The sequence below is a fragment of the Drosophila miranda genome, chromosome XL (genome assembly GCF_003369915.1).
Source record: "Drosophila miranda strain MSH22 chromosome XL, D.miranda_PacBio2.1, whole genome shotgun sequence".
Lineage (NCBI taxonomy): Eukaryota > Metazoa > Arthropoda > Insecta > Diptera > Drosophilidae > Drosophila > Drosophila miranda.
The window spans coordinates 18,500,171-19,062,115 of NC_046673.1; the positions used below are offsets into that span (position 1 = coordinate 18,500,171).

The following is a 561,945-nucleotide window of genomic DNA, read 5'->3' on the forward strand; positions in this document are numbered from 1 at the left end:
CGAGTGGGCGGGGTTAGACGATTGTTGCTTCGGTCTGCTTTCGGCTGCGGTCGCTGCTGACCTTCAAATTGAGAGTCGTGACTGCGCTGCTCTGTGTTGTGTCTCTGCGCTGCGCTGCGCTCTCTGCTCTGCTCAGCTTTGGCTATGAGCTTTTGCGCTGCGGTGTGTTGAGCTTTTGTCGATATCGAAAGCGTGATAACGTTGAAGCGTGAAAGTGCCTGTGCCAGTGCTAGTGCCTGCCGAAAAAGCTCAGGCTGAAAGCATCGCAGCCGCAGCCGCAGCTGCTGCCTTTTCTGCTGCTGCTGTGTCGCGAACAGCGAACAGCGACTGCGGCTGCATTCGTTCCGATTCGGAATCCGTTTCGGGCTCTCTGCCGATTGTCGCCTGCAGAGACGCGGGCATCGTCTGCGTCTGGGTCTCGCACAGACGGTCTCCAGCGCGTCCGCTGCGTCAGTGGGGCCAATAGTCGTTGCGTATACGCCGCGATGTACAGAGCCGCGACACGCGACACGCAAGGCATCGCAGCAGCAGCAGCAGCAGCAGCAGCAGCAGTTAGAGCAGCAGCAGCAGCAGCAGCAGTAGTAGTAGTAGGAGCAGTAGATTCAACCACTGGACCGAACAACCGTTGAGCCGCTCATTGAGCCGCAGTGCCTACTTAGCCGTGCCGTCGTACCCGTCTACGTCTCCGTATTCGCATTCACACCCGTAATTCGCATCTGCATCCGCAGCAGCCTCCGTCGCGCTTATCCGCAGCAACAGACGCGAAACTCCGACTCCGCGGGGCAGGAAGAGAAAGCTTACTTTCTATATCATTCATTGTTTTATTTTTTTATTTTTTTTTCTCCATTTTTTTCTGGTGTTTCTTCTTCGCGTCCCACTCCCCGGAAGAATGAAAGAATGAAGGGGGAAACATCAAAGTTGTTCCTGATTTTATTTTAGAGTTTTTCCGCACAAACCCAAAACTCAATCGTTCCGCTGTGTGTGTCGCGCTCCCGTAACCGATCCATGAGGTAGGTCTCCAAAAGATTCTATAGAATTTTCGCCCTCTGCTTTTTGGCGGCTACTTTTCCGAGTCGATCCATACACATATAGACTGTATATCGGTCTGATTATTATTAATTTTTTGTTGATGTGCGTTTTTATTAATATTTAAAGAGTCATAAAACTGTTGTGACGTAAATACGTAGCCAAAAACAAAACCAAAGAAAATGAAAAAAACAACTCAAAATCTTTTTTTTTTTTTTAGACTTAGATATATTTGTATCTGGCGTATATTTTGCGCGTCGCGTCGCATCGTTAAAACGATTTTCATATTCATAACATTGCAGGTCTCCCCATGCCTCATGCCCCATGCCCCTGCCTTCTGGCCCCTGGCCTTTTCCATATTCCGCTCCCTATAGCCACCATATACCATACCATCATTCTCCATATGATCATCCATTTTTTTTGTAACACTCGTTCGCTCAGACATTTTTCTTCTTTCATTTTTTTTTTTCTGATTTCTCATTTGTGAATATTTCTATTAATTTTTGTTGCTGGTTGAGTTTTGATTCGATTTGAGTTTTTAATGGCTTTCACATGGAACAAGTTCTGCCAGTGGGGGGTATTTTGTTGTCCCCCAAAATTTGTTAGCTCTTTAAAAACCAAAGGAATTTGGCTTCGTTTGATAATTAAGCTATAGCCCTACCCATACCCATACCCGTACCCGTGTACCCGCACTTGTGTATCCGTATATATTGTACAGTGAATATTCTTTCGAGCGGAAAAGATCTGCCGGTCAGATCCAGAAAGTATATGGTAGCCTTTCCCTCAAGGATCCCTCCAGATTTCACTGCTTGTGTAAATCCTCAGTAAATGAGGCCGCCCGTATACATAGGCAGATGGACGATCCGTTTTTGGTCACTTAATGCTGAGGATTTACTCTGGTTTTTGCGCAGTGTCCTTGAGAGCATATCCACCGCCCCCCCCACCTATATATGTGTGTGCATTGGGAGGGATTTGGGGATGGGGTTGACATCCATTGAGTGGAGGGGAGAGGCGATGGTTTCCTTAATAGCGCCGCCAAAGAAATGCTTAATGAAACACACACAGGAGGGCCCAAAGACAAAGGCCAACTCAAGCAAATTCAAACACGACGATGGAAGCCAAAGGCAAAGCTCAAACTTTGGTCCAACCCCCCTCGGCCCCCTGTCGTCGTCTCACTGCAGTTGCAGATGCAGTTGCGGAGGAAGCTGCATTTTCCATTTCCATTTCCATATCGCAGGCTTCCCAACTTTCTGCCATTATCGAAGCGAAACGAAACGAAATGAAATGAAATGAAACTACAAAAGACAAAGTTAAGTGGAGGAGCATTTGGCCCACGGGCCGAGCACGGGAATTCACTTAAATTGCGAAGAATGCGAATTTGGTTAAAGACCAGCCAGGGGCAGACAGGGGCAACCAGGGGCAGCCAGGGAGAGACAGGGGCTCTTGCCTCCTTTTGGGGTATTGGGCACCAGGGAAAGCGAAAAAAACTCATTGAATGGGGAACATTTTGCACGCCCCAGCAGCAAAGCCGAAGGGCGGTGCAAACAGTGTTTGGGAATGGGGATGGGGATGGGGATGGGGATGGCAATGGGGATGGGGCTGCGGGAAAACAGCAGGTGAGAGAAAAAGAATAAGTAGGGGCAAAAAAGGATGTAAGGCATCCTCCTGCGAGTGTCGAGAGGCAATGTATTTGTGGGATACCCTTCCAGATCAGCTTGCTCTAGACGATATGATTTTTCTGTACAAATTCCCCATAGGTGAACGGACACAGTATTGCGTTTGCAAGTGCCGCGTGAAATGTAAATGTAATTCTAATGAAATTCCCTGGCCTTATTTCATAAAGGAGTCTCTCTGTTCACAATCATAGTAGCCTCTGCAAAAGGATGTACAAAGGGGCTGTGGAGGGGTGGAGGGCAGGTGAGAGGAGGCAAGAAGATGTCGGAGATGGTGGCACTGCTCTTGGGGAGGCCGTGCTGACAGCGTCTGAGGCCCTCAAGGGAACATGGCGAATTCTTTATCAAAATGTATGACAAGTTTAAAAAGTCTTGCGGAGAATATCAACAAAATGAAGGCAATGTGGGATGTGGCAGTGGCAGCAGCAGCAGCAGCGCTTCGGGGGCATGAAAGGAATGAGGTGGAATGGAATGGAATGGAAGGGGAGAGCCAATATAGTAAAGGATAAAGCCAGCAAGTAAGTAAGTAATGTGGCTCAAATAGGAGGCCAGAGCGGGGGCAAAGGTGAGCCGAGAGAATATATCCGGATGAGAAACGAGCCCTGAAATGGGGTTAGAAGTCAGTCAGGGGGCCAAAAAAAAAAAACGAAATGATTTTGAATTCGCAGCCAGAAAAAATCCATTGGGGGAGTAATGTAAAGGAACACGGTCTTTAAGCGGAAGGAAGGTGAAAGGACACGTAGTCAAAGAGGGATGGAGATTGTAATCCATGTGGACTTTTACAAGAGATACCACGAAAGAACTACTCATTCTGGCTCATTGCTCTCGAATGTATGAACTAATTTGACTTATCGAAAGCAATCGATAGTTATCGATAAGCAATTATAATTGCCAATACTATTTACTAGATATTCATTCCATTCATCGATGACTTTTGCCACTTCGATAACTAAAATACACCTAATCGATAGCTTATCCTTCCTCTATAACTGCCGCCTTTAACGAGTTCGTTCTGACACCATTCGATGGCTGGCCGTGTTCCCATTCCCATGCCGATTGATGTCTGCAGAGTCTAGCTACAGCCCTGAAGCGGACTGTATGCAGAGGAGCAGAGAGCCAGTGGCAGTGCCGCATCAGAGGCCCATGGCTAAAACGGATGTGGCAGGCAAACTAGGTTTATTTTGACAACCTCAATCCCATCAACAGTCTCAACAAACACTTCATCCATCACCTCCACCCGCACTAGTACACACACACACCCATACACAGATGGATACAGATTCACATATACATACACTCGTACTCATGGATAGTAGCATCAGAAGCAGCGACCATAATTTGTTGCAAATTTATTGAAAAGCCATAAAAAATGTTCCGTTTTCTTTTGCTCTCCGCTTTTCCCATTGCAGCCAGAGGACAAGAAAAGATAAGAGCAGAGGAGAGGAGAGGAGAGGAGCATAGGAGAGGAGACAAAAGCGTTGGAAGAAGAGCGCTCCATAGAAGCCCATCTCTTCGTATTTCCACTCGCCAGCCGCCGTTCCACAGGCCGGCCCTGAGGCAGAGACAGAGGCGCGCGCTAAATGAGCTGGAAATGTCCAAGTGGCCGTCGCGGCAACAGCAACGGCGGTGGTGGTGCTGTTGCTGCTGCTGGTGGTGGTGGTGGAGCTCAAGGGAACAACATCGTCCATCCAGCAAATAAGCCAAATTAACGAGACAGAGAGGCACAGGGAGGGAGGAGTAAGCAAGAGCCAGGACTGGGAGGAACAATGCCAAAAAGAGAACTATTCAAAGCGAAAGTAATCGGCACATAAACGAATAATCACAGCTAGTCGTGCGTCTCCGTATCCGTATCGTCATCGTCGTCGTCGTGTGTGTGTCGTGTGCGTGCGCACTCGTGTGTGTGCGTGAGTGAGCAGATACATATATGGATATATACGTGTATGCATATCGGGGTTGCATTCACAATATACGCGTATATCCTACAACTATGTTTTGTTGTTGTTGTTTTTTTTAAGATCTTCCCCCACGCTCGAAAGTTCTGATCGAAACAAACTGAAGAATACAGAATACAGTGAGTGAATGAATGAATGAATGAATGCAATGAATGAAGCCAACAATCGGATAAATGAGTGCAAAGAATCGAATTATCGATTCATATATCGAGAGAGCAGTGGCAGCTCAAGAACCATTACGAGTATGTCTGGTCTACTACACTGTGCATCATCGTCGTCTGTGCATCACCTGTGCTACTATCCGTTCGGTCTTCTGTTCGTTCGCTATGCTAATTCAGCGCCTATCAGCGCCAACTATGGACATTGATAGTTCTTACTAGTTTATCAATCTACCAATCTATGGTTCAACTAATGAAATACAAATACAATACATAATCAAGTACGAAAACTCAGCTCACAGTCAGGGTCCGAGTCAGAGTCACACGGAATGCAATAAGGTGAGTGGAGTGCTCAAAATATTCTCTTTAAAACCATTATCCTTAAGTTAAGTTAAGAAATAGCTATTCTTCGAAAGAAATGAATGTGTCCGTTTGCTTATGGGAAAATTGTGCAGTGAATTATTCTTCATTACGAAAGAATGTTGGAAAATAGATTTCCAATAGGACTATTATTCAAATAAGGAAACTCGAATGAAGGTTGGAGCGCCGGCCACTGTCTATATGTTGTAACCAAACTTAAAACCCAAGCCCCATACCCGTGAATACCCACTTTATTTGGATCTGCCGACAGGACACATAATTGCACGAAAAATAATTCAATTTTCGTGAATTCTATGAGCCCAAAAGCAAATCATTGACCATAATCAACGGTATGGTGTGGTGTGGCTTGGGGCTGGGGGTTTGTTGGCCAAAACCCGCCTTTGCTGCCTGGCGTTGCCACCCCTATAACGGTGGTCTGCCTGGCCTGTGCACACACGCGTCAGAGTCTGAAAGCAACAGCCGCACCGCGCCGTCGGCTCTCGTAAATGTGAATGATGTTGCTGATGGCCGGACGGGGACTGGACTGCCACGGACCATGGACACGATACGGTGGATATATGGGGCTGGGGCCACGGTTGTGGATCCCCGGTCCGGTCCTCCCGTGGCCGAAAGAGCCAAAGTGCTCATAAACATTTTGTGTCCAGTGTTGGCTTTGGTCTCCCCTTCCCTATCTCTCCTTTTTCCGCCACACTCTTTCTGGCTGTGTTTTACGGCCTTCCTCTATCTCTCTCTCTCTCTCTCTGCAAATATGTTGCAGCTTCTGCCCCTGTTTCTTCTTGTGCTCCTTCCATCGCTAATCAAAAACTGCAGCAGTTTTGAAACAGTTTCCAAAAAAAAAAAACACACAAAAAAGACTACCACAAAAAAATGTGCATATACGCACATGGCCCAAGGTCGACCCATTTCTTGTTCCACCTCTCTCTCTCTCTCTCTCTCTCTCTATCTCCTTCTCTGTGTCTCTTTCTCTGCCATTTGGTTCTTTCGCCATCTGCTGGGCGTCTTTTGCTCACTTCCGTTTTATTATTATTATTCTCTGTTGCTTTTCCGCCTTTCATTCGTTTTGTTGCAAAAAATTTCTGTATTTAATTTGCTCCTTGCCCCTGTTTCTGTTTCTGTTTCTGTCTTTGTCTTTCGCTCGCTCGTTGGCCTCCAAGCACAAGCACAAAAACACACAGAAGCCCAAAAGAAGAGTCCCGTTTTACGACTCACCAAACCATCTCCGTTCCGTTCTGCTCCTCCTTCAACTGTGCTCATTCTGTGTCTGTGTGTGTGCCTGGAATTTTCGTTGGTTTTTGCACACTCTCCAGTCCAGTCCCCACACTCACATAATTTGGGCCGCTGTTCCCTTGGCTTTTTATTTTCACTCTGGGCTTTCCTTTTCTCGTCCCTTCCTTCTTTTCTTCCTTTTGTTCTAATAGAATTTTGTCGCAGCTGCCGCAGAGTTTGCTAAGGGAAAATGGAGCACCAACCAGCACTGCGCTGCATAATGCTAACCAGTTAACCAGCACTGGCACGTGATCTATCGATTATCAGCTTTAATTCGAATTTGAATTCAAAAACTGCAAATTTTCTCTGCTTTCGGCTGCAGGTCTTTGTAGTTTTTTGTTTTTGTTGTTCTTTGTTGCTGTTTTTGGTTTTCCAAAAATAAAGTGCGTTTTGGGAGCAGTGCGACAAAATGAAAAATCCACGACGCACGACGTCGTTGCTTCTAAATCTAAATTTATGTAAGTTTTATTTTTATTTAATGGTCGTGTCTGGTGGCTGTGGCTGTTGTTGTTGTTGCATTTTGCATGTGTTTCTTGGTTGCGTTTTTATCTATTTTTAACCCTACTCTCTATTTTTTTTGTTTTTTGTTAACGCTCTCACGTGTTGTTGCTATCACTTGTATTTTGCATTAGTTTTTTTCTTCGATGGAAAATGGCTCAAAGCGAAACGAGAGTAGGATCCAAATCTGTATCTGTTTCTGTATCGATATCCCATTTCCCATAATCCCAACATTAAATGCTGCTGCACTTCGAATCTGCATTTATCTGTGGGGCACACACAGATAGAGACAAACAGAGAGAGAGAGAGAGAGAGAGAGAGAGAGAGAGGAAATTGCTTCATTATAATTGTTTGTTCTCCGTTTTATTTTGGCCAAAAAAACTTTGCATCGAAATATGTTTTATGGGCCACCAGCTGTGTGTGCCACTGCCACCGCCACCGCCACCTCCTCGTGGTGGCAAGGACTTTGGGATGGGGTCGATTTATTTGGTGGCTTTTAAACTGTGGCAACGTTGCATATTTAACGGTCCAGCTGCGGCTCTTTTGCGTGGCAAGTGTGTTTGTGCAGCATATGAAAACGCAATGAATAAAATGCCATGCCACAGAGAGCGGTGCAGCTCGATTGGGTTTTTGGGGTCCAAATCAAATTAAAACTAACAAGCAATGCTATTGACTACAGAGAGAAAGATAAAGAGAGATACTACAGAGAGAGAAAGAGATCATGTTTACCTTTGCGATTCTCCCCCGACTTAAGCACTGCCCTAAACGTTAAAAGACCTGTTTCTCCCTCTTTGTTTCATATGGAATTATCTCTGAATAATCACCGTTTCAGGTGATCCAAGGCTAGGCTATGTAATGAGGAGATATTCAATAGAATACCTCTTTTGGACCACAGACACATATGGACACCCAAAGAAAAAAAGCGCTGATTCACCGAGTATGCAAATTAATTTATATGAAAATAGTAGCCATTTTTCTCTGAGTGTATGTTTCTGTAAGGCCGTTTTATATAGATCGAGAAGAATATCACATGAATTTTCTTGATGATCTTGTGATCATTACAGAATATACATTGATGTTCCTCTACAAAAAAACAATCCCTGATTGTTTATGTGGCAGTCCTCCGATTTGAATCAATCATTTCTGTTTTTTGGTGGGAAAACCCATAGCCCATCGAAAAGTTTTTACTGAAAAATCTTAAAAGAAGAGATTCACGGATTGTTGAAACTTAATACGGGCAGTCGTGGCTTGTGCCTCGTTTGGAAGTGATTCCATCTGTGAGTGTTGCAAGCATCTGGCCAAAACCATTATACTCTGACAGGCCAGAGAGCAGAGACATCTCTCTATCTTTCTCTGTCTCTGTCTCTGTCTTTCTCGCAGTGGCAGAAACAACACACAAATTGGCAAAAACGAAATTAAACAAATTGAAAATGGGCCGACAAGCGATCAAGAAGTGGACGACGGACGGCGCTGCTTTCTTTTCTTTTTATTTTATTTTTTGATGTGTTTTATAGGCCCACGCGAACACTCACACACGGACAGACGGACACACGGACATTGTAGATACGGATATAGTACTAGTGGATATAGAGGGCTATATAGTGGATAGACAGTGGGACAGACATGCGATAAATCGTCGCTGATATTTATAGAGGAGTTTAGTTTTCGGCGACGCACCCAAAAAAAAGCAAAGCAAAGAGCAGCAAGCACGAAAACCAGGCTAAGCTGCATATGACCTTGCGATACCCTTCCCTAAGCGAGTGAGAGAGAGGGAGAGCACTTGGTTTTTCCGATGCCGCATGTCACTTTCCCATATTGGTCCACATTTTGGGGGCAGAGTAGACGATGACAGGCTGCTGTTTGGAACGAATGTACCCCGCGACATTTCGGCAGGACACTACACGACACAGAAATTTTATAGTACGCGCGTGTCGATTGATAAGCAGCAGTCCAGTCAGTCCAGTCAGAGTCAATGTCCATCCACTATTCTTTCGTCTTGGGAATGTCGTTAAACGAAGGAGAGACCACCGAACCAAAAGAGACGAAAAAGTCCCCATCAACATCGTAAATCGTTAACAAACTGAAAACCAACAAAAAATAATCGACAATCAGCCCGGGGGTTTGGCCATGAAGAATGTTAAATGTAAAATGAAGTCAGAATGTTGCATGTTGCAGTCAAAGATGTTGCATGAAAGTGCAAGGCAAAAAGGAACTGGGAGAGAGAAAGATTTAACATATTTAACATGAAATATTATTGAGGGAAATAGCCGCAAGAATTCACCAGCATCCCATGAATCGTATATGATATCTTAAATGTTCAGTGACTGGAATTGATTCTGGAATGAAGTGAAGATTTGCTGAGAATCAGGGAGCTACCAGATTCTTGGCTGACAATTTGCTGGCACCACATAGATCGATGGAAGATCCTTTCCTGGGATGAATAGAGCTACAACAGCGTCTCGTGGCCGGTAGGCATCGATTGCCCTATCGATATTTATCAGCAGGCAGCCTCGTGGCCACGTATGCACTCAACGTTTATCGATTTGCTTCGCTTCTAAAAAATTCAGGAGTCTAAAGCTCATTAATTATTTGTAGCGCGTCAGGCGACAAAGCGACAGATGGTGCCAATAATTTTGCAGTCAAATTATTAGCAGATTTAATTGCTTTTTCAGTTTGTTTGATTAAAAAAAAAGACACGAGAACAATCGATAAATCAATCGAGGCGGAAAGCAAACAGGTGGCGTAATAGGGAAAGCGTTTTGGGGGGGAAGAATATAACTACGGGTAAAAAAAAAAAAACAAAAAAGAAACTAATAAAATTGCTGCTAATCAAACGTTGCACGAACGATGTGTGGTGCTGATGCCAGGTCGGTTTTTGCGGGGGAGTCAAGTGGAGTTGGGCGAGGAGGAGTGTGAGCAGGAGGGGAGCTCTATGCCAACAACAATAACTAATCAAAAGTGAGTGTCGATGGCCCGCGGGGGTAAACAGTAAAGGGGTGCCAAATGGTTTAGGGATTGTAAACTTGGTCCTGCTCCACACACACACACACACACACACGAACACAAACGTACACACACATACATACGCATAACATGCCGCAAAGCGGCAGCAGCTGCAAACATTTAGCAACTTGTTCGGGGTATTCCCGTTAGTGCATGACAGCCGCTGTTCACACAAATTAATTTTCACTGAAAATTGCTGTATTTCGGGCAGGCAATTCTGCACATAAGCTGTATATATCTCTACCTATCCACCTCTAATGCTCGATGTAAACGATTTAGGTTATTTCGACTTCAGACATACGATATTTAAACAATTAAGCTGTTGAACACATACGGAAATACCCCCAGCGATGGTCGTTGCTGCTGCTGTCGCTGTCGCTGTCGCCGTCGCTGTTGCTGTTGCTGCTGGAATTCATTTTAAATTGAGAAAAATCGCAGCTACACTGGCACGAAATCACGAAAAGTTTTAATTATTTTCTAACAGGCGAACACACACGCAGCAAACGGCAGGCAGCAGACGGTGGACATGGAGGAAGTCAGTGCGGGTGGAAAAGCGTGCGAGTGGCAGTGGGAGGCAGAGGGAAAGCTGGGCATTGTTTTTCCATCGAATCGACGGTGTATGACACCAATTTGATGCTCTCTTTGTAGTCCCCTTCGATTTATAGAAAGATTAACCAAAGGTAATGGAAGACACAGGATATTTCATGGGAATCTGCCCAATGAAATGGTCAAAGAAGATGTTCCTCTAGTTGGGCACACTCTCCCAGTGATGCTGTAAAAAGTACCCACAAGCGAACGGCTCATTCGTTTCGATTGGAATCGAAAACATGGGCTGCTTTCTCCCTGGCTTATAGACCCCAATGCACGAATTAAGTGTTTATGTCACGTATTGAGAGAGAAGCGAGGCACATCCTGTGTTGTGTGCGGGGTAGCAGCAGCATTTTGGACGCCATGGCCGCCAGCAGATCCATGGAATCCATGGCAAAATGTGGGCCTGTCAAATGGTATCCTGTATCACTCCTTCTCCTTCTCTCTCTTTCTATGTGGGAAAAAAGGGGAAATTAAATACGTTAAATAACGTACAATATACTTGCATGTACCACACACACACACACACACACACACACACACAAACACACATACACTCCCACGGCAATTTGTGGTCATTTCCTTTTTCATCAGCTTGGGTAATAATTTCTATGTCCCCGTTCTCGTTCTCGTCCTCGTGGCTCTTCTCTCTTCTATCTCTTCCACTACCTTCGGTACTTCTCTGCTTCTCTACTTTCCCATTGCTGTTTGCGTTTCCTTTGCTCGTTTTGTTTACCGTTAGGTTGCGCTGGCAGGACTCTCCTCTCCACCCAACAGGACGTGCCACTGGATGCCACAGCTTAAGAGTTTGAGGCTGAGACCAGGAGCAAGTGGCGAGGGCGTGAGTGGGATTTCAAAAATGGGGAATGGGCAAAGGGAAGCCGAATGGGGGCCGAATCGCCCAAGAAGAGGAGCAGGCGAGGGCGTGGCAGAAGGAAGAGAGTGAGCACCAGTCCTGCATAAATATTTTGTGGCTCTCTTTTTAGGAAAATATTTTTGCCGCACAAAAAAACAAAAAACCCAAAGCGAAAGAAGAGTCGAGTGCCTCGAAAATTAGATACCCTGGCACTGGCACAGCGGCATTTCCAGGCATGAGACCGAAGCCGAGCGCTTGATCAATGATCGGATCCATCCGCCATTAAGAATATACTCGCACTTTATGGGCTGGCACATAAATTCGGCTGATTACAATATACCCGATGAACAGAGGACACACCAGGAGGACTACATACCAAAGTAGCAGAGAGGGTGAACAGCCTACACACAAATTCCTCGCTATTGCAATTTAATCTCTTGGTTTGAGCTCCTAAGGCACTGTCCGCAATAAAATGTTAATGTTGCAGCACATTCCTCTAACGACTGGCTTGCCACTGATTAAAGCGAGCAACCGAAAGCCAGAGACGGATTGGGAGAATCCAGAGATGAAATGCATAAATTTTGGAATGCAATTTGGTAGCTCATGTGGAATAATGCTCTTAGGACACCACATACTATAGTAGAACCAGAGCATATGCATGTGCACATGACTGCCTCTCACTCACCCACTATCCATCCATCCATCTATCTATCTATCTGTCTATCTCTATCTATCTCTCGTTGTGGTTGAATTTGTGTCGCAAAGACCAGCACGAATGAGTGAACGAGAGAAGGTGAGACTCTGGCGGTGGTCTCTGGGCCATTTGCATAAATATTGCCTGCCATGGAATGTCATCCATCCAAAATCCTGCCTCCCCTCCTCATCCATCTCCAACCGCAGACACCTACACGCACACTCTATCCCTGTCTCTGTCTCACGCTCTGTTTTCTTGCTATCTCTATCTCTGTCACTCGCTGTTGAGCGGTCGGAATCGGTCGCTAGGTGGCGCTGTAATCAACTGTGTCAAAATGCCAGCAGAGAGAAAGTCAAAAAGTCTTCGTCAGGAGAATGAGAATGGAAGCCAAGTAAAAACATACACACACACACACAAATGGACACACATGGACCCACAAGGAGACCAACAGACAGACACACACTCTAGGGACATAGAAATTTCAAGGCAGGTGAAGCATCACCACAGCCACTGCCACAGCCACAGCATCAGCATCAGCTCAGACTTTCTAAATTGAGGTTAAAAAAAGAAACGAAACCAAAAGAAAAACAAAAACAAAAAAACAACAAATATGCACGGTACAAGGCAGAAGCAGAGAGGGAGAAGAAAGGGACGACGACGACGAAGGAGGCAAGTGGTAAATAAAACAAGAAAGAAATAAAGTAGGGGGGCCGGCCCTCCATCGGAGAGGATACCAAAGCATTTTATACACTGACGCTGGCACTGATCCATTTCCGTTCTGTGATGGCAGATCCAGCCGATATTTGTATCTAATCTTCCATACTACTCCCCACCCCCCAAGCGAAGGGAGCAGGGGCAGTAGCGAAAAGAAGAATCAATTTCTTGGGATTGGTATCTTTCTGGTCAGAAATCATTATACCCGATTTGCAAGGGCATCAGAAGCAAGGGCTGCTGTCAGCCTGACGAGCACGTAGGTAGGACACGGCAAGACAGGACTCTGCCTCGCTCTCGCTCTCTCTCTCTCTCTCTGCGACGACAGGTAGACAGACAACAAGATGTGCAAAGCCCCCATCTCTTTTCTGCCATTTGCAACGTCACGCTGCGTTTCTTTTTCTTTTCTGGGGCTGCTGTTGCTGTTGTAATTGACACTTAAGCTGGAAATTAGAGGCAAATCGAGGCGTAGAGAGCAAAGAGATCGCGACTGGTGTGACATCCATCATTCCGTCATTCATTCAGAGCGAAAATAAAGTGCTTCTGGAGGGAGAGAATGATGTTACTCGTTTATGCCAGACGAGGGGCTTTCATTCATTTCACAGGCATGACGAGGATGCCAGCTACCGCCCGTTGCTGTTGTTGTTGTTGGTCCAAGCCTCTCCAGTCAAAGATGCAAAGGTGAACGAGAGCAGGGCCGCCGCCTTTTGAAACTGTAATGAGAGCAGCAGGAGCATTAAGGAGCGAGGAGCAAGGAGCAGCAGCGTCATTTCAAGTGCCCGCATGCGGAAGTAGCTGCTGCTGCCGGCGATGGGTGCTCCGCTTTAAGCCTTGCTTGCGTCACAGCGAGCGCCAGCGGGCGGACAGATCTGCCACAGCGCCAGTCTCCTGCCACACTCGTGGCACTCGTCCTGCCGTTTGCCTACAGGAATGCCTATTCTGCCTCTCTCTCTCTCTCTCTCTCTCTCTCTCGCCACCTGTATATAATGAATTGTAATTTGAACAGACGCGTAGGATGACAGCGAACATGTGTGTATGAGTGCATGCTGTGTGTGTGTGGGTGTGCGTGTGTGTGTGTGGCGGCTATTAACTTAAATTACGTAGCATACTTTTATGCGCAGCATGCGGATTTAACGGCTTCTTCTCTTCCTTCCTGCTGCTACTGCTGCTGCTACCACCAAGTGTGTGTTAAAGTCGCACAATCACACACACACACACACATGAGAAACGAGTGAAATAACACAGAACCAAAAATCAGAGAGAATTTAGTGCCTCGACGATCAGATACCCCAGGATAAAGCAGATATCTACATAAGTATATTGTACATCCCTTAATGAAAGTCTATAAAATATCAAAACAGTAGATACTCGCATCACTAACAACGAGCCATGAGCTACAGATATTATAGAGTAAGATATCCATCCCATTATAAGATTTATACTCCTAAATATAGTACAGTCGAACTTCCATATAGGGGAGTTCATTATACGAAAAACTCGTAGTACAGAGCATTGGGAAATCGATCCGTTATATAGAAAACTTCGTTGTACGGAAGTTCGTAATAGAGAAATTCGGCTGTATATTATACATAAATCAGCGAACACGTTGTGATACATGTGTGAGCTTTTACTTTAACATCTGTTTCTGCCCCTTCCACTCCCCTCCGCCAGAGCGCGCACACTGCACGAAGAAGAGTGTGTCAGAGAGAGAGAGAGAGAGAGAGAGAGAACGAGAGTAAGCTCGTGTAAGGCGAAGCGTAGCCCCTGCAATTTGATTTGTGGTTTTTGGCTACGATAATGGTTCGATAATGATCGGCATTCTCTATGATTTTGCGTATCCGCTTTATTTGTATCTTTTTGGGGGCGTAAACAAACCTTATTCAGTATGATATTACAGAAGTCTTTTAGTTTCTGAGAACTAGGTGTCAAACAAGACGTAGGGACAGACGGACAGTCAGACATGTCTATATCGACTCTGCCATTGTTGCTGATGCAGAATATATATACTTACTTTATGTGGTCGGAAATGCCTTCTTCTGGGTGTTACACACATCCACTTCCACCACAAATCTAATATGTGTATTCCTATGCTCTTTGAGCATCGGGTATAAATATTCTTGTCCAAAAATTTGAGGGCTTATTCTTCAAGAAATGGGATTTCTTTATAAACAGTTTTTAGTTTTTTTGTAGCCGAAAAACTGAATTTTTTATTAAGTATAGGTCCCCAATATAAATTTGGAGAAGAGCCTTCTCGAAAATAAAAACACAATATACCCTCGTGATTTCAACGAGCAATGGGCTTGGGGAACAGAACAAGAATCGTAAAGAAACACACACACAGATTTATTGTTTACTGCTGACGGCGGCAGGTAGCACGCAATTTGAGTGCTGAATGGATGCCTTGATTAAAGTAAAAATCCCACACGGATTCTCATTCCCACCTGCACTCTGCTGTGCGGATGTGTGGGGTTTTTTGGACGGAACGGACATTTGCATACGAGTTAGTTATGATTGTCAGCTAACACATGTAATACCTGCACTCATATGCCATGGCAATGGCATGCATTCACTTGGAAAATGGGAAAAGCACAAAACACAGAGCACAGAGCACAGAAAAAAGAAAAACAAAGACCGAAAAAGGTGTAAAGAAACACTGGCAAAGCAGGGGATTTTACAAATTGTTGAAAATGTTCAATTTATGGAAATACTCGCATTTTGCATACACAATCTATCTGGGAGTCCATGTGTGGGATGTGTGCAGGCACACTGCCTGATGTGGATGTCTAATCCATCCATGTGGATGGGATGCCAGGGGATGGGGATGGGGATGGGGGATGTCCTGCAATTGTATATCCTTTCGCTCACTAATTAGAGCTTGCTTATGCGGAAGCTGTATCGAGTTGCAGTTGCATGCATTGTTCGCACTCGTAGTTCGTAGTTTTGCATAGAAACACCACAGAAACGGGTGGGCGGGATGCGACGGTACGGCACGGTACGGCAAATCTTGAATTGAATTTTGTTGAATTTTGTATTGAAACTGCTGTGCAAAGGTCCAATTAGAGAAAATCGACAGAGAGAGAGCACCTATTGCGATATTGTTGCTCTTCAGAAAAACATCTGCACAACAGCACAACATCATCATTAGAGAAGCCACAGCCAGCCCCTTGAATGGGGGATATTAAATCAGGGAAAAATAAGGAATAACAAGGAATGGACGACACATCGTTCCGGATGCTGTGTGGCAATGTCTTTTGAAGTTCTTCCAAAGCGGATTTAACTGTTAAGACCCCCCCAGAAGTTTAACTGAAGCCCAATAAAATGAGGCAAATTGTAGTTTTGAAAAATGGAAAAAAGCCGAAGGAAGGAAGAAAGTAAAAAGTCGATGGCGGAAGAACAGAATGGTTCTCGATGTCCATCTCTGTGTATGAATGAATGAACGAATGAATGGAGCGGCAAATTGAAAATAATTTCGAATATGGCCAAATATGCAACAAAAAACAGGAAAGGAAACAGGAGGGAAAACTAATTGTGCAACAAAACAAATACAGAGTACTATTTGCATCGAATGATCGACAAGTGGATCCCCTTGGGGCACCTTGTCGCTTTTGGTTATGGGAGTTGCGGTCACCGGTAACTGCTAGCCGGGTAACCGGTTAAAGCATTGCGGCAGGTGTGAATAACGGAAACGGAAGCGGAAACAAAGCGTTGCACTTGTCATCCGGCCACCCGAAAAACAACGAAAGCAACGGCAAAGGCAGAGACAGAGAGAGAGGATGATGGGAAATGGGTGGAAGAGGTGGAGGGGAAACCGCAAAGAGGGGAGCATATTCCAACGTCCGATGCGAGTGTTTTTCTATCCACAGGAACAACAAATTCTTCACATACCCTGCCAAAAGGAATGACTGGGAATGGGTATATAGGGCAGGCGCAGATAACAAGCGCAACAGATTTGCCGATGTTATAGGTTTAAATACTTATTTAATAGAAAATGAACCATATATTCTATTAAGCATATATTATATTTGTATAATTTTATGTATTTAAATAAATAAAATGGCAATAGTCAATGGATGTCCAAATTAAATGTTCGAAAAAGAGCATAGGGTATGCTCGGTGTCTACTCCGGTCTCCCCTTCTCCGAGGAGAGGTCGGGGGAGGCACATTTGCATGTGCTCTCTCGTATTGAATTCAATTTTGGGTCTGTTCAGCGAAGGAAAGACAAATACTTTTTAATTATTTATTTATGCATATGCCTGAGGAGAGAGAGAGGGACCCAGGAGAGAGCAGTGGGGAGGGTGGACGGCGCTGAGGAGATGGGTGCCGACTCTGCTCATTAACAAAGCAAATGACAGCTGTGGCAGGGGGGCAGGAGGGCAGGGGCAGACGCTTGTGTGGCAGACAGCTTGGCGCCCAATTGTTGCCACACTCGCCTGCTGGGGCTGCTGGGTCTGCTAGGCGGCGACCTTCGCTTGACAAGCGAACAATGAACGTCGACACCCTTGTGCTACCACCCATCCACCCGCACATCCAGCCATCGCACGTCTCGAGCTCCTTCCTCAGCCCCTGGGCACGCACTCAAGTTGCGTATACGCAGCGTTGTGCGTTGTGGGCTGTGGGCTGTATCCTATTTCCTATTTCCTCTTTCTTCCTGTTCCGCTTTTGGCCCGAAAGTGGAATGACAGGCATAGTGAAAAAATGGCTAAAAGTAACCCTGGCGCACGCATTAAAGGATAAAGCCACGCCGTGAATATGTTAACTGTGCTGCGTGCTGGAGGATTGTGCTTCGGATTCTGTACGGTTGTGGAATGCTGGGGGGGCGTCATGGTGGATGGGGTTCTCGATGAGGTTAAACTGCTGACAATGAATGATAATTCACTTATAGATTGATGATGCTGAACGGCGGCATGGGGCCAGAATCAAAATTGATAATAAGCATATACGGAAGAGCAAAGGAAAGGGAAGGGATGAGAAGAAGTGGGCAGGCTCTTTAGATTGGTTTTAATCTCTCACATGTTTTCACGTGTATAAAATGAAATTTATACTCAACAGAGACTCAAAGGCCGGATGGCCATCAGAATCCTAGCGACGCTGTCCCTGAGCACAGGACTCATCGTGCGCTGCTTCTCGAGACTCACCGGCTGGGCATGGGCCTGGGAGAGCTGATAGAGATCGGCATAGTACTCCATGCCGGCAATGCCCACCGCATTGAAGCTGGCCGATACCTCGGTGCAGTCGATGATCGAGGTCTTGAGCGGTGTGACCAGTAGCGTGGAATAGTACGGCACCTTCTTGCCCTCGATCAGCTCGCGGACGAGGAGGACGGCCGTCCGGGAGCCGGCCAGGAGGTTCCAGCGCGACCAGCTGAAGTTGTGCGACTGGGCGAGGGTCGAGAGGCAGGCGTAGCAGTGCATCTCCATCACGTAGTTCTTCTCGCAGGAGCCCTCGGTGTAGCAGAAGGCATCCTCATCGGGGAAAATGTCCACCGCGGAGAGGATCAGTGTGGCCTTCAGCTCCGACAGTGACATCGTTTTGCCGATCATCTCGGTGAGGCCCTGGGTGCTGCCGCCCTGGAAATTGTTCACCGTGTACCCCGCCTCGGTGATGGTCATGTCCAGGCTGATCAGCGATGCCGTGAAGCTAAAGAGGATGGTGCCAGGACTGCAAAAAGTACTGTCAACGATTAGGCCTCTCTTACTGGGCATTGGGCAGTCGCTGGACTTGCTTTTTCATGTCCGGTCGCAGGTCCCAGGTCTGGTAGGGCATGTTGCTGTACTTGTTCAAGGCGAACCCAAAGATCCCTGTGAACGGATATGAGAGAAGGGACAAGGGTACTCCTGGACTGTGATCCCACCCTACTCACCCAATCGTCCTGTGCGAAACTGAATCGAGAGCTTGTCTTCATTGAACTTTGTGTCGTGGACATCGCGAGTGCTCCACTTGCCCTGAGTAATGGCCGCTGTGCAGCTGAGCTTCTGCTTGCGCCTGAGCAATGGGAAGAACAAATGAAGGAGGATTGAAGGATGTCAAGCAAGCCTGCTTCTATGCTTACATCTCGCTATTGCTGTTCTCGCTCTGAGTCTGACTCTGCCCGGCGCCAGAGGCCAGTAGCTCGTGGAGAGTGTTGGCCGCGGTGGAAGCACCTTCGAGCAGCTCCAACAGACTGTCGACGTCCTCGTCGTCATCCTCGCTGCTGTCCAGGCCATCTGATGGCTGCTTGCGAGCCTCCTCCTCCGCCTCGTTCGGCAGCTGGGAGTCGCGCACAAAGGAGATGCCCGTGTAGTAGGCAAAGGCGGCGGCCGCTGCTGCTGGCTGCAGGACATCCACCAGCTCCTGGCTGAGTGGCTGTATGGGATCGTCCTCCAGGTCATGCTGCTGCTGCTCGCCCGCCTCGCTGCCCGCAGAGCTTGTGGGCGAGAGCTGCTCGGAGATCTGCTGGATGAGCTCCTCCTGCTGCTCGCGCGGCAGCTGGAGGCGCCACAGCCGGTCCATGTCCTCGATGAGCTGCGAGAAGAGGTAGCCCTGCGGCAGCACAGGGGTCGGGGCTGTCTGCCGGAACTTTAGCAGCTTGTCGAAGCACAGCGGCGGAAACATCTCCGCCGGCTCCTCAGTGTCCAGGAAATCTGCTCCGACTCCCAGTCCCAGTCCCATCTGCAGTTGATCCGTCGATGGATCTTCCATGTTCTTTGGGACTTCACCCGCTGCCCCTTGGCCCTGACCCAGCCGCACGTGAGTCTGGCGGGCGAGAAACATCACCCTGCGGCGCCGCAGCCCCGAGCCGGACTCCGCCGGGGTGGTTGCCTCAAGGCGCACGCAGAAGCCCTGGGGCAGGCGTGGCACCACAAAGTCCTTGACCAGCCCGTACAGGTCCACGTCGCTGGGTATGGCCCTCAGGTCAAAGTCCGTGATCTCGCGCAGCGTCTGCTGTAGGTCCGACGACGACTTCGGGGGGCGCAGGCGCGACGCCGGACAGCGGGGCGAACTCTTCAGCGGACTCGGTTGAGCGTTGGTCGAGAGGGGTGTCGCTTCTGTGGGTGTGGCTGTGGTGCCAGCGGCCGCCGCAACGGCAGTTCCATTGGCTTCCGCCTCCGCTTCCGTTGGGGCAGGCGGTTGCGGCTTCATGCCATCGGCGAGCTCCATTTCGAGGGTCTCGATGTGCGTCTCCCAGCGGCAGGCGACCGGGGGCTCGAACCAAATCACCGAATCGGGCAGCCTTTTGGGACGGGGAGAGATTTAGCAATACAGAAGATATATGGCATGAGATGGCAACCCACTGCAGAGTGACCAGCGCCAGCTTGTCCAGAGCGGACTCGATCATCCTCATCTCCGCCTCGATTTCCTCGGGCAGACGTCGCACTCCGGGCAGCACAGGCGGCGGCGGCTTATAGGTCTGATAGTATTCCTTGAGCACCAAACTATTGGCGCACGTAACTGTTGAAGGAAGAAGAATGGAATGGAGGGTCAGAGATGGACAGTGAAGTGCTTGAGGTGGAATCTCTACTCTACTAGTTCGTATGAAGGAGTGCGCATTGAGCTGCTTGTCCTGCTGCGGCGTCTCGAGGAAGTCAATGCAGTAGACGCCGCCAATGATGCGGTACTTGCGGAGATTCACGTCCGTCTCGAGCATGCCGTAGGCCTCGGGTCCGATCGCCCTCCGATGGGCACGACTCAGCTCATCCTCGTACTCCGCATAGAGCTTGTCCACGTCGTAGGTGCGCTCCCGCGGCGGCTGCGAGCTGGCCGAGTGCTGCTCCTGCGTGAGTTGCTCCAGCTCCGAGAGCGGAATGTCCCTGCCGCACTCGTCCAGCATCGCCTGGAGTATCTCCTTGCGTTTACGCCACTCGCGTTTCGTTTGCCGCAGAATATCTGTCATGGAATGGAGGTCGATAATCATATCGCACTGGTATTGGTATCATTCCTACTGGCATTCTCGGAGCGTGCGTGCTTCAGTCGATAGCTGCTGCAATAGTCACTGAAGTGGTCGTAGTTGAGCCACAGACCCCGCAGCGCCGAGCTCTGGAGTCGCACTGTCGGCGGCAGGGAGATCTGCATTTCAATGGTGGGAAAATCGATCTCATTGTGAGTCGTCTGCTCTCCAATGCGGGTCTTGGGATTGATGGCACTGTCATGGGGGAAAAGGGAAAGATTTTGGGCTTGGGTTTCGGGCAGACTGGGGCTTCTGGGGCTACCTACATCTGGGCATCCTTGGAGAAGGTCCACACAAAGCTCTGAAAGACGTCCGAGCTGTAGATGTGCTTCGAGACGCCAGGTCTATCGATTCTGTTGGGAACATCGGGGTCACCACATGATTGTATGCACCGAAAAGTTCGTATATACTCACTCCATATCCCGCTCAATATGGGACATAGTCTTGTAGGTAAACTCGTCCAGGTGCTGCCTGAGAAATACACGCATTTCCGTCTTGAGTTTCGCCAGATCCGCCGCAACATGCGGGGAACGCTGCCTGAAGGTCAGCATATCATCCAGTTCGCTGAGAATCTGTGTGTGAACAAATACCTAAAATCAATCCTCAGTGGAGGATACAGTGGGCGGGGACTCACCCCCAGGACCTCCTTGATGCGATGGGCATAGATATCGCCCAGTCGTCCCTGTTGTTGGCGCAGCGAGATGCGCGTCAGATCCGCCACCTGGGCATCCTGTGTGAGCAGCGTTCGTTCGTCTGTCCGCAGCAGCCAGTTGCGTGCCTCCCTGTGCCGCTGGGCGATGTCCGCGTGCCACTGATGGATGTACTTCCGCAGGTCGCTCGGACTGGCGGCATTTGGCAGCCCATTGCAGCGCATAAACTTCTCCCAATCGCGCTCGTGCCGCTCCCCATCTCTGATGGCTTCGATGGCCGTTCGCACCGCCTCGAAGAAGAGCATGCTGTCCTTCAGCTGTGCCCGGCGCTGACGGTTCTCGGCCACCTCTTGCTGCTGGCGGTGCTTTGCCTGCTCCATCTCTAGTTTTTTGCGCTGGCGCGCCTCCTCCAGTTTCTTGAGTCTGGTGGATTATAGCCGGCTTATAAATGATGCAAATGATGTCCTGGAGTTTCCTCCCATTCTTTGGAGCTCACCCACTTTTCCTTTTCCATTTCGATGCGCAGCAGCTCTGCCTGCTCGGCCTCTAGGCGGGCCTTCTCCTTCTTGGAAAGCTTCTTCTTTGGCGGCTGTGTGGGGTGGGGCATCATCATCATCATTATAATCAACATCATTAACTCTTCGAGTGAGGATTGGACCTACCATCTTGACCTGTTCCTATCTACCCCTTAAGTCCTCCCTGGCAAAAGTCGAATGGGAAATGGTGCGCCGCCTGTGGTGTCTCTCCTGCAGGATTGGCGTTCACACTTACTCTTATTGATTTAATGCCACACCATGGTTACCTGTTGTTTCTGCCGTTGCTCGGGCAACACCCCACGACGTGGCAAAAGCTGGGCCACGCAATCCAACTGTGCCGACTGTCGTCTGTCCTCTGCGGCCAGCTGCCATAATATCCTTAATTAAATATTCAACGAGAGCTTATGGCCGGCCAAAAATGTGTGTTGGCCCCCTCGAGCCGGGTCTCCAGGTGGAAGGATTTGCACGTCGCACGGTGATGCTGCAACACCATAGCCACCAGATGATCCCTGCCCCACACCTGGGTGGCAAGTGACGTTATCTGTATCTGTGTCCCACTTAAGCTTGAAAGCGCCTCTAGATGGTTAGTCAATCGATAGTTTTCAACGATTTCCTTCGATAACAGGCATTCCATCGATATCCCATTAGCAGAGACCTATATCATTCATTCACCTCTTGCATTCACCAAACTTTCCCAAAGAAGAAGAGAACAAGCCTCAAAGTAAATCTTACAGAATAATTTATACCATATTTGATTCTTATATCCCCCGGGAGAAGGGAATGGAATGCTCTAGTCCCCAGCAGAAGCGGGCTGAAGGCTGTCCAATTGTGTCCAGTGTTTGAAAAAGTAGATCCTACTTCAAGGACCAAATCGAACGAACTGCTGAAAACAAAATCAAAACCGAATAAGAAGATTTTTGTGGCTTTTCTTTGGCATTCTTTATAATATTCCTCCTGCGGAAGACCCAGCTTCGACCCAACCGTCGCTTTCAGCCCACTTTGAACGTTAATTGGCTGAAGTTTGAACTCTTTTCGGATTGAACTTTCCCAGCATATCCTGTTGCACTTGCTACAGACTCCCTTGGCTTTCACCAGCCTTTACCACTGGCATCACCTTGCTTCATCTCACCTTTCCTCTGTTCTTGTCACCAGCTAAAACTTTACCATTTCGGTGGCACTGCCTCTGGCTCTGCCTTTTCGCAGCGACCCTTTTCTGTCTCGATTCTGGGCCAAAAGTTTTTCCTTGGCCTTTAACGTGCCATATGGGGTACACACTTGAGGTGATTCCAGGGGGTATCCGGCTGTCTGTGCTTCATTAGGTGTCGGGTTGACATCGCCGCTTATTTAATTGCCAGCCCATATTAAATGCTTGGCAAAACGGCACCCGTTCTCCGTCTCGTTTCCATCAAAGGACTTGAGCTTGGCCTGGGAAACTGTGAGAAGGTCCTTTGACTTATCAATTTAATAAGCACACCATTGCCCGTAACCTGTACGATAATTAGGTGTGTGGGAAGGTCAGCAACTGCACATTTTTCCAGACAAAAATAGCGCCATGCAGCGCCCCATTCGTGGGCTGCCGTTTCGCAGAACCCTAGGATATATGTGTGGAGCGTTTAATCCGCCTTGTTGCAAATGTTGGAGGGTGCCACGTGTCATGTAATGCGACGTAATTTGTGTAAATAATACAAATTCCATGGCATTGGTTTTCATGCCAATAAAGCCCCAACCCAAGCAAAATAAGCTGCAATTGGGAGCTCCTGCTCCTGCTGCTTGGGAGAACCATCAGCTGGGCTGGGACTAAGCACTCGAAGGAGTGGGATGGGATGGGGATGGTACAAAATGAGGCACTTGGCAAGTGGTGCTGCACAATAAATATATATCATACGCACCGTTGACGTTGACAGATCACTGTGCTGAAGCGTTGGCAGGGTACAAGCGACAGGCGACAGGCAACAAACTGCGACACAAGTTGCAGCAACAACAGCCACCAGACAATGGTGGGTTGTCGGCGATGGTGATGGTCTTTAGAATCTGCACGAGGCAGCAGTCACCAGGCAATACCCATCCGCATCCGCATCCGCATCCCCCATCCCACCATACCATCTTTGGTATCCATCTCCTGAATGCCTCACGCTCGAGTGAACTTTGCAGTCTGACAGAATTGGTGAATGGAAATCCTCCGAGAACATAGGGAAAGCGAAAGAGAGACCTGCAGCTGAAGCTGTGGCCGAGGCAGAGTCAGAGCCGGAGAAGAGCTTCTCTCGCTTAACCCTTGAGCAGACTTGGGTGGTTTCATGATGTTCCCAATGAAACAAAGGCTCTGGCAGAATATAGGCTGTATGCGAGGGAGAGGCCTGAGACTGTGGATAGGAATAAGTGCAAGAAAAGGAGCAATAACTCGTATATACCTATAGCTATCATAAAATATAGATATCAGCAAGACCAATCATTCCCGAATGAATAGAGATCGTATAAATGAATAGATGATTATTAAAAAGCAGTGATCAAAAGCAATTCAACTCCAATTAAAGCTGGAGATATACTGGAGGTGGAGGAATAAGAGCAAGATATACTCGATGTAATACCCATAACTAGGAGGAAGTCAGTCACAAGGCACTTCACATTTACCCTTATACATACATATGTATATGGTTGCACGGTATCTTTGAAAGAACATGAAATTAGCCAACACATTCGAGGGTTAAGGCCCCCTCTACATGCAATACAATTTATTCGGTGTCCTCAAGCGTGCTCCAATTCATTTTCATTTCCATTTTCCATGTATTTTCTGGTGGTATTTTTGTCCTTCTTTTTATTTTCCTTTATTTATTTATTTTTTTTTGGCTGCTGCCTGACAAATTGCTGCTGCTGTTGGTCTTGGCCAACAGATGCTGTTCTGGCGTATGGCTCTGGCTCGGGCTCTAGGGCTGGTTTTGGTTACCGAGGGCCCTGAGTCCTGGAACGGCCTTCCTGCAATACCATCTAGGCAGCAATCAATGCGGCTCACACACAGAGAATTGAAAGTGTTGCGATTATTAATTACTGTTTCGTGTGTGCCTGTGTGTGTGTGTGTGTGTGTGTGTGTGTGTGTATGTGTGTGGGACCAAGTGTTGACGTTGTCATCGAGCTGCAGCCTGTGTCAGGGCGTCCCCCAATCCCCATTTTTCCCATTACCATTTTCGATTTTATAATTATGTATTCTGGGGGCTATAACTGGTGTCCAACTGGGTGGGAATGACTTTGGGTTACGACAGCCCCGCCCTCCAGTGGGAGGTAGACGATGACGATGGCAGGATGAGTGCCACATTGCCACAGCCAGTGCCAGTGGCAGTGGCAGTGGCAGTGGCAGAGTGAGGCGAGCCGGAATGGTTTCTTAATGTGCTCACAGCGACGTTGATGGCATTGCAAATGTGCACACGCTCCAGTCCCTCATCTTGTCTTCCTCTGAGTACTTAGCAGACGACCGACGACCAACGACCCCACCCGTCCTTTCATGTTTGCTGTCAGATTTGGTAGAGAGAACAACTGCTTAACGCCGATGAGGGAAATGGGGCAGCTCGTATTGTGGGTGGCATAGGTGTCGAGGAATCGTGTCCCTCCCCTTCCCGGCGGGTAGATTGAAAATTGCAAATATATTGGGACATTCCCATAAGCCAAATGATTATTACCCGTTTGTAGGAGATGATCAGAAATCGTCGAGATAATTGAACAGATGAAGAGTCCTTTGTGCTGGTGCTCGGACAGGACATTGCATGTGCCTTATTGTCGGTCCTTAAGCGCTTGTGGGAGCCACTGAATCCACTGATGTACTCGTATCGTAGGTGTCTCAAATTATTGTATTTATATGTGTTTTACGAGTAATAATTGAACGACATTGATCCCTAATATGGGGATTGGATTGGAGGGCCACCAAACGAAATGTGGACACCTTCTGGCAGTGTCGTACCTATGATCCAAGCTCCAAATAAAGACATACCGCCAACCAGTTTTGGCTGAAATAAAATATATATAAATTTCACTCTCTTTCAAAATATTCCAAAATAATTAACGATTCTTCTCACTTTCTTCTCTTGTTTTCCCCAGCTGCCTGTGCACGCAAATTCTCATATCATCGTTTAACCGCCTCTCCTATCCTATGATGTATCAACTACAAGGCTCCAGGGCTACAACTGCAAAACTATAGCCGTCAACCGAAAAGCAATCTTAATAAAACCTATAGCTCGTCAAGGTTGCCGTTCAACAAAAACAAAACATACGTATGACCACGAATAGTAAATAGTAGATCCTGCAAAAATTTTGAATACCCGGTACACGAAAGTGGAGTGGCCATCGTCGTGGACATGTCCTTTCTGTATAAAGATCTAGAAATTGGATGCACCCCCGCCCCCCCACTCAATCGACTCATTGATCTATGCTGTAGAAGTAATCGTAATCTAACGGCAACTGCCAACACTGACCATTAACCAACACTAGTGGGGCAGCAGCACTGCCCAGCACTGCAAAGACCTTCAGAGCGAGATAGAGAGAGTAACGTACCGGGTATGAAATAGTCGATGCACTCGACTATCGGTACAATCCTTTCGACAGAACATTTGGCCAAGGAAAAATGTAGCTAGACGACAAATTATACAAGCAAAGGCGAAAAACGAGAGCCACAGGAGAAGGAGAGGGAGAACTTTTGCATACAAAATCGAAACCAAGACGAAACAATAATTAGATTTAAAATTGACAAAAAAATTAGCTGAAAACAAGCAAACAAAAAACAAAAGAAAAGAAAAACCCCCAGAGGAGAGGATGAAAACGCCCATTGTGATTCTTAATTTTAGACATTAGGCCAAGAGAAGCAAAAACTCAACAAAATACAAAATTTAAAAAGGGAAACTATAGAGAAAGAGAAAGCATAATCCTTCGAATGATATCAAGCAAGGAAAAGGCATGATAGAGCCATATAGCGCAGGAACCGCGCAGGATCAGGCAGTATCAGGCAGTATCAAGGGAGAGAAGCAATAGAGAGGGCTACGACTAATCGCAGCAGCCCAAAAAGAGATAGGAAAACGACCAAAGGCTGCTGCTGCCCAAGGAGCAAGAAGGAGCATGCAATAGCAACGCCAGCCGCCCAAAAGGACAACAACAATTCAAAGTTCAATTCCATCCAAATCGAACGGCAGGATACGGTTGCCAAGGGTTATTCAATGCGGAAAGGCATCCTAGTCGGCCTCTGAATAACATTTCCTCTTCTCAAGCAACAGGAAAAGGAACAGAGACTGGAACTGGAACTGGAGCTGGAAACAGGATATTGGAACTGCCAGGTTTCTTTTTCGTTCGGAAAAGTCCTCGACCCCGATCCCGATCCCGAACCCAACATCGATTCCGACAACAACAGCAGCAACAGACCAATCGCGAGTGATTCCCTTCAAATTTTGGTGGTGTTATTTTATTATTATTTTGTTTTCGCTTCGATCATTTTGATCGGAGGCTAAAGCTGCTGTCAAAGCTGCTACTACTGCCACAGTCAGAGTGCAAAGAGAGCCGCCAAGATGACTATGTGGCAGAGTGGCGGCATGGGAGGCCATGGCTCCCAGAACAATCCCTGGATGAAGCTGATGGGCATCGTGCACAAGGAGCGACGCCACACGGAAAACGTCCAGAGTCAGTCCGGCTCCAACGAGCGCAACCTTAATCAGTAAGTGCAAGAAAATCATATTTACAATTAATATAATGCTCAGAATGTTCTATCAAATATCAGTCAAGGCAGTCTGCAATGGGCTCTTAGAAAATTCCTAGTCGTTCCTCTGCGGTTGAATGTTGCCTTCGAGCGTCTCCTACGTTAACAAACGGCACTTTAGAACTTAAAAAATATTTTAGAACAATATACTAACTAATACTTTAGTAACAATATCAAAAATAGTACCAAAACTTATTATAAAAAATACTTAAAAATTAACCTAAAAAAAACACAGGAAAAGATTAGAATTTGGGAAAAGAAAATATTCGAAAAAATATACTATACCTTTTACATATATTTTTCTAACATAATAATACCAAAAAATACTAAAAAAATACCAGATACAAGACACAAAATATACCAAACAAAATGGGCATTATGGGATTATAAATTCGTTGGCTAGTAGATCGATTGTGGCATGATGCAATTATACAAGGTGGTCTCGTCGGGAGCCGAAGTTCGTTCGTGTTGTCCCTTATCGTCAGTGCATGCTTGCTGTTGATGATGAAGGTTGTTCACGGACGATTTTTTTGATATATTCTTAACCCTTATGTCCCGACAGCAAAAAAATTACATATTGCATATTATATAAATAGCATATAAAAAAAAATATCACAGAATTATAAGTAATATTTATATATTATGCAAAAGAAAATTTTAATATAACTAAAAATGTTGAAGACAAATTTTTAATGGCTGCATAAAAGTAAATATTAATATATCAGTAAAATCATTTTATTTTAAAATTTTAAGCCCCACGGGCCTGTTAAGGGTTAATCAACATCAACATATGCCGTCTCACTCACACTCACTATACTATGTGCCTTTTATTCGCACTTATTGCTAGCATACGTTAAGGGACTGACTTTTGCCGACGAGACCACCTTGTATAATTGCATCATGGATTGTGGTTCTTAAATGCATTCATGCAGATCTCTTATATCATTCCTACTCAAAGTGTGTCCCCAAATGTGGATAAATGGCAATGCTGCCCCGTTTCCATCAATTTCAATGAATTGAATGAACGAAGAATGAGATGACCCTTATAGAGATGGGCCTTGAAGCCTTGAGGCTGCAGTGACCAAAAACAAGTCCAGAGCTAAGTGTGCTGCAACCTGGTTCCACACTGCACTGGCCCAACCGTTGCTGCTTCCACGCCGTGTGACACCCCGCGACACCATTCGGCCATCAATAAGCACAGTTTTGCATAGTTAGGCGCATAGTGGCAATGCTGTGGGGGCCCGCTACGTGCTAGAGCGCAAGGATGTTTGACACTGCTTGCGCACGAAAGTATGCAACGGCCACTGCGGCCACCACCGACACCATCGCACCCTTAACCCGTGGGTGTGTGTGTGTGTCTGCCTCTGAATCGAATGTGGATGTGGATGTGGCTGTGGATGTGGATGTGGATACCATGTTATGCATATTGGTCGTAAAACATGAGCCAACTGCGCAATTAAATGGTCCGCAATGCAAATGGAATGCCCACAGGACATGGACATGGTCCACCCGAAATAAAGTACAAAAAAGTACTATAGAGATTGGCGTTGGGGCGGCGTTGGCGGGGACGGCCCTCCCCGGCCCCGGCCCCGTTCCCTCCATCTGGTTTCCGTTTTTTCTGCCATTTACCACAAATCAACGCTGAGGACTGAGCTTTACTCCGAGTGTCGGGCTGTCCGCTGCCGCTCTGTCCCTGGGGCACCTTGTTTATCCAACTGAAGCGCCCTATAAATGATATATCCAACTGGTCATTGGGGCTGCAGTGCCACCCTTCTCCCTTCTCCCTTCTCCCTTCACCCTTCTCGCCAACAGCGGCTGCTGTTGCTGCTGCTGACGCTGACGCTGCCGCTGCCATCGGAAAGTGCAGCTCTTTGGGCTTTTAAATTGGCTATAAATGCGCTGGAGCATAAATGGATTTACACACATGCAGCTTGTTGCTGCCCCACTTCTCTCTTCCGTTCTTCCATTTCCATGTTGCATGCAAATACATGCCACTGCACACGCCCCCACCACCAACGGAATGGAAGCCAAACTCAAACCGAAGCCCAAACGAAAATCGAATCCATTCCCCATTCTCCACAGGCATATGCTTGCTGCTCAGGCAATTCAATCCCCCTTTTAAAAAAATATTCCCCCATCCCTCTGGATCTCTTTCTCACGTGTGTGTATGTGTGTGTCTGCTCTGTTTCAAGGATTTAAGGAAGCGAAATGGGAAGGCAACTTCCGGCAGCCAGATGAGTCAAGCGGATGCCGTATAGATTGAGAGATGAAGATGCAGACCCAAGGAAGAATCTGGAACCTGATTAATTTTCGCTCTTTTCAGAGAACTATTTTCGAGTAAATACCAAATGCAGATAGATACTATATCAGCTGTGCTCTTTCTATCTTTAGATTGCGATTCAGAGACTAATAAAATGATATTTTTGAACCATATATGTTAAGTAGAGGCCATTTGACTTCCTTTTTCCTGTATGTTTGCACATTTTTGTCAAATCAGAGTTCAGAGCTCAAGCTTTATTGCTACTTTCCCATCTGGAAAGTGCCCTCCCTATTGCCATTTGCATTTCTCACTCCTGCGACTGAGAATTGGCCCTCTCTCGCTCTCTCTCTCTCTCTCTCTCTCTCTCTCTCTGACACTCGAGGGGCATTGAACTTTTCAATTGCTCCCCCATGCACTCTGCCCCCGCTCAAGCGGATTAATTGAACTAGTTCCCCAATTTGCCAACTAATGTGCTCTTAGCATCCAAGCATCCCAGCATCCTGTATCCGCTGCAACCCACCACACACACACACACACACACACACACACACACACACAAGGTATCATAAACTTTCGCACACCCACAGCCATAGCCACACTTACACTCGTTCACAGAGTGGCACACACACACAATGGAAAGCACTTGAAAATGAAAGGATAATAATAATATTTTTATTATATTATATTTTACTCGTAGTTCTTTCTCTGTTGTTTGCTCGCTTGCATCTACAGGAGTGGCACGAGCAGCAGCAGCATCAACATATGAGTGGAGAGGTCAGGTCATGGGGTTGGGTGCCCGGGTGCCCGGGTGCCAGGGTTTGACTTAAGTGCAGCTCTGCGTTGCTGCAACAACACTCGAGTGTTGTCGGGCACTGGGTCGGGCTATGCAGGAGGATGGGGGGGGGGGGGGGGCATTTGTAACTGTAGCTGTAACTTGGGCAACGCTCGCTAGCTGCGCGATGATTTCCAGGATTTCAGACGGATTATTTTTGTGTGTGCCAAGTTTTTTGCAATTTATGGCTGGCTCTTTACATTCCGCATTTCGTGTTTCTCTTCTGTTTTCCTGTTTTCTGCTCTTTGTTCTCTGCTCTCTGTTCTTTGTACGAATTAAACCATGAGTTATTTGATTAAAATTCAAATGAATTTGAAATTGGCCATCTTTGGCCTTTGGGGCTTGTACTTTTCGGTGCCAGAGGGAATAGGAGATGTTTCGGGTACCTGAACAAAGATATATGTATGTAATTGTTTGTGAATTAGTTCTGTTCAGCCGGTTCCCATGGAACTATTTCTCTTGTAATCCTCTATCCCCTGCTTTGGGCTTAGGGTATTCTATTCAATATCTAATCCATTCAATCTATTCTCAGTGATTAGCCATGAAGCGTACCTTGATCCATTTATCCATTTTTCATATTGCCATGAAATGAACTAGTTCCTTGAAGCACCCCAGGCCATCCATTGATTCAGATTATCTGAGCTTTGCCATCCTCCACCCTCCACTCTCCACCAGCTGGTCTCTGGTTTGCCTTTGAAAATATATGAAGCCCCACCCATTGGAAAGTACAGTCTCTCTTCTGAGGAAGGGTGTTGGGTATTTGGGTGTTTCATGCATAAACACGGCGAAGGTCAGATGATGGCTCACATAAAAAGCTTGAGACCTGGCCCCCAGACGTGGCACGGGAATGCGGATCCGTTTGCTGTCAGGAGTATTGCTATTTTACCTTTTCTCCTCTCATCTTCTGGTCCCCGATCCCGTTCCTACTCCTTTTCTGTGCTCCACTTGCTAGCGTTCTTGTTGCTTTTTTTTGTTTTTTTTGTTTTTTTGGGGCAAGCAACAGTTGAACATTTGGAAATTTGCATAAATATTTCCCAGACCCGCAGCCCGTCCCTGATTCCTCTTCCGTGCCACTCGAAATTTATAGAAATGTGCACGAAACAGTTTCCATTTGCAAGGGGCAGGCAGCTCTCTCCCAGTCCCACTCTCCCTCTTGCTTTCTCTTTGTTAAAGGCTTTTGGGTCCGACATGTACGATACATATGAATATTTTATAAGCCCGTGTCTCTCACTCTTGGGCGCGTATGTGGCCTGGGCGTTATTTATGCGAGAAGACTGTTGAAGTTGACGAAACCATCGGGATCGGGCTGGGTCCGGCCGGTTGTGGTCGTAATATTTAACGCCAATGCCACCAAAAGCTGTGACATGGACAGGACGGAAAAGGACATGCACGACAGACAGACAGACAGACAGGACAGCGCAGGACAGGACAGGACAGAACAAGTCCCTATATCTTTCGTCCTGCAGCAACGGATCTATTTTGCATTGAAATTGAAATTGAAATGTCAGCTGAGCGTCCGCCTCTCGACACCACAACTGGGATTGGGACTGGAACTGGAACTGGGATTACATGATGGCTCTATCGTTCCACTCACAGAGAGATGTCCGCTAATCAGAATTATTGAATTATATCATAAATTGCACTTCCAGAGAAGGGCACTGCACTACTCTGAAAGTCTGCTGGTCGGGCCTGCACACTGCACTCAACACCTGCTTGGATTTCAGGCAAATGGAAGTGCAATTTTCAAAGAATAGTGTTCCCAATTTGAAGGGAAAATCAGGACTCAAGCTGCAGCCATTTTTTTAAGGAGAGTCCCCGTCCATTACGCGCACTGTAATCCTGGGCGTTCGTGCATCCTTATCGTCTTGTCAGGCGCACGGGTCGCACCAGGCGCAGCAAAATTAATTGATTATCTTTTGGAATAAGCAAAAAAGAAAACACCAACACATACAAAGCGACATAAATATATGTATGTGTGTAGAAAAGAGGGCAGGTCCTGTCCGGAAGTGGATTACTACCAAAGTTAGTTCAGATTTGTCAAAGCCAGTGGAAGAATCTGCCATACAGGGTGCTCCAAACAAAACATAGATCCAGAGGGAGGAGCAGGGGAGCCCTTTCCATTCAAATATCGATTAAGGATTGCTATTCCAGGGCCACATACAATCGTTATCAATTCGATAGATGTTCGATTGCCGTTCAATTTCCAAAGACCAACGGTTGCTCTATCGAAATTTGTTGTGTGTTGTGTGTTGTGGCACCCTGTTATCGTCTCTGTCATCGATTGCGGATTGCATGAGACACGTTCGTTACTTAGCTCCATTCTTCGTCTGCGTCTTGTCTTGGGCCTCTGTCTAATTGCTGGCCATTCGTTTCGGGCCAAACTGCTGGCCGACTTTGCTTATCAGCGCGCTTTTCGCCACTCCGCCACGGCCCACAGCCACAGCCACAGCCACACCCAGACCTGGCCCGGCCTGTGCAGCCAACGAAAATTGCGACCCATTTGTTAGACAGGCTGGCAAATCATTTTTCATTTGCCTGTTGAAATTTTGGACTTTGTCTGCCACCTGCCCGAAGGGACGAATGGACGAACGGACGGGCTGTTTCGGGGCCGGAAGAGGTCAGGGTGTCTGCGGGGTGGGGTGGAGTGGGTGCTGCGTGGTGTTTTTTTGGGGCTCTTCTATTGAACTTTACTCAAGCGAAATTAATGAGCGGCCATGGCCATAACACGCGCCGGGAGCCAGTTCATTACCGGTTCGGATCTTAGTCCTGCTCCTGGACCCACTCCTGGTCCACTCCTGGACCCACTCCTGGTCCACTCCTGGTCCACTCCTTCCACTGCGTCCACTGAAGTGCAGCAAAGCGCGAAAAGCATTAGAGAACGTTGGCGGGGGGGGGGGGGGGGGGGGGGGGGGGGGGGGGGGGGGGGGGGGGGGGGGGGGGGGTTGGAGGCCCAGAGGGGCCCAGAGAGTGGACAGGCATTTTATTGGCGGCCATAAAACGCAAAGTGTCAAAGCGAAACGATTCAGATGGTCGCAGCCAAACGAGGTTGGGCAACATTTTGGCTAACATTTCAATTGGCACGGCCATAAAAAATACGGCTGCAAATAGCCGCCATCCACCGATGGACGTTCGAGTGCTCGACGAGGCCCATACCCAGCACTCGCACTGGCCGAATCATTCTTCGGTGCCTTCGATTTATAAAACTATATTAAATTTCATACGAATTCTCTCAGTCCCCCAATCCACCAATCCACCCTTCTCGTATCATTATTAAAGTGCTTCAATATTTATGCAATTAAAATGCCAGTCGATTATGCTAATTAATTGCTGGATATTAATTGTAATGTATTGTATTACCTCATCAATTGCCCCGTTCCACTGGAGGCACGTATAGATGGATGGATGGATTCATCTGTGTGGGTGGTTGTGTGGCTCTGAGGCAATCAACTTTCATAGAGTGCTACCCTGTAGGAGACAGACAGAGATCTCGTTGACCATTTGACTTTGATTTGTTGTTTGGACTACCAAAGAACAAGTGGAATGCCCCTTGCTTCTTCCTCTCCCTGTGCCTGTGCCATTAGGCACTTTCCTCTGGCTTTGGGAGGCGGCGCTCCGAGACCCGAGACCCGAGACCCGAGACGACAACAAAAGGAAGCCAGAAAAAGCTGAAAGACCATTCGTAGCACTCAATTAACGCATTTAAAACTACAGAGGACCCGCCCCCTCTCAGAGGGAGGGAGATCTGAAGAGGAGAGGCTGCCACTTGTGTTGGGTTTATTTCGAGAAATGCTGTTGCCTGGCATTGTGCATCTGCTGCCTTTGTCTGTGGCACGCGGCAGGCAGTCGAAGCGAGGCACATCCACATCCACATCCACATCCAAAGGCATTGTCTATCCGTCTGTCCCTTCCCCAAACGCATCCAAATCCGAATCTGAGTCCCAGCCACCCCAATCCCCCCAAAGCCATGGAAAAGCTGTGCATCCCACAATACATCAACAGCCATGGCTGGAGCCCTCTTTTTGGCTTGACGATCGGAATCCTTTGCCCTACAGAGCCAATCCAATGATAAAAGGGAAAATACCATTGGCTTAAGAGGTCCTGGGTTTTGGAATTTCATCGCTTTTGGGTTTGATGCTGATTTTGGTAATATTTTGCAATTTGGTAATCGGAAATCACTTATCGAATGGATGGGTTTCATTCCCTACTTGTTGGGGGGCTCACAACTATAGTTTTTTCCCTACAAAATACGAGTATCTGTGTTGATTAGTGGACTCCCTCCTTCATATAAATATGTGTCTTGTCCTGTAAGCCCTCCCTGTCTGTTTGGTTCCAGCTTTCACCCAAATATCTGCCTCCAGTTGGCCCTGATTTGGCTCCCACAAAGGACTTTCCATTCAGTAAACTTAAGCTACGGAAATTGTTATTAGAAATTCTTGGTACGGCTCTTGGGCCCCCCATTCGAATTTGGTTCCTGGCCCTCAATTTATTAGCATTTAAGGAAAGTTATTAGCTTCTGAGGCAACTTCTGATCCTTGACATTTGGGGGTTGGGTTCATTAAAGTTTTAGTGGCTCTGCCATCCCTCCTCTCCCTCTATGGTCCGCCCGCATCTCGTTTTATTACGAGAAATAATTTAACGCATCAACGATTGCCATTTCTGGCCATGATTATTGGACAGTGGCCGTTGTGTCTGCCTGCTTAGTCCTGGCTCCTGGCTCTTGGCTCATGGTAATTGCTCTGTCTCTCTCTCTCTCTCTCTCTCTGTCTCTCTGTCTCTGCCTGGATGGTAGCCTTAGCCATGAAATTGTATGGGTCTTTATGGCTCAGTGACCTGCACACGTTCATGTTCATGTTAAAAGACCAAATTACATTTTGCATTTTGATTAAAAAGTGAGCATCCAACCCTCTCTCACTCCCTTGTTCCCCCTCTTTCCCTCTCCCTTTCTCTGTCTCTGTCTCTGTCTTTCGAGCCTTCTTGGGCCCCCTTTTACTTGTCCATTTCCTGCGCTTCCCAGGAGACACTCGAAGCGTGTAGCTCGTTTGCAATTTAATGAAGCAAACTGTTGCTAAACACACGACTAAAGTCAGTTCCTGACGGTGAGCGAGGGTGGAGGGGGGGGGGAGGGGGAACAACCACCAGAGAGTGGGCTGGCAGCGCGGGGGGGGGGGTGACTGGAGGAAGCGGTCCTGGCACCGCTGAAGCATGAAAATCATTTGATGTTTTTGCGCGATGGACGCTATGGACTCCCGGATCCAACAGATTCTCAAAAGAGAGGGAGAGAGAGAGAGAGAGAAAGCGAAAGCAGCTGCCAAATGCGCTTAGCGTCAAACATCTGCTCCAGTGTTCGGCTGCTTCCTCCATCTCCATCTCCGCATCAGCCTCTATCAAAGTTCTCTGCTGGCAATTTGACAAGAGCGCATTATCCTTACAAACCGGCAGCCGCAGCTGGGCCTCAGCCGGAAAGACCTGCGGACTATGGGATACCCTTTAACACACTATATTCCATCTGATTGTCACATACAGCCTGGCCAATACGATACACCCCATCCTTACGCGACCAGTTTTGGGTTTTTGAAAATGAAAAATGATACAGAGAAAGTGAAAGCGAAAGAGAAAGAGAAGGACGGGGAGGAAGCTTAGCCAAGTCAAACGCTTCCGCTGGCATTTGGCCAACGAAGAAAAACGAAAGCCAATTCAACAGAGCAAGATAAAAGTATGAAATATATATATTTAAAATTGCATAAATCAAAACACTTGTGCAGAGAGAGGCCAGAGCCAGAGGCCAACAAGGTTGATGATGCTAATTGATTGATGATCGACTGTCGACAGATGGTGCTTCAATCGAGCCCTCAAGAGCCACTAGATATGTGGGATGTGAGCTTTAATTTGCCACTACTGCTCCAAGGTACTATGCCTTAATTTGCAAGAATCCTTTAGTGCAAAATGGACCCTCTACAGGGGCGAACTTTCGTTAATTGGCTCCCCCATTTGGAGCAAGGCTTTCGCCGTTGCAAAGGTCAAAAAGTGACCACCCATTTCACTGTAATTTACATGATTTTTGGAATTTCCTTTCCATACTTTATTCCTTTGATATTTTTGATTGCATATCTTTGCGTCCGCTTTAAAGGGGCATCGCTGTAGCCCTCTGCAATCGTTTCGCGAATCCCAGCACGTCCATGCGTCCAAACGACTGAAGGACCTCAAACCCAAAACCAATTCGAAAGTCTCAATTAAAGCGCACTCTTTGGCAATTCCAGCAGTGACTTCTCTCTAGCCAGATATCGACAGTTCCATCCTCAATCGCCATCCAGAGTTACAATCAGAATCGCAGTCGTACCCGCCGCATGCCGCATGCCGCATGCCGCATGCCGCCTCCACATCCACAGTCTCTGCCACTGCCACTGCCACAGGCATCGTAAGCCGTGACTCTGCCAGTCTGCCAGCGTGCCAGTGTGGAGGAGCACATTCCGTGGGCGATGACAAAAGGAATCGGAAAATGCAATGGGAAATTGTTCAGACAATGGCCAAAGCGGGTCGCAGGAATGTTGCACAAAGTTGATGTGCGGGAGGTGGGATGGTGGTGGGGCAAGGGGAAATGCTCATACTGCAATGCCAGAGGCAAACGAAAAATGCAAATTGTCAAACATGCAACCGAAATTGACGAGAGACGGAAACTGGTTCCTGCAACTCTCTGTCACGCACATCGCGCTGGGGGAGTGGGGTGTGCGGTGGGAGGCGGGGGGGAGTTGCTTCAGAGGAATACTCGTAGCACCGCGAATATACAAGCCGTCATTCTGTCAGTCTGTCCGTCCATTGGTCTGTCACTCTGCCAGTCTGCCAATATGAGGCTTGTCAAAATGTCTGCAGGCTCCCCTACACGCCCCCTCGTCAGTGAGCCATTCCCGCCATCATCCCCACCGACCCCATCATCGACAGCTGTGGCAAGGATGCCAGAAAATTAACTCAAACCGAACTGGCAAACGCATGGCATGCCCCTGCCCCCTTGCCACATCACACTGTGGCACGTCTCAGAAAATGAGAGGCAGGGAAGGGGCTGGGGTATGGGAACTTGTTGCTGCAATTTGGCAGCCATTCCAGTGCCAGTGCCAGGTCCAGGTTCAGGTCCAGGTCCAGGTCTGGGCCATTTTTAAGCAGGCATAATTAATGGAAAACGGTCCTCGTTTCCTCGGATAATGTCAACATTATCGCTGCTAATTAGCAACGGGGGAAGTGACAGAGAGAGAGAGAGGGAGAGATGGACACGAATGGAGCGGGGCACACGAGGTACGGTGGAGTGGCAGCTAATGGATTTACCTCGTCATTTAGAGGATGATTTACTATGTGATGTGATGGACAGGTGGAAGGCAAAGGGCACGATACGAATAACTGAGTTTAAGGTTTAAGGACAAGAGGAGTAGACAATTAAAGATGATGCATAGGAGGGTGTAGAAGGAATATATATACATTAAAGGCAAAAAGCTTTGCGGTTTATCTAGCTTATAGCCTGCCTTTTCACCTATCGTTCCTCTGGCAGCTAGCACCTCTCTTAGCCGATTTGGACTGCTTGGAAGCAGTGCTTCCACGTCACGCTTCGGGTGGGAATCGGTAGTGCCATCATTCGATTTGAAATGCCATTTAAAGGGGCCTCCCTCCACCCACGATCTGTTATTAGTGATACAATGACAAAGATCCCATGAAAGGCTTTGTTCCTTCCTTCGATTCGGCTCGAAGACTCACCTGCTTTATTCTCAGTGTAGCTTCGTTGGCAAATACTTTGTTGCACCTGCAAGTGCTTTGGTCCGTTCGCAAATTTGCATTTCACACCCGCAGATCTTTTCCACTTTCCCTCGATGGCTTTTGCAATTAGCGAAGCGCCAGACTTGAGAACCAAGCGAACAAACAATCGAATGATCTCAGGCGGAGACACATGGAGAGGGACAGAGTTTGGATTGTGGAAAAAAAACAATTCTCATTTATTTATTGTGTGTGTGTGTGACTTATAATGTACTTTAGATTTGAGCTGTGGATTTATTGTATCTATAGATCTCCTAACTGTTGTCGGAGATGAGGCGCTGCTCATTGTAGCGTATGGGATATGTGAGTGCATTGCCCTTGTCCCACGAGTAGAGTTCCTGCGGAAGTGGAATGTGGATTGTGGGAACCTCCTTCGAAGGCAAATACCAAAGGATCACTTACCACTGTCAAGGGATTGTAGCCCACGGTGGTGGTGTGGCTGAAGGGATTCGAGAACGGCAGATTCGTGTTGAGCAGCTTCCCCTTATAGAGGTCCACCACATATCGGATCTGTGTGTTCTTGTCGGTGGCCGAGTCGATGGCATACAGGTTGCCGCACACAATGAACATCTCCCCGAACTGATGATGGTCCAAGGTTATATTGAAGTTGTACTGCATCTTCAGGGTCTCCGCATCCAGCTGCAAAAAGGGAACCGAAATCATTCCAAAGAACATCTAAGAGAGAATACTCTACGCACCTTGGCCACCAGAGTGTTGTTGGAGTTGTAGGTGCTGTAGATGACCCACAGACCCACCTCGTCCACATTGAAGTCCATGAAGTTGAAGTCCGTGGCGTAGAGTCGGTTTGAGGCCGCCACTCCCGCGTAGGGCAATTGGGTGGCTAGAAGAAAGGACCAGCCGCCATCAAAGGAATGTCTCGGGATGTGCGTGTGTGTGTGGGACTACGTACTTATCTTTTTGAGGCTTATAAGATCCAGCTTAACCACCAGATCGGAGTTCCTCTGGTGGTAGTAGAACGAGCCATTGAACACCACATGAGCGTTGCCCTGAAGGGGAGGAGCAACAGTCTTTGGATCTACCTTCTATATATATGTATATCGATACTCACATGGAAACCCTCGGGTATTTCGTACTTGCGCCTGGGCACACTGTTCATGCGGTACTGTATCCGCGTGGTGAACTCAAACAGATTGTACGGATCGTTCTCGTTCGTCACGAACGTCTTCTCTCGATCGCTGTCCGGCGCTGGGTCTCGCAGCCACGATCCAAACTTCTCGTTAACGACCTTGTGGAACACGGGCTTGCCAACGGCATATAGATAGCATGCTGCAAGTATAGGATACTCGTACGTACAAATGGGGCTTGATGATGGGATCCTGGCTGGGATACTCACTCTTGGGTCGCTTGGGCAGCCCCGGATAGCTGAGGTTTCCTGTCGGCTGGATCTCAAAGTTGTTCAGTATGGAGTCCTTGCACTGGTACAGGCTGAAAGAGCATTGCGGGATGTGTAAATGTGTATCTGTGTTTCTGTGTATCTGGGGGGAAAGCAGGCGGCTGGACATACCTGGGATCCGGACACTGGTCACAGACGGGGCACTCGCTCTCCGGCGGTCGCTGGCCGTACACCTTGATGCTGTTGCCCACATACGGGGTCTCGCTGTTCGGATCTTGTGCTAGTTTCGGAGAGTAAGAGTCGAAGGACTAGTAGAGTCTCTGTCAATTCGCAGGGATCCTGTCTACTCACGTGCTATCTCAAAGTTGACCATGGTGGCATTCAGTTCGTTGCGTGCCACACAATGATAGTAGCCAAAGTCGTCCTTTCGCAGGTTGTTGATGGTCAGCCGCATCGATGTCTTGAAACTGAAACAATCCGCAGATCGCATTTCAGTTCTGGGACAGTGGGAGATCTCTGGGGGGGACACTCACCCATCCGGATACGATTCGATGCTGTACTTCTCGCTGGGGTCCAGAATCTTTCCATCGTAGGCCCGCTCCCAGTAGCGTATGGCCTCGGGGAAGGCCTCCACCAGACACTCCAGCGTGGCACTGCTCTGGTACTCCGCGTAGATCATTTGTCGGTACACCGAGATCATGGGAGCAACTTTTCAGGAAAAATATGAGAAGGTTACAGCTACAGGTACAGGCAGAGGTACAGGTGATCTCGCTTACAGTGAACTTCCACGATGAAGGTCGCATTGGCCACGGGAGCTATGCCATTGTTGGCATAGCATGTGTAGGCTGCCATCTGGTGCCTCGTGATGTTCGTGAACTTCAGGAACTGTCCGCTAATGGAGGCCACTGAGATAGGATCAATGCTTAGAGGGGTCCTTAGGTGGGTGCTCGCTCCATTCCGCAAGGAGTCTACTCACTCTCCATTCCGTTGACGTTGATGGTGCGACCGTCCTCGCGCCGCCACTCCACCTGCGGCTGGGGACTGCCGGTGGCCGTGCAGCTGAGGTTCAGGGATCGCCCCTCCTCCACGATTACCGTGCGATGGAAGTCCGGTGCGTGCAGATCTGTTATCGAGGGCGGTATCAGCAGATCGTTCGAGGAGCTGCCATTGGGGAACTGCATCTTCCAGGCATTGATGCCGGGCACTCCGGGCGTGCCGTTGGTGCCCGGCTTACCAGGACGTCCGCGCGGACCAGCAATGCCTGTGGAAAGTGAAGGATCTCCTGACACTGGAAGCAGAATGAACTGAAAGAGACCAACCCTTGAGTCCTCGTTCGCCGGGTGGTCCCTGGGCGCCTTTCGGCCCCGTTATGGACAGCCCATCCTTGCCGTCCTTGCCATGCAGCCCGTCCTTGCCATCGCGCCCCGGCTGTCCGTTCTTGCCATCGGCACCCGCTCGTCCCGGCACGCCGTCCAGTCCCGGCTCCCCCGGCACGCCGTCCCGTCCATCAAGACCGGACCGCCCGACGCCGCCAGCATCGCCCTTGGGTCCACGCGGACCCGCGGGCCCCAGATGGCCGACGCCATCGACGCCGGGGGCGCCGGGCAGGCCGACATCGCCGCGATTGCCCTTCGGGCCGGGAATGCCGGGCAGGCCGGGATTGCCGGTGGGACCCTTGGGGCCCGACTCACCCGGCGGACCCACCGGTGCCGGCGGACAGTAGTCCTGGGTGCCCTTGCAGAAGCCCGTGATGATCTTCTCGGGCACGCGGCAGTAGGTGTTCAGGTAGATCCACTCGTCGCCGCCGGGGGCCGCACCCTTCTGGCCGGTCCGCTTGCGGATCTCTGTGTCCTGCTCCTCGAGCGCCATGCGGTGGTTCGGATTGAAGAACTCGATCAGTGGGTCCGCTGCAAGTGCCAAAAAGAGATTGGTTAGTGGGATTTCGAGAGGCGAGGCGTCCCCTCTTCTTCATCGAGCCTTGCCGTGCATCGAGGCGGGCGACGAGGCAATGTCCCGCCGGACTCGCATCCGCATCCGCTTCTCCTCTGAGGCGCGCGGGGCGTGACCGATCAGATTGTCCGTGAACTTGCGCTCGTTCTTCACCTCTCCACTGCCGCCGCCGCCTCCGCTGCTGCTGATCTTTCGCGGGGTACTGGCGGTGCTGTCAAGAGAGAACAAAGATTGGGATGATGCCTGCCAATCCCGAACGAGGGAGGACATACCTTGTTTCCCGCTCATGATCCGCTTCGATTATCTGGCTGACCATCGCTCGCAGGGCATCCTGTGATCGCTGCAGCTCCGCCTGGAACTGTGCGCGAAACAGCGAGCTCGAGATCTGCGTCGGTGGGGGATCCTGCTGTGTGTGCGTGTAGAAGACGATGGCGAGGCTGGCCAGGATCAGGGTGAGGGCACCCAAATAGATGTAGACGAGTGTCAGTGAAGTGGCCGCCTTGTTGGCGGTCCCAGCACCAGCAGTCGATTCCGTGTCGCCCACCAGATGGTCACTGGAGGCCGCGGACTCGAGACGCCGCGGCTTCACCGCATTTGTTGCTGTCGCGGCGGACGTGGAGGCGGTCTCCTCCTCATCCTGCTGCATGGAGCGTCGCTTCTTCTTCTTCTTGCTGGCATTGTGGAGACTCTGGTTGACGGCCAGAAACATGTTGTAGCCGCTGTGCTTGCCGCGAGGCTGCTGCCGAAATCGAATGGGAAATTTGTGGTTTGATTGCGGTGGGATTTTGATTTTGATTTATGGAGCGCGAGTGCAGTTCGAAAATAAAATATCCATATTTTTAGATCACAAAAAACAGAAATGATTGAAAGAAGCAAAGGCAGGGAGGAAGAGTGTGTGGCGGTGGGGAAAACTCGGTCTAATTTTAAAACTATCGAAAGCCCCTCTGGAACGGGGACGCACTGTCTGTCTCCTCCTGCGTTCTAATCTCACTTGCAACACTGGAAGAAAACCTCAAGTGCAAATGGAAATGGAAATGAAAATGCAGTTTCGACTCGACTCGATGTGTGTTTTGTGTTTTGTTTGATGGAAATTTTGTTGTACGTACGTGCATACATAAGAGCCGCTCGCTACCAAAACTTTTTCACACTTTTCCGCATAGAGAGCGGAGGGAGGGACGGGACGACCACAGGCAGGCAGGCAGGCGGTCGGGCGGGCGAGAGAAAGAGAGAGAGTGTGAGTGTGAATGAAAGAAAGATAGTGAAAGAAAGAGAGAGCTGGTGACCGAACGCGTTGGCGTCTAATGCTCGACTGAGTGACAGTTTGGATGTGGGCCTCCGTTTTTGCTCCGCTTTTCATAGCCGGCAACTTTCCCACGCACTCTTTCTCTCTCTCCCTCTCTCACAAATGAGAGCGCGACAAAGAGAGAGAGAGAGAGAGAGAGGGCGAGCGGAAGAGCATGAGCGAGGGAGCGATAACAAATCGAGTCTATAACTAGATATAACCCATGGCTATATCTCTTGACAGCTTTACGTACACCATAAATTAATCGAAGACTTTTGGGAAATTTGGAAATTCGTTTGATTTCTGCTAATTTAAGAAAACTAAAGGAAATCTTGTGGAAAATCTCTAGCAAATGGCAAATGATTCTTCCAATATAATCGTATATATCTGAAAATAAGGAAAATACAGAGGAATATAGTTTGAGAGAGAGAGAGAGTGATTGTTGGGGCCTCTCTGCGATTCGACGCCTGCGCCGTGGCCTCTATTTTCCTCTATCTTCCGGTGGCAGCTAACGGTAAATCAACAATGGGATGCACACAGCCCCCCAAAAGAGGCCGCAGAGAGAGAGAGCAAGAGAGAGAGAGAGAGAGAGAGAGAGAGGGAGAAAGAGGAGTTGGCCAAAGTCTGGAGTTTCGTACGATGGATGGCGGGTGGAAAACTTCAGCCATATCCTCAACAAGTAAGAAGTTGAACTTTGGGGAACGGCGAACAAACCCAGGCTTTGGGGACGGACTGCATTGGGAATACCAGTAAAAAGATATAGATGAACAAATATCAGTAGCCACTTGCCACTGAATACCACTGAATGAAGGTTTTGAATCAGAAAGAGCCTCTTTATCGTTTCCATTTATCGTTTAATATATCGCTTGCCTGTCTGATATTCGCCAAAAGATGAATCTTTGCCAGTCCTTCGGTAGCAGTTCTCTTGAAGAGTATTCAGTATGTGGATTATTCAGCAGGGGCTACTAGAGACCTTTAACTTAATTAAAGTGTTAAATAAATGTCAGAGCATAATTGAAGGGGGCTTAAACATCGACCACTGCACGTGCTAGTGGCTCGCTTTGCGCTTCATTTGCATTTCCATTTCGAAGGCGGCAACCGAAACTGAATTCAATTTGCATTGGCCCAATGCCTACACCGGCACGAGCCGATGCGCAATGAGCCGTAACAAGCTCGTTAACAGGATGGCGGTGACGGTGACGGTGGCTCCAGGACCTGCATCAAGGAGCCAAACATTCAACATTGAACATCCACTTTGGCCGGCTGAACTTCTGCATTAGTTGCACAAACATGCCACACGACAAAGGCCAATGCCAGCGCGTAATTTGGCAGCTGACGAGCAGCACCAGTGTGGCCCTGTTCCGGGTACGGGTGGGGATCGGGTGTCGGGGGTCCGACTGGCAAGCGGCTCAGTGCCAAGAACATCAGCAACAAGCCGTCACAGCAACAGCTACGACACTGAGGGAAACTGCCAAAGCCCAGATTCTGAATGAATCACGGTAATGATCCTTGAATTCTTCTGTCTTTTTCTAGCTGAGAATATACCTGTAATAGATATCTTAATAGCTTCGGGCTCCCCAACGCAGAATCTATTTCCGATCATGGGCTTTTGGAAATGTTCTTCCCATCAATTTCCAAAATATGAATGTGTTTTTTTTTTTCTCAGTGAAGCCCTACATCAGCGTATAGTCAATATATCAAAATGTCAAGATGATGGTCTTCGAACTGAATGCCGAAGGTAAAGCAAAGCAACCACAAAGGAAATGGGGGGAAAATCTCCAGACAACAGACAACAGACCACAGGAAAAGAGCCATTAGACATCGCTTAATTTGGCCCCAGTTCTGGCCCCCTGGCAAATGACAAATTAAATGACAAAAAACCGACATTAAGGCCCACCACCATTCATTCATTCACGATGTCCGAGGTGTAGCGGAACATATTGACTGGTAATAATAAGTAGTCCACCCCGCGGCCCCCTCTGTGACCCCACTCGTACATCGTACAATGTTGCGTATGAGGTAATAAATGAATGCAAATTCAAAGCCAAGGAGGGAAGGCAGTTCCGTTTTATATGAGCACCGTCGGAAAGTGCATTCCGAGTCGACAATAAAACTGCAAAAACCAACAGACTAACAAAAAACAATACGACTTTTCCCCGCAGCCATGCCCCCCTCCCCAAGTAGGAGGAAAGTCAGGGGGGGGGGGGTGTTAGGAGTAAAGTTGAAATTTTATTAGCATATTTCCCAGGCGGTAGCTAAGGATTTCAGGCTTTGGATCCCCAATCAGACTGATTGAAGCGGAACAGGGGATATGTATGTGCAGCGCGGAATAGAGCGAAAACTTAATTCAAAGAGAACACGGAATGTTAAATCATTGTATTCGCATTTCAAAGGATTAGGTATATGTATCTCTTGAAACAGGATTAAAGCATGGATTTGGTCGTTGAATTATACTCGTAAGAATGTTGTATGCGAAAATCTTTGCAAAGACACTGAAAACCAACTGAAAGAGTCCGGGAAATTGAAAGAAAATCACTTGCAAATGTAGTATTCTCCAAAGAAGAGGGGAATCGAGAACATTTTCGAGCATGGAATGTGTGAAAATGAAGCCAATTGGAGAGTTTATAGGAGCACATCTGAAAAGCAATAAAGTTTGAGGAATGAAAACCATGAATGTTGCTTCTTTTTATCAAACATTCCACGTAATGAGGCACTCGCATATCTGGGTGTAATTTATACGGCTTCAATCTTGGAGGCTCCCCTTAAAGCACGGCGAAAAAAAACACCAAAAAATGAAAAGCTTTAAGAGACCTGAAACTTTCTAATTGCCGCTTGTCCCGGGACAAGTGGAAGAGGGCGTATCCTCCTTCATTGCTTAAATACACCGCTGGAATTTCTGACAGCCCCTCCACGTCTCGTCTCCCTTTCAGTTTTGAGTTTTCCTCTCGGTTTGCATTTTCCTTTGCATATTTATGAGGGTAGCGACAGACACAGAGGGAGCACGGACAGGCGAAGAAAAACAGGAGCAGGAGAGAGCTCTAAAGAAAGCGGGAAGTAAATGGGGAAATCATTGAACAGCATCGAGTGACAGCGCTTATCTCTCGTCAGCGGGAGTCAACGCCAACGAAACGATGCAAAAGGAATGCGAGGCCTGCTGACAATAGCCCTTTGATTCTCCGATAGTCGAGCCCTTTGATACCCTGTTACCATGGTCCCTGGCAGAAGCTATGGCATTCTGATGTTTTTCATTCTTTTTTCGGTGGTCCTGTCGAGGGCAAAGATGCTTCCAGCATTACACAGATCTACTAGATCGTAGACTATGTATAGCTTGAACGAAATCATTGGCGGATGTAGCAGGGCAGTGGAAACTTCTAACCCTAGGGGCGGTGAAGGCTTTCCTTCTTGTTTTATTTATTTATTTTTTTTTGGTTTTTTTTTGTTATTTTTATTGCTCTAAAATCCAAGCGAAAATTCGCCTCCTCCAGAGTCCTGGTTACAGGAGGTGGGGGGTTGGCAGAGAGGGGGCAGAGTGAGTTAGTGGATGCCGCAGATGCCGAGCGCTGCCTCCGAGCACGTGCTTCTCCAGAGCAACAAATTTCGAAAAGCCGAGCGACGGACGCTGCTGCTGATGCCGCTGCTGGTGCTGCGTCGCTGCCGCTGCTGCAGTCGCTGTCTGCGCTGACGCAGAGGTTGCCTGTTGAAATTTTCGAAATTCAGCAGCGCAGCACATTGGAAGTTCGAAACGAACGAGCAGAGAAACGAAAGCTCTCCACCGTAGCTTTGGCGGCTTTCCTGTGCTTTGGAGCTTTGCGCAAGTTCTTGATCTAGAGGGCGCTTGGCCTTTGCCCGAAGCTCACTGACGTCTGCGAGCAAAAGCTGCGAACGACTCGATCTACAACAACTTTTTTGGGTCGCTTTCTCTGCCGTTCTGGCTCTCTCGCTCTTTAATAAAAAGCTTTCTTCAAGACGTCACAGTTGCCCCCAATGTCAATGTCCTTTGCAACGAAAAGAAAATCTGCGGAAAAAGGGAATAGAAACTTACATAACATAAGCATAACAAACGAGGTCACAAGGTCATTCGACCTCAATTAAACGTAACTAAAAGCCATTAAAAATCCACCCCACTAATCGTTTATTTCGTTCTCAACTTTCTTCTCTTTGCAGGTGAGTTATCAAAAGTTAGAAGCCTACAATAATCCACACATGTATACCCGTTATCTACCAAGCAAAGGCTATCCGCCTCCCTAAGGATAGTATGGTTTGTGTTCTGTCTGAGTGGCTTAGTCCATGTCATATCCAAATTTTTAAACTAACGGCAGCTATGAGCGCTATGACCTTACCCAATCCATCATGATCTTAACCTTACCCCAATACAATGCTGATTTTTTAACAGTAGAGCTCACTCTTTCATTCAATCCAAGGCTGTAATGTTGATATATAATTAATACCCTGAGGAATTTCAAAATTTCAATATCAAGCTACGACTTTAAACACTTAATATTGCACGAAATCTGATAAAAAATATGTCTGTATCAATCGTACCAATCAATCGTCGGGGCATGCTATCCATCAAATTATGTAGAACTCGCCGCCAAGCAAAACAATAATATAAATAATTGAGTGGCAGAATGAAAACAACAAAATGCCAAAATGAAGCCATTTAAGAACGCAAAAACGAGGAAGTATTTTCGAATCCATTCAGAAATCATGACGAGCCCATATATAAAACCTATCTTTGAGCACGATCAATAACCAATAGAAGGAAAACAGAACCAAAGCGTCAGGTTGCTCCTTTGCGAAGGAAAAACTGGACCAAAGCTTCAGGTTTAATTTTCAACTGCTTGCAACGAAAACGGACCAAGCATTCAGGTTTTAGCTGCGCACTGCTTGCCCAGTTGCTTGTATAGCGAAAGTGAACCGAACCTTCAGGTTTAGTCGATGCATTGCTTGCTGGGTAGTTTAAAGTGAAAACTGAACCAAACCTTCAGGTTTCATCGATTCACTGCTTTATCGCATTAATTGTGAATCCCAGTCAAACCTGCAATTTGAAGTTTGGTCAGCAGCTTCTATCGAGCTTTAAGGATCTTTAGCTTCGATTCCTAAGACCCCAATCTTTCTTGTCCCTCTTTGCCCTTTATGATATATTCACGCAGATCAATCAACACAGCCTTCTATGAAATCCCATTCTATCATCCATTCGTAGCTCCCTTCTTTTCCGCAATCTTACATAGTTCATCATGCGAAATGTTTTTCGAGGGAACATCAACAGCAATCAATCGACAAATGGGAAGCAATGCCAAGAATCGGGCATTGCGAAGATGCATTAAAAATGTATTCCACTCCAAGACCCCTCAGCCAAATACTTTGTACATATTTTCTCAGAGTGTGGGAGTATCTGCGGTGGTTTGACCACTCTTTAACGAATGGGATATACCAACTTTAGTCAAAGCTGAGAAGAAGGGACATCGTAGAAACAATTCTTTCGAGACATTCCTCAAAAAAGAGCTTGTTATCCTACATATATGTACATATACTCGTATGTACAAACATTGAATTTATCGTTTAATTTGGTGGATTTCCAGGGTACACGAAACTTCTGGACGCCCTCTAAGAGACCTTTTCTTTTGTGGGATTCACAATCTGTTTTCTTATTCATGTTTCATTGTCAGTCACTTGTTCTTTTTGTGAATTTTCTTTTTAAACAAATAAAGAGGCGCATTAAAAACGATATTGTCGACAATTGACGAAAACAGGGCCAACACACAATCAACGGAATATTATTCTGCGTCGGCTGGTGGTTGTACGGGTGGATGGGATGGGATGGGTGAATGGGTGGATGAGCTTTACGCAATCTTTGGGCGAGTGAGAGGAAAATGAAAATGAAAAACGAGTGAAGGTCGCCTCGCCGAGTATCTGCTTGAGTATCTGCTTGAGTATCTGTGTATCTGTGGGTGTGTGTGCTGTTAATCAAGTGACGCTATAAACGCATCTATAAGTGTCTGGCAATAGACAAAGCAGCGTTTTTCCCACCCATTCATTGGCACTAGGTTCTTCGTGATCATCATCATCATCATCGTCATCGTCATCGTGGGTGCGAGTACTCGTATCTGTTGTTGGCCTGCTTTGTATCTCTTGGCCACAAATACACAATACTCGTATTTATGATCAATTGAAATTGTGCAGAATCCGCAATTTAGAACTGCGTCGATTCCTATTCCATTCGAATCAATTTAAACAGCCCATGGAAATCATATGTCACTGCGGAGGCTCTCTCTGGGTGCTGATATTGCTGGTTTCGATTCTTTGTGTCATGCAATTTGTGTAATCGATACAACACCACGGCCCATTCCTCCCCAAAAAAGCCAGCCATCAATTTACATTATTTATGTGTCGCGTATTGTCAAATGTGCGGCTCGATTTCCATTCACTTGTTGCTGCTGCTGCTGCGATTGTGAATCGTGAATCATACGATGGGGTGGGGTTTGCGAGGAGCCAAGGACGAGGCCAGACATCAATTGCAATTCGAGAATGCTCTACAAGGCTGTTAAATCATTCGCCGGCACTAAGTGGTTGCCCCACGTTTCCGACATAATGAACAGATGAAATAACGAGTATATTTCGAAGAAGGGTCCAGACTTATCCAGGCAGGACAATATCCCTGATATCTCTGCTGTATCTGTATCACCAGTAAAAAGTATAATGTGGGCGGGGAAAGGGCAAAACAGGTGCATTCGGGATTAAACTGCCTAAAATATGTATTTCAATGATCCCGCATAAACGTCGTCGCATGCCGTGCTTTGGGTCGTCGCTGGCCGTTGACGTTGCAAGCAATTTGCGAGAAAAACACTTTGCACAACACTCACCCACAGCCAGCCTCCTCCCCCCACCCCACTCACCCACATGCACGATTTTCGGCACTGTTCTGGTTTTCACTTACGTGTTTTCTTGTTGTTGTTTTCTTTTCATTTCGTTTTTTTAATGGATCCATTTAATTTAAGATGTTCTGACAAATGAGAGAGATAGTTTTTAAGTATTAATCGAAATTTCAAAGAAAAGGAATATAGCAAAGAAATCAGGGAAATATTGGGGTGGGGCTGTTGCCAAAAGCACTTGCAGATCCGCAATGGCTCCGACTCTGTCGAGGCCCGCGCATAACGATCGGTTACCGAATTTTGAGTGAATGTGGAATCCGGAACAGAGTCGATTGGCGCTGCTGCTGGTGGCTGGCCCCTAGCCGCTGGCCTGCGGTGATGTCCATGTGCCCCCCACGTCAGACCTCGCATTCGCAGTCGCAGTCGCCGTCGCCAACGTCGCTGTCGCTGTCGCAGGCCTGCGGCGAGCAGAGAAGCGATCTTCAGTAACGCGCACGCCGGTGAGCGCTTCGCTTCGCACTCGTTTCAATCTCACACAGAAAAGGAGGAACGGAAAGGAACGAATCGTACAGAGTGCATTAGCATAAGGTGAGGCATTGCCAGCGAATGCGCTCGCCTGATAGCCGCCTATTTTGTGTGTGTGCGGGACAAAAACTCTCGCCGAAAGAGAAAGGGCATCTGCAATGTAGGCAATGCGCGGAGCGGGTAGTGCATTTCACCTCAGATTCATGCACCTTGGCAGCAGAGCTCCGTGCATCTTCCTCCCTGCTCCCGAACCACTCATCCCAGTGCGTATTTCGTGTGTTTCTTTTTTGTTGTTGTGGTGACAAAGATGATTATGATTGTGGAAACGATGTGAAAAAAGTGTCGCGTTGATGACGTTCTTCGTTCGTTTGCGCATCGGTTCTTACGTTCGCCCTTCCCCGCACTTAATAGAGCAAGGTACATGGTATATTTATGCAAGGTGGGGCACTTTGTCTTGATCGCCAAGTGCAAGGCATGAATCGTGACGGCACTCTATGGACTCTGTGGTGACCTGCTCTCCCTTCCCCTCGAGTGCTCCTTGGCACTGCCCTCACCTTGCATAAATACACCTTGCACTTGCGTGACCAACTGGTGGACATTTCTCTCTTCCACACCCTTCTCTTGCCCGATCTCTCTCTCCACCCCGCGCTCCCCCGCGATCCACCGCGATCATGCTCTCCCTCTGTCCTGAAGCGTAAGTCTCAATAAATGTTCGGTTTTTGAGTGTTGTTGTTTTTGTTTTTGTTTGTGTTTGTGTTGTTGTTTCGTGTGTGTTTGGTGCCGTTTGGAAAATGTGAAAAATGTGTGCGACAACTGCTCCCCCATACCCCACCAGCCACCCCCCCGCCCCCACCATTCCCGTTGACTCTGTCGCGCTGTCTCGGTCGGCGTCTCGGCTGCTGCTGCTGCTGCCGCTGTCGTGGAAAAAAGCGGCCAGCAGAGTGGCAGCGGGAAAAACAACAAAAAACAAAACTGAAAAATAAATGAAAATTGTCTCGTTTCATTTCTTTTGTCATTTGAATATAAATAAATATATATCTAGATGTCGCTGTCTATGTATATATGTATGCATGTGTGTAGACGTCTGCTGATGTACATATATGCCAATGTGAACCGTTATCTCAGATCTATATAGTGAACCGTTTTATGTCTGTGTCTCGATCTTCGGTGAAAACAGCAAAGGAAAAGAAAAGAGAGTTACAGTTACACCTACAGTGAACACAGGAAACCCCGTTGATTGTTACCCGTACACGGCGCGAAAAAGTGGAGTAAGTTAATGGATTGCCTGCATGGCCCACATCACGACGACGCACGGCAGCTTAAGCCAAGCGCCCAGGTAAGACCGCACTGCCCCAACCACCCACCACCCACCACCCACTGCTGTCCATCGCTATCTCTCACTCGCACTCTTTCACAGTGGCTGCGTCCCACCGCTGCCTCTACGTCTGCCGCCGCCGCTACTGCCACTGCCACAGCTACTGCTACTGCTCTAAGATTTTTCCAATGGAAGGAATGTAGATATTTCAAGTTGGATCTGGTTTTCGGATTTCAAAGAAGGAAGAGTGTTTCGCCTCTTATATTCCAATGAAGATCTGATCATTTATTCTGTTGGACATGCAATCAAATCTAAGATCTGGTCTATAGGATCTATAGAAACTTCATTTCAATTCAAAAAACTCAAAGAAAATCCAACCAAAAACAACACAACTGTACCTACATATATAAATTATCGTTCAAAGGATAGATCATTCCTTATGCCAGGGTATCAAGTGCTTCGGTGTCCAAAAGTTAGCCTTTCTTTCTGGGCCTTTCATTTGTTTGCCACGCGTTTTTGGGTTTATCTGCGCTTCTGCTAAATCATTGCTTTTATTTTTTTTGCACGAAAATTTGGTTTTATTATTTTCTAAATATTTACTTTGGAGCAAGAATTTCGCGTTTACGACTAGACCCCAGAATACACGGCTCCCAGTTGCAGGTGGGGAATGCGGGAACAGGTGCTGGGAGGTGGGTCACAGTTTTGGGGACAGCTCTTTCGGCATTAAATGGTGTCTGGGATGAATGAGTGGTGATTGCCCATTCGATTGATTTGGTAAACAATCGCCATTGATTCGAGGAGCAGTGGCATAATAGTCTGGGTCTGGTTGCATCGCCTCCGGATTGATGACGGCTAAGGGCAGCTGATCATCGATCGCATTGCTTGGATATCGACACCGGAGTGTGTCTTTGGCCCCATTTCCCATACACACAGACACACATTTACGCCCGTTGCCCCTCTCGTTGCCTTGTTGGCCGACCTTGCCCCGAAACGAAACGAAGTGAGACGCCGCTAAAGAAATGCAGAAGAAGAATAAAAACTATTTATGTTTTTCATTTCATTTTTGCGCCGCTTTATGTTTTGTTTGCTCCCATCGATTGACGTTGCAGCTAATTAACGTGCCCCAAAAGCGCATATGCCCCATGTCCGTGGATGGGGGCACGCAAGCGGTGTGCGTCCAGCGGTGCCAGGTGATGATTATTAAGACGGACGGACGACCTTGACAGCGACTTAAAATGCGCTAACAAGCGCGCTCCCGTGTAGCTGGGGTCTTAGCTCTCCCTACGCTCTCGTCTCCTCCTTTCTTCTCTCTCTCTCTCTCATAATTTCTCTCTCGCTGGGCCCGCTCTGCCGCTCTGCCGCTCTCCCTCTCTGACTTGGCTCTTTCTTTCTTGCACTGCTTGCTGAAGAGCGATTCTGTCAGCTGACACTCTCCCGTTTCCGGCTTTGGCCAAAGCCAAGGTGCAGCCCTCTGAAAATTCAATTAGAGCAGGGGGTGGGAATGGCCAGGGCAGTGGATCGAAGCGCATGATACCCTAGAAAAGAGCATACATTCAGAAGCGATCGAAGAGCTAAGAATTGAGTCTACGAAGGACCTGCAGAACCGAGCCGCTTTCTTTCCCAGAGTCCACCCAAAGGGCACTCCTATGCCACACACCTGACAAAAGGGTATAAAGACATTGCCACCATTGATCGAGCAGAATGTGGCTGTGGCGGTGTCCGCCCTCAACGCTGTTGCACTTTTATGTGGCGCGCGCGCCCGTTCACAACGTTAGCAGGCCCTTAGGCCGAGTCGAGTTCGTGGGTCGTCGCGTGGGTGCCGTTCAGCTGCAGCGGGCCGAAAAAAAACCACAAAACTGGTGTCTGGAATTATGCATGCGGCGTCCAATGTACGCTCGCCAGCAGAGATGCGTCACAAGAAGAAGAGGTATCCGTCTGCTGCTGCTCCCCCCTCCCCACACTCGGCTCCCTCTCCCCGCCACCAACGGGGCAAAGGTTGGCCCGGGGGCGTGGCAGTGATCATGGATCCATCCAAAACGAAACGGGACTTGCAGTGATTATGTGATTTGTAATTCAATGGCTAATTCTTTTTCCTTTCCTTTATTTGATGGTTTTTTTATAATTTTTTTGCCTGTGTGTGGATTTGTTTTTGATTCGGGAAATATGGAAATGTGGAAACATGGATCCGGACTCCATAACAGGCAAAAGCAGTTCGTCATGCAGGACAACTATAGGATGATGTAAATATTAAGCGGAATGAATACAACCCGTCTCAAAGTAGAGCTCTATGTAATTGTAGAAATGCTAATTGTATTACATGCCAGCCCCTCGCCTCATTGCAAATATTGGATGCCCTTCCAATCTGTTGCCCAAAAATATGCTTGAAAATCTTATTTAAAACTCGATTCAGCGGCAGTTTATGACAGTCTTTCTTGGACACAAAACAAGGCTCAAGAACGCACTGTCTTGAATATTTTTCCGCAACAAATTTTGTTAAGAGGACGAAACCCATCTGTGGATTAAATCCAAGCAAAGAAAAGCGTTTCACTACTTGCCTCAGTGTGGAAAGGGGACATTCATTAGACTGATGGATTTCTGTGGCAGTTGCAAGCAGGAGTTGCCGCAGTTGAAGTGCCACAACGGATATGTTAGACGGCACGAAACAGTCCCATCAACTTCTTGTCGCCCCTCATTCTCTATGGTTCTCACTCTTTCTAACTCTTTCGCTCTCCTTCGCTCTGTTGGTGTGTGCCGCACTTTGATTGCCACAACCTTGACGGGAAGCGGAAATATTTGCCCAGCACTTTCGTCTTTGGTTTTCCTTTGTTCGGGGCTTCCTTCAAACCAAAAATTGTTTGCCTTTCTTTTTTGCCCTCTCATTTTTTTTCGAGTGAATTTTTTTAATTGATTTGCCTTTGTGTTTGTTGTTTTTGTTTTTGTTTGGCGTTGGTGTTGCTGTTGTTGGCTCTCTCGCCTTCACCGTGGCCATGACCAGTTAGCCGCAAAAGCAAACCCCATCCTTTCTCCACCTTTCTGGCCGCTTTCTTTATGGAGCACACACGCACATGGATTACGTGTGTGTGTGTATGTGGGGCGGAAAACGCCCCATCAATTTTGTTATTTTTAGCATGCAAATCGTTTTGTCAGCCTTCAAGGCGGCAGCGGCGGACCTCCAGCTGGCCGACCATATACGATACTCCATTGATGATGAGCTTCTCCTTCAGCCGCATTGCAATCCCCTGCAGTTTTCACTGAGACAAATGTCGGATGGGTGGCCGTGTGGCTGTGTGGGTGGGACCTCCTCCGCTGGTGGTTTTCGAGTGGTTCCGAATGGCTGCAAAAAAATATTTTATTTGTTTGTTTTCTCGTCCGTCACCATTTGCTGTGGCAACACTGGATGGGAATAAATTTGATCAATATTATTTTTTTCGGTGGGCAACAGCCCCGCTGGCCCTTTCCCTTCCCATTCCCCATCCTACCTTCTTCCCTTCCATTCCCTTCCACCGCCGCTTGTGCCCATTCTCCTCACGTGCCGTGACTGCTTATTAGCCATGAAGGTTACCAACGCTAGCGTCAGCTGAGCTAAGGCCCATGCCACATGGCCGCATGGCATGCAACCCCTGCATCTTCCACCCTCTCAGTCGTCTCAATTTGCATGGGACAGCAGGCAGTGGGCCACTAACAAAGGAACCACTGGCCATGATCCACGATTCGGTCCAACATTGCGTATGCGTCATATGCTCAATATTGCCCGACGCCCGATGGCCCAGTCCCCATGTCATGCCATGCCGCCCCCCACCCCGTAGGACCCCCGCAAGTAACAAATTGCACTCGCGCATGCAATTTCATTCAACCCTGTGTCCCGGGCCCTGCCCCTGACGTCTGCCCCCGTCGAGACCCCCAGAAAAAACAGAATATGGAATATGAATTTGAATTGGATCTGAAATGGCAATCTAGGACTGAATCGGTAAACAAATATCAATGGCTATGGAAGAGGCTATTTATGATAATTTCGAAATCTGAAGCTCAGCCCAAATTAGGGAAGAAATAGAGGCCATCCGAGGATGGAATGGAGAGCATACATCTCCATATGTAAATATATTCACATCTGAAGCTCAATTCAAGGGATACGCGAGAAAAGGATTTAAAAGGACAGTGACAGAGAAGGATACATATTGTGGGGAACTATGATAGAAATAAGAGATTCTATACAGTGTGTTTCAGATCATCATCGGCCTTGGAACCATATATGTGCCATAATTGGGGAATCGAAAGGATACATCTGGGCGTTCTCATTGCAAACAATTATTAATCAATTACTTATGGGTGAATAGATTGAAGAGAGGAATTATCTGGTTGTATCTCCCACCCACCTCCAGCCTCTGTCCCCAGCAGAGAGAGGCCTGAGCTCTGCTAGCAGTGGCGTCGCTTGGCGTCGCGTCGCTACCGATGCATACATTAACATTAATCGCTCCCTCTCTTTCTCTCGGGGAAACTGTTACGAAACCGTGGCTGAGGAGGTGGAGCGGTGGGAGGTCGAACGAGCAAAACAAACTACGAAAATGAGGAACGCCGACCGTTGCCCGACAGCGAGCCGACAGTCCACGAAGCCCGAAAGCCGAAATCGAATTGAAATGTTTCGCTCGGCGGACAGAATTCCACTCACATTTGGACTCACTCACTCGCTCACACACGGCCCCCCGTGCCCCCCTCTCAGTCACCACTCGGTCAGGCTAACCGTCTCATAAAGTTGCACGAAAGCAAAAACCCTGCTGCACACACCATTCGGTGGCTAACAGCTATATATATATCTGTATGCTATAGTGAACCGATCTGACTAGAGGACAAAAGACGATCCATTCTGAGCATTCGTTTAGTTTTTTCTTATATTTCATCATTCTGGGTCTCAGTGAAATGCTTGAAGAAGGAACATATAAAACATCCATCTAAATAATACAAAAAATTCCTTGAGATTTTACCCATCTAATCAATGATTTCAATATCAAGGATCTTGCAATATTTACTCCCTTTTTTCATGTTAAACGTATCGTTTAAGCCGCTCTTTGGCGCTCAATAAATCTGTCCCTCTACCCACTCACGTTGAGTCTCAGTTTTGCCGGCGTAGATTTTAACCGAACTCAGCCACGGCTCTCACTCAACCCCCCTCTCCAGCCCTTTTTCACTCAACCAACCGCTCTCTGGCATCCCAGCGAACTCGCTGACTCTTTCATACACTTACACTTGAAGTTCACGAGCTTTTGGCCTGTGGTTGGGTTCGGCTTTTTGGTTTTTTCACTCGAGTTAAGGATGTGTTTGTGTGCGAGCGTGTGTGTGTGTGTGTGTGTGTGTGCAGTACAACATTTAGTTAAGTTAAGCGCTGAAGTGAACTCAACTGAACCGAAAACTGGCCCGAAATTGAAACGATGAAACGATGAGGAATCGTTGCCCCGTATGCCACGTGTGTGTGTGTGTGTGCTTGTATGTGTGTGTGATTGAGTCCAAGTGTGTGTTGGTATGATTCAAGTGCTGCCTGACTTAGATTTCTGGCCGATTGTTTGGCATTTTTCTTGTTTTCTTTGTTGCTGGCTTTTTTTTGTTGGTGAAGAAGTCGCCATGCCGCTGCTTGCCACTGCCACTGCCACTGCTGCTGCTGCTGCTGCTGCTGCCACTGCCACTGCCGCTGGTACTGCTGCTGGTGCTCCTGCTGGTGCTTCTGGTTCGGCGAATAGTTTGTTCCGGCCAGCCAAGCCAGGAAGCCAGTTAACAGAGCCACTCTCTCCCTCTCTCTGTCTGTATTTCTGACTGTGTCTGTGTGTGTCAGTGTGTTTGTGTGCGTGTGGCAACTTCGTTGTTGGTGCTAGTGATGGTGCTGCCACTGCGGCTCTGTTTGGCTTCGGGCATTGTCAACAACGCGGCACAAAGTTCATACAATTGTGACACGCGGCGCGTTAAGCACGTGGCTCTGACTGATAACAGGAGACCAGACCCGTGTCTTCGAGGCATTGATAGAAAGCACCATTCAAAGGGTGCCCCACTCTGACTTAGACTTGCAGGAAAACTCGTAAATGTGACCGGAAATGGTTGCACATTAGACGTTCCACGGTACTAGAGGGAGAAAGAGAGAGAGAGAGAGAGAGAGAGAGAGGGAGGGAGCAGTGGCAGTGGCAGCAAACGGTGCAACGCCTTGAATAATTATGAATAATCTTCATTTTTGTTTTTGTTGATGTCCAACGCCTCGAAGTAGGCAACAATTTGCAGTGACAAAAGTGCGTGAGTGTTGGTGCGCCCTGCGTCCTGCCCCTCCAATAATCTGTTCAGTTCAAATTTTTTGTTCGAGTGCCCCGCAGAGTGCGAATCGTGTGACACAGACAGTGGCACAGGCCCCGGGCAGTGCAGTGCATTCAACTCGGATTCAAAATTGGAATTAGTCCAGCAAAAATGAATATAAATACGATATGAATACACACATGCTGGCGCAAATGTGAATGTGAATGTGAATACATACAACTTTTGGTGTGGATTGCAAATAATTAAACAGATGAAAAGATTGGATAGCTTCGGAGACCGAAGACCTGAATACCCTTGCCGATTCGTTCGTTGCAGAATCAGAATTAAATAGATTAAATATATTAAACAAGAAAAAGCATAACAATTTGTCTGTTAAACAGTGGCTTTCCAATTTTTAGGAGGTGGGAGAAGTACTTGTTTCAAGGACTCAATAAACACGGGCATGGCTCTATCGACATCAGCCGATAGGAGATGCCCGCTTCTGTGGAGCCCTCTGCAAGGGTCAAATCTTATTAGAAAAGTGTCCAAAAAGTAAAAAAATAAATAAGCAACGTATTAGTAAATGCCACATGCCACAATTTTACACTAATCGCTTGCTAAAAAATACAGGAAAATAGTAAAAAAAAACACAAAAAAAAAAAACAAAACTCGAAATCCGAAAAAGAAAACTCAAGTGAAATGAAGGCGAATCAAAAATTGAAGTAATTTGAAGGTGCAACACTCTCTGTGGCACAACGAACGACAATGAGTAGCAGCAATGGCAATGGCAACAGTGCCCCCAGCACTGAACAGCAGCAGCAGCATCAGGCAGGAGCAGCAGGTCCTGCAGGACCTGAGGGAGTGGCAGGTGGTGGCTTTTCGACGCGACCTGCCACGGCGCCGGCACGCACCACCGATCCGAGCAACAACAACAACAACAACAATAACAACAACAACAACAACAGCACCACCACCAGCAGCAGCAGCACCAGCTATAGGGTGAATCTGAGCAACATTAACAACAACAGCAACAACAGCAGCAACAGCAACAACAATACCAGCAGTCGGCAGGCCAGCAACAACAATCACAATGAGAGCAGCACGGGGCTGGTGGTCAACACTGGTGGCACAACAGCAACAGCAGTGGCACCACCTGCTGCAACGGCAACGGCAACGGCAACTGCAACGGCAACGGCAACGGCAACGGGAAATGCAACTGCCACTGCCACAAGCAGCAGCAACAACAACCACATCTATGTGAATCCCCACAGCTACGACAGCAGCACCACTGGTAGCGCGAGTGGCTCCACGGCGGTGATGCTGCCACTGCCACAGCCACAGCCACAGCCTTTGCCACTGCCCTTGCCACTGAGCAATCCTTTGACCCTGCAACTGCCACTACCGCCAGGAGGAGGAGACAGAGACAACCATCTGCTGCAGCAGCAGCAGCAGCAGCTCAACACGGGAGCCATCAGTCGAACGGGCACTTCCACCTCGACGACGCTGAGCACCCTGAACACATATCTATTCCCCTGCGGCGCCTCGGACTCGGCGGGCACCCTGGGCGGCGGCAGCTGCGATCTGGACAGCAATTTCAGCCAGATGGTCAATGGAGCCGGCAGCAGCGAGGCGGGCAGCAGCTTCAGCCAGAGCACGGCCCCCGCCGGCCTGGGGATGGGACTGGGCGTGCAGCTGGGCCTGGGCTTCATCAGCGGCAGGCGGCGCATCCGGCGTCTGTTCGGTGTGGCAGAGCCCAATCTGGGGACAAACGGCGGGGGAGCGGGAGCCAATCCCTACGCGGCGGCAACGCTGCGGCGCCGCAGCTCACAGCTGGGGCAGTTCGGCAAGCGGCGGGAACGGGAGCGGGAGCGAGAGCTGGAGGAGATCGAGCAGCAGCAGCGCATTGCCACGGTGGCCTCGGCCAATGCGGCGTTCCTCGAGCGACGCGAGATGCAGCTCCAGCAGCAGCAGCAGCAACATTTGCAACATCAGCAGCAGTATCTGCCACAGCAGCAGCCGCAGCAGCAGCAGCAGCAGCAGATTCAGTTCATGTTCAATCCAATGCAGCAGGAGCCGCAAAAGAAGAAAAAGAAAAAACCACCGGGTCCGCCGGCCCAAGCCCGGCAGCAGTCATCGCGCACCATGGACGATCCGATGATGAATCGGCCGCGCAAGGGCACGCCCGCCAAGAAGGACAAGAAGGCCGCCCCGGAGAATCCCTATGAGAAGTACCCCCAAATCACAATCCAAAATCAAATCAAAATCAAAATCAGAGCAAGCCAAAGCACAAGCAAACCGCTCTTTAGCCACTTAAGCCACTTAGCCTCAAAGCCAACAGCAAAAAGAAAATTATGAAAATTATACAAAAAATCAATAGAAGCAGCCGATGAAGGCGATGCTTTTTACCAATTTTAATTTTTAATTTAAGCGCTTTCAACAATTTTTGCTTTGAATATTAATTTCTGTTGTAACGATTTCAATAAAACGTTGATGAATATACATATGAATACGTTTTTGAGTAATGCTTCGCTTTTTCGCTTTTCCAATGCTTCTAGCGGCTTGTTGAATACCCTGCGATTACCATGCCTCACCTCACCACAGCTCAACTCATCTTACTCCATTCTCACCTTCCCTAAAGCACCCATGAATCTATTTATCTATCTATCGACCTTATGACCTTATCTATGCGTATGCGTATGCGTAATGCCCGAAGCAACTTTGCCCTGGGGTCAGGAGCCAAGTCGCCGCCAAGTCAATGCCCCAGCAGGCGGCAGAGAACACAGCCGTAAGCGAATCCCGAATCTATTCTCGAATGGGAATCAACAGACAGCAGACGGCGCCAGGCTCCAGCTTTGCTGAGCTCCAAGCCAAAAAAAACACTGGAAAAACATTCGCTTGGCCGCACCGAAGCTTTGAATACCTTTTCTTTGAATCAGAGTTGTTTCGTCTGGGATAACGATTGCGTTTCAAAGTATCATCTTATAGGGAATTATTTGGGGTAAGAATGGATTCTGGAACGACTGTGAAAGGTCTTCAATCTTCTCTTCCTCCAAGTCGTGTTGCCCTCTGGGGAAAGGGCATCATCGAGGGCCATCGGCGGAGGATGGTTGGAGGAAGTGTAAAAATAAATGTGCGTCTAACTGGAGCCAGCATAAGTCACCGTCCTCCGAATCTGATGCCGTTTGCTACTGTCTCCTGTTTCTGTCGCTAATCCTGCCTCTGGCTCTGGCTCTGTCCCTTTGCCCTTTCTTTCTCCCGCCTCATTACGTATACGCCACCGACTACACAAAGAGACTAAAAAACGAAAGATAAATCAGAACGGGGGCACACCACACCGACCTCCCGAAATCAAAGCTAACTTTCTATTCTTGCAGAGATGTTTATGGGATGTTGCTGCTCTCTGCTTCTTTTTCTCTGACTCTGGTTATGGCATATATTTAACGCTTTTATGTAATGCTCTCTGTGCATAGGGGTAAGGGCCCAGAATGGAGGGCGGTTTGGGGGGGGATCTAAATGTCGCAGGGAAATTGCTTTAATGTGGCTTGCGTGTCCGGGGCTGCGCCCTTTGTTGCTGCTGCTGCTTGTTCTTTTCTGTGCTTTTCCGTGCTTTTCCACGTGTTTCTGTTGTTTTTATTTTTCTGTTTTTTGAGGAATTTATGTCAATGCCACAAACGACAAACAACAAACGGCAAACAAAAGAGAGGGAAAGGAAGAGAAAGAGAGGAAGATACATAGGGGGAGAGCTAGAGGTAGAGGTAGAGGTACAGGCCGTAGTACTCCCTTTTCTTGGGCCCAAAAAGCATTACTCTGCAGTTTTGAGTTAATTGGCAACAGTCATACCCAGTCAGCCAACCAACCACCCACAACCCCCATCCACGGAGTGGCCAACACGTGGGCGACACAGAGAAAGAGAGGGAGAGAAAGAGAGTGGGAGAAAGGGAACACGCGACGCCATGGCTGCGACATGTAGCCGCCATTTAAATTGCCCGGCAGAGTCGACCTCGCCACACAGCACTCACTCCCCCAACCCGCCACCTTCTACACACTTCCCTCCCTCCCCCCCATTCGACGAACACTTACCCCTAAAACATCACCGCCCCATCCCCATGGCAAGAGGCAGACCCGGAATGAGACATGTTGCCCTTGATTTGTGTGCACGGCATGTGGCGGCGTGTTGACTATTTGCATTGCATGCCATGCCATCTCTCTCTCCCTCGCTCTCTCTCTCTCTCTCTCTCTCTCTCTTGTGTTTGTGCGTCCAATAATTTCGTAACATGGCCTTTGTGGCGATCTTTGCACAGCGATAAGCCCCCCGCCGCCAAACAGCGGCAAAAAGGAGCAGAATGGAGCGGCATGGAGCGGCATGGAGCGGCATGGAGGGGGGGGAAAACTCATTGAGTCGGCTACTCGCAACATTTTTTTGCTTTATCCTACCGGGTATTGCCCTTTTTTCGAAGAGCCTTGCCCTGACTGAAGCTACTCCGCAGGTCCATACGGAAATCTGGACATAGATCCTCACGCCACACGAATCACATTTGCAGGTTCTATTAACAAAATTTACTTCGGATTCCGTTGCCCCTCCTGGCTTTGAAGTGTATTCAATGTCTCGTCCAAAGCGAACAGATTTTCCTCTGCGTTTTTTTTGTGTATTTGCCGTCGAGGAAGTGTAAAGGCCTTTGGCGAGGACAAAACAATTCGTAGCTCGAATGCATTTGCCCAACAATACTTATTGGTTTTCCTCTCTCCCTATCTCCCTCTCTTTTGTGTGTGTTTTTGGGCCCAGTGCCAAATGATTTGCTATGGAAATTCTATGGAAATTGTTGCTATTGTCGTGAAATTTTTTGCCTAATGCCCGGCAATTATTAATTATTTAATGTCATCCAGCTCAATGTGCCACCGAAAGCGACACGCCTACGTAGCACTTACGCCCCCTACTTGGCTCTCTTTAACCTCTTCTACCTTTTCTTCCGGACAACTCTCATTCTGGCCATCGAGAAGTATGGAAATACATTTCTTTGCAGTTTCTGCTCAAAACTTTATTTGACTTCCCTTTGGTTGTGATAATTTCATGGAAATAGTACACGCCACAGTGCCCTGCCGACCCTCCCGTTCCCCTCTCCACGTTAATTGTCTGCCGCAGGACCTTTTCCGGCGACCAACTTGCGAGCGCTAAAAAGTATGCTATGGAAACTATAGTTCGCTTAAGTTTGTGTGTGTGTGTGTGTGTGTGTGTGTGTTTGTGGCACAACTTTGGCTCAAGGGCCAGCAATTAGTCGACACCCCGCTCCAGCCGTAGCCACAGCCACAGCCGCAGCCCCTGCCCCATGCCCCATTCCCCCACTCGCCCCCGCTGCAGGCGCTGTGGCAGGTACAACCTTGAACTCGCCGGCAAATCGAAGCACGAAACGAGCACAAAGCGAATGAAAGTAAAAGTTGCACGTGCTGCTGCTGCTACTGCTGATGTTGCCTGCCACTTGCGGCAGCTGCATGAATAATGTGAATGCACCACCAGCTCATCCCCGCCACCCCTCCAAAGTCCCTCTCCCCGTGTGAAGGTCGGAGCGGTGCAGCGCGGAGTCAAAGACGACTGCAGGCCACAGGAATCCATTAGGCCAGGCCGGGACCCAGAGCTCAAATGATGAGCTTGCCGCCGTCTGCCTGCTGACGTCATCGGGCTGCCACCAGCCACCAGGACCTCCTCCGCCCACCCGTCCCCACCTGCCGTCACCTGGAGTCGCGCGTTTGCCCCAATCAAAGTCTTTCGCTTTGGCTTTGTCTTTGTCTTTGGCCTACCGGCATTTATTTATTTATTGAGCGCTGCGACAAAAATGTTCTACGAAAGAACTTGCCCCTTCCCACAGTGCGGGCGTCTGTGTGTGACGACGACGACGTCAGCAGCGATTTATTTAGCGACAGTTTGTCGTTCATCTTTTTTTTATGGCCACTGCCACACACTGCCCCTGCGACTGATGGTTGCTGCTGTCATTTATTTTGCCGTCATAAACTTTCAATGGAATCACGCAAGCCAAGTTTTCATGCCCCACTTGCCTCCCGCTGCATGCCGCCCGCTGATTTCTTATATTATTTCGCATATGACAACAGTCATTGGCTTCTTCCAAAAAATGTGACAACGACAGCAGCACCAGCGGCAGCACCATTGGCAGCGACAGCGACAGCGGCAGCGGCAGCAATTGTTGGAGACTTCCCCAGTGGGGCAGCACGCATTACCGCCTCCACGACTCCCTTACGCCTTCACTCCTCTGCAGCTTTATTCTTCTTTCCTATTTGGCTCCGCTTGGGTTTTTCAGGCAAGCACTTTTCTTATATTGTGAGAAAATGGAGCCAAAAGGCAAACAATAAGCAAATCAACTAAAGGGCAAACAACACCAACAACAACAACAGCGGCAGCAGAAATACTGAAAGAAAATTATTGGTTATAGAACAAGAGAAAAAGCTTCGATCCATGGGGCTCGAAGCACTGGATACCCTTGTCGATTGATGCTTGTGGCAGACAAAGGTCCAATGGATTGGTTCTTGGAAATCGATATTATATATAGATATATATAGATTAAGAGCCAGACTCCATATCCATATTTCCACCTGTGTTTCTGGGTACTATGAACACCTGGATCTGAAAGCCATTAGGAGTGGGAGCATCTATCGTATCGCATGCCAGAAATATGCAATTCTTTAATACTTTCCCTACTTCAAGAGGGCTTAGCTCCGATCGGACCAGATATCCTCAGATACATCTACAAAATTGGTATTTTCTAGTCCAAATATTGCACTATTGCGTTGTTTTTCTCAAGTTTTTCAAGCTTTCTCTCTCTGTGTGTGTTGTGGCCCTTCTCTCCGTATAAATAACATTTTTGTCAAGTGGCTTGTATGACAAAGTGTAAGCCATAAGTGTAGGACTTGCACACACACCCATACTCGAATATATATATATATATAGGACTAGGCCTATTGGGCACTCGAGTGGCTGCAATTGCTGATGTGGCTGCTGCTGCTGCTGTTCAAACGCCAAATGGCAAACAACAAACAGTGGCAACAACACTTGCAACAGCTGCTGCCACTGCTGCAGTCATCGTTGGCGTCGCTGTTTTTGGTGCCGCCTCTGCCTAATTGTTGTTGCTGCGTCGTAGGCCGACGACGCCTTTCGCCAGTTGGATGCCCCATGACACTCGCCCACCCCCCTGCCACCCCCCCCCCCTTCCATGCCCGCATAGCTGGCGTCTGCGTTGCCCTTTTCTTTCACTCTCTCTCTTCATACCCTTGGAGAAAGTACGATCGACTTTCGGTAGACAACAACAGGAGTACACATCACTTCGTCTAAAGATAAACCGGATAGTCTTTGTACTAGTAAATACACATGTACATCTGCCAGGGTATCCAATGCTTCGCTACCTGATGTTGTCCCTTCTTTGTGGCTTGTTTTTGCTGTAATTTTTTGAATTTTTACTGTCACTTCTCTCAGTGTTGTTGCTGCACAACTGCTGCTGCTGCTGCTGCTGCTGCTGCTGCTGTGGCGACAAACATTTTTGTTTGTGTCCTTTATGTGTCGCGTTGCCGATGCCGATGCCGCTGCCGCTGCTATTGCTGTCTGCCTGCCTGCCTGCCTGACATTTTCTTTTTTGTCTGCCATTTGTTTTTCCTTTCCATACATTTTTCGGCAGTCAGGCACAACATTTTCGGCTGTGGGTCTTTCTGGGTTTGTCTGAGTTTTCGGTTTTGTCAGTTTTTCGGTTCTGCGGCCTGATGTTGCTGCCGTCCACGTTGCAGTTGCACTCGGCGCGGAAAGCGGAAGCGTTGCTGGCTCCTCGCTCCATGCGGACCTCAATCAAGTCCTGCGGCATCAAAGTTTCGCCTCATCGTCGTTGTCATCGCCATCGTCCCTGCCGCAGTGGTCCGGTCCATTGTTCCGGTTGCCTCTCCGTGCTATCGTCGGCCTGATCCTCGCCCCCGATCCAGAATTGAATATCCAGGGTTCAGTTCTCCGAATCCCTGGGATCCGTGAGTGCGTGCTCGTGTGTTTGGGGCCATCCGCAGCATGGCCGCCGTCGCCGCCGCCGCAGCTGCAGTGCCGTGCAAAACGCATTCTGGCTGGCCAGTGGATTGCCGAGCTCTTTTTGTTCAAGTTTTCTACATTTTTTTCACGTGAGTTGTGTTCTGTGAAGTGGAGTTGCACCATCAGCATTAGCAGCAGCAGCAGAAGCAGCAGAAGGAGCAGCGGGAGGAGTCCCCACAGCAGGATGTTCATCTATGGGGCTATCGTTGATGAGCTGGATAAAATGTAAATATGCCGGTTCGCTTCGCTTCGGTTCGGTTCGCATTTGCATTGATTTCTGCTTTTGTTTTTTGCTAATTTTGACCCCAAAAAAGAGCATCAGATATAATTGAAATATTAAAAATGCATCCACTGGCAGGCGAAAGCCGAAAGCCGGAAAACGAAAGGAGCGGAAAAACAAACACACATTCAATTATGCAAAATTCTGTCAAAATGTTGCTCTCTCTTTCATTTCTCTTTTGGTTTTTTGGGTTTCTGTGTGTTGGGGGAAAATCAATTGATACGCAAATCACGTCCATAATCCGCTCTCCGCTCTCCACTCTCCACTTCCGCCGTGTGACATCGTTGTGTGCTGACCCCAGCCGAAAATAAACTCCATTGACCGTTTGGCACTCGACTGCGACTTTTGCTTGTCTCCGAGAATGCGGCAACTCCGTCTCCTTGCCCCAGAAGACGTGGGGTCGCCACCTGGACGGGAGTCGTCGTAGTCGTCACATCGAGTGGCATGCACTGAGCGAAACTCGGCGGTCATTGGGACTCATTTATACACCGTAGGGTAGAGAAATGTAGAAAAATACTAGATAATAAATAGTTAAACTAAATAATAGATCATACAGATTATATAGATAGAAAGATCGTGCTTTGTTGATCAATTGTTTAATCTAGACTTCCGTCCGGCAATAGTAATCTAGAATAATTTATAAGAATCTATCTGTCCATGGCATTTATGCTCTCATCTACCCATCCAGAGAGAATATCCCAAATATATCTATTTCTTATATGTACATATGCCTCTCTGCGCTTGCCTATTCGTCCATGTAGCTCTTGATCTAGGGAAATATATATATATTTTAATCTATTGGTACAATATTCTTTTCCATCTACAATCTGTCCTAGCTATCGTCTATAGATTGTTGTTAAATGCTCGTCTATATACACATCAATTTATCGATTAAGCACATTGATCTCCCATATAATACACAGGGTTGTATTTGCGTGTTTCTATAACATAAGTCTTGCCGATCAAACGATAACTGTTTGTTTCGTTGAAGTTTCTCTCTGATTGATGAAAACATTTCAGTTCTTCTTCCACTTTCACTTCTACTTTCATTCCACTTTCTTTTATTCCTCATCTTATTGTTCCGTTGTTCGTTTACTCTACTTTCCTATCGATCTCTTTATTTACTTCCTGATTTTCTGCCATTGGACTTTCTATTCGTCTTCTGCTTGAAGCTTCCCCATCTTTGTCCTTGCTTGAGACGTCGCTTCTTCGAAGTGCTATAACTTACACCCGTGTCGGTGTCCGTGTCCGTGTGATGGGGACTCCCCACTGCGCCTATTCCTCTGTCCGTCGTTCGTCATCCCCTTCCGTTTCGATTCAGCTCGTTCCTCAGTTGATTTGGCCTCTCATTTGTTGTCTGTTTGTTGTCTGGCGCGCTTTGCCACACCACACACCACACCCATACCCACACCCACCAGTCCAAGCTGTCCAGCCACCCATCCGCCCAACTCCTTTTGGATATGGCTTGCACTTTTGCCTAAGCCTCAAGACGGGGTCTAAACGGGCCAGGCCATATCTTTCAGTGGCGGAATGTGGCACAGCAGTTGGCTATAATTATACACACGTCTCTTGCTGTCTCTTTCCTTCTCTCTTCCTAGCTGTCTCCTTCTGTGTCTCTGTAAATTGTGTAACCAACAGACAGACAGACAGACAGAAAGGCAGACAGGCAGACAGACAATAAAAGTAAAAGTAACTGAAATTCGAACCACTTTCTGTGCCCCGATTGTACCGTCTTTTGCCACAAAAAAAAAAAAAACACGTGGCAAGCATAAGTTGTTTGCAAAGGGGGGGTCTGACAGGTGGCAGCAGCCAAACGACGCGGGGTACCAAGGTGGGGGGAGGGAGGGAGGATGGTGTGGCGCCAAAGAAACGTTTAACGTTTTAGTTTCATTCTCATTTTCGCCTTCCCATTTTCTCATTCCCATTCCCATTCTCGATTCTCGTTGCATTCATTTGCATTGCCTGCCACCAGGAGTCCTTCTACCGTTTTAGTAATCAATTTGTTGTTCTTGTTCTTGTTGCACCCAAATGCTGTCGCTATCGATATGTCTCTCTGTCCAACTGTGTCTGGGTGTCTGTGTGTCTGTGTCGGTATGTATATGTGTGTGTGTGTGTCTGTGTGTGTGTGTGTGTGTGTGTGTGTGTGTGCGTGGCAGTCTCTGGGTCTATTCTGACAAAAATGTTCCATCGAGACTGGCAGTTGCATAAACGCCGCACGCGGACGCGGAACGAGCCGGGAAATCGTATTAAAACTTAATTTTCCTCCTCTTCGATTCACAATCCAACAATTACATAAATCCTCTCCAGAGGAAGACTGCCAGAGCACCAGCCACCAGCCACCAGCTAGCAGCTAGCCAGCCAGCCAGCCAGCCAGCCACCCAGCCACCAGCTATCAGCCACAGCAGAAGCAGAATCAGGCAGAGAATGAAATGGAATCCGATTCATGAGTCTGCCAGGCGGCACACACTCTCGTTTACTCGTGTGCTCTGCATCTCGCCTCCCCCTCGAAACCCGCCCTCTCCAGCATCTACAGCGGCACACACACACTCTCTGAAACGCGTAGTCCAAGTACTGGCTAAATGAGGCAGCATCTGAATAGCACTGATGCTGTCCACCACTTTTCTTCCGCTGGAATCAGAAATGTTCCATTCGATCAGTTTTTGCATCGGTGAAATGCGTTGCTGAATTGTTGAAGGTGTTTATGGTTTATAGGATTCCGCCCACAGTTTTGGAAAGCAGAGCTTCGGGCACAAGTACCCAATAAAATTCCTCGATGAAATCGAAAGCAACGACTCGAGTGGGATTTTAAACATTAAAATGAGATTAAAATGTGATTTGTTTTTCTAAGTGCAGACATTTGCCCTTTGCGACACTTCATTCGAATTAGGCCATTCGCTTATGGGAAACTTAATACACCGAACCAATGTCATTTCCGTAATTCGAGATATATAGCGGACTGCCCATAAAACGTTTCGGTAGCGTAAGCACGTTTTACGCACTCATTCACACGCTGTGTTGTGCCTCGCCCTCTCTTTGGCTCATTCTCTTGGACTCTTCGTCTCGCTCTCTGTCTCTCGTTTAGCCAGTACCTAATCCATCCATCAGCCATATCAGCAGTCTGTCTCGCTCTGACTCGTGTGTGCGTGTTCGCTCTCGCTTTGGCGCCTCTCCCGCCCGACCCAGCCACACGCCAGTGCTCCATTAGTGCGAGTGCTCGTGTTTGACGCTGTTCTCACGTGTCTAGAGTGGCGTGCTCTCGCTCTCTTTCAAGCAGTGCCTTTTCAAGCAGTCCCATAGCAGTCCCCGCAGCATCGCAGCAGCATCGCAGCAGCATCGCAGCAGCATCGCAGCAGTACAAAACACAGAGATTCCGAGCTAACGGGAAACGTTTTGGCAAAATGTGAAACACGAAGAAATGTTTGTGATTGCTTCTGCTGTGCTTCTGCTTCTTCTTTGATTTCGGGCGGCTGCTGCTGCTGTTGTTCGTTTCGTTTCGTTGTTCGCATCATCCGCTGCTCGTAGTATTGTTGTCCCGCCGCGTTGCGTTCACTTTCGTTGTTGTTTGCCTCTTGGAGCGTCGCGTCGCGTCGCTTGTCGCCTGTCGCCTGTCACCGTCTCTGTCACTGACTTGTGTCGTATGCCATTACCGTTTACCGTTTACCGCTTGCCGTTAGCCGATTGCCGTTTACCGTTCGCAGAAGTTCGCTGTTCACCGCTATCCGTTAACCTTTATTGTTGTCTCCATCTCTGTCTCTTTGCCCATTGTTTTGGTTGTTGTTTTCTCAATTGAGACATTTTAGAGTTTCCGGCAATTCCGTTACGGCTCTTCCTTCTCCTTCTTCGCCGCCACTTCCTCCTCTTGCCTCACGAACTTCTATGATTGTCTTCCGCTGACCTGCGCGTAACCCAAAAGTCTGTTATCTATATATTGTACGATTGTGTGTGTAACAGCAAGGATTTGATAACAAGTTCATTAGTATAGAGTTCCGGCTTATTCTATTGGGGTTTTTAGCATTCCAATTAAGTTGATGCCAACTGTTTCCAATCTTCCAAAACCTCATCAATAGTAGATCTATCACATATTTCCATGGATATGTATTGCAGTATGTAAATGCAGTGCAATCTCTCCCCCTCTTTATTGGCGGAAGGCCATCAACTGAGCTATTTGTTTTCAATTGTTTTCTCATTGTGTCGAATATTGTATTTGAGGACTGTTTAGGGGACAATAATGAGTGCAGTCCCTTTTGTATTTTTGTGGACTAAATCGTATACAAAAACCATAAAGAGAGCTATTTGCATTTTGTAATTCAATTCGAAACAAAATTTATTACTCTGCCTGAGAGCTCCCCTTTGTGCATCTCTAAATGCTCTTCAGCAATACAATACAGATATGCGTATCTGTCGTCTAATGGTTAACCATTTTCCTAACTTAATCTAACCCACAAAAATGTCAACTCTTTGAAGAGGTCGGAAAACCTATCAACTGCAAACACCCTGCCCCATCTGTGAAGTCCCCCCCCACCCACAACACACACACACACACAGACACAGACACAAACACTCATTGCACACACTGCGATTGACCTACCCTATCGTGTCCTCTATATTCCCTTATTACCCCACCGCCACCCCAGCCGAGTTTCCATGTCGATGTCAGTGTGTCAGTGTTACATTGCCAAAGCCGGGTCCATGTCCGTGTCCGTGCCCAAGTCCATGAGATGCCGACGTCTCCCGAAGCTCTCTCTGTCCATCTAGCTCGTGCTCTTTCTTTTTCCTTCACGCTATCGCTCTCTCTCTCTCTCTCTCTCTCTCTTTCTGTGTAGTACCTTCTCTGTCATGCTGTGTGTGTGTGTTGGGGAAACGTTTTGGCAAATGGAACAACGGGCTGCAATTTACATTTTGGACCGCGCGCGCGGCATTTTCGTTACGTATACGCAATGTGCGAAGCGAGGGAAATTCCTCTTTCAGACCGAAATAAACCGAAAATAAAGCGATAATAAAAGAATTTTAATAAAATATACATGTCCATTCTATGGAAATGAAGAGAGAGAGCGTTTGACACATAACTTGCTCTCTTGCTGTGTGTGCGTGTGTGTGTGTGTGTGTACGGAGTGTGTTAACTGGTTTAGTGGCTTTCCGGTTTTGGCTCTGGTTCTGGCTCAAACGTAAACAAATTTCCTTAATGAAAAAACAGCGGAAGGTTGTGTGTGGGGTGGTCAAGGGGCGCATGTCTGCAGGAGGAAGAAGCGCCAGAAACAGCAGCAGCAGCAGCAGCATTTCCTCACGGAATAAAGCAGCTGTGCGATGTTCTCGTTTTATTTACATTTATTAATATTTCTGTTTTTTTAATATATATTTTTTTTTATTACTTTGTCGCTATTCTCAGACTCTCTCTCTCTCTCTCTCTTGCTTTCTCTCTGTCTCTGTGTGTGTGTGTGAGTGCATTTCTCTAGGGCATTATGGCGTCGACTTGGCGTATGCGTAATATTTTGCTATGTAATTATATGCGATACAAAACAAACGAAAAATTGTTGTTTAATTAATTAATTGAAACGAAGAAGAAGCAGCCACGAAGTGACAGCACTGTCAGTGGCAGTGGCTGTGGCTGTGGCTGTGGCAGTACCACCAACAGAGCGGTGCGTCCAACCAGTTGACCGAGTGGCGCCAACCCGCTCGGTGCTGCCCAGCGTGTGTACATTTTCCTTTCTGCTGCTTCCCAACTTTTCTTCCATTTTGACAACGGGATTACTCGTCACTTTGTGCGACGCGTGCTGTCTCCGAAAACAGCTGCTTGCAACAACAACAACAACAACAACAACAACAACAAGAGATGTACGTCGTGTGTGTGCGTGCGAGAGTATGTTGGGGATGGTATGGGAGCGAGAGTTGAATAGAATATTTGTGCGGCCTGCATCCGCCAAAGCAACGACCTTGGTGACCCAAGTGTTAGAAGGGGATGACGCGGAATGACAGAAAGGGCCAATGGAACGAAACGAAACGAAATGAAACGGAACTGAACGGAACGCAACGGATCGGAATGAAACACAACAACAATAACAAATTACATTCGATATACCGCAAATGTGTTAATCATTTCACAGTGAAATTCAATTCGTTCTTAAAATTTTTTTTTTTCGGTGCCCCAAAAAGTCGGCAGTAAAAAGCTTTCCGCAAATGTGATACACAATACAGAAAAAAAGAAAACGAAGAAAAACGCCAGCAACCAAGTAAATAAGGAAATAAAAAGCATTCGACAGTTGCAACAGCAACTGAAGGTTGCACAGAAGCAACATGTGGCACAACCGCATCAACCGCTGATATGTAATTGCAAATGAGAAAACAAACAAACAACGAAACGAATCAACCGCAAGCCGCAGCCATAAAAAACACAAAAAGAAAAAGTGCAAAGTGCAAAGTGTGGGGGAAATGAAATCGAGTGCTCCACCGAGTGGGGCAGTAGTGCCAAGGTAGAGAGGATCCCCTTCCCCGGGAGCCCTTAAAGGAGCGATAGATCGAGAGGTGTGCCATCGATCATCGACCGATAAAAATCCGCCATGGGCGTCGATATGCGAAGTGGTCCCTGCGAGTGACCGAAAAGCGTGCATTTTAACCCTTCTCGATATTATCGATAATTATCAATTGATCCATGGCTTGGCAAGCTATTCAAAAAATTAAATAACGACCTACCAATTGGATTCAATAGCCCCAGCGAAACGTTTGGCACAATCGAGGCTTGTGCCTTTAAATTATCGATAGATCATCTGGCCGCTTTTCGGGCATACCAAATGTATCGACTAAGCTATCGATGCATATACAATATATCCATTGTGATATCGAGATGGATATGTATCGAATTTCGTTCACCTATAGATATCGGTAGTCTATCGGCCATGTCAAAAACTGCCGCACCTTAGTAAGTGACAACCGAATCGATAACCAAATGCCGCACAGCAAATGGAGCTGCCGGCAAACAAAGACCACAAACGACCACAGACACAAAACGGAGCCGAAGTTCCGCTGCGGCTGCAGCTATCGCTGCCAGTGCCGGTTCGAAATACAGTGAAACAAAGCTAACATCGACGAACGCTTGTGCAGGGGCGTGCGGCCAGCCAGAGAGACGCCCAGGAGACGGTCAGGCGGAGGCGGGTTGAGCTGTGCTCTGGCCCGGGCAGCGGCCGTCATGCAGCTGCGGGCGGCCAGGGCCAAAGCGTCGAAGCCAGGAGGCCAGGAGGCGGCATTGTAGTCAGCCAGTTGCATTTATCCCATCCATAGATACACTCACACCACTTCATATTCACGTACACACACACTCGTACAGATCAATACATTGACGTGGATTCATTCGACCCGCATATAGAACCAGAGCCAACATGCAGATGATACTTGTTGCCGGCGGGTAAGTGAACAGCCGAAGGATCCCTCAATCCCATACCTCCACAATCCACAATCCCCAATCCCCAATCCCCAATCCTCTTCCTACCAACCTACCAGCCTACCAATCCACCCTCTAACTTTCTCGTAATGTGTGTGCTTCCTATCCCCCTGCCCACCCCCCTCTCTGTTTGTGTGCGGAATCCCTGATTCGAATCGTACTAACTGCTGTGTGTGTAACCAGTGTACATCTCAACTGCAACTGAAATTTAAATTGAACTGTGCTAACCTTATTAGTGTGTATCTGACATGATTTAGCTGTAAGTCTTCTCAGCCATTTGGAAGCTATTCAGATCTCCGATCTCCGATCTGCGATCTGCCATCTGGGATATCTCTGCTCTCGTGCTTCTTTGTTTCCCTTATTTGCCACTCGCACTCGACGCTCGTAGCCTTTGCTTGGCACTTGTATCTAGCATTTACTATCTTAACCTTGTATCTCTGTAACTCTTTCTTAATACATTGTATATCCGTATATTAAATATACCATTTGCTAATCTTTATCTGTCTTTTTCCCCTCAACTCTCTTTTGGCAATTATCTCATCGATGACTGATGTCTCTCCTTTTGTGCTACCATCCTCAGGTAAGTGTCTCAAATTGTTTTTAAACCTGTCTAACCATATCTTTCAAAGTTTATAAGTAAGTCTATGCAATATGTTTAAGGGAACTTCAAAATGGGAACACACAGAAGGGATAACAGTGGAGGGTACAGTACAGCATTCAAGTTGGTGCTCTAACTATTTTCATGATTCTCGGTTACACAGCCCCATAACACAATGATGATGTCATGAAGACGTCGCTTATGAGGAAGGAGTCACAATCAATTTAATTTTAAGTGTTGTAGTTAAACGGGCATCTATATATATTGGATATTTATCTTTTATCTTTATCCTACACGCAGTTTATCGTTTTAACCTGATGGTTCTGTTTATTGGGCTCTTGATATAATCCTGCAAGCAGTTCAACGGCTGAGTCTGTAGGCTTGCTGCGTTTTCTTTTCACATGCAACTAATTAAGCAGTGCGCCTCTGAAACCTGAAAGCTTGGTTCGTTTTCGTTGCAAGCAGTTGATTTACAAAACCTGAATCTTTTGTCCAGTTTTTACTTGGCAAAGATGTGATCAAGCAGTGCGTTGTTGAAACCAAGCCCACTGATCAAGCAGTGCGCTGCTGAAACCTGAAGACTTGGTTCTTTCGCCGTCGACGGTTTTCTCTAGTGCTTCTTTCGTCTGTAAAACATGAAATGTTAAGTCCTGTATGAAAAGACAGAAAACCATCATTAACTCTCGGTCTATTGGCTTCTTGTCGCGCACCATGGGAAGGACCATCTTCAGGGCTGAGCCAGTGGTCGCCACGTACTCCTCTACGATGCGTCCTTGACAATTGATGGAGTCCGTGCCACTATATTCACAGCTGTGTGATCTTCAGTATTGGGACGAGAAAATATGGGTTGCATCAACCAGCCGGGCAGGGTCTTGGCCTTCATCTCGAATGCGTCCGGGTAGATACGCCCCGTTATGACCTTCGCATCAACAGTACACTTGAACTTTTGTATGTCGCCAAAGTGGTGACCCCCGCCTATGATAATCTGCTGATCGATACTAAAAACTTTGTCAAAAATTCTGGAGCTGAGGCATCGATCCACAGTGGTGTCAACAGGTGTCGGCTGCAATCAGGAGCCCTTTGTCGTAGCGATATACTGTTCATACTGATCGAGATTTGTATACTCTTTTGGAATGGAAATGCTTTCTTTTTGCATTTAAATAAAGGTTGGGCACCATATTCTATGCTAAAATAAGCATTAGTTCAACTTTAGAAGATAGCAAATACATTTCAACTTAAATCAGAAATGTTAGCGAGTGGGACGTATAATGCGAATTGGTTAATGGTTTCTTCGCAGGACATTGCGAGCAAAAGCGCTTAGGGGCCGCACCAACGAGCGTTAAGTGGTTGTGTCTTAATCAGAGTCTTCCACTTGCATGGACGAGGTGTTGGCCAGCTGGAGTGTTCCTTCGCTGAATGGCTCCGGCTTGCAGCGCCTCCTCGGCACTCTTGAAGAACTATTGCAGAAACTTTACAAATTAAATACAATAGACTAAACTGACGACCGTTACTCGAAGAGTTTAGGAATATATCAGCTCAATGGTGGATGTGGGAAGCATTTCCCAAAGGGAAGCATTTGCCCCATCAAGGCTTGATATTCTTGATCAGCAGCAATAGCTGCGTCGACATAGCTATGTCTGTCCGTCCATCTGGCTCGACGCCCAGTTCTCAGAGACTATCAGTGCTAGGGAACTAAAATTGAAATCGATCGACTCGCAACGTTCCCGCTCGCTTTGAAGAGAAATCGGAAATCCTCGTGCTACCTCGCCAAGCTGGTCACCTCTCCAAGAGCCGCTGCAATCGCAGTCATTGGTATATCCTAAATATATTCCCCTTTTTCACAAGCTACATATTTTCTGTCGATGTTGTTTCGTTTGGTATAGTTCATTGGGTTTATGCTTTATGCGGTATAGTGGCCGAAAAAGATGGAAGAGTACAAGTATGTGTGCATTGAGACGATGGCGATTCGTACTTTAGGCTGCACCACTTCCTATGATTTAGGGATATATTGGAAAATATCAGGCAGTGAAACCCGACAATAGAGGGAGGGATATCATATATGTATTTTGGCTCACTGCATCTGCCAGCAACTCGTCAAGCAGCGAATTCTTCCGCGGGGCAACTGTGGAGTCTGCCCGACTCCAATAACTCAACTAGTCTCCGAGTCTCCTACCCCCCAAGACAATCACTGTCTGCAACGCAGTTACAATGACGCTCGTTCTCTTTCTAACCAACACACACTTTGCCGCAGAGAAACATGCTCAACGCGCGCTCTCCTCTTCTTGTCCCTTTTGATCCGCCATGAGCGAATCGTCTCACTAACACCCACACAGCAATGGGAAAAGCAGTGGACAAGATCAATCATGCACAGCAATGGGAGAGGCAGTGGTCAATAACAAATGGTAAATTGTAAAGAAGGTAGCGAAAGAGGGCACTGCGAACCATTTTGTAGTGTATAGCTTAGAATACACCGAGAATAATATTAGGAACCGACCTATATATCATGCCTTAAACCAAATAGTACGGTAGCTTTATATTTTTGGATAGCTTTCTCTGGAAGAGTTCTCCCACCAGTCCACCTGTAGGTAATTAAAGGTTTTCAAAGACTAGATGTCTTGCAGGATGCAATAAGCTCAACCCTACTTGCAGCTGATACTCTGCCCAAAAGCTGTATCCAAGCCCAAAAGCACCTTCAAGTCCCGCAACTAGTATTAAGTTGAGGTACTAAGAACTACTGAGAAAGCTTTTACGAGCCGCGATTTAAGCTCGCAAGCTCGGTTAAAGCTTTAGCCTGCTTTGCGCGAAGGAACTTTTAGCTGCGACGAAGCTTTCAAAGAGTTCTGTGCCTGCGCTTGCCTGAGAACTTGTTAAAGAATCAGCTTAAAGCTCTGGGCTTAAGCTCTGGTACCTCCTCTTGCGCTCCGCTCCGCTCCTCTCCCTCTCTCAGTCTGTTGCTGCAGCTTTCGCGTGCCTTGGTTGAGTGTGTGTCGTGTTTATTTATTAATAATTGCATTACTCATACGCCGTGTTGGCGCATTCAGCTTCAGCAGCCTCGGCTGCTGCCTGCAATGCATTCAAGTGCACACGTGACACGCATCCCACCTTCCCGCCTTCCCGTGCGTGTGTGTGTGTGTGCCGGGGCATAGATTCGCATTATTATAATCAAGTCCCCGGCCCTCATTCCGTGTGGCAAGAGCAACATCAACAAAAGTCGAACAGAGGAAGCGAGCATAACGAGCCCGGCGGCGTTTTAAAGCACACATTAATAATGGAGGAGGCCAGCCCAGAACAATGCTGCACGGAACACACCTTGCCCCCATATGTGGGGCAAAAGGAGAGATGGAGAACAGGAGTCATAGCTGATGGCTTTGTGGTTTCCCCTTCATTCGGTTCGATTTTCACTCTGTTGTGTTTCGTTTACAGTTTTCACCTAGTTTTCGTTTCCATTCCTTCTGAGGCCGGCCCCAGCGGAATTTCGTGTGTCCCCCCGCCACGCCACATGGGGCACGCTTCAGTGCCCAAGCGGCCAAGCCGGCCTGAGTGTCGCCAGTGTCCCTCCGGCCTCACCGGCCTCTTCGGCCCCTCTGGCTCCCACTCCTGCTTAGCCATGTTCATTCAGCCTGGCTCTAATTTTTTCTCCATTTTTTTCTCTATTTTTTCTGTTGTTTTCCCCTTTTTGGTTTTTTTTTTTGTTTGGGCCCGCTTCAGCCGCTTGTGTTTCGTGCCAAGTGGCACTAAAACTATTTGCCTTTTGCCCAGTTCCTCTCAGTTCCTCATACTGCGTCTCTCTCTTTCTCACTGTCGTGCCTTGGCGTGCTGCAGCGGGAAGCAAGAGGTTTAGGAGTTGTACCTGCCACACAGTACACACAGGACACAGCACGCAACACGCAGAGGCAGCAGGCAGCAGGCAGTAGTCGCCAGTCAGCAGTCAGAGTGCAGCTTGGGGAAATCCATCGCCATCGCCATCGCTGAAGCCATCACCAGCTGAAGCCTAAGCCCGCAGAGCCATCAGGAATGGAGCGACTGCAGCAAATCGCACGTGCTTGCCTCGGCGGCGACTTCGGTTTGTCGGCTCTCGGTTGTCGGTTCACGGTTCTCGTGTCTCGGTTCTCATTTGTTTTGGGGGGTTTTCCTGGTCTCGGCTGGGGCCTCGGGCCTGGCCTCGGCCTCGGTCAAAGTCTCGGCTCTTGCCGTTCACTGCTCGGTACTCGGTGGCCGATGTTCGGCTCTGGTTCTGCTTTCGGGTGCTGGTGCTGGTGCTGTTTCTGGTTCTGGTTCTGTTTCTGGTTGTGGCTCTGGCTCTGGCGCTGGTCTTCCAGCTGCGGCTCCGACACTCTTTCTGGCGTTCTGTTCGGTTCAGTCGTCGCAGTCGCAGTCACGTCGTCACAACGTATTCGTGCACCGCGTTCCGCGCTTGGCGGCGACTGTCGTCTGTCAGTCAGTCAGTCAATCAGTCAATCCGTCAATCCGTCAATCCGTCAATCCGTCAATCCGTCAGTCAGTGAGTCCAACCAACCAACCGTCGTCATTCATTCATTTACTGAATGAAGTCCAACCATCAGTTAGTCAATCTATCCTTCAGTCAGTCAGTCATTGAGTCAATCATCTATCCTTCAGTGAGTCCTTTTATCTGTCAGTCAGTCAATCTATCCGTCAGTCAGTGAGTTAAAGTTTCGTTTTCTGGTGTTTTTTTGTTTGTTTTTTTTTTTTTGGAGAAAGTCCCCCCTCTGTGCCTGCTGCCTGCCACAGTAGGGGTAACTCCACCTGAGCGAAAGAATGGGGTGAAGAGAGTAGGGAGTGTGGATTGGGAGGCTACTGAAGTGGCATGCAGGGGAAGAGTCGTGCTGCAGGTGCGTGCCGCGTTGCCGCGCGTGATTCCCGTTGTTGGTGTTGTTGTTGTTTGTTTGTTGTTTGTTCGAGTGTGTACCAAGTTTCCATTCTCGCCCGCTGGTTCTCTCACATATTTTTTTGTCAATTTTTTTTTTACTGTTCGTTGTACGGTGCGTGCCACATAGCGGAGACTAAACCGCCGTTCGAAAGGTGTTAAAGCCCGCTTAAAAGCCGCTCAAAAACCGCTCAAGCAGGACCAAGGAGCCAGGATCAAAGCGGGCCACAAGGAGCTGAGACCATCAGCCATCAACCAACAACCATCAGCTAGAAGAGCTCAGCTTTCACCTCTGCCTCTGCCTCTCGTTCTCATTCTCATTCTTATTCTCACTGGCAGTCAGCCCGATCCCCGCCCACTGTCCCTGTGGAAAAGTGTGTCTGTGTTTGGTTGTTTACCTTAATTAATGCACTGGCAAACGGTAAACGGACACAGATACAGTCACAGCTGCAGACACAGACACAGACACAGACACAGGCGCAGTTGGAGACACAGACACAGACAACATAATTTGCCTTTGGGGCGCCACTCCAATCCACTCCAAGCTGCAGCCTCGAGCCGAAGAGAAGAGAAGAGGAGAAAGAGCTGCAGAGAGGCCTAAAGAGCTTGCAGCATGAGGAAGCAGTAGGCGGAAGGCGAAAGGCAGAAGGGAGGCCTAAAAGCGTGAAGGTAGAGGAGGAGGAGGAGAAGGAGGAGCGAGCACTGCATCTGGGGGCCCAGTTAATTAATATTTTAGTCAAGAACCAAACAGAACTGAACAACTCCAGTGGTGCTTACATAAGCGTACTCGTTCTTCAAAGCCAAAACTAGAAAATGGGAAATTGCTCACACGACGAGTTGGCGCCGTCAAAAATGAAACAGTCGAAGAAAGACGGAGACGCAGGGGATGGGCAGGATACGATGGTGAAGAAGAGCCCCACGATAAACCACACACAAACGAAACAGAAAAGCAAAAGGAGATAAACCAGAGGAATGTGCAGCTGGCAAGGAAGAATCCCTCAAAACAGAAGTTCCGATTTCGTCAGAAGAAACAGGAAAAGAAAAGCTCAAGCCGAATAAAGACTTACCCGGAGAACAGGTCGTGTCTATCAAGAGTCGAAGGACCAAAGAGAAGCGTAAGCAATAAAGGAAAATGATGGCCGCAGCAGGGGGCACTGTGGCACATTAAGTACGTGTAGAAGTACGGGTAGCAGCTAAAGCAGCAGCTGAAACAAGAAAAAATGTTGACCCAATTTGCAATTCTAAATCGAAACCAAAGTCAAAGCTATACAAAAATAACAAAGAGCGACGATGGAGTGGAAGCGGGAGCGGGTAGTAGAAATAGACACATTCGCACGCACGCACACACACAGACACACACACACACACACACACCGATAGGGAGAATATTGTTTCAAATGCAAATTTTGAATTATTCAATCCGTGCACCACACTGCACCGCCCCATCGATCCCCACCATTCGCCTGCGATTCCGCTGGCAACGAACTCATTAAAAACTTTTTTGTTCGATAGACTCTGGCTGTGGCCGTGGCTTTGGCTGTGGCTGTGGCATCCTCTGCAGTCTGCAATCGACTTGTGCTGCACCTGGCGGTGCCTAATTACGAGTATTTCATCTGAAAATATTATATTGTAGACACACTTCAACTTCAACCAAGACTGTTTCGCATAGAATACTCGGATACAAGGCCATTGCCAAGTGTTTGATTGGGATAGAACTTTTGAACAGTTTAACCGACAGTTAGCCCAAAGGTCAGATCGATAATGTAATACATTTGGCGCCAGAGTTGAGCCCGACAGCAATGATGGAAGTATCCTAATTGAATGATTGAGCCATCGGTTGAGCCATGAAAATGGCAATCCCTTACCCAGAATTGGGCAAAAATTGATGTATGAATATGCCAGATGAATTAGGTGAAAGTGCTTTTCTTTATCCTGTTAATCTGCTCTATATAAGTGCCCTGCATCACACATTCCTATCCTTCTTCATTGGCTTTCGGACTTTCCCTCATCATATCTTTCTACTTCCTTATTCTTTGAGTATTGGAAGCGGCAGTTATGTGTTCTTTGGCTCATCATCATGTCTCCTATGCCCCCTGTCTTCTCTATTCGTTCTCTTGCATCTTCTTTTCCTGCGGTTCCCATTCGTCTTTCTTGCCATTGTGTGTGTTCCGCGATTAGATTCAAGGAGTTTGACTCGCACACGCCAAAATTAATTGGGCACTTGAGGAGTTTGACGAGGATGTCGTGGGGATGCGGCACGTAGGGCGGTAGATGTTCCGTGACGGCTCGACAGCTCAGGCTTCTGTTAACCCGTACCCTAGCCTAACCCTTGGCTAACCCCCCACTACTCGACATCCCCCAACCCTTAACCTCATCCATCCTTCAACAGCCGTACTCCTGCGCCCTCTTTGCCCGCTTTCGCCAGGACTCTGTAATGTTCTAGGCAACTGATTTATTTTGATTGAACTTTGCATGCAACCAGCTGAGGCAGCAACAGAGAGCGAAAGGGTGAGAGGGCGAGAGGGAGAGGGCTCAAGAGGGGAGTAGCGGCGGAAAAGCAACAACTGGCAAGTGAAACATCATAAAACAAAAGCAGTTTGCGGTTGAACGCAAGAAGAAGGGGGAAAAACAGCTCAAAGGGTGAGAAGTGAAGAAAAAGGGAAGGGGCTGGGGGCTGGGGGCAGGGTGCAAAGTGGCAGTATAGATTGTAGGCCATTCGCACGCACATTCGCCGCTTTTTAGGCGCCAAGGCGGCTTAGCCCTGGCTCAATCGTAAATGCGTCGTATGCCTACCGCTCCTCTCGCCCCCCCCTCTCTCTCTCTCTCTCTCTCTCTCGCACACCCTTTGTGAGAGGGGTTAAGTGGTTATGGCAACAGTCTCAACGCCCTCCCGCTCAGCTCTAATAAATCCTCTCGACTCCTATTCAGGAAGCACTCACTAAGCCCCGCCTAATGCCCCCCAAAGCCAGAGTTGCAGGAGAGAATGGGTAGCCCTCGAGCTCGGCTCGTCTTTCGTCCCTGTCTTAGTCTCAGTCGTAGTCATTCTCTTAGTACTTGTCTTTGTTTTAGTCCTAGTCTTTGTCTTCGCAGAGGTCTTTGTCTTTGCCTTAGCAAATGTCTTTGTCTTTGAGTTGGGATTTGGCTTCAATTTGAAAGTTGGAAGCTCAGGCAGAGGCTGAAGCTGCGACTGAAACTAAAGCCCGACTCTGGGCCCAGAATCGAATGTCTGTGAAGGTTTGCTTCTAACTGGGAAATGGGGAAATCTCTGTGTTTCTTTGATTGCGATAGTAAGGGCTTTGGTTAAAGGCAAACCAGAATATTGGATTATTTTACTGCCAGTTAATGTTATGCTTAACATTAACAGCCAGGAGAGGGGGCATCGAACATCGAGCACCGAGCCCTAACCAGAATAAATAATTTCATTTATCGTTTAACCAGAATAAATCAATTGATTGATACTGCGAATGAAAATGAATTATTCAAACAATAAATTGTACGCGTGGCCTTTTATTAACCCTTTAGCACTTCGTTTCACATGTAGTTCGCCTTGCGGGCCGCCTTTCTGGCTGCCTTTTGGGCTGCCTTTTGTTCAAAAGTAGGTCTCTTCTGGTGCAGGATCTAGCATTTCACTTACGAGTCATTCAACATTTGTCAGCCACACAAAGTGGAAAATAAACTCAGGTTTTCACAGATATACATACGAGTAAGCACAAGCCGCAGAGCCTATACCCGTACGAGTATTTATCTGTAGTTTAGCAAAAAGAACTGAGACAATAAATGGTGCTCTACATTTGCTCCACAAATTCCAAATGCCAAATTTTGGCCGGGAGTTTCCCCACTTCATCTCGCTCGCCCTCTCCCTCTCCCTCTCCCTCTCCCTCTCCCTCTCTCTCTCTGTCAGCAGCTCTTCTGCTCATTTAGTTCTTGGCCTAACTGCTGCCGACTTGGCCCATGTACGATATATGTACATAGCTACATATGGATGTATGTACATATACAGATATTTATGGCTATATATCTACTCGCAGCTCTGTGCATAGAAATTGTAAATTATTTGCTTGTCTAGGATCTGTCCCTGCCCCTGCCCCTGCTCCTGCATCTGCTGCCAGTGGATTTGGGGGGCAGGCTCCGGCTTTGGGTATGGCCATGGCCAGAACGTTCCACGTTGTAGGTTGTACGCACTGCGGCGCTGGCTATGGCGATGGCTATGGCGAGTTTTGCTTTTTAATATGCTAAGGTGCTTGTGTATGCGTGTGTCTGTGCATATCTGTGTGTGTGTGCTTCCGCCTATGCGCCTGTGTGTTGTGTGTGTCTGTGTGGAAATTGCACGTGCTCTGCGTGATTTTAATTTGAAACAAACATGGGAAACCCATACACTTACACACACATACCTCGCCTCCTAGACACACACACACACACAAACACGAGGAGAGTAGAAATTTATGTGTGTGTGTGCACCTCCTGAATTTTGTGTGTTTTTTCGCTACTTTTGTTTTTCTTTTAAGGCTTCACTCTTTCTGTTCTGTTCTATTTTATTTTCTGTTTTTTTTTTTTGTTGTTTCCGTTGTGCATTTTGCGGCTCCGGCTTTTCACGTTTTTATTTGGTTTTTCCGTTTTTCTGCGCGGCTCTCACTCTTTTATTTGTTGTTGTTGTTGTTTTTTTATATATATTTTCTTCCTTTTTTTGCGTAATTCTTTTTACGACTCAACAAGCAGCAGAAATATAACAACAAAAAGCCACCAAAAAATAGAAGAGAGGGTAAATTTATTGATCTGTGTGAGGCCGCTTGAAACCAATCCGAAGGTCAAGCATACGCACTGTGGGCCACCGCCAGCCCGCTCTGTGTGCGGCGGTGGAGACAGAGGGTTCCGTGCTGCAAAAGAGTTCTGCAATGTTATGCAAACATACATATGCATGACCCCCCACACCCCCTACACCTCACACACCCCTAGGCCACCCCCTACACCTCGTATGGCCTACGGCTCTCCGGCGCACTCCGGCGGCTGGTGACGTCATTGTGAATTATTTTCAAATTTGTGCCCAAAGGCCAAACCCGAGAGAGCGAGAAGCAGAAGCAGATGCTACTCTGCTGAAAGCAGCTCAAAGCGGAAACGGAAGCAGCGACGGGACAGACCGAAGGACGGACAGACAGGCCACAGCATGGCAAACACAGTTCAAAAACACACACAAACACACACACACACACACACACGCATGCATTTAGAGGACTAGGGCAGGGGGGCAGCACTGCACTTCCTCCTCCTGTTGTTCCGTGTCAAACATTTTCATCCACTTGTTCGCATTATCCTTCCCGACAGCGCTCAGCGGGAGAAAACTTCAAAAGATGCTGCCAGAAGCCACACAGCCAGCGAGGAAAATTGTAACAATTGTGTGAACGATGTAGGGGGGCTGGGGAGGGGATGGATGCAAACGTTGGCAAACGCTGAAGGCAGTGGGGCAGAGGGTTCAAGTGAAAGCCAAATCCGTGCGACCCGAACGAGCGCAAATGCGAGAGGGGGGGCGAAACGCCAACAGATTGAAATGGCAATAAACAGGAAAACGAGATTGCTTTTCGGCGATGCAACCGAATCAACGCATACCCTGTTCTCAGAATAAACTCTCCGATGGTATCCAAAAAACATATGTATATCTGGCAGTGGCTCATGAGGATCCATACGATCGATCAATAGATCTTTTGGGAGGTGGAAACCAGTTTGAGGGGCATCAAGCAGGATTGCTCCTGGCTCCCATTTAATATCGTTGGACCTGCCAGTTCCTGACAGCAATCACTTAGGATCTATCGAATCAAGCCCAGACGAATCTGGAATCGAGTGGAAGCTCCCTAAGAATGGGGAACCTTTCTCAGTCCGCAAAGTGGAAACTTAAGAAAAGAGCATTCTATCCGATTGAAGTGTATCGGGCAAAGGCTTTTCCTTCCGTCCCCAAATACCGAAGAGCCCTGCCGCTCTGTTTCCCCTTCGGCTGCCGCAAAAAGTAAAAATGCTTTTCAAATCATGCAGAAAATCGCAAAAAAAAACACACACAAGCAGCCACAGAGGCATGCCCCGGGTGCCCCAAAGACGGGTGAAAGCACGCACATTTTCCACAATTTTCCCAGTTTTCCCGGTTTTCTTCGTTGCTCTTCTATTGCTTTTCTGGCTGAGCGAAAAATTTCATTAATGCTTAAATAGGAATTCGATTCGAATTTCGCAATCGATTAGCATTTGGCCTTTTTAAGCCCGAGTAACCCGTCTGTCTCTCCCGCAAGTCCTGCGAATGGCAGCAGCTCAGGGAGGAAAGGGGAGGAGAAGAGAGAGGCGGAGGCCTCTGAAGGCAGTGGATGCATTTCAATTATGCACAAGGCACTGCATTAGACCGCCAGTTCCACAACTCACAGCCCCACCTCCATTGCCACCTCCGTTTCACCTCCAATTCCATTTCCATTGCCATTTGCACGCACCCTCGTTTCCAAGTTGAATAAACATCAACACGAAGCCCGGACCTCATTTTCACTCGCATAAAATGAAAAGTTCCCCCCTCCCTGCCGATGGAAGCCTGTGGAAAGTCGTTGCAAAAACAGAAGCTATACAAATCATTCTTTTCACTAATTAAAAAATATTTTTAGACAACGTAGGATAGAACTGAAGAGCGTAGCAGTTCGGCAATCAATCGACAATTGAGAAAAGATTCTCAAAAATATTTCACTTGATCTAGTCCCACAGTAATCTGACGTCTAGCAAAGCGGACCTGAGCACTTTACCGTCTGAAAAAAAAATATTAGGCTTTCAAAGAGATTCTTATGGGCAATGCCTCAAAGGACGCCTGAATAGTGCACCTATACAAATAAAATATGAAAACAAAAGAAATATTTTCCTTTAAGACATTTTCAAAGCCCCAAATCAGAAAAAGTTGCTTTGATTCGTGGGGTAAAGAATGGGGGTTCATAGTGGTAGCTGAAGAGCTTGATAGTTCCCTTCTGTCCGCCTTTCTCTCCTCGGTGGAGTTTGAAAATGCTTGGCCTCACATTACCCATACGCCCCGCCCCATTGGGCGTATCTCTCTGCCCCGCCGAATCGGAGTGGGAAGGGAAAATAATTGATAGTTTCGCATAATTGGAATAATTGTAGGCGTCGTAATCGTTTGGGTCTTCGTGGTTGGTTTCACTTGTATTTTAAAATATGCTAATGGACTCACGAGAAATACAAGAGTGCAAAAGGACCTATATGTGCGTAGGAACATGGTAGTAACGAGCAAATTAAGCGAAATTAAATGAGCAGTCCCCAAAGCAAGAGAAGTAACCAGAAGAAGCTTAGGGTAAAGAAAGAGAAACAGGAGCAAAAGCAAAAGTAGAAGTCAAAGCAGAAGTAGAACAAGACGAAATCACAAATGAAATAAAATTAATTCCAAGTAGCCGTGGAAAGAGCAATGAAAAAAGGGAGCCCAGGCAACAAGAAACAATAAAAATGAGCAATAAAAATTAACATAAAAAACAGAACGGCGAATGTCAAGCCACAGCCAAAGCCAGAGCCAAAGCCGTAGGCCCTGCCGCTGCTGCTGCTGCTGTGCGGGTCTATAAAAACCGTATTGTGCTCTATGGCGTGGCGTCCCGCGCAACAACGATATGACCCATGGCCGGCGCTTTCACACCGCGACAGGTGCAACACACTGCCTGACCATAAGGAAGTTCCAGCAGGGAAATCGGAGGGATACTGGGAGGGAGAGAAAGAGAGCTCTGGTTTCCCTTGGGCCGATCCCCGCTGCTTTTTGGTAGGCAAAATCGATACAGGCAACAACCACATGCAACAGCAGCAGCAACAACCACAGCAACGGCAACATCATCGTTCGCGAAAACAAATGCAAAAAGAATCAGCGAACAGTTGCTGCCGCAGGGGGCAAAGGACTCTTTCGACCGAAGGCTTCTTTTTCTTTTCCGCACTTAATTAAAATACGGGGACGGGGGGCGCTGTTTCGAAAGAAAAAGAAAATGGGGGCCAGGTGGCAGGTGGCAGGTGGCAGGTGGCAGTTGGCAGGTGTTCGCTCATCACCGAGCCCCTGTGCCAGTGCCCCTGTGCCCCACACTTTCTGGTTAGGGCTCATTGATTTCCATTGCACTTAGCCTAATTAAATTTGTGCAGCCTAATTTTCGTCATCGATTCGAAGTCATTTGCATATGTGTGTGCCCTCAGCCCTCAGCCCCCCCCCCTGCACCTCTCTCTCCTACTCTCCTTCTGTTTCCTTGCGTCTCGTTCTCTCTCTCTTTCCGCCTCTCTAAGTGTGTGTGCGGGGAGAGAGAGTTCATTAAATGGAACGCGTTTCCTGGCCACAGCAAAAACTTTCACACGACCAGTCAAAAATTTGAAAGTCACGTGCCGCCGCCAAGCCATAACTTAAGAAAAGAATAAGAAATGAAGGGAGCCGAAGCCAGATATACCCTGGTAATGGTATCTTTTGTGCTTGGCCAACGGCTGGTCCCAATCAATATACTCTCCGTAATGGCACAGAAGTATTTTCAGTCAGTCAGTCCGTCAGTCCGTTTGTTCAGCTTACAAATTTCCACCAGCACCAGCACCAGCACCAGGACCAGGACCAGGACCAGCACCGGACAGCAGGAGGGGCTTAGAGAACGAGCAAGAGAAAGCGCTAGAGATAGGGAGACAGGGAGACAGAGAAGAGGTAGTATGTATGAAACAGATAGGCGTGGCCTTTCGGGCCACGACAGAGAAGGACAGAGAGAGATAGGGAGAGACAGGGAGAAAGATAGACAGGGACTCAACTCGACTCGACACGAAACTATAAATGTTAATAACCAGCAACATTGTTACTAGTTCCTCTTCCTCTGCCGCTTCCTGTGTCGAGGGCGCACACTGGGTATGGCGGGGGGCATGCTGGGCATGGGGGCTCCTGGGGTCAGTCCCTCTTCCGCTCTACCGCTCTCCCACTCTGTCTGAGTGCTGGGCATGGAACTATTCGAGGCAGTTCCAAAACTAAACTCAAACTTAATTGTTCGTCTCTGGCCTGGCCCTGCGCTCTGTGCTCTGTGGCATGCCCCAAAACTGTGACTCGCCCTTGTAGTTCTTGTTGTTCTACATTGCTACATTGTTTTTGCTGCTCTTGTGTCCCTCTCTTTTACATTATTGCTGTCTCCGTCCCCCGTCGGCACGCTCATTGCCGCTGGCTTTGGTCTGTTAGACAAAAAAAGTTTTAATGGTATTAGCAAGCCGAAAATAACACACACAAAATGCTGTCCCATCGACTACAGCGGGGAACGGGCAGCAGGGAAGGCTTTGAGGGGAATTACAAAATCCATTGCCTACTTTTTGGGGCAGTCGAGCTAAAGGCTTGCGTCGGCTGTCTTTAGAGAACCTTTCAATCTACTCACAGCTACACTTGATTTGAAATTGTGGTAAATTAATTGTGAAAGCCCACAACTCTTCACTCCGACCCCTCCCTCCCCCCCCCCCAACCCTTGTTCTGCATTTGAAAAGGTGACGGAAACTCCAAAGTCCTGCCCAGGATCATAAATACGAGTATGTGTATCGTATGTGAGAGCCTCTCTGTGCGTGCGTCAATTATCCCTCTCCGTTCAGCACAAGAGGGGCGGCCGGAAGGGGGAGGCACGTGTGTGTGTGTGTGTGTTGGAAGGCCAGCAAAACTGTGACTTTGTCAAGCAGTTTTACCACTTTAAGCAGTTTTATGAATTCAGAAAGCTTGCCCAGCATGTCAGCACAGGTGGGCAAATTGGCTCCTAATTTCCCCTTTGTCTCGGCTCTCGATTAGAGGTCGAGCTTCGGCTGAAAGCGATACAATAATGGAAGGCTTTCCCTCGATACCATTGCAGATAGGGTATTGGTTCAGTGCAGAGCCTTGCTGCCAATGAATTACCCCATTTCGAATGCAGCTTTCAAATGAAATTGGAATTAAAACCAATTTATGATTCAGCTGGCAGCAAAAAACTGCAAAACAAAACCACCAAAGATATTTAAATTAAGAAGAAAAAGTCTCGTATGCTCGTATTTGCTTAAAATATTATACTCATATGCATATGTATGTGCGTATCTATATATTCACTGTTGACCTAACCAACAATATTCGCATATATAAACAAAACGATGGGGCGTGGGGGCCGGGAGACTGGGACTGGACTGGAAAATAAGTGAAGCAAAAGTGTGTGTGTGTGTGTGTGTGTTTTCGGATCCAAAAATGCAATTTCCCTGCAGACGTTTTGCATGAATTTTTAATTAAAAATGAATTAAAATTAAAGGGCTCCGTGCTACGAGTCCATTGTGAAACTTCGAATCGATGCTTTCACCTGGCCACAGAGGAGGTTATTAATTTCGAATCGGTTTCCAAATGGCAGCTGGAAATTAACGGAGTATATATAATAATTGCCTTATTGCCCATTTGTGATTCATTTCGATAATTGACAATTGCAAAAAATGTTCAATCGAAGTTTTGTTCTGCCATTAGGGCAATTACGAGCAGTGGGAGTGGCAGTCCCCCCAAACAATTGCCCAAATCCTCCACCGAAATGCGTAAACATTCTTCGGGGGGAAAAGGCATCAATTCTTCATTTGCTGGCATGTTTTTGTGCCTAACTTTGATTTGTTTACTCTTCAGATGGGAATCGCGCAATCGTGGGGGGTGAAGTGGGTGGCGTGGGTGGCATGTCGGGGCGTCGGTTGGGGGGGTGGAGTGGTGCAGGTGTTTTTCCAGTCTGCGGTGACTGGTGCATGACCAAGGGGAATGACCAGACACGCACGCAGCGAATCGCGTTTTTCCTTTCCTTTGCTTTCCGTTCTGTTCCATTCTGTTTTTTTTTCTGTTGTTTTGTTCTTTCACCGCACGTCAGGTCTGATATTTTGTTGGGCGCTTGTCTGTCATTTCCAATTTATTGGGCTCCTTCCACCTCCAATCGTACAACTCCACCTACCGATTCTCTCCGCTTGGTGGTTTACCCAACCTTTGGCCACCGCCTAACCCCACATTTATCCGTACGCCCCCACGTCTCGTCATCGCATTGGCATTTCCGCTGTCATTTAGGAATCGATAAATGTAGTATTTGCCTTTGGTAAATGATTTTCGTTTAGTTGGCTTTTGTCGATGCCTTCCTGCCTCTTTATCTCTTTCTCTCTCTCTCTCTTTTTCTCTCTCTCTCGTTCTCTCTGTATCTGTATCTCCTGTTCGATGCATTTGCGCTTTGGATGCATCTCCTGGCGACAAATCAATCAATCGGAATGTTCGGGGGACAACCGCAAGCGCCGCAACCGCAACCACAATCCAAGCAAACCGCACAGCCCCCTCTCTTTGTCCCACAGCCACGCCTCAAAGACCATCCCCATGAAGCGCAGATTAAGCAGCTTCTCCCACATCCATCCATCCATCCATCCATTCCTGTACCCCTTTTGGCTGGTGTCCCCCGTGTCTTGTATGCATAAAACAATAATTTGTGCATAAAACAGGGGAAAGGAAAGCGAAAACGCTTGGAAATGTTTATGGCACCACGGGGATCCCTCAACTATATTCCTCTTATATATATTCGTTTTCGTACAGTGCATAAATATAGCCCCAGCACAGAACACAGAACACAGAGCACATAAAGAGCACGGCCACAGAGAGGCAGAGATGGACAGAGCGATGTGCAGAGACGCCCCTCTGCCCCACCCCTCACAGGGAGAGGCTTGTCATTAGTTTGAATAATTTAGTTTTTTGTGCATTTTAGAATAGATTTTATCTGGCTGTCGACCGACCGACCAACCGACAGGAAGCGAATTTCGTAGCAGGGATCCTAGGAGTCCTGCTGCCTGTCCCAAAAATTTTAACTGCAAAATCTGATTCATTATCAAAACAACTTCTTTAGCCATCTCCACTCTCTGGCGATTACTCTATATCTATGTTTTTGTGGGTTTATTCGATTGCCGGTCGAATGCAAATTTCTGTGGTTTTTCCAAGAAAAATAGATTCTGTTTCATTTTAGTAAAATTCCCACACGAAATTTCTGGGAAATGCAATTTCATATGAAATTTCCTAATTGCATTTTCCCCTGAACAAGCAATGTCTTCCTCTAGCCATAGAGCTTCGAACCGCAGAATTCACTGAACCACTCCCACCTGCCCCGTTTTGTTGCCACAAATTTCATTTACCTGTTGTCCGAACAATGTGCAAAAAAATAGTGGAAAATAGAGTTTTGAAAAAGGATGTCGCTGCTGGAAGAGCGCATTAAATACGCATTATACGGGCTTGGGCAACGACCACAGGGAGTCGCGTCGCCCAATCTCTACCACCAAGCCCACCGTTTAAGCCCCCGCCCCCGCCCCCCGTCACTTCATTCTTCTTGGTCATGGAGCTCGCTTTATTTTATTGCTTTCAAATTAGCACAAAACTCAATTAAAAGCAGTGGGGGAAGGGGATGGAGCGTGGAGAATGGAGAGCGCGCGTGTGTGTGTGTGCGCCTAGATGCGCTTCAACGCGTATTTTGTGCTTCGACACTCACACAAGCACACAGGCACACACACGCATACGCTCGCAAAGCGACTCTCATTTAATTAAGTTGATTCTAATTTAATAACGAGCTGAATGGGTTTTTTGGGCAGAGAGAACCCGGTCCCCCACGACCGCCATGCATGCCTCCGCCACATCCGTGTGGCATGCCGCATCTGATTCAGATTCAGAGTCAGATTAAAGATAATATTGATGAGCAGAGTACTACAGAGAGAGAGAGAGAGACAGAATGCTGGGGGGGAAAAAATCTGAAAAAGCTGCTATCTGAATGGAAATAAATTCAAGAATTTATGTGATTTGCGGGAGGGAGGGAGGTAAATCCTGCCTGGAAATATTTGGCATATCTTTTAGCTGTACTTAAACAGAATATATAGATACCTCTGAATCGGTGTATCCAAGCGAAACCAAGCCAAAGAGTGGGAGATGGAAAGCTGCATGGATGTCTGGAATAACTTTCAGCCAGCGACAGGTGAACGGCAGGAGAGAGGGAGAAAGCACGGTCGGATACTCGTATGAGCATACTTGTAAGCCACTGAACTACGATGCACAGGGGGTCCGATCACCCCAGACACTGTCACTGTCACCCCCCAAACCAGCACAGACAACAGACCCCCATTTATTCCCCTATTTTCCTGTCTGTGCCCGCACACTCCCACACACTCACACACACAAGGCAGTGGGAGTGGGAAAGACAGATATAATTGAATGGCCATTGGACTTGTCCCTCGCTTTGGCCCTGACCTTGCCGCTTGCCGCTTGCCGCTGGCTGGTTGCTGGGTGATGGGTGCTAGAGGCCTATGCCCCGCCATTACCAGCGCCTCGTCTGTGTGTGGCATGGAACCACCTGCCGCTCGCCTTTGCATCCGTTCGCTGTATGAGTTAATGCGCTTACATGAACACCCGACGTCAACGCAAGTGTTTGGCATTGCATTTTAAGCCTCTGTGCAGCCGGCCAACTGTCACTTAATGGCCGCCACCACATGACCACACCAGCACCCATGCACCCATACACCCAACCACCCACCGATGGCACGAGCCAATGGCACACTCACACCCACACCCACAAGACATCATCACCCACTCGAAGCACCCGCCGTACACCCGAACACCCCGAACCCCCGAGCCACCATCTGCCGAGCGAGATTAGTGCAGCAGAGGCAAAGCATTGGTCGGCACGAGGCGTATACGTGATGTGATGTGAGGGGGGTGCCGCGCATAAATCAATAAAGTATCCCCTACCCCACCCACCCCTTCTCACTTGTGTGTGTGTGTGGGGGAGGGCATTGTTAACTCAATTTCAACACGGAAGCAATTTCCGCCACCCTGCAACCCTTTGGCTTATTAAATGCCGCTTGAGTCGTCGCAAAACTGCAATTTGGCATCTTGGGAAAGTGTCAGTCATAATGAGATGAGAGGTGCCTGCTGCTTGGCGCCTGGTGGCCTGGGATAGGGATAGGGTCCCGGGGATTCGATTGGGGAAGGGGTGTCTTGGGCGGTGGATTTCCAAGGCAATTTTGGGCGATGGATTCTGAATACCATTTTGATAATAGATAATGGCCCGTTCAACATGCCACATGCCACGCGTTACGCGCTCACCTCATGCCGCCATTCGGAGCCGCTTTTTGTGTGTGCGTCTGCGTGTGCTTATGTTTCGGTTTCTGTTTGCCTTGGGTTGGGTTGATTGCGATTTCGATTCAATTCAATTCGATTCAATTCAATTCAATTCGACTCTGTTCGATTTGATTTGATGTGATTCGCTTTCATTCGGGCAGGAGGCCAGGAACGAGCTTTTGTTTGGCTGAGAGCCCCTGCTCCCCGCTCTCCACTCCCCACTCCCAGCTCCCCACTCCCCGCCCGACCTTATGCTTCAATCTAAGCGGAAAACAAACAACAAATGCGGGGGCACAACGATGCAATTATGGGCTGGCATTACGCAATGGGCGTACACAGCCCTGCGGGACTGTGCGGCAACATCCAAATCGATACAGTGCCGCCAGCCATCTGTCCCGTTTGGAACACCTGTATTTTAGATAGAATTGGAGCAATAAGCAGCCCCCCACCCGCCCAATAGGCAATGATACCCCCTCCATGGCCCATACAGATCGAGAGAGCAGTGACAATATTCATCTAGCATCCTACGTCCTACATCCTGCATCCCAGATTAAAACCAAATAAAAATGAAAGCAACTAAGAGCAGAGCGGGAAATGTAAGTGCAATCGATCGATGCACCTAGTGACAAAAGAAACAACAATCGGCAGTGAAGCACGGAAGTGATTCGCGGCAGTGTGTGACCCACAGTGATCGAGCAGGTGCCGGCGGTGGCGGTGGTGGTGGTGTCGGTATCCGTGCAGCATCATCATCATCATCGGGCCCAGTGGCGGCGGGGCGCGTCTTTGGCGGCCATCTGGTGAACGGGAGGTGGCATGGCCGCCGTTGCCGGCCTGTATGGCCTCGGCGAGGATCGCCAGCACCGCAAGAAGCAGCAGCAGCAGCAGCAACACCAGAAGGAGCAGCTCGAGCAGAAGGAGGAGCAGAAGAAGATCGCCGAGCGAAAGCTGCAGCTCCGCGAACAGCATCTCCAGCGCAACTCGCTCGATGGTTACGGGTATGCCTTAACCTTAACTCTAGCCTTAACATTTTTTAAATCAACCAAACACAATACTTATTCACATAACCAGGCCTATGGGAGGTCTTCCTCCCATACATCTGAATGCATCTTGGGGCTATGCAGTTTGACAGTAGAACTCTTTTCACAGTGTCCCTGCCATTGGCTGCTCAAGCGGGACATCCCCATAGCACCACCCCATAGGTGCTTGCCACAAAATGGAGTGCCACTTTCCCGCCGACTTTCACACTGAAGTTTGTAGACGTTTTTATACTATATGGAACCAAAACGGAAGCACTGCGTGTGGATCAGTCTCCCTGGTCGCACCAAAAGGAAGAATCCGAATCCGAATAATCGAAAATCGTATTCATTCATAAAACATAAGCTGGGAGAGAGGGTACAGAGGAAGTACAGTGAGAGTTGTTTGTATGACTACTTCCCATCACCCTTTTGAAGTAGAGAAGAGACCCCGGCAGAAGTCTCCATACTTCACCTGAAGGATGCCAGGGCCAGAGCCAAGGCCAATGCCCTCTTTGAGAATGTAGACTATGTTGTAGCAAGTCTCAGCTGGTCAGCTGGTACGTCCAAGGCGCATCCTCACTTGGAACATTTTGCTTATCCTCAAGGGTGGCACGCTTCCTTGGATCTGGAATTGCTCGGTCGTCTAGATCCTCCTCTTGCTGATCAAAGCTACGGGACTTTGATACTCCACGGCTATTGGCAGTTGGCTGTTACCCATCGACTGCACGGGCTGAACAGGAGTGGAAGTAGGAGCACGAGCAGGAGCTACCTTCTTTTTGAGGACTTCACGGGGCATGGACATGGACGACGAACATGGCGTTTGACAACTCAGGAGTGGGGGCGCTATTGAACCTTGTTGCAACAATTGTCACACGTTTTCTGAAGTGTCCAGTCGACACAGCCGGCTCCCATATCTAGCTGGTTTAGCCATCTTCTGGTTTGCCCATCTCCGTTTGGCAGTCCGTGTATCCGGTGCCCATGCTGCCGCACAATCAAATAAAGATGAACAGTCGAAGTTGTTTGCTCGGCTGCAGCATAAAGGATTCGTTTACCGGAACAGATGGCGTTTCTTGCACCTGCCAGGCGGCCGTCAAATGAATAAAACGAGGCCGGCTCCTCAGCTGCCCCTTCAAGTGGCGCCTGCTCTTGGATCTGCAGTGGGAATGCTGAATGTGGCGGGGTGTGTGCGGAGGAACTTGTCCTAAAAGCGCAATAAACGTGACTAAAGTAAACTAAATCAAGAACAAAGAGAAGGAGAAAGCGAAACTTCCATCTAGATACATTTGTATCTACAGCTCGGTCGGGCAAACGGCAACTGGCAACTGGCACGGGGTTGAAAGCTGATCCCGTCTCCGTCTCCGTCTGACTCTGACTCCGTCTTCTCCGCCACCTCCTCCCGTTGTAGTTCCCAGGCAGCCCGGCCAATGTATCTCTGTATCTGTGCATCTGCATTTGTATCTGTAGCTGCTGTTGTGTGTATCTTTCGTTTGCTACAAAATAAAAGAGGGAAAACTGTGAAGAAGCTAAACGTGAGCCAAAAATTGTATTTTGTTCAAGTTGCAAGGGCCCCCGCCCCATCCCTCTACTCTACCACACCCCCACATCCTCTCTGTCTTGTCTCCTTTCGCCCTTATCCCAATCCAAAATCCATGTGGAGTACGCCGCCCATAAATGCATTGGATTCGCTCAAAAGCCTCCTAGAAACTTTTGGCGACCACACGGTTACGGGGGGGGGGAGGGGCACATGTAGGGGTGAATGTAGGGGCGCGGTGCGGAGGGATGATTTTCCAGTGCGCCATTCTTTTTTCTCCAATTTTTTTTTCTGTTGGTTCTTTTTTTTTGCCGTTGGAGAAGTTTCTTATTGGACTTTCGTGTGCTTGTGCTTAAGCTCGTATTTTATAGAATGATATTTTTGGCGGAATGCCAAAGGGGGCGGAGTCGGAGTCCCGTAAGAGGTGTGGCAGGACCGAACGAGCGTGTGTGTGTGTGTGAATGTGCACTGAAAGCCTTTTGGTAATTACATTAAACATGCCCAAAATGCAGCAGCAATTTACACATTTCTCAGGCTTTTCCCAAGCCGCTTTTCCTCTCTCTCTCTCTAGCTCCCTTCAACTCCATTGCTTTTGCTGTATGTGTGTGTGTGTGTGTGTGTGTGTGTGTGTCTCAAGTGACGTCACAGTGCTGCAGCAGTCGCCAAAGAGGAAAACTCTGGCGGCCATAAAAAGGGAGCTTCAGAGTGGGAGAAGAGCAGGAGGAGGGAGAATCGGTTAAGCAGTGGCCCATGTGTGTGTGTGTGTGCCACTGTGTCTGTGCAGCATCCTCAAGGACATTTCCACTTGTCTCTACTTCAATTTTGTTGCATTAGTGTCAGTAGCTCCTCTTTCCGTGGCTCTTGTTTTGGGCGGGCTGGTTTATGTCCCTGAATTTAGCTAGGCTCTGTTACCCAGTGGACCGTGGACCGTGGACCGTGGACCGTATTGGAGCCGTGGACCATTGAAGCAATGAAGCGGTGGAGCGGTGGGCGTGGCAGCTGCTATTGAGACAGAATGTCGCGACAACGAGGCATTCGCCAACGAGCGTTCCATTGGCATTCCCTCATTCTCAGTCTCATTCTCATTGAAATTCATTTAATTGCCAAAGGGGACCGACCCACTCGGCATTCATTGCACGCTCTCGTAGTCTCGTACTTTTGCGACAGATCAGATGCACTCGTAGCTCAAGCGGCAGCTGAAGTCTCGGGTTTTTGGAACACTGTGGCAATGTGGCAATGTGGAAATGTGCAAATGTGGCATTGTTGCGGCAGGAGAGCCATCGATTGGCATTCGGATTGAATCGAATTGAAGCTCCTGCTGTTGCTGGGCCAACATATGAATCTTCACGTCTCTCAGACGAATGTGCGGCTGCCAGCAGCTTAATAAACAAGAACGATTGCAATTAATTAAGTTTGATATATTCGTCGCACACTTTTCGGTGAGCAGATGGTGCGGCAAATACAGCTGTAGCCGGGGTCCTCTGCTCGGCAATCCTTTAGCTTCATTGAGTGATTGGCAGACACACTCTTAAGCCGATTAATGTTGATTATGGGATGGGGGATGCTGCAGCCGCTTTGTGGATCCATTCCCATTTCAAGCACTCAGAGTGCAACTAATGACGTTGACAAATGCTCCGGCTGTGCGGATCTCGTCTGCCTTTTGGCCGCCTCCCGTTCGCCATGGATGCAGTTGCCAACTGCCTGCCAAGAGCATCAAGCTGCTGGGCTGACGGGCTGCCGACGCTGTCAGAGAGTCTCTGAGCCGCAGACAGGCTGACGACGGGCCGCACAACCCAGCCGAGGCGTCGCCGGCGTGTCCCACTCCTCGCACACGTAGTTCTTCCACCTCACACCTCTGTCCCGGGCCAGACAGAGTCAGCTGGTCCTTTGGCTGCCGCCGCTGGCGGTCGTGCTGCAAATTAACAGCATGACACACATTTAAATCGAGCTAAATACGAGAGAGACAGGGGGCAGCGGGAGGGCTACGGGGCATGGGGAATGGCTTTGGAGTACGGCAGCAGTCGGTGCCCCAGGAGGCGAGCAGCAAAGCAGCTGCTGTCAGCCTGCTCCACCTGCGTCCCTGCATATTGAGGTTACGTGCCAGACACTCACGTGCATTCGCACTGCAATCAGCCATGAAGAGAAGAGCAGAGAGGATGGCAGAGACAGAGAGAGAGAGAGGAAGTGGGAGAGAAATGCTTGGGAATCACTGGTTCTATAAAGTATATCGTTACTCCCTCACCCAAATATAGATAAATGTCGATAAATCTATAAGCAATCGACCAATCAAAATACACTTAAGTATCGATAAATTATGGTTGAATTTTATCGCCTAGCTGATCCCCTTACTTGTATTGTTCGCTGAATCTAAAGCTCGCGCTTCTGAACCCATAAATATCCCCAGAAATCTCATTTACATAACCAGTTAGGCAATAAACTAACGCAAGTCGTTATCAAAATTATCGATTGCCCGCTTAAACACCAATAAATTATCGACAAAATACAGTTTGGCGATGGAAATGCAAAAACAACAAGAGAAAACTTTTCATTCTCTATTTTTTGGGAGTTTTCCGCCAGCCCCTTTGGAGTTGTCGGGCGGGGAAATGCCACAAAAGGCAACTTGGCAAAAGAAACTTCCTTGCTTGCATAATCGAGAGAAAGTGGGGAAAGTTGGGGAAAGTGGAGCGACGGGTAGATGCAGAGTGCCAAAGTGGCAGGGTGAAAGAGTGGCGTTCGCTGCCAATATAAATATGCGATTGGTATGAAAAATCGAAGGCCAACTTTGTAGCGCCAGCCATATTTCACACTCTACCGGGCACTAGTACCATCGGGTGAATATGTGAACAAAAAAAAAACACAGAGAAATCGAAAGATAGATGGAAAGAGGGAGGGACAGAGAGACAGAGGGAGAAAGAGTGGCGGCCGGAAGTGACAAGCAATTTGAACGGACGGCAAAACGATGCAGCGACGATGAGCAGACTCCGCCATCCTCGAAAGGCCCTCCAACTCTCATCCACATTCAAATCCTCAACCGCCGCTAGTCCTTCGTTGTGTGGCGCCAATTCTGTTCCTGCCCCTGCCACTGCCCTTGCAGCTCGCTTGCTCGCTCGCGCAAAGAACTTGCCATAAATTTTGCACGTTGTTTTGCTGCGCTGCACAAATGTTCGGCGGTGCCCCATCTCGATGGCTCTGGCGGCTTTGCCTCATTTTTCTTTTCTGCGGCTCTTTGCCCAAAAATATGTATATTTTGTGTCGTCTCTCTCTGTGTGTGTGTGTGTCTCCCCTCTGGTCGCATATTTTATGCAGTTGCTTCGGGCTCCTGAGAGGGTCTCTGTCACATAGCCCCAGTCCTAGGGCCAGGAGCCGGCCCAGAGCCAGCCAGGAAAGTCGGCCAAAGCTTCGGGCAACATTTCTTGTTGAATCGTTGTTGAGTTGCTGCTGTCCGTTGTAATTGCACCAATGGCGGAATATGAGATGCATGTCTCCATCTGGCATCCCTCCCTATGGCAGGGATCACAGCCCCGTCTCAGTCCTCCTTCATTTTAGTTGGCCCTAGCAGCATGTATTTTCGATCAAATAGGGCTTTTGCTCTTTCGCTTGGTATCACAAATCAAAATTGAAACCACATTTCGGCATCCACTATTTGTTTGGCGAGTGCTTCAACTTGAATGCAGCCAACAATTCCGTTCTATGCCTGTATTTGTTGTATATTTAGCCACTCGTAGGCCTTGCCCGTTTTTATAACCAATTAAAATGGTTTTCAAATTCTGCAAAAGGGTTTCTGAGGCCGACATTCATTGAAATATTTTTGTAACATACGAGTATGTACATAAAAAACAACTCAAAATAGTTCTGTTCATGGATTCAATGTTTGAGGAATTCCTAATGAAACGATGCTTTAGATTCCGATTCAGTTTCGGTTTCAGACAGCTGTGATATGAGCTCCTCCTCCTCCCACAGAGAACGTTAATTCGATGCGACAGGGCTTCTTCGCCGAATGCACATAACGAGAGCCCGCCTCCGACCGAGTCCTGGCCGAGTTCTTTATTGTTATCCTCGTTAAGCAGACACAAAATTCTCAGCCTCCGCCCCACCCTCCTGCCTCCGCCACTTTCCATTCTCCGATCTGGGGGGAATGGTTTGCCATAAATTTGGCAGCTTAACAGGCGAGCGAAAGCCCGAAACGAAAGAGGGCAAGAGCAGAAAAAAGAAAAACAGGATGCAGCAACCGAATGCAGGGGAAAGGTGCGGCGAGAGAGGGGGGGCGGTGCCGGAATGGCGATGGGTTACAAATGTAAAACAAGACACTAAAAATTTCATGAGCTCCACACAGTCTTTGACTTTAGTTTGAGTTTCAGTTTCGGTTTGAGTTTCAGATTGGACTGCGGTTAAGTGCATCCCCGACTAAAGCCATTATCCTTGCTATCCACTGCCGTTGCCGTTGCCGTTGCCGTTGCCGTTGTTGGTATTGGTATTGCGGCTATGCGTGTGCGTGTACGTCACTGGGCCTTTTTCATTGTGCTGTTCCTCTTTCGACTATTGCCAAAAATAAATTCCGGCCAGGCCTCGCTGGCCTCCCTGGCCTCCCTGGCCACATTGCCCTCTCTGTGTCCTCTTTGGCTAATTGATGGAATCCGAGTTTGCCGCAACCGCAATTCGAGCTCCCCATTTATTACAAAGCACATATGTATATGCATAAAGCGGGAGAGAGAGAGATATTATATGTCCTTAGGCATACTTTTCAGCGAGGACATAATCGATTAAGCAGCCACGATATGCGGAAGTTCTCTCGGATATGCAATTATTTATACGCGTAAACGAGTGCACGAGTACGAGTAGCTCTCAGCTCTGAGAACCGCCAGGCATCGAGTCCCAGCGAATTGTCATCGGTAAATGTATCAATCCCCATTTCATTCTCATTCTCATTAAAGTTAAATTTCCCTTGGAAACTCATTGGCAGACATCTTTGGGAGAGAAGGTGACTGCTTATCATTTGAATCCAGATTGAATGCAGGCTACATTTTCTTGACTAAGAAACATTGCTTTGGCATAGCTTCTGTTACAAAATGCGGAGGAATTCGTTATAAATTCTGTTCTCTGTTAATTGAAGAAGAATGCAGGAAATTGCTGCTCAAGATTCCTTAGAGCTAAGTGCAAATAGCTGTTAAAATATTTCATTTCAGCCTGCACCTCAACGAACCAGCAGCGACTCAAGAATGTTTGTTGCAAGCTCAACGCTGTCCAACGAAGATTTTCCGCCCTGTCGGATGTCTCCTTGACATCTTTCTCATTCTTTAAATTTAAATTGAGTCCTCTCCTAATTGAATTGTTTTCTGCTTCTCCCACTTTTCCACCTTTCCAACTGCAAGTGGAGGGAGAGTGCAACCCTTCTAAAACTCAATCTGGCTATATGGAGATATATACTTTTCGAGAATGTCCCTAAACCCTGGGTTATTGTCTTCTCTATTTGGGTTGCATTCATGGTGTCAGTCAGTCAATTGAATCCTTAATCAGTATCCTTCACTGCAGTGCAGCTCGCCACGAGCGGGGGCTCGAAAGTGCTCTCTCCTTGGGAAAGTTCAAACTTAATTTGGTTACCATCCAGCATCCCAACATCCCAGCGAGCCTTTCCACGGCTGGCCTTTTACGCTGGCCTGACCTGACTAATTGATTTGGTACGAATGCAGGGGATACGTATACGGGTACGGGTACGGGTACGGGTACGGGTACGGATACGGAACTCAATTTCAGTTGTTTGTCCATACAGCAGCGATGGTTGTTGCAGCAGATTGTAGCATTCGGCATACGGCATGGGCTAGCGGCTATGTGGGTATGTGGGTTTATGGATCTCTGGGCTTTTGGGAATGAGGCATGCGGCATGCGGCATGTGGCATGTGGCATGTGGCATGTGGCGGGTTAATCGCATTAGACGAGCGCGTGTATGGCTGCAGCCTTGATAGTCAGACGGGGACAGTCGGGGCCGGACACCCCCGGAACGATTTCGTACGTCACACGGGGGCGGTGAACTGTGCCGTTGATGGATGGTTCTCAGCTTTCTGTTCACTCAAGTTCCTTTGCTTCCGAAGTGAGTGCGCGCCCAGCATCCGGCCAAAGTCGAAGCTTTCCGGTGCTGCTAGCATGGTCCATGTTGGCGCCCTCTGTGAAACTTTGTTTTCTCTGGAAGCTGCGAAGCTACCAACAGCCTCGCACAGCTTCCGACTTCCATTTAAAGCTCTCAGTGTTGACAGTCGACAGTTGACAGCGTTCTGATTCCATTTTATTCCACAGGCTGCCGTTGCAACGGATTCGGGTTTCATTTTGAATATCATTTATTTCTAAAATAAACATTTCAATGCAAATAAGTGAACAAAAGCGCGTATAATCGAATTAGAGTGGTTGGAATTAGCTTATCCTAATATCGAACGATATTTGATCCATTGACACACGCACACTCTCGCCTTCAGCAGCTTTTGACAGCTGAGCAGAGCTTTATTCATTGACAAAATCTGGACAAAGCCAGAAGCCCGCGAAGCTCTCGCAGTGGCAGCCTGGAATGGCACTACCACTGGCACTGCCACTGGCTTTGGCATTGCCTGGATGCTCCTAAGCGTCTCCTGCTAGCCGCCAGCTGACAGGCGGCCGTGCGACCGTGGAAGCTTCCAGCGCTGCCGCCGTACTCAGCTGTAAGGCGGGTGGCGCGCAGCATCAACAAAAGCGCAGCAGAGAAGAGCAGAAACAGAAGCAGAATCAGAAGTACAAGTACAAGGAAGAGAAGGTGCACACGAAACACGAAATGCGAAACGAACGGAAATGAAACGAACGAAGGCGTCGCTGGTCCGTTGGTCCGTTGGACCGTTGGCGGCTCGCTTCAGTCTCACGCAGCCAGCAGCCGACAGTAGATGCCGACGAGGATGCAGAGCCGAAGAGCTTGCGAGCGAAACCGAAACCGAAACCGAAACGGAGACCGAAGCTCTGATTGAGTGCCGTATACCGTGTACCGTTAGCCGTTCCATTGCCAATTCGTGGTGTGGCGTTCCATATACTGCCGCGGGGCAGCACAGCAGAGCAGAGCAGCAGCAGCGAACAAGAAGCAGCAGCGACAGGCGACAAGCGACAGACGATAAACGAATAACGGGAACGCGAAAGGCGAAAAGCGAGAAAGAATAAAAGTCGAACTGAGTTCTGGCTTACGGTAAAAAAAAAAAAAAAAAACGAAGAAAAAAAGGCACAAGGAGAACGAGAGAATCGAGCAGAATTTTTGCTACAAATTTTTGTTGTTGTGAGTGCAAAAGAAAGTGAGAAGAAAGGCGAAACAAGACGGTGAAGAAAGCGCGCAGAGAGTGTGGAAAGCAGAAGAAAGCGCAAAGAAAGTTTTTAAGAAGAAGAAAGCCCGAAAAAGTTCGAAAAAGTGCGACTAGGCGAAGGAAGAGAGTGGTGTGTGGTGTGTGGAGTACCACGAAAGGCGGTCAAAATAATCGAAACTAAAGGGAAAGTGTGGCTGGAAATCGGAGACACAAAAAAGCAATTTAAATGGAGATAAATCTAATGATAAAGATACATAAAGCCCATGCCCGAGACCCTTCTCCTTTGTGTGTGTGTGTGTGTGTGCGTTCGCTTAACCTTGACACATCAAAGACATCAAAACTCAAAAGAAAAAACTACACACTTAATGCCCACATAGTACATATGTAGTATTTATATATCTGTATCTGTATCTGTATCTGTATCTATGTACGTATGTATATCTACTGCATAAAACGCAGCAAGAATAGATGATATTGGTGGATGGTATTGTGTCGGCAGTGCATGGCCAAGGGGGCTATGAATGCAATGATGAATGCCCCCGATCCGAGCACCGGATTCCTCTGACATGCCACACATTTCAGCAATCGAAATCGAACAGCATACACAACAACAGAATTGTATTTATAACGAAATGACACTAAACAAGTGGCTGCCACGAGAGAGGCAGAGAAGGATAGGCAGGGCAACAGATAGTGGATGTGGCAGTGGCAGAGGCAGTGGCAGTGGCAGTGGCAGAGGCAATAGTATAGTTGCCATCATAACATATTGTCAACTCAGACACATACGCACACGCAAGAGAGAGCCACAGAGGTAACGAGACAGTGGGGTAGAGAGAGAGAGAGAGAGAGAGAGAGAGAGAGCGAGTTGGTGGGAGAAAGTTATTAAGATGCCAAACAGCTGAGTAGGCATCTCCACCCGTTCCAGTGCCTCGGAGTGGCATACCTGAACAGCAAGAGGCAGGGGCTGGGGCTGGAGCAGGGGCAGGGGCAGGGGCAGGCCCAGAGGCATCAGCAGTAACAGTAACAATTCCGCTGTAAGCAATATTTTTGAGGTATATCCTTCTTAAGGACGTTCCAAAGGCAATTTGCTGCTACTGTTGGTTCTCCTGTGTCTGTTTATATATATTTATGTATGTATATATATATGTGTGTGTGTGTGTGTGTGGGCCTGCCCCACTCTCTTTCCCTAGCATTCCTTGCTCTGTGTTTTGTGTTCATCTTCTCACACAGACACAGACACACACAACAAAGAAAAAAACAGCAAAAAAAAAAGAGATACGAATGCAGATAGGAATGGAAATGGGAATGTGGCATGTAGGATGGGGGCAGGACCCTGTGTAAATCTCTTTAAAGGGTAGAAAAAGAACTGCTTAGGAATGTTGTTTAACCTTCAAAGAAATAACCCAGCACACATACATATGTACATAGATATGTATGGGGCCACATACGACACTTGCATCGTGCATGGAGAGATTCCGCGAGTACGCGAAGCTGGGAGTCTTCTGCTCAATTGTAGACCTACAGATACAGCAGACTTCAAACTGAAATCGAGCCTTGTTCTGAGTTTATTCCGCACCACAGTGCGTATGATTGATATTATAAAACTTACAAGTTTACCCACGATGCGTATGGATTTTATTAATTTCAATGTCTGACCCATTCTTGCGCGTTATTCATGGATTTCTTGACAAAAATTTAAGGCATTACCCGCTGTATACGCGGTGTATGCGTTATATTCATGCCACGCCACAATTTCTCTGTAAAATACCCACCAGAAGTAAGATGAATAGGCTCGTATGAAGGAGCTTATTATAGCACCCATGCCTGTGCCCGTGCCCGTGCCTGTGCCACAGTGCGTATACGTGTATGCAATGCATGCACTAATCATACGCCCTGTTGGCCCTGCAATCTGAACTCGATTTGGCTGCAGCAGGCTCCAGTGCCAAGCCAAAATCAATTAGAGGTCAGAGATAGAGCAGAGTAGAGGGCTTTAGGCCGCTTTTCACCTGGCTGCAATTTGGCAGTCGCTCTTGGCAAACGCTCAATTCCGTGTCACCTGCTCCTCCTGGCCCCACACCGCCGGCTGACCTTCGAGGGATGCCAAAAACACACTCGCTCCTGCACTCGATTGATAGATGGCTTCCTTCCGCTGGATATTGCCTCAAGCTGCAGGATGTATGAGCTTCAAACTGTTGCACCAACACAAGTACAAGCACACCGCACACAGCACATAGCCATAGATAGAGCGATGGAGAGAAGCAACGTTAAAAGCTAATCAAAATTGATTAAAAATCGCTCAACGGGAGGGAATCGTGTTAGGGGGGGGCATGGGGTGCATGGGGGGCACGAGGGGGCGCAGAGCATGGGCAGCGCATGGCATAATGCAGTTTTGACCATCAATCAATTAGCATCAGTCAGTGACAAGTCAGGAATACGTGCCAAGCCTTGGATAACTAATCGAGAACCGATCGAATAGCGAAATCTCATTCTCATCCGCCATGGATGCCATGGATGCCATGGAGTTGTATGTATTTTTTTATTTTTATTTTGTTTTTGCTTTAATTTTTGTTTGAGTTGATTTTGATTTATGTTTTTGTATTGATTTGATTTATCTTTATGTTTCTTTTATTGCTTGATTTTGTATTTATTTGTTTTGTAATTTCTCCATCGATCTATCGACGCAGCTATATGTCGGATAATCTTCAAGTCGCCGTTGGCATTGAGTCCTTAAGTCAAGGATACTTATTCTGTCGCTGCAGCTCTTCCTGTACTTTGCTTTAATTTCTAAAGAAATCTAAAGTCTGTACTCCTTCATTGTGACTGCGAATTCCTTTCAGCATTGGCTTTACACTTAGCTTCTGGGGGGGGGGGGGGGGAGGGGAGGAAACAGCTACAGCGGAAACTGTTTTTGGCCTCTGGACCTGTGCCTTTTGTTCTTGCCTCCATCTTCATCTCTGGCAGCCCTGCCTTTTGTTTCTGCTGCTGCATCTTCATCTCGGGCCGCCTTTGGAGCTCCATTCAAAAGCTGTGTCTGTGCAAATATGCAACTTGGGATGAGATTCAGCCTTAGCTTCGGTTCAGCTTTTAGCTTCAGTTTATGGCTTGGATGTATTTATGTTATGATCAGCTTCCTTCGGTTCGGTTCAAGCTCTGTTCATCATCTTGAGTTCCACTGTGGAAGACCTCGGTGTCTGCTCTGCTCTGCTTGCAAGAAAGTTCCGCTTTAGTTCGACGTCTGCCTCTTCTTCAGCTTCATCTTTGGCTTCAGTTCATCTGCATCTTCGTCTCCATCTTCACATGCTCGTATTCCGCCCAGTTCTTAGCCCAGTTCTCAGCCATGTTCTCAGCCAAGTTGCCAGCCCAGTTCTCAGCCCTGTTAGATTCAGTTGAGTTCAGTTGAGCTCGCTTCAGTTCATCTCAGTTCGGTTGAGTTGCCTTCTTAGGGCGGGGGCGGCGGCTGGGGGTTCCATAAAATGCGTGACAAGACAAAAGCGACACAGAGGCGTGAGTGGATGTCTCTTTCTATACATCTCCATCTCTCTCTCTCTCTCTTTCCCTTGGCATGGGATTTTAGGTGTGGGGGGGGGGGGGGGGAGGGTGAAGTATTTACTGCGCACACCGACAAAAAATAGCAGAATCAGACCCCAAGAAGGAAACGAAATTCATGACGCTGACGTTGGATGGTGGGCCGCTGAATGGGGGGCCAGCGGGCGGCGGGCATAGGCAATGAGGAGCCCGGCCCTGCGCGGCCTAGCCAGGACAGGCCCGGCCCGGCCCGGCCGGCCCTCGGGGACCCACACATACAGCTGCAACAACAGCAAACACGCAGACGCAACGAAAAAAACAAAAAAAAAACCAAAAAGCAAAAAAGCAAAAAAACAAAAAACAAAAAAACGAAGAAAATTGAGACAAAATAAAAGCAAACTTGACAGCTGCTTAACACTCCAGACTGCAAAGCGAGTGGAAGAGAGAAAGATAGAGAAAGAGACAGAGAGAAAGAAGAGAAAACAGAGAAGAAAGAGCAGGTTTTTGGGTGATGTATAGGTAAGAGGTGTCTGATAATAACTGCAAAGATAATGGCAGAAGGACACTGACAGAGAGAGTGAGAGAGAGAGAGAGAGAAAGAAGCTTTGACTAGGCGACAGGCCATACGAAGCACCGAACAAAGCAGGAAACGCCAACAAGCGAGTGGGACACAGAGAGAGAGAGAGAAAGAATCACACGGCATAACGGTAAATGAACGCAGGACACGCAGGACACGCACGCACGCACGCACGCAGGACACGCACAAGCGGGCCATGTGCGTTGTTGCCTTTCGTGTTTCGTTTTCGTATTTCTGCTCGTATTCACATTCGTACTCGTCTCGTTTTACTCTCTGCATGTCCTCCGTGTGTGTGTGCGTGTGTGTTGGTGTTGCATAAATCCGCCAACAAGTTTCCCATTGTGCATGGCCGCCCCCAAAAAACAACCTGCTCTCACTACAGACCCATTACATACGTTTCGTTTTCATCGTGTTCCATTCGTGCCTCTTTCTCTGTCGCTCTGTCGCTTGGTCTCTCCTCTCTCTCTCCCTCTCTGTCTCTCTGGCTGCTGCTCGCTCGATTCTAGCCATGACTCACGAGAGCTTTTGCCCTCGTGCTGCTGTGTTTTGTTATACACACACAGATACTACCTGTTTGTGTGAGTGAGTGTACCTTTCGGTGTGTGTGTGGGTGTGTTGGTGCCATTACAGCGCCAGTTAAGCGCTTACACGCTTCAATTTCTCGCTTGCCACTTATGGCCCAGCATTTGTCGCCTTTCGTCCTTTCGTTCTTTCGTTTTTGTTGTAGCTGTTCCATTCCAGTCCACTCTCGTTATCCATTTTCGTCTCGTTTCACTGCGTTCCGTTTCAGTTGCCATCGTTGCGTTTCGTTTCGCTTCGTTTCGCTTGGTTCTCGGGTTTGTCTCCACGTTTTGCGCGCTTATTCCAGGGGGCGAATGTTTTTTCGGGCGCCCCCGCCCCCGCACCCGCACTGGAAGGCCCCTCAAGCAATGCTCCTCGTGCACTCGCACGAAAAATATGAAAATACAAATCAAACAGCCAGAAGAACATCCTCCAGCCAGAGCAGGAGCGACAGCAGCTTCTTCCTCTTCTACTACTACTAACATACTACTACTACCTCCACTGCCACTTATTCTACTCTCATCCTCCATCCTCCATCCTCTTGTGTGTCCATTTGGCTTCCTTTTTAGTGTTGTTTGCGTTCGAATTCAACTCCCAAAAAGTATTGGTCGCCGACACACTTACAGTTTTTTTGTGTCACTTTGTCGCTTTTGTCGTGTGCCGTGAAGTGAAAGTTGAGTGCAGCTGGATGATGTCCTGAACGGCCAGCAAAGTGTGTGCGGGCGCGTGAGGAAACTTCTACAAATTTAGAAATAATGTGCAAAAATAGGTGGAAAAATAAAGGCAGCAGCAGCTAGCAGTTGGCGTGGACCATCATAGGCACTTCCCTTGTATTTATAACCCAGGATAAATCCCTCTCTCTCTCTCTATCTCTCTATCTCTGTGTGTGTGTGCGTGCGTGCGTGTGTGCTTACCTGTGCGGCAGCTCAGCCCACATTCGGTTGCTCCTGGGGCACCATCCATTCGAAAGGTTCAAGGTTGTTCTTCCCAACTAACAACAAAAACAAAAACCAAAGAAAAGTCGCGCCAAAAACAAAAAACAATCTCAATCAGTGCCAATAGTTTTTATTGCGAACAGAGCGAAAGAGTGTCCCCCTTTTGAAAAAAAAAGAGAGCGAGTGAGAGAGAGAAGCGAAGAGTAAAGAGAAAGTGTTGGGAGTGTAGAATGTAGATGAAGACAAAGAGAAATAAACATAAATACAAGTGAAAATCGAGACTGAGGTGTCGGTGCGGGTCTGAAAATCAATAGGTAAAGGACATTCAAGGCACATAGCCACCTCGCCTCCTCTCTCTCTCTCTCTCTTTCTCTGACACACACTTTCTCCGATTTGCCACCTCCCTCCTGTATCTCTCTCTCTCTCTCTGTCTCCACTCTTTACTCCCCACTCTCTACTTTCTCTTGGAAACGCACCCGCATTGCCAGCTTCTGTTTCGGTCTCGGCTTTCTTTTGGCTCTCCCGAAAAAAGACAAATAATCGTTGAGCCTATTTTTACAACACATTGAAAACAGCACATGTACGTCTCTGTGCTGTGCTTGTGTGCGTGTGTGTGTGTACGTGTGAGAACTGCGCCTAAAAGCGGAAATTAACATTTTCACTTGCTGTTTCCGGTTTGCAACACAAAAAGTGAAACTCAAATATGCCGAATGTGTAAGTGTTTTGGCGTCAAAAACTAATCAAAAATCCATCGCGCAGAAATCAAATCATATCAAAAACTAAACCAAAAAACAGAAACCAGAAACAAATTGTAATAGATAAAATATATATGTATATAGATATATGTAGTAGAAACATGTGACAAATGCAAAAATGGAAAAGGAAAACTGATGCTGACCCCGACACCAACGTACAAAAACCGCAAAAGCAATGCCGAGAACAGCCGAGAGGAAAATGCACTGGCCTAGCCGCATTTCCGAAAGAACACTCCCAGTCGGAGAGCGCTGAGAAGTCGACGGGGAAGTCTCCAAGCCCGAAACAAAATGTTAACAAAAATCAGCCAACAGAACGAACTATCAAAATCCAAATCAAGTCTTCGCCGAAACTAAACCAAAACTGAAACTGAAACTCAACGAAATCTTACCAAGAACCACACAAAATAAAAACAAAAATGATCGAAGGGCTTCGCTTTACTTTTGCTTTTTACACAAGAAATCTACAAGAAATGCAACAAACCCAAAAAGTGCCAAATGCCAGTCGAGCCCAAGGCCAAGACTGCGAAAGAGACATCTAGAGCTAGAGGAACAGCAGAGGGATCAATGACCATTGATCCTCCATGAAGAGGGAAGCACAGCAGACCGGCCAGGAGCAGCGGGACAAATCACAGAAGAAAAAGAAGGAGGCAGCCAACAGGATCCAAAGGAAGGAAGGCAGAAGCCAGGTTCAGGTCAGAGAAGAGTCCCGAGCCACACACAAGAAAGTGGAGCTGAACGTGGAAGCCGACGATCGGAGCGAGGCAGCAGGAAGTCCGGGAAGCCGAGGAGTGGAGATCGGAGGCCAACGATTGCCCGAGACCCGAGGAGATCGGGGCCGGGGCTGCGCCTGCGCCTGCGCTGAGCATTGGCGCAGTTAGAAATTCGCACAACTTGCTCGTCTCCAACCATTTCCCGCATCGATTTCATCGAGAGATGGGGCCTCACACCAGTTCTACGACCGCGCCAGGAGCAACCGTTGAGCGGTGAAAACCTATCCACCGCCTCGCCCCCTCTTCTGCGCGATAGGTAATATCCATACACCAAAATTATCTCTATCTATTTATGCACTATCGAATATCGATTATTATACGTATATAAATCAAAGATATCCTGTGGAAACCCCAATGGAAACTCTTTAAAAATCTCTCAAAATATCTGTAGCGCTTAAAGAGCCTCTTACAGCCCTTGTTGAGCATTCTGTAGAGCCTTCTGTTGTGCTGCTTTGTAAATTATTTTAAGCGTTGAACTCTTTTGGGCTGCGGACAGCTGAAGAGAGGGTTCCAAGGGAACCTCCAGGGAACCATGGGCCGTGGGCCTAGGATGCGGCAAGGGAGTGCGGCATGGAGTGACCCAATGCACTCTGCAGATACTCGTACAACGAAACCATTCCGCGCAATTTTCATTTCCTGCCCAGGAGCAGGCGTCCTCATCAGATAATAATGATGGAGATGAAGCTGATGATGATGACACGAATGCTACATTGCTCAATGCAGATGCACACTCAAACACAGGCACACGCATCCAGATACACACACACACACACTCACAACACAGACACACAGAGGGAAAGCCAAAGGAGGGCAATGCGGCGTATGCGCAATGTGACATTGACAGCTTCCCAAAAACAGCAACAGAAACAGAAACAGCAGCGCGTCAGTGGCAGTGGCAGCAAACAGAAGTGCCACCGCATCAATATCATTAACATGCCGCCACATCAGCCCCCCCCCCCCCACAGCACCCACAATCCACAATCGACTCTTCCCCCCGATGGAGACATAACAATATCCTTTGATGATATCCTGTAATCGTCTCAACGAATTGACATGAGTTTGACATTGATAATGATGCTGCCTATCGATGGGGAGACACACAACGAAGTGCGGTAGCTGCTTCAGATTGGCCGGGTAGCATTTTCCCTTTCCCTTTCCTTTGCCTACTTATATTTTTCCTTTCCTTTGCTTTGGGGGACTGGCGGTGGAGTTCCATGAAGCTCCCGCAGCGCAGCATTGATGGGTTTCAATTGATGGCCGAGTTAATCGCTGACGCTGAATCCTTTGCCCTTGTCCTTATCCTTAAACCTGCCCCTGCCCCTGCCCCTGCCCCTGCCCCTAGCCTTACTTGCTACTGCTGTTGCTGATTGACGAGGCTTACACTTTCACTTTGCCATTTTACTCTCGGCCAAACAATTGCAACTTGACTTCTCTGACAGTGTTTGCTGCTTGCCGCTTGCTATTTGCTGTCATTGTTCTTGACTCTTGATCCCCGCTTGCTTGTGCTGCTGGTGCTGCTGTGGGTCCTGCTGCCTGCCAGTGCCAGTGCCAGTGCTAGTGCCACAGCTGGAACTGCTGGCAGCGACAAGGCGACAAGCGACGTCAACGTCAGGCAACAAAGCCATGAACAATGGACAGCGAACAGCAAGCACAATGAGCACACACACACACACACACACACATACACTAACACATACATACATACAAATACACACATACACGCATATGCATTTGGCTTATGGGTCGGCCATTGTGTGTCTCGTTTACTGTCTGCTCTCTGCTCTCTGCACGCTTTTGTGTCGCTTTCGCTCGCTTGACTTTTCCTCCTCCATTTTGTGTTTACATGCTTCATCTGCCCCCCGACTGCCCCGTGCCAGCCCTTACGCGTGCACTGCATTAAAATTAAAACCACACAAAAAATAAGGGATAGAGGGATGGCCATTAAATGGTTTTTGGGGCAACCTAACAAATTGAACGGAGATTACTTTGATTGGGACCGAGCGTAACAATCGATCCGAGCTCCTGTATTCCTAAGGGGGACCTGGGGCCGAAATTTATTCGATTGTTGGAACAAATTTAAGTCTATTTCTGGTGCTGGTCAGTGACAATGGTCGTGACAATGGCCGTGGGGCTCTGTGATGGGATTATAGTGGGCTTCGGTTCGCAATCGATTCGATTGCATTCATCAGAGCCCACACATTGATAATATGTGTAATGCATTCGATGCCGAGCCGAATAGTTTCAGTTCAGGAAGAGCTACGACGATTCGATGGAAGTCAATTGTTGTTACAATTGAATGAAGTGAAGGAATGAAGGACATTGGAAGGTTGATGATGGAGAGCATATTGCTTTTTAGCAACCATTTTAATAGATTCACGTATCGCTAGATGTACAGTAGATCAGTCGATCAGTATCGATAAGTAGTCTTTGATCGTTTCGATAGACACGCTGTTCGTTATCCTTATTCCATGGGTATCGATCAATGAATAGTATTTGAGGTACGCTCTTATTACAGACATTTCCGTGCCCACCACCACATCCCGCACCCCTCGACACATCTACCATCTAGCAGCCACTTCCTTAGCGCACTTGAGACATCCGAGAAAGTTTCACCTTTGGCGAAGTTTTTAAATTGCGCGCTTAACAAGTTTCCCCCATTAGACCATGCCCCCCGTCGTCCCCATCTGCTTACGTGCTGTGTTTGGCTTTATCCTTAGTTTTCTTCCATTTCGGATAATAAACGACTCAAAGTTTCAAATAGCGGAACATGCTTAAAATGCCTGACGTGCACACAATCATTCTCCTCAGCCATTCAGTCATTCAGCCCTTTGGCCCTCAACCTCCACTTCAATGCTCCTTTGCCACCTTTGCCGCCGTTGCCACCTTTTCCCAGTCAGCAGCAACGCCACTGCAAACAGAGCCCCCGAACGGGGCCACAAATGGAACACAACAGCAACAGCAGCAACGTTCTTTATCCATGGGTTGCATGTTGTGCTCTGCACCCGTGAAATGGTTGCCAAAAATAAAAACACCAAAACAGAACGCATCAAACAAGAATGAAAACGAAAAGCAAAAACTGCACAAAAAATAAGGCAGCAGCTGAAACACGGAAAACAACAAAATAAAACAAAGCGAAAACCCACACAAATTGTGCACGCAACTGGCCAAGGTCAGGCGGGGCAGTCCGTCCGTCCGCCCGTCCGTCCGCCCGTCCGTCCGTCAGTCGTGGCCAGGTGCCTGCTGCCTGCTGCCTGGTGTCCCGGCTCTGGGTCCGACTTGGGGCCCCGGCCCAGGCCAACGATTTGCATAACTCGACTCCGCTTCTCTGACCGTGAGGCCCTTCTGCCTTTTGCCTTTCCCGATCTCCGTCTGACGATTGATTGCATCGGATCCGACACCGAATCAGAGCCGTGGAATCCGTTTCAGCTCTGCGGAAAGTGTGAAATGCAAATCCCCAAAGGAGGGCAGAGGCAGCGGCAGGGGCAGGGGCAGGGGCATGCACACCTTTTCGATTCATTCATTCATACTCGTATTCACAACTTTTGCCATTCGAATGCCGTTTGTGACGTCAGCGCGAAATGAGTTTCGCTCTCACCTTGCACTGCTTACATTTCCTGCCATATCCAGGTACGAATATATCCACGTATCCGTTGATGCAATCTTAGAAATGCAACTTTGGAATGGAAGTTACTATCAGAATACCTGCACTTTAAGCATATGTGCATACATTTTTGGAAAGGTAATGGTAAATGTAGTTCCTGTAGGATCTGCGATTAAATTCTACATTAAAAGTACGTCTTTAAATTATCAAGCACTCAATAGTGTGAGCCATTTTTTTGTCCTCCTGCTGCTTGGAATCCTTCGCCAGCTGCTGACTGGGTCTGTTGATTAACTTGAAGATGCCACACAGTTGCAAGCACAAACTCGCACGAGAATGCATCATAGGCATATGCCAGCTTGCATAAGCAGGCAGTCGATGAGGGGCGACTGAGTGACTGAGTGACTGAGCCACTGAGCGACTGAGTGAGTGTTCATCAGTTCAAGGCTCTCTTCGGCTTCCTTTGTGTCCCTCGAGTGTGTGTGTGTGTGAGTGTGCCTTAAATTCCTTTCTCCATTAATTCATAAAATTCAGCAGATGATGACGATGATGCTGCTAAAAATAGTCCGAATGACTGGGTGAGGAGGCATGGGGCATGAGGCATGCTTTCTGTCGTTGCCTTGACCGGCATCCACCATCCGCACAGACAGAGAAGACAGAAAAAGAGCTGCACACACACACACACAGAAACAGACACTCACAGAGCGGTCGAGTATCCTAGGACCCAGATCTCAGGGCAAGGCGATTTACGCTTTGATTTTCGGCTTTGCCATTGCATTGAACTTCAGTCTCTCCAACTTGCACTCCACGTTGCAGTGGCAGGTATCTGCTTTCGGCTTATGCAACATCCACAGCGGCACCTGCCGCACCGCATGCGGAAGTGCACACACAGACGCACACCAGTACATATGTACTGGATGTGTTGTAAATAGGTCGCTGCACCAGCGACTCATCGCAGCGCATCGCATCGACTGGCGGCGGCATGTGGAAAGGAGGCGACAATGACGTCACAGCCGCATCAGGCATCAGCAATTGCCAAAGTGCCGTGCCGCTGACCTATATAAAGAGAGAGAGAAAGAGGATGGAAAAGAGAGATTAAGATAGCGATAGAGGGGGACGGCAAGAGGAATGGGAAGAGGGAAGGGTGGGGTAGGGAGGGGAGGGGAACGGAAGGAGCCAAAGCCAGAGAGTAAAAGTATGAATAAAATCCTGACTGACATTTACACACACACATGGATACACAACATAGTTGTACGTGTGTGCATATGGCATACGGCCCTCCCTCACACAGGTGCATAAAGGGGCCAAAGAGTAAAATAAATATACAAACACACACACACACAAACACACACAAACGCACACAGTAATACAGTAATACACCTTGGCCAAATTGTTTGTTGACATTCGCAAAGAACGAACTCTGACCGACTTTACCCGATGCCGGCCTTTTGAACTCTCTATCTGTGTCCCTCTCTCTCTCTCTCTCTCTCTCTCTCTCTCTCTCTACCGCTTTGAGTGGCTGCCACATGCCACTTCTGACACTAGGCTGAGGCACTTACTGCCCGCAATGCATCGCCATGTTTCGATTGGCCAACTTAAGCATTAACTGGCAATAGCACTAGCATTCCTCGAACATCTCTCTATGCATACTCGTATATCAAATATTCCCTGTGTATCGCGTTGTAATCAAATGGCACTGGATCACGAAAATCATCAAAGCTTTAGCTATACATTTGTATACCGTAGTATAATGGGACTCGGGCATATGATGTTTGTAGATTCATAGGATTATAGCCCACAGATGATATATTTACGAACATCTGATCCCACCGGAAACAGCTACACGATATAATCGTATGTACATTGTAAAGGGAAAGGGCGATTCCGATTCCATGTTTATGTATTCGTTCCCCGTTTGCCTCCTTTAGCCGGACATCTGCCAGAGAGCAGTTTCGACTGTACCGAATACGAGTACATTCCATATCCATGAGAGCAGAAAAGCAGGGAGGCGAATCGAAGGAAGAAGTGGAGGCAGCGGAAGAGGCCTAGGGAGAAAATTGTATTTTGACAAACAATTTGTACGAGAATGCACTTTGCCCATAGCTCCTTCTAGCCATAGCTATCCCCCATCCCCATGCCCATACCCATGCCCATCTCTCCCTCTCTTCCCGTCCATATGTTAACCCCTGAAAGACCAAAGAGTGGGTGTAGCGACTGCCTGTCGTGCACTTACACGCTTAATTAAATGCCACGGCACGGCGCCAAATACTCAGGCATGTAGCACAGGCAACAGCAATCCTTGCCATGCTCGTGCCTGTGCCTGTGCCTGTGCCTGTGCCTCTGCCTGACTAAGGGTCTGGCTGTGGGTCCGCTTCTGGGCCCCGGAAAATTGCCAGCAGCAACCGCAGCAACAATTGCACATTGTCAGCAACATCAGCGATAAAGGACAACCAGAGATGGGGAGTGCAGGGCGCAGGTTGCAGGTTGCAGGTTGCAGGCAGACAGGAGAGGAGGCACGAAGCACGAGGATGGGCACACTGCCAGCTGGGGGGCGGAACTGTTCGTTTTTATATGGGAATGTAATACAATTCCAATTACAAGTGTAAACATAAGTATATTGCCAGCCCATCTCTATGTCGTATCTCTGGGCCGGGACATGGACTTGGACATGGAAATGGATATGGACTTCGTTGGCCAGGTTGGGATCAGGCTGGACTGGTGGTGCTGGCAACGACCACTTTGAGTGCGGAGCGCAGTGAATACAATTTGAGAATTTGAAGCTTAACCACCTCTTGGCCAGGCCGTACGATAGTCCGATACCCCGATACCCCGATATCCCGACACCCCGTGTGGCTGTGCCTGTGGCTGTGCTGTGTCTGGGCTCTTGGCCAAATATCGTTAGTGGGGCATACGGCAATTGCAATTGCAATTGCAATTGAAATCGAGAAGGAGAAAACCAAAACCAAAACGAAAACGGTAACAAAAACGAAAACAAATTCCCCGAACCGCTCGCAAGCCATCCATTATGCAGCGCCATTGAATATTCAATCGGAGGCGAAGGCATCTGGAAATTGATTCGAGTCCGAAAAGTAATTAAAGACCAGGCCACTGGAGTGCTTTAAGATCGAATTGGCTGAATAATGGAGCAGCGATTTTAACTGCATAACATAAATGCGGAACCTCCAATATCTATCGCTATCCTCCCCCAAATCGATCTCTGATTTATCATATACGTACACATATATATATATTTCGTGCCTAATATTGTGCATCCGTTTCTGTTTAAACTCTTTTGCAGGTCTTTGCCCAAATTGAGCAGTCAAGACGAAGAAGGGGGGGCTGGTCATGGCTTTGGTGGCGGACCGCAACACTTTGAACCCATTCCTCACGATCATGATTTCTGCGAGAGAGTCGTTATAAATGTGAGTAGAGTCCCCCTCCCCCCAGATGGGGGGACAAGCCCTAAAGCAGTAACAACCATTCACCATTCATCGCATTCAAATATCGATTAACCTCTTGCGTCTTGCATCTTATGTACATCCTCACATCAAATACTTATAGGTAAGCGGGCTGAGGTTTGAGACACAACTACGTACGCTTAACCAATTCCCGGACACGCTGCTCGGGGATCCGGCTCGGAGATTACGATACTTTGACCCGCTTAGAAATGAATATTTTTTTGACCGTAGTCGACCGAGCTTCGATGCGATTTTATACTATTATCAGAGTGGTAAGCATTCGATCCGTTTTCGTGCCTATCCCGTCTATTTCTTCTATGGAACATTCTGCTAATCTCTCTCTCTCTCTCTCTCTTTCTATCTCTCTATCTCCCTCTTCCTACCTATCTATCCAACTGTTGATCTATCTATCTCTCGGTCTGTCTGTCTCGTTTACCCCACACCGAACCCCGCACCGAACAATCCTTTCACACAATCCCTGCCACATGCACATCCTGTATCCTATATCCTATATACTCGTACTACCATCCACAGGTGGCCGACTACGGAGACCGGTCAATGTCCCTTTAGACGTATTTAGTGAAGAAATAAAATTTTATGAATTAGGTGATCAAGCAATTAATAAATTCAGGTAAGCCAAAGTCCCAAGCCACAAGAATACCCACTCAAACTGCACCCCCAACCCCAAAAATACTAATCCAAAACGAAAATCGAAACCAGCAAGATAGAAATCAGATTGGTGGCACGGCAACTTAATTGAATCAGTGTAATGAGGCATGCAACACGGCAACCAGAACAGAGTGGGGAAACACCAACCACCGCAAAAGGCACGGGGACAAGACAGTCATTTGTCCTACAAAATGTAGATATAGTCATAGATATAAAGACGGAAATCGAATCCCAATCTATTTTTCAAGATTGTGCCAATAGCTATGGAGACAATAGACAAAGTAGCAAAAGAATTATCAAACCCGAACGAAACCAAAGCCAACGGCCAGATGAATATTAATCCCTTGACCACCAGCCTACAATTTTGTGGATACGGCATGCGGGCAATGTGGCCGGGACCGCGGAGGCGAGACCAAAAGGCAACCGAGGACGATTAGCCAGCAAGGAGAGGGCCCATAGACAGCAGGATAAACTTCAATTTAAGCTCTACTTTCAAGCCAATTTTTCTCAATTTAATGCCAATGCCTCAAAGCTTAGCAGAGATATAAAGTTTGTGCCCTTCCGCCAAGCCAGTCGAGAGTTCAGTTCAGTCAGCATCTTTTGCCTTTTAAGCTTGTTTTCTGTTGCGTTTCGATTGGCCTGTTTCCTGCTGAAAAATCCCAAATAATGCCAACAAATTATAAACGATTGCCACACCAAAACCTAAACAAACACACACATACACTTACAGTACAGTAGAACAGAGGGAGAAAGTAACTGAATGCCGACTAATGGGGGGGATGATCACATGTCTTTATCTTTTTTGCAGAGAGGATGAAGGCTTTATTAAAGAGGAAGAAAGACCATTACCGGATAATGAGAAACAAAGAAAAGTCTGGCTGCTCTTCGAGTATCCAGAGAGTTCACAAGCCGCCAGAGTTGTAGCCATAATTAGTGTATTTGTTATATTGCTATCAATTGTTATATTTTGTCTAGAAACATTACCCGAATTTAAGCATTACAAGGTGCGTACTCCGTCTACATATGTACATCTGAGCGATCTACTGATCTCCCGATCCACTATCCCCATGCACACGCCCTTTATATCACTCTCTGTGTCTCTCTCTCCCTCTAGGTGTTCAATACAACAACAAATGGCACAAAAATCGAGGAAGACGAGGTGCCTGACATCACAGATCCTTTCTTCCTTATAGAAACGTTATGTATTATTTGGTTTACATTTGAACTAACTGTCAGGTAGGCGAAAACACTTCCGCAACTCAAATCAACTCCACTCCACTCCATACTCGTACTCGTACTCGTATTCGTACTCGTACTCGTATGCATATGTACTATAGCATAAGCTAAGCGAACGAAAGAGATATAGAAGTACTAGTAGCACTAGAATACCGATATCTCTCTCTCTCTCTCTCTGTCTCTCTATCTATGCCTATCCCTATCTATAAATACATATATTTATCTAGATCTCGGTTATGTATATATACGAATATTGATTGAATTTTGTTTTCTTTCTTCTGTTTTCTTCTCTTATACGTATACGCATTCGTTCATTTATGGTTTCCTCATTTATGATTTTGATGCCCTCAAACTATCCATCTCTCTCTTACGTCTCCTATTCTCTCTCTCTTTCTTTCTCCTCTCTCTCGCTGTCGCTGTCGCTCTCTGTGTGTGAATCTTTAAACCAAACCAATCGCTGGTCGTTGTATCGATTATTGTGTGTGTTCAGGTTCCTCGCATGTCCGAACAAATTAAATTTCTGCAGGGATGTCATGAATGTTATCGACATAATCGCCATCATTCCGTACTTTATAACACTAGCGACTGTCGTTGCCGAAGAGGAGGATACGTTAAATCTTCCAAAAGCGCCAGTCAGTCCACAGGTATGAGATTCTGTTTGCCCAATACTCTCTTCTCTTCACTCAACTACACACACCTACACACTACATACTGCACATACACATACACATACATATGTATCAAGCACACACGCAGACATACAGTATTTTAGTGTTGCCATCATCGTTTATGAGTTGCCTGACATGCTCAAGGGTTGCCTGCCCCCGCCCTTGAGCCATCAACAAAGTCATCCCTTATTTTTCTCTGACATATCGTAACACCGATCGATTACACTGCTTTCACACCACACACTTATCGATAACATTCTGTGAGGTTATGTTCATTGTTGTGTATCCCCCCCCCATCACCGTTTCCCTAATACAATACTAACACAGACGACACCTATACAAAGAACTACGTGCCACACACATCGATCTATGTAAATGATTATCCAACCATCCGTATACACACTCACACACACATCCAACCCACCACACACAAACACACACACACAAACACCAACTATACGTACATATATACTCGTATATGTGTTCATATGAATGTATGCCACCTACTATAAATATATATATATATATATTTCGATAAAATTTTTAGGACAAGTCATCGAATCAGGCTATGTCCTTGGCAATATTACGAGTGATACGATTAGTTCGAGTATTTCGAATATTTAAGTTATCTAGGCATTCGAAGGGTTTACAAATATTAGGACGAACTCTGAAAGCCTCAATGCGGGAATTAGGTTTACTTATATTTTTCTTATTTATAGGTAAGTTCCAAACAGCAAAAACGAAAAAAAACAAAAAGAAAAACCAAAAAAACAAAACAAAAAAAAATCAAAACTTTGTTATCGATTTACAAGAATTATTCAAACTGCAAAAAAAAAAAAAAAAATACTGCAAAACGACTGCGACCATCCAACATAGCACAGACAGACTCCGCCCCCGCGCCCACTTTCTCTTTAAATGTATATTTCCCTACCGCCCCCACCTCTCTCTCTCTTTTTGTCTATCAACCTCACTGTCTCTCTGTCTTATTGTCCCCATACACACATACTCGTACATCTATCCAAAAGTTCTGAGAATCGATAATTAAAACAACCACAAAAGATACATATACATATAGTCTATCTCCACGAGAGATCTATCTGCGACGCGAGCGTAAGCCAGCACATTTATGTTAACTGCTCATCACGATCCCCCAAAACCACAATGCCACAATACCCCCACCAACACTTACCACTAACCCTTACAACACCACATCGGCCAAAGAAATACCTAGGAAAAAACAGCAATAACTCAGACAAACAACAGCAAAAACAAAACACAAAAAAATATATTGAATATAATACTGTGTTGCTTTTTAAGAACTTATCATTTCCGATATTTGATTTGCCACCAACACAAAACTAAACTCTCGATTAGAAAATACGATTAGTAGAACCAGAACGTAAGACTAAGGTATCTTTCTGCCTGTGCAGCAGGCCAAGCAATTAGATAGGCATACTTTCAATCCCATTTCCCCCCCTAGCAACCCCAAGAACCCCTTCGTCCCCAACTCCTACGCTGAACCCACCGAATCACCCCAGACCCCTGACCCAGAACCTTCCCCAACAACGAACACACATAAAAGATTCTCAACGATAGAGATTAGACATAAAACATCAAGCTAAACTAAAGTAATACTAAAGTAAAGTAAACTAGACTTACTATATATAGTCGCACACACTCATACACACACACACACACGCAGATAAAAACACTCACATATACACACATGAATACACAGAGACACGAGCTACAACAAACTAGAGGAAGCGAAGAGCAGCCTAGAGGCCCGTAGAGCCCGTGTATAGCTCACCCATTACGTATCTCTAACTTATTTATTGTCGTCTTAAAACTAGAACTAAGTACATACCTAGGTCAACTACAAGTGATACTTAGCCATCTCTTTTATCCCAGCCAGACCAGCTCAATGCTCCTTCCCTTTGCACACACACGCGCGCTTGAAGATATGCAGACATACATATGTACATGCGAGTATCTCCCCGTATGTCCATGGGTTATGTTCCAAACTCTGAAAACTGCAGATGAAGATCTTAGCGAATGTGTGCGTGTGTGTGCATCGAGTAACTATCGTTCAAGTTGAATATGTTCTTGAGTTGAGTTCCCGATTTTTTAGTTTTCGTTATGTATTTGAATTTTAGTTTTATTTTGTGGCTCTAGCGATAACCAGCAGCAATGTCAATGTACTCGAATTTTAGTCTATTACTCCTGATATACTCTGACAAAGTGCGAAAGGCAAATGTAGTGCGCAATGAAGTCGAAATCGAAATAGATACTGAGCGGAACGTATAGCCGCTCGATCGAATCCTTTCGCTGTGCCCACAATGCCGCGCTCAAGTCGTTGGCAATTTTAAGGACCTCACGTAATTTGCAAGCAGATTGAAGTTGACTGCTTCCCGTCTTCACCTTTCTATGGCTGTGTATAGCTTTATTTCTTCAACCTAAACCTTTCCTCTCCTTTCCTTGAAACATCCCTTTCCCTTTCAACTTCTGCCTGCATCTTCAGCTCTCCTTTACTTCGGTTGCCTGTTAAACTGCGTTAAAAATACCTTAAAATTGGCATACTTCTTGGCGTTCAAGCTGTCCAACCCAACGAAGAGTAGAGTGTTTATCAAGATCATTGATCGTTGACGGATCACTCAAACAAATAGAAACGAAGAGAAGATGATAAGAAAACCATCTCTATCGAATAAATTATATATATTTTGTATTGTTGTTCATGTTCGCTGTCCACCAATAAAAGTTGTTTGTAATTCGTAAATCGTAAACCGTAAACCGTAATCAGTAATCCGTAAACCGTACTCATCATCAACGTTGTCGTTTCGATGTCCATGTCCACAGACTGTGCCGTGGTTGACTTCTTTTGCTTTTAGTTGATAGTCTCTAGCTTCTAGTTGATAGTTCCTAATTTCTATTTGGTAATTTCCATAGTTTATAGTTTGTTGTTGTATCTGTTGAGCGATTAACGTATTAACTAACCATAACTAAGTATCAGACGAGTATGTCTAATCTCTAGTGTACCATATCTAAACCGACATATGCATAAACATATCAATACCAATAAATATATCGTTGTCTATACGAACTATGAACATATACATATGTATGTATATATATATATGTATGTATATACAATATATAATGTATCAACCAATTCAATTGAGTTCTTTGTTTCTGTTTCTGTTTTTCGTTGTCTGTTATTTGTTTTCTGTTCCGTTCCGTTATGTCTCTATGGGCGAAGGTCCATCTCTAATACAGCCACATATACGCTGTAGTTAATCGATAACCGGGCCACAATCTGTGATACATAGGAACTGATTATACATATGTACTATACTCTTAATATCCGCAAATATACAGATTTTTCCTATAGACATTATTGTTCAATGGTTGCTTTCAGATATACAGATATACAGATTTTTCCTATAGACATTATTGTTCAATGGTTGCTTTCAATTATTTATGTACCTTCAGTTCTCGTATCATTTGTCTTGCCGTAGTTTAGTCTAAACATACTTATACTTACATATATATGCATATAATCGTGCATCGATCTATAGATATATATATACACATATATACGTATATGATCAATTACTACCGATATGCCAATAAAAATAATTATGAATATTGTATTGTACAGAGTACTTAGCTAGCTCCATGTATCCATTTAACTCTAATCAAACCAAGCCAACTCTCAAACCTAATATATAAATACTACAAACCTAGATAATCTTCTGTAAAGATAGTTGCCACCGATCAAGTAGCATTACTAACCAAACTCACACACACACACACACACATACACTCTGTATCTCTCTCTCTCTTTATCTCTATCTCAAACACACATACACACACACACAAGATGTTTGTGGCCTAAAAGTAGGCTATAAGCAGTTTTACCCACTGAGACTTTTTCTTTCGATTTTTGTGATATTTTGCAAACATTATATGTTACATTCACACCCACACCCACACCCACAGCCATACAGTTACACAAACATACTAATAATACTTACTAATACAGAAATGCCATGCCAAGAACTATCCTAAATCGTTTATTCTACACAAAAACAGAAATGAAATGAAATAAAATAAAATTCCAGTTGCAGTTATTTCTTCATACCTTTTTGTTCCACCTTATCGAATATATAGTTTTCTTTTAATGCACCAAATTTCAATTCAAAAATAACAACAAAAAATAATCATTTACTAACCTATAGCATAGTCTTATGTATATCTTGTAGTTGTTTTAAAAAGAAAATAAACGAATTCCTTGAAAAAGGAGAAAGCACAGGCCACACACTAAATACAAATAATACAATATCTGTGACGGCAATGGTCAGACCCATCCTCCTGTGAGGCCCTCCCTTTCCCAACAGATTCCCAAGCAGAAACGCACAAACTCTAACGATTGTATACTAACGATTGATTAATGATTGATCTCTATTTGACTCGCCCTGAATGAATTGATTGATCGCAGGCGTGGTCCTGTTTTCGTCGGCGGTCTATTTCGCGGAGGCTGGCAGCGACAATTCGTTTTTCAAGTCCATACCAGACGGCTTCTGGTGGGCTGTGGTGACCATGACAACGGTGGGATATGGTGATATGAGGTACAGCCTATGTTTAAACTCCACACGTTCCAATCCAATCCATAATTGTGCTGCTCTGCCATTGCCATGGGCACGTGGTGTGTGCTCACTCACAAGCTACTCTCGATCTAAACCTGCTCCTAATCTTTCTCTATCTACTATACATATGTACTCTCTCTCTCTCTCTCTCTCTCTCTCTCTCTGTCTATATCTTTAATATGTTTGTCTGAGTGTTTGTAATGCAAGTCTGTCTCTAACCCTGCTATCAATCTTTTTTCTCTCTTTCTGAAGCTGTATATGTCTTAATGTTTTGCTTTTGTCACCAAATGTACATACTATATATTGTATGGAAGGGCGTCTAAGGACCCACAAAATCGAGTACTCAGATTTGAGGGGCTCTATTACCAAGGCGCTCCACTGTTCTCTCACCCAGCGCTGTACAGTTGTTCCTCTGTATATTGAACGATGTGATTAAGCCCTTCTTAGATGTTGTACTGTGTGATCGCTCGCTTTTATCCTATTCCACTCCACATAGCCCTCTACTCTGTACATAAATCTTCAATACATATATGCATATACGTCCTGTCCCTCATTTTCATTTCATTTCACATCTCAGTTCCGTTCATTCCTTTATGTTTTGTTCCAATCCCATCCCTACCAAATGTTTGGCATGGTGTCTGTCAAACTCTTTCATTCAGTTTTTCGTTCTTCACTCGTCTTTAGTCTTTCGTATTTTACCATGTGTGTTTCTTCCCTCACCACCAGCCAACAATGGAAGAGTCTGAATTAATTTGTATGCCAATTTGGTCCACTGTCTGTCCTGTTGGCATTTCTTCTACCACAAATACTCCTGTATATCACCATATTTCGGGGCCCCCATTGCATTCCAGTGAGAACAATGAGAAGCTCACCAGAACACGCTTCGTAGCTTTGAATTTCTGCTTGGGAATTCCGTCGGATTGGGGATTGCAGTAAATCGCAAATCCTCAATGGATTGTTCACTGGTCCCAACTGGAAAACACTCTGCGAAACTGCGAAACAGCGAAACCAAAGCAGAGCCAGGGCTACCCACTTGTCTTGCGGCCGCAGCCGAAGAAGCCCTGGCCGCAGACAACAAGAAACAGAAAGAATGTAACACAAATGAGCCTCACACCAAAAAAGAAAATAAGAAACAGAAAAAACACACCGAACTCGGACGAGCTTCTGACGGAAGAGACCCCTGACTACTACCCACAACGGACACACTCGAAACTCTCTAAAAAAAAAAAAAATCTTTGGTTGTTTATTTTCAAAAAAAATAAAAATAAAATGCAAAAAAATCATAGCAAACAAAAATAAGTATATAATACCAATGCAAAGCAATATTTCTCCCATCAATTTTTTTAGGCGTCGTACTCTTCTCATCGGCGGTTTATTTTGCGGAAGCTGGAAGCGAAAATTCCTTCTTCAAGTCCATACCCGATGCATTTTGGTGGGCGGTCGTCACCATGACCACCGTTGGATATGGTGACATGACGTATGCAAATCTATACAATTCTAACTCTTATGATTACCTTTACGATAACTCCAGTTTTGATTATGATTTTGATATCGCTTTAGTTTTCCGTTTCCGTTTCGTGTTGTTCCCGTTCCCGTTCCAGTTCCAATTCCAGTTCCTATTACCGTTCCTTTCGTTCCTGCCAGGGGCGTGCCGCCGCTCTGGCGGTGTTCCGCCTCCCACTGCCACTTTTTCTGCCTCTGTATTCTGTACTAATTTTCGCCTACCACTGTTTCGTTATTTATGACTAACCCCGATCCCGATCCCTAACCCCCTGAGCCTAAGCCTAAGTCCTCCCCACCACTAACTACTGCCACTTTGATATACGAAAAATACCGAATACGTATTGAGATTAACTGTATATTGCTAACCCCTATATGGTTTTGTAATTCCCGATTATAATACGCAAAAAACCCTAACCTAACTGTTGCTATCTCTTACTTTGACTCGCTGAGCTGTTTGTTTGTATTCTGTATTCTGTATTTGTATTTGTCTATGACAAGTTCTATTTGCCTTTGTATTTGTATTTGTATTTGTCTCTGTATTTGTATTCGTCTTTGTCTTTGTCTAACCAATTGCGTTCCATTCCGATTTGTTTCGTTTCGTTTCATATTTTTCCTTTGGCTCATTTGCGTTCCTGTCTCAATTCCCATTTAGTTTCAATTTTAGTTGAGCATTAGTTTCACTTGCAGGGCTCTTTTTGTCCCTCTCCCTATATCTCTCTCTCTCATATTAATCGATTATATTAAAGCCCTCCATTACGATCATGGTCGAAGCGGTTGCCATTTGGCCGCCGCCGCCTTCCCATGAATCTATTCTGTTCTTAATTTGCCTTTATGTTAATTATTTTATTGTCGCAAATATTAGTGTAACCGTTGTGTCGTTGTTTAGTTTTCACCTAAGAAAAACCAAAAGAAAATATTGATAAATGTATGAAAATACTAAAGAACATACTGAAAAATATCAAAAATATACCAAATTAAATCCCATAAGCTCTAAGCTCTCCTCACTCACTGAGCATTGTACAGTGAAGAGTACAGTGCATTCCCATCCATCCATTCTCATCATCATCATCGAAACTAAACACTGGCGTTCCTCGATTGGGGGCACGCAGACACACACACACAGACAGCCGCCAGATGGCTGTAAGGATAACGGTAACTTCATTTACTGCTGGAAAACAGTTAATCGAGTTTTGTTCACACCAACACCACCGACAAATAAAAAGTTTATACAGAAAAGGAACAGAATAGTAGGAGGGAAAGACGAGCATGCTGCATGGACCCAATATGTGCCACGTACACCAATACACACACATATACACACACCTTCTCACGCCCATTCACACACACACACACACACACACACACACACATACCAACTCAAACACACAGATACAAAAGTTATTTAGCTTTAGCTGCTGACAAAAAAAAAACCCAAAAGCCCAAGCCGCCTGCCAAATCGAATTACTCGAACTGCCAATGATCCCATCTCTCTCTCCATGGCCTCCCGAACCCCTTGGTCCTTAGTCCTTAGTCCTGTCCCCACCTATCCCGCATTCCCATCCCCATCGATTCCTGTGAGTAGTCTGTCAGAAAGGAAAAGTTTCTGTTACACACGCACCAACTTTAGTTCCACCTCTCGGTCGACGGTTTATGTCTGTCTAACTTCCACCGCCACCGCCACCGCCACCTCCACCGCCACCCCCACCCACAGGCACCTGAGTTTCTCGATCGCACTTGTGCAATAATTATATCTATATAAGCACACAAACACACACACCTCTAGCACTAACACTACCAAAGCTACAGCTACAGCAACAACAAGAACAGCTCAGCTGCTGCTTTAACTTCAAACAGCAAAAAAACCAATATCCAATCCAATGCGCTACTCCACTCCACGTTCCACGTTCCAAGTTCTAAGTGTTGTGCCATTTTTCGAGTACTTTTTTGGTTTGATCGTTCTCTAGAATAATGCCTACTTACTCGTATACCCTGTATAAACATACCTACCGTACCGTACTACCCATATATCTATATATTTGCCCAATTTTGAATCTCTCTATATCTCCCCATATACCTACCTCATATACGTATACTATATATTTAAACAAATATCCATATCTATACCTTTACCTATACCTATACCTATATCTATATAATGCGTAATGCTGTATGATTTTGCAATTGCAAATAGTATGACAAAAAAAAAAAGCAAAAAAAAAACCAAAATAATACCAGCGCAAAATGAATATTAAGAACAAACGAGAGTTTTACTTTACATTTCTTATATATTTGTATTTTCATTTTATTTATATCGTTCGTTCGTTAACATCGCTCGCTTCCATCCAAACAAACAAAATACCAAATTCAAAAATAAAAAAATACAACAACCAACTCCACCAAATTCTCAATTCAAATCAAATCAAATATAAATCAAAAACAACAAAAATTAAAAAAAAAAAACAAAAAATTGCCCAATAACGAACCAAAATATTGCACAAAAATCTCACAACAAAATACCAAATATCAACGATAACAATCGATAACAACAACGAAATGCAACCCCAAAACGACCGAAACTAAAATATATTTTGTATATATGCATTCAACTTGTATCGTTTATCGTTTGACATACGATAACTGCAATCGATCGAATTCGAAATTGATATTGATATTGAAACCGAAACTGAAAATTGAAATTGAAACTGAAAATTGATTTTGAAACTGAATTCATGAAATACAGACCCGTCGGCGTTTGGGGCAAGATTGTGGGATCACTGTGTGCCATTGCTGGTGTGCTGACAATCGCACTGCCGGTGCCGGTTATCGTCAGTAATTTCAATTACTTCTATCACCGCGAAACGGACCAGGAGGAGATGCAGAGCCAGAACTTTAATCATGTCACTAGTTGTCCATATTTGCCAGGTACACTAGGTAAGTTCACCCCTCTGTGTGTGCACTCTCTCTGTGTGTGTCTCTCTGTTGTACTCGTAGCCTTGGGCTCGTGCCCATGGCCGTGCTCGTACTCGTTACTCGCTAATCGTTTGCGCATATACCACATGTCCGAAGGGATAACCCACCCCGCCCCCAACCCTCCCCACCAACAACCTACCAACCAACCACAACCCCACATACTACTCAAGTAGAGCAACCAACAAACAACAAAAAGAATGTGTAGAAAGAAACAAGAATTAGAAGCCCCGTGCCGAATAAAAATAGAAACATTTACGAAGAAAGAAACGAATTGTGGGTGGCAGCCCTGCCCTGCCCCTGCCCTGCCGCTTAGGCGCCAGCGATGGCCGGACAGGCTGCCGACTGTCGGCTGCCGGCTGCGTTTGCGACCCAGTGCCCAGTGCCCAGTGCTCAGTGAACGCAGGCGGCAACCCTGTCCATGGCAGAGGCAGCGGCTGAGGCAACCCTACAACCAACGTGTGCACGTACTGTGTGTTTTGTGTGTAAGGCAAGAACTACAACAAAAAACATTATTGTAATTGATGCATTACAACTGTATGTGTGATCTCCTCTTTCTCTCTTCTCTCTCTCTTCTTTTTGTTTCTCTCTTTATTCCGTCCAACAATTGTATGGAAAATTTGAATATCGAAACGTGATCTCCAAACAAATCCAAATCCAAACCAAACCATACCATACCATGCCATACCGATCCGAAACTTCCCGAACTGCTCCGTTCCGCTCCCGAATGCCGTGATCTCTTCTCCCATTATCCCGCCATCCCACCATCCCACCAACCTACTCACCACGCCTGCAAACGAAACCAATCACCACAACTCACGACACCCTCCTTCTCCCACAAACACACAAACACACACACACACACACACCACACACACAACCTTGTATGCCACCGCGTGCCGAAAACTGCGTGACAACACACTAAACAATTGACTACAAACTACCAAGTAGGTCAACACATGAAGAAATCGTCGTTGTCCGAGTCCTCATCGGATATGATGGATTTGGATGATGGTGTCGAGTCGACGCCGGGATTAACTGACACACATCCTGGACGTAGTGCAGCTCAGTTTATGGGTGACCAGCAGCAGCAGCAACAGCAGCAGCCAGCATCATCGACTTCGATGTCGATGTCGCTCGATAAGCAGCTCCAGCATCCCCTGCAGCAGCACCCACTGCAGCACCCACTACAGCAGCAGCCGTACCAGCCGCAGCCGCAGCAGCAGCAGCAGCATCAGCATCAGCAGAACGGCTTCAAGCAGCAGTGCACAATAAGCACGAGCGCGGCGGCAACAACGAGTAGCGCCAGCGCCAGCGGCAGTGGCAGCGGCGCCACCACCCTCACCATGAGGCACAATAATGCCCTGGCCGTTAGTATCGAGACCGATGTTTGACTACTGGGTAAGTGTTGGTTAACTCGCTTTCGCACACTCCTCTCACTCTCTATCTGTCTCCCTCCCTCGCTCGCTCGATCGCTGCCCCTCTCTCTCTCTCACACTCATCCCAGCTCCATTCCCCTGTTCCCGGCCCCATCACTATCTCCCACCTTCCATCTCCCTCACTGCCTCTCTCTCTTACTCTCCAGAGAGAGAGACTAAGAAGAGCCCCCAACTAAATCACTTCCACTTCACCTTCCTTGTGCACCTCTAAACAGTAGAACCTAACTAAGATAAAGTGTTGCAAAACGCCAAAAACAAATTCCAAAAAGGATTGTGCGCACTGCCACAGATGCCAGAGACAAGAGACTAGATACTGGCGATTCCCCACAGTGGCAGTGCGGACAACCAATCAATTGAATTGAACTGAATTGAATTCCGATTTGATTAGAACATAACTTTTTCTCTCTTTTCTCTCCACGTGGCGCGCCCTCCCACCTACGCGATACATACTCGTATGTCTATATTTTTACCTATTTAAATCTATCAATACCTTTGACTATGTATGTATGCCTCGTATGATCTGTGTGTATTTTTTACGTATGGGAACCCAAAATTGTATATTGTATACATATGTACCTATGTCTGATCTGATCTTATCTGATTTGATCTGATCAGTGCGAAAGACGATTAGTGGTATAAAATTGGCCTTGACAAGAGTTACGTTGGATGCCAGAAACGACTACAAAGAAAGCTGTTTGTATTTAATTTAAGTAGAACAAATAACAAAACAAATTTAATCTATGGCTAAATTAATCTAAATCCTAATTTACATTTAAATTACATTTAATTAAATTCTAAACTTAAACTTAAACGTGAACAACACAAAAGCAAGAGCATACCCCAAACCAAACAAACCCAAAAAAAGGAAATCAAGTAAAAATCATCTCGATCAAGGAGAGTGAAACAGTCGAGGGACCCTATATGTACATATTATGGCATACTTACGTACATATAACCCAGGCATTGTCTAACTAAAACTATAAAAACCACAAAGATAAAAGTAAAAGAGAGCATAAACATCGAACGAGCTGGCGGCAGCAGATGAGAAGGCCAACATAAACTAAATCAAAGATTTTTCATCTAATTCATTGAATAACAGAACTAGCCCTGCATAATCCGACCTCAGAACTGTAAATAAGTCAATAAATCATTACAAATATTAACACACAAACTAAAAACTAAAAACCTAAAAGCTGATCAAAGAAGAGCACAGAACAGATCGAAGCGCAGCACGGAAAAAGCAGAACTACTGCTTTTCGGGGAACACTTGAAGACAAGCAGTCCGTATAGTATAGGGGGAAGCAGCTAAAATAGAATGAAAGCAGTACAGTGTACAGCTAGAAGCAACAAATTCAAGCCAACACAGTCTGTCCAAACCGAAAGCAGTTCGCAGTTCCGATAGAAGGAAAGCAGTCCAGCTAGAATGCAAGCAGTCTCTCCAAGCCGGAAGTGACAGGCATACAAATCACACAAACACAGTCCACTTGCATACACGCCCACACACACACCAACACTGAACTAAAAGTATAGAAAAACTGCCGTAATATTTAACAAACCCAATGTGTATAGTGATTAATCAAAACAAAAGGGAGAAGCATACCAAATGCAAACGAGATTCGATGCAATATCTGCTTTTAAATGTGACAGGAAATATATAGCCTACAAATAGATAACTAACCAACTAACTGAAGTAACTAATCGATAAGCCTAACCACAGCATATACGTGCATTTATATATGTGTATGTGTACCACTAAGACAACAAACACTAAAGACCCTCGGTCCTAGTTGGGATCATCAATCCATCGATTTAGTTGCGAGGATTTTGTTTTTTGACTAAAGCTTCAGGGAAATCTCTAGCCCTCCAATGGCCACCCACACCCACCCATTCGCCCACTAACCAAACCAAACCTAAACTAAACTAACCTACTGAACCCATATCAGCTGACGAACAGAACCTGCGATTCTTCTGCTTCGATCCCCCCGAATTAAATCGAAATAAAAAGTACAAATATTCAACTAAACCAAAAACAAATGAAATTATCATAAATAATACAATATGATTGCTGCAGAGCAAGAGCAATTTTTGTTGTTGTTGTTTGGTGGACGGAAAAACGACTGTAATTAAACTACAAAAACAAAACAAAAACAGCATTAATAACTAAGCATTAATCCAAATCCACATCCAACGGATATCCAAGTCACAGATCAGCTCAACCGCAATAACAAACAAAACATAATGAGAGTAATGGAAAACAAAACAGAAAACGCTCTTATGATTTTATAATAAAACCATATTATATATTTAGAGGCCCAAATGACCGACCATGTTCAGATGAAAAGAGATATAAATTTAGAAAACAAAACCAAAAAAAGCCACAAAAAAAACAAAAAAAAAAGGAGAGAAAAATGTTAACTAATTAAAGATGAGCTACTCCCGAGAACCTGCCTGGGACAAGCTCCATCAACTTCTTCAACTGGATTGCATAGGCTGCAAGGACCTCCCACACCTTACACACCAACGTTCCCACAACACACACCTACACCTTACACACACACATACATACACAAACATACACATAGACAGAAAAAACGAGAATAAAAAAATATATAGAGAATTAAAATCGTTGACTGAAACTACGCAAATTCCAATTTTGCATAAAATGTATAAATAATGAAAAAATGAAAAAAAGAAAAAAATTTATATATACATATATATGAGTGTGTGTTAGTAGATACATATACATACATATATAAAAACTGTATATAAAAAGGAACCAGCCGTTGTATATGAAGAAAAAAAAAAAAAAGAAGAAAACCCAAACAAAAAAAAACGAGTAAATTTTAAAAGCTTCGAAAACCGTCCACGCACACATACAACAATTACATTTACATACACACAAAGATCAGAAAGGGGGGAATGGATATTAGCGGGGAGAGGGTTGAGGGAAATGCAACTAAAGGAACACTAGCTCTGTAGCTAATCCCACACCCCCTCCGTCGATCCCACTGCCAGCCACTGCCCTCTCCATCTCCCATCTCCCATCCGATTCCATCCGATCCCATCCCTTCGCCAATCCAACCCTGGATCCCCGATCCCCAGTTAATTGCAATACAGAAGAAGAGGCTAACCGAACAATAACACTTTTCCAAGCGCCGCAGAGGGCCCCGGCCAAGCGAGCAGGGGCGATCGAACTCTGTGTACAAATGAAAGGCCATCACTCGGCTGCAAGCAAAGCTTCAGTCCGAGTCCGAGTCCGAGTCCGTGTTCGAGTTCGAGTTCAAGTCCGTGGTCTACCCTACCCGTGGTTCCCCTTAGTAGTAGGGTCTGCCTATAACTGCTGTAAATACTCTCCAAGCAAAGCGGAAGAAAGGAACATAAATCATCAATGAACGATCCTGCAAATGCTTTTTTGTACAAAACAAAATCTTAACAACTACTCTATAATTATAAACGATAAATAAGTAATAATAAAACAAAGAAAAACAATGAGAAAAAAGCTAAGAAAACGAAACTATGAATCCGAAAGCAACACACATGCAAATGTCATTTAGTTGTTCTGTACTTAGCCATACCAGAGTCCTTGTATCTGTAGGAAATAGGAAGGCATGTTGAGGAATGAGAATAAGAGAAACGCAAACACCAAAAGGAGAATAAGGAGGAGAGTAGAGGGTGAAGGGGAGAAGATGGGAGCAACAGGGGAAATATGGATAAAACGAAACAGATCCGCTTAACTAAGTTTAGACTATGATTTAGGGGGGGCAGAGGAGAGAATTTTAGCGTAATAGATACAAGATACCAGATACAAAATACAAAATACCACATAGCAGATACAAAGGGCCGAATGTAAAGTAAGGTTGTTTTTTTTCCTAGCCTTAATCTAGACAATTGAATAAATTTAGCGAACGTATGATAATTGTAAATGAGCCCAAGGATTTCCAATGTACAGCAGGACATAGAATTCGCGTTTAGTTTTATTCTTATGATTATGATTCTGATTATACGTTCATACTCGTAATGTTCTTTTCCTACATCTTAAGACTTTGATTTAATCACAAAACTGAGCCACTAAAATTACCTTAAACACACACAAAACAAGCAAAAAAGTAAAAAACAAAACAAAACAAAAAAAAAATACATAAATAAAGCAAAGAAAACAGAAAAACAAATTGTGTTAATATTTACCTATGAACGCTTAAAACAAACCCAACAACAAAGCAAAGAAAAAACCAAACAAAAACAAAAACAAAAACAAACAAACAAAATTTTGGAATAAATGTGTTCAACAAAAGAAATGTTATTATATGTTTAAATAAATTACAATTAAAATTAATTCGAGATGGACAAACATTTAATGTAATTAAATTGAGTACACGAGAAAGATTCTAAACAATTTCAAATTGTATATATAGAAGCATACACATAGCACATAGCCTAACACATAGATACATACATACACTCGTGTGCTGCAATCGAGTCACGAGATAGCTTACACCACAAGAACCCTAGAATACACTCGTACCCAAGAAATTCCAGACACGTTTGTATATGATGCAGCATACTCAAGGCGAGGAGCACCCCAAAGAAACCCCAAAAACAGGCAACACAAAAAGCAATCTGATCCGAGCCGATTCCATCCGAGCTGATCTGATCCGAACCCTTCTGATCATCGTCCCTACCAAAGAACTAAAGAAGCGAAACCGATATTAAAGCAAGAGATTCACTAGAGTTCTTGATGTAAATACGTGTAATCCTAGCTATCATGAGTACTGTACAATACATTTCGTTTGCCAGCATTCCGTACCCGTATCCGTACCCATATCCGTACCTGTACCCGTACCCGTACCCGTACCCGTACCCGTACCATATCATTCTATTCATTTTTCAATTATATTTTGGAGTAGTTTTGTAGCTAGCCCAACCAAAGTGGAATCAGAAATCGTAACTGTAACTTTTTCAATCTTGATTAGCTTGAAAGAAATGGCTGTAATGTATTCTTAGTTCTGTAATTCAGTAACTGTATGGCCAGAAGTACTCAACTTTAGTCTCGTCTTTGGCATATCACCCACCACAGCAGGCAGCAGCAGCAGCACCAGCAGTTGAGGTACTCAATCAATCAGTATATCAACAAATAATCGATCAATTCTAATTAGAAACAGTCACAGACACAGGCACACACACACACACACACACACACACACACACACAGACAGACACAGACACGTACTCGTACATTTATTTAGAGCTGAAGGCGCATCTCATTCGTTTTTCGTATTAGTTTCGTATGCTTGAACTATGTTCTACTCTTCACTCAACTGAACTCAACTCAACGCTATCGATCTTTACTGTACTCAACGCAACTCTAACCTTTCCTACGCTAACCTAAACCAAGCAAACAAGCGTAAAGATACCACTAAAGATACTCGAATAAACGAAGAACTCTCCAGGAGAAGAAGCAGACATATCGTTGTAAAGCAAAAACTAAATTATAATCGTAATAAACAAGCTCAGACACATGAGAATAACTCGAAGAATGAATCGAATAATTAACACGCAATTGTTTTCAAGCGAAACAAAAATAAGCAAAAAAGCAACAAAGCAAACAACAAAAACTTCTCCTAAATTTAAACCAGAAACAATCCTTTCAAGTTTTCCATTAAATTTAATTGCTAAAACTAAACGACAAACTCTTAACACGTATACTTAAAACGAAAAAACGAACCTTAAAAGTACGAAAGAAACAAAAACAAAACAAAACAAAGCAAAAAGAAATAAAAAACGAAAGAAAAAACAATACCTATATACCATATGCTATATGCTATACATGTACGAGTAAATCAAAACATAAAACCAAAACAAAATCTATAAACTAATGAAAAACTGAAAAACTATCTGTCAAACTCTTCTCAATGCTTCAAGAACATACAAAAACCAACACAAAATTTCTATTAAGGACAAAGACTGCAAATAGAGATTAAACAAAAATTGAATAAAAAAAAAGAAAAGAAAAAAAATATATACATAATTATATATATATATAAAAAATATATTGAAATATTTGTAACACTTCTTTGTTGATTGATTTCCAATTCTGATTTGGCCTTGATTCAAACAACCAAGAAATATGTTTAAGTTTAGTTAGAAGTTCCCAAACCCAAGCCCACACCCACAGCCGGACCGAACCGTACAGAATTTGGAGATCAGAACCCCAGACCGGACCCAGACATACATACACCCACACATACATGCACACACACGTACATATAAGCCCATAGACCAACCAGGAACCCAACGAACAGAGCATCGGCGATAGCATGAATAACACATGAACGATAACGATAATTGAGAAACAATAACAAACAAACAAGCAGAGAACCAACAGAAAAACCAGAACAATACGAATCAAAGCAAAATAAAAGATACCAGATAACACGAGTAATCCACATATAGCAAAATAACTTAGTATTACGCCCAATGAGATATGACAAAAACCAAAAAATAAAACCCACTCACAAAATAAAACAAAAGCAAAACCAAAGAAAAAAAAACAAAAAAACCACAAAAAAAGGAAATGTTGTTAAGATTAAAATGAAATGTTTTATAATCGTTATTCAATAAAAATAAAAAAAATAATTTACCAAAAAAATCATCCATCAACCGAACAAATACATCCAAAGACGAATGCTAGCCCGAAAATTAACTTGTTCGAGCAGTATGTAGATGTAATTAGTCCTCTCCAGCCCTAAATACGTATATATATAGGGGGGGGCTTCTAGCCACCCCCCTTCCACCCCCGTTCATCCCCTAGCCCAGTTTCCCTTTCCACCCATCCACCAATACCCTCTAGCCTAGCTTGTGTTTTGTATCTAAGTACTCGTATGTTTTGGGTAGATCTTTGCAGAGGGAGTGGCAAGTATCTAGCCATAGAATCATTATCATAACCATAAGTCTAGAATCTAGTTTAATACTCGTAGACCTAAGAGCCCACCAGGTCTTCCCCCCTCTTCCCGAACCCCCTCCCACTTACACAACCACATTCAATATCTATATCTATATATATATCTCGTATAACCATCATATAAAGAGCACATTCTCTTACGGATTCTCTTTCTAAGCGTAGTCTTAGCTCTATTGCCTTACCCCTCTCTCTATCAAACACATACACCCAGACACACACACACACACACACACACACACACACACACACCGACACTATCGCCGTCTTACACATGAGAAGGCGAAAAAAAACGAAACAGAAACTATAAAAAAGATATTGAAATTTTATTGAAAATCTTGGAAAGTTGAAGTCCGAACAGGTCAAGCCCAGGTCCAGGCCCAGGCAAGCCAGGCGGTGCTGAACCCAGCGAACGGTGAGTGTGAATACCCCTCGAGTCCAGCCCCGCCCCGCCCCGAACCGACCCGCCCCACTCCGCCCCGCCTCTCTCCACGGTTACCACCCGATTTTATCTCCTAATTTCTCTGTCTCTCTCTCTAAATCTATATATCTCGTATCTGTCCCTATGTATCTTCTGCCCTCTCTGCATAGAGGGGGGAGTCTCAGTTTTATTTTGAATATATGTATCTCTGTCTGAAACTCTCTTTTGATTTGACTTTGGTACTATTCGTATTCGTTTTTTGTATGCCTCCATTTTGCCTATCCATTTTGGTTTTGCCTATCTATATCTACTATCCCCGGATATACGTATGCTTAGCGCACAACTACTCGTATATCTGTACTGATCTATGACTATATATATATATATGTATATGTACTCGTATATGATATGTGATAATATAATAATTGTTTATGGAATATTTTGTAAACTTTTGCTTACATTCTCCCCCTCTAAATGTAAAAAAACCAAATGTAAGAAACGCTTCAGCGCTCAGTCTGCTCAGCCTGCACCTGCCGACGCTCCTGCGCTCCTGTTCCCGTTACAGCTACCAGCAATCGCTATCGTTATCGTTATCGTTATCGTTACGCTATTGCTATCGCTATCGCCATTAGTGCTATCGCAACCAGCAATGCCCAGCAGCAGCAGAAACAGCAACTGCAACATCAACATCAGCAAGTGCAACTGCAAGTGCAGCTGCAACTGCAACTGCAACGACAGCAGCATCAGCATCAGCAGTATCAGCAACAGCAACAACCAGAACAAGAACAAGAACAAATCAAGAACAAGAAAATATAACATCAAGAAAACAGCAACTATCAAAAGAACAAGAACAACCCGCAGCATTTGGCAGCTCTCGATAGCTCCGGCTCAGGCTGTACGGCTCCTGCTTCTGCTCCTAAGTCCCGTTTCCCTGTGCTTCCCGATTCCGGTGCATGTGCATTCTGTTGCTATATCCAATCGACGTCGATATCCAAACCACGATTGAGATTGAGATTGCGACCGAACCAGAATCAGATCAATATATATATATATATATATCTACACACATATATATAAATTGAAGCGCAATCAACCAGCAAAGCAAAGCAAATTAACGCAAATCAAACGCAAATTAAAGTAAATCAAAGCTAAATCCAGCATAAGAAAAGCAAAGACAAAAACCTAACCTACTCGTAAACCAAAAGCAAAGAAAAACATAAGCAAAAGCAAAAACACAAGGGCGCACGCTTAGCACATTTGCATATATACAACTTACTACTTGCTACTCCTGTATCTCCAATATCACAACCCCTCCACCATCCCCACCCACAAGACCACCCCCACACACCATACACCGCCGCCACCCAGAGAATACACACAAACACCCACACACACACAGAACAGACACAGGAATGCACACACCAAACACCACACTCCACACACCACAAACCACACACCACACACCACACACCAACCAACCAACCAACCAACCAAGCGAAAGTTGAATCGAAACTTTTTTGGCTTTTCTAATCACTTTGAACACGTAACGTTTTTTTCTCTCGCTTTGATTTTGATTTGGTTCCTTAACTCGAACACTCGAATGAGCATAATATCAGCTACCCGTACTCTTTGCCTACTTACGATCGCTTAACTATACCTATATCTCTACCTATATATAACACACATTATTACGCACACGGACACACTCAGATGTATTCCGAAGGGCCTCAGAAAACGTCGCCTCTGTTGTGCAGCCTCTCTATCTGTCATCTCCCATCATTATCTTCGCACCTCACTCACACACAAGACAGTCATGACCCACAGTGTTAAGAAACCAGAAACCAGAAACCAGACAACAGACAACAGATTCATACATCAAGTACAGTCAGTACAAACAGTCAGTCAGTCGTCAGTCAATCAGTCAGTCAGCACACCAACCCAATACAGAGAAGACTTGAACATCATCCAAGAAGCGGAGGAAGAGCAAGCTGAAAAATGCCATGATGAAGCTCTAGAGAAGAATATGAAGGCACAGGCGGCATCTAGGACCAACTTTCTCCCGCTCCAGCTCCAGCTCTAGCTATCTGTCTCTCTGTCTGACCTCTATCGCTCGCTTGCTCCCACTCTCACTGTGTATGTGCGTGCCAAAAGCAGTCAACGGAGCCCGAGCCTGCCACTGCTACTGCCACTGTCACGGCTACCACTACGGTGCACCTGTACGGTGGGTGGTTCCCTGTGGTTCGATTCGACTCTGATTGACTTGCTTTGGTCTTTCCACACATCCCTCTACTATGTATATTCATTTTGTGTCAAGTTTAACAGCGACGACGCCAAACGCCGGCACATTTTGTTTATTCCATTTGGCAATAAGTACGCTTCGGTTTTTTGTTAGCCAAGCCAGCCCAGCTATATCTATATCTAACTATCTCTATTTATATATATTTACTTATTAGTGTGTTTATCCCTGATTTCCTTACTCATACTTTGACATTCTTGTTTTTGTGTGTCTTTGTTTCGAGTAAAGTTTGTTATTTTTTTCCCTATTTGGTTTTTGATTTTGTTTCCGTTTCTCTGTTTGCTCCAGCCATCAGGAGGAGCAAGATCACCGAACGATTTGCTTTCAATGTTTGCATACGAATACTAATACCAAAACCAATGCCAGTACCAATACCAATACCTATACCTATACAAATACCAATACCTATACCTATACAAATATCCATACTAATACGAACTAGCTAACGATACTAATACCACCCGATCCCCGTTGCCTATGTACTCGATGCCCCTGTTGAGCTTTTCGTTTTGATTTTTTGCCTTGAGTTCCATTGAGTTCCATTGTATGTATACCCAAATATGCCTATATCCACGCTCCACTTATCGATCTTATCTCTATTATCTAACCCGCTCCGTTTTTGTAACCCATCTCTCTGTTGTGACATGTTTTTGAGTTGACTTCAGTTGGGTCCGGGCCGGAAAAGGACCCGGACCAAGGCCAAGGCCAACGCCACCACCACTACCACCACCACGGCAGTGGCGGTGGCTATCTAGAATAGTATATCGAATATATCAAAACTTAAAACTTGTTTCTATTTGTTTGTTTTTTTTTTACCACCTGATTTACATACTGCGTTCTTCTTCTACGTTCTTCTTCATACCAAAACCAAAAACCAAACCAAACAAACAAAAATACCAAAAACGAAAAAAAAAATATATAAAAAATAAACTAAAAAATATATATATATCGATATATACCGAAAAAATATATATACACCACAAATTCAACGATTTGAATTTGGATTTTCGAAATGAATTTGCATATTTAAAACCGGATGAAAACGGGTTAAATATACAAACGAACAAAACCCCACCAATTGAAAATTGACAAACATGAATCGAACCCATGAATATTGCCATTGAAAAAATGAAAATCGAATGCAAATCGATAAATGCATTTAGGCCCGTCGGCTTCTGGGGCAAAATTGTCGGCTCTTTGTGCGTGATCGCTGGTGTGCTGACAATCGCACTGCCGGTACCGGTTATCGTCAGTAATTTCAATTACTTCTATCACCGCGAAACGGATCAGGAGGAGATGCAGAGCCAAAATTTCAACCACGTTACAAGTTGTTCATATTTACCTGGTGCACTAGGTACATACTACTTACTACTATAACTGCTATTTACTATATTTACCGCATAAGAATGTTCTTAGTCTAAGCTTCTCCCACACCCGACTACCGTCTACCCCCCGAATCCCGTCCCCAACTGCCTGAGTGTCTCTCTTCTAATCGATTGCTCTTTGTGTATTCCCTTCAACATACACACAATCCCACTGAATGCCCCCACTGAATAGGTCAACATTTGAAGAAATCCTCACTCTCCGAGTCGTCATCGGACATCATGGATTTGGATGATGGCATTGATGCAACCACGCCAGGTCTGACTGATCATACGGGTCGCCACATGGTGCCCTTTCTGAGGACGCAGCAATCCTTCGAGAAGCAGCAGCTCCAGCTGCAGCTCCAGCTCCAGCAGCAGCAAGCGCAGCAGGGACAGCAGCAGATGGGCCAGAATGGCCTGAGGAGCACAAATAGTTTACAGTTAAGGCATAATAACGCGATGGCTGTCAGTATTGAGACCGACGTCTGACTACTAGGTGAGTGCTGGGCGAGCCACAGAGCTGTTGCTGGGATGGGAAATGCATGGGTGCAGAGTTTTACAAACGAGTTACTAATCCAGTCACGTATGTACATACATTTTAAGCAGTTCCACCTTGGTTAAATATACCTACTATTATCTACTATCACCAGTCTACTAATAATCGTTTTGACTGTCCGTAGGGACCTTAAGTAAATTTCATAGGCACAAATACCTAGATACCTACTTCCCCTCACTGGCTGCAAGTACGGGTACTGCAATGGGTCGGTCAAGGTATTTGGGATGACTCTCTATGGAATTACTATCTATATTTCTTCGAGTGTATATGTATTTCCAACGTTCTTATGTTGCAGTCAAACAAATGGAAAATGGACGAAATTTGCGCAGTGAAATGCTACGTTGGATGCCAGAAACGTCATCAAAAGCAGTCTAATTTAGAATTTTATTAATAAATACAATTAAAATAATAATAAATAATAATAATAATACTTAGTAAGCAGCGTAGTTGTAAATTAAACAGCAAATGTAAAACACAGCCACACACAGATACAGACATACACACACACACACACACACACACATACAGACACACTCAGTGCCAGTTCACTCAGCTTGAATTAGAGTATTCGTATTCGTAGACACCAAAGAGCCAAACTTGGACTGGCTTTCAAGAAGGATTTCCTTTTTTTTAATTTATTTCTCTTCTCTTAATCTCACTGACACACCACACACACGACACACACACACACACACAACACAGAAACATACACACTCGAAGAAGATAAAGAAAAACTCTACTTGATACCTATGTTCAAATTTAGCAACTAAAACTAACAATCGTTATAGTAAACAACAAGAACAACAACAAAACAGATACAAACAAAAAAAAACAAAACCAAAAAAAAAAAAACTAAAAAACTAAATCAAATTATCTTAGTAGACTAATCTAATTGGAGTTTCTTCCTTTCTTTAGAAGCTAGCAAAACAAAACAAAACCAAACCAAACGAAAACATCCAGACAAAAACAACAAACAAACAAACAAACAACAAGAAACAAACATACAATATCTGCTAATTTTATTTTCAACTTTAAATTATGCTCTATTAATTAAATATTAGTCAAATATTAGTAAAATGAAACTAAACCAAAAACTAAGGAAAAAAAAAACAAAACCAAATACAACAGAAACCAAAACTAAGGCAAAAAGCGTAGCAAAAACGAGGAGTGATAGCGGATGCGGATGCGGAAATGAACAGCGGCTAGTCGCTGTTAAAGCAGTGCTCCTAACCTGCCCTCCAACCTGCAGTCCCCAAGCAGTTGAGCTAACGCTTGGCAGCAGTTACTGCACTGCTTGGCGGATGCTTAGTGAAGAACATGCATATAAAATAGTTAGAAAAATAGACAATTGCTATCTGATTCAAGCTTGTCCGATTGTTGGGAGAACACAATTGTAGGCTTTCAAACCTTGTCCGATCACTGATCAATCTTATAATAGTCTTATTCTATTCCGAATAACGTTGATTCGCTGTACTAAATCATTCAATTGAATCCAACAACACGAACAAATGGCATTCGCCGCTGAGTACTTAAGAAATCATTAAATCTCACAAAACTGACATCTATGTAACATAGATGTTTCAAAATGTTTAGAGTTACTAAGGGTCTTGGTTGATAGATACATATATACAGATTGAAAGAGATCAAAACCATGGGAAACTATATTTGTACTGCCTTGAGACATCAAATCAGCTGTTGTATTTCCACTGATCGACTAGTTGGCAGTCAGCTGATGCCGCTCGCTAACATCAAATGAAAAATCTTAGTGGAAGAGAAGCATATTCACTCGTGAAGGTCGTGAAGTCTGCTGGTTAAGGTGCTGCTAAAGTCCTGCGTTCACTGGAAAGAGACAAACACACACACACATATAGACGACACAATGAACACAACAAACACACACACACACATGATATTGCTAAAAACATCAAAACTGCCGTTAAGTTTAAATAATGAGTAATACAAAGATCATATATAAATAAATATATATTAAATATATACATACATTTACATATATAATTAAATATACATAAACTAAACTAAACTGCTATTTTGTAAATAAGTAAGTCAGAGCTGAAGCTGAACAAATAGACATAGACATAAAGTATATACATACATATATATATTAATTAATTAAACAACCAAAAAGAGAACCCAAAAACCAAAAAAAACCAACCAAAATCATAGCTAACTAAAACAAGGGGATACAAGACGAACCTAAAACCAAAAAATGGAAAAAAGAAAGCTGCTAACGATACAAAAACAATAATTAAACTTAGCAATTACAGACAACCGACAACAAGAACAGCAAAAACACAGAAAACAGAAAACGCCACAGTACCGAAAAACAATAAGTAACAAACCAAACAAAACAGAGAACCGAGCTGATCTTCCTATTTGGAAAGCAGAACAAAATTACATACACAAATCGAACCCCAAAGCGAAAATTACATTTATATCAGACAGACCGTTAGGAAAGCCCGGGCACAAAAAGCGATGCCAGCCATGATCTCTCATCGGAGGCCTTCTGCTTTCGTCTAGTTTAGTTTAAGTTAGTCTTCCTCCATTACAGCGATGACCTCCAGGCAGAGTGAAGTGTTAGTAGTAGAAGTTTGTACTGTATTTTCAAGGGAACACCGACCCGATACCGATACATAGTACCTGATGGTAACAAACGCTGAAACGGAAATATGGTCATCGCTGATCTACTCGTATTATATGTATTTCATTGGGGAACACTCACCTACCAGTTCCGTCAGAGTTGTCAGCTTGTAGTGCTTAGGTACGTGTCTTTCCTATGTCCCTCACACGCACGCACAACAACGCAAGCCCACACAAACACACTCCACTCTACACCACACCACACTACAACACCAACACCAACACCAGAACACAAGGAAACACATATGCAGAGGCATTATAGGATCTAATAACGAACACACATTCATACTCGTTGGTGTATCAAAGACGATTACACGCTTTGAGTCGAACACTTGATTTTCTGTCTTCCTAATTTTTGTGATTTGATCCAATCAAAATCTTCTCATTTGAAAACGTTCAATCTAGCGACTTCAACTTTTGTCAAGCTTAAAAAACAAAACCAAACAAAACGAAAAGAAAAGAAAGAAATTGCATGCGCAGTCGATAACTACCAGAATATTTGTAGATGAATTATCGAGTATATCGCACTGCTTCCACTGATTAGGAGAGCTTCTGCAGTGCAGTGCGGCGGAGTTTCTGCATGCAAATCGATCAATGCCATATCTAAATTTCTCTATACCTAGAATCCTACCTACAAAGCTTTGCTTCTACTGCTCTTGCTAACCGAAACGAAACGAAACCAAACAAAACAAAATATTACAAAAAAAAGAGAACAATTAAAATAAAAAATTGCACAAGTTCAGGAGCCACGAATGACTTTGGACCACAGAAGAAACATCTCACAAAACAAAACAAAAAAACGAAAAATAATAGAATGAGAAAGATAAGGGGAAGGGGAAAGGGAAATTGAAGGGAAAGGGGAAGGGGAAGGGAGGAGAAGGAATACCAAACAGAGAACTAACCTACAGCATGCATATATACATACATACATATATGATATTTATATATATACAGACATATATATACACATATATATAAATGTGTTTTTGTTAGATATGCGACTGAATAAAAGTTTTTATTGATTTGCTGCTTGATGTAATTAAGAAGAATTTAAACCGAAACCTAAACCTAAACCTAAATTAAACGATAATATTTATACCAAAGAAAATCTGTAAATATGTAAAAATGTAAAACGCAAAAACGGAAACCCCAAAAAAAGAAGCGAAGCGGAGAGAAAATAACGTAAAATAGATCGAATCAATTTACAGCTTTGAAAACCGTCCACACGCACACAGCAAACGAAAGCGGATGTAAAAGAGATAGCGAATAGTGCGAGCATACAAGACAAGGAGAGCAAGAATGAGAGGAGACAGTAAAGGGTAGAGAGAGAGAGAGAGAGAGTGAGAGGAAGGAAGGAGGAGAATCAACTAGAACCGATTGACATTCTAACGTATACTTGATTTGGCCTTAAGCGCAGTCCGACACACACCATACGCCCAAATACACAGGTACTTAGGTGCACAGATCGGAGCCACAGATATATGTACAATGTACATACATACATACATACATATGTATGCCGTTTGTAACAAAAGTTGAAGTATTACAGCCTCACATTTTACCAACATATATGTTCGTGCCTCATTAGCATTGTCATTGTCATAGTCACAGCCAGATGCATGTACGCAGATTCAGTTTGGTTTTAGTTTGTTCGATTCTGCGGTTCGGCCAGTCGATAGAGCCAACAAATGAGCAATAACAAAAGATAGAACACACATAAATACTCTTAACATTAACTATGATAACTACACAGTAATCTCTGCATAGAAATCCAAATGAATAATACTACCAATAAACGTATAAATAATAATGAATTAAACAAAATTAAACGTAATTAAACGTAAAAAAAAAAACATATCGTCTTAAAGTCATGCAAAACAAAAACAAACCAAAACCAAAACCAAATACAAATAAAATATTTTTTTTTTATAAGCGTAATTTACAAGCTAATTTTAAATATAAAAAACCACAAGAAATCGCTAAGGAAATAAAGCTTACTATTAAATCGAACGACGGAGAGAGATAGCCGATAGGCAGATGTTAGTTTTAGAGAAGATCAGATAATCGTACGAGCGAAATGAGTGCGAGAGCGAGAGCGAGAGAGAGGGAGAACCAGGCCAGGCTACAACTAAAAGTGATATAAACCAAAAACAAGTCATAAAACCACAAAAAAACATACAAAAAAATTACAAAAAAAATAACTTGCCAAAATAATTAAGTGTACAAGCAGAAGAAAAGATGAAGAGGCACAAAAGGGAAAGTAAAAGAACGAAAAGGAAAGGAGCAGAAAAGGAAAGACGAGAGGAAACTATGCGCTAATCAGAAACAGAAATAAGATCTTAGATCTTAGCAGGCAGCAGAAAGCAAAAGAAAATGGGATCCAAAACCAACAAGAATTTACTGCAACAGAATCCAGCTACTTTCCAGCCCCCTCCAGCTGGGCCCCGTCCGCTTACCCTTCTTCCATTGGGGCAGGTAGACAGGTAGTTCCCCTTGCCCCCGCTAAAGCCCCTGCCCACTGTCCCTCCCCCCTGCCCAGAGATTATGTTGTTGCTCGTTTCAAGATCTATGTATGTATGAAGAGGAATTGGGAGGAGGCATGAGAAGTGAGATGAAGCGTATAATAGTATGAATAAACACAAAGACTGGATTAAAAACAATATGAAAATAATTAAAATACATTTACACACACACACACACATTCATACATTCATGCATGGGCAGCACACATACACATACGAACACATACATAGATGAGTGTGTGTGTGTGTGTGTGTGTATGAGTGCAGGTCCCCAGGCATCGTGACATCCCATTCCATCCTCAACCTGCTTTGATCGAAGGCCAAGAAGTTCAGTCTCGTCTCCCATTCTCCATTCTCCATTCCCCATCCCCATTCGCGGCTTTGATTTCGATTCCATTTCGATACTACCTTTCCATTCAGTAAAGTGCAACAACTACCAGAAACCAGAGAATATTTAGCTCAAGCATGCGAAATACAACAATAAAAGTAAATGAAAAGTAAAAATAAAAATTATAATAAATATGCCTAGAAAATATAATTAATAAAAGGCACACTCACTCGGACACACACAGACACAGAGCAAAGTATTGGGCCCAGATATCCAGATGAGGTTCAGGCAATAGGCGGGCAATAGAAACGGAACAGAACGGAAAGAGGAAAGAGGAAGAGGGCAGGACTTGGAAGAGAGATGGGGAGGAATAACGTTAGCAGGAAGATAAGAGAGCGGCGCCACTCCATGTAAATTATACGTACAACAATAACGACAACAAAAGATGGGCATATGGAAAAACTACTTATGAATTAATGCTAAACAAATTTACATATATACATATATATATGTATATGTACATATATATGTATGTATATATGAGTAAGTAAATCAAATAATAACAGACAAACGCCGCAGCAATTATAAAATATATATAATATATATACATATATGTATATATATATGAACAAAAAATATATATATGTATATACATATATATGTTGTTAGGATTCTAAAATGAAGTGTTTTATAAATAGTTAAACCGAACACAAAAAGAGATGAAACCAAAATAACAAAAAAAAAACAAAATGATTATTATATATTAAATACGGAGAAGAAAACCAAGAAACAGAGGTAGAAGATGAAAAACACAGCTAAGAAACAAAACGAAACGAAAACAGAACACACACACAGCCACACAAACACACACACCCACACACACACAATAAGAAACCACACAAAAACCACGAGTACTCGTACATTAACCAACAAACAATGAACAAACAAAGCGAGCAAGCACAAAATTTACCGTATGACTTTCGATCAATTTTAGCCAAAAGCAGAAACCACAAAAAACCAAAAGAATCAATTTTTACAATCATTGTAAATTTAGAACAAACCAAATTGGACTTCGAATCAAAGCAGCTTACAAATGAACAAACTAAAATGAATATTAATATTATGTATGAGACGGCAGCCAGCTACAAATTAACACAATTACAGACACACACACACAAACACAAATACAAACACATACATTGACATTCACACAGACAGAGGCAGACACACGTTACTTTATGAACATAAAACAAATTAAATGGAAAAGTATATAAAAATAAATTATGCTAAAAGAAAAATACAAATATCGCAGCCTTTGTTTTCTCATTTCAAATGACCAAGCAGTGTAACGGTAAGTGTTAACCGGAAGCGGTTACTGTTAGCCGATTTTCACTGCTTGCAAGCAGTTTTGCAGAATATTTCCCCATCAGGTGTCGCTTTTGGTTATTACACAAAAATGTAGATAATATGTAGAAAATATGTAGCTCGTTATCGGCATCGATATTGAGAAACTGCCACCACCAGCGATCAGCTGTTATATCGATTTAACGAAGCACTGCCATCCAATAAAATCAATTATTTAAAACCTCTTTTTACGCAAAATGCAATAAAAACAAGTATTAAGAATACACCAGTTAAATAGAAAATTGATTCATCAATCGTATTAAATTATGTGGACATGGCTAAATGTGCTATATAGCTGAGAATATTCAACGGAAGATCAAAAACGAGGAATATGTAAAATAGAACTTGAATTTGTCATTATATATATATATTTATCGATAAATCCGTCAATAGATGTGAACGCGCGGGCAAAAGAAACATGTTAATTTTTGTTTACTTTAAACCTTTTTTGCAAAAACAACCATAAAGCACTGTAAATAAAAATATTTGGCGAAATGGCGAACCATCGCAAGGAAATGTGGAAGCTGCTCTACAGCCTGGTGAACCGAAACGGTGGGAACTTGTCTCAGGCGTACGCAGTTATCGAGGACATACTTTGCCAGGAGCCGAGCCTTATAAGCTGCTCGCTGGTCCGGGAGCTGAACAACAAATTCCAAGACACATTTCTATTGTGGCTGCTAAACAAGCTGGCCAAGTGTTTGGGCGAGAGTGAAGATGGCAGGTGAGAAATAAGGAAGATAATGATATACATTTGATGCTCTATTGCCTTACTATTTCGTCATAGTCAGTGCATCAATCTGCAGAGGAAAATCATCAGTTCCTGCTGCTCGAATCATCCCAAGCTGTATGAGCGGCTAGTGAAGGCCTATGTGGAGGCCCTGCAGGAGATCCATGCACAATTGAGTGTGCTCGACTTCGGAAAGGGGTTTACAAAGGATAATAAGACAATTACCTTGAGGATATTCAAGAGCGACGTCGCTCCTCTTCTGGAGTTCGATCCCCAATGCGCATTCGAAGACATCCACCTCCAGGTGGACAAGGTAGATGCTTATGCCAAGAGTTTGATGATGGTTCTGCAGCATGCCCATCACATTGGAGACGCTACACACGGAGACATTTTCTCAGGGAGCCTGCAGCAGGCGCTGCTCATCCTGAAGGAGTGCGACATGGACACGAAGCTGACTTGCCTGGAGTACTGCCACGGTGTCTTGCTGTCTCAGTCGTCCCAGAACTGGCTCACCAGTCACGATGTGGCACATTACGCGCACTTGACATTGGAGGCCACCACCATGATGTGGTCCATGGCTGCCAAGTGGCTGGAAATGGACTGCATGAGCGGCCAGCAGCTGAAAAGGCTTGATGTGTCCACTCGACAACTGATGCTTGTCCTGCAGCTGCGTGGCCGCGAGGCAATACACCAGAGTTACCTCCTCCTAAATGAGATTCTTGGCTTGCCCAAGAGCCTGGAAATCGATGAGGGATTGCTGCAAAGTCTGAGCGACTACGTGCAAGAGCTGCTGGATGGCTCGGTGACTTCCATGGAGCAACTGATGCTGCTGAAGGAGCTCGTGATGAGCCATTGGCGGTCGCATCCATCGCAGTTACTCCCACTTTTGGCTCTTCTAGCAGTAAAGCTGACGGAAATGCGGTCAGCCATCGTTCAAGCCTTGACCACGGCCCTGGCACAACTCCTCCCCAAGAAGGAAACCACCGCAGGGGAGTGGCGGGAAATGGTTGCCATTATGCGAGCCTTCAAGCAGCTGGAGCAGCTCATCCTGTGGCAGAGCCAACAAAAGATGATGGAATCGGAAAATAAGCTGGATTCCTCGTGCCTGGCCCGGTTGCCCTTACAGTATGAGCTTCCCAAGGAGACGGACACCAACTGGAATCAGCTCTCCATGCACCTGACGGAGCAGGAGTCCAAGTGCCGCGCCAGCTCTCCAGAGCTGCAGATATATTTGGAAATCTGCTCACTGCTGCTACAGGTCTCCTTCATTCGCCACTCACTGAAGCCGCAAACGCAGCAGCAACTGCTGGCCGTCCTCCAGAGGCATCTGTCAGAGCAGCTGTCGCACTTGTGTGCAGTCCGACTGGAGACGCCTTCGAGCGCCCACACCCAGATGCAGTCCTTCTATGCCCAGCACTACATGGGTCTCATTGAGTCCCAGGAGGAGATCTTCGGTGCGTATCTGCCGCAGCTGTATCTGGCGGGTTTCCTCAAAACGGAGCAGCTCCTAAAAGCCCTGCCCTGCATTTCGGATCAGCCGGCACGCAGCCAAGTGATTCGCCTGCTGCTCTGCTCCCATCTGAGTGCCTTTAAGGTGGGAGATCGCGTTGAGTTGCACTGTCCGCAGTGTCGGCCACTGCCGGATGAGCTGCCTGGCCTTTTCCTTGGCAAGGCCAAGCCGAATGCAACGAACCTCGACCTCACCAGGACCACAGTTGAACTGATAGTCAGGGATTTGTTATTCGCATCCGATTCCTCGTACATTGCCCATCATCTAGACTTGCTCAGCGTTAGCCCCGACCTTGTCCTGCGTCTGCTCAAGGAAGGACTCAAGGGAGTGGGCGAAAAGAGCTTCAGTCTCCTAGTCCCTGCAATGAGTTCAAAGTCGCCAGATTTCATGCAGGAACTGGGTCGCTTCATCCTCGACTCTATCAAGCAAATGCTGGCCAAGCCTCTGGCGACGCAGTGCAAAATGGAGCAGCGTGCCGTGCTGCGCATAATCATATCCTGTGCCCACCCTGAGATCGACGAGATCTGGCTCTTCCACTGGTTCAAGATGACCTTCTTTTTCCTGGTGCACACGCACTCCCTGGTTGCCCAGGAGGCCGTGATGACGGCCAGTGAGATGTGTGCCCGCCATGGCCTGCAGACGGTCAATCTGTGGAACTGGTACAAGCGGGATGCCCTCGATCTGGCCGTACGCCTGGCCCTGACTGCATATCTAACGGATGGAGTGCGCTTCACGCGATCACTCCGAGCGGTGAGTGGAAGAGGGCACACCAGTAGACCAAATCCAATCATTGCTTACCCTTGTAGCTCACCAAAATGCTGGGCTTTTCGTGCGTTCAGGAGTTCACCTGCAAGTACCATCGCCTGCTGACTGCCATGGTACTGCCGCACTGCATCGTGGAGCCGCGCTGCAAGGGCGTGCTTGTGCTAATAGCTAAACAGTTGCGGAAACCCATTGCGACGCTGTTCACCATCTCGTTCCTGCGGCTCTACACCCATGTCTACCTCACCGAGGAGCCGGAGCTGGCCAATAGCTGCATTCAGCTGGTGGTCAGCTGCACCCAGTCCAGTCTGCAGCAGCTCATGAATGCGGACGTTAAGGTGGGACCTGCCCCCTGTCCCACTGCCTGCGCTTTTCAATGCTGACCTTTCACTGCTTTGCTTCCTTCCGCAGCAAACGGTGGCTGAGCTGCTGATTTACTTCAACCGCAACCCCACCTTCGTGATGAGGTCGTTCCAGAGCCTGCTGCAGCTGTCCGTGGGCTCCGAAGAGGCGCTGTCCAGCCAGACGGCCAATGCGGAGTTTGCCACCTTCATTGCCGAGCGCTTCCTGGGCGTGATCACCTACTTTGAGAGCTGCCTGAGCGAGCCGTCCTTCGAGAAGCCCCTGAAGGAGGAGACCCTCTACAGTCTGGGCCAGATAATGCGCTTCGTTGGCTCGAAACATGTCACCCAGTTCCGGTTCAAGATCATGGCCATGCTCAGCTTTGTGCACACTCTGCAGGAGCCGCGACTGCAGCGGATCTGCCTGAAGATCTGGCACATCTTCCTGCACGTGGTGAATGTCCAGGAGCTGGGCCCCTCCCTGGGCCGCATTGTGGCCACCCTGCAGCCGCTGCTGATGGACTGCGAGAGCGTGGCGCAGGTGAACGATCTCTACGAGTTCGTGATACTGCGGAATGCCGCGATGCTGGGCAACTTCATAACGGACCTGTATTTCCTCGAGCGCATGGAGAACGTCTCCCCCAAAATCCGGGAATGCATCAAGCGACACCTCTCCCATCTGGACTTGGCCGGGGAGGAGGCGCAATCCCCGCCACAGCTGCTGGAGCAGCTGCGCTTCCTTCACAAGCAGATCATCGATGAGTGCCTCCAGGTGCGCGTCTATGGGCTGCAGCATCTGGGCGAGCTCTTCGGCCGGCGGCGCACCCAGCTCAACCAGATGATCCTCAATGAGCTGCCCCTCGAGCCGCTGCTGGAGCAGATTGTCAATGTCCTGATGGCTGGCTGCCAGCACGACGATCGCCAGCTGCAGATGGCCTCGGCCAAATGCCTGGGCGAGCTGGGGGCCATCGACGCGAGCTACTTGCTCTCCAACTACAATTTCGACAGCCCCCAGCAGCTGCCGCTGACCGTCCTGTCCGATGATTTTGCGGTGCTGGCCTTAACCGCGCTGTGCCGCGGCTACCAGTTCCAGCAGAAGACGAAGCATGTGGACAGCTTCTCGCTGGCCATCCAGGAGACACTGGCCGTGTGCGGCATTTCGCCCAAGGAGCAGAAGAAGGTCCGCCTGTGGGAGTCGCTGCCTCCTCGCATGCGTCAGGTTATGGAGCCGCTGCTGCAGTCCTGCTACACGAGCTGCCAGCGGGCGAGCAACTGCCAGCAGCAGCCGATCTTCGGCAGCCACTACTCGAACAACTCGTACGAGGAGTGGGCCTTCGTGTGGGCCAGTCGCCTGGTCGACTACATCCAGTGCTCGGAGACCCGCCACCTGCTGAGCTCGTATAAGCCGTGCATCAAGCGGGACGGCAACATGCTGAGCACCTTCTATCCCTATATTCTGCTGCACGCGCTCCTGGAGTGCACTGCGGAGCAGGGCCAGCACATGCAGGAGGAGTTCCTGGCGGTGCTGCAGGCCAACGAGGAGAGCTCCAGCTCGGCCAAGGCCCAGCAAGAGCTGGGCGCCATCAAGGAGAACGCCTTCAAGCTGTTCGAGTCGAAGAAATATGCAGCCGGCAACAAGCAGCCAGCGAACAGTGTCCTGGAGCGGAAGGAGGACTCCAGCCATGTGCCGCGACTCGCCGGCAAACTCTGTGCTGAGCTCCTCGACTTCCTGCAGCGCTGGCTAAGGGAATGGCAGCGTATGCACGGCCGCAGCACTGGGGGAAGACCTCCCCAGGAGGTGGACACCAACTACGGTAAGATCCACGAGTTTCTCGGGAGGATACCCAAGCTGTTGGTCGCCCGCGCCAGCTACAATTGCGGGGAGTATGCCCGTGCCCTCAGCTACCTGGAGAGCTATCTGGAGGACGGCGAGGACAAGTCCAAGCGCATCCTCGAACAATTCACCTTTCTCGTCGAGGTCTATGGCAAGCTCCTCGACTCGGACTCCGTGGAGGGGGCCGTTCAGGCACGCAGCTACGACATGAGTGTGACCCAGGACATTCTGGTGAACCGTCTGGTGGAGCGGCAGCAGGACATGATCACGTGCTACGAGCAGCTGCTCTCCAGCACAGACCACCTCCAGCCGGAGCACATCCGGGCCATGATCGACGCCTACCTGATGGACACGCCCAAGACGGCCCAGCTGATTGCCGACGGCCTCTGGCAGCGCCTGGCGGACCAGTACACGGAGCAGTGCTTCAGCGAGTGCAAGGCGGAGCTGCTGTGGCGGCTGGGCAGCTACGACGAGCTGGACGAGTTCCAGGCCAACTGGCCGGCCCAGTGCGCCCAGGGCTGTCTGGCCCTGCGCCAGCCACTGACCACGCCATCGCAGTTCGACTCGCTGCTAGATGGTATGCGTTCCTCTGTGCTGGAGCAGCTGCGCAGCTGCTCCGCCGTCCAGCAGCACTCGTATGCCAATGCCTACGATGCGGTGCTGAAGCTCCATCTGGTGCACGAGCTTCAGTGCAGCCAGCAATTGGTCGAGCAGCTGCAGCAGGAGGCCGCCGAGGATCGGCAGGAGCTGCTGATGCGGGAGTATTTCGAGGACTGGCAGGCGCGTCTCCAGGTGATACAGCCGCAGGTGCGCGTGCAGGAGCCCATCTACAGCTTCCGCCGGAATCTACTGGCCGAGCTGCAGCAACGCCTCGCGGATCGCAGCCACCTGCAGCCCCATCTGCAGATGGAGCTGGCCAGGCTCTGGCTGAACAGTGCGCAGATCAACAGGAATGCTGGCCAGCTGCAGCGGGCACAGCTGTACATCCTCAAGGCGGCCGACTACAAGCCCAGTGGCCTCTTCCTGGAGCGGGCCCGGTTGCTGTGGCAGAAGGGCGACCAGGTCATGGCCATGAACTATCTGGAGGAGCAGCTCTCCTTCATTCGGGTCTCGTGCCAGGGCAACGCCAAGCAGCTGTCAACGGAGCAGCGTCATCTCTACTTCGAGGGCAAGTACCTGCAGGCCGTCTACAATGCCGAGTCCATGCATCTGTGTGCGGATGCTGTTCTACGGTACTTCCAGGAGGCCATTGCCGTGCATCGCCACTCGGAGGGCTGCCACGTGCAGCTGGCCCAGTTCCTGGAGAAGATGCGTGAGGCCACACAGGGGAGCAGCAAGTCGGTCACAACTAATCAGTCAACTAACCACGAGAACGATGATCTGCTGCTCCAAATCATGCTAAACTATGCGAAATCGCTGCGGTACGGCAGCGAGCATGTCTACCAGTCGATGCCCCGCCTCATCAGCCTGTGGCTGGACACGGCTGAATCCTCGACCAATCCAGACCATGTAAAGAAGATGAATGATCTGCTGAGCAACTGCTGCACCGCCCTGCCCACGGCCATGTTCTACACGGTCTACTCACAGATGCTGAGCCGCCTATGCCACCCGTCGCCGGAGGTTTTCGGTGTGCTTCGCAATGTGATCATACGCCTGGTGGAGAACTATCCGCAGCAGTCCCTGTGGATGCTGCTGCCCCACTTCAAGTCGGCCACCGCCAACAGAATCAAGCGCTGCAAGCTGGTGCTCACCGATGGCCGTCTCCAGAACGCCGCCTTCCAGAAGCTCCTCAACGACTTCAACTCCCTGACGGAGCGTCTGATTGAGCTGACCAACAAGGAGGTGTCTCTGGACCGAACATACAAGCTGAGCGACCTCGACAAGCGCCTCACCAAGCTGTGCAGCCATGCGGACTTCTCAAAGATCCTCCTGCCCTTCGAGAAGTACATGCAGCCCACGATGCCCCTCAATTTGGAGTCCAGCCCAGCGGCACTGTCGCCCTTGGCGGCGAGCAGCAGCAAGGCCAACTGGTTTCCCTATCAGCAGATCTACATCAGCGGCTTCCAAGAGCAGGTGCTGGTCCTGCGCTCGGCGGCCAAGCCCAAAAAGCTCACCATTCGCTGCAGCGATGGACAGGACTACGATGTACTGGTGAAGCCCAAGGACGACCTGCGGCGCGATGCCCGTCTGATGGAGTTCAATGGCCTGGTGAAGCGATACCTGCACCAGAATGCGCCGGCCAGGCAGAGGCGCCTCCACATACGCACCTACGCCGTGCTGCCATTCAATGAGGAGTGCGGCCTGGTCGAGTGGCTGCCCAATCTCTCGTCCTACCGCAGCATCTGCATGGGCTTGTACGCGCAAAGGGGTCGGGTTATGTCCAGCCGCCAGCTCCAACAGCTGGCCGTGCCCTTGACTGATCCCATAGAAAAGAAGCGCGAGATCTTCACCAAGCAACTGCTACCCGCCCATCCGCCCGTGTTCCAGGATTGGCTGCGTCAACGGTTCGCCACGCCCCACAGCTGGTACGAGGCCCGACACACGTACATCCGTACCGTGGCCGTGATGTCGATGGTGGGGTACATCCTGGGATTGGGGGATCGTCACGGCGAAAACATACTCTTCGATGAGCGCAATGGGGACGCTGTCCACGTCGATTTCAACTGCCTGTTCAACCAGGGCGAGCTGCTGACGTACCCGGAAATGGTTCCGTTCCGTCTTACCCAGAACATGATCGCAGCCATGGGGCCGCTGGGCGTCGAGGGCAGCTACCGCAAGTGCTGCGAGATCACGCTGCGGCTGCTCAAGCAGGAGACCAAGACTCTGATGTCCATGCTGCGGCCCTTTGTCTACGATGTCGGAGCGCAGATCCGCAATGCCGCCGCCACGGCCAAGATCACCAGCGATGTCCAGCGCATTGCCGATCGTCTGCAGGGTCACGTAAGCACATAAATCCTGTATATTTCAATTGAAGATTCACTCACCGTACTCTTCTGTGTCCAACAGGTTAAGCGGCAGCAGGCCAACAGTATTCCCCTCTCAACCGAAGGACAGGTCAACTTTCTCATCAACGAGGCCACCAAAGTGGACAATCTGGCTGTCATGTACATTGGCTGGGGAGCGTTCCTCTGACAGTGTTTACTATTTATAAGCGTATACTCGTATTCTTTCAACGAAAGCATTCATGTTGAACCAACATTTCAGGGATTTTTTACGAGTTAATAGTTTACAAAATGAAGCCTTGAAAAGTGAATATTTGGGTAATTTGTTCTTGTGGCTCCGAAGCTCTTTCTCCACTGAGTGGTGGTAAAAATAGTCTGTATGGTTAGTAGTTTCTAGAAAATAAATAACTGTTGCATTTTTTGAATCGTCTGTGAATGATAAAACTAAGAATATCGAATGTTCCGAATGCTATTCCTATGCCTATTTGCATACATCTAGCGATCTTATCTCTATTATCTAACCCGCTCCGTTTTTGTAAACCCGTGTCTCTGTTGTGACAACAGACAGCAGGACATGTGGTTCCATTGAATTCCGAATAGTTTCCGCAACAATTTGAAGAAAAGACTGCACAAGTGGGACTCGTATCTTAGAGTCGAGACACTCGACTGTAGTGTTTTAATCTTATTCGTAAATCTCTCACTTTATAAACTTATACACTAAATTCTCCGATTGCATGAATCTGTCGATCTGTTTCCGGCCACGATTAATGTTTCTTTCGGATATTTACAGTGCTAAAAGTTTTGGTGCGCCGTGTACCCCCCCGCCGAGTGTGTGGCTACAATTGGAATGCGTATGGGGCAGGGTGAGAAGGCGGTTGAGGGAGATGGATAGCTTGGCGGGGGGATCTGCCCCAGCCACGATCCGAGGGTACATGGCCTGCATGGCGCTGCCAGATTCTCATATCACAAAGTGTTCTTCCTGGATAACAGACCCCGGAGCCTTAGGGGAGCGCCAATGAGGAGGCTCTGCCTCGACGCCGGGCCACCCTTCCAGCCCTGGACTTTGATGCTGATCCAGACACCGAGGCTGAGGCTGAGGCTGAAGCTGAGCCTGAGTCTGATGCAGATGCTGCTGATGATGATGAGGCCGACAGAAGCGGCCGATAGGTTGGCAGATCAACGAACACAGGCCGATACTCGGGCACCTCTGGGCGCATGGACCGGGACTCCGAAAGGAGCACATTGGTGTAATAGTTGACCTCGTTCTCCTGCACCTTCCGCTGTTCCTCATCTTGCTCTTGCTCCTCGTCGCGCCTCTGGGCGGAGCGGGCGCGCATCAGTCGGAAGAGATTGCGCTGCTGGACCGCTGAGCGGCGCGCCGCCTTCTGGGCGCGGGTCTTGCCACTGCCATTGCGCGGGGGGGAGCTTGTGCCGTTATTTAGAAAGGCGGACTCTTCGTAGCGGGGAATGTAGCGCGGCTTGCGCTGGTCGCTGACCGGACGGGACAGCTCCCGGTCGTGCGGCGTCACGTTGAAGCCGAAGAAGCGCGGCGCCTGCACAGAGATCAAGGGCAGGAGCGTCTCTCGGGCATATCGTTCGGCCCGCTGCAACAGCTCGCCTAGGCGGAAGGGCAATAACTGCACCGTTTGCGGCTCATCCTGCCCCGTGTGGGCAGTCTGGCCGGTGCCTAGCTGTGCCATCATTTTGGGGGGAGCCACAGACGCAGCTGGAGATGGAGATAGAGATGGAGATGGAGGGAGAGGTGAAGGGGTTGTCTGAGACATCTCTGCGGCGACGTCGAGCTGACGCAGGTCGAGTTCCTTGCCCTGCTTGACGCGCGGCGTGGTGGCCTTGAGCACCGGCTCCATGATCTCCTCCGTGGTTGTGCCGTCGTCCTGAAGATTGCGTCCACGGTTGTAGGCCACCAGCCGCCTGTCCTTGAGCACCGGCTCGAAGATCTCACTCGGTTGGCCCCCCTGACCCTCCGGCAGTGCCGCGTCCGAGAGACTGCGACTGGACTCGGCCGTCTCGGCTGTCTCATTGTCCAGCGAGTTGCCCACCAAAATGGGCTGCCAGGGCAGCTCGTCACCTTGGTCGAGTGGATAGGTCTGGTTCTGGGCCAGCTTGAAGCTGGTGCCGAGGTTGAAGATGTCCTTGCGCTGCTTTACACTCTCCACGCCGTCGACGGCAGCGGCGCTCAGGCCCGACTCCTGGACACTGGAGTCCGGCACATCCGTGGAGGCGGGCACGGGCGCTAGAGTGGCCTGTGGCGGGGCCTGCTGCGGTGGCTGAGTGGTGTAGGCGCCATAGTCCTCCTGGTTGTCCAACTCACAGTTGCCGGCCTGCAGGCGCATGCGTACGGGGCTGCCGCTGCTCAGCTTGGTGGACGGACGGCACAGGGAGTGGCTGCGGCCGAAGCTGTCGGTGAGCACCACCTTGTCGATGTCCCAGTGGGGCAGGCCCTTGCTCAGCCAGCCGCTGTACGACTTATAGTGGAGGCTCAGCGTGGTGGGGAAGCCCAGGGCGGGATGGGGCACGATAATCTTGGACACGATGTCGCCGGCAAAGAACTCCGCATCGTCCTTTCTGCAGGACAAGGACGAGAGAGAGAGAGAGTATGATCAATGAAGCTAAAAAAGCGAAGGAAAGGTGTTTTGGTACGGTATGGCATGGACTTACTCGGATATTTCGAAGGTCTCATTGAGGCCACCATCGCCCTCGAGAATGGCCTCAAGGCGACCGATGGTGCGCAGTGGCAGGTCGTTGAAGGAGTTGAAGATCTGCAGCTGGAACTGGTGGGCGCAGAAGGGCTCCTCCTCTCGGGTCAAAAGGTATAGCTGGCCGCGGCCCGTGGACCGGTCGGCATAGTAGCCCATGTTGCCGCACCGGGGCACGCCCTCGGCGAGATCCTCATCGTCCTGGGCGCAGGGAAAGCACTTGCCCTTGAGGAAGTCGTCGTAGTTGGCGCACGGAAAGGCGGGAAACATGCAACGCGGCGCCACCGAGTCGATGAAGAACTTGTAGGCGCGCCGATGGTTGCACAGCGATCGGCCCTCTTCGTCCTCGGCTGCCTGGGCCGCTGTGGGTGGGAACCAAGGATGGAAAAAAAGTCAGTCCTCGAGCTGGGATGAGAAAAAAGATTCCTTACACCATATGAAGTCAGTGACAGCGCCGACAAAGAGATTGGAGCAGCCCGTCTGCACGCGGCCGCCATTGGGGTAATAATCGACGTGGCCCATGGGCTGCCAGGAGCCGAGTCCTCCCAGAATGAGGTTCTCGCCATTCGAGTGAATCACGTCGACGAACTCCGCGTCATTGCTGTCCAGCCGCACCTTCGGGTGCTGGGCCTCGAACAAGGGACCCGCCGGATCCAGGCCCGTGATCCGCGAGAGACCCGGCAGCTCGGCGCCGGCGAAACCAGACACGTGGGCGCCCAGGCTGAAGCCGATGAGGTGGGTGCGCATCAGATTGAGGCCCTTGTGCCGCTGCAGATTCTGGAGCAGCATGGCCAGCTGCTTGCCCACGAGCCGCGTGTTGGCCGCCGCCCGCACGTAGTTCGGGAAGGTGGCCCCGTTTTCCCAGTCCACGCAGATCACGATGCAGTCCTCCTGCAAAATTTTGAATTAGGAAATGGAAAGGGTCGCCCAAATCTGCCCACTTACCACTGCCATGAGCGCCGTCTTCATCTCGTAGATCCAAACGTGGGGACAGGCCGAGCCGAAGCCGTGAACGATGACACGGACAGATAGCTCGTCGAAGCCTTCCAGGTCGTCGATCGAGGGGGCTGGCTTTTTCTGCCCACCACCGCCACCGGGCTTCTCCGTGCTGAAGGTTGCACTTGTATTCGAACCTGAGCTAGAACTGGAGCTGGAGGATCTACCGCTCTCGGGAGCACTCGTACTGGACGGGTCGCTCTGGGCTTCCGACTCCCGCTTGGCCTTGCCGCGGAAAGCGGTGGTCATGTTGAGGAAGGACAGCTCCATCAGCGGCCGGTCCGAGCGCTGGCGCGTTGAGTAGAAGTAGAACTTGGTGTTGATCTCCTCCGGCGGGGACGGCAGCATCTCCAGGTAGGCGAACGGGCCTGAATCCTCGAAGCACCCGAGCTCCCCGTAGCACACTCGCTTAACTCCCCGTTTCGAGCGGTGTCCATGTCGCAGGCTCTCACGTTGGCGTTCCTCGTGCTCCAACAGTGAGTCCTGCACCGCTCGCGACAGCTCCGTAAAGTTTCCATACGATGCATGCGTGGGCGTGCCAACATTGCTCACTTCCTGGGCGATCGCTGCAAGTGGTGAGCGTGGATTGGTGAGTCAGTGGCCGGACAGAAATGGAACTGAGAGGCGTGCCTACATATCAATGGGGTTCTATGCATGAGGATCACGTACAACCCGCGACTCTAGCCAAAGACATTTGATTTAATTCGATTTCGTTTGTCCAAATTGGAGAAGCCATCATCGTATTGAAGGAATTTCAAAATTTCAAACCGGGAACTGCTTTACTTACTGCTTGGCTTTCTGTTCTGTCTACACTGCTTCACCGAACATCTTGCCTCCACTGTTAACTGCTTTAACATGAACCCTGCTTGGATGAACGAACTTCTTGTGCCGCAAACTACACTGCTTGATCAGTGGAAGAAGCGGCAAAGAAAAAAAAGCTACGAATTGTCGTAGAAATTTCTTTAATGACAACGCGTAAGTTATTTTAATTTTCCGCTTTACGTTTTCCTTGTGCACTTCGCCATAATTTGAGACGCACGCCATGCGGATGACATAACACCGCCATGGAACGTGTCCATGTGAACATGAGTGTGTGTGTGCCTCTGTCTATTGTACTATGTATGATAAATCGCCGAAGCGTGATTGCGTTTTTAAAATACCAAACCAAAGGCAAACTACTATACACACTATAGGCAATAACCAAACCCAAAACCTCAACCAAAACTGAGTGCCACACACGTTGTCTGCCCAATTGGGCTTCTAGTTGGGTGGATCGCATAAATAAAAGAATAAGGAAATCATAAAGAACACATTGATTGCGATTAGATCACGCATCACCAGAATGGGGATGCGGCAGTCGGTATTCATATTCATAAATTCTATTCCCTGGTCAGTGCAGCTGTCCTTAAGCCTGAGGGATTCCATGCCTGCCTAGACACCGGCAACCTTTGCCTGAAACTGAGGAAAGCATACTCGTATTCAACCTTTTGGCGGGCCAGTACTCGTGCTCGTAGCTTCTGAAGACACCTCTCCAATAATCCATACTCTTCAATCCATGGCTCAGTCCAAGGGTAAACGTAAACTCTGGTTAAATTGAGGGGTTTATTGGTTTTACCTTCACAACACACAGTCAAGCGCGCTCTTATACGCGCTCGTACATTGTGCAATCCCTGAACTGAAGTTACTGGCTGCCTGACTGTCTGTCTGTCTGTCATTCATTACTCACGGAGCTCATCCCCCGCCCGGCCCCCTTGTAGGCGACACCCACACAAAGCGACAGACAGACAGTTACAGAGTGACAAACCAATTCCAGTTGAAAGCGTATTCGCATCAAGCGCTAAGTAAATTAGTTAATGTGTGCCGCTGTTGCTGGCAATTAGTTAATGGAGCCCACGGGGCGTATACTCACCATTTTCCGCGTGGCACAGCGATGCCGTCAGCACTAGCAGCAACAGATAGCACACATTTAGCATGTTGCCTCTGGTTGTCGCGATAGTTGTCGTTGCAGTTCTTGTTGTTGTAGCTCTTCTACAACGCTCTCATTGATCGAAATTCCAATCGACACGTACACGGTGACACGATCTTGATCTTGTCTTTCAATGGAATTGCTTTGATCTAGTGAGCATTGCTCGGCTTTCTGGTTGAGGATGAGGATAATGTTGTTGTAGTTGCAGTTACCATACACTCGCACAGGTTCCTGTTGCCTGTATTGTGTTGTGCTGTGTTGTCTCAATGGTGTTATGCGTCTCGTCTCGTCTCGTTCGCTTTGGTAATAGCGAAATATACAATAAACAAATTCACTTTCACTTATTTGTGAACCTGCCGGACAACAAACACAGCCACCACGATCGAAGACCCAGTGAAGCTGACTTCAGCTGACGATGTCGCTGGCAATGGCGATAGTGTGTAGTCTTGGAGGTGACGGCGGTGGTGGTGGTGGTGGTGGTGGTGTTGGTGGAGTCGTGACTATAACTATGACTATAGGTTCGAGTGTCTGACTCACTGACTGACTAAGCCAATGCAGACAGTGTCGCCTCCAGCTCCAGCTTCCAAGTCCCAGCTTCCAGCTCCCAGATCCCAGCTCCAGTTGGAGTTTCAATTCCAGTTCGAGTCACCTCTGATCGCTGCTGATCCGCGGCCTGCTCTCTAGCCGTCGCTGGTCAGTGGTTGGTCCGCAATGGTTATTTGCTATTGGGTATTGGTTATTGGTTATTGCTGCTGCTAGTCTGCTGCTCGTGTTGCGCTTGATTGAATTATGTGGCAGACGCAGCGGCGGTGGCTTTCTCCCACAGATGACGGCAATGACAGGGGAGAGCAGCTCCCACTCCAGCCCCAGTTTGCGACAAGCCTCACCGGACTGGTTGATGGCCTGATTGATTGCTGCGTGTTGTTTAGGTCCGTCTGCAATCAGAAGAAGAAGAAGAAGTGGAGTCATATTTCATTCAATTGTTGGTCGGTCGGTGGTGGAGAACTGCCAAATGGCCAAATGGCCAAATGGCGAATTGTATAATAGGCTGCCGGCTCCCCAACTTCCCGGCTGCCCGGCTTTAAACAGGATATTGCGCTTGCATTTCTGTGTGTGGACGAAGCCGCAGACCGGGCCATTGACCTTACACTTGACTGCGAGGCGTTCTCGAAGAGCAAATCCCGCCTAACCACTTTTCGGCTGCCTTGCCTCACATGTGGGTCAAGCAGACAAAGCTGTCTGTTGACTTTTGGCCAATTCAGCCAGCCCCACCGGCCCTCGACTGTCTGCGAATTGCACGCCTCAATCGGGGGTACATAGTCGGAACGGGGTGCCATGGGATGGGACAAAGAAAAGTGAAAACCCGCCCCACAAGCCACAACCACAAGCAAATGAAACCGAAACCGAAACCGAAACCAAAACCCAACCCAAAAGCCGTGGCCGTAAACGCACCCAAGCTGCGCTCCCCCATCGATTAACAAATTTTGTTGTCAATCGGTCTTCATTTCGCTTTCGTTGGGTGCGTCGTGACCCACCAATTAGCACTGTGGCTGAGCCTCGTCAAGAAATACGATTAGGCAAGAGATACGTTTGTAAATTTGCATCTGGGAATTGGACGCCCACGACAGATGTGGTCATCGTTTGCTCAGTTTGTGGTCTATCGAAGCGGAAATGCACCCAAGAATGGTATGGTAAGGGCCAAAATCATATACTTAGAGAAACTAAAGCTGAAACTATGGAAAAATTCTAGAATATCTACAATGTGGAATAGAATGTCGGAATATATGATTCCTCAGCGAATCAGAAGAAGTTTTGCTGTTGCAAATGTTCCAATCAAATTTCCTAAACTTTTTCACAAAACATCCCATAACAAAGCAAACTGAAGCCCATCTTCTCAGCCACATTGGCATCTGCATTATTATGCTTTCTGTTCATGGGAATCTTCAATGCTGATGATGGGACTGATGAAAAGAAAAATTTAAATGACGCTAAAGAAGGAATCGGCCTTTGTCTGCCCTACACTTCAGAGCGTCACAGAGTTGACAGCTGACGGAATGACTGAATGACTGAATGGCTGAAGACTGCTGGGAAAGCAGCAGAGACAAACGTCAAGCTCAACGTCCACATCAAAATGGAAAGTAACGCACAAAGTAATGCTTCTATGACGACTTTCGCAGGGGCTACCTCAGATTCAGACTGAGACTCGATCTGAGTGTTGCTGTGGTGCTCTCTGGTGTTGGTGGTGTCGGCTGGCGACTGCGGCTTCTACTTTCAAATAGATTAACCCAATTTGATGGGTCTGCGGCCCCACTTTCAGTTGCTCATTTTCGCATTTGGCAGCTCATTTTGCTCATTAAAATCGAAGCGAAGAATGCGACTGAGAGGCTACTAGTCGTATGTATGTATCTCTGAGATACCCTGAGATGCAAGTCCCATTTGAATGGTGAAAAGTGAGACGTACCGAGAACTGGCTGGGAAAGTGGCTCTGCAAATCGAATGGGAAAACCGAACCATGCCAAAGAAAAGTGCAGCGCACACGTACAGTGCAGTTTTTCTGTCTATCCCTCTGTCCATCCGACTGTCTGGCAAAACAGCCGTCTGTCTCTCTGTCTTGGAGTGCCTCCAGTCAATCCGAGCTGGGACGTGAACGTGAGCCAACCGAATGGACTGACAATGGTCACTTAACATTGCCAAATGGCAACCACAATGGCAATGCCTGGTCTTCTCCTTCGTCTCTGGGTTTTTCACCTTTGTGCAATCGAAATTGGCGCGAAGCGATTTGATTGATTTGTCAAGCTAAATTTATGTACAAAAATCTCCACATCTAATACAAATAATAGTAAAACTTTACTATTATTACACTATGCTCTCGAAACAACATGAACAACATGGAGAACGCATCGGGAATTGAGCAATTTCATGTTGAAATCTGAACTGGCACGATTGGCACCATTTTTGCTGTTATTTCACAAGGGAAACTCCAAACAGGATTACAATCGGTGGGTAAATCTGACCATGGAGCCACTACTGCCACGAATGACATTTAATAATGGTGTTTTATTTAGTTGAAGAGTTGTGGAGCGAGACACTGAATCAAACATATTCTTAGGTACTTTTAAAACTTGCCCCAAATATGTTCTGTCTATTCTGTTTGCGTTAGATGCACTTTGCTAAGGGTCATCTATTCCTTCCATTAAATCGATTGGGATCATAAGGAACAGCAGACAGATGAATACGTGAATGAGTCATACTATGTTAGAAGATCAAAAGTCCAGAGGGACTTCCCCATGATAACATTCATTAGGGTTAACTTTTGCCTAGATCCCATCCGTAGCAAGTAACCTAAAAACTAAACTGAGACTCCATTGGAGTGTCGCGGCCAGGGTGTATGAGGGTCGTTAGGTGGACTTGGGACTACATCTGGGGCAAAATGCCACCTGCCATACAAAAGACTTAGGCAACGAACTTGCTCCACCACGTGCCCCTTCCCCTGCCCCTGCCCCTGCCCCTCCCCTGCCCCTACTGATGGTTGATTGGTGATCGGTGATCGCTGACTGCTGACTGTTGCTGAATGCTGATTGCTGTCTTGGCCAGCAGTCAGAAGAGGCAAAATAAATCCCAAAAAAAACGAAAAGGAAAACCCCAATAAACGAAAATATAAATTTCCTTTAGCCAATTTTCGTATGGCAGCAGTAACAGCATGGAAAATAGTTGTTTCCTGTTTGTTACGACGCGGACATGGGCCCAATAGCAGCGAAAAATAAGAGTAGCAAAAAGGGAGGAAGCCGACAAAAAACCAAACCAAAAGAGTACCGATTTTAACCGAAAGAAATATCAAATGAGAAATGAAACAAAAACAGAAACAGAAAAAAAGGCATAAAAACCAGCAGCGCATAAAATTTCCGCCCTGGGCTTTGGGGGGATTGGTTTCGTGCTCGTGTGGCTGGTGGCTGGTGGCTGGTGGCTCGTTGGTTGGCTTTGGTGCATGCAATTAGCGGTAGCTATTTTTTTTTTTTGTATGCATACTAGTATTCGATTCCCCAAGAACTTCCCCAGCCCCCAATTGCCAATGCATGGCACGAAAGGAGAACAACGAAATGAGAAATATGCCATAAATCAAATTCGTTGTGGAAATCGTTGCTTGGCGATGCAGTGCAGCAATAGCCACCAGCCCACAGCCAGCTAAAAACAGCCGCAACATAGCCACAGTTACATGTACTGAACACTGAACACTGTACACTGTACACTGTATACATGAGCACATGCAATGGGCCAAGTACCACAAGTGGCCAAGTGTGTGACACAGTTTTCGGGAACACCATTTCCCAGAGAGACAGCATCAAGTTACCAGTTATGGTTCACGGCTCATAGAAAGAGCGGGAACGAAGCCATAGCCATAGCCACAGACACAGACACAGCCACAGGCCGAACCGAACCGAACCGAACAGAGAGCTGACCTAATCAGGCACTACACTATACTATATCATTTGCTGTCTTACGAAACCTTCTGGCCCACTTACCCAATGACAATGAGAAGCTGATTAAATAAACCAGAAGCAGAAGCCAAAGCAGAAGATATAAGATAGAATACACACAATATAAGGCATTGTATGTATATAGAAACAAACCGATTGGATCGAGTCCCATAAACTGCACTTTTGTCAGCATCCCACGATCACCGATTATGCAGATGGTTGCATCTATGTTCCTCTGAATACAATCAAGCTCTTGGATACTCCGGCGCTCGCTCAGGAAAGTATATCTCAACTATGGAGAGATTCTGCATTCTCTTCTGTAACTCTTTCATCTGTATAGAGTACTCAAGGTTCTCATACCACCACCACCATCAGCAGATAATTCCTCGCTTTAATTACAGACACCGTCTCGCTTTGCTGGCCTTTCGGCGCTGAGAATGTCAAGAGCAAAAGAAATTTAATTTGTTTGAACTCATTTTATGGTCGCCTTTCTTCGGAGAGAGAATCTCTCGTTAAACTTTAACAAGCAATTACATCAAATGTTGCTCAAATTAACGTCAACGTCATGTTGTAAGTGAGACAAAATTAATTGGAAGCGCACATTGAACTGTTGTCTACGAAAATTGTGTGTTTGGATATTTAATTGAAGGAAATTTTCCAGTATTTAGCAGACATAATGCCCATTTACATTTGCATTTGATAATGCCAGTGGTAAACGATAAACGACCTTGTTCCGCAGGCCAAATCGATTCGGTGGCCATAATCCACAATCAACAATCAACAGCCAACAATCAACAGAAGCATTCAACAATCAGCGCGCTGACAGCAGTCATTGTTCGCTATGATATCTATGGTTTCATTATGTTTGTTCAACATCAAATGCAATACAAAATTGAAATGAAAAAAAATTGACAATTGCCGCAGGGCAAAATAAACTTTTAGCTTGAATTAAAATATATATTTTATGGTCGTTGGTGTCGTCGTCGCGTCGCGTTCCCTGGCATTGATGGAATTTGTATATGCACTTAAATTGAATGCGCTGGCGCGACCAACAACCACACAATTCAGTCAGAAAATTTGTTTTGTACGTTTAGTAGTTGTGCCTGCTGTTTGTTGGACCTAAACTTTAAACTATGTATAGGATGATGGTATTGTTGTTGTGGCTGTTTGCTGTTGCTGCTGCTGCTGCTGCTGCTGCTGCTGGCGACGACAATTCGTGTCAATGTCAGCGTGATTTTAGTTTTAGTTTTTCTGATAATTTTTTTTTTCTTGGTTTTGTGGCGGCAGCACGGGGCAGGGGCTGTGGGCAGGTGGCAGGCCCACAGGTAGGCGGGCAAACAGGTGTTGATCTCGTCTGCAAACAAGTTTAATCGCATCATGCATAACATATTCCGTCGCGTCGCGCACCAAAAAACGCAAGCAGTCAAAGCAGCACACGCATCAGATGCACTGCCAGCAAGCAGTCAAGCCAACAGATGCGGTGTCTGCAAGCAGTGCAACTGTGAGAACACATGAATCGATATTGAGACTCAAAAGAAACCTTGAGATATCTACTCCTATGGGTTTTGATCAATGTGCAACCTTCAAATCTGCATATTTTTAAACAGGAAGCTTTCTTGTGTTCGGCGTCGGTGTTTTAAAAGTGTGGTTCAAGATATCCAAGATTACTTCGAAAAAGAAAGGCTGACAATGGAATGGAAACATGAAAGTGCATTTCTTTTGCAAAAATGAACGGGAGGAGCAGGCCACAGGCCATTGGACAGACTGAACCGATTCATGGCACATAATCGTACAATCGTTATAGATTCAGAGCTGTTTAATTCTCTGCAGAAGCATGCCTCCACTGGCCTCAAAATTCGAATACCCTCTGCAAGGGTATAGGTATTTAAATGCCTGCAAGCAGCAACACTAAATAATTCACTCGGACAGGCACTCTCATGTTTGAAACGTTTTCAAAACTGACTCTGATTGAAATATGTATGCATTTTTGAAATAGTTTTGCAAAACGACGAGTGACACAGAAACAGAAACCGAAACCGAAACAGAAACAGTGAGAAAAGATACTATGGTATAAACAATGAAACAATGCGAATAGGAGGGAAATGGCGAAAATGAAAAACAGCAACAAAACAGCTGCTTCTTCGCTATCCACCTCAGCCTCATCCCCATCTCTTCTCTTCATCCACCTCTTCTTCAGTTTTTCAGTTTTGTTTTTTTTTTTTGCTTATTTCGGACCCGGCTCACGGTTTCACTTGAAGCGCGTGAAAGTTGCGCTCTTTACCACCGCCGAAACGACAAATGAGCAACATGGAAAAAAATTCAAACAAAAAGCACACCAAAGAGGAGCCATCAGAAGGTGGCCCAAAAGGCCAGGCCCATCCAACGGCTCACGACTAACGGCCCAGGGCTCGGACAAAAACTAACAAATTAACCAAATAATAATAACAACAAACATGCACACAAAATAATATCAAACGAAAATAAAATCCACAGAAAAGCACATCGTATACGCACTTTTTGTTGTAAGTATTTCTTATTTCACGCCTGCCACAAAATGTTGCGCAAAGAGCAAACTGAGAGATTTTGTTGCTGTATTTATGACTTTTTCCTCTCTTTTTTATTTTTATTTATTTATTTTTTTTTTGGCAGCACTGCAGTTAATTTTGGTGCATTCACGTAACGGGACTTTAAATGCGATACCAGAGGAAAGGAAAAGCGCGAACCGAACTTTGAGGCATCGCTGCTGAATATTGACTGAAAAGCTGGGCTCCAAATCCAATCCCCACCAATATACAAGACGCGGTCGAAGCCAGCCGAAGAGCACCGAAGCCGAAGCCGAAGCAGGAGCCGAACGCATGAAAACGATCGCACGTAGAGGCACGACTACAGGGCAAATCGATCTGCTCTGAGCATAATTCAGTTTTATGTTTACAAGGTGAGGCTATCCTAGAGAGCGGCCTCTTTTGGAGTGGAATAATAACCGATTCATCGTGCTCTCCGTGGCTCTCTTTGGTGTTGGTGTTTTTGCGGATCTGCTTTCCAACAGAAGACGCTCCATGGATGGCGCTACCTATTATTTAATATACCTTGACCTTGGAGCCAAGCTGTGTTTCTGTACTCCCTACACTCCGAAGAAGAATGAACTGTCATAAGAGCGTTCTCTGGAAATGCACCAATGAAGTGAGAGTATTTTGTGGTTCGTACAAAAAGCTTACCGTCTTATCGAGCACAAGCTTAAAGCTTATCAGAATATCAGCTAACAGCGGACAACAGTGTGTAGAGTACACTGTTTATGGTTTGATTTAATTACTAATGTTACGTGTCGTAGCGGGGCTCATTAAAACGATTCTGTGATTTCAAAGCATACATGTTTTGGGCTCTATTATACTCGAAGAGCCTTTACTGCTTTACTCTCCTTCACTCTCCTGCTCAACGTCTCTCCAGGCCATTCATACCATTCATTCTCCATACCATTCGGTACTCGAAGTGTATATACGAAGGCACTAGTTTAACAGCAGGATATTCGCCGAATTGCATTCCTAAATCTGTGCCATTGGTACAGTATACAGTTTTAGTTTATTTTTTATACGTTACATTTTGAATTAGGTGTTTGCTTGGTTGCTTGAATTGGTTGGCTGCTGATCCGATCTGGTGCGGCTATACATACATCCGTACACAGCTCTCCATGGATCCTACTAGCATATACGGGCATCATTGCGATAGAACGAACACACACACTGTCTGGTGGCTCAGACACAAGTACTATCTTCGTGTACATGGGGGATCGGATCTCTTCTATTGCTTAACACTACGAGTACAAAAATACATTGACTGTGATTACAACAACATCAGGCTGCTTCTGGTGATAGCCATCTCTTTCTTCTTACTTTTACTCTGCTAGTCTGCGTTTCTTTCTCTTTCTTTCTCTTTCTTTCTCCTTCCTTCTCTTTCTTTCTCTTGCAATCGCATTGAAATTTGAATTTTAGCCTAACCGTACATATATCCTTCGCGTATGGTATATATCGTATATAAATGTATGTAAAAATAAGGTAGGTAATGGAGAGCCAGAAGAAAATGTGTTTGAATTTATGCAATAGGCAACAATTAGAATTAGCTGGTGGTGCTGGAGTGCTGGCGGGGTCTGGGCTGGTGGCCTAGCCCTCCTGGCCAAAGTCCTCTGTGAATTTGCGGAGCTTCTTCAGGTCATCATCGTTGACTGTGGGTTTCGTGCGGGACAACGATTTTAGCATGTCGCGCTGCACACACAAAGTTTTGGGCAAAAAGAACGATGTGAGAAATTGTGGGGAAAGGATATTGATCGGTGCTTACCATGGTCACGGCCGGTTCGAAGAGCTTGTCGCTGGGCACATCCATCCAGTTCATCTCGACGGCACCCGCATCGCCTGGAGAGCATGGGATAAGCAGGTCATCGACAGTCTCGTCCTTATTCGTGGGACTGGGTCCCGTCACCTTTTTGAAGTGCGTGGCCATTTGGACCTTTCGCACAGGCTCCATCAGTGCATCGCGCACAACAATCGATATATCCGCGCCAGAGTATCTGAAATATACGGGAAGGTACAGAGCCTGGTTAGATGATTCTCGGAGTGCCCCAGAAGGGATCCACCCACCCCTCGGTTTTGCCAGCCAGTTCCTTTAGATCCTGCTCAGTGAGGACGTGTGTGGTGTTGCCCAAGTGTATCTTGAACATGACAAGGCGAGCATGCGCCTCCGGCAGCGGAATATAGATGCGCTTCTCGAATCGTCGCCGGATGGCAGAGTCGAGGACCCAGGGTATATTGGTGGCGCCCAGGACCAGGATGCCGTCAGTGTCGTTGCCGACGCCCTGCATCTGCACCAGGAATTCGGTCTTGATGCGACGCACACTGTCGTTCTCGTTGTCGGAACGGGCTGAGCACATGGAATCGATCTCGTCGATGAATATGATCGATGGCTTGTGCTGGCGGGCCAGTTCGAAGAGATTCTTGACCAGCTTCTCGGACTCGCCCAGCCATTTGGACATCAGATCGGAGCTGGACACTGAGAAGAATGTGGACCGGTTGGCCTCGGTGGCGACTGCCTTGGCCAGGTAGGACTTGCCCGTACCGGGTGGGCCGAACAGGAGGATGCCCTTCCAGGGTATGCGCTTGCCGGTGAATAGCTGTGGGAATTTAATGGGCAAGATGACGGCCTCTTTTAGGGCCTCCTTGGCAGCATCCAGGCCGGCCACATCTGACCACTGCACGTGAGGCTTCTCGATGACAATCGCCCCCTCCAGCTTGGCCTGTAGCTTCTTTTTCTCCGGGTCATCCTCCTCGTCATCGCTGTCGCTCTTCTTGTCCTTGTCGTCCTTGGAGCTGGACTCGTCGCCCTCCTTGATCGGCTTCTTCTTGCCCTTCTTCAGGTACTCCTTGAGCTTCTCGGCCCGATCCAAATACTGTAGACACTTGACTCTGATCGAGTCCTTGGCCTTCTCGCCCTGCGCCTCGTCTGGAAGGGGGGAATGTAAGAATGTGAGGATGAGCACCTAGCTGGATCCTAGCGGACTACTCACACTTAATCGTATGTAGAAAGTACTCCACGCCATGCTCATAGAGGCGCAGTGCCTCGGCATAGTTCTTGTTGCGATCCTCCTCGGTGGCCTTGGTCACTAGATCGATGGCCTTCTGTAATGTAGAGCCGGACGCCATGCTGCTGCAATTGTAATATTAACCAATAAATGAGTTATATTTTACTCTTCCGGCAGTGACGTCATAGGGCTGTGATTAATACAAAGGGGGCGGGAGCTGCTTGTCTTATTGATTTTGCTGAAGAAAAGCACCAGCATAACTGGAGAGTAGGTGTCCATACTGCTGTTTCATGGGATTTTCCAGTGCCTGTGGCTGTGTCCCCATTTCTGTCTGATGGTAGCTTGTCCGAGATTTTTTTCACCCATTCAATCCCCTAGCGATGCTCAGGCCGAGGCCGCTGCCAGAGGGCCACAGAGTCAAGGGGTGCTCCTTCTGTGGCGCATCCCCGAATAAAATCGACCTTCTGTGCATGACTAATGCAGCGCTTTGGACAAAAACAAATTGCATGACGAAGGCAGGTAGCCAAGAGCGGCAGAGTGCGGGGAGATATTTGTGTTGTTTCGTTGGTTGCGCATTACTCACATTTACGCTGTCTGTCCGAGCTGTCTGGCTCCGAATCCCGAAATCTAAACTCTTGCTGGGCACAGGATGCAGGGTCGTACGCTGGGTGGCTCTTGGATGTGGCTGGGATTGGAAAAGATGTATAAATTTAGCTAACAATTCCGAAACTCCAACGCGAATGACGACGTCTTCGTCGTCGGTGGACCTATCGATTAATCGGAAAAAATAGCTGTTTTTTTTTTTTGGAAACATGAAAAAATTAGCTTGAAAAATAGCCAACTCTTTTCTTTATTCATAAAACATCTATTGTTTTTGACTATTTCGCCATATACAGGCAGGCCCGGTTTGCACTTACTCTTGCAGATTACGTTTTCAGCCAATAAAGTTACGTATTTTACGTTTTTAGGTGCTGCCGTTTTCACAAATTTTTGTAATCGATAGCTTTCATTTTCCCATGGATTCTAACAAGCAAAATAAAATTGAAAACTAAATTCTTGCACTTACATTTACACACACTTACATGCTTCAAGCACAGTCTGTGCTGTTACGAGCACATTTGTGCTGTTATGCGTAAAAATGTATTTCTTGCCAACGTTCCGATAACACTATCTATGAAACAGCTAAATTGGCAACACAGGTGTTAGTTGAAAGCGTGCAACAGCTGCATATTCTCTCCCTCTCCTCGCACACATGCAATTTTTGTCGAGGCCTAGGTGGTTTTCGTTTTTAAAGAAATTCCAAATCATGACGATTCCAAAGCCGCGACAGAAGCTGGATTACCGCAACAAGCTCATACTGGCACCTATGGTGCGGGTGGGCACCCTGCCCATGCGTCTGCTGGCCCTGGAAATGGGCGCTGACATCGTTTACACCGAGGAGCTGATCGATCTGAAGCTAATCAAAAGCATTAGGCGGCATAACCGTGAGTGGACCACAATTCTACTTTAAAACTTCCAAAAACTTCCTTACCGTTATAGCCGCCCTGGGGACTGTGGACTTTGTGGATCCCTCGGATGGGACGGTGGTGTTTCGCACTTGTGCCTTGGAGACATCGCGTCTGGTCCTGCAAATGGGCACCAGCGATGCGACACGTGCTCTGGCCGTGGGTAAGCTGCTGCAGCAGGACATTTCCGGCCTGGACATCAATATGGGCTGCCCCAAGGAGTTCTCCATCAAGGGTGGCATGGGCGCAGCCCTGCTGGCGGACCCCGACAAGGCTGCTCTCATTCTGCGTACTCTGTGCTCCAATCTGGACATTCCCGTGACCTGCAAAATCCGAATTCTTCCCGATCTGGATGACACCATTAGTCTGGTGCAGAAGCTGGCCGACACAGGAATTGCGGCCATCGGTATCCATGCTAGAACCCGCGATGAGCGTCCACAGCATCCTCCCCATCCTGATGTGCTGCGTGCCGTGGCCAAGGCCGTCTCCATACCCATCATCGCCAACGGAGGCTCCCGAAACGTGCAAAAGTACGAGGATATTCTGAAATTTCAGCTGGAATGTGGCGCCGATAGCGTAATGGTGGCCCGAGCCGCTCAAATCAATGTCAGTATATTTCGGCGCGACGGTCTCCTGCCCATGGACGAGCTGATCGAAAGGTATCTGCGGCTTTGTGTGGACTACGACAATGCCCCGCACAATGCCAAATATTGTGTCCAGAACATGCTCAAGGAGCTGCAGGAGACGCCGCGTGGTAAGCGCTTCCTTCAATGCCAGACGCTGCAGCAAATATGCGAGATCTGGCATCTGGGCGACTACTGTCGCCGCAAGCAAAAAGAGCTGCGCAAACTGGGAAATTCTGGACGGGCAGAGGTTGAGCCACCAGAGGCACAGGCCAAGCGACAGAAACTGGAAGAGGCGGCCACTGCCATCACGGATGAATATGAGGGCGTCATCTGTCGTAGCATGCCATTTTTAAGGTCCACCTATGCCAGTGGTATGCCAGCTTTAAGGCGTCTCTGTATTGGTCTCTGTACTAATTGATGCTCCTTTTCTGTAGACAATCATCTGCCCAAGACCGTACTGTATGTGTACGCTGGAAAGATGGGCAAATCCCCGCCCGCCTATGAGACGCAGCAATGCGATAAGCTGTTCCGTGCCATTTGCAGCTACGATGACCAACGCTACAGCAGCACCTTTTGGGAGAAGAACAAGAAGCAGGCCGAACAGGGGGCGGCTCTGGTGGCCCTTTTGCATATCGGGCAGCTTCAAGAAGAGCCTCTGCGCGAGAATGGCAGTCTGATCAACTGACGAAACACCGAAGAATGTAAATATATGATTTTGTCCTTTTATCCTTTGATTTGAGTAGAAATGCACACTTTAAATTATTTTTATTGGGGACTTTAGCTTGGGGGAAGGGAGGATGCCCTTGTTTTTTTTTTAATTTCCTAGTGTCGGGGGAGGGGGGGGGGGTGTGGTGTCGATGGTGAGATGTTTTGTGAGGTGTAGAGTGTGGTGTGGTGTTCAAACGGACCGATGCTGACCATGTGGTGGTGCCCCCTGATGATGTTGGGCATGCTGCATGGCACCATGGGAATGGTGGGCATTATGAGGTGGCGGCATCATGGTATGATCATCACGAAATCCACAATTGGCAATATAATTAAGCAGATAATCCTTTGTAACCGGTTGCTTTATGCTCTCCACAACGGCTGTCCAACCAAAAAAGCGACAACAAGATTAAGATTATGTAACAAGTTCCAAGAGACATCATAGCTTACCGCGTGCTGTATTGAAGCTATTTGGATGCTTCTTGTCTGTTCGCTCTCGCATAAACTCCCAGTTGCCAAACTGATTCATGGTGCACTCCACAATCTTGTTATCCACATCACGGATATCCTTGGTCAACTTTTGCATACGCCCGAACGGTGCGTCATGTCCGCCCACATAAAGGAAGCCAACCTTTTTGGTCAGCAGTCTACAAGGCCACCAGCGTAAAGAGTGGTTAAGCGTTGATCTACCAAAGAATTACTTCTCTCCCGGCACTCACCCTTCGCCGCGTTCTGTGATGATCTTGAGCCGAAAATCCACAGAGTTGAGTTCGTGGGGCTTCCATTTGAAGACATTCGGACAGACGCCGGCCGTGTAGGGCTGATGCGAAGGCTGAAATATCAAACCATCGGGCTCGTGGGCCAACGAACGGGCGAACTTCTCGCCCAGCAGGCGGGCAGACATCCAAATGTCCCAAAAATCCTTGGCCCGCACACTGAATGCCTGTAGTTTTTGGACAATGATGCCCTGCTTCATGCCCGAGATGCGGGGACCTGTACAGTGCCCAGACATAAACATCATAATAAATAAACGAAATAATCAGTGGATCGTGGATCGTGTGTGTACCTATCACATCGTTTTTGATGTAATCCAGTCGATTGGGAAAGAAGGGCTCCTCGCGCACATCTCGATTGGAGAGCCGTACAATGTCATAGATGAGGTAACGCGGCATCACACCGTCATCGATCCTGTCCAGCACCATTTCCTGCAAGCCAAGAATCCCAAATCAATTAAGTGCCAGAGCCAGGGCCAAAGCATACGCAAAAGTCTTACCCCATCCACCAGGGTGCCATCGAGATGATCGTTTAGATTCTTGCCATCGAGAAACGTGACATTCTCCACCTGGAAACATGAGTGATTTCGGTCAAAGAAGTACACCTCGTCTTGGCCATCGATGAGCATCATGTAGCGTGTGCCATCGGCTTTCCAGGAAACGCGATAGGGTATCTCGCTCAGTCGCTTGATATTACGCCTGTCCATGGACACCGGCTGGGAGCCGGGGAAGCCATTCTTGTTCCAGTGACACCAGTTCTGCACCCTCGACTGGAGGTCGCCCAAACGCGGCTGATCGCAGACTTGTCGTACCCCGGGGACTCCGTCCATGAATGTGGCATTCCTTACGACCATCTCCCGTCGTCGCTTCTTCTTCGAACCATTGGCCTCGCCACCCTCGCCGCCCTCGCCCTCCTCCCCATCCACGTCATCGGCGTCGTCTTCGTTGCCATCCCCAGCTGCTGCCTGTTGCGATGTGGACGAAGAGGTGCTGCTGTCATCGTTGGGGCGCTTTCTGCTCGGCAAGATGTCATCATCGCCATTGCTGTCGTCGTACTCCAGACACCAGTTGGGCTGTTCTGGCGCCTGGGGAGCATCCTCGCCAAGCTCAAACCGTTTGTATAGCTCATCAATATAGTCCTGCTTGTAGATGCCCGGCGGCCGGGCGTTGGCAAAGACGGATAGGGCTGCCTCCAAGGAGCAATCGAGACGCTCGACCATATAGGAGACAATCAGGAAGCCCGTGCGATTGAAGCCATGCGTGCAATGGACGGCGATCACATCGAAGGGACGCTCCGTGATGAAGTTGTCGACAATTTCAATGAAGCTGCGCGTCTGCTCGTGCGAGGGAGTCTCACCATGGCCGCGACACTGCAGCTTAATATATTGCGCCCCGCGCTCCTCAACCGTCGAGCGATCATAGAATCGTTTCGTGTTGGTCAAGTCCACCCAGAGACCTAGCTTGTGCTTTGGAAATACGATTGGGGGATACGATTGATATTAGGGTAAGCCAATGTGGCGTCATAGGATATGTACCTTCACTGTCTTGCAGTAGTCAAAGAGCATCTCAGGACGAAAGGTGCACTCGATGGGCATTTTGTCCTTGAATGCCTGACTGAGTGGTGTCTTAAAGGCCAGAAAACGCTCGGCAATGATCGAGTCGCTTTTCCGAGGGCAATATAGCCAACGATTTGGCAGTGGCCCGGAGCCGCCACCTCGGTCACGATGCGATTGAGACATATTGTGTGACGACGACGACAACGAATCCTTACGCTTTTCGCTCGGAGTGGGGTTGGGGGGCGGTGTGGTTTAGTGGAATTTGGGCAAGCCCTCGCCGGCCGTTGGTTGAAGATCCGCCTTAAAGATCGCGATTTGTTTGGCCTGTCTTAACTTCTGCTTGCATTTTCACCAAATTTCAAGAGCAGCAGCACATAGAAACACACGGGGGACGGGGTGGCGCTGGACGCAGTGTGACCGAGAACTCATCGATAAGATACGCGGTCTGAACCGCAGAAATATTCCGAAAAATATGGTCTCATTTTCAAAATATACCGTAGATATACTGACGAAATTTTTTATGTCAAGTTGCATCATATTCCGTTTTTGATCTTCGGTTGCATATTACTAGCTAGGCCAGACCCTCAGCTCTAAACTCATAGTTTTATACGATTATCAAATCCATTTCCTACTAGACTGGTTAAATTTAAGTTTTCATCTTTATTGCTTTGCTCATAAAATAAGGTTTAAGCATTTAAGCACTTAATTTACTTACATAGTAACTACAAGATAAATACACATGTGCTACATATTAACTACATTTTTTGTAATTACCAGAAGCGACACCTGGGAAAATGTGTACATTTCAAACATTTTTTCCCGCTCTTTTTATTAAAAACGAATTTTTAAAAAAAATTTAGAATTTAATGGGAAACGATCAGAAATTTGATGCTGATCACGAATTAGTATTCGATGTGACCTGGGACATGGCTCTAAATGGCATTTCTACACGGTTTCTACATTGGTGCATTGGACGGGACGGTGAGTTCATAACAAAAATACTAGAATATAGTATGAAAAGTAAAAAAAATTGCAAGGTGTGTGAGCTAGACCATGATGCAATTATACTAACTTTTGCCGTCGAGACCACCTTGTATAATTGCATCATGAGCTAGACATAGTGGCTAAGCTGGCAGTGTGACCTCGGACCTAGCGATAAAATATACGGCCTGACCCTCAAAAATATACCAAAAAACTTAGCCCACTAAAGCCCCCTCTATTTAAACAGTTCAACGACTCGAGGTAAAAGGCTATACATTTAATTGTAAATTATAATTTCTTCTTGTAAATCCATCGCATCTTTCCTCTAAGTTTAAAAAACCCACGATTTCTGCCACCTGAACTGCGCTAAAATTATTCCATTGTCATTATTTTCTGTAGAATATTAAAATACAATAATAATAATTGTTTGTGGCGTGTGTGTATTTTCAGAGAAAGAAGAAGAATCAAAACAAAACAAGAATCGGATGCGGAAATCCTGACTGCCTGCTGATGTCTATGTGGCGATGCTTGTTCAGCTCTAGCAAGGAGCTAGACGAGATTTTCCGTCAGGTCATGAAACACGACGAAAGATATATCCCTAAAGGCAAGCCCTCTGTGTGGCGGACGGACAATGACCCCCGGAATGCCCAAGATTCCCACTGTCGAGGTGAACATTGTAGAGGATCGGGTGATTGATGCCATCCATGTCAGTGGGGCCACGAGTGTTTCCCTGCCAGGACAGCCTACTCCGAGCCAGCTACGCAGCTGATAATGACGCGCTACCGCAGCCTGCTCGCTCGCTCTTCAGTTTCCTGGAGCTCGGTGGCAGCAAGATCGCGGAGATCTGAAGGAGAACTTCTCACTGAAGGAGATCTCCTTCGGCCAGTCCAAAAGACTGCGAAACTGAGTTTCTGATTCCGAAAGGAACAGCACTGCCGTCGTCCCCAACCGACAACAAAGGCGGCCAAGCCAAGCCAGGAGGCGCCCTTTGCAAGGTCGTCCAGATGCATCAGCTTGAGGAACAGTAAAGTGAGTAAGTTCTCTGGCTGGGGAGGGGAGAAAAACTAGGAGGCTCTGAATACAAACAGGGCCAGGCCCAGGACAATTAATTAAAAATTCTATTGCGCCTAGCTGCGTTTTTCGTCTGCAAAAATGAACTTGGCAAACACACACATTCACAAACACATGCACAGCATCGTGAGAAATATTTACTGCAATGTAAATAAACAGTTTTTGGATTCCCAAATACTTAACAACAAATGCTGCTCGTCTCGGCCGCAGAGAATGGCCGAACCGAAGCAAAGCACAAACGATGGCAACAATAACAACAACACAATCGTCGATGGTCGATGCTGTCTGGATGGATGAGCCAACGCTCTGCACCGGCTCTCACTCGCTCAATGATCACTGGCCGGTCGCGATCACGATCTCCGATCTCCAGTTCCATTTTCCGTACCATTTGGATGGTTTTTAGTTCGCGGCCAATTGCCACAGTAATTAAATCGTTCGAAATGGCTGCCCCCGCAGCAGCCCCAGCATCCGTTAAACGCCTGCCAGACCCAGACCCAAAGATTGCTGCAGTCGCAGCCATGCCCAAAATAACAATTACAAGCAGCAGCACCACCAGCAGCAGCAGCTGCAGTAGAGGTGCCGCTGTGCCCAAATCTCCAGATGGTCTTACCGCCTTGGTGGCCAAAAAGAGTCTCACCTCCATGTCCGATGAGGAAATTATTCAGGAGAATCTCAAGGAAATACTGGATCTTAAATCCCGCGTAAGTGCCCCAGGTAGCCCCCTTGCCGTGCGCGTGTGTGTGAGTCATTTAAAAACACCTCGATTTAAGTGATTTATGGATACGTCATCATCTGGTAGAGATCCATTATCCATTATCCATTGCCGATGCAGGCAGGCAGGCACGACGGCAGAAATGCAGTCAAATATTTTTGTACGACGCCATCGTTTCTAATGATTTGTGAAAAATTACACGCCAAAATATTTCAACTTTTATCCACTTTTCATTAGAAAAGCGTACAAACCAAAAGTTACAGTGCCAAATAGCTCGATTCCACTGTACCCCCCCCTCCCCCCCGCATGCCTGTGCCTGTCTGTGTTTATACGAGTATGCGCCTGGTCATGATCTGCTTGGAACGGCGGGTCTTATAAACAAAGTTTTTATGGGCACACCTATACAGCTATATATGTAGATCCCCGGACCCCAGAACGAGGGCGATAAACGACGAACACACACAGACACACACCTCTCCTCTGGTGGTGGCATTTGGGAGACAGTCGCATCGCCATGACTCAATTTCTGATCCCTTTCTTTATCTGTTTGGCTTTTTGCAGGAGGAGCGCAAAGCCAATGGACGCCTGGTGGCCGTCATTGTTTGTTTTCTGGGTAAGATACCACTGACTGCACTGCACCACTGCATATCCTCTCATGCTTCCGTTTCGTTTCCCTTTCTGCAGTGATCTTTCTGGCCATTTATCATGCCTGGATACAGGATGCCCTGGCTGGGGTCTTGGTGCCGGCCGGCATAATGCTGTCCTATTTCGCTTGGGTCGTGGTCCTGGCCAAAAGGGATAAGCACAAACGTGCCATGTTTGTAGGATCCATATCTATTCCCTTCCAAAAGCATCTATTCACTTTTTATACAAAATTCGTTTATATAGGAAAAGCATATCGAGGAGGTGGCCATGAAGAACAAGAGCGAACTGGAGGAGAAGCATTCCCGAATGAAGCACTCTCACGGCCACGGACACGGACACACGGTCACCGCCATGAATGCGGACCAGCAGAGCTGCAGCGGCAGTGCCTCGAGCAGTCTGCACTACGTTAACGAGCTGCTGCCAAATGGAGAGCACCGCAAGAAACAGCGCCGCCACAGACAGCGGCACGGGGAGGGGGAGAGGCCAGGACGCGCGCACCGTGCGACTGGTGCCACCACAGAGGCAACGGTGCATCGCAGCGGAGGGGCAAAGAGGCCCAGCATTAGGCAGAAGCTGTTCGGCCAGAGCATCGCACATGTGAAGCTGGTGGAGACGCAAAGCGACAGCATGGACTCAACGGGCGGCGGCCCCACTGCTCCCACTGGTCCCAGCAGCGAGAAGCGCAAGAGGCTGCAGCGCATGGACAACCTGCCCATGCCCCAGGTGGTGCGCATGAGCTCAGCGCCATAGAATAGAGTAGAGTAGAGGAAGGGATGAGATGGAATGGGATGGCCTTGCTATTGTATCGAGTAAATAAATGTATTATAAAAAATATAAACAGGAAATTCGGTTTTATAAATAGATGGGCAGGCGGCAATCAAGGGAAGGAAACAATCTCCGATCGCCACACGGCGGCCGAAATCGATGCGAAATCAATGCTGAATACGTGAGCATTTTAGCTCTTTGATCAGTGCTGTGCCTTTGGCCATTTTCCCACCCACTAAAACCGATGCTAAATTTCATTGATTGTGTATGATTTTCCGCATTCATTGGCGCAGTCGGCACTGTGTGCGTGCCCTCTGACACGAATTGCTTACATTTTGACCGGATTCTGGCCAACAATTGTTTTCGGTCATTGGCTATTGTTATTGCATTTTAATGGCTTACATGTGGCGCGGCCCGCACTTTTTCGCTCCCACGCCCCAACCCCTGTGTTGCCATCCTGGTGTATTTTTGTTTTGTTTTCGCGGCTTGCTTATTTTCCGATAGTATTGTTTCAAATCAACCGCCAAGCTGTTTTTGTGATCGGTGCCAACATAATCTGTTTCTTGCAGGTTTCCTTTATTTGAATAACTTGGTAGGCGCTGAAAAATAAACATAGCTTTGGGTCTACATTTATGTAGTTTAATCAGTTTGCGTTTGTGTTCCAACAGAGTAACAAAGATCAAAAAAAGCAGAATGACAAAAAAAAAAAAAAAAATAAATAAATAAATAAATTGTTCGGTGAAGTGTGCGTAAGAGTAATTTCATATAATATTAAACAGTGAAAAGCAAAACAACCCGTCGGCATGATGCAATAATACAAGGTGGTCTCGTCGGGAGCCGAAGTTCGTTCGTGTTGTCCCTTATCGTCAGTGCATGCTTGCTTGTGATGAAGGTTGTTCACGGACGAATTTTTTGATATATTCTTAACCCTTATGTCCCGACAACAACAAACGAGACCACCTTGTATAATTGCATCATGCCCGTCGGGAAGTCCAAGAATCATAGCATGATGCAATTATACAAGGTGGTCTCTTCGGCAAAAGTTAGTCCCTTAACGTATGCTAGCAATAAGTGCGAGTGAAGGGCACATAGTATAGTGAGTGTGAGTGAGACTCGCTGGAAGAGTCTTTTGTGTAAACATTTATTAAAAAAGTGGAAAAGAATTAATAAATAAAGGGAATTGAAACCCCGCGCGCTCCCTCGTTCCTTTTGGGTCCTAATGTTAGGACCCGCCATAGAACAGCTTTTTGGTCGCTCATGCGACATCTTGGTATTGTATAGTCTTTGATATTAATATATCAGTAAAATCATTTTATTTTAAAATTTTAAAACCCACGGGCCTGTTAAGGGTTAATCAACATCAACATATACCGTCTCACTCACACTCACTATACTATGTGCCCTTCACTCGCACTTATTGCTAGCATACGTTAAGGGACTAACTTTTGCCGACGAGACCACCTTGTATAATTGCATCATGCTATGATTCTTGGACTTCCCGACGGGCATGATGCAATTATACAAGGTGGTCTCGTTTGTTGTTGTCGGGACATAAGGGTTAAGAATATATCAAAAAATTCGTCCGTGAACAACCTTCATCATCAACAAGCAAGCATGCACCGACGATAAGGGACAACACGAACGAACTTCGGCTCCCGACGAGACCACCTTGTATAATGGCATCATGAATCATAGCAAGTCCTCCTTCACCCTCGATCTGCCGACGAGTTTGCCTTCTGAAACAAAACGACAACACTAGTATACACTAAGGAAAGGGATTTTACAGAACTGATGAATACAGAAATACAACATTTGGCAGTTAATAGTCGGGATCTAGATATAAATATATACAGAACACAGATCAAGTACATTAATATGTCAAAAACATGCGATTCTGTGAGAGACATTATTAATTTTTATATTATATTATTAATTCAAAGCAGATTGAATAACAGAGAGAGACTTGGACAGAGAATGATTAACCCATTGTCGACCATTTTAGTCCAGTTTAGGTGAAAGAGATAAAGAGACAAAATAGGATGGACCTACAGGATTAATTACTATTACTACTATTAGTTCTTATCATGTTTATATAAAGGGGGTATAAGTAGGCTAAGATTGTTTTTTCATCGGTATATTTGCGGTATATTTGGAAAATGAGACAATAAATATCATATCGATAAATCAAACAGTCACACTGTTTTATTCATTCAAAAAGTGAGCGTCGTTTGTGATTTCCAATTTTTTTCCAGAAGTTTAATTCGTCCAGTGTCAAGTCTCTTCGCTGCGTGAAGAAGCTTTTTTTTCGTTTTTTTGTTTGACTTCCAGTATTTTTCTAAAATGGATCTCCGAAGCTGGAAGTCGGTGATCCTCGCTTGGGTAAGTTGAGCATTTTTTTTTTAAATTTTGTTTTGCCTGTGCGTTGCTGGCGCATAGCTATATTGCGTGTGCGGGCAATTTTTGCTTGTTTTTTTGAAAATTTTTACATTAAAGGACAATCTATATCAAAATAAATGCAAGAGATGATCTTGTTTTCAGATTAAAAGCCGGCATAAAGTTATACTTTCTATGTGTGCGCGTGCATTCTTGCTGGCCGGTGTCTGCGAGGCTCGCCGCATTCATATGCATCCATACCTGTGAGCCATGCCGTGTGTGTGTGTGTGTGTGTGTGTGTGCTTGGTTTCAAAATTTCTTGCGTTTAAGCCAACATTTTTAAAAGCCTTAAAAGTTAAAAATATTTGAATACAATTCATTTTGGTGGAAAAGGGAGCAGAGCTCTCAATGCTTGAAAATAACAATGTTTAAAAAAGTATCTAAATTGTAAGTTGCATTGTAAAATAATGAACATTGGAAGTTACAGGAACGAAAAGGTTCCTTGCGAAGTTCTGCGTCAGAGTTCTGGTTTGTGTGTGTGTGTGTGTGTGTGTGTGTGTTTTGCTGCCTGCGCCGCCTGCTGTTCGTGCGTGACCTTGTGTGATTAAATTTGTGAATTTGCTTCTTTTTTTATGTCAAATTGCTTATATATGTAATAGTAATAATTAAATAAAATCGAATGTATTTGGAATCGCGATTAAGAACGAATTGCTGCCGCAGAGCACTACCTGTGCCATCGCGTACATCGCGTGTATATGTATTTGTGTGTGTTTTTTCTGCGCGGGTGCGCAGCCGCAAGGCTGCAATTAGCCGAAGGTACCCTATGCCTGTGCGTGTGTGTGTGTGTGTGTGTGTTTTGTATTTGAGCACAAGTGGGCATGCGTGTATGTGTGTGGGTGGCAGTGGGAGGAAACAAAAATCCAATGCAAATCCTCAATATAATCCTCTTACAGGTACAGAAATGCGGCTTCGTGGACGAAAATGTGCTGACTATCGAACAATCAAACATCTATAAATTCTTCGAGCGCTACCTGGAGTATGATAACATGCATCTCTCTCTGGACACCACGGGCTCGGAGCACAGCGATCTCAGCTCGCGCAATGATACACCGCTGATCAAATTTTTGCAAAGTAAGAGACTAAAATGTGTTTTTGATTCACCTACTGATCCACTCCCTTTTTGCCGCGAGCAGCCGTTTATCCAGACTTTGGTGCCAATCTGGATACAAGTGGAAACCTCGATCGCAGCGACTATTATCTGGTGTACACATTGATGCTGCACTATGCATGTGTCACTACAAAGAGTACACAATATCAACTCAAATGCACAGAGCTCCCGGAGCACATTCAAAAGGCCATAGCATCGTTTTTGTCGCGCATCGTTAATAGTCAGAAGATAACACGTTTATGCCTGGGCGAGGCACTTGAAACGACTAAGAAATTTTTCGAGCCCGCCACACCGCCTGCAATGGTCTTGCCGGATACGCCGAGCACTGTCCAAACGGAGGCCGCCATCATTCCCCCCCCGCCGACCCCGAGACTCCTGGCACACCCGTAAAGGCCATCACAGAGAGTCCACAGACTCCGCAAGATACGCCGTTGCACAGCAGCCGCGACGAATACTCGCCGCTGCCGATTTGCAGCACACCAATGCGTGAGCGGGAGCGTGTGACGGTGTTTGAATGTCGACAAGTGATCGATAAATTGGCGGCTACGGAAATCAAATTGGCGGAATTAGAAACAAAATTAACATTGGCTGAACGCAAATTGGTTTCGACAGAGAACGAGTATTCCGTCTTGGATGAATTGTTTCAGGAAGCATTAAAAAAAAAAGTAAATTTACTAAATGGTACGTCCCGCCCACAGCACTTTTCCCCAACAAAATGTTCTCTTACGTATCCCCCCTCCCCCACCCGTACTTTCTGCAGCTAATAAAGAACTCAAGGCCGAGATCGCGATACTAAGGGAAAAGATTAAATTATTCGAGGAGATGTCCAGCGAAGAAAAAGCCGACGGGCGTAGTAATTTCGAGCATGTGAGTAGAAGAAACCAAAGGGGAAGGAGAGGCCCTAACTTTCCATTCCATTTGTTAATTTTTGTTTTTTTTTTCAGTTTAAGCAAGTCTTTATAAAGGAAATAGCCGCCAAGGAGGAAATAATTGCTGAATTAAATGAACACCTGCAGGATGCGATCAGTGCGCATGTCAAGGAGAATGCAAGGGTAAGACCGATATATCCTTTCCCCTCACTTCAGCTTCTATTTATGAACACTACCGAACTCTCCGAACAGGTCCGCGAAGTAGAAGAGCAGTTGAAGAAGTGCTTCGACCAAATCAACACGCTCAATCTGACGGTCAATCAATATAAGGCAAGCCTGAGGGACAAAGATTTGGAGATTAGTTGCCTGGAGCGCGACAAGCAGGACTTAGCCCAGTGCCTGAATGTGCTGCGGCAGGAGTCGCAGGGACGCCGTGAGGTGCTGAATGCCTCCTCGGACATGCTGGACACTTCGCTGTCGCCTGGCAGTGTGCCGGAAAATCTTGGCAGCTGTGTGATTGAAAAGCAGCTGCGCGAAAAGGATCAGGAGTTATGTCAGCTAAAAGAGGAATTCGCAAAACTCCAGTCGGACATATACAAATTAATCAATGCGGAAGTGAAGGTCGAACCATCCTTCAATGATCAAACGCAGCTTTTAAAGGCTATTTGTGATGCGCTTATTGTTAGTCCCCAGGCAGCCGCCGAATACGAGACCAGGAAACTTCACAACGAGATCGAGATCCTAATCGCGAAGCTGCAGAGCGAAAAGGACGCCAGGGCCGACATGCACGATCCGCACGACAAGGAGTGCATCAAAATGACTTGTGAACTGGCATTTATCGACGAGGATTTGGACAACGAAAAGCAGATCGTGGCGCAGCAGCATAAACGAATTCTGGATGCCCAACAGCGTCTCGACTCTCTAGCCTTGACCGAGAAACATAATAAACAGCTGGATGAGCTGCAGCACCAGTTGGAGATCCTCGAAACTGAACTCTCACAGATGGCCTTGCAAAACTTAAATGATCAGCATTGCGTCCTCAACTACCTCGAGGATAAGAAGGCGAGTGATGAGATGTCGTGGCAGAGTCTTGAGGAAACAAAGAGGCTGGAGCAGCAGATCAACTCGAAGCATGATCTGCTGAACAAGAAGGAGAGCGAGGTGGCTGAGGTAAAAGATCAAATTGCTGTGCTGCAGCAGCAGATTAAGGACGAAGAGGCTAAGGGACGCTTGCAGGCGCCCGCAAGGATGGCGGAGCTCGACCAGCTAGTCAAGGACCGCAACGTTCTGGCGATCACATCACATGAACAGTCTCAGCGACTAGCACATCGTCACGATCGGCTGGAAAAGCTGGAGCTGGCACGGAAGAAGAAGGAAATGCAGATCAAGAATGAGAATCACGACCCTGACTCGGAGATCGGCCGTTACTATGTGCGGGCACTGCAGGAACTGGAAAGTAAATGCAATTTTACGTTGCAAAAATGCGTTCAAGCGGAAGCAGAAGCCGCCGAGCAGGCTGACAAGTTGTCCCACGTGCTGCAACGTCTGGAACAGATCCAATACCAGAATAAAGTAGCCACCGCCAAAGAGCCACCGCGTGCGGCACAAAAAGATTCCGATACAGATCTGATTGCAGAAAAGGATGCGAAAATAGCTGAACTAACAGTCGAAATGATGGTGCTAACAGATATATTGGACACCCTGTCGGCTGAGAAATCCGGGCTAGCGAAAAAGCTTTCGATGCAAAAAATTCTTCTGCAGATGTATGATAAGTCCAAAGATGTTGTGTTGGAAAATGTGAAGAGCCAGCAGGAGAATAAAAAGTGTTACAAGCAGAAATTGAAACACTGGCAAGAAGAACACTCAGACGTTATCAAGAAGTTGGAGCTGGAGATCGATCAATGGCGCGAAAGATACGAAAACTTTGAAAAAGATAGCAGCTCGCAGAAGGAGATCGCCGGTACGAATGAGCGAATGCACCAGGACACAGTTCAAGGACATGCACGGACCATTTCGAAGCTTCGAGATGATTACAATACGCTAGAGAAAGACTTACTCCACAAACAGAACTGTTGCGAAGAGGATCGGCAAAAGCACAACGAACGAGTGGTGCTGCTGACAGAAGAGCGTGACACTCTAAGACTTCATAAAGACACCTTGAAGCAAGAGCTCGACACTCTGAGCCAAGAGCGGGACACTCTGAAACAGGAGCGTGACACCCTGAGACTTTATAGTGACACCGTGAACCAAGAGCGCGACAATCTGAACGAGTCTAATGGTACCTTAATAAAAGAGCGCGACAATCTGAACGAGTCGTATGCGACCCTACAGAAAGAGCGCGACAATCTGAACGAGTCTTATGGTAACTTGATAAAAGAGCGCGACAATCTGAACGAGTCGTATGCGACCCTACAGAAAGAGCGAGACAATCTGAACGAGTCATATGCGACCCTACTGAAAGAGCGCGACAATCTGAACGAGTCGTATGCGACCCTACTGAAAGAGCGCGACAATCTGAACGAGTCTAATGGTACCCTACAGAAAGAGCGCGACAATCTGAACGAGTCTTATGGTAACTTGATAAAAGAGCGCGACAATCTGAACGAGTCGTATGCGAACCTACTGAAAGAGCGCGACAATCTGAACGAGTCTAATGGTACCTTAATAAAAGAGCGCGACAATCTGAACGAGTCGTATGCGAACCTACTGAAAGAGCGCGACAATCTGAACGAGTCGTATGCGACCCTACAGAAAGAGCGAGACAATCTGAACGAGTCATATGCGACCCTACTGAAAGAGCGCGACAATCTGAACGAGTCGTATGCGAACCTACTGAAAGAGCGCGACAATCTGAACGAGTCTAATGGTACCCTACAGAAAGAGCGCGACAATCTGAACGAGTCTAATGGTACCCTACAGAAAGAGCGCGACAATCTGAACGAGTCGTATGCGACCCTACAGAAAGAGCGAGACAATCTGAACGAGTCATATGCGACCCTACTGAAAGAGCGCGACAATCTGAACGAGTCGTATGGTACCCTACAGAAAGAGCGCGACAATCTGAACGAGTCTTATGGTACCTTGATAAAAGAGCGCGACAATCTGAACGAGTCATATGCGACCCTACTGGAAGAGCGCGACAATCTGAAGGAGTCGTATGCGACCCTACTGAAAGAGCGCGACAATCTGAACGAGTCGTATGCGACCCTACTGAAAGAGCGCGACAATCTGAACGAGTCGTATGCGACCGTACTGGAAGAGCGCGACAACCTGGAGGCTGCCGAACAGCAACACCAGACGGAAATATCTCGATTTGAGTACATGGAACGAGAGATATGGGGAATACTGGACAATACCACAGAGAAGATGCAGGAGCTGGCGGAGATAAACGCAAACGAAAACAAGGAGAACCGTCAGCTACATGGCGAGAGCTCTTTGCGTCAGGTGAATTGTCTGGAAATGCTCAAAGAGATACTCTATCGAAAGGACACGGAAATCGAAACCCTGCGCAAGGATAAAGAAATGATTCTCAAATCCGAACGTGCCACCAAAAACAACCTCCATAAGTTCATCAGAGAATGCGATGCGAAAGAGGCACGACTCAGCCAGGAGATGGGTATTCTCAACTACAATTTTAAGCAAGCAAAAAAACTTGTCCAACAGCAGAAACTCTCGCATGACACGGAAATCCAGCTAAAGATAGATGCCGGGAACCAGGCCCTGGGAGCTGTCAAACGAGAATTGCAGAAAGCACGCGAGCAAATGCTGAAAATCGAAATGGCACATGCACATGATAAGCAGCAATTGAAACTGCTGGCAACACAATTTCAGGCTGAGCACGCACAGAGTCTCCAAGAAAAAGCTGACCTCCAAGCGGACCTTCAGAATCACAAGGGGCAGCTCCTGATGTTCCAGGAAATGGTTCAAGGACACAAAGGGATCATTTTAAAGCAGCAAGATGATTTCAGGGCCCTAGAGAAGGACTTACTCCACAAACAGAAGTGTTTGGAAGAGGATCGCCAAAAACTTCACCAACAAGTGCTGATGCTGAAAGAAGAGCGTAACTACCTGACACTTTACAAAGGCACCCTGAGGCAAGAGGTCGACACCCTGACACAGGAGAATAAAACGCTGACACAGGAGCGTGACACTCTGAAGCAAGAGCTCGACACCCTGAACCAAGAACATGAGGCCCTGAAACTTTATAATGACACCCAGAAGCAAGACCTGGTCTCAGTTGAAAAGCAGCTCAAGGTGGAGGTGTCCCGCCAGGAGATCGAGACTGAAGCTCGTGCCATGACCGAGAAGCAGCTCTCGTTGGTCCAGCATCAACTGGAGCAATCTGAACAGAACTATGCCCCTTTTAAAATCGAGATTACTGACCCACAAACGACCTCGGACGAACGACAGATTGAGTTAAGCAAACAGTTGAATGCCGCCAAAATGGAACTGGCCGAAACGATGAAACACCACAGTGCCACATACACGGCGGCTGCCGAGGAGGAGGGGCTACTCGATCGCACGACCTTCCAGCGGGACTGCCAGGTGCTGCAGGCCAAATATCAGGAGGCCAAAAAGAAGATTGACGAACTACAAGCGAACATAAAGGACCAGCGCAACGAGATGGAGGGCAAGTTGGAGAAAATGAAAAATAAAATGGTAAGACCCGCCTGTGAATCGGTCAATGGAATCCCTAAAATCCTACATATTCCACTGCTGATAATATCTATTTTGGTCATATATATATTTTATATTTTATACCACAAATTTCTTACATAATACACTAACACTGTTCTCTGTTCATTGACTTTATCGCACACTCCCAAACTAATTTTCCCTTTCTAATAAATCTAATAATAATCTGTATAATAATCTTAAGCTAACTTTAATCTATGCAAACAATCCAAGGGATAGTTATTGATACCATGCCATGCATGGACTGCATTCTGCCTGCCGTAGATATTTATTATTATTTACTAATCATCTGTACAGTCTGATACAGACCGAATCCCAACCGACATTCTCTTTGAAAAAATACCCAGAATAAGCGCCAGTTGGAGTTCGATTTTCTCTGTCATGCATGTATGTATATATTTGGTATTGTATTTGTATTTTTGTATAGCATTTGGTATATGGTTTTATATGTTGTTTTTTTTTTTTTTTGTTTGTTGTTGTTGTTTCTGTTCTGTGAAGCTTGTACTCTTCATTTTCCCTGTGGTTTTGGTGTTTTTTTTTTTTCCTTATTATTCCACAGATACAGAAAAAGATCGATTCTGATGAAGAAGGGGGAGGACAAAGTACAGCTTGAATTTTAGTTTTGCGCAAAAAAATTGTTTATATTTTTGAAATTTAAAAAAAAACACGGTTTTTTATTCTCCTATCCTTCCACCTGCTACAAAAAATCCTTGACACACGCACACGCACACATACACGCACACACTGTCCGACGAACGAACACTCGAACACACCATTCGAATCATTCCAAACACCACTCGAAACAATCGGAACACAGAGCCAGCCGAATGTGAGACGAAAGCCTAACCAGACTGAGGATCAATCCTCAATAGATGAGGGAAACGTAGCTACAACTGTGGTACGAACTGGACCTGATGACAATAATGCTACTGTGCTAGAAAGCGGCGAAGACTTGGCTTTGGTTCCAGGCCCTGAAACGTACAAACTGGAACCCAATGCCAAAGTTGGAGATTGCGTAGTTAAATCTGAATCGGAGGAAACATTCGACTATACTGACGCGCTTCTTAGCTCGTTTTCGTGGTGGAAGCGCGTGCTGCGCGGACATTGCCTCACCGTGGGGATAATCATAGTATCAATGGTGGCATATAGTGGCCTGATAGTGTGGATTTTAAAACTGTATGGAATCGACGTGAGCTTGAAGTTGAAGCGCCCCTCGCAATTCTGAGAATGCTGCATTTTAATTTGTATTTTTTTTTTTGTAAATTTTTGATATTTGTTTTCTATTGGTTATTGGCTTTAACTTTAGCTATTGTAATGCTAATGCTAACATATTACCTAGAAGAAGTCGATAGGTTGTTTTGTTTCGAGACTCATGTTTGTACCGTCCCCTTATCTGTTGCCACTCCACCCACTTATTTCTCACCCACTCTCTCGGATCGCCCCCAAAAAAAAAACACCAAAAAAACCCCCAACACACACCGCACCGCACACACAACAACACACGGACAACACGGACTTGACCCACTGGCAGCGCACCTTGTACACCGCGGAGGTGACACGCATGAAGGAGAAGCAGGAGCGCGAGGCGGCGCATAACAAAGCGGAACTGGAGGCCCTTACATGTCAGGTGAGTGCGGCCCTCGCTCGAAGAAATCGAGAATTTATTTAAAAACTAATTTAAATAATTACAAAATATTAATTTCTTTTCATTAATATTTTGTATATTTTTTAAAATATATTTAAACAAAAAAATATTTATACATCGTTGGATCATTCCCACACAGAATACCAAATACGAGGAGCATACACGGAAGCTCTCCAATCAGATTGTTCGCTTGAACGAAAGGATACTCGAGCAACAGAAGCAGCACGCGATAACCACAACAAAATTGCGCCACATGCAGGCCACCTCGGAAGCCACCAAATCCTCATCTTCACTTTCCACACTGACTGTCGCTGGAAGCGCAACCACAGCGGACGCGGGCACGGGCACGGGCACGGCAGCATCCGCCACCGAGGACTGGCAACCCTTCAAGCGTCCCAGTGCGCCCTCCTCGAATCTGGCAATGGAAGATGAAGAGGGGGAGGTGTTCAACAACACCTATTTGACGGACCTAAAGCTGGGCCGTGTGCCGTATATATCGTGAGTTCTTGGCCATCCACTGACATCGTATCTATATATCATTCTGTTTTGTTTGCAGCGCTGAGGAGCTAAACTATCGAAACTCGCTGCAGCCGCCGCATCTGAGGAGCACCTATGCGGCCCAATACGATGTGGGAATCCAAGACGAAGATCCCAAAGTAAGCCAGATCCAGATCCAGACGCAGAGCAGCAACAGTGCCACCAACAGCGACAAGAGCAACAAGGCTGCAACACCCGCAAAGGCGCAGGCAAAGAAAGCGCAGTGGGCACGCCTCTGGCCTAATCGAAGAACATAAAATATAATCAAACACAACACACAATTTCCAGATGATGGAAAAAACACGACCCCCATAGAGTTTAGAGTAAGATCAGATCCTCTTGTACATTGTGAAGTCCGTCCTCCTTTGCTCGCTGTCGCTGTCGCTTGGTTTTCGTTTTGGCTGTTGTATCTCTGTGTTCCGTGTTCTGTGTGTTTTCTACTACTAATCCCAGTTTGAGTTTTCTATCCACCAACCATCCTCACACGTCTATTCCGTTTCTCTCAGGACGGACCACATAGTCTGGACGACAGCACGAGCGCCTTGCTTAGCTGTTCGGCGAGCACTGGGGCCCGCAAGAAGTCAATGGGCACTCACTACAAGCGTCCTGGTCCGCCCACACCCAGCAAGAACGGCGGCCGCTTGTCCTTTGGCAGCTCAGAGCCGCCGCGGGAGATACTGCGCGAGACATGCGAGAATACCGGCACCTCCAAAACACCCACACGCTTCAAGATGTTCACCTCGCGCTTTAGCATCGGCAGCACCACCAGCGGCAGCAGTGGCCTGCCCCGTGATGAGGTAAGACTGGTAGAGATGAGTGTTTAGTTATTGTTTCTTGTTGTATGTGTCGTCTCTGGCTTGTGCATCTGTAAGTCTGTTTTGTGCTCGTCGTCGTCGTCCCTGGGTCAATTGTTTCGTGTAGCTACAGTCCCTGCTATTGAATGCCTACTGAACTTCTGATCCACAGCGGCCGCTACGTCGGGAGCGGCCGAATCTATTGACCGGCATGCAGCGCCGCAGACTGCAGCTTCGTCAGTCCTCAGGCCTCTTCTGCACCTCAACGCCACGCAAGAGCCGCTCCTACTACGATCAGCGACGTCTGATAAGTGCCAGCGATGCAATCTCAGATCAGGAGGAGGATGAGGAAGAGGACGAGCAAGAAGGTAATGAGCAGAAACCAAAACAGGAGCAGGAGAATGTGGCCGAAGAGCTAGAGGAGGAGGGCACACCGCACTTGTCGAATGCCGCACTGTTGGCCATCACCCGTGGAGTGACCCGCAGGCTGAGCAACGATCCACGCTACAGTTCCCCTAGTTCGGGGTCCACTCCTCAGTTTGGCGGCGGCAAGCGGAAATATCGCAAGGGACGTGTCTCCCTTTGCTTGCACGGCAATATCTTTGCCAGGAGCCGGCCGCTGACGAAGATCACGGCCACGGCCCATGCAGGAAATCTCAAGCAGCAGCGCGAGAAGCTGAAACAGCAGCGCCTGAATCGCTTCGATCAGGGAAGGCACTTCAACGAGTCCCCTGTGCCGGCAGTCACTTTCGAGCAGTCACCCATCCCAGACAATCTCCAGAGGCACCACCAGGCACCGACGAATGTCACCTATAAGCTCCTCCAGCCGTTGGACCGCTGCGCCAACAATAACTACAGCCAGCACAATCGCAACAAAGAGCAGCAACAGCAGGACCAGCAGCTGCTACTGATGATGGGCCAAACGGTGGTACTAAGGCCAGAAGAGCAGATCCTCGACGATGGATTGCTGCCAGTGGCAGCGACCACATTTGACGTCAGTGAGACCGATAGTACAGATATGTGGCAGCATCGGCAGGTATTCGAGCGGCAGAATGTCCAGGCTTGGTTGACGGAATATGCCAGAGAGAGGGAGACCCCAATCGAGATGGAGAACGAGGACAACCATGGCGCACATTTTGAGCAGTTGTGCAGGGAAACGGAGTCGACGGCACCGTTTGAGCTCCAGCCGCTGCACTACAAAGAGCAGGAGGAGCAGCTAAAGGTCAGATCGGTGCGGCCGCTCAATATTACGGGCACCACCAGCGTGTGCACGACCAATGCCAGCTGTGCCACCAATCTCACCAGTGCCTCGTCGCGGAAGTCCTGTACAATCTACTCCCTGGGGAACATACAATCGGAGCCCCTGCCGACAATGACCATCACGCATGTGGAGCAGCGGTTGGTGCACCACGAGCGAAGGACAAAGACGCTGACGCTGCGTGAGCTGTGGCACACCTTCTGTCGCCTCAATCTGTCTGGCCGTCTAATGCTCAGCCTTGCGATGGCTCTTACGATGATACTGTGCTCTCAGGTGGCGGACAGGATGGCCCTGGGTGTCACCGCGGCTTTTGGATTACTGCTTTTGGTCCTTTTGCTGTGCTGTGGCAAGTAGAGGGATACCAGAAGGAGAGACGCATACCAGAATGAAGACATAAAACACACACACACGCAACAAAAAAAATACTCATTTAATAAAAGTTTCTTCCATTCCACAAAACATTATCCCATTGCTTATACACCCGATATATCTTTGTTCCATTCGCAGAATTCGCCGCCCAAGCGCCGCCTTAGCAACATGTTCAAGAGAAAATAAATGTAAATAAATGTCCATGTACAGAGAAAAAACCAACGCCAACCAGCATTAAGCCAAATAATCATTAAGAATTCTTGAATATTATTACTTTTCTTTTGGCACATACTAAAGCCTGAAAAAAAAAACAAATCCACAGAGTATACCATGTATATGAAGAGGATAAAATATATATTATTTTCTTGTGTTCAATGTACATACACGAAAAGGATACAATTTTTTTTGTTTAAATAAAAACCAAACCGAAATCAAACCAAACCAAATGAAACGAAACAAAGCAATGCAATGCAGTGCCGAATGGAGTCAAAACAATTAAATGCATGTTTATTGTATAGTACCTATGTATCAGCAGTATATGGGTCGGTTGGCCAATGCAATGAGATGCAAAGCCGCATTATCTCAGGTCATGTAAACCGAGATGAACCGCTGTGACAGATAAAACTTATCTTGTGCCATTGGGTAATCATCGGCCCTACAGCCAAACGACGGGGGTAATGCTCTGTTCATTGGGCAAGACAAATGTGGACCTGACAGCCCACATGGGTGGGGTAATTTGTAATTCCATTTCTCATCATATTCTTACGAGAATTGCCATTTAAGAGACTCCCATTACAGCTAGCGGAACAGACATCGAGAAGATTGGAGGAGACTGGTGATGTTTTGATTTGAAAAGCCCCAAAACAAGTTTTATATTGTTAAAAAGAAAGTTATATCACAAAGAGTATAGAACTGTAATAGCCCAAAACGCCGTCGGTTGGGTACATAATTTGTTTCATCAATGTGGAGAAGGATAAGTAAATAACTACGATGCAGTGTAAGTAACAGAGAGCAGTTGAATTTACACAAAATAAACTAAAACAACTTCCCTTACTGATAGGGTGGATCTTTCAACACTTGCACCACTTAGCTGGTGGCTTATCAATGGGATGTTGGCGCTGCCGGTGCGGTCGCGCAGTCAAGTGACCGAAAGAAACGGCAAACAAGAAAAAAGAAGTTAAAGAAAACAGGTCTGATACGGACAAGGTGAACAGGAGGCTCGCTTCACCGACCGACCGATCGACTCACTGGCCAACTGGCCCGACAAATCGGAGAGTGTTGCGCGTATGATGCAATGGCAAGGCTAGAGCGACAAAACATATATTTTTGTTTTGTTTATCGCGTAATGAAATGGCTGTAAATGTATGTAAATGCCAGCCTGAGGGGGTAGGGGTAAGTACTAGACACTTTCAACAACAGACGTGAGTAAGCACAAATCAGTGCAAGCGAAAACTGCACCAATAACAAAAAACAAGAACAGCCAACTATGTAAATAACAACAATAATAAACGATGTCAAGCACAAAAATCCACAACAAACCATTACATATCATACCAATAAGTAAACAATACCTTAGCTGTAGGATACATCATCTGAAAAACCAAGATAAAACGAACAACAACAGAGAAAACAAACCATCAACAACAAGCATATCAAATTACAACAATAATTAATTTTAAAATTATATAATTGCAACCAACAACAACGAAACTCAACAACAAACCACTTTCCCAAAGAGGATTACCTCCTTCAAAAAAAAGGATCAACAATAAGGATAATCATCATCAATTTCAATAGAAAAAATACATCAATTGCAGAATTAAAACAACAAAATTTTAAAAAACCAAAAACAACTACTGTAAACCCTCACCAATATGAAATCATCGAGCTTGCCACCTGTCTGTACAACAAATTTGGGGACAATCAGAAGAACACCTTATCCCCTTTTATAGAGCAGCTGGTAAGATCGGACATGGGGTGCCCAGTTATATATAGAACCGACGACCATCAATTGCAAATTTATAGTACTGCTAATCGGATTAAAGTCATTCAGACTGAATCGATATTCGTCTTCAGGTTTCGATTGACGAATTCAATTCAATGCCTAAGAATAACTAAATTATTCCTTTGACAACTGATCGACTCCTTAACACGATCGGTTTAGCGGGTTCCGTTATAATCCGATTTGCCGTCCAATTCTCCACAGTTTATGGATCTGTTTTGATCAAAATATTGTCCTTTGTCCGTTGTCTATTTTTTTTGGCATTTGTCAGATTTTTGAATTGTTGAAAAGTGAAAGCTGCAACGCAGTTCCATTGTGCATTCCTGTCGGACTGGTGGGGAGATCAGCGTTAGAAAATACCCCGGTATGCCCCGGGTGCTCCGGTTTGCATTGTTCTACATTGCATTGCCATAGATCATCCGTGGGGATGGGTGGACTGGTCCCTACCCTCATGCATATTCGTTTATGCTAATGCTCGACGATTACGGCAAGTGTTGGAATGCCAGTTCCCAGATGTTAAGTTATCTAGGGAATCTATATTTAAAACTGTTAAGGGAGCAACTCATGCAAGGTACAGGAGGAACAGGGTCACAATTCTTCAGGTAAAGCATCTTTTTAGCAGTGAGATAGAGCAGAACCCATCTCTAGAGCATTCCTATCTATGTCTCATCATATTTCAGCCTCAAAAGGACACAAGAAATTTTCTTCAAGGAATAGTTGTTCCATTAGATTGAATGGCATTTTGGGACGAAGGGAAAACCTATATGCATTACGGCTGCTACTGTCGGAACTCGATATGCAATATGGTTTATGGTTGATTGGTTGGTTGCTGTGTGTTTTGTTTGAATTTCGCCCAAGACGTTATAGACAGCTTTGGCGCATTTAAATGAATCGATGAATCGATGCGACGGCGATGGCTGTGGCTGAGGCGGTGGCGGCTGTTGTTGTTTATCAAATTGAATATCTGGTTCCGAGGCAATATATGAATATAATTTCGACTCAACGGCGAGTATTCAAATCAGAGTGTTAGGTCGGGTCGACGATGGGTTGGATTGCGGGGGGAACGGTAGCTCCGATCTCCGATCACCGAGCGCTCCGTAGTTGTTGTTCTTTTGGTTTGGGTTGGTGGTCGGCCCTCTCGGCCGAAGTCAGGCGCGTGCTGTGAGTATTGGGTCCATACGGCGCTATACGAGTATATGTGCCATATACCCCCAATGTCTATATATATACTACATGCCTATATAGCGGCGACCGACCAAACGAAACGCCAGCCAACCAGCCAGCCAGCCAGCCAGAGGCGATAAAAGCCCCAAGAGATCACCGAAGTAGATCAGTTTAGTTCAGAATTCGCAAACGACCCAAAGGAAACCCCTTAGCTCCACCGACTTTCAACTTTCCACACACCCCAGCAGACAGCACCGCCCAAGGGAGCACAACCACAGTAGCCGCCCTTCCGACAGTCGACCCGCAGAGCGCCCGCAGAGACCGCATTTCTAATGCTCGTCTGGAACGATAAACAGGATACAAACTTTACATTCATTTGAGGCCCCTGGCACCCTGCAACAGACGCCCCAGAACGCTGCAAGGAATTCGATTACCGTCCCGCAAAAAAATACCTGGACATTTTTTTTTTTCTTTTGATTCGACTTTTTGTTGGTTTTTTGTTGAGTGTATCAGTGAAGCGCCTGCCTGGTGATAATGCCCAGCAGTGTTGCCAACGAGGGCTACCAATTTCAGAGGGCCAATAGCCGCAATCAGCAGAGCAGCAGCTGCCCGAGTAGGAGTGCCAGCGGCTCGCCAGCGGCAGTCACGCCCCCCAGCTGCGACGATGTCGTGGACGAGGCCCTGGCCGAGCTTCAGCTGCAATCGCAGCAGCAGAAGCAGATGATCCATTCAGCCAAGGGCCGCTCCGGCTGGCAGATCAAGTCCTCCAAGCTGGCCTTCAACACACACAATCGCATTCGGAACATTGTGGAGTCGCTGAAGATCAAGCCGAATCCGGAGAAGCCCATGATACCATTGTCTATTGGTGAGTACATTAAACGAATCAATCGAAATAGGGAGTAGGGCATCCAATCTTATAAGGGATCTCTTAAGATTAACATCATTTAGATTCAAAGGGTTCAAGAGGTTTGGCAGTTCTTTTTCAAATTCTAAAGTATTTCAAGAATCATTAAAATATATTTTATTTGGATGACTAAAGATCTATGGGGTCTAAGAGAACAGGAGGTTAAATCTGGCAGTCCTCTAAAGTATTAAAACAACCATTGGAATATACATTTTAGGATTACAAAGATCTATGGGATCTGTTTCTGTTTGAATATTTGTTCAATATACTATGAAATCCCTGAGGTTCATTGAAGATGATTACTGGAAAGAATATCTAAATCATTCATTGAGTTCTATGAGATCCATCTCTCCGATGGGTTATATTTCTCTTCTTAGATATTTGAAGCTTTAGTTTCTCAATATCCAATTCAATCCAATCCATCCGTTTCCTTTGGAATTTAAGAGAAAAACTAGAAATATCAACCCCCACTATATGGTATATATTCCATCGCACGATATCGCATCAGGTTACTGTAAAACTATATAAGTTGTCGTTGATGGGATATTGAAATGGGGAACCTGATTCCACCCAGAAGTTTATACTCTGACGTTTATGCTCCAAGTTTTTGCGACGGCAAAGTATTTAAATATTTTTGAGTCTCGTCTCTGGCATAAATTGATGAAACTTGTTTGGACGACCACGAAGACGAAGACTTGAGGCAGTACTTGTCTGCGGGATAATATCTATATATACCATATGTACTATATATGATCAGTACATGATCAGTGGATGGGCACACACCCACAATCATTGACCAATCAGCGATAGTGGCTGTGAGGTCCTCGAACTAACCAAATCGATGAAAGCAAATCGGTGCGAGTTTCTATTTTTGTGCTAAAATATTCCAGATACCAGATTTATATAAAAACAAATCTGTAGGCTCGATTCTGTTGTTGGTTTCGGAATCGGTATCGGTATCTGTTTTAGATTCTGTTGCTTTTGTCATATTTTCGCAGCGAGAGGCACGCGCTCTGTATTTGTTTCATTGCGATGGGAATTTGCATAAAATGTAGTTCCACCTGTTTTTTGTGTGCTGCGGACTGGGGCCTGGGAGTCAGGGAACCAGAACATTCGCAGCCTAAGCCTGCCTGCCTGTATCCCCCCCAGAGAGAGTCGGGAATCGCCGCAGCTATAGGCGGAAATAAACGGGTTAATCACCTGATTCCCCATCATTTCTCATGGCTAATCCTCCACATTTTATCTTGCAGGTGATCCCACAACATTTGGCAACCTAAAGGCCGCTGATGAGACGATGAAAGCGGTGCTGCATTCCCTGGAGAGTGGAAAATTCAATGGATATGCCCACACCCAGGGCCATGAGGCGTCGCGCCAGGCGGTGGCCCAGTACAGTGCCCATCAGCGGCCAGAGGGTGCCATCGAGACGAGCGATGTGGTGCTCTGCAGTGGCTGCTCCTCGGCTTTGGAGTACTGCATCCTGGCGCTGGCCGATCGCGGCCAAAATGTGCTGATACCACGGCCGGGCTTCTGTTTGTATCACACTCTGGCCGAGGGCCTGGACATCGAGGTGCGTTATTATGATCTGCTACCCGATCAACAGTGGCGCGCCGATCTCGTCCAGCTGGAGAGCCTGATCGATGAAAATACGGCTGCCCTGCTGATCAATAACCCCAGCAATCCCTGTGGCAGTGTCTTCGATGAGAAGCATCTACGACAGCTGATAGACATCTGTGAGCGCCACTATCTGCCCATTATAGCCGACGAGGTGAGTGGCCTGTCCAATGTCTAATATCCTATCCACTATAATATCTGTTTTCCTCAGATCTACGAGCACTTTGTGTTCCCTGGCTCCAAGCATTTGGCCGTGAGCAGTCTCACTCGAGAGGTGCCTGTCTTGTCGTGCGGCGGCCTCACCAAACGCTTCCTGGTGCCGGGCTGGCGCATGGGCTGGATAATTGTCCACGATCGCAAGCAGCGGCTGGGCAATGCAGTCATCGGCCTGAAGAACATGTGTGGCCGCATCCTCGGCTCGAACACCATCATCCAGGGCGCCCTGCCCGAGATACTGGCCAAGACACCGCAGTCCTACTTCGATGGAGTGATCCAAGTGCTCTACGTAAGTTGAAGATCGGTTGCTTTCTGCCTCATGGCCACGCTCTAACAGATGGTTTCCTCCTTTGTCAACAGTCGAATGCCAGTTTGGCCTACAAAATGCTCAAACAAGTGCGCGGCCTCAATCCCGTGATGCCGAATGGGGCTATGTACATGATGATTGGCGTGAGCATCGAGCGCTTTCCGGCCTTCAAGGACGACACACACTTCGTGCAGGAGCTGGTGAACGAGCAGAGCGTGTTCTGTCTGCCTGGCAGCTGTTTCGAGTATCCCGGCTATGTGCGGATTGTACTCACAGTGCCGCTGGCAATGATCGAGGAGGCCTGTGTCCGCATAGCCGAGTTCTGCGAGCGTCACTACAAGAAGGAGGACTCATCGCGGTCTTTCATCGAGCATGGCCTGCTCGACGAGGAGGAGCTCGGCTTCTGATCTGGGAGCAAAACACTTTTATTAGATGATCTAGACTACATAAGTGTATATACTATATATATATATATATGTATATATATATCAATCATTAACTATCCAATATAAGGAGTATTGTCTCAAAAAATTGCTGGAAAATTGAAGCGCCGTCCCATCAGCTACTCCGGAGCGAGAGGTGAGTACTCCACCCATCCATTACGCACCGCGAGTGTGTGTTTCGGAACGGTAGAGCAAGAGCAAGTAAACTTCGGTTAACTAAATGGTCAATATATATAAAGAGAGTGAGAGGAGTACAAAAGGGGCAGTAGGAGGACATCGAAATGTACACCCATCCCGCACACAGCAGTGTAGCTGTGGGATGTATCTAGGGGCAGCCTTTTGCCTCTTTCTACATGTGATGCGGATGCATTTTCTTTTCCATTTCGTTCTCCATACGCGCCTCATCGATGCTCGCCACCGATGGCAGGCCGCCCGGCCAATGCAGCAGCTCCTGTTCGTGCTCCATTATCATGTTGGCCTCGGCTACAGAGAGGGGTTAGATAGATGCATTGATGTGCAACTGTGGCATGTGGTATACGCACCTTGAATGCGATGCAGCTTGCTGCCGTACGCCCAGTCCGTGTAGTAGCCCATGACGAAGGAGAGTGGCAGGAGTGGGGCCAGCACCGAGAGGCGTTTCGTTCGCTGATAGTAGCTGGCACCGCCATAGATGGCACTCAGGTAGAAGCCGCCCAGCCAGTAGAAGAGCTCCCTGTGCTGGGCAATGGCCAAGGCCTGTTCCCGCTGCTTGATCTGGTAGTGCATCTGTATCCAGCGCTCCATCTACCGTCCAGCGGGGAATACATTCGGGAATTTATTAGTTATGTAAAGCGGAATTGGAAGCTCACCGGAACGAACCTTGAGCTCTTGGCAGCGGCGGTAGGCTGGGTCGTCGTGCTCGGGATGGCCACTGCCGGGGGTTTTCTTTCTCGAGGCCGTGGCGCCCATTTCTTTGCTGGTCTTTGTTGGTCTTTGTTGGTCTGGTCTTTGGATGACTTGCCTGCCGCCCTGGTCCCTGGTCCGGTCTGGTCTCAGATCTGGCCACTGGAGGACAAAGAGATGCCACCCCGTCGCACTGTCATCGACCCGATGGCAGGGCGCAGGCGCCGTCTCGCATGGGGGTTGCATCGCAGAGACCTCCTTTTTGACAACTGGCCCCAAAAGCTGGAGCTGCGGAGCTGTCAAAAGGTTAGTTGGCTGACTGTGGCACTGCCTGACTGACTGGCCCCCGAGTCCACGTCCAAGTCCAAGTCCGAAATCCGTGTGTCCGCCTTCGCCCTCGGCGCGTGTTTTAAGTACAAAGAAAAAAAGAGGCACCACTTCTGGGAGCACTTAGCAGAGTATCTCCAGAGAACTCCAGCCCAAAATCATAACCAAAATCCAGAGCCAAAGTCTGGAAATCTGGTGCCTGGACACACGGCTCCCCCCCGCCTCAAACGCGTGGCCTTCGATCGTTCGTTCGTTGTTTGTTTGTTGTATCATCTGCTGGTGCTGGTACTGGTACTGGTGCTAGTGCTTTTTGTTTGATTAGCCAGCTTGTTGGAAGAGTGACGGCCTGCTGCACCCAAATGTGGAGCACCTCATTAATGTGGCTTCTGTGATAGAAAATCGCGCGAACTTCGCTCTCCTTCTCCTCCTTCTCCTTATCCTTGCATCCCAATCCATACTTCAATCCATACACAAAACCATACACAAAACCTTAAACGGTCGGAGTCCCGGACACCCAACGGCCCAACGACTCACGGCAACCAAAAAGCCATATACCGCCACGCGAAAAGTGAGTAGAAGTGACGGGGTCTGCTGCTGATTTTGATCCGGAATGGGGTACGGCTATACGGAGCTATACGGAGCTATACGGGGCTATACGGCTATACGGCTATTGGAATATATGAATGGATGTGAATATGTATAGGTATATCTGTATATATGTATGCATGCAGGTGTTGGTAATGGCAATGGGGCTGCCTGAGAAAGAGAGAGAGAGAGTGAGTGTCTTGGGGGTGGCTCTGATGTATGTATAAGTATATGTACATTAAGATGGGGCTTCCCAGCTCACTCGGGGGTTGCAAATGCCTCCCACCCCCACACATTTGTCCCACACCCACTGGTGAATGTTTCGGTTTGAGTCCGTGAATGGTTACGGTGCTGGTTGCTCTGGGCTGGAGTTTGAGTGTGATTCCACGAGTAGGGGTGTGGGGGTGTGTGTGGGTGTGTGGGTTAGTGCACCTTCATAGTGCCACTGCTACTACTACCTTGGCAGCTGTTCGAATGTAAATATTGACAAAGGTCTTCGGTCTAATTGCCGCCTGTGTGCCGCCCCATCATCCGTCTCTACGCTCCACACCGCTCCACTGTGCATGGTAGAGTGAATCGTGTGTTCCGAGTGCGAAACATCTAAAACATTCAGCTGCAAATGATTCACTTTTTTGTGTGTTCATCTCGCCTCTGTGTGGACTGCCGGACAAAGAACCCACTCCACATTTAGCAGGGAGGCAAAGTGCCACTCCAGTAGATTTAATCATACTCATAAACTCATTAAAAAGTTTGCAACAAATTATAAAACAAATGTATGATTCCTTGGAAATGCAAAAGCATGAGGGAGCTCATTAAATTCAAAAGAATCGCACAAAAAGGAGAGATATTGTTGGGGCTCTGAAGCATTTAAGAACTTTTCGAGTACAACTTTGAGTGGGCTATATAAAATCATAAGAAACGGGTAAAACTAATGTTTGGAGCATTATTTCTTATGGCAGCTATATGATACAATCATCCGATTTGGATTATGTATATTTCTCCCACATATTTTCTATGGGATCTGTATGATAGTGTGATATGATATAAAATGGACAGATGATGATGATGAGTATTGGTTTCTGGGTGGATGGATGCACCGTTGATGGTATACTCGCACTCTCATTCACTATTCCACCTTTTCTTCTCTCTTTTTTCTCTGTTTCGCAGCGACAATAATAAGTTACGGACCGACCAGGGGGCAGGATGCGCTGTTTGAATGATTGACCGCCTTCAGATTCGTCGCTTGGGTGCAGCTGCTAGAAACAAACGCGCAGGAGGAGGAGGCGGAGCAGGGCAGGGCGCAGCAGCAGCAACAGCCGCAGGAGCAGCAGGTGCATCTGGTGCATCTAGTGCAGGAGCAGCAGCAGCGGGTGGCAGTGGCAGCGGCAGCGGCGGAGGAGGTGGAGGCATCGCCACAAGCAGCGGCGGCGGTGGCAGCTTCCATTCCCGTTCGCATTCGGCCAGCGGCATCAATACGCCGGCAACGGCCAGCACCAGCTCCTCCAGCGGCAACAGCTTGACCCCCCAGCAGCAACAGCAGCATCCACATCCAGCACACGCTCATCCACTTACCCATCCGCACCACCATCCCCACCCGCATCCACATCCCCATCCCCTCCATCATCCGCACCCGCATCCCCTCCACCATCCGCACCCACATCCCCTCCATTCCCATCCGCATCCACACCTGCGGCACACGCAGCAGGCGGCGACCGGCAGCCAGTTCACCTTCAATCCATCGCCCGGCAGCAGTCCTGGCAACGGACTGCCAGGAGCTCGCCAGGATGCGGCCAGTGCGCTCAACAGTCCAACGACCATTGTGAACTCGGGCAGCGGGAGCGGCGGCGGCAGCAGCACCCTCGCCTACGGGATGCAGCAGCCGCTGCAGCAACAGCAGCAGGCCGGCGGCTCATCGACCACGGCGGCCCCATCCACCACGGGGCTGGGCAGCAGTCAGGCCGCCAGCAGTGGGCACAATAATGGCGCCGGGCTCGGTATGGGTCTCGGTATGGGGCTGGCCGCCGGAGGAATCGGAGTCGGTGTCGGCGGTGGCGGTGGCGGAGGCCTCAATCTGCTCGGCGGCATCGGTGGCCTTGGCAGCATGGGCGGCGGTGCCGCCGCCGCCGGCCTGGGCATCTGCGGTGGCATTAGCAGCACCGTCGGCAGTGCGGCCATTACGGGAGTGCCGCCCATCGGCCTGGGGATTGCGACCGGCATCGGGAACAAGATAATGCTGGGACGCAAACAGAGCCTCAAGGGCGGCGAGCCCTTCCTGGCCGACTACGGGCCGGAGGAGTCACTCAATGAGAGCGCCGACATCGAGTGGGTCAACAAGCTGTGGGTGCGCCGCCTGATGCGTCTCTGTGCCTTGGTCTCGCTGACCTCCGTATCCCTGAACACGCCCAAAACCTTCGAGCGTTACCCGTCGTTGCAGTACATCACGTTCGTCTCGGACACGGCCGTCACGCTGCTCTTCACCGCCGAAATGATAGCCAAAATGCACATCCGAGGTGTGCTCCATGTGAGTACACACAATCGCCATTTTTCCGCCGTGTTTGGTGTCTTGAAATCTAATCCTGTTACCCATTGACAGGGGGAGGTGCCTTACCTGAAGGATCATTGGTGCCAGTTCGATGCTTCCATGGTGAGCTTCCTGTGGATCTCCATTATTCTGCAGATTTTCGAGGTGCTCGAGATAGTTCCCAAGTAAGTGTGTTCCTTTGAGTTCGAGTACGAACGTATATGACCATCGAGTGTATACTCGTTGCAAACACTCGTTGCAAGCACTCGTTGCAAGCACTCGTTGTAAACACTCGTTGCAAACACAAATTTACAATCAATTTCCATGTTTTATATCCCAAAATTTAAGAGATATATTTATGTGATATATATCGCGTGGATACTCGTTGCATACACTCGTTGCAAAAACCAATTTGCATTTATTTTCCATTTCTGGTACTCCAAATTTAAAAGATACATTTATATATATGTGATGTATAGAGTGGCTGAAACTCGCTGCAATTATTTCATTATATTTTCCATATCTGGTAAGCCAAATTTAAGAGATATACCTGCGATTTACTGGATACTCATTGCAATCACTCGTTGTAAACCCTAATTTAAATTCAATTTCCATATTTTATATCCCAAAATTTAATAGATATTTCGAGAGTATACTCGTTAAAAACACTCGTTGTAATCACTCGTTGTAACACTCGTTTTAAACCCCAATTTTAATTCAATTCTATTCTTCCGTATCTTGTATCCCAGCATTTAAGAGATATATCTATGTCATATATCGAGTGGATACTCATTGTAAACAGTAATTTTCATTCAATATCCATATCTTGTATTCCACATTTATGAGCTATATCCAGCACAGACCCTTCTCACATATATTTCTCTCATTTCCTTAGGTTTTCCTACCTCTCCATCATGCGTGCCCCACGGCCATTGATCATGATCCGTTTCCTGCGTGTCTTCCTTAAGTTTAGCATGCCGAAGAGTCGAATCAATCAGATCTTTAAGTGAGTATTTTTCGCATTTCTTTAAAAGTTTGCCAAAATACTAATGCTGTTCTGTGCTCTTCCCCTATAGACGATCGAGTCAACAGATATATAATGTAACGCTGTTCTTCCTGTTCTTCATGTCCCTCTACGGACTGTTGGGCGTTCAGTTCTTTGGCGAACTGAAGAATCACTGTGTGATGAACAATACGGAGTATGATCTGCTGGGCAGACCGTAAGTATTATCTTTGATATTCCACACATAAAATTAAATTCATTTTGGTCTTCAATTTGCAGAGTTTTGACCATCAATTCGTTGGCCATACCGGACACCTTTTGCTCCATGGATCCGGACTCGGGGTATCAGTGCTCGCCGGGTATGCGGTGCATGAAGATGGACTTTCTCAGCAGCTATGTGATTGGATTCAATGGTTTCGAGGATATTGCCACGAGTATCTTTACGGTGTACCAGGCGGCCTCGCAGGAGGGCTGGGTGTTCATCATGTACCGGGCCATAGACTCACTGCCAGCCTGGCGGGCAGCCTTTTACTTTAGCACAATGATCTTCTTCCTGGCGTGGCTGGTGAAAAATGTGTTCATAGCTGTCATCACGGAGACCTTCAACGAGATACGCGTACAGTTCCAGCAGATGTGGGGCGCACGCGGTCACATCCAGAAGACGGCCGCCTCCCAGATACTGAGCGGCAACGATTCCGGCTGGCGGCTGGTCACCATCGATGACAACAAGCACGGCGGACTGGCGCCAGAGACGTGCCATGCTATACTCCGATCCCCGTACTTCCGGATGCTGGTGATGACTGTGATCCTGGCCAATGGCATTGTGACGGCCACCATGACGTTCAAGCACGATGGCCGGCCGCGTTCGGTGTTCTACGAGCGCTACTACTACATCGAGCTGGTGTTCACGTGCCTGCTCGACCTGGAGACCCTCTTCAAGATCTACTGCCTTGGCTGGCGGGGCTACTACAAGCATTCGATACACAAATTCGAACTGCTTTTGGCGGCGGGCACCACCCTGCACATTGTGCCCATGTTCTATCCGTCCGGGCTGACATACTTCCAGGTGCTGCGAGTGGTGCGACTGATCAAGGCCTCACCGATGCTGGAGGGCTTCGTCTACAAGATCTTTGGGCCGGGCAAGAAGCTCGGATCGTTGATTATCTTCACCATGTGCCTGCTGATCATCAGCTCCAGCATTTCGATGCAGTTGTTTTGCTTCCTGTGCGACTTCACCAAGTTCGAGTCGTTCCCGGAGGCGTTCATGAGCATGTTCCAGATCCTCACCCAGGAGGCCTGGGTGGAGGTAATGGACGAGACAATGATACGCACCAGCAAGACCCTCACACCGCTGGTCGCGGTCTACTTTATACTCTACCATCTGTTTGTCACCCTCATTGTGCTCAGTCTGTTCGTGGCGGTCATTTTGGATAACTTGGAGCTGGACGAGGACATCAAGAAGCTGAAGCAGCTCAAATTTCGCGAACAAAGCGCCGAGATCAAGGAGACCCTACCCTTCCGTCTGCGCATATTCGAGAAGTTCCCGGACTCCCCACAGATGACGATACTGCATCGCATACCCAACGACTTTATGCTGCCCAAGGTACGTGAGAGCTTCATGAAGCACTTTGTGATCGAGCTGGAGACGGAGGATCCCTCCCTGGTGGAGAACTGCAAGCGACCCATGTCCGAGTGCTGGGAATCGAATGTTGTCTTTCGCAAGCAAAAGCCTGTGCGGATTATGAACAAGACAGCGAAGGTAAGGGCTGCCGGCAGCAGTCTCCGCAAGCTGGCCATCACGCACATCATCAAGTGAGTAGCACCCCCTCCAAGTCACCCTCCCTTCCGGCAGTAAAGGCTAATTCTCTCTTCAATCCATGCAGTGACAGCAACAATCAACGTTTAATGCTGGGCGACTCGGCCATGTTACCTGTGGTGGGGACCAAGGGCGGCGGTGGCCTCAAATCGCAGGGCACCATCACCCACTCGAAGCCGTGGCGCGTCGATCAAAAGAAGTGAGTAGCTGGGCCCACCCTGCCCCTGCCTTTGATGTGTGTCCACTACCAATCCACAGGTTCGGCTCTCGTTCGATTCGTCGCAGCGTTCGCTCGGGCTCCATCAAGCTGAAGCAGACGTACGAGCATCTGATGGAGAACGGGGATATTGCGGCCGCCCCGAGGGCGAATTCGGGTCGGGCCAGGCCCCACGATCTGGACATTAAGCTGCTGCAGGCGAAGCGCCAGCAGGCAGAGATGCGACGCAATCAGCGGGAGGAGGATCTAAGAGAGAATCATCCGTTCTTTGACACGCCGCTGTTTCTGGTGCCGCGGGAGAGTCGCTTCCGAAAGATATGCCAGAGGATTGTCCATGCCCGCTACGATGCCAGGCTAAAGGATCCGCTGACGGGCAAGGAGCGCAAGGTCCAGTACAAGAGTTTACAGTAAGTCCATGTCCATTCCATCCAGGAGATCCCCACCAAAGAGAAGGAGAATAATCATTTCTTCTGTCCGCTTCGTTTTAGCAACTTTCTGGGCCTGGTCACGTACCTGGACTGGGTGATGATATTCGCCACGACGCTCTCCTGCATCTCGATGATGTTCGAGACGCCCAACTATCGGGTGATGGATCATCCGACGCTGCAAATAGCCGAGTATGGCTTCGTGATCTTCATGAGTCTTGAGCTGGCCCTCAAGATACTCGCCGACGGTCTGTTCTTTACGCCCAAGGCGTACATCAAGGATGTGGCAGCGGCCCTCGATGTGTTCATCTATGTGGTATCCACATCGTTTCTCTGCTGGATGCCACTCAACATACCCACCAATTCGGCAGCACAGCTCCTCATGATCCTGCGCTGTGTGCGTCCCCTGCGGATCTTCACCCTGGTGCCGCACATGCGCAAGGTCGTCTACGAGCTGTGCCGCGGCTTCAAGGAGATCCTCTTGGTATCCACGCTCCTCATACTCCTAATGTTCATCTTTGCCAGCTATGGGGTACAGCTCTATGGCGGACGGCTGGCCCGTTGCAACGATCCCACTATACCAAGGCGAGAGGATTGCGTTGGCGTCTTTATGCGCAGGGTTTTTGTGACGAAAATGAAGCTGACACCGGGTCCGGACGAGTCCTATCCGGCCATGCTGGTGCCGCGGGTGTGGGCCAATCCCCGGCGCTTCAATTTCGACAATATCGGGGACGCCATGCTGACGCTGTTCGAGGTTCTATCCTTCAAAGGCTGGCTGGACGTGCGCGATGTTCTCATCAAGGCTGTGGGTCCGGTAAGAAAATTGCACTCTCTTTCGCTTGCTCTTAATCTTTCTCTGATTTCTTCACGTGACTTCTGTGTGTGTCTTAACCTAGGTCCATGCCGTCTATATCCACATCTACATCTTCTTGGGCTGCATGATCGGCCTCACCCTGTTCGTGGGCGTGGTCATTGCCAATTATTCGGAGAACAAAGGCACAGCCCTGCTCACCGTCGACCAGCGACGATGGTGTGACCTCAAGAAGCGACTGAAGATTGCCCAGCCGTTGCACTTGCCGCCGCGACCCGATGGACGCAAGATCCGTGCCTTCACCTACGACATCACGCAGCACATCATCTTCAAGCGGGTGATCGCTGTGGTGGTGCTGATCAACAGCATGCTGCTCTCCATAACGGTGCGTCTCTGGGAAAGGGTCTTTTGACTGGGGACTTAGAGCCACAAATTGTCTGCTTTGAGAGCGCGGGTATTCTATTGTCTTTATTCTGTACTTACATGCAGTGGATCAAGGGCGAGGTGCATACGGAACGCCTGGTGATCGTCAGTGCGGTCCTGACCTTTGTCTTTGTGATTGAGGTGGTGATGAAGAACATTGCCTTTACACCGCGCGGCTATTGGCAGTCTAGGCGCAATCGTTATGATCTACTCGTCACCGTTGCCGGCGTCATTTGGATTATACTGCAGACGATATTGAGGGTAAGTTTGGATCCGATACCTGTCACACTGTCACCCTGCCGCACAATTTGAATCACCTTTCTAACCCATGTCTGAACTTTGACCTTTGATAGAACGATCTGTCGTACTTCTTTGGCTTCATGGTGGTCATCCTGCGCTTCTTCACCATCACCGGCAAGCACACCACACTGAAGATGCTCATGTTGACCGTGGGCGTGTCTGTATGCAAGTCCTTCTTCATTATCTTCGGCATGTTTCTGCTGGTATTCTTCTATGCGCTGGCCGGGACCATACTGTTTGGTGAGCCATCTCCGATTTCGGCTGGAAGCCCATGCTGATATTCCTCTCAATTTGTGTGTCATTCCAGGCACCGTGAAGTACGGCGAGGGCATTGGAAGGCGGGCAAATTTCGGTTCACCTGTGACCGGGGTGGCCATGCTCTTTCGGATTGTCACTGGCGAGGATTGGAACAAAATCATGCACGACTGTATGGTCCAGCCGCCGTACTGTACTCTGGGTAACAACTATTGGGAGACGGATTGTGGCAATTTTACGGCCAGTCTGATATACTTTTGCACCTTCTACGTGATCATTACGTACATTGTGCTCAACCTTTTAGTGGGTACGTGTGCCTGTCGGCTCTTGGTCTTGGATTGCTCTGGAAATACTTAAGAACTCTCCTCAAATTCCAGCTATTATCATGGAGAACTTTTCGCTGTTCTACTCGAATGAAGAGGACGCATTGCTCTCGTATGCGGATATACGCAATTTTCAGAACACCTGGAACATTGTCGACATTCATCAGCGGGGCGTTATACCCGTGCGGCGCGTGAAGTTCATACTGCGCCTGCTCAAGGGTCGACTCGAGTGCGATCCGCAAAAGGATCGCCTGCTGTTCAAGTATATGTGCTATGAGCTGGACAAGCTGCACAATGGCGAGGATGTCACCTTCCACGATGTCATCAAGTGAGTGCGAGCTTCCTTGGAGTCCAACCAATCTTTAAATCAAATTTTATTTCGCAGCATGCTGAGCTATCGCTCGGTGGACATACGCAAGGCTCTGCAGCTGGAGGAGCTGTTGGCGCGCGAGGAGTTCGAGTACCTGGTGGAGGAGGAGGTGGCCAAAATGACCATTCGCACCTGGCTGGAGGGTTGCCTCAAAAAGATACGGGCCCAAAATGCCAGCGTAAGCATGCGACATCTACAATATTCTTACGGGTATCCTCTAATTGTCTTCTACGACTTTCAACTAATAGAAGCAGCAAAACTCGTTGATTGCTGGACTGAGGGCCACCAATGAGCAGCCCGTGATGCGGCCGAATGTGCAGGAGGATAAGGCGCCCATTGGGACGGCGGATAAGCCGGCCATCAGCACAATAAGCGGAGCAGTGGCGGGCACGTGTCCGCCGACCAGCGATGCCTTCTCGCCGACCTTCAGCTCGACGGAGAATGAGGAGAAGGATGCCAGCAGCAGTGCCGTGGCGCTGCCCCACTCGGAGCCGATTCCCGTTGTGGCCACGGTGGCGATAGCCCCGTCGGCAGCCCGTCACGTGATGTCGGTGGGCAAGCGGGCCTATGCCCTCAATCGTTCCGACTCAACGGGCAGTTCGGCGGGTCGCAAGTTCCTGGCACCCACCTCCAGTGATCCGCAGCAGCGCTCAACGCTGAGCGACAAGGAGCGGCTGCATATCAGCAGCCAGCAGCGGAAAAAGAACTCGATGACCACACTGCCGCACGCTGGACAGCTGGGGCAGCTGGGCAAGCAACGGGGAGGGGTGAGCAGCGACTCGGCCAGCAAGTCGGCCAGCTTCTTTGCTCAGCTGAATAGCGAGATTGGCCAGTTCCACTATCCGACAATAAACGCTGCCGCCGCCTACGGCCATGGCCTGGATCAGCACCATCATCTTCACCATCATCAGCAGCAGCAGCATCCGCATCCGCATTCGCATCAGCATCAGCATCACGGGGGTGGTGCCGGTGCCATCGGCAGTCCCTCGGCGATGATGAGCCAAATGATCGGTGGCAGTGGGAAGCTGTTGCCATTCAACAATCAGGCGAATGCCGTCTACGAGGTGCACGACTGGTGGCAGGAGCAGGTACTCTGCACCCAGACCAGCGACGACGAGATCTAGCCAAAGGATGTCGATCTGGATGTGGATGTAGATCTGGATCTGGATCTGGATCTAGACCAGAGCTGGATAAGATCGTGTAGTCCAATCGGAGCCTATTAACATTATAAACTAGTGGCCTAGAGTTTTATATATATAAAAAAAATGCCTAAGTGTGTAATGCAAAATGTACATGTATCCGAGGCCTGAGAACGGTTAACACTTACCATAATTACGATAATAGCTATAGCGATATAGAGGATATATGATATATGTAAATGATATATGAGATATGAGATATGGGAAGATATAGCGGGTTAGATAGAGAGAGAGACACATAGGCGGACAAAAACCACAATTAGTTTCTATGTTCTGTTGTTGTTTGTGCGCTAGATGGATCAGATCAGTCTTTGTTATAGCTTAAATATATACAAAGAGATACTATATACAACATATAGTATATATATATTATATATATGCAATATGCGCAAATGGATGCAAGTACGACGTATAGTGCAAATTTATATAGCGAGAGCGGAGGCATAGAATTTCGTCAACTAGCCAAAAAAAACAGAAAAAAAAACCAAAACAAAAGCAATTCACTACAACTAAAACTCTTATGTATGGAAATCGCCAGAGATATAGAGAGAGCCCCCACCCACCCCTTTCATTCCAGGGATGCCAATATTTATACTAAAAGAAATACTTGATTCTAGATAGACAAAAAAAAAAACCGAACAGATACCGGGGCACGCTCGAAAGGGTGAACAAAACCCAAAACAACCGAAGTGAACCGATTCAGAAGCCAAGAAGCATTAGTTATGCTTTTTATATTACATATAGCCTTATATTACCTCATAGAAAAAATGGCAAAAATGGCATTCGGCAAGAAGCAGAAGCAGTTCCTGCCACCCATAAAAATACAAATAAAAGAAAACAAATATACATATAATATATAGCCATTGTAGCAACCACATGTTAATAGATTATATCCGGCTTGAAAGCATATATCTGTTGTCCCCTCAGTTGTACAGCCGCCCTTGTGTACCCAGGGCGGGTCTTACCTCAGAGCCTGTTTTGCTGTAACAAATCGTGACACCAAAAGATCGTAACATTATAGGTCATACAAGATATATAGCTGCCATAGGAATACCATACCATAGTCAATGATGGAATGAAGGAATGATTGGAAGATAAGAATTTTAAATGAGAATAACTTTTTAGTTATTGACACGAAAGAAAGTAGAAGAAAAGTAATTCAATCAAAGTTTACAAGTTGTATGACAGAAACTAAATGTAAATCCTAAATCGTAAATCGTAAAACGCGTAAATCGTATAGGTATCGTATGTATATCGTAAATCGTTAAAATCAGTGAAATCAAAATTGGGATCAGTGTTGTGTATCCCTATAGAATCTATCTATCTATGTATGTAAGAACGATAAGGATAGAAAACTGCCAAGAAAAGTAAGCCTTCATAAATTTACTTTAAATTGAATTCGCAACGCACAAATGTTTGCAATAATTGAACATAATTGTCAAAGCACAACAACAACAACAACAACAACAACAACATGTTTGAAGACTGTACCTTGTGTTACATAATTATTGGAGAAAAATGCCCAGAAAACAAACAAGCCTATAACTAACACTTTTCAATTGCCCCACAATGAAATATCATAAACGTACTATTGATGAAGAGATATTCTTAACATAATCGTTATTAATTGTGTACAATCCACCATCGAATTCGAAAACAAACAAAAAACATATAGGTGCAATCATTAGGAAAAATTGTTATAGGAACAAATATATACTACATACTTGACTTGACTTTCTTCGGTTCGTTCACTCTGTCGAGCGTGCACTGTATACGGGTGCAACAAATTACACAGAAAGACAGACACAACAGAGAACAGAGAACACACAAACACATACTATAGAACGAGATGCCTATTATCAAAGACTATACAATACCTTCTGACCATGGCTGGTCTGAATCATGCCCAAGCAATGTAGATATTTTTGCTATCTTGCGACCTAAAAGGGTCTCGAGTCTCGATCTATGTACGTTGTGTGTCGCCAAAGACTGTGTATTTTTTGCTAAAGAACAACCGGACAGAAAATAACGTCGCTTTAAAGCCTTTGTATTTGTTGAAGGATTCTGGGACCCAGACGAGCTGAGCAGCCGAACACGGGTATGTAGGAGGGGGGTCGTCATAACAAAAACAGCTTTTTGGTCGCTCATGCAACACCTTGGTATTGTATAGTCTTTGCTATTATCTATTAAATATTTTGTGGATAGCGAAAAGATCAAGAACAACTCAGCACAAATGAATATTAAAGTTATTATTATTATTATTACTCTCTTACCGACAAAATGTGTCCGCAAGCAAATACAAGCCAAATGCAAAAGCAAAGCTCCATTCACATGCGACTACACCGAAAAAAGAAGCGTAATAAAAACAAAAAATCGTTGAAATTGCAAAACGTTTTAAAAAAAAACGACGACTACTCTTGAATGGTTCGGTTCAATGGGTCATGAATTGAATGGTTGGTGGAGTGACAGAATGCTGTCTGTGTTGAACGTGAGCCCTTGGCCCTGAAGTCCAACTACATACAGCCGATGGCTTACGCAAGTCGATGCCGATGGGCATGGACAGGGCGACAGGCTTATGGAATCCGGAGCGTGCTTGGGTCGGGGCCAACGCATCCGTCGGGGGATAGATCGAGGTAACACTTTCGTGACGTCGATGGAATGCAAATTTTAGCACAGACCTGAACCTGACAAACGCCCTAGGGGCGGTAAACCCTTAAATATGGTATCTGTGTGGGCGGGAAAGCTCAGTATCGAGGGTGTCGCTCGAGTGCACGGATCGCCCGCCAAACAGGATACAGGACACAGGATAAACGCTGGCAAAAGCAAAAGGCAGCAACACGTTGACAAGATGCAACTGTTCGTCATTTGCCTTCTGGCGGCCACCACAGCCGCCTTTACCCTCTTCGGGCCACACATTCGCATCGTTCCGGGCGCGAAGCCGAACGAGATTTTGCTCCACTTCCGTAATCCCTGCAATAATAAGACCAGCACCACTACCCTAAGGCCGCCGCAGCCACCCTGCAAGCAGCATCCCACCACGCCGGCCTGCGAGCACAGGATCACCAGTCCAGCGCCCACAAAGACACCTTGCCCGCACGACACGACAACACCACACCACTGTGGCACCCCATTCCCAACCACCCCGTCCAGTGACTGCGGACACAGCACGACAACTCCGCACGACTGCGGGCCAGGTCCCACGACAAGCAGGGCTACCACCCCCAAGCCAACATTCGAAACCACAATAAAGACAACCCATAAGACCACGACTCCGACACCAACACAGCCAACGACTGCAAAGCCCACAGATGCAACAACCAAGCCGACGACTGTGAAACCATCAGAGACAACGACTGCCAAACCCACAGATGCAACAACCAAGCCGACGACTCTGAAACCATCAGAGACAACGACTGCCAAACCCACAGATGCAACAACCAAGCCGACGACTCTGAAACCATCAGAGACAACGACTGCTAAGCCCACAGATGCAACAACCAAGCCGACGACTCTGAAACCATCAGAGACAACGACTGCTAAGCCCACAGATGCAACAACCAAGCCGACGACTCTGAAACCATCAGATACAACGACTGCCAAACCCACAGATGCAACAACCAAGCCGACGACTCTAAAACCATCAGAGACAACGACTGCCAAACCCACAGATGCAACAACCAAGCCGACGACTCTGAAACCATCAGAGACAACGACTGCCAAACCCACAGATGCAACAACCAAGCCGACGACTCTGAAACCATCAGAGACAACGACTGCTAAGCCCACAGATGCAACAACTAAGCCGACGACTCTGAAACCATCAGAGACAACGACTGCCAAACCCACAGATGCAACAACCAAGCCGACGACTCTGAAACCATCAGAGACAACGACTGCTAAGCCCACAGATGCAACAACCAAGCCGACGACTCTGAAACCATCAGATACAACGACTGCCAAACCCACAGATGCAACAACCAAGCCGACGACTCTGAAACCATCAGAGACAACGACTGCTAAGCCCACAGATGCAACAACTAAGCCGACGACTCTGAAAACATCAGAGACAACGACTGCTAAGCCCACAGATGCAACAACCAAGCCGACGACTCTGAAACCATCAGAGACAACGACTGCTAAGCCCACAGATGCAACAACCAAGCCGACGACTCTGAAACCATCAGAGACAACGACTGCCAAACCCACAGATGCAACAACCAAGCCAACGACTCTGAAACCATCAGAGACAACGACTGCTAAGCCCACAGATGCAACAACCAAGCCGACGACTCTGAAACCATCAGATACAACGACTGCTAAGCCCACAGATACAACAACCAAGCCGACGACTCTGAAACCATCAGAGACAACGACTGCCAAACCTACAGATGCAACAACCAAGCCGACGACTCTGAAACCATCAGAGACAACGACTGCTAAGCCCACAGATGCAACAAACAAGCCGACGACTCTGAAACCATCAGAGACAACGACTGCCAAACCTACAGATGCAACAACCAAACCGACGACTCTGAAACCATCAGAGACAACGACTGCCAAACCCACAGATGCAACAACCAAGCCGACGACTCTGAAACCATCAGAGACAACGACTGCCAAACCCACAGATGCAACAACCAAGCCGACGACTCTGAAACCATCAGAGACAACGACTGCCAAACCCACAGATGCAACAACCAAGCCGACGACTCTGAAACCATCAGAGACAACGACTGCCAAGCCCACAGATGCAACAACCAAGCCGACGACTCTGAAACCATCAGAGACAACGACTGCCAAACCCACAGATGCAACAACCAAGCCGACGACTCTGAAACCATCAGAGACAACGACTGCTAAGCCCACAGATGCAACAACCAAGCCGACGACTCTGAAACCATCAGAGACAACGACTGCTAAGCCCACAGATGCAACAGCCAAGCCGACGACTCTGAAACCATCAGAGACAACGACTGCCAAACCCACAGATGCAACAACCAAGCCGACGACTCTGAAACCATCAGAGACAACGACTGCCAAACCCACAGATGCAACAACCAAGCCGACGACTCTGAAACCATCAGAGACAACGACTGCCAAGCCCACAGATGCAACAACCAAGCCGACGACTCTGAAACCATCAGAGACATCGACTGCCAAACCCACAGATGCAACAACCAAGCCGACGACTCTGAAACCATCAGAGACAACGACTGCCAAGCCCACAGATGCAACAACCAAGCCGACGACTCTGAAACCATCAGAGACAACGACTGCCAAGCCCACAGATGCAACAACTAAGCCGACGACTCTGAAACCATCAGAGACAACGACTGCTAAGCCCACAGATGCAACAACCAAGCCGACGACTCTGAAACCATCAGAGACAACGACTGCCAAACCCACAGATGCAACAACCAAGCCGACGACTCTGAAACCATCAGAGACAACGACTGCCAAACCCACAGATGCAACAACCAAGCCGACGACTCTGAAACCATCAGAGACAACGACTGCTAAGCCCACAGATACAACAACCAAGCCGACGACTCTGAAACCATCAGAGACAACGACTGTCAAACCTACAGATGCAACAACCAAGCCGACGACTCTGAAACCATCAGAGACAACGACTGCTAAGCCCACAGATGCAACAAACAAGCCGACGACTCTGAAACCATCAGAGACAACGACTGCCAAACCCACAGATGCAACAACCAAGCCGACGACTCTGAAACCATCAGAGACAACGACTGCCAAGCCCACAGATGCAACAACCAAGCCGACGACTCTGAAACCATCAGAGACAACGACTTCTAAGCCCACAGATGCAACAACCAAGCCGACGACTCTGAAACCATCAGAGACAACGACTGCCAAACCCACAGATGCAACAACCAAGCCGACGACTCTGAAACCATCAGAGACAACGACTGCTAAGCCCACAGATGCAACAACCAAGCCGACGACTCTGAAACCATCAGAGACAACGACTGCTAAGCCCACAGATGCAACAACCAAGCCGACGACTCTGAAACCATCAGAGACAACGACTGCCAAACCCACAGATGCAACAACCAAGCCGACGACTCTGAAACCATCAGAGACAACGACTGCTAAGCCCACAGATGCAACAACCAAGCCGACGACTCTGAAACCATCAGAGACAACGACTGCCAAACCCACAGATGCAACAACCAAGCCGACGACTCTGAAACCATCAGAGACAACGACTGCTAAGCCCACAGATGCAACAACCAAGCCGACGACTCTGAAACCATCAGAGACAACGACTTCTAAGCCCACAGATGCAACAACCAAGCCGACGACTCTGAAACCATCAGAGACAACGACTGCTAAGCCCACAGATGCAACAACCAAGCCGACGACTCTGAAACCATCAGAGACAACGACTGCTAAGCCCACAGATGCAACAACCAAGCCGACGACTCTGAAACCATCAGAGACAACGACTGCCAAACCCACAGATGCAACAACCAAGCCGACGACTCTGAAACCATCAGAGACAACGACTGCTAAGCCCACAGATGCAACAACCAAGCCGACGACTCTGAAACCATCAGAGACAACGACTGCCAAACCCACAGATGCAACAACCAAGCCGACGACTCTGAAACCATCAGAGACAACGACTGCCAAACCCACAGATGCAACAACCAAGCCGACGACTCTGAAACCATCAGAGACAACGACTGCTAGGCCCACAGATGCAACAACCAAGCCGACGACTCTGAAACCATCAGAGACAACGACTGCCAAACCCACAGATGCAACAACCAAGCCGACGACTCTGAAACCATCAGAGACAACGACTGCTAAGCCCACAGATGCAACAACCAAGCCGACGACTCTGAAACCATCAGAGACAACGACTGCTAAGCCCACAGATGCAACAACCATCCCGACGACTCTGAAACCATCTGAGACAACGACTGCCAAACCCACAGATGCAACAACCAAGCCCACGACTCTGAAACCATCAGAGACAACGACTGCCAAACCCACAGATGCAACAACCAAGCTGACGACTCTGAAACCATCAGAGACAACGACTGCTAAGCCTACAGATGCAACAACCAAGCCGACGACTCTGAAACCATCAGAGACAACGACTGCCAAACCCACAGATGCAACAACCAAGCCGACGACTCTGAAACCATCAGAGACAACGACTACCAAACCCACAGATGCAACAACCATCCCGACGACTCTGAAACCATCAGAGACAACGACTGCTAAGCCCACAGATGCAACAACCAAGCCGACGACTCTGAAACCATCAGAGACAACGACTGCCAAACCCACAGATGCAACAACCAAGCCGACGACTCTGAAACCATCAGAGACAACGACTGCCAAACCCACAGATGCAACAACCAAGCCGACGACTCTGAAACCATCAGAGACAACGACTGTCAAACCCACAGATGCAACAACCACGCCGACGACTCTGAAACCATCAGAGACAACGACTGCCAAACCCACAGATGCAACAACCAAGCCGACGACTCTGAAACCATCAGAGACAACGACTGCTAAGCCCACAGATGGAACAACCAAGCCGACGACTCTGAAACCATCAGAGACAACGACTGCCAAACCCACAGATGCAACAACCAAGCCGACGACTCTGAAACCATCAGAGACAACGACTGCTAAGCCCACAGATGCAACAACCAAGCCGACGACTCTGAAACCATCAGAGACAACGACTGCCAAACCCACAGATGCAACAACAAAGCCGACGACTCTGAAACCATCAGAGACAACGACTGCTAAGCCCACAGATGCAACAACCAAGCCGACGACTCTGAAACCATCAGAGACAACGACTGCTAAGCCCACAGATGCAACAACCATCCCGACGACTCTGAAACCATCTGAGACAACGACTGCCAAACCCACAGATGCAACAACCAAGCCGACGACTCTGAAACCATCAGAGACAACGACTGCTAAGCCCACAGATGCAACAGCCAAGCCGACGACTCTGAAACCATCAGAGACAACGACTGCCAAACCCACAGATGCAACAACCAAGCCGACGACTCTGAAACCATCAGAGACAACGACTGCCAAACCCACAGATGCAACAACCAAGCCGACGACTCTGAAACCATCAGAGACAACGCCTGCTAAGCCCACAGATGCAACAACCAAGCCGACGACTCTGAAACCATCAGAGACAACGACTGCCAAACCCACAGATGCAACAACCAAGACGACGACTCTGAAACCATCAGGGACAACGACTGCCAAACCCACAGATGCAACAACCAAGCCGACGACTCTGAAACCATCAGAGACAACGACTGCCAAACCCACAGATGCAACAACCAAGCCGACGACTCTGAAACCATCAGAGACAACGACTGCTAAGCCCACAGATGCAACAACCAAGCCGACGACTCTGAAACCATCAGAGACAACGACTGCCAGACCCACAGATACAACCAAGCCGACGACTCTGAAACCATCAGAGACAACGACTGCCAAACCCACAGATGCAACAACCAAGCCGACGACTCTGAACCCATCAGAGACAACGACTGCTAAGCCCACAGATGCAACAACCAAGCCGACGACTCTGAAACCATCAGAGACAACGACTGCCAAACCCACAGATGCAACAACCAAGCCGACGACTCTGAAACCATCAGAGACAACGACTGCCAAACCCACAGATGCAACAACCAAGCCGACGACTCTGAAACCATCAGAGACAACGACTGCCAAACCCACAGATGCAACAACCAAGCCGACGACTCTGAAACCATCAGAGACAACGCCTGCTAAGCCCACAGATGCAACAACCAAGCCGACGACTCTGAAACCATCAGAGACAACGACTGCCAAACCCACAGATGCAACAACCAAGCCGACGACTCTGAAACCATCAGGGACAACGACTGCCAAACCCACAGATGCAACAACCAAGCCGACGACTCTGAAACCATCAGAGACAACGACTGCCAAACCCACAGATGCAACAACCAAGCCGACGACTCTGAACCCATCAGAGACAACGACTGCTAAGCCCACAGATGCAACAACCAAGCCGACGACTCTGAAACCATCAGAGACAACGACTGCCAAACCCACAGATGCAACAACTAAGCCGACGACTCTGAAACCATCAGAGACAACGACTGCCAAACCCACAGATGCAACAACCAAGCCGACGACTCTGAAACCATCAGAGACAACGACTGCCAAACCCACAGATGCAACAACCAAGCCGACGACTCTGAAACCATCAGAGACAACGCCTGCTAAGCCCACAGATGCAACAACCAAGCCGACGACTCTGAAACCATCAGAGACAACGACTGCCAAACCCACAGATGCAACAACCAAGCCGACGACTCTGAAACCATCAGGGACAACGACTGCCAAACCCACAGATGCAACAACCAAGCCGACGACTCTGAAACCATCAGAGACAACGACTGCCAAACCCACAGATGCAACAACCAAGCCGACGACTCTGAAACCATCAGAGACAACGACTGCCAAACCCACAGATGCAACAACCAAGCCGACGACTCTGAAACCATCAGGGACAACGACTGCCAAACCTACAGATGCAACAACCAAGCCGACGACTCTGAAACCATCAGAGACAACGACTTCTAAGCCCACAGATGCAACAACCAAGCCGACGACTCTGAAACCATCAGAGACAACGACCGCCAAACCCACAGATGCAACAACCAAGCCGACGACTCTAAAACCATCAGAGACAACGACTGCTAAGCCCACAGATGCAACAACTAAGCCGACGACTCTGAAACCATCAGAGACAACAACTGCCAAGCCCACAGATGCAACAACCAAGCCGACGACTCTGAAACCATCAGAGACAACGACTGCCAAACCCACAGATGCAACAACCAAGCCGACGACTCTGAAACCATCAGAGACAACGACTGCTAAGCCCACAGATGCAACAACCAAGCCGACGACTCTGAAACCATCAGAGACAACGACTGCCAAGCCCACAGATGCAACAACCAAGCCGACGACTCTGAAACCATCAGACACAACGACTGCCAAACCCGCAGATGCAACAACCAAGCCGACGACTCTGAAACCATCAGAGACAACGACTGCCAAACCCACAGATGCAACAACCAAGCCGACGACTCTGAAACCATCAGGGACAACGACTGCCAAACCCACAGATGCAACAACCAAGCCGACGACTCTGAAACCATCAGAGACAACGACTGCCAAACCCACAGATGCAACAACCAAGCCGACGACTCTGAACCCATCAGAGACAACGACTGCTAAGCCCACAGATGCAACAACCAAGCCGACGACTCTGAAACCATCAGAGACAACGACTGCCAAACCCACAGATGCAACAACTAAGCCGACGACTCTGAAACCATCAGAGACAACGACTGCCAAACCCACAGATGCAACAACCAAGCCGACGACTCTGAAACCATCAGAGACAACGACTGCCAAACCCACAGATGCAACAACCAAGCCGACGACTCTGAAACCATTAGAGACAACGACTGCCAAGCCCACAGATGCAACAACCAAGCCGACGACTCTGAAACCATCAGAGACAACGACTGCCAAACCCACAGATGCAACAACCAAGCCGACGACTCTGAAACCATCAGAGACAACCACTGCCAAGCCCACAGATGCAACAACCAAGCCGACGACTCTGAAACCATCAGAGACAACGACTGCTAAGCCCACAGATGCAACAACCAAACCGACGACTCTGAAACCATCAGAGACAACGACTGCCAAACCCACAGATGCAACAACCAAGCCGACGACTCTGAAACCATCAGGGACAACGACTGCCAAACCTACAGATGCAACAACCAAGCCGACGACTCTGAAACCATCAGAGACAACGACTTCTAAGCCCACAGATGCAACAACCAAGCCGACGACTCTGAAACCATCAGAGACAACGACTGCCAAACCCACAGATGCAACAACCAAGCCGACGACTCTAAAACCATCAGAGACAACGACTGCTAAGCCCACAGATGCAACAACTAAGCCGACGACTCTGAAACCATCAGAGACAACGACTGCCAAACCCACAGATGCAACAACCAAGCCGACGACTCTGAAACCATCAGAGACAACGACTGCCAAACCCACAGATGCAACAACCAAGCCGACGACTCTGAAACCATCAGAGACAACCACTGCTAAGCCCACAGATGCAACAACCAAGCCGACGACTCTGACACCATCAGAGACAACGACTGCCAAGCCCACAGATGCAACAACCAAGCCGACGACTCTGAAACCATCAGACACAACGACTGCCAAACCCGCAGATGCAACAACCAAGCCGACGACTCTGAAACCATCAGAGACAACGACTGCCAAACCCACAGATGCAACAACCAAGCCGACGACTCTGAAACCATCAGAGACAACGACTGCCAAACCCACAGATGCAACAACCAAGCCGACGACTCTGAAACCATCAGAGACAACGACTGCCAAGCCCACAGATGCAACAACCAAGCCGACGACTCTGAAACCATCAGAGACAACGACTGCCAAACCCGCAGATGCAACAACCAAGCCGACGACTCTGAAACCATCAGAGACAACGACTGCCAAACCCACAGATGCAACAACCAAGCCGACAACTCTGAAACCATCAGAGACAACGACTGCCAAGCCCGCAGATGCAACAACCAAGCCGACGACTCTGAAACCATCAGAGACAACGACTGCCAAGCCCACAGATGCAACAACCAAGCCGACGACTCTGAAACCATCAGAGACAACGACTGCCAAACCCACAGATGCAACAACCAAGCCGACGACTCTGAAACCATCAGAGACAACGACTGCCAAGCCCACAGATGCAACAACCAAGCCGACGACTCTGAAACCATCAGAGACAACGACTGCCAAACCCACAGATGCAACAACCAAGCCGACGACTCTGAAACCATCAGAGACAACGACTGCCAAACCCACAGATGCAACAACCAAGCCGACGACTCTGAAACCATCAGAGACAACGACTGCCAAACCCACAGATGCAACAACCAAGCCGACGACTCTGAAACCATCAGAGACAACGACTGCCAAACCCACAGATGCAACAACCAAGCCGACGACTCTGAAACCATCAGAGACAACGACTGCTAAGCCCACAGATGCAACAACCAAGCCGACGACTCTGAAACCATCAGAGACAACGACTGCCAAACCCACAGATGCAACAACCAAGCCGACGACTCTGAAACCATCAGGGACAACGACTGCCAAACCCACAGATGCAACAACCAAGCCGACGACTCTGAAACCATCAGAGACAACGACTGCCAAACCCACAGATGCAACAACCAAGCCGACGACTCTGAAACCATCAGAGACAACGACTGCCAAACCCACAGATGCAACAACCAAGCCGACGACTCTGAAACCATCAGAGACAACGACTGCCAAGCCCACAGATGCAACAACCAAGCCGACGACTCTGAAACCATCAGAGGCAACGACTGCCAAACCCACAGATGCAACAACCAAGCCGACGACTCTGAAACCATCAGAGACAACGACTGCCAAACCCACAGATGCAACAACCAAGCCGACGACTCTGAAACCATCAGAGACAACGACTGCCAAACCCACAGAAGCAACAACCAAGCCGACGACTCTGAAACCATCAGAGACAACGACTGCTAAGCCCACAGATGCAACAACTAAGCCGACGACTCTGAAACCATCAGAGACAACGACTGCCAAACCCACAGATGCAACAACCAAGCCGACGACTCTGAAACCATCAGAGACAACGACTGCAAAACCCACAGATGCAACAACCAAGCCGACGACTCTGAAACCATCAGAGACAACGACTGCCAAACCTACAGATGCAACAACCAAGCCGACGACTCTGAAACCATCAGAGACAACGACTGCCAAACCCACAGATGCAACAACCAAGCCGACGACTCTGAAACCATCAGGGACAACGACTGCCAAACCCACAGATGCAACAACCAAGCCGACGACTCTGAAACCATCAGGGACAACGACTGCCAAACCCACAGATGCAACAACCAAGCCGACGACTCTGAAACCATCAGAGACAACGACTGCCAAGCCCACAGATGCAACAACCAAGCGGACGACCCTAAAACCATCAGAGACAACGACTGCCAAACCCACAGATGCAACAACCAAGCCGACGACTCTGAAACCATCAGAGACAACGACTGCCAAACCCACAGATGCAACAACCAAGCCGACGACTCTGAAACCATCAGAGACAACGACTGCTAAGCCCACAGATGCAACAACCAAGCCGACGACTCTAAAACCATCAGAGACAACGACTGCCAAACCCACAGATGCAACAACCAAGCGGACGACTCTGAAACCATCAGAGACAACGACTGCCAAACCCACAGATGCAACAACCAAGCCGACGACTCTGAAACCATCAGAGACAACGACTGCTAAGCCCACAGATGCAACAACCAAGCCGACGACTCTAAAACCATCAGAGACAACGACTGCCAAACCCACAGATGCAACAACCAAGCCGACGACTCTGAAACCATCAGAGACAACGACTGCCAAACCCACAGATGCAACAACCAAGCCGACGACTCTGAAACCATCAGAGACAACGACTGCTAAGCCCACAGATGCAACAACCAAGCGGACGACTCTAAAACCATCAGAGACAACGACTGCCAAACCCACAGATGCAACAACCAAGCCGACGACTCTAAAACCATCAGAGACAACGACTGCCAAACCCACAGATGCAACAACCAAGCGGACGACTCTGAAACCATCAGAGACAACGACTGCTAAGCCCACAGATGCAACAACCAAGCCGACTACTCTGAAACCATCAGAGACAACGACTGCCAAACCCACAGATGCAACAACCAAGCCGACGACTCTGAAACCATCAGAGACAACGACTGCTAAGCCCACAGATGCAACAACCAAGCCGACTACTCTGAAACCATCAGAGACAACGACTGCCAAACCCACAGATGCAACAACCAAGCGGACGACTCTGAAACCATCAGAGACAACGACTGCTAAGCCCACAGATGCAACAACCAAGCGGACGACTCTAAAACCAACAGAGACAACGACTGCTAAGCCTACAGATGCAACAACCAAGCCGACGACTCTAAAACCATCAGAGACAACGACTGCCAAACCCACAGATGCAACAACCAAGCGGACGACTCTGAAACCATCAGAGACAACGACTGATAAGCCCACAGATGCAACAACCAAGCGGACGACTCTAAAACCATCAGAGACAACGACTGCCAAACCCACAGATGCAACAACCAAGCCGACGACTCTGAAACCATCAGAGACAACGACTGCTAAGCCCACAGATGCAACAACCAAGCCGACGACTCTGAAACCATCAGAGACAACGACTGCCAAACCCACAGATGCAACAACCAAGCGGACGACTCTGAAACCATCAGAGACAACGACTGTTAAGCCCACAGATGCAACAACCAAGCGGACGACTCTAAAACCATCAGAGACAACGAATGCTAAGCCCACAGATGCAACAACCAAGCCGACGACTCTAAAACCATCAGAGACAACGACTGCTAAGCCCACAGATGCAACAACCAAGCGGACGACTCTGAAACCATCAGAGACAACGACTGCTGAGCCCACAGATGCAACATCCAAGCCGACGACTCTGAAACCATCAGAGACAACGACTGCCAAACCCACAGATGCAACAACCAAGCGGACGACTCTGAAACCATCAGAGACAACGACTGCTAAGCCCACAGATGCAACAACCAAGCCGACTACTCTGAAACCATCAGAGACAACGACTGCTAAGCCCACAGATGCAACAACCAAGCCGACGACTCTGAAACCATCAGAGACAACGACTGCCAAGCCCACAGATGCAACAACCAAGCCGACGACTCTAAAACCATCAGAGACAACGACTGCCAAACCCACAGATGCAACAACCAAGCCGACGACTCTGAAAACATCAGAGACAACGACTGCCAAACCCACAGATGCAACAACCAAGCCGACGACTCTGAAACCATCAGAGACAACGACTGCCAAACCCACAGATGCAACAACCAAGCCGACGACTCTGAAAACATCAGAGACAACGACTGCCAAACCCACAGATGCAACAACCAAGCCGACGACTCTGAAAACATCAGAGACAACGACTGCCAAACCCACAGATGCAACAACCAAGCCGACGACTCTGAAACCATCAGAGACAACGACTGCTAAGCCCACAGATGCAACAACCAAGCGGACGACTCTAAAACCATCAGAGACAACGACTGCCAAACCCACAGATGCAACAACCAAGACGACGACTCTGAAACCATCAGGGACAACGACTGCCAAACCCACAGATGCAACAACCAAGCCGACGACTCTGAAACCATCAGAGACAACGACTGCCAAACCCACAGATGCAACAACCAAGCCGACGACTCTGAAACCATCAGAGACAACGACTGCCAAACCCACAGATGCAACAACCAAGCCGACGACTCTGAAACCATCAGAGACAACGACTGCCAAACCCACAGATGCAACAACCAAGCCGACGACTCTGAAACCATCAGAGACAACGACTGCCAAACCCACAGATGCAACAACCAAGCCGACGACTCTGAAACCATCAGAGACAACGACTGCCAAACCCACAGATGCAACAACCAAGCCGACGACTCTGAAACCATCAGAGACAACGACTGCCAAACCCACAGATGCAACAACCAAGCCGACGACTCTGAAACCATCAGAGACAACGACTGCCAAACCCACAGATGCAACAACCAAGACGACGACTCTGAAACCATCAGAGACAACGACTGCCAAACCCACAGATGCAACAACCAAGCCGACGACTCTGAAACCATCAGGGACAACGACTGCCAAACCCACAGATGCAACAACCAAGCGGACGACTCTAAAACCATCAGAGACAACGACTGCCAAACCCACAGATGCAACAACCAAGACGACGACTCTGAAACCATCAGGGACAACGACTGCCAAACCCACAGATGCAACAACCAAGCCGACGACTCTGAAACCATCAGAGACAACGACTGCCAAACCCACAGATGCAACAACCAAGCCGACGACTCTGAAAACATCAGAGACAACGACTGCCAAACCCACAGATGCAACAACCAAGACGACGACTCTGAAACCATCAGGGACAACGACTGCCAAACCCACAGATGCAACAACCAAGCCGACGACTCTGAAACCATCAGAGACAACGACTGCCAAACCCACAGATGCAACAACCAAGCCGACGACTCTGAAACCATCAGAGACAACGACTGCCAAACCCACAGATGCAACAACCAAGCCGACGACTCTGAAACCATCAGGGACAACGACTGCCAAACCCACAGATGCAACAACCAAGCCGACGACTCTGAAACCATCAGAGACAACGACTGCCAAACCCACAGATGCAACAACCAAGCCGACGACTCTGAAAACATCAGAGACAACGACTGCCAAACCCACAGATGCAACAACCAAGCCGACGACTCTGAAACCATCAGAGACAACGACTGCCAAACCCACAGATGCAACAACCAAGCCGACGACTCTGAAACCATCAGAGACAACGACTGCCAAACCCACAGATGCAACAACCAAGCCGACGACTCTGAAACCATCAGAGACAACGACTGCCAAACCCACAGATGCAACAACCAAGCCGACGACTCTTCAGACGACAGAGCGAACAACGGAGAGGACGACGGATGGACCAAACACAAGCACGACTGGGCGCACCACTGCTTCACTACCACCGTTCAACATCTTCGATGTTGACCGATCGGCGGCCCCAGCGACGACAGAGGCAGCTGTATAGACAGACCGATGGTGGGGAGGGTAATTAAGTAATTAAGGGAATGAACAGGTTATCTAAGGCCCTAATCAATGTAAATATTCATATTTGTGTTTTAATAAAGGATCATCAGGTGTAGAGATGATGTATGATAAAAGTAGCGATCGGCAGTTGATCTTTTTCTCTAGAGGGTGGGATTTTTGAGGGATTTTGGCTTAAGTTCTAATAAAAAAAAGAAGAATCCTATACAAGGTGGGGGCGGGGGCTAAGATATCACTCTCCGATTGAACAGCAGATCTATCTTGTAGGGGGGGGGGGGGGGGGGGGGGGGGGGCGGGGCGGTGTCTTAGAGAGGTATGTTGTTGTCGAGCGTGTTGCCATCCTCGGCGCTCTCGTCGCTGTCGTAGTCGTAGGCGGCATCCCGCCAATCGCACAGAGCAGGGAACTTGTCGCTCACTTGATGCTGGATGCACTTAGAGGCCGCCGGACCCGACTGGTAGATGGGCTCATTGTAGATGTTGTTGTAGTCATAGTTGCAGGTGAGCATGAACTGGTATCTGCTGGCCTGGGGCTCGAGGAACCGGACAGCGGCACAGCCAACGCGATGCACACGGTCCGAGACGAGCAGGGTAAAGTGACCGATCTTCTTGCTGTGAGTAGATATGGCTTAGACGTGATGGGTATCCACCTAGAGAGTGCCACTTACCCCTGCGGATGCGGGCGATAGCTGTCAATGAAGGTCTGATTCGCATCCAGGTACTCCCTGAACCAGTTAAGCACAAAGGACTTCATGCGCCTCGAATGCGACTTAAACTCGCGTCCAATCCAAAAGTATCCGATATTCTGGCCACTGAACTGGAACCGCGGCGTATTCCGGCACTTGTCGTGCGCGAATTGGCAGCGCTTTGCATGCAATCCGGCCATCTGCTCCAGCTCTGCATCCCACCGCAGCAGCGGCATGTGTGTGGCACTCTGGTAGCCAGCTAGCTCTCCGCTGGCAATCTTCGAGCGGGCCAGATTGTGCATGTCCAGCAGTAGCTGGCGTCTTCGATCGTTCATGGCCAGTATCTTTGGGTCGTTGCCGCATTGGGCGCCAAAGCTGCCGTTGTTGCCGCACGCCGTATGCGGCACTTGCACCACATGACTGCCATTGTACAGCTGGCAGAGCGATGGAGCACAGTATCCTCCTCCACCTTTGCCTGTGCCAGGGGCTGTGGCTGCCTCTAATCCACTAAGCCTCGATCCCACTAAGATGAGGAGCACTGCGGCGGCGGCGGCGGCGACACTGCACTTGCTCGATAATCTCGGCATCTCGACGGTCCACAAGCAACTGAGCTAAGGTCGAGCGGGAGTTTTGGTTTATGAATGAATGGGAACGGAGGAGAGCCCCAAAGCTTCAGCGTCGCTCTAGCTGCCTTTCCCCATCGCTTAGGGTTGGGACAGAGCCCGAGAACTGGTTCTGTTTTTCCCCCATGAGCTTGGCTTCGGCTCGCTCATCCCTGGTTTCCTTCCAAGACATCGATCGAGCTTCCGGCATTGCAGCAGTGCACCAGCCATCACTGGAACGCCACCACCGGGTAACCGGTTTGGCTGTGCGGCTACTCGGTGGCTACTCGGCGGCTACTCGGCGGCGGTTCATCGCTGATGGCGCTTTATGGGTCTGCCCCTCCTCCGTGTAAGTGGTATAATCAGTGGCTCAAAGCCCAGTGCCCAGTGCCCAGTGCCCAGTGCCCAGTGCCCAATGGCCCCAAAGCAAGTGTGGGAAAAATGATGGCTTCAAGGCAATTGCCAATTGCCGGTAAGTGGCCAAGTCGGGGAATTATTGGCGTTCCATCAAAGCAGCTTTACAGAACTAGACCCGACCAAATGCCGTTAACAATACCCACAGAGAAAAACGATAGATGCCGAATCATTTTATACTCTCATAGTCTGTTGGATTCTACTATAAGTGCTATCTACAGACACCATTGAAAGTAGTTCGAGATCTTATATTGAAAAGTTCTACAGAACTGCAACTAAGGGAGTATCCTGGTCCAAAAACACTGAACAGATTTGTATATTACAAGGAAAAAGATCATTAAAAGCTGCATTATAGTAGACTCTATCATAGAACTATACAATATTGATTCCTTTATCGGATACAATGATTTATCATTTTAAAATCACAAAAATCTAAAATTTATTGAATTTCCTTAGGAATTCCAAACATCTAGTCTTAAGAATGGGACCCTATCTGCCAGAGTAATCGCCTCAAAAAAGAGGTAGAAAACCGATACTCAAATTGAAGAAACGACGCGTCGGCAGAAACGTGCCTCACACCTAATCGGAATCGCGGCATTAATTAAAATAACAATGCTGCCACCGACGGACAGATCACTAAAAATAAAAAACTAAAAACAGAAAACAACAACAAAGAATTATGCAAAAACAGAACAGAAAGCAAAAAAAGAAAAAAAACAAACACCTGAAGAAGAACTTATGATTATGACGTTGAATGGCCAAAAAGAATGGAAGCCTCCCTCCCGTTTGAAAATCTCTGGGTCAGTGATATTTCTAGTCCAAAGCCTTCACTGTGATCTGCATAGATGAATGTATTATGCATAAAAGAGGGGCCTTAATATGCCCGCTTTCTAGCCGCAAAGATACATAATCAAAGCTCAGGCTCAGACACGTAGCTGTCATAAAGGGATCGTATAAATGTAAGGGAAATAAACCTTTATGAGTTTTCTAATGAATGTGGCCAGGGTATTCGTAACTTCGCCACTTTATTGGACAATTGCGTTCCGGCTGGTGAAGCAAACTTTTTGTTTTATTGCCTCTACCGAGTATCACATCACTGAGACGCTTTCAGAATACCGGCTCATCGCACTCGTATACGTACTATACAATACCATGGGACGATCGCTGACTCAAAGAATCTTTTGGGTTCTTTTGGGCTCCCTGATAGAGGTTTCTTTTGTGTAGCTGCCAAGGAAGCTGATCCTTCCTTGGGGGAAACCCTTGGAAAAACCTTGGTAAATTGCATTAATATTTATTTAGGCTGGTTTTTGTCTTTTCTTATAGATAGGTATGTGTTTTTTGATGTAAAGTGTTTCATTTCTCAGAGTTGTTTGTTTTCAGACAATTTCCCCATCGATCACTGATCACTGATGCATATTCAAACCCGATTCCAAATGCAATTCAATTTACACACTCGTCAGACCTGGGATTTTTTGTTTTTGTATTATTGCCATGACGCAGTTGTTGAGGGTTTATTCTGTCGCATATTATTAGCACAAAATATGATTATGAATGATCATACAGCACCGCCGCACACTCGTATTTCATTTGAATGTGAACTCTGGCTCTTCGAGGGGCTGTTGTAATTAAAGATCTGCCAGGTAGTCGGAGGCCGAGTCAAAATGGAAGACCAGATCGTAGATGGGTGCGTGTTTGAGCTGAGAGATGGGGTACTCGTACAATATATAATTTGCATAGAAAATGATTAATCACGCAACGATTAATTGCTGACGACGTCAACGGCTGCAGTAGTTGCTTGATTCAGACAATAAATTTAGCCGCGACTAAACATAAATTACTCTGAAAATGTGTACGAAAATACATTGGGGCGTCGGGTAAACCCCCTCCCAGCAGCCAGGGCTTATGATTGGCAGCATAATTAGCATACACACACATACATACATATGTACACATCTGTGCTGGCTGCTGCACTTCCTCATTCTGTAATTACACCAATTGTGTGTGTGGCAGTTCGGCACGTTGAGCGTGACGCCATCTCAACCTTAACCTCAGGGTCAGCAAATACAAAAGTGGCATCAGATGTGCCCAAGTCGCGTGCATCCAGAGAAAAGTCAAAAGAATCTCTTGAGAAAACTCGAGTGAGTGAATCGATAAACCATTAAAAATGTTACTTACAATTTCTACTACTTTCCCTTCAAGACTTGCCTTTTGGGAGCCGCCAAACTTCCGATCCCAAGCACATGCCAACACAGGTGAATGCGGTAACCCTCTCCCCCTCACACGTCTGCCGCAAGCAGTGGTCAAACGCTCTCCTATTATGGTGTAGGAGAGAGTCAGGAAGGCAAGAGGCAAAAGAAAATGTCAAATAAGCGAGCAATTAGGAATCAGACTAGAGGTAGAGAATACAAGATGACCAGAGGGTGTGGTGGGAAGGGCTGGTGACAGAGGAGAGGAGAGCACAATGCACCTACACCAAGCTCTGTAATCCTCTCATCACCCACACTATCTCATTTCCAATAGCAGGCGTACACAACCACACTCTTTTGATCTACTTTTGCAGTGGGAGAGGAAGAGAGAGTAATTGGAAATAGGAGTAGGAGTAGGAGTAGGAGAGCATGGCACGAACGCATTTGTACCGCTCTCGCATTCGTTCTTTTTCATCCGGTTCAAGCGTGCGTTTCCAAGTCAGCTCCGCGTTTCGGCAAAATGTTGAACAATATAACCGGTAAAATGTCGTGTAGTGAAGTGTAGTGTAGTGCAGTGTTAACATAAACATGGAAAATGTCCAAAAAGTGTGCTAGAATATGGAAAAAGGCAGAAAAAAGGCAGATCGCCGAAAGAAAAGTGTGTTAATATGTGCAAGTGAAGTGTAAAAGTTGTATTATATACATATGTTTATATGTGAATATAATATTTCATGCAGAAAATCTTTTTTTCATGTGAAAAGTCAGCTGAGCACCCACGCACCGTTATAATTGTGCCAGTAAGGTGTTCTGTCCCTTTCCCACTCAATCTGCAAACGGGCAAAGGCGTAGGCGAAGGAGAGGATTAGTAAGAAAAGAGAGTAAAAGTTCTAAGCGGCGGCGCTCTGCTGGCAAGTTTCTCATCTGAAAGGTGAGGCATTCCAAATGTTGGTGATCTGACTCTCTCTCACGTTAAGTGCTCGGATCAGTGGTGCCTCACCTTACCAAACAAAAAGTGTGTTCTTATTGAAATTTGCTGGGTTTTTTTTCGTGTGCGTTTGCGGTTTCGGTTCGTAAATCGTTCGTTCGGCATCGTCGCGCGGTTGCATAGTCGATCCTGTCTTCGTGTCGATGGAATCGTCGGCTGCTCAAGGAACAGAAAAGGTAAGGGAGAACACATATACATACATACCTTTATTCCATAAGAGCCCGCTCTTTCGTTAGATATTTTGCTCTCTCTTTAATCTAATTGGTGGTCAAGGGAATCTCTGCTCTGTTTTCCTCATCAAAAAAGTCCCTAACCCCCTCCTCCACCGACAATGTGGCAATGAGCTTCTGGTTTGTGTCTTGGCTAGCGTGTCAGGCAGCGGGTGGTGTTGTCAGGACGTTGTCAGGTATTGGGCATTGGCGTGGGGTCCAGTTGCATTTCATTTTCATTTTCATTCTCATTTTATTACATTTAATTTTTGGCTTTGTATTTCAGCACACATATGTATGTACCAGTGTGTGTGTGTGTGTGCACTAATTAAATTCATGCTGAAATTTTTCTAATTAAAAGTTTACTAATGAAATTTATGCAGCTGCTGCTGTTGCTGCTTAATGTGCGTTTGTATGCGCTTTGATCTGTGTATGTGTGCGGCTCTGGTCGAAAGCCCAAAAGTCGCGCTTTCAATTAAAAATCGCCATAAACGGGGGTCGCGTAGCAGCATTTTACACAAACACGCGGACAGGACAGGACAAGACAGGATAGGACAGGACAGGACAGGACTGGACATCTGGCAAAAGCCTGATGCGCTCGAATTAGATTTGTATTAAATTGCATTTTTGTGGTTATAATTTATTTTCATAGCATTTTGTTGCCTTTTTCCGTTTGATTTTCCCCCGAAAAACGCCGCACAGACAAAGAGAGAGAGAGAGAGAGAGAGAGTCTCATGGTTTATAGTGAGTTTTTGTAACAGAGAAATGGAAGGTTTACTCTGGTAAATGTTTAGGAGGTTAGCCAGGGTCCTTAATGGAATATATGTGGAAATATTTACTCGTATTTGAAGGGTCTCTTGGAGTCATGGATTGGCCAGAAACATCTGTGATGAATCGTACAGTCTGTACAAATAAAGATCATTATGCTATTTGTATTATTTCCTCTAAAAATCGTATAAACTCTTCCATTTATTGCATTTGTCATGGAAAAAGAAAGGGTATTCGCAGCCTTGTTTTGTTTTGGAATGGACCTTTCGTGTCTCCCGAAGGGGAGCTAACAACTGCGTGTGCAGCGGAGTTAATGCAATCAAATGTGGCATAATTAAAAACTAATATCAAGTGAGCGATGGGCTGTCGCTGCCGCTAACCCAGAGGGATCATGGGGCGGGGTGGGGCGTGGCGGGTCTGGGCATTTTGCGGTTTGATTATCGACTGCAAATAAATAAATAAGCAGGTCTTGATTTAGTTGATTATGTGGGATATATGGCCAATGGCCATAGAAATATCACACAAATATATACATAAATACATATACACATCGCAGACGCTTGGGGCCATCAGAGCGAAATTGGACAATTTTCTGTATGTGTACATTGCTCGCTTGAGTGCGACAGCCACAAAGTGCATTTACGAGAGCATACATCGTGTATATCGTGGGATTTTAATTGAATTGAACACTGAATGGCAGCTAAGATCATTCCTCTCACTGAAAAGAAAAGCCAAGCGCGAACAGGGCAACAGCGCTGTTAGCAGAGCAAACCAGCTTAACAGTCTGTTATCGCTCCAGGTTGAAGCTCTGCGTTAACAGCCTGGGGCTGATCCAGGAGGAGAGCTTTCCGTTAACAGCCAATTACCGATCCAATGAGACAGCTTTCTGTTAAAAGTCTGTTAATGCTCCCACAGCTTTCCGTTAACAGCCTATGACTGATCCAATGGGACAGCTTTCTTTTAACAGTCTTTTACCGCTCCAGGTTGAAGCTCTCCGTTAACAGCCTCTCACTGCTTCCGTTACAGCTCTCTGTTAACAGACTGGGGCTGATCCAGGAGAACAGCTCTCCGGTAACAGTCTGTTAGCGCTGCTACAGCTCTCCGGTAACAGTCTGTTACCGATGCTACAGCTCTCCGGTAACAGTCTGTTGGCGCTGCTACAGCTCTCCGTTAACAGCCTATTACTGATCCAAAGGGACAGCTTTCTGTTACCGCTCCTGGTTACAGTTCTCTGTTAACAGCCTGAGGCTGATCCGAAGGGACAGCTTTCTGTTAACAGTCTGTTACCGCTTCCTGCTTAAAGCTCTACCCTTAACAGCCTGTGGCTGCTCCCGTAGCAGCTCTGCGTTAACAGCCTGTTATCGCTGCCAGTTAACAGCCAGTTGCAGCGCTCTCTGTCAGCGCTTTAAGAGCGGACTGTTTTCACGATCCACACAGCTCTCGGCCGGGCCTTAGCCTGTAGGAGAGCTCACACTTCACCCCCCGCTACACACCTCCATTTATACATACATGACCCGAAATGACCTCTTGGTTTCTGCATTTGTGTGCCCTTCGTTGGATCCGCCCACCTACCATCATTTACCCACATATGTGCCCATATCCTGATTGATTTCTTTTATTAAATGTGCATATTGTTGGTTTTGTTTTTTTTTTTGCAAAATTCGTAATTGATATCCATTTGGGGGCCGGCAGTAATTGCCAGTAAATTGAATTAATAAATGCAACAGCATGTGAGAACTGTCACGAAGCACGATGTTACTTGTTACCTGCAACTTGCAACTTGCTGGGCCTGGACCTGGGCCTGGGGCTTTGCCTCAAGACACGAATTTTAAGTAATTACATATACAGTGGGGAAAGGGGGGGGGGCAGCGGCAGGGGCAGGGGGCAAGTGTATGCGACGGCAACTCAATTACAGAATCGTTCCGTTGTGCGCGCGCCATGTGACGCCGACTAGGAATTTCATTTGGCTGGCAGGTCACGTGATGTGCAACAGCGGCAACGCCAGTCGCAAGTTGGAGGTTGCCTGCGTTACGTTAAGCGTTCTGCGCCGTCCAGAAAGAGAGAGAGAGAGCAGGCAGACTTTGATAAACTGCGTGCCGCAATATGAGGCAGCTAGCCGCAAAAGTTTCGGCCGCGGAGGAGTACGGGCACACAGCCTGCCGCTAATTTATGTCGTCCCAGCCATTTGAAGATGGATTCTGGCCCATGGCCAGAGCCCTCTTTAGTGTTTAACCATGCCCCACATGCCACATGGTATCTCTCTGCCATGGCTCCCCAAAAAGCGCTGGGTATCCCCCAGTCGTTTATCGTGTCTTCTGTTGCTGTTTTTTTTTCGAGAGAGATACAACGGGAGGGTCTGGCGGGGGGGCCTGAGGAGGAGCATGGTCAAATGCCACATGGCATTCCCAGCGGCACGCTCCACAGGCATCAATATTCCCGACGCTGGACGCGCATGGCCACCTCCGGAGAGTGCCGCTGCCGCCGCCGCCGCCTCGGCCACCACAAGGGCCAAGGGACAGGGTGGCACGGTGGCACGGTGGCACGGCAGAAGCCAAGGCTAAAACATAGTCAAAATATTGACACGACTCTCGCTCTTGGGCAAGGCGCTTGTTTGTTGCGCTTTATTGCCACCAGGCCGGGACGTGTGCAGAGAGACGCTCTGCTACGTCTTGGCCTTTGTCTGGTGTGTCCTGCCACTTGCCACTTGCCTCTTGCCCCGTCTTCCTCCTTTTAATCTTGTTTCCAATTTGGTCGATTTTAAAGACATTTGCCTCGCAAGGGCATGCATTCGCAAAACATTCGCTTACTCCAATAATGCCAAATAATGGCCGAGATTTTCGTTGTGCGATTTGTTGGCCAGGAAGGCAGGCGGGCAGCCGGGCCAGTCCTTTGCAGCCAGGCAGCCAGGCAGCCAGGGATTCTGGTGGCCCTCACGTACATACATATGTGCTGCTGCTGGTGGTGGCGGCGGGCTTTTGAATTATCGCTGGTATTTTGTATTTTTGTATTTCTTATTTCGTCTTATATTTATGTTCGTTGCTTTCATGTGCGAGGGGCAGGGGCAGGGGCAGGGGCGGGGGCCAGGGCTTTCTCTCGGAATGCATGTTAGGGGAAATCCCAGATGCTTCCATGGCAAAACGGGAACGATGGGATCCGACCAGAGATCTGTACAGCGAATGCCAACCGACCGAGGTGACCTGCTGCATGACACGTGTCCCTGCCTTAGGAAGTGTTGGGATATTCTATGGAAGTCTACATACAACCTTGGATTACATTTGCACAGCAATTATCGATTATCGATTACAATTTCGATTAAAATTTTAATTACTGTTTCTATTTCAGTTTCGATTACAATTTTGATGCAGAGTTAACAATTATCGATAACAATTTCGATAATATTTGTTAATCAATTGACGATAATTAAACGATTTTGAAATTAGTCGAACGATAAACGGTTTAGGTCGCCGATAATCGACTATCGATGGCATCCATAATTTGTAAATTTCGATTAAAAATCGATTAAAATTTCGATTACACTCTAGATTACGATTTCGCTTAAAAATCGATTAAAATTTTGACTATAATATCGATTTAACTGTCTATTCGAATTTCGATTACAATATCGATTAATTTTCAATTCAAATTTCGATTCCAATTTTGATGCACATATAAAAATTACCGATAACCATACAATTATCGACTGCTTCTATAGCAAGTAAATTTCGATTAAAAATCGATTATTATTTCGATTAAACTATCTATTACAATATCGATTATATTTCAGTTACACTTTCGATTAAAATCGACGAACGACTATTATTTCGATTACGGTTTCGATCACACTCTTGATTACAATTTGGATTAAAAATCGATTAAAATTTCGATTACAATATCGATTAAACTACAGATGCAATGTCGATTAAAAATCGATAACACTATCGATTAAATGTCAATTACACTTTCGATCACAATTTGGATGCACAATCGATTATCGACTTCTTCGATAAGATCTGTTAAACAATTGACGCGAAGGGATTACACGATTCGCAATTAGTCGAGCGCTGAACGTCCCGGGCCCTCGGTCAGCCACAACATCCTTCCGTTCTGCCACTCTCAGCTACACTTCCTCTTCATCGTCTTCGTCCTCGTTCTCGTCTTCAGAACTGGCATCGGTGTCACTGTCCGCCTAGTAGCCAGTGTCGATTGGCTCGGGATCTGTTAGCTGGATTCCTTCGATAGAGGATGGTGCACCGACAGGTGCTGCCCGATGGTTCTGCACTTCATTGTGGGCCACTAAGTAATCGGAAATGTATGTACATATTTATGTACATGTTTATGTTTTATCTTTACCAAATTTCGGTGCCAGATCTTCGTCTTTCGGTGGGGGTTTCTGTTCCATTATTTTGTGAGAATTTCCCTTATTTATTGATAATGCGGTGTGATGTTGCAAGTGTCTGATATTTGATACAAAATAAAAGTGCATTCCTCGCAAAGAATTCCGAGTTTTTTTCTATGACAGAGTGTTACAGAGATTCTGTTCCAAAAAAGGCAAAGAAAATGGTAGAAAAATGTTCGAAAACTTTCCACTTTGGCTCGATGTTTCTGCAGGAATGGCCATTGTTTCGAAATGAATCAAAAATCCTAAGAAGAGTGTGGCAATTCTCGATGGAAGGACATTTCTGGGGCAAATGTCGAGTGGATATTTTGGGAGTGATGGAGAGTGATGGAGAGTGATACATACAGGATAGACAGGAAATGCCTAAGGAAATGGAAACTGCCTTATGGAGCCCTCACGCGTACATCCATAGGGATATTGGATATCAATTTATAGCCACAATTTTGTTGGTAAACAGAAACAGATAGATGGTTCTCGTGGAATGGTGTTGAAGAAAACGAGAAGCTTTGGCCCTCATATCAAAGGCCAAATCCTGGCATATCCTTAGTGTCAAATGTTGTCAAATGCCGGTCAAATGTTCGATGCTCCTCCGTTTCGAGTCGATGTTTGGGGCTCCAGCATTAATTCAATTGATTCCCCTTATGTCCCCCCCCCCCCCCCCCTCGGAAGCTAATGCCCGGGCGAACAATGAGCAAATGTCATTAAATAAATAAGCATAATTAATGCAGTCGACAAGTTGCTGGACTCGTCCTTGACTCGCTTGGTAGCTCGGGGCCGATGTTTATCAGTGCGAGTACATCCTTTGCCTAATTTGCGGGGCGCTGATGGAAAACTGTGTGAGTCCTGGGTGCCCCAGGGGCACACAGAGAGTGCCACAGAGACAGACAGAGAGACACTCTCTCTATAAATATGACTGGGAGTCATAAAAATGTATGAGGCGCAGTTGTCAGAAGACATGAATTTTATGGCCTGTAGCAGCCTCCAACTCCGACTCCGACTCACTCTAAGTCTCTGTCTCGGTATCAGTCTCAGACTCAGTGTGTTTTTATTTGGCATACCCTGTAATTTTAGTGAAGGAAAGGCTATAGGATTCGTCCATCTAAATATAGGCAGAGGCGGCATTTCTTTCGAGCAGAAATCACAAATAATAGCGTCTCAATAGCGTCATGTATTAAACATGCTTAATAAAAATAATACATTTTTGTACTTAGAATTTTTAGATTAAAATTAAATATATAAATTAGATTTTTAATTCAATTTAAAATTTATTTGTATTTTCAAGTTTTGGTTTAATTAAATTTAAAATTTAAATTTATTGAAAAATCTTTTGAGCGGAGAGGAAAAAGTAGTCTACGAATAATATATATAAAATACATACAATAAAATAATATATAGAAAGTAATAAAAATATAAATAAATAATATAATATGATTTAATATAACAAATATAAAACATGCTTATAATATAATAATATATACATATACACACATTTATTATCTAATATAATATATTATAGGTTAGGTTAACACGGACGGCCCTCAGCGGGGCCCCACATAGGCCAATATGGCTCTTAGTTGTCCGAATAGGGGAGGGTATAAACCGATATTATATTATAATATGATATAATAAAATAAATACAATAATATAAATATAATTAAATAATAAATATACAATATAATACAATATATAATATGTATCATAAAAATATATATATACAATATATAATTATATCTATATAATATGAATACAGTTCAGAAATAAATTTTTTTTTTTATATAAATAACAAGTAACTTTTTTTTTTTAATTTATATAATTCAAATTACAAATTCCTTGGTTTTTCTTATTATAATAATTGCAATCGCAACGACCTCTGGTGATACATAATAATAAAATAAAAAATAATAAAATATAAAATTATTAAATAAAATAAATAAAAATTGCAATCGCAACGACATTTAGTGGTATATAATAATAAAAATAAAATAAATAATAAATATTAATAAAATACAAAATAAATAAATAAAAATTGCAATCCTCACGACTTTTGGTGGTATAAAATAATAAAAATAAAATAAAATAAATAATAATAAAATAAAAAATAAATAAATAAAATAAATACAAATGGTTATCCCAACGATCTTGTGTTAAAGATTAATTTCTTTAAAATGAATTCCATGTTTATTTCTATCCACCTAACGATAGCGATTTCCAGCTGTTTCTAAATCCTTGGGTAACCCTGTCGTCGATGGCATACCCTCGTTGTTGTTGTTGTGTTGTTTTTTTGTGTTGCTTTTGTGGGTGTGTGACAAGGACAATCATTACGTGTTGTCGTTGTCGTGCAGCTGGGACAACACCTCCTCCTGCAACACCGTCTACGTCTCCGTCTTCTGCCAGTCGCCAAGTGTCGCAGGATATGGGATACTGGATTGGGATTGGGGCAAGTAGCCCCATAGCCATCCACGTGGCCACGTGTTTACATGCGCTCCAGCCATAAAGTAACGCCAACAAACGCACTTTACAGCCTCCAAATGCTCGAGAAGCCACCCCCTCCCCCCCACCCCCCAGCATCACAGGGGAAAGAGGGGGAACGGAGGGGGGGGAATACTCCCTGGCAAAAGGTGGGCCATGCTAAATTTTTAATGAAACGTCGCATAGAAAACGGCAAAAGTTGAATTTATGACTAGCACACGGAACAGGGACACGAACATCGACACGGACATGGATATGGACATGGACAGGGACAGGGACACGGACATGGGGAAAAGGACAAGACACAAGGATAAGGTTAAGGACAGGGACAGCTACAAGGACAAGGGCAGATTTTCCTTCCTCGAGTCTTGAGACCTTTTCACGCTGCGGGGGCCACGACCAGGCTTTGATTAGCTGCTGCGATTGGTCGCAGTTGTTGATGGCTGCTTGACGGCCGGAAAATAAAACCGGGAGCCAGGCAGGGACAGGGGCAGGGGCAGGGGGGCCCGCGAACGTGCAGCAGAGGCAAAGGGTTGACAGCGCCTGTCGTCGGTGGAACGTCTAAAGTGGGCCTTAAAGGGGAAGCCGGGGGTTTTTATTTGGTGGAAATTTGAAGCAACTGCTAACTGGATGAGGAGTCTCCTGTATCATGCAGAATATAGCAATCATGAGGGGCCTCTCGGGCCGTTGTTCTCCAGGGGAAGCGCTCGATTGATTTGCAGCTATGGTGGATGGGGTCCTCCATTCTCCTTCAAGGCACAGCCCAGGCTCTGCAGAAGATCTGCATTTGTGCGAGAAGAAGGACCAGCATGGAGCGTGCTACATGTAGTGGCAGGCACTACAGTGGTGCTCGCTTGATAGCCCCTACAGCGGCCACTTGTGGCACCCCATCGATAGCCACCAGCCATCGATGACTCGCCAGTGCAACCCTGCTGTCATTCGGGATTCTGTCAGAGAGTCGTCGTTTGCTTTCGCTTTATGTGCCACTCATAAGAGTCGTTTATTGTTCTGCCCTCCCCGCTGTGCAGTCCTGTCGCTCGCCCCCCCCAACTAATGGCATTTCTTAAGCAACTTTTATGACCGGCTTTCATGTAGTGAAATTACTCTGAGAGTGTGTGCTTGAGGGTAAAAAACATGACCACTCTCGCAGGACCTCCTCTACTGCGAGTGCTTAAATGTTGCATTGGAGATTCATTTCATTTTCTTAAGAATATTTTGCCGAAAAGGAGTTCAAGAGGTCTTCAAAAACAGATCACAAAACGAACTGAAATTTTAATAGTTTTACTTGGGTTTGTATTTCGATCTGTGGCCCCGGGTTTTCCAGGACGCCAGGTTTTTATTTGTGCAAAATTTGTGTAAGATTCGCTGTGATTTAATTTTAATTTATTGATAGTACAAATAATTGCGCTCGTGATAGGCGTGTGGCTTGAGTGGGACGCTGGCGTCGATCGTAGAGGCTGGATTCTCTCTGCTCTTTGTTCTAGTCTCTCTTTCTCTGTTATCTGCTCTGCTACTTGCTCTGTTACTTCATCTGTTCCTTGCTCTGTTACTTGCCGAATGACTTGGCGTCGATCGTAGAGGCTGGATTCTCTCTGATCTTTGTTCGACGGCCGCCTCTAGGCTTTCTTTCTCTCTCTTTCTCTCTGTTACTTGCACTGTTATCTGCTCTGCTTCTGGCTCTGCTACCTGCTCTGTTACTTGCTCTGTTACTTGCCGAATGACTTGACGTCGATCGTTGAGGTTGGATACTCTCTGCACTTTGTTCAATGGCCGCTTCTAGTGTCTCTGTCTATCTGTTATCTGTTCTTTTGCTTGCTCTGTTATCTGCTCTGCTACTGTCTCTGCTACCTGCTCTGTTATCTGCTCTGTTTCTCCCTCTGTTACTTCCTCTGTTGCTTTCTCTGTTATCTGCCCTGTTACTTGCTCTGTTACTTCCTCCGTTATCTCTACAGACTCTGTGGCTCTCTGTGGCTGCCTCTTTGTCATCCCATATTTGTTGTTTAAATTGTACAAATTGTACAAATTTAAATATGCAAATAATTGATTAAAAGATATCCCATATTAAACAAAAATTAATAAATTTATATAATTAAATTTAAGTGTTTTCATAATTATATTCAATATATTTGCTGCACATTTAATTTATTAATATATTTATTTTAAATGTTTAGTATTTGGATTAATTAAGGGCCGTATTAAAAAGAGTTTCAAATATTATTTTTTTTGTAAACTTAAAAAGAGTTTTAAATTTTTTTTTTTAACTTTATTTTGTTTTTTTAAAATAATATTTAATTTCAAAACGTATTTAAACTAATATTTCCATGAATAATTTTTTAATTAAATTTTTTATTTAATTTTACATTAATTTACTGCACTTAATCATTCATCAAAAACATATTTAAATTAATATTTTAATGTATTTTATTGTTTATTTTTATTTTATTATTTATTTATTTTTTTATTTTTATTTATTATTCTTTTTTATTTAATTTTATATTAATCATTAATTAAAAAGCATATTTAAATTAATATTTTAAAGTATAATATTGTTTTTTTTATTCATTACTCAAAAAACATATTTAAATTAATATTTTAATGTACTTTATTGTTTATTTAATCGCGTATTAATTTACTGCAAAGATTGCGTATCAGAATCGGCTTCTTTTGTGGCCGAAAGCCGGAAGATATTTCCCTGTGAAAGGCATTGTTAACAACCGGCCAAACAGCCCATCAAATATAGCCGTAAATTGCAGCTTAAGGACCTGCAAAACCATTCAACTATTCAGCCTCGAAAGTGTTTGAATTTTGGCCAAAATTACAAGGGCCTTGGCAGCAGGCAGCAGGCAGCATTAAGCCTTTGGGTTGCTTACAGAACGGAAAATGGTTTTAATTAAGGAAATTGCCGATTTTCCAGAGAGTTCCACTCGTAGTTATGTTTGAGCAACTTTTGAGCAATGAAATCGAATACATGTGTCTGATCGCCATTCGATTTCAAGTGCAGTGGCAGTGGCAGTACAGTAGGTGCTCCTTGGAGTAAACACATAAATACATGTGTCCAGCGCAGCCACACGGACTCCAGTCGACTTCATTCTGCAGGGGATTAGGCTCGCTGGGGGGCTGGGACTCAATGCATCGACCACTTGATTGAGTTTGACAGTAAAATATATGTATATTTATCCTAAATCATTTGCGAATTGTTTTTCTTAGCCAATTTGTTAAATGCGTCAAAACAGAGGTCAAAGCAAAGATGCAGATTGGACACACACAATCGGGGGACAGCACATGTCCATGTCCTGTCCAGAGGCCCTGCTGTCGGAGTCGCTGTCCTGGCTGTTAAGTGCAGCACGCAAATAAATCATAAAATATTTCATGCAACATTCCTGAAGAGAGTGCGGCGGCAAACATGCAATTTTTGGCCAGAGGCCAACAGCAAACCGCTCAAAAATCTTCGTACTCGCTCGGGCCGCATCTATGTGGCAAATCAAGACGCACCCGCCTCTTGCTTGCCACCACAAAAAGTGTGACCAAAACACCAAAACGGCAACGGACCAGAGCTGGGCAAGGGTCAAGGGTTGGGGCAGCGCCCTTAAAGCCCTTCAAATCGGTATCTATATTTTATTCATTCGCCAAAAAGCTATTTTGAAACGAGTTGAAGGCAGTTTAAAACATTATGAAATTCTATTGAAAATCGTAGAAAACTCTTTTTACTTCCGGGCTTGCAAAAAGTACTTTTGAAAATTCTGCCTTGGGGCCATGGACAAAAATTGCATCTCGTTTAATCATTCATTTGGGAAATTATTGATGAGTTAAAGGTGTGCGCCCTCCGGCTGGTTGCTCCATCATTACAATGCGAAAAAACAAAAAAAAAAAAATAGGGGGGAAAACCAAGGCAGCAAAGGCAAAAAATTCCCGGAAATCTAGTCCGACATCGTTAATGGGAGATTCTCGGTTTCTGAGAGCTCCTCTATCCTAGAGCTTAATCACTGATTTATTTTGTTACAGAATACAGGGAATTTCCGGGAATCGTTGTGCGCATTACGGCTGGTACGACCCACGTTATCGTATTCCTGGTAAGAGCACGCTCCACGCCCACGCCTGCAAAAATTTGTGTCGCAGATACAGATAGAGATACAGTACTTCAAGTATTTTTCACAATGAAAAGTTTGATATTAAAATATTTGCACTGCTCTGGTCCAAGGTCTGAAAAAGTCGCTTACATTTTGATTAGAAAAAAACTTTAATATTACACAAAAAATTGGTATTTTTTTGGTTTTTTTTTGATAATGTCGTTCATTATTAATAATAACAATTAACAAAAATAACAACACATGATAAAATTATGTAAAATGGTTTGGATAATCTATCCATTTACGGTACATTTTTTTTTAATTTTTTATATTATTTCTACATAATTATCTTTTTTTTCTTAAAAATCGGTTTTAATTGGGTTACTCTCAAAAAATTAAAGTACAAAAAAATGATATCCACCAATTTGGTTTATGGTTAAAAAATGGGGTTTTTATGCACAGTTTCATAAAAAAATACCGTTTTTAGTCTACATGGGCTAAAATTTGTAAAATGTGTTGGTCTAATTTTAAGTTATTTTTTTATTTGTTTTTAATTAATTTTAATTTTTTTTTTTATTATTTGTAAATATTATATACTATATATAAATATAGTTTAATTTTATCGTTTTTAATTTTTATTAAATTTTTGTATTACTTTTTTTTTTACTATTTTTATTTTAAATTTTTTATAAATATGAATGTTAAATTTTTTAATTTGTGTTGGTATTATTTTTAGTTATTTTGATTTTTTTTAAATTATTTATAATTAAAAAAAAATATTTTTTAATTTTTATTTTAAATAATTTAAAAAAATTAAAAACAACTAAAAATAAGATAAATTAAATTATTATTTTTATATAATATTATATTATATGTAAATATAAATATAGTAAAATTTAATTTTTTTAATAATTTTTTATTCATTTTTTTGATTTATTAATTTTTTTATTGATTTCAATATATAATTTTATTAATGAACATATTTATTATCCCCCAAAAATCTCCTTAAAACTTTGTTTTAACTTTGGTTGGGGAATTGTTTTAAAAAAAAAAACAATGAAAATTCCAAAATTTGTCCCACCCAACCGCTTTTTATCGGTGATGTGCACACATGTGCTTTTTCCACTTTTCATTAAAAAACATGCACACACACATACTCGTGTGTGTGCGTGTGTGTGTGTGTGTTTATACACCAATACATATCCGCAGTTCCACTCTCAAGTACAAATAAATACGAATTTTCGGATCGGAACCGCGCGGGCAGTGCCAAAAATCGATGTGCATTTATTTTGTTTTTTCATTTTTTTATCCTAATTCCTACAGAAATGAAAATGAATGAAAATGTTGTACAGATTTTAATAAACAAAGTGTGTGGGGGGGGGGGGGGGGGGGGGAAATCGAATGCGTTGCCTGGAAAAATCCCGAAGCTGCTGTTGCATTAATTTGTTGATTGAAACGACCCAAGGAGTGCCAAAGGGGGGAGGGGCGGGGCGTCTAGAATTTGAAGGCAAGCCAACGCCACCAACACCCATCATCATTGGGGCACATCCAATGATGCACCGAAATGATTCCCCCCCCCACAAATCTATGGGTGTGTGTGTGTGTGTGGTCAATACCGACTAATTGCGCTTAACAAGCCAAAAAAAAAAAATGGAAGCAACTCTTGGAGAGAACGAGCGCCAAATGCAGCAGAAAAAAAAAAAACAACGACCAGAGCAAGAAGAAATGGGGCGGGGAGAAAGCTGCTGTTGCTGCAGCTCTTGTGGTGTGTGTGTGTGTGTTTGTGTGTGGCACAGGGATGGATGATAACATGCTCCTAATGGACTTGACATGCAAATTGTCGTCATCAAGAGTGACCCAAACGAGCGTCGGCGACGTCTGTGCCCAACACCCGCCCCCCCGTGGAGTGGGCGTTTGTGGTGCCCAACGACTTTGGATTTTGATTGTTGATTACCTTGGCATCCGCTCGGCCCCGCAGAGCAGAGCCACATCGGCATTCGGTTACAGATTCGCCATCGCATCTGCATCTCCATCTCCAACTGGTGGCACTGGAAATTGCATTAGGCAAACAATTGATTCGGTCTGTCTCCCGTTGGGGATTCGGGGATTCGAGGATTCGACGATTCGGTTGGGTAACAAATTTTTAATGCACACATTTAGGGTAGCAACCAGACAGGCCAACGACAGCCATATTCGATTCATTGGCTTAACGAAGTTGCCTCCTGCCCCAGTCTGCATAATTGCACAAGTCAACGGGCAAGACAAAACTTAATTATGATTACTCCAGAGAGAGACAAAGAGAGGGAGCTACAGAGAGAGAGGCATGCCTGAGTAATGGCATTGCAAAGGATCATCATCGCCAACCCTGGAACAAAAAGGTTTAGGGCATTGCAACGATCATCTTATGGGATGTGAGACTCGTAGGCCGAGGGCCTTGGGACATTTTCGGTGATAACTGATTAGAAAATACTTGTATGCCTCATTTTATAGAATATTTAGAGGTCCTTCGGCATTTAACACTCGAAGGAAAATGGGCCCATTTTATTTAATACATTTTTTTATCTAAATAAAACTTTAAAATAAATCAAATATATAAATTAATAAAATATAAAATATTAAATTAAATATATGTATTATATTATATTAATATTATTATATTAGATATATGTATTATATTATATTAATATTATTATATTATATTATTTATGGAAAATTTTTGTAATTTAACCATTAAGATTAAGAAAAACCATATTTAATTTAACATAAGTAAACAAATATTCCACTTTCTCGAATATCCCTAATTTGTCGGAACGAAAACGATTAACAGGCTGCGGTTCAGGCGCACAAAAGTGCTGTAAAGCGCAAAACACAGGGTTGCTTTGGTTATAGCATCAGCTGTTTAGGCTTTTCGAACAACTTGCTGCACAAAAGTGGAGTATTTCGACCGTGGAAAACCCCGAAGGGAATTTGCTGGCGAGACGCGGGAAAGATATCACCCTGGCTTTCCTCAATCAGCTGTCAATGGTCTGTTCATCGCCCATGGGCACTTGGGAACCCCTTTTGCGGTCCGAGTAAGGCTGGGCCGAGATCGAGCTATGTATCTTTTGGTGGACATTCGATTCTCAGGAGCAAGAATTCCCTCGATATGGCCCTGTGGATCGAAGAAACGCTCGGCAGAGCTCGGCAGTTACTCGAGCCATCAGAAGTGGCACTGGCTGAAGGGCACACAGACGCCTCCTCTGCGGGAGTTGTGGCCACGAGGAAGAGAAGGGAGCCAGGGATCCTGTTTAAATTCCTCCAAGCCTCCGGATGGGACTGCCCTTAAGCCGCCTTCGTTTGGTCTCCACTGATGATGATCCCTTTTTCCCAGAAGGTGGATATGTGGTGCATATCGTTTATAAATAATATCATATTCAAGGACGATAGTGCTCGAGAGTCCTTGTCTGAATGGGTGGGGCACGGATTTAATGGAATGTGGGTGAACACATTCTCAATGAGCATCAATTGAACCGCTGCCGCCTCGCATAATTGCGATTGAAATGCGATTTAAAACTGCCGCAAAAGTACGAGCTTCAAAAAATATTCAAGCTAATTAAGGTTAATGCGTGGCCAGAGACGGGGGGAAGGGGGGAAAGGGGGAGAGCTTTAAGCTGCTGACAGTTATTCAATATTCCATTCCCTTCCATGGAGGATGGGCTGGCGGTGGGGGGTTGGGGGGTGATTGCGTAGTGCTTCCATTTGTTGCAGGTGGCAAAAGAAATTTTCAATTAAAAAAATTGATACCATTAATTAAAAAGTCAAAGCGCCAGAGTGTAGAGCAAATGAAGCTACAAATACCACACACACACACACAGGCGCACACACGGATGAACACATAGATACAGATGCACACTCGCTCTCTCCCTCTCTCAAGATTTGCATGAGAGCACAAAGTGAAAGCAAATCGAACAGAAAAGCCAAAAGAAAGGGAAAGCAGGAAGCCAGAAAGGCAGGGAAAAAGCGCGTTGCACCACCCAAGAGGCACACGCACACGCACCTAGATACAGGACACGTGTCTGGGGTTGAGGTGGCCTTAGAATTGATCCCAAAAATAAACAGAAACAGAACATTGAATGCCCTGTCGCTTGTTGTCAAAAGCCAGAGCCAGAGGCAGAGGTTAGCATTTAAATTGTGTAGTTTGAAGTGAACGTGTGCCAGGACCTTTAGAGCACAGAGAATACTCAAAAGATGATGTCCATGCGTGCGATTATTCTGGCTGTCTTTCTGATCAAAGTCATTGGCTTGACATATTTCCAGCCCCAATGGTCGCCCGCACCATTTTGGGCCCGCCATTTGGTATTCGGGGTCACCCGCCATTTGGTATTCGGGGTCACCACGGTGTGGATCTCGACTCCAAGACTCCAGCAACAAGAGGCACGACCTTTGGCATGGCGCGGATAAGACTATATAAATATATAAAATGGATTTCAAGACATGGATTGGCCACAGAACACATATTCTTCTACATCGTATCATTTCTACCCGAGAGCTTGACAAATGAACCCCTGCTTCATCGACTTGAATGTTGAGTCTGGTGCTTGCTATTCGATTACGGAACGAATACACTTGATAAGCTCTTAAAGGAATACATAATAAAAGCTACACAAAATTATAATTAAAATATTAATAATAGTCGTGAATGGATCTATATCAGGCTGAGTCACGTCCAGGGGTCAAGCCACAAGAAACTTGTAGAAATGGTTGGAACTCTAAGGGAGACGTCGGGGTTGGCGGATGGATCGGGGAATATTTTAATGGAATTCATTCCGAAACCGCTCTGTGAATATATTTTAAGCGGCAACCAAAAAAGGGTTTTTTTTCTTAAAAATAAAAAATTAATACAAATTTATTGAAAGTTTTATGGTTATTTTTCGGTGACAATAAATATTTTCATGAATAAAAATTAATAAAAGTAAATACCTAAATAAAATAAATTTTAAAAAAAGTCAATATTGAAATCAATAAAAATTAATAAAATTTAAAATTGAAATCAATAAAAACAAAAATTAAATATTGAAATCTATAAAAATGAATAAAAAATTTAATAAAAAGGTAATAACAAATTATTAAAAATTAAAAAATATTATATTTATGTATTTCTATATTGCTGTGTCAGCAAGGTCGAAGGTCGAGGTTACATAGCATTAAAACATAAAATTTTAATTAAAATAGTAATAATAGTATTAATAATAAAAATATTAGTCATAATGCAAATATTAGTATAAGGAAATCGTTCAACTATGTGAAGTCCATAAAGTGGAAATACTGTCGCAAAAAGTACATGCGAAAATCATGGAGTTCGACGCGGGATCATCGAGGGAAGGAAGTCGTGTCCGGAGATTTCCCATTCCCATAAAATATTTTCCCCGCAGGAAATATGGGAAAAAACTGGATTCCAACTGGATCGCCCGACCCTGCGGACATTTTGTATTCCATCGCCGCCTTGTCGCGCCTTTGCTTTTGCCTGTTTGTTGTTGGAATTTTCCTAATTTACAACTCAGTGCAGCAGCAAAGACGGAGCGTGGAAAGCAGACCCGAGAATCAAAGCCTTGCCCCGCGCCCCACACCGCCCCCCACCGCCCACCGACCGAACCTCGGCGAAGAGTTTTCTGGGGGCGAACGGGCCCGAAAAACGTTGCTTCGCTTCGCTTTGTTCTAATTGAAAACGAAAATGTAATTAGTTCTCGCCTACAAACGACAATGTCGGAGACGCCTCAGACGCTTCAAACGAAACGAAAAACGCACGCAAATGTCGCAAAGTTTGTTTAAAAATTACCAAGGCAGCGGAAAGAAGAAGGAAATGGGGGTGGCTTGAGGGGGCGTTGGGTCTGTGGCAACAATTAGCAGCAAACAGCTCAAGGAATCGGCGATGGCGATGCCACCACCGCCCTCCGACCTCCCTCTGTGTCTGTGTCTCTCTGCTTGGGCCTCTCTCCTTTTGGCGGGCAAAAGTATACTTTATGCATATGCTGGCAAACATTTGCCAAGGCTTGAGCCGCGAAGCCAACAAAGCCCACTGCCAAGAGTGCGGGGGAGGGGGGGGGGCTGAAATTTGCATGTGGCAGGGATCGGAGCGGATTTGGAGCGGAAAGACAGAAGAGAAGTCGGACGAGTGCCAGGCAAAAGACTCGGAGATCATGCTTAAAGCACTTCCCGTAGTACCCACCCATTGTTGGGTGGCAACCCCGTCAAAATGGTTTGTCAACTCTGGCGCTAATGAGAGAGCAAAGCAGGAACAGCGTGTAAAACTGCTAATGGAAATGGCGTGTTTTTTGGTTTTAATCAAAATTAAACAAAGAAAATCACCTGAATAAACGCCTAAAATCACTTAAAATCCAAACAAGGGGTGGCTAAAAGCTTTAAAACAATTGGAAAAATATTTAATAATTAAATTCAATTGTTTTCTATTTTTTTGTTTGCACAAAAAACCAAAAACTGTGGCCTTCACAATTTGAAAGATACGAGAATCGTAGAGCTGGAAGGCACAAACGAAATGGCACGCTCTTAATCGTTCTGCCTCTGTCTCTCTCCCACGCACCCACTCTTCCTCGTGCAGTGTGCGCCTGATGGCGGAGGAGAGCGGAATTGTAGCGACTGGACCATCAAAACGGATCATTATTAAAGCCGGAATGAGCAAATGAAATTGCAGGCACTTAATCGTTCTCCCTCTGTCTCCCTCTCACGCACCCACTCTTCCTCGTGCAGTGTGCGCCTGATGGCGGAGGAGAGCGCGACAAAGGGACAGCCGCCGCTTCGGTAATTGCTTTGATCTGTCCCCGCATTTCCTAGAAAAATTCATCCCGCTGAAGAAGCCGAAAAAGTGGTAGAAAACTTGAACCAAGGCTCGATATATCTTCAGGGTACAGTCTTTAAAAAACCCTGGAAAGGTCATAGAATGGTCTTGTTCTAAGTTTGAGGCTGGGATGCACATTCCGCATTCAAAAGTGCGGCTGTATTTGGAATAAATACGTGCATATATCCATCATTAAGCAGTGCTTAAAGCCTGCTCGAAATACTAACTAATGTGCCATTAAATATGGGTGTGTGTGGAGGCAGCGTCATTAAATTGATGATCTAGAATGGGGTGGCGGTGGAGCGGCGCAGAGTGGCTGGGGAGGCGGAGGCCAAGCGGCCATAATTGGTCAGTAGGCGGCAGAATCAGCCTAGCGACTTGGCGGCTTTGTGGGGCTTGTGTCCGTGCGCGTTGCGCGTTGCACATTGAACGGACGCGCTGGCAATTAGCAGGGAATATCAATTGGCGGACGGCGAAGTCCAATTTTGTGTCTGCCTGCCATGGTGCCACTGTGAGCCCAGTGCCCCATGCCTGCCCCATGCTGGTGGCATAATTATGCTATAGGAATCTGAAGAGTCCGTGGAAATACGATTGCAACAAACCGGTGGGCCGCAGGAGCCCCTGGCCGGTGCCTCTTGCCTCTCGATGGGCTATCGTTTTGCTTGGCGAATGGCGAATGGCGAATGGGGCGTGGCATGTCCTGGTCAACGCCACTGACCGCAGGACGCGCCGCTGCGTAAATGTTACAGCAATGAGCGGTTTTACAGTTGAGTGAATTAATCTGCGCCCGCCCCCTCCCCCCCATCGCACACACACACACACAGACACTCACATATGCATGGGCATGTATCCCCCCCGTTGCACAGTGGAAAAAACAGGCAAAATTCCGATTGAATTTCTCGCATTTAAAGTGTGGTTTTGTAAGCCTTTTTTGAGTAATTAATTTTCAATTGAACTAAGCCGAAGGCAAGGCCAAAAAGGACACCAGCTGCAGCACCAGATTACGATGCATCAAAGCCAAGATCAAAGGTTTTAGCTGGCTGAAAAGAAAAGCTCAAATGCTCATTGAAAAGCCCCTGCAACTGCAGCTCGAAGAAAAGCCAATGCCTGCAGAAAAGGAAGAACAGCAAGTGCCTGCAGATCCCAAAACCAGATTAAGGTGCATCGAGGGGGCATGGCCAAAGCCCACAAAGAGCAGCCAAGATCATGGCCTTGATTAATGTGGGGGCCGGAGAAAAAGCCCTGCCACTGGCAGCTGTTTGTCGGAGATTGAGGCATTCGTTGGAGACACAACAAAAATATTTTCCCCAAGGGTTCAACAATCGAATGAAAAGCCATAATCTTTGGTTTGATCTAGTAAAACGTACGCAATATTCTAAAGCATTTAATTTATTTTAAAAGGGGTTTAATGTGGGCTTCTATGGATTAATGGTTGGTTTTCTCCCCCACAAATCACTTTCACAACTTTTTTGTCTTTTAAGTGAGTAATTGAGGGCATACTTTCATCAAGAACCCCAAAAATACCAAAAAAAATACCGCAAAAATTATCTTTTGCTTTTTTGAATGGGTTTTCAGATCAAAGCTAATGAAATTATATGCCAATTGGTTTCAATCAATTTAGGAAATAATATCGGGCATAAAAAGTATATTGGAAATGTTTGCGTTTTTATTGGCTTTTAATTTCGTTGACCCCAAATTGAGGGGAAAAAAGAAGTGACTGACTGTTGGAAATATAGTTTTTCGTCTGAGAGACTTACCTTGCGGCCTTGGGGAAAACAAAATAGAAGAGCAACCTTTCCATCGATCTTTTGGGTGTACTTTCTCCCATTCGCTTTTCTTCTTGTGCACACATTCGGCGGCGACCAATTATCATGTTTCAATTTGCATTTGTAAGCACTGCAGTTGGTTGGAGGCTCAGCTCTGGCTTCGCTTCGATTGCCGCCATCGCCTGCTTTTGGGGTATTTGGCATTTATTGCAAATGGCCGACGCCACTTCTCTTCTCTCCCATTCTGCCATCCGCTCTTCTGGACATATACACCGAAAATGGCGTCATTTCCGCACCTGACGCGCTTTACAAATCAACGCAAATTTCTCAAAAACGTTTGTGGACTGCCACCCACACACACAAAAAAAACTCCACAAAAAAAAGGAAACCGATTTTCCAATATTTCGACTATGGGAATACCCGGTACTTACAAATTTTATAAGGCAGGAATTGGGGGGGGGGGCTAGGTGTTCTTGGGGCACGTTTAAAACCCTGTTTTCATATTTTTGCTGTGATATTTAAATACATTAAAAATTTAAAAAAAAAACCTTTTATATTAGAGTTTCAATTTTGATTTTTTTTTTATTAAAAATTACAATCTTGAATATTAATCTTAAAAAAAAAAAAAAATTCCCTATAGAAAATGCATTGAATTTTTTTTGAATTTTTTAAGTTTTTTTGTGTTCTTTTTTAATTAAAAAATTTTTTTTTTAAAATTTTTTAATTTAATTTTTAAAGTTTTTTTGTGTTCTTTTTTTATTTAAAAAATTTTTTTAAAATTTTTTTTTTAGTTTTTTATATTTAATTTTTATTTGTTGTTTGTTTTTTATCTATATTGTTTTTTTTTAGTTTTATATAAATATTTTTTTTTTGTTAATTGTTTTTCTATGAATTTTCTTAATTAATATCATTAAAATGGTGTTCATACAGATCGATATACGACTTATAACCCCTTCTTGCTCCTTCTTCCTCCTCTTTCCTCCCGTTTCTGATGTATAAACGAATGGAATACGCGTATACCCTGTTGTTTGTCTTCCATAAACAGTAGCGCCGTTGGCCTAAATCCGAATATCCATACGAATATAATATACCCCTTGTGCTGGCACTCGGGCATTGTGTGTTTTCGCTGATTTGTTGTTGCCTTTGCAACATTATTATTGTTGCTGTTGCTGTTTCGTTTAGCATTTTGGCCGCGTTGTTTGCTGCCCCAGCCCCCGCCCCTGGCCCTGCCGCTGCCACTGCCGCTGCTCCTCCATGCTATTGTGGTTTGTTATTGGCCGTTGATAAAATCATCAATAAATTAAAAATGAAACTAGGCTCTCGGCTCTCGGCAATCGGCAATCGGCGGGAGAACCACCCACTCCCCGTGGGCCACGCCCCCTGTCACTCACTCGGCCATAACATCCGCTGGCAGTTAAATGCCAGGACGTTGGCGGCGTCTGTGGCCGGCGCCTGTGTGTATGCAATGGCATTTTTATTTCTATTTGCCAGCAGCCAGCCATCCTTTCTGGACACGGAGTCCTGCCACTAAAAGGTAGGCTTTGCCACCAGCAGGACTCGGCTCTTGGTGGACTCTACTTGAGGGTATTCCAATAGTCGGCTTGCCATCCAGCGGCTCGCACCGAAATTTTCTTTGTTTGCTCACAAATTCCCCACATGCGTGCGTGTGTTCCGTGATGTCCCCGCTTTGTGGCAGCAGGCGGCAGCATCGGGGGCTACAATGCACGGACAGGAGCAGGACACGGGGACACCACAATGGACAGTTTTGCATAACGCATTAGAGATGCATTCAAACACTGGAGAGGGACACACAGGAGCCGCGTCACAGGCTTCTGCCTTTGGCACATCATAAAAATCAAAATAATAATGACAGCCAGACGAATTTGTTGAATTCTGATTATTTTATAATCACCCAAAAGGGGCGGGGCGGGAGAGGGGAAATAGTTTGGTTCCTTTATCAAAGGATCTACGGGAAATCTGCTTTTTGTGGCAAGATGTGCATTTTTCAGGGGCTTTCTTTTGGGGAAGCCCATAATTGAATGTGCTCTGTGGTCGGTGGGGAGGGGGGGGAGGCTCTTGAAAATTAAAATTCGTTTCGATTCGGGCCGTCATCTGATTGATTCCACAATGAAAATGCCATACAATGCCGTACAATACGTATTTCATTCGCTCTCACAAAATGGCAAACAGCTATTTTGCATCTTTTGTGTGTTCGATTGGCCGATTGGCAGGTTGTGTAATTATAGCTAATGCCCCCCCCAGTCCCCCCCCAGAGGAGACGATTTAATCCGACTAGAAATCGAAACACACCGAGTGGAGCAGAACAAAAGATGCCTTTTTTTTTTGGAAAGCAGCCCCAAGACCCAGAAAAACAATCTCCAATGTGCCACAAAATGGGAAACAGAAACGTTATGCCTATTAAATATGTATCCATCATTTGTGCCGATAATTTGTGCGCCTTAAAAGGAAATTAATTAATTTTTAATTAAAGAATGGAAGGTTTATTCAATTAAATTTATGCCATTTGTGGCCAGAGAATTAACTTAGTAAATCTTTAAGTAATCGCCGGCAATTGCTGGGATTTTTCCTCCCCTGTTTTGAGTGCTGGAGCTGTCGTGATAATTATGGAGAGCAGCCCCTTGTTTTGGGCGGTGTTGGACAATGCAGGAATTGTTGGCCTAGTTTCGAGCAAGTGCCTGCTGCCATTGCGTTTCTGTTTAATCAAAACCCGAACGAAACGCAATTAAATGTGCGCATCGTCACGTCACGTCGCCTCGTCCAGCTGCCACTTGGGGAGAGGCAATCCAAGACAATGGCCAGAACCCAGAACCCAGAGCCCAGAACCCAGAGCCCCTCCTCGAAATGTAGCACTAATGAGGCACACGCCACACACACTCGCACAGCTGCAGCTACTGCTTACACGCCCGCTGCCTGCACAATTGTCAACAGCAAAACAATATACAAATAAATTGTATTTTATTTCACTTAAGTTGGAAAAGCAGCGCCGAGCCACGTCTTTTGGCAGCTACAGCAGCCAGACAGCCGGATTGAAAGGATATATCCGATAAGAAAGATACCCCCTAGACAGACACTCCCTCAACCTCCTTTCATCAGAGTGGAAGAGTTCTTGAGAGGCCAAGAAAAAAATTAATTCATGTTAAAATTAAAATAATAGCTATTAAAAATTACACCAAAAAAATATTGAGAGCACAACAAAATAATGATAAAAACATTCTAATAATAATTCACTTAAACCACTAAAAATTTAATATATTCAAAATTATGTTTACTTAATATATCACAATAAAACGTAAAAGTAAAAATAATAATAGTAAATATAATAATAAAAATAAAAATAAAAAATATAATAAAAAAAAAATTACAACAAAAAAATTTAATAAAAAAAAATACACAAAAAAAATATACGAAAAAAACAATTACAAAAAAATATAATAAAAAAAATACAATAAAATTAATAACAAACAACAAAAACTATATTACAATAAAAAATAAAAATAATAATAATAAATATAATAAAAAAAAAATTTTAAAAATGGCAATATACATTTTTTTTTTTATAAATATGCCAAATTCTAGAAAAATTTTAATAAAATATATAAAATTATATTACTATTATATTTATTTACTGTAACCTTTTAAACAAAATTTAATAAACATTTTAGTGTACAATTTTAAATAGTATAAATTAAAATAATAATACAAAAAAACTAAAATATTTTACAACGGAAGTGAAAAAAAGACAGAATGAAAAACTTTAAAACATCCAAAAATTCGTAAACGTTTTACCAAAAATACAAAGATGTGGCATCAGCTCTGATTTATTGCCAGAGACTGTGTATTTTGCTATGGGATTCTGGATAGCGACTGAGAAGCCACGAGGCAGACGAAACACAGATGAAAAGGAGGCGCCATGGAACAGATTTTTGGTTACATCTACTTCTACAAGTCGCATAGACTCCAGTTGGCTCGTATGATAACGAAACTCAAAAAACGAAACGAAGACATTGCCAGACGCGGCGAGAGGGGGCGCCCAGGCCCAGGCGTCCAGGTAACCATCGGCACTGACAATGCCACGTCGTCGTCGCCCCATCGTTGTCGTTGTCGTAGTTGCATTTCGTGGCTGTTGCATTAAAACAATGGAGGCGGCCAGAACAATGCCAGAAAGACGGTGCAGCGGTGCCAGGAGCATTCACAAAAGCCAAAGAAGAACAACGACAGCCCAATGTAGCCAGTCGCTTCTCGCATCGGGCACGCACTCGAAGGTATGGATGGTGGAGAACACATTTACCAGATTGCTCTTGAAGTGTATGCGGGACTTTAATGCTTCGCTTCGGCTCAGAGATTCGCCCCAGGCTAGTGCAAAGAACAACTGACGAATATCATCCACAGCATCCACAACTCAAGCAATCATATCGTATTTTCATATAGGACTGTCCAGAGAATCCAATCCTCCTTCAGAATCACAAGGATTTCTCATGAAAAACAACGAATAATTTCGAAAATTGGCTTGATCCTTCATATCCTTTGGGGGCAAATTTTAGGAAGCTGAAACAAATATTCGGTTCTCCTCCTTCCTGATATAAAAAAAAAAAAATACAAAAAAAAAGTTTTATACATTTTTGAACTTTTAATTTTTATAATAAAAATTTAAAAAAATCATTGCTCAATTTTTAAGTTAAAAATCTGAAATAAATTTTAAAATAAAAATCAGAGTTTAATTTTTAAAATAAAAATCAAAAATTTATGTTTCTTTTCAATATTTATTATAAAAAAAGGATTTTATTTTTAATTTTATTAAAAAATAAATGTTAATATTATTATTTTGACATTTAATTTTTTTAATACAAATTTCAAATTGAAATCATAGCTAAATTTTTAAAATAAAATACTGAAATTTATTTTTCTTATCAATATTTATTATACAAAATAAAATGGACTTTATTTTTAATTGTAACAAAAAATAAATGTTAATATTATTATTTTTACATTTAATTTGTATAGTAAAAAATTCCAATAGAATCATGGCTCATTGCTCAATTTTTAAAATACAATTCTGCAATTTATTTTTCTTAATAAATACTGACAAAAAAATAAAGAGTTTTTTTTAATTTGAATAAAAAATAAATTTAAATGTTATTATTTCCATTAATCAAATTAAAATCCTTAAGATCAGTGGCTACATTCTCATATCCCCCGCATAATCTGTAAATCTCGCGCATCATGCGGCAGCGCCCATCGGTCGGCTTGCGATCCAAGCTTTCGCCAATTTTCAAGAGAAGATTTCCATGGTGCTGCAGAGCAGGAGAGCAGGTCTTCAATCAATCTGTTAGCTCGTCTTAATCTCACCTCAGAAATTCGTAGACAAGAACCTCCTTGCGGCATCAGGCGATGGTGTGGCATCCACGGCCGCCGCCTGCCTCCATCTTTGATATTGTTGCACTTTTGTATTCGCAATGCAACAGAGTTGCAACAGTTCTCTCTCTCCCTCTCTCTCTCTCTATATATTTTTGAGTGCAATTTTTTAATGACAACTTTCGGGGGGGCGCCGGTCCGGGGGTGTGCAGGGTGGCCGAAAATCAACTTGATGCTGCCCGACGATGCGCACAGCGAGCAGAGCGAAGTGAGTGCCAAGGGCTTAGGACGAAGGAAAAGCGTTCAGGTGGAGCAGCCATAAGAGATTTTTCCAGCACCACCAAAGGAATTCGAATCAGATGCAAAAACGCCAAAGGCAAAAGTCAGCAAAGTGCAATGCGCAGCGAAAGCAGAGAAAGTGGGAAAGAGTGGGCAACAGAGAGGGGATGGGGGTGGAAGGGGGGGATGGTGGGGTGCTGCTGCTGACACACTGGCCGAGTTCGAAGGAATGCCGAGCAGCAGCAGCAGCAGCAGCACTGCGGCTGCCATCTTAATTTGCATGCATTTGCTGTCTCCGCGAGTGCGTGTCGCCTCCCCCCCCCCCACACCACCCCCCACCCGCCACTCCTCTGCCGTGTGTGAGTACGTGTCCGTGTGTAATTTATTTGTTGGCGACGCCGTCGCCGTTGCCGCGAGTCGCACGAAATTCCCTTGAACTTGTCCGGCGGCAGAGCAACGAAGACGCCACGCAGCAGCAGCAGCAGCATCGTGGCAGCATCGTCGTGCCACACGGTCGTCTGCTGCAGTTGCAACGCAGCGAGCCTGTCGGCCACGACTGTCGCTCGGAGGCGCCACTCGCGCTGCCCGAAACGAATGCGATCCACAGGCCACAACGCCAGAGATGAGCGGATTTACGAATGAATGAAAACCGTGCAGATTATCGAATACTTGTTTTTCAGAATTAAAATGTTAATTCATTAATTCTGGAGTTCAGAAATTTTTAATTTATTTTTTCTTTTTTTATACGATTAGATTTAATAGCCATAACCTTCGGTCTGGAATTTATTTTTGTTGGTTTTTTTTTTCATTTTATTTGAATAATTTATTTATTCGAATTTTTTATGTGGTATTTATTCGCTTATTATTATAATTATTCATTTAAAAAATGTATTAATTATTAATTTAATTCGTATTAATTATTATTTTTATTAATTTTCAAAATACAAATTTATAAATTATTAATCTAGTTCTTATTTATTATTAAATATTATTATTTTTATTAGTTTACAGAATTTTGCCCTCTTTAAATTTTTTTATTAATTTTATTTGATTTGTTTTTCCATATTTTGTAATTAACTTTTTTTTAATGGTTTTTTTGTTTTTAGTTAATAAGTTTAGTAACTTAACAATTATTATTATTAAATTTATTAAAAATTAATTTTTTTTATATATGAAAATTAACCAAAATTCTTTCCATAATACCAAAAATAATCAGCGATACATATTTTTTTTATTTAACATTTTATATTTTATATTTCAATCGTAATTAAAAAAAAAAAAATCACTAAGTCCTGACTTACTCCATGAATATATTCGCAAATAATTACGAAATATAACAGACTAGACCATTCAACAGTGGCTTTCCCTTGATATCCTTGCCACAGGAGTGCTGTGGAAAGCGTTAGACTGTAAAAGTCACTCACAAACACATCCGTGGCTGCAACTGTAATGATTTGTATTTCGCGGGCACTCATTTGCATTCATCATTCGTTCGAAACACTCACAAAATGAATCAGTTGCTGTCGAAACGGCCTGCTCATCTCTGGGGCAAACGGCATCCACAGATGGGATCCACAGCGGAGCCAGGTCCACGCCTGCGCAGTGTCCGGGACACCCACGATGCTTGGGGCTCGGCCAGAGCCGACGACGGCAGGGACGAGGACCTGCCCAAAGGTGTGTCGCTGTGTGTGTGCTGCATGTGGAACGAAACAGCCGACACAGACGGCAGACGAGTCATTGGCCGAGTTTTGTGTGTGGCACGAGTCGCTTCAGTTTCGTTTAGGATATCGAACACAACGGTTTGGCCCACGGACCAGAGACCCCTCCACTTGACTCCACCCCGACACTCGTTTCGACTGGACTCGACTCGCGACTCTCGACTCAACTCTCGACTGTCGACTCGACTTCCGACTCCGACTCCGACACGATTCGATTCGATTGGACCCTCGACCAGAGCCAACATCAGAGTGTGCCACTTATTCGGTCTTTGGCTAGCCAGCGCATCGAACACGCGTTGCAATTCGCATTTTGCATTCATTCGGTGTCTCCGCGACTCACGTGCTTGCCACACGGTGCTTGCACGGTGTCGCTGTCGTCGCGTTCCCGCGTTTGTTGCCCCCCCCCTCCGCACTCCGTCTGTGTTGGGGCACCACCACCGATTGTTGCTGCGTTTTTTTTGAAGTGCCAAAACAATCAAAATACAAATATCAAAAAGTGCAAAGAAAGTGACTGCAACGACTGCAAGGACTGTGCAAAAGTGTGGCATACTATGATGGGCCTGCCCCAATAAATGCCCCAATAAGTGGCATAAGCGTGCGCCAGAGTGCGAGAGTGTGGCAGTGTGGCAGTGGGAGTCTCTCCATTAAAACTCTAGTAAGCAAATCATTCACACCTGCTCGGGCAGGGGGCAGGGAGGCAGGCGAACTTTCACTCAATTTATTGGAACTTTTGGCTCTACGGATTTTGCAAAAATCGAATCAGAAGCAGCACAAAATACACAAAAAATTGTTGGCCCAGGGGGGGGGGGGGGGGGAGGGGGGGTCGGCAGGGACTACGTCTAAGCAAATTAAAAACTTTCTTCGACTGCTTTCTCTCTCTGTCTTTGCTCGTTTTCCATCTGGCGAGACCAGGGCCGCCTCCAAAGAGTTTTGTCACGTCTTTTGGGCATTTCTTTCCTTCATTTTTTGTCGGTCGTGTATTTTGTATATGCATAAATTCGATTGATGCCAAAAATCCAGTCGGTCCGCAATAAAAAAAGTCAAGGAAGGAGGCACCACATAGACACCATCGAGAGACGCACTCCTCTGAGCCGGGAGCCCATCGGGGGGGAACACCTGCTCTCTCTCTCCCACTGCCACTGCCACTACATTTATTTCTCACTCTCGTACTCGCAGGCGAAAAAGTCAAAACTCAAACCACGCCCACACGCCGCACCGAAAAGGGGAAGCGGACAAAAAAGGCGCTAAGTAGCAGGTAAGTGCGGCAATAAAAATAAATGGCAATCGCGGATCTGCCGCGAAACCGAAGCCAGAACCACCATTGAGACAGGCCCCCAGTAGGGGACCCAGCAGATCCCTTTTTGAGGGAAATCCAAACGGAACTTGTTGAATATCCCAAGGAATACAGGACCAACCTTCAGGAAACTTTTGGTAGAACCTTTGAAGGCCTCAATCGAAGGCCCACAGGCATCCCCGTATGGTGCCCCTTTCTTGGGGTATCTCAAGTCAAGTCCAAGGCTCTGTGGTGCCACATGCCCCGTTACCCTGGCCATTACGCGGCCCAAATGTGTTTCGTTTCGAGTGGGTTACGGGTTACGGGTTATGGCAACACTCAAATGGCCGAATGGGTAATAACTGGGCCTATTCTCTCCTGCTGAGGCCTTGCTGGCCCTGCAGCTCGGGTGATCGTCACCCCCCCCCCCCCCCCCCAAATGTCTCCATTGTGTGATTGCCACCACCCGCCGGAGCTAAAACGGAAGGATATTCCTTGATTAATAATTTCAATATGCCATCAACGACTGATATTCGAAACTGATTTTCATTGCGGCCAACGGCAGATATCGCTTTTCTTTTGGCCAACAATTTCCCCACAATAATGAGCAGCAAAATAGATGCAAAACGGCAGTCGAAGAGGACACTCCATCAGAGGAAATGGTTAAGGACCACGAAAATCCCTCAGCATCGAAGATTTGTAGGGACTTTATTTTTATTTATTTTATTTGGAGTTTGTGGCACATTTATTTGCATATTTCGATTAAATTTATTTCCCACAATTTGAATATATTTTATGAATATTAAAAATGAAAAAAATTGTCATCAATTTCTAAAATTAAATTTCCCGAAATTTAGGTTTCTTTTTTTGTGGCATTTATTTAATTTGAATATATTTGATTTATTTTTAAGTTTTTTATATTTCGATGAAAAATTATTTTTTAAATACAGGCAACATATTTTCTTGTTGGTCTCTTTTTTTGGTATTTATTTAATTGAAATATATATTTTATTTATTTTTATGTTTTTTATATTTCTTTTTCAAATACAGGCCAACATTTTCGAATGAACAAAATTTAATAAATTTCTAAAACCAAATTTCCGGAAATCTAGGTTTTTTTTGGTATTTATTTAATTTTAATATATTTTATTTATTTTTAAGTGTTTTATGCTTCGATTAAAAATAAATACAGGTCAAAACTTTCAAATGAAAAAAATGTCTTTTTTTGTTTGTTTTTGGTATTAATTTAATTTAAAAATTTTTTATTTATTTTTAAGTGTTTCATATTTCGACTAAAAATTTTGTTTCAAATATTTTCGAGAGAAAAATATGATAAATTTATTAATTTATTTATTAATTTATCAAATTTAAAAAAAAATCCGAAATTTAAGGTTTTCATTTTGGTATTTCTTAAAACAAATTTGCCCAAATTTTCTATTTGCATTTAAAAATGGCTTTGCTTTGCTTTTCGCTGAGTGTATGAGTGCATGAATATCTTGGCTGAAAAGTTGACCCACATTTTGGAAACCCCCTCCCCCCCGTGCGCACCTCACGATGAGCCACAGTCACATCTACTCGCATGTTTACTCCCCGGCTATTTATCCATCAATCTATGCACTAAACCGGATATCAATGTGGATCCCGGATGCCGCGTCCCGTGTTTGCCCGCCCAAATTAGAAATCTGTGCTTTTTGCCCGTCTAATAGCGTCTAATAAGCGGCCATATATCACGGCATTGCCAGTAAATATTATGCTGCTTTGGACACTTTGGCTAACCCCCCCCAGTCCCCACCCCCAGTCCCCCATTCAAGCATCTCATTTTGTTATGCAATGCCAGAGACCTTCTGCAGCATTTTGCTGACCGGAAACATGGTGAAAGGGGGGTGGCGTGGAGGGGGGGTTGCACAGGAATGCAGGAAAACGCAATAAACTTGTTTGTATTTGTATTGCACTTATGCGCTGATTGCTTTTCAGCGCAATTTGCTTTTAAGCGACAGGACCTACGCCAGGACCCTACCACCACAGGCCACATTCGATGGCATTCTGTTCATGGATTTTGGTTAGTTAAGAAGGAGCTGATGGGTGCTGCCGGTCCTGCCCGTCCTCCTGGTGCTCCTCCCCGTCCTCCTGGTGCTCCTTGTGCTGCTCCTTGCCTCATTACAAGACGCAGAACACAGAGAGCGCAGAATGCAGAGTTTCGTCGAGAAGAAAAACAAACCCTAGAGTCACCTTCCACACGCCCACCCACGTGCGGATAGATCCCATATATCCTGGCCATCCCTGCCCCTCTCTGCCCCTCCACATCCCATGTACCAGCTCTCAAATGTCTCTGTCCAAGTCCTCACTCTCTGGTAACCCCACTTGGGCGCCTGCTACATGTCCTGCCCCATGTCCTGCCCCATGTCCGTGTTCGCTTCGCTTGTTCATTTTCAATTTCGTTTACAGCATAGAAAATTTCTAGTTTTTCTTGTTATTTCTTGTTTTCTGTTTCTGTTTCTGTGCTTTCCATTTTATTTCATCTTCATTTTCATTTCAACGACTGGCAGGCCCCCCCACCGACTCCCATCTGGCTGGCTAGCTGGCTGGCTGGCTAGTTACTTTAAAACGAATCTATCTTTCGGATACGATTTGCCCCCTGCCATTGTAATTGTTTCTGCTGCAAAAGGTCACACGCGGCTGTCTCTTCATTACAAAACAATTAAAAAGATTAAAAAGCGAAAAGGGGAAAAGGGAAAAGGGTGGGGGGGGGGGGGGGGAAGCACTTTCATTAGAGGCTTTTCACATTCGAGAGCACAGCACAGCAGAGCCCCCAATTGACACACATCTTAATCGAGTGCAAAGCGAGACATGGCCACAGATTTGTGTGCCTCTAATGGGGAGGATGTGGCACACTACCAAAGTAGTGCACAGGGCATGCAATTGGTTGTCTAGCTAAAGCTTTTAAGAGGGCTGTGATCCCGATCGTGGGAGAGCGAGAGAGCGAGAGAGCACTCTCATTACTCCCAGAACCCCAGAACTATTATAAAACTTACACTAAATATCCATAAACATTAAATCATTGAAACTATTGAAAAAAGGAAAGATTTAAATGGTTTGGCGGTCCCAGAGATTAAGAAGGTTTTTCGTAGTCATTTAAGAAATTTTTGTTGATTTTATTTAATTTAAAACATAATCTTTGATATATATACCTCCCTAAAAGGGTAATACTGCCAGCTTTATTCGAATATTTAAATTTTTGTTTATTTTTTTGTAGTTTTAGGCAATTTATTCGCTTTTGAAGTTGAGAAAAATCCCTGCCAGGGCCATCAAAGATGCAATCCATATTAAAAGCAATATATACCACGAATATCTGTATCTGTATTATCTGTATCTAGATATATATTCTTTTAATGAAAGGAGCCCACAGATGGCCTTTAATGCCTTCATGAATGCCTTAATGCCTGCTTAGTACTAATTTTCCTCGCATATCTGGCCGGGCTACGCGTCATGCGGCAGCGCCCCTCGGTCGGCGCCCCTCTTGATGGTGCACTCCCTTTGCGGATGGTAGTCCTTGTGGTCCTTGTATATGGCAATGCTGAGGCTTCGACTTCACGCTCTAGAATCGCCTTTCCCACACTTTCTTTGGTAAATCATTGCCACGACTCCTCCTTTGTCAATGATACTGCTATTACCCGTCCACCCGTCCACCCTTCCACCCGTCCACCAGTACATCGTACTCGTGTGTGTGTGTGTGTGTGTGCAACAATATTTGCTGTGTCTGTGGCAGAGTTTGCTCGTATAATGTTATTTTCTTGGGCTAATCTGTTGCCCTGTCGCTCTGTTTTTCCTGTTCTTTTTGCAGAAATTGTTGCCATAATTTGAAGGGAGACGACTGCTCGAGTTGTTTGGGTGGCATGCAACAGAAATTGTTGCCATTGTTGGCATGCGGCGAATTCAATAAGAGAAAAAGCGTAAACGAAACTGGAGAATGGAGAATGGAGCCAGAAGATGAGCATTTCAGTCATTCCAAATTGCCATTCTCTTCTGCCCATTTCCGCTGCCATTTCTCTGTCATTCTCATTGCCTCCACTTCTGCCTCTGCCTCTGCCTCCGCCTCTGCCCCTGACGCCGCCTGCGCCTCTGCCTCCGCCCCTGACGCCGCCCCTGCCCTGGCTCTCTTATCCTTTGGCCTCCTTTTCTGGCGTTTCGGTTGCATTTCAGTGACTCTCTTCCTGTTCCCAGCCCTGGACCCTGCTTAGTACGGGCCTTGCCTGCCGCTGGCTTAACCCGGCATTAACGTTGCCGCTTGTGGATGCCACACATGGCTCTGCCTCTCTGCCTGTATGAAATATGCAGGGCATGTCGATGCAGGGATTCGGCCTTACGATCCTCATTTCGTTATTTCTTAACTGATTTTTTGAAAAAGGAATTTCCACAATTGCCCACGGAGTAGCCTGCCAAGAGGCATGCAACACGGCCCAGAGGGAAACCAAAAGAGAAACAGAGAGAAGGAGAGACGGAGAGACACTCATTCATAACCCCCCCTCCCCTGAGCCGTGGAGCTCCGTGGCAAGGACAATTGTCCTTTTTGGCCCAGCTGGGAGTCTGGGTTAAGTGCGGCATTAACAATCAATTACAAGCATTACGAGCCGTAAAACTGACGCATTGACCAAATAACCCCCCAAACCCCCCCACCGTGAAGAACAATTGCACGGCTGGACTGGACAGCAGGATAAAAGGGAAGGGAGACAAGGAACGGCATCACTCACACGCACACAGCCACCGGGCAGGCAGCGAGTGAAAAATGTTGCGTGCAAAGTAAAGCCCCCCCATGCCCTACGGAAAGGGAAAGGAGTGGCGGACAACCTCAGAGTCTCAGAGCGGTGTCTGAGTTACGGTTTGTTGGCTCGCCATATAATAAGCCCGGGGATATGGCCAACAGAGAGGAAGGGATAAGGCACAAAGGAGGCTGAAATATGGCCAGCAGAGAGACAGAGAGAGAGCCACAGTACACGGATCTTTTTCGCTTTTGGGTAGAAGAATATCGAAATAAAACGGAACGCCTGGAACGCCTTATACAGTGCCAGACACAAGTGTTGTCCTAAGAGACTTTTCCATTAAGATTTTTAAAGCGGGAATAAACGTAACCCACAAATGAATCAATATTTTATGCGATTTTTTTAGAGGCATCATTTTGTGGGCACTAGTTCTTGCTTTCTTTCTCGCTCACTCCGCCAGATGGCGCCACGCCAATCAGCTGGAGATCGAGCGCTTGGAAGGAGAAACCTCCTTGGAATCGTGGGGCCTGAGATTTCATTGACTAAAGGCGATGCCGGGCCAAAGGATTGCCCAGTGTCCCCTTGGTTTTCATGCACTCTTTGTCCTTTGTCTCTGCCAATCTCCCTCTCTCTCCCTCGCAATTTGGTGTATCTTTCAGATACATAACGGGCCTTTTGCCGTTTGAAGTGAATTTGGAATTCGTTTTTGTCTGGCTCTCCCAAAAAGGACTCTCTCTCTCTCTCTCCCTCTCTCGCTGTCTGTCTCCTGTCTCTGCTCTGCTCTCATTTCTTCTGCTTGTTTTATCATTATTTTTATTCCTCTCTCACTTTCTCGTTTCTTCGCGCTTGAGCGATGGCCGACGCGCCGGAAAAAAAACAAAAAAAATACAAATAAATTTTATTGTGGTCAAAGTTGTGCACGCACCAGCGACACCAACACATCACACAGAATGATACAAGGATACAGCTACAGGATGCTGTCACACACACACACACACAGTCACAGCTACAGTGGCAAAAAGGAGCCATCAAGCAAATGCCAGACGCATTGTGCACAGATTTATGCCTCCGCCGAAAAAAAAAAACCTGCCTCGTGCCTCGTGCCCCGTGCCCCCTTGTATGCCCCCTTGTCTTGCTTACAGACTGCTGCCTACTGCCTACTGCCTACTGCCCTTCTGTTGTCTACTCCTGTGGGCTCTCTCCTCTCTTCTACTCTTCTCTGGCTCTTCCTGCCACATCTCTGGCAGCTCCTGCTCCATCTCTGGCTCCTCCTGCTCCTTTTCTGGCTCCTCCTGTCACATCTTTGGCTCCTTCTGCGTCATCTTCGACCTCCTGCTCCTTCTCTGGCTCTTCCTACTCCTCTCTGGCTCCTCCTGCCACATCTCTGGCTCTTCCTACTCCTCTCTGGCTCTTCCATCCACATATCTGGCTCTTCCTGCTCCTTCTCTGAGCTTCTACCGAATCTCCTGCTCCATCTCCTGCCCTATACCCTGCTCTTCTGCCATCTTTAGGCCCTGTTGAAGGCCTCTCGAGACACTTGCCGAAATAAGTCGCGGCACACGTTTATCGACACTAAGATATGCGCCACTCAAGGCTTGCATTTCAGGACAATTATTCTTAAATTGTACAAAAAAGTGTGGAATCTGCCACGTCTTGCCTCACAGCTGCTCCTCTTTCTACTCCTCTTTCTGCTCCTGTTTCTGCTCCTGTTTCTGTTTCTGCTTCAACTGTGGGCCATAAAAAATGAGTTGATGTTGGCCGTCAGCTGTTTGTCTCCCCAGCACACACTTTAATGGCCATTGTTATGCCCGTTATGTTGATTATAAGCTGCTTCTCATACAAGCACTCCTGCCCCTCGTGCCCCTCGTGCCCCGCCGAAAAGCTAACTGCATGGAAGCGTGTAAGCCTCTGACATTTTTGGGTCCCCAACCATTTCTAGAAATAGAAAAACAACAACAAGTGTGGGGTGGCTGAGGGGGGGGCGCAGACAAATGGGGAGGAATAAAACAAATTTTTCGTGTGTGTTTTTTGTTGGTTTTTTTTTGTAGTAAATTTGAATTTTCCAACTACGCCGAAAGGTGTAAAGCCTGATGAGGGTTAAGCGTTGTCCAGGCAAGCCCCCCCCTCCCCCATCCACCCACCCCCCTCTTTGTGTGTGCGCTGTGCCAGCGGAAATGCTTTTTTGCCCCCACGTTTTCGTACGCTGACAGAGCAAAAGCTAATGGAAAGCGTCCTCGTGGGTGTGTGAAGATTAAAATATATATATATATGTATGCTTTTTTGGGGTTAAGCCCCCCACCCCCCACCACCCACCCCACACCTCCCCTTTCTACCGTTGTGCAATTTTATATTGAAATATTTCTGGGGCCATGCAAATTTAATTCGCGTTCGCCGAAAAGCGAAAAGCCTCTTGGCTGTACCGCCCTCCCCTCCTCCCCCCCCACCCCCTGCCACATGTGCTAATTGGGAATGGGGATCAGAAGTCGGTTAATTTTTAAGCAAAAAAATGATTGACTTATGAATGAATCGAAACACTCGCCGGAGTATTTTCCAAGGATCTGCGAGGGAGGCGAAGGAAAAACTAGTTGCAGAGATTTTTGGCCAACTTTTTGTTGGGGGGGGGGGGGATTTCTTTTTTGTCCTGGGGCCAGGTCCTGCCTGTTTATTTAAGCCAGCCACGCCTCTTTGCAGCGGTCAAAGCGGTCCCTCTCGGCCCACAGGCCTGCCAAAAGCTTTGCGGTTTTCTTGTGGATTTTTTTTTTTTTTGGTGTGGCTGGAGGGGGACTGTCATTCGCAGGACAGGAGAAAGGCCGGTGGCCACAATAGAAGGGAAAGAAGGGCAGTAGCCACAGAAGCAGGAGCAGAAGCAGAAGCAGAAGCAGACCAAAACCGGAAGTCAACGCAATGCAGCACTTCCGGCTTTGTTTGAGGTGGAACTTCTCCATTTCCATTTCCATTTCCATGGCCATGGCCATTTCCATCTTCTTCTTTTCAATTTCCCCTTCTTCTGGCATCTTCTGCCTGTGAAATGTCCTTCCAACTTCATCTACACCTCCTCCTGCCAGCCTCTACCATCTAGCATCCTCTTGTTTTCAGTTCATTTAACATGCCATTTGTTGGGCAATGCCAAAATGGATTTATTATTGTAGTTGTTGCATAAATCATGACGCTTTTCACGCACTTTTCCAACAGCCAGTGAGAGGCAGAGAGACAGAGAGAGAGAGAGAGAGAGAGAGAGAGAGAGCCGAAAATCCAAATCCATAAGTCGACAAAACTCTCTCTTAGATCCTTCATTTCATTTGTGCTTCTTTCTAGGGGCTTAAGGGCTTGGCAATGCAAGTGCCGATCTCCAAAAGGATATATGTACGCCTTGCAGCCCCCCTTTTGTGGCTTGTTTGGGCCTTGACTCTGGATTTTAGCCTATTTTCAGTTGCCTTTTGGGCCTGCCATTGAGTTCTCAATTTGATTTCCTTTTTTGGGTGTTTTATGATGAAAAATAGTGAAATAAAATGGAATTCAAATAAAAGACACATTTTAAAATAGTTTGAAGGAAATATATTTAATTTAAATATACAAGTATTTAAATTAAATAGGAAATAAATTTATTTAATTTGTATTTATTTTTATTTAATCTAAAAATATTTCAATTTAATTATGAAAAATATTTATTTGAAATTTATTTACTTAAATGTTTTATTTCATTTTTATTTAATATAGAAATAAGGAAATTAGTATCATTATTATTATTATTTATTATTATTATTATTATTAGTATTATGAAATATTAGTATTTACAATTTATTTATGTTACTATTTAATTTAATTTTTTTTTAAATCTCAAAATACTTCAATTTAATTTATTTATTTAATTATTTTATCGATTTATTTAATTAGTTTATTTAGTTTTTATTTAATCAAAATTGTTTTTTTAAATTTATTTACCTAATTGTTATTTTATCTAAAAATTTATCAAATAAATATGTTACATATTTACTCTATTTAATGTATTTATTTAATTATTTTTTTAAATTTTATTTAATCCAAAAATATATACATTTAATATGAAATATTTTTATTTCGAATTTATTTATGTAACTATTTCATTTTATTGTAATTCTTTTTCGTTTTTTTTTATTCTAAAATTGTTTCACTTAAATATGAATTATATTTATTTAATTTTTATTTATATATTTTATTTTTTTTTTAATATACAAATATTTTAATTTTTTTGTATTTAATTTTTTTTTATTTGTATTTAATTTGTATTTTTTTTTTATTTAATAATTTTTAATGAATATACAAAATGAAAATTAAATATGAAATATATTTACTTGAAAATTATTTATTTCCCATTAATGCCTTTCTTTTGGTAAATAAATTTCCATATAAATATATATATTTGAAGGGGCCCTTTTTCTCCGTATGTATCTTTTATATATCCAGCGTATCGTATCGTTTTCCCTTTATCAATTTTAGTATTTCTTTAACAGGAAATCCCATTGCGCTCTCCCTCTCTCTCTCTGACCCTCTCTCTCCCTGTTAGATTTCATTAGCCAGTGGCTTTCCACTTTCTCTGAGTTGAAGGGTAAACAGAAAAAGCTTTAGCATTCAATTCGCATCCGTTGAACTTTTCCGGCTACGGCTTTTAGCTCCGTCTCCGGCTCTGACTGCTCCGCTCCGTTCCTTCCTTCCGACTGCAGCTTCTTCTTGGAGTGTAGCTCCTGCTGCTGGATCCTTGGATCAAAAGAGAATGCAAATTGCTTTCGAAATAATTGCAATGCCAGAATGCGGCGGCGGCGAGGAGCCAGAGGATGAGGCTAGTCACCTGCCGAAGCGTTCAAATATTTGCCAGCTCTCTCTCTCTCTAATGTGTGGGGGGGGGGAAAGAAAAAGTTTCGTTGGAAAACCCGAAATAAAATAAAACACTAAACAAATGCGAAAGAGCGTTGCGATGAGGAGCTTAAAATTCGAAACAGATTCCAAATCTATTTAAAAGTTATGGCCGCAACTATTTGAGGCACGCAGGCGGCGGCCAGCAGGCGGGATGCTGCCTCATCGAGTCCTGGAAGCAGGTGTGTGTGTGTGTGACCAGGGGCCAGGGCAATGCAAAGTGCGACATGCAGGACATCCACTCCATGCTCCACTCCTCCTAATGTATCTGCCGGTATGGCTCTCCACCACCGAAAAGTGGCGCTGTTGATGATGCCGGGTGACGTTGCCAAAACTTTTTGACACTTTAAAAACTTTCTCCACACACACACACACACACACACACACACACAGACACGAGAGAGAGAGAGAGAAAGACCTGGTTTTGAAAGTTACGTTAAATGGTTTTAAAGGTTTCGGTTTTAGGGTTGTGTTATGTGTCCTGCCAGGGTTGCCGTTGCCTGCATGCAAAAGTTCAGCTCGTAGCACAGGAGTTTTCTCCATTGAAATTTTTCCTACTTTGCATTTTCCTATTTTCCTTCTTTTTTGTGGGTGTGTGGGCGGTGCAGGGGGGTGCCTGTGCATTTGTCAATAACTTTCGCATTGCGACAAATTTTTCTATTAGCCAAACAAATTCCTTCGTTTCATTGTTCCATCCTCTGGAATATCGGGCCATCGGTGGGCGTAGGGCTGGCTGGAATTTCCGGTCACATTTTCGGCTTACTTAATGAGTGTCCTGCAGTTGATGAATGACATTTTTCCCATGGGGCGGCGGCTGATAAATATTTGAACAGAACTTTGCTTGCAACGGAGTTGGGTTTTTTTTTTGTTGTTTATCTTTCGTCACATTTTCGATTGGGTTCTGAGAGGAGCAGACTATATTATCGTATGAATATTGAATATGGAACCACAGCAAGGATTCTGCCCTCTCAATATTATAATTAATATTATTTCATTAATTTATTAGTATTAATATAAAGAATAGATACATATTCGTATGTATATATTCGAAAAAGTGATCCATGTACTTTTTGCAGAGTTATCCTAGAACAGGATAGACCTTTATTAAAGCATTTAATTTAAGTAAATTTTTTCGTAAATATTTTCACGAATTTTTAATATTTAAAAAAAAAATGTACAATAAAATTGATTTTCATTTATTGCATTAAAAATTGGAAATATATATTTATTTTCAATTTTTTATATACAAATCGGAAATTAATTTTTTAGTCAAAATTTTATTAACAATTTATTTTAACTATTTCATAACTACTATTTTCAATTTTTAACATTTCCGAATAAACATTTTTTTTTATTTTTAAATATATCATTTTTTTAAACATTTTTTAATGGTTTTCATTTTGAATTTTTTATATAAAAATGATAAATTCATTTTTATTTCGATATTTTCATTATCCCTACGATTCCTGCATTTCACGCATCATGCAGCAGTGCCTATCGGTTGCGTATCCGTAGCCGCCTGGTACTACTGTCTTTCTATAGAACATTTAACAAATTAATTATTAAAAAAAATGTAAGTGCTCAAAAAAAAAGTATTTAAAAAAATTAAGTCCGAAAAATAATATCATAGTTATTTAAATTTATTAAATAAAAATAAATTTAAATTTATTTTTTTTTTTTTTTTGTATTTTATTATTTAATTTTTTATGTACCACTTTATTTAATTTTGTATTTAATATTTTATTTAATTCTGTATATAATGTTATATTTAATTTCATATTAAATGTTTAATTTAATTTTTTTTCCTTAATTTTTTATTTGATTTCTTGGTTATTTGAGCACATAATTTATTCGTTAGAGACAAATCGCATTTAAAGACTTTCTTTTCTACCCTTCAAGGTGCAGCCTCTTTTCCTCTTTGATTATGACTCTCCTTGAAAAAGAATATGTACTATTTTCCGTGAAATATTCGCAAGCGCAACCCATTTCCCAAGTGTTTTTTGATATTTTAGTAACAGTTTCGTTCAAGAATCAATCCCCCCCGTTTTGTGGCTTTAAGAGCGTGCATGGAATATGCATAAATTTGCGAGTATAGAGCTTATTTCCTTGTGGCTTAGCCTCTGGACTCGAGACAGCTGTTGGACCCGCCCCAGTGGACCTCCGTGGCCTCCTTGGCTTCCTCTGCAAGTCTGAAAGTCTTCCCCACCGACTTTCCCTCGAGGACTAGGCACAGCTTATTTCAGTTGGTTTCCCTTCCGTTCGTTCTTTTGATTAATGAATCTTTTTCGCTCTTCGGTCTGGCCTTCAGCACGGGGGGAAGTCTATGGACCAGGGAGGGGCAGGGCAGCGGCAGCGGCAAGCCCAGCTGCATTTTGCCTCAATTTGTCAGCAACGGGGCAGCCGATTATGGGGTCTACTCTCGTTTATGCACAAAGACTTGCCGCTCAGCACTTGGCCAGAAAAGTCTCATTAGGATTCGCACATTTTCCCGCTGCCGCTCTCCCTCTCCCTCTTCCCCCCCACCCACTTCCACTCAATTTCCCCTACCACTGCGCCATTCCTTCCACTCGATTTTCCATTTGGTGTTGGCTTTTTTTCGCGCTCTGCCTCGCACTTTATTTTTTGGTGCCTGACAAAATTTTGCACACTTTTGACATTTTTCAGCTTAATGAAAAGCAATAACATTTTTATAATATCCTGCCACTCTGCATCCCAGTCCCCCACCCCCTCCCCCCCATTCCAGGCAGTCATTCAAATATTTTTCTCCAACAATTCGATTCGTTATTCATTTGTATTGTTTTTCTTTCGAATAAACGAATACTCGCGTGAATACTTGCTCATGAGCGGGAGGGCGACAGCGAGAGGGAGAGAGCGAGTGGGAGAAGCGGTAGGGCGAGAGCGAGAGGGAGAGAGCGAGAGGGAGAAGCGGGAGGGCGACAGCGAGTGGGAAAGAGCGAGAGGGAGAAGCGGGAGTGCGAGAGCGAGTGGGAAAAAGCGAGTGTGGGAAAGAGCGAGTGGGCGAGTGGGCGACATCAAGTGGGTGGGTAGAAATCTGCAAATGAATCGCTCTATTATGGGGTTGTCCCCTGATGTTCTGTTCTTTTCAACTACAAACGATGCGATTTTTTATCGACTGTCATTTATTTATTATTTATTTGATATATTCGAGCTGGCAATTTTGTGTGTGTGCGTGTGTGTGTTTCTCTCTTTTTTTTTCACTCCCTGATTCGCTCTGCCATCGTTCATCCTTTGCTGTTTTTTGTCTGCTTCTGCTGGTGGTTTCGAATTTATGCTCAATAATTTAATAGGACATCAGTTTTATGGCTTTGACTGCGGGTTACGATACGCAACGGAATGCGGAGAGGGGTGGATGGGTGGAGGGGAGAGAACGGGGTCACACATCACAGGCTCCTACGCACTAGCATCAAATTTTACGAGGCTGGAGCTGGAGCCTGGAGACTGGAGTCCAATGCCAATTTGCGAGACGCAATCAAACAAATAAACAAAACAGAAAACACCAAAAAAATACACAGAGATACAGAAGAAGAGCTGCGAGATAAGAGATGAGAGAGATGAGAGATGTGACCCCTACGCAAGTTGTAAATTTGCGTAATTTACTTGATTGCCCTGGCAACTCTGGCCACCTGTCGTCCACGTCTGCCTCGTCTTCCTTCAGGCTTCAGCCTACAGCCACCATCATCATCGGCCTTGTTTCGACAATGGCACATAATCAACGAAATCGCGCATATTAAAATTGTGAATGAACGAGTGTTACGACCCGACCCGACACACACACACACACACACGCACAGCCGTCTCAAATCTCTCCAGGGGGAGGTCAGGGACCACCAGGTAGTGCAGCGGAGACTGCCAGGGCCTTAAATCTGCCTTGCGTTTGGGGCTGCCGGCTTTCGGGCCATGCATTTCGTTAAGGAAACATATTTTAAATATAAGAAGAAAAAGAAGTGATTTTCAATCTTTTGTCCATGGGTTTTAAAAATTAATACGATTATAGGTGCACCGGAAGAGGGGAAATTTAAAAAAAAGAAGAAAATAATAGCAAGATATAATTATTATATATATATATATAATATATAAATAATTATTAAATATATAAATAATTATATAAATATATTTCATAATTAAATTAAATATATTTCAGTTTAAATTCAACAGTTATATTTTTTAAATTTATTAAATAAGATATAAAAAAACGAAGAATTTAATGGCAAGATCTAATTTTTATATAACAATATTTCATTTAAATTTATATTTATATATTTTCTTAATTTATTAAATTAGATATGAATAATATGTGATATTAAAATTAAAAGAAGCAATACAGATTTTGAACAAAATTTTTTTTTATAAAAAAAATAAATACAACACAAAGTTAACTTAAATAAAAAATAAAAAAAATAAATAACATTTTATTTAAATGAAAAAAAAAAAATAATCAAAACAAAAACAAAAACAAAAACCAGAGTTAAAGTCTGTCTATTTTAAAGTTTTTATTTGTTTTATTTTTTTAAATTTAAATTAAATTTTTTATTTTTATTTTTTTTATTTTTAAATTAAATTTGGGTTGTAATTATTTATTTATTTTTTTGATTAGGCTTTGTATTTGATTATAAAATAATAACACAATTTGTTGTTTGCTGTTACTTTAAGAGAAACTTATACAACAGTCTTAGAAAAAATTATGATGATAAAAAAAAAAAATTCGTGCTATCAAGGTCGAAGAATTGGGAGGGGGATATTATTTGGTTAAATTATGTGTTTCTAGGGTAAAAGTCCTCTTGGATCATCCTGTTGGGCAGGTCTTGGGTTGTAATAATAATAATTTTTTAAGTATAATAATATTTGTAATATATTGAACACTATCTAGTTTTATTAGGCTATATTTTTTATTTAAAACCCGAATATATAATTTCGATTTGTACTTTTGTATTTAATTTTTTTAAATAAATTTCTCTGTTAATTCGAGAACTGCGTTATGCAGCAGCTCTTCTCTAATCAGAACTTGCATGGGCATGGGCTGTGGGAAATTCTGTACATTTTCCCATGGAAAGGGAAGTTTGGGACAAGGGACGAAGGACGAAGAGGAGGCCTGCCAGGCTCCATCGCGATCGTGCTAAAGATAAAGTAGCCCTTGGAATCGTTCTCAAAAAGTGGATCCCACACTCCACACTCCACATTCATGGTTTTGGCAATAAACTCGCGTAAATTGGAAATGTAACACCCAAGACTCAGCCACCAGCCCACCGCCCCCCCGCCCCCGCACTGCACACCACACGGCCCCCGCATGGATGGGCTTTTGTCATTGAGGCTAATATTTCGTTTGGGGTCGTTTGGCTCCAGTTCTCTCTCTGATTACAAACACATAAACATTTAACTCAATTTGCATTTTCATAGGTTCTAAAAGGAAACAGGAGCCCCCCTTTTCCGCCCCCCACGTTCGAAATGAGAGCCAAAAGTGAAACAAAAAACTCGAAAAGGAAAGAGCCGCCCCCGAATATGAGTGTTGAAACGAAACAAACGGAAACGGAAGCGGGCGCTTGCATTAGCGGAAGTTGTCTTACAGGGCGACAGAAGGCCTGCCCCTGGGGGGGGGGGGCGGGCGCTGGGTGGTCTCACGCCCCTTTCCTTATGCGGTTGATTTGGCATCCACCGCCCATCCGCCCCACATGGCTGTCATATTCATAAAAACATTTAAACATGCGCGCAATTCGAAACGAAACCTTGGCCCTCAGGGGGTGGGGCCAAGGGGGGGTATACCGGGATTCGAGAGGGTTTTGCCAGGGAAAGGACCTGCAGACCTAGAAGGGAATCGTTAGGGAATCCTTGGGTTAAGAGCACTTCCTGCAAGGCATAAATATACCTTCAAGGGCTCTGCGGAAAAAGCCCAGACCACCCCAGATTTCCTATATATTTACAAGATGTTTCTAGAGGCTTTCCATCATCGCCTCTCTATTCAAAATGTTCTCCACTCTATGGGCAATCCATAAGCTTTCCTTCTTCAATATTTTTGAGCGCTTTCCCTCAGTTTTTGTTCCCTCCATTGCAGGGTATCCCCTGCTTGGAATCCTCTGACATGTTTTCTGAGTAAAAGTTTACTTACTTTTTGGGTGTTGCTCGACATTGTCTTCGGGGGCTCCCTGTGACACGTGCCTCCGTCTCTCGCACCTTTATTTATGATGTTCATTTGCAGAGCTTAGCATAACTGCCACATGGAGGGTGGGGGGTGGGGAGCCCTGCCCATAACTCTGACAAAAACCAAAACAGGGGCGCCCTCGCATCTTGGGGCGTCAGGGCGGGGCAGGGCTGTCGCTGGTTGGCGGCTGTCGACGTTCTGTCATCGCCTTCTAAATTATGTCACGTAATTAAGGTGCATCTCCCCCCGCCCCCACTCCCCCCCCGTGGGTGTACACACACATTTTTATGGCCAGGCATTTAATTAAAATATGCTCATGTCTAATAGCCCTAGCCGCCGCCCCGTGCCGCTCCACCCTGGGCTTTATAGCCCACTTATGTTTCCAATTCATTGGCTGTCCGAAAACATTGATCTCCAGCCAATTAAACTGCCAATTGTGGGGCCCAAAAAGCAGCCGCGGGGCCCGAAACAGTATCAAAGGCCAAAGCCAATTTTCTAATTTGAATTGCATTTCAGGCATGGCCACCCGCCCCCCAAAAGCTCCAAAATAAAGAGCCAGCAAACAAATAAATAAATACACAGAGCACGGAGCACGGAGCGCAAAACAAAAGGCCTCTAATGCAAAATTTAAAACAATCAAAGGACACACGAAAATCCTCTCCCTCTCTCTCTCTCTCTCTCTCTCTCTGAGGCGCCAGCCTCATGCTGTTATTGTTTCCAGTGGTTGCCGCTGCTGTTGCATGTTGTTTGTAGCATATGCCAACAAAAGTGTCCACAAGTCACAAAACTGTCAGCCGCACTCTGCAGACCAGCAGACCAGCAGCAACAGCAGAGAGAGAGAGAGAGAGAGGCATTTGTGCGTATGTGTGATTTGGCATTGCGTATACGTCGCGTTTGCCAAACAGAAAGAGAGAGAGAGGGATACCCTGGACTTTTAGCCATGACTAAACAATGGCCATATCCTATAACTATGAAAATACAAAAATATTGCTGTTTTTAATAATAAGAAATATAAATTTGCATTTTTTTTTAATTATTTAAAGAAAATTAGGATCTATTATTATTTTTTTTAATTTAACAAGTTTTTAAAATTTTATTGGAAAAAAACATTAGAACAAAAAATTAAAATGTTCTGTTTTTATTATTAAAAGAAAAATATTTTTAATTTGAAAATACAAATTATTAATAATACAAATAAAAATTACATATCAAGTTTTTTTCTATTATTTAAAGAAAAATTCGAATTATTTTTTTTTATTTTTAATTTGAAAGTACAAACTATTTCTGATTTTAATAAAGACAAATAAGAACAAAAAATATAATTTGAGTTTTTTTTTATATTTAAAGAAAAATAAGACATATTTTAGATAGTTTTTAATTTTTAATTGTTTTTTAATGGCGTTTTTTTTATTATTTAAAGAAAAACTAGATTTATTATAGTGTTTCTTACTATTTGAAAATACAATTTATTTCGGATTTTAATAATAAGAAATAAGAATAAAAATTAAAATTTGGGGTTTTTTATTATTAAAAGATTTTTTTCAGCTGTTTTTATTTTTAATTTCAAAATAAAATTGATTTCTGATTTTAATAATAACAAATAAGATACAAATTAAAATTTGCGGATTTATTTTAATTTTTGTTTTCATTAATCTTTGAGAACCACAAAAAAGTCAGAAAATAATTTTTAAATTCAAAAAATTTAAATTTATAATTAATAATTTAAAATGAAATATATTACTCGAAACAGTCAATTTTCCATTGTCCAGCGAATCCCTTGAGATATGTTTGATTCCCCAACAGCCTTCGAGTCATCATACCCGGCAAATACCCTCGGGTGGAGGGGGGGCAAAGCTGGAGTAGAGTCCATTATATAATTAGACACGTGATGGGCAGCGGCCGCAGCAACAGCAGCCGTCCGGGGCCTGCCTTCAACACTTTCGCTATTCCGACAGACAGAATTTGTTAATTTTTCCAGGAGACAGGCTGTATTTATAGGTTTCAACCCGTGAGCCGTCACCCGTAACCCGTCAGCCGTAACCGGTAACACTCCCCCCGTACTGCCGACAACCGCAAGCGGCAATCGACTTCTTCCGGCTGTTTTTATTCCCATTAATTATGTTCTATTTTCGCTTGACGTTTTGGTTATTTATAATGCTCGGTAAATCCTCGTACACGCATTCAGGAAAAACAGAGACGGAGACAGAGAGGATATTGATTTTCATAGACAGAGACGGAGACGGAGACGGAGACCCCGGGGAAAAGGCATAGCCGTAAAGGTGGAATAATCTACTGTTCTGGGCAGATCTACAGGCTTCCGAGGGGAAATTTTGTACAAATTTGGAGGCCCCGAATCGAAGACAAAGGGCCGACACAATAGATGCTTCATTAGCCACTTAGCCAACTGCCCCTCGTGCTCCTGCCGCCTCACCGCCCGCCCCTCGAGCACCTCCTGCCTCCCCCCAGTGCTCCTCCTGCCAAGTACAGGGTACTTGTGGGCGAGTTTCAAATTAGGTTTTTGGAAAACGAAAACGCAACGAGCGACACGCACATCTCCTACGCTCCTACGTCGGAGTGCGTTGTCCTGCTCGCTATTTTTTGGAGATTTTCGTGAGAATTCCCCTTGAAGTACAGCTGTGTCAACGGCAGCGAAATCCCACACGATGGTTGCCACAGGGCCGCCACCGTGCCACCTCGAAGACTGCCCGGAGACTGCTGTCGTTGCGTTCGCTCTCTCTCTCTCTCTCTAGCCCTTCTTCTTTTTCTCTCTTTTCACACGTCTCTAGCCCTTCTTCTCTCCCTCCTTTCCCCATGTCTCCTGCCCTTCTTCTCTCCCCTCCTTTCACACGTCTCTTTCCCCCCTCTTTCGATGCCACTTCTGCCCCCTTTCCAGCCCGTTTCATGCAACGTCCCTTGCATTTTATTTGAAAATACATTTCCCTCTTTTTGCTCTTATTTTTTATATTTAAAATTTAAATTTTTTCCGTGTAAAAAATACATTTTTAATTCTATTTCTGTATTTTCTTTGTTGATTCGAAGGAAAATTAAATGCGGTTCATGGAGGGGGGGGGGGGGGGGGGGGGAGAGGGCGCTCAGGGCAAACATTGGACCAAAGCTCCAGCAGCAGTGGGGGAGGGGGTGGGGGTGGAGCGGGGCAGGATGCCCTGCAGCTGTTTATTTGTCAGACTCTAAATGATTTTTAATAGCGCAATTGAAAGAGTCGCCAAGTCGAGACTCAAGACTCGAGGAGTCACTGGCCCCCGCAGGGGCTTTGGCGGGCGGTGGAGGGGGGAAGGGCGGACGGTCTCTGTTTGTCCTTGAATATGAAATGGAAAACTCAATGGGCGCTGGCAAACAAACAGAAACAGAGAAACAGAGAGCCAGAGAAACAGCAACAAAAACCAGTCCGTGGCAAGCAAGGGGGCATGTAGCAAGCACACCTCAGGGTTGCCGTCAGTTAGCCGTCGTCCTCGTGGCATTGTTTTGCAGAGCTCTCTCTCTCTCTCTCTCTCTCTCTCTTTCGAGTGGTTCCAAAGTCCTCTATCTCGCAGGTGGAGAGGAAACATCGTTTACCGATAAACGATGTCACGTTTAAAGCTGAACAAGTGTTTTTTTTATGCGCTAGTAGATACATCATAAAAATTGAATTAAATTCATGCAAGAATAATTATGAAAAATACACATTTATTGTATTTTTTTATGGGGCATGTTTGCACATAATATAATCCGTAATGATGTGCTTTTGATTATGTTGTGAATTAAAGAGTTAAAATATATATATTTGTCCCGATAATCGGCCAAAGGCCAGGTGTTCAAAGAGCCAAGTAAAGCCCTTAACGCTCGATGGCCTTGAGTGGATGATAGCTACTTCTATTACAGGTCCTATTTGCTGGGAGGCTTCCCCCGGGCAGTCTCTAATGAGCGATGGGATGAGCATTGTGATTGCGACAGAATGAATGATGAATGAATTTCAATTGATTTTGGCCTGCATTTTGGAGGGGGAACGCATCAAAGAATTAAATCTACAAAAGGCAGAGGGGCTGAGAGGCGGAGGGGCTGAGAGGCGAAGGCGTGGAGGGGCGGAGAGACGGAGAGACGGAGAGGCGGTGAGGCAGAGGGGCTGAGAGGCAGAGAGGCGAAGCGTTGGAGGTGCTGAGGATTAAGACGCATTGCGACAATCGGCACCAGAAAATGAAAGACGTTTCGGCAACAGCAGCTGCTTTGATGGATTGATTGATGATTGGCAGGCCTGATTGATGCCCCGCCCACAGTTGATGGACAAGTCGCGTGGGGGCGTAAAATGACAAAATCCTACACCGTCTAGACGCCCAAAGCGAGAGCAGAAGGGCAGGGAATGGCTTATTTGAACGCCGCTAAGTGCTGCAAAGGCCCACAAATAAGTCTCAGCCAAGCAGACAACAAATAGACTTGGCCAACACTAGACACAGAGAGAGAGAGAGGGAGAGGGAAAGGGAGATGCGGCAGGGAGGCGGGTGTCATATGCCAGTCAGTGGCATGACACACGGCCAATGTGGAGGCGGCCTCAAGTAATGCCACTGACAATCAACATGCAACCGCTGTGCCGTGTGGGGCAGCCAGCCGTGTGTCCGCTTAAAGCTGAAATGGATATCGTGATTAAACAGAACTTGGCACGGGCTGATCGAAGACGATTAGAGTACCCATTCGAGGGCTCGCTAAAGACCATTCCGGTGGTAATTGCAATTTCCCTGCAAAAGGGCCTTGAATCTATCGATTACCAGCGATGATTTGTTGAGTTTAAACGATTTATTATCGATAGGTTTTGTGCTTTGGGGATCTTTTCCTTCCTGGGTTTGGAAGGGTAGCAGTGGGACCTTCTCCTTTGCTCAAATTTGCTGTCAAGAGAGGAGCATTGCTTAATCAGTGCTGGTAAACGTCGTGCATGTGTTTTACTTTCTGGCGGGAAGCCCTGAAAATGTTGTGGACTGAAGGGAAGCCCTTCAAAGAGGTAACGGATAACCGCCAAGGGTTCGGTTTCACGTCTGCGAAAGCAGGTGCCGAGGTAAGCACGAACAGAGTGCAAAACACAGGGTTGCTTTGACTGTTGCAACAGCTGTTTATCAGCCTGGCTTGCTTTCCGACTAAATCTCAATTAAATTCAAGATCAAAGAGTGTTTTAAAACAGATCTTAACCTAAGAGACTGCCATATAAATGCCTAGATTGTGGGTCTGTGAAAACCCTCTGCTCATGGGGTCTCCAAGGACTCCAGCACGTGTGATAGACAGCTTGTTAAAACCGAGATAATCCCCAGGTAATTGCTTGGCTTATTGTTTCTTTTGAAGAAAGAAAGATTTCAAATGGAATCCGAATCCGGATCCGAATCGATGATTGCATGCGAGAGATAAACGCATCAAATGGAGGACCAAACTCCACGGTGCCCCCCCTTCCTCCAAAAATAATCGTATTATACGACCATCCTTGGGATCCTCTGATGCGGCGGATGGACACTGGCAGAGATGGACTCGTTTCGGGCTGCGCCGTCGGTTGTTTGTGGCAAAGACAAACACAATCTTACATCAAATAGCGGGCAAGCCATCCACAAAAAACCAGAATAAAAATGATATAAAAAAAGGGGAAAATGGTGGAAAATGGGATGGCGAAACGGGGGTGGGGAGGGGGGAAAAGAATGCAGGGAATGCAGCGAAAGGCAGCTGCGCAAACAGGAAAATGAGCGAATGCCAACGAAAGGGAATATGAGGGAAAAGCCCTTGCGGCAATTACCACATGGTCGAAAAATACCCCCCTCCCCCCCACAAAGTGTTAAAAAAAGCGCCACAAAAAAGGAGGCAAGCCGGAGAAAGGAGCGTAACAAAGCCAATCCAAAGGAATTCTCAACCCCCCAACCCCCCCGCACCGAAAAACCAGAGCCGATGACAGGCCGTTAAGGACATGGAAGGGAGTACGGCTTACGGATGGGCATTAGTGGCGGAGGCCTTTCGTGAACACTTGTTTAGTCGTACGCTCGATTCGGTAGCTGCGCCTCATCACCGCCCCATTGCGTTTCAAGTGTTAATTTGACAACCCTGCGACCCCCCTCCCAGGCCGTTGAGGGGGCTCTTAGGTGTGATATGTGCACTTCCATTGTTCATTGGCAGCCTTGGCACGGAGCGAGGGCCGAACCAACAATAGGACAGGCAGAAGTTGAGTCCAAAACTCGAGAGTCGAGGGCCTGTCCCTGTCCCTGTCCCTGTCCTTTTTTCGAGTGTCTCCTCGTCCTGTTTTGTGTGTGAAGTAGTTCGAAAAGCCTCAAATTCTACCCATTCGACACCCGAATGTCCAGTCGCTGACAAGTGCTTTGGGGGATCTAATTAGGTAACATAATATATTGAAGATTATTGCCATAATTTCTTCTGGATTGGTCATCACACAAGTGTGGCAGCAGGGGCAAGCGATTTGGGGAGACACCCTCGATGGGCATCGATGGAAGAAACTGATACCTCTGACACCTGTCTGTTGAATTTCTCCACTATATATACTGGCATATATATATACTATTATCGAAACTTGGTTTAGCTATTTTCGAGATTATTTACGCTGATTTTTACTATTTTTTATCGATATTTTATCGATAATTACCTGAACTTATTCGTTTTCTTCATAGTTTTTGTTGGTTTATATTTATTCTGGAAATCTGTAGATTTTATTTAATTTTATCGATAATTATCGATAATCAAAGTTTATTGGCAAAAAAACATATCGATTTATTAACGATATTTTGATACATTTATTCCACTTTCTTTATTTTCTTAACTGTTTTTTGAATTTCTATTTTATATATATTAATCGATAATTAATATCGGTAAAGCTATTTTCATGATTATTTTCAGTGAAGTTTATTATGAGCTTATCGGCAAAAAAAATATCGATTTATCAGCGTTAAAAATGCGAATTTCTTCGATTTTCTTAATGTTCTTTGTTTTTAGTATTTATTTCGGAAGTCTGCAGATTTTATTAAAATTATCGATAATCTTAGTTTACCAGATATAAAACATATCGATTTATTTTCGATACTCACATGAATTTATTCGTTTCTATTTATATTTTTTGTTGTTTAATAATTATTTTGGAGCTCTGTAGATTTTTATTGAATTTATTAGCTTGTCATCAATAAAAATATCGATAACTATTTGAGTTTATTCGATTTTCTTGATATTTTTTTGTATTTATTTTGGAAGTCTGTAGATTGTTTTGAATTTGAAATATATCTATCGATAGTCTATTTTTATCAGCAACAAACATATCGATTTATTATCGATAATTAGACGAATTTTTTAATATTATCTGTATATTTTATTCAGCTTTATCGATAATTATCGATCAGTTTTGTTACCTTTTTTTAATTTAAAATACATTTAAAATTTATCGTGCTCCAGTATTTGCCTGTAGCTTCGATTACCGATTATTATCGATACATTTTTGAAATTGTAATAAAAGGAAACTCCTTTAAACTCGGATTTATTCTCAATGGATATTCATTAATAAATGGACTTCTTACACGAGTATCCACGCAGCTAAATGACAGTGATTGATGGCCGCCGATAGCTAATCGATTCGGCACACACGCACACACACACTAATTTATCCAATATATATTTAGCCCACATGAATGCCAGAGCGTATATTGTGTGACAGCAGCCGAACCCCCGAAAAATCACCGAAAACCAAAAGCAAAACCAAAATAAAGGCTCAGAGCGAAATCCCTGGCAAGGCATTTTCAGGGGTTTGTGTCGGCTTTAAGTCTTCAATGACAATGCATTACCTGTTCTCATATTCCCTGTCTCTCAATGTCTCTGTCTCTCTGTCTCCCTCTCTCTCTCTCTCTGAGAGAGATGACTCTTTAAGCTGTCGTCGCCATGGGTATCGGGGCATCGGTCTCATGACAAACGTTTGTCAACATTCTTTAAATTGAATTTCAATGGATTTTTCTTTCGCCTGTCAACGGGAGGCACACACAATGCCACGCACACGTCGAGAGAGGAAAAAGGTCAGAGGTTACAAGGGTTAGGCAGCTGCTACACAGGTTCCCCCTCTCCGCCCTACCCACGATATCTCTCTCGCACGCACAGGAGTCCAAAAAACGGGTTGAACCACACCTCACAGAGGTGTACACTGCGAGAAAATTTGCCTAGAAATGTGGAGGGGGAAAAAACCTTTTCTACTCGCTACTCGCTACTCCTTGAGAGGTTCTTAGGCGAGTCAGAGAATCGGGGAGATCTGCTAGAGGAAAGAGCATTCGGAAGGGCCCAAAGGCAAAGGGGATTCCAGCTCCCAGCTATGATACAGAGACGAATCTGTGCCTCCTTCGGTCTTTGGCAGATCCCTGGGCCGCAAGGGGTTCTCCTTGAGAAGGTCTTAGCCAGTCTTCTGAAGCATTTTCTTTGCCCTCCGACGACCCAGAGACTCGCCAGAGAGCCCAGCCTTTTGGCCAGTCTTCAGTTTCCGTTCTCTGGCAGATCTCTGGACATTGTTGATTCTTTTCAGTGTGTGGCGCCTGGACAGCAGAGGCTCTGCTTTTGGGCCTCTCTCTCGTTGATGGTTGGTTCGGCGTTTCGGCGTTTATTGTTTTGCTTAAATGGAATACACTTTGTAGTGCATTAGCGCGTAATTGATTGAATTGAGGTTCCCGTTTTTCAGTTCACACACACACACGCACGGGGCAGCCATTTTTCGTTCATGGCAGAGCCAGAAGAGTCGCAAAACACACACATCGAGCCTTCGACTAGCGACCAAGCGACCAACAGTGAAGGCAGTCATGGAATTTAAATTATGTGAAAAACACCAAAGAGAGAGAGAGGGGGAGCAAGAGGGAGAGCTAGGGGGAGGGCTAGAGGGAGAGCTAGAGGGAGGGCTAGAGGGAGGACTAGAGGGAGAACTAGAGGGAGAGCTAGAGGGAGGACTAGGGGGAGGACTAGGGGGAGGACTAGGGGGAGAACTAAAGGGAGGGCTAGGGGGAGAACTAAAGGGAGGGCTAGGGGGAGAACTAGAGGGAGAGCCGGACTCCGAAAGACTGGGGTAAAAGTAGACCAGTGCGGGAGGTAGTGGCTGGGCAGGAGAGGGCTTGCCATCGGCAACAAAGCGTTAACATTAAACGCCACTGCCACTCTTCCTCGCCCTCCCCCTCTCTTGTGGCTCTTGACGGCTTTAGTGGTGGGCTAAAATGTCAAAGGCAAAAGCCGGCAACTAAGTGAAAAAAACACCGCCCCCCCCACCCCCCCAACCAACGCCCAACCTGGCAACAACGGCCTACTCTTTCGCCATCTCGGCCTTGACGCTGGCCGCCCAGAGAAATCTTCGATTCAGCCCAGAAGATCCTCCCCGCCAGGGTTATCCTCTCTTTGAGGAACTAAAAGAACTATCTTTGGCTGGATGTATCTTTAGGGTAGAGCCTTCTTTCGAATGGGTTCCCTGGGCTGCCCGTCAAAGCGTTACCGTTTATGCCACAATTTGTAGAACCTTAAAAGCTTTGCCTGGCTTTGATTTGTTTTGATTTGATTTGGGTTTTTCTCATATTTTTTGTACGGTTCGGATTTGGTATTCCCCAACAAATTGCCGCAAATTAACCGCACAAACACACAAGGGGGTGGACAGAGGGGGCGGACAGGGGGGGGCCGGACAGGTGAATTGCTTAAGTAATTAAATGCTTCAGTTATGAAGCTCATACATCTCTACAGAGAGAGAGAGAGAGCGAGAGAGAGAGCGAGAGAGAGCGACGGATGAAAATGAATAAATAAAATAAAGTTTCACAGAAATTTCCACTTGCCCAGAGATTGAAAATCGATTGGCAGAGAGAGGGTGGGGAGGGGGGGGGGGGGGACCTGTCATCGAATCTGAATATTTTAAACCAGTTCATCATTTCCGCTTTAGTCGAGTGGCGGTAGGGGCGGTAGGGGTGTGGCTGGGGTAGACAAAAGCTAAAAATAAATAATTAAGCTAATTTCTTGTCGCATGCATGCATCGTGCCACATGCCACATGCCACATGCCTCATGCCTTGTGCCCCGTGTGTGTGCGTCTTTTAAAATGCCATCAAGCTGATTCAAGCATATCCCATAACGCAATCGAGAGATCCGCTCCACAAACAAAACTCAATTAAAAATCCATTGATAAAGAGAGCGAACCCCCCCCCCCCCCCCCCCCCCCCCCCCCCCCCCCCCCCCCCCCCCCCCCCCAATGGCCCACCCCCTCAAGCCACACACGAAAGGATACGACAGCAATTATATTTTATAATACGAGTAAATATAATACATGGCAACCGACGCGTCGGTACGGGGGGGGGGGGGGGCAGAGCTTATACTGGCTTAAAGCCAGGGACTGCAGGGACTCCGCCCTGCCCCTTCGCTCATCTGAAACATATGCTGCGGGATCGGCCCCGCCATATGGCCACAAGAGCTCGGGGATAATCAACTAGAGAAGACCCTCGAACGCTCTCGAGATGGAAATGTATCTGGGCCAAAATGTAGGGAATTCTTGGGGTCTTCTGGGGTTACTTTTCTGCCAGAAATCCCGAAAAACTGCCCATCTAATGCCCCTTAAGCGATTGTATCTCTGGCTCTGGTATCTTATTTTGCAGTGAAATGTTCGCCCTTTAAGTTATGCGTCTTTGGCGACCCTTCAAATGACCTCCCCCGACAAATTGCAGTGGCATTCGAAGTGTCGCCAGATGACGGAGAGTCTGGAACAGGCGCTGGCTGCTGGCGGTGGCAAGTGATGCGTGCGGTGAATGTTGCCACGTTGCCACATTGCCATGGATGCCATTTGGAAGCGAAGCTTCGACTGGCTTCTGGTTCCTGGTTGTGCACTCCCACTCCCCCTCTCCCTGTCTCTCCCTCTTGGCCACTTTTGCCGTTGCAATGTCCGTTATGCCGGCATCAGACAGCCGAGAGCCCCCGCCCCCTCCCCCGCAGCTGCAAATCATTTTAATGCGGTTACAAGCAAGGCCTTGCCCCATGCAACACCCCCACCGTCGCCGCCGCCGCCGCATCATGTAAATAAAAATTATGAAAAGTTGTCGCGGGGCAGCGCGTGGCAAAAATCCACATAAGTATGCATTTAAAAATAATTTATGGCAAATGGCAAAAAAGGAAGCAGAATGAGCGGTAGAGGGGGGCACGTCCATGTCCGTGTCCGTGTCCGTGTCCGCCTTTAAGCGAACTGAGATCCGGCTGGAGCCCTGAATGGATGGATGGATGGTTGGATGGATGGTTGGATGGCAGGACAAAAGTGCGCTTAATGAGGCTCAACGCAACAACATGCCGCAAAACGGTGGGCGGCAGGCCAGACTCGTCGTCGGCCCCGTCGATGTATCTCCCTTTCTCGCTCTTAAAGATCCAAAAAAGAGCCTTTAACATTTCCATGCGATTCGATGTACAATTTTCTGTGCATTTTTCTACCATTTTCATGGGGGGGTTTTTTTTTCTCTTTTTTCGTTTTTTTTTTTCTTTTTTTTCTTTTTTTTTTTTTTTTTTTTTTGGTATTAATTAATGATGGCCGCCCCCCGCCTCTGTGTTTCGTTGCGCTATGAAAAATGCGCATAAAATATGAGCATAAAATATTTACAAAAAAATTCCACTACTACACATGTGCAACGCCCCCGCCCCCGCCCCCGCAGCCGCCGCCCCCTGCCACAAATCGGAAGCAACATTAACTGTCATTGCAGTTTGTGGGCTCTCTTTAAAGAGAGAGCGAAAAGGAGGAGGAGGAGGAGGCCAGGCTTGGCCCAAACCAGGGCATTATTAACAGGCAACTCTGCCAGAACGTCTCTGTATGTGTGTGTGTGTGTGTGCGTTATGGCCTGGCCAACGTCCATGGCCTAAAGCTGGCGGCGTAGAAATTACATTATATTTTACAAGCGGCCAGGACCCACAGCCAGGACCATTGGGGGAAGGCGGGGCGGACCACGGTTGGCATATTGTTACGGCTCTCTGCGCCCCCCACCCCCACACACACTCTTCGAGGATGCCGGCATACAAAATGTAAAATATTAACATACATTTTCACAATGAGGCAAGAGAGGAGTCGAGTCGAGTCGAATCGAATCCTGAACGTGGGCGTGCCAGCAGCGCCATGTACTTTGATGCCCGTGTCCTGCCTGGTCTCCGCCTGCACGGTGTTAAATATTTTGTAATAAGCACAATAAACCACAGGCGAAACAAGTTTCTGCGAATTTCACGCAAACAAAGAACCGAAGCATGGCATACACTCCTCGAAGGTGGAGGGGTTATGGGTTATGGTAGAGGAAATATATAGGAAAATAGAGGAGAAGAACGAGGAAAGTAGAAATATAAATAAAGAGAAGAAAGAAACCCATTTGATTGGAATTTAAAATTATTTAAATAGGTCTGTGTTTCTTTTTTCCGAAACGTAACCCGTTTTCATTTACTTTTATATATTTTATTTTTATATAAAGTAAATATAATTCATTATATAAATTATTATAAAAATTATATTTATTTTATTTTATTTATATATATATTTGTTTAGTTTATTATATTTATTTTTTTATACAATATATATTTTTTAAATTCCTTGAAACTTCACTAATTTAATTATAAATAATTAATTAATAATTATAATTTAATTAATTTTGATTTGAAAACCCCTGAAAATAAGCAAAAGATCACTTTTGTGGTATTTTTTTGTTATTTTTATAGTCATGTTTTACTTTAATTTTTTTCTCCTTTCAAAAAATAGATTTTTGATAAAAGTTTTTCCGCAAAAGTGTCTCTAAAATATTGAAATATGTGAGAAAAATACCATACAAATAAATAAAAGTTAAATAATAACAAAAAGTAATAAATAAATAAATAAAGCTCGGTTTAAATTTTACGAAGCCAAGAAATGTGTGGCTTAAATTAATTCTAGATACAAAATTACAAATTATTTTGCGTAAAATTATAAACAGCAGTTAATAGAAATTCGCAAGAATATATGGCCCCAGCTTTCGCTGAAATCTGAGCTTGAATTGAACGCCACTGTTAAGGTTAACAGCTGTAACAGAGCGCAACCTCGCTGTTAGCAGCCCAGGCTAACAGCCTGTTAAAGCTGCTGGGTAGGGCGCTCGGTTAACAGAGGAAGACCGCTCTCAGCTAGCAGCCAATTACCGCGCCAGGGCTTAACAGTCTGCTGCCGCTCCAGGTTTCTGCTCTCTGTTAACAGTCTGCTGCCGCTCCAGGTTTCTGCTCTCTGTTAACAGTCTGTTACCGCTCCAGAGTAAAGCTCTCTGTTAACAGCCTGTGGCCGCGCTCTTTTAACAGACAGTTAGATCGCCCTCTGCCTCGCTCTCGCTCTTCAGCCTCGCTCTCAGCAAAAACTCTACTACTCTTTCCTTATTGTTACTATTTCTAAAGGCTATAAACTTCTCCTCTCATACATCTCCAACATGTACCCATCATAAAGATATTCTTTCACCAACAATAACTGAAGTTTGATTCAATTTTGTGCCCAAAACCTTAAAGTTTTTCCCACAAAGAACTGTTTTCTGATCCTGGGATCGCACTCTGATCGGAGGGCAAGCCAAGACCCGACAGCCCCAACAGCAGTCATAACAGGCCATAACTTGAGGCCCTAACAAGCCCCGAAATTTATGCACATCGATGGTAGGACGGGAAACGGAAGGGGAAGAGGAAGGGGGGGAAAAGGGGCAAAGGCTGGCCCGGGGGACACCAATTGAGTGTCTCACCCGCTGAGCGGGCCACGAGCCCCCAAACCCATCCGCCGGCGCTGGCTACTGCCTGATAATGGTTCAATTATTTTTCCGCCCTATTTAACTGCAAGTAAAACGGGAGACTGGGGGGTGACTGGGCGGCGGGGGGGGGGGGACTACCTCGAAAACGTGAACCGCTCCGCTCTCTGGCTATGGCTCCGGCTCTGGACAATGGGCAACCGACCTCAACGCTCCCCGGATATGTTGAACAATTTTCCGGCCATGGACAAGGAGGCAGACGTGCAACACACACACACATCCTCTTCGTTGTTCGCTGTTCGGCTTTTCCAACCGCAAAAATTTGTCACACGTCATATGGCCACGCCCCAGTTTTGAGGGCAACGCCCCCCCGCCCGCACTCCACCACCACCACTCTTCGGTCACACGTTAGACATTCGAGGGGGGGGAGGGGGTCTGTGAACAAAAGCTCTTTATATGCGGGCGGGCATTGTCAGCTCGTTAAATGGTCAGAGGGGGTGGTGGGGGGTGGTGGGTGGTGGGGGAGTCCTCTTCACCCACTTCATCTAATGGCTTCTTTTTCCAGGCCTAAGGGAAAGGCTAAGGTGTGGACTCCAAGCCAAGGGAATGCCTGTGACAGGAGGAAGTCCCATAATGGACGCTTCCAAAAAATACAAAAAAAACCAACCACAATTCCACGGGGAAAACCTCAAAGATAACAGATAGATAGATAGATATCCAGAAATACGACCTACAGACCAGGGATCGTGGGGATTATTATTATAATTATTTATATTTGATTATAAAAATAATTGAAGCCATAGAGTTCCTTTATTTTTTTAAAGCATACTTTTTCTAAAGCATTCTTTTTTAAAAGCCATAGGCCTTTATTTTTTAAGCATCATTTTTAAAAGCCATAAAGCTTTTTTTTATACATTATTTTTTAAACGCCATAAGACTTTTTTTTAAGCATCTTTTTGAAAAGCCACAAGCCTTTTTTTTTGAAGCATCATTTTTAAAAGCCATAAGGTTTTTTTTTAATGATCATTTGTAAAAGCCATAAGGCATTTTTTTGGAAGCATCATTTGTTTTAAGGGATTTTTTTTTTTAAAGCATCATTTTTAAAAGCCATAAGACTTTTTTAAGCATCTTTTTCAAAAAGCCATACGATTTTTTTTTTTAAGCAGCTTTTTGAAAAGCCATAAGGCTTTTTTTTTAAAGCATTCTTTTTTAAAAGCCATAACGTTTTTTTTTTAAAGCATAATTTTTACAAGCCATAAGCCTTTTTTTTAAGTATCATTTGTAAAAGCCATAGGGATTTTTCTTTTTAAAGCATCATTTTTAAAAGCCATAAGGCTTGTTTTTTAAGCATCATTTTTAAAAGCTATAAGCCTTTTTTTTGTTTAAAACATTATTTTTTAAAAGCCATAGCGCTTGTTTTTAAGCATTATTTTTTAAAAGTCTAAAAGCTTTTTTTTTAAGCATTATAATTTTTTCTGTGACTGTTGTATAAGCAATAAGTAAATGCAAAGCCTTTACTATTAAAACAAAAAAAAAAAAACAAAAAATGTATAGCAATTTTATTTTAATTTTAATCATATTTTGAGTGGGTTTTAAAGAAAATTAAGTACAAAGCAAAGACTATATTTGTGGGTTAATATTTTGCTGGACTTTAACCCTAAAGTGTTCCAATATCGTTTAAATATAGAACTTCTGAGGTTTGAACGTTAGAGATCTTCGGGTTAAGGTCTCTTCACACAAAAATGTTGAAGGAAATACCTAAAATTCGGTTTAGGGACCGGAGATGCCAGCTTTTTATCGAATATTTCTGTGAAATCCGCACACAGGTTGCGGAGGGCGGGAGGGAGGATGTAGGAAGGATGCGTCTTTTTCACAACTTGAACTAATTTCTGAAAATTATTAATGATGTTGATGGCCAATTGAAGGCGTTGAATCGAGGCTGCAAAGAGACAGGGACAGGGACAGGGACGGGGACAGGGACAGGGACTGGTGCAGTGCCAGTGGAAAAATGATTTTGCGAACGCGTCTGGGCATTTAACATTAATTAACATTAATATAGAAATCCACCACTTGAACGGAGCGCAGGACCTGCTCTGTGCTCCTGCTCCCTGCTCCCTGCTCCGGCTCCTGGCTCCTGCTTCTTCTGTGGCTCGACCCGCAGGCTGCCCCTCGCGCTGAACTTTAATAACTCAGTTAAACAGCTTATGGGGCAATTTGCGGGGCCGCAAAGTGTTTGGCGTCCGTTCTCGGTGCCTTGGTCCTTCGAGCAGAAGTCCTTTCCGGTCGCCGTTGCCGTTGTCGTTTCCCGTGTGCACTTTTTGAAATTCTCCGCTCGTTCGCCGTTCGTTCGGTTTCGGCGGATACCGAAATTTAATTTCCTTTGTAGCAATTTTTATTGCTATTTATTATTATGATTATTATGTAGTGCTCGTCGGCAAGGACACGCCAAAAGGCAAGGGGGCTCTCGCCGTCTCTCCATCTCTCTCTCTCTCTCTCTCTCTCTCTATTTCTGGTCGTTATGGCCATAAATTTGTTTGCCCGCCGCCTGGGCCTGCCCGACTATAGTATCGATGGGTCCATCGATGGCCTCTCGCTGGATATGCAAACAACAATATTTGCGCAAATTGTTTGGGACGCTCCTGGGGGCCGCCCTTCGTGTGCAGGATTTATGATGCCCCACTGTTGCTTCGCCTGATTATCGTCTGGTATTAAATGTCCAACTGCTTGTAAAACTATAAAATTTCATGATTTATCTGCCCAGAGACTCCTCGCAAATTATGCTGACAGCGAGACAGCAAGAAAAGGAACGAAACGGCGACCGTCCCAAAGGACCACAGAAGGGACCCTTTTTTTTATGCATTTTTGGGTTAAATCTGTTTTGGGGCCGAACGCCGGGGGCGCTCTAAATTAAACCACAAATAAGCATAAGCATATGAATATTCCAGACGGTTCCCGGGGACACTTTCGGTGGCAAATCCTTGAGCTCATAATTTCTCCATCTCCTTTTCTCTCGTTTCATTTCAGGTCTTTCGAGCGAGCGACAAGCCCTGGAAAAAAAACTCTGAAAAAACTGAAAAAAAAACCAACTTAAAGTTCGGGTAAGTCTCTGAAGGAGCGGCTGGGCCGTGGTGCCGTGGCGCCTCCTTTTGTGGCCCGTAGCTCGATAATGAAGTTGAATGTGTTGACAAGTTTATTTGCTTAATTTTTGCCCGGCACGCCATTTTTGAGTTGCCAGCGACTGTCGCGGGGGCCGCCAGAAAGAGGCCGCCGGGAGTGGCCGCCAACGCCCCCAAGGGGGGGTGGGGTGGGGCATGGGGCGCGGCTCCGCTACGCGCTGACAGGACCCGTTCCATCACAATGATGAGTCGTCGTTGATAAATACGAAACGAGGTTACGCACACGATGGTCGGGGTTTGGGGTTGGTTTTTCGGGCGAATGGATGGATGGGTGGGTGCTTCAAGAGGCCTGCCACTGCCCGTGCCCCTGCCCCACGTGGCACTCAACTTTCGACTAAAACTGCAGGAAAGGAGGCTGCTTTTTTGAAAGCCTTGAAGGGAGACTTTTTAAGAACTAACCTCAAAATTATCAAAAATTTATATTAAGGAATATCCGAAGATCCTTAGATCCTTGGCTCGACAAATGCTTCCATTCCAGTTCTCTTCAATAGGGTTTGTTCTGGAAGTTCTTAGGTTTTGAGGCTATGATTTTGGTATTTTAATATATTCTTTGATAAATCCCTGAAGATATATCTCTAAATTCTGTCTTGTCTCGTATTTTATTGGATTTTCCATCTTTTTTTAAGAAAATGCCTTCCATTGAAGGACAATCGAGGCCTACATTCATACACGATCGATCGATGTTCGATGACAGACAGCGGCACGGATGGAACTTGTTGTAACAAGACGTATTCGTGGATGATCGATGATCGATGGTCGGCTTTGAGTGTGGCATGGATCGAACCTGTTGTAACGAGACCTATCTATGCCTGATCGATGATCGATGGTCGGCTATAAATATGGCACGGTTGGAACATGTTGTAACGAGACATATCTATGCCTGATCGAAGTTCAATGTTCGATCTACGAATGTTTGATCCTGCATGGTTGCACAGACAGCGGCTCTGGTCGAGCCTGTTGTAACGAGTTAAAAACTAGAAGCTGTCCGAGCCCTAGCCATCCCCATTTTTCTGCATTTCTATTTGGTAAACTCGACTTTCCCTGAGCTCCACACGCACCAAAGCCCCCTCGCCGCCTGAATCCTCCTTCCATATCCTTTCGTTTCAATTTCTGCGGCCAATTAGAGCGCTTTGACGCCGCCTCGGGGTCAATTGGCGTGCCATTTGCTTATTTTGCCCCCAAATTGCGGTCATAATTTTGTAGCTCACTGTGTGCCGTGTGCTCTGTGTGTGCCCTTCTTTTTGTGGTTTAGTGAAAGGGCTTTTCCGACAAATTAATAATTATATGAATGGGAAAATGGAAAATGCAAAACTTTTCCATGAATAAAATTTATTCGCAGGGTATTCGGCAGGCGGACAGCCCGTCAGCGAAAGGCTCGATTCGGCTGTTTGACAAAGTAATAAAATAATTATTAATTAGGCGAGCGAAAGCCACAGAATTATTCAGTTGTGTGTGTGCGTGTGTAATATTTAATTTAAGAATTTTGAGCAATGACCGGGCAATGGACCGGCAGCAGGTTCATTTATCGATTCCCGGTTTTAGGGGGATTTTCGGAAAAGCCTCAAGATCAAGGAGTTATCCATTGTGAGCAGTGAACGATCTCAGAGACGAGAGTGACGAGAGCCATAACAGAGAGCGGTAACGAGAGACGTAACAGAGTGCCGTAACAGAGAGCCGTAACAGAGGGCGGTAACGAGAGACTCAACAGAGAGCTGTAAATCCAAATCCACAGGCTGTTAAGGGTTTTGTTCTTACAGCGAGGTTTTAGGGGAATTTTTTGACAACCCTCAACATAAAAGAGTCATCCAAAGGCCGCCTTGTTGCTCCTTGCTGTTGCTGTCAGGACAGGATCAGGAGAGGCAGGCAGCTGCATATATTAGCCAACTTTACCCCCGTTTTCCCCTTCATAGTTTACCTTTTACTGCCCCTCTCTCTTTCTCTCTCTCTCTCTCTCTTTGTCCATGTCTGTGCCTCATCGCAAAAGTTCGCTCAACGGAAACGGAAATAATTTGTCATTTTATTTATATTTTATGATTATTTATTTTATGCCAGCATTTTGCCGGGTCTTCAGCCTCGGGATTGAGCCACGGACCCGGGCTCACACATACATTAGCATTAGTTTTTTTGGGCAACGCTAACGGACTTCCTTCCGTCGCAGGGCCGCGTCATGTGGCCGTTTCAAGTGCCACAAATTGTTGCATGCTTAGTCTGCCTTTCGGGGGTGTTTTCGGGGCACAGTGGGCCACATCAGCGATGTGCTGAGAGGGCTTGCTCGTGCAAGCTGCCACAGCCACTGTGCCACAGCGAGTAGTCGGTCTGTGGGCAGTGCCTGTCGCTGTTCCGGCTCTAAGGCCCATTCCTCATCGCATATCGCTTACTGGCGCATACTTGGTGGCCAGCCGCCAGTCGCCAGTCGCCTGGTTGTACATGTCACATGCCCACTGCCCTGCCCAGCACTCGCCTTTTTTTTTGCTGCTCCTGCTGCTAAGGGTGTTTGTGTGTGTGTGTTTTGACCACATTGCTGCCAGTCGTCGTCGTCCCCTTGTCGTTTTTCTTGTTTGTTGGCTTGTTCAACAAACTCGTGCGTAATTTTGCCGACCTCACTCCCACACCTCCACACCTCCACTCCACTTCTACTTCATAGATGTATTCATGCTGGCAGTGAGAGCAACAGAGTGTACAGCTAACAGAGTGACAAGGGGAGAGAGAGAGGGAATTTACTTGCACCTCAATGCTAGATCTATGTACAGATCTTGGGCAAGAGCCCTGTGGATTGTAAGAGCGGTCCCAGAGAGCGATAACAGAGAGCCCCCTACGGAGAGTCCCAACAGAGAGCCCTAACAGAGAGACCTAACAGAGAGGCCCCTACAGAGAGCCCTAACAGAGAGCTGTAACAGAGAGCTGTAACAGAGAGCCCCCTACAGAGATCCCCCTACAGAGAGCCCCCTACAGAGAGCCCTAACAGAGAGCCCTAACAGAGATCACCAACAGAGAGCCCCCTAACAGAGAGCCCCTAACAGAGAGCCCTAACAGAGAGCCCTAACAGAGATCACCAACAGAGAGCCCCCTAACAGAGAGCCCCTAACAGAGAGCCCTAACAGAGAGCTGTAACAGAGAGCCCTAACAGAGATCACCAACAGAGAGCCCCCTAACAGAGAGCCCTAACAGATATCCCTAACGGAGAGCCCTAACAGAGAGCGGTAACAGCGAGCGATAAAAGAGATCGGTAACAGCGAGCGGTAAAAGAAAGCCGTAACAGGGGGCCCTAACAGAGAGAAGTAACAGAGAGCGCTCTTAGAAAGAGCTCTTAGAGAGCGATAGCAGATAGCGATAGCAGATAGCGATAGCAGAGGGCGGTAACAGAGGGCCCTAACAGAGAGGCCTAACAGAGATCGTTAACAGTGAAAGGTAACAGCAAACGCTCTCACAGCGCCGTAACAGTGATCTGTCTCAAACAGATCCGCAGGCTGTTAAGGCACTTGCTGTTACAGCGAGCGTTAACAGACTGTAAACCCGTAAAGCTGCTAACAGGCGCTGCTTTAGACTCCCTCTCTCTTCTCCTCCAGTGCTTTTTCCTTCAGTTTATTTCAGCCCGGGCCTTCCCCCCACTTCTGGCCCCTTTTCCGCATACATGTTTCACGTCTCTCGTTTCCATTGGCCATTTGCCTGGATTCTGTATGGCTGACCACTTGATACAGTGATTTTTCATGCCATGATTAATTAACTGAATCGCTCTCTCTCTCTCTCTCCCTGTCCCTGCCCCATTCGTACAATAAATACTTGTATATTTAGGCCAGAAACAGAGCCGCCACTCCCCACCCCCCGGGGGGCAGGGGCAGGGGCAGGTGCAGGAGGACGGTGCTTGCGGCGTGTTTAATTTCCACTCGAGCACCTTTCCAGCGCCGTTGAAAAACGCAAAGCAAATTGAAAATGAAAAATGGAAAATGGAGAGGGGGAAAAAAAATACACAACGAATAGCAAAGCGAATTACTCTTAATGAGTTGGAAAATGCAAACAAAGCGCAGCATAAAGTTGGCCCACAGACAGGGGGGGGGCGGCACAGGTCGTTGGTCGCTGGTCGCTGAATAAAAAATGAACGCCCCCGCCCCTCCTTAAGGCCAGGAAGCGCGGCCAAAGCGGCCGGATATTACAATACAAAACGAGGCCCAAAGTGAGCGAGGAAACGTGGCCAAAAAGGAATCAAATTAATGCAAACAGTTGAGTGAAAACTATGAGCCGCATTTGGGGCACACACAGAGAGAGAGGGAGAGACCTCTTGACCCAAGCGTTGACTTTTCCAGCACATTGTTTACATTAGATTTGAATATTATTTGGCCGGGGAAAAAAGAAGTGCCTCAAAGGCGAAAAGCCAAGTGCAAAATACCCTCAAGGACAATGGCCAGCTGGGAAATTAAATCAAAACCAAAAGCAGAGCGGGACATTCACTCTCCCCTTTCAATTGGGTCTGGGATCAAAGATCAAATCAAGAGAAAGCGATACTCCATGCCGTTCCGCCTTTGTTCGAATCGAAAGAAAGGACAGAAGGTCCTCGCACACTGCACATCCCCAGTGCTGGGGATAACAATGCAGGTCCTCTGACTGCTGACTTGCTGACTTCTGACTTGGAGTTGAGTTGAGTTGACAAATGTTATTGCGGGCCTTTGTTAGGGTATACATAATGGATGCCTTCATTTCCGCTTCCGAATGCTGCTTCCTCCTCCTCCTCCTTCTCTGTGTCCTGGCCTGGCCGCCCCCATGCGGGTCCTGGCCAGCGTGGAGTGGCTTTATGAAAAACCCAACTGCCAGTAGTCCAGTCTGCGGGATACCTGCAAAAGATATTGCATTCTGTCCGTGAAGCATTTGCTTTTCGGAGTAATAATTATTGATGATTGACTGTGGCCTGCAGATCCTTGAATTGAATTGTCTTCGAATGCCCCATCGTTTGGCAGTCACTTAATTATGTGCCAGCACACTTCAAGGCCGTCCTGCCGCCCACCCAAACCCCACTCCGAACGCAGCATGCCACAGCTTGTGGCGTCCTGCGCGACTCATGTAAATCAAAGGCAAATTTTTCGGCCGCCTTATCAGACAATGGAAATCTTCAGATTGGCTGCCGGGGGCACGACGGGGCACTTCATGTCAATGAAGAAATTTCTGGTGGGGCGGGGGGGCATGTTGCGGCCTCGTGGCAATTAGTCCTTTGGTGGATGGAGTGCTCAGACCTTTTGGGGAAGGGAAAAGTTGAGTTGGGCCCCTTTTCAGGGGGTTTTCACGGAGGAAGGAGAACATTTGAAACGATTTGGATGGCAAACCACCCTACAGATGTCCACCAAATGATAGATAGATGGAATGACAAGAGATCGAGAGACCAAGCTAAGGAAATTATCAAGATATCCATCGTTTCAATGATCTCTAGTCCTCTTCGCATAGTACGACTGAACTGTGGAAATACCACATAAGAAAATACTAATAATTAATGCTAATACAGGGCAAGGCGTATAGAAAAGAACTAATAAAAAAAATTACAAAAAATGTACAAAAAAATGGATTTAATTAATTAAAATTTAAAATAAATAGATTAAAATATAAATAAATTAACAGAAAAAAAATTATTTAAAATATCAAAAAGAATACTGAAAATAAATACTAAATACTAAATCAATACACAAAAATATACAACAAATTTATTAATTAAAATTAATTAAAAATTAAAAATAAAATAAATACTTATACAAAGCGAATAAGCAAAAATTTAAAACAAAGTTTTTAATTATGAATCAATGCAAAAAAATTAGTAAAAATGAAAATAATTAATTAAAATTAAAATGAACTAAAAATGTATATACCAAAAAGAATACTGAAAATAAATACTTATATGGATCCAAAATCGATACACAAAAAAAGGCCAAAAAAGTTAATTAATTAATTAAAATAAAAATTAGCTAACAATTAAAAATACAATAAATACTAACACAGGGCGAATAGATACAAAATCAATATACAAAAATTACCAAAAACTTAAAAAAATTAAAATTAATTAAAATTAAAACGAATTAAAAATCGATACAAAAAAATATACCAACAAATTTCATAAAATAATTAAAATGAATTAAAAATAAAATAAATACTAATACAGGGCGAGTAGATACAAAAATTACACAAAAATATACCAAAAATTTAATTAATTAATTAAAGTTAAAAGAACTAAAGGAAATAAAAATTTAAAAGAAAGAAGAACAAAAACTAAAAAATTAAAATTAGAACCAAATACGAAAAAAAAACCAAAAATACTTTTAAAATACCAAAAACCTAATTTATTAATCAAAATTAAAGGAAAATAAACCAGCAAAAGGCAAAAATATTTCAAAAATAGTTTTAAACAAAAAAAAATCATTTAAAAAAATACTAAAAAAATACTGTCCCCTCTAGCAATTACTTAAATTGGAAATGTATCAATCATTGGGAATTATTGGGCTATAATTTGAATGGAAATAACCAAATACCACAGCCTACAGGAAAATACCAAACGAAAGACATTTAAATGGAAAAGAATCAAGTGATGATTAGGTTTCTGGAAAAGGTGAGGATATTCAAAGACAATGCCATGGAATGCTTTTGTTGGTGAAGTAAATGAAAACGAAGCCATATCGAAGGCACTGAATGGCTAATCCGTGATCAGCAAACCCTCAAGACTTGGGCGACGTTAAGTGCAAAAGCCTTTGAAAGAGTCGCAATCAAAGACAGCCCTGCCTGCCTCCGCAGGAGCTGCATTGACTCCATTTTGAGGCGCCTTCGCTGGCATTACGCCGGGCGGAGTCATCTTTTGGCTCCTTCTGCTGCTCCTCCTTGTGCTTCCCTCTTCTGCTGCTCCTCCTGCTGCTGCTCCTCCTTCTGCTGCTCCTCCTTCTGCTCCTTCTGCTTCCCTCTTCTGCTGCTCCTCCTTCTGCTCCTTCTGCTCCCCTCTTCGGCAGAGTCAATCGGTGTCTTGCACATCCAAAAAAATTGTGAAGTGCTATGCTCTCTACGATGCGGCGCTGTTTATAAACATTTTTATTTGCACATTTGTTTTATGCGGCATTTGCTTTGCTTACTGCATGATGCACTTTCCCCACACACGCACACACGCACACGCAGACACACACGCACACACACACTTGAGAGCAGAGTTTTGGGGACAGGACCCGCTTTTTCTTGTTGATGTTGCAATTGCCAGAAAAAGGAAAAGCCCGACCGGGCAGGGGGGGGGAGGGAGGGGAGGAAAACAAGCTGTGCATAAAAACAAATGGCAAAGGGCGTGGCATGTGGCATGTGGCATGGCTTTCCACTATGGCAATGCCACCAGGCGGCCATCCCGATGATTGTCGAGTGCTTTATTCGATTTTTTGCCCCGTCATCCGTGCTCCCTCCATTCTCTCTCTCTGGCATTTCCTCTACTTTCTCCACAGTGGAGATCAAAATGTGCTGCTGCTGCTGGGTTCTGGGTTCTGGGTTCTGGGCTCTGCTGTTGTTTTGCTTTAATTTGAAATGGCGTGGTAAATCGTTCATCATAAATGTCAAGAGATTTTCAACGAGGATTACGATGCCATACGAATGGCCCAAAAAATGTTGCAACACTCCACTCTCCTCCTCCTGCGGGCCGGGGGTGCCCCATTAAATGCAGTTGGGCAAAAGGAAAACAAAAAAAAAACTCTGGCAAATGGAAAATGGGAAAATGGGAAAATGAGACAATGTTAGGGAATGGAATTCCTTGGACAATTTTTACTTGTTGCTGGAGACTCTCGGGGATTAGAGATTGGAGTTTCTCTCTCTCTCTCTCCACGTTGTGGCTGCCTGTTTGACAATTTTCATTCTCCGTTTGTCCACTTTCCGTTTTCCGGCTCTTGCCGACACTCTAAACATGCTTAAAACAATCCAAACAAATGGCAGGAACAGCCAAAGCCGAGCCGGGCAGCCGGGCAGCCGGTCGGCTGTCAGTTTTAATAAATCGTCAGATGCGCAGCTCTCTGGGCGTGTATCTGTGCATCTGACGGATAACGAACTCTTGACCATCGACCAAAAGCGACAGGCAAAACATGCAGACAAAAGGATACTCCGAAGGAGGACAGATGGATGGTTGCGATGGATAAATATGAGCAGAGAAGATGGATAAGGATAGCTACAGATAGTGGCACGAATGGCCCCAAGGGAACGATATAAATCAGTGTTCCATCTATGGATATTGAAGGATATTTCTTGAATGCAAACACAGCAGATACTCGGAGTTCCAAATCGTACATATAAGTGTCGGAGATGCGTAAGAACAAAGCGTATCTGTGGTCGTTGAGCAGAAGCCAGAATGAGGATGTGGATGGCCTCAAAGGAGGGTCTTAGGTCTCTTGGATCGAGTGCGCAAAGCCACAGGGGAACCCTTCGCTGGCGGTGGAGTTGGCATTTGGCCAGCTAGATCACATACACAGCTCTCGCTGACGTTCTCGCCAACGCCAGCCAGCCTCCGGATCCTCGGTGGGCAGCGTCAGCGAGTGGCGGCAGCTGGGCGACAGGCAGATGTCTAGGCGCGGCGAGAAGTCAAGGCTATAGTCGAGATCCTGCGCTTGCTCGTCGGTAAACGAGGGAGAGATAGAGCGAGAGCGAGAGCCAGAGCGAGAGCCAGAGCGAGAGCCAGAGCGAGAGCCAGAGCGAGAGCCAGAGCGAGAGCCAGAGCGAGAGCCAGAGCGAGAGCGAGAGCAAGAGCGTAAGACAGAGCGAGAGCCAGAGCGAGAGCCAGAGCGAGAGTCAGAGCGTAAGCCAGAGCGAGAGCCAGAGCGAGAGCCAGAGCGAGAGCCAGAGCCAGAGCGAGAGCCAGAGCGAGAGCCAGAGCGAAAGCCAGAGCGAGAGCCAGAGCGAGAGCCAGAGCCAGAGCTAGAGCGGAGAAACACCAGATCTAAAGGCACACAAAAAAAGGGAGTAAACGTGTGAAAATATAGACAAGGAGAAATCAATGACTTCCTCTACGCTCTACAGAAATCAATGGATACAAATAAAGATAGATATAGATATAGATATAGATACAGATACAGATATGTTTGACCCACATAAAAAAATGGTCTGCTAACAAAAAAATGTATTCGCCTTCTACCTCTCTTCGTCTCCCTGTCTCTTCCTCCCTCTCTCTCTGTGTGCGTTTTTCCATTTGACAGTCGAAACTGCTGAATTAATTGATGGAAATTGGAAATTTCCTTTGGTACAGTTGCGCTTTGAACTCTCCAGCAGCAGCGTGTGTGTGTGTGTGTGTGTGTGTGCGAGAAATATAACCAATAAATCGAAGACAAATATCAATCTTTTGGTTTTGACAGCAGCAACAAATGAAAATTCTAGCCAAAATACAACAAAAAAAACGACTAAAAGTTCAAATTTTAATATCTCTTTGGAATGTGCAGAGCCGAAAATTGTAGCAACCGTGGAGGGAAAACCATGACTGGGCGAATTTCCTTTAAGGAAATTATTTTCAATTTGGGTTAATCAATGCAAAGGGAAACAAAAACACACACAAAAAAAAAAATGATTGCAGCGGCAATTTTAGAAAATATTTCAAACCATATTTTGCCTCCCCAGAGGAGCGAGTCCTCCCCCTCCCCCTCTCCCGCCCTACTCGTTGGAGTATTGTACATATATTGTGGCATAGGATTGCGTGCGTGATGTTTGGGGTCTTTGGCAGCTTTGCTCTGGGGCTGTTCCTTGGGCCGTTCGCTCGCGGCGCGTTTGCTGTAATTCAACTAATAAAATATTTACGATACCCGCTGCGACCCCATCCGTGAGTAGTGGAAACAAAAGGTCCTGGAACAAAAACAAAACACAACAACAAAAATGAAAAAAGGGCCACACAGAAAGCCCCGTGTAACCCGTGTAACCCCGAACCACCAAAAGTTAAACAATCGACGCATTCGTGTTTATTTTTACTTTCAATTTTCTGGCTGTCCCCCGCCACCGTACATTTTTCTGTTTATTCATTTTTATACACGTAATAGCCGTTGTGGAGGAGTAATGGGGGGTGATACCTGCTTTAATGGTGTTCGAAATTCGGTTTGAGCAACAAATAGACTGCTTTCTAAGGGGTTTCATCGTTTGTACGGGTATTTTTCAGTCTAGAAAGACAGTAGCGAGTGCCAGACAGTGCCAGCGAGAGAGATTGGAGAACAGCGAGTCCAAAACAGGTGGTTTTCTATCCGAAAGCGTGATTCCCCGCGACCTTTGTATCAGTACAGTCTGCTTTCGATAGGGTTTCATCGTTTTTACGGGTATATTTCAGTCTGGAGGGACAGTAGCGAGTGCCAGACAGTGCCAGCGAGAGAGATCGGAGAATAGCGAGTCCAAAACAGGTGTCTTTCTATCCGAAAGCGTGATTCCCCGCGACCTTTGTATCAGTACAGTCTGCTTTCTACAGGGTTTAATCGTTTGTACGAGTATATTTCAGTCTGGAGAGACAGTAGCGAGTGCCAGGCACTGCCCAAGAGGAACGAGTGATGTGCAGCGAGAGATATCGGAGAATAACGAGTCCAAAACAGGTGTCTTTCCATCCGAAAGGACAGTCAGACTAGGTCAAAACTTTAAGAATGTTGACTGTACCTCTTTAGGGCTTTGCTGTTGTTGCACGAACCGATTAATTTCATTCGACTGAAGCCATTCTCATGTGTCGAATGAATCAGCATCATGCCCCTTGTCAGATTCCATATTCATTCCTCATTTTCTCAAACAAATACTCGTGTGTATTATCAAGAAATCCCCGCCTTAAGTCCACAAGAATATTCAAAGATGATGTGTAATATTTTGTACCCGGGCCTGCCGGTTGTGGAGTTCGGGGAGAGCCACGTCATGGCTGGAGTTAATTTTTCTCTTGATGATTTTCCCTTTTGTTTGCTCTGCTGCCTGCCTTTTAATAATTATCAACGCATTAGTGGGCGTCTCTCTTTCTCTCTCTCTCTGCCATTCTATACCTTTCTCTGGCTTTTCTCTGCCTCCTTTCTTCACTCTCCCTCTCTCTTGCTTTTGCTGCTGGCCTTCCCTTTCTTCTTTGGCCCTGTTTTCTTTTTTCTATCAGGTGCTCATCTGCTCTTTCTTCTCTTGCCTTTTTTTTCTATCAAAATCCTGCGGCATTCTGTGTGGCCTCCGCCCGACAGGTCGGTGGGTGCCTCAGGAAATGCTCTAGCCGCTTAATTATTCACGTTTTGGCTTGTAATTTCCCCGAATGAATGCGGCACGAGGACAAGAGCGGAGAGTGAAGGTGCTGCTGGGGCTGCTGCCGCTGATTCCTGGTGGTTCTATGGTTCTGGTGGTGGCCTGACACTTGTTGGCCGCTGCTGCTGTGGCTAGGCGTCGATTAAAGAGGGAAGTGGGCCGGAGGGCCAGAACAGGAGGCGGAGGAGGCCGCCAGCAGCCAGCATATTTAATTAAATTCTAAACTTGAAGGAAAATGCAGTCGTCGAGAGAGAAAGAGAGAGAGAGAGAGCGGAAGAGAGAGGCGTATAAGCTTTTGTTCTTTACATTTAGCTTTTCCCCCTTTTTTGTAGAAGAACGAAGAAAGTTATACTCTAATTTAAATGGAGTGGCGAGTGCTGTTCAGTGGTTCAGCGAGTAGCGAGTGATGTGCAGTGCCACAACGAGAGAAAGAGAAACGAGCACAGCTTAGCGAGAGGGCTTTAATTCTTCAAAGTAAACCCTCCAGCCAATCCTCCCTCAATCCCAATCCAAGCCTCTCACAAATGTTAGGGTATCACAGGCTTCGTTCTCCGCAGCTTCCTACCCTTTTGTCGCTCAGGTTTTTCTTTACATTTCTCCTTCTGTGTGGTCTCTTTTCGCTCTATTCTCGAAATTATGCTGCAAAATATTCAACAAACATTTTCACTTCATTTCGCGGACATCGTTAGCAGCTCCTCCAGGTCCACACGGCCACGCCTCCATTGTGTACGACGCCTCCTCCGTGGCACCGTGGCACCATGGCGGTGGTGGTGCAACTGATTTTAATTACATTTAATGCGAGACACTTTTTTCCTTTGTTCGGACTTGGACTTCTTTTCTGTGGTGCGGTGCTGCTCTGCGGCAGGACGGACCACCTGCTGGCTACAAATTTTTATTAATGTTAAACGCTAGTTATGCCCCCAAGACACGCCCCCTTTCCACCAGCTGTGACTTTGTCTCTTTGCATATTCATGGCGCTGGCAAATGGTTACGGGGGGGCGGAAGCTTAATGTTTGTTTGTTCATCAAGCAGAATGGCGTCGACAGCTGTAAATGGAATGTGTCAGAGAACTAGGATGGGGAGGAGGGAGAGAGACGAGACACGACAGGAACAAGTGTTGTAAAATGCCAGCGAAATGAAGGGACAAGAGCCGCAAGAAAGAAACGACCCGGCGAGAGAGCTCAAGCGACGAGTGATGCGACAGCGAGAGCCGAAGCAGCGAGTGCCGTGCCCCAGGAACGAGTGATGGACAGTACAGTGCCGCCAAAGTGACAGCGACACGAGCAATTGTTGCACAACAGGGACAAGTGCTGGCAGGACCCAAGCGAAGGGGTAATTGAAAAGTAAAGTTTAAGTGAAAGGACCACAAGGACCAGGAGCAGGAGCCACATTGATTGAAACAATTAAAGTAATCCCTAATCGAGCAGGAAACTTGATCCTTGGGTTGGCTGCTGCTTAAAGCGCTCACACGATACGACTACAGCGAGAGGGAGAGAAATTGTGCATCCCCATCGCAGTGCGTGACTGCTGAGGCATTAATTTTGTTTTCAATCTGCGGTCGCCGTTCATTACATGGAATCCACTAGTGCACTGATTCCACCACTGACCCTCTCCCTCCCTTCCTCTCTCTCTCTCGCGCGCCCGCTTCATCCTTTCAGGCCACATTACTTTTGTGCCTTTTGTGTCCATTTAATGGCATTCGTTCCCTGGCGGGGGTAAATGTTACACAATTTAATGCAAAATAATGATCCGTTTGCGCGATGTGGATGTCCATTCGATGCTCAATCCAATCCCAATTTGATTTGCATAAAATGCCAACCACAAAACGAGGCATCAGCTGTTTGTTAGTCGTCGATTATTGATTAGAAAAGGCAACCCGCGACCGGCTGATGGAATCGCTGTTCCTCACTCTATGGCTTCCCTAAGCTTCATGGATTAATGATGTAACTGCTGCAAAATAAATGTGCAGCAGTCAACACTCTGGGCTCTGCGGCACACTCTCTCTCTTCCGGCAGGCCCCGGCCTCTCGCTGCAATTAAAGCGCGTGCCAGTCTCCAACTGGCGCCGATTGCTGCCTCCCGACAAGCGTTGCAGTTGCGTGTGTGAGCGGGCGACATGCCACACACTGCCACTGCCACTACGTGATTGCGTGATTGGAAATGAGTTCGAATTAAATCCGAGGGGGCGGCAATTAAATGAAATGAAATTTTTTTTTTTTCTTGCCCTCTCCTCAAAAGTCACCCACAAAAGTGGGCTGAAGGTGGGGCAGGGACAGGGGCAGGGGCAGGCAAAGATAAACTGAAATCAATGACAAAAAAAAAAAAGAAAAATACTACAACACTCGACTACTCGTATCTTTCCGTGCGAGAGAAGGTCTAGGTGTTGGTGTGCAGCCAAACGAAAGGAAGACGAAAGTAGAAGCAGAAGAAGCCGAAACAGGAGCAGATAGCAGGCAACAGGGAGCAGGCAACAGGGAGCAGGGAACAGGAACAACTTCCAGTGCACACCAATCATCGAGTACGAGAATACCCTAACCAGCGAGTAGAGCAACGAGTAGATATCTAGGCAACACAAAAGACTGTTTGGAAAGCGTTTGATATTTAGTAGTCCCCCTGTAGAATGTGCTCCCTGTAGTTGTACGTTCCCGGATTCTGCATCCTAAGACCTTTTAGTCGTAGCCTTTAATAAAATCTTTGTAACTTAGATCGTCTGTGGGATCTGTGAAGTGCTGCTCTGTGGGGCGCTTCTTCAGCATCTCCATATATAATCGACAAGCCTCTGTGCCTCCGATCTATACCTACTCCATCAAGAAACTTGGGTTTCATGGCGCACACAAAAATACTCCTAAATCGGCTTGCTTTACCGTTCCAAGGGGACGGATCATCACTTTCGGATGAGTTCGTGTGGGCAAGGGTATCTGCTGTTTCGGGCTGCCACAGCCACGATATTTCTGCGTTGGTGCTGCCTGTAGTTATTGGTATCTGGTTGCCGTGTTAATCTGCTTCCTTCCGCCATATTTGCGCGGCATATTTACGCGTTGCCGTTGCCGTTGCCGTCAGCGTAGCAGCGGCAGCAGCTGCTGCTGATAAGTGCAGCAGCCGTGACAACGGCAACGTTTCGTGGCACTGCCAGTGCTCGACAAAAACGTGCTGACAACAACAAAATCAACAAACAACTACAAAAGATACGAAACGAATGGCAGCGGCAGAGGCAGCGGCATGTCCTTTATTTCCCACCTAGAGCGCCTCCTCCTCCTTCTTCCCTTCTCGCTCGGTGGTTGTTTTTTCTGTTTTTTCCCCCCACCCGACCGACAAGGCGAGCAGCAGTTAACGTGGCAAGGACTTGCTTATCCTGCGAGTCAGTGGCAGAGCCACAGCCACAGTCAGAGCCACAGTCAGAGCCAGAGAGCTGTTTAATTAAACATTAGGCTGGCATCGTACACCGCCGCGTATGAGCAATGCTCGCCCTGTACTCGCTCTGCGCTGTTTTCGTATTTTATTCTCGTTCTCGAATTGAATTTGCTGGCAGATAACCCAGTGATTAAGTCACCGCTGCAGGAGGGAGCGTACCTCTCATGTGTGGCACTGAGGCAAAGGTGTTGAGGCACCAAATAGCTCAAGCGAAAGCAAAGGAAACGATGGAAAAACATCAAATATTTCAGGGCAAGACAGGCATTGGGATACAAATGAATGGCCCATTGATTTGAGGCTTTCTTCGACAAGTTCCTTCTTTCAGGAGGGAGCCTGGCCTTATCTATTGCTCTTCCCCCTCAAATCAAAGCATGACCCCCCTGCTAAGCGGATATTTTGGGGGACAACTGAAACCGTAACCAAATTAGTTGCAGCTCATCAATTTCCATCATTAACTTTGTGGGCGACCAGGGCCAAGGACAATGAGGCCAAGTTGATGTCAAGGCCGCCTGGGGCCTTGGGCAAAACGCCGAGTCACACACAGAGAGAGAGAGGGAGAGGGAGAGGGCGATGCATAATTCATGGCACCGCTTTGGGTGCCTTGCGCTTTTCACTCTCGAAGTTGTTGCTCATTTGATGGCACGCACTCGTACCTCTATTTCCGTTTCCGTTTCCTTTCGGCCGCCGTCTGCCCTTCGATCCAGTGACGTTTTGGGGCAATCCTTTGCTCTTTCACAGTGCCAATTGGCTGCCTTAATTAATGGCCAGGCTTTGTCGGTGCCCCAATGGGGGATCCACGCGTCAAAATATTCTCCTTACATGAGCACCTCTTCCCGTCTTCCTGGGTGCCTCCATTTTGGGGCTTTCTTTCTCTGTCTTTTGTTTATTTTAATGCTGTTGAATTTTCTCAAATGTTTTTCAACATAAATGCGGCATATTGCCGCTTTTGCCTCGTGTTTTGGGTGCTGCCACAAGCTGCTGCTGCTGCTGCTGCACAACAAAAAGAGTCAAGGCCGTCTAAGACACACACACAAGCCCAAGAGGCTGCTCTGATGTGTGCTTAATGTTGGCGCAAAATTAAAATTGCGTTTTAATAGCAACAAGCAGACAGTTTTTTGGCCCAGGCAGGCAGGCATACCCGTGTGTGTTTTGCTTGTGTGTGTGTGTGTGTCAGGCAGGACTAAGGACGAAGGTCTTAGGTCCCATGGACCTGAGGCCTTAATGCATTTGAGTGTGTGTTTTCTGGCAGCTACGAAAAAGGGAACTAGCAGAGGGACAGAGACAAGATAGTCCCATAATAATTCATAAAATACTCCATCTAAGAAAAACTTTTGGGTTACTGCAACAAAGTGCGGTGCTCTGTAGAATCGGTGCAATATTACCCCCTCTCTGTGTCCTAAGGCGGCTTAGGCTTGGACCTTTTCTTTAGAGTCCAAAATCGTCCTAGATACAGCTGGCAGATGAGTTATTCCAGGCGCAAGCCGCTAATGGGCCATGTGGATCGTGTGGATTGTGTGGATCGTGAGAGCGAACAAGGGCCTGCTCACAGATCGCTGTGAGAGAGCGGTTACAGTGCACTGTAACTGGGAGCGGCCACTGGCTGTTAACGGAGAGCGGGAACAGGCTGTTAATAGAGAACGGGAAGAGGCTGTTAAAGGAGAGCGGTTGCTGGCTGTTAACAGAGAGCGGTAGCTGGCTGTTAAAAGAGAGCGGTAGCTGGCTGTTAAAAGAAAGAGGTAGCTGGCTGTTAACAGAGATCGCTAAGAGGCTACTAACAGAGAGCGGTAGCTGGCTGTTAAAGGAGAGTGGTTGCTGGCTGTTAACGGAGATCGGAGAGAGGCCGTTAACAGAGATCGGTACTAGGCTTGTAACAGAGAACGGGAACAGGCTGTTAAAGGAGAGTGGTTGCTGGTTGTTAACAGAGATCAGAAAGAGGCTGTTAACAGAGAGCGGGTACATGGTGTTAAAGGAGAGTGGTTGCTGGCTGTTAACAGAGAGCGGTATAAGGCTTCTAACAGAGATCGCTAACAGCCTGTTTAGAAAATCTTTCGCTATGAAGCCGAGCCTTTTTGTCCTTCGTCTTAATTTTCGAGAGGGCATTCCCCTGTCGGCTCTTCCAGCAAACAGATTTTCGCCTCGTTTTTCCCTTGTTTTATTCTCGTTTTTTTCCGAGTTAATTTTGTCGCAGTCTCGTTTGCGTTTGGGGTCCGCTCTGCGTTGCTATTAAATTAACAAAAATGTCTCTGGCACACAAAAGCAGCTACATGGCTGAAGGGGGAGGGGAGGGGGGCCTTGGCAGAAGGGAAAGAGCCATTTTAATGGTGGCAATACTCGTCTCGTAGCAAAATGCAGTTGGCCAAGGCGACAAGGCCAAAAACTACATGCATACTAATGCAAAACTGTTGTTTGTCTGGTGGCAGCCATCGCCGGTCTCCTTCTGGCTCTGACTAGGGCTTTGCTGGTTGCAACACCATCTGCAGTGTGCCCCCCTTGCCCCAACTGCAGCTCCTTCTTCGTCTCCGTCTGCTGCTGTGCCAATGAACGCATTAGAAGCCAAAATGTAAGCAACAACAATAACAGCGTTAACTACTTAACAGGCACACATGTAATACACACACACTCGTACGCACAAGAGTTCCACTTACATTTTACATTTACATTTTTGCGGACAGCAGGGCCCCCGGCCCCAGCCCCAGGCCCAGCCTGTGACCTGTGGCCCAGCATAACCACAAATCAGACGGCGAAAGTGATTAGGCTTGTCCTCCTCGGATCTGGTTCCGGAACTGGTTCCAGCTGACCCGAAAAGTAGCCACTCATTGGGAGTCGCAGCTGTCAAGAGGCGCTTAAAGAAGGGCTGGCAGAGCGAGGGCTTAGGATCCCTAGAAATCCCAGGGGTAACCCTATTTCCATATGAGACCTCTTTGGGGGAAAGACTGCCTCTTAAAGACTGCCACTAAACGAATTAAATATATCGACACGCAAATATTTTCGTTTCTGTCAAGGAGCTTTTCTTTCTGCCTTTCATGGGGCAGGATGGGGGCGGGGGGGACTCACCCACCCACCTTGAGTGTATTATTTGCAGCACATTTATAACGATATCAGCCACACACGAAACACGTATAAAAAAAAAAAGAGTGTTAAGCCAACTTAAAATATAAGCGTATCAAGGACTACCCGCCTCCTGCCGTGCTCTGTTCTGTGCTTCTCTGCTGTTGTTTGTCAAACGATTTTGAGTAGCAGGATCTTTCGGGGCCAGACTCTGTGTGTGTGTGTGTGGCAACGTCAACAGCGACACACACACACACACAGACTTGCCTAAGCGTCATGCAGATACGCTCCAAAAACTATCAAGAACAGCAGAAGGAGCCCCCACAATGGCCGGGGAAAATGGGACCGTATTACGAGGGAAACCTTTTACATTTCGCAAAACATGAAAGGCATCTTTAAAGTGTGGAAATAATGTAAAAATCCCACCACGAATTCTCGGGAATTATTGGTACGATCTGCTATTGACCGCACGTTTTGTGTCCTCTGCAGGACTCTCTGCACCGCTAAGCCCCTTTTGCCTGGTCTCTGCTCCCTCGTGCCGTGTGAGGCTTCAGGCACACGGGGCGCATGAGTAATCTGGGGGCAGCTTGTGCTTTGCATTTCCCTACCCCTTGTACCTAGATTTCACTACGCTTGCTGCATCCTTTTAATACCCTTTACAAGGGGGATATATGCGGGATTTTTGCTTTCCTTTAAACTAAAATAATCGGTGATAAGACGCGATAAACGATGAACAAATCGTCCGCCCTTAGATTCTACAAATAATTCTTGACAATTCCATTGAAATCGTAGGAGCATCTATCTTTATAGAAGCCATAAAGCCACCCAGAGACCCCGTTCTTCCTGAAGATGGGCGCCCTGAAACCTCTTTCTTCCAAAGAAAATCGATAACTATCAATTATAATCGATTGCACTTGCACATGTCTCTTTTTTATCGGACAAAAATTCGTTCATTAACCCAAAAAAGCAATAGTTCTTCGATATTTCATTGTCATCGACTAGCATTGAATGCCCATATCGAAACAATCGTTTGACTTCCTTTTTTCGATTAAAAATCGATAGTCGATGGCTGTTTGGGATTGTAGAGGGTATCAAAAGCTGCGGTGCCTAGTTACAGGCTTTTACGAGGGTGCACAACGTGTGTGTGTGTGTGTGTGAGTGTGTGTGTGTGTCGTCTGAGGGTGTCCATGTGTGTCCTGCCTTCGTGTGTGTGTGTGTGTTTTTTTTTGTTGGGTGTATTTTTGGTATTTATTTTTGGTATTATTATTGCATATTTTTGTGTCGCTTGCCTCCCTCCCCCTCCCCCCCACCCACTTCTTGTTTTTTTTTTTTTCTCGCGCTTTACGTTAATGCGAAATTTATGCTTCATGCACTTTTAGTTCTGCTCCTGCCTCTGCCTCTGCTTCTCCTTCTTTATCCCTCCCTTGGTCCTTCTTCTGCTTTTTGCGTCGAAGGATTTTTGTATGCGAAAATATTTTCGCTGGCATTTTTGGTTGGCGAAAAATGGGAGCACCAGCAGGTGTACGTGTGTGGGCGTGGGGGAGTGGGTGTGGCACATATTGATATTGACCGAAAAGTGTCATCAATAGCACCCACACACACACACACACACACACACACCCACCCGTAGACGGTGGGTCTCCAAAGAGAAAGAAAGATGAAGAAAAATAGATAAACAAATACATAAATAAAGAGGGCTGCCACATGGGGTGTGGGGGGGGGCGGGGGGGGATTACAAAGTGCAACAAGGGCTGAAGAAAGGATAACAAGGAGCAGACAGAAATTTATGCGGCTAATGACGGGGCGTATGAGTAACGACCAAAAAAACACACAAACATTTCTGTGCAATTGAAGACGAACCCAAAGACGAAAGGAAGGGCCACAAAAAAGCCACAGAAAGGCCACAGAAAGGCCACAGAAGAGCCACAAATTTCCCCACTAGATTGCGCCAAAAACTTTCCTGGAATTTCCTATAAATTCAATGCATATTCCAAAATATATTTCCTTGATATTTCGATTCCAAAACATATAAAATTCCAGGTCTAACGTATATTATTTTAAAAAATAATCATTTACATGCCATAAATATGGTTTTCTTTGTGAGGAGGCTTGACAGGACTTTGCTTTCGCTTTCTTTTAACCCCCCTCCCCCTCTCACTCTCTTTCTCTCTTTCTCTTGCAATTCCTTTCATCCTTTCAATAAGCGAGTGTTTTCTTCGCTTTCAATCGGCTTTCGGTTATCATTTTTTCGCCCATTTTTCCACCATTACCGTATCGTTTGGTTCCTTTCAGAGCAGCCCCCCTTCCCCCACCCACAATTAATGGGACTTCCACTTGCGTCATGAGTTTTATGCCGATTTAAATTTCATTTGACTCTCGAACAGGGCCAAGTGCAACCGCTTCAAGGGTGCCTCAAAATGAGGAAAACTTCTGGCACCCTTAGAAATATAGAAATAGAAATAAATTAAAAAATTTCCTTAAAGCCCAACAGTCGACAAACCAAACCATATTTATGTGTTCATTAACCCCACTGCCCGTCTGTCTGTCCCCCATCCTAGTGCGAGGAGCAGGAGGGGGGGGGGCAGGCTTCAGCAGCCTGTGAAATCCTTTTAATGGCATAAACGGGTTAAGCATTTTGGTGACGTGCATGTGAAAACACAGCAAAAGCAGCAAATGTCCATCCTTCCTGCCTGCCTGCCTTCCTTCCGTCCTTCCGTCCGGCTTTCCTTTTGGCAGGACATGTCCGGAAGGAAATTGTCTGGGTTTTTATCAGTTTTCTGGCCGGTAAGTCTGCTGCTGTCGCTTTAAAGCTGGCATTTTCCTTTATGACTGGGACGCGCGTGACAGCTTCCCCCCACAAAAAAACACAGAAACGGCTGGAAAACCCACCAAAATCCATACCGGCTCCCCCCCCCCCCCCCCCCTGCCCCCGACCCCTTCATCTGCTGCACCATTTGTTTTAGTGAAAGGAAAGTGACAGACAGAGAGAGGCAGAGGGACAGAGCGACTGTGTGTGTGTGTGTGTGTGTGTTTGTGGCAGACAGTTTTACCGAAGCATTTGCTTAAATTAATTTCGCCTGCCTGAACGGCTCCCACTTGGATGGCTTCAGCGTCCAGCGCGTACACTGAAAGAAAGGAGGGAGAGCGCCAAACCACTTTGATTTCTCTCAGTGAGGCCACCACCGATGGGGCTCCTCTTTCCGCTTCAGTTGAGGCCACCCTGTGCCTCCTCCACGTCCTCCTCTTGGCGGGCATTTGGTGAAATTTTCTGAAAAATTTGCAATTAATCAACTTAACGGCTCCACCTACCCCTCCCTCTCCACCACCCACTCCTTCGCCTCTGTTTCCCTATCTGTATTCGTTCTCATGTGTTGTTCCAAAGGGGTGACAATTGTTTGGGGGAGGGTTGGGGCTCTCAGAGAACCAGGTTATAGGAGGGTCTAATGGGCTGCTATTTGATAGCTTCTAGTAGGGAGATCCAACCACTTTTCCAACTTCTAAACCCTCCTCCTCCTCCCTGAATATTTCTCTATATTTTTCCAGAATTTTTTCAAACCTAAAATACTGCCTTTTCTACCCATTTTGGGGGCTTTTCTTTTGTGGGGACTATTCAATTGCTGGCCAAAGAGACACACGATGATAACCAATGACTGGACTATTAGTGTTGGACAATGATGGAAAGAACTTCGAGAGAGCACCAAAGAGAAAGAGAACGCACAATAATGAACAGAGCCAAGAGCCAAGAGAAATTGGAGGAAAAACGGATACCCAAAAAGGACTATGGGAAAACGAAGTAACGAAAGGAACAAGATAGAACTCCTCCTTTGATTTAGTTGGCAATAGGAAAAATTGAAACAACTTTTTGTGACAGCCATCAACGGACTTCCTTCCACTTTTTTGGCACGGGGGGTTGGGGGGGTGGGCCCCTGGTGGCCACTCTGATGGTCAACACAATCAGGATGCAGTCATCGCCAGTTGGCACTCCATTCCTCACCTTTTGCCCCGGTAGATCCGCTCCTCTCCTCCTTTCTCCTCCTCTCTCTCCTTCTGTCTCCTTCTGTCTCCCGGTGGACTGACATAACTCCAAACGCACTTGCTGACAGGCATTGAAAACACACCACAAACTGTAGATTATGCCACTGCCAGTGGGTCCGCCCTCCGCACAAAATATGTAGGTAAAAAAAATAGAAAGGAAAATATACTCGAAGGAGGTGGAGCATCAGCCGCAAAAGGTAAAGGCAAAATTATCTAACAAAATGCTGTCCGACGAACATCGAGGAACCCCCCCCCCCCCCCCCATACCCCTGTCTCTTTCAAGCTTCAATGCTGAAAATATTCCGACCGAAAATAAGTTCAAAAACCTCTGCCTTCCCTTCGCCATGCGAAAAGTTTTCTGCAACCACACAAAAACGAACAACAACACAGGCAGAGAGAACGAGAAAGAGAGAGAGAAGTGCTCTGCTGCTTCGATCACTCGGGCTCGGGTCCCAGCTTCACGAACGCATCGACAGCGACCGATCAGCAGCCGCAGGTAGAAGCCAATGTTAATTGCAAAAACAATATTTTGCCCTGCAGCGCGCTCTCTCTCTCTCTCTATTCGGCTTCGGGCGCTTGCACATTCGTGTGTGGGAGATAACGAGGGGCGTTTTTGCTCTCTCTCTCTCTGTCTCTTCTACATAAAGCCAGCCACCTGGCTGCTGCTGATGCCGCTGCTGCCGAGGAAGTCGTTCGTTACCGATCGCCTTAGAAGTCGAGGGCGGGCCTAATTCCTGCTGCTGCCGCCGCTCTCCCCCCGGCAAGAGAAATCAAGACTTTTTATTGGGAAATACTGTACTGTGGGGTTTTTCCTGCAGTTTCGCCCTCTGCCAGCTCTGTACCTGTCTCTCTCTGTTTAACAAAGACCGCATTGTTTTGCTGCGGCTGCTTCCGACGCCAAAAAATGCACTCTCGCTCTAATTTTCTCGGCCTGCCACACACACACACACACACACACACACACACACAGAGGCCTTCAGCGAGCAAATGGGGATTACACTCGATGTGGACGCCATTAAGAGTTTGCGCCCAGGCTTTGGTGGTACCCAGCGGGCTATTATTTGCCTGCCGGCGACCCTTGCGACGAAGGCGCTATCCGTTGGTAAGGTTAAAGTGGCATGGTCCGTCTGCCGCATACGGGAGCGAAATCTGCCGTTAAAGTGCTTCAGGTGCCTTGAGATCGGCCACGTTGCACTTAATTGCAAAAGCTCTGTAGACAGAAGCGGGTGGTGCTTCCGCTGTGGGTCTGAGGAGCACAAGATAAGCGACTGCCACAATGAGGCAAAATGCTTCCTTTGTGTCGGAAAGGGCAAGCCCCACTCACACGTAGCTGGTAGCCACAGGTGCCCCATGGCACCCAAAGAGAAGGCAAGTCAAAACGCTGGACATGGTTAGGTTTTACCAAATAAACCTAAACCATTGCGAGGCTGCCACAGATCTGCTCTCTCAGTCGGTGCGTGAAATGAGATCGGACGTTGCAATAATTAGCGAACCATACATTTCCCCCGAGGATGGATTCTGGGTCCAAAGCTCCTCAGGAAAAGCAGCAATATGGGCTTGCGGTAAGCCTCCTCTGCGGCCCTCAGTGTGCGCTGAGTTCCGACATTTCGTCAGGGCAAAACTGGGGAACTTATGGATTTACAGCTGCTATCTCCCCCCAAGCTTGAGCCGTCATAGCTTCGCTGCGGCGATGGACGAATTGGCCGACGACGCCAGGCACCACAAACCAAATGTGATTGCTGGCGACTTCAATGCTTGGGCCCAGGAGTGGGGCAGTGACATCTCCAGAAGCAGCAGCTCGGACGCCATATACAAGGGACACGCACTGCTTGAGGCCTTCGCTGCGTTGGACGTAGCATTGTTGAATCAGGGGACCGCGAATACCTTCAACAGGGGTGGCTCTGGGTCAGTCATCGACCTTACATTCGCCTCTAGCAGCCTTTCCCCTCTGTCCACCTGGCGCATGGGGAACCACTATACGGCCAGCGACAACGAGGCAGTGGTGTTCTCGATAGGCGGAGAAGGTGGTTGCAGACTGACCAGGGCAACGCAGACAAGCCGGAGAGCAGCCTACAATCCCGAATCAATGCGGATTCCAAGGTTCTTGGAGGCGCTGAGGAATATGGAGGTCGGAGGCTCAGCTCAACAGATGGTCAACCAGCTTCTGGAGTCCCTACTGCTCGCATGCGATGCCAGTATGAATCGCAAGAGGCCATTCAAGGGTAAGCAATCGCCGACCTATTGGTGGAATGACGAGATCCAGGAGGCCAGACGCACTTGCCTGTCAGCTAGAAGGCGATATCAACGGGCTCGCAGAAGGAGTGGCACTAGCTGGCCAAGGCTACAGGCGGAGTACTGCGGAGCTAGAAAAGCCCTAAAGAACGCCATCAAGGAGAGCAAGAGGGAGTGCTTCCTGCAGCTTTGCGACTCAGCCGAGAAGGATCCGTGGGGACGTGCCTACAAGACGGTAATGAAGCGAATTCATGGCAGCAACGCGGGGTCGCCGTCTGACCCAGACCAGTTGCGGACGATTGTTGAGGCATTGTTCCCATCCGGGGCTCACGGTCTTGCCAGCAGTGCCGTCGCACACCAGCCTGCATACTCGGTCGAACCGGTCACGGAGGACGAAATCGTCGCCCTGGCCCAAAGCTTAAAGGCCAAGAAGGCTCCAGGCCCTGATGGAATCCCCAACCGTGCGGTAAAACTGGCGATGGCATACAACCCGCACGAGTTTGCTAAGGCATTCACGCAGTGCCTGCGGGAAGGACTATTTCCGCCGCAGTGGAAGTTGCAACACCTGGTGCTCTTGCCAAAGCCAGGAAAGCCGCCGGACGATCCCTCCTCGTTTCGACCGATTTGCTTAATCGACTCGCTGGGGAAGACTCTGGAACAGATAATCCGTAGAAGACTAGACAACGCCGTCGAGGATGCTGGGGGACTTTCACCAAACCAATACGGCTTCAGGAGTGGGAGGTCAACGGTGGACGCCATAGGCAGGGTAGTTGACATAGCCTCCAAGGCAGTGGAGGGAACTCGATGGAAGGGCGGCAAGAAGGAATACTGCCTGATTGTCACCCTAGACATCAGGAACGCCTTCAATACGGTGAAGTGGGAGTGCATCCTGGACTCACTTAACCGGCGCGGTGTACCCCAATACCTTCAGGCAATCGTAAGGAGCTACTTCGCGGGGAGACTGCTGGAGTATAATACGGAGGCCGGCGCGCAGACTCACGGCATAACGGCAGGAGTTCCCCAAGGATCAGTGATGGGTCCCCTATTATGGAACATTGCCTACGATGGAGTCATGAGATTAGCTCTTCCAGGCGGATGTCAGCTAACCTGCTACGCAGATGATGTCGCCCTGACGGTGGTGGCCAAGCACCTGGACGTTGTCGAAGCAAATTGTGACACCGCAATCCAGCTGATTGCAGACTGGCTCCGCTCTGCGGGACTAGAGATAGCCGCTCATAAAACCGAGGCAGTATTGGTGAGCACCCGTTCGACTGTGGAGACCGCTCACATCAGGGTTGGCGACCAGAGACTATCGTCGAAACGAGCCATTCGGTATCTGGGCGTGATGATCGACACCAGGCTCAGTTTCCGTGAACACCTAAGCTACGTCCAGGAGAAAGCGGCAAACACGAGTCGGGCGCTGTTCCGAATACTGCTGAACACCCGTGGCCCGAAGCAGGAGAGGAGGATTCTGCTGACCAGTGTAGTCCGCTCAGCCATGACCTACGCAGCAGACGTATGGGCGGATGGAATTAAAGTTGCCAGCTACGCTAGGGGCGTAAAAGCCACTCATCGCCTCTGCGCGCTCCGGATCTGCTGCGGCTTTCGGACCATATCCGACGACGCTGCCCTAGTCCTGGCGGGTGTCCTTCCAATTGACCTTCTGGTGCTTGAGGAGAGGGCCGTGGCCGAGGCCATCCGGGCCGGCGCGGCAAGGAGACACGCGCGCAAGCAGGCCCGTGAAGGAAGCCTCAGAGCATGGCAAAGCCGCTGGGACGGCTCTGATAAAGGACGGTGGACACACCGCCTGATTCCGGATGTCCGATATTGGATCGGCAGGCGACACGGTGTGGTCAATTTCCATTCCACACAGCTTCTGAGCGGACACGGCTGCTTCAGCCATTACCTTTGGAGGTTCGGACACGAGAACTCGCCGAACTGCTCGTGGTGCGGCGACGCCACTGAAGACGCTGAGCACATAATTTTTCAATGTGGGCGCTTCTCACTTATTAGGGAGGAGTTGTGGCGAGCCGCCGGCGGGCAGCTCACGCCGAACAACCTGATCGTGAAGATTGTGGAAGACCCCATGGTATGGTCGGCCTGGAGCAACTTTGCAGCCGGCGCCATGAAGGAGCTGCGTAGGTGCGAGCGCCGAAGGAACGAGAGTGGCTAGGAGGAACCATGGTCCCTGCGAAGCAATGCTTTGCGGCCGTCCCGCAGAGACCCGGAACTTCTTGCCGGTCTCTCCAACTCAATACAGCTCCCTGTCTAGCTTTAGTTAAGTCCCAGGCTTATAAAATTTAATAAAATTAAGAGTTAATACAGAAAAAAAAAAAAAAAAAAAAAAACACACACAGAGAAATGAGCAGCAGCCAAAATGCCGCAAGCTTTTTACGCGGCCGATACGTTAGGAATGCAGAGTCCGAAGCATTTGATACCCTCAAAAACCACTCGAAGGTCTCATTGAATTTCCAGAACAAAACTGCCTCTTGAAAGGGTATCAAAAAGTTTGGGCAGAGGCGTTGGTTCGCTCTGCATTCAAACAAATTTATCCAAACATCTTTTTGGGGCCGGCGGCAGTCAGCTGTGAGAGCAGACCAGGGTTGGGCTGGAACAGAAATGGCCAGCCTTGGAGAAACCCTGGAAAATAAATCAAAAACCAATCTGTTAGCACTTAAAAACTATTCAATTATTTGAGGAAAGATTTCTCAATTAATGAAGACAAAGATCTAAGAAAAAAAAGACCAAAAATACCAAGCGACTACATCGATATCAAGATATCGATATACAAAGATACCAAAGGCTTTGCTGTCACATCAAATGCAGCCCTGACAAGAGCGGCCATTTTATTTCAATCAGTGTCGTGAAATTGTGGAATTTCAGAGCTTGCGAAAAAATCCAGAGAAATCCATTGGAAAAGCGACAAATTTTTGACAAAAACAAGTGAGAAAATAAGTAAAATTCGTATTTCGATGCTTTGGTAAATGCATTTTGAATTCTTCCCCAGCAGATATTGAGATTTTGTCGCGGCCATGTCGCGCAAACGGATGAGGAAATTTGGCAAGAATTTGAGTGTCTTGGAGCCAGAGCAAGCCATTAAGCCCACGGATTATGATACTTGCGTCTTGTTCCAGGCTAAGTTCCGTAAAAATTTTGCCTGTGGGGCAGAGAAGGGGCATCCGAAGGGGCGTCCGAAGGGGCGTCCGAAGGGGCCTCTGAAGGGGCGTCCGAAGGGGCCTCTGAAGGGGCCTCTGAAGGGGCAGAAGCCACAGAGTTGTGCCGCCTGCCAGGCGTCACCGAAAGTGCGTGTCCCGCCGATCGCCAAAGTGCAAGTGCAACAGCAGAAGGGGTCGTGCTCCATCGGGGCACCAAGATTGTGCACCCTCTCGATCAGAAGCAAGGGGCAGAAGAAGCTTCAGTCGAATGGCGGTAAGCAAAACTCGCCGCCGGGCAGCAGCGATAATGAGGCGTACACACCGCTCGATTGCTATCCAGTGCCGGATGATGCCACCGCCGAGGCCGCGTCGATGAAGAAGGCCAAGAAGAAGCCGCGCAAGCGCTATCGCATCCGCAACAAGATGTACAGTGGGGTTGTCGATAGGGTCTTGGAGTCCTTGGCCGAGATGGCCACCAACATGCTGCATGCCCGCGGCATGCACATCTGGGATGCCAAAAGCGATGTCGAAGTCGCCGCGGTGGTCGATTACTTGATCCTCTCCGATAACCTGCCCGCCCGCATAGCGGCCGCTATTGCCCAGACAGGCGAGCAGATGAACGCAGAAGAGGTGGCACTCGTCGAAAATGCTGTCGTCAATAACCTGCAGGAGGCAAAACGTGTCCTGGAGCAGAAAAAAACAAATGCAGCTACCACCGGAGGAGCTGCTCAAACGCCAATCCCGCCCATGCAAAAGGATTTGGCCAAGCGACGAGCTGCCGCCGAGGCAGTTGCCACCGGAGGAGCTGCTCAAACGCCAATCCCGCCCATGCAAAAGGATTTGGCCAAGCGACGAGCTGCCGCCGAGGCAGTTGCCACCGGAGGAGCTGCTCAAACGCCAATCCCGCCCATGCAAAAGGATTTGGCCAAGCGACGAGCTGCCGCCGAGGCAGTTGCCACCGGAGGAGCTGCTCAAACGCCAATCCCGCCCATGCAAAAGGATTTGGCCAAGCGACGAGCTGCCGCCGAGGCAGTTGCCACCGGAGGAGCTGCTCAAACGCCAATCCCGCCCATGCAAAAGGATTTGGCCAAGCGACGAGCTGCCGCCGAGGCAGTTGCCACCGGAGGAGCTGCTCAAACGCCAATCCCGCCCATGCAAAAGGATTTGGCCAAGCGACGAGCTGCCGCCGAGGCAGTTGCCACCGGAGGAGCTGCTCAAACGCCAATCTCACCCATGCAAAAAGATTTGGCCAAGCGACGAGCTGCCGCCGAGGCAGTTACCACCGGAGGAGCTGCTCAAACGCCAATCCCGCCCATGCAAAAGGATTTGGCCAAGCGACGAGCTGCCGCCGAGGCAGTTGCCACCGGAGGAGCTGCTCAAACGCCAATCTCACCCATGCAAAAGGATTTGGCCAAGCGACGAGCTGCCGCCGAGGCAGTTGCCACCGGAGGAGCTGCTCAAACGCCAATCCCGCCCATGCAAAAGGATTTGGCCAAGCGACGAGCTGCCGCCGAGGCAGTTGCCACCGGAGGAGCTGCTCAAACGCCAATCCCGCCCATGCAAAAGGATTTGGCCAAGCGACGAGCTGCCGCCGAGGCAGTTGCCACCGGAGGAGCTGCTCAAACGCCAATCCCGCCCATGCAAAAGGATTTGGCCAAGCGACGAGCTGCCGCCGAGGCAGTTGCCACCGGAGGAGCTGCTCAAACGCCAATCCCGCCCATGCAAAAGGATTTGGCCAAGCGACGAGCTGCCGCCGAGGCAGTTGCCACCGGAGGAGCTGCTCAAACGCCAATCCCGCCCATGCAAAAGGATTTGGCCAAGCGACGAGCTGCCGCCGAGGCAGTTGCCACCGGAGGAGCTGCTCAAACGCCAATCCCGCCCATGCAAAAGGATTTGGCCAAGCGACGAGCTGCCGCCGAGGCAGTTGCCACCGGAGGAGCTGCTCAAACGCCAATCCCGCCCATGCAAAAGGATTTGGCCAAGCGACGAGCTGCCGCCGAGGCAGTTGCCACCGGAGGAGCTGCTCAAACGCCAATCCCGCCCATGCAAAAGGATTTGGCCAAGCGACGAGCTGCCGCCGAGGCAGTTGCCACCGGAGGAGCTGCTCAAACGCCAATCCCGCCCATGCAAAAGGATTTGGCCAAGCGACGAGCTGCCGCCGAGGCAGTTGCCACCGGAGGAGCTGCTCAAACGCCAATCCCGCCCATGCAAAAGGATTTGGCCAAGCGACGAGCTGCCGCCGAGGCAGTTGCCACCGGAGGAGCTGCTCAAACGCCAATCTCAGCCATGCAAAAGGATTTGGCCAAGCGACGAGCTGCCGCCGAGGCAGTTGCCACCGGAGGAGCTGCTCAAACGCCAATCCCGCCCATGCAAAAGGATTTGGCCAAGCGACGAGCTGCCGCCCAGATGGCTGAGCACTCGCCGCCGTTGAGCGTCAACACCAACAAGGTTGAAAAGATTTGTCATTTGGCCGAAGACTTATTCGCGGTGTGGGGGGCCACCAACTCACTCAATCGTATCGAAGGATTTCATGTAGGATCATTCTTGGCCGAACTGAAGGCCATGTCCAATCCGCGGGTGGCCGAAGAGATGTTTAAAAATCATGCCGGGATCGACGAAATAATGTCTTTGCTGAAGAACTTTAATGATTTGACCAAGATGGTTAACGAACATGAAGAAGAGGGGCCCGAAGAAGAAGAAGGGTCCGAAGAAGAAGCAGGGCCCGAAGAAGAAGCATGGCTCGAAGAAGAAGCAGGGCCCGAAGAAGAAGCAGGGCCCGAAGAAGAAGCAGGGCCCGAAGAAGAAGCAGGGCCCGAAGAAGAAGCATGGCTCGAAGAAGAAGCAGGGCCCGAAGAAGAAGCAGGGCTCGAAGAAGAAGCAGGGCCCGAAGAAGAAGCAGGGCCCGAAGAAGAAGCAGGGCCCGAAGAAGAAGCAGGGCCCGAAGAAGAAGCAGGGCCCAAAGAAGAAGCAGGGCTCGAAGAAGAAGCAGGGCCCGAAGAAGAAGCAGGGCCCGGAGCACGCCCAGCAGGAGTAGTCGAAAAGGCCGATAAGAACGTTGGCACAGACGGAGATTTAGGTATGTGGATACCCTTGTCTGTGCCCAATTATAGTGCCGCCAAGATGGCTGAACAGCTCCGTCAGTTGGCCGCAGCTAAAATGGAAAAGCGGAACGCACAAGACCAGGCCACGGACGGATTTAATAAGCAATCCTTTTACGGAGAGCTGGCTGTCCATGAGAAAGCCAAAGCTGGGCCCAATCAAGATTTAAAAGACCTTTCCGAATCGTTTGTCGACCTCTCCTTGGGGCCCCCGGAGCCGATGGAGGAGGTGGGTGAATATGGACATTGGGCCAACAAAATGATGTCCATGGTAAGGAATTTGGGTGACTTGGTAACGGGTGCCATTGACGGTTATCGCGCCATACAGCAAACAGCCGCTCAGAACGCCGAAGAGATTCGTCTGTTTTCCGAAGACGGATACGCCATGGAGCAGAACCAGCCAAAAGATATAACAGATCCGATTCCGGAAATGCAATCACCTTCGGATGAACTGAAAGCCCGTATACTGCACCTGGAGGAACAAGTAATGAATGCTAAAGAGGGTCCAGAGCTCAACGGACCGATGCCGAATGCCATACCGGAGGGTAACCCGGAGATGAATGATTTCGCAGAGAACGCCAGCGATGATGAAAATGAAATGATGTTTTTCGATACCACCAACGATGACGGACAGCTGAAGGAATGGTATGAAAATGGAGAGAAGGTAACCGGCTACTACTGGCCAATGATTGTGGGCGGCACCTTTGGTTTAAAAAAGAAAAGAAGATCGGTTGAAATTTTAAAGTAAATGATATTTGACACAAAAACATAAGAAGCAAAGCAAAAAAGAACCAAAAAAAAAAACGAAGCAAAAAAAAAAAAGGCAAAAAAAAAGAAACAATAAAAACAAGAAAAAAAGCAAGAAAGCAAAAAAAAAGCGAGAAGCAACGCCAAAAAACAAGAAGCAAAGCAAAAAAAAACCATAAAGAACGCAAAAAAAAGCAAGAAGCAAAGCAAAATAAAAAAAACAAAACAAGAAGCAGAGCTAAAAACAAAGCAAGAAACAAGAAGCAAAGCAAAATAATGAAGAGAAGGTGACCAAGGAGAAGGCCCATGGACTTGGAGCGGATGAGAGAAGGTGAACAAGGAGAAGGCCAATGGACTAGGAGCGGATGAGCGAAGGTGACAGAAGTCGGGAGTCTGGAGGCGCACGAGATAGAGAGAGAAGAAGCTGGAAAAAGGCTGCCAATGCCAGGCCGATGAAGACACCAACAATGAAGACACAAAGACAACAAAAACGAAGACACAAGGACAACAAGAATGAACACAAAAGGACAACAAGAAGATAACAAGAGAACAAGAGCACAAGAGCTTCAATGCAGAAGAGCAGAGAAGCCACGCGAAGAGAAGCAACGAGGGACAGGGACAGCATCGACAGACAGCAGACAGCAGACAAAAAAGGCAGAAAAGAGAGAGAGAGCGACCAGACGAGACCTTCGGTCGCCTTCGGTTCGGTCAATGTCTGCCGATGCGTCTTTTGTATTCAATTTTTTTTTATTATTTTAGCAGAAAAATTTTTGGCTCTTCTATGGATTTGATTTGTTTATTTGTATTTCCCTTTCGATAAAATGTATAACGTAATTAAATAAAAATGTCCAGTTCCCTCAGTCAGATGCTCTTCTTATATATTTCACAGAGGACAGGGCCCCATGGAAGATCCTGACTCACAAACTCTCAATCATCGGCCTGGCATTGGCAGCCTTTTTCCAGCTTCTTCTCTCTCTATCTCGTGCGCCTCCAGACTCCCGACTTCTGTCACCTTCGCTCATCCGCTCCTAGTCCATTGGCCTTCTCCTTGTTCACCTTCTCTCATCCGCTCCTAGTCCATGGGCCTTCTCCTTGGTCACCTTCGCTGATCCTCTGCTAGTCCATGGGCGTACTTCAGAGACGCCTCTCTGGACTGCTGCTCTCTGGAAACTCTAACCGACTGCCGACTGTCCCGTTTCGTTGTCGGTGTGGGTGACGCCGCCTAGCAACACAGCTCTGGGCTCTCATCGATTAACGGTTCTTGGCCGGTCACGCGATCCCAAGTACGCGCTGGATCGCTGCCCGGCCGCCTCGTGCTCTCTCATCGTTGCTCTGCCGACGTCGCGAGGTCGTTGCTGCCGACGTCGCAGTTGGCCGCGCTGTCGCCTTAGCCCTTGGGCAGGCCTTCTGGTTTTTTTTTGTTGCTTTTGCAGCCTGTTGTGGAAAATTGATTTATTTGATATTCTGCTCTGAGCAGTTAATTTTTTCTTTGCTCAGGGATTGTTCGCGGAAACACTTTGAACGCATGAAAATTCATGAAAAATTAATTAAACCCACATTTAAGGGAAAACATTGCCCCCAACCTCTTTGTGGGGCCCGAAACTAATCTGAGCCTCGAAAAATGTACGAAAATTAATCTGCACATAAATTAAGCATTAAAATTTAATATATTTGTTTATGGGGCTGCTGCCTGGAGGTAGTGCGGTGAGGCATGCCGGATGTGGCATGTAGAGCGATGTATGGCTCTCTCGCTCTCTCTCTCTTAGTGGTAATAAATAAATAGCGAAAAGGTAATAAAACAGATAACGGCGGGGGGGGGGGGGGGGGGGGGGAGAAGGGAGAGAAACAAGGCGAAAGGAGAGAGTTTGTGTGGCAGGAATCTGCCTGCAGCAGCAGCACGAAAGGAATCTGCCACGCGTGTGGCAATAGCATTGCGCGCAGAGAGGCACTGAAGCGGTGAAAGGGCGCCATGCCTTCGGAGCGGAGCAATCTGCACAACTGGTCGCCCATTATCGTATTAGCACATGCCACCACTGATTATTATGAGGTGCTCCTCCTCCTGCTCCTCCTCCTACTCCTCCTCCTGCTGGTGCTCCTGCTCCTCCTCCTCCTCCTCCTCCTCCTCCTCCTCCTGCTCCTCCTCGTGCTCCTTCTTCTGCTACTTCCTTTGTCTGTGGATGCGTATAATTAATTTTTGACACAAACACACACACTCATATCCCAGCGCTCCCCTACCAAAAACCCATTCATGTTGGAGAAACAATAGAGATATGGCGGCCTTAACCCCCAGCCCAGGCCGCCCCCAGAGGGCCAGACAATTTGTAAAGAGCATGAGAGATGCGATTTCCCCTACCCTTAAACACAAAAATACCATTTAAATATCATATATGTATTTCTTCGCATTTTTCACATGAAACTAGAACCAAATGCATCGGGGAATTCACGATAAACAGGCCAAATGACAGACAACAATGAAAAAGTATCGCATAACCAGAGTTTATGTCAACTTTTGGGTTAAAATATCTTTCTTTGAGTCAATAAATCATATAATTGGTATATTTTTTTTGTGAATTCCCATTCGGTATCAATGTTTTTCACTCTTAAATTGCTATTAAATCTACATTTTCTTTGTTCATACGAGTATTATGGGTATACCGCCCTTAAAGGTCAATTAAAAACACATTTCAATATACTTTTAAACCGATATTATTTTCTAAATTCATTGAAACTTAACTTAACTGAAAAGCTATGAAAATAAGCAAAAGTTTACATTTTCGGTATTTTTTGGTATTTTTTTGTATTTTTTTTGTGTATTCCTTTCTTTTATTCTCGCATAAAAAAGATGATTCTTGATCAAATTTGTTCCCCTACGTCTCCCTAACATTTTGAACTATCTGAAAAAAATCCAAAACAAAAGTGTGCTCTATATGGGTTAATGGTATATTTTTAAACTTTTTAACAAGGAATTTGGTAACGTAACGGCAGTTACTTACGTCGGGTGCCTCCGTGGTTTCAAAAACTTGGAAAAATAAGGCCCAATAATCCATATATTATCATCATAAATATTATACAGATAGTTCTACCCAATTTCGTAGCCCAATATCAAAAAACCAGGTCATATTTTGGCTTATATATTTCAAGCCGTCTGTCCGATTATACCCACGATTTTGGTGAATTATAGATCTACCCACTATTTATTTTGTGGCATTTTTTCGGGAGCCCCGGGGGCCTCCTGGCCCCCTAGTTTTTCCTGTAATTTCCCAATGTAACTGCTGCTGTTTTTGATGAACTCTTGAGGGCCAAAAAAAAACTATGGGCTGTGCAAATGTTTGATGATTGTATTGTCATTGATATTTATCAGCAATAATTCATGAAAATATGAAACTCCATTTGGTTGACGTTTTTGCTCCTTGGAAATGGAATGGAATGGAATGGAAGATGGATGAAGATGAATGGATGGCCCCTAAGAACAGGCGGCCTCATTAGGCTGAGTGAAAAATAGTCCTTCCGCCAGGAGGACCCACACCTTCACAGAGAAGGACACGGACGCCTTTATTCGCCTTTGTGCTGGCTGTTTGTCGCCTCTAATGAAATACGCATTATTTTTGGGGGGGGCAGATGGAGAATTTAATATCTGGCTACAAGGATTTGCCCCATGCCCCATGCCCCATGCCCTGTCCCTCATGTGTGTCGTGTGGTCGTCGCCTGTCATCCGCAAACGATGTCATTCATTTTCAGCCCCACACTCTCCACACATTGATCCACTTGGCAATGGAGTCCATGTGGGCGGTAGGAATGGGAATGTGTTCAAAGGACATGGGGTCCGGTCGGGTCCTAGGCGGAGGCTTAAGTGTTTATTAATATCGACTCGTGTGAACGGGGACATGTGTTGTTCCTAAATTGACTTTGACCCCCCAGCACCCCTCCCCCCCCCCCCCCCCCCCCCCCTGCGGTAACTGATAAGCTCCACCACTCCAGGAAGGACCTCACGGCCACACCGCACCGTATCGCACCGTCTTGTAGTTATTGTAACAAGCCCATTTGTGATTGTTATCGAAATGGCCAACAGGACAGGCAACGGACAACAGATGGTAACACTGGAGGGGGAACCTTTCTTATTTAAACCTTTCTATGCGCTTCTCTCTCGCTCTCTCTCTCTCTCTCTGAGCTGTCCAAAGCAGGTCACGAGGTCATGCGATAAACTTCGTTTTCTTTCAGTTCCTTTGAGTGCTCCTTTCAATTATTGTAATACCATTTTTAGGGACAACTTCCTATATCAATATTTTTGTAAAGGAATTACTCTCCGTCGTTGTCTCTCTCTCTACCATTTCACTGCCAAAAAAAAGTTCCTTTTAGAAAACTTTCTTACGTTCTCTTCCGCTTCTTTCACTCGCTCTGTCGGCAACCTGGAAATCCTACTGCAGCATTCTTGCAGTCCTTGGCAGCACTGCCAGGTACACACACACACACACAAACACACACACACACACACACACACACACACACATACAGCGAGAGGCGAGCACGGACTCACGTTCCTTTGTGTGGAACGTAATGTCTTTATATTTTTTTTTGGAAATTGCTTTGCTATTAAAACAAAATAAACGACGCGACGCGCAACTTATAAATTTTGTTTTGGAAAATCAAGTGAAATAAATGCAGTGCCAGATGTGTGGAGAAAACGAAAACACGAAGAAAAATACGAAAAAGGAATAGCTCTAAAAGGAGAGAGAAAAAGCTACTGGACACTGGATACCCTGTAAAGGGCAATAGTTGGCTCTCAGAGCACAAATAACCTTACAGAACATATCAATTATTGATTTGAGTGGAGACAGCGACGGCGATGAAGATATATCCGAAATCTGCCACCATTTATGAGCACCTCTTCTGCTTGCAAGCAGTGCGGAAAGTTCTTCTGCATATATGCCTAATCGAGAGAGTGGGAGAGAGAGCAAGAGCGCTGCTAAAACCTGTGGCCCCGCACTGGTTACCGCCCGTACGACTCTCTGAGCCCTCCACCCGACTCTCTTCATCCCCACACGACTGTCGCAGTTCTTTGCAAGCTGATAATCAGGTGACGTCGTCACGAAATCTGCTCTCGTTCGAGGACCATCCATTTGTCGTATGCATCTCTTTTTAGCGCTTGTCTCTCTGAGCGCCGGGAGAGAGTGCATGGTCCTACCCAGAGCGGACGGCGTCACCTTATTACTAAGCAAACGAAGAGCTCCAGGCACTTCTGATCTGGCCAGACTCGAGCCATAGCAAAGGCCAGTAAAAACTCAAAGAAACCTTTAGAATTTTTGCACATTTTCCAACAAAAAAGGATTGTAGATGCCCGTATACCCCGTCTGAAAAAAAGGGGTATCGAAACTAAAGAAAAACGATTCGAAAACAAAAGCTCCAGACAAAAATCCTGGGCTGCACCCCCCCCCCACAAACGAGGGGGTTTTTCTGCAATAAATTCACATTTTTCCGGGGCATGCCACACACACACACACATGGCCATAAATAGCAATGCAAGAAAAAAAACTTTGCGCCCCCTTCTCGAAGATTTCTGTTGGCCTTTTTTTTTTTTTTGTTGGTATTTTGTGCGCCATTCAGCGGTTGCGACTTTTAATTTTATTGCCAAGGTCCGAAACGGGGTTCTGAAGGGGGTCCCCCCAATATATGGTAGCCAATTGTCTGTCTGGGGGTGGGTTCCCCCCCCCCAGCTAATAATTGGCCAGGGGTTGTGCGGGGGGGAAAGGGATAGCCAAAGGGGCATTTCGCTTCACTTCTTCATATATCACCAGGGACCAACCCGAAATTCGGGGGTTTTCTGTGCGGAATGCCTCTGATTGCTTCATAAATAATTGCAGGCTGACTTCCTTTGGGGGCTGGGGGGCTGGCGATCTATTGGAATGAGCCATGCATCACCGAACAGCCGAATGCTATATGTCTATATAAAAGAATACAAGGGAGTCCCCACGAAATGATACGCTTCAAAGTATAACTGGCGAACTATTATTTATTTCCCGCACATTGGGGCTCTGGAATTTATTGGAATGATGGCTGTTGTAGCTTGTTGTGTCCACAAATGTTCAATTTCTACTTCTTGAGGATTGCTGCGGCCCATGGTGTCCAGTGTTTCGGTGTGTGTCATTGTTGGCCTAGGGAAATCATAAGACAATCGATTGGCCAGTTGCGATCGGGTCTAATGTGGGATTACCTGCTGGATCCTGGCGTTAAGCAGGATGCATCCTCTGGACAACCAGCGCCAGCAGACGGGTGGCGGCGCTGAAGAAGGCGAACATCAGCACTGCACGTTGCATATTATTGTCCACAGGCGGCTGCATCCCCACGGGGTTTCCCACGGGCTTCCCCACGGGGTTCCCCACGGGCTTCACTTCGGGCTTCGCCTCGGGCTTCACTTCGGCCTTCGCCTCGGGCTTTCCCAAGAGCTTTTCCTCGGGCTTCACTTCGGGCTTCCCTTCGGGCATTACCTTGGGATTCCCCTCGGGCTTTACCTTGGGACTCCCCTCGGGCTTTACCTTGGGATTCTCCATGGGCTTCACATCGGGCTTCACTTCGAGCTTCACTTCGGGCTTCGCCTCGGGCTTTCCCAAGAGCTTTTCCTCGGGCTTCACTTCGGGCTTCCCTTCGGGCATTACCTTGGGAATCCCCTCGGGCTTCTCCTTGGACTTCCCCTCGGGCTCTCCCTTGGGCTTCCCTTCGTCCTGTTTGGTTGGAACGTCCATGACTTGTACGAGGATCTTTGAAAATGTTCTTGTATAATTTTAAGCAATTTCTAGCTCTGAATGAGATCTATGCCTCAAAAATGTTGACTGGAATGTAACGGCCTTGTTCTTACAACTGTAGAAATGTGATGGAGAATTTTGGTTGAATGAAAACGAATAGAGGGGTTTTTCCATAGGTTTCTATATTTCTATATTTGCACCGAGAGTAGAACAAGTGGAAAAATTGACTTTAAATATTATTTTAATGTCTTTTAAATATAAAAACATTTATTTTTTGATCAATGTGGGATTTTCGACAGAGTCCAAAGTGCAGAGAGACTCGAAGTAGGTGAAAAGTTAAGGCAGAAGCCATGGAGGGATTCCTGAGAGGCAGAGGCTCTCAATGAAATACTTAAACCCCAAAGCCAGTCCATATAATATTCAATAACTAATATGTAGCACAACTAAAAATATAATGAAACAAAAGTCGCGTCTCGGGATTTGTTTTACATCAGGACAGAACCCCAGGGAGGGGACCACAGTCCCAAATACCTTCCTTTGCCTGGCTAATATTTAGCCCAGAGTCCATAGACTATAGTCAGCGGTGCAGCAGTAGAGCAAAACACAATTATTGTTCGTCATTTGCACTGCCCACTGAAGCACATATATATACATATGCATACATAGTCCATGTACACACATACATACATGCATACAGAAACGAAATGTCTGCAGTACCAGCCGTGAGCGATGACGAATGTCGTCATCTTTTGTTGCTTTCTTTTCAGCGCGGGCCGAACTTCGCAGCAGAAGAGAACTTCGTTTTTGTCTCTTTTGCGCCGACCGAGCGCAGTCGCCCACTGCATTAAGAAATAGTAACAACAAAGAAAGAACGGCAGAGTTCGCATTTTTGCTGAGAGCGAGCCGTCGCGGCCGAGTGTGACGCGCTGCTGTTGTATTTGAGAGAGCGCGATCAAAAAGGTATTGCGGAAGGAGAGCAAGGCTGTTTGCCCATAGATTTGTAGAGAGAGAGAGAGAGGGAAACAACGCCGCAACTCACTGCTTTGGCCTTCGCTCTCGCTCTCTTGATCTGTCGCGTTCCCGCTTGCATTCAGCCGCCTGCCCTTGAATTTTGTCTGCCTTTATCAATCATTTCTTCAAGCCACGCACTCGATGATAAGCCATAAACTTCGACCAGAACTTTTTTGCTGCTTTGTGCTCAAGTGCTTTGAGTGAATCTCCACAGGAAACGAGTGCAAATTTGAGATAAAGAACTTATTGCAGGGCGAGATGTTTCTTTTTTGTTCTGTTTTGGAAATTGATTTCTGTGTCTTAATTGAAAATATGTCAATCCACTCCCCACCCCCACTGGCATTTTTCATTTTAATTTTCACATTAATTTTCAATTCAATTTCGCCTTCGAATTGTCGTATCAATTGAAGGCGAAGGCGAAGGCAAGCTGCTGCTGCCACCATTTTCCTGTGTCATTGATGAATGCCTTGGCAAAAGTTTTCCATTTTCCAGCGCTTTCTTTTATTTTCCATTTTACTTTCCACATGAAATGCAGGAATTTGATATTTATTTATTATGTGTGTGTGTGTGTGTTTTTCTAAGGATTTGTCCCCGACTTTTCCGTGACTTTTAAGGCTGCTGTGGGGCGTGGGGTTGGGGGGAGTCTTTTGGGGGTCAAAGGAAAGTTTTCCCCAAGCTGATTAGCCCCGGCCAAGAGGTGGTGGGCTTAGCCTTTGTGGTTAAGCGGAGGTCCTGCCTGCTGGCTTTTGATTTCTCTCTGTATGTGTGTGTGTTTGTGTGTGTGTGTGTGTGTGTGTGTGTGTGTGTGCGTTATGTAAATTCATTAAGCTGCTGCCTAAGCTGCGACTTACCTGCCCCCCCCCCCCCACACACAAAAGCTCAAAGAAACAAATTGATAGCCAGAGAGAGGGAGAGGCGCCCCACCCCCACCCCCACCCCCACCCCCTCCGCACAAAAACTTTTCATTATGCATGTGCGCCACGCAGAACTTTTGGGGAAAACAAAGAGACGGAGAGAGAGAGAGAGAGGGTGGGGGTGGGTCGTGTGTGGGGGGGGGGGGGGGGGCACAAACTTTGTGGCATAATTAAAATGTTTATGCGTTTAATTGCAAATGAATTCGAGGCCAAAAGTTGCACGAATGCGTGCGCGACGACTGTTGCAACAATTGACAGTGGAATGCACCACACACCACACCCCCCCCCCCCCACCCACTAACCCCCTCCCATATCCCATGACAATTGTTGTATCTCTTCAGATTGCTCCCTTCGGCTAGATAATTGCTTTTCTCTCCGCTCAAGTGGAAAATTGTGTTTAAAATTTAATCAAGAGTGGAGCCTTAGTCCCTCCTTTCCTCCTTCCTCATATGATACGTGATATGAAACACCAATAACCCGATGCCCTGCTGCCCTTCCAAGGGGTCTCACCACAAGGGTCTGGCACTGGGCCCCAGGGGGAGGGGGACAGACATTAAACAGCTTCATTACCTGCAAATTTCCAAATCAAATACAAGGGAAAAACCGCAAGCTTAGCTTACCAAAAATTGGTCAGAACTATGCCTGGATGGAGCCAAGGACGAACCCAAAAAGCACACGACAAAACGAGAAGCCAAGACTGCAAAAATTGATTAGCCAACAGCAACGGCAGGCCCCCCCCCACCACCCACCGCCACGCCCAGCCCCAATGACAAGGAGGCGACTCCATAACAAGTCGAAGAGCATAAACGATGTTTGTCCCCAGCTCGGATTTTGCTGACAAGACGGAAAGTGTTGCGGTTAATGCCTTGTGGAAATCTTCAGCCCGACAGCTTCCCTGCGGCATGGCTCGGGTGTGCCACACAAAAGGGAGTAGTTTCATGAATATTGGAGCCTCACAGACATTGTGGTTTATCGTGTGGCTTGTGTGGGCCACAAGAGAGACAGCAGGCCTCATTAGGCGCCCACTTCTCAGAGATCACATCCAGTGTGGCTTTGAACACCTGGCTTTCGAGCTAGAGACCTGCATCCATCCAAACCCTCGCCGATTAAGCCGAAAATTTCGGTTTTTTCTCGCGCTCACTCTCCATGAGGTCAAGTAAGGCGCTTTTGAGGGCCTTCTTTCGGTTTTAGATCATCCATTTGGATACCTTTTGGTTGGTACCGATGGTTTCTGGGGATATCCGCTGTGGAAATCTCAAGGAAGTAATAGGTATAAAAAGCATAACTGGCGAACTCTTATTTATTTATTGGAATGATGGCTGTTGTTGCTTGTTGTGTCCACAAATGTTCAATTTCTACTTCTTGAGGATTGCTGCGGCCCATCGTGTCTCAGTGTTTCGGTGTGTGTCATTGTTGGCCTAGGGAAATCATAAGACAATCGATTGGCCAGTTGCGATCGGGTCTAATGTCTAAATTACCTGCTGGATCCTGGCGTTAAGCAGGATGCATCCTGTGGACAGCCAGCGCCAGCAGACAGGTGGCGGCGCTGAAGAAGGCGAATAGCAGCACTGCACGTTGCATATTATCGTCCACAGGCGGCTGCATCCCCACGGGGTTTCCCACGGGCTTCCCCACGGGGTTCCCCACGGGCTTCACTTCGGGCTTCGCCTCGGGCTTCGCCTCGGTCTTCGCCTCGGGCTTCACTTCGGGCTTCCCTTCGGGCATTACCTTGGGATTCCCCTCGGGCTTTACCTTGGGATTCTCCATGGGCTTCACTTCGGGCTTCGCCTCGGGCTTTCCCTCGGGCTTCACTTCGGGCTTCCCCAAGAGCTTTCCCAATAGCTTTCCCTCGGGCTTCACTTCGGGCTTCCCTTCGGGCATTACCTTGGGATTCCCCTCGGGCTTCCCTTCGTCCTGTTTGGTTGGATCGTCCATGACTTGTACGAGGATCTTTGAAAATGTTCTTGTATAATTTTAAGCAATTTCTAGCTCTGAATGAGATCTATGCCTCAAAAATGTTGACTGGAATGTAACGGCCTTGTTCTCTTTCAAAAAGTATAGAACCTTATGGATTTCAATTTGTTTTGAAGGATACTTAAGGTAGTTCCTGGGATCCTATCATCCTATCCTATCCTTTCTGGCATCTCCATGCCCCTCCCTCTCTCTGCCAATCAGTGTCGCCTGAAGGCCGGCCCCGAGGTTCGGTTCTTCTGGTTCATTTAATGCAATTTACTGTCATCGTCACCAAATGAACCGCCCTATCCATTCTACCTTTTGTTTGCTATTCTTACCCCTCCTGCCCCCCGCCCAGCGATAGGATCTGGTGTATTGTTGTCTTGTGTCCCCCTCCCCCTCCCGCCAGCCACTTGGGGCAGTGTCTGTGTTATCTTATAGCTGCAACAAAAGCCACCACCTGCCGGGATAAAGCAGAGCGTCTTGGAAATGAATTCATCCCCGGGGACATTCCGACAGCGCCAAAGAAAAAATTAGTTTACGGGTTTGCCTTTTCTTTTGGTTTTTTTTGGGTCAAAAGCATATCCTAGATACGCCGAGAGGTGCGTGGAGAAGCCCATTGGAAAAGTGTCTGATTTGCGTGTGTTTTTTCTTGCAGGCAAACACTTGACATCCATCCAGGAATCAAATAAACCGAAGGTAAGTGCAGCCACAAATTAACACACAACATCACAAGGAGGAGCCACCGTCGAGTGGCACGGCGGCAGCGGCACGGCGGCAAGGCCTTCTTTTCCACGAAAACTGTCTGCCACTCGAGGGGCGATGCTTCACTTAAGGCACTTATTCGCCATAGAGGCAAGGAGAAGCCAAGCCGAATGGGGAGATACCCTGTAAAGGAAGGGGAAAGCCATCTTGCAGGAATCCCTCGAGGGTATGCTCTCTCCTTCCTGAATCTAAATCTAGTTGCATATATATCTCTCATCTTCCATTCAGTCACTCAAAAGCCAGTCAAGATTTCGACGCTTAACGAGCTGCACTTGCCGCTGCTGTGGGGGGCATGCCACCCCCCACCCCCCACTCCGCACTCCGCACTCCTGGTGTCGTCTATCTATAGGTTTTTCTTTTTTTTTTTTTCTGTGTATGCTAAGTGAAATTTAATGCCCTGGAAAATTGTACTAATATTTATTTTGGAATGGAATGGCAGACCCTTTTCTCTCTTATCCTTTGGGCAATAATTTAATTTGCAATTTGTGGCAGATACAAAACCCAAAAAGGCACCTCCTTCTCGTGTGCAATTGCAAAATGATATTACCAGAATGCCACCTCCCTACCAGGGAGTGGTGGAAGGTACAGGTTGTACACGTGTAGAAGGCATAAAGTACACATAACCCCGAAAAATGGTCAAATGATCATTGCAATCCAGCGATTCCTTCTTTAAACAAACAGACGGAGGGACGGACAGACGGACGGACGGACGGACAGACGGACGGACGGACGGACAGACCCCACAGACAGACGTGCTTTTCGATTGCGGTTTTGGCCACGTTTCTGGCTGCCTCTGTGCCTGCTGGCTAATGGCCCATGGAAACGTGCCTCAGTGCGCGCTGATTTGATGGCATTTCCTAGGCATTTCCAAACGAATGAAATGAGCAAACATTTTTATGAACTTCAGTTGGTGGCAACACCAAAAAAAAAACACACAAAACGTAAGTCTAAAAGTATACCAAAAGTCAGGTATTTGAAGGCCCCCCAAACCAGGCTTAAAAGTCACCAAAAAAATGTACCAAAGAAACGTGTTTCAGAGTAGCCTTTTTAGGGTTTTCAAAAGTATTGAATGGAGGAATTATCAATCAAAGGTAGTCCTTTTGGAGAAAGCTCTTTCAAGTGTTCCAAAGGGATGCATTTTCCAGGAAATTAAGGGAATTATTACCAAAGTATTTTTTGGGAGGTCTTTTCGTGTGATTCAAAGTTAGTATCTATATAGATATATATCGTATAGCTTGGGTTTAGGGAATTGTTTGGTTTTGTTGCATTGTTTTTGCCTTTTTGGGACCGACTGCGTTTGTTTTTTGTTGAATTCTGGGCACCGACTAAGTGGGGTCCCCCCGTTAAGCTTGATATTCGAGGAATTTCATGAGAAATAGTTTACTTTATGCATAATAATAGTTTGTGGAATGGAGTATTGCTTGGGAAAGTTTTGCGGCTTAATGTTGCACCCTCGAGTACAGGTGGAAATTGGGTAATTTCTTTGGGGCAGAGACACGGCCACCTGCTATTATGTTAAGCCTTTCGTTTTACATTTGAAGCACTCATAAATCAGGCTTAAGGAGGGGGTGGGGGAAGGTGGAGGGGGTATAGGGGAAGGAGTGGGAGAAGGAGTAGGAGTAGGAGTAGGAGTAGGAGTAGGAGTAGGAGTAGGAGTAGGAGTAGGAGTAGGAGTAGGAGGAGGAGGAGGAGTGGGAGTGGAAGTAGGAGGAGGAGGAGCCTCCTTGGGAGTGGGAGGAGCCCGACCAGGAGTAGCTTGCAACAAAATCTCTCCTGCCAACCCCACCCCTACCCGCCTTGGCCCAAAAACCAATTTGGCTACCAAGAAATTTCCATTAAGAAGCGAATGGCTGGGGCTGTGGAGAATGGAGTGGCCATGCGAGACCAATCCCTGGGGTTCATTAAGGTCGAAGCCCCGCAAGGTATTTTTCCATGGGTGTGCACTCAGAGCAAGGCAAAACGCCTTCTGCCACTCGTGCTCCGCCCCGCCCTGCCACGTAGCTCCATTTTCTACCATTTGTTGCAAATTGCAAGGGGCATGATGCATTTCACAAATGCATTACGTATACGCGCGCGTACTCGTATTCGCGATGCAATCACGCCGAAAATTCGTTTCCATATATTACACACACACACACACACACACACACACACCGGGCAGGCACATGCAACAAGAGTGCTGTGGGGCGGTGTGTTGCATGTGGCAGCTAGAGTAAAATGCTTTTGATTGTTCCGCCCCAGCCCCTAACCACCCCCCCGCTGGCCGCAGTTATTTATATTTGTATTGACTGCATTTTTGGTTTATGTTGCACGCGCCGCAAAGAGGGTGTGGCGGCTCCGCCCCCGCCCTTTGAGGGGGCCTCGCCTTCTCGAGGGTACCACAACTTCCATCAGAAAGTGCTGAAAAAATACTGTAAAATAGTATCTTAAATTCGTGGATATTCGGCTCGAATTTCACAGATACATTTTCGCAAAAGATACCCTATCTTTTGGTTTGCAAAAAATACTTGAAATGCCCATTTTTTCTGTGTGTTTTCGTTGGGTGTTTTTTTTTGGGCTCGGTTTTTCGGTGGAAAGTTTACATCGCTTTGGCATTGTGTTGTGTAGAGGGAGTCCTGTTTTTTTTTTTTGGTTTACAGAGAGTGCTCTCTCTCTCTCTCTCTCTGTCTCACTGTACCCCCCCGCCACCGCCTGGCCCGAAATTCGCGTTGTTTTCGCTGTTGTGATTCCTGGCATAATATTTATACTCGCTCCGGTCCGTGCCCCAGCCCCGTGCCCCATGCCCCCTTTTTTTTAGCATATTGTGATTCACTCAGGCTCTCGCTTTTCTCTCTCTCTATTCTCTGGCCCTCTTCCCCCCCGTTTTGGGAAATCATTTGTTAACCAGGCGTTTTTCGCACTTCCTGTTTGCATAATAAAAATACAGACACTCCTTGCAGGATATTTGTGGTGGAAATCAAGAGGAAAACATAGCAAAAGGTGTTGCGGAGAGAATTTAAAGGCACAAAAATGATCTATCTTTTCGGTTCTGGGCCGGAAAATGCCTGCAAAAACATTTCCATTGAATACTTGTGAATTTTTTTTTGGGTTGCAAAAATTCTTGAAATTTTTCAGAATTTACTTTGATTTGCCAGAGAGCAGCGCATCGATTGTTGGAAAAGTAAGCCACAAAATAAATAAACATAAAAAAAGGGAGAAAGAGAGGGAGAAGCGGGAGAGAACAAAGATGCAAAAGGGAGTGGGAGGGAGGGGGGGACAAAGCCATGTGGAAGGGGGGAACCGCAGCGAATTGGAAAAAGTCAAATGTGTGTGTGGGTGTGTGTGGGTGTATCTGTGTGTGTGGGAAAGCTTTCAAATGACAAACATTTCAATTAAATTCCAATTTGAATAAATTCCTAGCAACCAAAAACAAACTTCATCTTCGCCCGCCCCCCCTCCCCCCTCCGCGCATTTTCCAGGGAAAAAGTCCCAAATAAAATAAAATCAAATCAAATAGAAAATAAAGGGGTGGGGCAGCGGGGGGGGGGTAGAAAGAGCAAACGGAATGTAACAAGCAGAAAATTACATCAGCGACGGACCGAAAGTCCGCAGAAGCAAACAGAAATGCCAAAAACAGAGCGACAGAGGGCAGAAAAGGAGAGAGAGAGAGAGAAGAAAACGCACAAGGAGCATCAGAAACTAATTAAGAGAATTGCAATTGACAATGAAACGAGGGGCTAGAGACGACCGACGAGAGAGGAGCGACGAGAGACGAGAGAGAGGAGCGACGAGAGAGAGGAGCGACGAGAGACGAGACTGTACTCCGCACGGAGGTGACAGAGACAGACAGACAGCGTCGCGACGATTTCTAGTCCCATAATGAGCTTCGGATTCGAACTTTGGACCCCGCCCAGCCACCCCCTCCCCCTGCAAATTCAAAGCCGCAGCACTCGTTGATACGTGGTTCTATGATGCAACTCTGTGGCTGTGGCAGATCGAAACGACTACCAGATGCTCATTAGGGCACAGGGCAGGCCGAGGTGTGCTGCTGTACGACGCGTTCTGGGTGTGGGGCCCAAAAAAAAAACTACTTATATAAGCGAGAAAATAGACTGAAGGACACAGAGAGTTCTCTTCGCACAGAGAGTGCGAGAGTAAGCGGAGAAGCACTGAGTGGGAGTGGGGGAGGGGGAGGGGGAGGGTGTGGGTGTGGGGACCTTCCTTCTATCGACCTCAATTCACGGGCGGCTTTCTGGAGCTTCAAATGAAATTGTAATTTTATACAAATCGCTGTCGCAATCGCCACAAGAAAGTCGAGGGCCGATGGTTGGAAAGGAAAACTTGAGAGGGAAAACTGGTGGGGGGGGCAAAGAGTGGGGAGGGGGGCATACGTGCCTCTGGCTTTCATGGAGTACTCTCCTTCGTCCTTCGTTCTCCGCTCTCCGCTCTCCGCTCTCCCCTCATGTACGTGACAAACGAAAATCTACTATTTCCTATTTCCACCTTTAATTCTCGTTTCTCTCTGCCACCCCCCTCCTGCCCCCCCTGCCCCCCCTGCCCCTCTGATGACCACAATTTGTAGTCATTGAGTGTGCCTGCCCTGCCGCCGTCTCGAAGGAAACAGATTTCTCGGCACAAGAGAAAGAGAGAAGAGAGAAGAGAAAGCAGCACTCTACTACGAGTTCAATGAGAGAAAACGAGCCACTTGTGCTGTTCACTTAAATAGTTGCAAGTTAATTAAGTTAAAATATGGCTGCCAGGACTCGGGACTGGGAACTGGGGAGAGGGGAAAGAGAAAGGGGCCAGTGCCATGGAGTGTCGTCTATTAAATGAAAGTGCACGAAACTCCAAAGACAAACTCATCTTCTGATGACTTTCTTTCGCATGTGAATGTGTCCTGTCCAGTGCCATGTCCTCTGAAGTCCTTGCCCCTTCATGACTAATAGCCATAGATGTATTTAAGAGGCCAAACAGAGAGAGAGAGAGAGAGAGAGACAGAGTGGGCGAAATCAAAGGGCGGTAACTAAAGAGATGATTGTATGTATGCGTGTGGGGGGACGGGGGGAAAGCCATCTCTCATAAGCAATCAAATGGGAATGCTGGAAGGATCTTCTTCTTCACTCATTCCAGGACTCATCCTCGACAGCTGGTTCGTTGCTGGTTGATGAATTTACTCTTCTCTTGCCAAATGTAAACGACGCATGGCTCTGACATCCAACCGATGGTTGGCCAGATAATCGGCTTATGAAATGCATGAAATGGTGCTGGTGGAGGAGGGGGAGCTCAGAATCCCATAATCAGCCGACAGTTTCCTTCACTCCGATTGGCCACGGCACTGCTCTGCCGATCGCAGAGGCGAGAGAGATCTTCTACCCAGTACTTGTACTTCCGCAGCGGGTGTATTCATGCGTAGCTATTCTCCCGCTAGACAAATTCTAAAGGGTACACGTCTGCCGTCTCTCTGCCCGAAGCCGAGGAGGCGTATGTATTGTTGCTTTTCTGCCCGAAGCCGAAGAGGCGAACATACGTAAAGAGAGAGAGCAAATGCAATGCAAATACATTGGCTTCTGCGTTCGGCTGTTGATCGCTCGCCTGGCTCTGCTCTCTTTTTCTCACGGCAGCGCTGCAGTGGCTCGGCTGCAGGGGCTCGGCAGAGCTGCAGAGGCTCGGCCAGCTGCAGTGGCAGCGCTGCAGGGGCTCGGCAGAGCTGCAGAAGCTCGGCAGCGCTGCAGTGGCTCAGCAGAGCTGCAGAGGCTCGAGAGAGCTGCAGGGGCTCGGCAGCGCTGCAGGGGCTTGGCAGCGCTGCAGAGGCTCGGCAGAAATTAAGTGGCTCGGCAGCGCTACAGTGACTCGGCTGCAGTGGCTCGGCAGCGCTGCAGAGGCTAGGCAGCGATAAAGTGGCTCGGCAGCGCTGAAGTGGCTCTGCAGCGATAAAGTGGCTCGGCAGCGCTGCAGTGGCTCTGCAGCGATAAAGTGGCTCGGCGGGGCTGCGGTTGTTCATTGTGTAAGGCGCAGGGGGCGGAGGGATAATGAAGGAATGAATCAACTGAGACGCGGCGCTGCTCAAAGGAACAGAGTACCGACCGACCAGGCTGTGCTCTGGTTTTATTTGTGTTCCGCCTCTCCCTCTCCCTCCTTTCATTGATTAAAAATCGATAAACAAGAGGGAGGGAGAGAGAGGGAGAGAGAGAAATATGCAAGGGAAAAACTTAAAAAAACTTGCAGCAGAACTTTTGCTGGCATCACCGTAATTATTGAACTGAAACTTTCATCTGCCTTATACCTGGGATGGCTGTAATAAGACACCCCCCGCCTACCCAGCACTCCCCCCTTTCTCTCTTTTCTTCTATCTGTCTGTGCCGTTGCCGTCTCTGTTCCACTCTTTTACGGCGCTTTTTGCCAACTTTTTCCCACTTGTTTTCTAATTAGTTTTTAATACATTTTCCCCCCACACACACACACCCACACCCACACACACATGAGAGAGAGAGATACAAGCGGCTGGATGGCTTATGGAGTGATTAAAGCCACTCAATGACTAATTAGCATATGGCAATGCCTTGAGAGGAACCATTGTATGGGGGCCCGGACATAACTTCTCATTAGAAATGTAATATATTATGCAGACCTTTTGCCGAAATTAACACTAATTGCTATGAATGCCTCCAGACCGGACCCTCTGGATGTGTCCACACGCGCGAGCATGCCACACCCACACTCGGTCCGCCTCCCACGCCTTTTACTACCCGAAAAACTTTTGACGCTTTTGTTTTTGGGGAGGCTATTTTTATTTTGTGTCTCTCTCTTGGCTTTTTGCGAAAAACTGATAAAAACAATGCTTGCCATTTCGACAGCCGTTTGATGGTTTGATGCTCCTGTTTTTCTGCTGTTTTTCTGCTGTGGTTAGCAGTTTTTCCTCCCCTCCACCCTCTGTTCTTGTCCTCTGCTTAGTTGTTGTTGTTGTTTTTGAGCCGCCGCCATTGCGTGACAGCCATTTGTCTCACTCCCAAAAGGAAACATCCTTCCCCACCTCCTAAGAGAGAGAGAGAGAGAGAGAGAGAGAGAGAGAGTGACTGACTGACTGACAGCGAAATCATTGAAATGTCACTTGTGCTGTCACTTTTGCCCGGGCTTTTCCTTCGTCTCCGCCTCCGCCTCCGCCCTCGTCTCTGTGTGCCACGTATTCAATTTCCCTTTGGAAAAACGACACAAAGTGTGCGAGAGAGAGGGGGGAGAGGAGAGGGAGAGATATCCCCGGGCAAGTCACTTAATGTCAGTTAATTGAGCTCCCCTTGCCTTTGACTTTCCCCAGCTTTCTCCTGTGGTTTTGCATTCAAATTATAATCGAATTTCGGCACAAAGACCAACAACAAAGAAAAAAGGTACAACACATGTTTTCTATTCCGCCAGAGCTGGCGTTGCAGTTTTTTTTTTTAAATTGAAAATTGAAAATTGCACTCGACAGTCGCCTCATCATATCGTATTTCATGTGCCACAAAACATTTTGTCCATTCATTTTTTTTGGGTTAGTCCCAAAAACGAGAGTGGCAGGGAGATCCCCTGTGGAAGATCTATTCGGCATTTTCGTAATACACAGCCTTTTGGCTGAGATCTCTGGGATGCCGTTGCATGCCTCATCAATCTTTCATTGCGTTGCTTCTTCTTCTTTGCTTCTTTCTTTATTCCGCCTCCACCCCCCTCCCCCCCCCCCTCCCTTTGGCAGGCACTAAAAGCATCCCTGTTTCTGTTTCCTGTTTCATGGCCCGCCCCATAAAAGCCAGCTGCATAATTTTCGGATACCCTGGACTTGCACTCGTTGGATTTTCTGGGCTACACAGAATTTTAGGATTTTAGGAATAGGTATGGGAATTTTGAGGGGCAGAAAAGCTCTGTGGGACACTGTTGTGGGGGCAAAATGGTTGTGGATCGAGATTAGAGATGGATGTGGATCGAAATGGATGTGGATCGCGATTCTTCAAAGTTAGAGATGGATGTGGATCGAAATGGATGTGGATCACGATTATTCAAGGTTAGAGATGGATGGATAGAGATGGACGTGGATCGAAATCGATGTGGATCGAAATGGATGTGGATCGATATGGTTTTAGATCGAAATCGATGTGGATCGAGATGCTTAAAAGCTAGAGATGGATGTGGATCGAGATTCTTCAAAGTTAGAGATGGATGTGGCTCGAAATGGATGTGAATCGAGATGCTTCAAAGTTGGGACGATCCACATCCCTCTCGATAAGCCCGCTCCTCTCTTCCCCCCGCTAAACCCTTGAAAAGCGCCTGCTGTGACGGTCAAGAGGTCGTCTTTTCCCCGTAAAAGGTCCTCAACGACCTCCTCCGTGTCCAGCAATAGCCACTCCCGCTCTCTATAGGGCATCCAATAGTCGTATAATCCCTGGGAATATCCTTTCATATTTGTTACATCTTCTCCCGGGCGGGGAGCCCCCCTGCAAATGCACTACGTGCCGTAGGTGTGTGTGAGTATTGCGAGAAATATTGCCCGTCAAACATATCTTTGGCTTAATTCATGCGTGGCATCATCCGACACCCCGACACCCTCCCCCCGCTCCCCCTGCTCCCCCCGCTCCAAGCTCCTGTCGGGTGTATCCTCAAATCCAGAGCTCAATCTCGCGAGCAGGCAAGCAGGCGTGCGTGCCGTGGCGTTTGGTAAACCAAAAATCGACACAAACCACTTGCCCCCCTTGCCCCCCTTGCCACCCATGCCACCGTGCCACATGCCACCCACCATAAGCCGTTTGATGCAGGCACGTGAGTCAGCTTATGAAAATCAAATTTCTAAACAAAAAAAAACACAAAAAAAATGAAACATGAATAAGGTTCGCAAGGAACTGAATGGATGGATGCTCGACTGTTTGATGCCCTCTCCGGCTCCCTTTGGGTGCATGCGGCACTTCTCTCTCTCTCTCTCTCTCTCGATAGATCGAGACTTTTATTTATTATTCCACTTTTGTGCGGGGTTTAAATCAAATTTGCATATAAGACATCCCTGCGAACACTTCTCCGAGGCGAACGAGAGGCGTATTATAATCAATGGCGGTGTAAGGATGCGGCATGTGTGGCATGTACGGATGAGGGTACGCCAGAGGCTGCGGGCTCAGTGTCTGTCTGTGTGTGTTTTCTGAATTGAGGTTTTCACTTCAAATTGGTTTTGGTTTTAGTTTGCTGAATGGATTTCGGTTAGTGCGCCAAGTGCTGCTGTGGCACCCCCGCAGGAAGATGCTTTATGGCCTGCTCGCTTAGGCTTCGTGTGTTTTAATCAGGGGGACTCAAGGACACGCCAATGTTGGCTAAACCAGAGACGCCTGGGGGGGCGATAACAGGCAACAGTTTGCCACTCTCTCTCCGGTGAAAATTCAATTCTCCTCTAAACTATCGATAAATATCTGCCTTAAAGTGGCGATACTTTTCTCCTTGCTCTTCCTTATGTCTTTACTATCCTTCACCCCATTTTGGGTTCGGCTTTTCTCTCTGGCTCTGTCGTGTGTGTGTATCTTCTATCTACGTTTTCCCAAGTTTATGTGCTTTTGTGGCCTCCCACCGTAACTAATATTAACATGCCAGCAGGCGGCCACGCCTCTTCCACCCTTGCCCAACCGCCAGCTGTGTGCCCAACCATGTGTGTGTGTGTGTGTGTGTGTGTGTGTATCTAAGTTATTAAAGTTGATTGTGTGGTCCCGTCCCTTGTTTAACTGCCTGCAGCGTTTGGAGTCGCCAGAGGAGGCCACAAAATGCGTGTTTGCTGATTGAAGTTCAAGCATATTTCGGCACAAAATTAAATACAAGACAGAGAACACCAAAGACAGAAGTCGAAGGAGGTGAAGGAGGAGGAGGAGGTGCAGGAGGAGGAGGAGGTGCAGGAGGAGGTGCCGGAGGAGGAGGAGACAAGGAAAGCGAAGGAGTAGAAGAAAAAGGAGCAGAAGAGGAAACTTTTAGGAGTAGTAGCAGCCATAGGATGCCAGTCGATTGTCAACTACTTCATTTACAGCCACGTCTATCCAACAGATACATGCATGCTCCAGATACAGATCTTGGATCTAAGTCTCAACCTCTCCATTTTCTATACGAAAAGACAAGATTCCCACAGTAATTCCGTGACGAGAAGCAGTTTTCCACTTCATTAAAATATTTCTGAATGAATGATTGCACGTGTATCTGTGCATCCGTGTATCTGTGTGTGTGTGCATATGTCACGTACTTCCATTGAAGCCTCACGAAAAATTCCACCTACCTACCTTTCCTTCTTTCTGTCTTTTTTATCCACACTATCTCTATAGTTGGCTCTCCTTCTTTCTCTCCCTGTTTCTCCCTCTCTTTCTGGCTGAAATCGCTTGCCCCTTAGTTGCTCCTACTTGATGCATATTAAAACCCAAGTTGCACATATTTTTTTGTGGCGACACAAAGCCGCTGAGAGTGTGGGAGAGGGAGGGGGAGAGAGAAACAAGTGACGAGAGTGGCATACCCTCCGGGGGGCACTCGAAACTGGAAATATGGCCTGCACCAAACTGCTTATCGATATTTTCATCGATTCTTATGTTTAATATAGATAGTTTTATCGATTCTTATATTTTTTTATCGATAAATTGATCGATTCCTATGTTTATAATCGACGATTTTTCTAAGATTTGTTATTTTCGATTGTTTTTAGATAGGTTGTAGATACCTTCATCGAATATATGTCATATTAATCGGTTATCGGTGATAAATATTGATAAGTTAACAATTTCTCCCTTATATTCGATTTTCATCGGACTATTAATCGGCTTTTTAATCGATTATCTATCCTAATAACGATATTTTTAGAGAATTCTTGCACTCTTATCATCGTATCCGCAATACTATCATATTTTTATTAATCGATATTTAAATCGATTACTTTATTTTGTTGTAGATTATTGCCAGATGGTTGTAGATACTTTCCTTGAATACATATATACAAATAATCGGCTATCGGTGGTAAATATCGATTTCTTAAAATTATATTCGATTTTTATCTGACTATTAATCGGCTTTTTAAACGATTATCTATCCTAATAACGATATTTTTACAGGATTGTTCCACTATAATCATCGTATCCGCAATACTATCATATTAGTATTAATCGATATATAAATCGATTACTTTACTTCACTTGATATCGATATTTTTAGGCAATTTTCCTTCTGAATCACTAAATTCATTTCTTATGTTACTATTTATCGATATTTATATCGATTTTTGTCTGGAATATCGATAACTTGGCTTTTGTGGCCACAGAATCCACCCAAAAGCCTCTGCCCCAGAGTGTTGTCGAGGCTAAAATGCCAATGGGAGACCGTGCACACACACACACACACACATACGTACATGCGTTCCACTTACGCAGCGTTGCAGCGGAGGGGTAGGAGGTGTGGGGGGAGGAGAGCGGAGCGGCAGCTGGCGGTAACCGGTAACGACGATGCTCGGGCAACGCTTTTAACATTCGCATTATGCATGCGGCAATGCCGCGTATGTACATATGTCTCCCCTACCCCTTCCCCTGCCCCGCCCCTGCCCCCGCCCCTGCCCCTGCCACCGCCCCTACCAGTAGGGGCACACTAAAGTGGGGTATCGGGGCGTATACGGGTATATGGGGGCTTGGCTTCAGCAAAAAGTCCAAAGTAGGGCATGGCACTTAATTGAAAAACTTTTATGCGGTCGACAACGCAGCAAAAGAGCGACTCAGAGACTCGGAGAAAAAGAGCGAGCGGCGTAGAGAGGGAGAGGGCGGGAGAGAGAAAAAAAAAAAAATATATATATATATAACACAGAAAGTAAGGACAAGCGGACAGTGGAGCACAGGACACCAGAGGACAGCACCTTTTCCTCCATCTGCCCCTCTCTGCCCCTCTCTGAACCTCTCTGCCCCTCTCTGCCCCTCTCTGCACCATTCTGCCCCTCTCCGTGGGGGACCACCGGCAATAAAAGATAGTTTATTGTGGCTCACAAAAAGGCTTTGTTCTTGTCTCTGATACGAGAGTCCTCGTGCGAGTCCTCCGCATTGCCATTTTCCCTTGATTTTGCTGCTGTTGTTTTTCACCCCACATTAAGTCCTGGGTTTCATCATTTGCAAAAATGCCACTTTATATGCCACAGATACACGCCGCATATCCAAGTGTGTGTGTGTGCATATGCAAATGACTCCTTAGAAAGAGAAAGGACCCTCAGAGAGATAGAGAGGTGGAGAGGTGGAGAGCTAAGACAATACTTTGGGGCTGTGTTTCTTTCGTTGAAAGTCAAATCGATTCAAATTAATTCCATGCAATTTATTCAATCAACGCTGGAAAAATATCCTAAATCAAACGGAGTAGATGGGAATGCCATGTGGTGCGATATTTCAGACGTTTTTACCAAAAAATATCGTCTTAAGGCAGGTTTATCGACTCGAAGCCAATCCGCGAGGACTAGAATTTGAAGTTTTGGCTTGGCAATCGGTCCTCGGCTACGCAGACTATCGAAAAATCGATTAAAATCAATCGAACATGATACAAAATCGATAAAAACTAATCGAATTAGCGATTTATCTCAGAGAATTGCTCCACTTCTCGAACTCCACGCTATAACAATCGAAAATGTTTAAAACTATCGATATTTATCGATTAACACCATGAGAACAAACGAACGCAGTGAAAGTTTTGAGTAAAGCTTCTAAAGCCGATGCCCTCAAGCGACTCTGCAGCTTCGCCTCCACCGCACATGCTTTAGATTTTTAGGATGCCACAAGCAACCCCCCCCCCCCTCCTCCCCCCCAAGAATCCTTTGAGATATTTCACTGGCATGTGCAAATATTTGAAGCTCCACAGGCGACAGCAGCTGACTGTAATGGAGACCTCATTCGCAGCAGTTTCCTCGAGTAATTGACGCAAAGAAAATGCCTGAAACTCCATCTTCTTTTTGGGGAGATTCAAATCAATACGACCACGACACTTGCAGCTCTGTCTCTCACTTCGGGCTGTCAAATGGTGGTGCAGCACTCCCTCTCTCCCCCCCCTTTTGGGGCTGTAATAATTGCACATACGCCACGTGCGACACGTTTATTGCATTCTTCTGCTTTGTTTTGTTATTTGTTTGATTATTTGCATATTGCGTTCCAGCAGCTGTCGAATATTTGCGAGAACAAAATGGTTTTTAATTGCATTTCTATTGTTTTGTTTGTTGTTTCTTTTTTCAAACCCTTTTTATGAGCTGTCGTATGTGGTGAAATACTCAGCGGGAGAATCAACTAAGGTACGGTGTATTGTCCAGTTCTTTATTGTCCTTCAGGGCTCTTTGGGATTCTGTCTTTGGGGCATTCTTGGGGGGACAACATCATGGAAATTCCAGGGAGATTTCTCAACGGAAACGCCTGAGGAAAATCTGCAAAAATCTTTCGTTGGGTGACTTTTTGGGTCACTCTTTGAGTCACTCTTTTGGGTTATTATTTGGTCACTCTTTGGGTCATTCTTTGGGTCACTCTTTGGGTCACTCTTTGGGTCCTTCTTTGGGTCATTATTTGGTCACTGTTTGGGTCATTCTTTAATCACTCTTTGGGTCTTTCGTTGGGTCATTCTTTGGGTCATTCTATGGTCATTCTTTGGGTCCTTCTTTGAGTCATTCCTTGGCTCATTCTTTGGTCATTTTTTGGGTCGCTCTTAGAGTCATTCTTTGGGTCATTCTTTGGGTCATTCTGTGGCTCATTCTCTGGTCACTCTTTGGTCATTCCTTGGGTCATTCTTTCGTTATTCTATGGTCTCTCTTCGGGTCATTCTTTGGTCATTCTTTGGGTCCTTCTTTGAGTCATTCCTTGGCTTATTCTTTGGTCATTCTTTGGTCACTCTTTGGGTCACTTTTTGGGTCCTTCTTTGAGTCATTCCTTGGCTCATTCTTTGGTCATTCTTTGGGTCATTCTTTGGGTCATTCTTTGGCTCATTTTTTGGTCATTCTTTGGGTCCTTCTTTGAGTCATTCCTTGGCTCATTCTTTGGTCATTCTTTGGGTCACTCTTTGGGCCATTCTTTGGGTCATTCTTTGGGTCATTCTTTGGGTTATTATTTGGTCACTCTTTGGGTCTTTCGTTGGGTCATTCTTTGCTCATTTTTTGGGTCATTCTTTGGTAATTCTTTGGGTCACTGTTTGGGTCACTCTTTGGGTCTTTCGTTGGGTCACTGTTTGGGTCATTCTTTGGTTCATTCTTTGGTCATTCCTTGGGTCATTCTTTGGTCAATCTTTGGCTCATTTTTTGGTCATTTTTTGGCCATTCTTTGAGTCACTGTTTGAGTCACTCTTTAGGTCACTCCTTGGGTCATTCTGTGGCCGCATTCTTTGGGTGGGACATTTTTTTCGGCCATTTCTCTTGGGACATTCTTTGGGTCTTCGGCTGCAGCCATTCTCTGGGTCTGTGCTGCATTCCCTGGCACATCATTGGCTCCCCACACCGCCCCCGCCCCTCCCCTGGTTTCCCGGGCCCTAAACATTTTAATTGGATGCGGATAAGACGGAGGCAAGTGCGAACAGGGGTGTGGCATCGGGATGAGATCTGGTCAGCGGCGGTCTGGTGGCGGTGGCGGTGGTCACCGACAGACAGAACTCACTCCCCCACCAGCCCTCCAGCCAGCGCTCTCTTGGCCTCTCCTTCAATCGCTCTTGCCACCTATCTCTGATGCTGATGCTGATGCTGATGCTCCGGCTCCTCCGCTTGTGGCATGCCTCTGCTTGGCCTCTATCTGTCCGAATGGAGAACACAATGATGGGGCGAGGGTCAGGGGGGGGCCAGGGTGGGGAATGTCGGTTGAGATTTTCCCCAAGCTCGCGTTCTAAATGAAAATCCAATGACATGCACACACACACACACACACACACACATATGGAGAGCGAGTGCAATTTTGCGCCCGCATGCGGTGGAAAATTGTTCGTGCTTGTGGAGAGGGCGAGGGGTAGGGGTAGGGGTAGTAGAAGAAAATGAGAAAAGCGCAAAATCATTACGATTTGAATGCCATAAAATGCGTTTTCCTCGTTTCGTTTCGCAATTGTGGGACCATTCAGAGGTCCTGCCGCAGGGCGGGGTAGGGGGGGGGGGGGGCGGTGGGGATGGGGCTGGGGGGTTGGGTAAAGAAAATTCCAGGGTATTGTCTGCTTAACCGCAAAGTGAGCGATTGGCAGTGGAGGTGGTGGTGGCGCTTGGGGGGTACGAAAATGTCTTTTTTTAGACGACAGCTAAACACTTTTCACACGCCCCCCACTCCCCTCGCTCCCTCCCTCCCCTCCAGTGACATAATAAACTGAAACTGTCAGTGGCATGCCCCATGCCCCATGCCGCACCCATATCCTGCCACAGAGAGGGAGAACTTCAACACACAAAAGGCGTTGCTGTGTGTGCTTTTTCTGGGCATTGACCAAATGCGGAAGAAACAACAGCAACACTGGAATCAAGGGTGCACATTGGGCATGTTGCAACAACTACACCCCCCCTTGGGTTGGCAACACCTTGTATTTTGGGGGGGTGGGGGAGGAGCGGGGAGTAGCTCAAAAGTTGATTTCGCTCTCTCGGAAGCCACACGAACACCAGAGAAACAATCAAATTCAGCTTAACGATGGAAGCACTTGACTTACATACACAGATACATAGATGCACAGATACATAGATACACAGATACATCTTTGAAGGGAAGAAGAAAGACTTGCTTTGAGCCAGAGAAATCGAAGGATGGAAGCACAGAGACGGGGACGGGGACTCCCCCCCCCCCCCACCACTCGATCCAATAAAATGTTTTGTGGTTCTATCATACCCTGGCAAAGTCCTGGGAGTCCTTTTCATTGGGCATGCCCGCACTCCAGGCCATAGATCATGGGATAGATCGATGAATCCGGGCATCGAACCATCCGAAGGGCCTTCAAATCCCCTCCCAAAAAGGAGGCCATCCCCCCTTTAAGCCGGGCTCTGGCCAGAGAAGGGGCATCCAACCGTTCGAGTCCTCTGCCCTGCCCTGCCCTGCCACATAGTTGGCTGTGTAGTTTTTCCCTCTCAATTTTCTTTTGCTTTTCTTTTGGCCTTGCTTTTTCTGTAACCCACTTTACAACTTCCTCAAGTGCTGCCGCTGCCGCTGCCGTTGCCGCTGCCGCTGGCGGTATAATCATAAACTGGTGGCGCCTCAAAGTATGCCAATGCATGTGCCACATGGCCATGTTTTTTTTTTCTTCTTCTTATTTTTCGAGCGAATTAAATTGCATTTTGTATTGATTTCAATTAAGTTTGTGCAACGTGGGAAACGTTGGCCTGTGTTGCATGTGGCAAAGAACGTCTTTATTTGATTGATTTGTTCGATTGCCAAAAAATGTGTATCTCAAAAAAGGATTTGCGGCACGCGTCGGCGCTCCACCTTCTTTCGTAATCTATTAAAAATGTGATTTTAATGTTTTCTTAATATCCCCCCCCCCCCCCCACAGGTTTTCCCCGCACCTTTTCCGTTAGGAAAACTCACTTTTAAGGATGTAACTCGATATTTAGGTGGTAGCCTGCCCCTGCCCCTGACCCTGCTGCATGCCACATTCCATATAAAAAATTAGTTGAATTTTGTGGCTCCTTAAAAGCCAATTAAGCGCCAGGACTTCTCGTCATAATTCACATGAAAGTCGCAGGATGCCAATCAATGCAGGACATACAGAAGTGCAGGCGGGACTACAGAGAGGGGGGAGAGGGGTGGAGAGAGGGGGGAGGAACCGAATAACAATTCAGGCTTTTAATTTCATTGCCTCTGAGCACTCCCCTGGGAATCGCATGATAAATGAAGGACCCGACGACCCACAGCCAGAGACGGTCCCCCCCCGCCCCCTCCCCCCTCCAAGGGGGGGATGTACAGAGTTCATTCACACGCCCTCGAGCCTGTGCTGGCTTCTCGGGCATAATTAGTGGCTCTGTGTCCTGCCAGGACTCCGCCAAGGTCGAAGAGCTGTCAAAGTCAAAGCAGACTCGTAGATTATTCATTTGCCATTCAAAAACAAAGTACCCACCCCCCTCCCACCCCCACGATAATCCCCTAACCGGAATTCAAGGGCCATACCGGGAAATACCCTGTAATTTGTAATTTTGTGTCTCGGGAAAGCCAAATCCTGACCATAAAAGCCATATTATTGGGTGCTCCAAGGGCAAGCCTTTGCTCCCAGAAATTCCAGGGATTCCAGTGGGGCCTTGACCTCCCACAGAAACCTTCCAAGTGGAGCACCGCTGGATATTGTTTTAATGAAATTCGAATTGATTCCACAGGCAGCCATTTTGTGTACGCCTGAACATTTTAATCTAATTTCAATGTTCTCACCCACAAAAAAAAACAACAAAAAAACAACAAAAAGAAACGAACGGGAAAAGTGAAAGTGAAAGGCAACGAAGCGTAAATGTTGAAAAGTTTTTCCATTCAGCGGGGAAATGCGGCAAATACAGAGAGAACACTTTTAGGTAGATTCGCGTGCAACATTTTTGTGGTCACCCCCTGCCAGCCCTGCCACCCCTGCTGTCAAAGCGGTAGTAAAGTTAACGCCAATTGGCCCACAAAAAAAAACACACACAAAAAAAAGAAAATAAAATAAAAGAAAGAAAAACGCACTCAATTAGCTTTGATTAAATGGAAGCAACCCTCGCTGATTCGACCTTCGGGCTTTGGGCATTTGAAAAACATAGCGCTGACAGGCCTTGAGCGTGGGGGGGCTTAGGCCACTTCGATCGGCCATAAATTGGGTTTAAAGTTGATTGAATTATGGGAGAAGGGCTTGGAGATGGCCAAACAGAAAGAGTCGAAAGATATTCCAAGGACGGAACAGAGCCACAGCGCTGCTAGCAGTCCAGGTTAACTGGCTGTTAACGTTACCGGCTACCGCTCACTGTTAACAGACAGGTGGGCAAAGCAGTGCTACAGCGAGCTGTAGAGCGAAACGTTTGAGCGAACTGTTAAAGCGTACTGTTAAAGCGCACTTTTAAAGCGCACTGTTACGGCGCACTGTTAGAGCGCACTGTTAGAACGCTTGGTTAGACCGCTCTGTTAGATTGCTCTGCTACAGCGTTCTGTTAAAGCGCACTGTTACCGCTCGTACGACTGTCACACGATTCGTTACGCGAGCGCTGGGAGATCGAAGCTGCAGCCGAAGTTCTCTCCCTCAGCGTCTCTCTCTCTCTCTCTCTTCTCTCGCTCTCCCTACAGCGCTTAGCACTTGATCCACTGTCCCACAGCCACCAATCCAATCCAAGCCATTGATTGCCTTGAAGAATAATCCCTAAAAATAGTCCAAAGCTATCTTGTGTGTGTGTGTCTGTGTGTGTGTGTGTGGCATTAAGGTCTTAAGGGTAATTGCAGAGCTTCTCCTGCTGCTGCTGCTGCTGCATTTGTACTTGTCGTTTTATACGGATTTGATTTGACCCCAAAAATGTTTGCCTTTGACAGCTGTTGCTGGTGGCTCCTTCTGTCCTTAACTATGCTGCCTGTCTGCCTGCCTGCCAGCCTGGATGCGATGCTGCCACTGGGTGTTGCAATGGTCTGCTGGTCGTTCTGCTGTTGCTGCCTTTTCATTTGCATTTTGCAGTTTGCTTTTTTGCGCCTAATTAAGAAGGCCAAACGATGCAGGCATGGAGATGGACAGGATCTGCTCCTGCTGCTGCTGTATATCCTTTGAGGCAACACAGTGGCTTCCCCTGGCTTATTATCTCATCTAATTTACGGGCTTTCCTTCTTGCCTTTTCCCCAGCGCTTTTTTCCGCTCGTTTTTCCACACCGATTCAAGCTAAATGAAATCAAGTCGTGTAATGAGCAAAAAACTTGTGGAAAATCTGCCTCCCAATGAATGCTCCAACCCCAACCCCTCCCCCCCCCCCCCCAATCCACCATCCACCAGGAGTTCATAATTTTCTGTTAACCCCGCACCCCCCCGGACACGGAAAATGTACTACATTTTCATGAAAACAATTTCGCGCATTGCGCTGTAATTTTTTTTTGTTTTTTGATTTTTGAACGAAAATTGTAATTTTTGCATAGCCCCCCCCCTCGATGTCCCATGGTGCAGCCCTATAGTGGCCAGGACATCTGTGCACGTCCTGTCCCATCCGGTGTTCGGCTCCTGTGGTCCTGTTAATGTGTCCATTGTGCTGGTTAACAAAACCAATTTGCCTTAGTGGATTTTTATGTTGCAACTCCAGAGTCCGGACTCCGGATTCCGCACACTCCGGACTTTTGTATGCGGTTTTTTGTTGTTTGTTTGTTTGTTTGTTTGTTGGCTTGCAGTTCTGTTTGTCCATTTTTCAGTTGTGTTTGTCGACAGTTTGTTTTGCCATTTTTTTTTTTTTTGATTGCTGTTTCCGCCACCAAATGGTTATGGCTCTTTGGCTTTTGCCTTTAATTGTAATCGGATAAGAGAGAGCCGCATAAAGCCTTCTAAAATTAAATTCAACCAAAAACCAAAACTAATCAAAGAAGAGGAAAACCCCGTTGTGATATCGGGGGTAAAAAGGATTGATTCAATTATTTATGATAAAAAATTCTGCAGGGGTTTTTCGAAGAAAACGTTGCGACTGTTTGCCTAAAACAAAGGAGGAAATTGAAAAATATTTCCAAAAATCGTCATTATAATTTAATTTACTTTTTGAAACTTTTTAAAATATTTTAAAAGTTTTTTAATAATTATAGGAATCTGATATAATGGACCTTTGTACGAAATTGATTGCCGCAAATATCAATAAAATCTTAGGAGGAAATTTAATTTTAATTGTTGCAAATTTTTCAAATATTTCGAATATGATATTAAAAAAAAACGTTGGCATGGACCTTTTTAGGAAATTGATTTAAATTTGAAAAATATTTAGTTTTTGTTGACAAAAAATTGTTTGATTAATTTAATTTTAATTGTTGAAAATTTTTCAAAGCATACGAATATGAAATAGAAAATGTTATCGTGGACCTTTGTTTGAAAAAGATTTATTGATTGCCGCAAAAATCAATAAAATCTTAGGAGGAAATTGCCAAATATTTAGTTTTAATAATTTAATTTTAATTGTTGAAAATATTTTAAATAATACCAATATAATATAAAAAACGTTGGCATGGACCTTTGATCGAAATTGATTTATTGATTGCCGCAATTATGAGGAATTTGAAAAATATTTAGTTTTTGTTGACAAAAAATTGTTTTAATAATTGAATTTTAATTTTTGAAATTTTTTTAAATAATACGAATATGATATAGAAAATTTTAGCATGGACCTTTTGTACGAAATTGATTGCCGCAAATATCAATAAAATCTTAGGAGGAAGTTGGCACATATATGTATATAGTTATAATAATTTAATTTTAATTGTTGAACATTTTTTTAAATAATACCAATATAGTATAAAAAACGTTGGCATGGACCTTTGTTTGAAATTGATTTATTGGTTCCGCATTTATGAGGAAATTTGAAAATATTTAGTTTTTGTTGACAAAAAATTGTTTTAATAATTTAATTTTAATTTTTAAAATTTTTTCAAATCATACGAATATGATATATAAAATTTTAGCATGGACCTTTGTACGAAATTGATTTATTTTTGGCTAGAAATAAAACTTAGATGAAGGCGAAGGCTCAGACATGCCTTCTTTAAAAGTGTACCTCGAAAAGCCTTTAATCGATGATAAAATTGTACATATGGGATCGTTCCAAGGTCTAGTTACCAGTTACGCCATTCCGCTATAATTTTTATGATTAAAATCCCCAGCCTTTCTTTTATTAAATCCTTCTTCTTTCTTCTTTTTTTTCAGGCATAAACTAAACACAAATTAAGTTCCTGAAGTTGCAGCAGAAGAACATAAGCACTATATAGATCAAAGATGTCAATGAATTGGGCCCTGTATTGGGGCATAATGTGGGTGCTTTCAGGTAAGTTCTCTCTCATCTCCAAGATATATGTGGAACGGTGCAAAAACTGTACCCCAGAAACCATCGCCGTATTCTTTTTTCCAAATTCGCGTCACGTAAAAACAATTTCGCTGTCGCTGTCGCGACCCGTAGTCTGTACAGAAATTGTTTTATATCATCTCTTTTCAGCTCTTTTCATCTCTATCTCTATTTTATATAAACTGAAAATTTAAAATAACAAGCCGTAAGCGTGCTTTGATTATTGCAAGAACATTTTCAGCGCATTGCAAATTGCAAATTGAGCAGAAAAAAGGCATAGCCGCCACGCCCCCCTCCCCCCTTCCCCCCTGCACATTCACGGTGAAGGTTGAAGGTTGACAGGGAAGGACATGGGGCACAATGCTAGTTGGAATTTGAGTAGTACGTTTTGTGCAGGAGGTGGTGGCATGGAAAAAAAAGGGTGTCCTGGCTTGTTCTCCGATGAAGCGATATCCTGCCTCGTTCGGAAAGTTTTCTACAGGATGTGTGTGTGTGCATTCCATGTGAAATGTGAATTTCATGCAGCAATTGAAATGCATAGAGCATTCCGGAATTCAAGTTGGCTTCCAATAATTCTTTCTTCGACCGAAGGTAAATACCATTTAAATGAGTTTTTCTGCAGGAAAAAAAAAAACCAGTGCAGGAGACAGACAATTTAGGGGCTCTACCCAGAGAAAGTTGGCGAAAGTTTCCCAGAGAAAACGGTACCCACCATTGACAAAACACGAACGAACCCATTTCGATTGCGTAATAAATTTATTTCATTTTTGTTCCCATTTCCATTTCCTGTTTTTGCCCCCCAAAAGCTTTTTGGCTGAAATTAATGTACAACTCAACGGCTGGCAATGGCAATCAATAAAATGTCAAGGCCCTGGAAAAATATTTGGTCGGATTAAAGTCTGAAGCTTAGCCACAGTCACTGCCACTGCCGCTGCGTGTTTCGGGAGGCGCCACCCGAAAGAGAGATCAAAGGGCAGGCTGATTTTAATGGGGAAAGTAATCAATACAAAAAAAAGCAAGAGGACGAGGGCGAGTGAAATTTTCAAAGAAAAAAGTGCTTTTGGTGACCCCGATCCCCGATAATCGTTATCAAAAGCAAAGCCGTGCAATCTAGAAATAGAGTTCCAAGGTTTTCTTTGGGGTTTTCCCCCAATAATACTTTTCATTTGGTGGCGCAAAGAAAACTGAAATTTTTGGTGACCCCGATCCCCCGATAGAGAGAATTCCAAGCTTTTGTTCGAGTAACCCTCTCGTGGATCGTCATTGTTCATTTGATGGCATAATTGCCCCAATCATTTTCAATGTCAAAGACATTGTCTCTCCCACAGAGATCCATCCAGGCTCTCATAAGCCTTGTCACAGAATGCGGAAGAGACAAGGGGTGGACATAAATCAGTCCGATTCCCGTTGGCCACCACTGCCCCCAAGCTGTTGTCCAACGTGGCCCAACGAGTTAAATAGTTCCATAATGCGAGAGGGACAGAGAGAGAGAGAGAGAGAGAAATATGAAGGATGCCACAAGCAATGCCATGAAATGAAGTCCCTTTCTGAAGGGGACTGATGGAGGAGGAGTCTTAGCGAACGAGCGAATGAATGAATGACCTACAGAATGATGGAATGAGCGACTTATAGAATGACTTACAGACTGATGGAATGAATGACTTACTGACTCGCGGAATGAGTGACTTAGTGGAACCCTGAAAAAGACTCGGATGCCATTTGTAACCCAAGAATGGGGTTGGTTGGGGTCTCATTTCGTTTCGTTTCGTTGCGAGTATGAGGCATGGGTGACATTGGCATGGCATGGCCCTGCTGCCTCCCACTCCTACTCCTTGATGCGATAAGAATAATTGGAATGTCAGTTTAGATACGCGCACGTAAAATGCGAACGGAAAGCGACATCCACATAGCCATAGCCATAGCCACAGCCACAGAATCGCACAGAGAGCCCTCCGCGACTGAGTCTGGCGTGGGCGTGGCTGGTTCTGCTGTTGCACATGTTGCAAGCCGAGCAGTAAATATGGTACAATAGCATCCTAGTTCTCTCGTCATCGCTGGCGCACTTGGGTGAACAATGACATAAGTCTAATGACAAGCAGAACGACGACGACGAGGACGAGGACGACCGCAAAGCCACCGCCAGGAACAGCAGCAGGCAGCGGCAGGCCGTAGGAGCATCAGCAGTAGGGATCTGTACCAGAGCTTCCAGATGCTGCTGCTGCTGCTGCTGCTGTGATGACACTGACAACAATGACAACGCTGACATGACATGCAGCGGAGCAGTGCGGTGCAGAATGCAAAAAGACAAAAAAAAAGAACAGCAAAAAAAACAGAAACAGAATTTCCAAAAATGGACACAACGGAGTCTCATTTCGAGTTTGAGCTATGCCGAAGGTTTGGATACCCTAACAGCACGAGAATTTCTAGGAAAACAAAGGGAAAAGCATAAAAAAGTAACCGAATTTAATGGAAAATAGTTATGGATAGTAGAATCTTGTTAATTTAATCTAAAAAAAAAAAGGTGCCATAAGAGCTATATCGATTGATTGATTCTATGGAATATCCATTTTCTATAGCTCCAATTATTCCTGTTTCATTGTAATTCCATAAGGGTCAAAGTATAGAACATTTTTAGAAATTATTTTTGATTCTTAATTTAAAAAAAATAATCTTAATCTTCTGGAAATGTTTTTGGAAAATTAATTCATAGACAGCAGAGTAAAAAAAAAAACGATTGTAGGCCCAAAAAATTAAATGGAACAAAATTAAAGAAAGAACTTAAGAACAAGCCATAAATATAATTTTATATTAAAAAAAACATGGTATTTATGTATATATGTAGATATGTTTTAATTTAAAAATGTTAATTTTTTTTTTAAACCATTCATTTATTTTATAAATAAAAAAAATAATAATAAAAACATGATGATAATAATCATCAGAAAATAATGAAATAATAATAAACAAAAATATAAATAAAAAAAGTTAAAAAAAATATTAATATTAAAAAATAATAAAAATCATGATAGATAATATAATAATCATCAAAACATAGTAAAATGGTAATAAATAAAAATATGAAAAAAATAAAATATTAAAAAAATAATGAAAAGCATGATGATAATGATAATAACATTATAAATAAATAAAAATATAAAAAATATAAAAATACAAAAGAATTTTAAAAAATATATTATATATTTTTCAATTATAAATAAATTTTTTTTTTTGGTACTATTTTTTTAAAACAAGTTTCCATGATTTCCACTAGCTTCTGCTACTTCCCGTAGCATTTTCCATTAATTTTGCTAAGAAATAAAGGCCTTGGGTTTCGCCGGATGATTCCTAGTGCATTGTTATTCCCAAGTGTCCAGCACTACCCAAGAGCGTCTCTAGGAAAGAAATCAGAGATTGAATAGAACGGACGGGACAGACCATTGCCACAGAAGGAGAGCAGGAGAGTACGTGGGCGGCGGGGGGGCTTCTGTCTAAGCATAAATTTCGCTGGATGCTGCGGTCAGCAATATGCGTCCATGATAAACGAGCTGGGGATAGGGCTGAGGGTTTTTTGCATGCATGCAGGCTGCTTCATCATTGCGTGGGGATGCCAGGCACGACGAGGACGAGAACGAGGACGGGAGAGAGATTCGAGCTGACATTTCAGGAAGAGAGAGAGAGAGAGAGAGAGAGAGAGAGAGAGATGAGCCACTGAGGCATTCAGCCAGCGAGCCATGCCCATTTATCGTCTAAATTGAAATTGAAAATCAGGCAGGCGCAACGGAGGAGGGGGCATCGTAGGAGAAGGAGCTGCTGCATTTGATGGCCACTCCACACAGGATACAGGACTCTTGATTAGCTTGTTGCGCATGCGTTGTGGGCGTGTTCAGAGCCACAACAGCAACTGGAAAATGTCTGCATCCTGTGTTCCAGACACGCCCCGACCACGACGACGACCACCAAAGAAACGATGGACTGCGGTTCTGTCAGCAGCAGAGGCAATGCTTTAGAGGAGCGGCTGTATCCTGTTGCAACTTGGGATGCTTTTGTTTGTCATCGTTCCAGCATTCCAAGCCGAGAGTCCATGGCTTCTGCTTCTGGTTTCCCCCCCAAAAGCCAAGAAAAATGACACGGAAATTATGAAAAGAAGGCAATTGAAAATGTAAAAATTGCTGAACTTGGCACAAAACTCATTTGGACATTCAAATGGCAGCCGGCAGCCAGCAGCCACTTCCCTCACTCCTTGGGCTAGTTTTATTCTACAGATTTCCACTTTTCCGCTCATTTTTCTTGGGTTTTTTTTTGATAAATGTCATGGCTTGATTGGCTGCCAGGACGACCATTAGGCGACAGGCGCCACCCCCTTCTGCCAGGCATGGGGCAGGGCCAGGGGCAGGGCCAGGGGCAGGGGCAGGGGCAGGGACAATATATTACACGCTTATATGCAAATGAGTTCAATTTCTGACCAACCGAAAAGGCATTATGTCCAGGGATGAATTCGGGGGCGAAGAAAATTGCCAACTTACTGAATTATAAAATGGCCAAAAGGGGAGGGGGGAAAACTGCAGAAGCGGAAATGTGTGGAGGCTAAAATTGAAAATCTATGCAAAAGGAGGCATCAGAGAGCCATGTGCCACGGGGCAAGTGGGGCAGAAACAAATTGCTGGCCAGCATTATGGATTTGAGTGTGTGTGGGGGGGGGGGGGGTTGGGAGTGGGGGTGCAATTTGCATAAGAAACGTTTTGAAACTAGCCAAGAAAATATTGATCGACTGGTAGATTACCCTGGAATGCAGTATTGGAATTTCATTTTTGTTTTTTTTTTTATTAGGTTTGTATTTCTGTCAAGTTTTTGTACCATATTTTTTATATACAATTTATTTTAAAAAATAATAAAATTAAATTGAAAATGATTACAAATTTTATTTGTTCTTTTAATAATGTTAATTTTTTAAATATTTTAAATAAATAAACAAAAGTTTATTTTTTTGTTTGATTTATTATTATTTTATTATTTTTTTTTTTTTGTCAATATGTTGTTTTTTTTTATTTTTATTAGGATTGCATTCTGTATTTTTGACAAGTTTTTGGTTCTTAATTAATTTTATTTGTATGTACCATATTTTTTATTAACAATTTATTTTTAAAAATAATCAAATAAAACTGCGAAAATGTTTTTTGTTCTTTTTTTTATAATAATACATATAGTTTTTTAAATAATGTTATTTTTTTTTTATATTTTTTTACTTATTTTTTTTTTTTTGATTTATTATTATTTTACAATTTTTTGTCAATATGTAATTTTTTTTATTTTATTATTAGGATTTTATTTGTATTTTTGACAAGTTTTTGGTTTTTAATTAATTTTATTTTTATGTAGCATATTTTTAATCACAATTTATTTTCATAAAAATAAAATAAAATTGCCAAAAGAACCAGTTTTATTTGTTCTTTAATTAATGCTACTTTTTAAAATAGCTTTTAATGACTTGAAAATTAAAAAAAAAAAATTTAAATTATTTAAAGAAAACTGCTGTAAAGGGCATACAAATGATCTATTGGGTCTTTCATGTTGGGTTCCTTTTTGGTAAAGAACCGCTCTTAGATCTTTGGAAAACCCACGAACCCCAGTGAACTTTTAATGGAAAAATATAATATGCAAGGATCTGTCTGTTTGTAAGGCATTTATGGGCCTACAACTCCCTTAATGACCGTTAAGGGCACCAGCCTTAATCTCTGGACTTTTTTGGAGGATTAGCTTAACCCCTTTTCTGGTTGTTTGGGCCACCTTTCGGACCTGATGCTTCGATGTTTTCCAAACTATAATTTCGTTCCGGAACTACTATAGTATTTCAATCAAAGACAAACTTTCAATTGCCATTTGCCAGTTGGCAGTTGGCTTTCTCAAACAGCCACTTAAATGCTAATCTTGGAGGCCAAAAGGGCAAGGGCCAAGGCTCAGCATTAAAAAGTTTTTCCTCTTCAAACATAAAGATTGGCAAGTTGGGGGGTTTTTTTTTTATACCCCCGTCATAGATACGAGTATATGTGTGCTTCCTCTCCCGCCCCTTTCTTTGGTCGCTCTTTTGCCTGTCGTTATTTTTGTGCATTTTATCAGGATATCATGCGATTAACTTTTACATAAATGCCTATCAGTCGCATGCCCCCCCCCAGCCACCGGAAAGTTTTGGCACACACAGGCATCAACATCAATGTCAAGGAGGAGAACGAGAGGAGGAGTCCTTGTGGCCGATGATAAGGCACGCAAAGAAGGCTTCTTCTTCTTCTTCTTCTTCTTCTGCCTGCAGCCCCTCGTGCTCGTTGACAATTTTATTTGCATGAACAGGACTTATGACGCATGACGGAATGGTTTTCGCAGTGCCTTCGAGTGCCTCCCCTCCCCACATCCTTCCAGGCTTCCTTCCTCTCTCCTGCCTCTGTATTCTTTTCTTGTTTGTTGCTTTGGAGTTTTTATTTTTTTTGTGGGAAATCCATCTCCCGTTTCGGTGTTTGGCAAGTCAATTAAAGTGCCACTCCCCGGTGGCAAACGTGATACAGTGCCACAGTGCCACAGTGCCATTTCCTCGATTCATCGACTAATTCCATAGCTAATGAATGATGGAAAATAAAGGTTAAACTTGCAGAAATCGAGAGAGATTCTTTTGGTGTGTGGGGGGGGGCTCCCCTCTCTTGTGGGTAATCCCATGTGGCATGTAGCATATAGCATATAGCATATATGATAAATGTTAAAAGCAATGGCCGCACTTGCCAGCGATTCACATTTCGGCACATACCCTGTAAAAGGGCTAAAGCAAAGCCTTGCCACCCCCCCCCCCCCCCCCCCACCCCCTCGGGGGGCTGTAGGTATCCTCTTGGTCCTCGGCAGGACCCCAGCAACAGGTCAAAGGGGGAATCGCGCGGCGTTAACATAAAAATGCCCATTAAATTGAGACTCAAATACAAGAAGATAAAAAAAAAACACGGCCATTGGAGGGAGTACTTCGCGGAATATTCTCACTGGATTTTCGTTATGAAAAAATATATATATTTATTCGTATTTCACGCACGTTGTTGTTATGCCTCGTATCGGCAAAGCGGAAAGCCTCACCGTTACCCCATTCGATTTTTCTTTTGGGGACATAAAGCAATCATATTTTATTAATTTTTATATACATAAATCTGATAAAAAAAAGAAACGTAATTGCTGCGTGTTCCGTTTCTGCATGCCAAGAAGGGAATTACTGTACTGCCTGCCAGTCCATTATTATCATTTATTTTCGCTGAAAAACATCGGGTTTTTTTTTCGCGGGGAGGGGGGCTTTTGTCGATTTTTGGTATCGTTTGTGTATCGATAAGTCATTGTTGAATATATTTTTAATGAAAAATGGTGGACGGGAGCCTATTAAGGGGTTTTAAATGATTTGCAACCTTCTAAGTTTTATTATTATTTATTTTTGTATTGAATGGTAAGATTTGAGGATGTTAAGAGATGAAAACTTTTAAGAAATTAGCCATATTTAATTAAGGGCTTTTAAGAGATGCATTTAAATTATTTATTATTTATTTAATTTATTTTTTATTCTTTCATTTATTTATTATTATTATTTAATTATTGTTCAATGGAAAAATATAGGGATGTTAAGAGATGAAAACTTTTAGGAAATTATCAATATTTCATTAAGGGTTTTTAAGAGATGCCTTTAAATGATTTATTATTTATTTTATTTTTTTTTTAATCATTTATTTATTTACTATTATTATTTCATTATTATTAAATGGAAAAATATAGGGCTCTTAACAGATAAAAACATTACAGAAATTTTTAATATACAATAATGATTTGAGGATGTTAAGAGATGAAAACTTTTAAGAAATTAGCCATATTTAATTAAGGGCTTTTAAGAGATGCATTTAAATTATTTATTATTTATTTAATTTATTTTTTATTCTTTCATTTATTTATTATTATTATTTAATTATTGTTCAATGGAAAAATATAGGGATGTTAAGAGATGAAAACTTTTAGGAAATTATCAATATTTTATTAAGGGTTTTTAAGAGATGCCTTTAAATGATTTATTATTTATTTTATTATTTTTTTTAATCATTTATTTATTTACTATTATTATTTCATTATTATTAAATGGAAAAATATAGGGCTCTTAACAGATGAAAACATTTAAGAAATTTTTAATATACAATAAAGGGTTTTTAAGATATGCCATTAAATTATTTATTATTTATTTAATCTATTTTTATTTATTTTTTTATTACTTATTAAGGGCTTTTGAGAGATTTATTTATGATTTATTTTATGATTTATCATTTATTTTTATTATTTATTTAATCTATTTATTATTTATTCATTTCTTTCTTCATTTATTTCTTATTATTATTCAGCCTTCTAAATTTTATTATTTATTTTTTTATTAAATGGTAAGATATGAGGATGTTAACAGATGAAAACTTTCAAGAAATAACCCATATTCAAAGACCAGAACCTGTCCTTAAAACCTTTGATTCTACTGCCGGAAACCTCTCCAGGGCTTTCTCCCAGCGACCATTTTCTCGTTGAATTGAGGCTCTCAGACTTCTCCTTTCTCCAAAGAGAAAGAACTCCACTATATACATAGATGCCCCAAAAAGATCGTCTCTCCTCTTATGAGATTTTTGATGATTGCTCATTTCCCTTCAAGCTGAAAAATTGGTTGTCATATTCAACGTTTTAAGGACTTTAAGGACTTTAAGGACTCATTCTTCGCAAGAAAACAGGCTTCTAAATCAAGTTCTTCTCCGTAAAAGTGGGGTCGTCTCCTGCTCAATGCCGCCTGCTATCCTGTTATCCTGGCAATTGACAACTTAACGATGGCTCTGCTCTGGCTGCCTCCTGGAATGTGTGTGTGTGTGTGGCATGCTCCGAAAAACATTATCACGCACGCTGCGGGAAAGCACAGGGATGTGGGTGGCATATAAAAAAAAAACCCAGCATAAAAATGCACACAAGACAAAGGACATGTCGGGTACTCGGCGATATGTGTGTTTAATAAAAAAATTATGAACTTCAATTACGATGGAGAGCAGGCAGGTCTCTGAAAAGTGAAGGGAGATGGAGACTGGAGACAGGAGACAGGAGACGCCGCATCGAGTGCATAAAATGCTGAGCAAATAGCCAGCGGGGGAGCGGAGGGGGGCGTGTCATATGTGTGGCTCATAACAGTGTCCTTGTGTGTGTGTGTGTGTGTTTGCATAGCATAATTCGTTCCTGGCGAAAGTTGTAAACCCAAAAGCGAAAACATGGCGGAGTACGGGTCCTAAGGGTACAGGGGGGATGGTGCTGAGTGCTCCTGGGTGGGAGGGGTGCGGCGGGGTGTGTCGCAGGGAGACGCGTGCATGTGAATGGCGGCCATAAATCAACCGACGACAAGCAGTCGAAGGGCAACCGCTCAGGGATCAGAGGAGAGTGCACCACCCCTCCCCCCCCCCCACCGAAAGGACTGCCACACGGCTTATGCCTTTAATTGGCTTTCCGCGCCTCCATAATCCCCCACTTTCTCATAAGCATAATCGTCATTGTAATCGTGGGGCAGAGACGCAGAAGAGTGTCCTCCAGGGTGTGGTGGGGGCGGTACACAACAACATATGCAACAACGGTGCCAGGTGGCACAAACGGAAAGGGGCAGCCCTCAAATGGCGGCACTTAACACTTTTGCAAAATGTCGTCCTCCATTTTCGGCGCGGACATTTTCATTTCTTTTCGCCTTTTGCCCGTTTCTCTGTTTGTTTTTCATTCCTCTCTCGCTCTCTCTCTCTCTCTCGCTCTCTCTCTCTGGGACATGTGGGTTTGACAGCTGAAACCTCGTTTCGTTGACACTTTTTTTTTCCTTTGCTTTTCCTTTCGGTCACCAAAAAGCCTTTAAATTTCCCATATTTCCACACTTTTCGAGACAGAAATAGAGAAAGCAAGCCGAAAGTTCAGTGCCATTTGGTAAACGTCTGTGTGAAAAACGTCTGTATTAGAAAATATAGGAAAATTAGGGAAATAGGAGTAGCCGATATTTCTTTACTGTGCTGATAAAATGGACGAGCGACCAAGTATTTGTGACGTTTGCGGCCTGGTGAAGTCAGACGACGAGTCGAGCCTCTCAGAGTCGGAGAACCAGAGCGAGCCAGACGACCATTGCGTGGACGAAAAGGATCAGTTCCAGGACGAGTGTCGTCAGCTGTGGGTCATGCTGTACCACAATAGGCGCGAGCTCGAGAAATTGAAAGCGACTTCGAAGCAGATGGAAAAGAACTTGGAGGTTGTTGAGCGCGACACCGAGATAGGTCGTTTAATCATAGAGCGCTTAGAGCAGGCATCGCACAACATGTCTTAGCTGCAGCCACAGCAGCAGCAGCAGCAGCACATACACAAGCACATTTAAAGGGGGAATGTAACATTAAGAACAACTCAAAGAAAATACTATAATTTGTATTGTTTAAACGTACACTACACGCGACACTAGCCGAAGAGAGACATGCATTTTAGATTGAAGTTTGTAATTAAATTCAAAGTGTGGGAAATATAGCCAAAGTATTGCAATGTAATCGATCGTTTTCACTCAGTCGCTTTGCGCTAACGGTGGGAGTGGGAGAGTCCCAACAAAAGCATTGCTCATTCGTCGCCTCTCGTTCTCTTTGCACTAACTGTGGGAGTGGGGGAGTGCCAACAAAAACATTGCTCACTCGTCGCCTCTCGTTCTCTCCATACAAGGTGGTCCGCTGCTGAGAGCGCTATGACGCTATGCTTAATAAGAGAGAGAAGAACGAAGTTTGCTGTTGTTCTAAGCAAAAGCGCATGCAAGAGAGTGCAAGCGAAATTGTTTTTGCCTCTCGGACCGAAAGCCGAAGAGACGAACCGAAGTGAAGTTTGTATCGTTGGCTTCTGCCTGCGGCTGCTGATCTGTCGGCTGATAAATATTGTATGTCTATTTGTTGCTATTCCTCTCTCGATGCTCGCGTTGTGGTTTTGCCTGGGCGCGGTAGAGAATGAGGGAGTGCAAAAACTTGAGCGATCAAAGAAATGAGAGTACCTAGTGACACTGTGGGTATGCTCAACTTGTGCCTCTCTCATATCGCTGATATAAATATGGAATGAGCAAAGACAATACTGTCTCTGCTGTCACAGTTCACGGGGTATCTTGCGCTTGCTCATGTGCATGGTGGAGTGGGAGAGTAAATTCTCATGCAATGACCAGAAAAGTGTTTGTATAGATTTATTTGGTTGGGTGGTGAAAGGCTCTGGTTCTGGTTTTGTTTCCACCCAAAAGTGGCAGCATTTTATCTGCCAGCCCCAGGCAGGCGTCTTACAGCGTCCTTTGGCCAGTCATTTTATCTTGAAAGTCCTGCCGCCGCCGCCCCCGAATGTTGCATAAACAGCTTACAGAAAAACAAGCAGCAATCTGGGGCATATAATATGGGGGGCGTTTATCATTTAATTAATTGCCTTTCGGGGCAATTTTCATTAAGTAATTTTCGCCTTTCGCTCTTGTTTGTTCTTCTTCTCCCTTTTGTGTTTTTCTTTTCTCTACGCTGCATGCCACACACAAGCGCACATGGTCGGGGCATTGCAGTGGTTGTGTGGGCGTGTGGGTGTGTGGGTGTGGGAGCAACAGCTGTGCCACATATTTATTGAGGGAACGGAGGCTCCTTTCATGTGGCAGAGACTGTGTGTGTGGGTGTGGGTCGATCGGCTCCAAATTGCCACTCGTTGTAAAGTGGCAATTAACGCCACATGACGCTGTCAACAAATGGCGGCGGCTCCCCCCCCACCCACCACCCCCCTACCCGCATTCTACATATGTACATCCGAAAGCCACTCTCCATCCACCAGGCATTTGTTAAGTGCATTTTTCCATAGTCACTCCCCCCCTCCCGCACACAACCTATGTATGTATTCTGCCCCATCGGTCTGTACTAATTTTAAAATTATTACTTGAGACCCCATGAACATGCCCCCGAGAAGCCACACACAAAAACAAAGGCGGAACAAAATGGGAACAATAGAACAATTTTCAACTCATTTTCCTGCCACACACACGCGCGCGTACAGCTGCCACCAATTGAGAGGTGTAGCAAGTGGGGCAGCAATTTTCCCATCAAAAATTTCAGTGAAACGTCATTACGCATCGATCCGGCACATAATCGGTTTTAAAGGAACCTTTTCGATAATTTCATAAACTAAAAAGTAGGTCGTAAATGGACTTATGAATTGATTATTAATTTGAATTAAAAGAAAAGGAGAGACTATGATTTCCTATGCATTAAAACACATTTACATACATATGTACATTATGTTTATGGTTTGGAAGAGTGTCATGAAAAGAATTCCACTCAATTTTTGTGCGACGGCCGCGCTTTGCCCTCGTCACTCCAATTGCTTCGCCTCTGCCAGCAGCTCTGCTGACTGCGCGGCTTCGTGTGGTTCGGTGCGAGCTGACCAGCCGAAGCCGAGTAGGCAGCGTGCAGCGGGCCTCGGGCAGCGGGCAGCGACGTCGGAGTAGCTCAAAAGAGAACTCCCACCCACACTGCTTGTGTGAGAGTGAAATGGAAATACTTTTAGATGTTTTACTGCTCCGCACACGAGATTATTTCCCTGATGCGCCATTTGGATTGATCGAGCGTCGGTCTACAGAATTTTTTCGTGGCCGTGTCTTTGGTATTTTCCTAGAGGAGGATTATTCCTGGATTATTAATATAAGATAGGGTGGCCGCATTGGCTAAGAGGGGTTATAAAAGCTTTGAATCGGGTTTCAATTTTCTGTAAATCTGTGGCAAAAGTGGCATTCTTACCCGATTCCTAGCCCAAACTGAGACCCAGAGTCCTTGGTATCGTGCTTATAAGAATCGGGTCTGTAAATCTGTGAGATTCATTGGCTACTCTCGGAAGATATTCAAAGCCACTAAATCGATCTCAAAGAAGGTATATGAAGCAGCATAAAAATATCATTTATTAATCCCTAAAATCTTTTCAAAAATCGTACAAAAATCAATCATCTTTGAGCCGCATAGAACCACTTTTAAAGCCTAGTTTTTTCCTTGCAGGCTCCACGGACAGCGCTTCGAAGCGCTTCTTTACAGACTTCTTGCAGGATTTGCCCACGCCAGGCACCGGCGGACCCACCTTTGACCCCAGCGCGATCAGCAATATCACAGGACTCGTGGGCAAGACCGTTAAGATGACCTGCCGTGTCAAGAACTTGGGCAATCGAACGGTAAGTACGGGCCACACTCGCTCATAGAGTCCTGCAGGGAGTGGGAGTGGCAGGGAGTGGGAGTGGCTGTGTGTCCGCTCTCAAGTTTTGTGTATAATAATTTTTAAGTACTTTGGCCGAAAATAAAAGTAAAAGTAAAAGTTTTCGCAGTGCAGGCAGGGAAACTTGTCAAAAGGCGTTACGCTTGACAGGGCGGTGAGTGCTCCGCGTGCAGTGGCAGCTGCAACATGCGGCATGCAGCATGCAGCAGCAGCAGCCCCATCTCTAGTGCTGACGGCAGCTGTCGCTCTGTCGTTTTTGGTTTGGATTTTAGCTTTGCCCCTCCGGGAGTTCGACTGAAAAGTTGTAAGCTCCGCCTGCCACACTGGCCTCCCCCCCCCTTCCACCCCTCCCCGTCTGGCACTGCCACTGCCACTGCCCGCTTTTCATTATGAAAATGCAGCTGGAGATGCAGTTGCTGTTGCAGTTGTTGTTGCAGCTGTTAAACAATTAGCAAATTAAACTCTGAACTTTCAACGCTCTCCCCCTCTCTCGGGGAAAACAATAAGAAAACACAAAGGCGGGGCCAACCCCCCCTCGCCCCACCATCCATCTCCGTATGAGTGACGGCCCCCCCCCCCGCCCCCTACCGTCCCCGCTTCACTTTTTTAGACCAAGTTTTTCTCAAGTGTCGCGCGCGCGGCCATAAAACTTTCAAAATTTTTACGCTTTGCTGGCTTATTAGGTGAGTGCCGTCCTGCCTTCGTCCTGTTGTCCTAGCCTTAGCCCTAGGCAACATGCCCCATGCCCCATGCCCCATGCCCCATGCCTCCACCCAAATTCCAAAAAAAGTTTCGGCCTCTCGCTTCCCGTTTTAATTTCAGTTTGACAAAGTGCATGAATGAATGAATGAATGAATGAGTCGAAGCTCGAGTTTCCGTTGACCCCACCCCCACCGCTCCCCTCCCCCGAAGAAGGGGGTCCTGGCGCTGTCAAGTTATGGACGCGCGTCCGTCTAATTACCGAGTCTCACGCCAACAAACGCCAATTAAATGTGCCATGAAGGCGGCCCCGCCCCCTGCCCGAACTTTGTTGCATGCATCCCCAAAACCCAGGGGGGGAGGGGGGACATCAAGGCTGCATTCTCTGGGGAGGTTCTTCTGCCCAAAAAAATGTCCTGCCTTTTGAATTTCGCAGATAATTGTCTTCCATTTTGATCAATAAATAGATAAATATCCTCAGTGGCAGAGTCATGAACGTGCCACTGGAACTTTTGGAGCCACTTTATCGAAGAGGCTATCTATCCCCTACCAAAAATCAAAGCAAGAATCCAGCATTTTATCCGACATCACGTCTTTTGGGAGCATCATGTCTTTGGGCCATATATTACCTGCTCGATGGACAGGAGTTTTGGTTACGTGATAAGTGGGGGAGGGGGGATGTGGTGTCCTGCCCGATGTCCTCCTCGATGTCCCTTAGCCGGTCATCGATGCTGCCTGCTGATGAGCTGCTGCTAAAAGTTCGGATAATTAATCACGGCTCCCAAGAGTCCCAGAGCTTGCCTGTCTCTCGCCTGTCTGCCCCTCTCCGGCCCCTCCTCCTGCAGATGTCTAATTACTCAGAGATGTTGCAAGTTCCATGTTCCATGAATAACGGCCGTACATGGGGAGGGGGGGGTACATGAGTGCCAACGAGAGGATTTTCGGAGTGCAGGCAGCCAGTCATTTTCCATGCAATTTACTCATTTTACAACACTTGGTAATTCTTCTCTTTAATAAGAAGCACCCAAACGAGGTTTGATCAAGTAATAGCTGGGTGCTGCTATATCGATAATTTATCGATTTTCATAGATTTTCATCGATTTTATCGATTTTAGTCAATAAATTAACGATCGTTTCGGTAAATAATCGATTAGTAAATGCAAATTTAATAATAGCTCCGATAAATCATCGGTTTTTAATCAAATTATAGCTGGGAGTTTCGACATGCTATGGATTTTGCATCGAAAACGAATCAAAGCTTCGATAAGATATCGATTTTCATCATAAATCAATTACAGATCTCTTATTTGATCGATTTTAGTCCATACATTAGTTATTGTTTCGGTAGGTGATCGAATAGTGAATGAAAATATAATCATAGTTCCGATAAGTCATCGGATCAAATTATAATCGAATAATAGCTGGGAGTTTCGACATGCTAACGATTTTAAATCGAAAACTAGCTACAGCTTCGATAAGTTATCGTTTTTTCATCGATATGATCGATTTTTGTCACTCAATTAATTATTGTGTCGATAAGTTATCGATTATTTCATGAAAATAGGTAAAACTTTCGATAAGCTATCGATTTTTAAACAAATACTAGCTGGGAGGTTTGAAATGCTATGGATTTTGCATCGAAAACGAATCAACGATTCGATAAGTTATCGATTGTCATAAAAAATCAATTACAGATCTCTTATTTGATCGATTTTAGTCCATAAATTAGTTATTGTTTCGGTAGGTGATCGATTAGTAAATGAAAATTTAATCATAGTTCCGATAAGTCATAATCGAAAACTAGCCACAGCTTTGAAAAGTTGTCGATTTTCATCGGTTTTATCGATTTTTGTCAATCAATTAATTATTGTGTCGATAAGATATAGATTAGTTCATGAAAATAAATTATATATTCGATAAGTTATCGATTTTTAAATAAATACTAGCATGGATGTTCGATATGCTATTGACTTTGAAACGAAAACGAGCTACAGCTTCGAAAGCTATCGATTTTCATCGATATTATCAATCAATTAATTATTGTGTCGATTCGTTATCGATTATTTCATGAAAAAGGTAATAATTTCGATAAGTTATCATTTTTTCAACAAATACTAGCTAGGAGTTTCAATATGCTATTTATTTTGTGTCGTAAACAGATTACAGCTTCGATAAGTTATCGATTTTTGTCGATAATTGAATTATTTTATCGATAAGTTATCGATTAGCTTTTGAAAATTAAGTTATATTATCGATTAAACATCGTTTTTTCTTTTACAAAAATATAATTCAAATTTCGATATGTTTTTGGTTCTTATCGTTTTTTTTTGTTATCGGTTACGATACCACGCTGAAAAAATCGTGCACCAAAGAAATGTGCGTGCACTTATTCATGCGCCTCTTTCAAGAGTCACAGTTGCAGGAGCCTCAGAAAAGTGGCAGCCTCCACAGCTATTGAAATGGAGATGGTTGGACAGAGCCAGGACATTGGCTAGTGTCATCGCTTAGATTCTCACAACGGGACATGTCATTTGTGGTGTTCTCGGCTGGCGACAATGACCGCAAGTCCAAGGCCACAGAATGCGAATGAAGCAAGACGAATGAAAGGATCAAAGGATGAATGAATGGAAGGATGGATGTATGGATGTATGGATGGGCAGATGGTACACACATATGCATGTCAGTTCATTAGTGTGTAATTGTGAGAGCAGAGAAAGTGCACATCGATTTGCATTTACGAATTGAATTCTCGAATGTCCAGAGGCCAGAGGCAATGACCGCAGAGCCACACAGAAGGCCGCTCGGGGGGGAAGCGAGAGGTCACCTCCTCCTCCTCCTCCTCCTCCTCCTCCGGCTGCTGCTGCCGCTGTTGGAATTGAAATTGTTGCGGTTGGTTTTACAAGTAAATTGTCAGAGAGCCAGAAGGCCCCAGCCAGGTGCACGGACCTGCAATCCCAATCTCTCTCCTGCTCTCCCCAGCAGCAATTGAAAATGCAATTTAGCGTGTGAGGCAGTCTTTTCCGCGTTATACCCTGGACTTGAAACCAGAGAAAGGGGTTTCAGTTATTTGTGGAGGGAGGAGGGACCCTCTAGAGATTGAAACATTCAAGACTCATAAATAAGGATGATTATTGTCCTACTCGCCCATTGCCGGCCAGGGTATGTCCCTTGTCTGTCTTCGTACTCGCTTCTCGTTGTTTTCACTCGTTTCTGGGGCCCTCTCGTCCATTTCATTCGCAGGGTATGCCCCTTGTCTGTCTTCGTACTCGCTTCTCGTTGCTTTTTTTTTTGCTCCGTTACGCTGGCACTCGTTTCTGTTATGGGGCCATCTCGTCCATTTCACTCGCTTTTTTTTCAAGTCCTGCTGTCTGCCGTTCAATCTTTTGGCCTTTTGTTTTGTCAATGGACCAAACCACACCCCCCACCACACCCCCTCCCTCCCCCCCTTCAGGTGTGTGTAACGGCGATTTCGATGAAATTCGTTGCGTTTTTCCCATTCGAGTTTTTCTTTCGTTTTGTGGCGCTTTTCATTTCGTCGCCTTTTGTGTGTTTTCCCTCTCTCTCTTTGGCAGAGCGGTTTTGCCTCTGCAAAAAGTCAGTTTCTTGGTGAAAATTAAATTAAATCCGTTGTGATATTCGGCCACGCCTTACCGCTGCCTGCCACCCAAGAAGAGTGTCGTCTGCCACTCATTAAAGCCCCACTTTCGCCCCAAAAAAAAAAAAGGAAAAGGAAAAGCAGCGGGTGAGCGAGTGGCACCACTTTATATTGTACAAATCAATTGCCACGCCCCGCATGCGGCAAGTGCCACGCCCAAACCATTTCCGATATATATCCTTCCCCCCAGCCCGAAAAATATCTCCTTGGCAATCAGAAATCAAAAAATAAATATTAGAAAAAAGAAAAAAAATATGCAAAAAAAAAATGTGTGCCTGTGTGTGTGTGGGGGGGCGTTGGGGCATGGCCTGACTCCTGCTGTCTGAAAAAAAGCAAATCAATCAAAGAAAATGTTTAATATTTTTCGCTATGCGCTTCACAGGACTCGCAGGCGGCGGCGTTGACACAAAACGAGAATGAAACTGAAGCTGAAGGCAGGCCCCAAAGGAGGGGTGTGTTGGGGGGAGGGGGGACTCCACAATTGTCTGCCTTTTGTGTCAGCTGTCAATTTTGTTGCTGCTGTTGTGTGTCGAACGATGACTTAGGTGGCAGGGCAACACATCCCTCAGATACGGGACGCAGGAATTTACACAGAAAAACGTAAACATTATCTGCCGTGCCGCTCCGCTCGCCCGTCCGTCCTTCAAGTACAGTCATCGACAAAAGGCAAAGGGAAACTCGGGCTAATGATCTCAAATGTGCTTACCCCTTGGGCCCCCCCCCCCCCCCCCCTGGACCCCCTCGGTCCCCCACTTGTGTCCTGCAACAAGAATCACAAATAATAATAAGAATGATAATAATATTGGAAAATAAATTGCTCTCTCTCTCTCTCTCTCTCTCTCTCTCTCTCGGTCTGTGGCAATTACAGAAAGGAAGCCTGTGTGTGTGTGTGTGTGCGTGTCAGTGTTGCCAGGTGACATATGCAGCAGAGTTGCCACCCCACACACACACACACCCTCTGTACGGTTCTGCTTCATCGTTTATCTTCGTCAATGCTTTTTGATTTACGTGCTCTCGGTGATTGCCAAACCCCCCCCCCCCCCCCCATGCCGCCTGGCAACCCTACCGCTTGCGCTGAGACAACCCTGCCCGGCCCGACCCTGCCTGTGCCGCTAATGTGCCAGGTCAAAGGGAGCGAGGGACCAACACAATTTCCTTAAACAAAAAAAAAAAAATATATATATTAAAATCAGAGAAAGAAAAGGCTGTATGGCACTAGGGGTTACCCTGTAAACCAATAAAAATATGGAATACAAAATGGAAGTCACCCTAAAATCTCTGGAACTCCAAGTGGCACCAAAAAACCATCATACCCCCCCACTAAACGCCACATGCCCCATGCCACATGCCACAACGGTGACAACACTGGCCGTGGGTGTCCCACAAAAACAGCGAAATTGCGTTACGTGCTGTGCTACCAGAGAGAGCAAAGGACACGTGGATGGGAGGCCCAAAAAGGATGCCCTGCTTATTATTATTTCATTTTTGCCAACCACCCTCCTCCCCCTGTTTTGGGGGGCCGGCAATTTCATTCAATTTCGCTTAAAAATTTTCAACGCCAGCGGCAATGGAAGAAGGAGGCGACCACCGATAAGAACCACCTGCAGGACCTGCGTTAGGATCTTGGACTTGTGAAAATCTGTCGATGGAGCGTGTCCTGGCGTGTCCTGCGAGTGTCATTAGCGTTCGGAGGCCATAAATTACAGCAGTAGGACCTCCATTTGATGGCCTTCTTATGCTAATTCCACATTTGTTTGTGGCAAAAGGGGGGGTGGGGGGTTAACTCTTTTCTTTTATGAAAAATTCATGCGACTTCCAATCGCTCACAGGGGCTCCTCGACAGACAATTTTGCCATCTGCAAAGGAAATAAATAATTCAAAATGCAAAAACGCTGCCGCATACGAGTGATTTAAAGCAAATACAAAATACAAAATACAAATATTATACGGGATATGGCAGGACTAGCCTTCTGCCTCCTGCCCCCTGGCTCTTTGCATATTTATTGGACATTTGCCCCCAGAGACAGAGCGAAAGAGTGTATTTTCTTTGTTTTTTGATTAGCATACTCGCTGCCAAAAATGTACAGGAAAAAAAAGGAAGATTTTTCCCAAACAAACAAGGGACCAGCAGGTCCCCCCAACGCCTACAATCAAGGCAACCATGTGACTAGTTTTTGTGGCTTAGAGGAAAACCCTTTTCTAATTTACTTACACTTGAGGAGTTTTCCTTCCTTCTGCTTCATTAGTGACATCGCCAGAGCGGCAGCGGGGCAGAGGGGCAGAGGCAACGAGCCGAAAGGCAAACAAAAACAAAATTCCCAGGCACCGGAGGCTATAATCAACTTAAAGACCTCGCAGTACAGTGGGCACTCGCCACAAAAGACAGGCCACAGGCCTAGCCCATAGATCCTCCCTTGAAGGAAGCCAAAGGAAGAGAGTGAAATGTCGGCAAATGCTAGCGACACGTGGAGGCATGGAGGCATGGAGGCATAGAGGGGGGGGGGTGTGGGGTCAACAACTGTCATAAATCATAAATTACACGACAATTCTGTCAGCGACAGTTGTACATCACAGAGAAAGAGGAAGAGAGACGGAAAGTAGAGCTTCAGGAGCTCCTCCTGCGGCCTCAAAGGCCTCAATGTTGTCATAAAGCATTTACACAACGAACAAAAATTGTATAAACATAAATTGCTGCCTGCCTGGAAACTAAAAACCGTCCAAAAAACAAGCCACAACCCCCCCCCCCCCCCCCCCACGCCCCAAGAACAACAATGAAAGAGAGTGGGTGGGCAGGGGGAGGGGCAAATGAAAACTGTCATAAAAGTTGAGCACAGCGTTGGGGGTATTTGTTGCATTTGCCACAGAGAGAGGGAGAGTGGGGCAAGCAGGGCAGTGGGGAGGGGTGGGGAGGGGTGGGGAGGAGCTGGGATCAGGTGGCGACTGGCGACTGGCGACTCCTTGCAGGTGATTTCCGTTTGTCGCCCAAAGACATTTGCTTTCTTTCTCTCTCTCTCTCTCTCTCTTTCACTCTTCTTTTTGTTTGTGTAAACTTTTGTCCTGGAAAATCCACTACCCACTGAGATCTTGGCTAATATAAGGAGGGGGGAGAGTCAGGACTTTGACTTAAGCGAAACACGTACGCCCTCCCCCCCGCCCCAGTCCCCTACCCACCTAAACACCCACGACATGAGGCAAGGTCGCAGAGTGGTCTCCGGCTCGTTGTCATTCCGATAGAGTGCCAGGACCTCGTCCTGTGCGTCCTGTGCTTACACTTGATAGGCTTCACGTGGAACGTGTCCGTGTCCGTGTCTGTGTCTGTGTCCTTGTCGACGACAACCGACAATTGCCAGGGCACAAGTTTTCAAGAACAACATACCAGTGGACAGGACATAGACAGGAGCCGGCACCCAATCCCCACAGGAGGCGGTGCGAGGTGGGTGGATGGGTGGATGGGAGATGGCGCCATGTTAAGCAGTGCACTGTACCTCCTGGCAGCCAGCGACGAGTCCTGCGGAGAGTCTCGGCAAAAACATTAGAGGCGAAAGTTTGCTCTTAACGAAGCGTTCAAGTGGAATAAGTGGAACAAATGCCAAAGCGAGAGCCCGCCCCCAGCTGAAGGGACGGGCGACGCACCACCCAACCACCTGGAGAGAGGACCTCCGCTCCCACCCAGCCAGGAGACAGGACCTGTGCCTCCTCTCGATATAATCAGCATCGTTGTGCAGACAAAAAGAAACCCCCCCACCCCATCCACTGGTTGCAGCGCAGGAGGGGAGGGGGGTAGGCAACAATGGGATTCTCAAAAGTCCCAAAGGGAGGGGCAAGGGGGCACAGGGACGATACCTATTGATGTTTTTTTGCTTTCTTTATCCCGAAAGTTGATTGTAAAATAATTGAACAACAGGCTGAAGAAAATGCCTGCGGGGCACGTGGGGCATGCGGGGCACGCGGGAGTGGGCGCAGTGAAAGGCGTGGCCTTTGTTTAGGGAAACAAGTGGATGCCACTCCCTCCGCCCCCCCCACCCCCTCGCAAGTTATTTGAGCAGATAATTTCGATAGAAAGAGGGAGGGCGAGCGAGGGAGAGTGAGAGTGAGAGAGAGAGGGGAAACTGCTTTTGTCGCGCTCTGTAATGGCTCTTGAACGTTTTGTACAAGTTAAGTGGTTATTTGAAGCAGTTAGGGAGCGGTTAAGGAACGGTCGAGAAACGATTGGGAAACGGTTACGGAACGGTCGAGAAACGGTAGAGAAATGGTAGAGAAACGGTTAAGAAACGGTTGAGAAATGGTTGAGAAACGGTTGAGAAACGGTCGAGAAACGGCTAAGAAACGGGTAAGGAATGGTAGAAAAACGTTCGAGGAATGTTTAAGAAACGGTAGAGAAAGGAATGGTTAAGAAAAGATTGAGAAACGGTTAAGGAACGTTTTAAAAACGGTTGGGAAGCGGTTTAGAAATGGGTAAGGAATGGTCGAGAAACGGTAGAGAAATGGTTGAGAAACGGCTGAGAAACGGATAAGGAACGGTTGAGAAACGGTCGAGAAGCGTTTGAGAAAAGGTTGAGAAAGAACGGTTAAGGAACGATTAAGAAACGGTTGAGAAACTGTGAGGAAACGGTCCAGAAACGGTTGAGAAACGGTCCAGAAACGGTAGAGAAAGGAACGGTAAGGGAAAGATTGAGAAACGGTTGATAAACGCATATGGAACGGTTAAGAAACGGTCGAGAAACGGTCGAGAAACGGCTGAGAAACGGTTAAGGAACGGTTGCGAAACGTTCCATAAATGTTTTAGAAACGGTAGAGAAAGGATCGGTTAAGAAACGGTGGAGGAAGGAACGGTAAGGGAAAGATTGAGAAATGGTTAAGAAACGGCTAAAATTCGTTTGAGAATCGTTTATAGAACTGTTTTCCGACGATTATGGTGTTTTCAGAAATGATAAATTTATAGAAATGTAAAGAAAAATAGCACCAAAAATATTTCCAGAGGCTATATAAAACTCATAAATTCAGCCTTCTACCATTTTCCAAATATTTACAGATAATCACTAAGAGAATGAGAATATTTAACGACTAGTGCTTAAAGAATAGACCCTCTGATTCATAGAATACTTTAGTTATTAAACAAATATTATCCAAGTACTTCCGATTCGGTTTTTCATGTTTTCGTGTTTTATGTTTGGTCCAAAACGACTTCCAATATCAAGGGCCACGGTTATAACGTCCTTAAGTCCTGAATCGCTGATAATATTAAAAGGGTCGGCAATTTTGAACGACCTTTGTCACCGATAATTTCGTTTCGGCATCTACGACAGGTTCATAAACGTTACCGTTTTCTTCAGATTTGGTAACCTTATAGCACTTACATATGCCGGACCAAATTGGACGTGGCACCAGTAAACTTGAAAATCGTAAAACAATTTCGACATGCCACAATGTTTGTCCTCTCCAACGACAGGACCAAAAACTTGCCACACCTTGCTTTTGCCACGTGTTTTGGCTGGTAATTCGAAGCCAGATGGTGACAAGGACTGCGAATTAAATGTGCATATAATATTCGAATAGAAACACACGCATACATTTTTCTACTAACAATCGAATTTTCCATTTTCAGTAATTAGCAAACAGTACAAGCACCGAAAGAAAATTAAATGAAAATGTCCTTCTCGTTAGCTTTTTGACGTTTTCTTTTCTTTTCTTTTCTTTCGATTCGTTTGACTCACACATTCCACACTGCAGTGAGCAAAACAATGCACAACAAATTGAGCGAGAGAGACACCGCATACACTCTCTCTCTCTCTCTGTCACAACGTTTTTCGTAACAGTGTGAGTGCGAGTCATACGATTTGACAGGAGTCACTCGACAATTATGCCTTGAGTCAATGAGTCAGCAAATGAAGGAAAGAAAATGAATTGAAAGATATTGTGAAAAGGATACATGAATCATGTTTTGATACTGTCCACAGTGTGGCTCCTAACTGTTAATACGAATTAGTGTGTACTCGTGCAGGGCTCTACTTCCGAATGGGAAAACAAACGTCAAATGCCATTGAAAAACCCATCAAAATATAACCAAAACATACAAATAGGAATTAAATATTTGGGCAATATTGTAAAATTCAGTAATTAATAGTTGAGACTGGAAATTGCCAATCGAATGGCAATCAATCAATGCTTGAAGTCCTGCCTTGCTCCGAAATCCATCGCCCCATGAAAAGAGTTAAGCCAGATGTGGGGTTTAAAATCCCACAGAGAGAAGCGGCAGCTCTTTGATTAAGGCTTATTAGCAGAACTTAATGCCAGAGATAATTCCCCGTTGCAGGACTCCATTTTCAGTCGAAGGACTCGGCGCCAAGCAGTGGTGTAATGTCGCCCCGAGGACATTGTTTGACAAGGCCAATCTTTCAGGCCGCCATGAGTTGAAAGGGGGTTGGAAGAGGGGCTAAAAGGGGGGCTGAGAGGGGGGCAACTAATGAGTGAACGTGTTCAAGCAAATTGGCCCTAACGGCCCTGTGCCCTGTGTCCCACATCCTTTTGGGCTAATCAAAGTCCTTCCGCAAAGTTTCTGCTCCTCCTCCCCCCCCCCCCAGGAAGGAAGGACATTTATTGACCAAATTAAAAGATGCACAACAAAAGCTTTGTCATGCTGATGTCGGATGATATTCTGTCCTTTGGGGCATAAATCATAAGAACCAGCAGACGCCCCCTTAAAATATCGCATACAGTGGAAACTTTTCCAAAAACCAAAAAGAAAAAAAGAAAAACAAAGCCAATGAGGGGTGGAGAGTGGGCGGGGGGATGGACAGCAAAACTTTTAATCTTAAATCAAGCGAACGGACGACGACAAATGTTCGACACAAGGCACAAGTCCTCTGCTCGTCTTTTGTCAAATATTTACCCAATAAATTCCCATTAAAACTAACAATTGGTTGACTTTTGAGCTTAAATGAGAGTCCAGCTTCCTCTTAGGAGGGGCTGAGGGTGCCCTTTTTGGCCTCCTCCTTTCATCGTGGCCTAGATGAGGCGCCACAGGGAGGAGACACCCCACAGATTGACGACACCCATCGCAGGGCGAAAGAAATACCGTTTAAGGGGCACGATCATTTATTCGATTTCATGGAATTTTCATCTACGAATCACAAGGCGGTTTGTGGTTTGTTTTTGTTGTATCGTGCCGCCTTTAAATATCCTTGAGGTAGTTCTTGTGCAGATGAGACTCGTCCTCCCCGTCCTCTTGCACTTCCTCCCGCTCCTCCTCCTCCAGCAACTTCTTCACCCACACCTCGTACTCCAAGTCAAAGTCCTGTTCAGAGTCCGAATCGGAAACGGGCACGGGTGGGGGATTGTTCCACGGCGGCGGCATCATCTTGAAAGATCTCAATGTACTCGGAACTGCGACAGAGTCCATACACAAGAAATGAATACGGAATTTTGATTAGTAATCCAAAAGTGCCATGCATCTTTTTTTTACCTTTTTTCACAAAATGTACTCTATATGGTTTTGTATTTTCCGTTCTATACGTTGTTGCTTCTATAGAGCTCTCGGCTGTAATGAGCAATGATTTTTTTTTTTGGGTATCGTTGGGGGGGAATGTCATCCTCGACAGAAGGCTTTCTCCCCGAGTGCTTGATGCTCTGTTTTCAAGCCATTCAAATCCGTTTGGAAATCAATGAAAATCCAAACGAAAACTCTGCTTTATTGCAGTTTTGTGGTGGTTGTAGGGGGGGTGGGGTTTGGGCTCCCAAAATATTGTTGTGCATAAATTTGATTGCATTTTGATTTCATTTTGAACTTCTTATTCGCAAAATTTCAAATGCAATGCAATTTACGATGCTCCAAAAGATGATTTCCGTTGCACACAAATTGGGGAGACAAGTCTCTACCCCGCTCCCCCTTCCCCCCCTCTCCCTCCCTCTCTCTGTTTCACTCTGCAATTATATTTCGATATTCCAATGCCGTTGTCCCACTCGCGCTCGAAAATCCAAACATCCTTTGGCCCCGCTGGCTTTTTTGGCATCCACTCGCTGGCTCCCCATTTTCCATGCCAAAAGAGGGGCGTGCCCGGAAGTGGGCGGCAGCGCCAGAAATGAGCAAAAATTATGAGTGCAGAATTTTCTAATTTAATGTGATTATTATTATATGCATTTTGCAGTGCTGTTTATTTCGAGAATTTCTTGGCTCCAAAGCCCCCGAAAATGTCATTAGTGGAAGCCAAACGGTTGGGTGGGGGGGGGGGGGGGGGTAGGCACAAAAACAGGATATAAATTAAAGAGATTATTTGATAAAAAGACAACTATATATGGGGTACATTTTATGGAATAAGAGAAAAGTTCAATAGTCGAAAAAATTCAAAAAATAAAACAAATAAAGGAAAAGGCCTTTGCAGGTTTCTTACGTAAAGACCGTGTTTTTTGTGGCTGGATTTGTGGGACCGAAAACCAAGTCCTTTTACGGTGGGACATCGATAGACCATCATTGGTGCTCTTCGAGCATCCTTGAAGCTGCTCTTTTGCTTTCCCTTTCCCTCACTTGGGACTTGTGCAAGTCTCTCTCTCTCTCTCTCTCAAAGAAAATTCGCGCTTGTCAGCCATAAAGGTGTTTGCTCGAACTCCAAGCCAAATCCTCCAAGGGGCGGTCATAGGACACTGATTGGCACTTCATGCGATGCGATTCTCGGCGGGGAAGACCAGTCGAATGGCAGCTCCCCAATCAGCAACCACTCACGTGCAGCTGAAGCAGTGTGGCAGTGGCATGTGGCATGTGGCATGGTAACAATGGCAACAATAAACTGAGCAAACAACTTCTTGGGGGCGCACAAACATCTCGGTTCTTGTCTAAACACTCGAAAGGAAAGTAAAAGGAAAATTATAAAGCGAGACAGAGAGAGAGGGGGAGAGGGAGGGGGAGAGGGAGGGGGAGAGAGGGAGAGACATCCCATACATATTCAACAGCAAGGACATCACATAATTTGCCCCTGCCTCCCTGCCTGGCTGCCACACGAGCATCGTGCCACCCGGGCCGTCCGTGGAATATCAAGCAACTAAAAAGTTTCACGCAGCGCAAACTTTAAGCTGCAGGAACCGCACACCTCTCTCCATAACATAAGCCAGGCCCCATGCCACATGCCACATGCCCCCCACCTCCCTCCCCGGAAAAAAAAACTGTCGCCAGAGCAAAGAAAAACAAGAGACGGCAAAAACAGACTCGAAACCGTGGGATTTCCTATAGTTAAAGGGAATTTCCCACCACCATGGAGGGGGCCTTATCGAATGCCTCTTGTCCTTGGACTATGGCCTCGATGATGCCTCGTTTTATGCACTTGTCACCGCGACTTTGGGGCCGCCCACTGTTCCCTTATCGGCAGGACGAGGACGAGTCCCTTTTGCCAGACGGCCAAGCGGCGACTTTATCGGTGGCACCATGCCCCATGCCCCATGCCCCATCTCTCTCGCTTTTTGTGTTTTTTGCTCCTGTAATGCGATTTTCATTTCTGCCGCGAACTAGCTGGGTGTTCCATTCCACGTTCCACCCGTTGACTGGCATTTAGCCATTCAGCAGGGCTCCGGGCAAATGGCCACGCTCGAAATACAAAGGTAAATATCCGGAATATTTCGAAGAACAACCACATGGCACATCACAGCAATTGGGGGCACCCTCGAAAGCTGAAGTTAATTTTTTGTTTGAGGACTAACCCATAGCTGCAATCCAATGTTCATTAGCTGCGGATCCCCCGAATTATTTTGTGTCTCTGGCACAGCCTTCTGCAACTGGCACACACATAGATCCCGGGGGGGATTTCCTTTGCCAAATGATTTGGCCGAATGCCAGAGACAAACAGCAGCAGGAAGCACTGCAAAAATGCGCAATTTGCAATTGGAATATCTGCTATATACATGGATATACATACATATATATATATATCCATTTATGTACACATGTATGCTGTCTCTCTCTCTCTGGGTTTTTGGCACTCGGCCGCATAAAATCAAAATTAATTTGCTAATAATGTTGTCGTAATTATCTAATTGCCCCCCCCCCCAAAAAATCGCCGAGCATATCAAGTTTCCGCTGCGTGATAATTACAGGACCTCCAGCCACCAATTATCCCAGAAATTTGACAATCGACATCGAGGCTGAGGCTTTTTGGGGTCGAATCGATGGCCCACTCTTGGAGGGCTTTGGTTACCAAAAAAAAGGTAACCTTTGTTGCGGAAAAATCCACCATGTAACCGACAAAATCCAGCGATTTTTTGGGCATCTTTTTTGGACTTCTAGCCAGGCCTTTGGGGCGCCACGAACTCCTCGGACCACGGGGACCCCAGGCCGTAAAGCTCAAAGAGCAGAACAGAATGGCGGGGAGGAGCAGGGACCATGGACCAGGGACAAGGGTCTTTGCACGTCCTCAATGTGGGCACAAAGGAGGATAAAGTGGCGCCTTTGGGCCCACATTCGATTTCAATTTGGCATTTAAATTGTTTGTCCTGTCTGTGCAGCAATTAAGAGACGGACACACGGCCTAAGCGCGCAATTAAAAGGCTGCCGCTTCCAAAAGTCAGCAGGACGACCCCCCGACGACCCTCCGCCACAGTCACTAAGTGCGCTCTTACCCTCTGTTTGCAGGTCTCTTGGGTGCGACATCGGGACATCCATCTGCTGACTGTCGGCCGCTATACGTACACATCGGATCAGCGATTCGAGGCCCAGCACTCGCCGCACGCCGAGGACTGGTCCCTGCGCATACGCTATGCCCAGCGCAAGGACTCGGGCATCTACGAGTGCCAGATCTCGACAACGCCGCCCATCGGACATGCTGTCTATCTGAATATTGTGGGTAAGTAATCGAAATATATTTTTTGTATCTGTATCTGTATCTGTATCTGTAACTCGTAGGCACTTCCTTGATTATTGAATTACTGAAAGCCACAACTAGCTTGGGGGTCCATGATTTCGCGCAGTGTGATCTCAAGAGTGGCCCCAAAACACCCAACACTGTCTCTCCCTCTCCCTCTCTCTCTCCTTTGGCCCTCCTTCGGTTGGCCTTCCAACGGGTGCTACGTGTGTGTGATTTGCCAACTACTTTGATGTTTACACTGATATCCAATCTGGCAGCAGCAGCAGCATCCACACTGGTGTCCATTCGAAGCTTCGTTGGCAACACCAAATGTTGACCACTTGATGGGGTATCTATTTCCGGGCTCTCCGGGCTACCCCGGACTCTTCTTTTTCGCCCTGTGTGTCGTCGCACATGTTTCGTGTCGCCGTTTTATGGCAGCTTTTTGCTGCTTTTGATGATTCCCCTGGGCACCATTTGCACTTTATGGCCGACTCCTTGGCCCACCCGACACACCGATGCGCAACGGAGGTAGCGCCGCCCCCCTGCCTCGGCCCATAAATCACAACCTATGCAGGAGAGACTCCAGGCATTTCCCCCAAGAAGGATACACACACACAAAAAAAAGAAGCCAAGCCACAAAACTAATGACACCACCACAGAGAGCATCAGCTGTGCTGCTTGGGAGTATCTTACGGATAGTTATGGATGCCAGAGAGCTGAAGTTTTGATGGCCAGAACAAAGGGATACAAAAGTATCTAGTATCTGCAGTGGAAATTCCTGTCTTCTGCTCCTCATTTGGAAATCTCTTTCATTTTCGCCCCCCCAAAGAAGCATAATTTGTTTTATTAATTTCTGTTTTTTTTTGGGGGGGTTTTTCTGGGAAGAAAACCATCCACTTTCCCTCGCACTAGCCTCCAACGAGAAAACACAAACAAATGTGAGAGAATAAATAATGCAAATTTGTTTATTTTTCACACTGTCACAATATTTGAATAGTAATCAAAGCAGAGAGGAGACACGCCTGAAAGAGAGAGCCCTAGGACACGGAGAGCAGCCCCCAGACAGAAATGTGGGGGCTAGGAATGAGGGGAATTGGAGGTGCGAGGACTTGCAGGGAGGCGCACGAGGGACCAAGGGGAACACATGTACGACTGGGCTGTGTGTGTGTGGATTCGGCAGACTATAAACATAAACCAAAACCATTATTATAATGTCAACACAAACACACACACATAATTCCACTTTCAACACTTTTGCCTTTCGCTGGGGCTGGGAGGAGGACCGCAAGGATAAAGATATAGAAAGAGGGCTAGGTGTGGGGCTAGGGATCGGTGGCAGGATCGAGGGGGGGTGTGGTTAGGGCGTGGCCGTGGCTGTGGGCATGGAAATCACGCACAACACACATTTGCGGTTGCGGAAAGAACTACAGAGCGTGTCCTTGTTATATGCCAAATGCCAGCAAATAAAGTGTGTGGCATTCGTGACGAAAGTAAGGCCAAGGATGCGTCAGTTTCTAGCATTTGTCAAATGGCGACGATGGTTAGCTATTTCCATTTGGAGCGATGGAAGGATATCGATGAAGCGATGATGGAAGCTCCTCCATGGTGATGGTGGAAGGAGGTGTTTTCTGTTGAGAAATCGCCGGGTTATTGGTTTTCGTTGAAGGACAACCGACGATATGCTGAAAGTCAAGGGACTAATGGTAGTGACACGATACGAGTATCTAATGAATATGCGGACAGGGAAATGGATGGATGGGGGCCTCGGAAATAACCTCCATTTAAAGCCCCCTCTCTCTCACTCTCAGGGCCATCAATTTGAGAGTTTTCTTTGATATTTTTAGGGCTATTGCACCCACTATCTGTAGCTGTATCTATGGGAATTGAAGGCTAAGATCCACCTCGTAAAGTTGATCTTGCAAATGGCCAGCACTGTCTCGGGCTCCAACGTTTCTCCTGGAAAAAAGGATGTCTATTCAGCCAGAGAGAGAGACTTTCTGTCTGACTTTTTCGCGGCATTCCCTGCTGCTATTTTCGGCTGAAATTTAAACAGATTCCCTTTGTTAGAGACTTAATTTATTGATCCACAAATTCCTCTTTCCATGCCCCCATTACTCTGTTTCGGGCGCCACGTTTATCCCCTGATTTCGGGGACCAAAAGCGGCTTTAAAAACAAAGCCAAAGCCTGCGACTCCCAAAGCGGGTCTCATGGGAAAATTGCGGGTCATTCGAAGGGAGAGGGCACTCGTGTGTGGGGGCGTGTGGGCATACGGGGCGTGGCAGTGGTTGTGTGGGCTCAAAGGGGCGTGGTCGTGGCCCCCGTCTGTGTATGATGATGCGTTTGGGTTAATATTAAACAAATATTACGCATACGACACGAGGGACCGACCACCAGATGGAAAATCATCAAAAGCGCCTCTCATTGTGGCTGTATCTGTGTATCTGTGTATCTGGGGGGTCTGCTGTATCTGCTGTGTCTATGTGCATGTGTGTGTGTGTGGCTTTCGGATGCGTGTGGCGCCTGGAAGTATGCAGTAGGTTTATTATTTATGCCATTCATGCGGTGATTCTCTCTCGCATTCGAATAATTGGAGAAGGAGTTGCCCCATGCCGCATGCCACATGCCCCATGCCCCATGCCCCATGCCCCACTCTGTGGCACATTCCCACGAGGAATTTATGACCTTTTTTACTTTTAATTTGGCCAAAAATGGAGATGCAGATAGAGAGATAGAAATGCGATTCACAGACAAAAGTTCGGCCATGCATGAGATGGAGGCCACTCCTCCTTGGAGGCCATTTGGAATTTGGATTATCTTTTGGTGATTTTTAGTTTCTCCTTCGCCCACTTGCGAACTCAATTACTGAACGAATCGGTAGGTGGAATCGCATCTCCTCTGCGGTCTGCGGTCTCCGTGACCAAAATGCAAAAAGGATACGAGCAGAGTCATGGGGAATCGACAACGAGAGGGAGAGCAGGGAGAGCTGGGAGAGCACAGAGAGAGAGACAGAGAGAGAGACAGAGAGAGTGTGAGACACTCATTAATCAACGTAATTTCTGGTGGAGAGACTCCAATCTCTGGGTGGAGTATAAACGGTGCTTATGAATGATTCATGACTCCTTTTCGGTTAGTGCTCGCTCTCCCTCTCTCTCCCTCTCCCCCTCTCTCTCTCTATCGAATTAGTTTTGCTGCATTTGCGCCGCTGCCTTGCACTTTGATTAATCGCCTTGTCAACATTTGTAGCCTAATTTGCAACTTTTATGCCGGGGCTTTCGAATGTGATTTATGGCCCCCAAAAAATATTGCCACCCCCTCCGTCCGTACAAATACTGTGTGTGTTGTGTTGGCTGTCACTTAAACTCGTGTAAATCAAACAATAAATTTCAATAAAAACACAAATAAAACCTATCAAATGTCCATGTTTTTCAGCCCAAAACCCACGAAACCCCCCCACCCCCCAACCCAATGAAATAAAGATTCTCAAAAGGGGCAACCTTTGGAGCCCGAACACACACACACGCACGACGTCCACTCACTCACCCTCTCATTCGCTCGCCCACTGGTTTTACTGTTTTTCTTTTGTTTTGTTTTGGGTCAAATTTGATTGCTGTGTGTGTGGGGGGGGGGGGGGGGGAAAGCTTGTCGAAGGTGGAAAAATCAATGCGAAGGAATTGGAGATTCTGCCCCCACAGCTGAAGAATCTCCAGGAGCGCCCAAAAGTGCAGGCAAGTGCTTGATACCCCACATCAACAAATGTCTGTACAGCCGAAAATACCCCAAGTCGATGCTCGATACCCCGTTCCTCAGTTCTTGCATTCCTTCATTCTCCTGCAAACCACCGCAAAACCACGCCCCGAGCCTCACTGTAGAGAGAACGAGAGGGAAACGGTCGGTCAGCCGACAGATCAGCGGCCGCAGGTAGAAACCCAATGTAAATAGCAACAACAATGCTCCGGGCAGCAGCTCTGTTAACGGCGCTGTTAATGCGCCATCCCAGGTTAACAGGCAAACAGATAAACAGCATTCGGCATAGCATTTGCTCGCTCTCTCTTTCTCACACACGCTCCATCTGTTGGTTGCTGCGGCTTGCACATTCGTGTCGGGTTATCAGCAGATCTTGCATTCGGCATTTTGCGAAAGATAAATCGTTGAGCTGTGGAATGCAAAGAAGCAGAAGCTTAATTGTATGTATGTCTATGCTGCGTCGTATGTAAGTTTGTTTGGCCGATGCAAACGGCTGCCGAAACGCAATTAATTCTCGCCTACCTGCTACGAAACTGTGAGCGCCGTCTGGGATCGTCAGAGAGCAAAAAAGCGCGAGAGCGAGCTTTTAACAGAGAGCTCTTAACAGTGAGAGGCAACAGGCTGTTACCCACGGTTTGCCCGCGCTGCCCTGAGCAGAAGCCTCTGGGTTTAAGCTGTTCCCTCCCTCTCCTCCCTAATCTTCTTAGAGTATAAAAGTTTCGCCCACTTTAACGAGGTGTGCATGTGTGTGTGTGTGCCTCTGTTGCCGCCATAAAGGTTAACATAATGCTGCCCCTATAACATCACACAATCACCCACTTACTGGGGCCGAGAGAGAGAGAGAGAGAGAGAGAGGCAAAAGGCTTACACGCCCATAAACCTTTATGTTTTTTCAATTGAATTGTCCCGAATGCCAGAGCCAAACAGAAGGTGGAATGGATCCTTGCGAATGGATCCTTTTTGTTTGCTTTTCTTTCGGCGGGGAGGTAATAAAATTTGTTGCCGCTTGTCGCCACCATTGTTCTACGAGGCGCGATTTTATGGCCAAAACGTACAGAAAACTTCAAGACGGAACTTTCTGAGGAAAATTATAGTTTTTCGGGGTCGAAACGATGCTCGGAAAATTATGGGGAATTTTTCATCCGCGAGAGGGCGGTGGGTGGAGGGTGGAGATACATATTTGAAGGCAATTGTCGAACGGTTGAATGGAGGAGAGGCATTGTGTCCCTCAGAAGTCAACAAGGCGCAGGACACAATGGGAGGCACGTACACATCGATTCGATTGTTGATTGGTTTAATGGCTTATATATCGCATATATATACATCGTATATATATATGTATATATGCAAAATCCACTTTTGTCCATTGATTGACTTCCAGAATCGAAATTCGTAGACAAAAGGCTGGCAGTTGTACGGGAAAACAGCTTGCAATTGACAGCAAAAGCAGCAGCCTCATGTGGCATGTGGCAGGGCAGGAATCTATCATCAGAAGTCCATTATGGATGCAGCACAATGCATATTATATATGTATATATGTATAGGGTACGTGCCACAGCAGCAGCACACATTTTGATAATCACCGAGAGATGATGATGCCAGCGGCAGAGGCAGAGGCAGCGGCAGCTTCAGCATTTCGTGAATCGATTGTTATGTGATTATGTGTCCTGGATCGAGTGGAGAGAGTGTCAAACAATTTATGCATTTCCCCATTGTTCCCACTTTCCCAAAAAAAAAAATCCCAAATATTCGTTGAAAAATAAAACAGAAAGCCAGCCGTAAGATTCAATTCGTTTTGTGAGTATCATAGAAATAGTAAAACACTCGTTTCTACAACAGAACTGTCGCTCTCTGTTTACGAGTGAAATAATGGACGAAAGTGCATCCCCTTCCCGGGAGTCTCAGGACGAGGACGGGCCCACCCAGGAGGTGTTGGTGGAGGATCAGCCTTCGCGAGAGACGCTGATTTCCATCGCCGAATCACTGATGCGCACGAAGGCCGAATACGAAAAGCTGCTGGCCATCTCCATGGCTGGCGTGAAGGCGGACATAGATAATCTGGCCGAAACTATGCGCCAAGCCCTGGCCCTGCTGCAGCGCAACGGGGAGCCTTAGCTGGATGTCTACGCCGTTCTCTACTGCCTGATGGAGAAGTCGTGTGTGCTCGGCCAGTACGAGCAGCAGACACACCCGTAAATACATTCGCCAGAGACACGACTACAGATCGTAGCTTCAGCAGCAGAAGTACCACAAGAACATATAAATAAATACATACATACATACATATATATATATTGCTACAAAAATCCAAGCTTTGACGTTTATTCCTTTCGTTCCACGAATTCCCTGATTTTACTCGCTCCCAAGTAGCCCCACATCAGAGATCAAATCTGCCGCAAAATGGGGCACGTAGACAGGGGGGGAGGGGGGGGCAGAGTTCTAATGGAGATTGAGAGATACGAGATACGAGACACGAGGCACTCCTATGAGAGTGTGTTGCACAAGAAAATTGGGCCACCATTTGCCAGTACATAACTTGTACTAACCTTTGGCGCGGGCGCCACCTCCAGAGAGAGAGAGAGAGAGAGAGAGAGAGAGGGCACATAACCGTTAGCCAAAGTACAGTAACTGCACTTTTAGACACTCACAGATAGAGAATGGGAGAGAGCGAGAGCAGCCAAAAAAAGCCATAGAAGAAATCCCCCAATTTATGAGCAGAAAGGAGTGGCAGAGAGAGTGCCGAGCGGGTATGAGGATTATTATAAAGAGTCTGCCATCTGTATCCACAAAAAGACTAGAAAAAAATACCAAAAATACCTATCTGATGGATTCAGGCGTTAAAAGTGTATCAAAAGCTTCGATCCATTCAAGTGTGGAATTTCGAGGCGGAAAATATTTTCCAATAGTGGCTGCCCAAAAAAAGACACAGAGAGAGAAAGAGATTTCAATCAATGTCCTTGAACTAATGACACAATTTGCTGCTGAATTTGTATCTTTTTGTATCTCTCTCTCTCTCTCTGGTGTATCTCCATATCTTTGGCTGCCCCCCGCCCCGCCCCCTTCGGGCTCTGCTGTCATTTTGCATTTATTCTGGTTGACTTTCTTTGCTATCGTTTTTGTGTGCTTGTATTTTTAGCCTCCGTTGTTCTCTTGGTTTTTTGCTCCTTCGAAAAGTCAGAAATTGTTTTACGATGAATAAAGAAAGTAAACAAACGTGTAAATGTCAAATACAAACACACACACACACATATTCATGGGGACGGGGGGCGAATGAGATGTTCCAGGGGGGGGCTGTGTGCTGCTCTGTTCTTCCCCTAAGATACGACCCCTGGTTACGCAGCAGGAAAGAAAACAATTTAACGCAACGGTAGATAAACTTTTCTTAAACGAGGACGTTTCCGAGTGTCCTTGGCCCCCTTCTCTATAGAGATATATACACAATACTGCTGTCTGTACCCGTTCCATACCCTGTAATCCTCTGTGCACTAATTGGCCATTTTGTTGGTATCTTGGCCCTCATGATGGGTATCTCTTGTTCGAGCTTGCGCCTCTTGTGTTTTTTACTTTTATTGTCGAAATGAGCTCTCAAAATGTTTTATGCCCCATTTTCAGTGCTTATGCAATGGATTTTTAACCTCTCTTTTGCTCTCTTTTCGTGCAGAACCCATCACCGAGGTCATTGGCGGCCCCGACCTGCACATCAACAAAGGATCCACCATCAATTTAACCTGCATTGTGAAATTTGCACCGGAACCGCCGCCAACCGTCTCCTGGTCGCACAATCGCGAGGTGAGTGCGCCCCACCAACGCCCCACCACATGACAGGTGCACGTGTACTCCGAGTATATATGGGGGGGTCTATACTGTACAGTGTGTACGATATATGACAGTAAAAAGAGCGTGGGATAAGAGCAGCATCAATAATTACATTTGACAAGGGTCCGGCCCCACTCCACCGGGGCCACTGCCCAGAGATGTCTTACACTTTTTACGATTATTAGTGCTCGGTGGTAGTGTTTATTCCCCCCAAACGCCACCCACAGAACCGTTAAGACCACTCGAGCAATCAGGAAAGTGTCCTTCAGACACTCTGAAAGGTTTTGGCCTTCGATTAGAAATACAGAAGTAATTTAGAAAATTATAGAAAAATCAATTCATGAGGAAATATCCCTCATCTTTAGGTCACCTTTCCTTCAATTAAATACCAAAGAAATACCTCAAAACTTTCGAAGATAAAGAAAAACACACAACACATTTTAAAGCCCTTAAAAGTGTGCATTTTTCAAGACTTTCTAACTCTTGAATTTCGATTTTTAACTTTTGAATTTCCATTACAGAATGATCCTAGATACAATAAGGTACAAAATATCCACCAACACCAGCATCGGTGAAGCTTTTACATTTTTCTTTATGATTTCCTTTTTGTTCTGTTGTAAGTCCTGCATCCTGGTCTGCTCTTTTGAGACTAAAACGACTGTCATTAATAAAAATTTAAATAACATGAGCTCTGGAGAGCCACAGACCGACCGCCCCCCCAGCATCCCCCATCCCCCAAAGAAATCTGTAGCAAATTTCGTAGAGCAGCAGCAGGAGCGGCAGGAGCAGCAGGCATCTCCCGATTGTTGTGTGTGGTACTAAGCTCTGTATTCTTTTTTTGTTCTGTTTCGTTTCTCTCTCGTGTTTCGGGTGTTATTCATTTCAGGTCATAAATTTCGATTCACCTCGCGGCGGCATATCATTAGTCACCGAGAAAGGTGTACTGACCACCAGCCGTCTCCTCGTCCAGAAGGCCATACAGGAGGATGAGGGCCTCTACACATGCGCCCCCTCGAATGCCAATCCCACATCGGTCCGCGTCCATATCGTTGATGGTAAGTATAAAGCCAGCCAGCCGGACAGTGTCCGACGTCCTAACACTATGCAAAAGAGCACCCCATGTACCTTTCCTGTTTTTTTTTTTGTTGGTCGAAACGAGTGTATGCCATGTCCGAATGAAGGAGATCCTGGGCTACGTGGGGAGCTCCCCATTTTGGGCTGGGTGGGGGCTTCCAGCAAGACAAATGTGCGGGCGCCCAAAAGTCAACTAAGCTTTTGCTTCGGCTTTATTTGACAGACGAGCTGAGCAGAGCAGAGCAGAGCAGAGCGGAGCGGAGCGTTTTGCCCGGTGATTGACGACAACTTTTCCCAACACTGGAGACGCCACGGGGAGACGACATTAAACATAGAGAGAAAGGGAGAGATAGAGAGAGAGTAGTCCCTGGGGGCAAACGACTGAACCAACAATTATGTGTAAAATTTTTGAGCGTTTTTGACCGCAATGCAAATGGAGCTCCAGCCATGAGTGGGTTATTCTTTCAATTTCCGATTAAAATACTAGGAAAATACCAAAAAAATACAATTAAAGCATAATAAAAAATACCAAAATACTAGAATGAATTACACAAATATTTCCAGCTTTTTCAGATCTTTTTTTTATTCCAGAAAAATACTAAATGTTTTTTAGACATAAATTTAATAATTTGTTGGCATAGTTTTTGGTATTTTTCTGGGTGCGTACATATATGGATAAACCTCTAAAAAAACAACAGTTTCCACACTCGTTTGTATCTTCTTCTCATCAAAAAGTTCAAGTTTCAGGCCAAAAAAAAAAAAAGTCATAGGTTTTCACTTCAATTGGAAGTCCCATTCTGACAAATAGATAATGTCCTTTGTCGAAATTTCAAATACTTCGAACTTCCAGGAACAAAATTTTGATTTTTTAAAAAAATTTTTTTTATTTCAGTATCTTTAAGTATTTCAGTATTAAATGCTCTGCTTGTTTCAACATTTGTCTCTCATTCCGTAAAACCATTCAAGGTTTTTTTGTGTTTCAAAAATACTGCTTTTAAGCCCGTTTCATACAATGTAATAGTGTTGGAGATTTTCATCGTTTCTTAACCGCTAAATCTTTTGGAAAATATATTTAAACTCAACATTCAAATTGAGTTTCCTTAATGTCGTGATTTTTGTTTGGTAAACTCTATAAAAATAGTCGAAAAATACCACACAAAATTCTAGAAAAATACTAAAAACATAAGAGAAGAAGATACAAATATTGTACATCTTTTTTTTATCATTTCCCCGCTCGAGAGATTTGTCCATGCGAAGGGCCCCGTCCTCATGGATTTCCATTGGTATATTCCAGTATATTTTTTCACAAGTTATTTGCATCTTTTTCTAGAAATCTTCAGAGCTATATCTCATAGTTTTTTGGTCTATATCTACTTGAAGTTCACCGCCTTGTAGCCACCTCAATTTGTAGCTCTAGTATTGGCCAATAACCCAAGAAGCAGGAGTACACAGACACACATATGTACATACATGCACAGATACTCGTATATGCACACACATGGAACACATGGAAAAGTCAAAGAAAATTAGTTGAGGAAAAAGTTTGAGCATCAACATTTGCGCAAGTTTTGACTCGTTTATGCCGCAGACGCCGCAGCCACTGTGTGTTGAGCTTTGGATGGTTTTCGACTCCAATCTACTCCCCAGTCCCCAGTCGCCAGCCCCCAACCCCCAACCCCCAACCACCCATCTACTCAGCCGGGTGCCAGGCGCCCCATCCGCCTTCCGCCTTCCGGCTTCCGCTGAGGCCGGAAAAAAGCGCTTACAAAGCAAAAAGTTTAACAACTTGAGCGCAAATGACTTTGGCGTGTAAGCGGCACGCTACAACAAATATGCCCCTGGAATTAGACTAAAAATAACAGCAACAGCAGCAGCTGACACTCTGGCAAAAAGGCCAAAAGCAGGACGAAACAGCAGGAGAAGTGGCAGGAGTAGCAGTAGCAGTAACAGTAGCAGTAGCAGTAGCACTACCATGGCAGTGGTAGCAAGCAACTTGTTAAGTGGAACAACTGCTGAAACTTAAGTAATTAACACAAGTTGTTTGCGCCCCAACGTTGCCGCAGGGCCAACGCCACACAGCCCGGCACGGCCCAGCGCCATGGGGCATGGCGATTGATGGGGTAGCAGGGTGACAGGGACAGCGGGACGCCTTCCACCACATTTCCAAGTAGTTTATTTAATAAAAGTATCTGACTACGGCCAACCCCCTCTCCTTCAGCCAAAAGGCAGCAGAAAGCCAAATTGAAATCGACACAAAAGCCGTCCAAATGCCGGCAAAACAGAGAGATCAGTCGTGGTGCCAAGCCCCGAAAAGGGAAGAAGAGTATTAGCCACACCCCATCCCCAATTCCTCTTTGAGCATCGAAGCATAGCTAAGAAGGTAAATGGGTTTTTTTTTTTTGGGTACCAATCATAGCCGAACTTCACAGCTGAAACATTGAGTATTTTTTATATATGTATCTCTTGGACGCAAAGATACTATTTGGTGTGGAATGAACTTATTTGAGACTTGAACAGGCCTGAGAATTGTTCGTTTTTGAATACACGGAGCGGGTATTTTATGGTGGTTCTAGTATTTTCTGGCATTTTTATTAGGCATTTATTTTAGTAGATTTATAGTATATTTTCAAGGATTTTTTTGCATTTTTTTATTCTTTTGTATATTTGATATTTTTTGGTATTTTCATAGTATTTATAGTGCATCAGTTGGTATCATTTCTGGTATTTTTATAATATTTATACTCCATCAGTTGGTATCTTTTCAAGTATTTTTTAGCATTTTCTTATTTTATATAGTATATTTGGTATTTTTATAGTATTTATAGTCCATCATTTGGGATCTTTTCAAGTATTTTTTAGTATTTTCTTATTTTTTGTAGTTTATTTGATAATTCTGGTATTTTTATAGTATTTATCTTTTGCTCTCAGCTTCGAGGAACACTATAATTTTTCCCCCACCTTTGGGAGGTCTCTCTTCATTCGGGCGGGATTCCCATTCGACAGCCAGCTGTTCCTTTCATCGAATCGCAGTTTCAATAGTTTTTCATTTCATATTTGTATTGTGCTGGCACCCATCCAAAAGGGTTTTCCAACTCACTTTCGTGGGGCTTTCAGGCTCATATTCGTTCCCGTTTTTCTGGTGGCTTTCTTTTCCTCTGAAATTGCTCACTCGCATGTCCTTAAGCCCCTTGGCTTGCCGCCTGTCTACTGAGGCGCCTATACATACATGCGAGGCACGAGTGTATCTTCGTTATTGCATTATTGATAATGCTGCTGCTCCAGCATCAAAGCCAAAGACAAAAGCCGCTTACTGCTGTTTGTTTTGCCTTGTGTTTTGGGCAGAATTTGATGCGATCATTACACCTAGACGCACAAAAGTCGACTGACATCAAAGTCATTTTCATTAATTGAACTGCTTCTTCTGCTGTCCTGCAGGCGGTCTTTTCGACCACACACACACACACAATCGGTACGAGACCCCAATCCAATTAAGTGTTGTTTCTATGACGCTTTTATCTGCAGGAGTGGAAGAGCGTCCTTCCCTTCTGCTCCACTCCTGCCTCCTCATTACTGTCATAAGTGGACGAACGATTCATTGTGTCTCCAATCCACCTACTCCTCCTCCTCGAAGCTCCGACGATGTCTAATTATGTCAAACCGTATTAACTAAGCAGACCAGACGTTCCTTTTGGCTCTCACTCTCTCTCTCTCTCTGTGCTTTATATCCTTCGTAATTAGTGGATGCCTGGAACGCTGGAACGTCGCTTCTCCTGGTTATCGGCCATTGTCGTTTAGCATTCGGCATGGAAAACTTTTCAAAATGCTTAGCAGCCAAAGAACTTGGGGGTGGGGCGGCAAAATGGTTTGGCAAATCTGCATTCATTTCCCAAGCAAAAAGAGAGAGTGAGCACAGGCAGGAGACAGGGTGGGGTAGAGGAAGAGAGACACTTAAGTAACAGCTCATGATGCGGCATCAACGAACTCGTAAAGGACGAACGATGCATGATAATTGAAGCAGGAGTCGCCGCGTCGCACAGAAACACAGACAGAGAGACTCTCCGCGAGCGCATTTCATGCCAAAATTTATGGCTCCCGTATCTGCCATCTGTGTGCTCGATGTGCCACCCACTTCCAGCCACCCTCCGACGCTCCCCATCCCCCCAAAGATGCCACTCAAGGCATCCATAGTCCATGGCCCATGGCCCACTCTCCGTCTCCTATTCAGAGTAGTCTCCAGGAAGTAGTTGGGCATCACAATACCCTGTAATTAAAGAGGGAGCACCGTAGAGGCAACAGACGGTACGAAGAACTCCAGATATATTTCTCGGATACGGCAAGGTCAAAGATACACCTCTTATCTATTCCTATTTCTCTGCAGTCGGTTATCATTGATGGATAGTTTTCCATCTAACACCAATATCGGTAACCGGTCATTTATTCAGTATTTTCTGGTACTTTTTGTAATTTCTAGTATATGTGCATTACTACTTGGTATATGTCTTGTATTTTTTTGGTATATGTCTAGTATTTTTTATTTTTATTTTTAGTATGTTTTATTCTATAATTTTCTTGTATTTTTTGTTTGTTATTCTTTTGGTATTTTCTAGTCTTTTTCTGGTATTTTCTTTGTTTTATTGTAGAATTTTGTTCTACTCTTTTAGGTTTTTTTTGTATTTTTCTAGTATTTTTATGGTATATTTTTGGTACTTTAGTTCTTAACGTTCCATTTAACCAAAGCTGCATTTTTATGCATTTTTTTTTAAATTTTGTGTTAATTTTTACTTTTAAAGGGTATCCCTTATACGCATTCCACCATTGTACATTTCCCTCTTGTTTGTTGCTGCTTTCTGTTCATCTTTTCAGTGTTTTTTTTTTTATCCAGTAGCTTGGCGTTTTTATTGCCGGCAATTAAGTTAATAGGCAATAAAGCTTCTGGATTTGCCAGCCATCGCCAGAAGCAGTGCCAGCAGCAGAAGCAGCAGCAGCAACAGCAGCCAGGGATGCAGATACAGATACATCCTATAGATGCAAGCTTAAGGCTCCTTCTCTGGCGAATTTCTCTGGCATGAAAAGTGCTGCAGCTTTCAAATGAACTTATTTGCCATCGCATTTTGCTCACTCTTAGAAACACTTATGTAAATGCATCCATTAATGGGGGAAATACTTTATGAAATACGTATTTGGGAAGTACGAAAATTGGATAAGAATTGGCAAATAAATCACTAAAAAATTGCCTATAATAATTATTATAATATGTAAAGGGGCAGCATATGTAAATATCTTTTAGATTATGAATCGGTTGTGGATTTCATCGTCCCAATATCATTTCCCCAGCAAAGACGACAGTTCTGCATATAATTTATTTGTTTTCTGAGGCTCTGGAATTCGGCTAGAATCGAATGGATGGTCTGCAGAGGCAATGCACTCGAAATTAACTCAAATTTCATGCATAAATTTTGAGAGCGTATGTGCCTGCAGCGCCGTCGATAGCCACTGTGTTTTGTGCCTCCGATCGAATGGCAGCTGTGACTCACGTATCCGATATTCAATTGCAGGCGAACATCCGGCGGCCATGCATCATGGAAACTCGGCGCCACTTCAGCCACCGGCTTTGATCTCGATGTTGATGCTTGTCTGCAGCACTCTGATTCTGCTGCACGCCTCTGCCTGCTGCAACCAAACCCTACCCAAGATGAGGACACAACAACAACGAGGAGGCAACGGCAATGGACAGCTGAAGGACATCAAGGGCGGCGAGCGGCTGGAGAGGAATTCGCTGGTGTCTGGGACATGACTAGCCGGCCCCCGCGTAACCGGAGCCGGAGCCGGAAATGCCATCGAAATGCCAACTGGAATGAAGTACTAAATATTCCATAGAGCGAGCTGCAGAAAGACAGAGAGAGAGAGAGAGTGAGTGAGGCGCGGGGGTAAGGGGCAGCTGCTCTCTGGTTTTCCGTTCCAGTTCCAGGATCCTTCCAGCCACCGCCTTGGTTCAGCGTTCTCCAAATCGTTTCGTTTCTCCTTTTTGCCCCGCTCCACTTTTCGCTCTATGAGTGGAATGCAGAGGGGGAGGGGCATGCGTGAGTACATCCTTTTTATCACTAAATTAAGTAGTCGTTAGATAAGGTCCTTTGGGAAATAACTGGAGCTGGAACGACAAGGAAAAACAAAAAGCAAAGCCCAAAAAAGAAAAAACAAACAAAAAAAAAAACAAAAAAAAAAAATAGTGCAGAACGAACAAACGAACGATTTTCTTCATGCAACATGTTCTTGCAACAAAACCATTAAATTCAAAAGAAATACAAAAATATAAGCCCATTGTAAATAAGGCATCGGATGAGAGATTGCCAGCAGATCAACAAGAAACACACAAAAAGATACAGTTACAGATACAGATGCAAGTGGGAATACAGATATTGCATTGCGTAATGGATTCAGATTCCCCCTGTTTTGAGATGGATCCATTCCATTTTATAAGCTATAGGTGTCTAAAGATAAATACATACTCGTAAATATTACATACATATATATATGCGCGCAGAAACAGATACAGATACAGATACATATAGATATGATGATCCCTCAAAATTTGAGGTGGACAGATTGTTTTTTTTTAGGCTTAAGTTCAAGACTATAGTAAAATCTAAGTAAAGATAAAGATTCAGAGAAAAGAAGGGGCAGGAGGAGCAAAAGACGTAGCAGAATATACAGAATGATGGGTAAAGGATACAGGAGGATTATTTAGTAATGTAAGCGAAAAAACAAAAACCACAAAGAAAATCTTAGTATAATTGTATCTTTTTTTTTTCGTGTCGCATCAGATCTGATCAGTATAATAATCCGTATCTATCTCTCTCTCTCTCTCTCTCTCTATAGAAATTGTTGTTGTATGTGTGAGAAAAGATACAAAAGATACATAAAGAGAAAAGCCACAGATAAAGAAACAAATACATACCTATCCGATTAAAAAAGCATATTGCTATTGAAACTATCTCCCTCTCTCCGTCTCTCTATAGCTATCTCTATCTCTCTCTCTCTCTCTCTCGATATATACTTCTCTCTCCTTCACACACAGACAGCACACATAGATACATAGATACTCTATCTCTAAGCCAAGCTAAAAGAAGAAGATTAAGTTTAGAAAAAGAAAGAAAGAAAGAATCCGCGATCCCACCCCACACAAAAGAAGACAGGGTCTAACCCTCCATTCCCCTCTTGATTCCCTTCCCCCCAGAGAAAAGAAACCCCCCCCATTGCCCACGTCTTTCCAGCCCTACCCCCAGCCCCTTTCTGTGAACCCATTTCTCATGCTCTAAATATAGGAAAAACAAGATACATATACAACAGATACTCTCCATACTAAGCGCGTAATTACATGGAATATGTCATAAAAAGTAACAAGATTCACGACGAACCCCAAGAAGGAATATATTTTATAAATGTGATGACGTTTAGAAAATTAAAAATTTATGGAATAAACAAAAAACCAAAAACGAAAAACCAAAAGACCAAAAAACAAATACAAACAAACAAAAAATAAATTAAAAATGAACCCAAAAAAAAAGACTACGAGAAATTTCAGCAAAATCCAATCCCTTGGAAAAAATCCCCTTCAAGATAGGTTATGATCCCCCCTGCCTTCCCCCAACGACAACAAAAAATATGGCCCCTCAGCCGGTTCTGCAATATGTGTGTAAAAAAATGGTTAAAAAAAGTGATCTAGAAGGAAAAGGAAGGATTAGGTGTTGTTTTGTCTTTGGGCTGCTTGATGACGGAGGTATGGCACTCCCATGTAATATCAGTAGTCGATTGCAGAGCAGTCCTTGAGGTAGAATAGGTAGAAAAAGTCGAAGATGAGAGTATGAGGCGTAGGAGTATACCGTATATACTATTTGATCTACTTGTCCATCATCTAATCGCATTGCACTAGAGAGCCCTAAGCAGATCAGAAACAGAACGGAGGGGAAAAACTGAATGTAATTCAAAAACCAAATACAAAAAAAAGAAGCTACAACCAATTTCTATATATGTATGTATATGTATATGTATGTGTAAAATAAGGGTGAAAACGAAGAAAAAAAAACACAACAAAAAAAATAAAGTCCACTACGAATGAAAAAAAAAAAAAAAAAACGAGGGTATCACTATAATGATGATAATGATACCGTTAACGATAAGCGATAATTAAAAATGTGTTGAACCCCGAAAGGAATTTATGTTCGATTCGATATGTCTGTATATTAATTTCACTGTTATTATATGGTTTAACCCCCCGCCAACCACCCCTCAAAAATGAGTTAATTAATGAGAGAAATCGCTATCCAAAAGGAAAACACACAAAAAAAAAAGGGAAAATACAATTTTTAAAAAAATAAATGTGTTACAATACAGAATTTTAAGGGCAAAAAATTGAAAAAAACAAAAAAAAAAAAAAACAATTTTAAATGTGAATTAAATATAAAAAAAAAAACCATAAGAAAACAAAATGCCCCGAACAAAATATCTATGGTATATGTGTGTGTTGCCTTCCAAAGCGATAAAAAAAATGGAACACTTTCAAAAATATTACGATTCATAAATAAAAAAAAAAAATAAAAAAATACAGAAATACTTATACAGTAACATCAGAAAACATCAGATATATATAGAATCCATATATGATACGATACATGCTCGTTCGAAGGAGAGAAACAACACCAACAACATCATAATGCCACAGCACAAGCGGTAGTCGAACGTTGTTTTGCTGTTCAAATGTTCCCATAAGCGAAAGGCTACGTTCGTTTTGCCTAAGACGAACAGAAGACCATTCAAAATGAGTGATTCTTAATGTTTAAGGATAAGATACAGTTCCAAGCTCTAAAAAAAGCATTGTTTATCGGTGTAACATTAATACTGGTAAAAAATTCGTGTGGTTTTTCGCATTGGAGACTCTGCCATATCATCTCGCTTAACAATGAATGTCCTGTCGAATGGGAATGCTGTGGCATGAACACCCTCACTACATGAGTGATTCCAAAAAATAAAAACAAAATATATGAATACTAAGAGTGCATGAGGTTTTTGGAATAAAATTGATAGCCGAAACGGAAGGGATATACACACACAGAAACACACACAAATACACCAGGGATAAAGACACTGCAGAGATACAGATACATATACCAATCGACACGAATACTGAAAAGAGGCATGCAATTCCGAAAAACTATGAATTCAATAAAAAACTGTATAAGAAACAAAAAAAAAATTTAATGTTAAAATGGCTTTTGATTTTCACATTGGAATGGGGGAGAATCCCTGCCTAGAGAGCATTCCACTCGAGACATGCATTCACTTCCCCTCTAGCTGAATGGAGGGCATTCCATCCTCTAGACACGGCTGCAGTGGAGGTCCTTTCGCTGTGAATGGATGACTGCAGTCTTCAACTCAACCGCTGGCCAACGAAATAAATAAGAGCCGCCACCGATATAATTTATGCAGAACGCTGAGGCATAACCTTTTTTTTTTTTACGAAATGAATGTCGGTCAGGCAAATAGTGGGAGTATTCCACTGAGCAAAAGAGGTAAGTGTTTCAGGGAAAACCAAAGCTCTCCCTTAGCTTCGATTTGTGAGGAGTTAGAGGGACTAGGGATGGTTTTGGAATCTTCATAAGGGACTGGAAAATTATCGAATGTGAGATCAAAGAAAATAGCCTCAAATTTCTGGCAAAAGTAAAAAGGTATTGCAGAGCAAAAGCAAGTCTAAAGGTAATGTATCTAAAGGGAAGAATGTAGAGTAGAGAGCCAGTGATAGATCTTTGTCCAAAGATTAACAGACACAAAAAGTAGAATAGAATATTCATGAAATATAAGACCATCAGAATTAGTAGATATACCTCCTAAAATAGCAAGAAAAGATAAGAGATACAGAGAAAAGATGGCTTAAAAAAGTACAAGATAACTTTTCATTAAAGATAAAGATTCTTCATTAAAAACTTTATGGAAAAAAATGGACTGATTCCCAGTCCAGAATTAGGTCAGATCTTCGTTTAAGGCGCGGAATCCCTTTAATAGGCTTTGCTGTAGGATGAAGGTCTTTGGAGCGATGGTGTTTCAATGGGCTTTTCACCTTTTCCACGTTGATTACATGAACAATTTGCTCGATTGATTGTTCAGTCGATCGTACACTGTCCACTTGTCCATTCCTGATTTAATGTAATTAATTTTTAATTTACTAGAAGCCTTTAATTGAACGAAACTTTGTCTCGTTGTTAATGTATCATTCGCTCTCTCCGTCTCACTCTCTTTTCTGTCCCTGTGGTTCGTGGTGCGTCTCTCGCTGTCTCTTTGGTTTTCATTGAATATTTTATTTGATTGCATTTTGCATTGTCAGCCTCGATTGCCTTGCATTACTCTCCTTTTCTGATACCCTATAATCGCATAGAGAGTAACAGAGTATGGGTTTATATGTAGAGTCAAGACAAACTTCTGAGATTTGGGATTAAATCCTTATTTTGTACTTAACAAATTTGTTGCTATCCTCAGTTTTAGATTTCGAATAATTATTATCTATATTTTTTCCCAAAATTTTCAAGATTCCACGAATATAGAACCATAAAAGATTTAAGAAAAACCAGTTGCCCAGGAAGACAAGTTCTCGAAAACTTTCTTCAAAGACTTTTTTTCCCACTCCTTCTACTTTTTTCTTTCTCTTTCTTCTGTTTCTCACTCTTCTTTTTTATTCCATCCAGAGATAATATTGTCTGTATATACCTTTCATCCCCGCAGAGTAAAGGGTATTTTATGATCGAATCGCTTAACTAAAGCGTTCTCTCTTATTTGTTCTTTTTGTTTTGTTTTTTATTTATCCTTGTTTCTCCCATTTATTGTAGTATCTTTCGCTGTTGTTTTTTGCTGCTTGAAACTCTGCGGGTTTTCCCTTATATTTTTTATTCATTTATTAATTATTTTATTGGTTTTTCATACTCTACAACTCTTCCTTTTTTTTCTCTTGGTAAATTAATTTACATAATGCATGACACTTTCTGAATCATGGACGCGGACGCGATGTGAATGGAAAATGGCCATAAATAACGCCCGGATCCCTGACCTTCTCTCTCTCTCTCTCTCTCCCGTTGTCTCTCTCTCTCTGTCGATGCATATTAACTTAATTAGTTGAGAGCGTTATTTCCTTACTCTTCCGCGTGCCTTCCGCTCCGTTCCACCACTCGTCGCACTTTTATTTTCGAATTTAATCGCAATTTTATTTAATGTTTTTATAATGAGACACCGAACAGAACGAGGGGGGGGGGGGGGGGGGGACCGACCATACCGATATGAAATATTTATAATAATATCCCCCCGATCAATGATAGGGCATGTGTCCAGCTGAGGAACAGGAGGAGGAATGTTGCGATTGAAACCGTTTTGGCGGCATTGTCTGACAGTTTTCATTAAGGACCTTAACGTCGGTCCGTCGAAACAATATTTCCCTCGCCCAGAGAGGACATGGGATAATGCCATGATTGGATTGAAAGCCATTTTTATCTGATTGAAGGAGGGAATGGTGCCAGCAGGAATTTCATTGAGCGAAGCATCGGATGAAATGTTCTTTAAAGCGAAGCTTGTGACGAAATTCCAGGAAGAGTCAAAGCAGAACAAACCCAAACAAAGAGAGAGAGAGAGAGAATGGAAAACAAGTAAAGTGTAACCTTTAACGTTTATATTGTGGCACCCGAAGTGGCACTCGGCACTCCGCTGCATTCGTTTACCGTTTACTCGTCTCCCTCAATCAGAATCGCAACACGATCAACGCTGAAGAGAGAGCGCGAGAACGAAATGTTTATCAGCCGACAGATCAGCAGCCGCCAGCAAAAACCAATGTAAATTGCAACAACAACACATTTGCAGTGAATTTACTCTCTCTCCATTCGTCTCTTCGGCTTCGGGGGGCAAAGCAACGACACTTTTGCTTGCACATTGTTTTTGCACAAACTGCGGCAACTGACGGCGCAGGCAATACCCTTTAGAATTTATATGAAGATCGGAGCACCTCAAGCACCAAGAGAAGAATATACTCGTTTCGGAAGTGCAACAAAATGTCTCTCTCGCCTCTCACCTCTCCCGATGTATGAGTTTTGAGAGAGATTTTCAGGTGAGCGCGGCCTTGTATTCATTGTTTTTGTTGGGACTCGGGTCTACGTTCTCCCTGGGATGTTTTCCGAGATTTTTCACTTATTGTTGCTTGTGCCTCGGGTGCAATACGAGAGGGAAGGGATTGAGTGAATGAGCCCGGAATATACTGTTTTTTGAGTGCTTTGGACTTTGTTTGGGATGTGGATTCTCGGACGAGTATTAAATCCATGAAAGTGGTGGGTGTCCATGAAGTTTGCTTCCCCATTAAGGGACTAATCAGGAGGCCAGAAGGGGCTAATACTGACATCCCGATTACTTCCAGAGCTACGAACAATGACTTCTATCTTAGCAGTGCCTCCAGATAGAGTTGGTCCTCATCGAGCGCTTCTTCAAATCGTTGGATCTGTCTCAGTTCCTCTGCACGGAATAGTAGTTGGAAGGAGATATCCTCCGGATCGCCTGTCTCCTGAAAGCTGCTACTCATCGGTTCTAAGTTCCACGATGGAAATTCCCCTAAAATGGTTCTGGAAAAGTGTATCGCATGTTTCTATCATTTCAATTATACAGAGTATCTTTGTATCTTCTCTCATTACTGTTTTGCCTTCGCAGTTTTCCACCGCTTGCCTTTCGCTCTCCTTCTGATTTTCCTTTGTCCATTTGTCGCTGCTTTTTATTATTATTTTATTATTTACGCTCGCTTAGTTTTTGCGCATGCTTTTCTTTATTTTGGGCGTCGGCGTTCAAGTATTTTAACAAATTTTACAACTTTTTAAGTGAGGAATACAAACCACCTGCCACATTGCCACAACCTTTGCCCCTGTGTGCGACCCTTAGGACACGGGACCCCTTGGACAGGACCCCGTCTCGCAGCAGAGCACAAAATTCGTTGGCCTTGGCTTTTGGTGGTGTCCCTCCTCCTCTGCCTTCCCAAAAAAGCGGGGTGTTCGGGGCATATTTGTGGGGCAACACTTGAAGAACAGTTTTTTTGGAATATTAGCCAGAATACGCTGGGAAAACTCGCTGTAATAACTCCGAAATTCGCTCAAAAGAATCGAGCCTTTTGGCTTTGAGTTTTGTGAATAAAAGGGGTATCCTTTAGTCCATAAATTTCCTCTCTGTGGCTCTTTTGAGCCGCTGTTATGTTCTCTGTTTAAGCGTTTTGTCGAGCATATTTGTTGGCCATAAATTAACACGCCGCTCGCCTGCTTAATCTTTTTATGGCCTTGCGCCTAGGCGATACCAGGCCCACGCCCCCCGCACCCCGCCCACCGCCTCAATGGCCAACAGAGAAATTTAATAATTTGCTCAACATTTTAACCACTTGGCGGGGCGCGGCCTCCTGTTGTTGTCCTTGGAAAAGCGCCACCAGCCCCGCTGTCAACAGCGTTTTCTGGAGGTCCTTCTTCTTATATCTTGTGTCCTGCTAATTATAACGAGGATTATTTGCTTATCCCACCGAGCGGTCGAGAAGGGGTTCGAAGGGTTCGGCAGGCTGCATAAATTGACCGTTAAGTGGGTGGAGGAGAGGGCGAGGCCTACAAAAGGATACCCAGCTGTAAATTAACCAGAGACCAGAGAGAGAGGGACGGGACATCCACTCATCCGCGCGCCTGTGCCATAAATTTCCAATTAAAAGGTGTAATAAGCGTTTGTTCCGCTCTTCGGCTATGAATAACATTTTCGGGGCAGGGCAAGAGCAAGCCTGCTACGTGCCACCCAGCCTACCAGCCTACCAGCCTTCCAGCCTACCACCCCGCGTGCCACTTGTCAGCAGCTGCGACTTTGTAATGCAATTGCAATAAAACAAACTACAGAATAATGGCCCCAAAAGATGGAGGAAGAGGAAGAGTGTATGCCCAAAGGTGTGCGGCACAGTGGGGCATCCAGCAGAAGGCACGAATGAAGACAGGATGGGTAATGCCCATTCGTTTTAGGAGAAGGGGACTGTCCGCTTAAGAGAGCTTTCCCTGTGCGAAAAAGGCGGGAAAAGTGGAGAGAAAAAGAGGTGTGAAAATGGAGGAAAAGCGATTGATAAAATATGAGGAAAAGTCTGTCTGAATCCGAGAATGCAGCAGAAACCGAACCGAAAAGGCGATAAAGAGATAATGAAGAAAGAAAAGTTTTAGTGGGAAACAGAAGGGAGAAGAAGAGAACAGATTGATAGGAAAAAATAGAGAAAGATAACCACAAAAGAAAGATAAAACCCCAAAAGACAAAAAACGAAAAAAAAAAAACGAAAGATAAGAACAACAGAGAGTGTGGGGATAAGTAGAACGAGGATAAAAAAGACCAACGATTATAACAACAGAGAGAAAAGGATAACAAGGATAAAGAGCAGTAGCCAAACGATTAAAGGAAGCAAAGAAGTAAGCGATTAATGAATGGGAATATAAAACAAAAGCACAGCCAAAGGTGCGTAAAGGGAGAAGGAAAACTATGAAAAAACCCAACAAAGATTTAAAGGGTCCTTTATCCAGCCAAAGAAAAGTGGTTGGGAAATTAAAGTCAAAGGAAATTTTGTTGAATGGACCAGAGAATCCAGAGATCTTCTTGGATTCTCCCTCTCGAGGCTCCACTGTGCCATCAAATGTGTGCCTGCCCCGAGGGCTGGGGCAATTAAAAGACTGCGGTTCAAAGTTCATAGCGGAGTCCACAAATTATATGCGCATTTAATGAAGTGTGTGCCACATGAACACACACGGACACGGATACGGACACGGACACGGACCTGCGATTCACACATGCGACTACGTGGCAGAGTCATTAAACCATCAGCACCACCCCCTGTCGACGCCGCCGCCACCCACCCCCCAATCCCCCCAATGCCCCCTTACGCCCAACGAAAGGTCACGCGTTGGCCAGGCCAAAAGGTCACTTAAACAAAATGAAATGAATAAATGCATGAGGCGACGGGCATGTAGGGGGCTGGGGGACTGCTCGGACTGCCACCCTTCGGTTCCACCCATCATCGTAGGTGGTGGTGGGTCCTCCATTGAATGTCCTGCGTCCTCTAAGCGTTTTGTAATGGACGCCAGCGCCGCCTTGTGGATGCCACAGGATTGAAACTTAATTGCACAAAATTTTAACAAACACCGCGTCAGGCAATAGCAATAATTTTCCACCGAACTGGCAGGGTTTTACGTTTTTAGGCCAAGAAGTTCGCCCATAAAGCAAAGTAATGGTAAGAATATTCCTGGGAAGAGCATTCAAACCGGGAAGATCTTTTTCTGGAACTTCCAATAGTCTCTAGTCGGATTTCAAGTGGAAATCTCTTAGTTTTTAAGGGAAATTGCTTTGTAACACAGGATTCATAGGATTCATTACAATCATTCATAGGAATTCAGTGAGAACTGAAGGAAGGAAAGCTCAGGTAACTTTTTTTAAATCATGAAAACTCAATGAAAATTCATAGAATATTTGTCAAAATTCATCGAAGCTCAGCTAAAGTTCATTAAATTCTTTGAAATTCACAAAAATAGCCCGTTTTTCTTGGGGAAAACCAATGCCCATATAAGTTTATGTATCTCCAGATCTATAAATCGATTTTCAGATCGAAAATCGGTGGAAGACTTCCATCAAAAATTTCCAACTATCGAAAACTCCTCCAATCTGAAAGAGAGAGAAAGTGTATCTCTCTTATTCGGCTTGGATTCCTTTTTTGCTTCTCTTGGAGTGTCCTTCCGCTGGTGTGGAAGTGGGAGAGAAGCAGGAGTGTAGCAGGACCTGGGAGCCAAGATTTATGCGCCACAGACTGGAAATTAGAAACGTTTTCCCCCCACTGCCCCTGTACTTCCGGTGGCAGTGAGGAAAGACTCCTGCCACCCACTGCCTGAGCCCCTGCCTTGGCGAGCGGGCGGGAGAGGCCATTAGTTGTTGCTCTCTTTAACGGCATTTCGCGGCGACAAGTGCACTTTATTAGCGGCCTTTCTCAGCCTCAGCCTGCCTTGCCTTGCCTTTTCTTCAAGTGTTTGTCTCTCTGAGTCCGAGACCCTCTTTCTTCTCCTCTACTCTATCCCAATCCCCCTATCGCTGGCTCTCTTCTGGCATAACTTGGCTGTGAGCGGCTTTTTTCCTTGCCTTCATTCACCATTGACAGGCGACAGCCGCAGATTGACAGCCAAGGCCAGAAATTGACAGCCTTTTCGCTCTTGAGACACTCACCCCTTGATGGATCTTCTGGATACTGTTCGGCATTGAAGAATCTACAAAAGAAACTCAGATTTCCAAGCACTTTCCTGCAGTTTTCCTTCCTTCTTCTAATTCCAACTGAAATTGAAGTAAAATCTTATGGATAAGTGCGGATCAAGTTCATAAATCTTTGATTCTTTGATACATTTCTTGATGCAGAAACGATCTATTATCATTTCAAGAGTTTTTGGGTAGGGGAAAAAGTGAAATAGGGACAGGATCAATGTTCGTTTCGAGGTTTCAGGGAACTTTTCATAGAGGTTATTCCAGAAATAGAAACCCAAGAATCTACAGGGATTTCTCTTCTTCTGCGCCTTCCTATATCCCCGCACTGTGTCGCCTCTTCTGGTTTCTCTGGAACAGCGCCCTGACCTGTGACCTGTGACCGGTGTGTGTGTGTGTGTGTGTGTTATTTATGCGTGACCGCAGTCACGTCCTGCGTCCTGGCTAAGTGCTCATGTGCTACGCTCTCGCACTCCTCTCGTGTGTATTTATAAAATTGTGCATAATTTAAGGCTCCTTTTTCACCAGCGCCGCAGCACCGCATGAATGATGGCTCCCGTAGAGCGCCAAAAGGAGCAGGAGGATAAGAAAGGATATGGCTGGGCAGGAGGGGGGTGGTGTGTTGGGGTCATGGGCCAAGGGTCATGTCTCCGCATTGCAATTGCAGTTCTTGCGACCATGCGACAGGGTGGCACAACGGTGGGGCACATTGGTTGGGCACGGGGCACAACAACTTGAAAAGGCATAATGAAGGATAATGAGTTCTTGATTAGTACAAAGTGGAAAATTGTGTATTTTTCTGTGCCCCCCACCCGCCTCCCTCCGCCTCCTTTGCCATACCGACCCACTGGGGGGGCAGGGGCGCACCAATTAACTGTAATTAGGGGCGCCGCACAATGGCACAAGGAAAAAGGCGAAACGTGCAAAAGGAAAGGACATTCCATGGCACAGGGAACCACCGAATGGAGAGCAAAGAACTGAGATTCGAAATGGCCAGCAACCAAGTGCAAGGCCAACAAAACAGCACACGGAGAGCATCCGCATTCGCATTCGCATTCCGTGTATCCCATATCCCATATTACGTATACGCTGTGTAAACAGTGACGCCACACACCACACATGCCACACGCTTCGCGCCACTCCATCGAATGGTGGAGAGTGTAAATAAGGATGGATCCGTCCCAGCCCCCGAGGAAAAAAACTACTCGTCGAATAAATATTAAAAAGTGCAATAAAATACTTCGCAAAAATCAACACAATTTTCCAGTGTTTTTTGTTCGGAAAGAGACCTACGTTTGAGCAGGAAATATACCTTATAGATGGGGTGGGTACAAAGAGTGTACGCCAGTCTTGTGGAATAAGATCGAATAGGTGAGAGTTTGCCGTGCCTTCCGAAGCACAGAATTTGAGTGGAATTTGGTTTTATTTGAGCTCGAATTCGGTTTGAGTGTATTCTTATATTTTCTTAAAGAAATCTCCTAAGATACCATTGAAATGGCCGCATAATCAACGAATCTCTACATGGAAAGACCTCCCATGACTTTTCTTTGATGAAAAGCCATTGGTATACCCTTCCTTAAATTCCTTTGTTTTCTCTACAGAGCATAAAATAGTCGGCTACCTTTGGGACTTCGTTTTTATGGTTTACTCCTTTTTCGCCCTGCATTTCCGCATTCGCATGCAAATCGACGGTTAATCAAAATACCACTTTCCCTCAATTGTTGCTGCAAATTACATTTTCCAGCGTTTTCCACGCTTTCCACACCGCTGAATGAAATGACAAATTTACTCAATTGGTAGGCGGTGTCCTGGCGGTGGCACTCATGCCTCGCAAAAGTAAATGGAAATCCACGAATACTACTCTTTCAACAAGGGATTATACGGTGCATGAGGATGCCAGCGGGAAAAGGGTTTTTGATGACAGAAATTGTGCAGAAAAAAGCCTGTAAGCCTGGAATTATACGTCGCCGCCAATCTGTGATTCTTGGCCGATTCTGTAAGGACAGAATCAGTATGTGGGGCTCTCATTAGAATTCCGATCTGTTTCCGCGAGGCATCAAAGTGGGCAGACTCGATTCACTCAGCGCTCAAAGACAATCATTGGCTGCGACGCAATTACCACGACGCTCTTTCTCTTTCTAACCCACACACAAATTGCCGCAACGCGCGCTCTCTTCTTCTTGTCGCTTTCGATCTTCTCTGAGCGAGTCGGCTCTCTGCCTAGGCACTCTCTCGCTAAAAACTGCACAGCCATGGGACAAGATCAATCAGGCACAGCAATCGGATAGACAGGGGACGAGAACAAGCGGTAAATCGAGAAGAAGGCAACGCGCCAATCTCGTTCTGAATTCTTAGACAGCAAACGGACCGAAATACACTGAGAAGAATATTAGGATCTCTGATATTCTATGCCATGGATATCAGCGAGTATCTGTTAAATCTGTATCCATGTACAGTCAAGGAAAAAAGTCAACATACAGCATCAATTTTTCAATATTTCGGGTTTTTGCAATGGATATTAAAAAACTTGGTATGCCATTATTTAGAACACTTACAGTGATCATTATTTTAGAAAAAAAACTAAAGTTACCAGGACAGAACATAAAATGTTCACGGAAAAAAGTCAACAAACAGCGTAGGAATTCCTTTTAATATTTCAAAAAATTGGAGGTAAAAAAGGGAATTACCCGACTATTTTGAAACACCGAAATATCGCAAAATTGCTGCTGTATGTTGACTTTTTTCCTTGACTGTATGTATGTATATTCTTTTAATGAAAGGAGCACACAGATTGCCTTTACTTTCTTCATGACTAGCCCTCTGCGGATGGTAGTCCTTATATTGCTGCTCATTTTCGACTTTTTAATAACATTAATTAAAAGTGCGAAAGCTGAATGAAAAGCCATCCCCCCCCTGCCTGCCCCAAACCCCAAGCAAACGGCCTTGTCCATCCATCCAGTCGTCCGTCGGATAGGCCTGCTGTCCGTCCGTTCATTGCTCTCCCACTCGCTCTCCGTGTTGGGCAAACAAAGGTAGTGGCTACGCGAAAAACAAGAAATGAAGAGGGTAAACGAAGAGGAAAAACTGCGGGGAAACAGGGGAAGGGGACCAAATCAAAAGCAAACGCAAGGAGCAGCAAGACGACGACCACTCCTCTGTGAAGTCCAGGAACCAAAAATATTAATGAAAGAGCAAATACGCGGCCCAAGAGCAGAGGGAAAGAGAGAGCCCCCCTTTGGTGGGTGGCTCAACCCTAGCCACCCCACTGGGGCGGGCTATATAACGGTATAAATTTCTAGTTAATTAATCACCTTTCGCTTTGTTTTATGGCTAATTTAATTAATTTTATGCCTTTTATTGTTTCTTCGGGGAAGTCGTTGGAGGCCAGGCACGGCACCCATTCCGCAGGATACACCAGACACGGGACAACGATACGCGGATACCATGGCACTGGAATCGAAATGATGCATAAGTTGTGTTGGGAAAAACTTGAGCCAAAAGTCGAAAAATTATTCATTAGCTGCTAGGAGACGGTGGCTGGAGGGAAGGGTGTATCCTGGGATATCGCTGTCAGAAAAGTTGGATTCAATCGGTTCATGATTGAATGTGGCATCGTTCCCGAAGGAATTTCATGGAGGAAAAGGGAACCCAAACGAGGTCTAAAGGTCTCTCTTTCTCCAGAAATCGTTCGACTTCGATCTAAGAACCAGTGAGAGAGAGACAGACTCTCATTTACCATGAACTCTGTTGGCCCTTTGCTCACAAAGTGCAAATTTTCAATAAGCCATCAATATCCAATGGAAAAATATGAAAAACAAAACTTAAGATCAGGGTCCGAACCTTTGAGGGCTCTAATGGCTAGCTATATATTGTTTGGGCTAACGTGGGTGACCCCTGTAAGCCAATTCGAATATACAGGATTTTTTAGAGGTGCTACAAGTGTTGTTGGATGTGAAATCACCTCTCAGTGCGTACAGTTGCGTACAAAATATTGGGTATTCTCCAGCAGGAAGGTGTAGTACCAATGTTGGTACTCAGACTTCGTCTGAGGCTACAGTTTTGCAGAGGGAAATCTTTTTCGCGCGTGTGCCTGGTGTTCTACTTTTGTGACCGCCACTGTACTGCGTGTCTGCATACGTGACCTGTTGCTGTAGGCGTCGTATCTACACTCTCCCACTCACACTCTCTCCTCTTTGCACATTGTTCGGCGATTACCGTTGCAGTTGTGCTAATACCCTTACTGGGAAGAGTAAACTTGCAGGAAACAAGTACAGAGCTTCCGCTCTCCCCGAAGCCATCGGCTCTGAGAGGGAGAGCCCGAGGGAAAGCAGAATTCTCGGCTCAACCAAGTTCAGGTGAAGGCACTTCCATCAAATTAGTGTATCATTTGGGATCGTCCCGTGTATGTAAATATACCATTGAGAGTACAAGAGTATTCAACGTTCGCTTCCCATCGTAAACGCAAAGCATCTTTTGCTTTAAGCCATTAATTTTTTTATGTCTTTTCTTTAGTTTCGCTTTCGATGGCGAATGACTTTGCACTTTCCCATCATTGCATTTTCCCCGCGAGTGATGAGTTTTCTTTCGTATATTCGTATAATTTATTAAAGTTTTTTTTTAATGGTTTTTTTCTTTTTTTTAAAGCATAAAATACAATACAATGTAATAATAAATTAATTATTTATATTTTAAATAACATTTTTTATACACGAGCTTGAGCATGAAAATGCAATTTTCATTTCGAAGAGGGGGACCAGACCCTTGGGAAATCCATCCCCCTTCCACCTACGACTCTGTTCTGTTGGTAGCTTCTTTTGATCTCTCTTTCTGTGTGTGTGTGTTTGTGTGTATGTGTTTCTCTATGTGTTTGTGTCGTTGGCTTCTCTATTCGCCGCTGTCTTTCTCTCTCTTTAGCTCTCTCTCTCTCTCTCTCTGTAGTTTCCACCAACACTTTCTCTCTCTTTATGGCAACTGGTCCGTGTTCAAGGGGGGATGGGAGTTGCAACGAGTGGGATCAACGAGTGGGGTGCAAAGAACGACTGGATTGCAACGAGTGCTTTCGGAGAGGTAGTAAAAGAGTGTGCGAGTGACACTCGCTGCATCGAGCATTTGCAACGAGCTAATGCAACGAGTAGGCTTAAAGAGAATTTAGAGAGGAATGGAAGGAATGGGATGAGGCAGCAATAAATAATATTCAAGCGGCGCGGGATGATTAAAGGATTGAATTACGATGATAACTAGTGACTGATTCGTTCCGATCCCATTTAGATCGGACTCTTCTAGTGCTTGGCCTCCTCCTCGGGCAGATCGGCGGCCACAATGGGCTCGATCTCCTTGACATCAGCGGGCACCTCCTCCTCCTGGGCATCAGCATCGGGCAGGACTCGCACCTCCACTCTGTTCGAGGCAGACGTACCCTGATGCTCGTGCTCCTCCCCATCCACATCCATGGCATCCTCTGCCTCATCCTGCTCCTGATCATGATCCAAATCGGAGCGGCTCTGCGCCTTGTGGTTCTGCGGCAACGATGACTGCTGCTGGTTCTGGTTCTGGGGCTGCTCGATGGCCGTAAGAATGGACTGGAGCAGACCCTGCGAGAGGATCTCCTCGTGATTGGCACTCTGCTCTCCACCGGCATTGCCCTGAGGACCGTTGCCATTACCGTTGCCTCCCTGGCTCAGGGATCCGCCAAACTGCACCTGGAAGTTCTGCTGGGGCTGCTGTCCGTTACCGAGTTGAATGCTCTGCGATTTCTGGGCGGAAATCACATTGAGGCCATCCAAACCGGGCAGCTGCTGGGGATCCGTGCCATCGGGCAATGCCGCCACCGAGTTCTTCTGCGAGGCATATCCCGTATGATCGTAGTCCAAGTCATTGCCAGATGGCGGTGGTCCGTAGCTGTCGGCGGGACCCGTCAGAAACTGTGTATGCTGCTCGGCCACGGGAATGCTCTGGGCAATGGCGTTGTATGCCCCAGCGGATGCCGCCGAGATGCTGCCAAACTGCTGCTGGATCTGCTGCTGCTGTTGCTGCTGCTGTTGCTGCTGCTGTTGCACCTGGTAGCCATTGCTGCTCACAAGATTGGGTCCATGTCCGCAATCATGGACAATGATGGGCTGCTGCTGCTGCTGTTGCTGCTGTTGGTGCTGCTGCTGCTGCTGCTGCTGGGGGATTTGATTGAAACGCGGCGCCTGCTGTGGCAGGGGCAGTCCCTGGTTCTGGACAAACTGCTGCTGGAATTGCGAGGCACTGTAGCTGTTCTCAGAGTGCTGGTGGTGGTGGTGCTGCTGCTGCTGTTGCTGCTGCTGCTGCTGTTGCTGGAAGAACTGTGGGGGCAGGTACTGCTGCGATGGCGGCGGTGGTGGTCCGAGGGGACGCACATTCGCCACTGGCGGTGGGGGTGGCAGATATTGTGGCTCTGGCGGTGGTGGCGGTCCGGGAGGACCATATTGCTGCAGGGATCCAGGTTTCTGGTGAATGAACGCGGGTCCTGCTTGTGGCTGTGGCAGCTGTTGTTGCACAATCACCTGTGGAGGAGCACCCTGTGGTGGCGGGGGTGGCTGGTACAAGGCCTGTGGTGCGGGCAGTGGTGCACCACCTCCCACGGGAATCTCGTTGGCAGCGGGGGGTATGTACGTCTGTGGCTGCTGGGCTGGCTTCACACCAAATTGGTCCAAGTGCTGGACAGTGGCTCCAATCGACTCCAGGAGTCCCGCGGGCACTGGTGGGCGATAGGCTACCGGTTTGTTGGGCTGCCCGGCTCCGTGCTGGGGGAATGGCTGTGGGTTACCCGAGGGCGGACCGTACTGGATGTTTACATTCGAATGCGACTGGCTGTTCGATTGGGCGTGGCTGCTGCTGCTAGTCAGAGCCGCAAATTGTGGCGGCGGTGGACCGTAGTTTCCGTTGGGCGGTGGTGGCGGCCCGTAGTTTCCATTTGGCGGCGGTGGAGGTCCAAAGTTTCCGCTGGGAGGGGGTCCATAGTTTCCGTTGGGAGGGGGTCCATAGTTGCCATTGGGTGGGGGTGGAGGTCCGTGACCGGGACCGGAGCCAATCGTCTGATATTTCTGGGCGTGCACAGATCCAGGAGCAAAGGAGTCCGACGGTGGCTTCGAGTACGAATCATCCAGGGATCCAATAGACAGCTGAAAAGGCGCAAGGACATGGTTTAAGTTCGGGGGGGAAACGTTTAAGCACTCGAAAAGGACACCCACCTGGAGAGCTTCCGATTCGATGGAGTTCAAGTGTCCAGCCCCAGGTCCTGTGATTAGATTGCCACCATCGTTGCCGCCCTGCAAGGCCACGGCCACCAGCTGCTCATCGGACAGGCCGTCGATGATGCTGCCTCCTCCGGTGGCACCCACTCCTGTTCCTGCCCCACCACTGTACTGAGTACCGAAGCCGCCATGCCCCTGGGCCACGTGGCTGTAGCCGCCTTGCGTTTCGATGTGATTCTGCTCCACGTAGGCTCCAATCGGGGCCGGGATGGGCTTCCAGCCGTCGCAGGCCGTGTGGAAGGGCGCCTGGGAGCCGCTGACGCTGTGTGTGTGCCCCGAGGCATCAATTTGGATCTGCACTTGACTCAATGGTCCGCCTGGGCCGCTCGGTCCACTAGGTCCACTGGGTCCACTAGGTCCCTGCTGTCCATGGTGTCCTCCGCCACCGCCTCCGCCGGATGTGAGGATGATCGTCGTCTCTGGCACTCGGTTGAAGCTCGCCGGCTGTGGTCCCGGCAGCGAGATGGGCAGCGGTGGGGGTCCATAGTTGGGTGGCGGGGCATCGTAGTGGGGCTTGGGCGGCAGATTCAAGGGTCCCGAGGCGGGCGGTCCATAGGAGCTGGCCGGCTGGTGGGCGGGCTTGAACAGGGGCCCCGAGTGGGGCGACGGCAGGTGCTGGGGTGGTGGGGGTGGTCCGTACTGCGGTTTCGGTGGCCCGTACTGCGGCGACGGTCGGTGCTGGATCTTCAGCGGCGGTGGGGGACCGTACTGTGGCGAAGGGGGTGGGCCGTTCTGCGGCGCAGGCTGTGGTGGTGGGCCGTACTGAGGGGCGGGCTGCGGTGGCGGCGGGCCGTACTGCTGCTTGGGTGGTCCGTACTGTGGGGCCGGCTTGTGCTGGATATGGGGTGGTCCGTAGAACGGCTTGGGCACACCGAAATGCGTCTTGATCTGTTCATGCAGACTGGAGCCGCCGCCGCCGCCGCCGCCCCCACCGCCCAGGAAATTGAGCTTCGGGGGTCCGTACTTCAGGGCCGGCGGTCCATACTCCCGGAAGGGTATCTGCTGCGGCACCCCGTACTCGCGGTGGGGCACATGCTGCTGCTGCTGTGGCGGTGGTCCGTACTGTGGTGACGGCCGGGGCGGTGGTCCGTATGTGTCAAAGCCTGCCTCACGGCGATTCAGCTCCTTGCCATTGAGCACTGCCTGGGCGGCGCAGAAGCAGACCGTTGCCAGCAAGGTCAAACGTAGCAGCATCTACGGAAGAGGAGGAGGGGAAGGGAGGAGAATGTGGGTTTAGTAATTTATCATAAAAGAAGAGCCATCCACCTTGCTTGAGATGCGATATTATCTAACAGTTAATAGCCCTTGTCCCTGAACCGCCAATCACCAATCCCCAACCCCCCTTTGACCCGCGCCGTACATTTGTCAGCTGTCGAGACCGACAGACCTTTTTGCCTGTCAGGGCCCTGTCACAGGGGTCGCCGAGAGAAGGCACCTCTTCCGGGGCAAGGGTAGGGGCAGGGCCAGCGACAGCGGCATTTTGTCAGGTGTCGTTGGGGGCAGCAACCGACGACCCACGACCCACGACCCCTTTTGTTGGCCTCATGTGTAACCATAATCTGCGCTAATTTGCAGTCAACCTTCCAACGTAATTGCCATTGCGGTTGCCCGACAAAGCGTTGGCGTATTACGCTCTAATTAAAACATAAACCAGCGCCAGGCGATATCATCATCGCCATCGTCAACGTCATCATGATTGTGACGGGGTATCGGGGTAGCACTGCTGTCGCCGGTTCGGCCCCATCATGATCATCAATAATTCAGCAGGCGGTTCCAAGCCGAAAACCCACCGAAAATACAAAAAAAGAAGGGAACACCGACGGTTGGACTGGACCGAGAGTCAGACATTCAGGCGGTTCGGCTGTTTAATTGGTTTTATGTTTAACAACAAATGCGCCAACGCAACAATAACAACAACGACGACTCTTCTTTCAAAATTCCACGCACAACACGCGAATTAGCCACAGCCACGGGGTAATGCCAAACAATAACAAAAGATAAAAACAGTTGGCCATTCGACAGAGCCCTCAAACAAGCCACAGAGCGACTGACGAACACGGCATACTCTTTGAACCCATCGGAGATCGGCAGAAGGGCTCTCAAAGATGATGCAAGTCTTAGGAGGCTTCAAGAGACAAAAGTGACTGGTTTGATTCTTTGTAAAGATAGTTATTGCATGTTAGATCTTCCATCGGAAAGTAGTCTTCTCTGGAATGAAATTTGGTGGAATTTTGGTTGACCTTTTCGTTGGTAAGATTTCTATACTTTATGTTGAATTTTGCATCCTTAGATCACTTGAAAAGGCTAACCTTAAGTACAACAAATTGAAATACCAGAGAGAATGGCATAAAAATTACTTTAAACTCGTTGAACTTTAGAAAATCTAGAAGTTTTGTAAATTTGGAATACCTTTTGTCTTCTATACACTTCTTCTAAAGAGATTAACACTCAAAGAATTCACTTAAGATCCCCAAATAAGGCCCATTCTATTCCATCACTTGAAAGACAAGACAATTTTCTTCAAATCATAAGGTATCCAATAAACCTACTTTTACCTAAATTTAAGCTATTATATCCATCTTTAGGAACCAATAATTCTTTCAAAAAACTATTATCTTTTCACGCACATCTTGAACCATAGATCTTAGTAGAACTTGCACTTGCAGACGAGCCCTTAAAGCTCTTCATAGCTGTCTCTGGCTCTGGGCCAAAGCCCGAGTTCACATAGAACCATCTGCCATGCGGTGGCAGTACAAGCCATCATCTTCATTTCGTTTTGGCCATAATGTAGCGTAATAGCTATGATATTATGCCATTTACTCTGCCTCTGCCTCGGCCACTGCCTGTCTCTCTCTCTCTATCTCTATCTGGGTCTGGGGATTGCATAAGAGTGGCAATTCGGGTTTTCGTGGATGGGGTGGTGGATGGGGAGGTGGGGGCAATCAGAGTTTTGGAAAAAGTGCACCTCAATGGTCAGCGATGCGCATTGAATATCACAATAAGCCAAAGTAGAGATTTTTGTCTTTTTGGCCAGCGGCCGTGGCGTTAAAATGTCATAAGCGGCCAGCAGCAGCGCATAAGACGGTTCGAAGAAGAGACCCCGAATAAAAAAAAAAGTAACTTTCACTTTGCTCAATGTATCTTTGTATCTGTGGAAGAGTGGCTGTTCGCTGTTGGCTGTTGGATGTGGATGTATCTTTTGGCCAGGAGGATGAGTAGGTGTCACAAATGCTGGCAGTGAAATTATGTGCCGCATAATGAAAATACATTATAAAAGAAATGGCAAACAATTAAAAGCAAGCTGCCAAAGAGGAGGCGGGGGGGGGGGGGGGGGATGGCATATGTGGCAAGGGGCCACAAAAATGGGGTAGGGAGAGGCGGGCCCTGTGCCCCATTGTCTCTGAAGCGTGTGAAGTGACCCGCATGTGGCCAGCACTTGCTGTTGCTGTGTTGTTGCAACTTCAACTTCACTGAATTCGTTTTTGCTTTTGCCTGAAGTCTTTCACAGGGTATAGCCTCTACAGAGGGTAGCAACACTTCGATCTGAGCTTGAGCCATGAACAGTATTTTTCTGGGTTTCGGGAAGTGAGTCCTAATCAGGGCTATATCTCAAGGTTTTATGGGCTGAAAGTGCCTAATAGATGGTTCCGGAAATACCTCCAGACATATTGGCCATCTTGGCTCTCAATTTAAGTTTTTTTTGAGGAAAACTTTCAAAGACTTAACGTTATAAAAAAAAGATACAAATTTTTGATAGTTGCATTAGCTAATATATGATCTACTAAAGGCAATAACTTTGTTGCTCTGAAAAGATATCCCCATGAACTCCTAAATGGTGTAATTACTGCTGTATTTCCCGCAATTTAAAGAGTATCTAAGCAACGTCTTGCTGCGTATCAATCGTAGCTTTTTAGTCTATTTATCTGATATGGCTATTATTTTGATCAAAGTCACCGAGTCAGTGGGCCAGAGTGTTGCCTCACATTTGCGACTGTCTCGGCACTGAATCATTGGATCACTGGACCACTGGATGACTGTATCAGTGATCACTGGGGACAGGTAACAGTCTTTCGAGGCACTCCCATGGTAGCTTTCTTCTTCGATTTCTGCTCATTAGCATAGCTCACAAAATATTTGTTATTGATGCTAAACAATTGACAAGAGCAACAAAAGGCAGGCGGGCAGGCCAGCAGCAGACTGAAACAACAAATGGGCAAATAAACAAACAACTAACCAAACAAACGGCCGGCGAAAAACTTTCACTCTCATTTTGAGAAAACCTACAATTTGCTTCCGAAGATGAACGGCACGATACACGACTAGAGGGGGCCAGGGCCCGGAGCCAGGCCCGGAGCAGGGGCCAAAAAGGGTTGCCCAGGCAGACACATCCTCATCCTCATCCTCGTGCTTTTTGGCAGGCCAAAAACTTATTGTTGTTTCCACCCTGCCCCCACCCCCCTTCCCAAAGGCTTCAAGTTTTTTGGCCACAGCTGTGGGACTCTCCCCGCACTCCAAAAGTCGAGAATCGTAATCTGCGTTAATTAAATTTTCCTCTCCTTCTGGCGAATGCGAAATTATTTATGAATCAATTTCGATAATGAATAAATTATGTCTAGAGACAAGACCAGACCTCTGCTCTGCTTTGGCAAATGAATAATCTGCTGGGCAAGGATTTGCCTTACACGTTTTTGGTCCTGCGTCAATTTTCATTTGCCAGATAGAACCCTCATCAATTAACAGAGGTCGTTTGTGTAGGTCGAAAGGCCAAGGCGCAGGCGTGGCATTCCCCTGGCACTGGGATATATTTTTGGTAATTTTCCAAGCAATTTTCCATGGCATAAAAATGCGAATATTTCTGCCTCGGGAAGGCTGTAATTTTTGCTGGAATCTATTGGGGGCATACCCCTGAAATTTGTATATTTTTGGGTTGTTTGAATAGGTTCTCAGCCTCAGAGATAGACCAACTTTTAGATAAATATATTGGGATTATCACCCGGAATTTCTCCTGGGATTCGTAGGCCATTCGCCGGGCAACGCCTTGAAGCTGCCAAAAACTTTTACTTTCATTGGCATTTCCCATGCATCATCCGCTGAAGATGCCACTGCCGCTGCTGGCCAAGTTTTCTTTTTTAAGACTCCACCCCACCCCAAGCCATTTATAATTGGCCCCCTCCCCAGCCCGCTTGTCCCCTGGTAATCCTTTGCACTTGGGTCCAATTAGGGAAATGATTCTTTACCATGCCAGTGGAGGATAGAGCTGACCAGATGGTGTTGTTGCTGTTTGATTATCCTTTGGAAAATCTCACTTGAACAAAAAATTCAAAGATATATTTCGCACTTCACAAAAGGATTGTTTACGGTTGTTTATACGCGTTCGTTTTTTTGTTTTTTTCGAGTGGGCGGGGTGACGATGATAGGGGAATCAAAAAAAAAACAAAAACAAAAACAAATATGATATCCGCGACGAGACGAGACGAAACGTTTGGGAATGGATGGGGTGGACAGATCTCACGGCGGGGATCTGATCTATCGGGCAAACGGAACGGGCGACGGTCGTCCGCTGCTTGTCACAATCGAATGGAAAATGCTGCCGCTCAGATGATAACGCCAGCTCATATAGGTAATACCCAGGGGGGCCGTCAGCGTCGGCGTCGTCGTCGTCGCCATGATGCGGCTGCGCAGCCGCAGAGAAAACCGAAACCGAAACCGAATTCGAAACCGAAAGTGAAGAAATTTCGTGAAGCAAGGTGCCCCACTGTCCACAAAGGGACAGAGAGAAAGATGGAGAGAGCGACAGAGAGAGAGAGAGAGCACAGGCAGGGCACTCACGGTCTCTGTGCAACCAGTTTTGCAACATTTTTTACATCGATCTGCCACCTACCGCCTTGGTAGCGCCTTGGCAGCGCCTTGGGGGCCACATGCAAATCATGGCCAAGTCAAAGTTGAACTTCAATGTTGGTAGATCCCCCCCATCCTTGGGTGCCCAGAGCCCAGAGTTCAGGCCTACTGCCACTTGAAAGGTTCAGCATCTGGCAGTCTTGAGAGCTGAGTGTTTTTAATGGATTTCCTCATGACAGGCTGGAGAGTACTTGACCGATGGAGTGGCCAAGGAATTTGTTTAACTAAAATATTTGAATTTTCGCAGATTATTCTCCAAAATACCAGCCACAAAACCAATGAATAAATTGGAAATAAATCCCAGCATCAATAGCGCGAATATATAGAAATTATTGAAAATAAAATCAGACTTCATGTTTGCTTATCAAAATAGAATGTACTCATACCTTTATGCCAATTTAAATTCGGTTTAAGCTTGAACTAAAACTACTTGTGAAAGGAGTACCATTTCATTGAAACTTCTACCAAAAATAAAGCCACTTTTTGGCGTAGCAAGTGCCCCTCCACACGATTACATATCAGTCTGTTGCCATAGTTTCCATGGGAATAGCCCCACATTTATTTATGCCACAATTTGCTTTACTTTCCATTCGACTGGCATTTATTTCAAAGTTAATTTGTTTTCAAAGTTCTGGCTGTGGGCAAGAGTCCCATTTCCGTTTCCATTTCAATTTCATTTTAATTGCCATTTATTGCAACAACAAAAAAACCACCTAGAAAAAGTCTTTATTTGCGGACCAACAACAGATTTTCATGCACTTCTTTAATTGGGCAACTTTTTGGGAGTTCGAGTAGAACGATGTCATCACACAATGCCCCATCTTTGTGGGGGACTTTCCTGTTTCCCCGTCTCTCTATTGCTGCAGCACTTTACTCTCTCTCTCTCTCTCCCTCTCTCTCTCGCTTGATGGTTGAGTCATAAAAAAGCTCTGCCTCTGCCACTGCCACTGCCACATGTTGCTTTGGGGGAGATCAAGTTTTTACACTTGAAGACGATGGAGGAGACGATGTGCGCGCGGCCTTCGCGTGATTCGATTTCGCTTTCATTTGCATTTCATGGGCCGCTCTTTTCTCCAGCCACAGAGCCACATCATCATCATCATTGACATCATCATGACGGTCATGCTGATCCCCAAGCAGAAGAAACTTGTTGGCTTTGGCTTTCTCAAAAGAAATGGTTAGGTGCTGTGCTCCTTCTTCTCCCTTTATTGATTGACTCGACTGGGCTCTCGGGTCTGGCTGCTACTCCTCCTCCACTTCGTCCTCCTCTTCCTCCTCCTCCTGCTGCTGCTGCTGGCCAGGTTACTTCACAGTTGTTGTTGCTGCCACGTTTGGACTTCCTGCTGTTGCATCTTGCGGGTGCCGGGTGCCTCATGCCTCGTGGCCGCCAGCCAGCATGTGACCAGTCCCGCGTCCGCATTAGAGTCCGCAGCAAGAGGCGGCGGCAAGGCAACATGCAACTTAAGTGGCAATATTTTGTGCCGCATCTGTTGCCCGCTGTTGCTTTTGTCATTACACATTTAAAATATATACGTAGGTATGTATATGTATAGTATGTTGGATGCATAGCTGCGGGTTTTCGCCAGCCAAAACCGGTGGGTATCACCAATTTTAGATGCAGTTTGTACAGGGCTCTATAAAGATCCTAACGAAAACTTCCATCCTGCCATCCTCATGGGTTGGAAGTTGCAATAGTCCTCGCAAATCTTTCATAATTTTCACTCGGCTTCGAAGACCCGATATCCAAAAATATGAACTTGCTAAAGAGGAAATTTGATGACCTTCAAGGGGTTTTTCGATTCGCTTTGATGCAATGGCCAACCGATGGGCGCTTTTGCATTACTCGGAATATATGGAATTTCACAGATTTCTGTCGGAAGAATATTAATCTTTATCGCTAGGATTTTCGTATAGAGAAAATACGACTCAATGGAGAGTTTTCTTAAAAAACTTAAGACAATTTTATTCAAAGAAAACTTTACTACGAAAATAAAAAATGTGGAATAGTACTTCTCCTAATAATCGCTTCAAGCTTGTTTGAATTCAAAGAACTAGGTATGTATATGTACCACTCATGGGCTCTATAGAAAAGATCAGTGAAAATGTCTGTAATTTAAGTACTATATTACATAATATTACGCTGTAATTATTGTTTTTTTGCGATAATCTTTAAGGGTATTTTAAGCTTCGGTCCCTGAAGCCTGCTGCCTTTCTTTCTTGTTTTTTGGTGTTTTTTTTTTTGTGTATTGCAATTATTTGCGCTTTTACTTCCTCGAGTCTTGCGTTGAAGGCTACTTTCGTTTTGTGTGCTCGAATATGTGTCTGTGTGTGAGCGGGCCCCTGCCCCTCCAGCCCAAAAGATGACGTTAAGGGCGCCGACGAACGAACAACAGAAAAAACAAGAGCGGATAATCGGGAATGCACTTTCAAGAGGAGCTCAGAAGACGAACGAATGTGAAAGCGGAAATAGGCAAAATATTTACAACTCATATGGCATATGCTTGTTCTATATGTTTCTTTGGAATTTAATAAACATCTTCTTGATATTTCCTATCTATAAGCAAAATTTCATAGTTGTATCTTTAGTAAAAGCTGAGTTCCCTCGGGCTGTTTCTTTTCTACACAATTAATGAACATGTCCTCTGTTCGAACGGTATCAGTACTATATTCCCCATCCAATTACCAAGTTTCATTCATTTATCTTTGGTGCAGGCTGAGTTCTCTGGGGCTGTTTCTTTAATCTCTAACGATGGCACAGCGATATGTCGTTCGTGTGTGTCTTATCCGCAGCACAGCCAACAGACACGCACAAAACAATTGAGAAAATATTTAAAGAAGAGAAATTGCATTCCATTGACATGCGGTGTGGCTGCGCCTCGAGGCCTCGCCCACATTTGAGCCTCAGCTTCAGTTTCAGTTTCAGGTCTCCGAGGAGGGGGGAGAGCCCTTAATTTCAGGTGTAGCCACAATTATGCGGGTCCACTGGCTGACTCTCTTTCGCTGTCTCACTCTGTCTCTGCGTTGAGCTTCGTCTCTTTCTTCAGCTTCATCTCCATTCTCCGCGCTCATTCATCGGTATTCATCTGCCTCCGGCGTCGGCATCGGCATCGGGTTCGGTCTCGGTTTCGGCCTCGCTTTATGTCATGACGCTAATATTACGCAATCTCCGCTTTCTTCTTGCTGTCTTTCATTCTCTCTCCAGCGCCCCGGTCGCACAGTGCGTTCGATCGGAGATTCAATGGTCAAAAATCGGTACACCATTGATCGTGCAGGTGCTTCCAGTGGTAGATGATGTAAGAAATGGAATCCTTCAGGCCGCTATAGGATTTATAATTTTAGATTTGGAAAACATAACAAATTTGGTTAGTTTTCAACGAAATAACTGTCAAGAACTGAGATTCCCTCAAGAAGGAAATGAGGCTTCCCACCTTTAGGGACAAGAATTCTTTTCTATGGTATGAATGGGTTCCATAGATGGTTTTTCCTCTCCATCTAAATGATCTGCATATAACACAAAGTTGAGGAGAAAGAAACTCCTGTGACGCTCCCGCGGATATGTATAAGAAAAAGGGCCTTCGATCTTAAATTGTTATGAGACTCTTTTTTTTGGTTTGCTTCCAGAATCGTAGAGGCCTACAGCTCATTAAAGCCACTCCAGTGGATGTAGTCTTAATGATATTCCGTATCCGCATTTGATCATGCAAATGTGATCGTATCTCCACTCTTTCTGAGCCCCACTGTGGTCCATGACACTTAACGTTGGCCGCGTATCGGCTTTGACTTTGCCCCCAAGCAGCAGCAGCAGCAGCAGCAGCATCCGCCTTCTTAAGACGTAGACCCAGAGGAGGGACAGAGACACCATCAAGGCGATTTGCAATTTGTCATGCCGCGTGCCGCATGCTCCAAAAACCCATTGATTGCTGGGCGTACAATTGCCATTTCCATTTCCATTTCCATTGGCATTGCCTCTCCACTTTCACAATTCCCCCCTACAAACGTAGGGGGGGCCCCTCTGTCACTCTGTTTCTGCTGTTGCTGTTTCTGTTTTTGTTAGTTTTGTGCCCGGGAGTCGTCTCGTCTCGTCTCGTTTCGGCTCGCAATTCGCTTTAATTAATGCTAATTAAATGCGCTTATCGCCGCGCCTTGGCTTATCAGCCAGCAAGCAGGCCCTGGCTATGGTTCTGCCCCTCTCGATACAGATTCCCCAAAAGCCCCATTTGCCGCATTTGCCGCATTCCTTTCGAACGCTTAATTTTATGTTAATCAGTCCTCCCCCTCCCCACCCACCGCCCTTCTATCAGCATTCACAGAGCTAATGCAAATGAGAATCGTCTTTGCCTTCCTGCCCGTCACATTCCCATTCATATTTCTACTTATGACAATCAAAAAACGCAATGCAGAATAGGAAATTCATAAATATGTTTATGTCATGCTTTCCTTGGCTCTAAGGACATCTTCCGAAACGAGATGTGGCTGAAAAGTTAAGAATTATTTGAGAAAGAAGCGCTCCATACCATCAAGAAGATCCCCAGAAAAGAGGAATTACAGAAGCTTCTCATTCTTATATAAAATCGATACTTGAAAGATGAAATTCCTATAAAATCTAATACCAAATAAATGAAATATCTGTTCCCTCTGTAATGAAGATAAAATATCTGTAAGATGGTCTACAAAACATGGCTAAACACTCCAATAAAACCATATTCTAGGCTGTACAACTCTTCCGTTCTGTGGATATTTGCTTTGCTTTAAGAACCCTTTAAATGCCTTCCATCCCTAACTCCTGTATCCGCCCCACTCCCAGCCACAGACAATGATTGTATTGTAATGCCAGGCGGAAGGAGCGGAATGACTTGTACTCCTGCACCCTATTGATCCGCCCCGTACCCCCCCCGTACCACCCGTCAAATGGTGGGGCATAGTTAACGTATCCTCGCAGAACACTTCCTACATAAATATTTCGTTGATTAACTTTGAATTTTGCGTGTGTGGCTGTGCTGCTGCCTCCGTCGCTGTCAACATTTGCCATTTCAATTTGGGCGCACGCATCTCATTTGCATTCCCAATGACGAGACACGATGTGGAGGAGCTCTCAAGAGTGGATGGTTCTGGATGGTGCTGGATGGTTCTGAATGGGTGAATGTGTGGTTGTGGCTCCCTCATTATGACACTCGAGAATGACAGACTCCCCCCTCCCTCTCCAAAAAAAGAGTGTGCCAAAGAAATGCTCAATGCTCATGTGGCGTGAAGCATTTTCCCAGGCGTTTGCCGAGCCGCAGATTTATGTTGCGTTGCCGCCATGGCCATAAATTATGAGATTAATCGGCCACCACCCCCCCCCCCTACCAAAAAAGGTGTTAAGCTCCGCCATCTCTGCATCAGCAATGCGGAAGCGAATGGCATCCAAAGTTCGTTCGAATTATGCAGCTAACCCCAAGACCCAAGACCCAAGACCCATCGTAACTATTTGTGACTACTCGTATTGAGTGATGGTTGCTCTTAAAGCAAGTGTTGGATGGATGGATGGCCCTCGACTTTCTCCCCATTGCGCAAAGCGAAACCCTAGAGCGGGGACTGCCCAAGAAATTCACACAGATATCTCGCATCTATAGAGAGAGGCAAAGGGTCATCGAATCCGAGAAAAAAGGCACCCTTAAATACCTATCTTTCTACACAAATATTCTGTTGAAAGGCCACTGCTCGCGGATCTATAAAGAGCGGCATAGGGTTATCGAATCCGAGAAAAAAGGCCCCCTTAAATACCTATCTTTCTACACAAATATTCTGTTGAAAGGCCACTGCTCGCGGATCTATAAAGAGCGGCATAGGGTTATCGAATCCGAGAAAAAGGCCCCTTTAAATACCTATCTTTCTACACAAATATTCTGTTGAAAGGCCACAGCTCTTGTGCGTCCAGGCACTGCTGTCAGATCATGCCTCCTGGTGGTGAAAAACTGCTGATATCGCAATGATGTCTATGTATCTTCGCACCACTATCCACCGTGACAAGCAGAGGCGCGTAAGTGCGAAGTGGTCGCCACTTTTGGGCACTTGTATCGCTTATGTCACGCGGCTCCACCCCGACCAAACCAAACCGCTGCCCATGGCTAACCGTAATCATTCAAGTGTTCAACAGTAGCTTGCAGACCAATACCCCCCGCAGTCGTCCCGCCGGATTTCCATCTTGTACGAGTATCTGTGTGTTCAATTAACTTTCACTGGTCAAGCCAACGCCTCGAGGCGCCCTTCTCAATCCCAAACCCAATCGACATCGCAATCGCAATCGCAGTCCCTGAACTGAAACTGAAATTGAACTAAACTGAAAAGCAACAAACAGATTTCATTGCAGCAGCCATCGATGCCCTGGGATGAATGATGTGGATGCGGATGTGGATGTGGATGTGGAGTGGAGGAACAATCAGATTCAAAGCGCCACCGACACCGCCACTGGATAGGTGGATACTCTGGACACTCACTCTCCCCGAGACCATTGTCTAATTGTGTTTAATTGCGCTCGATGCTTATGGGTCTATTGTTTTACCGGCTCGGTTCGATTGCCCTACAAATGCACACGCCCCGTGGCAATCGATTAACTATGATTGACAGTGGAACACAGCAACAACAACAACAAAAACAACAACAAAAACAACAACAAAAACAACAACAAACACGACATCAATGCAACATGCCTCCTTTATCTCATGAGGCGATGCAAGACAGCTCTGCTGACGGCTGCTGAAATCCCATCAAATCGATGATGGATGCATCAAATCAAATCAAAGAGGAGTCTTTAAAGTCAAAGAACAGCTGCTGAAAGAGCCATGATTTCATGGAACTCAAATTAAATTACGAATCGAAGAGGGAGGAACTTGGCTTAATGCTTTGTCTCAAGGCACATTGAAGACATTTTCCACAAGCTTCACTTGGCAGATCTTTGGGTAACAATTGCCAGTGGCCTTAGCTTCATGGCTTTTCAATGGTCAAAATTGCACCAAATGATGATGCCAAAAAGCTATCCACTGACAAGGTATTTGTGCCTGAAAAGGCCAGCCCAATTAACAACAGAGCCTCATATTCTTGGGCAAATTACGGCGAGTACTCCGCACTGTAGCTGCCTCTACTATCGCCCTTCGATTATTCCAGCGAATCCTCTTTTGTTGCCATGTACATACATATGTGGGTATCCTGTGTATGCTGACGAAAAAATGTGGCATTGGAGTCGACTTGCTTTGAGCTTCGTGGCCTGGGGACTAATTCCTACCAGGTATTCTCTGGGATCCTCTGCAGCTTGCATTTTGCCGATGGTTCAGAATTTTGCTTGACACAATATTCGTGCGGGTGGAAGGGGTGTGGACGAAAACAATAAACCTACCCAGAAGGCATCACCACCGCCCATAAATGGCTGGTGGCACCACCAGCGCGAATGTTCAACATTCTGTTTCTGTTTCTGTTTTGTGTCCTCTCAACTCTGTGGCTCAACCTTCATGATGCCCGATGCCTGGCTGCATGGATGCCCTTCTAGTTGCTGTCATGGCAACTTTCCAGCATCTAAAAACAAGCAACAGCAGCCGCAAAAGCGGCACAGAGCCAGACCCAGATCCAACAGAGCATCCACGCATCCCAGGGGCACCATCCACGCATCCGAGCACCCGAACAGCAGCTGATTATGCGCTATATGCTTTGTATTTGATATGTCATAAGCTTGTTTGCTGGCCGGAATATTCGCAGCAGTTTTTGTTTTTGTTGCTGCTGCTGTTACTGTTGCTGTTGTATCCCAGCCAGGCAGGCCAAAAATTCCAGAGCTAACCAACAGAAAGCAGAGCCGAGAGCTGAGAGCTCAGAGCCCGGAGCCCAGAGCCCAGAGCCAGCGTAGAGCAGGAGGTGGAGCAGGCTTCAGCCACATGCGAATTTTATTTGCCTTTTATTACTATTTTCCTTCGGTTTTCTTCCCACTTTTTTTTTTTATTTTTATTTGGGCGAAAGTGCAAACAGCAGCAGCAATGCTCGCTCTCAAAATGTGCAAATATATCTGGCAGTCCACAGTCCCTGGATCCCGGCCACTCTCCTCCACTATCATTTGGAGCAAGCAACTGTGGTCTTTACGGTCTGGGGGTCTGGGGGTCTGGGGGTCTGGGGTCTGGGGTCTGGGGTCTGGGGTCTCTCGGGTCTCTCGGGCTTGTGGGGTCTGGGAGGGTGGGGTGCCAAAATCAAATAACATTTGCCATAATTACACAAGTACTCAACTATATTTCTGCTTATTTATTTACACACAAACCCCACGGACAGGCAGACAGACGGCAAAGAGCGAGAGATGCCACGAGTATTTTTGGATCAGCTCTGGACAGCTCTGCCATGGCTATTGCCCTCCCCCTTCTGTCACCACTTTCTTTGCCACATTTTTGCGTATGCAAATATTTTCACATCTTTCTGCATCTCTCAAGGCACTTCCGCACCTTTCGCCTGGCAAAATGCCCTAAATGCACGACCAGGTATGGCGATGCCATAAAGACTCATATTCTGGTGGAAATTATATAGGGTCATAAGAACATATCATTTAATGCAATAGATAGACTCATTATACTGGGGGAACTAACGCTTTTTATCGTATGTGCCTCGACGAAAACGTTCGAAAAGCTTTCTAACTGAGAAACCCGTCACGTTCTACAGCTAAAAGAGACAACAATTGTTTACTTTAAGATATTTTGAGGATTATTAAAGATTTTTATAGATATGCTTCTTTTTTTAACCATTGTTCACCATCAAAATGGCCTGTAATGATCCACCGGAAATAATGTGTGGTTTTTCACCGCTGGAACTAAAAGTTAGTCAAGTTTTTTTAGGAAAAACTATGGTAGATTTATGGGAATTTGTTCCACCGAAAGATGCGTCTTTTTAGTGTATACGTTTGTCGTTGTTACTCTCAAAATTCGCTCGCCCTGCCTTGATATTGACTGTGGGGCAACGCTGCATCTTCCTCCTGAGCTGAGCCTCCTCCTTATCCAGCACTCCACCGCGCTTTCTAGTCTCCCTCTACCTCTCCCTCTGCATCTGCCTCTGCCTCGCCATCTCCATCTCCATCATCGTCGTCTTGTATTATTTGTCTACCTGTTGTCTGTTTAGACTTGGTCTTGGGTCTTGGGTCTTGGTAATGGCAGTGGTCTCTGTCGCAGTCGTCTCTGGCTGCCACGTCCATTGCCACAATGCATAATTGAAATGCAAATACTGGAAATGGTTGCAGCAACAACCACTGACACTGATGACAAAAGACAGCAAAAATCCACAGGCAAAGGCAAAGGCAAAGCAAATCAAAAGAGCGATGCCAAATGCACAACAAGTGCACAAAATGCTTACATATTTTGTTTTTCTTTTCTTTTCGGTGTTTTTTTTTTTTCTTGAGGGCTTGCCCAAGCGAACCCCAACCTCTGGTGGCTGCCACACAATCATGATGCAATTATCCACAATGGGCCACTTAACACTTGGGCGTGATCGCATCAGCAATAACAACAACAACAACAACAAAAACAGCGAAAATAGTAGTTGCATAAACGAAGATCTGATGATGTCCGGGATTGGATTGGATTGGAAAGATAAATGAAGTAGATTCATCTTGTTAGGGTCTTGTTAGAGGCTTTCCTCATTTCCCCATTCCAACTCGTACAAAAAGAAAAAGTGTTGGCAATCAGCGATTACTTTTCGATGGGGAAAGAGCTCGAGTTGGTTCCCAAAAGAGCCGTCAGCCGATCTTTAGTACTTGGCGTAGCTCGAACTGTCGTCAGTCCCTGACCTGCACTAAGTGGTCCACCCCAAAGTATCTAGCCTCTGCCCAGTGCCCAGTGGCCGGCTCTGCCCTCCGCTCTCTGTGTGTGATTTATGCAATCGATTGTGGGCCTGGCCCCCTCCTGATTGTTTGCTTCCGCCTATCGATGCGACACAGAGCTTTGCATAATTTTATTAGCGCTACAATAAAGACAAACAATTAAAACAGCAGAAGCAGCAGCAGCAGCCCCCAACGGATGACAACATTTTTGGGGTTCGTACAGCCCGTTGGTCAATTTCCATTGTGTGTATGTTGACTTTGTAATGAACAACAGACATCAGACATCAGAGCGAGCAAACAAATCAGCAAACAACTCAAATAAAATTATTTAATCGCAGTGTGCAATCATTTTTGTTATCCGTATCTGTATCTGCCCCCCAGTGGGTCTCAATTTCACCCAAGTTTCAACTGAATAATCGCGAACCGGACCCAAGAAACGAGGACTTCTTCTTCTTTTGTTATCGCTGTCACATGCACACGCACCAGGCTGCATGGATGTATCTGATGTGCCCGTTGGCTTTGGAATGTATCTTCGACTCTTGTGCGTAAGTACCTGAGTGTATCTTTGACTCCTGCACGTTTGCAGATGAATGTATCTCACTTTTGTAACTCCGTCGATGAGTGTTGTATCTCTTACTCCACGCTCTGTATGCATGTTTCTGGAGTACATATCTTACTCTTGTGTGGCGCCTAAAGTTGGCTGTAATCAGCATTTGGGGGAAATGAATGCCAAGAAGTTCTCAAATAAAATACCTGCCATCCAGCCCAAAAGAATGAATGAAATTTCCAACCTTTAAACAGAAGGTTCTTCAAGGTGCTCCCCCAAAAGTATAAATATATCTACCTCTTAATCAGGCATCAGACACAAGAGACGTTGCATATCTTTCAGTGGAAAATTGTACTCGAATCCTGTTGAAACAAAGTTCGGTCTAAGGTCAAAAACTGTCCTTTCATTAGCCTCAACAACAACTTGATTCTCGGCCAAGTTTTTCAAGCTGTTGTCGTCAGGCATGCGGCAAGTACGAATAAGAGTACGAGAGTACGCGTACATGTATCTCTGGCTCCCTTTATAGTTTGGCTGGTGGCCCTTAACAGATACGCAGATACTTAGCTGGATAGATACGAGCAGCAACTGGCAGCAGGCACCAGGCAGCAGGCACCAGGCAGCAGGCACCAGGCAGCAGGCAGTCTCCCCAGTCCCCAGTCCCCAGTCTCCAGTCACTCCACACTCTAAGTAATTAAGCCGAAAAAGTATTCTCGTATCCATGGACACTGGCACTGGCACTGGCATTGGCAGTAGCTGTATCTTCGTATCTCTGTATTTGTATCTGGTGAGTTGCTCTCTTGACGCATTTGCATGCTTATTACTTATTCTTTATGCCATTTGTTTGTTCTCCACTCTCTCTCCCTCTCTCTCTCTATCCCACTAGCTCTGTGGGGCCCTTCAGCTATGGCTATGGCTATGGCTATGGCTCTGGGATCTGTATCTGTATCTCTGTCTCTGAGCTGTGAGCTTCGACTCCTCGTCGCTTGTCATAATTCTGAGCATTTAACATGTTTTTCTTGTCCAAATTGTCAGAGTTGTCAACTTGTTTATTGCATTTCAGTTTTGTCATATAAGCCAGAGCGATGTGGGTGCGCTCTGGAGGCTGCTGGCTGGAGGTTTGAGGCTTGAGGAATGCGCAATACGGAGCCCGGCTTACGGCTCTCCCTCCCCCCCGAAACGTACGGGGAAACTTTTCATTGATGTTGATGAAGTCGTCGCCGTTGTTGTTGGCTGGCATTGTTGCTGCCTTTTGTGGCTTTTGCATTTTATAGAAACTGTCAAATAATAAAGCTTATTTGCATATTTTTCACAGCACTGCGATGGCGTTGGCGTTCCTCTTATTCATCCTCCTCCTCCCCATCACCATCACCATCTCCATCCTTCTATGGTTTAAAAACTATATTATATTTGCGTGTGTGTGTGTGTGCCCCTGCCCTCCCCAATCTGTCACTGAATCTGTATCTTATTCCTAGCAAACAAACAAGACGCAACTGCATTGGGCATTAGCTTTTTGCAGGAGATACGATAGTTCTGGTCAGGTTTTTGTATAGGAAGCCTTTCCTATATATATTCTTGATCTTTGTATTGCTATGAAGACCATTTGTATGGTTCTATAGTAGGTTTTTCCCATCGAATCCCTATATCTTATAATTTCGGACTGAAAGTTGATGTTACTTGAAGGAAACCTAATTATATCTGAACATAATTCATGCAAGCTATAGGTTTTTGCTTAGACTTTCGCTTTCCCTTGAGCAAAAAAACTCTCCCAAAAGATACTTTCAACATCAAGACGACAGACAGGTGAGGCAGGAATCGTATCTGAAAGATGGTAGATGGAAATTACATACCACCTCCCACCCACAAAATGCACTGGCTGCTGCCCGAATTCGATTGGAATTTATGGGTTGCATTTACACATATACGTATGAGAATGTGTTTTTCGAAAATATAATTTCATTCTAGTCGTTGACTCGGACGTATGTACATATGTACATATATGCTGGCTGGCTGGCTGGCTGGCGGGATGGCTGGCTGGATGGATGGCTGGTGCTTTTGTGATCCTATTATTTTATTTAAATATTTCCATATTTACATGCTGTCTGCAAATAACTTGTGTAAATATTCCACAAACATCAACATCAACATAAAACACAAACGAAACGACAAGGCCAACGAGAAGGAAGCAGGACCAACCTCCTCCTGAGAGCCCAAATATTGGTTTTGTGAACCAAACAAAAACGACTACAATACGAGTACCCGCAAAACAATAAAAATGACAGTAATAATAGCAACACCATCCACAAAACTCACTCGAACAACAACAGAAACCACCACAGTGCACAGTGCACTTTCATTGGCACTGGCGACTGTGGACTGCGGACTGTGCACTGTGCAGTGCAGTTAGCACTTCGCACTTGCTAGGCGGCATTTTTGTTGTAAATAAATTTCAGCAAATTGCCAGAAATAAAAGAAACACACACAGAAAATGGAAGGAAAATGCAAATTAAAAAGTAATATGCAAAATATTCAAAAATACATGCATATGTACATATGCAATATTCAATATTGGCAAAATTTACAGATGAAATGAAGTTTTGCCAAGCGCCAAACGAATGCCAGACAGAGACAAAAAGTCCCGATGGTAGAGCTATAACTTTGGGTATATTATTGCATCAAATATGAAGAAGTTGATATTACAGAAGTGGATACTTCTTTGAAGGAGAAGGCATGAACAGATCTTGAAGCAGCATTAGAAATGCTTCCCAAAGGGGTAGCCCCCCACGAACCGGAAGTAGGTCCAGAAGCTGGTAAGCCAATAATAATTTCATTAAGCTGAAATAAAGGTATAAATAGTGCATCCAAAATTTACAGTCGAGCGTTGAAATTCAAATCAATTAGCCATCAAATACAGAGCAAAATGTGACAAACTTCCTATAAAAATCCATCGAAAAACTGCCGATTGCATGGAAAAAAAAGTCTCGTGGGCCAAAGGAAATACATATGTTCTGAGACAGAGAGGAAAAAAGATGAGAACTCAAGTAGGGTTCGAAAAAAAAAAGCAGAAAATATTCGAAGACGAGCGGGATATCAAGTGAGCCGTGGCAAGGAACGCAGCTCTACATGTATACCCGATAATCTTTCAGTATATTTTTAAGTCATGCCTTATGCCTTCTAGTAACCTATACAACTTATTTTATTCGTACCTATATATATATATATATATATATATATATATATTTCTGAACCGTAAAGCACTGCAGTCTTGGCCATGTCTATATTCCTTTGGCCCACCAGAAAGGACATACATACATACACATAGTATTAGATACAAATAAATCAATATTGAAAATACATACAGACCAGTTTAGCATAGCAATGGTTGTGCCTCTTTGTGGCATTGTTTATGGGTTTATTTTTGCATATGCCTTGTCGCATACGCCCCATGTAACCGCCCCTCGTGTATTCCCTTGTGGCTTACCCCCGTGCCTCCCTTTCACTATCTGTACCGGTACCCAAAAAGGTATTTCTGTTGCGGCATCAATTTTTGTGGTCATCCAACAATGCGCGAACAGAATGAAGGTGGCAGGCAGCAGGGTGGGGGGGGGGGGGGGGCAGGTGTGGTGTGGCTGGGGCGTGGCATGTGTTTAATTGAGGTCACTCGTCGCTGGCTGGAAAGTGGCCGATTACCAGAAACGGAGGCAGTAGCAGCCGTGGCAGCAGCGGCGGCAGCGGCGGGGGAAGAGTGACCTGTTTACCCAAGACTATGCTCGGAAAAAAATGTTCAGAGGGGCCCCTTGAAGAAAGAGAGAGCTCCGAAGAGGGAGATAAATTCCAGTGAAACGAAAACCAATAAATAAAACACAGAGACAGACAGAGAGAGAGAGAGAGAGAGAAGGTGGAGAAGAAGCGTGGTAAAAGTATTGCCGCCTCGGCGGTTACATCACATGTATCTCACAGATACATACGTGCACGTACCGAGCGATCGACGCTGTCGCATTGTTCTGTTGCCCATTGAGCTGCACTTACAAATTGAGATACATGGTCACAGATACAGATACAAATGGAGATACAAATGCAAAACGACCTGCCTGGCTTACAGATTAACTTTTCGGAGCTTCTTTCGAAACTGTGACATTGCGTGGAGTACCTCTACCTGTGTATCTTCTACAAGTATCTCTTTTGCCATCTACAAGTGTGTATCTGTATCTGCATCTGAAGCAGGTGATGACATCACTTGGGTATCTCTAATGTGTGTGCGTGTGTGTGTGTGTGTGCTTCCACATGACAAGCGGATTTGCATCAAAAACGTGCAACAAATTTACAAGATAATCAACACACAAGCACACGACGAGATACACGTACTGACAGATACACTCTCTTAGCCGACATTTTTGCCCACACTCTTCCTTCTCTCTCTCTCTCTCTCTCTCTCTCTCTGCTCCACTCTGCACTCTACTTTTCGTGCCTTCTCGTATCTTTGATGGAAATAAAAATGAAAATGAACATTTCATATTTGTTTTCCAGAGGCCCTTCTTCTTCTTGAAGCACTTTATGGTCGCTTTCCTCCTGCTCAACCCCATCTCCATACCCATCATCAGCGCAGACATCGTAGACATCGTTGTCATCGTTTCTCGTTGCATTCAAATTCAAGCCAGCCCCAGCCCCAGCCCCAGCCCCAGCCCTAGCCCCAACGCCTCTTCCCAGAGGCCCGAAACAGCAGCATCAACTGCTCAATCAACTGGCCAGAAGCCACAGTCACAGCCACACTGTCGGAGAAGAGTTAATTAAATGAAATTACATTTGGGAGCCATTTTTCGGTTCGGTTTTCAACGAGCCAGATAAACGACAAAACTGGGAAAAGGGCCACAGAGCGGTCCATCAACTTTCGAGCCAGCAGCAGCAGCACTGCCTTTCAAGATGTGTATTACACTGCACAAAAATGGGAATACTTTGCCCAAGCAGAGAAAGATAAAACTGTGCTCAAGGTTCGTTTCCTTCGGTTCGGGAAATCCTAAATTATTGCCCAGCCCAAAGCAGTCTTCTATCAAAACCGGAAGCTGATGGAACCTCAAGTACAAGATATATTTTGCTTCTGCAACCCTTAATATCTATCCCCATAATTCTTTTGTTAACTGTTTCCCAGTGCATTGTAAACGGAAGATTATGGGAGTCAGTGAAAGCAGATGAAGATCTAATAGAATCGCACAGGCACAGCCCAAAACCCGAGTGATTTGTGCACTCTATGGCCAACTCCGGGGCACTTTTAGCATCGCTTCAATCTATTAGCATAATGAGAAAAGCTCAACCCAGTTGGGCATTGGCTTGGCTTGGGCTGTGCTGTGCTGGGCCCCCCGTTAAAAGATCAATTAGCAACTCGAATGAATTTCAATTTCCAACTGAATATCAAGATCAGATTACATAGCAATGGTAGAGGTAAAGGTATAGCCAACGAAGACAGCGGGAGAGCTATCAAAATGAAACACTTTTACTTTGCGTTTCGCGTTTCGCTTTAAACGATTAACGAGACGAGTCGAGAAAAACACCAAAGAAGACGGTCAAAAATCGGTTTCTGATGATGTTTGTTTTATGCGCATAATTCGAAATTTATTTTATGTCTTATTAATTTTACATAAGCGAAGCGAAGCGCCGTGGCGGCTGCTTCCGCGAGTCTGGGAAAAATATATCTCATGGATAGACAGAGAGGGAGAGGGGAAGAGATGAAGCAATTAACAGAAGAAGATGGAGTGGAAAAAGTAAAAGTTGAAAAGGTTGCTGCAGCTGCAGGTGGCAAGAGCCAAGAGCCAAGAGGCAAGAGGCAGGCCAAAGAGCTCTTCAGTCTCCGGCCAAATGCCAATCGAGAAATGTGTCACAAACACACACAAAAAAATGCCCAGAGAAAGAAATCTGAAAACATTTTTGAAGGCGTGGGAGTTTTCGGCTGAGTTTTGCCAATCAACTTGTCAAACGAATCGAACCGAATCTGAATCTGAATCCGTATGCCCCAACAATAAACTTGAGCTTCACTTCATTTGGGGGGCCCCCGTAACTTTCGTTCGCTAAGATCTTGGGAGAGACAGAAACACCTTTGAGAGCAGCTGAGAGATCTGTCAGTCAGTCAGTGAGTCGCTTTGTTGTCGTGCTGCCTCAAGGGCCATCACATCAATTTATTTATGAATTTGTCACAAATTGAAAGCGAAAGCCGAAAGACCAATCCACACACCAATCGATCGTGGCTGTATAAAAGTTTCATCGACTGCAGTCGCGGCACGGCAGCCCCAGCAGCAGCAACACCAACACCACAGCCACACCATTTCGGAGGAGAGCTCTTCGAAGGAACCAACAAAATGTTCAGCATACGCAGTGTGGGCCCTCTACTACTGGCACTGCCGATGGCCATGGCCCTGCTGATTGGCCTGGTTTTGGCCAAACAGGAGACTGCAGGTGAGTGTTCCATAGGTCTTAAGAGTTCTGTAGCAAGAGTGTTTGAATCTTCTATTGGTATATTCTTTGATTAAGAATCTTTTGCGCCTGATATGATATTTTCTTAAGTAGTCTTCGATGGAAGCACAAGTAACAGCATTGTGGCATATCTGCTATCATATTTCTAGTTTTTATAGAATTAGAATTATAGTAATTCCCTACTCTAAAGATCTACAACCTTTCTTGGACACTTTTTCTTCGACTTAGCCCGTCAATTTGGTGGCCAGAATGGCTTTGGGAATGGCTTGGGGCCTGGCCTTGGACTAGGTCTAGGTCCAGGCATTGGATCCGGATCCCTTCCACCCTGGGGACCACCACAGCAGCCCGGCGGTGGCGGCATCGGTGGCGGCGGCGGTGGCTGTCCGCTCTGTGACTCTTCGGTGTACAGCTATTGCTCCCACAAGATGGTGCATGACTCCTGCTGCTGCGATTTTCCAGGTAATTAATCTGGGAACGTCACACGACATGATTTATGTACGGTTTTTGGACCACGCTCGTTGCATATATTAATTTCATTCAATTTGCCACCACACGTAATGCATATTAACCCTGTTGCATTTTTCACTCTTTTTCGCTGTTCGTGCAGCATCTGCCCCGCAGCTGCGGCCGCCGCAGTGCTCCTACTACGACTGCTCCCTGCTGTATGCCAAATCCTGCTACGAGCACGCCCTCATCAAGAACTGCTGCTGCAATAATCCCTACTGAGGGGAAGCAGCCCCCCCGATGCTGACGAACTGATGCCCAACTTGTATTTATTTATTCAACAAACTATTTTACATGTATTTAAACCAGAGGCCATGCCATGGCCTTTAATTCCACTCGACGCTAAATATAATTAAGTAAATTATTTAAAAAAACCAAACGGAATGTTGCTGAATGATTTCCACAATTGGAAACGGCATTTCGCTGCATTTATGTAGTGGACTCTCTGCACAGCACATTCCGTTAGCACGGGGACTCCTCAATACCGTAATCCGGTTACCGGTGAATACTATTACCCTTCAACGGTCCGAAAAGCCCACCGCAACTTTCTGTGCGATGCAATGTGCATTTCGGCTCTGATTGTTAGGAATGCAGGGCCATCAAAAATTTACATTTATTGGCTTATCGAGGCGGCAGAAAGGGGCGGGCCATTGGCAGGACTTCCACTCAGATATCCTTGGAGTAAGATATAGGGGCTCTTGTTGTTTTGTTTCCTAGAAATATGTCCCATTTATCAATTGCTGTCTCGCGGCTCCCTTTCGCGGAGGCCGGGCTGTCAAACGATTAGCATAAACAATGTTTTCTCTACAGATTAATTGATTTTTAATGCGCAGATACAATCGATGCACGAATGAACACATAACTACATGGCCTGTCGCATTATCTAATCCCAAAATCCCAAAATTATGTGCATTAATAAATTATTTAAATACAAATAAAAAATATATATATATGCACATAAATATATTTCGACTACGAGCATAAAACTTTCCATTCACACGCCACATTTAAATGTTAATTAATTTATTTTGGCCAAAATACGGGCATAAATTAAGACCCAAAGAGATGCCCAAGAAATGAATGCCAAATGATAAACAAATCCCCAAACAAAAGGGGAAATAAGGAACCTTCTGATACCCTGTCAGACGCATTTCAAGTCCCCTTTGCATTTTCCTTTGAGAAACATTACCACACAGAAAAGTAGGTCTACATTTTAGTGCTACTCTGAGAGTCCTACACAAAGGAACAGTTTGTATTTCGTAAAACGGCAGCAGAACTACTTGCTCGTAATAGAAAAATATTCGAAAATTACCGAAAAACAAAAAAAAACACTAACGAAAAATTTGTCTAAAATGGATGACAATATGTTTGAAATATCGCACGAGTGGATTGTCGAATTCGTCGAGGAGCTGGATAAGATCCTCTCTAATCTCAACGTGGAGCTGGAGAGGGCCAAGAACTTGAGGCCAGTGTTGAAGATGGAATCTCTGGAGGAGCTCATCGTGGATCTGGACGACAACATGCATGCCCTGGCCATAAACTTGGGTGAGCCTGGCCTCGCCATCATCAATCGCTGGATAAAGATCAAGACCCGTAAAGATCTGATTGATGCATACAATTCAGAAAAATGTTCCCATACACTTTAAAAGAACACAGTAACAGACACAAAACAAAATGCCGGCACGTACACTGTACACTGTAACAAAACACACGCAATGCACTGTAACAAAACACACAAAAAGGGTCAGGTAGCACACGAGGACATACGCAATCGAAACATTACACAGACAATCATAAAGAATTGTATGCAACACACTATAAAGCCTTGAAATACACATCCAAAGACTCGCAAATATATTTGTTAATAAAGTCCGAATTGCAATTGAAGATCTGCAAGTCCTTTTCTGTAGGGCGAGCCAATAGCCCCTGCAAAAGAAGGGTATCGGAAACCCTCTTCTTTGTGGCTTTCTTCAGGCTTCAAGCTTCCATAAATCTAAAATTGTAAAAAATCTCTCGTAATCCACACAGAAGAAGCAGCAGCAAAAATACCAAATATCCAAAAGGCGCGCCAAGAAAATATTAGCATATTACATAAGAATTTTCACTTTCATTTAGTATGACGAGGAGACGAGACCCACAACACACCACACACCACTTTGCACCACTCGCCACACTCGAAGCGATTCCATTCCACTTGAGCATCTCTTTGACTACTCTGAGACGCTCTGCCGAATGACGAAGACCCCTCTCGGCAAATACTTTTTGCTTGATTAGCATAAATCTCTATATTAAGTGTCTTGCTTTTGGCCGCGGAGCGGAAGGGGGGATTGGTGGGGGTCCGACTGACAGGCGGCGTGCCCGGCAAGGCCATGGACTGCTGATGCTTTCTCCACACAGCCATGCCGCAGGGCATTACGGCACTCGGATCCAGTTTGTGACGCACTGCAAAACGTAGCTGGTTCCGTTTCCATATAAAACGATGATTTATGCCAGTCTCTTTTGTTCGTTAATTGATCTAGTTTCGAAAACGATGTTGTGTGATGTCATTTGGACGGATTATGGGAAAGTGTTAACTTATTCGTGAAGTTGTTGGCCATTTTAAAGCAGGATTAAGGCAATATCTTATAAAATTGGATTTTTTAGCTTAATTTTTTTAATGTTTTGATGTATACGTTTTATCTCATAACTCATGAATGCCCAAGCCCTCTTCAGGAAGTATTTCTAGCCCTTCCTTGTCCCAAATACTTGGCCAGGGTATTCTTAATTTCGTTTTCTCGCCTTTTTTCTTGCCGCCCAGTCCAGTCCTCATTCCGCCTTCGCTGCTGCTGTTGGCGCAACAATTGTCCGGGAAATCGAGCGAATGGCCACGCCCAAACGCTTGCCGCATTGACAGTTATTGGGCGAAACAAATTTAACTTTTTTTTTTTTTTTTTCTTTGGCAGAAGAATCGCCGAATAGGCAGGGTCCTGCCGGGTGGCTCCACGGGTCCGGCGAAGGCAACCGAGATAATCACAAAAGTTTTGTAATAATTTCAATTTTTTCTTTTTTTTTTCTCTGTGTTCCCTTCTTGTTCTTCATCTGTGGATTCCGTTTCGTTCCTTCCCGTTCTCCATTCGGTTCTGTTCGGTTAGGTTTCTGTTTTGGTTTCGCTTTGAGCTTGGGGGCGGGGCTGGGACTGGGGCTGGGGTTTTGGGTGTTTTTTGGTGGCTTTGCACTTTTTCTAACAATTTCGCCTCGAATGAAACCTTTAATGGATTTCAAAAGAAAAATTTATTTTGACAATGACAATGAATTTTCCTCTGCCTTTCACTCTCTTTCACTCTCTCACCCTCTCTTGCAGATTTTTATTTTATTTATTCGTTTTCGGGCTTGGTGTAGGGGGGCTCCTCAAAGTGTATGTGTGCTATGCCCGGTACTCAAAGAGAGCAGGGGTATATTAAAGTATGCCAAATCCTGTTGCGATGGGTCTATAATTATAGTCAGAATGACCAAAACAAATTGAAGAGTGCCGATCATGCAGGCTCTTTGAACACCTGGACGTTCCAGTATCGATCTGCTATTTAGAAACTATGTACTGGGTATCGTAGTGTCGCGGCGCGTGTGCCGCTACTCCAATCGTTTCGACTGGCGTTTTTTTTATTGCCTTTCCAAAAGTTTTTAATGAGAGCGCGTTGAAATTTTATCTGTGCTCAGCTCTAGAGGGTTTTCCTCCTCCCAAAACCTCTCAAACCTCTCAATCCTCTCTCTTTTCCGTTGATTCATTCCTTTTCGCTGCCCTTCCCTTAGTTTCATTTTCGCTTCGTTGTGTGTTTTGGAATTTGTTTGGCTGTTTTCTTTATGAAGTAAAAACTCGGGACACGTTTACTTCATCAAATGCGCTTAATTAGAATTAGCATCGGAATGTGGCTCTCCCTCCGTCTCCCTCCCTATTTCTCTGTCCGGGAAAACGTAGAAAAACGAAAACAACAATGAACTATGGTAGGGATATATTATTCTGATACTCATCCACACGGAAGTGGGGGGGGTAGTGGGGCACGAAAAACAGGTGAGTGACTGAAACGAGTTGAAAGCTGGAAGCAAGGAGCAAAAAATTCCAGAAATGTGTGGAAAATGTCAAAGGGATTGCAGCATAGCTTCGATTGTCCGACACCACCCCCCCGCTGAGGGGGGTGGGGCATGCGGAGGAGCTATAAAGCCAATATTTGGATACGGTTCTGATGCCGAACATTTTCTGCTGGCCCAAGTGCTAAGTGAAATGGCTCTGAAGGATGAAGCGATAAGCCAAAGGTGTGCACAAGGGCCGGCTATTGGATTCTGTATGATTGTATAAAGAGGTTGAGGGAGAATATTGAGTTGAGATTGTTAAGAATGTGGTTGGATGATGACTTGAATTCAAAAAGAGATAGGGGGAAGAAGAAAGATGTATCTTTAAAGAGCTCGTCCGAATCTCTCAGACGGATCTCAAAAGTATTGTTGATTCTGGAACCGTACCCAATTATCGACTTGCCGAATCTTCAGTATCTTTTTTGCTATGCTTTCTCTCCGCTGATTATGGAAGAAGAGACAAACATCAACATCGAAACCGCAAATGGCCTTACGTAACCGCACCCCAAATCGAGCAATTACGAGAGCACGCACTCGCATTTGCCCAGAAGCAGTAAATAAACACAAAATGAACCCACAAATTATTTGAGTTGAAAACAAATTATGATTTCGTGTCTCGCAATTGGACAATGGAAAATGGAATGGACATCTCGGCCGTAATCAGTTTCCATTAACCAAACAGACTACTCGTACGAATAGATCCGAATCGGTACGAGATATTATATATTATAGTATTGTATGTACACAATTAACGTGTCTCTCTTTTGGTGGTAATGACGATCGCGTGAAGGATGCGAACGGCACCCCGGCTCCGGCTCCGTGCCCATTTCTCACTTTCGGTAAATTAAATTCGCATAAGCAAAATCAGCAAAGAAAAACGATACGAAGATGAAAATGAAACTGAAACTGAAACGAAACGGAACAAAAGGCCAAAAGCAAGACAAAACGCTGCCAATGGCCCATGACAGTAATGGCGTGGAGGGGTGGAGGGGGAGGAGGGGACGAAGGGGAGGCCGAGACAGGCACACGACGACTGTGGCGAAATGAGACGACATTAAAATGACCAAAAAACTGCAAAAGCTATTTGGCTTTTTGGCTTTTTCGGGGTGTCTAATCGCGGACGAGCCATCAAAATGTGGCCAGCAATGATGACGAGAAGAGAGTGTCTTTGGCTTTGGCTTTGGCTTTGGCTTCGTTGGACGGGTTCAATTGAATACAAATCAAATGAAAAGTAATCGGAAGATACAAAAGTACTCGTAAATGAACGCACACCCAACGAATACAGAAAAAAAAACACATTTCAGAGTTAACTAAAACTTTCTTTCATGTTGGGGCAGGTTCCGGATAGAGACCAACAGAGCCACGGCTCTATTTTAATTGGTTTCAAATTCTTTGTAGCCACCTAAGGGAAATGAATGAAAAATTGTGAAGGGTACTCGTAAAAGCTGATGGCATAGTGCCTGCAGACTCCATAATCGAATTCTCTAAGTAATTCTCTTTGAATACAGTTGAGAGTGTGCTGGTGCCATAGGCTGATCTTTGGCCGTAACAAAATCATTCCATTAAGCTCTATGGTCCGCGAAATCTGCTGCCATTCCCCATGCTCTGCTAATTGATATAGCGACGACTACGGGACCCCACCTCCAGTGGGGGGACACAAAGAGACGAGTGGGGCTGAGGCCGTGCAAATACAATTTGCGAGCCACGAAAGCCAATAGGTTTCGCACAACAAAAGACACACCGCATGCAGGGGCTGGATAAGTGGTCAATGGTCAATGGCTGATGGCTGATGGAAGGCCAATGGAGGCCGGGCAGGCGCAAAGCCTCTCATACCAGGATGCCCGCATCGCATCGCAGAGACGCTTTAAACTTTCAATAACAATGAGATGAAAGTTAGATGCTGTCTGGTGCTTGGGGCATGGGGCAGGGGCAGGGGCAGGTATAGCTGGATAGATTGAAGAGGAAGTTGCCCCTAAGTGGGTGCACATGCCGCTGCCTCTCAGTCTTTGTAAGCGGAAGTCAGAAGGAAGACTCAAGGCATGGAAATCTGTGCAAAAATGCTCGACTATGTGGTACCCAACTCAGAGGTAGAAACACACAACAACCAATGTTCCAAAGAAGCTTTCTTTCATTTCCAGTCCAGCAAAGACTGCATCTTCTTCGAAAATTCCTTTGCCTAATATACCCTTTGGGGTATTCCCTTTCTTTGGGATATACGCGGCTCAACAATGGCTATGACTCGTTCTTTCTCTCTCTCAAATTCTGTTGGCTTTGTTAGCTGCAATTGTTTTGACCCCGCCAGAACAACGACAACGTCAACGACAACGGCAACGAGAACGGCAACGAGAAGAGCCAGGAATTGTAGCTACTTTTTCGCCATGTTCATTGTATAGTATATCTTTTTTCATGGCGCTCATTTTGTAGGTTTTTTTTCTTGCTCCTCTGTGCATACGCGAGTCCTGCTGGGATTGGGTTTGGGCTTAGAGGGTGCTCCTTCTAACAAGGACAATTTTCCAGGCTGCACTTTTGTTGCTCTGTTGTTGGGGCTGTCTGTCTGTCTGTTTGTCTGTCGGGTTGTAGTTCTTCAAGAGCTTAGGAAGGCAAACAGAGAGACAACCACCACCGGGTGACGGGGGAGGGACAAGGGAGCGACAGGACAGACAAACTGAATGTAATTTCTCCTAAGGACATCAACTAAGCAAATACACAACGAGTGGGTTTTAGCAGTAGTCCCCCCAAGCCCCAAACCCCAATCCCCAATCCCAAACCCCTATCCTTTTTCCCCTTCCCTTGTTTCTATTTCACTTTCCCTCTCCGCCTCTCTCTCTCTGGCCCTGTCTGTCGCTCTGTGTTTGTCAGTGTTGTATACCGGCTAAGGCATTATTATTATTTCATTTTTCTATTATTTTTTTCTCCTTTTTTTTTTGGTTTTGGTGGGGTGGGGTCTTGTTCTTTGTCATGTTCTGCGAGTCGCCAGCTGTAAACATTTTTCACCGCTAGTTTGGGAGACCCTTTCTCTTTCTCTTGCCTTTCTCTTCTCTCGCCTGTACTGGACAAATCAGTTTATGTTACATTTTTTCCCATGGCTTTTTGTCTCCCAAAAGTTTTCCTCGCTCGTTCTTTCCTTCTTATTTCACGCGTCTAAAGTTACACAAATAAAATGAAATTTCTTTCGACTCATAAACAATAAGAATGACAGGCCAGTGTCGTCGCGAGGGAGAAAGCCAAGCAAATACAGAGCGACAGTAGAGAATGAGAGAATGTGGGAGAGAGAGCGTGGAAGAAAGCAGTCCTAAGCCTGGCTTAGGGTCCCTGTCAGCTGTTGTCAACCAGTTGTTGCGGAAGAGCTGCTGCTGCTGGACAAGTTTATAGCGCACTGATGATACAGAGCTACATATAATATTTTACCAAATAAGGGTACACTTTTCGTAAAACTTGCAGCTCTATTGTCATCCAAAATCACAGAAGAAAATTACAACTTATATCACAACTCCACAACAGTATTAGCAACGGGCATCCACTCGATTGGGCACCCATGAAGTACAATATACTTCCAAAAATGTATGAGCTTCTACACACTTTGCGGTACACTTTTCCTGTGATTTGAACTGTGGACTTTTTCTGTTTCTCCAAACGATGCCATTTGGAAGCGTGATTGGAATGGCCGAGTGGACTTCAGGAACAGCTTATAATCTTGATCCGTGACCAATCAGCACTTTCGGATGAGCGGAATATTCAATAAGCAACCCGTTCAATGATCCTGGTGGCATCTGAATTTCGGGTGGTTGCCTGATCCGTGACCAACCAGCACTTTCGGTTGAGCGGAGTATTCAATATCTGACTCGTATTTGAATGCGAGACTGACAAACGAAGCTAATGGAAATACTCGACTCACGCTGTGTACCATTTTCTCTGAGAGTGCATAATTTTTGGACGCATACGCAGATCAAGTTTAAATATGCTGAAACCGAGTATCGGGTCTTTTTTCGGCTGATTACCTTTGTGTGACCTCTCCGTCCAATCGCAATACGCCAATCGGTGGCATTGTTTGCGCTATCCATCTTCTTTCGGCTTTCAAATATCAATTTGATTTAGATTTTTCTCAAAGAGTTTACTGGAAGGCAATAAAAACAATACGATTACCTTTATCAGTTTCAGGTTTTCTGATTTTTTTCCGCCACATGCCCTTCCCCCCACCCCATTCGATGTGTGCTCCTTTGGAAATTCCTTTTCTCTTTTCTTTCTGTAAATTTGTTTCGAATGTTTTGAGATTTCCATCTGCACTCACACCACTCCACACGCGCACACACGCGCACACACACGCACACGAGCACGCACACACTCTCAGGCGCTGGCGTTTTGAATGTTGTTCCATGGCTCTCTGTAGGCGAGGAAAAGTTTTACGTAACTTGGCCTGATTCGATGATATAAAAGAAAGTTTGACATGTGTAGCAGCCCGTCATTGAATGCAGCAGCGAAAAAATTGTATTCCATTTGAGGGACCAACAAAACAAAAAATAAGTAAAATACATACCAAAACAAAAAGAAAGAAACAATTTTGAACCGAAGGCAAAGTAAACTTTTTTTCGTCATTCGTCCTGTGGGATGGCGATGCAGAGCAGCAGCAGGCAATTGTCTCGTGTTCCGCCTGATAAAACACAACAAGGACATAATTTATTTCCCAAAAAATAAAACTTGAAAATAACACGAACGCAGAAACGCTGAAAATGTATATAAAATGTAATAAAACCAAAAGGAAATTCTAGCATTTTGGGCGCGGAATTTGTTGGATTGGACGATCCAACCCCCCTAAGATGCAATGACTCGTTCCTACTGGCAGATTTGGAATATAATTGGGATATATAGTAGATACATTGTTTCTTAGATATCCCCTGCAAAGGCAAAGGGTTCGAATGGAGGGATGTGCGGAGGGATGTGCCCTCTTTCAGGGCTCTAATGCTGGCTCCATGATTTCGCCGATAGTGAAAGAGACTCACGCAATTTACGCACTGCCAGCAATTAGCAGGAGATGGCCATGAGATGATGAAAAAGAGTGGCTGCTGCAGCATTGAAGCGGCTTCTAGGTTCTGGCTTCTGGGCTGACAACTTTCGACAATTAAGTGCAACAACGTGACCGGCAAACACAAGCTGAAAGACGGCCCCCACCCCCAACCACCCACAAAAGTGGCGGCCGCCCAGAGGACGGCCAACGGGGAAAAAAACCAAAAGAACCGAAAGACCGAAAAGCAAGGCAAAACGGAAACGAGCATCGGCATCAGAATAGAAGCTGAAAATGCAGTTTTCTGCGGAGTGGAAAGCCAAGGCAACCGCATCATAACTGCCAATGCAGGGCGCGTGCTAGAGACGATCCCAAAAATCCACAAATTTAAGGCTTCCCTCAGTCCGACAGACAGGAGAGATGGGGGCCAGGGGGCCAGGCGGCCGAGGAAAGACTTAATGAACTATGGCATCTCGGATAGATTGATGTCCGTACTAGGAGCTAACCAGTACTGAAAATTAACTTTAAATAGAGTTGGGACTGCCTTCCATTTTGCGAGTACTCTATAAGAAATGCGGGGGAACATTCCAAAATGGGTACGAGTATCATTAGAGCCACACACTTATTACAAACTGATTGAGAGCAACTCTTCTCCGCTTAGAGTTCCATTTCAGGGCATCCAAAAGCAATCAATGAAGGATGCTCTGGCTTGGCAGCTCCAACTCTTGCCGCAATAACATTGTGGCATGGAATTTACATGAAATTTAATATAAATAAGCTATATAGAATGGTTTATTTGCTTATAGCCAACTGTTGTATATTTGTATATCTATCTTCGATACCTATTAGATGTGATCCGATCCAGTACAACAGCCACTTCGTTTGGCAGAGAGAATCTGTGGAAACCACTTCCACTCCAAAACTCTTTTCGGAAATTGCCCCCAAGGCACAATTCTCTTTTGGGGCGAAAGCTTCATTTGGCCCGTGCCCGTAGGGACGCGTTAATCATGATGTTTAAGACCCAGGAGGGCAGGGCGGGTCCTCGCCATTCATCTGGCGGAGCACAAAAGTGCAAGCCCTGCAATCGGTGCAACCGAATATACAATATATTTGCATGTTGATCGCTGCCAGAGCATTGCAATTTACGAGTAGGGGAGACCCTCGCCTCGGCCTCTCTGTCTTCCTTCCCCTTTTCCCGTGTGTGGGCCAGGTGGGCCCTGGCAATGACGTTCGACGGTAATAAAACTGTCAACAGTGTCAATGGCACCACCCACACCTTGCAAGCCGCCAACTACCTTGCAACCGCCAGCACCGCTGCTGCATACAAAAGTTTCGTGAGGGAAAAGGCAACGATTTATTGTTGGTTTTCGGCTGCCGTCGGGCGATTGCCTTCGGAGAAGGACCTTGGCCACACACAAACACAAAGACAAACACAAAAGAGCCGCAGCAAAAGATTCATGGCAATGCGATTTTAACAGCCATTCGCCCTGTCTGCTCTCCCTCCCTCCCTCTCCCCCTCTTCGAGGCAGCTGAAAATACTCGCGCCAATTGGCAACTCTGTGGCCGGGCCCGGGTCCGGGTCCGGGTCGATGCGCTCCGGGCCTCCATTGGCAGTGGTCAGCAATTGGACAATACACCCTGCCATTACATGGGAACACGGGGCATGCTCGGAGAGATCATAGGAAACAGGTATTCCGAAACCCCAGGGAATACCCCTTCTGTACAAAAGTATGATTTCGCACACCGATCTCCCGTCTTTCCCCACAAATCTTGAAGATATTCCCCATTTCAGGCAATCGATTTCGTTTGTTTTGGCGACCGCCAAAGTCAAGAGCCACCGCAGTTGTAAGCGGCTTACTCAGGGCCTGGGAAGATTGCGGGAGGCTGCATACTTATCATTCCCCCATTGCTGTGCCCATTAAGCTATGCCACGCGAGGGCAAGGCATATTGAAGTGCCACCAATCCCGAACTGAGTCCCATGCCAAGCCGTTGCCCCGAGGCGACGTTAAATGCTACAATTTAAGCGGATTTTACAATGCCGCATATAGTAGAGGCATGTATCGAGGAGAGAGTGGCAGAGTGGCAGAGTGGAGAGTGGCAGAGTGGAGAGTGGATAGTGGAGAGGATGAGAAGCTCCATGGGGAGCGAGTGTCCATTAAATGCCCCATGCGGGGGCAGCAACAAGATTGCCTGTTTTGTTGAACTTGTGACTGGGAGTCTGGGACTTGTAGTCCCTTCACTTTCCTTCAGAGAGCTTCAGAGATTGCCCAATTGTATTTGGGTCAGTGTTACTTTTGCTCCACGACAAACATTGTACAACGTTTTCATTTTCATTTCTTTCTATGTTGCCGGTTTGCTGGTCTGCTGGCTTACTGGCTTGCTAGTTTGCTATTTTGTCGTCTTGTTGGTCGGTTGGTTGGTCGGCTGCTTGTTTCGTGTGGCATTGGCAATGGCAAAACATTTGCCTGGCAGTTCAGTTCAGTACGTTCTGCCACTTCATTTCGCCTTCTTTGACCAAAATAAATTTCCCCAGCAGATAAATCACATTTTGCAAGACAGCCCGAGATCTAAGGGAAAACAATTGCGTGGCGGGGGCGGCCAGGACACACAGGCTACCAATTAGATTGCTCTTGGCAGTACATTTCCGTGCCAGCCCTCGCTGTGAGTGGAACCAGTATCTCAGTGAAAGACGCTCCCTCGTTCCCAAAAGAGAAGGCTCTTCAGAGAGATTGCAATATCCTTGCCAATTTCAACAGACACAAAGACCTTACGAACGTATCCATTTCCCATTTGTGCTGTGAACATATCGGGGATAGATCTGCGAATATGCTTGGCAAACATCTGGGCAAAATCAGTATACCCTCTCCTTGAAGAGCGCATCCGCATTAAGCAGGCCTCGGAGTCTGTTTGGCCAGCAGCAGCAAACCGTACCCGTACCCACACCCGTACCCGTACACCGAGGAATTATTAGTTAAGTTTTTGGGGCTACCAACATGGGTTGGCCATCAAAGAGGATGTGTGTACTGCATGTGTACTCCCCTACTGCCGTACTCCCTACTCCCCACTCCTTGCTCCGCCAATCCCAACATTCATATCGTATCCCAGCCATAGCCCGCCATGATGATGCTGAGATTGAAAATTGTGTACAAATTTTTGGGTTTTTGTTTGAGCTTCTGGTTAGAAGCTACAGCTAGGGGCTTCGACTGGGTCTGGCTTTGGCTCTGGCCGACTCTGGGTCGACTATTTGCACAAAAAATATTGATTGTTGCATGTAAATTGACTTAAATATGGCTTGTCCCACACACACACACACACACACACACACGCACCTCACACACACACACACACAAACAGGCACGCACTCTACTCTCACAGGCACTAAGTGATAGAATGGCATGGAAGGGGATGGGATGGGATGGGATGGGATGGGAGGATGCTATCTGGTGCCTATTTCTCGTAGTTGGCATTGATGATGTTGCCATTTTCGGGGGCAGAGATATTTTCGTTGCACAGAGGCACAGAGGCATAGACTCAGCCACTGGGGCCAGGCCTTGGCAACCTTTTCGACTGCTGTTGCTGTTGCTGTGGCTGTGGCTGTGGCTGTCCTTTGGTCCGCAGTCCATATGAATTTACCCACCCATCCTGGCCGCCGTATTCTGCTTTTCGACCCTCGATTCTCATTGAAATCAAAAAGAGTTTGTTAGCTATTGCTATGGGCTTGTTTTTGAAAGAAGAAAGACCCCTTGGAAATGAGAAGAAAAATAATTATTTGGTGTCTTACAATAAAATTGGTGCGGGGGGAATATTATTTTCATTACTTTTCATTACTAAATAATATTTTTAAGATAAACATTTTAGCATTGGGAATCGATTTGTGGTTGTTTTGATTTAGAAATGTTTTGGAGATGTTTTCCACTTTATTTAAGTTCAAAGTCAAGGAACATTATATTTGATATATATTAAGTTAGTTTAATATATTAAATATACCAATTTACATACACAGAAAATAATATTTTTGTATTTTACTTTACTCTGAATATATCTGTATATTTTGCCGGAATTAATTTATTTAAAAATACATATAGATACATATAAGTATATACAGAGAAAAAAAGCCCTTAGAATCCATTAGTTATGCCATTTTATTTGCACCAAGTGTGTAAACCATTTCATAAATATATTTTACATTTAAATTAAATACTTTCATATTTAGATTAAATATATTTTCCACAAATTTAATAAATTACTGGGGGTCTTGCCTCGCTCACCGCCAACCCCCGAAGAAACCAAAGATTCATGGCTAATATTTGTCCTATAAATTGTATGTTTCTAAATCTAATTTTAAAGGATTTCTAACCATGATCCCGAGGGCTCTCAAATCCATCCGGTCTATCGGCAGTTCTGTTTTCTGTATTTTTTTTTCCAACCATTCACAGGGCATCCACTTCGCGCACATGTCTCGGAAGTCAGTGTTGGGTATTGGTTTACCCTGCTCTACTTGATTGCCATTGCTTTTTGCATTGATTTAACTTTTGCTGATTTCTGCGAGGCGTTTGGCTCCTCCTCCTCCACCGCCTCCGCCGCCTATGCTTCCGCATCCCAATTGGCAAATGTGTTCGCCCCCGATCCGATCCGATCCGATCCGAAGAGCAAAGTACTGACTGCTCTGCCTTTTTGCACATCCCCAGACGTTCCTTTTGCTCCTACTGCCTCCTGTCCTGTCCTGTCCTGTCCTGGCAGTGGTGTGGTGTTGTTGTTGCTATAATTCGATTAGATTTTGTTTCAGATTACAGATTCAATTTAAATTTCAATCATGAATTGTAGCATTTTGCAATGGCATGACCAGAGGGGATTCCCACCACCATACAGCCATAGACCCATACACCCATACACCATACACGAATACACCAATCTCCATTCTCCATTCTTGATTCGAAGGCAGGACGAGACAGAGGACTGAGGACTGTGGACAGGGGGCTGGGGATATGGCTATGGCTATGGCTATGGCTATGGCTATGACTGTGGGCATGGGCTGCGTGTTTGCGGTTTGATTTAGATTTCATGCTTGTTAACACATCGTTTGCAGGACCCTAGCCGGAACTCGTCTCCTTCTGTTGGGTTTTTTTGGCAGCTTTAAATCCTTCGATTCTCACAATTCATAAGCAAAATGAAAGGGAAACCAGAGCGTTGGGCGGCTCTGGCTCTGGCAAATCCAATCAACTAGCAATTGCAATATAAACGCGTTGACAAGGAGTTTTTGGGGGGACTGTCGGGGACCACCTGCCGGGGGACCACCCCACGATACAGACACAGAGAGAGGGAGAGAGAGAGTACTTGGCGCAACAAAAAGCGAAACAGCTACAGAAACAGAGAGAGGAAGAGATGTAAAAAGGTTGCCCAGGATGCCCGATGAGAGGACTAGGACAAAAGGCATCGTCGTGGCCGTGTCTCCTGTTCCTGTTCTTGTTCCTCTCTGGCTGTTCCTCCGCCGCCCCACCATCCAGCATAAAAGTTAAATTTTGTGGAAAAATGCATTCATGTGCATCGAGCAGTGAATCCGATGGAGCCTGCAATGCGTTGCCCACTGCCAGGACACACACAGCCCACATTCACCCACACACAGGCGCACTCACTCACACATACACACACACATTGTGTGCTTACATGTGTCGAATTCGCTTCCGCCGAAGCTCATCCACACATCCGGCTCCCATCGTGGCTGTGATGCCATGCCTTCGCCACTCCATGGCGGCCCTCTGTCTTGTTGCCATTGGCAACATTCCATGAAGGATGCGTTGCAATACGAGTGTGCGAGTGTGCGAGAAGGAGGCGCTTAGAAATATATTAGGCAGCCGCCAGCAGCAGCTGCATACACTGAGCAAAGGACCTACCAGATGCCATCCTGTCATTAGGCAGCTCTTGCTGGGAAATTCTTTCAGTGTCTTTGGCCCTGGAAACTGCAGCAGCGGTTATTTAGCTCTTGCCTCGGCCCAACGTTGACGTTTTTCGCGGAAGTATTGAAAACATATTGAATGCTATAAATCTGCTCCACGACATCCACTGAACACGTCCACTGGAACTGCTCTGGATGTCGATGTGTGGATGTGTGGGTGTGTGGGTGTGGAGCAACAAATGAACGTCAATATGGTGGTCGGTTGTGGTCCCTAAAGAGCTGTGGAAATTAAAAGACATTCTTCAGACGGCAGACGGCAGGGATAGGGATGGTCCGGTCTGCCAATCAATGAATTAGATAAATATTTTCACAGCAAATGGAACGTAATGAAAAGCATGCTTAAGTTTCACAAAAGCTAAATCAAACACCGACCACAGGACAGAGAAGGGGGAGCAACATCGTCCATGAAGCCAACTCAAGTGCATAGCCACAGGATTCACAAGTGGTGGAGTGGGAGGAGGAGGTGGCCAAAGGCTGGACTTTGGCCGATAAGGTATCGAATGGAGGTCAGGCCAGAGAGGCTGGCAATTAATCATGAAGAGCAGCGACAGAGAGATGGAGCCGCAGAGCAGAGCCGCCACAGATAGAGAAGGCGAAGGAGTATCCACCGAAAAATTTCAACAAGAAAATGTCAAAATGCCAATTAATTAAATGAGCTTCGAAGAGGTGATTCGAGGAGTGTCCACAGTGCGGATACGCAGCCACACTGACCGAATGGAGTGCCCAGACTTTGGCCACACTTCTTCTCTGTCCAATGATTCCAGAGTGGAAGCGAACCAAGACAAAAGACAACAGACCGGAGACAAGAGACAAAAGAAGCCAACATACATCACATATTATTCATTTCGCTTGAAATTGACACAAACACTTAGGGCAACAATAACATGCCCCATTTATTCATGCCACACACACAGCGCACACACACACATACCCGTGTCTGGCAGACAGCGATAGAGCTGAGAGGCAAAGCGAGCGTAAGATTACTGCCCTCTGAAGCTGTGTTTGCTGGCCATGTGAGAGACAAAAGAGACAAATGTCAAAGGGAATCACCGAGCAGGGGGCTGAAAGAAAAATAAACCAGCGGAAGACTGGAGGGGATGATGCAACAATATGCTTCCTTTCCGTCTGCAGTTACCATTTCCGCTCTTCCGTTCTCCGCTTTTCGGCCGCGCAGACAGAGGGAAAGCCAGCGACATTTCAAGAATACATTTGTCGTCTCGAATATGTCGCTTGAATCTACTAACGAACACCAGCGACGTTTGATGTCTGAAATAATATTTCGATACAGTTTGTGTGGAGAGATCAATCGGAAGCAGAGGAAGCGAGAGGAGGGTCTATTTCGTGGAAGAAAAAGCCAACTAATGGCAGTTTAAACGTCTGTAAGCCAGTGCATCTTTCAGGCCAGCAAATGACAAATTAATCATCTTCATAACCGAATGAAGAACCCACGCTTTGAACGAGTTCAAGTCGCAGCCCACCCACACCAGACAGACGGCTGTCTGGAATACGCTCGCGCTTCAAAAGAAAACTGCGACTGTGGCTTCCGCTTTTCCACTTTCCCTAACAGCCTCTCAAAAGCCTGTCATATTTGCAGCTGTTGTTCCGTGTGAAGGCTTCCGAGGCGAGACGAGGCGTTGTCTGGCGAGGGGCCATACAGATGGAGCTCATCCCCAAGCACTCACAGATACACACAGACTCAGCTACAGATACAGCTTCCACTCATGGAAAACAAAGCGGGTGTCACACAGATCCGACTGCTCCGACTTGGTTGCTTGTTATCCTCGAGTCAGAGTCGCAGTCGGGGGTGTGGTAGGTGTCGGGCAAGGGGACGAGGACGAGGGCGGCAGGACCCCGGTCTATTGACAAATACGCAATTGACAGTTTGCAGCACGTAGAGAGCGCCATACAATAGCATAACAGGCACGAACCAGGAGAGCAGTGCGGGGTGGGAGAACGACTGAACAACCAACATGACACGCATGGAGATGGGAAGCACACACACACACACGCACATATGGGGAATATCCTGGTAATAGTTGGCATTACAACGCGTCACGGCATGTCACGGTGCGAGGGGGAGGGGTAGGAAATTGATGGCAGGATGGCAGCTGCTTTGGGGTTTTTATTAACTGCCACCTAAAGAGGAGCCAAAAGTGTATGAATGTGTGTGTGTGTGTGTGTTCGCGGGTGGGAGGGCCAACAATTATCAGAGGCACGGGGCATGTGGCATGAGGTGTGACTGAAGGAATCTTCTGACTGGATTCCCGACTTTGGTTATGCATTGAATGAGTAATGCTACGGCAGTTCGTACGTATGTATTGGCTGTCGACAGTGCCCATGTCCGCTGTCCTGATGGGCAAATACTAGTATTTTGCGCACACATTTTGCCAGCATATTTGGTGCTGTCTCCGTCGCCGCCTCCCTCTGGACGAACCGCCCGAAAGGACACGCCCCAAAGGGCCAACCAAGTTCCAGCCAGGGCTTTAGCAAATTTATGCTCACCCACACATATACACATACATATATACACGCACACACGAACACGAGCACGAACACGAACACGAATAGAAAGCCAAATAGAAGCTGCGCGCAAATAAGTATGCTACATAAATTGCGCTCATTTGTGCGGGCCCAGGACCCAGAAGAAGGACGAACTTTCAGCAATTTGCCTTGGCATGACCTGACCCAAGCAATTGCACGCCTGCTGCATGCAACCAAAAAAAAAACCATAAAAAAAGAGAAAAAATCATCCATGTACAGAGTGAAGGCGACGAAAAAAGATCCCGGCAAACGGATAACGAAGGTAGTACGAGGTACCTCAGGTGTCAACTTTTGCACAAAGTCGCAGAAAATTGTTAATAGAACAGAACTTGGACGGGGGGGACACGGACCCCCCTCCTTGGCTACGGGACAAGTATGTGGCATGCCGTGGGCAAACTTCTGATTCAGTTTTTCCCAAAACTGTTTCGGCTCCAAGGTAATTTATTCGATACTGTACTTTGGCTGAACCTGTTTTATGTTTTTCTTAAAAATTTGAACGATTTCTAGGCAGATATTTAGCTCTGATTGCCAGTTGATATATGGGAGAGTGGACTCAGCTTTGACTCAGTGTTGAAAAAGTGTTGTCTGTGAAGATTGTACTCCACTTGTTCTAGTGATAATATGCTCCACTTGTCAGCTTTTTTCCCCTTTGAAAGTCGGCCCTTTTGTTCATCATTTACGATCAGTTTCAAGCTGATTAATTTGCCACTGTAATGTTCTTTCTTGTTAGTTTTCTAGCAGAATCTTAAGGGACTTTTCTGAATGCAACCCTTTTTTTCTCTTCTTCAAAATATATCATTTCTTATCTGTCTGTAATCATGACTGTTCTAATCTCAGGAAACTGTTTGTTTTTTTTTTCAAAAGGTGACCCCGACGTTTTTCTTGCACGCGTGGAGCCACTGACGTCCCGTGCCCTGTTCCCTCTGAAGGCTGCTGTTGCTTCTGCCTGAAGATGCCTGGAGGCGTTGAGGCAAAAATATGATTCATGTCAGAATTGTCGTGCGTATAAATGAATATTTGAATTATTGTTGTCATGCTACGTGTTTCGGTGGGCAGAGAGCATACATATATCCTCGAACGAGCAAGCATTCCACTTATGTATTTGTATATACGTATATGGAAATGCTTGCGTAAAGGTGTCGGTGCGCGTTGTGCAGGTTCATAAGTTATGGGCAACTTCCTGGGACACCAGAAGCCACGAATCAGAGAGAGCCCCCACCCCTTCCTATTTCCCAAAAGATCCCCAGTGTCCAGATAGATAGATGGTCCGGAGGATGGCTCGACTCCGACTCTGACTCTGGGCATATGTGTGTCTGTGTGTCACCCTACAGGCATGGCTTGGTCCTGGGCCCGGGCCTGGGTCTGTGGGTCACCTGCTCATCATCATGAGACTGGGCTTTACCTTTGCCAGATAGGCATAAGTTTTAATGTCTCAATTGGCTTTATGGCTACCTCTACTTTCTCTCTCTCTCTATCGCCGGCTGTCTCCTTTTGCTGTCTCATTTGGCTTTCTCTCAGTGTATGTGTGTGTCTGGAATCACTTAAGTTTGGTTTTGTTTTTCAGTTGCCAAAACTCTGTTTGAATGCATAATCAGCGTGTTCTTTACGGCATACAGACGGAGGAGGGTCCTTGTCCCTGCCCCACTCCCCACTCTTTACGGCAGTTCCGCTGTTCCGCTGTTGCTCCTGCTGCTTTTGTTATATGTATTATGTTGAGTGCTGGCTATTAACTTACACCGAATGAACGTGCGCACCACGCGGCGTATGAGTGATAAATAAATGATGCGCCAACAGGCAGGCCTAGGAGGAGCCCCCAGTCATGGCCTCTGTGTGTGCTCTGGTCTTAGTCGATATTCGAAATAAATTAAAAACTTTTTCAATTGCATTTCACGGCGACTACGTGTCTGCAAGGTATCCATGTTCGGCGGTGTACATATATCATATGTGGATATATTTACATATGTATATACATAGTAGGTATGTACGTATACATGGGTTAGATAATACATGTGTGTAAACAAATAGCCGTGTATGAAATTTGTACATATATGGTTATGCACAGTGTGTTTCAGGGCTTTAAGGTACATTTTGAGTGGCTGTAGTGAAACATTTTCTATGAAGAAAGCTTTTTCGTACTTCTTTCCTTAAAAAACCTGCTTAAGCCTTTTTTTGCTTAAGATTTTCCTTAAAAAGTATCCTTGAAACGAAGTACTGCCTAAAGAACACTTGAATATTATATTCAATTATTGTATTCAGTCTTGCAAAACGTTTTCAGCCCATTTCGACCTTCCTTGAATGAAATTTTTTTACACAATTCTGTTGGGCTGTGGTTTTGCCAGGTTTTCAAGTGATGTTGCGGTTTGCTGCCTACCGCACTGAAACGTACTGTAGTACGACTATACGCTCATTTCTAATTAATTTCCCAACATCCCGCAGCCTTTTGGCCTTCCCTTCCGTTGCGACGCCTTTTCCGCCCCCCAATTCAATTAAGCTTATGAAAACTTGAAGCACCAAATTTAAAGCATCATTAACACTTTCATCTGTGTGTCTGTGTGTGTACCTGTGTGTGTGTGTGCGTCCCAGAGTGTCTGCCTTGTGTGTGGCATGTTCGTGCTGTATAATAAAATTAACAACTTTATTGCATTGTCGCCTCCGTCGTCTGACGGTAGCAGCCGGCAACAAAATACCATCCTTAAATGCCTATAGGCAACATTCCCCGCGCCCCCACCCGTCTAGGCAGCAGTCATTCAGGCAACAAAGAGGCACAGGAGGCACAATGGAAAGTGAATGGAAGTGGTGGAAACTGTGGGCAAAAGTTGATCAAATCGAATTGCGAAACTCCACGATCGGAAGGAAGTGCAAATCAGCACACACACACACACACGGTAGAAGAGTCACAGTCACTTTTCCTCAAGACCCATTTGAGACACCACCACCTCATTCTGCAGTCGAGGGTTTTGCCGCAACTCTTTTTCCTTGCAGCTGCATCTCTCAACCGGAAAATGCCAGCTCATCGTTTGGCTTTGCCATTATTAAACTTTTGCTTAAATGGGTTTTTCCCGTGGACGACAGCTCTTCGGTAATTTTTCACTTGACCGCCGGCAAAAAGTTGTGGCCCAAAAATTGTTTTCGCTGCACTCGACACCGACACCGACATCGCACCGAGGAGTTTTTGGGGTACGGGGCCACGACCAGGACACCGCCAGTTGATTTAAATTGAGCCAAGAAATGCATTAGCCAGGATCAACAGAGGAAACAGCCTCTGACACCGGGGAAGGACCTGCCGGCCAGTCGAGGAGATTTAGTGCCAATCATAAGGGCATCGCATCCATTGATTTACGCTAATGCATTTTTAAATGCATCCCACTTTCGCTCCGACCTGACCTCTGGCCTGGTTATCCTTATCCTTATCCTTATCCCTCTTTCGCAGGCACTCCACACAACAAGGTAAGCACAAAAGTTACGAGCTGCTAAGCGCACACCCATATCCTTAAGGGATGGAACTGGCACTGGCACTGGCACTGGCACTAGCACTGGAGGGGGGGGCTCCAGGAGCTCTCGCCAGACAGGATACTTTAAGTCACCTAAGTGCGAATAAATCAGCAAATTGCCAGACGAGACGACGACGACGAGGACGAGGATGAGGACGAGTACGATGCCGTCGGGTGGGTGGGTCGTGGAAAAACACATTATAAGCTAAAATTATTATAATCGTTGCGTAGTTGCAGGCGCGCACAGTTCATAAATAACCCTCCTTCCCATCCCAGAAATGAAATCACATGAAAATGCAGTAGAAAAGGATAAAGAGGCAGAAGGAAATAAGGGAGCAGTGAAAGGAGCAGCAGGGAGCAGACAAAGTAGAGCACTGGAGTACATCGAAGGAGCGGTGTACACTATGTATGTATATATCCACAGCAAACTATATCCGGCCTGCCCCATGGCCAGAGTTGGGATCACGCTTATTAAATATATACTCCGTTAGGGGTAGTTCTCTCCAAAAGAAGTTAGTTGATAGCAAATCTTTCCACCGAAACTGAAAAGTTTTCAAATCTTCTACAGATACGGAACACTGTGATTTATCTGACGTTGCACGAAACTCTGTTGCATATTAATTTTGATATAAATACATAACTTGTTCGCTTGTACATCTCACTTGTTCTTTAGAAATATAACATGTTCCTCAGATAATCAAAGGTTTTTTGTACTCGAGAGCTATTTCTTCTATTGTTTAACTAATGTTTTAATAAGCAAATACTTACATATTGTCTATAGTAGGGGGGGATTTTGGTTTTGGAAAATTGATCGCTACACAACATTTTCCGTCGGAGGCTTCGTTCTCTCAAAAATTCGCCCTCGGTCTTTCTTGATTTGCCTAAGGACCTATATATATCTCTTTTGTATAGACATATATTTATGCTGTTCACAATTGAAGGCTCTACTTATTTATTTTTCGAGCATTATCTTATCTTTGATCAGTCAGAGGTTCTAGCTCGGAGAGAGTTCTCCTTTCAACTCATTAAAGAACAAGATTCGACCGCCTCAGATAGCGAGCTGTAGCAGGGGACGTACATTGATACGAGTAGTGTCATGGCATAACTCGGCAAAGGGGCATGCCATTTGCGGTTTTGCGTAAGGTGACACGACCGCAGAGTCAAGGCTTCTCAGGCGCCGCAGAATGCGAATAGATGAATAGATGGAATGCCTGGAATGATTGCTGCATGTCCTTAAGTGCTGCCTGCATGCAGTTCATTAGTGTGTAGCTATGAGAGTGTGGGAGGGCAGAAGGAAGTGTGCAACGATTTGCATCAATTGAGGAGCGGGCCGAAGACCACAGCCACAGAAGGGACAGACAGCGACAGTGGACAGGGAGAACGACCTTAACAAATTGACGGAATTTTCAATAAAACCTGGGAGTAAATTCCAAGACCACCTATCTTTCTGATTGACTTGGATCATTCATTCACTCCTTGAGGATGGAGGATGAGTGCCTGCCACATCATCTGTGCGGCACACAGCAGAGCAGGCCGCAGCTAACAAACAACCGCATAGCAAACAAAAACACAATCAAAGTGGGTGTTTGTAGTGGGGCGGATCGAAGCTCAACTCTCCCACAACGCAATTCCTGTAGCCGTCATAAAAAATGAAAACCGTTATGTTTAGTGGTATATATATAATTATGTGTGTGTATTTGGTTGGACGGTCGCGCGGTAGATCGGCCGTCTGAAGCGGGGGTGAAATCGTAACTGCTCAACTCTATGCCTTATGGTGCTTTTTCTGCCGTGAGCGCCGTGTGGATCGTGGATTGTGGATCCGATTGCCCCTCCGAGCGCGCGAGAGCGAGTTGGGACCGGGGCGCACGGAGTTGGCACAGTGCGCGGAAATTGTTTACGGCTGGCCTGAACATCCTCCCCCCCCCCTTGCAGGATTGCAAAGTATAATGGGGTGGCCTATGGCTGGGCGTACGCCCCGGACCCGATTCATCCCAAAAAAGGCGCTCTGGACTTGACAAGGACGTCGACTCAGTGTCGCTCCACGGTCGGATAGGCGTGAGGATGCGCAAAAAGGGGGTTGCTCTTGAGGAATCTGTGGATGGCGCCGTGGTTCCTACGACGGGGCGGCTCGCGGGGAGACGAGTGTGTCGTTCGTCGGGAGCCGATGTAGATGGCGACGGTTGTAGTGTCCAACTATTCGAAAATCAAAAGAAAAAAGGAAAAGGTCGAACAAGTTAGGTACACTTTCTAGAAAGATACTTTTCATACCGCCCTCGCTAGCATAGCTCGAAGAAATTGGTGGAATGCAGGAGATCCAGAAGATCATCCGATTGCACAGTTATGTTAAAGCTTAAAGCTCAACTTGGGAATGCAATAGGTACAGGCGAATAGACTTTATTCATGTGAAATCATTCCCCTGCATAGTTTCACTTACGGCACACGTATATATAGATTTTCGTGATAGCAATCGCAGAGTGAATGGTGAAGACACGTGGAGTTACATAACTTCCAATTTTTCGCTATTATCCAATCATCCACTGTTTATTTGGATTAATAAACCCGAAGAGTGGCGTTAGCTGAACTACCCGAGGGAAAAGTGCAAATAAAGTGAAATTCTTGAAAGAAGCAAAGGTACGTTAGTCCTCCGTGGAAAGATAAGGTTCTGACACAGTTTTATTTAGGGATAGGAGTACTGGAAAATCTTAATACAGCCAAGCCGGCCAACCAATCTACGGTATCAACTACTAAAACAACAAAGCTGACCGTTTGGGAGTTAGTGCAGTGCACATCCACGGCGGCAAAGTGAAGGCTGAACCGTTGACGTTGGGCTAGCTCAATATCGGAAATCATTTACGGCTCGTGAAAGACCAACCACCATACACCACTGCTGGATGTCCGAACTTCAGTTTGAACCTGCCGATCTCAAAAAGCCGGAGGACATAATCGTCACCAACCTACGAAAATTTACAAAGGATTGAGTAATTAGGCTAGCCTAAACCACATTGCCTCAGAACCACTCTTGCTGTCAGCAGATTTTTGTTTTATTTCGATTCCCGTGTTTCTCAAGTTAAATTTCAAGTGCAAGTTCCCGTTTGCCTTTATCATTATCACATAAAAATCTATACGCTGCTGCTCTAAGAACCAGCTGTTTAGATCCACATATTCATATCTCGTTTATCATTGTGTTGATTAATGTAGTAACTAAATAGCTTCCTCCAATGAGTAAATTTGTAAAGTAACTGAAGATTTTGAAAACTGAGCAATATGAGTTTGGGATAATGTGTTTCTCTTTATATATATATATACATTTATACTGACCAACCTCTAAATTACACAGCGTATACAAATGAATCCGTCAAAGTCATCTTGGGCCCAACGATACACCGATGAGTTTAACCAATTACTGTGAGTACCACTAGTGGCTGAAACCACAATGCCTATACACCAATGCAGGCGTAAGTTTGTTAAAGTAGATAAATATATACTGATTTGAAAGAATATTTCCCCCTCAAATGCTCAAATAATTAAGTTTTTTTTTGCTGATCCAAGAAGAAGGAAGTTTGTATATTTTTGTTTATTTGTAAATGTAAGGTATCGGATTATATCTGTAATTTATGTAAAAAATATCAATACAATCTCTTATGGTTAGGGACATTTAACATAAAAAAATAAAATGAATTGGTAATCATGAATATGTCTGCCTAAACTAAATATTATCTCCGTCCGTCAAGTACTTATGCTTATCTCCCTCAAAATGCACTAGAAGATGTTGGATCTTTGAATTGGGACAACGCCCGAATGTAAACGCGTTTGTCATGGTTGGGTGGGTAAAGACTAGGGACATACATCACCGCTGTTCCCTCCATCAGACAGAAGACGAACTACACTTTTTCTAAGCGTTTTCTAAATGCGTATCGGCGCAGAGTGGAAATGAGTTTTTTTTTTTTGGTTATTGATATTAACGTCTAGATCCTGTTTATTTTTTTTGAAGCGCATTATATTGATTTGTGTCAGGAAAACTGTGTAGCTAGGGGAGAAAGAACCCCGACCAATCCGACGAGCTGGACCCGAGCAATGCAAGAATGCGCGCCTTCGAACCTAGCTTCCTATTAACATGAGGTCAGAAAAAAACCATCTATTGGCCAATGTCGGAGTTAGAGCCTGAATAGGCTCTGGCCCTAACTCACTGGCGAAGACTGAACACTACACGGTACAGTCGCGGCTGAGCGGGCTGCGAAGAGCGAGGGCGGCGTTTTGCATGGTTCGATTTAGATGGCGACGATGCTCCCGAGGCTGAGCGGGCCGGACGACGAGACGTGGGTACGTGGAGTAGCGTGTGGTTGTTTTTGCCGGAGTGTTGGTGAGCCAGGCAGTTCCCGCAATACTGGTTGATAAGGACAGCTCGGAGTTTCTCTTCGGGGCTCAGGAGAAGAAATTGGTGGTAGGTCCGTAGCGGATGGACTCCTTGGCAGATTCGGCAACGGTAGGAGCCAATTTCCCGAGCACGTCGGTTCTCCCTGGTGCGGTTGGCGCGGGGACGTGGGGCCATATCTGGGTGCGGAGAACTAAATTGAAATAAAGGCGTCGAAGACACATTAGTAACGATCTTGGAACGGGTGAGAGGCACATTGCCGCCCGGTTACATAGTCTGGTGAGGCTATGTTGATCTAAGGACGGATTCACCTTCGAGTTCAGGCTTGAATTCGGACCGGAGCGTAGAGCTTTCATACAGTGCATATTTTGGAAATATTTCCGTCGGTCAGGAGACCGTTCGAGAACTTCTGCGGAGGGAGCTGGAAGGAAATTGCTGTCGTAAAAAGACCCCGAGTCTTCTACCAGTGTGATAGGTCGTCTGGAAATTTGACTCGAGAACGATTAGATTTGATTCATCACCTGAGGCACTGGACCTGTGAGTACCCAGCCGAAAATGGTCTCCTGCCCGAGGAGAGAGCCACAGATGTTGGTCAGTGAGCCACTTAACTGAATGGACGGAAGGATATCCGCTCCAATCAGGATATCTATTTGTGAACTCTCATAGAAGGTCGGATCCGCCCATGAGAGGTTCGGCAGGTCTCTCAAGAACCCTTGCGAGATCGGATGCGATGGAATATTCGCGGCCAATTCCGGAATAACGTAGGCTGTGGCATTTAGTTGTAAGCCCGGCTTAGTCGGAGAACGGATGGAAAAACTGCAGAGCTTCTTTGACTGAGCGGATACGGCATTATTTAGGCCGGAGACCTGTGCCTGGATACGTTGGAATGGCAATTTGATCATGTCCACAAGACGTTCTGTAATGAACGTCGCCTCTGAGCCAGAGTCGATCAGAGCGCGGGCGTGGAAAGTTTTTCCCAGGTGGCAAATATTAACGATGGCCGTGCCTAGGAGGACAGCACTCGTGCCGGAGGCGAAATATGACTGAACGTTTGGCTGGGCTTCGGACGAACTTGGATTTTGTACGCTTGGTACTCGTAGATGTAGCTCGGGCCACGCTGAGGAATTTTGTGCCGTTGTGGAAATCGCCTCGCTGGAGTTTGCTGGATTGCTACGGTGCAGAAGCGTATGGTGCCGGTCTCCACAAATTATGCAATTGTGGGCGCTTTGGCATGCTCGTATCTGGTGGCCCCTTGCAAAGCAGTTCAAACAAAGCTGCTTTTGCTTAATGTAGTCGGAGCGAGCGCCAGCGGGCATTTAAAGGAAGTAAGGGCATAACCGGATTGGATGATACTCTTTGGAGCAGAGATCACACGTGCTCCTCGTTTGATTCACTGTGGTCTCGAACGAGTGGGCACTCCTAGGATAAGGACTTCCTTGAGACCGAAACGGATTGCTTCTCGAATTGTCTGCAGTGCGTATGCTCGCCCTGGAGTGGGCCTGAGTCTCCATGCCTGGATGGTCGTCCTCGGTCACTTCGAGAGACAGGTACCGCTCCGCCAGGAACTTGTCCATGGCGTGCCAGGTGGGAATTTCGGACTTGTGCGTCACGGATTGCTCCCAAAGCTCTAAGGTCGTCTTTGGCAGCTTAGCGGAAATGAGGTACACTAAAACTCCGTCAGCGAAAACGCTGTCTGTGGAGACCTCGGAATGGGTGAGTGTCGTGAGGCACTTGTGGACGGCCCTCTGGAGCTCTTTTAGCGCTGCTGCTGACTCGGTACGGATTTGGGGCAGACTGAAAAGGATCTTCAGCTGGGCCTTGAGTATCAGCCTCTTGTTTTGGAAACGCTCACGGAGGGCGTTCCATGCGGACGCGAAACCCTCGTTCGTAAGTGGAGCCTGTGCCACTATGTCGTGGGCTTCACCGCTTGTCTTTTTGTTGAGGTGGAACAGTTTTTCCACTGGAGCCAACCTTGGGTTTTCTATGTAGATGGCGGTGAACAGGTCTCGGAACGTGGGCCACTGCTGGTAGTCCGCACTGAAAACTTCAGTGTCACATGGAGGGAGGCGGCAACCGCCGGAAGTCGGCACTTGAACGGCCAGTTGCGGCGTGTGAGGGACAGTCGGGGGCTCGAGCTGATCGTTCAGTTCGGCCAGGCATTGCGCGTAGACCGCGTAGCAGTCATCGTACATCTCTTGGACATAAGCTACACCCTCTGGATCCTCTTCCGCCATCGTCACCGAACAGGCCGCGAACCTTTGCGTCCACCTTTGCCCACAGGCTTCGGAGTTGTTCTCGATGGACTTGGTAGAGCGAGCGGGTTGGTGTGCTAGCATCTGGAGCGCTGAGCTTCTGGTCGAAGCGGGTCAGTCTGCTTGCGGCCAAGGCAAACTTAGACTGTGCGGAACTGGCGGCCATAGTGCTAGGAGCCGTGCGAGGGACTCCCGAGGGGAGCAACAAATCCTCGAAGGCATGTGGTGCGTGAGCCCTGGACGTGGTCGGACCTCGCTCAGCTGGGGCCGGACGGGAAGATGTGGGCGTAGTGGCTGAGCCGTTGGAGCTGGGTGGATGGGTCAAACTCAGCGAACTCACCCGCTTAAACTTCTTGCGAGATTTATTCTCAACAGTGGGCATGTTTTGCTGATGGATCTGCGATAACGCGTAGTAGAGTCGCAAAGGTAGGTGAGCGGAAAAGGCGACGTGGAATTTCAGAACTACGAACCGTGGATATGTGGTTTTGGTGGAATTTATTGCGAGTATTTAAATTATGGAAATAGTACACCGTGGCCGGAATAAATAGATATAAATACTACGATTGAACTACGGTTGAAAACAATATACTCTCGAAATGCAGGGTAGCGCGTCACTTGGCGTTCCGTTACAGTCAAGCGCGGCACCGAAAAATATTCTCCCAACAACTACAACGCAGGCAAACGGTGTAGAAGCGAAAGCGAAAAGAAAAACGAAAAGAATGCACCGCTGCTGCTGCTTGTATGTGTGCATGTATGGCTGTAAGTGCTATGTACCGCGGCTTGGGTTGAAGAGATGTCAAACAACGGGTAAAACGGTGGATAACCGTTTTATATACAATATGTATATTATATAGATGTGCAAGAATATGCTAATTTAAAATGCGTACGTATAGATATGTAAGATAAATACATACATATGTATGTGCAGTATGTATGGATCGTTATTTTGTTGGTACTATAATTAGTTAAATAAGGAGGCGCAGTGATTTGTTATTTTATTTCCTTATAAAACCGACAAACTATGGAACGTTGAGCATGCACGGAATAAACCACAAAAATAATTGCAAGAATATGCCTTTATGTTTGTTGCCAGCCGCTTGGATTGCGTTGCGATGTGTACATACATATGTACATGTATGTATGTATGTATGTTAGCAACGAAAGCTCAGCTGGTAGCTGGAGAGGTAAGAATATTATTTACACTGGATCGGAAGCTGAACGCAGGAGTTAGCTCGGATCAAATTAAACCTTTGGAGAAGTAGGAAGCCACAACCGTTGGCAGAACGAAGTATGGTTTAATTTGGAGCTAGAGCGAGAAATAAATACATACACATGCATGTACATATGCCACGGGAACTCGGACTGGGATGGAAAACTCGCACAAAATCACTGCACTGTTGTTAGGCACAATCGAAGAGTACTTATCTTGAACTTGGAGCGATCCGCCGATGCTAGCTGGGGTGAGCTTCTCCTTATGGGGAAGGCGAAGATCCGGCTCGAAGGACCAATGCTTGTAGTGGGGCGGATCGAAGCTCAACTCTCCCACAACGCAATTGCTGTAGCCGTCATAAGAAATGAAAACCGTTATGTTTAGTGGTATATATATAATTATGTGTGTGTATTTGGTTGGACGTTCGCGCGGTAGATCGGCCGTCTGAAGCGGGGGTGAAATCGTAACTGCTCAACTCTATGCCTTATGGTGCTTTTTCTGCCGTGAGCGCCGTGTGGATCGTGGATTGTGGATCCGAGCGCCCCTCCGAGCGCGCGAGAGCGAGTTGGGACCGGGGCGCACGGAGTTGGCACAGTGCGCGGAAATTGTTTACGGCTGGCCTGAACAGTGGGAAAGGCCATGGACATGGACAACGACGCGGATGCACAAAAAACGTGGGAAAACAATGAAGAAGCATACAGAAAAACTACGTAAAGTAAAGCAAAAATCAATGTAATTTTAAACAAATTAATGGCCATTGTGGGAAATGTGCGTCAATGAGCACGCCGCCACATCAACATCGATACGATACAATAACAATGTCCATCCATGGACCTGCAATAAACTGCAATAAACTGGAATAGGAGAGCAAAAAAAATTTGTGTAAAACCAGAGGCAATCAGGAGCAGAAACAGGTTCTCGAAACGGACGACCGACATCGGCCAGGACCCTGGCGATTTATTTGTGAAATATTTGCGGCAATTTGCTTTATGTAATATTTGCATTATGATTATTGCGATTATCATTACGATTCTTCGAATCGAATAAATTTTAAACTGGCCCCCAAAGCGGGTCTTGCTGCTCGCTCTCTCCGTCATTCTTCCTATTTTCTTTCCCATTTTTTTTCTCGACTACAGTCCACAGTCCATCCGCAGCGACTTGAAGCAAAGAAAAACTGACCCACAAGATATGAACTCTCCCCCCATCTCCTGGGGTCTGGGGTCTGCTGAATTATGGTTGCTGCCTGCATCGACTTGTGCGAGTCTCTGGCGGTGGCGCTGGTGGTGGTGGTGGCGGTGGTGTCCCCTGCAGGTCCTCCAGAGCGATGCGAAGACATTTTTAAGGAGCTCCGCAGGGAGCTTCTTCCTTCTTCCATGAACTTTTTCCATTCAACTGCTGAGCTCAACTTGATTATTTATTGGAAGTAGTTTTGCGAAATTAGATTTCCATAAACTTGTAACCATGTTTGTCCTGAAAAGGTGTCGAAACGATTGAACAAATAGCCATCAAATGAAATACTTACATGACTGGGAACAGTCTACGAAGTTCCGATTGAGAGTTGAGCAGGTATTTCAATTGTGGTACTCACTAATATACTTAATATACTTTGATTTGTAGAACGAAAAGCTTAAGTTGAAAGCGGGAGATTGTTGGGACTTAATACTAATAGAAATCAGATTTCCTTATACAATTTTTGGAGAATTCGTGAGTGTTATTGTATTAATTGTACATATGTATGTACATACATATATTCATATTTCTACATTTATAAATCGTAAATTTGTGGTGACAGTGAAGGTTTTTAACGCCCGTTTCCCACCCCGTTAAGTATATACATATGTATAAATATTCTTAATCAGCATCACTAACCGAGTCGATATAGCCATGTCGGTCTTCTGGCCGTCTGGCCGTCTGGCCGTCTTGTTTGCCGCTTAGTTCTCAGAGACTATACCAGCTAGAGCAACCAAATTTTGTATCCACATTCCTGTTAAATCTCACTGTTACAAGTTTATTTCGAAATTTTCCTCCACCTTTTTCCGCCCCCTCAAAGAACGAAAATCTACAAGTTTAAAGATACGAGAAAATTAAAAAAGAGAATCATAGAGAACGGGCATATCTACCAGATTTCAGGATCTGAATCAGATCCGATCATTATTACAACCAAAAGAAACAAATCAACTTTTTGTCGCTACGCAGCGCCCGACGACACGCTCTGACTGATTTTCTGTCTCTCTCGCACGCAGTCTTTGTCGTGTCGTTCGTGGTTACGCGCCGTTTGGCGGAGGAGAGCACTAAAACCACAAAATACGGTTTTTTGGACGTTCCCAGTCTTAGCCTAATTTGTAGCTTATTTATTTTTGAGACGCGGAAATTTTAGCAACACTGAGCATAACGATGTTTTCCCCTAGCTCCATCTCTTTCACTCTCCCAGCTGAGCAGCAGGCAAATAAGTGTGGCCTTGCATGCCAGCTGCATGTATGTACTTCTCTTCTACTCTTTCTTTTACACAGAGATTCGCCAGCTGCGTGTTCTACACCATGATGCAATTATACAAGGTGGTCTCGTCGGGAGCCGAAGTTCGTTCGTGTTGTCCCTTATCGTCAGTGCATGCTTGCTTGTGGTTGTTCACGGACGAATTTTTTGATATATTCTTAACCCTTATGTCCCGACAACAACAAAATTATAAAAGCATATAAAAAAAATACCACAGAATTAGAAGTAATCTTTATATATTATGTAAAAGAACACTTTAATATAACTAAAAATGTTGAAGAAAAATTATTAATGGCTGCATAAAATTTAAATATTAATATATCAGTAAAATCATTTTATTTTAAAATTTTAAAGCCCACGGGCCTGTTAAGGGCTAATCAACATCAACATATACCGTCTCACTCACACTCACTATACTATTAGGACCCAAAAGGCACGTGGGAGCGCGCGGGGTTTCAATTCCCTTTTCGCCTGTACTTCGTCTCTACTGCGACCCCGCTGCCCATCGGTTTCGTCTGTTCGGCAATGCCTTCACCGTCGAAGCGGTGGTCGCGGATCGCCGATGTCATTGGAGCGGCACAGTGGGACCTTTGGCCGTCTCAGCTTGCTAAATTAGTTAGTTAGTCAATAAATATTTGCGCACTGAAAAAATGTTAAACTTTGAGTGCTTATATCTCCTAAACTAAAACTATCTTGAAAATTCGATTGGAAAATTCTTTATTAGATGCGTACATTAAATTTATCTAAAGCACTCATACAATTTTTTGACTATTTCGGCTGAGTCCCCACTGTGCCGCGCCAAAGACATCAGCGACCACGCTGCCCTACGGTTTCGGCACGCAGACACTGACATGCTTTTAGTGCGCTTGTGTGTGAAGCTAAAAGCCGTATATGCTGCGGGCGAAACCGGTTTACACAACTACAAGCATATTTCTGGGTTGGCTCGAGCTCGTGCTGACCGTGGCATTGACGAAGCCGAGTAGCACTTCGGAGGCGAAGGTAGCGTAAAAGAGAATTGAGGTACTAGCCCCGCGCGCCCGTACCATGAAGCGTCAAACGAAAATTGAAAAAGCATTTGTTCCTCATGCGACATCTTGGTACAGTATAGCCTTTGCTTTGCCATAACGTTCGTATGAGTCATAGGGCTGCGGCAGACTGAGATTTGTCTACATACATACATATGTATATGAATGCGTACACACGTAATCTCATCTAAGTATTTACGTACACTCATACACACACATGTGTATGTATGTATGATAATACAATAAATGGAGTCTAGGGAGGAGCATAGGAAGATACACAGTTAATGCATATTGGCAGAAAAATCGGCCACGCTGGGTATAATATGTACATACATATGTATCTAATATGGGCATTTACATGGAAAATTTAAAAAAAAGCCAATAGAGGTAATTTGTATCTATATTAATGTATTTCTCACACTCACAGCCTGATTTTAGTAAATTACACTCAAGTCGAGTGCAAAACGCCAGTGAAAACCGCCAATTGCGGCAGCCGTGGAAAAAGCAAGATTCTACCTTACATATACATATGCATGTACATACATATGTATGTAGATGTCTCTGCCTATGGCTGGCCTCTGCTGTCGACGCGGCAGTGAAAAAAAATGGAGAGAGAGATAAATGCTGCTCACGCTGCTGCCGAGTCCGTCGGACTCAGTCCGAACGCTGCGACGACGCACTGGCAGCGAAATACTATAAATACAGCTGCGCCGCTGACTCTGCATTCATTCTTTTTGTTCTGGCCTTCATCCAATTTTCAAATATTTTATACTCTCGATGCTACTTTTTAAGCTACGCAGCCTACATTGGTTGTGGTTAAATAGGGGAACCACCGCAACTTTTTGTGGTGCAGCACAATGACGAAGGACGGTTGTTGGCTGGTTCGGTGCTTGTTGCGGTGGTCCGGTGTTGCGGTGGTTGCCTCGCAACTGTTTACTTTATCGAGATTTGCGATGGCGGCTGTTCCTTTTTGGAGCTGCATTATCGCTTTATTTGCCTCTTTCTTTGTTGCTTCTTCGCTTCATTAGAACTGCTAGTGGAAGACTCGTCCGCATCTGTGATAACTTCCGCACGGCCATCACCTGTAGAACTCGCGTTTTTCACCGCCTTCTTGGTCATCGCAAAATTTGGGGGTGTTGACGCAGACGTGGGTCACGGTTCTCACTCCTTCGTTTAGCCTCCTGGGGAGGAGAAATGACCTTTTTGTGTTGGTGAATCGCACATAGATTTTACCGCGCTTCTCGGTGCGGCAGTACTGCAAATTCTCCCGTTATCGCAAGTTTCAACCGCCTCCCCCAATTCACAAATTTTTTTCGCAGTTTGTCTTAAAAAAAGCCGGATCTGACTGTGATTCTTCTGCTCTCGCCGCTGACTGCATTCATTTTTTTTTTTCTAACCTTAAAAGTTTCATATATTTTATACTCTCGAAATGCTATTTTATAACGCTATTCTGTAGAACTCGCGTTTTTCACCGTCTTCTTGGTCATCGCAAAATTTGGGGGTGTTGACGCAGACGTGGGTCACGGTTCTCACTCCTTCGTTTAGCCTCCTGGGGAGGAGAAATGACCTTTTTGTGTTGGTGAATCGCACATAGATTTTACCGCGCTTCTCGGTGCGGCAGTACTGCAAATTCTCCCGTTATCGCAAGTTTCAACCGCCTCCCCCAATTCACAAATTTGTTTCGCAGTTTGTCTTAAAAAAAGCCGGATCTGACTGTGATTCTTCTGCTCTCGCCGCTGACTGCATTACTTTTTTTTTTCTAACCTTAAAAGTTTCATATATTTTATACTCTCGATGCTATTTTGTAAGCTACGCAGCCTACATTGGTTGTAGTTGAATAGGGGAACCACCGCAACTTTTTGTGGTGCAGCACAATGACGAAGGACGGTTGTCGGCTGGTTCGGTGCTTGTTGCGGTGGCTGCCTCGCAACTGTTTACTTTATCGAGATTTACGATGGCGGCTGTTCCTTTTTGGAGCTGCATTATCGCTTTATTTGCCTCTTTCTTTGTTGCTTCTTCGCTTCATTAGAACTGCTAGTGGAAGACTCGTCCGCATCTGTGATAACTTCCGCACGGCCATCACCTGTAGAACTCGCGTTTTTCACCGCCTTCTTGGTCATCGCAAAATTTGGGGTGTTGACGCAGACGTGGGTCACGGTTCTCACTCCTTCGTTTAGCCTCCTGGGGAGGAGAAATTACCTTTTTGTGTTGGTGAATCGCACATAGATTTTACCGCGCTTCTCGGTGCGACAGTACTGCAAATTCTCCCGTTATCGCAAGTTTCAACCGCCTCCCCCAATTCACAAATTTTTTTCGCAGTTTGTCTTAAAAAAGCCGGATCTGACTGTGATTCTTCTGCTCTCGCCGCTGACTGCATTCATTTTTTTTTTCTAACCTTAAAAGTTTCATATATTTTATACTCTCGAAATGCTATTTTATAACGCTATTCTGTAGAACTCGCGTTTTTCACCGTCTTCTTGGTCATCGCAAAATTTGGGGGTGTTGACGCAGACGTGGGTCACGGTTCTCACTCCTTCGTTTAGCCTCCTGGGGAGGAGAAATGACCTTTTTGTGTTGGTGAATCGCACATAGATTTTACCGCGCTTCTCGGTGCGGCAGTACAGCAAATTCTCCCGTTATCGCAAGTTTCAACCGCCTCCCCCAATTCACAAATTTTTGTCGCAGTTTGTCTTAAAAAAAGCCGAATCTGACTGTGATTCTTCTGCTCTCGCCGCTGACTGCATTACTTTTTTTTTTCTAACCTTAAAAGTTTCATATATTTTATACTCTCGATGCTATTTTTTAAGCTACGCAGCCTACATTGGTTGTAGTTGAATAGGGGAACCACCGCAACTTTTTGTGGTGCAGCACAATGACGAAGGACGGTTGTCGGCTGGTTCGGTGCTTGTTGCGGTGGTTGCCTCGCAACTGTTTACTTTATCGAGATTTACGATGGCGGCTGTTCCTTTTTGGAGCTGCATTATCGCTTTATTTGCCTCTTTCTTTGTTGCTTCTTCGCTTCATTAGAACTGCTAGTGGAAGACTCGTCCGCATCTGTGATAACTTCCGCACGGCCATCACCTGTAGAACTCGCGTTTTTCACAGCCTTCTTGGTCATCGCAAAATTTGGGGGTGTTGACGCAGACGTGGGTCACGGTTCTCACTCCTTCGTTTAGCCTCCTGGGGAGGAGAAATTACCTTTTTGTGTTGGTGAATCGCACATAGATTTTACCGCGCTTCTCGGTGCGGCAGTACTGCAAATTCTCCCGTTATCGCAAGTTTCAACCGCCTCCCCCAATTCACAAATTTTGTTCGCAGTTTGTCTTAAAAAAAGCCGGATCTGACTGTGATTCTTCTGCTCTCGCCGCTGACTGCATTACTTTTTTTTTTCTAACCTTAAAAGTTTCATATATTTTATACTCTCGATGCTACTTTTTAAGCTACGCAGCCTACATTGGTTGTGGTTAAATAGGGGAACCACCGCAACTTTTTGTGGTGCAGCACAATGACGAAAGACGGTTGTTGGCTGGTTCGGTGCTTGTTGCGGTGGTCCGGTGTTGCGGTGGTTGCCTCGCAACTGTTTACTTTATCGAGATTTGCGATGGCGGCTGTTCCTTTTTGGAGCTGCATTATCGCTTTATTTGCCTCTTTCTTTGTTGCTTCTTCGCTTCATTAGAACTGCTAGTGGAAGACTCGTCCGCATCTGTGATAACTTCCGCACGGCCATCACCTGTAGAACTCGCGTTTTTCACCGCCTTCTTGGTCATCGCAAAATTTGGGGGTGTTGACGCAGACGTGGGTCACGGTTCTCACTCCTTCGTTTAGCCTCCTGGGGAGGAGAAATGACCTTTTTGTGTTGGTGAATCGCACATAGATTTTACCGCGCTTCTCGGTGCGGCAGTACTGCAAATTCTCCCGTTATCGCAAGTTTCAACCGCCTCCCCCAATTCACAAATTTTTTTCGCAGTTTGTCTTAAAAAAAGCCGGATCTGACTGTGATTCTTCTGCTCTCGCCGCTGACTGCATTACTTTTTTTTTTCTAACCTTAAAAGTTTCATATATTTTATACTCTCGATGCTATTTTTTAAGCTACGCAGCCTACATTGGTTGTAGTTGAATAGGGGAACCACCGCAACTTTTTGTGGTGCAGCACAATGACGAAGGACGGTTGTCGGCTGGTTCGGTGCTTGTTGCGGTGGCTGCCTCGCAACTGTTTACTTTATCGAGATTTACGATGGCGGCTGTTCCTTTTTGGAGCTGCATTATCGCTTTATTTGCCTCTTTCTTTGTTGCTTCTTCGCTTCATTAGAACTGCTAGTGGAAGACTCGTCCGCATCTGTGATAACTTCCGCACGGCCATCACCTGTAGAACTCGCGTTTTTCACCGCCTTCTTGGTCATCGCAAAATTTGGGGGTGTTGACGCAGACGTGGGTCACGGTTCTCACTCCTTCGTTTAGCCTCCTGGGGAGGAGAAATGACCTTTTTGTGTTGGTGAATCGCACATAGATTTTACCGCGCTTCTCGGTGCGGCAGTACTGCAAATTCTCCCGTTATCGCAAGTTTCAACCGCCTCCCCCAATTCACTAATTTTTTTCGCAGTTTGACTTAAAAAAAGCCGGATCTGACTGTGATTCTTCTGCTCTCGCCGCTGACTGCATTCATTTTTTGTTTCTAACCTTAAAAGTTTCATATATTTTATACTCTCGAAATGCTATTTTATAACGCTATTCTGTAGAACACGCGTTTTTCACCGCCTTCTTGGTCATCGCAAAATTTGGGGGTGTTGACGCAGACGTGGGTCGCGGTTCTCACTCCTTCGTTTAGCCTCCTGGTGAGGAAAATTTACCTTTTTGTATTGGTGAATCGCACATAGATTTTACCGCGCTTCTCGGTGCGGCAGTACTGCAAATTCTCCCGTTATCGCAAGTTTCAACCGCCTCCCCCAATTCACAAATTTTTTTCGCAGTTTGTCTTAAAAAAAGCCGGATCTGACTGTGATTCTTCTGCTCTCGCCGCTGACTGCACTCATTTTTTTTTTCTAACCTTAAAAGTTTCATATATTTTATACTCTCGAAATGCTATTTTATAACGCTATTCTGTAGAACTCGCGTTTTTCACCGCCTTCTTGGTCATCGCAAAATTTGGGGGTGTTGACGCAGACGTGGGTCACGGTTCTCACTCCTTCGTTTAGCCTCCTGGGGAGGAGAAATGACCTTTTTGTGTTGGTGAATCGCACATAGATTTTACCGCGCTTCTCGGTGCGGCAGTACTGCAAATTCTCCCGTTATCGCAAGTTTCAACCGCCTCCCCCAATTCACAAGTTTTTGTCGCAGTTTGTCTTAAAAAAAGCCGGATCTGACTGTGATTCTTCTGCTCTCGCCGCTGACTGCATTACTTTTTTTTTTCTAACCTTAAAAGTTTCATATATTTTATACTCTCGATGCTATTTTTTAAGCTACGCAGCCTACATTGGTTGTAGTTGAATAGGGGAACCACCGCAACTTTTTGTGGTGCAGCACAATGACGAAGGACGGTTGTCGGCTGGTTCGGTGCTTGTTGCGGTGGTTGCCTCGCAACTGTTTACTTTATCGAGATTTACGATGGCGGCTGTTCCTTTTTGGAGCTGCATTATCGCTTTATTTGCCTCTTTCTTTGTTGCTTCTTCGCTTTATTAGAACTGCTAGTGGAAGACTCGTCCGCATCTGTGATAACTTCCGCACGGCCATCACCTGTAGAACTCGCGTTTTTCACAGCCTTCTTGGTCATCGAAAAATTTGGGGGTGTTGACGCAGACGTGGGTCACGGTTCTCACTCCTTCGTTTAGCCTCCTGGGGAGGAAAATTGACCTTTTTGTATTGGTGAATCGCACATAGATTTTACCGCGCTTCTCGGTGCGGCAGTACTGCAAATTCTCCCGTTATCGCAAGTTTCAACCGCCTCCCCCAATTCACAAATTTTTGTCGCAGTTTGCCTTAAAAAAAGCCGGATCTGACTGTGATTCTTCTGCTCTCGCCGCTGACTGCATTCATTTTTTTTTTTTCTAACCTTAAAAGTTTCATATATTTTATACTCTCGAAATGCTATTTTATAACGCTATTCTGTAGAACTCGCGTTTTTCACCGTCTTCTTGGTCATCGCAAAATTTGGGGGTGTTGACGCAGACGTGGGTCACGGTTCTCACTCCTTCGTTTAGCCTCCTGGGGAGGAGAAATGACCTTTTTGTGTTGGTGAATCGCACATAGATTTTACCGCGCTTCTCGGTGCGGCAGTACTGCAAATTCTCCCGTTATCGCAAGTTTCAACCGCCTCCCCCAATTCACAAATTTTGTTCGCAGTTTGTCTTAAAAAAAGCCGGATCTGACTGTGATTCTTCTGCTCTCGCCGCTGACTGCATTCATTTTTTTTTCTAACCTTAAAAGTTTCATATATTTTATACTCTCGAAATGCTATTTTATAACGCTATTCTGTAGAACTCGCGTTTTTCACCGCCTTCTTGGTCATCGCAAAATTTGGGGGTGTTGACGCAGACGTGGGTCACGGTTCTCACTCCTTCGTTTAGCCTCCTGGGGAGGAAAATTGACCTTTTTGTATTGGTGAATCGCACATAGATTTTACCGCGCTTCTCGGTGCGGCAGTACTGCAAATTCTCCCGTTATCGCAAGTTTCAACCGCCTCCCCCAATTCACAAATTTTGTTCGCAGTTTGTCTTAAAAAAAGCCGGATCTGACTGTGATTCTTCTGCTCTCGCCGCTGACTGCATTCATTTTTTTTTTCTTACCTTAAAAGTTTCATATATTTTATACTCTCGAAATGCTATTTTATAACGCTATTCTGTAGAACTCGCGTTTTTCACCGCCTTCTTGGTCATCGCAAAATTTGGGGGTGTTGACGCAGACGTGGGTCACGGTTCTCACTCCTTCGTTTAGCCTCCTGGGGAGGAGAAATGACCTTTTTGTGTTGGTGAATCGCACATAGATTTTACCGCGCTTCTCGGTGCGGCAGTACTGCAAATTCTCCCGTTATCGCAAGTTTCAACCGCCTCCCCCAATTCACACATTTTTTTCGCAGTTTGTCTTAAAAAAAGCCGGATCTGACTGTGATTCTTCTGCTCTCGCCGCTGACTGCATTCATTTTTTTTTTCTAACCTTAAAAGTTTCATATATTTTATACTCTCGAAATGCTATTTTATAACGCTATTCTGTAGAACTCGCGTTTTTCACCGCCTTCTTGGTCATCGCAAAATTTGGGGGTGTTGACGCAGACGTGGGTCACGGTTCTCACTCCTTCGTTTAGCCTCCTGGGGAGGAGAAATGACCTTTTTGTGTTGGTGAATCGCACATAGATTTTACCGCGCTTCTCGGTGCGGCAGTACTGCAAATTCTCCCGTTATCGCAAGTTTCAACCGCCTCCCCCAATTCACAAATTTTTGTCGCAGTTTGTCTTAAAAAAAGCCGAATCTGACTGTGATTCTTCTGCTCTCGCCGCTGACTGCATTACTTTTTTTTTTCTAACCTTAAAAGTTTCATATATTTTATACTCTCGATGCTATTTTTTAAGCTACGCAGCCTACATTGGTTGTAGTTGAATAGGGGAACCACCGCAACTTTTTGTGGTGCAGCACAATGACGAAGGACGGTTGTCGGCTGGTTCGGTGCTTGTTGCGGTGGTTGCCTCGCAACTGTTTACTTTATCGAGATTTACGATGGCGGCTGTTCCTTTTTGGAGCTGCATTATCGCTTTATTTGCCTCTTTCTTTGTTGCTTCTTCGCTTCATTAGAACTGCTAGTGGAAGACTCGTCCGCATCTGTGATAACTTCCGCACGGCCATCACCTGTAGAACTCGCGTTTTTCACAGCCTTCTTGGTCATCGCAAAATTTGGGGGTGTTGACGCAGACGTGGGTCACGGTTCTCACTCCTTCGTTTAGCCTCCTGGGGAGGAAAATTGACCTTTTTGTATTGGTTAATCGCACATAGATTTTACCGCGCTTCTCGGTGCGGCAGTACTGCAAATTCTCCCGTTATCGCAAGTTTCAACCGCCTCCCCCAATTCACAAATTTTGTTCGCAGTTTGTCTTAAAAAAAGCCGGATCTGACTGTGATTCTTCTGCTCTCGCCGCTGACTGCATTCATTTTTTTTTTCTAACCTTAAAAGTTTCATATATTTTATACTCTCGAAATGCTATTTTATAACGCTATTCTGTAGAACTCGCGTTTTTCACCGCCTTCTTGGTCATCGCAAAAATTTGGGGGTGTTGACGCAGACGTGGGTCACGGTTCTCACTCCTTCGTTTAGCCTCCTGGGGAGGAGAAATGACCTTTTTGTGTTGGTGAATCGCACATAGATTTTACCGCGCTTCTCGGTGCGGCAGTACTGCAAATTCTCCCGTTATCGCAAGTTTCAACCGCCTCCCCCAATTCACAAATTTTGTTCGCAGTTTGTCTTAAAAAAAGCCGGATCTGACTGTGATTCTTCTGCTCTCGCCGCTGACTGCATTCATTTTTTTTTTCTAACCTTAAAAGTTTCATATATTTTATACTCTCGAAATGCTATTTTATAACGCTATTCTGTAGAACTCGCGTTTTTCACCGCCTTCTTGGTCATCGCAAAATTTCGGGGTGTTGACGCAGACGTGGGTCACGGTTCTCACTCCTTCGTTTAGCCTCCTGGGGAGGAGAAATGACCTTTTTGTGTTGGTGAATCGCACATAGATTTTACCGCGCTTCTCGGTGCGGCAGTACTGCAAATTCTCCCGTTATCGCAAGTTTCAACCGCCTCCCCCAATTCACAAATTTTGTTCGCAGTTTGTCTTAAAAAAAGCCGGATCTGACTGTGATTCTTCTGCTCTCGCCGCTGACTGCATTCATTTTTTTTTTTCTAACCTTAAAAGTTTCATATATTTTATACTCTCGAAATGCTATTTTATAACGCTATTCTGTAGAACTCGCGTTTTTCACCGCCTTCTTGGTCATCGCAAAATTTGGGGGTGTTGACGCAGACGTGGGTCACGGTTCTCACTCCTTCGTTTAGCCTCCTGGGGAGGAGAAATGACCTTTTTGTGTTGGTGAATCGCACATAGATTTTACCGCGCTTCTCGGTGCGGCAGTACAGCAAATTCTCCCGTTATCGCAAGTTTCAACCGCCTCCCCCAATTCACAAATTTTTTTCGCAGTTTGTCTTAAAAAAAGCCGGATCTGACTGTGATTCTTCTGCTCTCGCCGCTGACTGCATTCATTTTTTTTTTCTAACCTTAAAAGTTTCATATATTTTATACTCTCGAAATGCTATTTTATAACGCTATTCTGTAGAACTCGCGTTTTTCACCGTCTTCTTGGTCATCGCAAAATTTGGGGGTGTTGACGCAGACGTGGGTCACGGTTCTCACTCCTTCGTTTAGCCTCCTGGGGAGGAGAAATGACCTTTTTGTGTTGGTGAATCGCACATAGATTTTACCGCGCTTCTCGGTGCGGCAGTACTGCAAATTCTCCCGTTATCGCAAGTTTCAACCGCCTCCCCCAATTCACAAATTTTGTTCGCAGTTTGTCTTAAAAAAAGCCGGATCTGACTGTGATTCTTCTGCTCTCGCCGCTGACTGCATTCATTTTTTTTTTCTAACCTTAAAAGTTTCATATATTTTATACTCTCGAAATGCTATTTTATAACGCTATTCTGTAGAACTCGCGTTTTTCACCGTCTTCTTGGTCATCGCAAAATTTGGGGGTGTTGACGCAGACGTGGGTCACGGTTCTCACTCCTTCGTTTAGCCTCCTGGGGAGGAGAAATGACCTTTTTGTGTTGGTGAATCGCACATAGATTTTACCGCTCTTCTCGGTGCGGCAGTACTGCAAATTCTCCCGTTATCGCAAGTTTCAACCGCCTCCCCCAATTCACAAATTTTGTTCGCAGTTTGTCTTAAAAAAAGCCGGATCTGACTGTGATTCTTCTGCTCTCGCCGCTGACTGCATTCATTTTTTTTTTTCTAACCTTAAAAGTTTCATATATTTTATACTCTCGAAATGCTATTTTATAACGCTATTCTGTAGAACACGCGTTTTTCACCGCCTTCTTGGTCATCGCAAAATTTGGGGGTGTTGACGCAGACGTGGGTCACGGTTCTCACTCCTTCGTTTAGCCTCCTGGGGAGGAGAAATGACCTTTTTGTGTTGGTGAATCGCACATAGATTTTACCGCGCTTCTCGGTGCGGCAGTACTGCAAATTCTCCCGTTATCGCAAGTTTCAACCGCCTCCCCCAATTCACAAATTTTGTTCGCAGTTTGTCTTAAAAAAAAGCCGGATCTGACTGTGATTCTTCTGCTCTCGCCGCTGACTGCATTCATTTTTTTTTTCTAACCTTAAAAGTTTCATATATTTTATACTCTCGAAATGCTATTTTATAACGCTATTCTGTAGAACTCGCGTTTTTCACCGTCTTCTTGGTCATCGCAAAATTTGGGGGTGTTGACGCAGACGTGGGTCACGGTTCTCACTCCTTCGTTTAGCCTCCTGGGGAGGAGAAATGACCTTTTTGTGTTGGTGAATCGCACATAGATTTTACCGCGCTTCTCGGTGCGGCAGTACTGCAAATTCTCCCGTTATCGCAAGTTTCAACCGCCTCCCCCAATTCACAAATTTTGTTCGCAGTTTGTCTTAAAAAAAGCCGGACCTGACTGTGATTCTTCTGCTCTCGCCGCTGACTGCATTCATTTTTTTTTTCTAACCTTAAAAGTTTCATATATTTTATACTCTCGAAATGCTATTTTATAACGCTATTCTGTAGAACACGCGTTTTTCACCGCCTTCTTGGTCATCGCAAAATTTGGGGGTGTTGACGCAGACGTGGGTCACGGTTCTCACTCCTTCGTTTAGCCTCCTGGGGAGGAGAAATGACCTTTTTGTGTTGGTGAATCGCACATAGATTTTACCGCGCTTCTCGGTGCGGCAGTACTGCAAATTCTCCCGTTATCGCAAGTTTCAACCGCCTCCCCCAATTCACAAATTTTTTTCGCAGTTTGTCTTAAAAAAAGCCGGATCTGACTGTGATTCTTCTGCTCTCGCCGCTGACTGCATTCATTTTTTTTTTCTAACCTTAAAAGTTTCATATATTTTATACTCTCGAAATGCTATTTTATAACGCTATTCTGTAGAACTCGCGTTTTTCACCGTCTTCTTGGTCATCGCAAAATTTGGGGGTGTTGACGCAGACGTGGGTCACGGTTCTCACTCCTTCGTTTAGCCTCCTGGGGAGGAGAAATGACCTTTTTGTGTTGGTGAATCGCACATAGATTTTACCGCGCTTCTCGGTGCGGCAGTACTGCAAATTCTCCCGTTATCGCAAGTTTCAACCGCCTCCCCCAATTCACAAATTTTGTTCGCAGTTTGTCTTAAAAAAAGCCGGATCTGACTGTGATTCTTCTGCTCTCGCCGCTGACTGCATTCATTTTTTTTTTCTAACCTTAAAAGTTTCATATATTTTATACTCTCGAAATGCTATTTTATAACGCTATTCTGTAGAACTCGCGTTTTTCACCGCCTTCTTGGTCATCGCAAAATTTGGGGGTGTTGACGCAGACGTGGGTCACGGTTCTCACTCCTTCGTTTAGCCTCCTGGGGAGGAGAAATGACCTTTTTGTGTTGGTGAATCGCACATAGATTTTACCGCGCTTCTCGGTGCGGCAGTACTGCAAATTCTCCCGTTATCGCAAGTTTCAACCGCCTCCCCCAATTCACAAATTTTTGTCGCAGTTTGTCTTAAAAAAAGCCGGATCTGACTGTGATTCTTCTGCTCTCGCCGCTGACTGCATTACTTTTTTTTTTCTAACCTTAAAAGTTTCATATATTTTATACTCTCGATGCTATTTTTTAAGCTACGCAGCCTACATTGGTTGTAGTTGAATAGGGGAACCACCGCAACTTTTTGTGGTGCAGCACAATGACGAAGGACGGTTGTCGGCTGGTTCGGTGCTTGTTGCGGTGGTTGCCTCGCAACTGTTTACTTTATCGAGATTTACGATGGCGGCTGTTCCTTTTTGGAACTGCATTATCGCTTTATTTGCCTCTTTCTTTGTTGCTTCTTCGCTTCATTAGAACTGCTAGTGGAAGACTCGTCCGCATCTGTGATAACTTCCGCACGGCCATCACCTGTAGAACTCGCGTTTTTCACCGCCTTCTTGGTCATCGCAAAATTTGGGGGTGTTGACGCAGACGTGGGTCACGGTTCTCACTCCTTCGTTTAGCCTCCTGGGGAGGAGAAATTACCTTTTTGTGTTGGTGAATCGCACATAGATTTTACCGCGCTTCTCGGTGCGGCAGTACTGCAAATTCTCCCGTTATCGCAAGTTTCAACCGCCTCCCCCAATTCACAAATTTTGTTCGCAGTTTGTCTTAAAAAAAGCCGGATCTGACTGTGATTCTTCTGCTCTCGCCGCTGACTGCATTCATTTTTTTTTCTAACCTTAAAAGTTTCATATATTTTATACTCTCGAAATGCTATTTTATAACGCTATTCTGTAGAACTCGCATTTTTCACCGCCTTCTTGGTCATCGCAAAATTTGGGGGTGTTGACGCAGACGTGGGTCACGGTTCTCACTCCTTCGTTTAGCCTCCTGGGGAGGAGAAATGACCTTTTTGTGTTGGTGAATCGCACATAGATTTTACCGCGCTTCTCGGTGCGGCAGTACTGCAAATTCTCCCGTTATCGCAAGTTTCAACCGCCTCCCCCAATTCACAAATTTTGTTCGCAGTTTGTCTTAAAAAAAGCCGGATCTGACTGTGATTCTTCTGCTCTCGCCGCTGACTGCATTCATTTTTTTTTCTAACCTTAAAAGTTTCATATATTTTATACTCTCGAAATGCTATTTTATAACGCTATTCTGTAGAACTCGCATTTTTCACCGCCTTCTTGGTCATCGCAAAATTTGGGGGTGTTGACGCAGACGTGGGTCACGGTTCTCACTCCTTCGTTTAGCCTCCTGGGGAGGAGAAATGACCTTTTTGTGTTGGTGAATCGCACATAGATTTTACCGCGCTTCTCGGTGCGGCAGTACTGCAAATTCTCCCGTTATCGCAAGTTTCAACCGCCTCCCCCAATTCACAAATTTTTTTCGCAGTTTGTCTTAAAAAAAGCCGGATCTGACTGTGATTCTTCTGCTCTCGCCGCTGACTGCATTCATTTTTTTTTTCTAACCTTAAAAGTTTCATATATTTTATACTCTCGAAATGCTATTTTATAACGCTATTCTGTAGAACTCGCGTTTTTCACCGCCTTCTTGGTCATCGCAAAATTTGGGGGTGTTGACGCAGACGTGGGTCACGGTTCTCACTCCTTCGTTTAGCCTCCTGGGGAGGAGAAATGACCTTTTTGTGTTGGTGAATCGCACATAGATTTTACCGCGCTTCTCGGTGCGGCAGTACTGCAAATTCTCCCGTTATCGCAAGTTTCAACCGCCTCCCCCAATTCACAAATTTTTTTCGCAGTTTGTCTTAAAAAAAGCCGGATCTGACTGTGATTCTTCTGCTCTCGCCGCTGACTGCATTCATTTTTTTTTTCTAACCTTAAAAGTTTCATATATTTTATACTCTCGAAATGCTATTTTATAACGCTATTCTGTAGAACTCGCGTTTTTCACCGCCTTCTTGGTCATCGCAAAATTTGGGGGTGTTGACGCAGACGTGGGTCACGGTTCTCACTCCTTCGTTTAGCCTCCTGGGGAGGAGAAATGACCTTTTTGTGTTGGTGAATCGCACATAGATTTTACCGCGCTTCTCGGTGCGGCAGTACTGCAAATTCTCCCGTTATCGCAAGTTTCAACCGCCTCCCCCAATTCACAAATTTTTTTCGCAGTTTGTCTTAAAAAAAGCCGGATCTGACTGTGATTCTTCTGCTCTCGCCGCTGACTGCATTCTTTTTTTTTTCTAACCTTAAAAGTTTCATATATTTTATACTCTCGAAATGCTATTTTATAACGCTATTCTGTAGAACTCGCGTTTTTCACCGCCTTCTTGGTCATCGCAAAATTTGGGGGTGTTGACGCAGACGTGGGTCACGGTTCTCACTCCTTCGTTTAGCCTCCTGGGGAGGAGAAATTACCTTTTTGTGTTGGTGAATCGCACATAGATTTTACCGCGCTTCTCGGTGCGGCAGTACTGCAAATTCTCCCGTTATCGCAAGTTTCAACCGCCTCCCCCAATTCACAAATTTTTGTCGCAGTTTGTCTTAAAAAAAGCCGGATCTGACTGTGATTCTTCTGCTCTCGCCGCTGACTGCATTCATTTTTTTTTTCTAACCTTAAAAGTTTCATATATTTTATACTCTCGAAATGCTATTTTATAACGCTATTCTGTAGAACTCGCGTTTTTCACCGCCTTCTTGGTCATCGCAAAATTTGGGGGTGTTGACGCAGACGTGGGTCACGGTTCTCACTCCTTCGTTTAGCCTCCTGGGGAGGAGAAATGACCTGTTTGTGTTGGTGAATCGCACATAGATTTTACCGCGCTTCTCGGTGCGGCAGTACTGCAAATTCTCCCGTTATCGCAAGTTTCAACCGCCTCCCCCAATTCACAAATTTTTGTCGCAGTTTGCCTTAAAAAAAGCCGGATCTGACTGTGATTCTTCTGCTCTCGCCGCTGACTGCATTCATTTTTTTTTTCTAACCTTAAAAGTTTCATATATTTTATACTCTCGAAATGCTATTTTATAACGCTATTCTGTAGAACTCGCGTTTTTCACCGCCTTCTTGGTCATCGCAAAATTTGGGGGTGTTGACGCAGACGTGGGTCACGGTTCTCACTCCTTCGTTTAGCCTCCTGGGAGGAGAAATTACCTTTTTGTGTTGGTGAATCGCACATAGATTTTACCGCGCTTCTCGGTGCGGCAGTACTGCAAATTCTCCCGTTATCGCAAGTTTCAACCGCCTCCCCCAATTCACAAATTTTTGTCGCAGTTTGCCTTAAAAAAGCCGGATCTGACTGTGATTCTTCTGCTCTCGCCGCTGACTGCATTCATTTTTTTTTTCTAACCTTAAAAGTTTCATATATTTTATACTCTCGAAATGCTATTTTATAACGCTATTCTGTAGAACTCGCGTTTTTCACCGCCTTCTTGGTCATCGCAAAATTTGGGGGTGTTGACGCAGACGTGGGTCACGGTTCTCACTCCTTCGTTTAGCCTCCTGGGGAGGAGAAATGACCTTTTTGTGTTGGTGAATCGCACATAGATTTTACCGCGCTTCTCGGTGCGGCAGTACTGCAAATTCTCCCGTTATCGCAAGTTTCAACCGCCTCCCCCAATTCACAAATTTTTGTCGCAGTTTGTCTTAAAAAAAGCCGGATCTGACTGTGATTCTTCTGCTCTCGCCGCTGACTGCATTCATTTTTTTTTTTCTAACCTTAAAAGTTTCATATATTTTATACTCTCGAAATGCTATTTTATAACGCTATTCTGTAGAACTCGCGTTTTTCACCGCCTTCTTGGGCATCGCAAAATTTGGGGGCGTTGACGCAGACGTGGGTCACGGTTCTCACTCCTTCGTTTAGCCTCCTGGGGAGGAGAAATGACCTTTTTGTGTTGGTGAATCGCACATAGATTTTACCGCGCTTCTCGGTGCGGCAGTACTGCAAATTCTGCCGTTATCGCAAGTTTCAACCGCCTCCCCCAATTCACAAATTTTTGTCGCAGTTTGTCTTAAAAAAAGCCGGATCTGACTGTGATTCTTCTGCTCTCGCCGCTGACTGCATTACTTTTTTTTTATAACCTTAAAAGTTTCATATATTTTATACTCTCGATGCTATTTTTTAAGCTACGCAGCCTACATTGGTTGTAGTTGAATAGGGGAACCACCGCAACTTTTTGTGGTGCAGCACAATGACGAAGGACGGTTGTCGGCTGGTTCGGTGCTTGTTGCGGTGGTTGCCTCGCAACTGTTTACTTTATCGAGATTTACGATGGCGGCTGTTCCTTTTTGGAGCTGCATTATCGCTTTATTTGCCTCTTTCTTTGTTGCTTCTTCGCTTCATTAGAACTGCTAGTGGAAGACTCGTCCGCATCTGTGATAACTTCCGCACGGCCATCACCTGTAGAACTCGCGTTTTTCACCGCCTTCTTGGTCATCGCAAAATTTGGGGGTGTTGACGCAGACGTGGGTCACGGTTCTCACTCCTTCGTTTAGCCTCCTGGGGAGGAGAAATGACCTTTTTGTGTTGGTGAATCGCACATAGATTTTACCGCGCTTCTCGGTGCGGCAGTACTGCAAATTCTGCCGTTATCGCAAGTTTCAACCGCCTCCCCCAATTCACAAATTTTTGTCGCAGTTTGTCTTAAAAAAAGCCGGATCTGACTGTGATTCTTCTGCTCTCGCCGCTGACTGCATTACTTTTTTTTTATAACCTTAAAAGTTTCATATATTTTATACTCTCGATGCTATTTTTTAAGCTACGCAGCCTACATTGGTTGTAGTTGAATAGGGGAACCGCCGCAACTTTTTGTGGTGCAGCACAATGACGAAGGACGGTTGTCGGCTGGTTCGGTGCTTGTTGCGGTGGTTGCCTCGCAACTGTTTACTTTATCGAGATTTACGATGGCGGCTGTTCCTTTTTGGAGCTGCATTATCGCTTTATTTGCCTCTTTCTTTGTTGCTTCTTCGCTTCATTAGAACTGCTAGTGGAAGACTCGTCCGCATCTGTGATAACTTCCGCACGGCCATCACCTGTAGAACTCGCGTTTTTCACCGCCTTCTTGGTCATCGCAAAATTTGGGGGTGTTGACGCAGACGTGGGTCACGGTTCTCACTCCTTCGTTTAGCCTCCTGGGGAGGAGAAATGACCTTTTTGTGTTGGTGAATCGCACATAGATTTTACCGCGCTTCTCGGTGATGCAGTACTGCAAATTCTCCCGTTATCGCAAGTTTCAACCGCCTCCCCCAATTCACAAATTTTTGTCGCAGTTTGCCTTAAAAAAAGCCGGATCTGACTGTGATTCTTCTGCTCTCGCCGCTGACTGCATTCATTTTTTGCTTTCTAACCTTAAAAGTTTCATATATTTTATACTCTCGAAATGCTATTTTATAACGCTATTCTGTAGAACTCGCGTTTTTCACCGCCTTCTTGGTCATCGCAAAATTTGGGGGTGTTGACGCAGACGTGGGTCACGGTTCTCACTCCTTCGTTTAGCCTCCTGGGGAGGAGAAATGACCTTTTTGTGTTGGTGAATCGCACATAGATTTTACCGCGCTTCTCGGTGCGGCAGTACTGCAAATTCTCCCGTTATCGCAAGTTTCAACCGCCTCCCCCAATTCACAAATTTTTGTCGCAGTTTGTCTTAAAAAAAGCCGGATCTGACTGTGATTCTTCTGCTCTCGCCGCTGACTGCATTACTTTTTTTTTCTAACCTTAAAAGTCTCATATATTTTATACTCTCGATGCTATTTTTTAAGCTACGCAGCCTACATTGGTTGTAGTTGAATAGGGGAACCACCGCAACTTTTTGTGGTGCAGCACAATGACGAAGGACGGTTGTCGGCTGGTTCGGTGCTTGTTGCGGTGGTTGCCTCGCAACTGTTTACTTTATCGAGACTTACGATGGCGGCTGTTCCTTTTTGGAGCTGCATTATCGCTTTATTTGCCTCTTTCTTTGTTGCTTCTTCGCTTCACTAGAACTGCTAGTGGAAGACTCGTCCGCATCTGTGATAACTTCCGCACGGCCATCACCTGTAGAACTCGCGTTTTTCACCGCCTTCTTGGTCATCGCAAAATTTGGGGGTGTTGACGCAGACGTGGGTCACGGTTCTCACTCCTTCGTTTAGCCTCCTGGGGAGGAAAATTGACGTTTTTGTATTGGTGAATCGCACATAGATTTTACCGCGCTTCTCGGTGCGGCAGTACTGCAAATTCTCCCGTTATCGCAAGTTTCAACCGCCTCCCCCAATTCACAAATTTTTGTCGCAGTTTGTCTTAAAAAAAGCCGGATCTGACTGTGATTCTTCTGCTCTCGCCGCTGACTGCATTCATTTTTTTTTTCTAACCTTAAAAGTTTCATATATTTTATACTCTCGAAATGATATTTTATAACGCTATTCTGTAGAACTCGCGTTTTTCACCGCCTTCTTGGTCATCGCAAAATTTGGGGGTGTTGACGCAGACGTGGGTCACGGTTCTCATTCCTTCGTTTAGCCTCCTGGGGAGGAGAAATGACCTTTTTGTGTTGGTGAATCGCACATAGATTTTACCGCGCTTCTCGGTGCGGCAGTACTGCAAATTCTCCCGTTATCGCAAGTTTCAACCGCCTCCCCCAATTCACAAATTTTTGTCGCAGTTTGCCTTAAAAAAAGCCGGATCTGACTGTGATTCTTCTGCTCTCGCCGCTGACTGCATTACTTTTTTTTTATAACCTTAAAAGTTTCATATATTTTATACTCTCGATGCTATTATTTAAGCTACGCAGCCTACATTGGTTGTAGTTGAATAGGGGAACCACCGCAACTTTTTGTGGTGCAGCACAATGACGAAGGACGGTTGTCGGCTGGTTCGGTGCTTGTTGCGGTGGTTGCCTCGCAACTGTTTACTTTATCGAGATTTACGATGGCGGCTGTTCCTTTTTGGAGCTGCATTATCGCTTTATTTGCCTCTTTCTTTGTTGCTTCTTCGCTTCATTAGAACTGCTAGTGGAAGACTCGTCCGCATCTGTGATAACTTCCGCACGGCCATCACCTGTAGAACTCGCGTTTTTCACCGCCTTCTTGGTCATCGCAAAATTTGGGGGTGTTGACGCAGACGTGGGTCACGGTTCTCACTCCTTCGTTTAGCCTCCTGGGGAGGAAAATTTACCTTTTTGTATTGAATCGCACATAGATTTTACCGCGCTTCTCGGTGCGGCAGTACTGCAAATTCTCCCGTTATCGCAAGTTTCAACCGCCTCCCCCAATTCACAAATTTTTGTCGCAGTTTGACTTAAAAAAAGCCGGATCTGACTGTGATTCTTCTGCTCTCGCCGCTGACTGCATTCATTTTTTTTTTCTAACCTTAAAAGTTTCATATATTTTATACTCTCGAAATGCTATTTTATAACGCTATTCTGTAGAACTCGCGTTTTTCACCGCCTTCTTGGTCATCGCAAAATTTGGGGGTGTTGACGCAGACGTGGGTCACGGTTCTCACTCCTTCGTTTAGCCTCCTGGGGAGGAGAAATGACCTTTTTGTGTTGGTGAATCGCACATAGATTTTACCGCGCTTCTCGGTGCGGCAGTACTGCAAATTCTCCCGTTATCGCAAGTTTCAACCGCCTCCCCCAATTCACAAATTTTTGTCGCAGTTTGCCTTAAAAAAAGCCGGATCTGACTGTGATTCTTCTGCTCTCACCGCTGACTGCATTCATTTTTTTTTTCTAACCTTAAAAGTTTCATATATTTTATACTCTCGATGCTATTTTTTAAGCTACGCAGCCTACATTGGTTGTAGTTGAATAGGGGAACCACCGCAACTTTTTGTGGTGCAGCACAATGACGAAGGACGGTTGTCGGCTGGTTCGGTGCTTGTTGCGGTGGTTGCCTCGCAACTGTTTACTTTATCGAGATTTGTAATGTGTCCATTGTCAGAGGAGCAGATGTGGTTTGACTTTCAGGCGGTGCACGGACACGACCCGCTACCCGGTGGCGGCTTTCATTCAGTTTCCATTTGCTTTCACAGACTGTGCCCCGGGGGCCGTGTCATTCTTTTTAATATGATTATTATTATTGCTATTTTTTATGATATAGCTCCTGCTCGTGCCACTGCTGCTGCTGCTGCTGTTAATAAAGCCATAACAATCGACATCATAATCATCGATGTCATTGTGTGTAAATAATTGTAATTAACCTCGAAAATGTATTTTCATTTATTTTCTGACGGTCCGCCGCTCACGTATTGAAAATTCAAATTGATAATTAAACGGAAAAAAGTTCAACAAAAGCTTTCGGCGCGTGCCACAAAAATATATATTGTTATTTTTTTTTTTTTTTTGGCAAAATGATTTACTTGCAAGGCCTGAAATGAAGGAGAAGTGCTTCGGGCTATTGCCATCATAATGCGAATGGAAAATGGAATTTGGATGGAGTCGAGTCGATTCGAGGCCGAGACTGAGACCGAGACCGAGTTCTGCTGTGTGTTCGTGTGTGTGCGCAACAGTTTCCATTAAGTGGGAAAATTGTAGGTAGTACCGTGAAAAAACGCCGCAATTTCAATATTTGCACCTAATTTAAAAAATATATACTCTATTGTTTTGCAGCGGGAGTGGAAGCTCGAATAAAAAATAAAGTTTTCCCTTTTATTTTGTCTATAATATGCAAATACTTGATCTAAATATAAGTCATATTTAAAATAAATGTAAAATAAATATATTATTTATATTTAGATTAAATATGGACCGAATCCAAAACACTTTAAAACATTTATGTTTAAATTATTTAATTTCTCTAAAAACCGCTTTATTTGCCTCTTTCTTTGTTGCTTCTTCGCTTCATTAGAACTGCTAGTGGAAGACTCGTCCGCATCTGTGATAACTTCCGCACGGCCATCACCTGTAGAACTCGCGTTTTTCACCGCCTTCTTGGTCATCGCAAAATTTGGGGGTGTTGACGCAGACGTGGGTCACGGTTCTCACTCCTTCGTTTAGCCTCCTGGGGAGGAAAATTGACCTTTTTGTATTGAATCGCACATAGATTTTACCGCGCTTCTCGGTGCGGCAGTACTGCAAATTCTCCCGTTATCGCAAGTTTCAACCGCCTCCCCCAATTCACAAATTTTGTTCGCAGTTTGTCTTAAAAAAAGCCGGATCTGACTGTGATTCTTCTGCTCTCGCCGCTGACTGCATTCATTTTTTTTTTCTAACCTTAAAAGTTTCATATATTTTATACTCTCGAAATGCTATTTTATAACGCTATTCTGTAGAACTCGCGTTTTTCACCGCCTGGGGAGGAGAAATGACCTTTTTGTGTTGGTGAATCGCACATAGATTTTACCGCGCTTCTCGGTGCGGCAGTACTGCAAATTCTCCCGTTATCGCAAGTTTCAACCGCCTTTACGATGGCGGCTGTTCCTTTTTGGAGCTGCATTATCGCTTTATTTGCCTCTTTCTTTGTTGCTTCTTCGCTTCATTAGAACTGCTAGTGGAAGACTCGTCCAAATCTTTGTTAACTTCCGAACTGCCATCACCAACGCTATTATATAGAACTCGCGTTTTTCACCGCCTTCTTGGTCATCGCAAAATTTGTGTTGACGCAGACGTGGGTCACGGTTCTCACTCCTTCGTTTAGCCTCCTGGGGAGGAAAATTGACCTTTTTGTATTGGTGAATCGCACATAGATTTTACCGCGCTTCTCGGTGCGGCAGTACTGCAAATTCTCCCGTTATCGCAAGTTTCAACCGCCTTTACGATGGCGGCTCTTCCTTTTTGGAGCTGCATTATCGCTTTATTTGCCTCTTTCTTTGTTGCTTCTTCGCTTCATTAGAACTGCTAGTGGAAGACTCGTCCGCATCTGTGATAACTTCCGCACGGCCATCACCTGTAGAACTCGCGTTTTTCACCGCCTTCTTGGTCATCGCAAAATTTGGGGGTGTTGACGCAGACGTGGGTCACGGTTCTCACTCCTTCGTTTAGCCTCCTGGGGAGGAAAATTGACCTTTTTGTATTGAATCGCACATAGATTTTACCGCGCTTCTCGGTGCGGCAGTACTGCAAATTCTCCCGTTATCGCAAGTTTCAACCGCCTCCCCCAATTCACAAATTTTGTTCGCAGTTTGTCTTAAAAAAAGCCGGATCTGACTGTGATTCTTCTGCTCTCGCCGCTGACTGCATTCATTTTTTTTTTCTAACCTTAAAAGTTTCATATATTTTATACTCTCGAAATGCTATTTTATAACGCTATTCTGTAGAACTCGCGTTTTTCACCGCCTGGGGAGGAGAAATGACCTTTTTGTGTTGGTGAATCGCACATAGATTTTACCGCGCTTCTCGGTGCGGCAGTACTGCAAATTCTCCCGTTATCGCAAGTTTCAACCGCCTTTACGATGGCGGCTGTTCCTTTTTGGAGCTGCATTATCGCTTTATTTGCCTCTTTCTTTGTTGCTTCTTCGCTTCATTAGAACTGCTAGTGGAAGACTCGTCCAAATCTTTGTTAACTTCCGAACTGCCATCACCAACGCTATTATATAGAACTCGCGTTTTTCACCGCCTTCTTGGTCATCGCAAAATTTGTGTTGACGCAGACGTGGGTCACGGTTCTCACTCCTTCGTTTAGCCTCCTGGGGAGGAAAATTGACCTTTTTGTGTTGGTGAATCGCACATAGATCTTACCGCGCTTCTCGGTGCGGCAGTACTGCAAATTCTCCCGTTTTCGCAAGACAAAAAATAGTTCCGTTTCTTGAAAACGGAAAAATGTTCCTCGCCGAAATGAAAAGTAAACGGCTCTTATAAAACAAACAGAATCTTAGTTGCAAAAGGAATTGTGCATTGACATATAATTGACACCATTACCAGGCATATTTATCTCTTGCATATTTTATAAAAAATTCTTTTAGCCCTACTTAAAATTTTCTTTAAATTATTTGGTCAATGTAACAGCGCTTTCGTGCTAACAGTCAGTGCTGCCAACTTAGAATTTCTAGTTTATCTGGTAGGCAAATATTGTTGTCTTTGTCTGGCAACGCAAAAGTAAGTGGGAAGCGCTTAGATTACTTTTTTTGCAGAAGCCTTAACAATATATTTTGCATAATTTGCACCGAGCTAAAACTGCATTAATGTTGGCAAAAGCCTGCTACGGTGTTAGCAGCATCCGCTGAAACGAAATCCAATTGCATTTGCCACACGTCTCTGGCAGTGGCTAATTGATTGTGTGGCATGGAAATAGGATTTAAGCGCCACTGATTGTGATATTCCTGTGTGCTGAATTGAAAAGAGCTGTGTGTTGTCGCCTTTGATATTTATTCAGACTTAAAATTAAATATGGAATCGCATTAAAAGTGATTTTGTTTGAAAAATATGTACGTCCAGTGTCTGCATATGTACATGTATATGAATGTGTGCGCAGAAAGTGGAATAGATGTGGTTTTGGGGGCCCTTTGTAATGTGTCCATTGTCAGAGGAGCAGATGTGGTTTGACTTTCAGGCGGTGCACGGTGCACGGACACGACCCGCTACCCGGTGGCGGCTTTCATTCAGTTTCCATTTGCTTTCACAGACTGTGCCCCGGGGGCCGTGTCATTCTTTTTAATATGATTATTATTATTGCTATTTTTTATGATATTGCTCCTGCTCGTGCCACTGCTGCTGCTGCTGCTGTTAATAAAGCCATAACAATCGACATCATAATCATCGATGTCATTGTGTGTAAATAATTGTAATTAACCTCGAAAATGTATTTTCATTTATTTTCTGACGGTCCGCCGCTCACGTATTGAAAATTCAAATTGATAATTAAACGGAAAAAAGTTCAACAAAAGCTTTCGGCGCGTGCCACAAAAATATATATTGCTATTTTTTTTTTTTTTTTTTTTGGCAAAATGATTTACTTGCAAGGCCTGAAATGAAGGAGAAGTGCTTCGGGCTATTGCCATCATAATGCGAATGGAAAATGGAATTTGGATGGAGTCGAGTCGATTCGAGGCCGAGACTGAGACCGAGACCGAGTTCTGCTGTGTGTTCGTGTGTGTGCGCAACAGTTTCCATTAAGTGGGAAAATTGTAGGTAGTACCGTGAAAAAACGCCGCAATTTCAATATTTGCACCTAATTTAAAAAATATATACTCTATTGTTTTGCAGCGGGAGTGGAAGCTCGAATAAAAAATAAAGTTTTCCCTTTTATTTTGTCTATAATATGCAAATACTTGATCTAAATATAAGTCATATTTAAAATAAATGTAAAATAAATATATTATTTATATTTAGATTAAATATGGACCGAATCCAAAACACTTTAAAACATTTATGTTTAAATTATTTAATTTCTCTAAAAACCGAATATATAATTCAATTCGGTAGTGTTTCCTATTACGATACCATATTTCTCCGAGTGTATGCGAGTATTTTGGAAATGCATATTCTAAATATATTGCTAAAGTCTTTCCATACTCTTCTCTCTGTGTAGAATTTTTGATCTTTTCTTTAGCCGAAGAGCTAGCTCCATAGCTGATCTTTCCTTTTTCTATGCTACACGCTTGCTAAACTCTCATTCTCTGGATTAAACTCTTACTCATTCTTCGTTCTATATCCATATCGTTCCATCGCTATCGTTTCTTGAATTTTTCCACACTTATTTTGAATGGCCGCACAACTCGGCGGATACACTCTGGGATGCACGGATGTATGGATAATGTGATTTGCTGAAGTGCATTCCACAAAAATTAATTGCCACTGCTGGAAGCTTGAAGCGGGTCGCTGGAATCAGCTTTGATAGCAGCCATCTCCATTACCCCAGCGCTGGCAAAACCAACTTCCCAAAGACAACCAACCCCTTTGGCAGATTCCCTGACCCATGGTGCCGTCGTTTTAGAGCCATTTTCACACACTGGCAGAGGGATACTATGGCTTTGGCATAGACTTTTGCCAGATAGGGTATAGGAATCACTATCGTGATCACTCCTCCGCCGAATGGGAACAACCAGTCATAGAACGGATATATCCGTGGCTATAAAGTTTCTGCAAGTCTCTGCATATCATTGGGACTGATTGGCATCTGGGCGAAGGGTATCTAGAGCTTCGAATCTCCTTTGCTGTCATTCCATTCTTGTCGGCGGAGGGCTTCAGCTTTCGCTGAAGGTTTTGTGTGTTGCAATTTCTTTGCGTATTAAATTTGCATTTAATTAAAATGCAACAAACTCTTAATGAGTCCGTCCTGACACTCACCTCACCTTCGCCCTCACCCTCACAATTGCCCTCGTCCCGCTCTCTCTCTCTTTCTCTCTCGTTCTGGGCACTCTTTGGCTTAGGAACTTTTTACATTAGTTACTGTTACACGGCAACGCTCAAGGCTTCAGGTTACCGTTATGCTACTCTTGATTCCCATTGAGCCAAAAGAGCGCGAAATATGCAGGCTAGCCACAAAAAATGGCAAAGAGTGGCGGTGGCAGAGCAATGTTGGCCATGGGATTGGCGGTATTCTAAGGGGAAGGGATGATAGGGGGGGGTGGGGTGGCTGGAGAGCAGAAAGAAAATTGTGCAAATGACCAAAAGTTCAAATGCGAATGATTTATACGGAAGCCACAGTAGCAGCAGCAACAGCAGAAAAAAAGGCAGCGTAGCAAAAAAGCATTGCATACTTATGAGGGCAACGAAGCAGATCCCAACGATTTGCATGACGAGCACACACACACACACAGAGAGAGAGAGAGAGAGGGCAGAGAGAGGGAGCTGCAAAACAGTAATTGTTGCCTAAGCTGAATGCCACGGAAAGTTGCATGAATTTATGCGAAGGGAAAGTGAGTTCGGGAGAGTGCGATGGGCGATTTTTTCTTCTTCTATTTTCATCATGTTTTTCCGCAAGCCCCCGTGACCGCCCCTTCCATCTAGACCACAGCTGACTTGTGGCCACTCAAATCCATTGGCCTTATGGGAGGGGTGGGGGAAAGCATTGGAAATCTTAATTGATTTGTTCGGACTCTAGTTCTCTTTTGTCCGGGACATCTTTATTCGGAATACCTTCTGTTCTACTTTCCATAAATTCTTTTTCTCGAACTCCTTTATCTGATGGTTATTCCTTATTAAGTCCATCCGATTCTCACAGGTAGTTCTCCTTTTCCTTCTGGTACTCTCTTCTTTCACAAGTACTCTTTTGCTTTGCTTTCCTCCTCCGTGATAGGTGGCCTGCCATTATTGTAATTACTTCTTTTATTATACCCGATACTCAAAATGAGTATTGGGGTATATTAGATTTGTGGTAAAAGTGGATGTGTGTAACGTCCAAAAGGAATCGTTTCCGACCCCATAAAGTATATATATTCTTGATCAGCATCAATAGCCGAGTCGATTGGGCCCTGTCTGTCTGTCTGTCTGTCCGTCTGTCCGTCTGTCCGTCTGTCCGTCTGTCCGTCCGTCTGTCCGTCCCCTTCAGCGCCTAGTGCTCAAAGACTATAAGAGCGAGAGCAACGATGTTTTGGATCCAGACTTCTGTGATATGTCACTGCTACAAAAATATTTCAAAACTTTGCCCCGCCCACTTCCGCCCCCACAAAGGGCGAAAATCTGTGGCATCCACAATTTCGACGATACGAGAAAACTAAAAACGCAGAATCGTAGAAGATGACTAAATCTTTTAGAGTGCAAAATCTGAACCAGATCGTATAATTATTATAGCCAGAATCAAGAAAACAATTTAATTTTTTCTCGCCCTGTCTCTCTCTAACACACACGTAGCATAGCCGGCTTTGCTTAGAGTAAAACATTAGCGCCTAGATCTCAGAGACTATAAAAGCTAGAGCAACCAAATTTGGTATCCACACTCCTAATATATCGGACCGAGACGAGTTTGTTTCAAAACTTCGCCACACCCCCTTCCGCCCCCGCAAAGGATGAAAATCTGGGGATATTCACAAATCTCAGAGACTATTAAGGCTAGAGTAACCAAATTTGGTATCCGCACTCCTGTTAGATCTCACTATAAAACGTATATCTCAAAATTTCGCCCCACCCCCTTCCGCCCCCACAGAGGACGAAAATCTGTTGCATCCACAATATTGAGGATACGAGAAAACTAAAAACGCAGAATCATAGATAATGATCATATATATCAGATTGCTGAAACTGGATCAGATCAGATCATTTTTATAGCCAAAAGGAACAAATCAATTTGCACTGGCTACGCAGCGCCCGACGTCACGCTCAGACTGATTTTCTGTCTCTCTCGCTCGCACTCCTTGTCGTGTCGCTTAATATTAGCGGCGTCTGCCGGAGGAGAGCCATACTGACTTAGTATCGGGTATAACTGTAGAGTTGCGGTCTCCGCAGCAACTCACAACGTTCCCCCTCGTTTTTCTCTTGGCCCGATTATTGGGTTGCAATGCTTCTGGCATTCCGTCAGCTTCTGTAAGTCCTTCACCTTTCCCATTACTTCAAGAATGTCTTGACCCATTTTTGATTAAGCCAATTAAACTTTTGGCTGGGGAAAATCGCTGGCATGGAAAACGCATTGAATATTTTGACACTGCTCTCTGTTCAATGGTTGAGTGCGTTTCGGCACAGAGGGCCAGACAGCTTGATTTATTTGCTATGTCGGATGTCGGATGGGGATTGCAAATGCAAAACTTTGCAGACAACACGCAACGCGCACGAGGGCTGCATGTAAAGTGTAAGTTTTCCGTCGAACGAGTCGAAGGAGCAACCGTGAAACTTTTGTAATTTTAAAATTGGGCCTAAAATTGGGGGCTATGGCCTTTTCTTGGGCTGAACTTCTCTTGTGATTGGGATAATCCTTTCTGTGTTACTATCTATCAGTTCTATCAGTATCTACTGTGTGCTTTTCCATTTCTATATCCTCTGCCTATACCATTCCACGTGTCAAGTACAGCAAGCAATTAACTTTTTTGCATTAAACTGTATGCCCACATAAGTAACGCTCTCACACACACACACACGCACGCACACTTTTATTGCGCGAAAGAGAAAGTGGAAGTGGAGGGGGGGCGGGAGAAGGATGTCCTCGACAGTCAGCGAACTAGAAAAATGGCAAAGCATGCAAAACGAAAACATGGCCAATGGCATCAATTTTCAGCGCCAATTTTCCAGAGCAACAGAAACAACTGAGACAATGTACTGCACTCCTCTCCCCGACCCGACCGATCCGGCTCCCCTCCAACAACTCGTTCATCATCCTGGCAGCCACCCACGCCCACGCCCACAGCCACAGCCATAGCCACCCGCCGAACCCTTAACGCTTTATGGGCCTCACTCTAGCGTTTTCCATGTGTATTTTCTGCCTTTGTTTGCTTTATTTAGGCTGTTGTCTGTCTATTTACTCAAGTCTGCATACAAATGCCAAAAAATAAAACCGAATGAGAGTGAAAAGGGGTGTAAGAAAAGGGCGGCGAGGGGAGAGAAAAGTGGCTGAATGTGAAAGTTTTGTGAGCCTAGCTGAAAGAGGGATACCCTTACCCTTACCCGAGCAAACGAAACTTAGGAAAAGTGAACGCGAGGCCCAGAAGTTGGCAGACTTTTAATCGAGTTCCGGTATCTGAAGGAACCGCCAACTACTACGGGGGCTATGGCATGGTATGGTATGGGTACCCAGGGTGCAGATACTCGCAGAGAGTGTGCTGTGGTATACCCCTGCGAGTGCCGGGCAAAACGGGTTAAGTGTTGGTTTTATTGTCACAGTTAACTCAACGCAATGTTGGTAAGACACGCACACAGTTCATTTATCTGTCGGAAAGTTGGCAAAGAAACAATGGGGAAGGGGCCTGGGGCTGCTGCCAGATACTCGTGTCCCCCCTGGGGTTAGATGTGGAGTGGAGTATCTTTAATGTTATTAAATCAAAGCCAGCGCTTGGCAGGCCACAAGTAATTTGGATTTATAGCAGACGTTTACCCCCATCCTGCTTCAACCTTTACCTCACTTTATTTCCAACTGGTGCCACAGCGGCAGCGCCTATGTCCCGGTCCGCAGCCTTCGCTGCACTTTGCCCCACTCCACTCCCCTTTAGGACTTTGGTCAGCTTTTTATTGGCAGTGCACTGCAAAAGCGGCAGAGAATCGCCTGGGATATTGGCAGATGGGGGGTCCAAGGGTCCGTGGGTCTAGGGCATTGGCAGATGCTGGCTGAAAATTTATTTGGTTGGCCCTGGTCCTGGGTCCTGCCGCAAACACGCATTCAAAGGCATTCGGTAGGTGGGGTTGGGGGCGGAAACTATTGACCTCTGGAGCGGTTTCGGTCTCTTATTTTCTCTGTGAACTCGCTCTATATGTGTGTTCTTTGTCATTCGCGTTTCAACAAAAGCTTCCTTCCAGGGGAACACCCACACTACAGAGCGCACACACACACATAGATTAACACTTCCGTTTCGCCTGTTTCCGGTTTACCCTTATTTATTTCATTGTTCTCCCAGTCTTCCCATTCTGCTGCCTTACCTTTGTCTTTACCTTCGTCTCATCTGAAACGAACTCGAACCGAACTCATCTTAACTCTCGAACTCCTTCGTCCCATTCCTATTGGGGCTGTGGTTGCTGTCCGGTGTCCTAGTAGGAGCCTGTCCTGGCACACGCTTGTCCTGTCCTCGTCTCGCATTTTTATTTCGAGCAACTGATAAGCCTCGATATAAGAGGATTTCAAAGTGTCTTAAATAACGCTTGAGCGCATTTGGTGTGAGTGAGCCGCTGGGACTGGACTGGACTGGTCGTGGGACTCGTCCTCTCCTGTGGGTGGTTCTTGCATTTTTAGCTTACAAAAAGCCTAGATCCTTCGTAGCATGTGTGATTGTGTCTATGTGTGTGCGAGTGCCAGTGTGTGGGTGTGAGTGGGAGTGGGTGTCGGGACAGCTTTCATTGTGTCATCGTCGCCTGAATCTGAATGACCTGCCTGCCGCTCCTGCTTCCTCTCTGGCTCGGTTCTCTCCGGGTGCTTGGGTGCTCTCTCGACTTCCTTTATTCATTATGGGTGTGAATAATATGCCTCAATACGCATTGTAGATGCCGGCTGGGCAAACGAGAGACGAGGCGGCAGATGGAGCAAAAGCAAGAGACTCTGTAACGAAGGGGCAGATGGAGCCAAAGTGTTGCAAATGCTATACCCAGTGGCATGGGGGAAGTTTCAAGAGTTCTTCCATATTTTCCTACATATATGGCTTTACCTTCTTGCTATCTATATACTTTATATATCTATCCACCTCTATCTCTCAGAGACTTTACAGCCCACCCACGCTGAGTGACACCCTCCGGCTGTCCGCTCTGTGTCTGACTCCTTGTGGAGGAGAGAAAAAGGTTTTCACCTTTATTTGCTGCATGCTTCATTGAATATTTCCCTTTCGTTAGTGAGGCAATGAAATGTCTGTTATAAATGCACACACATACAGAGAGAGAGAGAGAGAGAGAGAGAGAGGAAAAGCTGGGAAACTTTGAGACGGTCCCAAGGAACAGGCACGGCACGGAACGGCACAGACATGCTCGTATAGTTTATAGTCTGGCGCTATCAACACTTTAGGATCTCGTATGTTAAACCGACTTAAACACATAAGATTTATGCCTTTTTCACAAACGTGCGCCTCCTCCTTTTCCTCGGTATACACTCGAGCACACACATACTGGCACACACCTTTGCCTGGGGGTCTTCATCATTTCCATTTAAGTGCCAGGTCCATTGGAGGAATCGAAATGTAGCAATGGGAGCAGGGACCAGGGACCAGGGTCTAGGGTCCAGGGACTATGGGGCATGACATTACTGGCAATTGGCCTTAATTTAAAGCCGAAAACCCCAAGACACACTCGTTTTAGAGACTGTCCGAGACAGAGCCTCCTTCCCTAGAACGATCGTTAGCATTTCCGCCAATTGCCTGACGACGATTTTTAGACAATTTCACGAAAATGAAGTCTTCATCGACAACAATTGAAGCTACTTCAAAGTACATACAAATTTCAACGATATTATAAATAGTACAAAAGGGTGGGGAGGGGCCCCCAGACTTTCCATTGCAGCTGCAGCCCAGACACTTTGGTCATTCGCTTAGAAAACACCCAAGGCAAACATTTCCCCATGGAAATTGCAAATGTAACAAAATGTGAGAAAATATTGTATTTTTTTTTTTCGAAAAAATATCGAAGAAGAAGCCCGGGGCAAATCCTTGCATTGTTCAGCAGTCACTCACTCAACCTTTCTCCCCCCAAGCACACACACACACATACACACACACACACACACTCACACACAGTCGAAAATTAGGCTTAGGCACAGATTTTTCCCTCTGTACTTTCTGGGGGGCCTTTTGGATGGGAAATGCCCTAGCCCAATGGGGAGGTATGATTTCGTTGAGAGCTTCGATCCAGCATTCGATTTGAACATAATTAAGTCCTTTCATAGGTATTCTTAAAACAATAGAAATAATAATACAATTTTTATAATTTTTTGTTTCATTTAATACTTTATACCAATAGATTTTGCTCGTCATTCACTTACTTTTTGATATAAATATATTTCATATTTCAAATAAATATATTTAATAATTAAATCATACATAGTGTTGTAGTTTTTTATATTAAGATTAAATATGGGCCGTATTAAAAATGCTTTTTAAGACATTTATATTAAAATTAAAGTGTATTTATGTGTACTTTCCATTTTTATCCGAGTGTGGCTTTCCCAGATTCTCTTAAACACAATAAACTTCCCAGAAACGCTTAAATATGATTGTTCGTATCTCGTTTGAATTTAAAAATGTCAGGGTATTCTGCATTCCTGTCGAAATTCTGTCCATTTTGCAGATTTTTCATTTGTCTCCACTTTTTTGTGGGTTGTATGTTTGTTTCTTGTGTTTTTTTTTGTCGTTCGGGCAAACAAGATGAATCGCAATTTGGCTCGGCTCACTGGGCTCTACGACTATGCCAAGGGTACTGGCTCTAGGATACGGGCTCTATGGCCGGGGGGCTGGGGGGACATGCATGGATCCGTAACTACGACAACAACAACAACAACAGCTAAACAGAGCATAGCAAAACATTTTTGTGGTCAATGGGACAAAAACCTATTTAGATAGTAATCAAAAATGCTATTAACTTTATGCCAAAAAATTTTACAATGTCGTGGAGCCGGATAGCACTAGCCTCTTCAAATAAGGAGGGAGACATGGGATATGCCCCACTGTCGGACAGGACAGGACAGGACAGGACATTGACTGTCATGGTCAAGGTAGAAAGGTGCGTGCTAAAAGCCAACAAAGAACGAAGGCCAAAAGGTGGACAGTAGGACGGCAGGACAATAGGAATAGGCAGGACCGGTAGAGGACATCCCAGGAATGTGGCTGGGTGGTTGTGATGGTGGAAGGAGGCACAGAATAAAGTAAATAAACTTTTCAATTCAATAGTCAAGAAAATCCGCACCATAAAAGAAAACAAAGGCATACGAGCATACGTATCCCTCCAACCTCCACTCACCACACAAAGAAAAGCAGAGGCATTAAAATAAGCAAAACATTTGGGATCCCGGGATGGAAATAGTTTCAGACAAGGGTCAAGGGTCTAGGACTCGCCGTCGCCCTAGGGATGAGTCTTGTTTAACAGCTTACGCAGCTCGCAGCTCGCAGCTCGCAGCTCGAGATTTGAAAAGTCTCTCTGCCGGTAAGCGGCAGGAGAGTGGGCCCCTGAAATATTAATGTTGTTTTTCTTTTTTAAATGCAATATTGCTCCCCCCTCCCTGTACCCACGCATGAGTGGGCAACAGCGTGGAGTGGGGTCGGGGTTCGGGGTTCGTTTTCGTTCCAGTGAATAGGCTTTGCCCATCCCCCGAAAAGTCATGATTCATTCGAACAAATTGTACAAAGATCTGCTTTCACAGGAAAAAAGCTGATTTTCAGTAGAATTTTGCGTTCAGAAATGATTTTCCACTATGTGAGAGGCGAAAACAATTTAATTAAAAGTGCGAGCGTGCCCGCCGTCCTGTATGTGCCACAAATTTGCTCCCAAGAGCTGTCTCTGCCACACACGAACATGTATCTATGTTTAGATGTATATGTTTATCCCATATGTGTGTGTGTGTGTGTGTATCTGCGAGAGATAAAAGCAAAGCACAATAAAAATCGAACAGAGAACGCTGTAAATATCGCAGTGTGTACGTGTCGAAAGCGAAACCAATGGATGAAACCCCTTCCCCAGATCCTGGAACCAAATGCAGGAGGGGTAATCGAAGGGAGGTGGCTGGGCCGATAGGGGGGAGGGCGACAGCGGTGTCCTCATCTCGACTAAGCTTTCCAATTTGTATTCGAATCGATTTCGGATTATGTTTGTATATAATATATCTGATATTCCTTTCTGGACAGCAGATAGTGGAACGAAAGATCATGAATTATGGTCGACCTCATATGAAAGAATATTTCATAGACTATTCCACATCAATATCGTAGAATATTTTGAAACCTGGGCAAACAATTGTGTCATCACTGGCCCTGGGGTTGATCTGGCAGCGCAACCTTTGCTTCAATCACGAATATCTGACCTACAAGCGGAATAAATATGAATCCCAATTCCCATTAGAGATAACGAATTGCTTATTCCTTCCGCGAACAAACAGCCCGAGGCTTTAACCTTCACTTTTCCGTGTTCTGCGCTGCTCTGATAATTTTCCCACTTTAACCTTTTGGGTGTCGCCGGATCGGTACTGCATCCACGATCGCGTGCACGACGTACGAATGTAAAATCTCCACTAGTATACTTCGACTTAAGACAAGTCAGGGAGCACTGTAGGACTTGCATAGGCACTTAATCCCCGGATAGGACCTGCACCTAGGCCACCTACTTTTTCTGGAAACCCTCATGCTTCCTTTGCTTCAAAGCAGAGTTCAAATCAAATCCTTCAATTAAGTCCAACGAATAACCTTACAAAGGATTCGAAAGGACCCCACTTTTGTTAGCAAAACGCTTGAAGAGGAGATCAGGTTTCTCGGTAGCTTTTGCCATTATCCCCCGTTCCAGCCATGACTTTTTACATTTGCATTATTTTGTGCTGCTGGTAGCTTATATCTTGGCCAAATCCTCGCTTCATTTTGCATTCTTAAATGCTCTCCTGCTTGGGAATCCTTCCTCACTTAGGCAATGGCTAATGGCATGCCATACCCCAGTACCAGTTACCCCGCGCCCATCCATACCCAGCAGCAGCAGCAGCAGCAGCAGCAGCCCTAAAGCCGAGCCATTTGGCAAGCTCTGCCCACGTTAAATGCGCAAATAATGAGTAGAATAAATAGTTGCATAAAATATTTGTAAATTGCCTGAAAACTTTTCCACGCTGCATGCTCCACGCTCTCTTTTTCTCTCTCTTTCTGGTCCTTTCCCGCGGGCGGAAAACTTTCATAGTTTCATATTCATTGGGCAACATGAAGCAAGAACATGACAGAGGCAGAGAAGCTGTGTGGCAGTGCGAGGAGCTGTGCGGCACGCCATCCTCTCTCTCTATCACTCCATCTGTGTGTCTGTGCGCTTCTGAGGCAGTCAACAGCATTAAAGTTAATTGGCAGCCGCCGAGTGGCGGGGAACGACCCCTCCACGAATTGCATCGAGTTTGTCATACTCCCCCATACCCCGTACTCCATACCCCATCCCACGATGCAACAAAGGGTATGCTGCGTCTCACAACGGCTATACATGGGTAGATTCGATTGTTGCAAATTGGATTGGATTTTGGGTGCTTAAAGAATAACATTCGACACGTTTACTCTGTAATGAAATGTACCAAAATGATCTCAAATTAATTAAAGGAGATTTGATGATTGAAAGCTCTGCATAAAGTTCACGTCTGAACTACAAAGTTCAATGTAAGGGGCGGCAGAGCAAACAAAGACATTCCCCTTTATCGTTATATATTTACAAATTCCATAGTTTTCCTCCGAAATCCTTTGAGCAGGTAATCTACAGTTCGACTATGGTTTCTTACATTCTTTTTCGATTTTTCCTTAAAGGTACCTTTTAATACTTTCTGTTTTTTTGCAAGTTTTCTATTTATGAGCATAACTTTTCATTGCCATATACTATATACTATTCATATATATATATACTACTCTTACACATAAATTCAGTTCATTTTTGTTGTATTGTTTGAGGGACTGTTATTTGTCCCTTAAGTGATGTCAATGGTGTTGCCGTCATCGTCTAGACGCGATTTCATTAAAAAGCAAACACACGCATACGGCGGTGGGTGGGAGAGGGGGTGGCGCTACCACGCCCTAATGCCGCTTTATGTACGTTTTCCGAGGGATATAGAAGTGACATCCCACCGACTTGATGGCTCGTGTTTATGCCGCCAGAGAATTTTTAATTGAAAATAAAGAGTTTAAGCAAACATCAAAAATCACACATACGCCATGTGTGCCCCACCCCGTCACCACACTGTGCGGATGTGTGGGTGCGTGTGTGTGTGCGTGGTGCTGCTGTTTAATGACTTCATTTGTGTGAGCCCCAAAGCGCCAGCCTCTCGCTTTCTCCCTCTGTCATCTTTGGTGTATTTTGGCCCTGCCCCTGCGCCTGCTACTGCTGCTGGTGGATCTGCCTCTGACAGCTGGCTGACAGGCAACAACAACCGCAGAATGTCATTTTAATAGACTAAACAAAAGGTTCAAATAAAAAATTAACAGCATTCGCGAGTGGGTGGTGTGGGGTTCCAGGCGTGTCATTGATTTTACGACAATACTTTCGAGGACATCAAATTTCCTCAAATAGATCCTTTCTCCTTTTTATGCCATTTTGTTGACCAGCAAGTAAGTATTTCTTTAACTGAAAATTTAATGTTTAGATATAGTTTCAGGGAATTTCAAAGCATTCTGTTTTGTTTACCTCCAGTTTTCGCTTCCGGTAACTAATTTTAGAATGCTTGCCTTAAGCACTTTGGAACCTTCAAGAAAGAATGTTTTTGTTAGTAAATGACAGACTTGTTCACAGGGAAAATCGTAAAATTATAGTCCAGCAAGGAAAATCCAACCATATCCATTTAAAGCTTGATCAAGTTTTATCCACAACTGGAACACCAGAGAATCCAAAGCATTGGCATTTCAAGAACCCCATTTCTTTCTGGTCAGACAGCAGTTTTCAATCGATTTCGATGCGACATGTTAAGACATTTCCTATAAAGATGGGTTCTGGGTTAGCCTCGTATTAATTTACGTGAAAGGCCCCTGATCAAAGTGCAATTATGAATGCGAAAAATGTATTCTATCGTTCGCTGGGGGAAAATGGCAATTACCATGAATTATGTATGACTATTTCGTAAGTGTAATGCCCTTAATAGATTGGTCAAGTGAATGTACCTGGTGTGTGCTGGGGTGAACTGTGTGTGAACAGCGAGGACTGGCAACAATTGCCGATGATTATTCTGTGTAATGGAGTTACTGGTGGGCCGGGCCCCCAAGGGAAGGGCAGGGCCGTCGGTGTGGGTGTGGTGTGCCGTGACCTCGAGTACATAAGCCAGAAGGAGCCAGTGCCAGGCATTGCAATGCCTTGCTTATGGCAAAATTTCAAATTGATTTTCACTTAAGTGTTAAGCTGGCAGGGAGGCAGAGGCCGGCCATCGACTCGAGTTGCTCGTCAAACAACAGCTTGGCTCACGCTCGTATTTGCATTTGGCCACATTTGTATTGCATATCACAACAATGGAGTGGCAGTGACCCAGGGGCACCAGGGGGCACCACGGGGGCAACAAAGTCAAAGTAATTTCCTTAAGTAAATTCCAAATAGTTGGTTCGCTTCGCTTGAGCTTTGTCTACCCCTTGAGCCACTCGTCCATTTTTATCGTATTTTCCACGTCCAAGAAAACACACACTTGCACTCATGCATATACCACATACATATATACGAGTATATGTATGTGTGCTATGCTCTGGGCTTTGGCCACGGCCCCATTTAGCCCATTTCAATTTGCACGTTTGCCATTCTTATCAATAGTCAAAAGCCTTCTACGTACTACCTCTCTCTCCCATGCATCTCCCTGCTGAAGAATGAAACTTCAGCTGTTTATGGACTAACTGACTGACTGATTGACTGACTTCCAGATGGTCCAGAGCTCTCTGGATCTCCGGCTCTAGCTCTGGCTGTGGCTGTGGCTGTGGCTCTCTGGCTCTCTGGTTGTGGGTAACTCTTTAGTATGCCGGTCGTGTGTGTGCGCCTAGCTGGAATGGCCATGGCCCAGCACAAGTCGGCAGCTCTTCAGCACCGAGAAGTTTGCTCGTTTTTCAAATTTGAATTTACTGCTGTTCCCCCTGCTGCTTCCCCGCCCACGACCCACGCCATGCCGATTTAAGCAGTCAGAGTCAGTCAGCCAGGCAGTTAGTGGATGCCCGGATTTGTGTGATTGGCAAAAGGGTGGCTCCTCGGACTCCCCTTCCAGCCAGTAGTCAGCAGCCAGCCGCCTCCTTTGAGCTCTGTTGGCCGTGCTCACTCGTTCATTCATTTAGCCGCTAATCAAACAAAATTGAGGCATGCATTAGTTGTCTGTCTGTCCGTCCGTCTATCTGTCTGCACGCAGCACAGGCACAACACCAATGCCGAGGCACAGTGGATGAATGGAAGACCAGAAGAACCAATTCATAAGAATGGAGCTTAGAAGAAGGAAACTAGCAAAGATTTCTGGTCAAAAATGGGATATTTAAATTTCGAAAGGCGTATGAAAAGCCAAGGAAACTATTAGGAAGCTCCTGAAACGGAGGCTTGAAGCGACTCTAAATAGGTTAAAATTGGTCAGAGCTCAAGATATAGGCAACAAATGGTTAATGGAAGGAACAATTTAGTTGGGAAAACCTAAATGGAGATTCATAGAGTCCCTTGAATGAAAACAGCCCAGTATTGGCCATGATTAAAAGGTAATAAAAGCCCAATACTACCAGAATTTGAATTCAATTCAATGAAATATGAACCAGTAGAAAAAGCAGTCATTCGATCGCTGACTTTATTTTTTATGTATTAATTTGGTGGATTGTGGGATTAGCGGGAGCATAAAAATAAAATGATATTGCGAACTGAAAAGTGGAGGCAATGCAATTGATTTTTAGCATAAAAATGAATGGAAATAATCCACTGTCGGTGAGACGGAGACGAGAGATTGGATTGCCAGGACGAGGATGGCATCAGAGGATTTTGGGGGAGGGAGGGGATGGCGGACAATGGCGCACGCGCTGCCCGTTAATGGCCGCTGCCACGCCTGCAACGCCTCCGATGCCGCCCGCCCACTTCCGTTTTAAGGGCCGCACACGTACGCAAATAATGTCGCTTTCAGCAGGATGAGGCTGGGGCTGAGGCAGAGGGGCAGAGTGGCATGGGGGCAGAGGGAACGACTGTTGTCGGTTTGGCTAAACTTTTAGCCAAGTGAAACGTGATTTGCCACAAACAAATAATTTTCTATGGGCCAACTAGTTTGTTTTTGGCCCAGAGAGGGAGAGAGCAGCACAACTAATGCCAATATATGCACCATACTTTCGGGCATTTATTTGCAGAGATCGCATTTGCGGCCAGGCGGCAATTAGCAGACGGCTCTGCCCCTCTGCCTCACGCACTCTTTAAGGCAAAGACGAATCGAAAATCAGCCAGCATAACTGGTCCAACAATAATTGGGCCAAAAGAGCTTTAATTAGCCACAAGAGCCATGGTGCCATGGAGCCGTGATTGCTATTTAAATTGGTATTGGTATTTGGCCAGGCCATAATTGGATAAGTTTTGCCTGCACTTTAATTACTCGCAAGTGGCCATCGAGCCAGGCCAACTTTGTTGCACTTCTTCTGTCATCACAAGTTAATTGAATAAATAAATAGAGGCTATAACTTTGAAGATCCCTTCTTAGGCCAAACAGATCCTATTATTGAGAATATATGTAAGTGTTTCCATAGCCTTTTCCTACATTCAATAGCAAAGGCATGTGGGAATCGGTGGGAGGTCCCAGAGAGTAACGGACTCTGTAGAGCTAACAGAGCCAGTAGCAGAGTCTGTAGAGTCACAGAGGGTAACAGAGTCTGCAGAATTAACAGAGCTAACAGAGAAAAATAGAGAGAGAGAGAAAGAAGAGCGCCCTGCCTCAGCGATCCACGGCGAACACTCGGTGCCGGATTCTCTCTCAAGCCACATGCCATTTTTTGGAATTAAATAATATAAATAAATAGTGACTTGAAGTGATAATTAAAAAGTTGTCCTGCAGCAAAAGTATAGCTGCGAAATAGCCCGAAATTCCTGTCTAGTATTGGAAAAGTATCTTCTATAAATGTACATTTAATTACAGATACTTCTTGTGTGACGACTGCAATTTGTTGCCCCAACTCTATACGAGGGGCTTACTAATGATAGATCTTCTCTTAACCCCTCTTTAGTGTCAAGTGCTGGCCAATTCTTATGTGCGGTGCGCTCAAAGTGCTGTCAACACTTGCTGCAGACAGGTGGCAAGTGTTCACATCCGTTGCCCTGCCCCCATTTTCTCTACCGTGTGCGTTGATAGCAGAGCTTAGCTCCAAGACAGATTACAGCTTAAATGATGCATTAAAACAAACCGACACCCACACACACACGCGTACACGGGGACAAGGACACACTGGAGGAGGAGAGCCACTCGTAGTTTATTATTGACTGCTAAAGAGACCGGGACTAAGCCCAGGACGTGGCCGGCAAATGCCTTGACATTTAAGAAGATTTTGGGGCAGACACACACACACACACAGAGAGAGAGAGAGAGAGAGGGAGAAAGAGAGTCAAACGATTTGCTGTCAATGGGCTTTGTGGTTGGGGGTTGGGAGGAGGAGTGAAACATAGATGGTCAACACTTGTCCAGAGGTCGTGGAAGGAGGTAGCAAGCCCAAACCGCATCGCGGAGATCGTCTCCATTAGGGGGGCACAAAACTCCGACATCATTCTTTATCCTGGGCCCAAAATTAAAACGAATACCACTCCACATCCCACATCCACTGCTCCTCTTCCATTTAATTAAATTACCCAAATGACCAAAGCCGACACTCTACAAAAGCTCCAGGCTACAAGCTCCTCGTGCCTCCTTCCTCTGGCCTCCTGGCTCCTGGCTCCTGCCACTGATATGTGGCACATTGTCTTAAGTGTTCCTAAGGATGGGGGGGGATGGGGCCATCCTGCCTTTGTCGCTTGTCCGTGTGTCGTGGTGAATTTTCTAATGTGCCTCAATAAATTTCCAGCGTCGAAAAGTGCGTTTTATGCACTCTAATAACTCAAGAGGGAAAAACAACAGCAACGTCAGAGTCAGGATCAGAGTTTATCCAGCACTTGAATGGGCCCCATCCCTGCCTCCCATGCAGGGGAAAACATTCGTTATAAAGTGCTAAAAGTTTCAAGTAGCCTTGTACCTTAAGCCAAATGAAAGATGTTCCCACCTCCTCCTCCCCCTACCCCTCCCCATCGTATGGAGCACGGGATGGGGGGTCCAGGCAAAAAGGAAAATTAATTATTAGCACGGACCTCTAGTTAAGATTAACAAACTGTGAAAATTGCTCAGCTTTAATTGAAATTAAGCAGCACTTGAGCAGACACCCTCCCCCTCCCCCCTACATTCACCATTCACCAATCCCCATCCCCCTATCCCAAATCCAGCAGCAGCTGGTGGTATGGGTATCCAGCAGATACTTTGTAGTTTTTGTGCTGGCGGATTAATTTAAATTTATTTGCAGAGCTTTTCAGAGTTGCAGCTACATTTTACTTTTACTTTTCTGCTCTCCGCTCCTCCGCTTCCCGCTTCCCGCTTTTCTGTCCCGTAATTTATGCCACGCCTGGCAAATCATTTGAAAATCAGCTTAGCCCTAGCCTTAGTCTATAACTTGCGACACAGTTGCAAAATCAACAGGAAAAGCAGCAGGAAAAGGCGGAGCGAGGATACTGCAAAAAATCCATCATAAAATAGTAAGAAGAAGGCCAAAGAGAGAGCAAGAATAGATGCGATAGTGGATGCTCTGGATACCCTTGTATTTGGATACACTATTCTTAAGGTGCGTTCTAAATACAAAATATGGTCTCTACATTTGTGCGAGTCTCTATCCCCACAAAAAATTATTCTTAAGAGAGAAACCCTGCAGAATTTCATGAATTACTTGGTCCCCTACTCAGTTCTTCTTCCATCTTTCAGAAGGGGTATATATTTTATATGTTTTCAAAGGAAGGCAAATATTATTCTCTTCCTGCTGAAAAGTATTGAAACCCTCTGTTAGGGTATCCTTAACGAAGAAAGCGAACGAATTCCAATGCAAACACAAAAGGGATGTAATGAGTGGGAACCCAAAGGCGTTTGGGCTGAGAATTGCGATGATGGGAGGCATGAGGCATGCGGCATGCGGCTTGTATTGGGAAGGGGGGCGTTTGCTTGGTTTGGTTGTGGGCTTTGGGGCAGCCCACGCGTTAAGCTCCAAGTGTTGACAACCGGCAGATGGAAAACTTTGCCCTGCAAAATGTCTTGGAAAAACAAGCCTACACTCGAATGTGCGCCGCCAGGCGGCAGGGAAAACTTTCTAATAAATAACTTATTAAAATATTAAAGTGAAGCAGCCAAGCAGCAGGCACGACTCCACCGCTCCCCCCTCCTCGAAAGGCCCCCTCCTCCACACACATGCCGACTTTTAAGCCGCCTTAAGCCAAAGTAACTTTTTAAGTTCATTTCTTCTGCTGAGTTTTGTAGATGTCGATGTCGATGTCGATGGAGCAAAAGCTATTGGGAAAGAAAAGGGGGGAGGGGAAGGAGTTCCTGGGAAGGGTTTTGGAAAAGCCAAAGGCAAATCAATTGGAATTACCAGTAATCATCGAAAAATCGAGTAAATCAGTTCACGTTTCGGGGGAATCGAAGTCGAAGCTAATTATAAAAAGCGATTGATATTCTTAGGGGCAGAGGGGCAGAGGATTGTAGTTGCAGAAAGTGTCAGGCATAAGAGCTAGAGAAACACTCAAAAGAAACCAAAAGAGGCAGAAAAGAGAAATCATTCAGATATTGCCAGAAATTATGTTGCATCTGTTAGATAAAGAGATACAGCCTGCCATGAAGCCATTGAACCTATGCGACTGAGATCTTGCAAAAGTCTCCTTTTTCACCTTGGTTTTCCTTTAAATTTTGCCAAACTGTTGTCCAAATATGACGCCTTCAACGTGCATCACTGCCACATGGGCCCCAGGGGGCAGGGCAGCGTAGCGTAGCGTCGTCTGAGTTCCATCGATTGGTAATCCCAATGTGCCGCAAGTTTATTTCCATCGATTTTCCCGTACCCAAAGCCCAGCATCTCCACCCCGGCTTAAGCTCTACATGAAATTTTCCTTTGTTGCCGTTTTGCAGAGGGGTATTCATGGTTGGTCTTGCACCTTAGACGGAGTGTCATTCTGCCTGGTTCTTAGTATGTTTATTGGGCGATAAATATCTATCATCTCAATTAAAAATCTCCATTTATCCATTTAAATATAGGGTATCCACGGATTTCTATCTTCCTCATTTCTATAACTGGCCCTTCAATATTTCTTTCAATTTTTTCCAGTGAGCAACCTGTCAAATACGTTGACAATTCTGTGACGAGCCTAAAAAAAGACTGCCAGTTCAAACGCCAGGGTAAAAAAAAAAGAAATGGCTCTCTTTTGTTAAATTTTATTTTTTGTGGCACGCAGACTGTGCCACGGGAATAGTCATTCACATGCCGCGACGGCGGCGTTTTTCTCTCTTCAAATGCCACACAGGAATTATGCAAAAATTGACTTTAGGACTTTGGATTATGAAGCATGTAAAGCGACGCCCAACAAGCGCGAATAAATTCACCAAAAAAATGTTGAAGAGAGAGGATTCAAGTGCCACAGACACAGAAACACAGACACAGGAAGAGGCAGTGGCAGTGGCATCGGCAGAGAGACAATTGGGGTTAGGTGGAGAGGTGACAGGGCGGCCAGAGGTGGGTGGCTCGAGTGGCTGTGTCTGTGCGGCTGTGGTTGGATTTTGTGACTCGTTGGACACGTAAAAGTGGCAATAATAAAAACGATAGCAATGCAAATACGTGATGGGCTTCAAAAAATATCCGTTTCAGTGCGGATCCCATTCCACTCCACTCCAACCCACTTCATCGCCATTCCGTTCCCTGGCAGTCCGTACTCCCCGCTGTGTGTTAGTCTGTCTAATCCATCATTAGGCCAGGTAATTATGACTGAAATTAGGCAAGTGCCATGTGTGTGTGTGTGTGTGTGTTTGTGTGCGTCATAAAAGTGGTTTTCCTCTGCTGTTTCTGTCGGGGAAACTATAGTGTTCTGTTTTCCGTATTCTGTATGGGTTTTAGCCATAGAGGGGATCGGCAATGGGTTGCACAATGGAGTCGGAGTTGGAGTCTGGGGCCAAGTAATAAATTGTGCCGTGTGCCAGCAGCAAACAAAATGGCAGCTGCTTTTTCACTGTCACCACCCCAGCAGAGGATCCACCGGCTCTCACATGCAAATTGAAAACTTAACAGCATTTTTAGTGCGCCAGTATGTGGACCCCCCGCCCCCCCCAACGGGTCGTCTGTGGTGTGGTCTCGTCTGCAATGGCACTGCGCTTAGGCGCAGCCTCAGCAATTAATCGCGCACTCGACTAACTGACGCGCTGCCCGTCTTCCCCCGACCAGCCCCCTTCAAAAGGGGGCCACAGGGCTGCCCCAGTAATTGTAACTGTTTACAGCAACAGCCGAACATGTCGCATGTTTTATGGCCAGGGATGCTCTGCTCTGCCCCGCTCCTTTCGGGGGGCATCGTTTGTGGCTCAACTTTGATGCGCTGCGATAAAACTTGTACCATGATCTGATTTAAGCGAAATGAACTGTTCAGCAAAGTGGTTCACAAATTTAGACTACAAAAAGATGTATTGTATTCATTGGGTTTCGTTGAGATGAGAGGAGGCTCCAAAGGGTTTAGATTGTCTGCACCTAAAGCTAGACCTTTGGGCAATGTCATATTTTTTGGGTTCGCTATTCAATATGCAAAGAGGTTTTTAAAGAAGAAAACAAAGCATCAAACATTGAACAAATCTTATGTTTCCTTTTGGAATAATAAACATTATACAATTGCGATATTTTCTTATAGTTATCTGTTCTTGATGGAGGAAATATTTAGATGGGATGCATACACGAAATGAGGAAAATATTCACACCACCGTATAAGTAGCGAAAATATTTAAAGAATTGTTCATTCTCTGAATATTCAACTAATGAATCTATTTCCTAAACTTAAATCCCATACAAAATTTACTTAAATTCAGCAAACAGGCTCAAACTTAGCCAAGGCCGAAAATTACCTTTGCAAAGGTCTCAAAATGTAATTTGATAATTAATTAACTATAACTATTATGCCACCTGGAATAACTAGGAATAATTGGAAATCTCAAAATGATTCTGTGAACTTTGATATCCTGGGAAAATTGCTGCCATGGCCGCCATCCCATGGGACGTGTCTTGAAAATATATTTGATAATGCAACAAAATGCAACAAATTTGCCTTTTATGGAAGTAGAGTTAATTCAGGCAAACAATAATAAAAATAATAGGAATAATTACAATTTGCAATGCGAATGCGAAATGAAAATTCTTGAATGAATTGCCCACAGAAGGGGCATTTATTGAAATTTTCTATTCATTTCAGATATCCATCGCAGTCCAAATGCAATCGCAATAAGTGCATAAATCAGTTGCATATTTTGGGCTCTGGCTCTGGCTCTGGCTTTCTGTAATGCGAGACATAATGTGATGCCTAAACATTACAGATTACCAACAGGCCGAGTCGCAGTCGCAATCGGAGTGGATTGGAGTCCTCGTCACCATCCTTGTCAATGACAATGTGTTGTGCAATTTATTTATGAAATTTGGCGAGTATTTATGCAAATTTAAACTTGATGGGCAATATGTGTAGAAACAATGAGAGAACCTTTGAGCTCAAATAAATGATTACATTTAATTTCGAGAGAGACGAAAGGGAAAAGGGAAAGCGAAGACGCTTACCGCATATAAAATTTCGAATCGCATGCCTCAAAGGAAGTCCAGGCTCCTTCTGACCAAGGACCACAAATGAACAATTGACGCAAAGAATACGCAAAAATTAATGAAATTCCTTGGAAATGTGGCAATGAAGACGTTTCGGCCATCTCTCTAGCCACAAGTCCGAGTCCGAGTCCGAGTCCGAAGTGTGCACGCAAAAAGGTTCCTTCCCTCACAGTGTGTCCTCGAGTCCTTGGCCGACATCCTTCTGCCATTTACTGGCCTCTAAATTTGCCAAAAAGTTCATTAGAGTAAGACAAAGATGACCCCCTACACCCTCCCTCGATCCTTTGTGTTCTCGGACTCCATCTTTCCATGCCACCCTCTCTGGTGGTGTTTTGTTGGTTATTTTAATTAAAAGCACATAAACGAGACGGCCAGGGTCCGTTCGAGATGGTGGTAGCCAGGAGCCAGTAGACCTGGGACCTGGACCACAGTCCATTCATTCCACTGCCATTGCCACTGCCACTGCCCTATGCATGCGCTGCCTTCCGCTCTCCCAACTTGCGGCCACAAAATAATTATTGCAAGGAAATATTCTATGAATGGAGGGGCAAAAAGTTTCAGTCAGGACTGGGGCTGCTGCTCACTTTACGCCACACGCCAAACAATGCAACATGGAAAACTTTTATTCCACTTCTACTAGCAGAAGTAGTTCTGCTTCTGCTTCTACTTCTATTTCTGTTTCCATTTCCCTGTTGGAGCCGCCTCCAAGGTGCACGAACGAACGAACGAATGAACGAACCTTTTGAGACAATGCAATCCAAATCCAAAAGTTTCACGACTGCAGGGCCCTTCGTTGTCAAATAACAGTATTCCTCTGTCCAGGCAAAGTGTACCTTCGAAACCGTTGATCGATCCCCATCAAAGTTGGTTGCCAAAGTTCCCCGACGTGTCTGTCTCTATGACCGTGGAGCATGACCCACGGAATTGATGGGATCGGTGGAGTTTATCATGAGGCCATTCTCTGGTTTATTGGTTGCTTGTTCAATGCTCAATCAATCAGTACATGAAGTTGAAAGTTTCTATATGGCATGCAATGTTCTAGATAGTAGATCTCGCTGAAACTACAATGGAACTTTCAGTGGGAAATTTATTGAACGGAATCGTTAGATTACTAGCAAAAGTCATCTTCTTAATGAATGAAATGCATTTTTCCACGGAAAAATGTTCGATGTTATTGTTCGCTGCTATCGCTCGCTTTTATTACTCGCTGTTATTTCTCGCTGTTATCGCTCGCTTCTCTCGCTCGGTGAAGGCGCTCCCTGTTACCGCACATATGACTGGTAAGACTGGTACAACACTCTGAGAGCGTTGAAGATCGGTCTCCACCTCCCCTCGACTCTCCACACGGCTCTCTTAGCGTAAGGGAAGGAAAATATACAATGACGTCACCTCCCTATTTTTGCCTTCCACATCTTCCACTTTATCCACACTAATACAAACATTGAGTATTACTTTTGAAAACATGATTTTAACTTTTAATGGAAATAAATCCATCAATGCTCTTAATGGCCTCAAGGTGTTACAGTGACTTTCCTATCGATTTGCATGAATTTTGTCTGCAAAGCTCTTAAAGGAATCAACACTGATGCTCCTTGCTAATCCCTAGCTAAATCCCTTTGTTCGTTATTTCATACCGAATTTCGGTTAACCAAAAAGGGAGTATCACCTTTTATTTAGTGGAGAGTGGATGGAGCGAGCGATTTTAAAGGAATTTAAATAAATGTTCACACCATATTAAGCATAATCCCTGGCAGTGTCAACCCTTCTGGCTGTTCACTCCTCTGTTATCCTGCTCTGCCCTGGACTGCCCTTTGTTCTCCTGTTCTGTCCTGTCCTGTCATATCCTGTCCTGCGCTGGACTCTTTCCAGAAGCTGGGACTATGCTGAAATGTCGGGTTTTTCGTGGGTTTGTGTGGGCTCTGTGCTCCGTGCGTATGAATTTGCAACTTAATTGAGTAAATGTGGTCATCAGTTGCATTTCGGTGAAGTTTTGCCAGCCAGCGAGCGAGCGAGCGAGCGAGCGGCTGCAGGATGCACTGGCAATGCCTTCGGGCAAGTGTGCGCAACTGTACCGGAAATGAGGACGAGCAGATGCCGCTAAGCAGCTTAAGCACACCACACAGAGTGGTACACACACACACCGACAGAATGGGAGTGCCACGAGTGTGCAGCATGCAGCAAGCAGCAGGTTGTGGCCATCGACATAGAGCCGCTCAACCTTGCTCCAAAGTACGAACTTTGTGGCCTCCATTGGCTTCCTTCCCCCAAAAGCCAGCCGCCCTGCACTGGGATAAACCTGAATAGCCCTGAAATATGGCTACAAAAATGCATTTCATAAGGGTTGTAATGAATGAAAGTCATAGGAGGATAGAAGGATATTCAACAGCAACCTCTAAGGTGCGCTTCTTGAACTGCCAATCGGTCTTCTGGTGCCCGTTCCCGTTACGATGTTTGTTCTGCTCTGAACTGAACAAAAACCATCTAACAGTAGTGCTAATGCAGAACTTGCCACCGATTTTATTGCAGTGTATGGCTGCTCCCCAAACTACAAAGCAAATTTGCATGCATGCGGTGACCCTGGGCGGATTGAATGGTCGGATGGTCGGAAGCCTTCTGGGCATCTCCAGAAAACTGATGGAACCATAGTGGAGAAGGGGAGGGAAGGGCCAGGAGGAGACACACATTTTTGGGGCCATTGCCATTTAAATATTAAACGCATTTGAAAGTTGCACACTCCACTCCGTGCAGCAGAACATACCAGAACAGAACCATTAAATGAGTTCCGACTGCTAGGGATGGAAATCAGGATGTGTCACGGGGGCTTAGGATCCGAATGCGAGTGAGAATGCGAAAACAGTTGGCTGTCCAGAACTTCCCCGAACTGTCCTCATCGATTTACTGAGCCATCGCAATGCCGCATCCCTGGTACCTCTCTGGTGCCTCTTTGGTACCTCCCAGATCCTTCAGACACACGGATCCACACGTTCCGTTCGGTGGTCGCATAAGGGCCATCCTGTGCAACGGGGGGATTCTCAGTTTTATTTCGCTTCTAATTTGCGCGCTGCCCCAGCAAATTGAAACATTTTGTGCAACGGAAACGAAGTGCAATGACTTCCCCACTCGCCTCATTCCCCCCATTCCACGTCATGACTGTTTTGGGGCATGGCATCCACCTCCTGGGGATGTTCCCACTGTCTCTGCCACACACAGCTCCTCTTTTGCCGGCTGCTTCTGCTGCTGCTGAGGTATCTCTCAACATTGTCGTCACTTTGAGTGGCTTCCACTTCGCTGTGCATCAGGATTTTTTTTGCCACTTTCCTGTGGACCTTATTGCGGTGTCAAGGGAGTCGCCCCAAAGAGTTGACGACTGGAGACACATATACGTACATGTATATCATGGCATCATGGAATACAACCGGAAGTTTTTTGGCATATGAAATTTTGTTGTATGCCGCAGGAAGACATGTATGTAGATATCTACAGATGCAGTGCTCGTATGTTCCTGCTTATGTGGTGGCAAGAGGCAAATGTTTTCCATTAGATTGTAGTGGGTACCAGGCGTTTTACTACTGATTCTACAGAGTATCATTGGAGGCAACAATTTGAAGATGAAAGATGGTCTGCCATGCTCGTTTACTTGGGTTAATCTCTGTCCGATTGAAACTCTGATCGCTTGAAAATCTGTTCTACCAAGACATGTTCTATCAACCTCTGATCGCCGCGAGCCCTGTTCTTTCAAGTCATGTTCCACCACACTCTGTTACATCAATCCATGCTCTATTAAGTCATCTTGGATCAAACTATTTTCTATCGAAGTCAGATCCCTTCATACGATGTCCCATCAAGCTTTGTTCTATCAAATACCTCTCTACTTACGTTCTTTTCAACACTGGCTACCGGTTTTTTAGGTCTGATGCAATTCGTGGTTTTATCTAAAGGATATCCCAATCGTTTTACTTTAGGTCATAGCATTTGGCGTTGCTTCACTTAACTTTTTACTCCTCCCAATAGTTTTCTTCTTTGGCAGCTTTTGCCATTGAATTTTATATGGGAATTAATGAAGAAATTGGAATAAAATGGTCAGCCATCAGTGTGTAATGCGCATCTATTAGAATCTAAGTGCTTTCCAATCAATAATTTGGGGAAATTCCATTCAAATTGATGATAAGAAAAACGGAAGAGAAAAAGTGAGAAAGTGAGGGAGAGGAAGGAAACTTGATACGAAATCATTCTAAGGTACTCGAAAATGTTTAAGGACTGAATGGCCACTTTCAGAATTATCATATTTCTCCCCCAAGCAACAGCCCCACTCCCACTCCCACTCCCACCCCATCTCATTTGATGGTTTTTTAATTTCCTATACTCCTTTGAGAGTTTTAAGAACGGGGAAGTGGGTTCTGCTCTGCTCTGTTCTGCTGGCACCGTAGTTGTTTTTCGAATCTCGGTTCATGGCAATTTATTAGATTTTCTGGGCCACCCAGAGAGAAGCCCCGTCCCGCCCACTTTGTGGAAAACAAATTAATCCTTTTAAGCATTAAGTTCCCATCATCATACTCTCGTACCCATGACTATGGACACACATGTGTGTCTGCGTGTGTGTGGGTAAAGTTTATTTAATTATGCAAAGGAAATTTAATTTTTAATGAAAATTGTTTGAAGTTTTACACACGAAGACCCACAATACCACACATAAGCGCACACACACACACACACACGAACACACGTATAGGGAGGACATGGCATTTTTCTATAGGGGCATACACGCACATATAAATATGTATGTATCTACAGATTTGCAGGTACATTCAGATATATATTGTCCCGCAGTTGTACATATGATTTATGCCCCGTCGCAATGCCCCCAATTTCTTTTTTGCATTATTTCTTTCTTTGCGCCGCGACTCAAATATATTTATTACCTTTAATTAAAAACGCCATTTGTCACTCCACTTCCACCCTCCAGAAGGGTGGTCCCACTCCTGCCAGATACAAATACAGGTGTACGCTTGTACGGCTTTACCGGTGTACAGCCAGCATCGATATTATTAATTGCTTTCAATTAAAGCCGCAACACAAAGCACACAAAATTGAATGCCCGACGTCTGACACGTGGCTCCAGAGACAGAGTTTGGGACCCTATCTCCCGCATGGGATGTACAGGATGCACAGGATGTAGAGGATGTATCCTGTCTGCCAGGCTTCATCCAAGCCCTAGCCATCAATCAATGTTATCCTTTCGGACCGCATAAAGTTCTGAGCTCGATTATATTGTGCAACAACTCGTCTTTCACGTATGCCAGAGGTACATATGGTAGGGCACTCTATTCTTAAAGCAGACATACTTTTGGTATACCACAACTAGGAGTTCGATTTAATCATCTATTTGAAGGAGAAATCGAGGTATCATCCATTTGAGGAAGAAGTCGAGGTACAATCAACTCCAAAGACAACTCCTGAAAAGAAGTAAGGGTCAATTGCCCCCGCACGGGTCTCTCTGTCCTTGTCGAAAACATTTGCCATTCAATTTTCAATTAATCGCAAATGAAAACGAAAAAGCCTGAACGAATCAAAGGACGCGGAATTGCCAGGATCCGGCGGCTTTTGCGGGTTTTTGGGTCGCCGGCAAATGCGAGTCCATTAGGAATGAGCGATTTGTAGTCATTGCTAAATTGCTGGCAATAAAAATGAGATCAGAACAAATAAATAAAATGGCTCCACCTTTGTGGGTGTCTGCACATCGTTTGGCGGTGCCAAAGGTCCTGTGTCCGTGCCCACATCCGTGTCCGTGTCCTTGGGCTAGCAACAATTGCTCACGAAGTGAAGTAATGATGTGGCAACGACATCGATGCACGTCCTGCCCCACACCACGACTTGGCTGCACCTTTGGCCGCAAAAATAAATCTCTAAGCCCCATCCCCCCATCCGTCGCATACTGGTGGTGGCAGCATCTCAGGGATGCTGTATCTTGGATGCAGCCTGGCAGTGGCAAGGCAACCAAATGAATTTAGTTAGCTCTTGCCCCGGCTTCCGTCGCTGCCATTACCCACTCAACTGTGGCCAAGTTCTTGAGTTCTCTTCCCTTCTGAGTTTCACGAAACTTAGTTAGACCAGACCATCAGACCCTCAGACCCCAGACCATCACCAGAAGCCGCAACCGAAGAGGAGCACCAGCAGACAGCAAACATACACTGAAAGGAGGAGCACCAGGGAGTGCACGGCAGGAGCTACAGGCTTTGCGCGCAAGGAAATACATTTCTCTCAGTGCCCGATGCCGCTTTGTGGCCCAAGTTCAAGGCCACAGATTGAAGGTACTCGTTATTAGTAACCAAGCAGCTGGTGAATAGAAGGCGAAACAAGTCCAGCTTATGCCACGGCCAATCAATCAAGCGACTCACATCCTATTCAATTTACACAACACTTGAAGCTGCAGAGGTCGTCACATGCTTCGGTGGTCTTTTGATGTACGAATCAATGGGCATACGAAATGCCGATCAAAGCTTCGTATTCGTTGCGTAGGTCATGGACGAGAGCACAGGTCACAGAGAACAAATTAGAGTCAAGGCCTCGCATAACAGAGACGCTATGTCTTTTGTGGAAGACAGGTGCTGGTGCTTCTGCTCTAACTTCATCTCTCTTATCTTCGGTTTTGCCATTCTCACTCAAACTCGCGCACGAAAAAAAAAACAGCGTGTCACTTCTCTCGCTACGTGTTTTACCGTTACTTTGACTCGTTTTACTCACTCTCTGCATCTCTCTGTCACGCACACATTGGCAAGAGACACAGAACCGATAAGAAAAGCGAGCGTTAGCGTTGTGGGATGCGGCAAGGGTCGCGGCTCTACTTTTATACCCGGTACTCAGTGCATATTTATGGCCTCCACGGAGTTTTCATCCGGCATCAGACTGCTTCATCGGTGGACCACCAGAGCCATGGGTACGGTATAGCCGCACGTGAAGATGAAGAACGGCCTTAATTGGAGTGTAGAATATAACCCTGTAAAGTATGTGGGGTTACAGCTTGAACTAGGATCTACCAGGTGGGCCTGCAACAGGCCCTACTTGTGGCACCAGCTCATTGTCTCGTCGTGGCACTAGCAGACACATCCGTTGCAAAGAGGAACATTGTAGAGGCGATTAAATTTTAGGAGATCTCCCTCGATAGATGCTCCATTTCCAGAGGAACAGGACCATTATAAAGGATAGCCCGAAAGGACAGCAACATTGTAGCTGCCATCCCATCGATGTGGCGCGGCTGTGGAAGTGGCAGTGGCAGCGTCAGTGTGGAAATGTCATCGGAAGTTTGTGGTGCAACAGTGTTGCAGTTGAAAGGGTTTTCCCCGAGCCCGTGCCCGTGCCCGTGCCCGTGCCACCATCTGCGTGCTGCCAAGTTTGTTGTTTAAACTATTGCAACTTGCAGTTGCACCATTTTTGCTGCTTGGTGCTGCTGTCGCGTGTCAGCGGCAGATTTTGGCTGTGAATTATGTGCGTGGCGTGGCACGCACAACGAACCGCAGTGGCACTGGCACACGCCTCTGCCTGCCACAAACAGTTGCCACATCGCTCTGCCACCTACTGCCCGCAAATTCAATTAGATGAAGCATTTTTCGAACACCATCGAACACCAGAAGAAGCAGCAGCCACAATAACACCAACAACATCAAAAGTGCGACAACATTTGAAAGGAAAATCCTCACATGTGGTCCGCCCCAAAAGGGGGCACACAGGGCTGCCGACAACGAGTAGGGGAGGCTGAGTATGCCAAGAAGGTATTGTAGATATCGCGCCGAAAGGCGTCTTAAGGCCTCTGCGTCGAACTGCTTAAAGCATAGCTACACCTAGGGATATACCCGTACTTTTACTCGGCAATCATGATTCCCATATCTTCTTTTCCTGCTTGAAATACATCCTTTATCCTGGATCTATGCATCAGAATAGAGAATAAGAAACATAATTTCAAGTTTATCAAGAGTCCTTAAATACAGATCTGTTAAAGATCTCCCATAGATTCCTGTAGCTCCTGCGATACAGCAAATCTTTACTTGTTCATTCAATATCGATTTTTTTACTATGAAAATCCTTCTTGAAGCCCCTACGTTGTTTTCCCTCGGTGTGTGTGTGTGTGTGTGTGTGTGTGTATGTTCCTCTGGTAGATACAAATAAACCGAACAATAAACAAAAGTTTATGCATCTAATTTAGTTGTGAATGTTGGCAAGTAAATTGAGGCAGCAGCAACATCTTGATGATGCATCAACCGAAATGGGTAAACTGAGGGAGTGGGTCTTCAGAGGGTGCCCCCTCTTCATCAACTTCCTTATCCGGTACTCCCAGTCCCAGTCCCAGTCCCACTTCTGGCTCCAACTCCAACTACAGCTCCGGCAATGTCTTTGGCTGCTAAACTTAATTAGTTTGGCTGGCAACAGTGGCTGTGGAAGTGGAAGTGGCAGCGGCAGCGGCAACGACGACGACGACGATGACTTCAGCGACTACGCGGGAAGCCAACCGCATGCTGGTTGCCCCAGTATCCCAGAACCCCGTCCCATTCCTGGCCGCAGTTTTCTTTATTGGGAAAAACGTTTGCCTCCAGCCCTACTTGGGCCTGGGGTGCGGGTCCGTCAGCAATTGTTGCCAAACACCAGAAATGCAATAAGCCAGACAGCAACAGACAGCAGACAGCAGACAACAGGCAGCGGAGCCCCGCACTTGAAAGCGTGATTTCATCAGAAGGCTGATTTCAGCATGGCTGTACTTTTATTGAAATTTCTGCTGCCAGACAAATGCACATTAATTGCTCGGCTCGTCTCGGAGGAGGATCTGAGTGTACTATTAATAATGCTCGAATAATCCAGCACGCAGCAGCAGCAGCACTGGAGGTCAAAGTTTAAAGCCAGCCTTAACAATAAATGAAAGTAATTATAGAAAATATTGTTGGCCCGTGTAATTCTCGTACTTTTTCTTCCACTGTTGGGCGAAGCCTGGAACTTTTGCCGCGAATTAATAACAATATGATGTGGCATACTACTCGCTGGATGTGCGATGTTTGTGTGTGTGCTTATGTGTGTGTGTTTGTGTGTGTGTGAAGCGCAGCGTGACTGCTTTTCTAATTAGGTGCCAGAGTTTCCCGGCCGCGTGCAACACAGAAACTTAAGGCAGCAGCAGCAGAATGCGGAGGGAGTTACACGGGGTACTACTACAATAACATTATCCACACACACACACACACACACAGAAACACTTCCTGGGGCGCCACATACTCCTTGCAGACACCTCACGAGTGGCCAGGGCACTCGGCGACTTGGGGGGGTCACAGTGAAGGCTCCACAAAAGGAAAAGCCACTTGAAGCACCATTTCGAAATTCGGAGAGTCCAAGAGGTCGAAGCTCAGACTCAGAAGCAACGATTCCAACGATTCAGTGCTAACCTTCGATGATGCTTGAATATTCTGCCTCAATCAACCAGAAACTAGAAACGAAACGAAGGTTCAAGGAACTTCAAACAATTTACTTTTATGTGGAGCTGATCCACAGATGAGATTTTGCAGATATATCCGCATGTAAGCCTCTTTTAAATGGTTGAGAAGCCTGAAGGACTATCTTTCATTGCCACTCCTCACTGTATCCCCGAAAACCTGCTCTTCACATATCTCCACATCAAGGCCTCCTCCTTCCGTGTGTGTCTTCTGTGCATCTGTGTGTTTCTCTGCCCCTGTGTGTGTGTGTGTGTGTATGCAGGTTAATTGCTTGTAGCTCACCTGGCATTAGCAGCGCTGATGTGGCTAATAAACTTGCCACCGCCATCGCAGCGCCAACAGCAGCTACAAATAAGCGGAGGCAGCCAGGGAGAAACACAAAGAGATTGCGGAGAGATAGAGACAGAGGAACAGACAGAGAGAGAGAGAGCAAGAGGCAGAGTGAAAGGTGAAAGGAAGCTGGCAAAAGTTAGAAAGACAAAAAAAGAAGCACAATAGGAAGGAAACAACCAAAAACAGGAAAGAAGAATCTTTTGTGTAACGAAGCTACAGATACTCTTCAGATTCGGACCAGTTCTTGGCCGACTTTGCCTATATATAGTGTTCCGATTAGGATCTCATGTTTTAGAGCTAACAGAAGAGCAATTCTTTAAAGTTTTTTCCTTGATTTTCGATCCAATTTCGATGATAATTATGAAAAAAAGTAATGTCTATTCATCCTCTTGCTGATAGAAACTAAACCTGCAAGTTCTCTTCCTGCTTTCATTGTTTCTGTATGATTTGAAGTCTGAAAACTAGTATATTCTCTGCCTTGGCAAAACATCTTCCAAAAGTCCAAGTAGCTCCCTCTGAAGGATGGACAAATCTGCAACACGAAAAACGTTTTCCATGAGTTTTCACAGCTGCGAACTTTATGTTTTTCTTTTGAGTGCAAGTTTTCCTCTCTTTCTCTCTCTTTCTCTCTTGGGGTGGACGATCGATCAGTGAGCCGTGACCCTGGCACTGATCAGTGCATTCCCTGATTGCTTGCTTGATTGATTGATTGATTGAGCAACGCTCTCAGGCTATTCCCACATCGACAAGTGGTTCTCGCATTTCCATTTCCCATTTCCCATTATCCGCGTCAAGTTTTTGTTTGCTTGGAGGACGAGATGAGGCCTCCCATCCTCTCATCTCCGCTCATTTGATGGCCATGGCCCAATCCAACGGCGACTGCCTCTTGTCGGCGGCGACGTGAGCTGAAAGCCCAACAAGAAATTAACATGACGAGGACGAGGACAGCGACAAGGACAGCCGACCAGGACACGCTACTGCTGCCTCTGCCTCTGCTGTTGCTGCCTCTGCTGCTGCTGATGATGATGATGATGATGACGCGACGTTTTGCCGCTGATGCAATTGGCAGGTGGCGGCGGTGACTGGAGGCTTTGGCACTTGGGGCTTGGGGGCTGCGAGTCCTTCGGCTGTCGGTCAATGTGGGCGTCCCCCACTGCTGCGGTCACTCGGAAATTGGCAAATTTGTCACACTTCAGCCACCGAGTCGATTGTGTCTCAATCTTCGCACTAGCCTCCTCCTCCTCCCCCTTCTACACTGACTTTGATGGGTGTGGCACACAAACACAGCTTCGATTTGTAGTTTTGGGATAACTAACACAGAACTTGGAGTAGTTTGTGTATCAGAGGATGCAGCAATAAAGCAGTAGATTGGCACCACATCTTTATGGGAAATTTATAGCCGACAAAAACTAGTAGTCGCTTGGTAGCAGGAGAAGGAGCCGGAGATAATCAGATAACTTCTTTGAGGCTCGAATTATATAGTCTTCGATTCTGAAAGTGATTTCCTTAATAGGATGACATGATGATATATTTATAGCTGCAAAAACAAACCAGAAACCAAAATGTTATTATAAAACTATTTAGATATCCATAAGGAACAGACCAATAACAGGATATGTGTACATCTCTATGAGAGAATTTAATAACAAATCATCAAAGCATTATCTTAAGACCTGTGTCGGAGTTTTTATAAAGATTTGCAGATGATTTACGGAATTGTAATTACGCTTGTAAGTCCACGAATTATTCGAGTAATCAAAAGCGGAGTAATGATAGATGAATTAATGCCAAAACAGCGGCCATAAAACATGAGCCAGGAAGGGGCGGGGCATTCCTTAAAAGGAAGAAGGAAAATAGCCTACCCTCGAGGGCCCGCCTACAAGCATTTATCGATTTAATTTTGCGACGGGCCGGGGATTTTAATGTTTACGAGAACAAATTGTGGCGGCGGCTGTTGCTGTTACTGTTGTTCGTTTATTTGCGGCCAAGTGGCAGAGGGACAGGGACAGGGACAGCGACAGGGACCGGGAAATACCTCCATTCCCCCCATTGGGAGCCGATCCAATGGCCACTTGACGCGCACCGCATGTTTAAAATTTTCAACGGCTCCAAACACACAAATTGTTGGTAAATTAAACGCAAATATTGCGGCGCTTGGCATTTGATTGAAGTGGCAGTGGCAGTGGCAGTGGCAGTGGCACCCCCAAAAAATCCCCGAAAGAGAGGGTGGGCCCTTTCGGACAAAAGTTGCCCCCGAACGGAGCATCGGAGCCTTTCGGTGGCAGCTTGTCGCTTCATTTTGTGATTCCTTTCCTGATTCCTGATTCCTTTCCCTCTCCCCCTACCCAAGTGATTGCTCCTTCTTTCCCATGGCGTCTTTAATTGTATACGCTTCCCTGGCAGAGGGTACATGTAATTATCTTTAAAAAATATATTTGGGAAGCCAGGGGGGACTTCTCTCTTTAGTTCCTTTCTTGATTTAAAGTCTTCACGTGATCTTTGAGGGCTAGCACCTGCTTCAGGTTCGCCTTGACACTGTCTATAACCTCCAGAATCTGTTCGTTCTCGCGGCGCAGAGACTCGATCTCCTGGTCCAGCATTTTCTCCAGCTGTGACTCCTTGAAAGCGTCAGCATCCTTTGGCTCCCTGCGCATTTTGGCCTCCACCAGCTCCTCGATTCGGGTTCGGCTCTGGTGGCGCTCGCAGGGGTTCCATCGAGTGCACGGTATGATTTTGATCTGGGGATCCTTGTCCTCAGTATCGCCCGTATTCTGTTCCATTGTGATTGTCTACCAAAAAAGGATATTCAAAAAAGTATTTGTGATCTCAAAAAGAGAAAAACAGAATTATTTAGGCATGCTTTTCCCTGTTCCGTTTGTTTTTTATTCGAAGGGACTGTGACCGACTCTCTCCAGAGTATCCAGACTTCGTCTAGCCTTTCCTTTTGGTTCTTTTCGTGGAAGGATACTTCCTGTTTTGATTGCGCTGATTTCTATAGTGGCCATAATCTCCTTAACAATATTCACTCATTGCTCGTTCTGCTCTGTTCTGTTCTGTTCAGTTTTAATGCCCTTTCAATGTTAATTACAAAGATTTGTGTCTGTGTGCCTTATGCAGATGAAGTCGTTAATTAATTTAAATTCAATTTCAGGCTTTTGAAAGTTCTGATGGTGTATGGAAATGGTAATATCCTTCAAGTTCTTCTAGCACTCATATAGTATCTCTATTTCTTCCCACCCCTCTGTCTGTAGATTCCAGCTCTCATTTTGTGGGCACTAATAATAATGGCAATACACAAAACCAAGAAACAGCTACAATAATCGTAATAACTATAATAATACCAAGAGAGGTCCAAGGGCGAAAGGAGGCTGCAAGTAGGTTGCCAGCCTGGGAGGGGGCTGGGGGCATGCAACTTGCACATTTGCGCCATTTGCGCTAATTGCGCGCCACATGCACTTAACAACGCCTTCGCCTTCGCCTTCGCCACCCCCTCCGCCTCCGCCACCGACCAATGCCATCTGATGAAGGCCCCGAACCGAAACCGAAACCAAAACCAAAACAAGTGCGAATGCTGCAAGAAGGAGTGCTGACGTCTTGCCCAACCCAAAGGATACCCTCTAAATGGTGGATAGTTGACACTTCAAAGATACTTACAGAAAGTAGAGCATATTTGTATTCAGATTTCAATGCTTGTATGTTTTCCTTAGCTAAGATCAGATATACCCCTGAACTCTTCGAAGCCCAGGCCGCTACCCCCCAAGAGGAGAGTGGGAAGAGAGCAGCAAAACTATTTGCAGAACGCAAATCGAGCTTATTTGCCATAATAAATTTCTCATTAACATTTCATGTAACATTAACGGAAAAGGAGTGAGGAGGGAGGAGGAAGGTGCAAGGGACATTCAACCACAGGACGAAGGACGGGACTGTACTTCAATCTGTTTGTGTGTGTGTGTGCTAGTGTGTTAGTGTGGTGTGTGCATTTGTGTTTGTGTGTGGCAGAAAAAGCAGTGTAATGAAAACTCTGTCGAGACACATCCGAGTATATGAACATTGCCCGCAGCATCAGGATCCTACACACAAACTTTGAATTTGATGACTTGCAACTGTTTTTGGGGGGGAGGCTTCTAAAGAGGGCAAGACTTTTGGCTTCACCGTGTCAAGTGGTGAGCGGCAAGAGGCAAGTGGCAAGTGCATCGGAAGAAGTGTGTTCTGACAACTCAAGAGCATCATCAATGTCGAAAACTTATTTGGAGAATGTGGAGTAGAGCGTGTTGCCACTTGCCCCATCGATTGGGTTTCCTGTTTAATTATTTGAACCAAAATCGAACCTCGTCCCAAACTTCAAAGAGATGTGGCAGTAATATCACCCAACAGCCCAAATATTTAGAAGGAAACACTCTGCAGCAAGGAAGAGAAAGGATATTTCCGAGAAGAAAATATGAGTTGATACCAAAAATGGTAGAAACCTTCAACTTTGGGTCGTTATATCCTCAGATATATCAACTCTATTGACACGAATTAAAAATCTTATCAAAGATCATACGATTCTCGTTTCAATTCATTCTTTTTTGTGAGCAATGCCGAGCAAAAATTATGAAAATGCGCAAAGTCACCAAAGCGCGGTTTTAGAATTTTTAGGAAAGATTTTGGGGTATATTGCAAAATCCAAGTTTGGGGAAGAGATCTAATGCCAATTGCCAAGAGCATTCAAAAGTTTCCACTCCGTCGCACAGTATTTTTCATGCAGATTTTCTCAGGCAAAAAACAAACGATGTCCATGTCCTGTCTGTAAGTAAAAAACTATTAAAACTTTTTCACGCCAAAATCCCCTTTTGCAAAAACCATTGACATGAAGAAGTTCCAATCCGCAGGTTGGAAAAACTACTGGGAAAATGCTGGGAAAAAAATTCGATTAATGCCAGAGGAAATCCTTTTGCTAACGTAATGCTGCTCTCCCCGCAAATATGCAGCGATTTTAAGTGGCGGAATCTTCGTATAACGATTTAATGATTCCCGGGATTCTCATTTCCATTTGCCACACACGCTCTTGATATGGAAAGGGATTGCGATTCCCATACCTGAGGCTGGCGCCGCCGCCACCCTTCTGTGGCTCGACACCTGCCCCGTGGGGGGACGCTTGGGATGGGGCATGAATGCCAAAACCGTTCGAGAAGCAACATCCAAGAGAGTTGCGAAAAACAAAATGCAAATTTTCGCAAGAGACGGCATCGTGATTGACATTTGAACTGCTAATGAAGCTATCACTCCAGGACGATGGCGGGTGAGAGCAGGCGGTGCAGAGAGGGAGAGCCATGTCATCGAGTGGCAGCAGAGTCAGAGATGCAGATGCAGATGCAGATACTTCTGCCCCATCCCACTGGATTTCTGTATCTCTTTAGCTCTCTCTCCTCCCTCTTGAAGGTGACGCGCATATATCTAGTGCGTGTGTGTGTATATATCCTGCACTGCGCGAAGAGGAGTAGATGCTTCGTTGAATCTATGAAAGGTCAGTTTAGATCGAGGAGGTACAGAATGATACCCATTCTGGATAAATATGCAACCTCTGCAAGACGACTATTATCTATATATTCACTCAGAAATCACGTATCTACAGTGGATTTTCCTCTCTCTACTACCTTTATGCTCAATCGGGAAGGATACCCAGAAAAAAGCCACTGCATCGCACCATCTTCAGATACATTTTCTGCAGTACCAGTTTCTCCATTAACTATTTTCACAGATACTCGTAGAAAGATGAATGCTTTAGCGAGAATGCTTTAGCGAGACTGCTATAGCGAGATCTATTCTATCTTTAGCCCAATCGATGGATATAGTTCCCTGTTTGGAAGATTTTGTTTCCTTCTTTAAAGACTCTTTTTTTCTATCTGAAATGTTCCTGAAGCATAGAGTAAAAGTACAAGTAGCATTCGGAAAGTTTCCAAGCTTTTTTTTTCGTTTTTGCCAGTGTGTTTTTGTGTCGAATCGCAGCTACGTGACACCCACACATGCGATGCTCTCAAGATGAATGTAGGAGGATGCTGCTGCAGGACGGAGCGGTGTCTGTAGTGGGGGGTGGCACGTTGCACATTGCACTTTAACATTTTGTTTTGACAACTGCGAATTCATCAAGGCGCCGCCTGATGCTCGCTCCGCCACCCTCACCCCCACCCCCCATCCCAGTGAATGCCTCACGGATGCCTGCCCCAAAAGACAATCAAACGATGGCAAATTGAAGTAGAAGCGATTAAGCTGAAAATGGATTTGTGTATTTTATGCCATTGCCAAAAGGTCCTTTAGCTTCCTTCCGCCTTCCTCCTTGCGATTTTCCAGGGCTTTTCAGGGTGCAAAAAAACAGCTTGAATCGGCAAAGTTTTTGTAGGCCGTCGTCGCCACTAAAGTTTGAGTGGAAATCGAGGATGGCAGAGGAGCTGGTGGTAGTGGGGGGCATGTGGTGGCATGGTGGCCTGGTGGCATGGTGGTGCATTATGCAACCTTATTGTGGATTTCTGCTGATGCGGCAACTGCGATTGCAGCCAGGGCCTGAGACTGAGACTGTGGCTGAGACGAAGACAGAGGCGAAGCCAGAGACGCCGCCGACAAATTGCAAATGCCGCACAAAATGCAAACGCAAATTCCTTGGAAAATACTTTGGTTGTTCGTGGGTGGGATGGGGCCTGGGATGGGGTGCGGGTGCAAAAGCGTTTTTCCCCACAAAAGCCAAAGATAACGAGACAATTTCATGCGACGATAGTTGAACAGAGTTTGATGGATGCCAAGGAACAGAAGACATTCAAGATAGGCCAAATCTACCACAAGTACTGCTACTGCCACCTCTTATAGATTAGATTAAGGATGGGTGGTCGTCTTCACGAGGACATCGCCGACAACAAAGCCAGTTCTTGAAGCTACGAATCGGCATATAGTGGCTCAGGGAGACTGACCCCATGGCACACTGATCGCCGAACACTTTGATCAGGGATCCGTACTACACCGTCGACGATCGGACATCCTGGCTTGGATCCAGGCCTTTGTCCAGAACATTCCCGAGATCCGCCCGCAGGTAGAAATCTCAGTACACGAAGAATATAGTCCGTAAAGCTGGGGAAAATCCTGGAAGGTTTTCGTCTGTGCTTGGCCAGGACCCTGTCGCACAAATATAAGCAGCTTGGTCGTCGGCGACAGGACGTCACGGAGAGAAGTAGAATAAAGCTTTGTGGAATACTCCAAATGTATTACATTTATTTAAAATATACATATATTCGAGTGTGTATGCAGGATTTCATCCGAAAAGTCGTGGGATGAGGGGTGTTACCATCTACGTTTGAATGAATATGCATTCCAGGTATATTCCATATTTGGTATCTCATACCCATTCCACGAGTGGCCCCGACTGTTGGCTAGGTCCGCCATATAGTCCATGAAATACATCGAACAGACGGCCATTTATCTTTCCATAGGTGATGAACAGTTCCTCGACAGGCATGGCCAATAATTCCAACTTCACAGCTTCGGCGCTCTCCAATTTATGGTCACAGTCCGCAACCGATTTGGTTCCGTTCCGTTGATATAAGCAATGCACTTGACCTCAAACAGGTCCGGGGAACATGGCACGCATGCGTCGAGCGCTAACAGTGTGGCCACGTAGATTGAAGATCGGGGGCCCCTTTCTCTGGACTCCATGAGCGGAAACGTTCGCGTGCGCCTTTAATAGGGATGGTTATGATCTTTTGAATATCGATAGTTGTTTGATATTTTCAGAGCGTTTATCGCAATACCGCAAGATATTTTTATTTAATAGTTCATCTACTATTTTGTTTTCTTTTTCAAAATAAGACAATCCTTTTCACGTGAAAATACACGAGTCCAGAAATTGAAGCAGTGCCAGATTGTCTGTTGGCGGCCTCCGCCTCCCCTCCGCGGATGCCGATGGCCCCAGCAACCAGTTCTCCAGGAAACCCCTCTTCTCGCCCTCCGTGGCACCTTCTGGCCTCCTCTGGAAGGCAAGTTGTGTGCTTTTTATTGTTTTACGAGGGCTTGCAGCAGCTGCGTGGGCAACTTTCGACATGGCCTGTTTGCTGGTGGGTCCGAGGCCGGGGCCGGTGCCGGGCCTGGGGCCCGTGGGGCATCTTCGTGTTGCAGCTGCAACAATTTCATAAACTGCTGATGATGCCACACAGCGCACACAAAGTTTTCAGCGAGCTGATAAAGAGCGTTTTGCCCCTCAAACGCCCTGCACTCTCCCCCTTTTTTCGTTCCGTGTGCCCGGCTCCTTCCTTTCTGCAAAGAGGGTACATATTCCGGTCAGGCTCCTTCTTGTTCCTTCCTGGCTTCCTCTTAACGTTTAAGTAAACGGCACCAAGATGGACATGATGCTGCAAAGAAGGACAACGACAAGGACGACGACGAGCGTGTTAATATTTAATATCCCCACGCTTGATTTCGCATCAATAATACGTCCATTGCCCGCACTCAAGCGACTCCTGCGATTGCGAGACTATATTATTTGATCACGAACTCTCTGGATATTGCATACGAATGAACTTTGAGCTATGGTTCTTTCGAAATAACTCTGCTGCAGAGTAGTAAAAGTCCTCTGGAGGTTTGTGGATGGCAATGATTGCTCTCCTTACTAGTCCATGAGCATGGGGATCTGCACAGCTATGATTCCCTAACTGGTTCCATACAAATACAAATAGTAGCCATTGACGAAAGCGTTTTCCTTTCTTTCTGGAAAAGAATTTAAAGGGAGAAACATAATCACTGTGCAATCAGAATGGCGCCAAAATAAGGCCCTCCTCTTACATGATGTATTCTTGAGTTGCATCTGAATTTCGGAGAAGTCTGTTTCTACTGGTCTAATGGCTTAAGTCCCCGATCGGCCGGATCGATTTCAAATTATGTCGCACAAATAAAATTCCGAAACGCTGCGAATCAATTTTCCATCGATCGAATCAGGGATGATGTTCGTATGGAAACGATTAAAATGCATGCCTGTATTTCAATCGATCATTTTGCTCAGCAGGCTTTTTGCTGACGAGTACTCAGATCAGTAGCGAGAAAGTGCCAGCCGGCTGGAAAAATTCAATAATGAAGACAAATTGAATCTCATTAAGGCAGTCGAATAAAAGCCAATTAACAATATGAGCATTATAATTCATTAATTTTATATCCGGAATTCATTTTCTTAATTTATTAGGAGATAAAAAGAACGAATCCATTAATCCATTGTCCTCCAGCACCACAGCATCCTGCTTGTTTTCATACAAAATTTGAATTTTTAACTGATTTTATTTGTAAACACGCAAGAGGGTGACCGTAGAGCACTCACTGGTCATTTGGTCACACTGGTCACCGAGCAAATGTAATGGCGCTTTCCATCGATGGATGGATGGAAAATTGTTCTGATCTGGTTCTGTATGATAAATGCTTTTGCAGTCCTTTGTGAGGTACTTTGCGCAGAAGGTATTGCTTATTGGAATGGACAAAAAAACTTTTGATTGCAACTGTAGTTTTGGCCCCTTCCCCCAGCCCCATCCACCATTATGGCCTTCTTTTTTGCAGTCTCTCTGTCTTTCGTTTTTCGCTGGTTTTCGCAGGGGCTTGGTTTTTTCTTTCATTCGCATTTTTTGCATAATTTGATTTTCCTGTTTTCGCATGATTTCAAAATAAACATGAAAAATTCGACGTCTTCTGGATCTCTCGCCCTCTTTCCACCTCCCGCCCTCGAATGGCAGACAAAAAAAATGTTCCTTTTCGTAGAGAAAACTTTTCACTAGTTGAACTTCTTGCAAGAAAAGTTTGCTGCGGGGTTTTTGTTGTTGTTGCTGCTGTTTTTCGTCCAGCTCCCTTCCCAACCCTACCCCTCATATATCCACATCATGGACAACAAAATATCGCCACGGACTTTGAGCTATGGGGCGGGGCAAAGGAGATGGATGCGGGGCGGAGGCGGAGGCGGATGGCACGCCCCTTGCATTGTAGTAAAATAAATATTTGCATGTGTTGTGCATATTGTTTCTTAACATCCTTTTTGGATCGAACTCTCGTCTCATAGTCGTCGTTTCGCCGCACTCCCATCTCCCAATACCCTTCCCAAAATGATATTACTCATAGTTTCATGATATTATAGTCCGCAGAACCTTAGTTTTATTTACTAGAAACACATCATATTTTATCATAGTTGAAAACTAAGGGTATCCCATAGCTCTGACTCGCACAACTTAATCTCTCTGCCTCTTGCTTTCCGCATAGTTTTTCCAGGGTCTAGGGACTATGCCACACAATGAATGGATGGTCTGTGGTGTGGATGTGGGTGTGGGTGTGGTGTGGCCTTCGGGCGGCTTTCGGGGTCCCAGGGGTCAAGTGTCCTTCGGAGGTGCATCTCGTGTAAAGTGCAATTGATTGCCGTTTAAGTGCGTTTTCATGTTGCGTGCATTGAATTTGCCCTGTCATATTTGCTGTTGCAAGTTTGCCCATTCTTCCTGCCCCACCCCCAATCCGGCCTACTCCAATCTGGACCCGTCCCTTCCTGACAAGCGTTCCAGATGGTTAATCAGTCAAGTGACGTAGGCGAAATTATGTGCAATGCACGGCGTTGAAGCTGCTGCTCGGCAACTGGGGGGGCGTGGCTCGCCCACTCCGGGCTGTTGCAACATGTCCGTGGCAGCAAATTGTTCAAATGAACTGCAAAACCAAAGTAGGGATTGTCTATTTTTTGGGCGAGTAATTAGAACGATTTTGATATGATGGAGGCCATATTTAGTTGATTTTGGTCCATGGCTATTTTCGTTTTGGTTCGTGTTTCAAGCGCAGATTGGATCCCTTTGAAAGATGATTACTCCGTAGGTGCACAAGCACTTATCAAGGAGCTAAAATTCTGAAAAAACATATTCGAGAATCGAGGAATTTACTTTCTTGAAATAATTTCTACGGATTTTTGTCACATTTTTCAGCAAGGAATCATTATGGATTGCTTCTGTGCGGCAATGAGGGTTAATGTTGTGGGGAGACTCCACCTTCTGCGTTCTGGGTGCTGCCTTTCCCGCCTCCCGCCCCCTGCCTCCTGCCTTCTGCCACCTGTGCGTGCACTCAATCATCCCGTGGCCTGACATGCGGATGAGCTGCTCTTTAAGTCGGCTTCAGCTGGGGTTTCTGCAAAAATGCCTTACAAATGCTAATTCATAATCTTAATGACAATGAGACCAGGCGGCGGCAGACAGGTGGTGGGGCGCCACACAGGAGGATGCCACACAATTCTCAAATAATTTACATATTCCGCAGGCTGCCACTGAGGCTGGGATTAGGGTCTGGTCTGGGGTTTTTGGGGTTGTCATAACTCTGACGACATTTATCTCAATTTCACGCACGCTAAATACTCACTAAGAGAAGGATACCCCTCCCGAATGACAGAGAGAGAGAGAGAAAGAGAGGCAAGCAGCATGATATATACACTCCAACAAAACAACAAAATTAATATATATATAACCCCGAACTATGCAAAACCAAAGACATTATATGTAAATATGTAAAGTAAGTTGGACCCCATTTTCATGGGGGCCTTTGAAAGTGGGTCCATATTCCCTTTTTATTGGAAACTGAATTATAATCCAGAGTGGTTGCTCTTCCTTCTTCTTTTCTTTCATTGCAATTGCTGCTGGTATGCCATGGATTGGGGGGATAATGAGAGTTGGTCTTTGAGGTGTTGAACTTTTGCTGAAAGTTTGATTCCTTGTTTTTAGTTTTAGCTGAGTTTTTTGAGTGTATTCTTAGACACACACACACACACGGGCACGCAATGGCGCAGGATACTTGGCATAATAATAGCCGGGACAATATTCTTGCCACCAGGACCTGCCTGCCTCATGACGCGGCCTTGCCATCGCCTTACGCCTGCCGTCATCGCTGTCAACGTGGTGGCATCTACCGCGACCGAGCACCGAGCACCGAGCACCGCGCTCCGCTCCACTTTCTGTTTAAATAATAAACTAAGAAAGCATAGCGCTCAAATGCAAAGTTAAATATGCAAAATACACACGCACGCAATGCTCCATCGCCCCACCGTCCCACTCCGCTGAAGCGCCCTTGTGCCGCCGAAATGGGTACAGCGTTTTCCTTTACAAAAAATAAGGAAACGTAGGATCATAAGCCGCTCGGCAGCTCGTTGAATGTATTTAAGCATAAATTTCAATTATGCACCAAATAAAAGAGAGACAGAGACACACACACACAGAAAGATAGAGAGGCAGAGAGAGAGAGAGAAAGGACCTCTAAGCCGCTGCCATTAAAGCCGGCAAGCTACCGACTATGGCTTAAAAGATATTCCATCTTGTTCTCATCTTTGGGGCACCCTTCCTCCTATAGAGGGTATGACTGTTTTCAGCTAATTTTTGATATAATATATATATATATATATTCCTGATATGCAGACTGGATAATGTTTCCTTTCTTGCGGTATTCCCAAGTTCTTAATGATATTTTTCAGCTAAAAGTCTGCTAAGAGTATCTAATGATTCGGATCCCAAGGAGAGACATCATTATGCCCATTCTGCTGCCGCATGTGAGGAATTTAGTTTAATTTTTTTGTGGTTTTTCGTGGGGCTTGGGAAAAAACACACGTCCTGTGCGAGATAAGGAAAAGCGGGAAATGAAGAATGGAAATTCGCAATCAATTAGCATTAGTGGGGGACGCAGGGTGGCAGTGTGGCAGGGTGAATGAATGACCTCGAAAGGGAGATGTTGGAAAAAATCTGTCCACCAAGTGCGTGGGTAATAATGCTGTGGCTTGATGTCCGATGCCTGATTGAAAATTCTCAAGGATTATGCTTTGGTTTCATTGGAAATTATCCCTCATGGGCCCCACTGAACATTTTCTCCTCGGCAATTCCTTTAATTTACCTGCAAATATATGTAGGCACATCGCACTGTTTGAGATGTTTCATTTGTCTCTTTCATCGAAGCTCAGCAAACTATAAGGAATCTTTTGCCCGAGCACCTACCAGCCGTACCAGCATCGTTTCTTATATTAATCCTTACCTGAAGTTATCGCAAACTGAATATTTAGATGCTTTTGTGCAACGCTCGAGGGCCAATGTCATGCTAATGCTGCACATTATTATTTGCTTCAGATACAATTTCAATTAGAGGCAAGTGCCGTCGTACGTCGTAATCCCAGATTTGCCACATGCGCGGGCAAATGTCACAGTATCCATGGCGCCAAGAGACCTTTGACATGACTTTTGTTCAAGTCCCTGCCATTGTGTTTTCGGCTTCCAACTCTTGAATGAAATGGGGAGGCTGCAAGCCGATAATAGCCTTAGATACATACAATATTTTTGACAGAGAGTAAGACTAATGCTGCCAGAGCGTACTCAGGGCCAGGGCCGCCTCGATGTATTGTCCCACCTCCGACGCACCGAAGCGACGAGTGCATTATAGTGGAAATTTTACAAAGACACGAGCTCGAGATCGAGACTCCTCACTGCAGTTTCATTTTAATGAGCTAATCGGATTTGCTTGTGGCCTGGGCTCCAGGGCAACGATATATTCGGATACATTATCTACGCAGTGCAACGATGAAGCTTGCCTCCTGTCCCCTCACTCCTGACTCCTGTCTCCAACCCACCTATTGCCCCCGGGGGGTGACCACTTCTTGCTCAAACGCCTCCCTGCGGCAGCGAAACTCAAAATCAAATTACATGTTTAACAAACAAGCCACTTGCATGCCACGAAGCCCTGCCACAGTGCCACACACAGGACACACATTATGCAACACATGCCTGCCCCGCCCCGCCCCGCCCTACCCCTTCTCGTAAGTATGTACAGCTCGTCGTCGCCTATCGCAATCATAAATGCCCCAATGCGTTATGTTTGGACTAATTATTCAACATTAATTCTAATTTGATTTGTTTATTTTGTATAACAAAATGTGTTTGCATTTTGTGTATGTGGGTGTGTGTAGGTGGCAAGAAGGCAGCTCCCTATGTTCTCGACACTGCAACAAAATACGTTCCTACCACACAAACTGGAACGCCTCCGCCCTCCCCATTTACGCCTGAAATCAAGGCCATTCCCATTCATTCCAGTGCCCATGATTCATTATGGGGCTGCTTCCTCCCAGACCCAAAGAACTACTCTTTTCTCTCAGTGTTCATGGTGGGGGCAGGGTGAAGGGCAAGTAGTTGGTAAGGGGGACTGTTAGTGCAGAGCCCCAGCCCCAGCCCCAACCCCTGATGGAAATTCAATAGAATTTTGTTAGGATCGTAATTAAATAACACTCGTCATTCGTCCGTCTATATGGGAAGGGGGGTCTTTTCGTCCTGGACAAAACAGTGTTTAATGCTCATTCGTGCGTACATATATCCGGGCTATCAGTACGTGTGCATATAGTACCGATAAATGTTGGAAGAGCCATGGAGCTATTATTAGATTTCTCGCCATTAAACATAGGTGTGATGTATGTACGTACATGTACGTGCATGTATGTATTCCCGAGTTGATTATTCCACTATAGTTATTCCGAGGCAAACAAGCCTGAAGTCCTTTTCCCTCTCCCTCCTGCTCCTCCCAGCCCTTATCGCTGGAGGAATGACATATAGGAGCGCCTCCGAGCCCGAACTGGCGTTCATCATCATTCAAGGCATCGTCGCAGCTGCAAGTGGAATCGCCAAATGCCAAATGCAAACATCAGCAGAGCAGACGACAGCAAACACCAAACAAAACCCGAGAGCATCACTTCAACCATAAGATACCCCTCAATCGAATAGAGTACTTCAAAGAGAACCAATACATAAAACAGATCGCAAAAAGACCAAACATACATGTACGTACACATATCCTTTATGTCATTGGAATACCCCCTGTACTCTTCGAATGCGGAGTATAAGAAGCACCAGACCTCAGGGCAAGAAATGGGAGAAGAGTTGAGTTTCGGGACTATTTAGGGTGGAAAAGAGTCCAGGAAACGCGGAGGGGAAGTCGAAATTCCCCCACTCAATGAATTCTGTTTGAAATTAATGCTCTGAGTTTGTATGCTCTTCCAATCGAACTCCACAGATCGATTTTGGTTTAATCATAGACCGCGACTTATCCAGAATTTACGTGCAAAAACTATTTTGCGGTCAGATATGATTCTTTTTTTTATGGAGTTTCACAGAGTCATTTACGCCCATGAAAAATGTAAACATACTCCTGCGAATATATGCTTTTGAAGAAAATGGCATCGAGGTGCATCGAAGGCGTGGGTGCAGGAGCATAGGCCCTTATATCGAGCATTCTTACATATACTCCTACGTATGCATCTCTCTTCAGATTTTGTGGGTTGGATTTTGGATCATATTTTGGAAATCTTTCAGTCAAGTTCGGCATAAAATAAAAGCATACATGGCAAAGAAAGACCTGCCAGAAACAAGGAAACACCAAAATACACAACAAAGGCAGGAGTAAAGGATTGTATCCCATATGTAACCCATAGATCAAAGGGACATATTAATCTAGCAAATGCAACCGAAAATAGGAGAGAAAGACACAACACCAGCAGCAACGACTGGTGCAATAAGAATAAAATAAATATAATACAAATATATCATGAATTATTCTATGATATCCGCTTCACTATTGAACCCTCACGAACCCCGGCTTTTTACATTGAGAGAGTGAGTCCTGGGGCTCTACTGTAGCCAAAGAATGCACAAATACAGATGCAATTGCAATTAAGGGCATTGCCGATATGCCGATCGACAGCGTACACAATACATGCCATCCTTAGGATCCTATTCTCATTACCATTTTCTACTTTCTGTGAGAGGGAAAATGCATCTCTCATTAGGATGAGAGGGAAACTCATATGTTTTTTGGAGGTAGAAGTGCTTGGCTGTGTGGGAAAATGCTTGCTTTTTCGGTTTGGCAAAGAGCAATGCAAATGATTTAGCATTGGAACCCACAATCGAGATAATGAAAGACAAGCTGCATGCTGCCACAATAACCCACTTTTGTTTACCACCCCGCTGTCTCTCTCTCTCTCTCTCTCTCTCTTTCTCTCTTTCTCTCTCTCTGTCTCTGTCTGCCTCTGTTGGGAGGAATACACAGAACTTCTTGCCAGGACTCGAGAGCAGGGCCCTTATAAATAGGCAATAGTTTTTGCCTGCGAAACCACAGGAGCCAGACCATTGGCAAAGGGTGACAAAGGCCAAGGGGTGGCACAGTGAACACCCAGTAGCCAAGACCACAGATCCCCTTTCACCTGTTTCGCCCTCCGTGTGATGGGGATGAGGTGGGGCTTACGTACGTTAAGGGTATTTATGACATTTTGTAATGGAAAACCGCAGGCGTACTCTAATTAGCAAATACAGGGGACTCACCCATACACACACACATACATACAAACACACACACACACACACACAGAGAGAGACTCGCACGTGCAGAGCATCTTTATTTGATACTACGCATACGCCACAGATGACAATGGTTTTTGTGAATTAGAAGGAAGGAGGGAAGAAAGGAAGGAAAGATGGGCGTCCCATCGCATGGACTTAGGTTACCTTGTCAATACCTACCGCCTGGCCATAAGAACCTTTAATGAGCACACAAAAATGACGAGAGGAAGGAATGCAGCAAGAGATGGGCAGGCATGACGATTATAGGAGCGTACAGGAGCGTTCCTGGTGGTTAAAGCAGCTTTACAAAAATGCCCCAAAATCAGCATTCAGTTACGGGAAGCATTTTGTTATATATTTCCGCACCGCTTAGAGTCTAAGTTGGACTCAATATTGGACTACAGTCGGGCACTGGATAGATATTTTAATTCTGTGATAAATAAACTACTTTCCACGTATTGGAATATCTTTTACCGCCTCTGTACCGCCACTTGGAATGTCAGGGAGCGGTAACAGTGCCCTGTAACCGGGAGCGGCCACAGGCTGTTAACAGAGAGAATTGGCTGGAAACGGAAACGATAACAGGCTGTTAGCCCTTAACAGCGATGATGCCTTGTTAGAGCTGCTGCTCTGCACAGATACGAGTTCTCATGTCTTTTTATCTGTTAAATCAATTCAGATATTGTGGGTGTTCTTAAGGCATCAGTCTAATGGGTTATTCCAGCAGATAAAATGGTATATCTACATCCACGAATCACATCAAACACAAACGGGCAAGGGAAAGTCCCTCTTGCGGGAGGACGCCAACAAATTAGGCTTTAATGAGCCAAAAACGAGTACACATTTTTCCACACTTTCCAGTTGATTTATTTGCACCAATTCAACTTAATATACCCATATACATACATATGTAGCAGGCATACATATATGGCACTATATAGTACTGTATATCTTGGCGGATCGTCGGCAACAGTAGGAGGGGAGGATTGTAGCCAATTAACGCTGCTGCTGCTGCAATTAATTTTAAATGCAACGCATCAAAACTAATTGCTCAAAACTGAATTAATTAAAAAAAATACACACAAAATATACAAATACTGTTTTCCAGTGTGAGCGAACACGGGCCGAATGGCAGATACCCTCGAAGGGTATTTTGTGGGGCAGGGGTACTAGTACAGATTGAATGAGTGCTTCGATGCTGTGTAGATGGTATTCCATGGAAATCCTTTGGATGGCGAATCCTCTTAAATCGCGGATACCCCCCATGTTGTGCCCCCAAATGAAGATCAAGGAAAAGGCAAATGGAGGGAGGCAGTGGGAGGTGCGACAAAGTATGGCGATGCGGAGGCGCCATATTGTTAACAATTCTGTGTGCATACTAAAATGGCGGCCTCCCCCCGGAACCACACTTGCCCCACAGCGGGGGGCACAGCAGAAGCAGCAGCAGCTCCCCTGACTCTGTGTTGTGTTTAATTTCTTTTCGCTGCTGCTCCTGCTGCTACTGCTGCTGCTCGTGCCTCTGCAACATCTACTTCTGCCTCTGCTGCTGCCTTTTGCGCGTGGCATGCAAATGAAATGTCATAAAAATTGCAACTCTGCTGCGACGCTGCCGTGCTGCAACGCTGGCAGCGGCGTCAATGTTGCAGCTGCCGCACCACCATGGTCCATGCAGCCGCCGCAGCGCCCTCTGCCACCGCTGTCAACCGCAGCCATGAAGCAGCGACGCAGCGCGCATATTTTCCAAGATTTTTCTTTCCCTTTCCCTTTTTTTCTTTTTTTTTTTAATTTTAGAAAAACGCAGACTATTTTTTCTGTTGCTTTTGCTGCTGTTTCCTTGCGCTGTGGCAATGTTGCATAAATGAAAACGGGAATAGAAAAATGCACAGAGGCTCGGCACTGCACACACACACGTACACACATGTCTCCTGGGAGAGACGAAGCAAAGCGAAGGGAGGGGAAGGTGGGGCAAAGCCATGGAAAACCATAGGAAAAGCCAGAGAAAGGTTGAGCTGAACGGCGAGGGCCAGAGAGAGAGAGAGAGAGAGAGCAGTGGAGCAGTGGAGAAGCCAACGACAGTTTAGAAAATGTGCAAAAGTATTAAATTTCAGTCGCCCAGAGCAGAACCATTGGAACCGAAGGAGAAGAAAAGAGAAAGGAAGGAAAAGGCGTTGCGGTCACCATATCCCCATGGGCGGACGTACCACACGTGGCACCTCGCCGCGCCGCGCCGCGCCCCGAAGTGGAACTGTAACTGAAGATGCAGATTGGAAATGGGGTTTGTGGCGGGAAAAGCTCAAAGGAAAAGCTCAAAGTCCATCCGCTGGCTTGAGACAACAAAAAAGACAAGGCAGGTGGCTGTAGGAGGGCGGGTGGATAGAATTGTAGATGTAGGAGCTCCTCAGCGATGAGTAAAAGGAATTAAAGTCGGAGTGCGGTTTAGTATATTTGCTATTATTATGGCCGCTCGAGAGCCATGTGGATCGCGAGTGGTTACAGTGTGCTGTAAACGGCAGCGGCCACAGGCTGTTAACGGAGAGTGGTAACATGCTGTTAGCCTCGGAGGTTAACAGAGCCGTTCCTCTGTTAGAGCTGCTGGCCTGCACAGAGGGAAAGGTGGAGTGGAATTGATCTGATTTGGCTATAACTTCTATTGAATAATGAAAAACATATTTAAATGCAGTTTATGACATTTACAACACTGATTGTTTCTCATTGGAAGGATCCATATCGCTCTGGCTGTGCTGCAGGCTCAGTTCCCGTGCTTGTTCCTGTTCCTGTTCCTGGCTCTCAACTGCCGGCTGCACTTCCTCAATATCCTCCCGTCGGCTCCTCCGGATGCCGTTCCTTGCAATCCTGCCATACGGCATGTAGAAGCGGGAATGCTGCCACTGGATCTGCAACAGGTAGGAGTAGGCCACCAGCCCAAAATACAGACCGAGTACTGTGAGAAAAGTGCATTAGCAAGACTGAAAAATATGTGAACAGATTGTGTGGACGCTACGTAAAAGAAAAGAAAGGACAACGATTTCGTAATAGCAATAAACACAGGATTTCAGGCCGTGCTGCAGGATTAAAAGGGGGCACAGCAGGAGATGCACGACGTTCGTGAAGAGGTAGATCCTAACGAGACACTGCCATTCCTGCGAAAGAGACCAGGACTGCCATCAAGGACCCTTTGTATGGCCAGAAACCATACCAAAAAGGTGCCAACCATCAGCATGGCCGATCCGATGAGGTAAGCCATATATCCGAGACGACCTATATACAGCATCCAGTTACCTGAAAAGAAGGAAGTGGTATCCATATCGCTATCCACATGGGAGCCCCTTTCATTCAATTACTTTCACCGAACACCAGGCATATCGCCGAGGAGCACAGCTCAAAGAACCCCATGAAACAGCAGCCCACCCGGAGATCCACACAGCAGCAGCATTTCTTCAGACTGCGGCGCAGTCTCTTCTTTCGGCGTTCGTAGGAGAGATCCCTGGAGTCCGGGGGCACCGCCAGAGACGTCTCCTCGTGGGAGACGTAGAAGCCGCTCTGGTCCGAGGGCGCCTGAAAAGACTGATCCCCCTCGGAGTCAAGTTCAAAATCACTGGAGGAGTCCTGGGGAGTCGTCTGGGTCTGCACATCCGACACTTGCCGGTTCCAGCGGTGCGGCTTAGGCGGGATTTGGGGTGTGGTCTCCCCGCTTTTGGGCATTATGTTTGAGGTCCACGCATAAAGAAAGGTTTCCTTAGTTTAATCTTTTATTTCGAATTTTGGTTTGGCTTTGGTTTTCCCACAAATGTCACATACTTGTGCCTGCTTTCTGTAGATTGTCAAAAGCAAAATCAAAATTTGGATCTGCACGAAAATCTATCAAAAAAGTAATCTTTCTTCCCCTGGAAACGCTTTTCCTTTTCAACTTCTTTTCATGGAAAAAGCTCTCTGCTGCTGCTGTTGTCCTTTTTGGCTGCTTTTTCCCCAAAAATTCTTGTCACATTGGCAACATTTGGGGGCCCTTCCCTCCTCTCCCCCAGTGGAAGATATAGTGCCAGTTTTTTGGTCACAAGCCCGTAACCCGTAACCCGTAACCCTAGAAATGGCCTTGCCCCCTGTTCTGTTCCTTCCACAACTTCCGACATGCACTCAATGCTCTGGCTCTTGATGATGATGTTGCTCCAACTTCTGTGGACTGTGGACGGGCCTGGACTGCTGATGACCACAGGACATACCCCCACACACCCGCACACTTGACAGGCACCACATAGCAGCAGCAGCAGCAGCAGCAACAGCAGCAGCATTACACTCTGCCTCCGTGCCACTGCAAGAACAGCTGCAGCTTCTGCAGTTTGCTCCCTAACTCTTTTCGGACCGTTCTCCGCCCTTTTTGCATCCATCTTGAAGCCTCCTGCTACATTCCTCCTCCTACGTTCTCCTCCCTTCTGCAGCCCCTCTATCAACTCAAACAATGTGACCAAGTGCGTGGCAAAGTTCTTCCACATTTGGACAACTTTCATCGGACTCCTGGCACTCAGCCCCTCCCCTGCTCTCGATTCGGGCCTCATATGGTGTCCTGTCCAGCGTCCTGTGTGTCCAAGAGGAACAGCGGCGGCCCTGCAGGAGAAAGCTGATCAAAATTATTTGAAGCTTTTGCAATTTTTGTAATTAAGCGAACAAAGCCAAACATTTGCTCAGGCATTTTCCCATCCATCCAGCAGGAGGCGGTGCAGGCGGCAGCTGCAAGTGGCAGCTGAAAGTGCCAGTTTTATTGTGTGCCCCACTGTGTTACGCTCTCGTCCCTTCACAGTTGTTGCAAAGTTGCCGGACAACTGCAAAAACTGCAGCATGCAAATCGAAAAATAATTACAATTGCGCAAAGTTTTAAAACGAACAGAGAAGAGACAACTGGAGACCTCATCCCCAACCACGCCCTGCAAGGGGGAAGTGTCCCTGATTTCTTTCCGTTTCCGAAGGACAGACACACAGACAGAGACAAAGACCGTGACACACACACAGAGGCATACAGAGGGAGAGGGGACAGAGGCAGAAGGAAGTGTGCCCAGTGGTGGAGTTGTAGATGGAGTCCACATGTGTGAAAGAAGAACGATCTGTGGCAACAGGAGGCATCGAAAGAAATCAGGGGCTACAGCACGGAAATAGGAGGCGCTGTACGGACAATAGGAGGTAGAAGGGAGTAGAAGCAAAGCAGAAGGCATGTCGAGGGAGTATCAGGTAACAGCAGAGCTCCACTGAAAGAAACAGGAGACTTTATTGGCTGTTCAATATGTTATCAATTTGGAGAAATCATAAATGGCGTTCAGACCTCTGTAATCCCAGCACTTGTACCACCTTCTACTCGTATCAACAAAACCCGATGTCGAGCACAATTTTTTGTCGATACATTAAAGAAATTCTTTAAATAAATGCTCAAATGCATTATCCTTCAATCCAGTTCAGTTCAAAGCTATACTCTACAGATAAAATAGTTGTTTAGTTTATTCTAAAAGCCAGCAAAACCTAGAAATTCCACGTCTCAAAACATTTCCCTATCAGAGCTGTCAGAGAGCGGTAACAGTGCGCTGTAGCCAGGGGCGGTAGCAGGCTGTTAGCACCGCTGTTGCCGCTCTGTTACAGCTGTTGCCCTGAGCAGTGTCACTGTTATGGCCTCTGAATTCCCCTAGAACCATATACATAGAATATACCCAAGTTTTCTTTATGATTAAAGTTCGTTCTACTCGAAAATTTCATATCGCAGTGTAGGTAGCAGTTTTTTCTCAGTGTATAGAGGAGAGTTTTTGCCCAGGATGTTTCCTTCAGTGCGTATATGCTTTGACAGTGCATTTTGGAAGAGGTGCTCGGTTGGGAGGAGGAATAGGTGGAGGAATTCTCCGAATTTCGCATTAGACACACATTCAAACTGTTAATGCGTTTGTCTCTCTTCCACCATTGTCTCTAACTCTCTCTCTCTCTCTTTGCCCTGGCAGAGGAAAACTTTGAAAACTCATTCAGTGTCATGTAGATTTTTCGTATTTTTACTTGTGCCCCCTCCCCCTGCCCCACCCCCACCCCCACGACAAAAAATAATTGTTGCCTAACTTTTTGCCCAAGCTCATAAAACTGTGCCCGTGCCTCCAAGCCTCGTGCTCCTGCTCCTTTCTGGACCCATTATTCGGGATCCTCTACTCCCGGGCCCCATTATCCGTGGCACCCCCTCCCCCTGCACCGGCACCCTGCTGGCACCTCCAAGCCAGGCAGTCGGCAGTTATCCCAGTGTTGGTGGCATTTTAAAACTATTGTTCATTTCAAGCATCAAGAAACTTCTCAAATTGTTGCTGAAGCGCTGTCGAAACTTTTTAATTTTGACGCCCTGGCAGGTGGTGTGTAGCCCTGACCCACTGTCACTGCCATGCCATGCCGGGCCAGGCCAGAGCTGCGCTACCTCCTTAAGAGATGAAATGGGGAATCACTTAGAGGGAATCACTTCTGTAAGAATAGACCGTGGCTAAGGGTCTTAGGATTGCCCAAAAATTCCGTCCCTATTCCCAAATAATAATATGCGATCACTTTTTCTACCATCATTGCGCGGACCGGATATGGAGAGACGAAAGTAATTGAAATCATTTGGGATTCAGTGGAAACCACAAGACTAACAGAGTCTGTAAAATTAACAGAGAGTAACCGAGTCTGTAGAGTTAACAGAGAGTAACCGAGTCTGTAGAGTTAACAGAGTGTGTGCAGAGAGCCAAGCCACACCTCATTCGGTGCCGGATTCTCTCTCAAGCCACAATTACTTATTGTTTTAATTTTTTTAGAGTACCCTTTAAGTCCCTGGAATATCCGAATAATTTCTGTGGAAAAACAAGTAAGCACAAGTCTGCCCAGTGCCTTTTAATCATTCGATTCCTAGTTAATGTCGCTTAATGTACGTATCGATGAGACACTGATACAATCTGAGCTCTAATCTCATTTGGCATGGCATTTCGTGCTTCACGCACATTGCTCATACGCACCATTAGCATTAGGCAAAGAGGAAAAGAACGAGAGCGAGAGCCAGCCATTACCACTGAGTCCCCCATTGGCCCAGACCGGGCATCGCCTTTGATTCAATTAACTTTGTTTATCGCGCATAATGCATGGATTATCAATATCAATTGACATCAATTTCGGTAGCGCGGGGGGGAGGGGATGGACCAGGGAATCTTAGCAGAGTCGTCTGCAGGGGAAAAATGTTTGGACAGCATTTTGTGCTGAGGCATTGAAAAGTTTTCCCCTGTTAATGCCCTCACAAGAGGGTATTCGGAATCAAAGGTTCTCCCATCTTGCCTGGCATGTTCTTACTTTCTGATTGAATTTGAAGGGTATCTGGAGCTTCGTTTATCGGCTTATTATCCCACTTTATGCGGCTATTCGGTTGTGGCTGTGGCTGTGGCTGTGGCAGCGGCAATGGCATTTCAATTAAATCCTCCCCCATCTAATTGAATTCAATGGAAATTGAATTGAACACTGAACCATAGTCCATGTGTATCTGTGTATCTGTGTGCCACTTAAAGCTGACCCTGTGACCCATTAAAGGCTCACTCTCCTCTCTCTCGCCCTCTCTCTCTCTAGCCAGGATCTTCTGCTGCTGCTGCCACTTGTCCTCAGTTTTGTTGCAAGGCGAAAGGGCACAAAACCCAAGTTATTTTAATTTCAGCTTAAGACAAGGATGAAGTTGATTGGTGCTGACGGGGCCAAACAGACAGAGAGAGAGAGGGAGAGAGAGAGAGAACTTTTTATATGGCTTTAATTGCCACACACGCACACACACACACACACACGCCTACACTCAGATAATTAAAAAGTTTTCTCACCGCGCTGTAAAGTGAAAAAATCTTTGCCATATTCCCCCATCTTTAATATCAGGAAGTGTTCCACTTAGGTTCATGGCTGGAAAAAAAAGGCTGAGGGGGGCGGCACGGATGGGTGGGATCAGGGTGAGGTATGTGGGGGAAATAAGGGGTATGGAAATCAGGATGAGGCAATGTCTTTACAGGGATTAACGTGGTGAAGTCGTCGTCGTCGTTGTCGTCGTCTCCACCAACTTGCCACAATTTATGCATTATTATTTGCCTCTCGCTGTGGCTGTTGTGGTTGCTGCTGCTGTTGAACATGTCATTCTTTGCACTTTCCACGGTATGGCTACGCCTTGTTTTCCCAGGGTGCCTTCAGGTATGCCAGACATCAGTGGCCCCTGCCAGACATTTACCCGAAGAATTAGGAATACTACTTGAGTGGCAACACAGCACTCGCCAACACCCGAAAGGCCTCACCATAGAAGATGCATTTCGTCACCAATTAGTATTGCATTATTATTGGATAGCACTGTACTCAACCACAAACCATGAGCGGAATGCAGCACAGTGCGTGCCTTTCGTATGTGGTGGCCCATGGCGCCCAATTTATTCACGAATATCAAGTGCAAGACGCAAACTTTGTCCCAAGACGTGACCATAATTGTGCGGTTGCCAAGCAATTTTCCCACTTTCGTGGCTGGTGGCGGCTGGCTGCTGTCTGCTTAAAGGACGAAGAATATTGATGTCAGTTTCCACCTGTGGTTGCAGGCGCCTCCGGTGTGTGCAGGCACCTTCTACGGGTGAGGTTCTATCTGGGGGCATAGTTGTCGCTGCTGCGGGTCCTTTATTCTCTCTCTCTTCTGTTCAGATCGTCTTAAGAAGGCCTTAAGAGCGCTTTCAGAGAGCGGTAACAGTGGGAAGCGGTAACAGGCTGTTAACAGCGCTGTTGCTCTGTTAACCTCTCCCCCGATTCGAATGCATTCAAATGGCTATGAATTTGTATATTTTTCGACTCATCATTATGGATTATAGAAGTCCCCAAAAAACCCTTTGGCTTGTGGCTACTCCAGGGTATCTCCCAGTCGAGTGACGTGCCGAAATGGTCCCATTTCGTTATGGCCGAGCCGCCCACCTCCGCGAAAAAGCCTTCGGAATGAGAGAGAAGCAAAAGTCATTTGGCCAAGGTTCACATAATCAAGGCATCTCTCTCTCTCTCTCTCTCTGTCACTTGGCATCTCCCTCCCCCCTTTGTCACTATTTATGTCTATTCTTATCTCATTCCCAGCTTATTCTCTCGCTCTGATTTCGACACATCAGCGACGACGACGACCGCGTTGGCAGAACGTCGGCAGAATGTAATTTGCTTTATGGCTTTGTAACCGTTACTTTTCATGTACAAACACATACATATGTACATATGTCTATCTCTTACTCAATCTCATACCAGCTCTCTCCCTCTCTCTCTCTCTCTAGCACTCTGTCAAGTGCGTTTTCGTTGCAAAACAAATTTATGCAGCACTTCGTCACGTCAGGGCTTATTATTGTTAAAGATTCTGCATTGCATTTCCTGGTATTTCCACAAAATAAGTTTTAATTAAAATTAAAATCAAAATCTGTCTACAGCTCCAGCTGTCTTTCTCTTTCTCTCTCTATCTCTCTCTCTGCAAAATGTTAACTAATTTGCATTGCATCTTAAGACAGTTTGCACCTTTGGCATTCTTAATGGGCATTACAACACCTTTCCAGGATGCCAACGATGCGTTTAAGGACTTGAATGCACTCCCTCCCCTATCGCCTCTCCCTCCCCATGCCTCCGTTTTGCTCGTTTGGATTGTGAAGTTTTTGGGGGCACGGGGGCTGAAACGTTTTATTGCCTTCATATTTTCCATGTCCTGGATGTCCTGGATGTCCCGGACTTCTGTCATAAATTGCACAAACCTTGCACAAATGAACCGTACACTAGAGTTAGGTCAGAGGAAGACATAGCACAGCTACAGGAAGCAGGGGACAAGAGAGATAGAGATAGAGCCACAAAGAGGAAGAGAGGCAGAGAGGGAGAGAGTGGTAGAGAGATAGGGCAGACTTTGGGGATACACACCGAGGCGCATACATAATTTGAATAACTCATAAAAATGCACATTTATCGCATAATTCTGTCGTACATCAGGACGGGCAAGGACACACACACACACTCGCACGCAGGACCCTGCCACCCGCATCCCCGTACCATCTTTATCTTAAGAGACAGGGAGAGAGAGAGAGAGAGTAGGAGAAGAGCCAAGCCTCAGCGATCGAGGCCAAACATTCGCTGCCGGATACTCTCTCAAGACGCACTCATTATTTGTCAATCATTTTTAAAGTTCAAACACTGTGGTGATGTGGAAGCTGTGGTTCCTTCAGACCTTACAGATCCCTGTACGGTAACAGTGCGTGCGCTGTAACTGGACGCAGTAACAGGCTGTTAGAGTAACAGCACTGTTAATCGGTTGCTGTTGAGTTGCTGCTGCCCAACGTTCGTTTTGGATACAATCTCAAAGGACCTGTACTACGACATGAAAGAAGATTGAATCATCAGCACAACCACTTCAAAGGAATATGCTCAACCGCAATTCATTTAATGGGAAAATAGAAATTCTGCAGCGTCCATTCTCTTCATCTCTCACTGCTAATTAGTGCCTGGGACAGACGTCATAGCCGGGAATGCATTAAGTAGCCGCACAGTAGGTGCATTTGTTATGTGGTCACCCAGAAGGAGAATTATAATACGTACGCATCCATGAGTGTATTCATGTAATCGTGAATAGCAATTGGTTGATGCCAGAAGCAGACCTTGGGCTCCAAAACGTGACCATAATTGTGTGGTTGCCAAGAACTTTGCCATTTTCGGACCACGACAGGGTTGTCAGAATCAGAATCAGATTCAGGACTCAGGATTCAGGATTCAGTGGGTACATGGCATGTCCCGTCCATCATTCCGGTGGGGGTGGTACTCCTTCTGCTCTTGTATCCCTCCTTCAGCTTGAGGTTTCTCTCTGGACTCAATGGTTTGTACATGGCCTACAACACAACTCATGACAAAATCATTACAAGCATTTGGAATAGTTATCGTTTTATATATCCATCCCTACATGCACATACATATACTCGTATCCCGGGACCTCTTGATGCTCTTTCGTGCTGGTGCTGCTTCTGCCGCTGCCTGCTTTTGCTCTAGGAAACGGCAAAAGCTGTAAAAAATTTGCATTTTTATAACAACTTAAGTCAGCAGACGACGACTTTACTTTTCCGAGCACTTGAACTGGTTTTTCCTTTCCTTTCCTTTCCCGTCCCCTTCCCCCATACAAAGTTTTGCATGCGTGTTGCTCTCCCACTCGACCTGACCCTACTTCGCCCCGCATTCCTTCCCTGCATATCAGCATATCTAAACTATATAGTATATATACTCGCTCCCCTACATATACTATCATGTGTGTGTGTGTGTGCATTTATAATAGCAGTTATATTTATGAACTAGAAAAAAAAAGGAAAAGAAAAAGGAAACGCTGTACCAAAAAGAGCCAGCAAAAATTGTGTCCATTTTGCAATTTGCCGCCGGCGCGGTGCACACCAGGCAAAGTGGTTGCAAGTGGGAGAAGCAGCAGGAGCCGGACAAGGTGGCGCTGGGATAAGTGGAGACATATGGAGCATGGAGATGCGACTTAAACGAGATCTGGGAGCCCTGCCCTCAATGGAAGTTCCTTTTCCAGGGATATCCCCAAGTACATATTATCTAAGAAATTTGTGGAGTTCCTTAATTGGGAAGCCCTTAAAGATACAAAGATAGTTCCAGGTTGAGGTATCCATGTAGAATCTTGCAAAGAATCCCATAGGATGTAATCACCTGTTGGCACCACTTGCAATTTTTGCCAAGAAATCAGAAATTCTATATGAATTGGGATTAGAATTAAATTAGAATTCCCTAAACAACTGAACATCCAGTAAAACAATTAAACACGAGTCTTACGTTGAACGAATGCCAACCCCAAAGGAAAGGGCCAGCAATCGTTCTTTCATTTTCCAAAAGAGTTAGTCTCCTAGTACCATTGAGCGACCAGTACTGCATAAGAATGTTTTTTTGTGGAAACAGTCAAGGCGATTTCGGTAGGCAATTTGATACATGTTAGGGTTTATATTAGGTATAAAATGGAAATTGTCTCTTTGTATTATTATTTGTATTACCTTGCTTTGAACGAGAAGAAATTAGCGCACACCCCCTTCATAATAGGCATCTTGTCAGGGAAAATAACAAGTTACTTGCCTCGATTCTAGTATCGAGTATCTTCATTTGGAAAATATGAAGTTGTAATACACGTAATGCTGAGGATAATGTGGAACACGAGGAAAGTTTTATTCAGTTCAATGACTTTCCAAAAAGGTTTCAGGTGATGCAGCAGTGCAATCGGACCTTAAAAAAGAACAAATTAGGTTCAATAAACATAATTTTAATTAATTCATAGTTTTATTTCAGTTATAAGGAAACTACTACAACAGACACATGGCAGCCTCCACCATCATTATTGCTAAAAAAAGAAGGTACAAAAACTAGTTGTTAAAGTTCGAAAATCGATAGATTAATATATGCCATGCAAGTATTTATTTATTAACAGCGGCGGACAGCTCTAACATCAACTGTTATGTTAACATTGAGGCTGCTCTACCAGCGGCCTGTTAGCACCAACAGTGTTCTGTTAATGCGCACCCCTGCTGTTAACTGTGCAGGTCGCTTGCTGCTTTTTATGTTCGCCTGGTACTAAAGTATCGAAAAATTTCGTTGTGGCATCGTTTTGTGGAGCTATTTGTTTTTTCGATGCCTTTGATTGTGGCCTTAAAAGTGGGATTTAACAAAAACGAAACGAGGGAATATTTCGAATACATTTTCTCTGTATCGTGCACATTGTCTACGCGAGTCTAGCCATCTTAAGCAATCTTTCGCAATGTCGCAACCAAGCAAAAAAAAAAACGAGGGGGAACGTTGAGAGTTGCTGCGGACACCGCAACTCTACGGTTATACCCGATACTAAGTCAGTATGGCTCTCCTCCGGCAGACGCCGCTAATATTAAACGACACGACAAAGAGTGCGTGCGAGAGAGACAGAAAATCAGTCTGAGCGTGACGTCGGGCGCTGCGTAGCCAGTGCAAATTGATTTGTTCCTTTTGGCTATAAAAATGATCTGACCTGATCCAGATTCAGCAATCTGATAGATATGGTCATTATCTATGATTCTGCGTTTTTAGTTTTCTCGAATGTGCAATATTGTGGATGCAACAGATTTTCGTCCTTTGTGGGGGCGGAAGGGGGTGGGGCGAAATTTTGAGATATACGTTTTATAGTGAGATCTAACAGGAGTGCGGATACCAAATTTGGTTACTCTACCCTTAATAGTCTCTGAGATTTGTGAATATCCCCAGATTTTCATCCTTTGCGGGGGCGGAAGGGGGTGTGGCGAAATTTTGAAACGAACTCGTCTCGGTCCGATATATTAGGAGTGTGGATACCAAATTTGGTTGCTCTAGCTTTTATAGTCTCTGAGATCTAGGCGCTAATGTTTTACTCTAAGCAAAGCCGGCTATGCTACGTGTGTGTTAGAGAGAGACAGGGCGAGAAAAAATGAAATTGTTTTCTTGATTCTGGCTATAATAATAATACGATCCAATTCAGACTCTGCAGTCTAAAAGATATGGTCATTCTCTACGATTCTGCGTTTTTGGTTTTCTCATATCTGTGGATGCCACAGATTTTCGTCCTTTGTGGGGGCGGAAGTGGGCGGGGCGAAGTTTTGAAATATTTTTGTAGCAGTGACATATAACAGAAGTCTGGATCCAAAACATCGTTGCTCTAGCTCTTATAGTCTTTGAGCACTAGGCGCTGAAGGGGACGGACAGACGGACAGACGGACGGACGGACAGACA

General features: G+C 45.8%; 24 protein-coding genes and 2 long non-coding RNA genes across 54 annotated transcripts; 13 read left to right on the top strand and 13 right to left on the bottom strand.

Moving 5' to 3' along the window:
* The first annotated feature begins 468 nt into the window (after window positions 1-468).
* Window positions 469-147,525, top strand: LOC108162264 (potassium voltage-gated channel protein Shaker). 17 transcript variants are annotated; one of them, XM_017296952.2, is made up of 13 exons: window positions 469-1,010; window positions 4,109-5,148; window positions 26,000-27,599; window positions 117,336-117,459; window positions 117,599-117,767; window positions 118,030-118,126; window positions 118,973-119,168; window positions 119,279-119,400; window positions 119,891-120,044; window positions 120,616-120,787; window positions 126,062-126,191; window positions 128,958-129,148; window positions 130,133-137,253. In XM_017296952.2, the coding sequence occupies exons 3-13, from the start codon at window positions 27,454-27,456 to the stop codon at window positions 130,576-130,578; spliced, it is 1,947 nt and encodes a 648-aa protein (XP_017152441.1). In that variant the 5' UTR covers window positions 469-1,010; window positions 4,109-5,148; window positions 26,000-27,453; the 3' UTR covers window positions 130,579-137,253. The 17 variants fall into 17 exon arrangements, with proteins under 17 accessions (XP_017152441.1, XP_017152450.1, XP_033253852.1 ...); XM_017296961.2 differs by having other exon boundaries at window positions 470-1,010; window positions 130,136-137,253; XM_033397955.1 differs by lacking the exons at window positions 469-1,010; window positions 4,109-5,148; window positions 26,000-27,599 and adding exons at window positions 53,581-53,752; window positions 54,027-54,065.
* On the bottom strand, window positions 17,849-21,996 carry LOC108153722 (axonemal 84 kDa protein). The gene is made up of 11 exons (XM_017283887.1): window positions 21,881-21,996; window positions 21,365-21,803; window positions 21,145-21,302; window positions 20,997-21,083; window positions 20,726-20,925; window positions 20,310-20,669; window positions 20,078-20,234; window positions 18,856-20,016; window positions 18,667-18,788; window positions 18,529-18,604; window positions 17,849-18,464 (listed from the first exon to the last, which is right to left on the bottom strand). The coding sequence occupies exons 1-11, from the start codon at window positions 21,994-21,996 to the stop codon at window positions 17,849-17,851; spliced, it is 3,492 nt and encodes a 1,163-aa protein (XP_017139376.1).
* On the bottom strand, window positions 38,683-43,128 carry LOC108162326. Of its 2 annotated transcripts, none has more exons than XM_017297021.2 (15): window positions 42,938-43,128; window positions 42,104-42,567; window positions 41,864-42,042; window positions 41,201-41,788; window positions 40,858-41,142; window positions 40,658-40,786; window positions 40,415-40,589; window positions 40,233-40,348; window positions 40,053-40,161; window positions 39,882-39,973; window positions 39,597-39,814; window positions 39,438-39,534; window positions 39,226-39,368; window positions 38,930-39,166; window positions 38,683-38,865 (listed from the first exon to the last, which is right to left on the bottom strand). In XM_017297021.2, exons 1-15 carry the CDS (start codon window positions 42,941-42,943, stop codon window positions 38,782-38,784), a joined length of 2,922 nt encoding a protein of 973 aa, XP_017152510.1. In that variant the 5' UTR covers window positions 42,944-43,128; the 3' UTR covers window positions 38,683-38,781. The 2 variants fall into 2 exon arrangements, with proteins under 2 accessions (XP_017152510.1, XP_017152503.1); XM_017297014.2 differs by having other exon boundaries at window positions 42,104-42,570.
* Window positions 147,526-149,503: 1,978 nt separating the features above from the next.
* Window positions 149,504-157,668, top strand: LOC108155321 (serine/threonine-protein kinase ATR). The gene is made up of 5 exons (XM_017286046.2): window positions 149,504-149,848; window positions 149,912-152,114; window positions 152,171-152,464; window positions 152,538-157,241; window positions 157,308-157,668. Exons 1-5 carry the CDS (start codon window positions 149,622-149,624, stop codon window positions 157,431-157,433), a joined length of 7,554 nt encoding a protein of 2,517 aa, XP_017141535.1. The 5' UTR covers window positions 149,504-149,621; the 3' UTR covers window positions 157,434-157,668.
* Window positions 157,669-157,695: 27 nt separating this feature from the next.
* Window positions 157,696-170,656, bottom strand: LOC108155323. The gene is made up of 7 exons (XM_017286061.2): window positions 170,613-170,656; window positions 169,912-170,558; window positions 162,866-163,857; window positions 160,906-161,522; window positions 160,392-160,851; window positions 159,923-160,322; window positions 157,696-159,829 (listed from the first exon to the last, which is right to left on the bottom strand). Exons 3-7 carry the CDS (start codon window positions 162,927-162,929, stop codon window positions 158,245-158,247), a joined length of 3,126 nt encoding a protein of 1,041 aa, XP_017141550.1. The 5' UTR covers window positions 162,930-163,857; window positions 169,912-170,558; window positions 170,613-170,656; the 3' UTR covers window positions 157,696-158,244.
* A 294-nt stretch (window positions 170,657-170,950) lies between these two features.
* On the bottom strand, window positions 170,951-173,983 carry LOC108155335 (vacuolar protein sorting-associated protein 4B). 3 transcript variants are annotated; one of them, XM_017286098.2, is made up of 6 exons: window positions 173,881-173,983; window positions 173,547-173,648; window positions 172,949-173,088; window positions 172,026-172,884; window positions 171,727-171,955; window positions 170,951-171,653 (listed from the first exon to the last, which is right to left on the bottom strand). In XM_017286098.2, the coding sequence occupies exons 3-6, from the start codon at window positions 173,082-173,084 to the stop codon at window positions 171,552-171,554; spliced, it is 1,326 nt and encodes a 441-aa protein (XP_017141587.1). In that variant the 5' UTR covers window positions 173,085-173,088; window positions 173,547-173,648; window positions 173,881-173,983; the 3' UTR covers window positions 170,951-171,551. The 3 variants fall into 3 exon arrangements, with proteins under 3 accessions (XP_017141587.1, XP_017141595.1, XP_017141577.1); XM_017286106.2 differs by lacking the exon at window positions 173,881-173,983 and having other exon boundaries at window positions 172,949-173,085; window positions 173,547-173,729; XM_017286088.2 differs by lacking the exon at window positions 173,881-173,983 and having other exon boundaries at window positions 173,547-173,729.
* Window positions 173,984-174,066: 83 nt separating this feature from the next.
* Window positions 174,067-175,856, top strand: LOC108155329 (tRNA-dihydrouridine(20) synthase [NAD(P)+]-like). Its single transcript, XM_017286074.2, has 3 exons — window positions 174,067-174,447; window positions 174,503-175,465; window positions 175,529-175,856. The coding sequence occupies exons 1-3, from the start codon at window positions 174,216-174,218 to the stop codon at window positions 175,777-175,779; spliced, it is 1,446 nt and encodes a 481-aa protein (XP_017141563.1). The 5' UTR covers window positions 174,067-174,215; the 3' UTR covers window positions 175,780-175,856.
* LOC108155312 (mRNA-capping enzyme) lies at window positions 175,843-178,550 on the bottom strand. Its single transcript, XM_017286033.2, has 6 exons — window positions 178,108-178,550; window positions 177,073-178,038; window positions 176,866-177,004; window positions 176,519-176,792; window positions 176,250-176,446; window positions 175,843-176,180 (listed from the first exon to the last, which is right to left on the bottom strand). The coding sequence occupies exons 1-6, from the start codon at window positions 178,309-178,311 to the stop codon at window positions 175,993-175,995; spliced, it is 1,968 nt and encodes a 655-aa protein (XP_017141522.1). The 5' UTR covers window positions 178,312-178,550; the 3' UTR covers window positions 175,843-175,992.
* Window positions 178,551-179,439: 889 nt separating this feature from the next.
* On the top strand, window positions 179,440-182,369 carry LOC108164910. The gene is made up of 4 exons (XM_017300890.2): window positions 179,440-180,881; window positions 181,454-181,505; window positions 181,577-181,713; window positions 181,781-182,369. The coding sequence occupies exons 1-4, from the start codon at window positions 180,459-180,461 to the stop codon at window positions 182,285-182,287; spliced, it is 1,119 nt and encodes a 372-aa protein (XP_017156379.1). The 5' UTR covers window positions 179,440-180,458; the 3' UTR covers window positions 182,288-182,369.
* Window positions 182,370-184,495: 2,126 nt separating this feature from the next.
* On the top strand, window positions 184,496-186,242 carry LOC117192357. 2 transcript variants are annotated; one of them, XM_033397005.1, is made up of 4 exons: window positions 184,496-184,681; window positions 184,841-184,938; window positions 185,629-185,806; window positions 185,869-186,242. In XM_033397005.1, exons 3-4 carry the CDS (start codon window positions 185,722-185,724, stop codon window positions 186,231-186,233), a joined length of 450 nt encoding a protein of 149 aa, XP_033252896.1. In that variant the 5' UTR covers window positions 184,496-184,681; window positions 184,841-184,938; window positions 185,629-185,721; the 3' UTR covers window positions 186,234-186,242. The 2 variants fall into 2 exon arrangements, with proteins under 2 accessions (XP_033252896.1, XP_033252887.1); XM_033396996.1 differs by lacking the exon at window positions 184,841-184,938.
* A 56-nt stretch (window positions 186,243-186,298) lies between these two features.
* On the top strand, window positions 186,299-196,401 carry LOC108154454 (centromere-associated protein E). The gene is made up of 11 exons (XM_033396963.1): window positions 186,299-186,524; window positions 186,604-186,710; window positions 186,788-186,895; window positions 186,965-189,352; window positions 189,647-191,371; window positions 191,705-191,794; window positions 192,939-193,034; window positions 193,192-193,550; window positions 193,609-193,708; window positions 194,096-194,386; window positions 194,556-196,401. The coding sequence occupies exons 1-11, from the start codon at window positions 186,326-186,328 to the stop codon at window positions 195,993-195,995; spliced, it is 6,903 nt and encodes a 2,300-aa protein (XP_033252854.1). The 5' UTR covers window positions 186,299-186,325; the 3' UTR covers window positions 195,996-196,401.
* Window positions 196,402-198,747: 2,346 nt separating this feature from the next.
* On the top strand, window positions 198,748-202,685 carry LOC108154479 (tyrosine aminotransferase). Its single transcript, XM_017284769.2, has 4 exons — window positions 198,748-200,041; window positions 201,331-201,845; window positions 201,903-202,196; window positions 202,268-202,685. The coding sequence occupies exons 1-4, from the start codon at window positions 199,711-199,713 to the stop codon at window positions 202,619-202,621; spliced, it is 1,494 nt and encodes a 497-aa protein (XP_017140258.1). The 5' UTR covers window positions 198,748-199,710; the 3' UTR covers window positions 202,622-202,685.
* Window positions 202,622-203,714, bottom strand: LOC108154480 (plasminogen receptor (KT)). Of its 2 annotated transcripts, none has more exons than XM_033396994.1 (3): window positions 203,506-203,714; window positions 203,200-203,440; window positions 202,622-203,140 (listed from the first exon to the last, which is right to left on the bottom strand). In XM_033396994.1, the coding sequence occupies exons 2-3, from the start codon at window positions 203,438-203,440 to the stop codon at window positions 203,007-203,009; spliced, it is 375 nt and encodes a 124-aa protein (XP_033252885.1). In that variant the 5' UTR covers window positions 203,506-203,714; the 3' UTR covers window positions 202,622-203,006. The 2 variants fall into 2 exon arrangements, with proteins under 2 accessions (XP_033252885.1, XP_017140273.1); XM_017284784.2 differs by having other exon boundaries at window positions 203,516-203,708.
* LOC108154463 (sodium leak channel non-selective protein) lies at window positions 202,729-215,847 on the top strand. 3 transcript variants are annotated; one of them, XM_017284745.2, is made up of 16 exons: window positions 202,729-202,793; window positions 205,619-206,972; window positions 207,045-207,157; window positions 207,868-207,978; window positions 208,049-208,192; window positions 208,255-209,787; window positions 209,859-209,990; window positions 210,050-210,415; window positions 210,497-211,247; window positions 211,330-211,629; window positions 211,734-211,928; window positions 212,021-212,207; window positions 212,275-212,529; window positions 212,600-212,873; window positions 212,931-213,093; window positions 213,164-215,847. In XM_017284745.2, the coding sequence occupies exons 2-16, from the start codon at window positions 205,668-205,670 to the stop codon at window positions 214,037-214,039; spliced, it is 6,705 nt and encodes a 2,234-aa protein (XP_017140234.1). In that variant the 5' UTR covers window positions 202,729-202,793; window positions 205,619-205,667; the 3' UTR covers window positions 214,040-215,847. The 3 variants fall into 3 exon arrangements, with proteins under 3 accessions (XP_017140234.1, XP_017140226.1, XP_017140241.1); XM_017284737.2 differs by lacking the exon at window positions 202,729-202,793 and adding an exon at window positions 203,839-204,434; XM_017284752.2 differs by lacking the exon at window positions 202,729-202,793 and adding an exon at window positions 203,839-204,434 and having other exon boundaries at window positions 210,077-210,415.
* A 1,018-nt stretch (window positions 215,848-216,865) lies between these two features.
* On the top strand, window positions 216,866-231,165 carry LOC117191013 (mucin-2). The gene is made up of 3 exons (XM_033395991.1): window positions 216,866-222,146; window positions 222,420-224,183; window positions 224,397-231,165. Exons 1-3 carry the CDS (start codon window positions 216,963-216,965, stop codon window positions 231,027-231,029), a joined length of 13,581 nt encoding a protein of 4,526 aa, XP_033251882.1. The 5' UTR covers window positions 216,866-216,962; the 3' UTR covers window positions 231,030-231,165.
* Window positions 231,166-231,318: 153 nt separating this feature from the next.
* Window positions 231,319-232,343, bottom strand: LOC108150812 (antigen 5 like allergen Cul n 1). Its single transcript, XM_017279120.2, has 2 exons — window positions 231,712-232,343; window positions 231,319-231,655 (listed from the first exon to the last, which is right to left on the bottom strand). The coding sequence occupies exons 1-2, from the start codon at window positions 232,314-232,316 to the stop codon at window positions 231,352-231,354; spliced, it is 909 nt and encodes a 302-aa protein (XP_017134609.1). The 5' UTR covers window positions 232,317-232,343; the 3' UTR covers window positions 231,319-231,351.
* A 3,315-nt stretch (window positions 232,344-235,658) lies between these two features.
* LOC108164714 (zwei Ig domain protein zig-8) lies at window positions 235,659-405,529 on the top strand. 3 transcript variants are annotated; one of them, XM_017300593.2, is made up of 11 exons: window positions 263,840-264,448; window positions 264,970-265,048; window positions 297,611-297,684; window positions 339,972-340,012; window positions 360,857-360,974; window positions 374,072-374,241; window positions 389,249-389,459; window positions 396,869-396,996; window positions 397,545-397,565; window positions 397,910-398,078; window positions 403,653-405,529. In XM_017300593.2, exons 5-11 carry the CDS (start codon window positions 360,926-360,928, stop codon window positions 403,889-403,891), a joined length of 987 nt encoding a protein of 328 aa, XP_017156082.1. In that variant the 5' UTR covers window positions 263,840-264,448; window positions 264,970-265,048; window positions 297,611-297,684; window positions 339,972-340,012; window positions 360,857-360,925; the 3' UTR covers window positions 403,892-405,529. The 3 variants fall into 3 exon arrangements, with proteins under 3 accessions (XP_017156081.1, XP_017156082.1, XP_033243802.1); XM_017300592.2 differs by lacking the exons at window positions 263,840-264,448; window positions 264,970-265,048 and adding an exon at window positions 235,659-236,092; XM_033387911.1 differs by lacking the exon at window positions 397,545-397,565.
* LOC108164713 (titin-like) lies at window positions 324,541-328,775 on the top strand. 4 transcript variants are annotated; one of them, XM_033387907.1, is made up of 3 exons: window positions 324,555-324,641; window positions 324,706-325,574; window positions 325,656-328,775. In XM_033387907.1, the coding sequence occupies exons 2-3, from the start codon at window positions 324,731-324,733 to the stop codon at window positions 328,697-328,699; spliced, it is 3,888 nt and encodes a 1,295-aa protein (XP_033243798.1). In that variant the 5' UTR covers window positions 324,555-324,641; window positions 324,706-324,730; the 3' UTR covers window positions 328,700-328,775. The 4 variants fall into 4 exon arrangements, with proteins under 4 accessions (XP_017156080.2, XP_033243798.1, XP_033243795.1 ...); XM_033387904.1 differs by having other exon boundaries at window positions 324,556-324,641; window positions 324,706-328,222; window positions 328,280-328,774; XM_017300591.2 differs by having other exon boundaries at window positions 324,541-324,641; window positions 324,709-328,774.
* On the bottom strand, window positions 334,690-335,589 carry LOC117185742 (protein TsetseEP-like). The gene is made up of 2 exons (XM_017300598.2): window positions 334,907-335,589; window positions 334,690-334,847 (listed from the first exon to the last, which is right to left on the bottom strand). The coding sequence occupies exon 1, from the start codon at window positions 335,433-335,435 to the stop codon at window positions 334,923-334,925; it is 513 nt and encodes a 170-aa protein (XP_017156087.1). The 5' UTR covers window positions 335,436-335,589; the 3' UTR covers window positions 334,690-334,847; window positions 334,907-334,922.
* On the bottom strand, window positions 338,652-339,410 carry LOC108164715 (transcriptional regulatory protein AlgP). Its single transcript, XM_017300599.2, has 2 exons — window positions 338,839-339,410; window positions 338,652-338,778 (listed from the first exon to the last, which is right to left on the bottom strand). Exon 1 carries the CDS (start codon window positions 339,293-339,295, stop codon window positions 338,855-338,857), a length of 441 nt encoding a protein of 146 aa, XP_017156088.1. The 5' UTR covers window positions 339,296-339,410; the 3' UTR covers window positions 338,652-338,778; window positions 338,839-338,854.
* On the bottom strand, window positions 385,719-386,231 carry LOC117186744. Its single transcript, XM_033387944.1, has 2 exons — window positions 386,099-386,231; window positions 385,719-386,019 (listed from the first exon to the last, which is right to left on the bottom strand). The coding sequence occupies exons 1-2, from the start codon at window positions 386,223-386,225 to the stop codon at window positions 385,808-385,810; spliced, it is 339 nt and encodes a 112-aa protein (XP_033243835.1). The 5' UTR covers window positions 386,226-386,231; the 3' UTR covers window positions 385,719-385,807.
* Window positions 405,530-419,096: 13,567 nt separating the features above from the next.
* LOC108165194 (atrophin-1) lies at window positions 419,097-427,247 on the bottom strand. The gene is made up of 3 exons (XM_017301264.2): window positions 426,920-427,247; window positions 421,620-422,876; window positions 419,097-421,550 (listed from the first exon to the last, which is right to left on the bottom strand). Exons 1-3 carry the CDS (start codon window positions 426,920-426,922, stop codon window positions 419,685-419,687), a joined length of 3,126 nt encoding a protein of 1,041 aa, XP_017156753.1. The 5' UTR covers window positions 426,923-427,247; the 3' UTR covers window positions 419,097-419,684.
* A 16,324-nt stretch (window positions 427,248-443,571) lies between these two features.
* Window positions 443,572-445,157, top strand: LOC108153545. Its single transcript, XM_033386105.1, has 3 exons — window positions 443,572-444,385; window positions 444,632-444,862; window positions 445,011-445,157. Exons 1-3 carry the CDS (start codon window positions 444,115-444,117, stop codon window positions 445,127-445,129), a joined length of 621 nt encoding a protein of 206 aa, XP_033241996.1. The 5' UTR covers window positions 443,572-444,114; the 3' UTR covers window positions 445,130-445,157.
* A 23,062-nt stretch (window positions 445,158-468,219) lies between these two features.
* Window positions 468,220-468,861, top strand: LOC117185988. The gene is made up of 2 exons (XR_004471174.1): window positions 468,220-468,627; window positions 468,678-468,861. It is a non-coding gene; the product is annotated as an uncharacterized LOC117185988 (long non-coding RNA).
* A 26,925-nt stretch (window positions 468,862-495,786) lies between these two features.
* On the bottom strand, window positions 495,787-499,763 carry LOC117195170. The gene is made up of 3 exons (XR_004474977.1): window positions 498,878-499,763; window positions 497,894-498,257; window positions 495,787-496,413 (listed from the first exon to the last, which is right to left on the bottom strand). It is a non-coding gene; the product is annotated as an uncharacterized LOC117195170 (long non-coding RNA).
* Window positions 499,764-550,815: 51,052 nt separating this feature from the next.
* Window positions 550,816-551,983, bottom strand: LOC108151811. The gene is made up of 4 exons (XM_017280669.2): window positions 551,520-551,983; window positions 551,375-551,457; window positions 551,180-551,318; window positions 550,816-551,119 (listed from the first exon to the last, which is right to left on the bottom strand). The coding sequence occupies exons 1-4, from the start codon at window positions 551,878-551,880 to the stop codon at window positions 550,869-550,871; spliced, it is 834 nt and encodes a 277-aa protein (XP_017136158.1). The 5' UTR covers window positions 551,881-551,983; the 3' UTR covers window positions 550,816-550,868.
* Between the last annotated feature and the right edge of the window lie 9,962 nt (window positions 551,984-561,945).

Coding starts and splice junctions, on each gene's coding strand:
- LOC108153722 (XM_017283887.1), bottom strand. CDS start 21,996: ATGATGATGATGCCCCACCCCACACAGCCGCCAAAGAAGAAGCTTTCC. Junction 21,084..21,144: donor CATATTGAGCGGGATATGGA/GTGAGTATATAC, acceptor TGTTCCCAACAG/AATCGATAGACCTGGCGTCT. Junction 20,017..20,077: donor CTGGCGCTGGTCACTCTGCA/GTGGGTTGCCAT, acceptor CCGTCCCAAAAG/GCTGCCCGATTCGGTGATTT.
- LOC108162326 (XM_017297014.2), bottom strand. Junction 40,162..40,232: donor GGTCAACTTTGAGATAGCAC/GTGAGTAGACAG, acceptor CTCCGAAACTAG/CACAAGATCCGAACAGCGAG. Junction 39,369..39,437: donor TATAAGCCTCAAAAAGATAA/GTACGTAGTCCC, acceptor CCTTTCTTCTAG/CCACCCAATTGCCCTACGCG.
- LOC108162264 (XM_017296919.2), top strand. CDS start 58,858: ATGAGTAGCAGCAATGGCAATGGCAACAGTGCCCCCAGCACTGAACAG. Junction 118,127..118,972: donor CAAGCAATTAATAAATTCAG/GTAAGCCAAAGT, acceptor TCTTTTTTGCAG/AGAGGATGAAGGCTTTATTA. Junction 120,788..126,061: donor TATATTTTTCTTATTTATAG/GTAAGTTCCAAA, acceptor CAATTTTTTTAG/GCGTCGTACTCTTCTCATCG.
- LOC108155321 (XM_017286046.2), top strand. CDS start 149,622: ATGGCGAACCATCGCAAGGAAATGTGGAAGCTGCTCTACAGCCTGGTG. Junction 152,465..152,537: donor TCATGAATGCGGACGTTAAG/GTGGGACCTGCC, acceptor TTCCTTCCGCAG/CAAACGGTGGCTGAGCTGCT. Junction 157,242..157,307: donor CCGATCGTCTGCAGGGTCAC/GTAAGCACATAA, acceptor TGTGTCCAACAG/GTTAAGCGGCAGCAGGCCAA.
- LOC108155323 (XM_017286061.2), bottom strand. CDS start 162,929: ATGCTAAATGTGTGCTATCTGTTGCTGCTAGTGCTGACGGCATCGCTG. Junction 160,852..160,905: donor AGACGGCGCTCATGGCAGTG/GTAAGTGGGCAG, acceptor AAAATTTTGCAG/GAGGACTGCATCGTGATCTG. Junction 159,830..159,922: donor GAGACCTTCGAAATATCCGA/GTAAGTCCATGC, acceptor CTTGTCCTGCAG/AAAGGACGATGCGGAGTTCT.
- LOC108155335 (XM_017286098.2), bottom strand. CDS start 173,084: ATGGCGTCCGGCTCTACATTACAGAAGGCCATCGATCTAGTGACCAAG. Junction 172,885..172,948: donor CTTTCTACATACGATTAAGT/GTGAGTAGTCCG, acceptor CCCCCCTTCCAG/ACGAGGCGCAGGGCGAGAAG. Junction 171,956..172,025: donor CTGGCTGGCAAAACCGAGGG/GTGGGTGGATCC, acceptor CGTATATTTCAG/ATACTCTGGCGCGGATATAT.
- LOC108155329 (XM_017286074.2), top strand. CDS start 174,216: ATGCAATTTTTGTCGAGGCCTAGGTGGTTTTCGTTTTTAAAGAAATTC. Junction 174,448..174,502: donor AAGCATTAGGCGGCATAACC/GTGAGTGGACCA, acceptor TTACCGTTATAG/CCGCCCTGGGGACTGTGGAC. Junction 175,466..175,528: donor AAGGTCCACCTATGCCAGTG/GTATGCCAGCTT, acceptor CCTTTTCTGTAG/ACAATCATCTGCCCAAGACC.
- LOC108155312 (XM_017286033.2), bottom strand. CDS start 178,311: ATGTCTCAATCGCATCGTGACCGAGGTGGCGGCTCCGGGCCACTGCCA. Junction 176,793..176,865: donor CATCAAAAACGATGTGATAG/GTACACACACGA, acceptor GGCACTGTACAG/GTCCCCGCATCTCGGGCATG. Junction 176,447..176,518: donor ATCACAGAACGCGGCGAAGG/GTGAGTGCCGGG, acceptor GTGGCCTTGTAG/ACTGCTGACCAAAAAGGTTG.
- LOC108164910 (XM_017300890.2), top strand. CDS start 180,459: ATGCTGTCTGGATGGATGAGCCAACGCTCTGCACCGGCTCTCACTCGC. Junction 181,506..181,576: donor CGTCATTGTTTGTTTTCTGG/GTAAGATACCAC, acceptor CCCTTTCTGCAG/TGATCTTTCTGGCCATTTAT. Junction 181,714..181,780: donor AGCACAAACGTGCCATGTTT/GTAGGATCCATA, acceptor TCGTTTATATAG/GAAAAGCATATCGAGGAGGT.
- LOC117192357 (XM_033396996.1), top strand. CDS start 184,643: ATGGATCTCCGAAGCTGGAAGTCGGTGATCCTCGCTTGG. Junction 184,682..185,628: donor AGTCGGTGATCCTCGCTTGG/GTAAGTTGAGCA, acceptor ATCCTCTTACAG/GTACAGAAATGCGGCTTCGT. Junction 185,807..185,868: donor GCTGATCAAATTTTTGCAAA/GTAAGAGACTAA, acceptor TGCCGCGAGCAG/CCGTTTATCCAGACTTTGGT.
- LOC108154454 (XM_033396963.1), top strand. CDS start 186,326: ATGCGTGAGCGGGAGCGTGTGACGGTGTTTGAATGTCGACAAGTGATC. Junction 191,795..192,938: donor CGATTTTCTCTGTCATGCAT/GTATGTATATAT, acceptor ACCCACTGGCAG/CGCACCTTGTACACCGCGGA. Junction 193,709..194,095: donor TCCAAGACGAAGATCCCAAA/GTAAGCCAGATC, acceptor CGTTTCTCTCAG/GACGGACCACATAGTCTGGA.
- LOC108154479 (XM_017284769.2), top strand. CDS start 199,711: ATGCCCAGCAGTGTTGCCAACGAGGGCTACCAATTTCAGAGGGCCAAT. Junction 200,042..201,330: donor CATGATACCATTGTCTATTG/GTGAGTACATTA, acceptor TTTATCTTGCAG/GTGATCCCACAACATTTGGC. Junction 201,846..201,902: donor TGCCCATTATAGCCGACGAG/GTGAGTGGCCTG, acceptor TGTTTTCCTCAG/ATCTACGAGCACTTTGTGTT.
- LOC108154480 (XM_017284784.2), bottom strand. CDS start 203,605: ATGGGCGCCACGGCCTCGAGAAAGAAAACCCCCGGCAGTGGCCATCCC. Junction 203,441..203,515: donor GCCGCTGCCAAGAGCTCAAG/GTTCGTTCCGGT, acceptor GCTGGACGGTAG/ATGGAGCGCTGGATACAGAT. Junction 203,141..203,199: donor CAAGCTGCATCGCATTCAAG/GTGCGTATACCA, acceptor CCCTCTCTGTAG/CCGAGGCCAACATGATAATG.
- LOC108154463 (XM_017284745.2), top strand. CDS start 205,668: ATGATTGACCGCCTTCAGATTCGTCGCTTGGGTGCAGCTGCTAGAAAC. Junction 211,248..211,329: donor TCATCAAGGCTGTGGGTCCG/GTAAGAAAATTG, acceptor GTCTTAACCTAG/GTCCATGCCGTCTATATCCA. Junction 213,094..213,163: donor TACGGGCCCAAAATGCCAGC/GTAAGCATGCGA, acceptor TTCAACTAATAG/AAGCAGCAAAACTCGTTGAT.
- LOC117191013 (XM_033395991.1), top strand. CDS start 216,963: ATGCAACTGTTCGTCATTTGCCTTCTGGCGGCCACCACAGCCGCCTTT. Junction 222,147..222,419: donor TGAAACCATCAGAGACAACG/ACTGCCAAACCC, acceptor ACAACCAAGCCG/ACGACTCTGAAACCATCAGA. Junction 224,184..224,396: donor TGAAACCATCAGACACAACG/ACTGCCAAACCC, acceptor ACAACCAAGCCG/ACGACTCTGAACCCATCAGA.
- LOC108150812 (XM_017279120.2), bottom strand. CDS start 232,316: ATGCCGAGATTATCGAGCAAGTGCAGTGTCGCCGCCGCCGCCGCCGCA. Junction 231,656..231,711: donor TATCGCCCGCATCCGCAGGG/GTAAGTGGCACT, acceptor ATCTACTCACAG/CAAGAAGATCGGTCACTTTA.
- LOC108164713 (XM_017300591.2), top strand. CDS start 324,731: ATGTCGCGCAAACGGATGAGGAAATTTGGCAAGAATTTGAGTGTCTTG.
- LOC117185742 (XM_017300598.2), bottom strand. CDS start 335,435: ATGGACGTTCCAACCAAACAGGACGAAGGGAAGCCCAAGGGAGAGCCC.
- LOC108164715 (XM_017300599.2), bottom strand. CDS start 339,295: ATGGACGATCCAACCAAACAGGACGAAGGGAAGCCCGAGGGGAATCCC.
- LOC108164714 (XM_017300592.2), top strand. CDS start 360,926: ATGTCAATGAATTGGGCCCTGTATTGGGGCATAATGTGGGTGCTTTCA. Junction 389,460..396,868: donor TGTCTATCTGAATATTGTGG/GTAAGTAATCGA, acceptor CTTTTCGTGCAG/AACCCATCACCGAGGTCATT. Junction 398,079..403,652: donor CCGCGTCCATATCGTTGATG/GTAAGTATAAAG, acceptor ATTCAATTGCAG/GCGAACATCCGGCGGCCATG.
- LOC117186744 (XM_033387944.1), bottom strand. CDS start 386,225: ATGACATTCCCCCCCAACGATACCCAAAAAAAAAAATCATTGCTCATT. Junction 386,020..386,098: donor AGTACATTTTGTGAAAAAAG/GTAAAAAAAAGA, acceptor ACTCTGTCGCAG/TTCCGAGTACATTGAGATCT.
- LOC108165194 (XM_017301264.2), bottom strand. Junction 421,551..421,619: donor TCGAATCGGAAGCTCTCCAG/GTGGGTGTCCTT, acceptor GCGCCTTTTCAG/CTGTCTATTGGATCCCTGGA.
- LOC108153545 (XM_033386105.1), top strand. CDS start 444,115: ATGAATTTGTCACAAATTGAAAGCGAAAGCCGAAAGACCAATCCACAC. Junction 444,386..444,631: donor GGCCAAACAGGAGACTGCAG/GTGAGTGTTCCA, acceptor TCTTCGACTTAG/CCCGTCAATTTGGTGGCCAG. Junction 444,863..445,010: donor CTGCTGCTGCGATTTTCCAG/GTAATTAATCTG, acceptor CTGTTCGTGCAG/CATCTGCCCCGCAGCTGCGG.
- LOC108151811 (XM_017280669.2), bottom strand. CDS start 551,880: ATGCCCAAAAGCGGGGAGACCACACCCCAAATCCCGCCTAAGCCGCAC. Junction 551,458..551,519: donor ATGCCTGGTGTTCGGTGAAA/GTAATTGAATGA, acceptor CCTTCTTTTCAG/GTAACTGGATGCTGTATATA. Junction 551,120..551,179: donor TGTCCTTTCTTTTCTTTTAC/GTAGCGTCCACA, acceptor CTTTTCTCACAG/TACTCGGTCTGTATTTTGGG.